Raw genomic sequence first — 525,712 nt, 5'->3', positions numbered from 1 at the left:
TGTGACCTCAGGCAAGTCACTTGCCCTCTCTGAGCCTCGGTATTTGAAGCTGAAGTGTGTGTGTGGTAATTATGTAACTTGCAAGGTGCATGTCAGGATCCAGAGAATGTGGGCGCCTCCCTGCTCTTTGAAGGCTCTCTTCTCCTGCTCCTCCCCGCCCCAGGAAATTCTTGCAAATGAAGCCGCCTGAACGCTGTCTCCGCGTCTCTGTCCCTCGCAGCACCACCCCCTTCTGTGTGTCTGACACCGGGTCTCTCCGTCACCGTTTGTCCGTCTTCTTCTGCCTTTCTTTCATTCTGCGTGTCTCCATCACTCTGCCCATGGCTGTCTCTTACTGTCTCTGGTCCCTGTGTCTCTGGCTCCAGATCGCCCTCCCTTTCTCCCCCCATCTCTCTCCTCTCTGTCACACACACGCACACAGGCCATAAAAGGAAGCCGCAGCGTTGGGCTGGCCCTGCGCCAGCCCGGGGACCCACGGGCAGCTGGGCGCCCCGCTCCCCGCCCGGCCGGACTCCCAGGTTCCCGGCCGGTCCTCCCAGCCCGGGCGGGAGCGGCGGGCGGCGAGGGGCGCTGGGCGGGAGACAACCCAAAAAGGGCAGGCGCAGGCTCCTTCCTGCAGGAATTCCCAGCGCTGCATACCAGCTCGGGGCTGCCCGCTCCCCCTGACTAAATATGGTGCCGAGCGGCCTCCCAGCGCCCTGCGGAGGTTGGGGGGGCGGCATCTGAGGGCAGTGGGGTAGGAGGGGGACCCCTCTGCTTGCAGCTGAGCCAGAAGGAGGTGGCCCCCAAAGTCCCACGTTGGTCCCAGCTGCTTAAGTCAAGAGGGTTTGCTGAGGGGTTAAAGATGTTGGAAGACTCTTACCTGGCTCTGTGCTTGGTAGTCGCCCCCCTCTTATCCAACAAACTCTCCTCTGGCCACCAGGTCAGGTGATGGTGAGGCCTTTATTAATGCCATTTTGCAGGTGAGAAAACTGAGGCCCTGGAGGAGTGAAGAGTTTTGCCTGAACCCTCACTGTGTCTGAGGCCCACAGCTGCCCTGATTCACTTCCTGAGAGGCATTAAGTGGAAATGCCCAGAAGAATTAGCCTTGAGGCTAAAGACCCCCACTAAGGTTAGTTGGAGTCTGCCAGTGCAATTTTCTAGTTGTTTGACCTGGTGCCTCAGTTTCCCTACCTGGAAAATGGGAAGAACAGCAGTCACTTCTTCACGTCCCAGCAGTTTGTAAATGGTAAATGGTCCTTGAGAAGATCCATGTAAAATGAACATGTGTCTGTTAGTCGCTCAATTGTGTCCAACTCTTTGTAACCCTATGGACTGTAGCCGACCAGGCTCCTCTTTCCATGGAATTCTCCAGACAAGAATACCAGAACGGGTTGCCATGCCCTCCCCTAGGGGATCTTCCCGACCCGGGGACTGAACCAGGTCTCCTGAATTGCAGGCAGATTCTTTACCGTTTGAGCCACCAGGGAAGCCCCAAATGAACATATATCCATGTAAAATGCTTCATGTTAGCTGCTATTATTCAAAACAAACATAAAACCAAGCAGAGATGCACTTGGCCTTGAGGACCTTGTAATGATGAGAGCCTGTCCTGCTTGCTGTTTCCTGTGGGCTGCCAGTCCCCTCTGCAGTTCTGCATCTCAGACCCTCTCTGACCCTTCCTCATCCCTCCAACATCTTGCCTGCTTTCCACCCTGAAAACACCCAGGCCCAGCTCCCCACCCCACATAATGGGCCTAAGTCAGAGTCCGCAACAGCCAGCATTCAGCTGGCTGGGATGTCAGAGGTGAAGTTCTTCAGAAAGTGATGAATGGGCGGCTTCCCCATGTGCCTCGTAATGTCTACACTGTAAAAGGAGTGGAAACTGTCCCTGCGTTAGCACAGAGCTGATGTGGAGCAGAGAAGGGGAAGGGGGAAAAACTGAAGTTGATCATCTCCTTCCCATGCTGGAAAGATAATCCAGAGCAGGCTGTGAGAGTCCAACTCACTGACCTTAGAGTGAAAACCGGCACGTTTCCAGAGGCATTCACATTGGTATTCCAAAGCGGTGCATCTGATTGTTTAAAGGACTTGGTAACTTTTAAAAGAGAATAATTATACTAAGTTATTAATAAATGAAGGCTCTATAACAGACACCGAATTGCACTACATTACCTCATCTAGTCCTTATAATAACCCTATGAGGTATATGCTTAAACATTTTTTTCTCCTTTTGCCGTGGAGGAACCAGGTTTGGTGAGTGAAAGACCAGCCGATTTAGCACAGCTAGCTAATGATGGAGCAGGAGCTCCCACTGCTGCGTGGTGGAGTCCAGTGTAAGCAGAGAAGTCTGCTAAGCACCCACCAGGGCCCCGCATTGTCAGTGAGCCCTGAGCCTGCACTTCTCAAAGAAAAGCAGAGATGGTCGGGATCTTTGCCTCCACATGGGGAAGGTCTTATAGAAGGCGTTTCTGGTACACTCTAGAAGTCCTCAGGGACAGTGTGTGCACGTAATAGTCGTTCACTGTCTATCTAATGCAGAAGTTCAGACTCTTCAGAATCAGATGCCTTTGTTTTATTTCTCATGGCTCAAAAAGCCAGTTAAATATTGAAGGGGAAAAAATTACTTTCAAAATATATAACTGTGACTGACCAAGGGCTGTCAAGTAAGTTTCCTTGGCATCGCTCCTGTGAAGTGCCGTGTCCTGGGAGTTTCCATGAACTCATGGAACAAGATGGCAGAGGGGAAATTCCTCTCTTTTAAAGTCTTTCTTTTTTTTTTTTTTAAATCAAATAGCTTTCACTTTACTACTAGATTCAAAAAGTTTGAAAGTGTGAGTGTGAGTCTCTCCAATTTTCTATAACCTCAAAGACTGGGTTGATACGTGGCTCCTGCATGTGGTTCACAATGATTGACAAGTGCATCAGCAGTCAGGTTATCCAGCTCAAGATCTGCACAGGACTCTGCCTTCTTGTGACTAAAGGGTCATCTCCCCTGACCACAAGCACTTCATGCATTGCGGCCCCCACACTTCTCCAGGTTCAAGACTATATTGCACACTTTAGTCTTGCAGTGCTCCTCTCCTTTATCGTTGGTTTCCAGCTCTAGTGTCTTGGTAACTTTGGATTCTCTACCTCTCTCAGGAAAGGTCCTAAAATTCTCAATAAAAATCGTTTTATGGTTTCTTACAAAAGTAAACATGTTCTTACCATATGACCTAGCAGATCACAGTCCTTGGGCTTTACTCAAATGAGTTGAAAACCTGTGTCTGTACTAAAGTCTGCACACTTGTTTAGTTAGACCAGCTTTCTTCATTAATAGCCAAGTCTTGGAAGCAACTGAGACATCCTTCTAAGTAAGTGAATGGATAAACTGTGGTGCATTTAGATGTCAGAGTATTGCTCAGCATTAAACAGAAATGGGCTTTCAAGTCATGAACAGAATGGATGAAATAAAAAAAGAGTATTACTAAGTGAAAGAAAACCGTGTAAAAAAGCAACATACAGTATGAGTCCAACTATATAACATTCTGGAAAGGTAAAACTATGGAGACCATAAACTGATCACTGGTGGCCAGGAGTTAGAGGAGAAAAAGGAAGGAAAAATAGACAGCACAGAAGATTTTTACTGCAGTGAAATTACTGATACCGTAGTATCAGTAATGGGTGGATGCATGTAATGACATGTATGAAGTGAAGTGAAAGTCACTCAGTCGTGTCCAACTCTTTGTGACCCCATGGACTATATAATCCATGGAATTCTCCAGGCCAGAATACTGGAGTGGGTAGCCTTTCCCTTCTCCAGAGGATCTTCCCAACCCAGGGATCGAACCCAGGTCTCCTGCATTGCAGGAAGATTCTTTATCAGCTGAGTCACAAGGGAAGCCCAGTGACGTGTATACCCATAGGCTATACCACACCAAGAGTGAACCCTGACACCAGCTATGGACTTCGAGTAATAATGACATGTCAGTGTCGGTTCACTGAATGTGCAGATGTGCCACTTTCAGGGGACGTGTTGATAACAGGGAGCCTGTGAGTTTGTGCCACTTTTGGGGGTATGTAAGAACTCTGTACTTCACATGCAATTCTGCTGTGAAGCTAAAACTGTTTTTAAAAATTGTCTACTTTGTAAAAGGTAGTTTTACCTCATTTTCATTTTTTAAAAATGAATGAAGACCACACAATCCTTGCAGAATGGCTGTTACAAAAATGAAATGCCCAGTGGCTGGGAACCACTGTCCCAAATGCCTTTAAAGGAATCTTCTCACAAGGGTTAGTCCCTCATGTATACTTGGCTTTAGGTTAAAAGAACACATTGTATTTTACATAATCATACAGGCATGTGGGACATATACAAATATGTTCTTGCACCTAATTATAAAGCTGTTAGTTGATACTAAGCAAACATATATGCTAAGCTTAAATTTATCATCTTCAAAAGCCACCTCTGGTCCTGCTATGAGTTTTTTTACTGCCAAAGTTTTAAATGTCTGCTATTCCTAAATCCCTCAAGTCCAATTCCCATCCTATTTTTGTATAAGTTTTCTGCTAAAACTTCTCCTGCATGTCTAGAGGATAACTTCTTCTAACAACCCCATGAAAATTACTGCAATGATGTACTAATTTAGTTTATGAGTTCATGAGAAGAGTTTGATAGGTCTTCTATGTTTATGTTTATCTTTCCCTTCCTTGAGTTTAAGTGTCTCAGCTCAAGAACCTATTTAAACTGCTAGAATATATGGGAATTCCCCGGTGGTCCAGTGGTTAGGACTTGGCGCTGTCACTGCCACAGCCCAGGTTCAGTCCCTGGTCGGGGAACTGAAATCCTGCAAGTCACAAGGCACAACCAAAAACAAAACAAAACATAACACTAACTGTGTTTTTTCAAACCATATGTGGCCCCACAGATTATGACATTGTCCCCTCAGAGAATAACATCCCCAGCCCCTACCACTGCCACCCAGTGAAGAATAACTAACCCAGGGTGACATGGCTGATGCCAATGATCCTCAACCCTCCAACAACTAGGTTGCTGGAGATCCCCAAAGAAAGCCTAAGGAGCCATCACCAAGTCTTCCTCTGGTTCCGGTGGACATCTCTTGATGACAGAAGAGTCACAGGAACACCTTTTGCATGCTGCTTTTTTTTTTTTTAATTAAATGGTACACTGAAAGTATAAAAGTTGCCTAGGTACAAACAAGTTACAGAATAATGCATACAGACACAATATGGACTACATGTGACAATTCTGTTTGGCTTCTATTTTGATGATTTTATATCATATCCAAAATGACAAGCTCCAGCACTTTTTCTTAATCTAGTCCTGCATGATTGCAATTCCTGAGGTAAACAGTGTCCACTGCCAGCATTCCTGGGTATAAACCAAATCCTCTGAGAAGAATTCAGATAGTTATATCCCCCTATACAATACAGTGGAATTCATCATTATAATCAGGTACTATAGATTTCATTTTAAAAATGGAAATGAGCCCTCTGTAATACTTCTACATTGGTAAATGTAATTTTAGCCCACCAACAGGGCCTCTCAAAAATCTTCTGACTTGTAAAGTATGATTTAAGGGGATTTAATAGTTTTCAGCATTCAGATAAAAATTCTTGGTTAATCTGTAAGGATTGAACTCCTTACACCGAAAACTTGACTAGCACCAGAAATAAAGGTTCAGACATGAAGGTTCCAAAAGCAGCACAGAATCAACACCCCAAAAAGAATGCCAATTTTGCCAGCTACAGTCCTTCCTTATCACCTTCACTATGGAAAATGTTTAAGCTAAATGTTGTCAGTGTGTAGGTGCCCATGAAGTTTAGTTCTGAACATGCCTTGTATCTTGTGCCAATCAGGTGCAGTCTACTATACTCAGTTGTTGCTTCAGTGAAGCCAGCCTAAAGACTCCACATTATAAAAATGTCAATAAATATCAAAGTGTTTTAGAGATGGCACTGTAAGAAATCGTACTACTTTTCTATCCCAGGAATAAAACATGACACTTAAGAAGGCTTTCAGAGCCCATACGAGTAAGGGTTGGCCCTTTCGTAGCTCATCTGGTAACCGCACAACTGAGGGCCACCAGGAAGTTAAACAATGCCATCTTTTAAAAGGTACTTTCTGGTATTTCTCCTAAAGCCTGTCTCTTCATGCTTATTCCACATTCTTCAAGTAATAAACTCTTTGTTTTACTTACAGCAAAATTAAAAGAATTATCCCCCACCCCCACCTTTTAATTAAATCTTCGAGGAGAAGCCAAAATTGTTTAAGAAAATAAAAAGTACATTGTTACCAAGTTTTAAAGTTCAAATTTAGATAGCAATTCAGACATTTAAACATAATTATAAATGGTTATCTGAAAAATAGCTACTTTCACACCCGCCCCCAATCAAACTTTATAGGAATTAGTTTTTCCTGGCTTCACTGTTCTTTTAAATGCGTGGTTTTTTTTAAAAAATGAATGAATTTTCCTGTAAATCCACATTATTCCAGCCTGAAAGAAATTTAATTAATGTGCTATGGTAAAGAACAGAGCAGGGAATTCCCTGGAGGTACAGTGGTTAGGACTCAGCACTTTCAGTGCCAGGGCCCAGGTTCAGTCCCCGGTCAGGGAACTAAGATTCCACAAGGCGCAAAGCACAGCCAAAAACAGAACAGAGCATATGGCTAGAAATGCTTGATTTTTTTCTTTAGAATTTATAGGGTATCAGAAAAAAAAAAAAACCCTTTCGTTTCTCACAGATTTAGGGACCTTTAAAATCATCCTAAAAACCACACATTTTCTTTCAAGTCAAATCGGGTAAACTAGATGACAGAGTTAGCTTTTATTCACAAACGCAGTAAAACATGGTTTTCCAGAATCTTCACATTTTTACAAAGTACAATAGTAGTGATGAATTCTGATAACACTGGGAGAATAAATAAGTTATTTAATACATACAAGTTTCAGATAAAAAACGCCCCAGCCGGAAGTGTCATCTCTTTACCGTGGCTGCAGTGTGCAGGCTTTCGGTATTAGCACCCCTCCCCTGCTCCTTCCGCAGGTGGTCTTCTGCAAGAGTACAAGCGAAGGTCAGTGCTCATCCCAAGTCAAAATGGGCAGTAGGCAGACTTTATACATATTTTAGGATATTACATATTTATATCATACAAGGTCTTTAGATGGCTTAGGACAATGAACAAAAATGTTGGATTTTTTTTCAACACTATTGAAGAAATCGGAAATGTTTAGTACTAGGGACTTACTATTCAAATTTTTTTTTTAAGTGCAAAGAGTACACCCTGAAGTAAATTCACAGGTAAGTGCTTACAAACTTACACTGTAGGTAAGGACTGGAATTCACAATAAAGGAATGCATTTTCAATCAGTATTTTGAGGGATGCCAAAGTTCAACTAAAAAGAAAAAAACCCACTCTTCTTCAAACAGAAATCCTCCTAGCAGCACCCTCTTGTGGCAAGAAGAAAACTTCCTACCAAACTCAGAAAACGATCCACGAAATTGTAGGAAACAGTCTTCAGCCAAAAACAAGAGGGCAAATTTTGTTTATATGTGGGGAAACTAAGCCCATGTGCCGTAACTACTGACCCGGCACACCTAGAACCTGTGCTCCACAACAAGAAGCCACCGCAATGAGAAGCCTGCGCAGCCACGAAGAGCAGCCCACACCTGCTGCAACCAGAGAGCGCCCGGAAGCAGCAGCGAGGACCCAGCACAGCCGGAAACACACAAAGAAATCTTAAAAAAAAATTGCTTTCATGATGGCATGCTTTGGACTCATTTTCAAATAAAAGTTTAATTTTAGTGTTTTATGTTTCACCTGGATTGAGTTTATGTCAATAGAGGGTATATAATCTGAAGAATAATTTTAATATCTTTGTAACTTTCTCAATGTTATCAAATAAAACATATCCTTCACACAGTAAGTTTGAGCTGAGAAAGTAAACAGGATGTTTAAATGTGTTACAGAAACCTTACACAGTCTGGGGTTAACAATTCTGCATGGTCCCTGTTGTGCCAGGAACACTTTTGACAATCAAGAAAAATAATCTGCAATATCGCTGTTCTCGCACTAGTGCATCCATCCTCCTTTCTGAGCCTCCACAGAACAGGGATCCCAGGCTTTGTTGACCTCGACTCTAATTCTCTGATGTCTCTGGCACTTGCCACAGAGAGGAGCCAAGGTAACCCAAAGACTCTTGCAACCTCTCTAGCACTCTGCCGTTCCTGCTCCCCTCCCACCACAACTAAAAATACCAGTGTTACAGGTCTGCTGTGCTAACAAGTGTTAATGCATACGCTACCCACTGGTGACAAATAGAGGAACTAGTATTATCATATATTCATGGTAAACACGTAAAATGGTAAAGCCTTTTTGGAGGGGAAATAGTATCCACTACATTTTTTAATATGCAAAATTTTGAACCAATTCTACTTCAAAGTATGCTTATAAGAGAAATATTAATGCTACCCTGCAATACTGTAAAACCAAAAAATTTAAAACATACAAAAGTACATTAGCAAAGAGTGATTAGTAGGAGTACCACAGAATACTAGGCTATACAGAAAATTAAGAATGAGGTAGAAGCAGATTTACATAAATTGATAACACATGTGAAAAAACAAAGTGCAGGACAATATGTACAGAAACAGTGCCTATAAATTTAAACAGAAATGGCTCCTGAAGGACACCCACCAAGCTGCTAACAGCGCTACCTTCTCTGAAGGTGAGGGAAATTGAGGTGTTAGGGAGAGGCAAGGAGATGAGGTTAGAGGGAATTCTACACTATATCATTGATGTTTAGAGATTTACTCTTCTTGTACTGGGTGTTTGGTTTTAAGTTCTTGCCAAATAGTAGGCAATAATGGCAGTTCCTTACCAATACTTGAAAAAGTAACTAGGAAAGCTTCTCATATTCTCTAAGTGGAAAAGTGCACAGGACGGCAATCAAGGGTGCTGACTCTGCTAAACATGACCAGCTACAGGCAGTGGGCCCCTTAGTCTTGGTTTTCTCAACTGAAAAATAAGTGATGGGAATGATTTCTTTTCCAACATCCCATCAACTCAGAATTCTAAGATATACAGAAGGATAACTCCTAGTAAAGGCAGAACTAACCTCTAAGAGATCACTTTGCCTTCAATCTTAAGAGACATAGCAAACATTTAACATGATCAATATTGCTCATGGCAATTTAGGAAAACGACAAAAGACAATTTGCACTTGCTGCTGCTGCTGCTAAGTCACTTCAGTCGTGTCCGACTCTGTGTGACCCCATAGACGGAAGGCCACCAGGCTCCTCCGTCCCTGGGATTCTCCAGGCAAGAACACTGGAGTGGGTTGCCATTTCCTTCTCCAATGTGTGAAAGTGAAAAGTGAAAGTGAAGTCACTCAGTTGTGTCCGACCCTTAGTGACCCCACGGACTGCAGCCTACCAGGCTCCTCCATCCATGGGATTTTCCAGGCAAGAGTACTGGAGTGGCTTGCCATTGCCTTCTCCGCAATTTGCACTTAGATGTTTCTTAAAAGTTTATTTCAACGGTCAAGATTTATATTTGTTCTGATAATCAGCTGCCCCACTGATGACTGTCCTTAAAAAGAGAAACCAGCTGTACCACAGCTGGAAATACTGAGCTATAAACTATTCAATTTATAGATTACTAAATTGAAGTCTTAGTGTTTTGATAAAATCAAAACAACTGAAAGTTCATTGGAAGAGTGAGTATTCTTGAAAGAAATAGGAGCCGTTCCCCTAAGAATTTATTTATGAGTAATTACAACGTTACCACAAAGAATATTTACCCCACTTCCCGCTAAAAAAGAATCCTGAAAATGCAAAGGACAACACATAAACCTGTGACTGCTCTATTTTCAGCAATCTTGACTTTTCTCAGTCTGAGAGGGAAAAAAATAGGTAACTTGATAAAAAGCTTTTTTTTCAGTATGCTCAGGATCTAAGCCGCTCCAAAGAGTACAAATCTATGGGAAAATCAAGTTTTTTAATACCTCTTTATAGAAATTATATCTAAGAATTTTGTCTAGTCTTCTCTCTGCTCCTCACAAGATTGTCTTTCCAAAAACCATTTTGTTTTTTTGATGATAAATAACATAGGCTAACTATATTAGATATAAATGGAATTAAACCATGACTCAAAATCTTAGGAAAAACTACCTCAAAGATAAAAATAGATAGGAAGAAAATACACTTGCTGAGAGCTGAGTGGTAAGTCTCAGACAATTCATACCCATCTGCTGTATTCCACTAGGTTGTCTGCCAAGATCTGGGTTTGCAGGCTGGAGTGAAGACCCCTTCAGAAATGTATTTTGGTTGTCATCCTTAGTTCCATGCAAGAAATGAGCTAAAATCCCATATAAAAGAGGTCTATAGCAGAAAGAAAATAAAAATCAATTAAATGTGCATAAACAGGAAAAACTTTAAAATATCTATTCTGTAAAAAGTAGTCTCTGACACCAAAATAGCCAAATAATTCACTAGGCTTAAAAGAGTTGCATGGTTATTACCCAAATTGCAAACTATTCATGCTTTTTGAAATTTAAGTGTACAATTATGACTCTACAATTTTAAAATCCATAGGAAACATGTTAACAAGTTAAACCTCATCTAAACTGAAATACAAATTCAATCAATGCACAGGAATCAGCTTTTTTTTTTCTTTTTTAACTCCAAGTCCAGTATAAGATTTCCCAGGACCTAACACTGCCTGATACAATACACACTTATTGGATTCATAAATTCTTGTTTGGGTTCAAATCCTGGCCCTGCCACTTCACAAGATTCAAGATTCAGCAAGATTTTTAATATCCCCAGCCTCATAAATGTTTCTTCCTCTATAAATGAGGATAAGTATAGTCTCTACCTCATAGGGCAGTCATGGACCAAATGCGTCAAAAAATGTCGTGTTTAGAACTGTGCCTGGCATGTATTAAATGGTATATAAATGTAAGCCATATAGGTGCAAGATAAGAACTAAAATTTTAAAAACTACAGTTTACAAAACATTCTTTCCTCTCTTTATTTTATCTTCATCTTGTGATGTCATAATCATCATCTCCAATTTATAAATGAGAAAATCACAGCTCATAGAGGATTTGCGAAAGGGCTGCTTGGATAGTAAGCAAACTTGACACTTGAACCCCAAGTCCCATATTTTTTCCCTTAGCATATGCTGCCTGATGCCCCTGCACCAATGGAAGCTGCTCTGATGACAATAAAGGGAGGTTTTCTCTTGTTTCCAATCTCACAGCTAGAAAACATCAATTTAATGGATTGTCTTTTTGAGATTTTTATCTACTTACTAGCAGGTGTGATCGGAGAAGGCAATGGCAGCCCACTCCAGTACTCTTGCCTGGAAAATCCCATGGGCAGAGGAACCTGGTAGGCTGCAGTCCATGGGGTTGCTAAGAGTCGGACACGACCCAGCGACTTGACTTTCACTTTTCACTTCCATGCATTGGAGAAGGAAATGGCAACCCACTCCAGTGTCGTTGCCTGGAGAATCCCAGGGACGGGGGAGCCTGGTGGGCTGCCGTCTACGGGGTCACAAAGAGTCGGACGCGACTGAAGCAACTTAGCAGCAGCAGCAGCAGGTGTGATAGTTTAAAGTATGATATCCTTTCCATTCAAAAGGTGGAGTCTTATTGTCCTGAGTGTGAGCTGAACTCACTTTTTCAAGAACTAAGTAAGGCACTGAGTGACAGCACTTGCAGCTTCAGAGACTAGGTCATCAACAGCATTGTGGCATCCTCCCTGCCTTCTCTCTTGGTCACTCTGAGGAAGTCAGCTGCCACTCAAGCTGTCCTATGGAAAGGTATATGCTGTGAAGAACTGAGGCCTCCAACAAACAGCCATGTGAGTGAGCCACATGGAAATGGATCCTCCAGTCCCAGCCAGGACTTGAGATGGCTGGCCCCCCACCCCATCACCAGCCAATATCTTAACTGCAACCTCACAACTGAGGCTGAGCCAGGCCATAGAAATCACTCTCAGATTCCTCACCACAGATAATAAATGTCTGCTATTTTAAACAACCAAATTCTGGGGTAATCCATTATATAGCCACAAATAACTAATTGCACACAAAAGCAATGTTTCCATTCCACAAGGAAACCAAGAGAATGGGTTTCTCTGTTTAATAAGATGCCTCAGCTCTTATAAAAGCCGTATCCAGGAATATAAAATAGGTTTCATGGTCAACTTTAAACCATTGTTACCCCAAATGTTAACTGATCAAAGGAGATTTTTAAATTAAAAAAAAAAAAATTCTATTTGCCAAATTTACAATAAAATCTATTTAAGATTTAAAATTTTTAAGATTTAGATATTTTTAAATGTTATGAGAAAACACGTAACCAGCTCATTTAACCTGCAACTTCATCAATATCAGGTTTCTTTTTTAAAAATCCTGAGTTAAAAACAGTGATAATTGTTTTCAAAGTACAGCTTCACAATGCCTTATTTGCAATTTTGAAAAACAGAAACTCTAAAAACTAATTTTCTTCATAAATTTGGCACAAACTCACTTAGTGTTAGGGCTTGACCTAATATAAGGTTATTAAATACCTTACCCTACATATTGTGAAATTTTTTTAACTTTCACTGAAAAATATTAATGTGAACATTGAGTGCTACTTCAGAGTTCCACTGGCACCCACACCTAATGCCTGGTATATGGACTTTATTACTTTTTAAAATCTAAAATCTTTTCAGTGGAAATGCTTAAAGCAGTAAGTGTCCTTCAGAAAGCAAACTGTTGGCAGCATGACACGAGTCAGAAAAGAACATGACGGGAGAGAAATGGGAAAGAGGCCTCCTGAACTGCACAGTGCAGGGCATAAGGACAGACAGACACAACTGCACAGGCAGAATTGATGAAACTCGCAAAGTGACTGGTGAAGAAATGAGAACGAGCCAGAAGTACAGGTGAGCTCTGGGATGAGGACCTGAATGGCTCTATGAGGAAGCTACTGGGGGGTGAGGGGCGTTGAAGAGATGAAAATAATGGACTTGATTTTTTGACACACCAAGTTTGAAATACCAGCAGAAATGTGTGCCCGCAATTCATGAGATCTGTCAGATTTAAGGCACAGAGTCACCAGTGTGGAGGGATCACTAAGGACTCAAGAATACTTAGAAAGAAAAGTGGGCAGAGGGGCAAGAAGAAAAGAAAGTTAAGGACAAATCTTGGGGGAGAGTGCCCACAATTTAAAGGAACCTTTCTAAAGGAGTCAGTGAAGAAACTGAGATGACCATGAGGGAGATAGAAAACCCAAGACAGTAAAGGGTCATAATAGACAAGTGACAAGAAGTGTTTTAAGGAAGAGCTGTTAATATTACAAAACACTGCAGAAATTCAAGTAAAACTGAGCTTCTCAAATTGGAAATAGGTATATTCCAACTCTCAGTGCTGGGGGCTTGATACAAAGTAGAGGTTAAAGGTAGCCTATGATCCCAGAACATTCATTTTACACAAAGACTGGAGGGAGAGTTCAACTTAATTGGCTTGTCATTTTAAACCTTTTTATGGTAAAACAATTACATCATGAAGTAGAATGAAAACATTCAATAAACTTTTAGAATGAGAAACATAAGATTTCAAAGAAATTTCTTGCTAGGGAAAGGCTACTTTGAGTTATGCTACAGTTTTCCTAGGTATAATTTTTTCTGCCAGAAAAAGTTTATGAAACATTAAAGTAGAAAAAGAACTAAGAAACTATTAGACAGTGGTCACTCTTTTTCAAGAGCACAGTTTCAGTATAAATGATGAGGAGAGAACTTCAAATGTAGAGAAGGCAAAACATTTCAGTATAAATGATGAGGAGAAAATTTTAAATGTAGAGAAGGCAGAAAAATGTAGATAAGAAAATGAAAATGGAGGGTTGATTTTCACTAACTTCAGTGGTAAAAATAGGTTTTTGGGGGAATGGGGAGAATTGAGTACACTCCTAAGCTGAAGTAAAGGAAGCAGAGGAGGAAGATTAAATGAGGCAGAAAACAATTGACAGAGCAAAGCCTCAGATGAAAAACAAAAGGATGGATCAAGAAGCCGAGACATGACCCTTAGAATGAAGCAGGGGTACTTCATCCTCTGAAACCACAGGCATCTTAGCACTTACTGCTGTAACCTTGGATGTGGTACAGTGCCAGACACACACTGGACCCAAATAAATAGCTGATGAATTAAAATGAAACAAAACTACCACTATACAATTATGACCCCAATACAATAGTATCTGAAAACTTATTTTTTTAAAAAAACTTCTTACATTGTATTATCCTTTGATCCTTCAAATGCATTTAGTTCATGGATGAGAAACTGTCTGTCCAGTGGAACTACAGGTTGACCAGATTCTGGGTGGAAAATCACAAAACACTGAGGCTTTATTAATCTAAAAAAGTAAATAGGATTTTGATAAAAACCACACTTATGAGGTATAGACATTTTTCAGATTTTAGAAGAATGATGATGGCACATACCAAGACAGATGCAACTTTGATTTTATGACTTTCAAAATACCTACTTGATTAAATGGCTATCTTTAATATAAATTCAGTTTTAAAATCCCCCAATTTTGAGTTGGGAAATTATTGTCTCTATATACTAGGCTTGAGAAGTCCTATTTTCTAAGAAGCCTACAAATTAAATACATGATAGCACTGATATCCATTTGTTGGCAATAAATCTAAAAGTAAAATGAACACTAAATATGAAGTGCTGGCAAGGATTCAGGGCAACTGGGAGAACTTTGCTGGCAGGAGAACAACATGGTGCATTCACTTACAAAGGTAAGCAGATACTTACCATATACAACCCAGCAATGACACTCTTAGCTCATTACCCAAGAAAAGTGAAAACAATGTTCAGACAATCCTCGTAAGTGAATGTTTATGGCAGCTGCATTCATAATTGCCAAAAGCTAGAAACAACCCGAATGTCCATCAACTGGTAACAGATAAATCAACACAGCCATACAATGGAATGCTATTAAGGGGGGAAATAACAGCATAGTCTCAAATGCGTTATGCTGAGTGAAAGGAAGCAGACTCAAAATGCTATATCCTGTACGGTTTCACTCATATGACATTCTGGAAAAGGCGAATGACCAGGTACAGAAAATAACAGATCAGAGGTTGACAGGAGTTGAGAGCAGGCAAAGAAGTTATCTACAAAAGGGCACAAGGAATTTCTTTGAGGTGATAGAAATGTTCTATATTGTGATTGTGGCGGTAGCCACACAACTGAATGAATTTGGCAAAATCCACATAACCACATACTAAAAATGGTAAAGTATCTTCATGCTAAGTACATCTCAGTTTTTTAAAAGTCAAGACTCTGTAGAAACTTGACTACTGTCTCTGTATTTCATTCTAGGTAAGCACAAGTCCAATACATCTAATTGATGATATTTTCCCATTCTTCTTTTCTGCGTGACATATTATACAGCCACCTATAAGAAACTGAGGAAAGTGAAGATACTGACACTGATGATCCTTAATCCAATAAAAATTATCAGTCTTTATTCAGTTAAGGTATATGCGTAACATTAAGTAAAAGACCTAGAATATTAACAAAACATCTATCCAATGGAAAGTTCCAGCATCACAATAAGGAATTCATTCTCTCTTTCAATATCTACTTCATGATCTCTGTTCTTTAATGAGGCATATCTCCAAGGTACCAAATAGTCTTAAAGCATATGTTAAATGTTGGACAAGGAAATCAAGTAATGTACATGCAGGGTGCTTTGATCGTCCTCCCAACCTCATTTCCCCCAGCCTAGGGGCAATACCAGTCCTGACTATTGTCCCTATTCTTCTAGTTCTTTTGCTTTCTTAAGAAATAAAATTTAACAGATAAATTTTGCTTTAATTGTTGACCCCCTTCCCCCAATACCATTTCTTTCCCTCTCATCACTAGAATGAGCTTGCAGTTTATCTTCCTAATCGTTGTCTTTCATTTTTAAATTTTAGTTGATTCACAATATTATTTTAGTGTGAGGTGTACAACTTAGTGATTTGAAATTTCTATAGATTATCTAGTCCTTTTTAAATATAACGCCTTTACATACATCTGAATACATGCCTAATCAATACATGGGAGCAATATTTTGAGGCTTTATCTTCAATGTTTTATATTTTTTAACAAATAATATATATTAAGTCTCTGTGTATTTTTAAACCATATACATAGGAAAAAGACTGACAGCACATAGAGCAAAATGCAAATAACTGTTTATTCTCAGAATCAGAAATTATGATTTTCAAAGTATGCACCTAGGTTAAGTGTTTAGTCATTTTCTCCTGCAGTCCAATAAACATCATGAGAACCTGTTCAAGCTGTGATATGAAAAAAGCCCATGGGATTTTTATGTCCCAGTCATGTCCCAGATGACACTGTTTGGTGATGGAATTAGATTTCTAGGCTAAACACTTTCTGAGAAATGGGGGAAGGGAAAAGGCAGATTTCACCTCAGGTGATTAACAATAAATAACCTCTTACCTGCTATGAGGACCGACGCTGTATACTTGTATTTGTTGAATTCCAAATACTCCCGAATTAGCTCATTAATTAGAAAGTTTTCATGAGACAATGATGGCCGAGGTTCACTTTCATCATCAAGGGCATTGAAAACTTCTGCACGAATCCTTGCTTTTAAATGCCCTAATACTCCTCTTTTTTCCAAGGTGTCCTTTAAAACTGTTTAATATAAAGTATTAATGTTTCAGTTATAGAATAAGTTTTTGTCATTCTTAGGCAAACTTTATTTATTAATATAAATTTATTTATTATAATTGGTGGCTAATTACTTTACAATATTGTATTGGTTTTGCCATACATTGACATGAATCCGCCACAGGTGTACATGTGTTCCCCATCCTGAACCCCCCTCCCACCACCCTCCCCATACCATCCCTCTGGGTCATCCCAGTGCAACAGCCCCAAGCATCCTGTATCATACATCAAACCTGGACTGGCTATTCGTTTTAGGCAAACTTTAAAACAAAATGTTTAAAATATTACATCCTTTCAATCTATACGACAAACTGAACAATCATCACATTGGCTACCACAAACCATATCTGCAATAAAAAAGTTTCCAAATTGCAATGATTTACTACTTTAATTTAGTTAACCAAATGTAAGTTTATCCTTCCAACAGTGTCACTGTAAGAGGCTACAGACTGATACACAAGCTTTCAGTTCAGTTCAGTCGCTCAGTCGTGTCCGACTCTTTGCGACCCCATGAATCACAGCACGCCAGGCCTCCCTGTCCAACACCAACTCCCGGAGTTCACTCAAACTCATGTCCATCGAGTCGGTGATGCCATCCAGCCATCTCATTCTCTGTCATCTCCTTCTCCTCCTGCCCCCAATCCCTCCCAGCATCAGTCTTTTCCAGTGAGTCAACTCTTCGCATGAGGTGGCCAAAAAGAGAAAAAGTGGGAAAGAATTATACTCAGCTTACTAGGACCTGAACTTGTCTCCCAGTGTCTCATATCTTTTCAAGAGTAGTTGTCACTGCAGACAGGTTCTTTTGTTGTTTATTTGCTAAGTTGTGTCCGACTCTTTTGCGACCCCACGGACTATAGCCTGCCAGGCTCCTCTGTCCATGGAAATTCCCTGGCAAGGATACTGGAGTGGGTTGCCAGTTCCTTCTCCAGAAGATCTTCCCAAGCCAGGGATGGAACCCACCTCTCCTGCATTGCAGGGGAATTCTCTACCCTTGAGCCACCTGGAAAGCCCAAGAGACAGGTTCAATCTGTCACTAAAAACCTCTGGTCTAGAAAGTATATGATTGAAAATAACAAGTACACTCCAAAAAGGAAGGATTATGTTGTGTCTTTTGTACAAAAAACTGATACCTGGAACCCTTGGGAAATGGCGCATTCTGAACAAAAGAGTTGGGCTTTTGTCCTGGGGTTTTGTTTGTTTTTTAAAGATAACTAAGAGTTAACTCCTTAAAACTGTAAGATTTGGGGCTTCCTTGTGGCTCAGTGGTGAAGAATTTGTCTGCCAATGCAGAAGACATGGGTTCCATCCCTGATCTAGGAAGATCCCATAAGCCGCAGAGCAACTAAACCTGTGTGCCACAGCTACTGAGCCTGTAAGCCCAGCAGCCACAACTAGTGTGCCCACATGCCAAAACTACTGAAGCCTGCAAGCCCTAGAGCCTGTGCTTCCACAAGAGAAGCCACCGCAGTGAGAAGCCTGTGCACCACATCTAGAGAGCAGCCCTCCTCTCACCACAACTAGAGAAAAGCCCCTGCGGCAACAGACTCAGCACAGCCAAAAATGAATAATAAATCTTAAAAAAAAGTAACATTTTAAAATTGAAGCCTAGTTAGAAATCTAACATGTAGCCTTATCAATGACATCTTAAGGAATCTGGGATATATATGCTGAATGTAACCTAACATCTTGATGAGCAAGGGTCACTATGACAAATATCCACAGTTATGATAATGAGATTTTAGCTATAAATAATAACATGGATAGGGCTGAATTGGCATCATCCCTTACAGTTGTCTAGAGACTTTTTTCCCCTATGTGGTCCCAAACAGCTAAATCACAACTCCAGAGAAGCAACACATTTCACCCACAGTGCCTAGAACAGAGCACAATAAATGCTGCCTAAAGGCTTTGTAATATTGTGATGTATACCTGCGCTCAGTCGCTCAACCGTGTCCGACTCTCTGCAACTCTCCAGACTGAGAGGCTCCTCTATGCATGGGATTTCCCAGGCAAGAATACTACAGTGGTTTGCCATTTCCTTCTCCAGGGGATCTTCCTCACCCAGGGACTGAACCAGAATCTCCTGCATTGGCAGGTAGGCTCTTTACCACTGAGTCACCAGGGAAACCACGTGCTGTATACTACTGGTGTAATAAATGTAGTTTAATACTGAATTGTGCTATAAATAAGTACACAACAATGACAATTTGTAAAGGGAGCCCAGGGACTGTATTCATGTAGGCACCAACATGAAACTTTTTTTAAGCTTTGATAAACAACAAAACTCTGGGTCATACAATTAAAAGGATAAATCTAGACTAGACTTTAACCTTCCTTGCTCTTTACATTTTGGAGAAGGCAATAGCAAGCCATTCCAGTACTCTTGCCTAGAAAATCGCATGGACGGAGGAGCCTGGTGGGCTGCAGTCCATGGGGTCGCTACTAGTCAGACACGACTGAGCGACTTCACTTTCACACATTGGAGAAGGAAATGACAACCCACTCCAGTGTTCTTGCCTGGAGAATCCCAGGGACAGCGGAGCCTGGTCGGCTGTCGTCTATGGGGTCGCACAGAGTCAGACACGACTGAAGCGACTTAGCAGCAGCAGCAGCAGCTCTTTACATTTAGATCATCTCGTCAACCTTTTTTGCAGGTAGGTTACAAGTAGTTATCACCCAATCAGACTGTGAAACAGGCCCATGAAGGGAAGGGGAGGTACAGCTTTATTATGTTGGAATCATTACTAAACCCCCATTCTCTAATTCCATCTTTGGAAATTAAATAGAGATTCCCCGCTATACACATCCAATTACTCTGTATATGCATACAGTGTAGCCTCAAATTCAGCAGAGAAATGAGAATTAAGAAGCTGGACTTCCCTGGTGGTCCAGTGGTTAAGAGTCTGCCTGCCAACACAGAAAACACAGGTTTGATCCCTGGTCCAGGAATATTCCACATGCCACGTGGCAACTAAGCCCATGTGCCACAACTACTGAGTCTGTTCTAGAGTCCATGCTCTGCAACGAGAAGCCTCCGAAAGGAGAAGCCAGCACACCACAACTAGACAGTAGCCCACACACGCTCACTGCAACTTGAGAAAGCTCGCACACAGCAGTGAAGACCCAGAGCAGCCCTAAACAAAAATAACCAGAAAAAGAATTTGGAGTTAGGAACCTTGCATGTCATCACTACCTCAGGGCTATATCACTCACTCTTGCCTCACTTGCCCTCTCCGACATGAGCTCTGTGTCTCTGAGGCAGAACCAAGTAAGGCAGGAAAATGTGAAGTGAAAGTGCTTTAAAAAGGTGAAAGCCAAACTAATATAAATGATTGGCAAACATTTTCATTGGATTTCTCTTGAACACTAGGCACATTCAGAGCTGAGGAATGCAGAAAACACCTAAAGGGCTCCCGATATCTGATATCTGTGGAATACGTCCCTAATCTCCATGTCATTCTGACTTTCACTCTATTATCATGTTTATTAAAACACTGCACCATGACAATTTCTTCAGATAGAGCTTCTTAACCTGGTTTATATCCTCAGAGTGAAAGTGGTGAAAGTCACTCAGTCATGTAGAACTCTTTGCTACCCCATGGACTAAACGATCTTTTACCAAAATTGTAAAATATTAAACAATAGGAAACACGGTGTGCTGTGTGCCAAGTCACTTCAGTCATATTGGACTCTCTGCAACCCTATGAACCGTTGCCTGCCAAGCTCCTTTCTCCATGGCATTTTCCAGGCAAGAACACTGGAGTGGATTGCCATGCCCTCCTCCAGGGGATCTTCCTGACCCAGGGATTAAACCTGAGTCTTTTTCCTTAATTGGCAGCAGGTTCTTTACTAGTTGTAAATCCTCGGAAGCAGCATGCAACATTACAGGTGATGTGTGCTTCCTGGGGAGAGGGTACACCAACTCACGTTGAGTCTGTCCTTGTGGATAGAGGTACGCCATTTTTTTTTTTTTTTTGGCCCCACTGTGTGATCTTAGTTTCCTGACCAGGAATGGAAACTGTGCCGGCTGCACTGTGTGTGGGGCGGGGGAGCGGGTGTGTCTTAACCACTGCACCAGGAAAGTCCTAAAGGTATGCCTTTTTAATGACTGTTCACCAGCCCGAAGCCACAAATATACATGTATATCAATAGTTATACATATTGAATCATATTCTCAGATCATTTTCTCCAACAAATCTCTAGGAATCTCTGATTTAGAGCCTAAATTTCCCGAAAACTGGAACTGGTCTTATTGCATATGCAGACCTGGTGCAGCATCTCCCAAGTTCTCACTCTGCCTTTTTCTAGCTCAATTACTTCGGGTGAGTTGTTTCACCTCTCAGCGCCTCAATTTCCTAATCTCTGAAATGGGCATAAAAGATTGATATACGGAATCAATTAGACAACACAGGAGCTGGGTAGTGCCTGACAGAAGGCTCGATCACTAATAACCATAATTACTATTACTTGTCTGGACATTTCCGTCAAAACTAACGGTATACAAATGTTCTCGGCTTCAAAGACTCGACTCTGTGGAAGTTTTCTTAAAAACACAGGAGAGTATGGTCAGGCCAGACACCTTTCTACCTTTTTCCCCATGGAAAATGGTGACCCACCTCGCGGGTGGTTGTACGGATTCAGGGAGATAGCCAAGAAAATGGTTTGTGTTTGGGCCAAACACTAACAGGCGTTGTTTCGGTATTGCCGTCATCAGTCCGGAGGGAAAGGCCAGGTCCAAGGCCTCGCCCCAGGCAGGGTCCAGAAAGATTAGCCTGAGCCCCAAGGTGCAGGACTTCAGACCTCTCAGGTACCCGCGGATCCCCGGGCTCCTCCTCCAGTTCAAAGCCGGTTTAAAAACAGCCCCCATGCAACCACATCCCTACCCCCAGGGCCCCGAGATGCAGCCGCCACACCCGCCGGACGCTCCGCAGGCCCTGACGCCGCAGAACGACCCTGGGACAGGTTGACTTTAGTGTTCCGCGGGCCCTCCTTTCGTCCCATCCTTTTCACAGACTGAAGGCCGACGCATTTCACCAGATAGATCTCCCGGTCGCACTCACCGGCCTTCAGCTCGGCGACAGTCGCCATTTTTCAACGGCCGCCAGGGGAGCGCCTCGGCTGTGCGCACGCGCAGTTCCTTCCCGCTGCGCGCCGTGGTCTGTAGCCAATAGAGGCGCCGCTCTAGCCGTGCCTAGTCCCGCCTCTCTCCACTTACGATCTCCGTGGTTGGATGGGTGGTGAGGAAGGTCCAGAGAGACACCACCAATCAGCGAGGCGGGAGCTCTAGGCGGGTGCTGAGGGAGTAGGAAGGGGAAGTTGGAGTTGAGGCAGGTAGAAACCGGTACTACGAACACTGCTGCACCCTATGGTAAAATAGGCTACATTACCGACTCGACATCTGCCCTCTGCTCATCTCTGCAGCCGCAAGCACTAGTTGTTAATAGTTCAGTTCAGTCGCTCAGGCGTGTCTGACTCTTTGCGACCCCATGAATGCCAGGCCTCCCTGTCCATCGCCAAATCCCGGAGTTTACCCGAACTCATGTCCATCGAGTCGGTGATGCCCTCCAACCAACCATCTCATCCTCTGTCGTCCCCTTCTCCTCCTGCCCCCAATCCCTCCCAGCATCAGGGTCTTTTCCAATGAGTCAACTCTTTGCATGAAGTGGCCAAAGAATTGGAGTTTCAGCTTCAGCATCAGTCCTTCCAATGAACACCCAGGACTGATCTCCTTTAGATGGGACTGGTTGGATCTCCTTGCAGTCCAAGGGACTCTCAAGAGTCTTCTCCAGCACCACAGTTCAAAAGCATCAATTCTTCGGCGATCAGCTTTCTTCAGAGTCCAACTCTCACATCCATACATGACCACGGAAAAAACCATAGCCTTGGTTAGATGGACCTTTGTTGGCAAAGTAATGTCTCTGGTTTTTAATATGCTATCTAGGCTGGTCATAACTTTCCTTCCAAGGAGTAAGCGTCTTTTAATTTCCTGGCTGCAATCACCATCTGCAGTGATTTTTTTGGAGCCCCCAAAAATAAAGTCTGACACTGTTTCCACTGTTTCCTCATCTATTTGCCATGAAGTGATGGGACCAGATGCCATGATCTCAGTTTTCTGAATGTTGAGCTTTAAGCCAACTTTTTTCACTCTCCTCTTTCACTTTCATCAAGAGGCTTTTTAGTTCCTCTTCACTTTCTGCCATAAGGATGGTGTCATCTGCATACCTGAGGTTATTGATATTTCTCCCAGCAATCTTGATTCCAGCTTGTGCTTCTTCCAGCCCAGCGTTTCTCATGATGTACTCTGCATATAAGTTAAATAAGTAGGGTGACAATATACAGCCTTGACGTACTCCTTTTCCTATTTGGAACCAGTCTGTTGTTCCATGTCCAGTTCTAACTGTTGCTTCCTGACCTGCATATAGGTTTCTTAAGAGGCAGGTCAGGTGGTCTGGTATTCGTGTATTAAACTTTAGCATATGTGGGAATCACTGGGAAATTTTCTTAAAACAGATTGCTGGACCCCATCCCTGGAGTTTCTGATTGGATAAATCTGGAGAGAGATCCAAGAACTGCATTTCTGACAGGCTTCTCGATGCTGTTGTTGCTGCTCGTCTTGGGGATCATACGTTGAGAACCACTGTATTAAGGACTTACAATGCTCCTGACATTCTTCTAAGCTTTTTACATGCATTGACATTGATTTCTCTTATGAGTACTCCACAAAAGAGTGAAGTGAAGGTCGGTCAGTCGTGTCAGACCCTTTGTGACCCCATTGACTATACAGTCTATGGAATTCTCCAGGCCAGAATACTGGAGTGGGTAGCCTTTCCCTTCTCCAGGGAATCTTCCCAACCCAGGGATGGAACCTAGCTCTCCTGCATTGCAGGTAGATTCTTTACCATCTGAGCCACCAGGGAAGCCCAAGAATACTGGAGTTGGTAGCCTATCCCTTCTTCAGCAGATCTTCCCAACCCAGGAATCAAACCGGGGTCTCCTGCATTGCAGGCAGATTCTTTACCTACTGAGCTGTCAGGAAACTGTTTAAAGACTGAAGAGGCATAACCAAGATCACCAGCAAATGGTGGAGAGGCCTCTTGCTCTTTAATACCTGTTCTCCCCACTGGCGCTTAATACTGGACAGTGCACATAAGGATTCCAAGAACTAGTTGTGAAGATGATTGATGATAAATAAGCTCCAGCATTCCAAGGAAACGAAAAAAAAAAGAAAAAAGAAAGAAAGAAACATGGACATAATGTACCCAAAACTGAGTGTGAGGTTCTATGATTCCAGTTATATAGCCAGGAAGATCAACATTTATGACCTAGAAGAGTGCCCCTTAATCACTAGTCTTAACCCAGCAATAGATTTTGAAATCTATTAGTATAATCTAATGAACATATTTTCAATGAAATGGAATTGGGATGACTAGAAGGCATAGACATATTGTTTTTGAAACTTTTGTTTCGGGTCTATTTTGTGTTCTGGTTCCTGCTGTTATTTCTTGAAGTGGGTGGCAGGCAGAAAAAGCTTGACACTTATTGCAACCTAGAGGAATCCTGTTCCATACTCGATTCATTTTGACATCATGGGACATAGATATGTTCTGTAACCTTAGAAAGGTCCTATTGGGTCACACTTTCCTATTCTCTAATACCCACAGTGCCTGAAATCCTAGCAAGCACCTGAAGAGATTTATAAAGATTAACTAACTCCAAAGGTAGAATGTTTGAGCTCTTCAGAGAAACATATTTGTGACTATACTAATGAGAACTCAGAGAGAGAGGCAAATGATAGTGATTAATAGTAGTAATCTTTAATAACTATTAACATGCATTGCCACTCTGTGGCAGGCACTTCTCGAAGAGCTTTAAGTTCTCACCAACAGCCCTATGAGAGAGATACTCATGGAGCAATTATCTAAAGTAAAATTTCATTTAAAAATGTAAGGATATTGGGTAATACGCTGTGTTGATAAGGATGTGGGGAAACAAGTATTGCCATACCTAGCTTGCAGGCAAGTAAACTGGCCCCACCTTCTCGGAAGTCTTTTGGGCAATACATAATCAAACTTTCACATTCTTTGACCCTTCAATTCTAGTTCTAAGAGTATATCTTACAGTTATACCTGATTACAAAGGATATTTGTATAAGAATATTCATTGTCACACTGTTTGCAGTAGATAAACATCTCTATACACCTATGGAAATGGCTGAAATAAAAACAACTAACAATGATAATACCAAATGCTGATGAGTTTGCATATACTGCTGGTAGAAGAACAAAGTGGTATAGTGACTTTGGAAATCAGTTTGGCAACTACTTATTAGGCCAAACATCACTTTGCTCTTACCATACAGCCCAGTAGTCCCAATCCTAGATGCTTACTCAAAAGATTAAAATTTCGTAAGCTGGAATCAAGATTGCTGGAAGAAATATCAGTCACCTCAGATGTGCAAATGATACCGACCAAATGGCAGAAAGCAAAAAGAAATTAAAGAGCCTCTTGATGAAGATGAAAGAGGAGAGTGAAAAAGCTGGCTTAAAGCTCAACATTCAGAAAACTAAATTCATGGCATCCAGTCCCATCATTTCATGGCAAATATGGGGAAAAAACAGAAACAGTGTTGGGCTCCTAAATCACTGCAGTTGGGGACTGTAACCATGAAATTAAAAGACACTTGATTCTTGGGAGAAAAGCTATAACAAACCTAGCCAGAGTTTTAAAAAGCAGAGACATTACTTTGCTGACAAAGGTCTGTATAGTCAAAACTATGGTTTTTCCAGTAATCATGTATGGATGTGAGAGTTGGACCACCAAGAAGGCTGAGCACCAAAAATTGAGCCTTTTGAACTGTAGTGTTGGAAAAGACTCTTGAGAGTCTCTTGGACAACAGGGAGATCCAACCAGTCAGTCCGAAAGGAAATCAACCCTGAATATTCATTGGAAGGACTGATGCTGAAGCTGAAGCTCCAGTACTTTAACCACCAGATGTGAAGAGCCAACTCATTGAAAATCACCCTGAAGTTGGGAAAAATTGAGGGCAGGAGGAGAAGGGGGCATCAGAGGATGATATGGTTGGATGACATCCCTGACTCAATGGACATGAGTTTGAGCAAACTCCAGGAGATAGTGAACGACAGGGAAGCTTAGTGTGCTGCAGTCCATGGAGCAGCAAAAAGTCAGACACGATTTATTGACTGAACAACAACAATGGTTGTTTACTCAAGAGAAATAAAAACTGATGTCCACACAAAACCCAGTACGCAATAATAGCAGATTTATTCACAAGTGCCCCAACTACAAATGACTCAATGTCTTCCAACTGGTGATGGATATTAACTAACTGTGGTATATCTGTATCATGGAATATAACTCAGAAATAAAAACAAACCAAACACTGATATACATAACAATATGGATGAATCTAAAATGCATTGTGCCTAGTGAGAGCAACAGGCTCAAAGGCTGCATCCTGTAAGATTTCATTTGGACGACATTTTGGAAAAGCAACAGAAAGCAAATCAGTGGTTGCCAGGATCTGGGGATGATTGAAGGAGATGATTATGTACAAAAATGCACTAGGGAGACTTTTGGAGTAATGGAACTGTTCTACATCTCGATTGTGACTACAAGATTGTATATAGTTTGGTGCAAACCAACACAGTATTGTAAAGCAATTATCCTTCAATTAAAAATAAATAAAATTTAAAAGATTGTATATGTTTATCAAAATAGAGTTGTACACTGCTGCCTTGGAGGTACACTAGACTTCCAATCAAATTGACTTTTAAAAAATCACTAGAAATAACAATATCATCAGAAAGGGGAATCAGTTCAGTTCAGTCACTCAGTCGTGTCCGACTCTTTGCGACCCCATAGACTGCAGCACTCCAGGCCTCCTTGGCCATCACCAACTCCTGGAGTTTACCCAGACTCACGTCCATTGAGTTGGTGATGCCATCCAACCATCTCATCCTCTATTGTCCCCTTCTCTTTCCACCTTCAGTCGTTCCCAAAACCAGGGTTTTTTTCCAGTGAGTCGGTTCTTCTCATCAGGTGGCCAAAGTATTGGAGTTTCAGCTTCAGCATCAGTCCTTCCAATGAATATTCGGGACTTATTTCCTTTAGGATTGACTGCTTGTATCTCCTTGCAGTCCAAAGGACTCTCAAGGGTCTTCTCCAAGACCACAGTTCAAAAGCATCAATTTTTCAGCGCTCAACTTTCTTTATAGTCCAACTCTAGCCTAGAAAATCCCTTGGATGGAGGAGCCTGGTAGGCTGCAGTCCATGGGGTCTCTAAGGGTCGGACATGACTGAGCGACTTCACTTTCACTTTTGACTTTCACACATTGGAGAAGGAAATGGCAACCCACTCTAGTGTTCTTGCCTGGAGAATCCCAGGGATGGGGGAGCCTGGTGGGCTTTCATCTATGGGGTCACACAGAGTCGGACATGACTGAAGTGACTTAGCAGCAGCAGCAGCATCCATACATGACAACTGGAAAAACCATAGCTTTGACTAGATGGATCTTTGTTGGCAAAGTAATGTCTCTGCTTTTTAGTATGCTGTCTAGGCTGGTCATAGCTTTTCTTCCAAGGAGTAAGCATCTTTTAATTTCATGTCTGCAGTCACCATCTGCAGTGATTTTGGAGCCCCCCAAAATAAAGTCTGACACTGTTTCCACTGTTTCCCCATCTATTTGCCATGAGGTAATGGGAGCAGATGCCATGATCTTAGTTTTCTGAATGTTGAGTTTTAAGTCAACTTTTTCACTCACCTCTTTCAATTTCATCAAGATTCTTTTAAAATCTTTGCTTTCTGCCATAAGGGTGGTGTCATCTGCATATCAAGGTTATTGATATTTCTCCCAGCAATCTTGATTCCAGCTTGTGCTTCTTCCAGCCCAGTGTTTCTCATGATGTACTCTGCATATAAGTTAAATAAGCAGGGTGACAATATACAGCCTTGACATACTCCTTTCCCTAATTGGAACCAGACTTTTGTTCTATGTCCGGTTCTAACTGTTGCTTCCTGACCTGCATACAGATTTTTCAAGAGACAGATCAGGTGGTCTGCTATTTTCCACAGTTTATTGTGATCCACATAGTCAAAGGCTTTGGCATAGTCAATAAAGCAGAAATAGATGCTTTTCTGGAACTCTCTTGCTTTTTTGATGATCCAGTGGACGTTGGCGACTTGATCTCTGGTTCCTCTGCCTTTTCTAAATACTGCTTGAACATCTGGAAGTTCACGGTTCACATACTGTTGAAGCCTGGCTTGGAGAATTTTGAGCATTACTTTACTAGCATGTGAGATGAATGCAATTGTGTGGTAGTTTGAGTATCCTTTGGCATTGCCTTTCTTTGGGATTGGAATGAAGACTGAATTTTCCAGTCCTGTGGCCACTGCTGTGTTTTCCAAATTTGGGCTTGGAGTACAGAAAGAAGCAGGGCAAAGGCTAATAGAGTTTTGCCAAGAGAACCCTCTGGTCATAGCAAACACACTCTTCCAACAGCACAAAAGAAGACTCTACACGTGGACATCACCAGATGGTCAACACCGAAATCAGATTGATTATATTCTTTGCAGCCAAAGATGGAGAAGCTCTATACAGTCAGCAAAAACAAGACCAGGAGCTGACTGTGGCCCAAATCATGAACTCCTTATTGCCAAATTCAGACTTATATTGAAGAAAGTAGGGAAAACCACTAAACCATTCAGGTATGACTTAAATCAAATCCCTTATCATTATATAGTGGAAGTGAGAAATAGATTCAAAGGATTAGATCTGATAGACAGAGTGCCTGATGAACTATGAACTTCAAGTTCATGACATTGTACAGGAGACAGGGATCAAGGCCATCCCCAAGAAAAAGAAATACAAAAAAGCAAAATGGCTGTCTGAGGCGGCCTTACCAATAGCTGTGAAAAGAAGAGAAGCGAAAAGCAAAGGAGAAAAGGAAAGATATACCCATTTGAATGTAGAGTTCCAAAGAATAGCAAGGAGAGATATGAAAGCCTTCCTCAGCGATCAATGCAAAGAAATAGAGGAAATCAATAGAATGGGAAAGACTAGAGATTTCTTCAAGAAAATTCGAGATACCAAGAGAGCATTTCATGCAAAGATGGGCACAATAAAGGACAGAAATGGTATGGACCTAACAGAAGCAGAAGATATTAAGAAGAGGTGGCAAGAATACACAGAAGAACTGTACAAAAAAGATCTTCACGACCAAGATAATCACGATGGTGTGATCACTCACCTAAAGCCAGACATCCTGGAGTGCGAAGTCAAGTGGGCCTTAGGAAGCATCACTATGAACAAAACTAGAGGAGGTGATGGAATTCCAGTTGAGCTATTTCAAATCCTGAAAGATGATGCTGTGAAGGTGCTGCACTCAATATGCCAGCAAATTTGGAAAACTCATCAGTGTCCACAGGACTGGGAAAGGTCAGTTTTCATTCCAGTCCCAAAGAAAGTAAGGGGAATGGTTAAGTAAATTAAGGTAAATGGAATACCAAGCAGTCATTCCAAAGAGGGAGCTCTAAGCATATGTATTTAATTATCAGTAAGATGCAGAGATAGAAATTTTTAAGAGCATGATCCAGGAGATAGTATGTAGTAAATCACCAGTGATTTAAAGAAAGGTATCCTGTGTCATCCTATTCACATAGAAACTGAGGTTTAGATGGTTTACTTAACTTTCAGGTAGATGGCAGAATCAGAACGACCTCCAGTCCACCAACCCCTGCTCAATTATTTTCAGTTATCCTGAATAGGAGGCACTCCCTCCCTGCCACCCCCTTGCCCCTCTCCCCTTACCACTGGACCTTTGCTTATGCCCTTCCCTTGGCTCAAAAAGTTCCTCCTTCCCTCTCTCCTCTCTCTCTAGTTGATTTCTACTCATTCTCCAGATCTCAGTTTAAATCTCTTTCCTTCCTAAACGTTCAGTAGGCTAGGTTTCTCTTCTCAAATCTATTTTTTTGGGGTGGGAGGGGACGAGAAAAGGGAAGGATGTAGAGAGAAGGCTTTCAAGTAGAGACAGAGGCTTAAGGTCATGCCACTTTTATTTTTTAATTTTTGTATATTTATTTACTTATTTTTTATTTTTGGTTGCTCTGGGTCCTCATTGCTGTGCATGAGCTTTCTCTAGTTGCGGCGAGCGAGAGTTACTCTCTAGTTGCAGGGCACGAGCTTCTCACTGCAGTGGCTTTTCTTGTGGAGCCCAGGCTCAATCATAGTTGCTCCAGGGCATGTGGGCTCTTCCCAGACCAGGGATTGAACTGGTGTCCCCTGCATTGGCAGGCGGATTCTTAACCACTGGATCACCAGGGAAGTCCATGTCCCCTTCTTGAGGCCAGACCACTTCTAGTGCCTGGTTCATGCTGGAGTATCAAGCTCCAACCTCTGCAACCCAACTTGGGACAATTCTGCGGAATCCTGTCAACTTCACAGCTTGCTGAGTGGTAGGCTGAGGACTTTCAGGAACCCAACTTCCCCCTCCCTCTCCCCATCTTCCTCCCTAGGTGTTGATCCCAAGTGCCCTTCCTAATCAACTTCCTAGTAAACTGGCTCTCAGAGAAACTGCCACTAAACCCCAGAGAACAGTGATAGATCTGAGTGCCCTTGGTCTCCTGCTGCTGCTGATGCTAAGTCGCTTCATTTGTGTCTGACTCTGTGCAACCCCCATAGACGGCAGCCCACCAGGCTCCGCTGCCCCTGGGATTCTCCAGGCATAAACACTGGAGTGGGTTGCCATTTCATTCTCCTATGCATGAAAGTGAAAAATGAAAGTGAAGTTGCTCAGTCGTGTCCGACTCCTAGCGGCCCCATGGACTGTAGCCCACCAGGCTCCTCTGCCCATGGGATTTTCCAGACAAGAGTACTGGAGTGGGGTGCCATTGCCTTCTCCTTTGGTCCCCTACCTTCCCACATTCTCTGATGACTCCTCACTCAGCAATTCCGGAGTTTAGGGCGTTCCCTGCATTGCACCTGGAGAGCAGTAGGTGACACTCATCCTCAGAACTCCCCAGAATTCCCCCACCCACACCATCACTGTGGCAGTTCCACCTACACAGCCTGGACTGAGACTCTTTGTTCCATATCTGGTGCCCTAGCTGGACTGCTTTGCAGGACAGAAACCTTGCCTATGTTTCTCCTTTCTGGTAGAATAATGTTTGTAGAATGGTTGAATGAATGAAGTCCTGCAAGACTGCTCATTTTACAAATGAAACAGTTTCAGAGAAGTAACTGATCCAGAGAAACTGACTCTGAGTGGTGGAACCTGAATGCAGCCCAGCCCACCTCTTCCAGAGGGACTGAAGTGAAGTGAAATTGCTGTTGTGTCCAACTCTTTGCGATCCCATGGACGGTTGCCTACCAGGCTCCTCTGTCCATGGGATTTTCCAGGCAAGAGTGCTGGAGTGAGTTGCCATTTCCTTCTCCAGGGGATCTTCCCAGGGATCGAACCTGGGTCTCCTGCATTGCAGACAGACGCTTTACCCTCTGAGCCACCAGGGAAGCCACCAGAGGGACTAAGAACATGGAAACTATGGAGATCAGAGGTCCTGTTTCTCACTGTGGCGTATACATAGTTCTCACATTGGAACGTTGCCATGTATGAGATTTTAAAATGGAATTTGGTGAGTGTGAGATGAGGCAGTGGCAAGTAACATCAGTCCTTTAGAGGAAGTAAAAGAGACCTGTTAGGTAAAATGACATTCCCATGCCACTGTCAACAGGACATTTTTGGAGGAATGAGTGATAAATTACCCAATGCTTTGTTTACCAAAAGGATTTAGGATTAAGGAATTCTTGAAGTAATTCTTGCTGTCATGCTCTATCAGAGGATCTCAACTGGATCAAAGTTGCAGGTTGAGTTCCAAAGATTAAGTGTCAGGACTTCCTTGGTGGTCCAGTGGCTAAGATGCCAAGCTCCCAAAACAAGAGGCCTAGGTTCAATCCCTGATCAGGGAGCTAAATCCCACACACCACAACTAAGAGTTCACATGCCACAACAAAGATCAAAGATACCGCATGCTGCAACTAAGACCCGGCACAGTCTAATAGATACAAATAAATATTTAAAAAGAAGAGTTTAGTGCCCCGAAACAAGGTTTAGTTACCTACTCCCTGGTAGGGTGCCTTTTCTTAGGAAATGCAGGAAAGGCTGTCTAGAGAACGGGACTGAGGTGGGAAGCACAGATGGAATTTTACAAATTGGAGGCAGCTACTTTATAGAAACACAGACAAGTCAAGGCAACTTTTGAAAATAGGACTTGCCTGCACATAAGCCATTCACAGCCCCAAAGACTATGGCATCTGAACCTAAGCTGCTGAGTCAAAGGGATGGGTCTGAATTCTGGGGGCATTAAAATTCTTTTCTGACTTATAAAGGAGTAAAACAGCTACTGTCTTTATCTGCAATATTTTTGCACCAGGCACAGTGCTAAAAATAGAAGTGGCTGTTATTTTTCAAATACTAAACTCTTCTGGACCGTTGAGACATTTTCTGTGTATCATATAATTGAATCCTCACATTATCCCAGGAGGTAAGTACTGTTGTTATCGTGATTGAAAGAGATGAGGAAACCAAGGCTTTAGGAGGCCAAGTGACTTGCCTGGGTCAGACAGCTGGACCAAGACTTGACTGTTCAGTCTGATGCAAAGTCCAAGTGTTGCCAAACAATGTTTGTGTGCTTGAAGCACAGTAGGGCCAATAAACCAAAACACTGGAGTTCAGTGAGCCAAATGAGGCTCGTGCTCAAAAACCTTGAATTCCCCAATGGTTTGGGGGAGAAGTTTTATTGGGGAAATTTGGGGTGAGGGCTGCAGGATGTATGACTTTCTTCTGATTGGTTGCTGGTGAGGTAACAGGGCAGTGCTCCAGGAATCTTGTGTCTGTCCTTGAATTACTATCCTCCACCTGTGTGGGGGCCATAGTTCTGCAGAACTCATAGATATTGTTGCATATATTTCTTGAGGAGGAACCAGAACCCTGCCCCAAGGCTTCACTAATATTTCTTGGCGGTTCCTCCTGTGTTTCTGTATTCCCTCCTTTCCCAGATTAGCAACTGTTTGAAAAGATCTAAGAAATGACCAAAGCAGGCTGTTTATAGACCCTTTAAAACAAAGAAACAAGTTAAGGTTACACACTTTCAAGCTTTTTGTTAATATTTGTGGAGAAGATTTTTAAGATTCGTATTTGTTCTTGACAGATACAGGCTTCCCTAGTGACACACTTGGTAAAGAATCTGCCTGGGATGCAGGAGACCCAGGTTCAGTCCCTGAGGGTGGTGGGGATGGGCAAGATTTCCTGGAGAAGAGAATGGCAACCCACTCCAGTATTCTTGCCTGGAGAATCTTGGAGAGGAGCCTGGCGGGCTACTACTGTCCATGGAGTTGCAAAGAATTGGCACAGGAGATGACTTTGACAAGTACTGCTGCTGCTGCTAAGTTGCTTCAGTCGTGTCCGACTCTGTGCGACCCCATAGACGGCAGCCCACCAGGCTCTGACGTCCCTGGGATTCTCCAGGCAAGAATACTGGAGTGGGCCACCATTTCCTTCTCCAACTGACCCTCAAACAACACAGGTTTGAAATGCACAGGTCCGTGTCCTGGATGGGACCACACGATCTGTGGTTGGCTGAATCCGTGGATGGGAAACTGCAGGTGCTGAGGGATGAGTGTAAAGTTATACATGGATTTTCGGTTTCATGGAGGGTTGGTGCTCCAAATCCCCACATTGTTCAAGGGTCAACTGTAATCTTAAGGAGGCTGTGATCTAGAATTTGGGCAAGAGAGCCCTTTCAGCAGTTTGTATTTTTAAAAGACCTCAAAAATAAAGTAGGGAATTCCCTGGCAATTCAGTGGTTAGGTCTTGGCACTTTCACTACCATGGACCTGGATTCAGTGCCTGGTTGAGGAACTAAGATCCAGCAGGCTGGGCAGCACACCATAAATAAACGAAATAGACGCACTCTTCAGTTGGCTTCCCTCATAGCTCAGTTGGTAAAGAGTCCACCTGCAATGCAGGAGACCCCGGTTCGATTCCTGGGTAGGGAAGATCCACTGGAGAAGCGATAGGCTACCCACTCCAGTATTCTTGGGCTTCCCTGGTGGCTCAGATGGTAAAGAATCCGCCTGCAATGCAGGAGACCTGGGTTCGATCCCTGGGTTGGGAAGTTCCCCTGGAGAAGGGAAAGGCTACCTACTCCAGTATTCTGACCTGGAGAATTCCATAGACTACAGTCCATGGGGTTGCAAAGAGTCAGACACAACTGAGCGACTTTCACTCACTCAGTCTCAAGCAAGTGTGGGCATGGTTTTAGATACCACCTGGGTATTTATATTTCGAAGACATGGTTTGGCTTACATCTTCAAGGGATATAGAGACAATGCAAGTATCCTCCTAGGCATTTTGGAGTGTAATTGTCTATAATCAGAAGTCTAGAGTAATTATTATTAATGTTTTTCCTTGTTTCTGAGTGTACAATCAACCTCAGGCCAATTCACTTTACAGGAGACAGCCTCTAATATCATATCTATCTAATCTCGACTGTCAGCCTTCAGGTGAGCTATTTCCTGGTCATTTGCAGGAAGGCCTAGGAAAAGTTCTGGTGATCTGTTTCCTTTGTGAAGGGGAAGTGGGTTTCAACCAGGGGTCCATAGATCCAAAAGATCTTCTAAAGGATCAGGGACAGGCTGTGAGGACAAGAAGTGTGTAAGAGGAGGGGATAGGGGATTTAGGTCAGGTTTGGTTTTTAATTTGTCCTAAAGACTCTTGAGAGTCCCTTGTACCGCAAGGAGATCCAATCGATCCTGGGTGTTCATTGGAAGGACTGATGCTAAAGCTGAAACTGCAATACTTTGGCCACCTCATGCGACGAGTTGACTCACTGGATAAGACTCTGATGCTGGGAAAGGTTGGGGGCGGGAGGAGAAGGGGATGACAGAGAATGAGATGGCTGGATGGCATCACCGACTCTGTGGACATGAGTTTGAGTGAACTCCGGGAGTTGGTGATGGACAGGGAGGCCTGGCGTGCTGTGATTCATGGGGTCACGGAGAGTCGGACACGACTGAGCGACTGAACTGAACTGAAATTTAATTTCTGTTCTTTCACCTTATGAAGAGAGTCCCAAAGGCTGGCCATTATATTTCTTTGTATCCAATTTTTAGTGTGTTTTTTTTTCCCCCATGGGTACCAATGAGAATATTGTTTTAAGAGGAAAAAAATTTCAATTTAGAAGTTTTTGCTATTCAAAAGATTCATTGTCTGGTGAGCAAGGTTTTCTTAATAGCAACTCAACCCAATAAGCCTTTTATGGCTTCATGATGGATGCAAGAAGAGCGCAAAAGATAGAGGTTTCACAAGACCCAGGAAGTTCATTCCCTCAAGGAGAGTGCAGAAGATAGAGGTGTCACAAGATGCAGGAAGTTCATTCCCAAAGAGACTCTGAGAAAGCAAAGCAAAATCTCAGCCAGGCAAGGTGACATCTCTCGCCATCACCCTGTTGTATTGGCTCTTGACAACACTCTTACAAATGCATCCCTGGTACCCTTGCAACTCTGATTTTCCACCTAGGACAGCACTGCAGAGTTCTAGTTATCTACACAGTCTCTGTTAAAATGCAGACCTGGGTGTAAATGCATGATAGTCACATGGCCTTGGGCAAATTGCTCTACTTCTCTGAACCTTAATTTTCTCATCCCTAGAAAGGAAACGAATAATATACCCCCTTCCTGGAATGTTGGCTACAAATTAGCTAATGCATGATAAGCACTCAGCACAGATTTTTAGAAAACTGTCTTAATTCTTTAGTAATTGGAAAAAAATCAACTAATACAGAAAAAATGTTTAATCAGCTGGAGAGGTGAGAGACACTGGGTGACCCCCAAGAGAACTGGAGGCTCCTCTGGGAGAAAACCTGGGAAGGGTGAGAAGGAGCATTGTGGACCAGAACAAGCCCCCTCCACCCACGTGAGACAGGTTATGCCACCTTCTGAGATGCTCAAGTGCCTCAGGTATGAAACCAAATTCCAGTTCTCTTAGCCTAGCTCTGGGGAGGAGATACTGGGATGTGCAGGGAGGAATGTGGGTGATATGGCCATCTTTTACTAGAGGAACTGACTTTATTTTCAAATACACTTTCTCACAAACAAACACAAACAAACCAAGACACTTTCAACAGGGATGACAAATATCAGTACCTATTATACCAGAAAAAAAAAAACCTACATCTAGTCTCGGGTAGATTTATTTATTTGGAGTAACCTACATTCCGTGGCAGTAATTACACAGTAATTATAACTAACATGAAACCATAGAGTTGTAACTTTCCACAACTGCATGGACTTGGGCCTTTCTGGCTGAGTACATCTTCAAAAAACAGGATGCCCACCACAGAGCTAGGCCAATGAAATCTGTAAAGGAGTAAACCTCTGAAATAGTGACTCAGAATACCTTACAGCTGACAGATGACAAGCAGGACATGTTAGTTATAAAGCAGTTGTAACTATTTCATAGTTCTATACACTTATATTTATTATATATATAATAGTTATATATATGTTATATATATTTTTCCAGTAGTTGTGTATGGATGTGAGAGTTGGACTATAAAGAAAGCTGAGTACCGAAGAATTGATGCTTTTAAACTGTGGTATTGGAGAAGACTCTTGAGAGTCTCTTGGACTGCAAGGAAATCAAACCAGTCCATCCTAAAGGAAGTCAGTCCTGAATATTCACTGGAAGGACTGATGTTGAAGCTGAAGCTTCAATCCTTTGGCCACCTGATGCGAAGAACTGACTCATTGGAAAAGACCCTGATGCTGGGAAAGATTGAAGGCAGGAGGAGAAGGGGACGACAGAGGATGAGATGGTTGGATGACATCCCTGACTCGATGGACATGAGTTTGAGCAAGCTTCAGGAGTTGGCGATGGACAGGGAAGCCTGGTGTGCTGCAGTTCATGGGGTTGCAAAAGGTTGGACATGACTGAGCAACAGAACTGAACTGAACTGAACTGATAGTTATAACTTGAACCAGTGCCTGGTGTGTCAGATGGGTAGAGGAGGAAATGGCAACCCACTCCAGTATTCTTGCCTGGAGAATCCCATGGACAGAGGAGCCTGGTGGGCTACACTCTATGGGGTCAGTGTCATATGGGAAAGTAGAGGGGCCCTGGCAGGTCAGGTGGTTTGGATAAGCATGGTTGAGTTCTAAACACTGATAGCAAGATGACTTCTGATGTGTAATCTTAGATAAATGTTACAGGTAAATGAAAAAGGCCAGTAATCATTAACTAAGATTAATAAACAGCACTAAAATCTTTACTGCATGAGGACTGTGCTCTGCAGCACAGTTTCCCAAGACAAAGCACCCAGATGTTTTCTTTCTTTTTTGTTTCTGAAAATACCCACGGCACGTGGAATCCAGTTCCCCTACCAGAAATTGAACTGGTGGTGCCCCTTGCATTGGAAGCACGGATTGTCAACCACTGGACCGCCAGGGAAGGCCCAGATTTTTTCTTCTTTTCTCTGGCTTGCAGAGCTGCTCTCACACCCATTTCAGAAATCTTCCTCCCTCCATCTTTGCTCTTCGCTGCACACCCCATGTATCTCAAGGCACCAATCCTGTTTGCCATGCTTTTGTCTTGCTCTCGTTTTCCCGACTCCTGCTGTATCTTGGTTGGCTCCCAGTTACTGCACTCATCTTTCCAGAGATCCTTCTTCCCTCAAGCAGGATAATGGGTCCATCGGAACAGAAATGCTTGGCTTCTGGAGTGCATTTTTCTGAGATGTTTTTCTGATGAATATCTGATGTTTCCTGATAAATGTCTTTTTATCAGGGCTGCCAACAGAGAGATATATCAGTACAACATCAGCATCCAGGTGGGAGAGGGGCCTCAGGTGGTCAGTCTCTTCCTGCCCACCTGGGTCCCATAAAGCCACGTCTACCTGCTTTCTACCCAGCTTGATATCTGCCACATGGTTCTCAAATACCATGAGTGCACATGCTTCTGGGAACCGGTCCTTGCTAAACACAGCGCCAGGGCACACTGGCCAATGGGGAAGACAGCAATTAATCAAATATTTAATTACAAGCTGAATAGGTACTATAACAACAGCAGCAAAAACAGAATGTAACAGAGACAACAGGGGCCACGCCCTGGACTGGGGAGGTGGTTAGGGAATGCTTCTGTCTCAGACATTCTGGAACACTCTATCCTAAAACCTAGCAACTTAAAACAACTGCAGTCATTTATTTTGCCCACAAAGCTGCAATTTGGGTGGAATTCAACGTGGCCACCAAGTCTGGGCTCCACATGGCATCATCTGGGGCAGCTTGACTGGGATGGGATAGTACAGGTTTTTTCCTAAGGATATAAATTACATACTAAACAATCCACCATTTCAAACTAAACAGCTGAGAGGTTTTTGGTATATTCATAAGGTTGTACAGCCATCATCACTACCTAATTCCGGGACATTCTCATTTCCCTAAAAAGAAATCCTGTACTCATTGGCAGTCACTTCCCAATGCTTCCCTCTCCCCAGCCCCAGGCAATCACTACTCTACTTTGTGTAGTCAATGAAAATAATCAATGAATAATCTATAATAATAACAGACATGAACTGGGACAAACTTCAGGAGATGGTGAGGGTCAGGGAGGTGTGGAGTGCTGCAGGTCATGGTGTTGCAAAGAGTTGGACACAGCTGGGTGACTCAACAACAACAATAAGAAAAGAGTTTTATTTGAGCCAAACTGAGCACCAGTCTGGAAGCCTGATTCCCAGATGACTCTGAGAAACTGCTCCAGAGAAGCGTGGCTTCCAGGACAGTTTTGTATTGTGTCAGAACAAAGAACATTAAACAAGTCAGGGATGCATCTCAAGGAAAAAAGAAACACATAAATCTGCACTATACAGTGAGTCAGCATGACCTTGGCATCTGGGAAGGCAGTCTTATCATCAAAGGAGGACAAGCATTGGCATCCCAAGAAGAGAGGAATTTAATCTTTATTTTTAAAATAGACATTCTTTTTTTTTAATCACAAATAATGCTTTAATTATTTAGCTTCTTACAGTACTCATATAACAGAAACTGACAAATCCATGTTGTTGTTGTTTAGTTGCTAAGTCACGTCTGACTCTTTCGCGACCCCATGGACTGTAGCCTGCCAGGCTCCTCTGTCCATGAGATTTCCCAGGTAAGAATACTGGAGTGGGTTGCTATTTCCTTCTCCATACCATGAACATTCTTTAGTTTTGGTCAACATGTCCTTTTCTCTAGTAATTAAAGCAGATGTACAATGTATGTTTGATAGGCCACAAGCAGACTAAAATGTTAACATGAAATTCAGGTTAACTCATAAACTGGGGGATTGGGAATGACATATACACACTACTGTATTTAAAATAGATAACAGGTAAGGATCTACTGTATAACACAGAGAACTCTACTCAATATTCTGCAATGACCTATATGGGAAAAGAATCTCAAAAATAGGGGATATATGTATAACCGAGTCTTTGCTGTACACCCGAAATGAACACAACATTGTAAATCAACTATACTGCAATAAAAATAAAAAAAAAGAAACTTCAAGTTAACATGTATAAACCAGAATGACCTCTGTATATCTCAGTATATGACAATTTCTCATCGCTGATTCTGTAGATACTCATAATTGGACATTTCATATAAATGGAAGAATCCAAAACGTGGCCTTCGGTGTCTGGATTTTGTCCCTTGATGCTGTCAAGGTTCTGGAGGATTCCCTTGAAGATGGCTGATTCACCTGGCCTGCTCGTTGGTGCTAGCTGACAGCTGGGAGTTAAGTGAGGGATTTGGGCCGGGGATCCTAGCTCCTCTCTGTCAGAGCCCTTTTGCTTCCTTATGGCATGACAACTGGGTTCTAAGAGTGAATGTCCCAAGAGAATCAGGAAGACTTTTCATGTTTTGTGACTAAATTTGAAAGTCATGTAGTGTCACTTTGATACTTGTCTTGTTACCATCAAAATCTTGGCTTTCTCTCCTCACCAAAGCCAAATAAAAACATTCGGAGACAGAGTTTGGAGGAAATAGAAAGATGGCTTTGATCCTCATCTGGCCAAGGGGAGAACACTGCAGGCTAGTGCCTCGAGAACTGTGCCCCGCTCCATGGGGAATCTGAGGGGATCATATAAATGGGACTCAGAGTCTGGGGTAAGTGATAAGGAGCAAAGTAAGAAAGATGTCGCATTCTTCTTTTTGAATTGTTTCCAAACAGTCATAGCTGATGTCAGGAAACACGGTAATTGGGTCTGGCAGTCCCATAGCCTGGTTATTATTTACATTTGTCTCTGGTTTATTGTACTCCAGCATTTGTGTCTGAAATCCAAAAAGCTACAAGGAGTGGTGTGCAAAGGGAGCTCAGAGAAGGTAAGCACCAGGTCCAGGATGTAATTCAGTTCAGTTCAGTTCAGTCGCTCAGTCGTGTCCAACTCTTTGCAACCCCATGAACTGCAGCACTCCAGACCTCCCTGTCCATCACCAACTCCCAGAGTTCACTCAAGCCCATGTCCACAGAGTCGGTGATGGCATCCAACCATCTCATCCTCTGTTGTCCCCTTCTCCTGCCTTCAATCTTTCCCAGCATCAGGGTCTTTTCCAATGAGTCAGTTCTTTGCATCAGGTGGCCAAAGTATTAGAGTAAAACTAGGGAGGCTTCCCTGGTGGATCAGTGGTAATGAATCTGCCTGCCAATGCAGAGACACGGGTTCAATCCCTGGTCCAGTAAGCTCCCACATGCCATGGAGCAACTAAGCCTATGTACTACAACTATTGAGTCCATGTGCCTGGAGCCTGTGCTCTGCAACAAGAGAAATTATCACAATGAGAAGCCTACACACCGCAACAGAGAATAGCCCCAGCACACTGCAAATGAGAGAGAGGCCCATGCAGCAACGAAGACCCAGCATAGCCAAACATAAGTGAATAAAAAGTATTTTAAAGTAAAACTAAGGGTGATTTGCTCTTTCAGGCACGTCAGTGCTTGTTCTCTGGCCTGGTCACTGCTCCCTTTTTGTTGCTGGACTTGAGTCTCATTGACCCTGCCTGGGTCACATGTCCATTCCTGAGCCATTCACTGAGGCAGGTGGGGGTGTGTGGAATGTCCTCAGTGGCCAGAACTGGGTCTTGAGTCCACCCCTGTGGCCCCACTAAAAGGGGCAGGTGGGGGAGTACACTGTCCCCCAGTGGTCCTAATTGGATGTTGTTGTTCTCAGGACATGGGAAAAAGAAAAAAACCTCTCATTCCTCTTTTGTCCTTTTCACTGCGACAGTCTCAAGCTCACCTGGATTCAAGGGAAAGGGTTACAGACCAGATTTTTCAATGACCGGGTTGTCAGAGGCCCCTTGCAAGAAGAGTGTGTGCCATGGAAGACGTTAACGGTGGCCATATATGGATAATAACTGCCACAGCTTCCCTGAGGAAGTGTGATGTTTGAACTGAGAGCTGAAAGGTAGGTAGGTGTTAGCCAGGCACAGCGGTGGAAGAACATTCCAGGAACGTGGAATGACATTTAGAAAGGCAGAGGTGCAGCACCGAGCGCATTTGAGGAAGAGAAAGCAGATCCAAGTAACAGAGGCAGAGAGAAGAGAGACACAAAATGAATCTGAAGGGGCTGTTCATACAGGACTTCGTTTGTCCTCTGCTTTAAGTGATGCTGTTTCTGCTCAGCTTCCCTTGTCTGTTCTTCCAGAAGAGACAGCATCCTAAAGTACCAACAGGGTACAGTTTACTCCCCCACCCGACCCTTTCAGTAGGGCTGGAAGGGTGGACTCAAGACCCAGTTCTGGCCAATGGGGACATGCCACACACCCCCACCTGCCTCAGTGATTGGCTCAGGAATGGACATGTGACTCAGGCAGGGCCAATGAGACTCAAGTCCAAAGCATTCCTGGGGTGACTGACAAGGGATGCACTCTGTTTCTGGGGTTGCTGGGTAGGATATAGCTGGAAGTGCCCGTGTCATCTTCGACTCTGAGTAAGAAGAAACTGATTGAGAATGACATTGATAACCTAAAATCAGCCAGTTTTATCAGCAAAACAGGTTTATCTGGGAAAAGCAAAAAACTGAACTTGAACCGTGAACTTCCAGATGTTCAAGATGGTTTTAGAAAAGGCAGAGGAATCAGAGATCAAATTGCCAACATCCACTGGACCATCGAAAAAGCAAGAGAGTTCCAGAAAACCATCTATTTATGCTTCATTGACTATGCCAAAGCCTTTGACTGTGTGGATCACAATAAACTGTGGAAAATTCTTCAAAAGATGGGCATACCAGACCACCTGACCTGCCTCTTGAGAAATCTGTATGCAGGTCAGGAAGCAACAGTTAGAACTGGACATGGAACAACAGACTGTTTCCAAATAGGAAAAGGAGTACGTCAAGGCTGTATATTGTCACCCTGCTTATTTAACTTACATGCAGAGTACATCATGAGAAACACTGGGCTGGAAGAAGCACAAGCTGGAATCAAGATTGCTGGGAGAAATATCAATAACCTCAGATATGCAGATGACACCACCCTTATGGCAGAAAGTGAAGAACTAAAGAGCCTCTTGATGAAAGTGAAAGAGGAAAGTGAAAAAGCTGGCTTGAAGCTCAACATTCAGAAAACTAAGATCATGGCATCTAGTCCCATCACTTTGTTGCAAATAGATGGGGAAACAATGACAGAGTTTATTTTCTTGGACTCCAAAATCACTGTAAATGGTGACTGCAGCCATGAAATTAAAAGACGCTTACTCCTTGGAAGGAAAGTTATGACTAACCTAGATAGCATATTAAAAAGCAAAGACATTACTTTGCCAACCAAGGTCCGTCTAGTCAAGGCTATGGTTTTTCCAGTTGTCATGTATGGATGTGAAAGTTTGACTATAAAGAAAGCTGAGTGCCAAAGAACTGATACTTTTGAACTGTGGTGTTGGAGAAGACTCTGGAGAGTCCCTTGGCCTGCAAGGAGATCCAACCAGTCCCATCTAAAGGAGATCAGTCCTGGGTGTTCATTGGAAGGACTGATGTTGAAGCTGAAACACCAATACTTTGGCCACCTGATGCAAAGAGCTGACTCATTTGAAAAGACCCTGATGCTGGGAAAGATTGAGGGTGGGAGGAGAAAGGGGACAACAGAGGATGAGATGGTTGGCTGGCATCACCGACTCAATGGACAGGGTTTGGGTAGACTCCGGGAGTTGGTGATTTGACAGGGAGGCCTGGCATGCTGCGGTTCATGCAGTCGCAAAGAGTCGGACACAACTGAGTGACTGAACTGAACTGAACTGAACTTCAAGACTTGGAATCTATGGCAAACCACAGGCATGTCCGGAGAACAAAGGAAGCAAGCCTGCTTTTATAGGGGAAAGGTGGGGGCGGGGGGCGGGGTGGTTGGGAGGTGCTGTTCTAAATGAAATTCATTGGAGGGAAGTAGGTGGCAATGACCCCTCATTGGCTGAACTGTGATGTTTCCCATTGGCTGGACTTTCACTGAGCAAGGGGATATGCTTCCCTTGGGCTAGTAAAGTACTTGCTTTTCCTATCTGGGAGTGCAAGGATGTACCCTTTTCCTATGGGGCAGGGAAATGAAGGTCAGTGCATGTAGAAAATGGCAGCCTACTTCAGTATTCTTGCCTGGAGAATCCCGTGGACGGGGAGACTTGTGGGCTGCTGTCCATGCGGTCGCACAGAGTCAGACATGATTGAAGCAACTTAGCATGCATGCAAGCATTGGAGAAGGAAATGGCAACCCACTCCAGTGTTCTTGCCTGGAGAATACCAGGGATGGAGGAGCCTGATGGGCTGCCATCTATGGGGTCGCACAGAGTTGGACATGACTGAAGCGACTTAGCAGCAGCAGCAGTGTGTAAATGAAGGTCAGTGTATGCAAATAATGGTGAGTGGTAATATGTGAGAATTTCCTTTGCAGGTCATTACCACCTCTAATTTTAGTTGAGGTTTCCTTTATTAGTTTTCAACATGAACAAACAGAAAAGCAGTACCTAATGATGTGTGCCTGTTAAGTCGCTTAGTCCTGTCGAAATTTTTGCGACTCCATAGACTGTAGCCCACCAGGTTCCTCTGTCTGTGGAATTCTCCAGACAAGAATACTGGAGGGGGTTTCCATTTCCTTCTCCAGGGGATCTTCCCAACCCAGGGATTGAACTTGCATCTCTTATGTCCCCTGAATTGCAGATGGGTTCTTTACTGCTAGCACCACCTGGGAAGCCCATGAGCTTCTGGACCACGATTAAAGCCAGATCTTCCACTGGGCATTTTTTCTTTTCTTTCTTTTCTTTTTTTTTTCCTGGCGTGCCATGCAGCATGCAGGATCTTAGTTCCTGACCAAGGATGGAACCTGTGCTTCCTGCAATGGAAGCTGGAAGTCTTAACCACTGGACCTCCAGGGAACTCCCACCATTGGACATTTTCTATACAAGTCAATACTTTTTGGTTTAAGGCGATTTTAACTTTAATCACTTGCAACCAAAAGTCCTGTTTACATTCAGTTAGGATTTTGGTTGTCCTGCTGCTTGCCCTTCCTGGAGTGCGCCAGTACTTCATTTGGCCTCTTCCTGAACCTTGTGTTTGTGATCAATAATTTTTTTTTATTGCTTCTCCGTCTGAATGAGAAATTAAATTTGTTTGAGATTCAGAGAAGTTCTTCAGAATATTTATAAGAAGAGTCGTACACAACATGTATACATTTTCCTTCTTGAGTAAAAATAATATGTATTAAAGCCAATTGTCTTGTTGTCTGTGGTCAATCAAATAGGAAATACATGACAGTTTATGGGGCTGTTTAAAATGTCCAAATATTATGTCCCTGAAGGTTTTGTCTAGATTAAAGATCTCCCTCAGTCCTTTTCAGAGGACAGATGTATCTTGAGCATATTTGGGCAGATTTTTGCAGAGTAAATTGGAGAATATGTCAAATCAGCAGCTATCTGTCTGATTTATTTTGAACCCACTTCTTACTCCCTCCACTAAAATCAAAGAAAAAAATCCTCCTGGTTGATGAGACTTTAAAAATCGGAGTGAAGTTGATTTAAAGTACTGTGCTAATTTCAAGTTACAGCAGTGACTCTGTTTTGTATGTATATAATTTTTCCAATTCTTTTCCCTTATATGTGCAGATGTGCTAAATCACTTCAGTCGTGTCCGACTCTTTGTGACCCCATGGACTGTAACCTGCCAGGCTCCTCTGTCCATGAGATTTTCCAGGCAAGAACACTAGAGAGGGTTGCCATTTCCTTCTCCAAGGGATCCTCTCAAACCAGGGATTGAACCTGGGTCTTCTGTATTGTGGGCAGATTCTTTACTGGCTGAGCCACAAAGGAAGTATTTTGAATAATGGTATTGTAAACATTTGTGTACATGTTAGTGTTTTGAATACCTGTTTTCAATTCTCAGGCACACATGGAGGCATTCTCTGTTTACCTTTTTGAAGAACTGTCAAATTTTTTCTTATTTAAAAAAATATTTTTTGTGACATGCCTCATGGGATTCTAGTTCCACAACCAGGGATTGAACCCAGGCTCTTGGCAGTGAGAGTGTAGAGTCTTAATCACTGGACTGCAAGGGAATTCCCTGTTTTCCATAGAGGCTACACTATTTTACATTCCATCAGCAAGATGTGTTTGTGCTCCGATTTCACAGCCTGGTCAAAGAGAATGTTGTTATTTTCCATTCATTTATATTATAGTTGTCCTAGTGAGTTCAGTTCAGTTTAGTCACTCAGTCATGTCTGACTGTTTGTTTTTGCATGGACTGCAGCACGACAGGCTTCCCTGCACATCACCAACTCCCGGAGCTTGCTCAAACCCATGTCCATCGAGTCGGTGATGCCATCCAACCATCTCATCCTCTGTCGTCCCCTTCCCCTCCTGCCCCCAATCCCTCCCAGAATCAGGGTCTTTTCAAATGAGTCAGCTTTTCGCATCAGGTGGCCAAAGTATTGGAGTTTCAGCTTCAACATCAGTCCTTCCAATGAAGACTCTTCTCCAACACCACAGTTCAAAAGCATCAATTCTTGGGTGCTCAGCTTTCTTTATAGTCCAACTCTCACATCCATACATGACCACTGGAAAAACTATAGCCTTTACTTTTGTTGAAAACACCCTTCCAGAGCCCACCATTCCAGATCAGCTGACTCAGACTGTCCAAGAATCTCTAATATACTTCTCACAATGATTTTGTTGGGCAGACAGATTACCTTCTGTCACTGGTAGTAAACTTCTTGTCTCCTTCCCCTTCAAATTCCAGGTGCCAGATGAATACGCACAAGATACATCTTCATCTGTTGCTTGTGAGTTATGGAAATAGTCATTCAACAGCGTGATTAAGAAGTAGGACTTAGAAGTTGGTTCTGGGTTTCCATCTTGGCTCTGCCCTTAACCAGCTCCATGGTTTGGAGCATCAGTTTCCTCACCTGGGCAGTGAGAGTTGGATCAGAAGAGAAGGTATGGCCAACTCTCAGGAAGGGACCTGTGGCAGTCGATAATTGAAGTTATTATTATTGGTGGTGGTGGTATGTTTGAAACCTCTCAGCCACAAATGGGCAAATCATCAACCTATCTTTGTCTGTGTTTCCTCCCCTATAGAGCTGGGCTATTGATATACTGTCTTCTAGGATAGTGGTGGGCAATTCGATGGAGGATTAAATGTTCAGAATGCTGCCAGGCACATAGTGAGTATGCAGTGAATGTTAGTACTATTATTTATTCTTTTCTTTATCACTGTGCTCTGGACAAAAAGAACTACTTAGAACAACTTGAATATGCTCCACTGTAGGCTGCTTCCCTGTGTTCTTCTTTGCTGTGCCCTCTGCTTGGTACACCATCCCCCTTTCTTCTGTGTCAAAACCCTAACTGTGTCTCCTCCTGTCCCATCTGCAGTGTCTTTGGTGCCAAGGAAGCCTTTTCTTATCCCCTCAGGGCCTTTATTAATCTCAGAGGGGTACTTATAGAAATCTATTTGTCTCTTCTCCCCTTGAAGGAGCTGCTTTCTCTATTTCAGGTAACCCCTAAACCAGAGCATATCCCATTATCTGTTACCCTAAAAAGGCCAGAGCCATTTTTAGAAGGCTCTAGAGGGATTTCCCTGATGGTCCAGTGGCTTAGACTCTGCACTCTCAATGCAAGGGGCCCAGGGCTTGATCCCTGGTCAGAGAGCTAGATCCCACAGGCTGCAACTAAAGATCCTGTGCGCCACAATTAAGACCCACTGCAATCAAATAAATCCCATGGATGGAGGAGCCTGGTTGGCTGCAGTCCATGGGGTCACTAAGGGTCAGACACGACTGAGCGACTTCACTTTCACTTTTCACTTTCACACATTGGAGAAGGAAATGGCAACCCACTCCAGTGTTCTTGCCTGGAGAATCCCAGGGACGGGGGAGCCTGGTGGGCTGCCGTCTATGGGGTCACACAGAGTCGGACACGACTGAAGTGACTTAGCAGCAGCAGCAGCAGCAATCAAATAAATAAAATAAAAAAAAAATAGAAGACACTAGATAAGGTCTGCTCGGAATCAGGGAGAGCAAGCCACAGATCACTTTGGTACCTCCCATCTGCCTGTTGCTGAAACTCAGAAGAAATGAGCTGGTATGCACCAACTCCTGTGGTTTAAGGAGTTTCTTCTGAGTCACCCCCAGTCTAGGGAGAGATCTTACCACACCAATGGCTTCATCATTGCCTAATGGGGGCCCTTTGGGGCTTTATCATGGACAAGGGAGCTGGGAAGCCTCCTCCGCACAGTGAAACTGATGGAAAGAAACACAATGGGCGGATGGATTGCTACAAAGGCAGGCAGGCAAACAAGACACACAGGCAGGAACCTTCCCTTGGATGAGATGTTTCAGCTTCTTTCTGGGGAGGCAGATAAAACAGTCAGCAGAGCCCAAGCCCTCCCACTCTTCATTTGCAAACTTTTAGGCATCTTCCTTAGATAAGCTTTTTGTGAGCTCTTGTTAAATTTGTGGACTGAAATAAACAATAGCTACTGTCCCTCAGGTCCTACTGGATGCCAGACCCTTCAAAGGTGTTCTCCCACTGAATCTGCCAAGTGACAGGTGTCCCACCCAGCTTCCAGCATTACTCTAATGTCATCTTCTCAGTGAAGCCTACCTGGAACACCCTATCAAGTTACAACCCTCCTCACCTCTATCCCGCACGCCTACGTTCTCAATGTAACCCTCACCACCTTCTAACATGCAGTGTGACTTACTTATTAAATAGGTCCGATTATTGTCTGGTGTTCCTCTCACACTCCACAAGGGGGACCACCATAGGGTGGGTAGGGGGTCTGTCACACAGGCTCATTTGGGGATCCCTAGATGCTGGGCTGGAAGAAGCACAAGCTGGAATCAAGATTGCCGGGAGAAATATCAATAACCTCAGATATACAGATGACACTACCCTTATGGCAGAAAGTGAAGAGGAACTCAAAGGCCTCTTGATGAAAGTGAAAGAGGAGAGTGAAAAGGTTGGCTTGAAGCTCAACATTCAGAAAACGAAGACCATGGCATCTGGTCCCATCACTTCATGGGAAATAGATGGGGAAACAGTGGAAACCATGTCAGACTTTATTTTTTGGGTTCCAAAATCACTGCGGATGCTGATTGCAGCCATGAAATTAAAAGACGCTTACTCCTTGGAAGGAAAGTTATGACCAGCCTAGATAGCATATTAAAAAGCAGAGACATTACTTTGCCAACCAAGGTCCATCTAGTCAAGGCTATGGTTTTTCCCGTGGTCATGTATGGATGTGAGAGTTGGACTGTGAAGAAAGCTGATCACCAAAGAATTGATGCTTTTGAATGTGGTGCTGGAGAAGACTCTTGAGAGTCCCTTGGACTGCAAGGAGATCCAACCAGTCCATTCTAGAGGAGATCAATCCTGGGTATTCATTGGAAGGATTTATGCTAAAGCTGAAACTCCAATACTTTGGCCACCTCATGCGACGAGTTAACTCACTGGAAAAGACTCTGATGCTGGGAGTGATTGGGGGTAGGAGGAGACGGGGACGACAGAGAATGAGGTGGCTGGATGGCATCACCGACTTGATGGACATGAGTTTGAGTGAACTCCGGGAGTTGGTGATGGACAGGGAGGCCTGGCGTGCTGTGGTTCATGGGGTCGCTAAGAGTCGGACATGACTGAGCGACTGAACTGAACTGAAGGGCTTACAACTGGGCTTCCCTGGTAGCTCAGCTGGTAAAGAATCCTCCTGCAATCCGGGAGACTGGGTTTGATCCCTGAGTTAGGAAGATCCCCTGGAGGAGGGCATGGCAACCCACTCCAGTATTCTTGCCTGGAGAATCCCATGGACAGAGGAGCCTGGAGGGCTACAGTCCATGGTGTTGCAAAGAGTTGGACATGACTGAGCGACTAAGCACAGCGTAGCACAGGGCTTACAACAGAGACTGAATCATTAATGCAATGTATGATCCATGAATCATTTATAATCATTCATTTTTTTAAACTTAAAAAAAATTGTGTAGCTTTTTTAAATTGAAGTATAGTTGATTTACTATCCTTACTATAGTTGTGTTTGTTTCAGGTGTACAGCATTAAATGCAATTGGGTGATCCATGAATCATTTATCGTCATTCGTTTATTTTTTTTAATTTAAAAAATTTGTGTATTTCTCCCATCCACGTACTAACCAGGCCCGACCCTGCTTTGCTTCCGAGATCAGACGAGATCGGGCGCGTGCAGGGTGGTATGGCCATAGACTAAAAATTTGTGTATTTCTTATTGAAGTATAGTTGGTTTACAATGTTGTTAGTTTCAAGTGTATAGCACACACACACACACACACATAATCATTTATTTAACCAGTCTATTTCCCTTTTGTTATAATATTATTTCTTTTTAAAATTTTAGTTACTTATTGTGGCTGTGTTGGGTCTTTGTTACTTCCAGCAGGCTTTCTCTAGTTGCAGCAGGTGAGTGCTACTCTTCATTGCGGTGCACAGGCTTCGTATTGTGGTGGCTTCTCTTGTTGCAGAGCATGGACTGTAGGCACTCAGGCTCAGTAGTTGTGGCACACAGGCTTAGTTTTTCCGAGGCATGTGGAATCTTCCTGGACCAGGGATAGAACCTGTATGTCCCCTACATTGACAGGCAGATTCTTCTCCACTGTGCCACCAGGGAAGTCCCAACCAGTCTTCTTCAGGTAGACATTTAGGCTGTTGTCAACCTTGTGCTATTATGAACACACTGTGGTGAACACCCTTGAGCAAATATCTTTGTGTGTTTGTGCATTTATGTCATAGCATAGATTCTTCCGTGTAGTATTGCTGCATGAAAGGTCTGAACAGTCTCAGTGTTGACAGAGGTTGTCAATACCACTTCTGAAAAGACTGTTTCCTTTTATACTCCCTCCATTAGTTCATGAGAGGCCTCAGTAAGGATTGGCCAAACTGGGGTAGGAGTGGGGAAGATGCCAACCCACTTACACTTGCCGAAGCTCTAATATCTGCAAATGTAGAATAGAAAAGTTCATCTTGTTCTCCTCCAGCTCCCTTCCCAAGGCAGTAATCCTCTCCAACGCAGCCTTGTTTTGAATTCTTTCCTTGTCAGGAACAGGGATCAAACGTCCTTTCTGTGGTTTTCAGGATAAATCGCTACTGACAGATGACTGGATGGAAATCTGCTTTCCTGCAACCATACCCCACCGATCCCGGCTCCATTATCAGGAGCCACAAAAACAGGGCTAATCCTTTTCCCACGTGACAGCCTTTCAAATATCTGAAGACTGTATCAAATCTCCTCTAAGTGTTCTCCTCCCTGGGTAAACCACCCCAGCTCCAGCCAGGCACACCCCTGGATGTCACAATGTTGACCTGGGGACCCTTTAGGTAGTGGCCAATTGTGAAAGCTTTTGGGTTCCCCGAGCTTGAGTTCAAGTCCCTGTTCCCACATTTTCCAGCTGTCTGACCTTGGCCAAGTCACTTCTCAGACTTCAGTTTCCTCCCTTGAATAAATTGCATAACAATAATGACCCCCTTGTAAGGTTGCTGTCTGGGCCACATTCCTCCATTTTTTTTTAAAAAAAAAGGAAAAAAAAAAACTAAAACTATATTGTATGATGGAATTGGTATAAAGACAAATATAATAAATGTGGGGTTATATTTATTTTTCTTCTGATTTTAAAACAATGAAAACATTTTCCCGAGGCCATCAATGTAGCCTGGCCTTTGGCCCTGTGCCTTCTTTGGATGGGTACATAGGCTCTGGTCACTGGAGGCAGTGAACAAGAGAAAGCAAGCCAAGTATATAAAGTTCTTAGCACAGGGCTTGGATCTTTGCAACTTAATAAATGGTGAGGGACAGAGAGGCCTGGAGTACTGCAAGCCATGGGGATGCAAAAGAGTCAGACACAACTGAGTGACTCAACAGCAGCAACAAATGATGGCCACAAATTTAAAAAAAGAAACGGACTCTGCCGAGAACAGTGTGGCACTGGAGAAGGCTTTCCCTACAGACCTCTTCATCAGTGCCAGTGGGTGTGCAGACTCAGCTTCTTCTGAACACGAGTAACACAGCCACTGGTGTTCAAAAGTGGCCCAGTGCTTTCTCACCTTGCCTGCTAGAGTCTCAGGAGAGAGTTTGTCAAAAAAGATGCAGAGTCTGTGGCATTTGTCTTAAGAAAAGAGGTGTCTTGGTCTGCAGATACTGCTCTAACAAAATATCACAGACTGGGTGGCTTACAAACAGCAGAAATTGACTTCTCACAGTGTGGGAGGCTGGGGAGTTCAAGATCAAGGTGCCGGCATGGTCATGCTCTGGTAGGGGTCCTCTTCCTCATTCATAGGTAATACAGTCTCACTGAGCCCTCACCTGGGGGAAGGGGCAAGGGAGCTCTCTGGGGCCTCGTTTAACCTTTTTTGTTTTGCCCAAGCTGTGTGGAATGTGGGATCTTAGTTCCCCAACCAGGAATCAAACCGATGTCCTCTGCAGTGGAAGCTCAGAGCCTTAACCACTTAACTGCCAGGGAAATTCCAAAGCTAAGTTTTTTGTGTGTTTGGGGGGGGTCTCTTTTACAAAGGCATTAACTTCGTTCATGAGGGCTCCATCCTCATGACTTACTCATTTCCCAAAGGCCCCACCTCCTAATACTACCACATTGCGGATTCAAGTTTCAACACATGAATTTAGGGAGGGGGTCTCTAGCAAGAGGAAATACACATTCTTCAAAAAAGGGTCAAAAAAAAAAAATCCATGTACTAGTAGAAGATATTGGAAATATATGTAAATAGCAACACATTTGTGCATAGACTGAATAGAGCTCCTTCAAATCATTAAGAAATGTACAGTCGGTAGAAAATAGCAAGAGGTTTTAAGATGATCTTGCAAAAAGGAGGAAATCAATATGGGTAATAAATCGTGGGGGGCTGGGGGAGTGCTCAGCCTCATTTGTAATCAAGGAAATGGAAATTGAAACCACAATAAGATACCACCATAAATTCTACATGCAGCACTTTTTCTGGATGCATGTCATGTTTTACCATTAGCATGTTTTTGAAAATGTGTACATTACAAGGTAAAAAATAATGCAAACTGATAGGTAAAAAGTCTCTCTACCACTGGACCTCCAAACCCCATCCTCCAAATACTTCCTATTACTAGTGGCTGGTAAGGCCTGTCAGAGAGTCTGCTTGCAGTAACATCTATGCATAAACAGCCACCTTTCATTGGATAGTTCAGTTCAGTTCAGTTCAGTCACTCAATCGTGTCCGACTCTCCGCGACCCCATGAATCACAGCATGCCAGGCCTCCCTGTCCATCACCAACTCCCGGAGTTCACTCAAACTCATGTCCACAGAGTTGGTGATGCCATCCAGCCATCTCATTCTCGGTCGTCCCCTTCTCCTCCTGCCCCCAACCTTTCCCAGCATCAGAGTCTTTTCCAGTGAGTTAACACGTCGCATGAGGTGGCCAAAGTATTGGAGTTTCAGCTTTAGCATCAGTCCTTCCAATGAACTCCCAGGATCGATCTCCCTTAGAATGGACTGGTTGGCTCTCCTTGCGGTACAAGGGACTCTCAAGAGTCTTCTCCAACACCACAGTTCAAAAGCACCAATTCTTCGGCGATCAGCTTTCTTCACAGTCCAACTCTCACACCCATACATGACCACGGGAAAAACCATAGCCTTGACTAGACGGACCTTTGTTGGCAAAGTAATGTCTCTGCTTTTTAACATATTATCAAGGTTGGTCATAACTTTCCTTCCAAGGAGTAAGCGTCTTTTAATTTCATGGCTGCAATCAGCATCTGCAGTGATTTTGGAGCCCAAAAAATAAACTCTGACACTGTTTCCACTGTTTCCCCATCTATTTCCCATGAAGTGATTGGACCAGATGCCATGATCTTTGTTTCTGAATGTTGAGCTTCAAGCCAACCGTTTCACTCTCCTCTTTCACTTTCATCAAGAGGCTTTTGAGTTCCTCTTCACTTTCTGCCATAAGGGTAGTGTCATCTGCGTATCTGAGATTATTGATATTTCTCCCAGCAATCTTGATTCCAGCTTGTGCTTCTTCCAGCCCAGCGTTCCTCATGATGTACTCTGCATATAAGTTAAATAAGCAAGGTGACAATATACAGCCTTGACGCACTCCTTTTCCTATTTGGAACCAGTCTGTTGTTCCATGTACAGTTCTGACTGTTGCTTCCTGACCTGCATACAGGTTTCTCAAGAGGCAGGTCAGGTGGTCTGGTATTCCCATCTCTTGCAGAATGTTCCACAGTTTATTGTGATCCACACAGTCAAAGGCTTTGGCATAGTCGATGAAGCAGAAATAGATGGTTTTCTGGAACTCTCTTGCTTTCTCCACGATCCAGCGGATGTTGGCAATTTGATCTCTGGTTCCTCTGCCTTTTCTAAAACCTGCTTGAACATCTGGGAGTTCACAGTTCACATATTGCTGAAGCCTGGCTTGGAGAATTTTGAGCATGACTTTACTAGCGTGTGAGATGAGTGCAAACGTGCGGTAGTTGGAGCATTCTTTGGCATTGCCTTTCTTTGGGGTTGGAATGAAGACTGACCTTTTCCAGTCCTGTGGACACTGCTGAGTTTTCCAAATTTGCTGGCATATTGAGTGCGGCACTTTCACGGCATCATCTTTCAAGATTTGAAATAGCTCAACTGGAATTCCATCACCTCCACTAGCTTTGTTCGTAGTGATGCTCTCTAAGGCCCACTTGACTTCACATTCCAAGATGTCTGGCTCTAGGTCAGTGATCACGTTATCGTGACTATCTTGGTCGTGAAGATCTTTTTTGTACAGTTCTTCTGTGTATTCTTGCCACCTCTTCTTAATATCTTCTGCTTCTGTTAGGTCCATACCATTTCTGTCCTTTATCGAGCCCATCTTTGCATGAAATGTTCCCTTGGAATCTCTAATTTTCTTGAAAAGATCTCTTGTTTTTCCTATTCTGTTGTTTTCCTCTATTTCTTTGCATTGATCACTGAGGAAGGCTTTCTTATCTCTCCTTGCTATTCTTTGGAACTCTGCATTCAGATGCTTATATCTTTCCTTTTCTCCTTTGCTTTTCGCTTCTCTTCTTTTCACATTGGATAGTTTTCACATTGGATAGTTAGTGCCATAAATTTGTTTTGTTTTGGCCACGCCATGCAGCATGTGAAATCTTAGTACCTCGACCAAGGACTGAACTCATGCCCCTGCGGTGGAAGCTCCGAGTCTGAACCATTGGGCTGCCATGATAAAACCCTCAGAAGCAGAACCAGTGAGTCCTTACCATTCATAACAAGGGATTTATTATTGGGATTAAATCTTATAAACTGTGGAAGCTGGTGGAGAATTCAATGGGCCTAGAATTTTTGGAGATCAGCAAGGCCAGCAGTCAGGGGAGCGGGGGTGAAGTTAGACATGAATTGGAAAGAACAAAGACAAACCCCAAGCCATATCTGTTTCTGACATTGTCTTTTTATTACAGCCATTCTGATGTGTATAATGTGGTAGCTTCCCTGGTAGCTCAGCTGGTAGAGAATCCACCTGCAATGCAGGAGACATGGGTTTGATTCCTGGGTTGGGAAGATCCCCTGGAGAAGGGAAAGGCTACCCACTCTAGTATTCTGGCCTGGAGAATTCCATGGACTGTATCGTCCACGGGGTTGCAAAGAGTCAGACATGACTTTCACTTTTACTCCTCACATTATGATTTGCTGAACTATTTTAAAGTAAGTTACAGAGATCATGACATTTCACCTTAAACTTTCCAGTATACCACTCTGAAAAATGGTTACTAGTCAGTTCTGAGAAGTTTTTTGGGGGGAGCTGCTTTGGGTCTTAGTTGCGGCATGTGGGATCTAGTCCCTGACTAAGGATTGAACCTGGGCCACCAGCATTGGGAGCTCAGAGTCTTAATCCCTGGACCACTAGGGAAGTCCCAAAGTTTTTTTTTAAATTCTTATTTTCTTGATAATTTCCTCCCCTTTGTTTTCACAATTTTATTTTTCTCAAATTCTTATTATTTGGATATGGCACCTTCTGCTGTGGTTGTCTAATATTCTTTATTTCCTTTTCTCTCTGGAAGACGTCCTCAATTTTTTTCTTCCTCTTGTTTCATTGACTATTTTTTACTTCTTAGGTTCTTGATTTTCCAAGAGCTTCCTGTTGCTGTTGTTCCTTGACTATTAAAAGATATCTTGTTCTTTACAACTTAAATTTATACAGTGCTATATATCAATTATATTACAGTAATGCCAGAAATAATAATAAATAAATTTTAATCCCCCCCCCCCAAAAAAAAGATAGCACTGTTCTGGGAATGCTATACCATCTATCATCTCTCTAAGATGTTTATGGCAACTTTTTAGAAGTTTACTTTATTCTTTCCATTGTCACTGTTTCTCCAAATCTGCTTTTCCTGATTGTTTGGGAGTTGTCTTTTATAATCAAAGCTTTTTTCAGGTGGTTGGAGTCTTTGGCTGTCCATATTTCAGTGAGGCACTGAGAGCTTCTGCAAAGCTCTGCTGTAAAGAGAAGTTTGTAGATTGATAAGCTCTATTGTAGGGGCTTCCCTGGTGGCTGAGATGGTAAAGAATCTGCCTGCTGTGCGGGAGACTGAATTTGATCCCTGGGTCAGGAAGATCCCCTGGAGAAGGGAGTGGCTACTCACTCCAGTATTCTTGCCTGGAAAATCCGATGGATAGAGCAGCCTGGTAGGCTACAATGTATGGGGTTGCAAAAAGTCAGACACAACTGAGCAACACACACACACACACACCCCAACACACACACAAGTTCTGTTGTAGGTAGATGAGAGAGATCCAGCCACATCATTGGAAAGCTCCAAATATCAGTGTCTGTAGGTCTTTCTCTTTGGCTACTCAGCTTCCTAGAGAGGAATTTGGCCATCTCCTCCTTGAAGGCTTGGTAGCCATTGGTGTTGCTCAGTAAATATTGACATGTATACACTACCATGTGTTATTAAAATAGATAGCTAGTGGGAACCTGTGTTATAGCTAAGGGAACTCAGTTTGGTGCTCTGTGATGACCTCTAGGTGGGATGAGGTGGGGGGTAGGAGGGAGGTCCAAGTGGGAGGGGATATATGTATCCATATAGCTGATTCACTTCATTGTACAGCAGAAACTAATACAACATTGTAAAGCAATTTAAAAAATACAACAAAATATTTCTGTCTCTCTCCTTCCAACTACACCAGTATGTGAGGCTGGATTGTACCATGTCAGTAGCTATAACCAATGCGCTATGAGTGAAAATAATATATGTCCCAGCAGTGAACAATCTGAGAAAAGAATTAAGACAACAATTTCATTTGCAAGAGCATAAAAAAATACTTAGGAATAATTTAACTAAGCAGGTTTAAGAATTGTACAAGGGAAACTATGAAACATTGCTAAAAATGTAAAGAAGACCTAAATAAACTGAAAGATCTCTCATGTCCATAGATTGGAAGACTTAATATTGATAAGATGGCCATGCTACCCAACAGAATCCACAGATTCAATGTGACTGCTATGGTCAACCCAATGAACATTTTTTTTTTTTTTTTGCATAAATGAAAAAGCCAATCCTCAAATTCACAGGGAATTGCAAAGGACACTGAATAGCAACACACAAGCAAAACTTGTAACAGAAGAACAAAGATGAGGGACTCTTCTTGATTTTTAAAACACCACAAACCTTCAGTAATTAAAACCATGTGGTCCTGACACAACGATAGACATATACACCAATTGAATAGAACTGAATTGAATAGAACTGGATATAAACCCATATATATATGGCCAATGGATTTTTGGCAAGGATTCTAAGACCATTCGTTGAGGGAAAGAACAGACTTTACAACAAGTAGTCCTGGGACAAATGGATATGTATGTGAAAAGATTGGAGTTGGATGCTTATCTCACACCATATACAAACATTAACTCAAAACTGATCAATGACCTAAAGATAAGAGCTGCAACTATAAAACTCTTAGAAGAAAACATAGGGGTGAATCCTTATGATTTTGGATTTGCTAATGGATTCTTAGACATGACACCAAAAACATAAGCAGCAAGATAAAAACAGACAAATTGGACATCATCAAATTAAAAACTTTTGTGCGTCAAGAGACATTGTCAAGAAAGTGAAAAGACAACCTACAAAATGGGAGAAAATATTTGCAAATCCTTTATCTGATAAAAGTCTAGTATCCAGACCATATAAAGAACACTGAAAACTCAGCAACAAAAATGCAAACAACCCAACTAAAACATAGACAAAGAATTTGATTAGACATTCCTCCAAAACATAGCTATAAATGGCCAACAAGCACATAACAAAATGCTCAACATCATTAGTCACTGAGGAAAATACAAACATACCCACTAGGATAGCTACAATTAAAAAAAAAATCCAGAAACAAAGAGGCTATGGGATTTCCCTGGTGGCTCAGATGCCAAAGAATCTGCCGGCGATGCAGGAGACCTGGGTTGGATTTGTGGATCGGGAAGATCCAGGAGATGGGAATGACTACCCACTCCAGTATTCTTGCCTAGAGAATTCCATGGACCAAGGAGACTGGGGGACTGCAGTCCATGGGGTTGCATAGAGTTGGACACGTTAGAGTTGCATAGAGTTGGACACATAGAGTTAACACACACACACACAATGAAGCTATGGAGAAATTAGAACCGTCACACATTGCTGGTGGGAATGTAAAGTGTTTTAGCTGTTATGGAAAACAGTGGTTCCCTAGAAAGTTAAACATAGAGTTACCATGTTCATGGTTCACGTATTGCTGAAGCCTGACTTGGAGAATTTTGAGCATGACTTTACTAGCGTGTGAGATGAGTGCAATTGTGTGGTAGTTTGAGCATTCTTTGGCATTGCCTTTCTTTGGGATTGGAATGAAAACTGACCTTTTCCAGTCCTGTGGACACTGCTGAGTTTTCCAAATTTGCTGGCATATTGAGTGCAGCACTTTCACAGTATCATCTTTCAGGATTTGAAATAGCTCAACTAGAATTTCATCACCACCACTAGCTTTGTTCGTAGTGATGCTTTCTAAGGCCCACTTGACTTCACATTCCAGGATGTCTGGCTCTAGGTGAGTGATCAGACCATCATGATTATCTGGGTCATGAATATCTTTTTTGTACAGATCTTCTGTGTATTCTTGCCACTTCTTCTTAATATCTTCTGCTTCTGTTAGGTCCGTACCATTTCTGTCCTTTATCAAGCCCATCTTTGCATGAAATGTTCCCTTGGTATCTCTAATTTTCTTGAGGAGATCTCTAGTCTTTCCCATTCTGTTGTTTTCCTTTATTTCTTTGCATTGATAGCTGAGGAAAGCTTTCTTATCTCTCCTATTTTTTTGGGCTCCAAAATCACTGCAGATGGTGATTTCAGTCATGAAATTAAAAGATGCTTACTCCTTGGAAGGAAAGTTATGAGCAATCTAGATAGCATATTAAAAAGCAGAGATATTACTTTGCCAACAAAGATCTGTCTAGTCAAGGCTATGGTTTTTCCAGTGGTCATGTATGGAGGTGAGAGTTGGACTGTGAAGAAAGCTGATCGCCGAAGAATTGATGCTTTTGAACTGTGGTGCTGGAGAAGACTCTTGCGAGTCCCTTGGACTGCAAGGAGATCCACCCAGTCCATCTTAAAGGAGATCAGTCCTGGGTGTTCATTGGAAGGACTGATGCTGAGGTTGAAGCTCCAATCCTTTGGCCACCTCATGTGAAAAGTTGACTCATTGGAAAAGACCCTGATGCTGGGAGGGATTGGGGGCAGGAGGAGAAGGGGATGACAGAGGATGAGATGGCTGGATGGCGTCACTGACTCCATGCACATGAGTTTGAGTGAACTCCAGGAGTTGGTGATAGGGAGGCCTGGCGTGATGCGATTCATGGGGTCGCAAAGAGTCGGACACGACTGAGCGACTGAACTGAACTGCACTGAACTGAACTGAACCATGTTGTTCAGTCGCTAAGTTGTATATGACTCTGTGACCCCACAGACTACAGCACAACAGGCTTCCTTGTCCTCCACTGTCTCCCAGAGTTTGCTCAGGTTCATGTCCATGTAACCATGCTGCTGCTGCTAAGTCACTTCAGTCGTGTCCGACTCTGTGTGACCCCATAGACGGCAGCCCATTAGGCTCCCCCGTCCCTGGGATTCTCCAGGCAAGAACACTGGAGTGGGTTGCCATTTCCTTCTCCAATGTGTGAAAGTGAAAAGGGAAAGTGAAGTCACTCAGTCATGTCTGACTCGTAGCGACCGCATGGACTGCAGCCTACCAGGCTCCTCCATCCATGGGATTTTCTAGGCAAGAGTACTGGAGTGGCTTGCCGTTGCCTTCTCCGAAGTATATGTTACTTAATGTAATATATTACATATTATATATTTATATAAACATAATATTCACATACATTGTATAATATATATTAAATTATTATATCACATATACTTTATATATGGACGTGTAGCTAAATAGACATATTTCTAAGGAAATCAGTTTCTTATATTTGTTTTATTTTTGCTTTTTACTTAAAATTTCATAAATATTAGTTTAGTTATTATATTACATTGTAACAGCTTCTGAGTTTGCTGCTATCTGATGACATGGTGCTATAATGTATTTAACTAAGTATTAGTGTAGGACAGTTCTCCTAATGTTGGACATTTGAATTGCATCCATTTTTTCCTCTCATAATTCCTGTTGGGGACATACCGTTAGTTGAAGAAGGATTATTTCCTGATGATAACCTCCCAGGTGCAGCCTCCTGGGTTAAGCCTTCTCGAACAGATGTCATCGTCACTTCTGAAGTCACTTGGTGATGTCCTAAGGTGGACCCGTGTGAACTCAGTAGGCAGAGGCAGAAATGGCTTTACATTTTCTATCACTGTCGGATTCATCTGGCTTCCTCTCAGGCAGGGTATTTCTTTAACACAGCATCACTTTTGGGAAGTCGGTGGCAGCCTCTCCTCTCGCTGTTCTGTTTTAGCAACACCTGGCACAGGGAGGTGCTCGGTAAATGTGTGTTAAACAACTGAAAAAATTGAACAAATATTTTCAAAGCACCTACTATGTGTTTGGTGCGGTTCCAGGCACTAGTGATAGAGCAGCAACCTAAAATAAAAAGCCCACTCCAGCGGGGAGAGACAGGTATTAACAAGAGCATCAATAACATCTGAGGAAGTGACTCGCCCGGCGGAGGATGACCCAGCAATTCCATTCCTGGATATATACCAAAAATATTTGAAAATAGGTATTCAAACTAAGGACTTCCCAGATGGCACTAGTGATAAAGAACCCACCTGCTAATGCAGGAGACACAAAACAAGGGTTCGATCCCTGGGTCAGGAAGATTCCCTGGAGGAGGCATGGCAACCCACTCCAGTATTCTTTTTGTTGTTATTGTTTTGTTTTCCTTTTTTTCTTATTTATTATTTATTTTTAAAATTTATTTTAATTGGAGGTTAATTACTTCACAGTATTGTGGTGGTCACTCAAGTATTCTTGCCTGGAGAACCCCCACGGACAAAGGAGCCTGGCAGGCAGTCCATAGGTTCACACAGACCTGGACACGACTGAAGCAACTTAGCAGGCACTCATTCAAACTAACATGTGTATACATATATTGACAGCAGCACTATTCACAAGAGCCAAAAGATGGAAACAGTCCAAATGTTCAACTGATGAATGATAAACATTGTGCAGCATCTCTGTGCTATGAAATATTATTCAGATGCCGAAAGGAATGAAGTACAGATGCTTGCTACAATGTGGATGAACCTCCAAAACATTATGCTAAGGGAAAGAAGCCAGACAAAAGGTCACATATTATATAATTCCATTTATAAATTCCATCTGATGGTTTTCATTGTTCATGGCAAACACGTTTTACAATGTCTCTGGGAGCCTAGGGAAACAGTTCCCGTGAACCTATGGTCACAACGTTTTCATGAACCAATCAACACATAATCTTGATTTATATGTGTTCCTCTTTAAAGAAATCTTATTTAGGGAATTCCCTGGCCGTCCTGTAGTTAGGACTCCACGCTTTCACTGCTGAGGGCTCAGGTTCTATCCTTGGTCAGGGAAATAAAGTCCTGCAAGCTGCACGGAGTAGCCAAAATTAAAAACAAAAAAAAATTTTTTTAAAGAAACCTTATTTAATGCACTTTTTTGGTTCATTAGCATTGAACTCATGGCCAGCAGCACTCACGCCTGGACAAAGCTTACCTAATGCATCTACTTTTTTGGAAAACGAGGCAGTACTTCAGTACTATACTTGGGGCCACTTTAAACAGCAAGTTCAGTTCAGTCGCTCAGTGTGTCCAACTCTTTGCAACCCCATGGCCTGCAGAACGCCAGGCCTCCCTGTCCATTGCCAACTCCCAGAGTTTACTCAAACTCATGTCCATTGAGTCGGTGATGCCATCCAACCATCTCATCCTCTGTCATCCCCTTCTCCTCCCACCTTCAATCTTTCCTAGCATCAGGGTCTTTTCAAGTGAGTCAGTTCTTCACATCAGGTAGCCAAATTATTGGAATTTCAGCTTCAGCATCAGTCCTTCCAATGAACACCCAGGACTGATCTCCTTTAGGATGGACTGGTTGGATCTCCTTGCAGTCCAAGGGACTCTCAAGAGTCTTTAAAGAGAGGAATCGCAAACGATACAGCATGAAAATGCAAAATGTGGCACCAAATATACCATGGACACTTGTTTACAGTATGAGAGCTGAAATGCCTTCTTCCTCTTCAGCTGGGAACACCCATGCAGAGCAACTCAAACTTGTTGCCACTCTATTCGTCTCCACCAATGACCATGAAAGTCCTATCAACTTTGAAATTACAAATAAGTTAATTTAGAAGACAAGTTCAGAAATATGGAATCTACATATAAGGAGTATTCACTGTATATAGGGCTTCCCAGGTAGTGCTAGTGGTAAAGAATTTGCCTGCCAATGCAGGAGACGTAAAAGACACAGGTTCGATCCCTGGGTCAGGAAGATCCTTCAAGAAGGAAATGTCAACCCACTCCAGTACTTTTGCCTGGAAAATTCCATGGACAGCAGATCCTGGTGGGCTATAGACCACGGGATTGCAAAGAGTCGGACACAACTGAGCAACTGAGCATGAGCACGAGCACTGTACATAGAATAATCCAGAACAGGTCAATCCAGAGACACAGAATTCAGACAGATGGTTGCAGAGACGGGGGGAGGGGCCTGGGTGGGTTTCCTTTTGGGCAATGACTTGAAGCTAAATAGAACTGATGGCTACACAACACCGTGAATATCCTTTTTTTTTTTTTCAGCCGCTCAGTCGTGTCCTACTCTTTGCGACCCCATGAATCACAGCACGCCAAGCCTCCCTGTCCATCACCAACTCCCGGAGTTCACTCACACTCATGTCCATCGAGTCGGTGATGCCATCCAGCCATCTCATTCTCTGTCGTCCCCGTCTCCTCCCACCCCCAATCCCTCCCAGCATCAGAGTCTTTTCCAGTGAGTCAACTCGTCACATGAGGTGGCCAAAGTATTAGAGTTTCAGCTTTAGCATCCTAAATACAAGTAAATTGTTCATTCTGATGTGGTGAATTTTATATCATATAAATTTCATCTTCCTCCCTCAAAAAAAAAAAAATGTATGACTCTAAGTGGGACCCTGAACCTCTCTTTTCCCTTTGGCATGGTGATCATCCACCTACAGATCATGGCTGCTCCAAGAAACAGAGTGAAGATAACCCACATGGAGATGTAACTTAAGCAAACAGTACACTAATACTGTTTTAAACTATAGAGACTGAGGGATTTTTGTTACTGCAGCATAGCTGAGCCTATGTTGACTGTTTCAGAGATCTAAGCCTGTCATCATTGTGGGAGCAAGGAGGGATGGGAACTTGGGAATCTCACCATTCCTAGGTATTCTCTTTCTTTATCTCTCTGCTTTCAGTTTCATGATTCACTTCATCCGCTACTGTGTCCCTTCCCAAATCTAGACTCTCTAAAACTTCCTGTTTTATGCTGTGGCTGGGAAAGATAAAGTCAACTGATGCAGAAGTGGTAAGAATCCACCCTCTCCTCACGACAACTTCCACACAATTCTTCAGCTTCTGGTCCCAACTCAATCTAACTTTCATAGGTGATGGGCATTTTAGTTTCTCAGACTTCTCTGTTCTGTGATGGAAATTAGCTTGGCCTTCATCTCTGTGTTCAGCTAATTCACTTACCGCCTGTTTTCTATCTTCTGAAATTTTGCTGGTACTTTTCATCTAATGTTGTTTCCTCTCTTATTTTCCTTCTCCTCATTAGTTTAAGGCTTCCTTGGTGGCTCAGACAGTAAAGTGTCTGCCTGCAATGTGGGAGACCCGGGTTTAATCCCTGGGTTGGGAAGATCCTCTGGAGAAGGAAATGGCAACCCACTCTAGTACCCTTGCCTGGAAAATCCCATGGACAGAGGAGCCTGGTATGCTACAGTTCAAGGGGGTCGCAAAGAGTCAGACACAACTGAGTGACTTCATTCACTCACCAATTTAAACCTTTCTTATTCCTTGGTGGTCATTTTAGGGAGGTTATGGGAAGCATCCGGACTCATTACTTCATGGCAAATAAAGGGGAAGAGGTGGAAATAGTGACAGATTTCCTCTTCTTGGGCTCTAAAATCACTGCAGATGGTGACTGTAGTCTTGAAATCAGAAGACAATTGCTTCTTGGCAGGAAAGCTATGACAAACCCAGAGAGTGTGTTGAAAAGTAGAGACATTCCTCTGCTGACAAAGGTCTGTATAGTCAAGGCTATGGTCTTCCCAGGGGTCACGTGTGGTTGTGAGAGCTGGACTATAAAGAAGGCAGAGCACCAAAGAATTGATGCCTTTGAACGGTGGTGCTGGAGAAGACTCCTGAAAGTCCCTTGGACAGCAAGGAGATCGAACCAGTCAATCTTAAGGGAAATCAACCCTGAATACTCATTGGAAGGACTGATGCTGAAGCTGAAGCTCCAGTATTTTGGTCACCTGATGCGAACAGTCGACTCTTAGAAAAGTCCCTGATGCTGGGAAAGAGTGAGGGCAGAAGGATCGAGAAGAGGGCATCAGAGGATGAGATGGTTCAGTGGCGTCTTCGATGCAATGAACATGAACTTGGGCAAACTCTGGGAGATGGTGAGGCACAGGGAGGCCTGGCGTGCTGCAGACCATGGGGTCACAAAACGTCAGACACAGCTGGGCAACTGAACAGCAACAACAATGGGAGGCAGCAGACATAAAATGTATTCAGTTGGCATGACTTGCTGGGGTCATGAATGTTTTTCTGTTCATCAGCTCTAGACCAGCACAACCATTTCTGGTGACTGGATAGCACCCTGTTATAGGGCTGTATCCCACCCCACCCTCACTGCCACAGAGGTTGTTTGGCAATGTCTGGAGACATTTTTGATTGTCACAATGGGTTGTGAGATGAGGGGGCTACTCACATCCAGGGTTTAGTAGACAGGGATGTTGTCAAACATCCTGCGATGCTCAGGACAACCCCTATAACGAAGAATTATCTGGACCAAATGTCGATAGAGCAGAAATCGAGAAACTCTGTTCTAAAGGATTCCTATTGTCTTCAGAATAAACTTCAAACGCCTCAGCACAGCTTACAACACTCCAGCCTACGTTTCCCACACTCTCCCTGGCTCACCACGCTTCAGCCACAAGCATCTTCTCTATTACTGGAACACGCCAAGCTTGTTTCTGCCACAGGGCCTCTGCGCTTGCTGTTTCCTCAGCCTGAATCTCTCTTACCCAGATTTTCTGGTTGTTGACATCCTCCCTGCTCTGGTCTTAGCTCAAGTGTCACTTCCTTTGTGAGATCTTCACCAACCCATCTTTCCCTCTCCACCCACCCTGGCCCTCACCTTTATCCAAGGAACAGTCTGTTATACTTATTGCACACTTCAAAGTATCAATCCTGAAACTGGGTGCTTTTCTGCCTTTGTTTATGTTTATTACTTGATGCTATCTCTGTGAGAGCAGGAACCTGTCAGTCTTGATCTCAAGCATTTTGCCTGCCAATGGTTTCTGCTCAGTAAATGGACAGAAGATCTTGTTTAGAGATCCTCAAGTATTTTACATGTGTTTCTTCTTAAAGAATTTCTATACCCCTTGCATATTTTTACTTAAGGTCTGAAATCTGTTTCTTGTAAGTTTAAATAGTTGCAGTTTTAATTTCCCAGTTATTATAAATATTGATATTTTAGAACATAATTTTACTTCATACTTTTAAATATACCTATCATTGTTTATTTTTAAAAATCCTTGAACATAATCTCACAGCATTATGGAAATAAATGGAGAATTTTGTAGGGAAAAAAATATAAGAACAGGCTCTTAGTTGGAAATCTCATTTTATTTGTTTTTTTCTCCTTGAACTTGTATTTCCATTCTATCTCTCTCACAGACTTCTATCCTAATATATATACTTGAAAAGTTTTAAAATTAGTCACCAGATCATACGTGTCTGCAAAATGCTTATGTTAATATATGTGTGTATATATATATATATATATATACGTTAATGTATATATTAAAATCCTGTTTCCCCAAGACTCAAATCTTGAAGATTATCCAGTGTTTATAAGGCTCCAAGTTTTAAAAATTTTCTCTAAATTATCATTACAACTATTATGGGAATATAACTGATCAAAATAACATAAATATACCACATTATGATCAGTTATGTTATACACTGAAAAGTATGTTTTGTCATCAATGAGTTTTTAAATGAGAGAGATGGGCTAGTTATTTTTTGGTGAATAATTTTAGGTTCATCTGTCCATGGAAAAGGGACTTCTCTGGTGATTCAGTGGTAAAGAATCCGCTTGCAATGCAGGAGACCTGGGTTTGCTCCCTGGGTCAGGAAGATCCCGTGGAGAAGGGAATGGCAACCCACTCCAATATTCTTGCCTGGAGAATCCCAAGGACAGAGGAACCTGGTGGGCTACAGTCCATGGGGTTGCAAAGAGTAGGACATGACTAAGCGACTAAGCATGCACACATGTCTGGATTAATATTATTTATTGCTGAAATGCGACAGAAAAAGTGTTATTGCCTCCCCCTTTTTGCTTTTATAAAGTAAATTCTGAGAAATGTTTTTCACATAAACAGGAGACCTGAATGGAAATTTTGTAACAGCTAAGTAATCCAAGGTCAGCCATTTTTGAAAGCCTGCGTAATTTGCCACATATCTCATTATGATAAGTTATCACAAATTACTTGTAATAATTCATTATCCAACAAGTTGTGCAGTGCCTCCTTCATGTTGGTTGGAAGCAAATAACAAATCATCTAAATTGCAGGATTTGTTATCCTGTCCTCGGGGTTGTTGTCCTTTCTAACTGCACACTATTATCTTTTATCTTTATGCCTTTGTTTGGCATCCAGGATTTTACACCACAGCACAACACACCTCAGTAAGTTTCAAGATGAGTGAGAAGCACTGCCTTGCTTTTGCGCGGTGGAGGAAAGAGAATTGTGAAGGCGGGAACACGTTGGAGGCAGGCACTTTCTCAGGTATCTTAGTTTTAGGAGACAGAACACGCAGAAGCCGAGTTTTAAGCAGATTCTCTTTCTCCTCTATTGAGATCTAACTTCAGAAAGGTATTGTATAAATAGTTTAATATGAGTGTATCCATATGAAGTGTCCACTTTGATGGGTTCTGACAAGTATGCTGCTGCTAAGTTGCTTCAGTTGTGTCCAACTCTGTGCGACCCCATAGACAGCAGCCCACCAGGCTCCCCTGTCCCTGGGATTGTCCAGGCAAGAACACTGGAGTGGGTTGCCATTTCCTTTTCCAATGCATGAAAGTGAAAAGTGAAAGTGAAGTTGCTCAGTCATGTCCGATTTTTAGCGACCCCATGGACTGCAGCCTACCAGGCTCCTCCACCCAGGGGATTTTCCAGGCAAGAGTACTGGAGTTGGTTGCCATTGCCTTCTGCTCTGACAAGTATACACCTGTGTAATTTCCATTGCATTCAAGGCACAGGAAATTTCCATTATTTCATAAAGTTCCCTCGTGCTTCTTTACGTCAATAGTCCCTCACCCAGGAGCTCCTATTCCAGGAAGAATGTATACTAACCTGATTCCAATCAAGCCTTTAGATCGTTAAGTTTAGAGAAAATACGAAGGACAGAGGAACACATTAAACCATGCCAATGAAGAAATGAAAACAGAGAAATCCAAGACTGTGGCATATTCTACAGTATAATTGTCTTGATCTTTTTAACAAGACAATCTTTTATACACACACACACACACATATGTATGTATATAAATATATAAGAGTGAAAGTGTTAGTCACTCAGTAATGCCTGACTTTTTGCGACCTCATGGACTGTAGCCCACCAGGCTCCTCTATCCACGGGATTTCCCAAGCAAGAATATTGGAGTGGGTTGCCATTTCCTTCTCCAGGGGACCTTCCCAACCCAGGGATTGAACCCTAGGTCTCCTGCATTATAGGCAGGTTCTTTACTGTTTGAACCAACAGCGAAGCCCTCATTAATATAAAAAAGAAGGGACTCTTCTAGATTAAGGGACACATAAGAGCCAGAAATATTAAACGTAGTACATGATCTTTCATTGTGAGAAAGTAAAAATTGGATCAGACTGCGAGAAGAAAACTCAGCCAGGCCATTCTTTAGGCTCGGCTAACAGACAGGATAAAGCTGGCTGCCGAGGTAACAGGAAATAATTTTTCTTCCAAGGACACTTGCAGCTGTGGAGTGACATAGTGACCTCCTGCTCTGAGTGACTGCTACTTTCTCACTAGCTGAGAAACTCTGTTTTCTAAAATTATGGAAAATTTGCAGTTTGAAATTCTGTGAATACCAATGTCCAGCCTTTCTCTCTCCGGGAACTCAGACAGTGAGCTGCCTTGAGTTCCAAGCCAGGTACAGAGCTTCAGGTAAAAATGTTCTGAATACAATGGTCCACAATTATTCAACTCTGTGCCTTCAGAAAAACAGGACCACGGGTCCACTTGGCTGTCCAGGCTGATATTAACCCCTTTATTCCTTGATCTCTTTGAGCTGTTGACTGGAAAAAATACATGCAGTCTCAACTTTGAGTGTTATGCTTTATTCGGCAGAAATTTTTCAGATTTAAGCCTAGGAGGAAGGATCTCAAGTAACCCTAGGAGAACTGCTCCTGGGAGGCAGGGGAGGAGCCAGGTTATATAGAAGTTTTGCTACAAAGGACAGGTAGTCTGAACATCAGAAGATTATTGTAAATTAAAGAAAACTAGATATTCCAAATTAAGGGATTTAGTGCTTCTCTATGTATGAGAAGATGCAAGAATCTGGGCTCCTTGAAATAATTCCTTTGATAGGCACCTTAACTAACAGGACACTGATAGGGTCAGTATTCAGCTTTTTGCCACCCTGAGCCCCCCCTCCCCCAGGTACACAGCTGGAGGTGGCTGCAGTAGCTGATGGCTTGATGACCACCCATTCTTTATTTAGTAATAGGACAGTTGACATTCTTTATCACGGTCTATTTTCCACCCAGCAGCCTGAGTGATGCTGATAAAAATCAAGTCACTCCAGCTCCTCCACTCAATTCCTTCTCGTGACCTTCTGCTTCACTCCAAGGATAACCCAAGTCCTTGCTACGAGGCCCTTTGTGAACAGGCCTCATCTCCACTCCAACCCAACTGGTTCTCTGCTGTTCTTTGGCTGTCATGCTTCAGTCCAGACCATTGATTCACTGCTCCCGCTTCGTACATTTATTTAAATACCACTTCCTTGGCCCGTCTTCCCACATCATGTCCCTCAGTCATGTCCAACTCTTTGTGACCCAGTGGACTGTAACCTGCCTGGCTCCTCTGTCCATGGAATTTTCCAGGCAAGAATACTGGAGTGGGTTGCCATTCCCTTCTCCAGGGAATCTTCCAGATGCAGGGATTGAACCCACGTCTCCTGTGTTGTGGATCCTTTACCACTGCACCACCTGGGAAGCCCCTTCCTGCATCACCCCATCTAAATACTCACTCTCTAGACCCATACTTTGTATTTTTCTTCTTAGTATTTAACTATCCTAAGTCATCTATATTATATTGTCCCATTTGCCTTGTAAATAGGAGGCAAATCTCTCTCCCACTAAGATTTCAGCTCCATGGTATGGGTGGGGGAGTTTGTACATTTTGCTCTCCGATGTAGCCCAAACTCCTGGACCAGAGGTTGGTAAAATTTTTCAGGTGAAGAGCCAGGCAGTAAACATTTCAGGCTTTATGACCATGCGAGCTCTGTTACAACTACCCAGCTCCAAGGTTGTAACAGCTATAAGAAAACATGCGGGGCTGTATTCCAATAAAACTTTATTTGCACAAACAGGTGGCTCGTGGTAGTTTGTTATCTCCTGTCCAGAACACAGCCTGGCAATAAATATTTGCTGATTGAAATGAGAAGGAAGACGAAGTCATGCTTTTATTGTAGGAGGTGGAAGAGCCAATGACAAATCTCAGATTGCGTCAGAGCAGGGGTGAGATGACGGGACGGTGGCTAAGCCTGTCTAAGGGGAGCCCGGGCTACATGATGCTCCAGAGGCTGGGGGTTCCAGGCAGAGGGATCCCCCAGGGGAAAGATTTGGAGGTGGGATGAGCTTGGTGGGGTTGGGGGGAGGTTCAAGAAACAGAAAGCTCTCAGTGTGGCTGCAGCAGCATAGCGACTGAGGACAAAGTGGTTCAGGATGACATCGGGGGTCTTCCCAGGTGGCTGAGTGGTAAAGAGTCCACCTGCCAATGCAAAAGACACAGGTTCGATCCCTGATCCACTAAGCCCATGCGCCACAACTATTGAGCCTGTGCTCTGGAGCCTGGAGCCATAAGTACTGAGCCCACACGCCACAACTCCTGAAGCCTGTGCACCCTAGATCGAGTGCGCTCCGCAACAAGAGAAACCTGTGCAGTGCAACTAGAGAAAATCCTGAGCAGCCACAGGGAGCACAGCCAAAAATAAAACAAATTCAAGTTTAAAAAGAAAAAGGATGACAAAGATGGGTAAGGACCAGGTCACAGAGGCCTCGTAGGTTTGTTTTTAAATAAATTTTATTATTTTATTTTTGGCTGCGCTGGGTCTTCACTGCTGCTCATGGGCTTTTCTGTCGTTCTGGTGAGCAGGAGCTATTGTCTAGTTGAGGTGAACGGCTTCTCATTGTGGAGGCTTCTCTTATTGCGAAGCACAGACTCTAGAGCCTGCACTCAGGAGGGATGGCACACAGGCTTGGTTGCCTTATGGCATGTGGAATCTTTCTGAACCAGGGATTGAACCAAGTCCCCTGTGCTGGCAAGCAGATTTTCAACTACTGGAAGAGATTGAGATTCTCAACCACCAGGGAATTTCAGGATTTTTTTTTTTTTTTGTCTTTTGCTCCTTTTTCTCACACTTTTTTTTTAATCGTAGTAAAATGTACACAACATAAAATGATAACTTTTATGACCATTTAAAGTGTACAGTTAGTTCTGCAGCATTAATTATACTCATATTGTTGTCCAACTGTCAAATAGAAACTCAGTGCCCATTAAGCATCAAGTCCCCATCACATCTCTCACCCCTGGAAACCTCCATTTCATTTTCTCTCTCCGTGAGATTGACTACTCGGGGAGCTTCATGTAAGTGGACTCATTCAGTATTTTTCCTCTTCTGACTGTCCTATTTCACTTAACATAATGTCTTCAGCTAAAGCTGAAGCTCTAATACTTTGATCACCTGATGCGAAAAACTGACTCATTGGAAAAGACTCTGATGCTAGGAAAGGTTGAAGGCAGGAGGAGAGGGGGAGGACAGAGGATGAGATGGTTGGATGGTATCACTGACTCGATGGATGTGAGTTGAGCAAGCTTTGGGAGTTGGTGATGGACAGGGAAGCCTGGCGTGCTGCAGTCCATAGGGTTGCAAAGTGTCGGACACAGCTGAGCTACTGAACTGAACTGAAGTCTTCAAAGTTCATGACTATAGCATGTGTCAAAATTTCTTTCCTTTTTAAGGCTGAATAATATTCCATTGCCTGTAGATGATGTTTTCTTTATTCATCTGTTGATGGGCACTTCGGGTACTTCTACCTCTTGGCTATTGTGAACAAAGCTGCTATGAACATGGGTGTGCGAATATCAAGTTCCTGCTTTCACTTCTTTTGGGTGTCTACCCAGAAATGGAATTGCTCAATCACATCCCATAGACTTTTGTACTAAGCATAATAGGAGGCCAGGAGGACTTTACGCAAGGGTGTTGCTTTCTTGCTTTAATAGGACCCCCCCCCCATCCCTGGTTGGTGTGTTGAGCTCTGATCACAGCAGGGAGGGACAGGGATGGGAGACCAGGGAGAAGGCTGGTACAGCAGTCCAGGTGAGAGATAGCAGGAGCTGGAAGCTTCAGTATGGCTAGGGAGGCCTCTATGGCGCAAATAATTAGATGATTTACAAATAATGAAAAATCCTGTGAAATAAATGAACAGGAAGAGGAGGTTCTGATTCCAGAGAAAAATAAAAAAGGATCTCTCTGGCCTTCTTCATACATGATTCACTGAACTCATGGTCTACCAGGGAAGCTGATACTTGAAATTCAGATCCTGCATTTTCACCATCAATTTATTTTGTTTGCTTTCATTGGGTGGGTTTGGCCCAGGGCCCAGAGCCTCTGGGTCTGAGGGTGTTCATTACTGTTCCAGGGCTGCAGAGAGGAAGGAAGGGGCTTGGAAAGAAGGGGAGGGGAAGACTTTTGAGTTTGTGGCTGAAAAAGAAGTGCGGGGAGGGCTTGGCAGTTAAGAGCAGGGTTGGGTCTCCTGTCTGCCACATCCCAGCTATGGGATCGTGGGCAAGTTACCTCATCCCTCTAACCCCCAGTTTCTGTTCCTGGAAAACGGAAAACTCATTTGTTTGGTCTGTCTTCTGCTTGCTTCTCACGAAGGCAGAGATCCTTGTTCTGTTCACTGATGTGTCTACACCACCTACATGGTAGGCCCCAATAAATATTTTTAATTTGCCTGGCGTGCTGTGATTCATGGGGTCGCAAAGATTCGGACATGACTGAGTGACTGAACTGAACTGAACACTTATTTTCTATATTAAATTTTCAAATAAGATATAACTTTTTTATTTGTTTGTTTTGGCCACACTGTGTACCACGCAGGATCTTAGTTCCCTGACCAGGTGTTGAAACCATGCCTCCTGCAGTGGAAGCACGGAGTCCTAACCATTGAAACACCAAGGAGTTTCCTAAGCTATAACTTATAGAGCAAAGCATAGCTTCCTTAAGTGGCCAGCTCAATGAATTTTAAAATGTGTCTTGTGTGTATATGTGTGTGTGTGCATGCTAGGTCCCTTCAGTCGTGTCTGACTCTTTTGTGACCTTATGGACCATAGCCCGCCAGGCTCCTCTGTCCATTGGATTCTCCATGCAAGCATACTGAAGTGGGTCACCATGCCCCTCTCCAGGGGATCTTCCTGATGCAGCGACTGAATCCATGTCTCTGCATTGGCAGGCAGGTTCTTTACCACTAGCGGCACCTGTGAAGCCTCATTAAATTTTCACCTAAGGTCTAACATTTTCTTTTTTTTTTTTTTGGCTGCAGTGTGTGACATGTGGGAATCTTAGTTCCCCGTCCAGGGATTGAAACTGTGCCCTGCAGTGGAAGCATGGAGTCTTAACCTGTCAGGGAGTTCCCTAAGGTATAAGTTTTATAGAGCAAAGTATAGCAAACTTAAGAGTCCATCTCAATGAATTTTAAAATGTGACCACCTAGTGACCACCAGATCAAGTTAAGGACATTTTCAGCTCTCCAGCAGGCTCTCTTGTACCCCTTCTTAATCATCCAGTACTCTTGCCTAGAAAATCCCATGGACGGAGGAGCCTGGTAGGCTGCAGTCCATGGGGTCGCTACTAGTCAGACATGACTGAGCGACTTCACTTTCACTTTCACACATTGGAGAAGGAAATGGCAACCCACTCCAGCGTTCTTGCCTGGAGAATCCCACGGACGGGGGAGCCTGGTGGGCTGCCGTCTATGGGGTCACACAGAGTTGGATACGACTGAAGTGACTTAGCAGCAGCAGCAGCACAGTTAACCATTATTCTGACGTCAATCAGCATCTATTAGTTTTTGCCTGTGCTTGACCTTTATCTATATGTGATCATGAGAAATACACTCTTTTGTGCTTGTCTTTTTCTGTTCCTTATTACATGTTGTGAGATTTGTCCATATTGCTACATGCATTAGTAGTTTGATGCTTTTTTATTTTTTTGCTGTCTCATACTCTATTGTGTGAATATGCCACAATTCATTCATCCTTTTGACTACTGATGGACAGTCAAGTTGTTTCTAGTTTGGGGTATCTGAATAAAGCTGTTTTGAACATTTTTGGTAGATGTCTTTTGGTGGACGGAAGCACTCCTTTGAGAAATGGAATTGCTGTGTCACTGTGTACTTGCATGCTTAGCTTTAGGAAAAACTGCCAAATGGTTTTCCAAAGTGGTTGAACCAATTTACACTTCCACTATAGTTTCAGTCGTGCTGTAACAGCTGTGACAAGATTTGGCAATTTCCTTTTAGTCATTCTGGTGGGTGTGTAATGGTATCTCACTGGGGTTTTACTTGCAACTCCCTGATGACTAATGATGGGGAGTACCTTTTCAATAAATACTCGTTGGAAGAATGGATAAATAAAGAATTTGAGTAAAAATGGAAATAAACCTGGCCATCTTGGGCCCTGCTTAAAATCCATCAGTGGCTCCCCATCACTCATGGGAACAGGCTGAAATCTCTCCCCTGGCCAACATGGCCCTGCACACTCTGGGCCCTCCTGATCCCTCCTGCCAAAGATGAGCCCTTTCTGCTTCTCTCTTCGGATTCCTGTCTTCAGTTGCCTCCGGGGACTTACTCTGTCCTGCTACATGGTTTTCCATAAGCTATTTTCTTATCCCAGAACAAGCTCAGACCCCATGAAACCAGACTCATCACTTGTTTCTCAGCTCAAAAGATTCTTCCTCCAGGCAGCCTTCCCTGACTTCCACTGCCAGTAGGCCAGGATCCTTTAAAACCCTCTTCTACTTTCTTCTTAGCTTTTATCACAGCTGTAAATATCCTTTATGTGATCATTTGATTAACCTGTTCCTTCCATCAAAAAAAAAAAAAGAAAAACAAAAAACCACACACTTAAACCCTCACAAGAAACCTCACAAAGAAAACGCCCACAAGAAACCCCAATGCTTGGTAAAAGCATTATAAGAGCAGAAACTTTGTCTTGTTTCTAGCAAGACCCAGCATATAGTAAATGCTCAGTAAGTATTTGTTCACTATAAATGTCAAAGCAACAGCCCAAAGAGCATTATTACCTGAAAGTAATTATCCCATAAAAATCCACTCACCCTGAGAGGGACCTAGGCCACTTACTGTCTACACCATCCCTGACAAAGTACTCTTGCCTCACTGGGCCTCAGTCTCCTCAACTGCAAGATGGGGATAATAACAGTACTTACCTCTTGGGGTTCTAGTGAGCATTTCACAAGTTAGTTCAAGTTCATTGCTAACTCAGCCTTCGGAAGCCCCATGACTGTGAATGCTTATTAATTTTTACTGTATCTCTAGGCCTCCCTTTCTTGACTTCAAAGGTGAGGATCAATAGCCTGGTTATTTCCTGAGTGCTACAGATAGAGTGGAGAAAATGCCAAGCTTCTCTGCACAGAGCTGTTCGGGATCGAGTTTGGAGTCTTCAGGCCTTGAGTGCTACAGAGTCAGGATGGTCATGGCTTCCACTCCCACTCCTGCTATTGGCCAGCTGTGTGACCTTGGGTCAGTCGCTTCACCTCTCTGAACCTAAGTTTCTCCATCTGTACAGGGCAGATTAGATTGAGTATCCACCTCCTGCAGTTTCCCAGTCAGCTCTTGAGTCAGCAGGCTGGGTCAGCCCGGAGGACCCTGGAGAAGTCACTCAACCTCTCTGCCTTCAGTTTTCTTCCTTCATGAAAAGAGAGTCACGACAGAGTCCAATAAGGACGCAGCTACGGTGTCTGGCACTCTGCGCTCATAGAGGCATCAGTGCATATTATTGGCCCTGGTGGTTTCTATTACTGTTGCTGTCGTCTCGACGTTGTTGTTACAACAGGATTTGAAAACTGGTCTGCGGTCTGGACACCAGGGTCGCGCTCGGGCTTTCCCGAGCCTCTGATGGGGGGCTGGTGGGGGTGGGATCGGGCGCCCTCCGGTCCCGGCGGCCGCGAGGTCTAGCGGGCAGCCTCCCCGCGTGGCCCACGCGGGCCGGGCGAGGTGAGCGGGGCGGGGCCGGGCGGGGCGGGGCCGCCGCATCCCCGTGACGCGCCGGCCAACCAGGCGGCGTTGCGGCCCCGGCTCCCTCCGGCGCTGCCTCCCGCCCTCGCCGCCGCCGCCGCCGCCAGCAGCCGGGCCCGTCCGCCCGCCGCTGCCCGCCGTGCCCGAGCCGGCCGCATGGCGCTCCGGGACTTCTGCAGCGTCGATGGCTCCGACCCTTTCTGGGTACGTGCTCGGTGGCCGCCCGGGTCGCGTGGGGCCGGCGGGCGCGAGCGGGAGCGGCGGGGAGGCCGGCCGGCGGGCGGGGAGGCCGGCCGGCGCGGGGAAGCGCCGAGCTCGGGCGGGTTGGGCCCGCGGTCCCGGGGTCCCCTGCCGCCCCGAGCGCCGCGCTCCCCTCCCCGCAGCCGGCCTGGCGGGGCCCGCTCCCCACCCTGCCCGCAGCCGGCCCTCTTCGGGAGCGCAGCTGATGGGGGCGGAAAACTTGGGTGACCGGGTTCCAGGGAAGCAGGGCGTTGGGGAGGGGTTGCAAATGCCCGGCTCCGGGGCTTTTTGGGAAAGGTGAGGGGCCAGAGCCTGGGAGAGGGGGCCGAAAAGAGGGGCCCTTTCTTCTCTGGGGTTCCCCCTCCACTTGAAAATAACCTTCACGGACGGAGACGCCAGAGATGGGGGGTGTCTCCCTGCTTCAGTTCCCCCATCTCCTTTGTGGCTTGGAACCCCGCTTTCACAAACACCCGGTTGCCAAAGGGCTGGGTTGGGCAGGGGCTCAGACTGTGGAAAGGGGCTTCCAGTGGCTGACTTGAGGTTCGCCCCCCCACCCAGTTGTTGTCCATGCACATTAATTTCCTGTGGTTACATATTTTTGACATCTTTTACTTTCCTTCTGTTTAATTACTGCGGGTGCGGGTGTGTGTGTGGTGGGGGGGCGAGTTTGAGGGGACAGGGGAAGAATTAGGGAAGTTTCAGGAAAGAAGGTGGGGCTGCTCACCCCTGCCCTGACTTGCTTGACCCTGGGGCCAGATTTGGGGGTTAGCTGAGGATACCCGAGGATCCTGGTACCAGTGGATTTTGTGCTGTGCCACACCTGAGACCCGAGGCTCCTCTGTGTGGGGACCAACCTCAGGTTCCTTCTGAATCTTTGCTGTTGAGCCTGGCCGGGTCTCCCGAGGCCACTCTGGCTTAATCCCCAGTGTCTTGGGCTTTAGTTTCTCTCTAATGCGATTTGCCTCTTTGTTACAGGAAGCACTTCTGTGTCCTACTCTCTTGATTATTACAGTAGGCAAACCTGGGCAGGATAGTTTTCCCGCTTTGTCTGGGAATCGGGAAACATCCCTGGTTCTTTGGAGCCAGTGTTTAGCATCTCCAAATACCTTCTTGTTGTTTTGTGGTCCTCCCCTTGATGGCTGCATTTGGAGTGTTGATAAGTCATCTTCGAGGGCCCCATGGGAAGGGTTTATTTGGGGGATGGGGGCGGTATGTATCACTTGTTGGAACAACCACACACATCTGGCTGTGTCTCACATTTTCAGGCCAACTCGGGGGCTGGAAATAGTACAGACGCTTTGCACTCAAGGTCCAGGATTGATTGGGGAGCAGACTTATTTGCAAAGTAGTATTGTACTTAGCAGAGACAGGAAAATCTGAGGAGTCCTTGCTCCCAGTACCCAGTGTGACAACAACAAGATTATTTCTGCAAGAATCTGATGGGGATCTGGTCTAGTGTTGCTGTGATACTGGAGAATTTCCTTGTTTATTTTGTTCTGAATTACAGAGGGGATAAAATAGGTGACCGTGAATACTGCACCAGGATGTATTTTATTGATGGCAACTGGCGGTTGATGGATGGCATCAGGTTTTCCAACGTCGAGTGGGTTTGGGGGTGTCCTCTATTTAGTTGAAGAAGCTCATCTGAGGAAATCAGTTGTGTGTGTGTGTTTTTCTTTCTCCTGCAGGGACTTTTGCTACAGGAATTGCCAGGTGGTTGGCTTTCCCTTCTGCCAGGCCCTCCGTCTCCCCGCCAGTCTCTGGCCTTGCAGACTTTCCTCTGCCCTTCCTCCCTCTGGATTTCTGGACTCACTGGTTGTCCCAGTTTCTCAAGGTGCCCTGGAACCAGGGTTTGAGAGCAGGCGGCGGGGGCATGAGCACTTCCAGGTAGCCTGAGAAACTGAATGTAATCAAAAGGAGGTGACTTCTGTGTTTCCCAGGGCACCCACTCAAAGCCAGGCGAGGCTGACCTGCCAGCCACTAGGTAACTGTGTGATCTTGGGCAAGCCACTGTGTCTGTCTGTGCTTCAGCTTCCTCATCTGTAAAATAGGGGTGTGGGCCCCCACAGTCTCAACCTCCTTCAGTTGTTGTGAAGAGTAAAATGAGTTCATCTGTGCAAGCCACTCAGCCCATGCCCTGCACAGAGGTCAACAATGGTTATTGCTTTCTTTCCAGAGATGAAGTTGTGTGTTTTGAGTTGCTGGTCCTTCCTTTGGACCCACTTTTTCTTAAGCTGGGGCATAGGATTGGGTCGTCCCCAAGGTCATGTGTTTAGAAATCAATACAACTAGCCCACCTGAGACTCTAATCAGAGTTTTGTTCCTGAGTCTGCCTGCCTCTGAGCCCCAGGAAAGGGCCAGGAAAACCACACGATGTGGAAATAACCCTTGGTGAGGGTTCGGCTGACTTACCACCTTCACCCAGGCAAATGCTCTGGGATAAAAAAAGAGGAACTTGGTTATCTAAATGGAAAATAGGGGCCAAGTTCACCAGCCCTGGGTTTGCTTTCTTTTTTTTTGAGGGTGCTTGGTGTGGGGCAGGTGGGAAGGGCTGTTTTGTGGCTGATGTTTGAATGATGGTTGGGCAAATGGGCCTGGGCCTCCCCTTGCAAGCTAACTTTTTAAGAAAAAAATTGTGTATTAATTTATTGCACGACCAGTGTAGAAAAATCAGAAAATGTCGAAAAGTAAGTGACAAGTCAGTAAGCAGTGGAGTATGGTGGCTCTGAGCAGTGCATGAGTCCGTAGAGTTCAAATCCTGGCTCTACTCCCTGGGCAAATCACTACCCCCAACTCCATGCCTCAGTTTCCACACATGAATAATGGGGATGTTAACACAGTACCAAGCGAATCCTTGGCAGATACTTAGGGTGTTATTGCTTGGTATACAGTTGGTATGGTGGTTGGTGGTTTAATCTCTTTAAGTCGTGTCCAACTCTTGCCACCCCATGGACTATAGCCCTCCAGGCTCCCCTTTCCATGGGATTCTCCAGGGAAGAATACTGGAGTGGGTTGCCATTTCCTTCTCCCGAGGATCTTCCGAACCCAGAGATTGAACCTGTGTCTCCTGCATTGTGGTCGTGTTATTTACCACTGGGCCACCAGGGAAGCCCTGGTATACACGTGGTCCTCGGTAAAATTAAGCGATGCACTAGCTGGAATTCTTTAGTTAATTTTTGCTGCTGTACTTGCTGCTGCAGGGAGTGAATGGATCGGTGGCTCGTGGAGTCCTGCTAATCATTTGGTCCTGGTGTTGATATTTGCCTCGGAGATGCCCTGAGCCTTCTTCCACCTCAGTAACCCCCTGAATATTCAGTTTGACTGCCAAAAGGTGGGAGAAAAGGAGTGTTTTATTTTTTCAATTTTTTGGCCGCACTGCACAATATGTAGGATCTTCGTTCCCCTGACCAGGGATCGAACCCACACCCCTGGCATTGGAAGCTTGGAGTCTCAACCACTGGATCACCAAGGAAGTCCCAGAAAGAAGTATTTTAGAAGCCATTTGAAATTCTCTTTAGGGTAAGGTCTGACCTTGTCATCAGTCTAATTTCTGGCGTAATTAACTCTCTGTGGCTTCACTATAATGTAGAAAGAGCCAATTTTTTTCTCCATCCTTTAAGCTTCCTGTGGGTTTTTAGACGCATCACTGTGCTTTCCTCTACCTTTCTCTCCTCCTTTACGTCCACCCCTCCTCTGGTCTCCTCTTCCCATGCGGACTAGAGCCACGGGCCCCTGGAACTGGTGGGGTCGTCCCCTCTGTCCACCCCATCTGAGGCCCAGACGGCAGCATGACAAGGTAAATGGCTTTGGAGGGAGAAAAGGGGACTCTCTAGATGACAGGGCAGGGCGAAGCTAGTCTCCTTCTCCCAGCTGGACAGGCTCTGCCTGGGGTAGCCTTACCTTCGGAACGTGATGGTGGATGAAAACTCTCTCTTCCATTCACATTCTCAGCTTTTTGGAACCGACATCTCCACCTGGGTGTCACTAGTTTACCATGTCCCACGTGGAACTTGGGCTACCCTGGAGGCTCACAGTAAAGAATCTGCCTGCAATGTAGGAGACCTGTGTTCAATCCCTGGGTCAGGACGATCCCCTGGAGAAAGGCTTGGCTACCCATTCCAGTGTCCTTGCCTGGGAAATCTCAGGGACAGAGGAGCCTGGCGGGCTACAGTCGATGGGATCATGAAGAAGCAGACATGACTTAGCAACTAAGCCACTGCCACCGTGATGAACTTAGAGGTCTCCCACCCGTACCCCCTGTGCCCGCACCCCCCCCACCCCAACCTCCCCGGCCCTCCTCGTCTCAGTTGACCAGGGCAGCTCTGCCCCAGAAGTTCAGGACCAAACCCTGCCTCAGCCGTGACTCCCCCTCCTTGCCTTCCATCCCACATCTGATCAGCAAATCCTGTTGCATGTTCCTTCAGAATGTTTCCAAATCTGCCTGCTTCTCACTGCCTCCTTGCCTTCCTCTCTGGCCAGAGCCATCACAGCCTCAATCCTGCAGCTGGCTGTTCCCACCTCACTGCCTTCCTTGACCCCGCAGTCTGGTCTCAGCCCTGTAGCTAGAGGGATCCTGTTAAAGACACAGCTCAGACCCTCTCCCCTTTCTGCCCTATACCCTGCAGCGACTCCTTTCATCCCTCAGGGAAAAAGCCAGAGGCCTCAGAGAAACTTACAAGGCCTAAGAGCATCTGATCCCTCACCTCTCTGACCACACTTCCTGCTACCTTCTGTCTCCCTTTGCTCCAGACCAGGCTGCCTTGGGGCCTTTGCACTTGCTGTTTCCTGTGCCCAGAATGCTCGTAAACTTGCAGATCCTTGTTCCAGCGTCACCCCAAGCAGCCTTTCCTGGACTCCCTGCTGCTTCGTTGTGGCTCCCTTCAACCGCACAACCCAGCACTTACTGCCAAAATAAGTCTTACTTAGTTTGTTTGCTGTCTGTAAACTCCCACCAAAAGGTCAGCTTTGCAGGGGGAGGGGTTTTTGCCTGTGCTTGTTCTTATGGCTGTAATCCCAGCCTCAGTGCCTGGAACATAGTAGATTCTCAGTAAATAAGGAATGAATGACAAGAGGCTTTGGAGTGACTTTTGAACTGGATTGAAGCCTCTTCCCAGAGTCTTCTAAGGATGAAATAAACCCTCACCTGTGTGGAATGGATAGCCAGGTGGACTGAGCCTTCCAGTTTCCACATCTGACTGCTTATATTTTGTCTTGCAAAGTTGAGAACTGAGTCTGGCCTCTCTTTTTCCGGGACTCAGTACGTTGCACATAGAGTAGTTACAATTAACTGAGTGTCTTGAGGTATAGGTTCCATTGTGGGATTAGATCTAGCTTGCTAGTGTTCTCTGGCTTTATTTTAATGTGGAATTACTGTGATTGCTAATATTTACTGATGGGAAGAATTCATGGAACGATTTGCATTTCTGACTTGCGGAAAATCAGGAGATCTGATTGCATGAGGGCCCTCGCTCATACGTCGTGGTTTGTCGGCTGGGGCTGCCCCCTCTGACAGAGCAGCCTGCCAGAACAGGCTGGCCCCAGGTTGGCGAAATTCCTTCCCCTCCTTATTGCTGCTGCTGTTAAGTTGCTTCAGTTGTGTCCGACTCTGTGCGACCCCATAGACGGCAGCCCACCAGGCTCCCCCATCCCTGGGATTCTCCAGGCAAGAACACTGGAGTGGGTTGCCATTTCCTTCTCCAATGCATGAAAGTGAAAAGTGAAAGTGAAGTCGCTCAGTCGTGTCCGACTCTTAGTGACCCCATGGACTGCAGCCCACCAGACTCCTCCGCCCATGGGATTTTCCAGGCAAGAGTACTGGAGTGGGTTGCCCTTGCCTTCTCCCTCCTTATTGCTACTTTACTTCTAAGGTCCGGCATCTGTTGCCTTTTTCCCTTTGTGCCTTCTCCCTTGGTCTGTTTCCTTCATCGATGGAGCCTACCTGGACGTGTAGGTGTTTGAGTCAATGTCTCCTGCTTTGAAGCCCATTGGTGAGATGACTGGGGCCGATCTGGCTCACCAGTTTGGTGTTGCTCTGTCTGGCTTGGGTGGGTTGGCAGGAGGGGGCTGGATAAACGAATTATCAATGCCCAGGGAATTTGAAGCAAGCGTTGGTTTTGTATGTGGCTCCAGATTTTCATGGTGGATAAGGCCTAGATTTCATCAGATCTTAATTGTCAGTAACACTCTAGCCCATAAAAACTTGCCTGGACCTTTTGCAGAAAGAAAGAAACGGCTAGTAAAATGCTTTTGAACTGTGATGCTGGAGAAGACTCTTGAGAGTCCCTTGGACTGCAAGGAGATCCAACCAGTCAATCCTAAAGGAAATCAACCCTGAATATTCACTGACAGGACTGATGCTGAAGCTGAAGCTCCAATTCTTTGGCCACCTGATGTGAAGAGCCGACTCATTGGAAAAGACCCTGATGCTGGGAAAGATTGAAGGCAGGAGGAGAAGGGGACGACAGAGGATGAGATGGTTGGATGGCATCACCGACTCAATGGACATGAGTTAGGGCAAACTCCCGGAGATAGTGAAGGACAGGGAAGTCTGGTGTGGTCCATACGGTCACAAAGAGTCGAACACGACTGAGCGACTGAACAACAACAAATGTTTTGGGCTAATGACAAGGACTTGAAGATCCTGAGGCCAGTGCTTCCCCGAGCCTTGCCTGGTAGTGGGACAGACAGGTCTTTTGTTGTGAAGGCGTGGGACTCGACTTATCTCGACAAGGCTGGGCCATGAGGAAGCCCCCGTACCGGAGGGCTGGTAGGTGTGGATCAGTTTCTCAGCCTGGACACGCTGGACCTTTTGGGCCAGGTAATTCCCTGTTGTGGGGCTGCCCTGGGCCTTGTAGGCTGTTCAGCAGCAGCCCTGGTCTCTCCCCACGAGATGCCGGTAACACCTTCTCCCTGTTGTGACAACAAGAATGTCTCCAACTGTTGTCACGTGTCCGCTGGGTGGGGAAGCCCCACAGCCATTGATGTGGAGGAATCTGGGGCAAGACTTTTGCCTCCACCAGCAGCCCCCTGAGTTTTTGGGCTGTTGAACACCTCATGTAATTGGCTTATTGGGGTTGCCGTGGAGAAGCTTAATGAGATGCAAAGAGGGTTAAACTCCAATTAGCCAGAGAAGGAGATTGCAGCTGTTTCCATGCTGTTTGCCTGCCTCTTTCCATCCGGGGCTGCTCTTCCCTAATCCATTCTGGCTGGGGAGGGGGGTGGGAAAGGGTGGGGTGGTGTGAAGGTTTGGCCCAGGGTGAAGTGCTTGTCTAGAGAGATCAGCTGCTCCTGCATCTTAAACTGCCCCAGGAGAGGTGGACAATTACAAAGTGGAGATTCTACTTAAGTGTCCCCTTGGTTTAATTGCAGGATTGCATCTCCGGGGTGAGGTTGCCAGGTCCTGGAAAATAGGTCTAGATGTCCAGGGAGGGTGGCGTCCGGCCCTCAGGCAGTAATTGAGGTTTTACGAGGTTTCCCGCTTCCCTCTCAGTGAATTGTCTCCATGAAAACCTTCCTTCATGTTTTACTGGCTACCTGCTTGGAGTGCCTTCCTCCCTGGAGAGTGGTTATTCAGAGCCTGTGTTTCCCTGGTGCAGAGTACTTGAGTGTGATCTTTACAACTGGATTCGTCCTCCTGTTCTTCCCACAACCATTTCTCACTCATTCATGTATTCAGTCTTTTATTATTAGTTGAGCATCTGCTGTGCGCTGCCACTGTTCTAGGCACTGGGGATATAGCCATAAACAAGGCGGACGAGACCCATGTTCTCATGGAGCTGATGCTGGGCATGACCGAAGTGATTTTGGATAGTGGTGAGTGCCACAAAGACATGAACTGGGACGAACTGGGGTGTGAGCTGCGATTGGGGTAGGCCTTTCAAAGGAGATGACTCTTGATCTTTGATGCCAGTGGCAAAGCTGGCCGTGCGAGGGCTGGGGGAAGGGTGTCTCAGATAGAGGGGACAGCACGTGCAAAGGCCCTGAGGTGCATGGAGTGATCAAAGGAACTGTGGAGCCCATCTAAGGAAAATCTGGCCTAGAGTCTGCTACCAAATTGCCTACAGCACTAATGACTTGTACTAAGAAGGGCCTGGAAATTCCAAGGAGGAGGCTTGCTGCAGCTTGGTGGGGAGATGGAACATTATTACTTGCTCCCCGATATCATGGTCTTCTGATTTATTTAGGTTTGAATGGGTCTCAGGTTTTAAAAATTAAGTTTATATGTTTTTATCTGTTTGAGAACCTTGGCCACACTGTTCAGGGTCAGATCAGGTTGGAAATCCCCACTGTCCTTGATTCCCCTCCAAAGGCTTTTTAGGACCCATTAACATGATTCATGGGGTCGCAAAGAGTTGGACACGACAGAGCGACTGAACTGAACTGAACATGATGAGGTGCTTTTCTTAATGCGATTAAGATGACTTTCTAAAGGGTTGCTAAAAAAGTCTTCTTTTTTAAAATTGATGTTGAATTGACCTGGAAGGTCTTGCACAGTAACTCTTGATTATGCTATTGCTTTCAAAAAATTATCTTTTAGAAGTTACAACTTTAGGGACTTCCCTCTTGGTCCTGTGGCTAAGATTCTGTGCTCCCAATGCAGGGGGCCCAGGTTTGATCCCTGGTCAGGAAACTAGATCCCGGATTCCACAACTAAAAGATGCTGCATGCTTCCATGCAGACCCACTGCAGCCAAATAAATAAAATGTTAAATAAATAAATAAAAAATTGCAACTTTAAAAAAAGTTTATGGTATAGCCACTATGGAGAACAGTGTGGAGATTCCTTAAAAAACTGGAAATAGAACTGCCATATGACTCAGTAATCCCACTGCTGGGCATACACACCAAGGAAACCAGAATTGAAAGAGACACGTGTACCCCAATGTTGATGACAGCACTGTTTACAATAGCCAGGACATGGAAGCAACCTAGATGTCCATCAGCAGATGAATGGATAAGGAAGTTGTGGTACATATACACAATGGAGTATTCAGTTCAGTTCAGTTCAGTCACTCAGTTGTGTCTGACTCTCCGCGACCCCATGAATCACAGCACGCCAGGCCTCCCTGTCCATCACCAACTCCTGGAGTTCACTCAAACTCATGTCCACAGAGTCAGTGATGCCATCCAGCCATCTCATTCTCTGTCGTCCCCTTCTCCTCCCGCCCCCAACCTTTCCTAGCATCAGAGTCTTTTCCAGTGAGTCAACTCTTCTCATGAGGTATTGGAGTTTCAGCTTTAGCATCAGTCCTTCCAATGAACACCCAGGATCGATCTCCCTTAGAATGGACTGGTTGGATCTCCTTGCGGTACAAGGGACTCTCAAGAGTCTTCTCCAACACCACAGTTCAAAAGCATCGATTCTTCGGCGATCAGCTTTCTTCACAGTCCAACTCTCACATCCATACATGACCATTGGAAAAACCATAGCCTTGACTAGACGGACCTTTGTTGGCAAAGTAATGTCTCTGCTTTTTAATATATTATCAAGGTTGGTCATAACTTTCCTTCCAAGGAGTAAGCGTCTTTTAATTTCCTGGCTGCAATCAGCATCTGCAGTGATTTTGGAGCCCAGAAAAATAAAGTCTGACACTGTTTCCCCATCTGTTTCCCATGAAGTGATGGGACCAGATGCCATGATCTTTGTTTTCTGAATGTTGAGCTTCAAGCCAACCTTTTCACTCTCCTCTTTCACTTTCATCAAGAGGCTTTTGAGTTCCTCTTCACTTTCTGCCATAAGGGTGGTGTCATCTGCATATCTGAGGTTATTGATATTTCTCCCAGCAATGGAGTATTACTCAACTATAAAAAAGAGCACATTTGAGTCAGTTCTAGTGAGGTGAATGAAACTGGAACCTATTATACAGAGTGAAGTAAGTCAGAAAGAGAAACACCAATACAGTATATTAACTCATATATGTGGAATTTAGAAAGATGGTAACGACGACCGTGTATGCAAGGCAGCAAAAGAGACACAGATATGAAGAACAGGCTTTTGGACTCTGGGAGAGGGCGAGGGTGGGGTGATATGAGAGAATAACATTGAAATACGTATATCACCATATGTAAAACAGGTGACTAGTGCAAGTTTGATGCATGAAGCAGGGCACTCAAAGCCAGTGCTCTGGGACAACCCATGGGGTGGGCAGGGAGGTGGGAGGGGAGTTCAGGATGGGGGGACACGTGCACCTGTTGATATATAGCAAAACCCACCACAGCACTGTAAAGTAATTATCCTCCGATTAAAATAAATAACATTTTAAAAAACGTTTAAAGATACTAGAATAAAACTGTATTCTGGAAGACTATGAAGGGAAAGTAAAAGTTTCAGTACTTCCCCTCCGTGAGCTCTGTTCCCAGGTGTCACCATTGATGGTAGTTTCTTGGGTGTCCTTCTAGAAAATTTCAAGCATATGCAAATATGTATGAAGTGTGAGTGGGCGGGGAGAGATTGAATGTCTTTCTTCCCTCCCCAAATAGTTTCATATTCGAAACAACATTCTATGCCTTCTCCTTTCCCTTAGAAACCAGTGTTGATTTTTCTGTCCGTGCTAAGTCCAGGGAAATTGAAAGAAAAGGAAATAATACTTTACCAGCCACACTCTCTTCTGTTACACGACTGTGCCGTGTATTCACCCAGTCCTCCCCGGGCTGCTTTCAGGGTCTTGGTTCCAGTCTTCTGCACAGAGAACAGTGCTGCCTCAAACACGCTGGGTGCTCATCTCAGTACTCTCTGCGGAGAGATGTAAATGACTCAGCAGAGTCAGTTTCCCCTAAGAAATTGCTCGGTGGGGGATCTGTGCAGTTTGAAATGTGACAGTTCTTTTTTTTTTTTTTTCTCTTTGCTTTTCTCGGAGTCTCCTTTATTTATTTATTTTTTAAAATTTATTTATTTTAATTGGAGGCTAATTACTTTACAATATTGCAGTGGTTTTGCCATACATTGACATGAATCTGCCACGGGTGTACATGTGTCCCCCATCCTGAACCCCTCTCTCACCTCCCTGCCCATCCCATCCCTCTGGGTCATCCCAGTGCACCAGCCCTGAGCTCCCTGTCTCATGCATCGAACCTGGACTGGCGATCTGTTTCACATATGATAATATACATGTGCTTCCCCGGTGGCTCAGAGGGTTTCTGCCTGCAATGTGGGAGACCGAGGTTCGATCCCGAGGTTGGGAAGATCCCCTGGAGGAGGGCATGGCAACCCACTCCAGTATTCTTGCCTGGAGAATCCCATGGACAGAGGAGCCTGGTGGGCTACAGTCCACGAGGTCACAAAGAGTCGGAAATGTGATAGTTCTGATTCTCAAGTGACAGCTATGGTTTAAACTCCCACTAATGGATTTACTGGGTTTCCCAGGTGGCGCAGTGGTAAAGAATCTGGCTGCCAACTCAGGAGGTGCAAGAGACGTGGGTTTGATCCCTGGGTCATGAAGATCCCTTGGAGGAGGAAATTGCAGCCCCCTCCGGTATTCTTTCCTGGAAAATTCCATGGACAGAGGAGCCTGGCAAGCCCCAGTCCATGGGGTCCCAGAGAGTCAGACACAGCTGAGTGCACGCACACAAGGGACTCACCAGCATTTATTAAGTACCTGTTGTGTTCGTGGCATTTGAGAACATTGATCAGGCTGGGAGTTGACCAGACTCATGTTGCTTTCTTGTGTATGAGAGGATTTTGCCCAGCAGTTAAACCATCCTTCCAGTGGATTTGGTCCAGAGAGTGATTGGTTTATGTTCTAATTTTAAAAAGATATGTTTAAATTTTAAACAACTTTTGACTTCTTTGTTTAAAAAGTGCTTTTACATTAGCAATTCAACAACATGTAAAAGTTTTACTCATAATTTTATCGTGCTAAAATGATTTATTTTTTACGTGTAAACTTTCTAGTTTAATTGTAGAGTTTTCTGGTTCACAGAGTGATACTCCTTGTGAGAAAACAGCATAGAGGTATTTAAATAAAGCGTTAACTCTCTCTAACCAATAACGAAACTATTCTTCCTGTCCTTTCTCTGTAATCATGGAAATGTTTATAAACATAAATAATATGCTTAAAAATAAAGTGGGTTATATTATCATCATCACTGTACTTTTTACTTTTGCTTAACATAATACATGGCAGTACACATAATCTCACTAGTAATTCTTAAACTATTGTATAATATTCCAAGTTATAGATTTGTTATGATTGATTCAGGCATTGCCCAGTTAATAACATCACTTGCACTGTTTCCCATTTTTTGGTTTCTGTAAACAATGCGGCAGTTAAACATCCTTGTCCGTGGGTTAAAATTCTGTAAATTTTAGTTTTGAATGAGTACTGGGGTTTCCCAGGTGGCGCAGTGGTAAAGAATCCGCCTGCCAATGCAGGAGACACAAGAGATGCAGATTCAGTCCACGGGTTGGAAGATCCCGCTAATGGCAACTCACTCCAGTATTCTGGCCTGGGAATTTGCATGGACAGAGGAGCCTGGTGGGCTCCAGTCCACGGGGTCGCAGAGAGTTGGACACGACCGAGCACATGCGTATACAGTGGGCGTTGGCTGGTTATTTTCCAGAAAGGTTGTAGCGAGTCCATTCCTAGCGACAGGGACTGGGGATTCCCATTTCTCGGCATCCTTCCCAGCCCTGTACATGGCTGACTTCTGTTCATTTGATGGACAAAAACGATGCCTTATTTTCACCGGCATTTCCCTTAGAAGTTGAGCGTCCTGCGACATACTCCTCGGTGAGTCACGTGTTCTGTCGTGTGTGTGCAGTTGTCCTTTTTGTGCGTTTTTACTCCGGTTTGCTCTTTCCTGCTGATTTGTGGGCACACTCGGTGTACTGGGACTCTTGCTTCTTTTGTCCATATTTTTCCATCTGCCGTTGTGTGTTGGTGCGTTAACATCCGAATCTTGTCCAGATTGTTGTGTGGTCTTTTCTCTCCTGCGTTTTTCATTTATTCTTGTGAGAATTTTCCCGTGTTCCCGCACAGCTTTTGTAATTATACCTTTGAATGTCCAAGCAGTAGTTTCTGGTATTGGTGGACTGTAATTTACATAATTATTGCCTGTGGTTTGACATTTAGGTTGCTGTTTCCCCCTTTTTCTTTTTTCTTTTCTTTCAAAGAGAACATTGTAATGAGTATCATATGGTAGCGCCTGTTGACTTATTTCTTTAGAACGTATTCTTCGGAGTGGAGAGAATATTTAAAATCAATGAAAATGTTTTATTTCCTGTCTGCAACAAGCCCAGATTGTTTTAAAGAAAGTGGTAGCTCGGTTCTAGCAGGGTCTCTCTGAGGGTGCCCAATCATTATGGTGGTTGTTTTTATGATTATTTAGAGCAGATGATATGTGTTCATTAGTAGCAGTGCCTTCTCCAGTCTCTTCTAATCAGCCTTGTCAGGCTGGAGACCGGAAGCCCAAGGGAAAGCTGAAACTCCAGGGTGCTGGGGAAGGTGACCCGGTAGTTATAATTTAGATTATCCAGGAGCTCTTTGATAAGTCTTCTTCCTCAGAAGCAGTTTCATTCACACAGGGTAGAGGAGAAACGGCACGTGGTAGATTAGACTCTGAGGATGATAGTGCAATGGGGCTCTCCCTTTTTTTTTTTAAAAGTAATTTATCTATTTATTTATTTTATAGTAGGTCCTTGTTGGTTGTCTGTTTTAATTATTTATTTTTGGCTATGCTGGGTCTTCGCTGCTGCCTGGGCTTTGCTCCAGTTGCAGAGAGCAAGGTTCTTATTGCGGTGGCTTCTCTTGTTTTGGCTCCCGGACTCCAAAGCACAAGTTCAGTAGCTGTGGCATGGAGGCTTAGTTGCTCTGAGGCATGTGAACTCTTCCTGGATCAGGGATCGAACCTGTGTCTCTGGCATTGGCAGGCGGATTCTTTACCACTGAGCCACCGGGGAAGCCCTGGTTATCTATCTGTTTTAAATATAGCAGTGTGGACGTATCAGTCCCAAACTCTCAACCTATCCTTCCCCCCGTAACCATAAATTCATTCTCTAAGACTACGAGTCTGTTTCTGTTCTGTAAGTTCATTTATCCCATTTAATTTTTTTTTAGATTCTGCTCGTAAGTGATATCACGATATTTGTCTTTTCTTTCTGACTTACTTCACTTAGTATAATAATCTCCAGGTCTATCCATGTTGCTGCAGATGGCATTATTTCATTCTTTTTAATGGCTGAGTAATAGTCCATTGTATATATGTATATCCATTCATCTGTCAGGGGACATTTAGGTTGCTTCCATGTCTTGGCTATTGTAAACAGTGATGCACTGATCCTGGGCTGCATGTATCCTTTCGAGCCATGTTTTTCTCTACATACATGCCCAGGAGTGGGATTGCTGGGTCATATGGTAGCTCTGTTTTTAGGTTTTTGAAAGGATCTCTATACTGTTCTCCAGAGTGGGTGTACCAATTTACATTCCCACCAGCAGTGTGCTTTTGTCTGCTGAGATCCCTGGGGGATCTAGGGGGACCATTTCACACTTGATGCTGGAGTCAGAGCTGGCCCACTTCCAGTTCTCTTGCATATTTGGTTGGGAGGGGGGAGGCTGGAGAGAGGGCTCATCCCTGGGTCAGACCCTCGTATTCCCAAAGAGGAAATTAGTTGGGGCAGGTGGTGGGGGTCAGAGAATTGGTAGCTGAAGGCACCAGTTGGGTGAGGGGAAGGTGGAGCACTGGAGAAAGCCAGGGATGTATATGGCTGGGGTCTCAAGGCCAGGTTCAGGAGCCCAGGCTGGAAAATTGGTCCTGCCAGTTCCCAGGCTGGTGCAGCCTTGGGCCAGTTGCTTAACTTCTGGGAACCTCAGTGTCCTCATCTGTAAAGTGGGGATCACGATCTTGCTGTGAATCTCTCAGATTTGGAAAGGAAAGAGGCAGGATGTAGAGGAAGCTCAGAAAAGCTCAGCAGGCACATGCCGTGTTTCTGCAGGAGGCTGGACCAGAGGGGCCGTGACGGACAGTCACGGACAGTAGCGTGGGGATTTCTGGTGTGGCGATTCTTTTCTGGTGTATCACTTCCCTGCAACCTCTGGGCTCACGCAGGCCCTGGCAGAATGAGGATGGAGCCCAGCCTGACCTCAGGGATTCAGACATCGGTCCCCAGCATCTGAGGATTCAGGCTAATTCGCCCAGCTGTTACAGGGTGTCTGTAGGGTGTCAGGGTCTGGGTGAGGCATGCTGGGGTGTTGGGTGTCAGCTCTGAAACTGGGCTGATGGGTGGGCAGGTTCGTTCTGGAGATTTTCTTTGTCGTCTGGCATTCAGAAGACGTGTTTAAGTGCCTGAGTGCACAGGGATGCAGGTGGGCTCTGACAGCTGAGAGCTGCTGACGGATGCATACTTGGGAAGTTCCAGGTTTTCGGTTACTGTAAACATGGTCGTGATTGAATTACTTAAAGGGACTTTTCTCGTATTCTCTTCTTTGACGTTATAAGAGGTCCAGTATAAAATGAAATAAGACAGGAACTAGTACAGTAAAATGTGACAGTCCTCCAAAATTACGCTCTCCTAGAGATTATCTGTTATGGGCATTTTAATTTTCACTTCCTTTTCTCCGCATATATATCCCGTATGTTACGATGTTTTTTAAAAACAAGAATGAGGTTTTGTGAAAACGTTCTCTGTGTTTCATTTACTGTTCATCTTGGATTCCGCCCATTTTTAATGAACATATTTACTTGAAGATAAAATGTCAACATGAGCCTAATTATATAATTTGCTAATAATTGTTTCCAGGCGGTTGGATAGCCTTGTTTTTTAACTTCTGTGTAAGGGAGATCTGGGGAAGATGTGAAGCAAGGTTGGGTGGGTGTCAGAGGGGCACTTGTTCCACCCTCTCGGATGCCCCTGGCAGAAGACAGTGCCTCTGGGAGTCAGTGCCCCAGGGCTGTGAGTTGTGCTCAGAGGACAGAGCTCTCGTCCATTGGTCCCGTGGCCTGGCCCCATTCAGTCTGCAGTCTCTGAAGGGCTCGTGATTATCCTTGCACTGAACTTGGTGCTGAGAATCCAAAGATGTGCAGAGCAGGGCTCCCCACCATCCTTGAGTTCCAGTCTTGTGGGAGATTGAACAAGTGAGTGGGAAATCATAGCCATGAAAGGCTGTGAAGGGGGGCTCAGTGGTGCTCAGTGAGTGCAGTAGGGGTTTTATTTGATCCATGGACAGAAACAAGAGTGGGGAGATTGTGTGAAAATATAAATGTAGCTCTGTGTGACAAGAACCCAAACACAGTGGCTTAAGATAGAAGCTAATTTCTCTCTGGGCTTCCCTGGTGGTAAATAATCCACCTGCCAGTGCAAGAGACATAAGAGATGTGGGTTGGATCCCAGGGTCAGGAAGGAAATGGATCCCTGGAGAAGGAAATGGCAACCCACTCCAGTATTCTTGCCTGGAGAATCCCATGGACAGAGGAGCCTGGTGGGCTACAGTCCATGGGGTCGCAAAGACTTGGACACGACTTAGTGACTGAACAACGGCCATTTCTCTGTGGTGTAAAAATCCCAGCTTGGCATGGCATTTCTGTCCCTGAGGATGCTGGGGCCCCAGGCTCCTCCTGTGTTGTTGCTGTGCAATCCCAAGTGCTGCCCTCATAGCGAATCAAGAATGTGCACCCCCATGTCAACATTCCAGCCAGAGCGAAGGAAGCAGAAGGGTGCAACCCAGAAGTCACCCACATCACTTCTGTTCACATCCCACTTCTGTTCACATGGCCAGTAGGCTAGTCATATGACCACATTGCTACAAGGGAGTCTGGGAAATGTAGTTTCCTTTCTTAATAAACATGTGCTCAGCTGAAGAGTAAGTACTAGGGGTTCAGAAAGAGTGGATATTGGGGTAAAACAGTTTGCCATATAGGCAAAAGCAGAAAGTTAGAATGTTCTAGGCAGTGGAATGGAGCATGTGCAGAAGCTTCAGCTTAATAAGGAAGGCCATTGTGGCTGGAACTTGGAAAGAAGGGGGGGTGTTGTGAGGAGACAGACCTGGACTCTAGACTTGGATCCTCCAGAAAGCCTTGGATGCTTGCTTTTCCCTCCCCTCGCTTCACCTTTAGCACCAACACGGGGTATTACAGGGGTATTACACAGAATCCTTAAACCAGTGACTAAATCAGTTCTAGTCTGTAGTACTATTTTTCTGGGTGACTTTGGTAAGAATTCACTTTTAGAAATAAATAACATACATTGAGGATTATTCTGTCAAGTAGTAAATCCTTCTCTGTGAGTGGTTTGTTTTCAGCTTATGGTGATGCTGAGTATGTGCCCTTATGATCCCTTTTTTAGATGTGGAAACAGAGGCATAGTTAAATTTGCCCGCATTCACACAGCTGGCAGAGGACGTGAACAGACAGTGTTCAAACCCTCCAGTTAGACCTCAATGCCTGCTCTCTTCTCCGCTGTCTCACCCCCAGTTGTTTACGTGCGTTCTTCATGGTCTTGACATTTATATCTCAGTGCATCACCATTAGGATTGCATTTGGTTGCAAGAAACAAAGTGTAACTCCAGTGGCCTAAACATTAAGGTATCTATTTTTCTACGTATCACAAGGTCCACTACCTCCAACAAGTTGCTAGCATTGGATTAGCAACCCAGTGGACCGACATCATTTTCTTTGTCTTTCCCTCAAGGCTCCAGAATGGCTGCTGTAGCTCTAACCATCACATCTAGGTTCAAGGTAGGAGGAAAGAAGGAACACACCAGCTTCATTTACCTCTTTTTTATTCGGGAAAGTAAATCTCATGGCCACCTCTATCTATAAAGGAGGTAGGAAAAGAGCATTTGGTTTTATGCTTCTTTAGTGGGAGGCAGAAAAACAGAAGGTAGTTGGGAAAGACTGTTGAGTAAGCTAGCCAGTAGTGTCTGCCACATACTTATTTAGTAATTTAAAGAAGTCCACTTTTTTGTAACCTAAATAAACTTATCCCCCCTGCAAAGAAGTTTCATATCACTTTAGAATGTCTGTGAAGTTGCAGGTTGGTCATATTCTTGTATTTACCTAATAGCTATTAAATATGTCACCACTAAAGGAAAACAGGATATTTATTCTGCAAACTGACTAGATCACTGCTTCTCTCCTCCAGGGAGTTTTGCTCCCAGGGGACTTTTGCCAACAGTGGAAACATTTTTGGTGGTCGCACCTGGCATCCAGTGGGTAGAGGCCGGGGAACCCTTTACATCTGAAGCCTGCTTGTAGTTTTCAGGCCTGTTCCCACAGCCAAGGAGTCCAATCTCCAGTAAACCCAAGAAGTAGTTTACATGTGGATGTGAATTCAGCAGATTGCTCCTCCCCAAGTACCTTACAGAAACTGGGGAGAAGAGCGCTTGTGGACCTAAAGTGGTTGAAATGATATCCCCTTTCCCAGGCAAGTCCTATCTGAGTACGTGTTTCAGAAAGAACACTGTGCTGGCAGACAGGGTTTCTCTTGTGGAGCTAGGCAGAAACCATGGCCTTTTGGAAAGGGCTGTACATACTCAGTTGAGTAGGAGATTTTATTGCCTCCTCTCTGCCTGGGTTTGGCAAAAACAACCTGGCCTGGGCAAGGACCTGTGGAAGGAGCTGTGGAGACAAGAAGGCAGCTGGCAGGTGGAGATGATCAGATCAAGCTGCTGGTAGTTTTGCCCGGGGTGGCCTGGTCAGGTATCTTGACAATTACATGCATCCTCCCCCACTGCCATTAAAGTTAATCGAGTTATTATGGAGCCACAGTGAGGGAGTGGGAGTGGTGTCTGCCTCTTGGGAGTTAGCTTTGCTAAGACGTAAACTGAACTGAACTGAAGGGTTATATTTATTTCTCCTTCTTGATTCTGGAAATTTAGAAAAAAGTCTCTTGCCACCCTTAATGTGCTGTAGGGTTAGAGAAGAGCCTGGGGTGTTGAGAGAGGCACGCCACGTCTCATCAGGTCCACAAGGCCGGCAGTGGTGACTTGCATCCCAGTTTCAGAGATGCTGGGCTAGGAAAGCATGGCCGGCAGAGACTGTAGGATGCATTGATTGCGAGACGCTGATACCGCTTGAAGAAACACGGGTCTTCGAATCGATGCAGTAAGATAATAGTTTCTGGTCCCTCCCTCTTCTGTGTGTGGATCCTTTGATTGCTGTTGGTCCAATGCTAAGTGTAAGTGAGACCGCAGCCTCCCTGCCTCATGGAGGCCAGTTGGGAAGATTGTTTAGAGTGGAATAGCTGCCCGGGGAGCTGGTGTAGCCTCTCTTCAGATGCCTGCTTCTGCTGCTTGGCTGCTGTGTGACCTTGGGAAAGTGACTTTGCCTCTCTCTGCCTCCGATTTCTCACGTGTGCAGAACGGGGGGTGGTGGTAGAGCCTGCCTCATAGAGTGGTAAAATTACATGAGTTAATATACAGCTAAGGTGCTGCTCCTATGATTGTGAAGTGATGTTATCCTTACCGTTGCTCGCCATTGCTGGTATTGACGTCTTCATCATCAGTCATTGTCACACAGCAGTCCCCGCTCTGGTCCAAAGTGACATCTGAGGATTCAGGAGGACGTGGAAATGGAAAAAGTACTGGACAGCAACGCAGACCCCTTGATTGGCCCCTGAATCAGCCACAGATCACTTCTGGTCTTCTAAGTAACACCAGCTCCTTGGCCCAGGTCGGGAAGCCCTTTATTCCGTGCCTCAGTTTAGGCATCTGTAAAGTGGAGACTAGTGATGGGACCCGTGTCCTCAGAGGTTTGTTTCAGGGACTGGACAGGTTGAGACCACAACTGGGGCTATTTAAGGACTTGCTGCGAGGGTCTCCAAACCACTCTGGAAAAAGACACACCTCCCTTTTCACCTTCAGCCCCAAGTGTTTCCTTGACGTGGGATCTTTCCCTGACCCTTAACCACAGCTCTTTGGTGGTTATAGATGGTGTCTTTGCTCTTCTTCTTGGTCTGCTTTCACGTGCAGGTTAAAAACCCCGGTCAGAAGGAATTCCCTGGCAGTTCAGTAGTTAAGACTCCGAGCTTCCACTGCAGGGGGGCATGGGTTCAATCCCTTTTGGGGGAACTGAGATCCCTCATGCTGCACAGCATGGCCAGAAACAAACAAAAAACCCCACAAACAACCCTCATCAGAGGGCACGAGGCCAGGTGGTCAGTGCCTGCACCCCTCTACAGGCGGCTTCTCCAGGGCTGGAGGTGGCCCCGGGTCTGGTTCGTGACAGCTGGGTCATTTTCAGCAGGATCCCCTGCCACTGTTTGCTCAGCTCTTGCGTGCCTGGGAGCTTCCTGGTTGTCACTGAGAGCAGCCCAGCACATGAAAATTGTTCCTTTTCTTGCCGTTTGGGTTATTTCCTTTGGACTTGTGCCCATAGCTGGGATTGTTGGGTCACAGGCAGGGACAGAGGTTCCGGCTTTTCTTTGTGCGTTTCTAGATTGCTAGGCAGGTAGTTATTCATCCCCTCCTTTCGTTGGTTGAACAAGTCCTCAGTGAACGCCTCCTGTACACAGGTGAATTTGGTCATACTGTGGGGAGGTTACAGGTTGTCTCTAAGAGGGACACTTAAAACTCGGCTGGGAGCTAATGAGAGTGCTGACTCATGGGGCATTTCCAAAGCTCCGAGGACTGTGCTAAGCTCTTTGTAAGTCCTAATGATTCCATCCCGATGGTAGTGGAGTCGTGGCTGATGGGGAAAACAGAGACAGAGAGAGGGGAAGTCACCCAGCTGGTAGATGGCAGAGCTGGATCCAAACCCAGGCTGTCTGGCTCGAGTCTGGATGCTAACCCGTGTCCTGTGCTGCCCTGTAAACATGGAAAGGAAGGAAATACACAGGGTTAGGTTCTAGTGAAGAACCAGGAAGGGGGCACTTGAGATGGGTAGCCTCTGTCCTCCAGCATTGCTGGAAGGAGGAGGAGGAGGAGCTGGCCAGGCCACAGGCATTCCAGGCTGAACAGTGGGTGGGAGGCCCTAAGGTGGGGAAAAGCTGGGTGCAGATTGAAGAACAACTGGGAGGCCATTTAGGCTGGAGCATCAGAGGTCAGGGGCCAAAGAGTATCATGGGCCACAGTGGGGGCACAGCTGTGCCTTCCAGGATCCAGTGAAACGGTGCTCGTTAGCCCTCAGCTGTGTGTGAAGCAATTTCCATTTAATCCTCACAACAGCCCTATGAGGTTAATAGACTGTTATCATCCCCATTTTGCAGATGGGAAACTGAGGCCTGGGCCTGGTATGTGACTTTCGCGAGATCTTATAGCTCATACATAGTAGAGCTGGGATGGGATTCCAGATGTTTGGCCCAGGGTCTAGGCTCTCACGGGTGGCACCATCTCCACTGTGATGGGAGTGTCCCTGGTTGTTGCCACAGTGGTCTGATTGACAGTGGCCCTTGTAGATTCTCCCCTGGTGGCTCAGATGCTTGTGATGCAGGAAACCCGGGTTTGATCCCTGGCTCTGGATCCCCTGGAGAAGGTAACGGCTACCCACTCCAGTATCCTTGCCTGGAGAACACCATTGACAGAGGAGCCTGGTGGGTTACAGTCCATGGGGTTGCCAAAAGTCAGACACAGAGTGACTGACTTATTGTAGGTGCTTGCAGGTCAGTGGCTGTGGTAGGAGGACTCGGGTGGGACAGAGTGGAGTCTTTTCCAATAGACTATGTCAGATGACTAAGCCTGGAGCCGGAGAGATGAAAGAAAGCCTCCTGGGGGAGGCTTCAGCATTCTGGCACGTGGCTTTTATGAGCAGCTGTCCTCACTGAAATGATGATGACGACAACAGTGACGATAACAGTGGCAGTAATAATAACATGGAAAGAGCCGACTCACTGGAAAAAACCCTGATGGGAGAGATTGAGGGCAGGAGGAGAAGGGGGACGGCAGAGGATGAGATGGTTGAATGGCATCACCGACTCGACGGACAGGAGTTTGCGCAAGCTCAGGGAGATAGTGAAGGACAGGAAAGCCTGGCGCGCTGCAGGCCACAGGGTCACCAAGAGTCGGGCATGACTGATGGACTGAACAGCAACCACAGTAATATGGGAGAAGCAGCAGCAGCATGCTTAACCCCCCGTGGCCACCCCCTCCCCCAGCTCCGGGTGCTTTTGGTTTCTGTCGCTGTTGGCACGTGGGGTCTTAGTTCCCTGACCAGGGCCGGAACCTGTGCCCCCTGCAGTGGAAGCTCGGAGTCTTAGCCACTGGACCATCAGGGAAGTCCCATGACATTGACTGCCGATAGTCCAATGAGACTAAGTTTCAGGCTAGAAACTTATTCTATATCTGAAAATTCACGCGGGAGAGTGAGCCAATCTTTATTGTGCACTCAGCAAAGCCTTCACGCACATCTTCATCCTCAGTTTACACTGCAAAATTATCTCAGGGATATTTAAACAAAAGAGGAAGAGACATGGAAGAGAAGAAGAAATGCAAACACAGCTTTCAGATTTCCATGACGAACCTGTGGCAGTTTGTCATCCCTTAGTTTATCTGAGGTGAGAGGAGTGTTGTTGCAGAGATCAGAGGACCTTGTTACTTTTGTTTATTTTGTATACACATGCCCTGCTGTCCACTGTCAGAGGAGAGTTAAACAGTTGAGGGTGCATCTGAAAAGATTTACTGAAAGCCACCTTTGCTTCCCTAGTAGCTTAGACAGTAAAGCATCCGCCTGCAATGCAGGAGACCTGGGTTTGATCCCTGGTCGGGAAGATCCTCTGGAGCAGGAATTGGCAACCCACTCTAGTATTCTTGCCTGGAGAATTTCATGGACAGAGGAGCTTGGCAGGCTATAGTCCATGGGGTTGCAAAGAGTCGGACACGACTGAGCAGCTAACACACAACACAGTCCAATGAGAGATTAGTGGCTTAAAGTCAGAGAGGTGGAGTGACTCGCCCAAGGCCATACAGCCAAGAAGCCATGGGGATAGGATTCAAGGCCTTCTGCTCCAAAGCTTGTGCTTTTGGCCACTGAGTTTTGGTCGTCCCTTCAACAGGGCCTGCTCTGGGCTGTCTCCACTGTGATAGCTCCTGGCACAGGTGTGGAGCCCAGAATTCAGGTATCAGTTGGGTGTAGGGACCCTGGATGGGGAAGTGAGGGAGCTGGAACTCCTTGGGTTGGAAGTCTCTGGGGCAGGGATTGCGACAGAGTGTCTCCAGGGGATTTTTTTTTTCTTTTTTTTTAATGGATGAGGTGGCTTTCCCAGTTTCCTGTTCTTGGCCCGATTCAAGAGAAGGGAATGAGAAGAGTAAGCCAGGAATTTTTCTCTCTGGGTTTCACAACTCCCTGGAGCTTTTGCAGCATGTCGGTGATGCAGCACTTTGCTGGTGGAATCCTCAGTGAATCTCCGCTCTGCTTTGCTTAACTCGTTCAGACCCTGGCCTGCCCTCCCAGCCCTGTTTGTCACCCAGTCCCCTCCTGGCACTTTGTTCCACTTCTTTGTTCCATTCACGCCCCAAGTTTGTCTAGCAACTACCTTCCATCCTGCCCAGGGCTCCTCTTAGAGTGCCGTTCTCTCCTGTCTGCACATGAGCAAACCTGGGGCCCCTGCCTTTAAACTTTTGCCTACAGGCAGTAGCCTGCTGAGTTCTCAAGTGGAAAGTACAGTGACAGTAACTTTCATTAAGGGAGTGGTGGCTGGGTACCCGTCTGTTGTCGTATGTGTATCTTCTCAGGGAGGTAGGACCTGCAGTCGTGAGCCAGCCTGCCCACTGGCTAAAGTCTGTTTTGGCCCCAAGGCTGTGCCACCCAGGCAAGTTCCTTTACCTCTCTGTGCCTTGGTCGCTTCCTCTGCAAAGTGGGAACAATAGTACCCACTCCCGAGGGTTGGGGATGAAGACGAAATGATGTGCTGTGTGGATTCAGTCTTCCTGGTGACTCTGAGAAGTAGGTATTATTATCCTTGCCATGTGGAAGAGGAAGCTGAGTTTTCTTTCTGTTCGCTTTGGAATTAACCCTTCTCCCTTTTCTGAAAATACCTTGCCGTTTATGGGTATGTCTTCGATGGCACTTAGGGCTTTTAAAATCCTTTAGCCACTTATGTATCTACCCGCCCTCCTGCTGCACAAAGTTCTAAACTTCTTTAGTGCAGGGTACAAATGTGGACCTTTCTGGTTCACTCCTGTTACACAGTGGGGTTTAGTAAATGTGTTGCCTGGAGAATCCCATGGGCAGAGGAGCCAGGCGGGCTACCGTCCATAGGGCCGTAAAGAATTGGATGTGACTGAAGCGACACACACATGAATGGATGGGCAGGTGGGCAGGTCTTCAGTGTCGCTAGGTATTGGTGCAGGAGTGGGGCCAGATGGAAAAGCTGCTACGACAGTGGATCAAAACTGGGACAGTTAAGCTCCTCGGGGACATTGATGAGCTCTGCTGTCGTGACTGGGGGTGAGCAGAGGATGCTGCTGGCTTCTGGTGGGAAGAGGCCAGGGATGCTGCCAGACATCCCACAATGCACAGGGCAGCCCCACAATAGGGAATTAAAATGGTCCCAAATGTCACTAGGGTAAAGGTGAGGAACCTTGGGTTAAGGGAGCAGATAATCTAATTGTAAGCAAGACAGCAACAGGAAAAGACATTGCATTAATTTTTTTCTTTCTTTTTTTTTTTTAATGCAAACAAATGCAAACAAATTCCTTCTAGATGTGTCCTCTTACTGAGGTGATGAAGTGAGGAAGGAAGGGTCTATGTATGTTTATTAATTTGTTTTGAAGATTGTTAGGTTTAAGGACAGCATATGTAAGGAGAGAAGAAGGCTGAGAACTGAAGAGTTCATACTTTTGAGCTGTGGTGCTGGAGAAGGCTCTTGAGAGTCCCTTGGACTGCAAGGAGATCAAACCAGTCAATCCTAAAGGGAATCAGTCCTGAATATTCATTGGAAGGACTAATGCTGAAGCTCCGATACTCTGGCCACCTGGTGCGAAGAGCTGACTCATTGGAAAAGAACTTGATGTTGGGAAAGATTGAAGGCGTGAGGAATAGGGGACGACAGAGAATGAGATGGTTGGATGGCATCACCAACTCCATGTACATGAATTTGAGCAAGTTCCGGGAGATAGTGAAGGACAGGGACACCTAGTATACTTCAGTCCATGGGGTCGCAAAGAGTCGGAGGTGACTTAGCGACTGAACAATAACAACAATGCAAGGTGAAAATTTAACAGAGTTAAAATGGTCCTGGATCTTAGTCATCTTTTTTTTTTTTTTAAAAAGCCAGCTTCACTGAGATATAATAGCAGTTCACATGTCATGTAATTTGCCCACTTAAAATGTATAATTTGGCAGCTTTTAGTGTAGTCACGGAGCTGTCAGTCCATCACCACTATCGAGTTGGAACATCCCATCACTCCATTTGCCTATCTTTGTGTCCTTAAGAGCTGGTGGAGCCTGTGCCCGGCCAGATCACACATGGTGGCTGCATCCAGTTTGCAGTTTGCTGAGACTCATTCTGGTGCCTGTTCATGGCTTCCACAGGTGCTTACGAGTGCCCGCCACATGCCAGGACCTGCAGGGAAGAAACAGGGAGTGGTTCATCCAGGAACCAGACCTGGGACTGACAGTCTGGTAGGAGAGCGGGATGCAGAAAAAGTAACACATAAAATTAGTAGCATCAGGGACTTCCCTGGTGGTCCAGTGGTTAAGAATCCGTTTTCCATTGCAGGGGATGTGAGTTCGATCCCTGGTTGGGGAACTAAGATCCTACACGCCAAGGGGCAACTCCGCCTGTGCACCACAATGAAGATCCCTCATGTTGCAACTAAGACCTAATCCTGTAAAAAATAAGTCAAAAAAATAAATATTTAAAAAAATTAGTAGCATTCGATGGAGCCATGTGAAATGCATTCAGTGTTTCTTGGCTTGTATCCAGGGTTGGCAGACTTTTTCTGTGGACGGCCAGGTTGTAAATATTTTAGGCTTTGCAGGACAAGAGGCAACATCAAGCCACACCCTTGGCAAAAAGCAAATTGTCTCTTTTTTTTTTTTTAACATTTAAAAATTGTAAATTGTGGAGTCTATTCCTAGGTTGGGGACTGTACAGAAGCAGAAATCTGGGCGAATCTGGCACATGCATTGTAATTTGCCAGCCTGTGACCTACCTGGTAATTCATATGGTTTATCTCAGTCATATGTTATATATTATTGTTGTTTAGTCGCCAAGTCATGTCCGACTCTTTTGCGACCCCACTCATTGTAGTCGGTCAGGCTCCTCTGTCCATGGGATTTCCCAGGACAGAATACTGGAGCAGGTTGCTATTTCCTTCTCCAGGGGATCTTTCTGACCCAGGGATCAAACCCATGTCTCCTGCTTGGCAGGCGGATTATTTACCACTGAACCACGTGGGAAGCCCACACTATACATAATATATACTATATTTTTGCATGTTCCATAACAAATATAAAATGTTGAATAATATATGATGTCAACAAATAAATCTATCTAATAGAAATGTAAGGACAGAGTGTGGTGAGTGCCCAAAGGAAACAAGAGTTCAGTGAGGGGTTTGTTTGAACAGGGTTTGGGGGTTGGGCAGGCCTCCCAAGGAAGGGATGTTTCGGCGCAGAATCAAAGGATGCCTCTGAGAGGAATTCAGGGCAGAGGGAACTGGCCGTGCAGAGGCCCGGAGGCATCGGGTGGTCCAGGAACAGCAGGCAAGGGCGAGAGCCAGAGGCTGCCGTGAGGAGTTGTAGGCAGGGTGGGACGGGATGGGGTTGTCGGTTGAAGCTGTCCCCTTGACTATTGTGTGGCGGGTGGACTGGAGGAGAATCGGGCTGCCTATCAGGAGGCTGGGGCAACATAAACATTTGTCAGGTTTGGTTTACGTTGAAGCAGTCACATACCTTCTAATGGTGTGTCACTCTTTTCTTTTATTATTTTATTATTTCAGGTTAGCTTTCAAAAGGATTTTGTATTTATCAAAAGGTGGGGGAGCCTGGTGGGCTGCCGTCTATGGGGTCGCACAGAGTCGGTCACCACTGAAGCGACTTAGCAGCAGCAGCAGCATGGCTAGGGAATTCCCTGGCAGTCCAGTGGTTAGGACTCCATGCTCTCACAGTTGGGGCCTGAGTTTGATCCTGGTTTGGAAACTATCATCCCGCAAGCCATGTGGCACAGTGAGGAAAAAAAAAAAAGTTTGTGGCTGTGTCTTATTCCAGCGAATCCATATCCAATCATTTCACCTGCTTTTGTGTTTTTCTTTTAATGTGACTGAAAATTGAAATTCCGTATGTGGCGTGTGTCATATTTCTATTGGGCAGTGCTCAGTTAGCTTCACTGAGGCTTCAGTGATGTATTGCATCTGTGCTTAGTCACTCAGTCGTGTCTGACTCTGCCACCCCATGGACTGTAGCCTGCCAGGCTCCTCTGTCCATGGGATGCTCCAGGCAAGAATGCGGGAGTGGGTAGCCTATTCCTTCTCCAGGGGAACTTCCCAACCTGGGAATTGAACCGGGGTCTACTGCATTGCAGGCAGATTCTTTACCAGCTGAGCTTCCCAGTAAGTCCTTCACTGAGGTATTAGTGACATACAGCATGTGTAATTTGAAGCTGCACAGCATGACGATTTGACACACGTGTATGTCATGAAATGATTACTACAGTGAGGCTAGTTACCACCTCTGTCCCTCATAGTAATTACCTTTTTTGTCTTCATTTCGTGGTGATAATTGTTAAGACCTACTCTCTTAACCATCTTGAAGTATACAGTAGCGTATTACTAATTGTAGTCAGTATCCTGGACATTAGATCCCCAGAACTTAATCATCTTACAACTGGAAGCATAACCTTTGACCAGTATCTTCCCATTTCAGCCCCTGGCAACCATCGTTTTCCCTATTTGAGTTCCATTTTTCTGGATTCCACGTATAAATGAACACAGAGCACTGTCTTTGTCTGACATTTCACTCAGCATGATGCCCTCCGGGCTCACCTGTGTTGTCACCAATGGGAGGATTTCCTTTATTTATGGTTGAGTGATACTTTACTGTGTGTGTGCATCACATTGTCTTCACCCGTTCATCCATCGATGGGCACTCGGCTCGCGTCCACATCTTGGCTGTTCTGAGTAACACTGCGGTCGGTGAACGTGGGGCAGAGCGATTGCATTTTCTCCGAGTGTATTTCGTGATGCTTTCAGGACTCGATTCCCACAGGAGTCCCTGGGTCAGTGTTTATCTTCAGTGTCGTGATTCTCAGTGTGTGTCTCTAGGTTATCACGGGTAACCTGGGCCACCTTGTTTTCTGCCTGTGGAGCTTTCGAGCGATCAAGGGAAGCCGTGTTGGTCTTTGGGTCAGGCTATCCATGTTTTCTTTAGCTTACGGAGTGATTTCTAAGGGAATTCATTGTGTCATTGTTTGGAATAGCAAAAGGTTGGCAGTCACCCAAGTGGAGGGCAGTTGGGACCGTGCAGAGCGGACGACTTATGGGGAAGAGGAAGGAAGAGTAACTTTTGACTATTTACCTTTATATATATATTTTGGGGCTTCCCTGGTGGCTCAGACAGTGAAGAATCTGCCTGCAATTCGGGAGACCTGTGTTTGATCCCTGGGTCGGAAAGATCCCCTGGAGAAGGGAATGGCTACCCACTCCAGTATTCTTGCCTGGAGAATTCTATGGACAGAGGAGCCGGGTGAACTACAGTCCATGGTACATGTATGAATTTGAGTCATGCATGACCTTTTAAAGTGAACTTAAAAATGAGTCGGTATTTTCCATCATTCCCAGCTCCCCTTAGGGGGAGGCAAGGACAAGCCCATCCTTCAGGAAACTGTCGGAAGTGCCCTGGGCCAGCAGAAGCCAGGGCATCAGGGAGCAGGTACCATGAGGCTGACCTTGATTCAGAGCAGGGCACGGGCGGAGGGCCAGGGCCTGCAGGAGGGCGTGGAGGCGGGCAGATGTGTGTCTTGCTGGGGGCACTGCTGTGCAGCCCTTGTCCCCTGCTGGCTCTACTGTGTGAGTGTCCTGTGGCCGCTGTAACAAATCACTGCAAACTTTGGGCTTAAAGCAGCACAGATTTATTCTCTTAGAGTTTGGAGGTCAGAGGCCAGAAAGCATTGTGTGGCTCTTGGAGAGAGCCCATTTCCTTGTGTTTTCTAGTGTCTTGAGGCCACTCACCTGTGTTCATTGACTCCTGGTCATGCATCACTTTGACTTTGGCTTTGGTCAACACATCTCCTTCTCTGACTCCAGCCCCACTGCCTCTCTCTTTACTCCTGTGATTCCCTTGGGAGTCCATGGGGCCCACCTGGATCATCTTGCATCTCAAGATCCTCAACTTAATCACATATGCAAGGTCCCTTTTGTCAAGTATGGTAATACCCTCACTCATTCTGGGATTGGGAGGTGGGCATTTTGGTGGACTCTGGCCATCACAGTTCTTGGCACATTGTGGGGCACAGAACATCTTTGTTGGGTGAGAGAATCGTTTGGTGAGGTTGAAAGTGTGGAAGGGACAGAGCACGAGGTGGACCCCTGGCAGTCAGACAGGGATAGCAGGGATATTTGTTGCCCCCCTGCCGTATGTTCTGGTTCATGTGCAACTGAGTGTGTGTTTGCATCATCTGATTTGTGTTCCCAGTTTACAGATGTGGAAACTGAGGCTTGGTTGCTTGCCCAGTGATGCATGGTGAGGAGCTGAAACTCTGTCTGCCTGATAAAGGGGTTGGGGAATATGGCCTCTAACCTTGGTAAGGGGCCAGGATTCTATTAAAATGGGATTTCTCAGCCTCAGCTCTACTGACGTTTGAGGCCGAGTGATCCTCTGCTGGAAGGCTGTCCTGGGATTGTGGACTTTAGCAGAAGCCTTGACTTCCACCTGCAAAATGCCCAGCCCCATTTCAGGAATGACTCTGAAAATGCCTCCACACATTGTCAGATGTCTCCTGGGGGATAAGTTGCCTCTGGTTCAGAACCACTATCTGAAAACATAAAGCGGATGATGACCCATCAGATCCACAGTATCCATGTCACTCAGTGAAAGTCAGAATCCCTCCGATGGCCTGTGAGTCCTGCGTGGCCTGTCCTTCCCTGTCTCCCACCTTCCTCCTTGACCTCATCGATCATTACCCTTGGATCATTTTGGCCTCTCTCTTACTGCTCCCGAATGCCTGATGTGTTCCTATCTCAGGGCCTTTGCACTCGCTATTTTTCTACTTGGAGTGCTCTTCTCTCAGATTCTTTCCCCAAATGGCTTACTTTCTTGTTTGCTTCAAGCCCTTACTCACCTGTACCTTGCCTGAGTCCTTTTGATCATCATCACCAAACACAGACATTATATATGTATTTTATATAATCTATAGTGTGTGTGTATGTATCCCCTCTAAAGCTGATGCTCTGTCTCCTGTTATCACTCTAGACTGTCAGTCCCAGGAGGGTGGGCCCTTTGTCCCTGCCATTCCCTGCAGGGCCCTCAGCACCTGGAGTGGTGCTTGGTGGATGGAGAGATGCTCTCTGTCCTGTGTGTCCCCAGACATGTTCCTGTGCCTGGCACACGCATGACCCCTTACTGGTCCTTGGAACCTGACTAGATGGAGGCCTCAGTGAAGCCCCAGTGTCTGATCTGAGGAGTCTCGGCAAAGGGGTCAGGGCTGGATGAAGAGTGCAGGGACAAGTGTGTGCTTTGCGGGGAAGGGCCCTAGAGAGGCCCTGAGGTGCTCACTGGGCGGGCTGGGGTCAAGGCAGGTCGGAGCAGGCCACCCGAGGCTGACACTCAGACACCCGTGATGGGCAGGCATGTCTGTTTTCTTCTTGGCGCTGGAAGTGCTGTTTAGCCTGGAGTCTTAGTTTGGCACGTCTCTCCTGTCCCTTTCTCACCAAAGTGTCCAAATCTGCAACCTGGGCGTGAGGATTCGGCAAGGATTTGGGGCTCTTCGCTGGGTAGGGCCAGGGCCTTCCCGGGCGCTGGGGGTGAGGGCTGGCTGGCGCCCTGCCCTTCCCCCCAGGTCCCTGGACTTTATTCTTAGCTCTGGTGAGTCAGAGCTGGGGGAGGACTTCGGCTCTGCCCACAGCGTGATGCTGGCACGGCCGCCTTCTCCACCGCTGTGTCGGGCGGCGGCCTCAGACCTTGCCTGGCTGTCTTCCAGGACCGTGTGGGGCGCTGGAGGCCCCCTGCCGTCCCTGTAAATAGGATTAATGTCCCGAAGCCCAGCAGGTCCCCTGACCTAACTTGGACCTCCCAGCTTTCTTCCTCTCAAGCTTCCCTTTTTGCTCCAGAGCTGCTCCTTTGCCGGGGATCTTGCACCCAGGACGGTTCTGCACATGGGCTTTATCCACGGCCTGCCACCTCTCTCTCCACCCCCGCCCATCCATGGTGGGCCCCGGTCCTTGGCTCAGGTCTCCCAATCTCCTTCCTCCCTTTGCTGGGGAGTTGGCCCAGGTGCTGCCCAGGTCCCTTACAGCAACTCTCCTCACCTCCGTTTGCCTCTGTGTCTCTTCCTGTAAAATGGGAATAATCAGAGCCTTCCTCACAGGGCGGTGATGGTGAAACGGACCTATGCACGTTAAGCCCAGAGCATGGTACTTGGTATCTCAGTCAGGCTGCCATTTTATTACTGCCATTACTGCTATTTTGGGGCTGAGTGTCAGCCCCCTGGATTTGCACCCTGTATCGTGGCTGGTGGCACTGAGCCTCGAGCCTGTTCTGTAATCTCTCCATCCCAGCATCCCAGCCCCTGCTGCTGATGGAGCCCCTCCAGCAAGCCAAGTTCTCCTCCCCTGCCCCCTGCCCACAGGGGATCTGAGTATTGATGCCATTATTAGTTCTGTTTGGCAGATGAGGGGCCAGGGCAGGAGAGATGAGCTAATTTTCTGAAGGTTGAGAGCCAAGTGGCAACTGGATTTAAACCCAGGCTCACCGGTTCCAGGGTCCCCACGCTTTGTAGCCGGTGCTGCTGTTCGTGTTCCATTTGTTTCCTTTCTCCTTTCTCCCCTCCCTCTCTTACTTCTCCATTTCTGAAAGGGTGGACAGGCCCCAGGGTCTCTTCCCCGTCCTTGTACGTGTTTCCTCCATCTCTGAGCGGCTGGCTGCTCCTGACCCTTCCCAGACCCTCACCCTGTTATTTTCTGTCCCGTTGCTTTCCCCCCTTCACAAGAAGCGTTGTCCTTTGTAATTATGTTTTGATTCGTGACCTTATATCTTCCATGGACTGTGAGTCTTAAGAGGGCAGGGTTTGTGCCTGATTTATTCCTGTGTCCCCGCGCTGAGCCCAGAGCTTGGCACAGAGTAGGTAGTCAATACATATTCTTATATGATGGAGTAATTGAACAAATGAATGAATGCACTTGTGTTTGTTGATTAGCCTCTTGGCCAAGAACTGAAACTGGAGCCTTTTGGACCATCTTACCCTTTTGATCATTCTACAATAGGAAAGTCCTGGAATTAAGTCTCATTTCACAGATAAAGAAACCCAGGCCTGGCAAGGCCACTGCATTAGTGTAGTGGAGGCACTTTGCCGCCCCCCCCCCCCGCCAGGGGGACGTTTGGCAATCTCTGAGACATTGTAATTGTCACAGCTGGCTGTATATGCCACTCGCAGGTTACGTGACCTTAGTTTCTTGCTCTGTAAAATGGGTTTGATTATAATGCCTGCCTCCTAGGGTGGTTTGTGGGGATTCAGTCTGCTGTGTTCTATTGGCCTCTACTGGGCTGAGGCCAGAGATGCTGCTCAATGCCCTACAGTGCACGGGCCAGCGCCTTGAAACTAAGAATGTTCCAGCCCCAACTGTTAGTAGCGCTGAGCTTGAGAAGCCTTGTTTTGGGGCAGTAATCAGTGACCTGAAGGAGACTAGAACCCAGACCTTGAACCACGGTTCTCAACCATTACCCTGCATGGCTCACGTTAAGGGGACGAGTTGTAGATTTGTGTGTCTGAGTCAGCACGTTGCTTCTCCGTTTCTGTACAGATGACCTTGGAATCCCCAAGGCCTGAGGACAGCATGGCCTTCCAGGCTGCCTCTGGGGTGGGGCCACTGACCTTGCAAAGCGCTTAGCATTCTGAGAACGTGGCTGAGAGATGGTGGAGCCCAGCAGCTAAGATCTCAGGGTCAGACTCTGTGCGGCTCGAATCCCCATGCTGCTCAGGGTCAGACTCTGTGCGGCTCGAATCCCCTTGCTGCTCAGGGTCAGACTCCGTGTAGGCTCAAATCCCCATGCTGCTCAGGGTCAGACTCTGTGCGGGCTCAAATCCCCATGCCGCCTGCATCTTCCTGGCTGTGTGACCCTGAGCCAGTTCTTTAAACTCTGTGAGCCTCCCAGTTCTTCCCTGGAAAGGTGGCGTTTTCACAGCCCCGACTTTGCAGGGCTGTTGTGAGGTTTAAAGGGACTCACCCTTAGAAAGCATTGTGTGGTCTACGGCCATACCACCCTGAATGCGCCCAATCTCGTCTGATCTCGGAAGCTAAGCAGGGTTGGGCCTGGTTAGTACTTGGATGGGAGAAAGCATTGTGTGCCCAGTCGTGTCCGAATCTTTGTGACCCTGTGGACTGTAGACCACCAGGCTCCTCTGCCAATGGCATTTTTCAGGCAGGAATACTGGAGTGGGGTGCCGTTTCCTCCTCCAGGGGATCTTTCCTATCCGGGGATCGAACCTGCATCTCCTGCATTGGCAGACAGATTCTTTACCACTAGTGCCACCTGGAAAGTCCATGTGCAGGGTCTGGTGTGGCAACTGTGTCCTGACAGAATAGGCAGCCCCACAATATGTGTTTTTTCTTTATTCCCAGCTCAGCATTTGGAAATTTCTACATTTAATAAACTCCTGCTGCTGCTGTTTATTTAAAGTGTGAACTAGTTTTGTTTTTGTTATTTTTTAGAAGTAATACATGCAGAGTAAAAAAATTCAGACAGTACAAAGGAAATAAAACAAAAACTAGTAGTCACCTTCCTCTCACTAGCTTCAGCCCTGCCCCCTGGAGATATTCACTCTCCATGTTAACAAAATGTTAGCGTTTGTTGTTCTTGTCTCCTGCTAAGAACATTTCCCTGCCTGGACAAGCATCTATATCCTCTTCGATATTGATTTTAAACGGCAATAGGGGTACATGCGCATGACAAAAACTGCAAACAATACATTTTCTATGTACATAGAAGCGTCTGCACTGAAATTCAAATTCTTGGCTATTCATGTCGCCTACAGGCTACAGGACTCAGCCTCAGTTTCTGTGTCTGTAAGATGGGTTTAACTGTTCTCTGGGCCGTGTCTCCTACAATTGTTTGTGATGTAAAGCACTTAGATCAGTCCCGGCACATGCTGCTAAGAACCTTAACCAGCCCTCAGTCTTTCTGTTTCCATGGAAAGTAGAAGGCAGCACACGTCTCTTCATTGGCTTCACGTCTTCACTCGGAGGTCATCTTGGCCCAGAGCCCTTTCCTGTCCACCTGATGTAAAAGCAGCATCCAGCACCCACCGTGATCCTCTGTTTCCCTGACTCTTCATCAGGGCGTTTGTTGTCTAGGCGTACGTAGAGTTGTTTGTTTAGTAGCTACCTCTTGTAATAGAACAAAACTGAGAATGGAAACCTTATTTACCTCTGAATAATTCCTATGGCACATAGGAATCTCATGATTAAGAATTGTCCATCGAGCCGTAGAAACCTGATGGTTGTAAGTTACTGAGCCAGTTGAATGGGAAAACGGATGTTCAGGCCCCGGGTAACAGCGTGGTCCTGGTAGGTCCTCGTTACTGGACAGCATCAGAGCGACTCCGCTCCCCGATGTTGGTGATACTGAGCAGCAGTTCAAGTTTACAGTCATACCCCCCACCTGTTGTCTGCCCATCCTCCTCTCGGCAGCTCCCGTCCTGTCCTGAGGTCGGCAAGCTGGGTCCTAGGCAGGACTGTTTCTGTTGTCTCCTCAGACCCAAACAACAACAACAATAACTCAGGCCCAGCCGAGTGTCTGTGAAGCTGTGTCGGCCAGGCCGGGGCTGTAGGGGTAGCACCGCAGAGACCCTGGACTCTAGCAGCGGGGACAGCTGGTACCCAGGCACGCCTGGGACAAGCACAGCTTGAGCTGAGAGGGCCAGTCAGCATCCCAGCAGATGGTGTGAGGTCTTGCCTGAAGCTGTCAGGACTGTGATGGCTTCTGCATCTGACCCAGCTAAGGGGAGCGATGGTGTCCCTGGACATCCGTAGAATGTTTGGGATTGACCAGAATAAACCCAAGGGCGTGGTAGGCAGAATGGTGGCTTCCCCACAGATGGCTGTAACAAATCCCCTGAACCTGTGAATGTGTTCTGGTTACATGGCCAAAGGAATGAAGATGGAACTAGGGTTGCTCCTCAGCTAACCTTGAAAACGTGCCATCGTCTTGGGTTATCTGGGTGGGCCCAAGGTGATCACCAGGGTCCTTATAAAGTGGAAGAGGGAGACAGAAGAGAGAACCAGAGGGATGGCAGCCTGAGGAGGACGTGACCTGATGCTGCTGGCTTTGAAGAAGGAAGAATGGGCCGTCAGCAAGGAATGTGAGCGGCTTCTAGGAGCTGGGAAAGGTGAGGGAATGGATCCTCCCTGAGAGTCTGCAGAGGGAATTCAGGTCTGAGAGCACCTTGACTTTAGCCTGGTCAGACCCATTTCAGATTTCTGACTTCTAGAACTATGGGATGAAAAAAAAAAATCAGTGTTGTTTTAAACCATGATGTTTATGGTATAAATAATTTGCATCAGCAGTTGTAGGAAGCAGTTAACAGGTAATTGGTTCTGAACTTGGTGGTGTTTGGGTACGTTCACATCTTCTTCTTGGCCCAGATACCCTGCGGGTAAAGGCACGTGCTCCAGAAAGTCCTGTTACAATTCTTACATTGTCCTTCACTAGGAGTCGTCGTCAGGGATGGGGCGACTCAGTAGTCAAGCTTTCTAGGTTTGAGCCCCAGCCTCATCCCTTACAAACCGTGTGATCTTAGGCGAATTGTTTAACTTCTCTGTGTCACAGTTTCCTCTTTTACCAAATGGGGGTCAAAACAGAACCTGCCTTCTGTGTGATCATTAAGAATAAATGAGTTTATTCACAGGAAGTGCGTGGAAGCCTGGCATATAGTTAGTGCTCAGTTAAAGCTAGGTGGTATTATTATCAATACATTGGCATATTGAGTATAATGCTATAAACTTCATTTATTTTTATTACTGATGTAAGAATTAAGGTTAATGACAGTAGCTCTTCATCAAGTGTTAATATATGACACTGAGCCCTGGACCCATAGCTATAGGAGATAAGTATTCTTAGCCATCCTGTCTTTTTGCCTTTTCATACTGTTCATGGGGTTCTCAAGGCAAGAATACTGAGCTGGTTTGCAGTTCCCTTCTCCAGTGGACCACGTTTTGTCAGAACTCTCCACCATGACCCGTCTGTTTTAGGTGGCCCTGCTGGCTCGTGGTTTCATTGAATTAGACAAGGCTGTGGTCCATGTTATCAGTTTGATTAGTTTTCTGTGATTGTGGTTTTTATTCTGTCTGCCCTCTGATGGATAAGGATAAGAGGCTTATGGAAGCTTCCAGATGGGAGAGACTCACTGAGGGGGAAACTCAGTTCCAAATTGGGAAAGGAGTGCGTCAAGGCTGTATATTGCCACCGTGCTTATGTAACTTACATGCAGAGTACATCATGAGAAACGCTGAGTTGGATGAAGCACAAGCTGGAGTAAAGATTGCTGAGAGAAATATCAGTAACCTCAGATATGCAGATGACACCACCCTTATGGCAGAAAGCGAAAAAGAACTAAAGAACCTTTTGATGAAAGTGAAAGAAGAGAGTGAAAAAGCTGGCTTAAAACTCAACATTCAGAAAACTAAGATCATGGCATCCAGTCCCATCACTTCATGGCAAATAGATGGGGAAGCAATGAAAACAGTGACAGATTTTATGTTTTTGGGTTCCAAAATCACTGCAGATGGTGACTGCAGCCATGAAATTAAAAGATGCTTGCTCCTTTGAAGAAAAGCTATGACCAACCTAGATAGCATATTAAAAAGCAGAGACATTACTTTGCCAACAAAGGTCCATCTAGTCAAAGATACGGTTTTTCCAGTGGTCATATATGGATGTGAGAATTGGACTATAAAGAAAGCTGAGCACTGAAGAACTGATGCTTTTGAACTGGGGTGTTGGAGAAGACTCTTGAGAGTCCCTTGGATTGCAAGGAGATCCAAGCAGTCAATCCTAAAGGAAATCAGTCCTGAATATTCTTTGGAAGGACTGATGCTGAAGCTCCAATCCTTTGGCCACCTGATGCAAAGATCTGCCTCACTGGAAAAGACTCTGATGCTGGGAAAGATTGAAGGTAGGAGAAGGGGACGACAGAGCATGAGATTGTTGGATGGCATCACTGACTCGATGGATATGAGTTTGAGTAAACTCCAGGAGTTGGTGATGGACAGGGAGGCCTGGCGTGCTGCGGTCCACGGGGTCACAAAGAGTCGGACATGACTGAGTGACTGAACTGAACTGATTCTTAGCCGTAGTCATAAATGAGGCTTAGAGAGATTAAATAACTTGTCTAAGGTCACCCAGCAAAGAGAGAAGAAAATTGGACCTGTAAGAAAAGGGACAAGGGGACAGATAGTTTTGAGGGGAAGGGAGGAGGGGTGATGAGAAAAGAGAATAGGAAGAAAAGTGAATTCCAAAATTTCAGCTGAAGGGCTTATAAATAATAGTGATAATCAATATTTATTAGGGCTTTTAATGATTCCCTGTGAAGGAGATGACAGTCCCTCCATTTTGCTGGTGGGCTTTTTGAGCCTGAGAGAAGGACAGCAACCTGCCCAGCAGTATACTACTAGTAATGGTGTATCTGCGGCCTAAATGCACTTGTGTCAGATTCTGAATTGTATTGTTGAATAAAAGTTGATGCAATGGATCAAAACTTGTATTACTAGGATGATGTGTGTTGTAGGTGAGAGTAGATTTATTTCAGATTTGTGTAAATGTTGAATTGATTGGAGAGATTCACTGGGAGGGTGTGCTACAGGTGATGCTTGATCCAGCAGCCTACAAAACACCAAGCTCCAGTTTCTTTCATCTCTGCCTTTCATGACATCAGCTTTGTTTTCACACATGCCTAGTGGTGCCACCCCTTCCCTCCACTCCCGACTCTTGGTGCTTTCCTTGTAAATGGCTGTTGTTCAGTTGCTCAGTCTTGTCCGACTCTTTGTGACCCCATGGACTGCAGCACGCTAGGCTTCCCTGTCCTTCCCCATCTCCCGGAGCTTGCTCAAACTCATGTCCATTGAGTCAGTGATGGCTCAATGTAAAATGGCTAAGACACCTGTAAACCCCGTATCCTCATTCTGTATCACTGGGGACAAGCTAGCATGTGTGCTTGCAGTGATTGGATTGATTTGGACCACATTCTGGAGCTGCTGATTAGCAGACTCATTCCCTGGAGCTTTGCCCTAAGCATGTGGCTGACCAAAGGATTTGTGTAAGAACAAGAGCTCTCGCTGATATCAAAGAAGGGAAAATATGTGTGGGCCTTGGACAACTCCTATCCACTGCAGCATTACCTTTGGGAAAATGTCTTATCTTGTCTCGGTTTTCTTATCTGTGCAATGGGGATAACAGCAGTGCTACTTCTCCTGAGGGCTGAGTGACGAGCATGGCCCATCAGCGAGGTAAGAGTACCACGTGACACCATTCAGTAGAAGTTTTATGAACTCCCAGAGTTTGTGGGCTAAGCAGGCTTGGACCGTGTTCCACAGATCCTTGAATTTCAACGCTGGGGAGAGAGGGACATAAAAGGGTGATGAACATGTCTTGTGAAGAAATGCCTCAGTTGCGGGGATCGGGAGTGCCTTTCTTTCTCTAAGATTTTCTTGGACCAGAGCCCTGGAAATGCAGAGCCTGGGCCAGTGCTGATGTTCATGTTCTAGACTGCGTCTCCTGTCACTGAACTTTGTTTCCCAGCAGTGGAGCTGACTGTGGCTCCGATCATGACCTCCTTATTGCCAAATTCAGATTTAAATTGAAGAAAGTGGGGGAAACCACTAGACCATTCAGGTATGAGCTAAATCAGATCTCTTACGAATATACAGTGGAAGTGACAATAGATTCAAGGGATTAGGTCTGATAACAGTGCCTGAAGAACTAGGGACAGATGTTCCTGACATCGTACAGGAGGCAGAGATCAAGACCATCCCCAAGAGAAGGAAATGCAAAGAGGTGAAATGGTTGAGGAGGTCTTGCAAATAGCTGAGAAAGCAAGAGAAGTTAAAGGCAAAGGAGAAAAGGAAAGGTACACCCATTTGAACGCAGAGTTCCAAAGAATAGCAAGGAGAGATAAGAAAGCCTTCCTCAGTGATCAAATGCAAAGAAATAGAGGAAAACAATAGAATGGGAAAGACTAGAGATCTCTTCAAGAAAATTAAGTTACCAAGGGAACATTTTATGCAAAGATGAGCTCAATAAAGGACAGAAATGGTATGGACCCAACAGAAGCAGAAGGTATTAAGAAGAGGTGGGAAGAATACAGAGAAGAATTGTACAAAAAAGATCTTAATGACCCAGATAACCACAGTGGTGGGATCACTCACCTAGAGCCAGACATCCTGGATTTCAAAGTTAAGTGGACCTTAGGAAGCATCACTATGAACAAAGCTAGTGGAGGTGATGGAATTACAGTTGAACTATTTCAAGTCCTAAAAGATGATGCTGTGAAAGTGCTGCACTCAATATGCCAGCAAATTTGGAAAACTCAGCAGTGACCCCAGGCCTGGAAAAGGTCAGTTTTCATTCCAGTCCCCAAAAAAGGCAATGCCAAAGAATGCTCAAACTACCGCACAATTGCACTCATCTCACACGCTAGCAAAATAATGCTCAAAATTCTCCAAGCTAGACTTCAACAGTACCTGAACCGTGAGCCTCCAGATGTTCAAGCTGGATTTAAAAAAGGCAGAGGAACCAGAGATCAAATTGCCAACATCATTGGATCATCAGAAAAGCATGAGAGTTCCAGAAAAGCATCTACTTTTGCTTTATTGATTACACCAAAGCCTTTGATTATGTGGATCACAACAAACTGTGGAAAATTCTTCAAGAGATGGGAATACCAGACCACCTTACCTGCCTCCTGAGAAATCTGTATGCAGGTCAAGAAGCAACAGTTAGAACAGGACACAGAACAACAGACTGGTTCCAAGTTGGGGAAGGAGTACGTCAAGGCTGTATTTTGTCACCCTGCTTATTTAACTTATATGCAGAGTATATTATCTGCATGAGAAATGCCCGGCTGGATGAAGCACAAGCTGGAATCAAAATTGCCAGGAGAAATACCAATAACCTCAGATACACAGACACCACCTTTATGGCAGAAAGTGAAGAACTAAAGAGCCTCTTGTTGAAAGTCAAAGAGGAGAGTGAAAAAGCTGTCTTAAAACTCAACATTCAGAAAACTAAGATCATGGCATCCAGTCCCATCACTTCATAGCCAATAGATGGAGAAACCATGGAAACAGTGACAGACTTTATGTTTTTGGGCTCCAAAATCACTGCAGATAGTGACTGCAGCCGTGAAGTTAAAAGATGCTTGCTCCTTGGAAGAAAAGCTATGACCAACTTAGACAGCATATTAAAAAGCAGAGACATTACTTTGCCAACAAAGGTCCGTCTAGTCAAAGCTATGGCTTTTCCAGTAGTCATATATGAATGTGAGAGTTGGACTGTAAAGAAAACTGAGTGCTGAAGAATTGATGCTTTTGAACTGTGGTGTTGGAGAAGACTCTTGAGAGTCCCTTGGACTGCAAGGAGATCCAGGCAGTCAATCCTAAAGGAAATCAGTCCTGAATATTCATTGGAAGGACTGATGCTAAAGCTGAAACTCCAATACTTTGGCCACCTGACTCATTGGAAAAGACCCTGATGCTGGGAAAGATTGAAGGCGGGAGGAGAAGGGGACGACAGAGGAAGAGATGGTTGGATGGCATGACCGACTCTATGGCCGTGAGTTTGAGCAAGCTTTGGCAATCGGTGATGGACAGGGAGGCCTGGCGTGCTGCAGTCCATGGGGTCACAAATAGTCGGACCCAACTGAGCAACTGAACTGAACTGATGGAAGCTCAGCAGAATCGGGGCAGTGTTCCAACTAGCTTGATTTCTGGAACTCCCTGTGTGAGGAAGCAGAGACCCTGGGGAGGAAGACTAGGGTTAGCTGTCATTTCTGGGATTGGGGGCAGCAAGTAGCTGGTAGTCTCCATGAATTCTCCTTCCTTAAGCTTTTAATGGTCCTCAGCATTCCCTGTTTCCCCCGGAAACCCTCACTAGAGGGGACCCCACTGCCTGTCTCCAGGAGTTATCAAGGGCATAGGCCATAGTTCCCTTGGACAGTTGTTGTTTAGTCACTGAGTCTTGTCTGACTCTTTCTTGACCCCATGGGCTGTAACCCTCTAGGCACCTCAGTCCATGGGATTTCCCAGGCAGGAATGCTGGAGTGGGTTGCCATTTCCTTATCCAGGGGATCTTCCCCACCCAGGGATTGAACCCTGGACTCCTGCATTGGGAGGCGGATTCTTTACCACGGAGCCACCAGGGAAGCCCGCTTTGGACAAAGGATTTATCAGAGACCTGGCCAGTGAGGAACACACCAGAGGCCCCTGACCTCGTTACATCACTGCTCTGACAGTTGAGGTCAGGGCCACTATTGGTGGGTGGTCGTGGCCATGGGGGTGGTACAAGTTCAAGGTCACGGTCAGATTTCCTCTTCTCAAGCCCTGCCCTCTCAGTCAGGGCTGGCCATCTGGCTCTGAGGAGGAAGCTGCCTTCTGAAGAATAAACCCCTTCCTTTGCTAAGCGTTTCTCCGACCTCTCCTTTCCCGGAGTTCTGTGTCCTCAGGTGCTCCTGAGTTTCCGCTTGCTCACTTCCGAACTGGAACTTTTCTTTGTCCTTGAAGCTTCCTATTGCTAGGCAGCTCTGAGGGTAGCGGTGGTGATTATTATTAATTATTGGTCTTCAGCTAATAGCCACCACTTACTACCTCTAGACCATGCCAGCTGGTGCAAAGCACAGTCCCATTGGATAGTTCTTCCAGGCCTGCGTGTTTCCCTGGCCACACTGGTAAGGAGATGGCGGCTTGGAGACATTAAGTGACCCGCCCAGGTGCAAGTGCGGTCAGTGCCTGACTTTTAATCCACATCCATCCAACCAGAAAGCCAGGGTCATAGTCAAGTTCTACCTGGATGGATTGTTTCCTGAAAAACAAAGTAGGAAATAATGCTGGGGATGGGAGGCATGGTTTGCATCATTTGTTTACTCAGTAACCTCTCGGTCCCTGCTGGGTAAGGAGGAGAAGAGTCAGAATCCTGGCAGGACAGAGGTACTGATGGACAAGTAAGTCATCATTGCAGTTTTTGGGGGGGTGCTCTTCTCATAGTTTGGGGAGTGAGGCTGCTTTTTTTTAAAAAAAATTATTTATTTATTTTGGCTGTGCTGGGTCTTTTTTGCTGCTTTTCTGCAGTTGCTGTGAGCGGGGGCTACTCTCTGGTTGCGGTACATGGATTTCTCTCTGTGGTGGCTTCTCTTGTTGCAGAGCCACGGGCTCTAGGCATGCGGGCTTCAGGAGCTGTGGCTCCCAGGCTCTAGAGCACAGGCTCAGTAGTGGCACACAGGCATTAATTGCATCACAGTCTGTGCAGTGTTCCTGGATCAGGGATCAATCAGTGTCTCCTGTATTTCAGGTGGATTCTTTACCACTGAGCCACCAGGAAAGCCCCGGAGAAAGGCTTCTTAAAGAATGTGTCTCTGAGTTGGATTTTGAAGGATGAATAGGAGTGTGTTACTATGGAAAGACAGGAAGAGCATTTAGCAAGACATATCCCAAAGCACCAATCATTGGATCAGCAGTTGGGGAATGCATTAAAGGCAGGGACCGCAGGCCTTCCTAAATCTCTAGTTCCTTGAGCAGTGCCTGACACAGGCTTGATAAATGCTCCTTTGAATGAATAGCCAAGTTAACACATTGGGAAATGGGGCGGGAGAAATCGTAGAAGAAACCGATGGAGCTTGAATGTGGATGTGGAAGGCCTCATGAAGCAAGCAAGGATTGGCTCTGAAAGGTGACTGGAAGCTATTGGAGGTTGTTACCCAGGGGAGAGGGGTGTTCAGATATGTCCCATTTAATAATGCATAGGTGTTTAAGCCTATGGTTTTTCCTCTAAGGAGAAGAAACTGCTTTTAAACACACAAAGTGGCAAAGTCTTCAGTTTCATTCATCATTTAGAAGAAGGGAAGTTAAGCTACAGGGAGATATTTTCCACTATCAGATTGGCAGAGATCAAAAGCTTATAATGTAGTTTGGGAAGCAATTACCCTGGTACCTTGTGTGGTGCAGAATAAACTGATGGTACCCATTGGTTTCCGCGACCGTTTAAATTTTAAATGCATACACCCTTTAATCCAGCAGGTCCACGTCTAGAAAGTTATCTTACGAATATGCTTGCTTTGTGTGAAATGAGGCACTTCCTAGGTTTATTCACTGCTGCCCAGTGCCTCGTTAGCTGATTATATAGGGTCAAGTCCATCCATACGATGAAAGACGAAACGGCTGGAGCAAAGGATGAGGAAGTGTGCAGAGTAGAATAATCTCTCAGATCTGTTATTAAGAGATGAAAGGAAGGTACAGAACAGGGTGTGGAGTGTTTCTCTCCATTTGATTATAGAAGATACTTATTTATTTTTGTTATAGATGCATACAATGTTTCCTGGAAGGATACACAAGAAACGGATGGTGTCACCTCTAGAGAGAGGGACCAGTTTGGGACCAGGAGCGGGAGGTGGCTTGTCATTTCTACCTTTTGTTCAAAAGAAATGAAGTTAAACTAGCAAGAATAAAGCAGATCTCTGGCGCTGACGGAGATCAGTTTCTAATATTAAGGGGAAAATAGTGAGGTGCCAAACAGGTATGTATGATGGCACCTTCGGGGGAAACAAAGTAGATAAACTATATTTGGAAGAATAACAATATATTGTTAGCAATATAGTAGTTTTGCCCCTGGGGTAGGAGGGGAGAGCTTTGAGTTCAGGGAGCAAGACTTATTTTTCACAGTGTACCATTTTTGGGTAGTTGGGGAAAGTTTAGCACAGAAATGTGTTACCTTTTAAAAGTCAGTTAATACGAAGAGAGGCCAAGTGGACATATTGGGAAATGGGGAGGGAGAAATTGTAGAAGAAACAGATGGATGAATGCCTGGGTGGACAGGTGGGTGGATGGATGCATGAATCGGTGGGTGGGTGGGTAGCTCATTGGATGGGTGCCTGGGTGGAGGTGGTGGGTGGATGGATAGACAGGTAGGTGGATGGATGACTTGGTGCCTGGATGGGTGGGTGGGTGGGTGGAAGGGTTCACAGATGAGTGGATTATTATATCTGTGGATGCATGTATAGATGTATAAGACAGAAAATTTATTTGACTGTGGTGGGGAGGATTAGGTGAGGCCCAGAGGGTCTGGAAGCAGGGTGTGGCTAGCAAGCTACTGCAGAAGTCCAGTCAAGGAATAATCAGGGCAAGGATCAGATGATTGAAATGTCTCACATACGAACCAAGCTTCTTATATACATAGAGAAGTGAAGTGAAAGTCGCTCAGTTGTATCCAACTCTTTGTGACCCCATGGACTTAGTCCATGGAATTCTCCAGGCCAGAATACTGGAGTGGGTAGCCTTTCCCTTCTCCAGGGGATCTTCCCAACCCAGGAATCGAACTCAGGTCTTGCACATTGCAGGTGGATTCTTTACCAGCTGAGCCACAAGGGAAGCCCTTCCCGCAAGGGAAATTATGTACATAACTCTATATTAAGTCTCGGTATTGTTTTCTTAGTACAAAGGCAAATTCTTTTGGAATGAGTTTTTTTCTGCCCAGAATCTGCTTGGTATATCATAACCACCAAAAATTAAATCCCCCTTTTCACCATCATCTTAAGAATTCTAGGTGTGAAATCAGTTAAAATGATTAGTCTTTGATATAAACTACTCCTCTCCATGATCAGATAAATTATTTCCAAGGCTGTCTTCCAAGTGCCCAAGTCTACAGAGGCATGAACTTTGTCCTTTTTAGGGTTTCTTTGTATCTGGAAGTTTCCTAGCTAAATTCCTTTGTCTGTGTTGACCTTTTAAAGTTTATTTTTCAGTAATTCCTTGTTCTTGGTTCTGGAAAAATAACCATTTATATCACAGAATAATTATACTTCTGAAGAACCAGTTTGGGTACTTACTTAATACTAGATCTTTCTCTCTCTGTTTTTAAAGTCAAATCTTTTCTTTTTCTGCTTCCTTTTTTTTTTCTTTAACCATCTTAACCATTTTTAAACCTAGATAGTGTATTAAAAAAGGAGAGACATCACTTTTCTGACAAAGATCTGTATAGTCAGAGCTGTGGTTTTTCCAGTTGTCATGTATGGATGTGAGAGTTGGACCATCAAGAAGGCTGAGTGCTGAAGAATTGATGCTTTTGAATTGTGGTACTGAGAAGACGCTTGAGAGTCCCTCGGATAGCAGGGAGATCAAACCAATCAATCCCAAAGGAAATCAACCCTGAATATTCATTGGAAGGACTGATGCTAAAGCTGAATCTCCAATATTTTGACTTCCTGATGGGAAGAGCCCACTCAGTGGAAAAGACCCTGATGCTGGGAGAGATTGAGCGCAGGAAGAGAAGGGAGCAGCAGAGGATGAGATGGTTGGATGGCATCATTGACTATGAGTTTGAGCAAACTCTGGGAGATAATGAAGGATAGGGAAGCCTGGCATGCTGCAGTCCATGGGGTTGCAAAGAGTTGGACATGACTGAGCGACTGAACAGCAGCAGCCAGTTTTAAGTGTACGTCTCCGTAGCATTAAGTATGCTTGCACTGGTACACATCTAGGTCTCTTTTATAAAGCTCAGAACATAGATTTTGATTGATCATCAAATGTAAAATGGTCTGCTTGTTCTCATTAGTTTCTATTCTGTAATGTTCTTTGATGTGGCTTCAAAGCTTGCACGGAGTTTTAAGAATCCAGGTTCCTTGGAGTTCCTTGGTGCTGTCTCTTAATCTGATTCCGGGAAGGCTGTTGGAATCAGAGGTGTCTGGAGAGCACACAGCCAGCTATGGGGAGGGGGCTGCATAGGAACTGGCCGGCTGGACTGCGTGAACCTTACCCAAAGATTGGCTCCTCCCTAGTTCCTCCCAATGGTTGTGAAGCAGGAATCTGGGCCCAGTGCTGCTAGAATTTCTGGTTTTTTATTTTTTAAAGAGACACTGGAAATCCAATTTTTATGTGAAATTTCCTCATTTTTAAGTGTTAGCAGCTAAACAGATTTTTTTTTTTTTAAAGGCATGTTTAAAGTGCCAACAATAACTGCAGATCATCTCTGTGGGCCTAATCAGCCTGGGAGTCACCTGTTTCAGACCTCTAATTTTATCCCGCCTAATTATGGTAGAGATAGGAAATTGAAACTCCTGGACAGGGTAATACCTTTCCCCAAAGTCATATAACAGTTCAGTGGTCAGATCAGGGCTTGAATTAAAATTTCCATTGCAGAAGTCTGAAGGCTGGTTGAAGTTTTTCTCTTGGGCAGATATACCTGCCCTATTTATGTATGTATTTATCTTTTTACCTATTTGGTGTTGTCTCTTATGAAATACAGGTGGCTTCTTAAAAAGATAAAAGTAAAACAGATTTGTTTCTCAGCCTGAATATCTTTGTGGTTAAATGCAGGAACTCCAGAATTGAATTGCCTGAGTCTGAGTCAGGCTCCAGGTCTTACCAAATAATGGGGTAGGTACTGTGATACTGGGCGAATCACTGAACCTCCCTATGCTGGAGTTTTCCCTTCTAAGAAAGAAGTGATAAAGTCATTATAGAATTAAAGGAGATAATACATACAAAGAACTCAGAATAGGGCCTAGAACACAGCACTGCGATTTGCAGATTATCTATGGTGGTGGTGCTGTTGGTCATACTGCTGATGCCAGTGACAAAGATGGTGGTGCTGATGATGGTGGATGATGGCGATGCTGATGCCAGTCACAAAGATGGTGGTGATGCTGATGCCAGTGACAAAGATGGTGGTGCTGATGATGGTGGATGATAGCAATGCTGATGCCAGTGACAAAGATGGTGGTGATGCTGATGCCAGTGATAAAGATGATGGTGATGCTGGTGCTGATGGTGGTGCTGATGATGACCGCTATAGTGATGCTGATGGTGCTGATGAAAGTGATCATGATGTGATCACTGTCACGCGATCACTGATGCATTGATATAGTGATATGGGGATCATAGGGATGATAAGAACGTTGGAAAGCTCTTAATTCACAGGATTGTAAAATAAGCGTGATTTATGTGATTAAAGGATAAGTCGATTTACAGGAGAATACCCTTTAGGATTCCTTTAAGTGGCGGTCTCCATCTTTTGTACAGTAATGGAACCTGCTCATTGCTGTCTCAGGAACTTATCTGTGAGGTAAGGTGAGGCACAGCCTTCATTTGTCATTCTTTGTTTGAAGTCTTTCTGGCTACTGATCTCTCCAGTTTGCCTCTTCTGCCTGGGAGGGCATCATAGTTCTTAAACCGCACAGCGGGTAGCTTTGAACTCTGCGCCGGCCCCTGGTCCACACTCTTGGGGGCGGCCTGTTTACCTGCGCCTGTGTTTGTGTCTGCAGGACTGGAATGTCACGTGGAACACCAGCAACCCCGACTTCACCAAGTGCTTTCAGAACACCGTCCTCGTGTGGGTGCCTTGCTCTTACCTCTGGGTCTGCTTCCCCTTCTACTTCCTCTATCTCTCCCACCATGACCGGGGCTACATTCAGATGACACATCTCAACAAGGCCAAGACTGTAAGTCTCGTGGGGTTTTATCATGATGTGCATATTGGGGGGTGGGGTGTGTGCTGGGCGGGGAAGACCGCTTGTGAAAACTGACATGTTCCTTCTGCTTAACTGACCCTGGGCTGCCTTTTACTAGGATCCAGAATAATAATGTGGTGAATAAAGCCTGCAGGTCTGAATTCAGACGTAGGTTCACATGTCAGCATTGCTGCTTATTAGCTATATGACCTTGAGCAAATTTCTTTCTTCCTTCCAGTTTTATCGAGATAGAATTGACAAACAGCACTGTGTTAAGTGTACAGCAGAATGATTTGACTTACATAGGTCCTGAAATGATTATCGCAGTAAATTTCATGGACATGCACCATCTCATATAGATACAAAATTAAAGAAATGGGAAGAAATTTTTTTAAGAATTTTTTTTTCTTGAGCAAATTTCTTAACCTCCCTGAGCCTGTTTCCCCATGATTACAGTGGGGGTGATAGAGTCTGTCTCACAAGATTATATGGAGGTCTTTCTCCTTGACCAAGGATGTCTTTTTAATTAAAAAAAAGTTTGTTTTTTTTTTATGTTGAAATAGTTTCAAACTGCAGAAAAGTTGCAGGGATGATATTAAGTACTCTCTCAGCCCTGAATGCCCATTATTTATAGTCAGCGATTTTTAACATTCTGCCACATTTGACGTTTTAACATCTTCTTACTCTCTCTTGCTCTCCCCATATACACACAGTATTTTTTTCTGAATTATTTGAGAAAAGCTAGCAGCCACCATCAGAGAAGGCAATGGCACCCCATTCCAGTACTCTTGCCTGGAAAATCCCATGGATGGAGGAGCCTGGTGGGCTATAGTCCATGGGGTCGCTAAGAGTCGGACACGACTGAGCGACTTCACTTTCACTTTTCACTTTCACACATTGGAGAAGGAAATGGCAACCCACTCCAGTGTTCTTGCCTGGAGAATCCCAGGGATGGGGCAGCCTGGTGGGCTGCCGTCTATGGGGTCACACAGAGTCGGACACGACTGAAGAGTGACTTAGCAGCAGCAGCATCCACCATGCCTCTTTGCCCCTTCTTCAGTGTATCTTTTCTCAAAACAAGGATATTCTGTTATGTCACAACAGCACAATTAAATGTAGGAAATTTCACATGGACATAATACTTTAAAAGAAAAAATAAAAGCTGCTATGTATGTCCCACTTTTGTCACTTGTCCCAGCACTGGCCTTTCTGGCGTCCCCTCCTCCTTTCCCTCCAGTTCAGGCTCATGCATTGCACTTAGTCACACCGTTCTTCATTTTTCTGTTGTTTTGGAAGAACTTTTCACCGTCTTCTGTTTCTTTATGATGCTGGCATGTTTGGAGAACAAGGCCCAGTTAGTTTAGAGTCAGTTCCTCAACTTGGGCTCTTGGGATCGTGTTTTCTCACGGTTTGGTTCAGTAATGCCTCTCTGGCTGGAGAACTACAAAAGGGCCAAAGGGTCCTTCTCTGGCTTACATCTAAGGCCACATGGTATCCATCTGCCCCTCACTGATGGGCTTAATCTGGGTCATATGGTTAGCGAGTCTGTTTCTCCACTATACAGGTGCTGGTGTGCCCCTTATAAGAATGAGCTTTCTGGGGGAGACACATGAAGGGCATGTATATATCCTGTGTATGTGTGTGTGTGTGTGTGTGTGCGTGTGCGCATTCTGCTTTCTCCTCTTAGCACGTGTCTCGGTCCTTTATTAAAGCCCCATTTCCCGAGATTGAGTTCCATAAGCCCTTGGCAAACAGGTAAACTTGAATGATTTTACTGAAGCTGTCCCCTTGCCTGTGATACCATTGCTCAGACCACATTCCAAGCCCATCTCATCATGCCGTCTCCTCCCCTGTCTTCTGCTGGATCTGGTGTCTTCCGCTTAGACCTCTGGCAGCGCTTTGTGCTTTTCATGGAGAACAACATCTCCCTTTAACATGTAAACCAGAGGACTTCCCTGGTGGTCCAGTGGCTAAGCCTCCACGATCCCAGGGCAGGGGGCCCTGAGCTCAGTCCCTTGGGGGAACTAGATCCCACATGCCACAGCTAAGACCAGGCACAGCCACAGAAATAAAAATATTTTTTAAAAAACTGTAAGATTTTGTCTGTGCCTTGCTGAAAAACACTCTAGTAGCTTCTCATCATAGGAAGTAAAACTTGGACATCCTCTCAGTGACCCAGCTTGATACGGCTCCAGGCTCCTCTTAAGCTCCCTCCTGTCACACCCACGGCTCATGCCACAGCAGGCATGAACCTGCTGAACACATTTCTGCCTCAGGACCTTTGCACTTGCTGTGCCCTCTGCCCGAATTGTTCTCTCCCTCAAGAAGTCACTGTTGGCTCTTCATCAGATGTCACCTGATGGGAGAGGCCTTCTTTGACCACCCTATCTTATTTGTTTTATTTCTTCTCCCTGATGGCTCAGATGGTAAAGAATCTGCCTGCAAGGCAGGAGAGCCAGGTTCAATCCCTGGGTTGGGAAGATCCCCTGGAGAAAGGCATGGCTACCCACTCCAGTATTCTTGTCTGGAGAATTCCATAGACAGAGGAACCTGGGGGTGGGCGGTTACAGTCCATGGTTTTATAAAGAGTCAGGTACCACTGAGCGACTAACACTTTCACTTTTCATGCCACTCATTCCTTTCTAGCGTTATACTGTGTATTTTTCGGTTTGTTTCTTGCCTGTTCATCCACTGGAATCACAGCTCCGTGAAAGCAGTGACTTCTGTCTGTTTTATTCATCGTTCTATCCTTCACATCTGTGGCCCATAGTAGGCCCCCAGCAAATTTTGGTTGGCTTAATATTGTTGGATGAACGGCCATCGTGTGAGGGCCCCCATGTAGGCCATGGATGTCGATAAGTCAGAGACTCGAGTCTTCAGGTGCTGGGGAGAATAGCGACAGACAGAGTCATGGCTGGGGTGCGGAGGAGACACAGACCAGCATGGGATGGCACGGATACTGGCTCACCCTGCCTAGGACTTGACTGGATCCCAGAGGATGTATACTGTGTCTGAAGACCACAGGCGATGGTTTAGGGGGTAGCCGGTTCCTCCAAGGCTGAGCTTTTTGCAGGGGTGCTGGGGGAAGTTCCAGGGCTGTCCGTTGTAAGATGGGCATGTACTTCTCTTCCAGGCCTTGGGATTTTTGCTATGGATTGTCTGCTGGGCAGACCTCTTCTACTCTTTCTGGGAAAGAAGTATGGGCAAGCTCCTGGCCCCAGTGTTCCTGGTTAGCCCAACCCTCTTGGGCATCACCATGGTAAGTAGTGGCTGCCATTTGGCAATGAGAAGATCTTATAGTAGAAATACGGCTGTCTTGGGTGAATTTGGTTTGGTCTTGTTGGGAGGAGGGAGGAAAGGATGCTGAAACTAAGGCGTAAAGAATGAGCGGGATGTTACAGTTGAAGGGGCTGGGGATAGGGAGGATCCAGTGGAGAGACCAGCACGTGCAAATGTCCTGGGGTCAGAGCGGGGGGCAGATTGAGAGTTGGCCTGCGTGGCTGGAGCAGAGGCAGTGAGGAGGGGCGCAGGGGAGCTGGAAAGGGCAGGGGCCTGACTCTGAAGGACCTTGAGCTTCAGGGTGAGCGGGTTTTGTCTTGTTTTTCAGTCCTAGAGTTGGGTTCCAGACCTTTTCTGTGCCACACACCCCTTTCTTCTTTGCCAGTTTGATCTCAGAATAATGTTCTTAAAATCATAAAACACATAGGCTTGTGGAGGAAACCAGTCATACACACATATATATATGTATGAAGATCTTAATGAGGTCCGTTTATGTTTTTACTTGAGGTTTATTTTACACATCGGGTAAAATTCACTCTTTTCCTTGAACAGTTGATGAGTTTTGATAAACCAATACTGTCAGGTGAGCACTATGTCAACAATGGAGATACACAACAGTTCATAACCCCCCAAAAGCTCCCTCATGCTGCCCCCGTGACTTTGCCTTTTCCAGAAAATCATGTGAATGGAACCATGCAGGCTGGAGCAGTTGGAGTCTGACTTCCCAGCCCCTGCTGTTCCAAAGACCTTTATTTTATTTTTTCCTACAGTTGCTCAGTGTGTTTGATTGTATGGACTGTATGGATTCTTCAGTTGCAGGACATTTGGGCTGGGAAACCAGCTATCTTTAATGACAGTTTGCAAAAGAGTAAACAGCAAAAACATATGTGCTTCTTTGTTAGCGCATCTCAAATCAGGGTCCACCAGCAGGTGTGATACCTCCTTAATTTCCAAACAGCAACCCAGCGTACATGATAGTTGGAGGAGATGCATTTCGCTTTTTGTTTCCGGGTATGACTTCTAGTGGTGACAGAGCCCTGGGCACTGCTGATGCCATTGTGCTTTGTTGCTTTCACTTGTCATTGGTGGTGCTGATGAGGGAAAGTGAAGCTATGATTGTTTCCCTTCCGAGTTCATGGACCCCTGAGTTCTATCCAGAGCCTCATGGACCCTGGGTTAAAACCCCTCACCCGAAAGGGAAAGGTGTCGCATGGCAGGCTGTGCTTATTTAAGAGCTGAGCATGGTGAGAATGGGCTGTGAGCAGGAGTGGAAGCTGGGAGGCCAGTAGGGGCCCAGGGGCATGGAGGCTGCGACCAGAGTGAGCGCTGAGTGAACTGAGGGTGGCCTTGGTGGCAGAGCCAGGTGCGTTGCTGATGGAGAGATGCAGGGAGGGAGGGAGACCAGAGGACCGGGGAGGACAGATGAAGACAGACATCCAGGTTTCTGGCAGCTGGGGGCTGAGGGGCAGTGCCCTGGGTGCCCATAGCTCCTTGGGAATTGGGTTCATGACTGTGACCAGCATAGGGGTCTGCCTTCAGAGGGCTGTCTGCGGAAAGGCGGGGGCATCTCCTTCTTTCAAGGAAGAGTGGTTTCATTGTTCTTTCTCCTCTATCACTGAGTCACGTGTGAAACAGAAGTCATAGTTCAGGGGACCAGGAAATGAATCCCCCCCTCCACCACCGTCATTCTAATGAAGTTCCCTGAAGACAATTATATATCTGTCTGTAGCAGGTTAAGTAAGTTTCCCGATCTGCAAACTGGGGCTGAAAACAGGCTGCACTGAGTCAGTGCAGGTGAGTGCGTCCTAGGAGGCGGAGGAAAGAGAGGCTCAGTAAAGGGGAGCGGTTACCACTGCTGCCCGAGGCAGACGAGCTCACTGCGTCAGGCTAGACTTCCTTCTCTAAATCAGGGGTTGGCCCGCAGCCTGTTTTTGTGAATAAAGTTTTATTGGCAGGTGACCACATCCACTCTTCCCTGTCTCATATGAGGCTGCTTTCATGCTGCAGTACAGATTGGAGTGGTTGTGAAAGAAACTCCATGGCCCATAAATCCTAAAATATTTACTCTCTGGTCCTTTAAGAAAAAGTGTGGCGATTTCTGTGATAAACTGAGCCCCCCACCCACGCCAACCCCCACCCCCCGCCGTAAGTTTTCCATCCCATCCTGGATCTTGTTAAATTCTCATGGCTTTCGAGATGAATACTGTTGTCACTTCCATTTTGCAGATGAGGCAGCAGAGGCTCAGAGAGGTTTGGTGCCTAAGGTCACCCGGCAAGGCGAGAGCAGAGCTGGGACTGGAGCCAGGTCCTCCCCAGGCCATTCTGCTACCACTGTCCTGGGGGCAGCCCTCCTCCGGGCCCTGTATCTGCCAGGTCCCAGACTGGGGAGGCCATGGGGACCCAACCTTCTCCTGACAACTTCTTGTTGCATGCTTCTCTCTTCCAGCTGCTTGCTACCTTTTTAATTCAGATCGAGAGAAGGAGGGGAGTCCAGTCCTCAGGGATCATGCTCACTTTCTGGCTTATAGCCCTACTGTGTGCCCTTGCCATCCTGAGATCCAAAATCATGACTGCCTTAAAAGAGGTAAGTGTGACCTTGTTAGTGTCTTCCTTTAGCAGCACCCGGGAGATGCCTATTCCTTCTGATTCGTGTGGAAACCATGCATTTCCTTGGGAACCAGAGAATGGCTACCACGTGGGTCCGGCTTCTTCCCTGGGGATTTCCCTCCCCCCCATGCAACCTTTGTTCTAGAAGCTTCTTTCCTCCAAGCCCCATTTGTCTGTGTCTCTGTCAGGGGCAGGAGCAGCAGGCAGATGCACACCATGCTTTGAGCCCCTGTCGGTGGTGACAGTCGAGCAGGTCGGCTCTCCGTGTGTTTCGTCTAGAATGCAGCTGTGTGGGGAGTGGTGTTTGCAGGGCAGCTGCCCGCGGGGAGCCCTGGACTGGTTCCCATGTTGCGTTGGTGCCACTCTGGCTGGGAAGTGGCCCTTGTTGCTGCTCCTAGGAGTTGTGAAGAGCGGGTCCTTTCAGACTGTCCCACTGTTCCCTGCCACCTTCAGGCTAATCGGAAGCTGGCATCAGGCAAAGCAAGGAGGAGTGACCAAACGTTTATTGAGCACGTGCAGTGTACATTTCAGGTGGTCTTTAATAGTGATGGCAGCTGCCATTTGTTGAGTTCGTGTTTTCAGAGTGCTAGGCCAGGGACTGAGTCTTTTTCATGAATAATCTTACTACCATGTCACAGTCACCCTGGCAGGGTGTCTCAGCCTCTGCAGGGATGGCGTTTGGGGCCCGAGTTTTCCTTTTGTTTTTGGGGGAGGGCTGTCTTGTGCTTTGCAGGATGTTTAGGGGCTGTGCCAGTAGCCCTCCCACCCCTGAGCAGAAATGTCTCTAGAAACTGCCAGATGTTCACTGGGAGGCAAAGTCGCCCCTTCTCAAGTCGCCCCTTGAGAACCACTGGTCTGTTTGTAGGTGGGGAAACTGAGGCACAGAGGTTAAGTAAGCTGATCAAGTCCCATGGCCATGGCCAGCCAGTGTGAGCTGAGCTAGGCCTTGAAGGTAGGTCTGATCCACTCCCAAGCCTGGGTCTCCTCCCCATGTCAGCTGCCCTGAACAGGCAGGGTGGACCACACCATGATGTAAACATCTGTCTTCTGTCATCTCGCAGGGGAGATAACCCGGGAGATAATCTGGCCCCTGCCGCTGCTTCTAGAAAGTGATCTTTTCTCCTTCTCCTCCTTCCCCTCCTGTGCAGGATGCCCAAGTTGATGTCTTTCGCGACGTCACCTTCTACATTTACTTTAGCCTTGTGCTGATACAGCTCGTGTTGTCCTGCTTCTCCGATCGCTCGCCCCTGTTCTCTGAAACCATCAACGACCCCGTAAGTGTGATCACAGATGAGCACAGAGACACGCATATGTGGGTGTGTGCAGAAGACACAGTATAGCTCACATTGATATGAGCCAGTACCGTCCATCTGGGAGCTCATTCTGTCTTCCCCAAACACTTGGCCGTAGGTAACGTCTTCCTCCCCACTTTACCGATGGGAAAACCAAGCCGCAGATGTGGCTGGAGGGTACTTAAGGAGGGTGTCCCATTCATAGTTGTAAACAGCTGTGTCTTCCAGCCCATCTGGTGGGCGTAGTGGTTTTAGACAGTACGAATGAACATTTGAATGTCAGGAAATCCCACAGGCGTTAAGTGTCCAGGTTTTCTAGAAGCGTTCTGGTAACATCGGTGCCGTTATTCCACAGGCGCACGGTCGGCCAGCGCTGAGGCATGTGGCCCTGGTTCCCTGCCGCAGTCCTCACTGCTCCCTGGTGTGTGAGACAGTCTTGCTCCTCTCACCTGGCCCCTGGAGGATTTGAGTTTGAGACCCTTGGTCTCCTCCATCAGTTTGAGGAAAATCTTGCTTGTGCGAAAGGGTGTCAGTGGGCAGGGTGGGGGTGGCCGCTCTTCTGCTGGTAGGAGGGGAGGGAACGTGGCTGTTTATCACCCTGATCCTTCTCCTTTCTTCCTCCCCGCTTCCCTCCATCCTGTTTTCCCTCCTCCTCCCCCGCGCTCCCTGCTTCCATCCAGTGCTGAGTGCCAGGCTCTGATCTGGGCACAGGGCTGTAGCAGTGAATAAAGCAGAATTCTTGCCACTTGGAGCTCATGTTTTCATGGGCAGGGGCACAAACAGTAACCCAGGACCCAAGTATATACATCCTGCCAGTCAGGTGGTAGTTAAAGCTGTGAAGAAAAACTCAAAGAAAGGAGGGGGAGATGATGGTTGGGGGTTGTGTGTGGTTTTGATAAAAGCAGTCAGGGAAGCCTCCCTCACCCCATCCCACCAGGAACCCTCACTGGAGCAGAGACCTGAAGGAGCAAGGGAGCCAGGCAGGCAGGTACCCAAGGGGAGAGGTTTCAGGCAGAAGGGTGGCAAGCGCAAAGGCCCTGGGGCAGGGCTGCCGTGAACATCGCCATCACAGCAGGAAAGGCCAGAGCAGCTGGAGCTGCAAGAGGCAGGAGGAGGCTGGGGGTGGCCTCCGAGATGTGGAACAGTCACTTCTGGGCCTGGTAAACTGTTTGGATTTTGTTCCAAGAGGAATGGGGAACCTTTGGAGCAATCATCTGATGCTTTGTTCATGGTTAGTCAGCTGCTAATGGGTGAAATTGCAGTAGGAGCAGTTTTTGGCTGTGGTTCTGTGGGGTTTGGCCTGGACCTCAGCAAAAGGCTGTGGCTGCTTTTGTGGGTGATGAAAGGACCTGGGGAGGGCATCAGCTCAGAGGAGGTGGTGATGCTCCAGCGTGAGCTTTAGAAACCGGGGAGCATGTCCCATCCTAGGAGAGGCCCTGTTCTGCCATCTTCCTGCTCTAGGAGGAGCTGGGTTGGAAAAATTAGCAAAGTGTGTGTATGTGTGTGTTTATGCACATAGGTTTGTATGCATGAGGTGTGTACATGTACATGTATGCATGTGGCTGTGTGAATATGTGCATTTGTGTGTTTTTGTGGGTTTATGTGTGTGTGTTGTGTACGTATGAAGTTCACAAGGTCAGCAGCCATGTGTGGGCACCAGGGGATCCAGCCCGTCCCTGGCACAGAGGAGGGGCTCAGATGTCTCTGGCTCTCATGTCTGCTGTTGATCAGTGTTGGTGTGCATGGGTGTGGGGAGATACAGATCAGGCTCTTCTGTGGAGCTGGGCATCACAAGGAACAAGTCACAGCGCCCTGAGGGGCTGCAGATCCTGGGGTGCTCAGGGGGTAAACCGAGCCCGTGGGAGGCAGACAGGCCCACGTGGGGATCTTCCAATTCTTCAGGCTCGCTGTGCACTGCGGCTGATGCTTTATGGGGAATTACTGATTTCTGGTCCCCTCTGGGATCCGGATAAAATTCCTTTCCCTTCTCTCCTGGGTGTGCGCACTCTGGGGTGACTCACAGCGCTGACTTCCTCCTTCCATTGTACTCCCTGTAGTTCCGGGGCGTGGGGCCTGCCCTGCCACGCTGGGGAGTGAGAGCCTCAGTCTGACGGTGGAGGCAGCGTGGTACCAGGAGGAGAGGCTCGTTTTGGAGGCAGGCAGACCCTGGGCTTTAATTTCACCTGCGTCCCTTTAGCCCTGCAGTAGATATTTCTTAGGCACCGGTTGTATATGGTGCTTGGTTCTGGGGACACAGCAGTGTGTGAAAACATGTGGTCAGTAACCTGCTGGGCTCATTTGTTACTGCCTGACACACCCACCCTGAATTTAGTGGCGTAGGACAGCAACAGTCCTTCGTTAGGATGTTTCACAGGCCTGGGCATTGGCTGGGCTCAGCCGTGTGGGTCTCACTCAGGGTCTCTCCTGCAGTTGCAGTTGGATAGCGTCTGGAAGGCTTCCAGGCTCACAGGTCGTGTGGTTAGTGCTGGCCCCTGGCTGAAGGCCCCAGGTGGTCTCCTCCCAGCTGCCTGGGCTTCCTTGCAGCCTGGCAACTGGTCGGTAAGAGTGTGTATTCTGAGAGAGAGTGAACTCTAGACCTGGGAGTGGCCAGGTCTCATTGTAGGACCAGCATGTGAGATGGCAGGTTGATGCCTGGCTGTCTTTGAAAAATGCTGTCCACCTCTCTCCCCCAAGGAAGCTTACCATCCTGTTAGGCAGATCAGCCGACCACAATTGAGATGAAGACTGGGGATCAAGTTACGTGACTTTTGGATTTGACTTTGAGCAAGTCATTCTTCCTTTCAGGACCTTAGTGACCCGTCCTTGAAATCGGGTTGAGACTCAGTTTGATGCCAGCTGCCCCCCACCACCCCCCACCCCGACCCACTCCCACCCCAGAGCTGAGACCTGTGACCTGGGAGGAGGACATGTCAGGTGTCACCTCTGCTGCCTCTCGTCACTCTCCGGGCTGCATCACCATGGAGCCGGGAAGACGGGGCCGGCCCAGCCCCGGCCCCCGTCCCGTTCTCCGAGCAGCCGTCACACGTCGCCTGTCCTCAGCAAGAGTGGTCAGCCAAGCCCAGGGTCAGGTGGGGCTGGCGGTGCTGGCCTGGTCCCCCTGCTGAGTCACCGAGCGCTGTCCTCCCCAGCTGGCCCTGTGCCCATTGCGTGACTCAGAGCTGTGTCCTGCTCCTCTCCGCGTGCAGGCCCAGGGCCCAGGCCGCGGGGGCTTTCTGGGGCTCCTGCCTGTCCCCAGCCTCAGATCCTTTGATCTTCTGGCCCTGAGGCTCCCGCTTAGGGGGTGGGGTCAGGTTTGCCGTTGGCAGTTGGGGGCATCAGGAGCAAATGTGGCTGGTAGTGGACCGTCTCCACCCCACCCCGAAACTTCTTGCAGTGGGGGTCCGCGGACCGGCAGCATCAGCAGCCCCCCGATGCACATTTGAAATGCAGAGTCTCAGGCCTACCGAGTTCCGCTGAGTCAGGGTCTCATTTTCACAAGATCCCCGGCTGGTTCATGGTGGAAAAGCACCAGGTTAGCACATTCTTAAAAATTACTCAGCTCATTTGATGGAAGAGGTATTTTTAGTCCTGTTTCATAAATATGGAATATTTTACACGGAGCGTTTCAAACCTGCAGAAAAGTTGAAAGACACAGTGAATACTTGCCATCTACCTGCCAGCTAGATTGCCTACAAGTTAACATTTTGCTAAACTTGTTTTTATCACGTGTCTGTCCAGCCAGCCAGCCGACTAAGATTTTTGGTATTTAAAACTCACCTTGAAATAACATCAGTATCCTTCATCCACACACTTAACCATGCAAATCATTAGCCAGAACTCAGTATCTTTTTATGGTTCTATTTTGGGTTTTTTTTTTCTTCCTTCAAGTAAATTTACATAGTGACATTCCTGAATCTTAAGTTACCCATTTGATGAGTTCTGACAAATGATAACTCAAACTCCTGTCGAGACAGAACATCCCTGGAACCCCAGGGAACTGTTCCTTCGTGCCAGTCCTGCCCATTGCAGCCCAGAGGCAACTGCTGGGTTTAGACTGTTAATGAGAGCATGGAAAACTCCATTTTTAATTCCTTTCTCCACCATTTAGTAATTCATTGTGCCAGGGGCTCTGCTGGGCTCTGAGTACCTAGAAATGAACAGACCTTGACCACCCCAAAGGAGAGATGGAGGAGGAGGCAGAGGGCCAATAAGCCAACGCTGTGGGATGGACAGAGGGTTCCCAGGCAGGGAAGTGCCGGGGGCTGTGGAGGAGCAAGGAGCCAGTGGCCCTGAAGTCAGCCTAGGGCTCCAGAGCCTGCATCCAGACGAGGGGATGCCTCGGGCCAGTAGGGTTGAAGGCTGGAGGAGGGATGGGAAGGTTCTCCTGCTGGTGGAAGCAGCATGTCCACAGGCCCAGCGGTGTGATGGAATCTGTGGGTGTTTGGGAACTGCATGGCCTTCTGCTTGGCTAAGTTAGGGGCGCCAGGGAGCTGAGCGTGAAAGATCAAGGGTAGAATTGAGTGTCACCATATGGACTTGGAATTATAATCTGAGGGAAAGTTTCTCAGCTGGAGGTGGGTAACACACTCAGGCTGGAGGATCCCTCTTCTTTTGGATGATCCCTCTGGCTGAAAGGAGGGTGCAGGAGGCTGGTGGCACCTCGGAAACCATTACCGGAGCCCAGGCAGGTTGAGAGGAACGCTGTCCCGAAGAGTGAAAGAAAACGGACAAGTTCATGGGAAAAGTACACATGGTGTGTGTGTGCTACAGTAGAAGAAATTGTGGTCCTGAGCCTGGAGGAGATTTGCAAAGCTGAGAAGCAGCAGAGTGAACAAAGAACACCAGTGTTACACACCGTATCCGGATTTCTTACTGTCAGACATTTGGGTGGTTCTGAGAGTCCCTTGGACTGCAAGGAGATCCAACCAGTCCATTCTAAAGGAGATCAGTCCTGGGTGTTCATTGGAAGGACTGATGCTAAAGCTGAGGCTCCAATACTTTGGTCACCTCATGAGAAGAGTTGACTCACTGGAAGAGACTCTGATGATGGGAGAGATTGGGGGCAGGAGGAGAGGGGGACGACAGAGAATGAGATGGCTGGATGGCATCACCGACTCGATGAACATGAGTTTGAGTGAACTCCGGGAGTTGGTGATGGACAGGGAGGCCTGGCGTGCTGTGATTCATGGGGTCGCAAAGAGTTGGACACAACTGAGCGACTGAACTGAACTAAACCAATAATAATAATAGCAGCCTTGTGTTAATAAAATTAACTTATTTAATCCTCACAGCAACCCAGCGTTGAGGTGGAACTGTGAGTCTCCCCCCATTTTACAGATGGCAATGCTGAGGTTCAGGGTGGTGTAGTGTCACCTAAGTTCATAGAGCTGGATCGGGGGGTGAGCCCTTCACATCTGAGCAGACATCAGCATCACCTGGAGGGCTTGTTACAACTCAGATCATTTCTGGGTCCCACCCTCCCAGAACTTCTGAGTCAGTCGGTCTGGGTGGAGCCCAAGCCTTTCTGTTCTAACAAACCCCCAGGTCCCGCAGATGCTGGTGATGAGGCGGGGTTTGAGAACCTCTGGTCTGAGCCACACTGCTGCCCACGCATCTCTTACTGCTGGGCTTTTAGGCATGCCGAATTGGAGTCCGTGGCAGAAAACTGAACTAAAAAGCAGAATCAAAACCAGAAAAGGTGGCAGCGGGGGTGGGGTGGGGTGCGAACCCAGTTTCTGATGGAAAAAGCTGAGGGCCCCAGACAGGGTCCTCTGAGCGGTCCTTGCGAGGTCATGGGGGAACAGTTCCCAGAGTCAGCGCCTGGGGCTGTTGTGCCAAATTAGTTTAAACCTCCCATGCCAGGTAAAGATGCCAAAGAACAGCTTCCTCTGTATGAACAGCTTGTTCTTCTTCATCCCCCTTCACCTGGGGCCTGAGTTAATCTCGTTTTCACTGAACAGGGGATCAGTCATTAATAAGCCTCCTTCCTCCTGGGACAGGAGTTCCTCCGTTTCACTCTCAGAGGCCCAGAAGCCCCGAGCCAGCATCCTTGCCTTCTCCACTCTGTGGATTAGATCAGAAAGCTCTGCTTGGTTTCAGCTGAATGAAGTGCTGCTTGGATCCTTGGCTAGCCGCCCTCTTTTTTTTTTTTTTCCTTCTTTAACAATCAGTTCTTGATTACTTCAGACCTCTGATTATCTGTTATCACATAAGGCCTCTCACTTGTGTCAGATAGGGACTTCTAGAAACTGGCTCCCAAATTACATAATTTCTTGTCTGGTGATGGGACCCAGTGTCTGCCCGGTGTGATCTGAAAGTCTGTGTCTGGAGACTCCTTTATGGTGCAGCTTAGAAACTGAAATGTCCATGTTGCTGACCCAGCCTCAACTGCATCTGGGCTGAGGGGGAAGGTGGGGTTGGCTCTCCCAGGGCAGGATTTATACTAGCCAGAGTGAGCAGTAATCTCTGCCCCTGGTCTGTCACTTCTGGTGGTCTTAGATAGGACTCCCATCGGGCACAGTTGGGTATAAAGGGGTTGAATTCATCTGCACTTATGCAGCCACCAGGTAGCTTCCTTCTCCCCTCCCCCACCCCCAGGTTTATTGAGGAATATTGGACATACATCCCTGATTTAGCTTAAGGTGTGCAGTATTGATGGTTTCATATACGTATGTTGTGAAATGATTACTATAGTAGGTTTAGTTGCCATCTGTTGTCTAATACAGGTAGAATAAAAGGAAAAGAAAAAAGCAGGTTTTTGGGGGCTGATCTACACCAACCAGGATCCTCGCGTGACTTACAGGATCTTAGTTCCCCAACCAGAGATTGCACCCAGGCCCTCAGTGAAATTACAGAGTCCTAACCATTGGACCTCCAGGGGATTCCCCCCAAAAGCAGCTTTCCTGGTGGCTCAGACTGTAAAGAATCTGCTTGCATTGCAGGAGACCCAGGTTCAATCCCTGGGTTGGGAAGATCCCCTGGAGGAGGAAATGGCAACCCACTCCAGTATTCTTGCCTGGAGAATCCCCATGGACAGAGGAGCCTGGCTGGCTACAGTCTGTGGGGTTGCCTCATCCTCTCCTCCCAATTTTATCATACATTAAATTATATCAGTAACTTGTGTTTCCAGCATTACAGCAATTGTAAATATTTTTCACTTGCAGAACCAACTGGAGTCCTCTGTCTACGTGTCCTTTTTTAAACCGGAAGTATAATTGACCCACAGCGCTGTCAGTTCTAGATACAGATCATAGTGGTTCACTATTACTGTACGTTTACAAAACTATCGTTGTAAGTCTGGGTTGCTTCCTTCTTTTTTTTTTCTTAAACCTTATTTTAATACCCTCCTCACCCCCCAGATTGGGACAGACCAGAACAGTCTGGGCTGGGTTTAATTTTAAATTAATACACATTTTTTTGTCATTGTTTAAATCAACATTGTGGCAATAAGGGATTATCCTTGGAAAAAGTGAAACCCGTGTTAACAAAAGACAGCATGGAAGAATTCCACTTAGTGATTCACTGGCTACTTACAAGACTCCTTGCTGTTTTCTGAAACTCTGCATTCAGTTGGGTATATCCTCCCCTTTCTCTTTTGCCTTTCACTTCTCTTCTTTTCTTGGCTATTTGTAAGGGCTCCTCAGACAACCACTTTGCCTGCTTGTGTTTCTTTTTCTTGGGGATGGTTTTGGTCACTACCTCCTGTACAGTATTACCAACCTCCGTTCATAGTTCTTCATGCACTCTGCCTACCAGATCTAGTCCCTTGAATCTATTCATCAGCTCCACTGTATAATCATAAGGAATTTGATTTAGTTGATATCTGAATGGCCTGGTGGATTTCTGTACTTTCTTCAATTTGAGCCTGAATTTTGCAATAAGATCTGTATAGGCAAAGCTGTGGTTTTTCCAGTAGTCACGTATGGATCTGATAGTCGGACCATAAAGAAGGCTGAGCGCTGAAGAATTGATGCCTTTTAAATGTGCTGGAGAAGACTCTTGAGAGTCCCTTGGACAGCAAGGATATCAAACCAGTCAATCCTAAAGGAAATCAGTCCTGAATATTCAGGGGAAGGACTGATGCTGAAGCTGAAGCTCCAGTACTTTGGCCACCTGATGTGAAGAACCAACTCATTGGAAAAGACCCTGATGCTGGGAAAGATTGAGGGCAAGAGGAGAAGGGGGTGAAGGAGGATGAGATGGTTGGATGGCATCATCAATTCAATAAGCATGAATCTGAGCAAACTCTGAGAGATAGTGAAGGACCGGGAAACCTGGCGTGCTGCAGTTCATGGGGATGCAGAGAGTCGGACTCGACTTAGCGACTGAATGGTAACAACAGCTTACAAGTCGGGCTTATCCATGCAGTGGAAAGAGGCTTTGCCCAGACTCACTCAAGGCCAGTTAGTTCCAACCAGGCCCCAGAACTAAAAAGAGCAAGAGAAGGCATCGCTTCTTTAGGATGAGGGCAGAAAAAGTAGCTTGCCAAATAAGATCCTATAGCTTGCCTCCTAAGGACTTTGGGGAAAGGAGGCAGGAACTTAGAGGGAAGGCTTCGAGATGCAACATTCCATCCTACCTAGGTTGTTTCAGTCCTGATCCACATCCAGGCTTGCCTGATTTCAAAGGAATGGCAGGATTTGTGAGGCCCCTGGGTATATAAGTCTGACACCCTGACAGTTAGCATTGGGTCTCTGTGCAGGTTAGAGAAAGGCACCTGGGGACCTCCCTGGCAGTTCAATACTTAAGACTTTGTGCTCCCACTGCAGAGAGCATGGGTTCCATCCCTGGTTGAGAAACTAAGATCCTACATGCCGTGTGGTACAGCCAAAAAGAAAAAAAAAATTTTTTTTTTTTTAATTAGAAAAAGGTGTCTGGCCCCCCTGGGTGGGTGAATTTGAGAAAGGCCTTGCGTCCTTCCCACTAATGCAGTCCTTGCTCCCTCAGCCCCCCTGCCCGCCAGGTTCAGGCACCGGCTGAACTTCAGCCCTCACTTGCCCCCTTGGCTGGGCATCTTTGTGCAGGGCTGACCCTGTGTTGATGCCAAGACTGAAAGAAGCCGCATTTGCACTTCAGATCCTCTCCTTAAGAATCACCATCTTTAATGTCATGAGGTCTGATGTAAGCAGGAGTCAGCCAACTTTTTCTGTAAAGAGGTAGATGGTAGATAGTTGTGGGCTCCACAGTCTCTGTTGCAAGTGCCCAGTTCAGCTGTAGCTCAGAAGCAGACATGAACAATACGGAAATGAATGGGCATCACCATGTCCAAAACTGTTTTGTAAGCGGCCAGACTGTGGGCCTGAGTTTGCCACTCTTGACACGAAACATCTGCTTGGTATGGCAGGGTCTACAGGAAACGGTGGACTTGTTACTGGGGTTACCATTAGTATTAATGTTAATACTGCTAATGTCATCACTTGAGCTTTTACTCTGCGCCAGGAACTGTCCTGAGGACGTCACAGGCTTCATCTCGTTTAATCTCACCATCACCACGTAACATGGCCCAGGCCCCTCAGCCAGTAAGTGGCAGGGCTGGGATTCAAACCTCCTTCCAGTCACCTTGCTACATGTTGCTTCACCTCTGGGTGCCTCCCCCCCCTCCCCAGGCCCCTTGTTTTGTTGTTGTTCTCATAGCTCTGACCATTTATCTTTATATATTTATTTGCCTCTTGGTTTGCTTACTGTCCTGGAGGCGGTCCAGGGCGAGGACCTCACTGTCTGATCTTGGATATAATGATATTTAGCCATCTCCTGGCATATCAGCAGCCTTCCCTGATGGCTGAGTTGGTAAAGAATCTGCCTGCAGTGTAGGAGACCCAGGTTTAATCCCCAGGTCGGAAAGATCCCCTGGAGAAGGAAATGGCAACCCACTCCAGTATTCTTGCCTGGAGAATCTCATGGACAGAGGAACAGAGCAGGTTGCAGTCCATGGGATTGCAGAGAGTCAGACACGACTATGCAACTTTCACTTCACTTCACTGGCATATAAGCAGGTCCGCCCTCAGTATTTGCCTAAGAAATAAATGAGTCATTGTCCCAAGAATCTCCTTCTCTCTCTGCCAGCTTTTTACAGGGGCAGGAACTAGATGATAGTTGAAGTGCAATTGTGACTCTTTGATAACCCGCCCACTTCCGGGGGAAAAAAAAAAAGCCGGCAAAGCAAATACCACCACCTCCTCCTGGAATAATGCTGCGGCCTCAGGTTGGAAAAATTGAAGCTTCCACGCTGTCCCCAAAGGACCTCATTCCTCCTGGGAGTCTCCTGGAGGAGGCTGAGCAGTGTGACTCACCTGTCTCCCATTTCCCAGGTGGGAAAACTGAGACTAGGGTGAAAGGACTTGCCCAGGGCCATGCAGGTAGAAAGCAGGGCTGGGGGGTTCAAACTCAGGGCCATCTGGCTTTTGTTTGGTTTGAAATGTAGGTCTGTGGGCCAGCTGCATTTGATGAAAGGTACCCTGATGCCAGGGGCCCACCTCCAGAAAGGGTGATCTAGTGGGTCAGGGCACCTGTGTTTATGAAGCTCCCCAGGTGATTCTGGGACAGATGGTACTAGTGAAGCCCGGTGGTTCTCAGCTTAGGCTTCATATTTGACTCATTGGGGAAGATTTTCATGGTAGAAACTTTCAGCTGTGGACAGCATGGTATAATGAGTGCCATGGACTACTTTATTTATTTATTTTAAATTTTTACCTGCCACGGACTATTTACCCTGCATCACATGTAAGCATTCCATTAGGTTTCTGCAGCAGATAAGGAATTTAAAATTTTTTAAACATTTTGTTTTGAAATAATCTGACCCACAAAAAGTTACAAAAATGGTGTTGTTCTTGTATACCCTTCTCCAGCTTTCCACAATAATATCTGAGAGATAAAGAATTTAAGTAATACAACAATGGTACCATTATAAGGCCTAACAACTTACTAATTCCTTAATATCACCAAGTATTCCAGAAATGCACTGTGGTTGCAGAGTGGTGCAGCCACTTACGTGGTATTGTTCCCTCTCCACCTGATAGCGGAACCATTTTACTCACAGTCATGTCCCCTCATCTCTTTGGTCACCCCGTGTTGTCATAGACAAATGCTTGTTTCTTTCCTTCGGTTTTCAAAACAGTACTTGGTTCTTTAGTACGTTTTCATCACCAAGAGGTTTTCCTTCTCTTCCAGTATCGAGGTGAACTTGTGTATTGAAAATGTGATGTGTCTCAGCCCTTTTGCCTTGCTGTCTGTATTGCAGCTCAAACTGTCCCTTTCTGGGCTCGTGAGAGCCACTTCTGGTTGCATCTGAGGTCTTTTCCCTACCCCTGTCTTGTTGGGTGTGACAAGATATTCTGGGCTTATCTTGTACATTTCCTGCCCAGCCGCTTGGCTAAGGAGACTGGGAGCTGAAAACAAAAACAAGAATTCGAGTACCCGGACCCACCCCAAACCAGCTAAACAGGAGTCTCTGGGAGTGGGGCAGATACAGTGTTTTTTCTGAGTGCCCCCAGCTGGGGTGGACAACCACTTGGGTAGAATGTGTTTCCTCATCAATCTCTCTAGTTTCTTTCTTTCTTTTTTTTTTTTTTAGGATTTTTAAAATATCTTTATTGAATTTGTTACAATATCATTTCTGTTTTATGTTTTGATATTTTGGGCCACTAAGTATGTGGCATCTTTGCTTCCCGAGAGGGATAGAACCCACACCCCTACATTGAAAGGCAAAGTTTTAACCACTGGACCTCCAGGGACATCCCTCCCCAGCATCTTATCTCTGCAAAATTCTGGGACGGAGAGCGACATCTTCGGCTAGTGAGCTTGTCGTTAGTCTGGTGACCCCACCTTCGCCAGTGCTCGTGTCCCCAGATTTAGACTTGAATGTATCAGCCCTCATGTGCAATCCCAAAGGCTCTGTCTGATGGCCTTGCCTGTGTGGCCCTGAACTGAAGCTCATCTTTGTGGCTCTGGAAAAGAGGTTCTTTGAAAGCTTGCTTAGAATCTCTTGATGACTTCCTGTTGCCCTTGGGATGGAGACCAAAATCCCCTACGTGGCCTCCAGTGTAGACTGAGCACAGCTTCCAGTGTAGACTGCTCAGGCCCCCTCTTGTTTCCTGGAGCCCAGTATGCTCCCCTCTACCTCGGGGCCTCTGCACACATCAGTCGCTCTGCTGGGACCACCTTGCGTCTCCCCCTTCACTTAGTTGTCCTCTCCTCACTTTTCAGACCCCAGCTTGAATGCCTTCCCTGAGCTCAATCAACTGGATCAGCCCAATGAGGTCCAGTGATCTCACTGATCATACCGGCCTGCCTCCGGGATGTGATCCTCGTCTCAGTTGTGGTTTTGAATTCGTTCACGTGATTGATTAATGTTTCTCTCTCCAGACCCTGACTGTTTGGGGCTCCCGTTCTGTCTCCACTGCTTCCAGCTCTGGCACCCTGGCCAAAGCTTTTCATCTCTCTGCCCCTCAGTGTCCTTAACTCCAGAATGGAAACGATGCCTTTATCTAGTTCCTATGATTATGAAGATTAAAGGAGATAATTTTCATAAAACATTTAGAACAGAGCTGTTAATAGCTAGCAGAGAGTGTTAGCAGCTGATTTGGGTTAGGCTTGTGTCTGCTGGTTCAGATTTGTGTATATTAGGTGCTCAGAAGATACTTGTAGGATGAGTGAGTGGATGAAGGAAAGAGGAAGAGAGGTCATGCCAGGTTCTGTGAAGCTCCGAGGTAATGCTAGTGCTTTGTCTGTGCCTCCTGCTTTGTAGATGCTCAATAAATATTTGTGGAATAAAGGAATGAACCACTGGCCCGCTGGGAGGACCGGGAAGCAGGCTGCTCCCTGCCTGTAGCTGGCATAGACGAGAAGGTTAACCTCTCATTTCCCCTGGGGTCCCCACCCTGTGCTCTCTCTCCATAGAATCCTTGCCCGGAATCCAGTGCCTCCTTCCTGTCCAGGATCACCTTCTGGTGGATCACAGGGTAAGTCCCGGCCCCCAAACCTCGGGCGGGTGCTGGGCCACCTACGTGCGGCTCTCCGTCCCTCGCCCTTTCCGGCAGGGTTGTGTCCTGAGTGTGTGTGCCCTGGGCATGGGTCTCGGAGACACCGACCCTGAGCCCACAGTCATGTGATAAATGCATAAGTAGCTCGGCCTGGGCAAGAAGCTGCACACTCCTGGCTCGGCTTCAGATTTGGTTATTTTTGTTTTGCATTGGGTATAATTATTATCATTGGCATTATTCCCCTCCCCCCCCAAGATAAATAACGTTCGTGCCCCCCACCCCCGAAATAAATAACGTAGGGAAAGGGGGTGAGAGAAGTGTGTGTGGACCAGTAGCAGCAGGGGCAGCCACCATCCGCGGCTCAGCACACTGCCTGCTCACCCTCCTTTTGTTTACACATTTTTCTGCACATTGTCAGCATCTTACTGGGAATTATTTAGATCCCTCCTCCTCCCCTGAGCATTTTTTCCTTGTCTTTATGAGCTTTCTACACTTTTTAGTATTTTTCTTAACTGTTTTTCAATTGCTGTTAAAGAAGAGCTCTGGGACAGTTGATGGCATTTGAACATGGGCCTGCAGGTCACACCAGCCAAGCTCATGTTTCTGATTTTGGTCATCATCTTCTGGTGATATCAGGGCATGTCCTTTCTCTTAGGAGGATACACACTGATGTTTAGGGGTGAAAGTGTATAGGGTATGCAGCCTCCTCTGAAATGGTTCAGAAGAAAGATAGAGGCATACTTCATGACGCTTCCCAGCTACCGTGTTTTTTCCAAATTGGAGGTTGGTGGCCACCCTGTGCCAAACGCGTCTGTTGGTGCCCTTTTTCCATCAGCATTCACTCACTTTGGGTCTCTGTGTCACAGTTTGGTAATTCTCTCACTCTTTCAAATATTTTCATTATTATTTATTATGGTCATCTGTGATCCTTGCTATTATTACTAGGATTTGCTGAAGGCTCAGATGATGCTTAACTTGGCATTTTTTAGCAATACAGAATTTTTAAGTTAAGCTCTGTATGTTACTTTTTAGACATAATGCTGTTGCACATTTAATAGATTATAGGATAGCGTAAACTTAACTGTAGTATGGGAAACCAAAAAAATTCTTGTGACTCGATTTATTGCGATATTCACTCTGTTGCGGTGGTCTGAAACCACACCTATAGTGTCTCCGAGGTCTGCCTTGTACGTGTTTGCACACATGTGTATCTAGAGACAGAGACAGATAGAGCACACGTGAAATGTTAGCAGTCGTGAGCGTGAAGGGTCGACAGGAATTCTTTGTACAATTCCTGTGGTTTTCCTCTGAATTTGAAATCTTTCAAAATAAGTTAAAATACTAAGTTTCCCTTTTATAATGAAACTGTTCAAAGCAGAAAGGCTAGGCTAATAAACCTTAAACTCATCACCAAATATAATGATGGTTAATGCTCTGCGATATTAGCCTTAAAAATTTTTTTGAAGGTAAATTCAAAACATCCTCCTAAATACTCTGTATGTTTGTCTAAAAATGAGGCTGTTTTTCCCGGGGGATCTAACGGAATTAGCAGTGATGATGCCATGTGCCCACATGTCCATTCATACTGAGCTTTCCCTGATCACGGCTGCCTGCGGTCATGTGGGCCACGGTAGTGGGGAGGGCTGACTCTCATCGCCTCCCCTCTTGTGTTTCGGCCACAGGATGATGGTCCAGGGCTACCGCCAGCCACTGGAAAGCACCGACCTCTGGTCCCTGAATAAGGAGGACATGTCAGAACAAGTCGTGCCGGTCTTGGTAAAGAACTGGAAGAAGGAATGTGCCAAGTCCAGAAAGTAAGTGCCAGGCATCTGGCCGCGAGCAAGCCAGACGCTCACTAGATTGACCCGGTAGCCCTGTCCCTCCACCGTGGCCCAGGATGATCTCAGTACCACCCCTTAAGCGTCATAGCCCTAGGCGGGCTGCTTCCCTTCTCATAACTACGGTTTGCTCATCTGCGAATGGAGTGGAGTCCGACATGTAGCTCAGGCAATTTGGATAGAAAAGAAAAGAGAAAGATGTCAAGTGAGCAGATTCTGTTTGCCGCAACCCTCAGCGACCCCGTCCTCCCAGAGTTGTTTCGTTTCCCCCCCTTCTCTCTGAGCAGCTGGCATCCTGAGCGTTCTTACTGTTTGTTCGGTTTAACATGCCAAATCAACTGCTTCTTGAGGTGTTCAGCCTAAGAAGCCCCAATTGAGGGTGATTTGGGCTTTACTGGATTTTTTTTTTTTTCAGCAGACTTTTAATTTTTGGAGCACTTTTAGGTTTGTGGCAGGTCTGAGCAGAAGCTGCAGAGTTGCACACACTCCTCCCCCACCTGCTGTCAGGGTACCCCCATCAGAGGGACACGTCGGTGACAGCCTAACGAGACCACACTGAATCCGTGGTTTGCATCACTGTTCACTCTCTGTCTGGGATTTCACACCCTCCCCCCATGCGAGCTGCATGCCAACCCCAAGCTCTGTCATCGGGTTATTTTGGGAGTCAGGCGAGGGCCTCCCCAGCACATATTGTGTCTTATTTCTTCAAATATAAGACGTCATCACCTGTGTGATGCACCAATGAAAAAGGAAAACAGCTGCCAGTTAAACCAGGATATGACATTGACTTAAGACGCATCCCACGTCCAGAGAAGCCAGACGAGAACTCGCGAGGGACTCTGATGGCAGGGGATGGTGTCAGCCCTCCTGTAGTCTTTATGGGATGGTGCCCACCTTGGAGGGCTGACGAGGGCCCAGCCTGACATGCGTGCATGTGTGCTCAGTCGCTTCATTTGTGTCCGATTCTTTGCAGCCCTATGGATTGTAGCCTGCCCGGCTCTTTTGTCCATAAGATTCTCTAGGCAAGAATACTGGGGTGGGTTGCTGTGCCCTCCTCCAAGGGATCTTCCCTACCCATGGATCAAACCCACGTCTCTGGCGTCTCCTGCGTTGTTTACCACTTGTGCCCCTTGGGAATCCCCAAGCCTGGTGCACAGCCCCACAGAGCAGCTGGCCTCCCAGGAGAGGAACCCCGGCTCTCCAGTTCCTCACCCTTTGCAGAAACGCCCAAGCTCCAGGTCTTCAATCTGGTTTCAGGCTGTGGGTGGGGAACGTGGGACATTGATGCTGCTGGCCACCAGGATGTCAGGAGAGGACCTTGTGACTATCTGCAGTGGCCATGGACAGAGGAGACGTTGTCTCCTGGGAGGTGGGTTGAGCTGAGCCTCTGTGGCCTTCGTGGTGAGGAGGTGCTCTGTGCACATGTGACTCTGGCCGGGTGCCGTGTCTGTGACCCAGTTGGAGGTTGTCAGGCATAGTTGGGGTTTCCGGTTCCCTTTGGCCTGGCCTGCAGCCTCCTTCCTGATGAGGTGTGTCCTCAGGCTTTTTCCCTCGCCGGGTGGCAGGGGGTGCCCACCCGGCTGTCCTCTGGGGCTCCGCCCATGAGCTGGTTGCTGCAGCTGTGGGAGAGGTCAGCAAGGAGACTTCCTAGGAGGACCACTGGCCTTGCAACGTGGCGCTCCATCACCGGCCTGGCCCTTGGTTGTTTCGTTCAGCAAGTGGAGTTGTTGACTGCTGATGTGCTGGGCGTGGTTTAGGCCCTGGAGGTTCAGCGAGTGGAACGGGAGAGACAGGCTCCTTGTCTGGTGCTACTTAGATTCCACGTGGGATCCAGGGCTTAAGGAGTCAAACACACCCTGTGAGAAGCTGGAGAGAGAGGATGAGATTAACAAGGAGCCGCCGTGAGGGCCAGAGTGATCGGGAGCCGGTATGGGGTGGGTGGTCCTGGGTGGCCCCTCTGAGTGTCGAAAGAGGGAGGGAGCTGAGTGCAAACGTGGGAAAGGGCCTTCTGTTCGCAGGAACGGCTTGTGCAGAGGTCCTGAGGTAGAGGCATGGGGGCGTGCTGACGGAGCAGCACAGGGCCTATGTGGCTGAAGTGCGGTGAGAGGTGGGCAGAACGGGAGGAGAAAAAGCAAGAGAAGTCTTTGCAGGGGTTCACAGGCTGTGACTGGGCTAGGGTTTGGTCCCAGATGTGAGAAGACAGGCAGGCTTTTTGCAGGGCAGTGGCGCGCCCCCCCGGGCCTTCCTTGTGGCATGTGAGATCTTTAATTATTGCATGCAAATTCCTAGTTGTGGGACCTTGTGGGATCTGGCTGACTGACCAGGGATCGATTGAACCTGGGGCCCTTGCATGGGAAGTGTGGAGTCTTAGCCACTGGACCACCAGGGAAGCCCCTGGGAGTTCCGTTTTGTAACAACCAGCTGAGGTGCTCTGGGGACGGTCGCTCGTGGGGTGAGAATCGAGGGAGATGGCCCCCTGACTCTACTCCTGGAGGTGTGAGCCATAGCCGGCACCCGTGACCCCCGCAGGTGTGGGTGTAGGTGGGGAGGATCTGCTGGGCGCCCCGGGGCTCCTGGGGAGCAGGAGACCAAGGCCTGGGCAGGAGGGCCGCCTTGGCTTCTTGGGCTCAGGCCTCTGCCTCCTCTTACCCCTGAATGCGTCCTCTCAGGGCCAGGTCCGAGCTGCTTCCCCCACTCCCCTGACCTTTGGGTTTTAAAATCCAGTGATTCATTGGTTTTCATCAAATAATTTTGAGTGTAACAAAAAAAGAATGGAAATTTCTCAACGGCCTCCCATAGATTAAGGCCACTCTAGACTGTGGTTCCTGTTGGAACGACTATAAAATGATTTGGCAGCTCTGAGAAAGACTTGGGCAGTTTAAAAAAAAAAAAAAAGTTAGGGACTTCCCTGGTGGTCCAGTGGTTAAGACTTCACCTTCCAATGCAGGGGTGGGGTCCGGGTTTGGTCCCTGGTTCAGGAGCTGGGATCCCACATGCTTCGTGGCCAAAATACCAAAACATGAAACAGAGGCAATATTGTAACAAATTCAATAAAGAGTTTAGAAATGGTCCCACATCAAAAAACATTTTTTTTAATTTATTAATTTATTTTAATTGGAAGCTAATTACTTTACAGTATTGTGGTTTCTGCCTTACATCAGCATGTATCAGCCACGGGAGAAACAGTTACGATACCACCCAGCCATTCTGCTCCTGGGTGTATACTTAGAGAACCAAAGATGTTTGTTCATGAACTCGTGCAGAGATGTTCATAGAGCTTTGTGTGTGATGGTCAAGGCTGGGAGGAGCCCAGACAGCTGTTGACAAGGGAGTAAGTGTCGCTCAGTGGTGTCCGACTCTTTGCGACCTCATGGACTGCACCCCGCCAGGTTCCTCTGTCCATGGAATTCTCTAGGCAAGAATATTGGAACGGGTTGCCATTTTCTTCTCCAGTTAACAAGTGAATAGGTGTGCAAATCTTGGTGTAGTCATGCAAGGGAGCACTTCTGAGCAATACAGCAGAATGAACTATTGATACACGCAGCAACGTGAAGATCTCTAAATAATTAAGCTGAGCGAACAAAGCCAGGCAGCGGTACCTACTAGGTGATTGCTTTTATGTACAAGTAACGAAATATGAAAGCAAGTCAGTAGTGACAGAAATCAGATCAGTGGTGGCCTGAAGTAGGAGGAGGTGGTCAGATGGGAGGGAGAAATTCCAGAGAGAGGAGAGCCCTGTGGGGGTGATGGGCGTGTTCACTGTCTTGATTTCCCTGATGGTCTGACAGGTGTATAAATATGTCCATCAGGTTGTGCACTTGAAATGTCTGCACTTGCTTTGCAGGCAGATTTTTTACCATCTGAACCACCGGGGAAGCCCTGATCTTATATCAGTTATACTCATAAAAAAGCAGTAGTGTTTAAACAAGGAGTGAGTGACCATTTTAACTTAATTGTCTCTATTTTATAAAGGAGTGCAAACAGCAAATAACAAACGACAAAGAAAAGGCTCCAAAATACAGGTGTTAAGCTGTGGTTCCCAACCTTTCAGATCCATTGCCCCCTTTAATAAGAAAGACATTATTATTAAAGATGTTAAATATAGATATAACACCTCCTTAAATGTAAGGAAATCCGTAAAAATAACCCAACCATGTGTCTTAGTTTAAAAATCAACAAGATGTTCTTGCTTAAGCTTTAAAGCTAAAAGGTGAGCGATTTGTAATGAATCACCATGTGTGTCTGTGTAAATGCTCAGGCACGGGCTAGAGCAGAGAGCGAGGAATTGCTGTGTGCTCATAAGCGGAACCTTTTCTGCAGCAGCCGCAAGTCCTGACCAACTGGGTCTGGTGGTTCTGGACTCCAGAACCATTGTCAACCCTCATGGACAGGGTTTTGCGAGGTGGCAATCCTTACTTGGCAAAGTTCTGAACAAAACTTAATTTGCACACTGACTGCATTTCTAAAAAAATCGTGGTATATTTCATCTTGCAAAAAAAATACATGCTGTGTATGGATTTATCTCAGTCTTTCCCAGCATCAGGATCTTTTCCAGTGAGTCGACTCTTTGCATCAGGTAGCCAAATTGGAGCTTCAGCTTCAGCATCAGTCCTTCCAATGAATATTCAAAGTTCATTTTCTTTAGGACTGACTGACATGCTCATGTTCATGAGGAACGCTGGGCTGGAAGAAGCACAAGCTGGAATCAAGATTGCTGGGAGAAATATCAATAACCTCAGATATGCAGATGACACCACCCTTATGGCAGAAAGTGAAGAGGAACTCAAAGGCCTCTTGATGAAAGTGAAAGAGGAGAGTGAAAAGGTCGGCTTGAAGCTCAACATTCAGAAAACGAAGATCATGGCATCTGGTCCCATCACTTCATGGGAAATAGATGGGGAAACAGTGGAAACAGTGTCAGACTTTATTTTTTTGGGCTCCAAAATCACTGCAGATGCTGATTACAGCCAGGAAATTAAAAGACGCTTACTCTTGGAAGGAAAGTTATGACCAACCTAGATAGTGTATTAAAAACCAGAGACATTACTTTGCCAACCAAGGTCCATCTAGTCAAGGCTATGGTTTTTCCCGTGGTCATGTATGGATGTGAGAGTTGGACTGTGAAGAAAGCTGATCGCCAAAGAATTGATGCTTTTGAACTGTGGTGTTGGAGAAAACTCTTGAGAGTCCCTTGGACTGCAAGGAGATCCAACCAGTCCATTCTAAAGGAGATCAATCCTGTGTGTTCATTGGAAGGACTGATGCTAAAGCTGAAACTCCAACACTTTGGCCACCTCATGTGACGAGTTGACTCACTGGAAAAGACTCTGATGCTGGGAGGGATTGGGGGTGGGAGGAGAAGGGGACAACAGAGAATGAGATGGCTGGATGGCATCACCGACTCAATGGACATGAGTTTGAGTGAACTCCGGGAGCTGGTGGTGGACAGGGAGGCCTGGCGTGCTCTGATTCATGGGGTCACAAAGAGTCAGTCACGACTGAGCGACTGAACTGAACTGAACTGAACTGACATGCTGCAGTCCTTGGGGTCACAAAGTGTCAGACACAACTTAACGACTGAACAACAATAACAGCAATGAATTTATGCTAACGATGGAGTTAGAGTCGAGATTTGGGTGATTAGGGGTACTTCCCTGATGATCCAATAGTCAAGACTCTGTGCTGCCTCTGCAGGGTACTTGAGTTTGATCCCTGGTCAGGGAACTAAGATCCCACAAACTGCACAGCATGGCGAAAACAAACAAATCCATAGATTTGGGTAATTTTAGACAGACTCTGCAATGAACATGAACTTGGGCAAACTTCAGAAGATGGTGAGGGACAGAGAGGCCTGGCCTGCTGCTGTCCATGAGGTTGCAAAGCGTCAGATACGACTGGGCAACTGAACAACAACAGGGCAGGCTCTTCACCTTCATGGGTGCCTGGTGGGATTGTCTTCCTTTGGTATGGTCCAATACGTCAGTGGAACCCAGCTTTTTGGCACTAGGGACCAGTTTCACGGAAGACAGTTTTTCCATGAAGCAGGAGGTAGGGGATGGTTTCATGATGATTCAGGAACATTGCATTTTTTGGGTGCATGCTCAGTTGATAAGTCATGTTTGACTCTTTGTGACCGCACAGACTGTAGTTCGCCAGGCTCCTCTGTCCATGGGATTTTCCAGGCAAGAATACTGGAGTGGGTAGCCATTTCCTTCTCCAAGGGATCTTCCTGACCCAAGGATCAAACCTGCCTCTCCTGTGTCTCTTGCATTGGCAGGTGGATTCTTTACCACTGAGCCATCTGGGAAGCCCTAACTTTATTTCTGTGATTGTTACATAGGGACAAGCCGGGGAGAGCAACTGTAAATAGGGATGAAACTTCCCTTGCTCATCTGCCCCTCTCCTCCTGCTGTGTGGCCCAGTTCCTAAGAGGCCACCGGCCAGTACCAGGGCTGGGGACTCCTGCTGGATGTCAGAGAGAGCCTGGTCTCTGGTCTGGTCATTGTCACATCAGAGGCTGAGAACCCCCCTCGACAGCCTGTTTTTGAGAAATAAAAAGCACTCTCCAACAACAGCAGAAAGGGGAGAATGATCTTGAGTCGTTTGTATTTGTGTGGGACACAGTTAAAATCCTGCCGGGGCCTACTTCAGTGGGGATGGGGAGGCGGTTGCCACGCCCATCTGTGGTTTCCAAAACCGTCATCCCTACAGCTCTGAGGAGGATGAAAATGTGCGTTAAGGGTGTTCAGTTCATTCCCTGCCCTTCTCTGTTACACTGGATATTACGGATCAAAGACCATGCTCAGAGTACATCCATAAAATTGATTGAGCTATGGCCGTTTTCAGTTTGAGATTTTTGCCTTTGGCCACAACGTTGGAGATCTTATTATTATTATTTAACAAATGACAAGCACAGCCCTGTGGGAGCTCCTCGTGGGCCTCTGGTTGGTCTACTCCCTGCCCAGTCTGCTCTGGTTCCTTGAGGTTGTTGGAATGGCTGCCTCAACTCTTTTCACAATCCTTCAGTCCCAGGCCATGCTGATCCGGCTCCCCCTGCCTAGAGTGCCCTTTCTCTCCCCGAGTGGACTCGCTCCCTCATCCTGCAGGTCTCAGCTTTGATGTCACCTCCTCCAGGAAGCCTCCATGATATACGCCCCTCACACAGCCTGATCAGTTTCTCTCACAGGGTTGCTTGATGGCAGGACTCTCCCCATGGCTGAGCCCCAAGCAGGGAGAGATCGATGGGCGAGTTCCTTTTTCTTCCCAGCTTCCAGCTTCCCCACCCTTCCTGTTCCCCTGTCCTGGGCAGTTTTCTCCTGACTCAGACCTTCCCTCTCCAACTTTCCTTCCATTCCCAGCCAGACCATCCAGATGCCCAGCTTTCTTCCTCCCTCCAAGAGCGCCTGCTTCCCTTGGAAGCCTCTTGTTCACTGGATGTGTTTTTCTCTCCTGACTCGCCGTAGCTGGTCCCTCCCACTGCTCTGTTCCTTCCACCCAGGCCTGAGCCTTCCTCCTCTCTGCCCATCCGAGACCTTCTCCCAGGCCCTTTGGCCACCCGTCTCCTGGCCCACCAAAAGCGATCCTGTGTCAGTGCCAGGGCCCAGCTTAGGACGTGGTGCCGAGAATGAATGGGGGGTGTAGGGGAACCGAGCCACTTCCTGTCCCCCTGCCCTGCCTTGTTGTCCCCTTTCCAAGAGGGCATGTGCATGCAGAATGAAATCATACTAAAAATCCCCGCCAGGATCCCAGCTTCAGGGCAAGTCAGTGAAGTGAGCAGGGAAAGAGCTTTCACTGACAACACAAGAAGTAACAATAATCCTCTGTGGTTGGTAGAATGTCCTCCCCCACCAAAAAAAAAAAAAATCCACATCCTGATCTCCAGAACCTGTGTATATGTTACATGGCAAAGCTCAGCTCAGGGCGTATTCAGTCATGTCCAACTCTTTGTGACCCCATGGACTGTAGCTCGCAGGACTCCTCTGTCCATGGGATTTCTCAGGCAAGAATACTGGAGCAGGTTGTCATTCCCTTCTCCAGGGGATCTTCCCGAGCCAGGAATCAAACCTGCGTCTCTGGTGTCTCCTGCGTTGGCAGGCAGGTTCCTTACCACTGTGCCACCTGGGGGAACTGGCAGAGTTGCTTTGCAAATGTGATTAAGTTCAGGATTCTGAGAAAGGCGACTATGCTGGGTTTTTGGGGTGGGCCTGATGTAATCATCATGAAGGTCCTTATAAGGAGGAGACAGGAAGTCAGAGAGGGAAAGTGCTGAGCTGCTGGCTGGGATGAGGAGGCAGGCACTCCATGCCCACGTGTGTAGGCATCTTCCAGATGCTGGGAAAGGTGAGAACAAATTCTCTCCTGGAGCCTGCGGGCCAGCTTAGACTTCTGACCTCTACAGCTATGAGATGTGAGTTTCGTGTTGTTTCAAGCCACTCGTTAGTATTCACCGATCACAGCAGCCACAGGCAATCCTACAACTTCACCCAGAGTTTACGTTTGAGTCTGGACCCATTGGGAGGCCAGCAGTGGAGCCGAGGTTGGGGAATGAAGCGCTTTAGGAGGGTCCCATTGGCTGCCATGCAGGGGCTTGGTTGTCAAGGAACAAGAGTGGAAGGAAATGGGGGAGCGGGGAGGGGGCTCTGGTGATGGTCACTTGTGTGGGTCAGAGGCCGTGGTGATGGATAGTGTGGATGGATGACTGCAAACACATCCCAGGAGTGGGACATACACGACACACATATGATTGGACCTGGGAACGTGGAGGAAAAGGGATCAGGGAGGATTCCCATGTTTCTGGTCCTTTCCTGGGGTGGGAGCATTGAAGGGAAGGATCTGGATTTAACAGAGCTCAGACCAGTGCCTGGGTCTCTTACCACTTCCCAGCTGGCGCCAGTGGTAAAGAACTTGCCTTCCAGTGCAGGAGATGTAAGAGACGCCGATTCAATCCCTGGGTCAGGAAGATCCATTGGAGGAGGGGTTGGCAACTCACTCCAGTGTTCTTGCCTGGAGTATCCCCATGGACAGTGGATCCTGGCAGGCTGTGGTCCACAGGGTCACAAAGAGTCAGACACGACTGAAGTTTCTTAGCATGCATGCACGTGCGGACCAGTGCCCATGGTTTGGAGTAGGGATGGGGGAGGGAACCAAGGCAAACTGTGAGGCTGTGGTCTCCAGGAGGGCGTTTCAGCTGGTCCAGATTGTTAGAAGGCGCTTGGATGGAAGAGGCAACAGTCCCCTGTGATTAAGAGCTGTTCAGTGAGCTCCTGCTGTGGACAAATTCTGTAAATTGTGAATCTTATGGTTGTGTGCGGAGGAAGCTTATGTACATATTTCAAAGCTGGAGCTCATGTTTGGCCATTTGAGGGTGTTGCTTTGACTACATTTTGTGGGAGAGGGAAACTGAACCTATTGCTACATAACAGGTCACCCCAAAACGTAGCAGACTTAAGGAAGAATGAACATTTACTGTCTCACACCATGTCTCTGGGTCAGGGATCCGGGATGGGTCTGGCTCGGTGGTTCTGGCTCAGGGTCTGTCATGGCTGCAGTCATCTGAAGGCTTGGGGGGGGGCACAGATCTTCTTCCACGTTGCACATGGTGGGCGTGACTTTGCTGGCTGTTGGCAGAGTCTCACCATGGGGTCTTCTCCAGAAGGCTGGTTGTGTGTCCTCATGACCTTGCGGTTGGCTTTGCCCAGAGTGAGTGATTCGCGAGAGGGCAGGACAGAAGCCATAATGTTTTCTGCAACCTAAACGTGCCGGTGACAGCCCTCTCTCCATTTTTTGACAAAGTTGTGAAGTCATTTCTCCAGTATCCTATTCCGAGCAGGAGGGGACGTCACAGGGGCATGTATGAGAGTTCCGATTTCTCAATGTCCCTGAAACCTTGCTCTCTGACCTTCTGATGGTGGAATCCTGGTGGGTGTGCAGGAGTGTTCCACCCTGGTGGTGGTTTGCGTTTCCTGGTGACGCGAGAAGTTAAGCAACATTTCATGTGCTTATGCCATTCGCATGTCTTCTTTGCACCTTTTAAAATCGGGTTGTCTTTTTTCTTACTGGCTTGTGAGAGTTCTTTATTTGCTCTATGTATCAATACAAGTCCTTTGTCAGATTTTTTGATTGGCGAATATTTCCTCCCATTCCTTGGGCTGTCTTTTCACTTTCTTGGTAGTGTCTTTTGAAGCACAGAAGTGTTTGGTTTTGATGAAGTTCAGTTTGTGTTTTCTCTTGTTACTTGTCCTTTTGGCGTCATGTTTAAGTGTCCATTGCTAAGTCCAAGGTCATAAAGATTTTGCCGCCTTGTTGCCCCCCCTCTAAGAATTTTACAGTTTTAGTTCTATGTTAAGTCTTTCATCCATTTTGAATTAATTTTTGTTTACGGTATGAAGTAAGGGTCCAACTTCATTCTTTTGCCTGTAGCTATCTAGTTTTTCAACACCACTTGTTGAAGAAACTATTCCTTTCCCATTGAATGGTCTTCACAACTTTATCAAAAATCAATCGGGTTTATTTCTGGATTTTGAATTGGGTTGCATTGATCTCTGTATATGCCCATCCTCATGTCTGTCTCTGGGGTTTCCCTGGAGGCTCAGACGGTAAAGAATCCACTTGCAATGCAGGAGATGTGGGTTCAATTCCTGGGTTGGGAAGATCCCCTGAGAAGGAAATGGCAACCCACTCCAGTATTCTTGCCTGGGAAATCTCATGGATAGAGGAGCCTGGTGGGCTATGGTCCTTGGGGTCACAAAAGAGTCAGATATAACTTAAGGACTAAACAACAGCAACATGCCTGTCTTGATTATGGTTGTCCCATAGTAAGTTTTTACCAGAGTTTAAACTCTGGGAGTTGGTGATGGACAGGGAGGCCTGGCGTGCTGTAGTCCATGGGGTTGCAAAGAGTCGGACACAACTGAGCGACTGAACTGAACTGATAGTAAGTTTTGAAATTGGAAAATGTAAATCCTCTAACTCTGCTTTTCTTGTTTAAGTTTGGTTTGACTCTTTTCGATCCCTGGAGTCTCCATATGAATTTTAGGATTAGCTTGTCCATTTGTACAAAGCGTGCAGATTCTGATAGAGATTGCGTTGACTCTGTCAGTCACTTTGAGACTGGCACTTTTCTGTCCCCTTCACCTACAGTAATTCATTTAATTTTCACAAAAGCTCCGGGAGGCAAGTCCTACTTTTCCCACGTTGTACAAATGAGGAAACTAAGAGCTAGAAAGGTTAAGACAGTTGCCTAAAGTCACCCAGCTGGCCAGGGTCCTGAATCTGTGGTTGTCACCGCCATGCTCAGCTGCTTCTCTGCAGTGACTGGTTTTCTGGGGCCAGGCCTCCCCGGGGTGGGTTTCTCCGGCCCTCTCCCGGCTGGTGGGCTGAGGGCCTGGCAGACCCCACAGCCGCTCCTCACTCTTTGTGTTCCAGGCAGCCGGTGAGGATCGTGTACTCCTCCAAGGATCCTGCCAAGCCCAAAGGGAGCTCCAAGGTGGATGTGAACGAGGAGGCCGAGGCTCTGATTGTCAAGTCCCCCCAGAAGGAGCGGGACCCATCCCTATTCAAGGTGTTATACAAGACCTTCGGGCCCTACTTCCTCATGAGCTTCCTGTTCAAGGCTGTGCACGACCTGATGATGTTTGCCGGCCCAGAGATCTTAAAGTAAGCCCCCACCCCACCCCAGCTGGGCAGTCCTTTGTGTCCTTGACCTTCCACTTGCGACACCCCTCACCCTCCCTTGGGGTCACACGCTCAGGGTTCCCTGGGCTCAGAGCCGAGTCTCCCCATCCTCACACGCTTTGCCTGATGCTTTGCTTTAATAAGCCATCTTAAAGGCTTGGGGGTTTTCCTTGTGGCTCAGCTGGTAAAGAATCTGCCTGCAATGCGGAAGACCTGGGTTTGATCCCTGGGTTGGGAGGATCCCCTGGAGAAGGGAAAGGCTACCCACTCCAGTATTCTGGCCTGGAGAATTCCATGGACTGTATAGTCTACGGGGTCGCAAAGAGTCGGACATGACTGAGCGACTTTCACAAAGGCTTGTTAAACCATGATGGTTGTAAGAAACAGAAACCTACTAGGCTCCCCTGAAGGCAGAAGGGAGAAGACTGGAGGCTTATCTTGGGAAGTCAACAGCAGGGATGTAGGGTAAGGGAGTTAGAGAAAGCGAGGTTTGGGAAAAGAACGAGACTGGCACTTTGCAAGAACAGATCACCTTTAATGAGGCAAGAAGGGGCAGCAGTCAGATTAGTGAGCTGCTGCACTAACCCAGGGAAAAAGTATATATAGGTATATATGTGGAAATCTACTGTCTTAAGGGGCCTGTTCTTCTCCAAGGTTGTTCGAATTAGTTATCTCTTAAACGGCTGGGGCAAAGAATTCAGGAGATCAGCCAGAGGGTGGGACCGGCTGGGAGCTGGTCAGCCTTAGTTCTTTGTTTTGCATAGAATGGTGGGGAGGACCCACAGGAGAGTTTTAACTCCAGTCTATTTTGAGCCGTGTTAACTTTCCTTCAAGGGAAGCGTCAGATTGTATGTCGGAGAAGGCAGTGGCACCCTACTCCAGTACTCTTGCCTGGAAAATCCCATGGATGGAGGAGCCTGGTGGGCCGCAGTCCATGGGGTCGCACAGAGTCGGACACGACTGAAGCGACTTAGCAGCAGCAGCAGCAGTTTGTATGAAAGCTGTGAGCTGAAACCGGAAAGGAGGTTTAGCTCTGTTTCCCTCCCTCCCTCCATCTCTGCTGCTCTGTGTCTCTTTAGGGCCACGTGTTTGTTCTCGTTCCCTCCTTCCCTCCGCCCTGTGCTCCCTGCTGGGTCACTTGTGGGCGATGAGGTGGAGCGGTCCGTCTGAGGAGCCCGGGGCTTCACCCCTGCACGGGCAGCCCCGTATGGGTTGGGCTTCCCATCCGTGAAAGCGAAGCGCGAGTGCCTGACTCACCTGGCTGGCTCGGGAGAGCGTCACCTGCCGACACCAGAGGGCTCGCCCCCCGCGTGGGCACATGCTGTCACGGTCTCTCACGCCGGGTTCTGCCCTCGCTGCCCCGCAGGTTGCTCATCAACTTCGTGAATGACAAGAAGGCCCCGGACTGGCAGGGTTACTTCTACACGGCACTGCTCTTCCTCAGCGCCTGCCTGCAGACCCTGGTGCTGCACCAGTACTTCCACATCTGCTTCGTCAGCGGCATGCGCATCAAGACGGCCGTCATCGGGGCCGTGTATCGGAAGGTGGGGCCCCGCCCCCCGCGGAACCCTCGGGGGGCTTGCCCGGGTCCCCTCTCAGGCCCAGCTTGCAGAGCAGTGGCATGAAGGTGGCCTGAATGGCTGTGGGTTGGAGGGGGGTGACCATCAGGCTTGACAACTTAGCAGAGCTACTTCCATAGGCTTGTCTCAGAGTGGGGCAACCAGGAGCCCCCCTGCCCGGGTCCACTGCGGGTAATTGCGTTTCTTGATTTGGGACGATCCAGAGCCTCACCCTACTGTTAATGTTCTGTGTGTGAGCGTGTTCTGACTCTCCATTTGAACTGAGAAGATGGTACCTTCCCTGGATAAGAGACCCTCAGCACGGACAGCCTTAAGGGAACTGAATTACCTCCTTGATCCCTTCATTTCTTAGCCTCTGGGCCCCACAGGTTAGGAAGAGACTCCGGCAGCTGGTAGGGAAAGATAGATTTGATCATTGGCTCTTAGCCATGTCTGCATGTTAGACTCATCCAGAGAGCTTCAGAGACTTCCAAGGACCAGGCTGCACCCAAATCAAGTCAGAATCTCTGTTGGGAGGTGGGGGGGGTAGGCATCAGTATTTCTAAAACTCCCCAGGTGACAGCATGAAACTATAGAGAGCCAGGGCGAGTTTATCCCTCCAGGAGATGTTGGCAGTGTCTGGATGTCATAACTGGGGGTGGGGGGGCCATGTATCTAGTGGGTGGAGGCCGGGGGTGTTGCTGAGCGTCCCACAGTGCACAGGACAGCCCCCCAGAGAATCGTCTGACCTCAGGTGTCAGTAGTATCACAAAGGAGAAACCTTGGCTGAGACCTTGGTCCTTCAGGATGAAGTGGGGACCAGCAGTGTCAGCATCTCCTGGGGGCTTGTTAGCAATGGATAGTCCCCCTCCAGTCTTACGGAGTCAGAAATTGCATCATAACAGACTCCCTGGGGTGTGTGTGTGTACACGTATGCACTCAAGTGCATGAAGCCCAGGTTTAGGCAACCTCGGAGGTCCCTTCTGTATTGAAGAACTCAGGATGGGGGAGGCAGTGGGTGCTGTCGATAAGAGAGGAGGCTTTGTGATGAAACACATGGGCTGGGAAGGCAGATAAGCCACCAGGGGAGGAAAAAGCTGCGACCTCTCCACTGGTACGCTGTCTCCTTCCTCCATGGGGGCCCTGGCTGTCCCCCGCCACACCGACCCTCTTTCCCTCTCCTTTGTCCCGTAGGCCCTGGTGATCACCAATGCGGCCAGAAAGTCCTCCACAGTCGGGGAGATCGTCAACCTTATGTCCGTGGACGCCCAGAGGTTCATGGACCTGGCCACCTACATTAACATGATCTGGTCAGCCCCTCTGCAAGTCATCCTTGCCCTCTACCTCCTGTGGCTGGTGTGTGTTTGACATCATTCCTGTGGCGCGTGGGGAGGGACCTCCATGTGTGGGCAGCAGGGGGCGAGGGAGTGGGTGCCAGGGATAAGAACCTCTGTAGCTCACTGGCATTTCTTTAAAAGAAAAGCACAAGCTTTTATTTTGTATTGGGGTATAGCTGGTGAGCAATGTTGTGATAGTTTCAGGTGAATAGCGAAGGGAGTCAGCCGTACATATACATGTCATCCATTCTCCCCCCAAACCCCCTCCCATCCAGGCTGCCACGTAACATGCTTGCTGGCATTTCTTGCCATCATTCACATTTTAGTTTCTGGCCCGTGAGCCAGCTCCTGGGTATTTTGTTCCCTTCTTCAGTTGTTGGGTTATGTTCTCTTAGGTGGCATGGTATTTATTTGCACGCGTCTCTTCTTGACAGTGTATGTAGTTAACCATCCTGTAACATATCCATTGTATTTCTCCCTCTGTGTCTTCCCAAACACTCAGCAAACTCATTTATTCATGAGTCCTAAATTATGTTGGTCTTTCAGTTGCAGGGGGTAGAAGTGCATTTTAGAGCAACATAAGCAAATAAAGGGAATTTTATGGGTGGGGGTAACTGAAGAGTGTAGGGGACTGGCTTCAGGTGTGGATGGATCTGGGAGTTCAAGCAGTGCTGAAGGACACAATCTCATGCCCTCATCATTTCTTAGCTTGGTGTTTCTCTGAGCTGACTTCATTCTCAGTGGGATTTCTTCACAGGGCTTCCATAGCTTTGGGTTTATACCGTCTTCACAGGTGTTGGTGCCAGACAAAAGAGAAGATACTCCTTTCCTCTTTGTCTCAGTCAGACTCCCAGGGAGCACTGTGGCCCAGCATAGTCCTAGTACATTCTTGAAAAAACATCAGGGTGAAATAGGCAGCGTTCTTTGATTAGCCAGCCTGGGTCACATGTTCTCTCTCATTGTGAAAGGGTTGTGATTGACAGCCCTTCCACATGGGGAAGGCACTTCCCAAAATATGAAGATGATGAGCAAAGATGCTCATAGCCTAATCCATGCCTTACTCTTTCTACCTCTGGGCCTTTACACATGCCTTTCCTTCCACCAGGAATTCCCTTTCCTCCCTACTGATGAAAAGGACTTCCAGACTATCCCAGACTTTAAAGCTGTGATAAATACCACTTCCACTGATTTTTGCCCCCTTTCAATTAGGTGGACTTCTTCTGGCAGGTGTCTTAGGGCATCTACTTCCCCAGAAAGTGCTGTTGTGGAACAGTCCTTTTAGAATTGCCTTCAGGGTTGATTTGTGAACCACTGAGAAAGTGGCTTTATTTTAAATGAGAGTTGCTGAGAGTGTTATTGATACGTGGGGCAGGATAATTCTTCATTGCTGGGGGCTGATCTGCGTGTCGTAGTATAGTATATTTAGCTGCCTCCCTAGCCTCTCCCCAGGAGATAGCATTCACATACCACCTCTTCACCCCCACACTCCCACCACCACTTGTGAAAAGGTCTCCAGACGTTTTCAGATGTCCTGTGGGGGAATATACCTTGCTGGTTGGGAACTGCTGCTTTAGACCAAAACCAGGCTTTCTCTGACAGTTAAGAACATAGGATAACAGGCAATAAGATGGCTCTGAAATCAGGCTGCCCCGGTTCAGATCCTGCCTCTTGCAGCTCTTATGGCTTAATGTCACTACGTCTTGATGTCCTCATCTGTAAACTGTTGACAGTCAGGAAACATCACTGCAGTGATTGATGTCAGGACAATTGAATGAATTGCTGCAGGTAGTGTTCCCTGAGCAGTACATGGTACAGAGGTGTGCCCGCTATCTTTTAGTTACTATGATTTGCTTTCAGAGTTGATTCTGAATGCTTCAGTTTGTTGGTAGAAATCACCTTCATCCTTAGAGGTGGATTAATTTCACTGAGCAGAGCTCCATCACAGAAAACATTTGGAGCAATTGTCGCTCAGTCGTATCCAACTCTGTGACTCCATGGACGGCAGCACACCAAGCTTCCCTGTCCTTCACCATCTCCTGGAGCTTGCTCAAACTCATGTCCATTGAGTCAGTGATGCCATCCAACCATCTCGTCCTCTGTCCCCTTCTCCTCCTGCCTTCAGTCTTTCCAGTGCATTGCCTCTCTGCATCAGGTGAACAAAGTATTGGAACTTAAGCTTCAGCATCAGTCTTCCAATGAATATTCAGGGTTGATTTCCTTTAGAATTGTCTGGTTTAATATCCTTGCTGTCCAGGTGACTCTGAAGAGTCTTCTCCAGCAACATAGTTTGAAATCATCAATTCTTTGGCACTCAGCCTTCTTTATGGTCCTACTCTCACATCCATACATGACTGCTAGAAAAACCATAGCTTTAACTAGACAGATTTTTGTTAGCAAAGTGACAGTAGAGCAGTAGTTTGGAGCAGTAGAGCAATTTTTTGGTAACTGGGACTGGAGTACCCAAGGATGGCTCCTTGGAAGGGACTAACATGCTCACACTGTAGTTCGGACCATCCGTCTCAGCTCAGTGCGTATACACTGGGCAGACTCCTCAGGCTGTCTCTTCTGATGTGTGTAACTTGCAAGTTGAAAAATGTCAATCAGTATCTTGCCTCAGTCATGATCTCTTAACCTTTCTGAGGTGCAGTTTCCTTAATCTGCAAGTGGGACCGTAGAACAGTCTATAGCTTCTTGTCTACAAGTCCTCGTATCGAAAAACTCTAAAAACCGAAAGTTTTTCTTAACTCATTTGGTGGCAAGACCTGACCTGAGCAGATGTGTAATTTATCTTCTTGATTATCCCTCTCAGTGGGAATTTTCCCATTTGCTACTGAAAAAAAAGCATTGCATTTGCTTATGGAATGCTGCGCCAGGGCCTGGTGGGGTGTGATACACAGGCATATCCACCCATGTCAGAGGGTCCCAGGACTCCAGCAGGTTCATGATTTGCTAGGGTTACAGCAAGATTAACAAAGCTTGAAGGAGAATCAGGAACAAGCTTCCAGGCGTCCTCTCACCCTGGAGTCACACAGTTCAGTTCAGTTCAGTTGCTCAGTCGTGTCCGACTCTTTGCGACCCCATGAATCACAGCACTCCAGGCCTCCCTGTCCATCACCAACTCCCGGAGTTCACTCAAACTCATGTCCATCGAGTTGGTAATGTGGTACTTAATTCCCCGGTTTGGATGATTGTGACAACATGCGTGAAACGTTACCAGCCAGGGAAGCTCATGAGAGACCCCCGAGTTCAGGGTTTTTATTGGGGGCTGATCACACCAGCAGCCTCTACCTGGCACAGACCAAACTTCCGGACTCCCAAGGGGAAAAAGGCTTAATCACCAGAAGCCATATTGTTTGGACAGTTTAGGCACAGTGAGTCAGTCTTAAATCAGTTCTGACAATTTGGGGAGCCCTCCCCAAACCCAAGCACCCAGACCCCAGCCAGGGGCCTTTGAGTGAGCGAGACTGTCAGGTGGGCGTATTCACTGTCTTCTGTTTCACATCTCATTGCCTTTCTGAAATCCAGTTCTCATTTGTAAAACCCACCCTGTTGGTGGAAACCAGTACAATACTGTAAAGCAGTTTTCCTTTAATGAAAAGTAAATAACCGCAACTACAACAAAAACCCCAACCTGGTCTCAAGGGTTTCAGATGAAGGATCGTGGCCTTAATCTTCTTCCAGGGTTTGTGGGGCCCCAAGGGATGCTCTGGGATAAACCTGAGAAGTGAAACAACGGCCTGGGGTGGCTCGGCCCGTGGAGGCCCTGTGCTGAGGCTTTGTTCTTGTTCCTCCCGTAGAACCTGGGCCCCTCCGTTCTGGCGGGGGTGGCCGTGATGATCCTCATGGTTCCCCTCAACGCGGTGATGGCCGTGAAGACCAAGACCTACCAGGTAGGCGGTGTCTCCGTGGGCGCCGGGCCGGGCCCCTGCCGGAGGCCTTTCCACTGAAGCGTTGGCTGCCTGCCTTCTGCGCAGGCCGTGGGGGCCTCAGCCTTGCCTGCTGCGGAAATCCGCTGGGGCGCTTTCATAAATGCTGGCCCCTACGCCCCATTCCGGGAATTCTGAGTCACCTGATATGGGTGGGGCCTGGGCATCAGGGGTTTTTAAAGCTTCCCATTGGGCCGCCACGGTTGAGAGCTCCTGAAATAGTTAGACCTCGTGGGCCAGTGTCTGAAGCCACATCTGTGGACCTCTGGGAGATTCCTCATTTCCCATGGGTTCTGTTCCTTTATGTGGGTGTGCATTGTCCAGGGCTGAGCAAAAACCACCCCTTGCTTTTTTCCCCCATCACCTTACGTTGGTCACAGTGTTAAACTTCTTACTTTCAGAGCTACTTAGTATTTTTTAAGTTTTTAAATAGTCAAGTAACAGAGTGAATGTCTTCTCATTATATTTAAAAAGTTCAAATACTACAAAAGTGTAGGGCCTGTCCCCTTCCCTGTCCTCTTAACCACAGTAAACACACCAAAGCAAATCCTTCTAGAACTTTCTGTGTGGTTATGTAGAGGTCAGAGTCACTGTATAGTTAGACTTGGCATGTATAAGTATGTGCATTGTGGTGCTGTCACCATAGATATTTTAACACACACAGGCCCTTTTGGCAGCATGATTTTGTTGTCTGATGCCTTGCCTGGGGGGTCTTTCTGTGGCATGCCATGTGGTCTGACTTCATTCTCTTGAGCTCATGTCTAATGGTCCATAATAGAGATGGGCCAAAGTTCATTGTTTTTTGCTCGCCCATTGATGGCTGTTTATGATGTGCCTGTGGAATTTCAAATGAGAGAGCTTGGCTGCGCTGATGATGCCATAGGAGAGGCAGATTCCAGAACGTGGGCCTGGTGGGATGAGGTCTGGGGGGGTAGGGGAATGATTATGGCCTCTCATCTTCTTCCCTTGAATGGTCCACCTCCGAAGGTGTGCAAGGTCACTGACCTTGACCTCGTGTTGCTTAAACTGTCCTGTTTTGTGACCCAGGAGTCACATAGCCCTTCATGATAGGGTTCTTGTGAGCAGGACTAAATGCCCGTGAAAAGCTTAGGAAAGTGTCTGGCTTAAGGAAAAGGCTGCTGCTGCTGCTGCTGCTAAGTCACTTCAGTCGTGTCCGACTCTGTGCGACCCCATAGACGGCAGCCCACCAGGCCCCCCCATCCCTGGGATTCTCCAGGCAAGAACACTGGAGTGGGTTGCCATTTCCTTCTCCAGGTGATACCAAAAATATTTAACGACTCTATAGCACGGGTACCCAATGGTCAGAACCTGTGCTGGCTGGTACAGAAACACTTCGGTATTGTAACAACCATGTACTGGCTGATAAGCCGTGAAGACAATAAGAAAATGGAGGGGGAAAAAAAATCATCTCTCATATTTGGATCGGCACAGTAAGGCATGTGCCCCTTCCTCCCTGGATGGCTGTAAAGTTTTTCTTGCCTCTCTTCTAATTTTAAGAGCTTTTTGCTAATAATGTCAAATCTAACGTGATTCAAAGCAGTTTTTTGTCTTGAAAAAATGAATCCTTTGGAGGGCTTTCAGGTTCCAGAGTCAGGGTTCCCAGGGATTGCAGGCCTGCTTTCCCACCCTCAGGAAGGTCCATTCTTAACAGATGGGGTTGTTGGTCTGGTGCCAGGGCCAGCAGTGAGCAGCCAGCCCCCCTCAGTGAGGTATTGACCGCTTCTCTCTTCCAAGGTGGCCCACATGAAGAGCAAGGACAATCGGATTAAGCTGATGAATGAAATTCTCAACGGGATCAAAGTGCTGAAGCTTTATGCCTGGGAGCTGGCATTCAAAGACAAGGTGCTGGCCATCCGGCAGGAAGAGCTGAAGGTGCTGAAGAAATCTGCCTACCTGGCCGCTATGGGGACCTTCACCTGGGTCTGCACCCCTTTCCTGGTGAGTGAAGCCAGATTTCTCCTGGCCCACACGGTCAGATGTTTTATCGTATTGTTGTTGCCTAAATGTTTTTCAGAAGTCACTATTTCAGCACAGTCTTCTCTGACCACTCTTTTTTAAAAAGTACCACCCCTGCCCTTTGTTTTATTCACAGCACTTAATAGCTTCCAGCCCAGGGCTATCTGGAGTAGCCAGTTCAGGAACTGTTACAGGTTCACCATGAGCGGAGGAGCTTGTGCTGGAATGTAAACCTCTGTTCTCTGCGTCCTTCATCGAGAAAGTCTGGCTAAGAAACAAAAAAAGTCAGCAGAACTAAACTGCGTGCTTGGTGCCTTAGTTGAGCCACTTGATGGTGTCAGCTCCTTATCTGTGGGCATCTGGTCACACCCGGAGGGTTGGCAGTGACTTGTGGACCACACTCTAAGTGGCCGTGCCAAACACACTCTAAAAGTCGCTAACTATTTCATGAATTGTCTTTCTCCACTAAAATGTCAGCTCCAGGAGGGCAAAGATTTTTTTCTGTTCACTTCTGTATCCTAGTGCCAGAACCAGTGCATAATAGGTGGTCAACAAATACTCCTCATTCATTGAAAAATATAATCCAAATCATATGAAAAGTTATGAAATAAAAAGTAATAAAGGTATATTATCCTTCCATCTATCCCTTTCCTCCAAAATGACAGTTTTGTAAATCTTTTTAGGAAAAAAATGTTGATGTGTGTAGATATTTTTAAAATATTTATTATATATTCAAAGGGAGTCATACTTACACGGAATTCTGAACCTTTGGATTTAGTATATAACCGCTCAGTTCATGCATTCAGATCTGCTTCATCTGTTTGAATGATGTATACTTGTCCGGAGCATGGGTGTGCCGTTGTGAACTTAACCCATCTCCCATGGCTGGCCTTTTAGGCTGCTCCTTGTTCTTTGCTTTTCTGATACACTTGCTGCACTGAATGTTCTGATACACACATCTGGGGTTACTGTAATGGGTCTATTCCTAGCTGGTCATCCTTGAAAAGTTTAAAGGCAAGAGTGTAAGTTACTGTTTTCGCAATCTGGCCGCAAACCCAGGAACCATATAAAGAGGGACTGTGGAAGCCCTTTAAGCACAGTGGACAGTTAAACTTGGTTAAGGATGACTTCAGATCATGCGCCCCCTCCCTTGCTTCTTTTTTCTTTCTGTCTTTGTATTATTAACTATGTCATTCTTTTTTAAAAATGTTGTGCTAGTAGTGAGTGTTACTTACGTTGGCAAATATATATTCTTATGGGAAGTTCCTATGTCCACAACCACAATTTTCATAAACAAGAAACAGAATTTTCTAATTTTTGAGTTTTCTGCTTCATCACAGTAGAGTTGCAGGTGAAATGTTTAAGGAAGCTCCTGCTTTTTTCGATGTTTGTCCAAGTACATTCATTTGCATACTGGATTTTGTTGGGCTCAGCTTGGTGTCTCCTGGATTCTTAACACAAACACAAGGCAATGTGGTGGAAATCAGTGATGCTGCAGCTCGTGCAGGCCTCATACTCACCTGCTGCTGCTGCTGCTGCTGCTGCTAAGTCACTTCAGTCGTGTCCGACTCTGTGTGACCCCATAGACGAGAGCCCACCAGGCTCCCCTGTCCCTGGGATTCTCCAGGCAAGAACACTGGAGTGGGTTGCCATTAACCTGCAGGCCTTGTTAAAGCCATGCTCGCCGGGCCCCACTCAGTTTCAGATCCAGTCTGTCTAGGAAGGCCCTGAGTATTCTCCTTTCGAACATGTTCCCGGGGGCTGCTGCTGCTGTGGGCCTGGGGTCCACACTTTGTCCTCAGCGGTGGGGCCCATAGACCAGTAGCATCCGCATCACCAGGTTGCTTATTAGAAACACAGACTCTCAGGCCTCACCCCAGGCCAAGCTAAGACAGATCTAAATTTTAGCAATCGCCCTGCCAGGGGATTTGTATGCACATTAAAGTTTGAAAAACAGGGCAAAAAGGCGGAGTTAAGCACAGTGACGGGGGAGCCTGGTGGGCTTCTGTCTATGGGGTCACACAGAGTCGGACACGACTGAAGTGACTTAGCAGCAGCAGCAGTGAATAATTTAGGCGTCCTTGGCCGTGTGATCTCTGTGGCAGCTGCTCATCTCTGCTGGTGTAGTGCAAGAGTGGCTATGGGTGGGACCTGACTGAGGGTCCAGAGGTGAAGACGTCTCCTTCCAAAGGGGGGCACAGGTTCAAACCCTGGTCAGAGAGCCAAGATCCCACATGCTGGGGGGTGTGGCCAAAAATTAAAAAAAAAAAAAGTAGGTATGGATAAGACAGAATGAATGGGTATGGCTGTGATCCTATAAAAATTACTGTATAGACACAAATTTGAATTTTATATACCCTTCTACATGTCATGAAATGTTTTTTTGGATCATTTAAAAATTGGGGGGTTTTTAGATCATTTAAAAATGTAAAATCCATCCTAAGTTCATGGGCCGAGACATAGCCGGCTGAGTCCTGGCTTAGAGGAGTGGAATGTTTCTCTGAGAGTCAGGACCCCTTCTGAATTCTCCTGCCAGCTCACGGAGTGACCAGCAGCCGGTCATTTTACCTCCCTGCCTCTGGATCTTTGAGCAGGAGAGATGAAGGGGTTGGAGCTTTCCTGGTGGCTCAGTGGTAAAGAATCTGCCAGAGATGCAGGAGACACATGTTGGATCTCTAGGCTGGGAAGATCTCTTGGAGGAGGAAATGGCAACCCACTCCAGTGTTCTTGCCTAGGAATCCCCATGGACAGAGAAACCTGGCAGGCTACAGTCCATGGGGTCGCAAAGAGTGGGACACGACTGACCATGAGCATTTGGCTTGACATGAAGGGGTTAGGCCCCAGGGATGTGCGTGCGGCCCTGCCCTCTGCAGGCCCCTTGCCTCACCCGACACCCCTGGACAGTCGTGGTGCTCCCTCCCACTGAATTATGTTCAGACAGTCCTCCAGATGGATGAACACTGCCAGTGGACTGGAGTTGGCCGAAGCGGCAAGGTCGCTTAGCTGTTCTGGGACTCTGTGTTCCCTAAGATCCCCTCCCCGACACTGCAGGCTGGAAGGGTCTGCTATCTCTTTCTTTTCACACTTCAGTCTCCCCCACCTTCCCCAGGTCCTTAGTGACTCTCTTTGTTTTGTTAAAAGTGAAAAATACAGTACTGCATGATAGTTAACAGGGGTTGTTCTTATTTTCTTCCAACTGTTCAATTCTGCCAGGATCTTCTGTCCATGGGATTCTGCAGGCATGAATGCTAGAGTGGGTTGCCATTTCCTTCTTCAGGGGATCTTCCCGACCTAGGGATCGAACCTGCATCTCCTGCATCAAAGGCAGATTCTTTACTGTCTGAGCCACCTTCTGGAGGCTCAACTGTTCAATAGTCTCTATGCGTTAAATACGACTATTAAATAGTCCTTACTGTATATATATGATGCATTTTATTTTAAAAACAGAAAGTAATGCATTCGTGTGGTGAAGATAATTAAAGCTGTTCCAAAGAGTCTGCAGCTGAGCTTCTCAGCTCCAGCACTGCTGACATTTGGGGCCAGATAATTCGTCGTTTCTTTGTGGGGAGCTGTCCTGTGCACTGCAGGATGTTGAGCGGCATCCCTGGCCTTTCCCCACTAGATGCCAAGCGGTACCTCTCCCCCCATCTCCCCAGTTATGATGATCAGAATATCCCCAGGTGAGAAGCACCTGTCTGCAGTGAAAGGCACTGCTCTTGCCTCCACAGGCCCCCATCACCCAGCTTCCTTGTCCATACCAGTTTCTTCTGTGCGTTTACGGAAAGAGCTTGCGTGTATACCAGCATAACATTGACTGTATACAATAAATGTACTTAAACTGCTACATCTATTTTATCTACTTTCATACTAGTGATAGCAAATCACACAGAAATCCAAGATGTTTGGATTCCCTTTTTTTTTTTTTTCTTTTTTATAAATAGGCAAAGATCTGAAGCCAGAGGGGTCAGTCAGCAAGCTTTCATCTGAGTTGTGTTATACTTAGCACGAAGGGAGCTTTCCCCATAACCCTTTGCTCTGCACATCGGATCCTCTGACAAAACCTGGCCATTTCTAACTAGTCACCCGAACTGCCAACCCTTTAAATAATCATTTCCTGCCCTGGTCTCCCTTAGGAAAGCACAGCAAGAGATGCTTAAAGAGTATGACTGGCTTTTCTTGACCTTGAATTTGCCATTCAGCTTTGGGGTGATGGTGGACTTCCAGAGACAGAGTTGGTTGAGCTGTTTGTCATGAAACAGATGAGCCTGGGAGTCAGTCGGGGACCTTGACCCTGGCCAAGACATCGCAGCCTCTGCCTACATTAGGATAAAATATGTGGCCTCTGGTTCCCTTGGAAGGTGTTTGCATGTTCTTTCCACTGGTGGATTCCTGCACTTCAAGATGATGGTGTGTTTACCCACCGGTAGGTATGATGGAAGACAGAGTTCTGAGGAGGTCAGGCAGGAATGGGGATGCCATGTGGCAGGATTGATGGGATTGTTTTTCTGGAATACAGAGCCTGGCATTTATCATGTCCTCATGTCCACCTAATGCACTTTCCTAAAATAGCATCCTCAGGCAGCCATCAGTATTTGGCATTTGCTATCTTAGAAGATTTGTGAGCTTCTTGTCATCTCTGTGCCTTGTATGTCCCTGCTTTAGAATAATTGTCCTTCTGTATGCTAATTGCCCATTGTGTGGATCTCCATTGACCAGAACATACATGGCTCTTCTCTTCTATTGCTTGTATCCCTGAAACATAGTGCGTGCTAAGTTGCTTTAGTCGTGTCTGACTCTTTGCAGGTAGCCCACCAGGCCCCACTGTCCATGGGATTTTCCAGGCAAGAATACTGGAGTGGGTTGCCATTTCCTTCTCCAGAGGATCTTCCTGACCCAGGGATCAAACCTGCATCTCTTAAGTCTCCTGCATTGCCAGGCGGATTCTTTACCGCTAGCACAACCTGGGAAGCCACTGAAACGTAGTGGACTCGGCAGATAGTACCCACTCATTAGGTGTATGTAGAATGACTGATTGAATGAATAGACTGAAGATTTGGATAAACTGTATTAGTTAGGAACCATCTTGCAAGTGGCAGGAACCTAACTTAGATCCACTCGAGTAAAGTAAAAGAAGGGAGGTTTTTGAGTCACAAAACTGAACAGTCTAGGAAGGTGCTGGTTTAAGCATGACTGGGGTTTCAGGCCTGGCTGGATCCAGGTGCTCCAGAGATAATGTTGGGTATTATTCCTTCCCTGTCTCCTGCCTCTGCTTTCTCCACGGTGGTTTCTTTGTCAGATGCAAAGTCAACATGCAGTTACAATTGATCCTGCCATCTCAGTAACCACAAGGAGGAGAGAGCTCCCCTTTTCCCATTCGTTCCCGCAGCAAAGTTGTGGGATTGAGTCTCATTGGTTACGCTTGATTGCGTGCTTGTCCCTGAATCACTGGAGTCAGGGAATATGGGTGCTTGGATTGGCCAGGCCTAGGCTGTAATGTGGACCCTTGATCTGTGGCTGAACCTCATGGACTGAAGTTGGGGGAGGTTCAGCTCCCCAAAGGAAAACTGACGTGTTGTTAATGACCAACAAGAGTGGATGCCAACCAGGCAGAAGGAACAGATGTTCTCATGAAGAGACAGCGGGGTTTTAGGGGTTCGGCTGGGGAAGTTAGTTCGATCATTTGCCCCATTTCTCAGTGTGGAGGGAGGCTCTGTTTTCACCCAGAGAGGTCAGTAGTTCTTGCTTGTTTGTGAAGGATTTTCCAAATCCTTGACCCTCACTGTTTTTAAGGCTGTAGCAAACCCCAGCTCCCGAGCCACCTCCCCACACTGGCAGACGCCCCTGCTCGAGAGACCCTGGTTTAGTACCTATTTCCCACTCGACTGTGGGTCTCAGGAGCTCCAAGCCCGCCTTACACAGTGCCTGGCTCACAGAGGCTGCCCAGTTAGTAATTGTGGGATGAATAAATGCCCTCCACTTCCTGGAGAAGTGGACACTGCGGATCTGACAGGGGCCACTCGATGCGCTTCCTGTGCTGCCAGCAGTCACCCCATCAGTTGGGCCAGTAGAGCTGGGATATAATGGTGGTGAGATGCCTGGTTTCTGTGTTGTTGAAGAGACACCCCTGGGTGTGTGCTTTCCTGCAAATCCATCCACCCACTCACCCATCCGTCTGCTTACCTATTCCACCCATTCATTCACCCACCCACATTTACTGGGTATCTGTCACGATCCAGGTGCTGTCCCAGGCACTGATGATAGAGCAGTGAATACTGCAGACAAAAACCCTCACCCTTGTGGGGTGTCTGTGCATTCATTCATTCTAACTGGGAGAGATAGACAATGCACACAATGAGTGCATAAAGAATATAGTATGCTAAACTGTCATAAGTGCAATGGGGAAAAAAAAAAAGATTGTGGTTAGAGCAACGGGGAGGGCTTGCAGTTTTTAATTTGGATGATCAAGGGACTTCCCTGGGGGTTCAGTGATTAAGACTCCATGCTTCCACTGCATGGGCCATGGGTTCGATCCCTTGTTGGGGAACTAGGATCCTGCACCCTGAGGCCAAAAAAAAAAGGATGATCCGAGACTTCACTGAAAAGGCGATACCCGAGTGTTAACCTGGTGGCAGTCAGGGGCCCGACATTGAGAAGGAAGAGTGAGTGCAGAGGCCCTGTGGCAGGACTGTGTCTGCCTCACAGAAGATGTAACCACAGAGGCCACAGGGCTGGAACAGAGGGAAGGAGCGGGGAGAGTGGTGGGAGAGGAGGGCAGACAAGTTCAGAGCAGGGCCATTTACCAATCAGTCGGATCCTGGGGCCTGAGTCAAGACTGTGGCTTCTATACTGAGTAAAATAGACTGATATTGGAGAGGTGATTTAAGAATAAAATTATTGATATATAAGTCACGACATTTATGTGTGCAGTTCAGTGGTGTTTATTGTATTCACAGGGTTGGGCAGCCATCCCCACTGCCTAATTGCAGAGCACTTCCATCACCCCAGAAGGAATCCCTGTACTTACTGGAGTCACTCCCCATCCTCCGGCCCAGGGCATCCTCTCATCTACCTGCTGTCTCTGTTGTTGTTCAGTGGCTCAGTCGTGTCCGACTCTTTGCGATCCCATGGACTGTAGCAGACCAGGCTTCCCTGTCCTTCACCATCTCCCAGAGTTTCCTCAAACTCTGTCCATTGAGTCAGTGATGCCATCCAACCATCTCGTCCTCTGTCGTCCCCTTCTCCTCCTGCCTTCAATCTTTCCCAGCATCAGGGTCTTTTCCAATGAGTTGGCCCTTCACATCAGATGACCAAAGTACTGGATCTTTAGCATCAGCATCAGATATTCAGGGTTGATTTTGATTTGCCTATTCCGGATATTTCGTTTAAATGGAATCATCTATAATGTGTGTGGCCTTCATGTCTGTCTCCTTTCATTTAGGATCATGTTTTCAGGGTTCATCCATGGCGCAGTGGGCGTCAGCACTTCAGTCCCTTTTATGGTTGAATACTGCTCCTCTGTGTGGGTATGGTGGGGGGAGCTTTGAGCGAGGAGACCCTCCAGGAGGGAGGCGAGTGTGGCATCAGAACCTGGGGGAGGAGAGCCAGCATGTGCAGTCATAGCAGGGATCGGGTGTTGGTGGCTTTTTGAGCACCTAACCTCCCTCTTGGCCACGGATCCTGGAAAATTTCTGTGCCTTCCCTCAGGGTCACCGCCCTTGTTAATGTCAGAACCTGCTCTGCTTTCCAGTGCCCTGTTCTTAGTGGTTTGGTTGCTAAGTTGGGTCCGATTCTTGTGAGTCCATGGACGATAGCCCGCCAGGCTCCTCTGACCATGGAATTCTCCAGGCAAGAAGACTGGAGTATGTTGCCATTTCCTTCTCCGGGGGATCTTCCTGACCTAGGAATCGAACCTAGGTCTCCTGCATTGCAGGCAGATTCTTTACCGACTGGGACCCGGTTAATAGATTCTTTGGAAAAATAGTCCAAGGACTTTGAACTGAGTCCTAAAACGAGAAATAAAACAGCCGCCATCTACTGCATTTTACTGTTCCCCTGGCAAAGGGATAGGCACGCTTCACTAGTGCCTGGTTCCTTGCTGCCAAAAGCCCTGTGCGTGCTTATCCTGATTTCCCATTTCATAGATGGAAAAAGAGAGGCTCCCTTGGAGAGGTGAGGTGACCTTACTGCCCAGGGTCACACAGCTGATAAACAGGCAGAGCTTATGGGTTTAATGTTTAAGATGTCCGACTTTCTAATAGGTAGCAAAGAAATGAGGCAGCTGAGACCCTGAAAATACCCTGGACCTCAGCTGCACCAGAATCTTGGCCACACTGGGATCTCCTGATTGCTGGCCATCTGTCCCAAGCTCAAGAATGAGGTCCCGGGCAGTTTATTTTCCCCCAGGGAAAGCCTTTAATGGCTCTTGGAGCCTGGGCTAATGTAGGGGTGGAGACTTGTGCCCATCTGCTGCGTCCAAGGTTTTCCAGATTGCCTTGGTAATGTGTGCCGGTGACCTCCGGGGGATGTTGTTAGCCTCGCCAGCAGCACCTGGTACTGTGCTGGCCCCAGCAGGGGGGCGGGGCCGGGAGAGACACCTGTTGATCTTTTCCCACCTAAAGGGTGCAGCCAAGCCCTGGATTATTCGGGGTCTTTCCTTTTTCCTGGTGAGGGAGGGCCTACTGTCTCAGACAGCTGAACCCAAATTCCCATTACCTCCCCACAGGACTTAAGGCAAGCCTGATTTTGTGAGGAAGGGTGCAGGCTTCAGAGGACTGTTGGCTGTTTGTTTTTTCTTTTTTTAAAAAAACCTATGTTCCTTTCCTGGGGGTACTCTGAGCTGGAAGGAGCTTTCAGCAGTGGCATGAATCCTCCACGTCCACCCCCATTTCACAGATGAGATAGTGGAGGCTGGTGAGAGGAGTGACTTGCCTGAGGTCTCGGGGCTCCTGTGTGCCCGGGGTCATTCTAGGCACTGAGGATGCAGCCACATACCCAAGTCCCTACCTTTGTGGAGTTTGCATTTCAGTGCAGAAGACAGACACTCAATATCTGTAATCTTAGAATGTAAGCTAGTGATAGGTGTTATGAAGAAAAATAAATCAGGATGTAAGGATGGAGCTGGAGGAGACTCTTGAGCGTCCCGTGGACAGCAACCCTGAATCCTCATTAGAAGGACTGATGCTGAAGCTTCAGTACTTTGGCCACCTGATGTCAAGAGCCGACTCACTGGAAAAGACCCTGATGCTGGGAAGGATTGAAGGCAGGAGGAGAAGGGGACGACAGAGGATGCGATCCTTAGGTAGCGTCACGACTCGATGACCGTGAATTTGAGGGAACTCTGGAAGATAGTGAAGGACAGAGGAGCCTAGCGCGCTGCAGTCCACGGGGCCACAAAGTCAGCCACGGCCTGGCGACTAAACAGAACAAGAAGGACGGAGAGCGGTCGCAGGGCTCTTGTGGGTCGGGCATCCTCTCAGAACAGGGGGAGACTGGATGGGAAAGTCATTCTGGGCAGAGGGCACTGCACTGACATCGGCTCAGAGGTTTGATCTCGCTTGGTGATGTTGAGGGACCCCCTGAATGCCCGTTCAGTGTCCTGTGGGAATGGCGGGGACTTTTGGCTCCTAGCCATGGGTTTCTCAAGTTCATCCTCTGGGTGTTTCGTGAGTGCCTGCCGTATGCTGGACGTGGTCTGGGCATGTGTCACCCGCTGCTCCTGTGACTGAGATGCTGACCTCTTCTGCTCGCAGGTGGCCCTGTCAACGTTTGCCGTCTACGTGACCGTCGACGAGACCAACATCCTGGACGCCCAGAAGGCCTTCGTGTCCTTGGCCTTGTTCAACATTCTCCGCTTCCCCCTGAATATCCTCCCCATGGTCATCAGCAGCATTGTGCAGGTACCGGCGAGACCAGGGGGCTTCGGGGAGGGGGCTCTGGGGAAACAAGGCCAGAGGGCCCGAAAGTCCCCTGGACACAGCTGCCTCTGTGTGACTCGTCCCACTGTGCTCAGGGTGGGGGGGGCGGGGAAGGTGATCGAGGCCCAGACCCTTGTGCTTTTTTTGGTCCTGCCCTAAAGAGAGACGTTTTTATTTATTGACACGCACACTCAAGTGTCTGTGTGTGTGCGCGCGCGTGCGCTCAGTTCAGTCGCGTCTGACTCTGTGACTCCATGGACTGTAGCCCGCCAGGCTCCTCTGTCCCTGGGATTCTCCAGGCAAGAGTACTGGAGTGGGTTGCCGTTTCCTTCTCCAGGGGATCTTCCTGACCCGGGGACCGAGCCCGCATCTCTCGTGTCTCCTGCATTAGCAGGCGGGTTCTTTACCCCTGCGCCTCCTGGGGTGTCCCAGGTGTATGAAACAAAAGTTATTGCGGCTAGGCTTTCCTGAGCTCTGCAAGATTCTTTCTGAAACACTTGATCCTCTTCTATTCTAATTGAGTCTGTTCCACCCTGCCCTGTCCTATTTCTTACACCTCCAGCTACTTCATGTTGAGGTATTACAGAAATCAAACCAATATTGTAATTGAAGCAATTATCTTTCAATTAAAAATAAAAAAAAATGCAACCACTAAATTGGTTTTGCAGCCCACTCATGGGCTTGGCTCACCATTTGAGAAACTCCAGCTGGTCGCGTTTGAAGCCCCCAGCCCGGGCGGTGATTCTAAAGGAGAGGAAGCCACTGTCACACTTACACCCTCTGAAGCTCCTGCACTTTCCTGCCCATGGCGTTTGTCACACTCTTCTCCCTACTTATGCACACGTTTCCATGAAAACCGTATCATTAGCCACATTGACAAATAAGCCTTAAGGTTTCATTGTCCAAGCCCTGGTCAAGCCTTTTAAAAAATAAGCCAGTAAAACCCCTCTACAATGTGGGAGACCTGGGTTCGATCCCTGGGTCGGGGAGATTCCCTGGAGAAGGAAATGGCAACCCACTCCAGTACTCCTGCCTAGAAAATCCCATGGATGGAGGAGCCTGGTGTCCATGGGGTTGCAAAGAGTCAGACACGACTGAGCGACATCACTTCACTTCACTTCACTTCATGTGTATGCAGAAGTGGCGAGAACAGTGTAAGAATGCCGCATGCCCATCACCCAGATCCAGCATTTTGCCACGATTACTTCATCCGATCCTGTGTCTTCCTCCCTCCCTTCATTCCTTTCTCTCTCTCTTCGCCGAAGAATTTTAAAGCAAATCCCAGATCTCTTGGCATTTCACCCATAAGTATTTCAGCATGCATTTCTTCTTACATAACACCATTATCATACCTAACAAAAGTAACGGTAATCTCTTAAAATAATACTTGTTCCTTATTCAGATTTTCTGGATTATCTCTCAGTAATGTCCTTGCAATTGGGCTGTTTAAATCAGGACCTTTGCTTTTTTTTTAATTTGTTTTTGTTGAACGTATGTTCAGTACACGCAGCATGGTGACGTGACACATGGACTTGTGGCACTGCTGTTAGAGGACCATAGCGTCAGCTATACCTTGGTCACTTGTCATGGTTATCATTTGTGTTTTGTGGTGGGAGCCATTCAGTTCTCGTCTCTTAGCAGCTGTGAAGTTTATCATACAGTATCCTTGGCCACAGCCACTGTGCAGTGCATTCAGCCTCCAGGACACCTTTATCTCCGAGTTTCAAGTTTGTCTTAAGCAAGACCATTGCCTTTGGTTGTTTCTTGAGTCTCTTGTCAGCCAGGACGGTCCCCCACCCTCCTCAGTAATGCTGGCTGTGGGCTTTTTAAAGGAAGACAAACAAGAACCCAGACCCATTTTATTTTTTTCTTCTGAGGTATCTGCTCGGGGTAGGAAATGCAGAAACTTCAGAAATAAGGGAGGATGTGGGCCCCTCTGCACCCAGGGGAAACCACTGTGAGTTAGCCTCGGTCTGTTTTTGCAAAAACGTGTTTAAAAATAACTGCAGCCTGTTGTTGCTCTCCGTGCAGGCAAGCGTCTCCCTGAAGCGCCTGAGGGTCTTCCTGTCCCACGAGGAGCTGGACCCTGACAGTATCCAGCGCAGGCCCATCAAAGACGGTGCGTCCCGGGAGCATGGACAACCTACAGGCCTTCCCAGGAGGGTGAATGTGCACCTCTCTTATTTTGCCTTCTTGCGAGAGGCAACCTGGCGAGGCCCACCCCTCCCCGAGGGCCAGGTTCCAGGGCCGCAGCTTCCATTCCATTCTGGGCAAATGAGCAAACTAAGGAAGTTGGAGACTCACCAAACCCCACCCCTGTAGCTGTGTGCCTCAGGCGGGTCACTTCACTGCTCTGAACCTCACTTTCCCCATCTGGGCAATGGAAAGGACGGTGCCTTTCTTTTGTTTTTTTTTTTTTTTTTTTTTGGTAGATTTGTTATTCTGTAGCTTATTTATCCTTTCCCAGTGGACCCCTGAGTAGGGATCTCCAGGCACTCAATAAGAAATATTCATAGCACTAGTGGTAGTGACTGCTTTCGTTGTAATGACACACCCTCCTGTCCTAAGGACATCACCATATTCATCCGTACATTGCTCACCACAGCTCATGGAGGGGGCTGTGGAAACCCCCCATCAGCAGATGAGGACGCTTGCCTGGGTAACTCACACACCAGTAAGAAGTCAGGATTCACATCCGCAGCCCGTCAGCAGAATCTGTGTTCTCACCCACAGATCCGCGTCTCCGCACTGAGGTTTACTGAGCACCCGCTATGTGTCCGTCGTTGTTCTAAGGACTGTCTGTGTTGCCTCATTTTTCTCCTCATGACGGCCCTGTGAGGTCGATCCCATTAACAGTCCAGTTTACAGATGAGGAAAGTGCGGCGCAGAGACGTTAAGTAACTTGCCTGTGCTTCTCCAACTAGGAAGTGGCCCCACGGGATTTGAACCCACAGAGTCTGGCTGCCAAGCCCAGTAGACGTGGTCAGAGGAATGAATGTGTGTATGCCTGTGAGCGGTACGTTGTGCGTACGCACGTGAGCAGTGTAACGTGCGTAAATGTGAGCCGTGCAGCAGGCACTCAGACGTCCTCAGTGGTGTGTGGAACGCCCAGCACAGCGCTTGCCAAACAAAGATCATGGTAGTCAATCCCCCCCAGCGTATGTGAGAGGCGGTCGGTGTGGGCGGCCGTGTTCCTCAGCCTCAGAACCACCAACGTTGGGGTCAGGGTCACTTTGCTGTGTGGATGTCCCGTGCATTGTATTGAGTTGGCCAGAAAGCTCATTTGAGTTTTTCTGTATAACGTTATGAAAAACCCAAACAGACTTTTGGATCAGTGCTATAGGCTGCTTGAGCAGCACTCCTAGGTGCCAGTAACACCCATCCCAGGTTCGACAACTGAAAATGTCTCCAGACATTGTGTCCCTGGGGGATCAAAATCACCCCTAGTTGAGAACCACCACTTCCTGGAACCTCCCTCCTGATTTCCCTGGCCTGTGGTTGTCCAGTTTCTGTTGTGTCTCCCGCCCCCAACACGCACACATGTGTACACAGACATGTACACACACACATGTTGCAGAATGATGCCGTTTACTCCAGGGTTTGGGGTCAACCAAGGAGATTTCAAGCTCCCAAAATCAGCTCACAGCAAGAGTCACGTTGAAAAACCCCTGGGCCTGGGTCCAGGCCTCAGTTGAGGCCTCAGCCCCGATTCCCTGCCCTGAAGGCAGCCCCTCTTAGGCGCTCAGCCTTTGAGATGTTTATCCACACTCTCCGGGTGCCAGATAGGGGCCCCTAGGCAGCTCCCGGCCAAGTCTTGTAGCCTCTAGCTTGACCGACTCTAGTGGCTTTTCTTAAATTCCTTAAATAGCACCTTCCATCTTCCTCCTTGTTCGCTGTTTCAGGGGACAGATGGGGGCCAGGCAGGTTAAGTTTGGTTAACCAGTAACTTCCTCTCCTCACAGATTTTGTTGCTTTGGTGGGTGGGGCAATTTATTTCTGCCTTTGACAACTTAGAAGCAACCCCCATCTTCTCTTTAGATGGTTTCAAGTTGGCTCATCATTTAAGTCAGAAGTTGTTTGTGTAAGTGAGGGGCATGGGGTAAAAGGACAATAAAAGGAGGGAATGTTGATGAAGGCAGAGGGGCTAGAAACACGTGGGTAGGCCTTAGGCAGACTTTGGTGTGCCTTCCCCTCCGCCGCCACAATTCCCCATTTCCTGTTCCATCCCTGAGTTTGCAGAGATTGGTGTTGAGGGGAAGACTGACCTGCCCTGACTTAAGCAGGGTGGCTGGAGGAAGGGAGAGAGGGGATGCAGGCAGGTTGAGTTCGGAGGCTGCCCAGGAATCCGGGAGTTTCAGGGAGAAGGACCCCACTTTGAACATTAGAGGGCCCCTGGAGGTGGGCCAGCCTGAGCTGATGACAGGTGACTGCATGAGGGCGCTGCTGGCGCCCTGTGACCTTAGCTTCTGCTCAACCCGCCCCCGCCCCTCCCCCAGAGCTGCCGGAAGCTCCCAGGAATGAGTGCGGGAGGCCCCGGGGGTCCCTGGCCCTCCCGGATGGTGCGGCTTCCTATCTTTCAAAGGCAGAGCGCTCTCGTGGTTTCTTTCTGCTCTCTGGGTGGAGGCCGCCTCCAGAGCTGGTGGTTGAAGTTCTTCAGAAACAGTGACTGATGTGACCAGATAATGCCTAGCATGGTGTCCAGCCTCTGGAGTTGAACTACCTGATAAGGAAAAACAAAAAGTAGGAGCCTGCTGCTCCAGCGCAGGCCGTGGCTGCACCTGCGCCTGACGTGTTATCTCTGGTGCCTTCCAGCTGGAGCCACGAACAGCATCACCGTGAAGAACGCCACGTTCACGTGGGCCAGGAATGACCCCCCCACGCTGCACGGGTAAGTGGGCTGTGGAGAGAAGCACGGGGCTCTGGGCAGACACAGGTCCGAATTCCAGCCGTGCTCCAGCTCTGTGACCGTGAATGGGTCACTGCCTTTCTGAGCCATCAGTTCGGCTCCTCCGGCAGGTCCCGTCGCACCTGCTAGGGCTTCGGGGAGGAGCAGATGACCGTGGGCCTGGCTCAGGGGGTTCCGTCAGACTGAGTGACTCGAACCTTGCCCAGATGGGCTTAGGCAACAGAGGGAAACTTGTGGTTCACATAACTGCCGAGGTTCACTTTCAGGTTCGGTGTGATCCAGGGGCCCAGACAGTGCCTCTCCTTCGTGTCCTTGTTCCCCAGCCATCTGTGCTGCTGCCTTCTCAGACGCCCTCTTCCCTCCTGGTGTCCCTCCTATGGCAACAGGAGACCCTCTTGCCTCTTATTGGCCCAGGTGGGTCACGTGCTTCTCCCTGAGCCAATCGCTGTGCCAGAAGAGACGGAGCACACTGATTGGCTGGGTGGGTCGGAAGCTGTGATGGGGGCCGGAAGGCTTGGGTCTGCTGGAAACTTGTCCGCTCACATGTGATATCAGGCTGGGTTGTTCTCCATCCTCTCCCCCAGCTGCCTGGTTCACCCTTTCCCACCATTTCCATGTCTGGGACACTGCCCACCCCAGTCCTTGTTTTTCTAAGTCACAGCATCCTGGGAATTGACCTGCTTCCTTGGCTCCTTGTCAAATGCCTTTTGAGTTCTTTCCAACTGCAGGCCTTGCTCCAGGGCTCTCAGACTTCCTTAAGGAGTCCCCCATCACAGGGCCAGACGGGACATTTTTAGGGGCCAGATTTATACCCCCCATGCCCCTAAATAATTGCCCCCTTACTGAGGAGCCAAATTACTGCTATATTTTATTTGAGGGTGTGGGGAAGGACAGATTAAACTTTCTGGAGAAACGAGTCTGTGTGACACTACCCTTGATGGGACTGCATGTTTAGGAAGTTCTTCCTTATGTCTAACTTACCTCATGTCAGCTTCAACTTTAGCTTTTCTCTTGTCCTGCTTCATAAGTGAGTAGTGTGTGTCTATGCCTCTGTTCCTCTGTCCTTCCAGCCTCAAAGATCTTCTTGTTCCCATCACCCTCCCTTGACCGATCCATTGAATCTACCCCTCAACCCCCACCGACCGCAGATTTATCCATCCAAACCTATAAAATGTTCCCGTCTTGCCTGGATGATCACAGGAGCTGCTTCACTGGGCTGACTGTTCTGTCCTGGCCCCTTCGTCCATTCCTCTCCCAGCGTAGAACAAAAGAACAATCAGTGTGACCATGTAGCAGGTACCGAAGAATTGAACAATGGGAGCAAAAGCCATCAGTCTTTCCACCAATATGTTGAAATCATGATAGCAGCTTTTGGAAAGTGCAGCCGATATAGCTGAACCCAGGGAGACCCTGGACATGCCCACCCTCCCCCAGTGGGTGGGATCCGCCATCTCCACTTTGCTGTCTGCTGTGGGAGGGCCAGGCGTGGTCCTATGTCGTGTGACAGCCCATCTTGTCCGCAGAGTGTTGAGCCTTTTGTGTTGGGTTGGCCAAAATGTGTATTCGGAGTTTTTCGTAGCAGTTTATGGAAAACCCCAAGCAAACATTTTAGCCAGCCCAATACTTTGATTACTGTTATATCTACCAAAGGGCCATGTCAGTAGAGACATGTTTCTGAAACTCTGATTCGTATGTGTTAGGCCCTCCTGTCTGGCTTCCAGCTGGGAAGTGTGTCCTCTGGGGCCCTCTTTCGGGTCTGGACGCCACCCACCCACCTCTTCAGGACTGACCTCCCACTCCCTGCCTCATCTTATGTCATTGACGTGTCTACCTGTGGTCAAACCTGTGATTTCACTCCAGTGGGCCTTTCCTCAGGCTGTCCCCAGGTGTCTGGTTCATGCTCACCTTCCTCTAGCCCTGGTTTTGGGGTGGCCTCTTTGTTGAGCTTCCCCATTGGTTCAGTAGTAAAGAATCCACCTGCAATGCAGGAGGTGCAGGAGATGTGTGTTCGATCCCTGGGTCGGGAAGATCCCCTGGAGGTGAGCATGGCAGCTCACTCCAGTATTCTTACCTGGAGAATCCTGGTGGGCTACAGTCTGGGGTTGCAAAGGGTTGGATGCGACTGAGCACACATGCCTGCTTCCTTGAGCACTTGCATCACGCCCCCAGGTGAAGTGATCCCCCTCCACTCAAGCCCCCTTTTTCTGTCTTGGGGTCGTTCAGGTTGCTCCTGCAGTGTCTTTCCTAAGATGCAGCCGTGTCAGGCCTGTCACAGAAGCCTCTGAGGCAACTCCCTGAACTAATAAGCTCGCTGTAGAAACAGCGGGAGTGATGTCCAGACCTCAAAGACTCAGGACAACCCTGCCTTCCCTCTCTCCCCACTCGGGGCCCGTCCAGCGTCGGGAAGCTGGGCTCCCCCATCTGAGCCAGGGTGTGTCATGTCGTTTCAGCATCACCTTCTCTGTTCCGGAAGGTTCCCTGGTGGCCGTGGTGGGCCAAGTGGGCTGTGGGAAATCCTCTCTACTCTCAGCACTCTTGGCCGAGATGGACAAAGTGGAGGGACACGTGACTGTCAAGGTAGGAGGCTTGGGTGGGGGCCAGGTAACTCAAGGCCAAGGGGAAGGCCAAAGGGCAATGCGGTGTTTTCTTTTTTGACCTTGTCAAGCAAGTGGGAACTACTTTCGTTCTCCTTTTCTTCTGTGCCCTCCTAGAAGGCAAGATGGCGGTGTCATTTAGTTCCTGCTGCGTCTCAGCACCTAGAATAGTGCCCGGGATGTAATGGGCACTGGATAAGTATTTAGTAAACTCACGAATGCCCCCGGTCCACCCTCTGCCCTCAGTTCCCTCGCTGTTGCCGCCCTGCAGCGTGCATCCCGGGGCCTCCTTAACTTGGCTCTCCCAGGCTTGCTCTCTTTGTGATTCTCCTTGTATCTCTTTTTGGCAGATTTAACAACACTTAAAATTTATTGATGTCATTGGAATATTTCCTGGGGGAATTCTTTTTAAGGGACTTATTTAAATTCTCAGTGTTTGTTGGATTCTTAATATGGGGCTAAAGGGAGACTGTGTTTTTACTGCTTTTAAATGCACAGTGTTTTGAACTAAGTTGCAGTATGTCTTGGGAGGGAGTTTAAGAGGCTGCCTTAGTGAACAGATGTGTCGCATTAGAATCAGGAACCTTGTTTGGCATTTAGTTCTGTCCCCTGCCCCCAAGACCCTTCCCTGGGGTTGGGGATATTTTCTTCCAGAGTTTTGTTGACATCAGCGTTTCCTGGAGCATGGTCTGCAGCAAATTCGTCTTACTGTTGAGGGAATAAAAAGTCCTGGGCTCAAACAAGCTTGGGAAATAGTACAGATTCTGATTCCTTCCCTGTTGGACACTTAAAGGCTCTGATAAGTCCCTTTTTTCTGCAGGAAGGGAAAAAAAAACCTATTTAACTTTGGTTAATCTTGCTTGTCCCAGACACATTTGCCTGCACCTCTTTGTTGTCTGGACAGCAACTCGTTGGGTCTTACGATTACTGTCTCCTGGAGTCTGCTTTTGGGGGATGCTGGTTTGTGCCATAATTTTCATGTCAGAGCAAAATCCTTTCTTTGCTGATGATCATATGCCCTTGAGCCTAGTGTGCCTTAGAGAAAGTGTGTGATAGTTGGGTCCAGACTAATGAGGGTTTCCCAGGTGGCGCTAGTGGTAAAGAACCTGTCAGCCAGTGTAGGAGACACAGGAGACAAAGGTTCAGTCCCTGGGTCAGGAATATCCCTTGGACCTATTGTTTTAAGAAATGATCTGTCATTACTTTCAAATACATGTTATAAAGTAAGGTTCATAGGCAGTATAAGCTAGGTTAATTGGAAGACGACTCGGGATCATGGTGGGATCCACATTGCCTTCTGTTTGATTAACACCACAATCGCAGCCCTATTTCGGGCCAGATAATTCTCTACAGTGTCCTGTTCACTGTAGGGTGTTTAGCAGCATCCCTGACCTCTGCCCACAAGATGCCAGAAGCAGCCACAAGTCGTAACAACCAAAAGTGTCTCTCGACATTGTCACGTGTATCCCCTGGGGGGCAAAATTACCCCCAGTTGAGAAGCACTGAATACAGAGATGGAGGACCAAAAAGTGAGGGTGTTTGAATATGTGGTTTGATGAGGTTGTAGATTTATTCGTGACTGGTTATTTTGCCTTGGTAAGGGAAGCCTTCCCTCATGGCTCAGATGGTAAATGTGGGTAGACCCCAGGTTCGATCCCTGGGTCAGGAAGATCCCCCGGAGAAAGGAATGGCAACCCTCTCCAATATTCTTGCCTGGAGAATTCCATGGGCAGAGGAGCCTGGTGGGCTACAGTCCATGAGGTCACAAAGAGTCGAACATGACTGAGCAACTAACTACAGCAACAAGGAAAGTGCGGGAAATGTGTTTAAAATGTTTATTTTGTCTCAGTAGTTTAGTTGGTAGGGCTCACGCATACTGTGGGAATTACCTGTGGGTTCTGCAGTGAGGCTTTGTGACAGTCTGGCTACTTTAAGTTAGGATATTGGAGTCAGCAGTTTGGTTATTTATCTGAGAATGAAGATGAAGAGCTGGGCTCCCTGGGTTTCATTTCCAACCTCATCCTCCTAGCATCCCTTTATTTAACAGTCTTTGAGGGCTCCCCTTTGCCCTTTTAGTGAAGCTCGTACTCCTCACCCCGGAGAAGGGAATGGCGACTCACTCCAGTATTCTTGCCTGAAGAATTCCATGGGCAGAGGAGCCTTGTGGGCTTCAGTCCATGGGGTCACAAAGAGTCAGACACGACTGAGCTACTGAACTGATCTGAACTGAACCGAGCAACTAACACACACACACACACTTGTCACTGGGACCACCAGCCTCGTGTGAGTCCCCTCCCACCCCCCAGCCCCTTCCTGCCTGTCTTCCTCTCACATCATGGTCCCATCACACTGGCCTTCCTGTTGCTCAGACTTGCCAAGTTCCTTTTGATTTTGGACACACACAGCAGTCATCAGCAGCTTGCAGCAAGTAGCAGTGAGCAGTAGCTGGCAGCCAGGTCTCAGTTTCCTGAACTGGCAGTCCTCACCCCTGGACCTCAGGAGCCAGCAGTTAGGGCCTGAGTCCCTAGCCCTTGCCCAGTTGGTCAAGAGCAAATTCAGGAGAGGAGGCAGAAGGTACAAGTAAAGTAAAAAGTTCATTGAAAAGAAAAGTGCCTGCACAAAGTTGCGTGGGTGAACTCAGAGAGTCCTGCTTTTCGGAAGTTTATATCCTTTATAAGGGGGCAGTTTTCCAGGCCTTTGTCTTCCCCTGAGGTGTGCACGCCTTAGCCAAGATGGATCTCACAGTGAAGGCTTCTGGGAGGAGTAAGACTCATTATGGTCTGTCTTTATCCTCTGACTTTTGACCCTAAGGAGCCTTCCCAAGCATGTGTAGTGTCTCCTTTGTTCCAGAAAAAGGAGGGGAGTGGAGATCCCTTAATCCTTTACCCAAACAGGATTTTGCCCTTCTTTGTCCTGGCCATGACTATTGTCTTAAGGATATTTACAAGACAATTTCCCGTTTCTGTTGTTCCATTTTGGAGGGCAAATAGCAGTCTGACAGTGAATGCCTTCACTGGAGCCCACCTCTCTCTTGTCTCGGGAAATGCGAAGAGGAGACTAGTTCTAGAACAAGTATCCAGCCTGAAGCCCACTTCTTAGTCCCCCGTGAAATGCAGGCAGAGGCCACGTGTAAACGTCTAACCTGGAGCCTGTCTGTCCCCGGCCTCCCTCCCGTGCAGTTGGTTCCTCAGACTGAAATGCTCTTTCCTCTTCTCTTTATCAGACCAACTCATTTTCACCTATCAGTCCTTGTGTAAAATTTTTTTTTTCAGTTACTAAAATACACGACGGAGAAGGCGATGGCACCCCACTCCAGTACTCTCGCCTGGAAAATCCCATGGACGGAGGAGCCTGGTGGGCTGAAACAAATGCTCTCCTCATAATCTTTGTTCTGATGCCATTCTGACACCTTCTTGCATTATGTCTTCTTGCATTATGTGGAAATACACAGCAGCTTTAGAAATGGACAGTTTTTATACAGATGTCTTTGCTTAAATTTCATCAAGGAAATCTCAAGGGTTTTTTTAATGTTGTCCCAAACTAAGTCTCCCTTTAAAAAAAACTTCTTTTTTAGTCGAACTGTAGTTGATTTACTGGTGTACAGTGAGGTCATTCAGGTCAATGTGTGTATATATTCTTTTTCAGATTCTTTTCCGGTATAGGTTAAGTCTTCCTTTTAAAGGACTTTTTTGAAAGTCTCGTATTTTTCTCTCTTAGCCTATGCCACAACAATAATCAAATAATTTATTATTATTATTCAGGTACTTCCCATTCTTGGGAACCAGGAGGTTTTTGTTGTTTGTTTTAAAATTTATTTTAAGTATTTTTAAAAATATCTTAAGTTGAAATACAGATGATGTGGGTTTCCCAGGTGGCGCTAGTGATAAAGAACCCGCCTGCCAGTGCAGGAGACGTAAGAGACAAGGGTTCAATCCCTGGGTTGGGAAGGTCCCCTGGAGGGGGCCACAGAGGAGCCTGGTAGGCTGCAGTCCATATGGTTGCAGAGTGTCAGACATGCCTGAGGTGACTTAGCACGTAGACGATGTACAGTATTTTATAAGATACAGGTTGTGCAGTATAGGGGAGCTCGGTGTTTTGTTTGCTGCTATTTAGTGAATAGTTACTAAATATATAACTATAATCTCATTAACAAGGATTTCAACTCTCAAACTCTCAATATTGGAGCCAGAGACGGACCTAGAATGTACTCTGATCCCAGCCCTGGTGTCTGTAGTCCTTTGGGACTTGATTTCCCTCTTGTTTAAACCATAGATGTGATGAAGGTATCTTGTGAAGTAAGGTCTTCCTGGACAGCGGGTAGGCCAGCTGCTATCTTGTTAACCAAGTCTGTCTGTCCTGCCACCTTCATTGTTTGCCACCTAGGGCTCAGTGGCCTACGTCCCACAGCAGGCCTGGATTCAGAACGTTTCTCTCCGAGAAAACATCCTTTTTGGACGCCAGCTACAGGAACGGTATTATAAGGCTGTGATAGAAGCCTGTGCCCTCCTCCCAGACCTGGAAATCCTGCCCAGTGGGGACCGGACAGAGATTGGTGAGAAGGTCAGTAGACTTCAGCATGGCCCCTGTATCAGTCGGCTATTGCTGTGTAACAAACAAGCACAAAAATCTCAGTGGCTTATAATGTTAAATACTTTGCTACTTATGGGTAGGTCAGCTGTGACTGGCTGACCCAGGTTGGGCTCAGCTGGGTGGCTCAGCTCCACATTGCAGGCCAGCTAAGCCCAGTTCCAGGCTGTGGGTTGGCTCAGGTCTCCCCAGTGGCTTTTTACTAGGGCCTGGGTGAGGGGACTGCAGCTCCCCAGGGGGAAGCTTTTTCAGTGGCCACAGCAGAAGCCCAGGAGAACAACAACAGCAAGAACAAAATGTGATGTCTTTGAAAGCACACCATCCTTTCCACCCATAAAGCAAATCACTTGGTTGAACGCAAAGAACCAGAGTGCATGTTACTTTTGCGGTCATGTGACTGAAAAGTCCCAAGACCATTGGCACTAAACAGGGAATAGTGGTGTCAATGATTCAAATGTCCACAGCCCTTTTCAAAACATTATCATTATCATTGTGATAATGATAAACATAATAATGCAATAGCTAACACTTACGGAGTAATTGCTACGTGCCAGGCACAGTGCTAAACACTTTATGCATATCTTGTCCTTAAAGCAAGCCCAGGAGATGGGATTTACTGTTAACCCTGTGTAATGGTAGAGGAAAGGCCAAATGACTTACGGAGCCCCTTCCCATCTCAGGGCCTTTGCACATGCTTTCCCCTCTGCCTGGTTGGCTTGCTCAGTTACCCCCTTGTGGTTAAGTGGTGTGCACACGGGGAGTGCGAATGGTCTGGAGCTGACTAAAGAGCTTTCTTGTCCTTGTTTTTAATTATTAATACAAGCCAGTGGCTCCACCAACTTTTCCTACTTCGTGAGCCATTTTTTTGAGTGAAATCTGCAGTTCCTTGGAAAGAAAAAAACAAAATTATTAGAGCTTTTGGGGTTTTCAAGTGGCAAAGAATCCGAGTGAGAACTGAATTTACAGGCCTTGTGTGGAGTCCAAGGGCTGGAATGTGGTGGGGCTCAGGAAGGGACTGGTTCCTCCTCTGAATTTTCGTCTCTGCTTTTCTGCGGAGCTTTGTTGTTTTTTCCAAAAATATATGTATCTGCCACTTGGAGATTCCTCACTCTCCCTGTTTAGGTCCTAGTAACCAACATGGGGGCTTCCCAGGTGGCACTGGCAGAGATGTAAGAGACGCTGGCTCCATCCCTGGGTTGAGAAGACCCCCTAGAGGCGGGCACGGCAGCCCACTCCAGTATTCTTGCCTGGAGAATCCCATGGACAGAGGAGCCTGGAGGGCTACCGTCCATAGGGCCGCCCAGAGTTGGACATGACGGAAGTGACTTATCAGGCACACATGCACCCAGTTTTGGAGGGAGGGATGTGCTTGGCTTAGTTTCGGTCTGCTGTCTGCCTGGGGCCAAAAAGCTGTGAACTAGAGGAACTCTCAAAATGAACCTGGCTGCCAGGACCCTGTCTCAGAGCAGGGGGAGGGTGGGCATCTCTTGGGAGAGGGGCCGGGCAGTTAGCCTAGCAGGTGTCCACTCTGACTCCAGCCAGATATGCAAGTGATGCTGGCTCATCTGCTGCAGGATGGCCCTGTGGTCCTTGTGCCCTGGTTCAGATTAGGAAACAGTGCCCTTCCTGCTGGCCAGCGGGGTGCAGGCTGGATTGCAGCACCCTTGGGGCACAGCCCGCCTTGACCGCTTGGCTTCACCAGTGAGCGAAGCCCCAAGACCACGAGCCTTCCTGTAGCCAGCACTGTGTGGTGACACCAGCCTCGCCTGCCTGACCGTGCCCTGCTCAGCAGCACCCGGCGGCTCCGGTTTTCTCTTTGCTGGTTTCACAGTTGAGGCTGACCCCGGAGCCGGGACTTGAACCCACGTTGACGCGGGCGTGGGCGCGGGCGCGGGCGCGGTCTCGCTTCCTTACCACTGCTCCTTCCGCGGGAGGCGGGCGCAGCCCTGTGGGCCTTCCGGCGAGGGGCGATGCGTGGCGAGCCAGTGCGTCCCTCTGCCTGTCTCAGCCGCCCAGGAGGCCCACCCTTCTGCCGTGTTTCTCCACAGGGTGTGAACCTGTCCGGGGGCCAGAAGCAGCGCGTGAGCCTGGCCCGGGCCGTGTACTGCGACTCCGACGTCTACCTCCTCGACGATCCCCTCTCGGCCGTGGACGCCCACGTGGGCAAGCACATCTTTGAAAACGTGGTTGGCCCCAAGGGGCTTCTAAAGAACAAGGTACTGCTGCGGGGGCGGCTTGGGGGCTGGTCCCCGCTCTTTGGTCAGGTCGCGGTATGTCCCCTCTGGGACCCCTTCGCTTGACTGGACTGGAGATCATATTTTCGAATCCATCCCTTGGCCGCCTTCCAGGGACAGCTTTCTTGTTCTCATTGCCTCTGCTTGGCAGAAAGAAGCCTTTCTTTCTGCTTAAACAATAGGGGTGGTGTCGCCGAGGGAAGTACCCTCCCCATCCCCTGTCCCCAAGGAACCGTCTCTCCTTTCCCTGCTGAAGTGGCCGTGGGCTGAGGGACAGAGGTTTGATCAGGAAAACGGCCACCACACCTTAATATGACAGGAAATGGTTTCTTTCCTCTTTTATTCTTTTTGAAATTTGTTTGTTTAGGGGAGTTACAGAGGCTCTTCTTCTGCCTCTCCCATTGAAAAGTAAGACCATGCCCATGGGAAAAAAATGTAGCAAATTTGGAAAACCATGAAAGAGAAAACAATTATGCATCGTCCCACTGCTTAGAGATTTTTGTATTTCAAGTCTTTTTGCTGTGCGTATAAGCTTTTTTTGTTTGTTATTTTTGACTGTGCTGGGTCTTCCTTGTTGCCCACAGACTTTCTTTAGCTGTTGGGGAGGGCATGGAGCTGGCTGGCTACTGTCTGGTTTCCATGTGCATGCTTATTGTGGTGGCTGCTCTTGCTGTGGAACAGACTCTAGGGCACAAAGGCTTAGTTGCTCCTCACATGTGGAAACTTCGCAGACTGGGAATCAAACCCGTGTCCCCTGCACTGGCAGGTGGATTCTTAACCACTGGGCCACCAGGGAAGTTCTGTATAAGCTTTTTAGTAGGATTATCACATCATGCATATATATATTTATATATATATAAAATAAACATGCCACTTAATCTGTTGTAAGCATTCCCCTGAACCCCATAGGAATTGTTTAATTTTTAAATATTAAAAACCTGTTTTGATTGTGAAAGAAATACATGCCCATATGTAACCACATGCCCATGGTAACAAAACCAGAGAGTATATGTCAAGTTGAAAACACAATTCTCCCTCATCCTGCAGCCCTAGCTGCTCTCGAAAGCAGGGGCCAGCGAATCCAGCCCGCTGCCTGTTTTGTAGGCAGCCCACCAGCCAAGAGTGGTCTTTACATTTTTAAGTGGTTGGAAAAAAAATTCTGAAGACAAATATTTTGTGACATAGGAAAATTGTATTAAAGTTACATATCCGCTTCCATAAATAAAGCTTTATTGGATCATGGCCAGGCCATCTGTTTATGTCTTGTGTATGACCAGAGGACCCATAAAGCTGAAAATGTTTATCATTAGGCTGTTTAAGAAAAAGTTTGCCAAGTTGTGTAAATGGTTTGATACACATCCTCCCAGACTTTCACTTGGATAAAATAGATACCCATGTCCAAACGCTGTAGTCTTTTGGGGGTGGGGAGACTTGAAAAACTTAAGTCACAGCAGGCACATTTTTTTGCAGGAGTGTCATTCTTTTAATCATCTACACATGGATGGTTCCTTCCCTGCGTCTCTTCCAGATTTTTGTTCAAAACCAACTTCCCCCATCACCCGTATTAAAATCGCAGCCCCCCCACCCCCACCCCATCTCAGTGTCCTTTCCCCTTTGCTTCCACGTGCTCACAATACAGCACAGCATTTTACTTATATCTCTCCGGACCCTAGAATCTGGAGCAAGGATCGTTGTTTCCGTCACCCCTGCCCGCCCCCCGCACCCCAGCTCCCGGCCTGCAGATTGCAGTGCTTCTGTGTGCCCGCATCCCAGGCGCATGTACAGGTGGGGGCGGGTGTGTGTGTGGATTCCCTCTTGCGCGCATGCGCTAATGTGGCCGTGTCTCCGCTCTTCCTGCAGACGAGGCTCCTGGTCACGCACGGCATCAGCTACCTGCCCCAGATGGATGTCATCATAGTCATGAGTGGCGGCAAGATCTCTGAGATGGGCTCCTACCAGGAGCTACTGGCTCGGGACGGCGCCTTCGCCGAGTTCCTGCGTACCTACGCTAGCGCCGAGCAGGAGCAGGGGCAGCCAGAGGACGGTAGGGTTGTGTGGGCCTTTGGCGTGGGTGGTGCCCGCTCGGCCGCAGGTCTCCCCTGAAAGTTCCCAACAGCTCCCCTGGAAGCTCAGGAGGGCATCAGGTGGGGGGCTGGGCCAGGCCCTTTCAGGAACCATCTGGAAGGACTTTCAGGACTGAATTGAGAGGGAGTCCCAGTACTTTAGAGAGCTGGGTCAGCTGAACTGGACACAAGTCCTGGTACTTTAATGCAATATATCTCCGGGCCTGTGGAGTTTCAGGGGTTTCATGACAAAAATGGAGGTAGTGATAATTACAGTCCTCCTGGCTCCCAGGAGACTGTGAGAAGCCAGTGGCACATTCTCCATGTTGTCATTCAGGTGCTTAGTGGTAGCTGACTCCTTGCAAGCCCATGGACTGCAGCATGCCAGGCTTCCCTGTCCCTTGCTGTCTCCCGGAGTTTACTCACATTCATGCCCATTGAGGCAGTGACACGGGTCATGAGGCCAAACCTGGTGGCTGAGCCTGCAGGTTGGAGGTTGGCAGGACCTGAGTTCCAGTCTCAGCTGCTGCTCTTTCCAGCTGTGTGACGTCTGGCCATTCCTGATGAAGCAGTGAAACAACAGACCCGGCCTTCTGGCGCCTGAATGTGCTAGATTACTGGAGCCTTTGGCGCAGTGCCAGTGACAGCTGCTGCTATTACTTTTCTTGGGAAGAGTGCCTCCTGATACCATGCATGTGGCATCTGCCAGGGTCAGGTAGACCTGCCCGCTTCTCAGCCACCACACCTGCTCTGTCCTCACAAGAGCATGCTTTGAATTCTGGGCTGGGGCTTTACCCTGTCTTTATTTGAAACAAACAGGCTGAGGCGTCTAAGAATCCTGTTCTCTCTCATTATGTGTACGCGTGTTAGTCGCTGGGTTGTGCCTGACTTTGCAATCTCATGGACTGTAGCCCACCAGGCTCCTCTATCCATGGGATTCTCCAGGCAAAAAATACTGGACTGGGTTGCCATTTCCTACTCTAGGGGATCTTCCCTACCCAGGGATTGAACCCGGGTCTCCTGCATTGCAGGCAGTTTCTTTACTGATTGAGCCACCAGGGAAGCCCTGTTCTCTCCTTTAGTTGATTTGAAATTCAGGGAATCGGTCAGCAGCCTCTGTGGGCTGCCCTGTGTTTTATGTCAGATGGTCATCTGGAACGGATCCTCTGCTGATGCTCCCCCCGCCTCCAGGAGCCTTGACCTGCCTTACCACAGAGAGGAAAGAAGTCATCTGATGCCTTTTCTGCTTTGGTTTCAGCTGTTGCTAAAAAGAGTGGAACTAAAGCGAGATCGCCTGTCCTGCTGTGATCTCCCTCTTCCAGGAACTAATTACAGACTCCCTGGGCCCCTGGGGCGTGTTTGTTACATGCTCAGTTCCCAGGCAGGTCTCAGATAGGCTGTCTCCCACACCCCCACCCCCCAGTTGGGGCTGCTGGACTGTCCCATTGCACCACTGCCATGGGCTTAGTTGTCATCGGGGTGTCTGTGATGTGAGGACACACACATCAGTGAGTGTTGACTGCTTACCAGGGCTTCTGTCCCCGACAGGGGTCATCACGTTGGCTCACTCACTCCTCCTCACAGCTTCTCATGAAGGAGGGAAGATGGTGGTGCCCAGTCTGCTGGTGAGGAAACTGAGGCTTAAAAGAAGCTCATCCGGGGATTTCCCTGGCGCTCCAGTGGTTAGTACTCTGTGCTTCCACTCTAAGGGCTCAGGTTCAGTCCCTGATCGGGAAACTAAGATCCCACTTGCCAAGTGGTGTGGCTAAGAGACTAAAAACAAAAACGGGTCTTGTCCCTCATGTGCCAACGGCGGGTGGGTCCCTGTCTCCCTGAACGTGGCTGAGCACTAAGAAAGCTATTTACCATTCACTGATTTATTCATTCAGTTGGTGTTCACTGAGCACTCAGCCATGTGTTAAGCACTTGCGTTGTTCTCCTAGGGCTACTGTAACGAGAGTCCCACTAGCTTAAACAATGGGAGTGTGTTGTCTCACAGTTCTGGAGGCTGGACGTCTGAGATCAAGGTGACAGCCTTCTTCTGAGGGCCGTGAGTCCGTGCCTATACCCCAGCATCTCGTGGTTTGCTGGCACTCTGGCATTCCTTGGCTTGCAGGAGCATCAGCCAGTTCTGCCTTTATCTTCACGTGGTGTTCTTTTTGTGTGCGTCTATTTCCAGATCTCCTCTTCTTATGAGGCACCAATTATATAGGATTAGGGTCCATCCTCAGGAGCTCACGTGAGCAGTTACATCCAGAGACCATGGCTCCACATGCAGTTACGTTCCTAGGTACTGGAGGTCAGAACTTCAACGTATGAATTTAGTTGGTGGGGGATGTAGTTTAGCCCTTAAACTAGTAGCATTCTAGATTTGGGGGGAGACAGAAGTGAGCAAGATCCAGTCAAATCCTGCCCTCACGGAGCTCAGAGTCCAGTGGGAGAGAAAGGCAGCCAGCAGTCAGCCAATGGAAATGGTTCTGTGCATCATTAAGTGCTGTGAAGGAGAACGTGTCAGGCAATGGGCTGGAGAGTTTGGGGGTCCAGGCACCTCAGGCAGCGTGGTCAGGGTTCCCTCTGTGGGGAGCAGTGTTCTGACGCAGGTAACAGCACAGGCCTCAGCCCGGCATGAGCTCAGTCTGTTCAAGGAACAGGGAAGAGGCCAGTGTGGCCACACCGTGCTGGGCAAGGGTTGAGGGTGGGAGATGAGGCTGGCGAGGGGGTTACGCATCCAGGTCTTTCAGCGTGAAGAGTTTGGGGTTTGTTCTCATTGCATCTGGGAAGTCGATGAATGTCAGAGAGGGGAGGGCCCACAGCACACAGCTTCATTCCTCTTCGTGAGAGTTTGCTGGAGTCCTCGTGGTTTGGGGTTTTTCTTTTTTTTTTTTTTAATGTGAGCCATATTTTTAAAGTCTTTATTGAATTTGTTACACTGTTGCTTCTGTTTCCTGTTTTGGTTTTTTGGCTCTAAGGCATGTAGGTTCTTAGCTCCCAAGCAGGGCTCAAACCTGTACCCTTAGCATTAGAAGGCAAAGTATTAACCACTGGACTACCAGGGAAGTCCCCCTAGTGGTTTTTAATAAGTCCTTTATTGAGATATAATTCACACATCATATGATTCAGTGAGTTTTAGAAATACTCCAAAATTTTACTTGTGTAGCCATCACCAAGATGAATTTCAGAACAGTTTCACCCCCTCGAGGAAACCTCACCTCCATTGGCAGTCACTCTCCATTTCCTCCCCGCCCTCTAAGTCCTGCTGCTGCTGCTGCTGAGTCACTTCGGTCATGTGCGACTCTGTGCGACCCCATAGACGACAGCCCACCAGGCCCCCCCATCCCTGGGATTCTCCAGGCAAGAACACTGGAGTGGGTTGCCATTTCCTTCTCCAATGTGTGAAAGTGAAAAGTGAAAGTGAAGTCGCTCAGTCATGTCTGACTGGTAGTGACCCCATGGACTGCAGCCCACCAGGCTCCTCCGTCCATGGGATTTTCTAGGCAAGAGTACGGGAGTGGCCTCTAAGTCCTAGGCAGCCATTTAATCTGCTTTTTTTTCTTCTGATTTTTGAGTTGTAACTTCTTCTGATTTGTAACTTACAAAGAGCACTGTGTAAATGAGGCATGTGGTTTGACTTAGTACATCCTGAAATGTGACCACAATAAGTTTAGTGTACATCCATCACTTCATATAGATGCAAAAGTAAAGAGAAAAAAATTTTTTTTTCCTGTGATGAGAACTCTTAGTAATTACTAAGCAGTTTTAATTATATTAATCGTGTACATTATATTTCTAGCACTTACTTATTTTATGACTGGCAGTTAGTGCCTCTTGACTACCTTCATCCAATTCTTCCTTCGCACACCATCTCTGGTGACTGCAAATCTGATCTTCGTTTCTATTTTGTTTTTAAAGCATGATTTACCTACAACACTGTGTTAGTTCCTGGTACACAATACAGTGATTTGGTACTTCTATATGTCACCCTGGTCACCACACAGATCTGCTTTCTGTACAGATTTGTCTTACTCTGAACGTTCCTATATGAACAGAATTCTTTTGTGACTTGGTTCTCTCACTTAGCATGACGTTTCCGAGGTCTGTCTGTGGAAACTTGCATAAGCACTTCATTTCTTCTGATTGTTGAATCATGTTCATTGTGTAGACACACCACATTTTTTTTTTTTAATCTATTCAACAGCTCATGAGCATTTGAGCTGTTTCCAGTTTTGGACTATTACGAGTAGTGCTGCTGCGAACCCTAGAGGTTTTAAAAGTATTTTCTTTTGCCAGCATCAGATAGCCAACTCTCCCTCTTAGCATTTAAATGCCCGATTGAATGAGTTTCTACGTGTCTGTGCTCCTGTGGTCGGAAAGTGCTGCTGTAAGTCTAACCAGCTCTCCTCTTGCTACAGAATCTCCTTTCTTGGATTGTCTCTTAGCCCAAGTCAAGCCAAGGTCACATAAAGTGTGGTAGCAATTTTGAAACAACATATTTCCCGCATCTGCTTGGTGGGCTGCATTTAGGCAAAAATAACCCTCTGTGGATTTATCTCAGTTTTTTTCCCCAGAATGAATTCTCTCTCTTCTCCCCGTTCTATCCAGGTGAGCAAGGACAGTCCTTCCACCCCTGCTGGCCACAGAAGGAATTTTTTTTTCCCCGCTTCTCTTCGTCCACAGCCATATGCATATCCAAAGCAGATGATGCAGAACATGGAATGCTGCCAATTAAAAAATTTTTTGTGTGTGCACGTCAGCACTTAATTTTGGTGGTAAAAATACCATCTGGCGCCCTTGCACCGCTGTGGGGTCATTTCCCCAGTTTAGCCACTCAGGCCCCTGCTGGGCAGGTCACAAACGTCCTCTGACTGTGGGTCTAAAATCAAATTTGCTCTCTCCCCCGACCCGCCGGTCTTTTCGCCTCTCTGGAGGGACCCGGCTTGGCGTCAGGGTCCAATCTTGCTCAGCTGTGGCCAGTGCCAGTGACCTTGGATTTGTCTGAAACACATTTTTGGCTCCTTCCAAAGGGAAACTTTTGTTTCCGTGTTGATTAATCATGTCTTTTGCAGAACAGCCAGGCTGGAGGGCGGGTGTTTGGTTTGGGGGAATTCTGTCTCCCTCAGATGGAGAACGGGAGCTAGGCTTGGGGTGGGGTTGGTTGGGGGGCGTTGGGGGCAACTGGCTTCCTCCCTGGGAATATGCCTTATCCTGTTTCTAGGAGACTTTTTATTTGTTGGCAAAGAGATTGACAAAGTGGTTCATTAACCTTTGTACCTGGAAGGTATAGAATAATTTTATTTACTCTGGTGACTTTATTAGGAACCTAAAAGCTAGATTGGCAGTTTTCAAACAACATTTGTGTCTCTCGGGGACACATGACAATGTCTGCAGATGTGTTTGGTTGTCATAACGAGGGAGGGGGGCACCCCTGGCATCTTATCAGGAGAGCCCAAGGATGCTGCTAAACACTCTGCCATACACGGGGCAGCCCCCTCCGCCCTGCCCCCTGCCACCCCCCAGGAGCAGAGAATCACCCCCGACGATGTCAGTGGTGCCAAGGGTGTGGAAGCCACTCTGCTTTGACTTCTCTCTGCCCAGGCTCTTCCCTTGTTATCTTGGGAGAAAGGCCTTGACTCCAGTGACGTGACCGCTTTTCGAAACCTTATTCCAGTCTTATTCTCTCAACCTTGTCGCTCAGTGTTTTTCCCCCCTTTTCCAGATTTTGGCTGAACTTTTTTTAACCTGATTATAAAATCAATATGTGTTACCTGTAGACCATGGCAAATGGTAGAAAAGCTCCAGGAACCAGCAAAAAGAACATCCTTCAGCTCTCCCACTGCCACGAGGGGAGCTGCCCTGGCATTTGGCCTGTTTCCCACCTGTCTTCCTCATTTAGGACCTTTTTCCTAGGGTGCGTTTTTGTCGCCAGTTTTCCTGTCCCTCTTTTTTGTTTCTTTTCTTAACACTAGGTCCCAGGTGCCTCCCCTTGCTGCAGAAGTCCGTCGTACTCACTGAACAGCAGCTGGAGAGCCTGACAGACAGACAGCACATTCCTCCCCTCTGTCCTTGGTGTCCGTGTTTCTTCCCCTTTTGAGTCTGAAGAACTTGCAGGGCTGATGTGGGAGGCTCGGGCTGGGTGATGTAGCCGGTCGATTCCGTTTTTGGTCAAAAACCAGGCATTGACTGTAAAGCAGTGACTTGAATTCTTCCCTCAAGGGGGAAGCTTGCCTGCTGGCTCTTGCCCCGGCAGAGTTCCAGAACCTTCTTGAGAATAAACAGTTAGCCTGCAAGGTGCCAGCCTTGAGGATGAGCGGCGGGCTGAACACACGGCCCAGGCAGCGCTTGTGTGGTTCAAAGGCCGGGAGGTGCCTGGTTACCAGCATCACAGCCCCGTCCCTGGCGCTCGGAAGCCCTCAAGGGAGAGCCATTGGGTTATAAATCTTATGTCTTTGCTTCTGAATTATTTTACATGATCCTCCCTCTCCCTACTCCCCCACCCCCGCATCATTCATATTTTCTCCTTACCTGGCTTTTTGTTTCTCTGTAGCAGAAAGTGTTTCTGTTTCTCTGTAGCAGAAAGTGTTTCTCTGTAACACTGCCTCACGGTAAATTCTGGATCTACTACTTTATTATCTCTTTCTCTCCCTTGGAATCCAAGCTCTGTGAGGGCTTTTGGTCACCTCTGTGTCCCCAAGCCTGAGAACAGTGCCTGGCACATCATAGATACTGAGGAAATGTGTTAAATTAAGTGAATGAATGAGTTACATCTTTATTATTTAAAGCATGTCCTGTGTAATGGTTGGACAGTAACACAGCTGTGTATGTACCCCAGATTGGGAACAACTGTGAGCTGATTTTATACATTTCTCTCAGGCTGGTTTTGAAACCAGCTTTGTGGGTTTGGGCTACGACATGGCATCACTGTGTCTGATGCGGTGCCTCTTCCGGCGCTGGAAGGTCATCTCTGCTTGTTCATGTGGCCATTCATTTGTTAATCTGTCCATCTGCTTCTCTGCTGTGTGCCACGGGGACATCTGGTCCTTGAGCTACCACATGGAATGGTGCCCCATGGATTGTGCAGTTCACATCCTGTGCAACCCCACATGGCCATCAGATGCACAAAGTGCTGGGAACAGAGTGGTAGACAAGACCTCGGAGTGCTCTCTCAAGAGCTCACCATCTGATGGGGGAGACAAAGGCTAAATAATCAAGGGCATCATGGTGGTAAATGTGTGAGGGAGGCGAGCCTGGGGAGTTGGAAGGACCCTGAGATGGGTCCCTGACCTAGCCTGGGAAGGTTGATAGTATCTGAGCCGAGTCACTTCCCCTTCCCCCTTCTTTGCACGTGGAACTGGCTCAGAGCAAGGTGCTCGTGCCCTTGAAGAAGCAAAGACTGTGGACTGTCGAGGGGCCTATGCCACCTCCTGGCTGGCACGCCTGCCCTTCACACTGTAATACTTTCTCTCTCTCTCTCCCTCTGCTGCCCGGAAAACAGGTGTGAAGACAGAAGGTCAGTCTGCATTTTTCTAGCTTTCCTTATGTTTGAACACTTACAGCTTTTGGAGAAGGGAGCTGGCCCCAGGCAGTAGTGTGCTTGTCAGGGATACACCCAGATCGTGTGGGACGGGGAAACCGAGGCACAAATGCAACAGGTCCCTTAGCTGTCCTTGCCCCTCACCTTTAAGGAAAAACATTCATCCACCCTCTCTGGACATTTAAACGGGGGTCTCACGGGGAGGGTTCTTTTGCCTTGGTTCTTAACACTTTCTTGGGTCTTGTGAATTCCTAGGCACCAACGTGGTGGATGAGGAGGAAGGTCAGTGGCAGCGGGTTGGAGTTGGCTGTGCCTGCAGCATGAGGCTGCACATGACTTGTCCTGCTGCTGCATGCCTGGGGAGGGGCCCTTGAACGTCCGCATTTCCATCCCTTTCCATCATTCACCCTGTATTTATTGGGCACCTACTATGTACTAGCTTTGTGGTTGTCGCTTGGGGATACAGATCGAATCTCCCCATCTCTTAACTGGTCAACTGAGTGACCTTGGCTAAGCTGTACTGTGTCGCAGGTCAGATGACCACAGCCAGCGAGCCTTGAAAGAGATCCTGGTTGTGAAATGCCCAGCATCCAGTAGGTGGAAGATGCATGGTAACAGTTTGGTTATTAAGATCCTACCCACACCTCCTGGGCATGATTAAGACCGAAGCAGAGGGTGATGAGCCCCTCATGGAGTAGCTGCAGGTGCCAGGGGTGCCCAGAGGTGGCATGTCTTCTAGAAGAACTTGAGCAGGAAAGGCTGCCCAGTCTTCCTCTAGTGACAGAAAGGCGTGAACTGGCCCCAGAGCAGACCCATGCCTCCTGCCTTCCAGAGCCAACAGTGTGTGGCTGGGGGTTCACACCAAGGCCAGTTTTGACAGCGATTGAAGCTGATTTTGGCCACTTAAGGGTGTTTACCAGAAAGGTTCCAAGTAGCAAAAGGAAATCAAAGGCAGATAGAAATCACAGGCAAAAGTGGACGATCGAGACTCGGGCATTGGGAGCTCTGGACGGGAGACTCCTTTGGGGCAGAGCAGTTGTACAGATCTTTGGTCCTTGTGGGGCCACCACTCAAAGTCCTCTGGGGGAGGGGGTCCTGATGGGCCAACCTTGGGCAGGTTCCCCCTTGGCTGGGAAGCCTGGGCATCCTGGGAGACAGGTCTGGGAGACTGGGGAAGGGGGCAAATCCCCTGCAAAGAACAGGACGATGTAGCGCACAGAGTCCCATTCTCCTCCTGGGACTCACGGTCCCTCCCTTGCAGACCAGGGTTTTCTAGCTGTTTCAGTTGGTGTATCGCCAGTGGGCTAATAGGGTTTTGATGAAGAGGCCACCATGGAGGCCACTGTGGGGACCTCCACTGCATGTGAAGCTGGAGGGGGAGGGAAGGCTGAGGTTTCCAGAGGGCGCCTGGACAGCCGGGCAGGACAGGGGGCTCTGAAGTACCTGCTGCAAGATGGGGGTCTCTGGGAGTGTTGTAAAGCACCCCTGCCCTGCACAGCGGGAGACAGGCAAGGTCAGGCTTGGGCCCCGGTGCTGTGCATGTGTGTGTTTGTGCTGTCTGCAGGCCGCTGCATGGGAAGTCCTGCCTGTTATCACTCTGCTTTTTCATTTGTTTGAGTTTTTATTTTTTCCCAACTTAAAAAAAAATGCTGATTTTAGAGGAAACGTTTAAAGCGGTGATTCTCAGTCGTGGATGTGCCCCAGAATTATCTGTGGGACAGGTTTAAAAACGCAGATAATGGCAAGCACCACAGCCTCGTCTTCCATTCCCCGAGCGCCGCGTCAGCTCTTCCTCCCACTCATGGGGGCTGGTGCTGCTGTTCCTCCCATTCTGCAGATGTGGAAAGTGAGGCTCAGAGAGGTTCATTGCTTCCCCAGTTCACACAGCTAGGAGGTGAGCGAGCACTTCCCACGCGTCCCAGCCCCCTGACTGCTCGCAGCGTGGGGTCGGCCTCCCTGGCAGAGTCAGTGCGGGGACCAGGGCCGGCCCCAGGGCATCCCCAGATGATTCACGCATGGCCAAGATTGAGAATCACCGGCTCAGGGCTCCCCCATCAGCCCTGTTTCCTTGCCATCCTCTGTCGCTTCCCGTGGCTGTTGCCTGAGAGAGTCAGTCTTTCTGGATTCTGCGGTAATTCACGTCACATCAGCGTGTTCGCAGGTTCACTGCCGGCTGTGTATCCATACCCTTTCGTGACTTCTCTCCTGCATCCTCTTCCGGGGTCGGCCCTTCGGAGTCCCACGCTACGTTCTCTCTCCTGCTCTCTGTCTCCCGGCACCAAAGAGTGAGGGTGTCAGTGCAGAGTGAGGGCGTCAGTGCAGAGTGGGCGGTAATACACACATCCCCGACTTGCCGCAAGATTAAAGGAGATGATGTATTTCAGCAGAGCACAGCGGCTGACACTGAATACCTGTCAGCCCCTGTCGCTGAGGTGACAGGGATCAGTGTTAATGCTGGGCGGGTACTTCCTGGGATTGGAGCAGATATCCGGCTGGTGTGCCCATGGTGCCTGTATCAGTTGTTGAAGTAGCTCCGTATTACTGCGAGAACAGCCACTGCCCCAGCAGTCCCAGGTAACGCCTCACCCCGGTCTTCAGGACCTCCTCTTGATCCTGCAACCAATGGGTTAGCCTCTTGGCTGGGGGCGCCTGGGACTCCAGTGTCTGATGCCCTTGTCCACAGAGGTGGTTATTTATTTGGGGTTTCACCCCTGCCTGGGATGCTTGGGGATCAGAAGAGTGTGTCCTTTCCCCTGTGTGATTCATTTGTGTCCTGACCCCATGAGCCAGGCTGCACACAGCCAAGAGATCATCAGCAGAATTGGATTTTACTGGTCACTGCTGGCACAGGGCACTTGCTCAGGGCTCTTGAGATGTTTGCAAAACACCATCCCTGTCCCCGAGAGAGCTGGCCAGCCGGAAAGCCTGTCTATGGCCGCTGCAAAGCAGGTCTTGCTTCCTGAGCTTCCTGGCAGCCAGGTTGTCTGCCATCTCGCCACACGGTGACAGGTGTTGGTATCCAGCCCTTGAAATCACCATCTGCCCCCTCCTTTCTGCCAGGCGTGGCAGGTGTCGGCGGTCCAGGGAAGGAGGTGAAACAGATGGAGAACGGCATGCTGGTGACGGACACTGCAGGGAAGCAAATGCAGAGGTGAGGCGGAGCAGGCCGGGGGACCCTGTGGATTCTCCCGGCACCACGTGTCTCCCGCTGCCAGCGGGGAGGGAGGAGGAATGGGGTGTCCGCAGCAAGGCTCACTGCCAAAAAAAGGCCTTTAGCTTCTGCTTCCCACCGCCCCCCCGGCCCCGAATCCTGGCGGAACCTCACTTCTCAGAGAGCAGAGGCCCAAAGGGGAAGCCTCGTTGTGCTCCTGCCAGGGGGCATGGCTCACACAGGCCTCATGGTTGGATTTAACCATCCATCTGCACTTCTGACACTCAAGCTCCCTACATGGCGTGGCTCTTTGCTCAAGTCACTCTTGGGACCTGGAATGTTGAGGCTATAAGAATGTTGAGGCTATAAGGCAGCCAATTCAAAATAGTCACAGTAAAATAGCAGCTGCGTTTTATGTGCCATTAGGAGCCAGGCGCAGTGCGAAGTCCTGTATAGTCCATAAACCTGGAGGTAGTTTCTCTCATCTTCCCATTTTACAGGTGGGCAGACTGAGAGCTGTCCACAGGTCATACAGCCAGAGAGAAGCCAAGCTTGAGTATTTGAACCCGAGTTCAGCCTCTGAGCCAGTGCGCCTGCGCCTAAGTTTTATGCTTTGGTGCTTTAAAGAAGGTTGCTTTTGGTCAGATCATGAGGTATTTGGAGGAGTGGCATTGACATGTCTGTGCCTTGGTTTCCTCCATTGTTGAACAGGGTCTTTGGTGCCCCTGCCGTGTAGGGTTGTAGGAAGGCCTCTGTGATATGGCATGTGAGCACTTACAACGGTGCCTCCTGCCTTCGGTGCTAAGTAAATGCTGCTTAGTTATTATTTGGGTGAGCTGGAGCTGCCTGGGGTTGCTTCTTTTGTGGTGGGGGGATTTCACAGACATGGGCTGAGAAGAAAATTAGCATGAGCATCTGTGCCCCTCAGAACCCTGCCCGCAGTCCCCTCCTGGGCCCAGCTGTGTGTCATACACGGCACACTTCCTTCTCTGCTGGGGCAACAGTAAGGGTGTGAGCTCGGCACGTGCGTGTGTGTGAACCACTCGTAACAGTGCCTTGCCTGGAGCATGCGGGGGCTGAGGGGGCTCTGCTCTGGTCTGTGCAGGCGGCCAGCATAAGGTAAGAAGTAGCCGAGATAGGGCAGGCGCCTGCAGGCAGTCCTGGGAGGTCGGAGCAGGTGACCACGGGACGCTCGCAGTAGCACACCATGGGTGGACCGAGCAGAAACGGCACACTGGGTATTCATTTTTCTATTGCTGCGTAACAAGTGATCACAAGCCTTGTGGTTTATCATCTCAGTTCCTATGGGCCGGGGTGTCTGGGCACAGCTTAGCTGGCTCCTCTGCTCAGGGTCTCTCAAAAGCTGTAACCAAGGCATCATCCGGGCTGGGGTCTCAGCTGAAGGCTCGTCTGGGGAAGGATCTGCTTCCAAATGCATGAGGCTGCTGGCAGGACACAGTTCCTCAGTCCCTAACTGGCCGCATCCTGGAGGACCCCTCCATCCCCAGCCCCCTGGGCCTCTCCCACCTCCATGCTCACTGCATTGGGGCAGACAAACCAAGAAGGCAGTAGAGCTGACCACAAGGTGGAAGTCGTGCCCCATCCCTTTGCTCATGTGGATCTGAGCCGTGAGCACACGCAGGCACATATGAACACGCACACCTCACGTCATCCCGCAAGCACACACCTCCCCAGGGAGGAAAGCTGTCTGGGTGATGATCTGTCATGGTCTGCATAAAGCTGATGAGCACGGGGTCAGGGTGGAGGGGAGATGCTTTTTGGATAAAATCTGCCTAAAGGAATAGTTCTCCCATGGGACCCTGGGGCCAGACCCCTCCCCTCCCTGGGTCTCCTCTACATAATCAGGAGTGTGAACGATGCCTGGTGCTTAGGGCGTGGGGGCACCAATCCTGCCCAGGGCCTTCATCTGGGGGACACTCGTGTGCCTTGCTTCCCCAGGCAGCTCAGCAGCTCCTCCTCCTACAGCGGGGATGTGAGCCGGCATCACAGCAGCACCGCTGAGCCTCAGAAGCCCGGGCCCACGGAGGAGACCTGGAAGCTCGTGGAGGCGGACAAGGCTCAGACGGGGCAGGTGAGGACGGCGGTCAGGTCGCTGTGCGTCTTCGGGGGCTGGGCCCTGGGTTGGGTGCTCTGGTCATCGTGGCTTACGTCTTCCTTCCCAGGAGGCTTGAAAGGTACTCTTTTAAGCGCTGGAAACCAGGGTGGAGGGCCACGGTGACTTGCCACATGTCACGGCTGGTGAGAAACAGAGCTGGGATGTGAACCCAACACTCAGACTCCAGGGTTGGCATCTGTAGTCTCTGCCTTCCTGACCGCTGTCTCCTTTGAGCAGCTGGGGCCTTGGTAGCCGCAGATGACATGAAACCTTGAATCCAGGCTCCAGCCTCACAGGGGTCAGCTCTGTGTGGTTGGTATCGAGTCATCACAGACGCAGCCCTGAAGAACATTAATTGTGTCATTGGAAAAGATCGTTTTTCACTTCTTTTCATTTTCTGTTTTTGCCCTGATTACGGGCAGATCTTGTTTTATGGCACTTGGCTTTGTTGCACTTCACAAATGCTGTGTTTTTCGCAAATTGAAGGTGTATGGCAATCTTGTGTTGGACATCAGTGCCATCTTTGCAGCAGCATTTGCTCATGTTGGGTCTCTGGGCCACATTTTGGTAGTTCTTGGAATATTTCAAACTTTATCATTATTATAGTTTGTTATTATATAAAATGTTACATTTGTTATTGTTATACTGTTAACATTATAATACTTGTGATCTTTGATGTTACTACTACAACTCACTGAAGGCCCAAATTATGATTAGCACTTTTTAGCAACCAAGTATTTTTTAACTAAGGTGTATGCATTGGGTTTCTAGTCATAGGGCTACTGCACACTTAGTAGACTTCAGTATAGCATAAATATAGCTTTTATATGCACTAGGAAACCAGAAAATTCACGTGACTCACTTTATCAGGATACTCGATTTATCGCAGTAGTCTGGAACCAAGCCTCCAGGTGTCTGAGGTGTGCCTGTTCATCAGTGAGAAGGTCTCAGCTGGGGCTTTGTTTTTAATACCTGTCTTAGTTCCTTTGGGCTGCTGTAACAGAAGACCATGGTACAGGTGGCTCAGAAACAGCATACATTTATTGCTCATAATTCTGGATGTTGGCAAGTCCAGGAGCATGGCGGCAGCAGATTCAGTGTCTGGTGAGAGAGCTCCCTGGTTCATAAATGGCCATCCTCTCGCAGTGTCCTCATATGGCAGAAGGGTGAGGGATCCCTTTTATCAGGGCACTGATCCCATTTATGAGGAGTCCACCGTCATGAAAAGCCTGATGTGACAGGGATCTCACACACAGGGAAAGACACATGGAATTTGCTGAATCCACGCCAAGCAGGTTGGGTGTCAGGCTGGCCCAGAGCGCCCTGCACCCATCCGTGGTGTGCAGCTGCGCTTCGAGTGACCACATGTAATCACACGGGCCCCATGCGGGGCTCTGCAGGAGACACTGGAGGAAAGAGGCCCCCGGCTGTCACTCCGTGGAGCTGGGAAACAGGCTGAGCAATCACCAAGCGATTGGAGGCCGGTTACAATGGGCAGGAATTGGTGTTGAGTGTTCAGAGGACTGAGGTTGTGGGGAGTGGATGTGACACTTGGTCACGGTTGCTAGGCAACATGTCCCGTCTTCCCATTTTCTTCAGACTCTTCAATGCCTTCCTGATAGTCCTGGAGTAAAACTTAATCCTGAACAGCCACTCCCTGTTCTCCAGCCTTACCGTGCTCCAGCTATGCTTGCCTCCTGCTTCCCTCCTACCTCAGGGCCTTTGCACATGTTGGTCCCTGTGCCTGGAATGCCTTTTTTTTTTTTTTCATTTTCATCTGGTTAATTCTTTGATGTCCCTTCCTTACAGAAAACCTCCTCTGATTCCTCTCCACCCTGGGTTAAGTCAGAATATCCAGTTTTATATTCCCGTGGACTCATGTACCACTTCCAGCCCTTCTCTGGGATTATACATTTGTCTGGGCAGTTATTTGATGAAAGCCTGTCTCACTACTCAACTGGAAGTTCCATGAAGGCTTTGAAACATTGGCTTTGCTTCTGCTGATTTCTTTGCCAAGTAACTAAGGGGAAAGGGATTGTAGGCTTGAGCATAGCTGGGGGCAATGGACTGCACAGGGTCTGTGGAGGCTCCTGACCTTGGATAGGCATGGCTGGTGGGTGTGTTGTGTAAGTTGCCTTCTCTCCGGGTCTCAGGTCAAGCTCTCCGTGTACTGGGACTACATGAAGGCGATTGGACTTTTCATCTCCTTTCTGAGCATCTTCCTTTTCCTGTGTAACCACATGACATCCCTGGCCTCTAACTATTGGCTCAGTCTCTGGACGGATGATCCCATCGTCAATGGGACCCAGGAGCACACGCAAGTTCGGCTGAGTGTTTATGGAGCCCTGGGCATTTCACAAGGTGAGCCTCCCCAGGCCCCCACTTGCTCTTGGCCACTTCCATTTCTTGTTATAGAATCAGGTCCCCCAACTTGTCAGGGTTTTGTTAGACCCACAAACCAAGCCAAACACACGTGAACACTAACTATCACATAATAGACACTCAGATATTTGTAGAATGAATGTTTCTCGAATGCTCTGTTTTGTGTGGCTCTAGGAGACAGAGGGGAAGGGAGCTCCAACGTGCCTATTTTATAGATGAGTTAAGTTGAGAAATAGAAGGTGACCAAGGACCCCTGCCCCTCGTTCTGGCAGGGTGATGGAGTTTCTGTGAAGTCCTATTTGTGGACTTTTGCCTTCTGCCCAAAGGTGGGAATTAGTTTCTACTTGTGGTTCGTAACACAGGCAGTGCTACCCTCATGTCTAGAGATACTTAGAGTTTAGTCATATCTAGAGATACTTGGAGTTGTCACAACTTCCCCATGGGGGCAGGTGCTGCTGGGATCTAGAGGCCAGATGCTGCTAAACGTCCTGCAATGCCCAGCGTGGCCTCCACAATGGAGGATGATCCGGACTCAGAGGTTAATAGGGAGGATGCTGAGAAATCCTGTGTATACCTTTCCTGTGTTCCCGCGAAGATCCCCAGACACAGCAGCATTACCAGTAATAGCTAACGTTTAGTCAGCATTTACTTGGTGTCTGGTTCTGTTGTAAACACTTTAAGGTGTTTTATTTTACTTTTGCAGCAGTCACATGAGGTAGGAGCTCATTTTTCTTTGTTTTAGAGATGCAGAAACTGAGGCCCAGAAGGGTTCAGTAAGTTGCCCAAAGTCACACAGCTTATTCATGGCAGAGCTGGCGTTGAGCAGGGTCGTGTGGGTCAGAGCCCACCCTCTTCTTCCTGAGGGCAAAGGAGTCAGTTGGGCTTCTCTGGTGGCTCAGCTGGTAAAGAATCTGCCTGCAGTGCAGAAGACCTGGGTTCGATCTCTGGGTTGGGAAGATTCCCCTGGAGAAGGGGCTACCCACTCTAGTATTCTTCCATGTCTGTAACACGGGTACTAATAGAACATGTACAGGGTCCTCAAAAGGATTAGATGCACAGAAAAGCCATGGTGAGTTTTGCACATAGTATGTGCTGGGTTAATAATAGCCACCATTATGGTTGTTATTAGAAGCTGGGAGTCCAGGCTGCTTTGTCCACATGGTCACATGGGTCCTTGCCCCTGCCCCCGCTCGGTCCCTCTTCCGCCGTGGAGTTTGACGCCAGAGTGTTTGTAGGTATCACAGTGTTCGGCTACTCCATGGTGGTGTCCATCGGGGGCATCTTTGCCTCCCGCCGCCTGCACCTGGACCTGCTGCATAACGTCCTCCGGTCGCCCATAAGCTTCTTCGAGCGGACACCCAGCGGGAACCTGGTGAACCGCTTCTCCAAGGAGCTGGACACAGTGGACTCGATGATCCCGCAGGTCATCAAGATGTTCATGGGCTCGCTGTTCAACGTCATCGGCGCCTGCATCATCATCCTGCTGGCCACGCCCATGGCTGCCGTCATCATCCCGCCCCTGGGCCTCATCTACTTCTTCGTGCAGGTGAGAGCTGGGTCATGGGATCCAGGGCGAGCCCTGCTCCGCGTCGCTGTCCCGCGAGGACCATTTAAGTTTAAATGGTTTAAACTTTTTACTTTACTTTTAACTTAAATGGGGACCATTTAAGTTTCCCCAGCGTGAGGCTGTGGAGGATGTCTCAGAGGAGGGTTACAGTTTGTTTTTGTCAGTTTTGAATACTTAAGTTGATGGTTTTCAGCTTGCAATAACCAGACATCCTTTTTTCCTAATAATAAGGGTTTTTTTAAACTGAAAGTTTTAAAAGGAAATAAGCTATAGCCATGAAGTCATCTTTATTATTAAACTTTCTCTAAGTATGAAATTCTTTAGGTCATAGTGGAGACATGAATAATAACAGCTTTGATATTTTTTCCCCTGTAAAAGAGATCTGAAAGTGAATGTGGAAGTGTGAATTGCTCAGTCATGTCTGACTCTTTGCGACCCCATGGACTGTAGCCCACCAGGCTCCTCTCTGTCCATGGGATTCTCCAGGCAAGAACACTGGAATGGGTTGCCATTCCTTTCTCCAGGGGATTTTCCCAACCCAGGGATTGAACCTGGGTCTCCTGCATAGCAGGCAGATTCTTTACCATCTGCACCACCAAGGAAGCCATAATAGAAATTTACAGGTATGCCGTTCAGGGCTGATATGACAGCTTCTGTCTTCCCAGGTGGCTCTAGTGGTAAAGAACCCGCCTACCAATGCAGGAGACATATGGATGCAGGTTCAGTCCCTGGGTTGGGAAGATCCCCTGGAGGAGGGCATGGCAACTCACTCCAGTATTCTTGCCTAGAGAATCCCATGGACAGAGGAAACTGGTGGGCTACAGTCCATAGGGTAGCACAGAGTTGGACACGACTGAGTTGACTTACCATGGACACACACATCTGACAGCTTCATGAGTTTGGTAGCTTCAGACTCCTTCACTGTTTTGTTTTGGGGTTTTTGTGTGTGTGTGTTTCTGTCATCTTTGCCTTCCATTCTTAAGTTGGTCTCGTGGTCCAAGATGGCTCCTGGAGCTCCAGCCATCACAACTAAGCTCAACGGAGGTGAACAGAGTGAGGGAGCATTTGTTGGCTGTGCCAGCTTCACTGTGGTGCTTCCAGTTAGCAGGTCCGCATGTTGAGGTCCAGGGGGCAGAACTGGGAATGTGGACTCATATCTTATGTCACTGTTACTGTGCTTTCCTGCTCCTGAAAAGGACACCTTTTTACCTGGCTCACGCTGATTCTAAGTGTTCTAAATTCAGAGTCATCAAATTCATGCACACTAGTAAAAATATTTTTTTAATTAAAAAAAGCAGCTGCAGCATGCACGCTAACGGGATACTGCTGTTTAGATGGGAGCCTAACAACTGTTGCACAAAATAAGACTAAGAAGCCACCGGGCACTCTCTCCCTCACACTGCACTGTGTGTGGCCTGTTGGTGTGGGTTCCTGGAGGCCTTGGCCGGATCAGCCAGGCCCCATACCCTCCCACACCGTGGCTTGGCATGCACGCTGTGGCCCGGCATTGGTGAGTACAAACAAAGATGGAATCAGACAGAGCACGTCCAGTTCCCAGACCCTTTCTGTGTTCTCTTTAAAATCGATGCCAGCTTTTGTGGAAAGTCCTCCAGCTGCATTTATCAAAAATGTTACCCATATTCTTACCCTGGCTGGACCTTTTCCTGGAGGACCCAATTCAAAAGAACAAAAGAGGCGGCCGAGGGTGACGTTTGAGGGAGCGCAGATACCTGCCGGTAGCAGGGCCTTGAACACACCATGGGTGATGTGGCAATGGACTGTTAACATCCCTTTGACAGGAGAACTGGGAACACACTGTTGAGGCACCGACAATGTTATTTTTAAACAACAAAGGGAAAGAAGTTGCCCAGAGCCCGTGTTGTCGGCACACTGTCATTATAACCAAGACCAAATGCGTGATGTGCGTGGGCAGGACTGGAAATGGAGGTGGAAAAACGAAAACACGGCCTTACTAATCCTTAGAGATTATGGGAGAATTGTGTTCATAGCTTTTAACTATATATTGTTGTTGTTCAGTGGCTAAGTCACGTTCAACTCTTTGTGACCCCTTGGACTGCAGCACGCCAGGCTTCCTTGCCCTTCACCCTCTCCCGGAGTTCACCCAAACTCATGTCCATCGAGTCGGTGATGCCATCCAACCATCTCGTCCTCTGTCGCCCCTTTCTCCTCCTGCCCTCAGTCTTTCCTGGCATCAGGGCCTTTTCCAGTGAGTTGATTCTCCGCATCAGGTGGCCAGAGTATTGGAGCTTCAGCTTCAGTCCTTCCGGTGAATCTTCAGGGCTGATCTCCTTTAACCCGGCAGTCTCACTCAACTCAGTGTGTAGGCTAGGAGAGGGGCTTCCTTGGGGGCCCAGCAGCCAAGATTCTGAGCTCCCAATACAGGGCGCCTGGGAACTAGATCCCACTTAACTAACAGTTTGAATGGTGCAACCGAAGATCTACATGCCACAGCAAAGATCGAAGAGCCCTCGTGCTTCAACTAGGACTTGGCACAGCCAAATAAACAAACTTAAAAAAAAAAAAAAGAATCAAGAGACTGTATCAGACAAACAAATTGGCTAGAATGTGCTTAGCGTTTTGATTCATGATTACCCCACATGTCCATCACAGGAGGATGGATGCATACATTGTGGTATATTTATACAAAAGACGTGACCTAGCAGAAGAGCGGAATGAGCCGCTAATATACACAAGGAGGATGAGTGGCAGAGATACTACGTTGATCAGAGTAAGCCAGACACAAAAGAGTACCCTTGTGTGATTCTGTTTTTAAGAAGTTGAAGAACAGGCAAGAGCAATGAAATAGAAGTCAGAAGAGTGGCTCTACGGGGAATTGACTGTGAGAGAACACGAGGCAATTTCCTAGATTCTCATCCGGAGGTGCATATACAGGTGTACATAAACATTAAATTCACCAAGCTGTAAAGATTTAGTACACTTTCCAGTGGAAGTAAGCTGCATCTCAAAAAGTGGCTTTTAAGGATGTATGTGTGTAAGGGTAGCTGTTCTTTCTCTCTGGAAAAGAATTAAAACATTATACACTGAAATCAGAGTAGTGCATATCTCAGGATCATGGACTTAATGTAATGTTTTTCTAATCATCCTATCTATATCACTTGAAAAAAATTTTAAATGGATATACATTAGTGTATATCTAATATACATGAATTGTATATTATATACATTATAATTGTAATTTTACTATATTAATAATTAATATACACTAATATAGAAGAGGGCTTCTTTCATAGCTCAGTTGGTAAAGAATCTGCCTGCAATGCAGGAGACCTGGGTTCGATCCCTGGGTTGGGAAGATCCCCTGGAGAAGGGAAAGGCTACCCACTCCAGTATTCTAGCCTGGAGAATTCCAAGGACTGTACAGTCCATGGGGTTGCAAAGAGTCAGACATGACTGAGCGACTTTCACTTTCAAATACAGAAGAAAAGCTATGCTCAACCTAAACAGCATATTAAAAAGCAGAGACATTACTTTGCTGACAAAGGTCCGTCCAGTTAAAGCTATGGTTTTTCCAGTAGTCATATATGGATGTGAGAGTTGGACTATAAAGAAAGCTGAGCACCGAAGAATTGATGCTTTTGAACTGTGGTGTTGAAAATCCCTTGGACTGCAAGGGGATCCAGCCAGTCCATCCTAAAGGAAATTAGTCCTGAATATTCATTGGAAGGTCTGACGCTGAAGCTGAAACTCCAATACTTTGGCCACCTGGTGCAAAGAACTGACTCATTGGAAAAGACCCTGATGCTGGGATAGATTGAAGGCAGGAGGAGGAAGGGACAACAGAGGATGAGATGGTTGGATGGCATCAGTGACTCGACGGACATGAGTTTGAGCAAGCTTCGGGAGTTGGTGATGGACAGAGAAGCCTGGTGTGCTGCAGTCCATGGGGTCGCAAAGAGCAACAAAACTGAACTGACTGAGCAACTAAACTGAACTGATAGGTTAGTGTTTGCAAGTCATTTTAAGGAAAAGGAATGTAAGAGGTAAGGTGATGTGGAATTCTGTGGGGCTTTCAGGTTGTTGGAATAAGTCATTTCTACCCCCAGAACTGCATCTGTGAAAATTCCCTGGCACTTGCCTTAGTGTCTTAGCTCTCAGCCCAAGCCCAGCACAAGACAGGCGTAGGTTGAACATTCATTTTCACTCGTGAGCACCAGGCACTCCTTGGTGTCTGGAAGAATCAGGTGAATCCATGGGGTGGATTCTCTCCAGGAATAGAGCTTAAAAGGAAAGCTAATAATTGTTTTTTAAAAAATCAGACTATTCCATAACAAAAATAAGTCTCGGGTTCACTTTTTAGAGGAAATAAAATTCAGAGGCCATGACAAGTGGAATAAGTTGAGCAGGTCAAATGTTTTAGAACAGTTTCCACCCAGGAGGAAAGAAAGCCGAGAGAGGAGGTAATCCCAGGAGAGAGTAATGGGGGTGGATGCTGGGGTCCTTTAGCCAGACCACGGGGTCTGGACTGTGTCCCAAGGCAGGGGGAGCCACCGGAGTACAGGTGGCATCTGACCATGTGCAGGGATTGGGAGAACCCCCAATGTGAGGCGGCCCGGGTTGGTGTGACCCTTGGGTTAGTTCTCAGAGTTTCTGGGGCCCCCAGAGGGCTCCCCAACATGTGGTTCAAATTCCCATGTGAGCTGGCATCCAGAAAAAAGTTTGGAGGCCTCGTAAGAGCCACCCACTCTGTTCAGTGTTCTCCATGGAAGGTCAGCACAGCCCAGGAGGCAGGAGACATGTCCCTCAGCGCCTGTGTTCACTTGCCCGGCTCTGCTATTGATGAAGCCGGTGCAGACACGTTACATCTTCAGCACGTCCGGGAGAGGGCACTTCGGTCTCAGTGGGTCCTTTTGTACAGATGAGAAACTGAAGCCAGGAGAACAAAGGTGTCTTCAGATGACCAGTCCAGCCTCTGTCACAGCTCCTCAATGCTCCCAGTGGGCTCTTGTTCTGTCTCTCAATGAGCTGAACACCCGGGTTCAGGCAGGAGTAGCGTGGATGTGGTCTCTGCCCATGGGGACAGGCAGAGGCAGGGTTTACTCTGAGGTCTGCTTGTCCTAAAGCAACGCTGTGGGGTCCATAAACCCTCAAGGTCAGTGGCATCAAAGAGGCCATGCCGTGTTGAGGTCAACACTTTTGAGGCCGGACTGTTGGTGTTCGAATCCCAGCTCTGCCACTTCCTAGCCACATGGCCTTAGGGAAGAGGTTGACCTCAGTTTACTCACTGTAAAACAGGAATGAGCACTTCATAGATTTTTGATGAAGATTAAAGAGCTGATGGTTGTAAAGGTGCTTAAAGCAGTGCTTGGATGCTGGGCTCCACATGTAGTGTAGTGAAAGTCACTCAGTCGTGTCCAACTCTCTGCGAGCCCATGGACTATACAGTGCATGATATTCTCCAGGCCAGAATACTGGAGTGGGTAGCCTTTCCCTTCTCCAGGGGATCTTCCCAACCCAGGGATCAAACCCAGGTCTCCCGCATTGCAGGCGGATTCTTTACCAGCTGAGCTACCAGAGATCCGGGCTGCACCGGAGCGTGATCTATTATTATCACCACTGCTGCTGCCCTGGTTATTGTAGTCAGTGCGCCTGCGATAAAGCATCCCCGGTCCAGCATTCCGCCCCCCGAGGGTCACTTACCTGGTCTTTCTCCAGCACGGCCCTGGAGGGATGCGGTGAGGGGCCCTCGCCCACCCCCGGTCCATTCTCTCCCCCAGAGGTTCTACGTGGCCTCCTCCCGGCAGCTGAAGCGCCTCGAGTCGGTCAGCCGCTCCCCGGTTTATTCCCACTTCAACGAGACCTTGCTGGGCGTCAGCGTCATCCGCGCCTTCGCGGAGCAGGAGCGCTTCATCCACCAGAGCGACCTGAAGGTGGACGAGAACCAGAAGGCCTACTACCCCAGCATCGTGGCCAACAGGTGGGCGCGGGGCCCAGCGCCGGCCTCGGGGGACGGAGGCTTGGACTCGGCGGGGGGAGAGGACGGAAGGACCATTAGAAACAGAAAGGAGCGCGGTCAGCCGGCCTGTGGCTGCAGCGGCCACTGCAGCGCAGGCGCAGAGAGTTCTGAGTCAGGAGATGCCGCAGGGCCATCCTTCAGCCGTGGTCCTGGTGACACCGGACCATCGGTGACGGCGGCCTCGGCTCCTGAGTGTTCTTCTCACATGCTTCTCTTCACCCCCGCCCCCGGGTGATGAGTGTGCAGTTGCCCTTGGGTTATGGGGTCGCACAGAGTCCGACATGGCTGAAGCGACTTAGCAGCAGCATGGTTGAATAGCATTGGGCTTAAAAGAAAAAGGAGTAGAAGTTGGCTAATTATTGTTTGAATCTAGAACATCCTGTCTTCACTTGCATATATCCTGAGATACTTTTTGAGATGTGAAGAGAGAGAAGACTCCGGGGAGGGGTCAGAGCACCCTGACATTACACCGTGTAATCCCTTAGTGTGAGTCGGGCGGGGAGATGGGGCATTGCTGCAAAGACCTTGCAGTTCCCTTGCAGAGTTTGTTTAGGGAGTTTGTTGAAATCTGGGTTTCTGTGGGAATAACTCATATCCCGAGGATCCGTCACATGGATCTTTAAGAATGTGGTGAGATTAAAAACAGATTGATAATACTGCCTCTCTAGAATGCTTTACATTTTCAAACATAAAAACAGTGTTCCTATGTGATAGCATACAAAAGTTATTTTTAAACGTGTAGATCTGTCTATATTTTAAAGGAAAGATAATACATTTTAATGTTTCTAAAATAGCAGTGACCTCGGTCTGGGGACCCTTTGGCTGTGTTGGGAAGGGCCGTTTATTTCTCACTGTCCCCTCCCGCCCTCCTGCCAAGAGACGCTTGTTTTAAATCAGGGGTGCTTCTCAGAGTTGATGATTTTTCTTAGCATTTGGAAAGTTTCTGAGACATCTTTTTTAAAAAACGCACAAATAGGTGTAATTTTAAGGTTTCAGTGAGAAAAGATTGGCTCTTAAGACAGCAAGTTTCAGTTTCCTGGGAAGGTCACTTCTGGAGAACTCTACCCTGGGGTTGCCAGACCAACAAGGAATTCCTGAAATTGTGTCCCTTCGGCCCTTCTCCATTTCCCAACTGGGCAAACAAGGCCTCTCTCAGGATCTATCGGCAAATTGTTTCAGGAAGCAGAGTGGCCACCCAGCTCTCCCACCCCCACCCTCAACCAGAAACCAAGTTTCTGAGAAGCTGACTTGGGTGTGTGTGTGTGTGTGTCCCTCTGCCTGTGTCTCCATGCAGGTGGCTGGCCGTGCGGCTGGAGTATGTAGGCAACTGCATCGTCCTGTTTGCCTCCCTGTTTGCCGTGATTTCCCGGCACAGCCTCAGTGCAGGCTTGGTGGGCCTCTCGGTGTCTTACTCCCTGCAGGTAAGACGGGGGCACTCACAGGTGGGCTTTTCTAACTCTCTTACTGGAGAACCGGTTGTCAGGCGCTTGGGCCTGACAGGGAGGGAAAGGGAGGAAGGGCCAAGTGGAGTTTGAGGTGCAGGTCTAGAGCCCAGTGACTGACAGAAGCAGGGGAGAAATTAGACGTGCAGCCAGGACTCCCCCATCAGCCAAGGAGTGTCCCTGACAGCCTGGGAGGATGCCTCCAGCTACCAGAAGAATGCACTCAATACTATAAATTTCCCTCGAGGCACTGCTTTAGTTGCATCTCCCAAATTTCAATGCAGTGTGTTTTCTTAACTATCATCTAGTAGGGAATACCTTCTCACTTCCTTTCTGATTGCTTGTGTGGCCCCGCGGGTTATTTTGAAATGTACACAGAGTTGGACACGACTGAAGTGACTTAGCAGCAGCAGCAGCGGCTGGGATAAGAGACGCAGAGTAGCAGGTCTGACCGAGGTGTCTGAGGTAGCTGTCTCCTGGGCCTTCATTATCTGAAACATTTCATAATTCACGCTGTCCTCATGAGAAGAAAACAACTCACGCTCACCCTAGAAGCTCCGTCGGATGACTCTTCCCCTCACAGGTCACCACGTACTTGAACTGGCTCGTTCGGATGTCGTCCGAGTTGGAGACCAACATCGTGGCCGTGGAGAGACTCAAGGAATATTCGGAAACTGAGAAGGAGGTAAGGCAAGCCCCTGGCCTGACCTCTTGACCGTGATGTTCGGTGTACCTTGACTCAGAAGAATGTGCCTTCTGCAGGCAGCCTCCACCTGACCAAAAAAAAAATACCCTCTGCTATTTGTTATGTGTTTTGAATGGGGACTTACATTACACAAAATGAATCATACTAATTTTCTCTTTAGATTGAAAAGTTAAGTACAAGTGAGTCGTTTGAAAATATGAGATATCAGTAACAAGAGAATCAGTATATGGATATTGCAAAAATTATGCTGTTATTGGTAAGGAGTTTACCGAAGTTTAGGTAAGCCTACAGTTATTTAACCCAAGTCCTCATTTTATGGATGGAGGAAAAGGGCATGTAATGAGGAGTGATGGCTGGTCTGAAGTCACATTCATGGTCAGCAGGACAGCTGGGAGTAGGACCCAAGGCTTTGGTGTCACATGGCCCCTAACAGCTGCTTTATTCTGTCTGCACACCGTCTCTGAATAGCAGGAGCAGTGTTAATGCCAGTAGCAGTGATGCCTGGTGATAACTCCATCCCACCACCACCAGTAATAATAGGGACACGCACTGTGCAGCGTCAGGCCCTGCACTCTCGACACTCTGCGCAGAATAATCTGTTTCTCCTTTCACAGCCTTGTAACTTACCACCTGCTGTCACCCCCACTTTGCAGGTGAGGAGGCACACAGAGAGGATTAGTTACTTGCCTAAGATCACATGAGCTTCCCTGATCTCAGACGGTAAAGAATCCGCCTGCAGTGTAGAAGACCGGGGTTTGATCCCCGGTTGGGAAGATCCCTTGGATAAGGGGATGCAACCCACTCCAGTGTTCTTGCCTGGAGAATCCCGTGGACAGAGGAGGAAGGAGCCTGGTGGGCTACAGTCCACAGAGTCACAAAGAGTCGGACACGACTGAGTGACTGTCACTGCATTCCAAGAAAATGCCCCCCTGGAATGAGACTAAAGGGATCCTGGTTAGACTCTGACTTAGGGATTTACCGAAGTGACCTGTGCCAAGTCCTTGAATTCGGTGAACCAGGGCCCACCTCATCAGAGAGCATTCTTCAGAACGGTGTGAGTGCCCCCTGTGGAAATAAGAGCATGTGACACTAACAGGTTCCCACCCTACCTTGATTCACCCATTTATTTATATAAGCTTTTGAGGTATGATTCATATGCCATGCAGTTCACTCATTTAAAGTGTGAAATTCCGTTTTTTACTTTTAAAAATACTGTACTTATTTTCACTACTTCAATGGCAAGCCACTCCAGTACTCTTGCCTAGAAAATCCCATGGAAGGAGGAGCCTGGTAGGCTGCAGTCCGTGGGGTCTCTAAGGGTCGGACACGACTGAGCGACTTCACTTTCACTTTTCGCTTTCACACATTGGAGAAGGAAATGGCAACCCACTCCAGTGTTCTTGCCTGGAGAATCCCAGGGACGGGGGAGCCTGGTGGGCTTCCGTCTATGGGGTCACACAGTCGGACACGACTGAAGTGACTTAGCAGCAGCAGTTATTTATTTTTATAGTTTTAGAATAAGAGCAAATTTGAAAAATACAAGAGAAAGATCACTCAGAGTCTTACCACTATTAAAATATATCTGTTTACTTATATGTTTGTATATATTACATATGCTATATATTTACAGGTAGAAAGTTTCACTGATTTCTCTCCAGTCCCTTCCATGTTCTTATAGCAGTGTCTCCTTATTTACATGAGGGGTGTAAAAAAATTAACCTAAGAAGTTTATGGGGGAGAAAGGATGGAATTTCTCTTTCATTGTCCTCTCCATTCCTCGCCTTCCCTGAGAAGAGTCCTGAGACTAGCTCAGAGCATACCCAGGTGGAGACCTCAGGAAATGTGAACTGAACGAAGTAGCTTTTCAGAAATAGGGGCTGTGTGACTGCAGGCAAGTGTTTCAGTTTCCTCGTGTGTAAACTGGGGATGGGAAAGGACTCCGCTTGGGATTGTAGTGAGGATTAAAGGAGGTTGTGTGATAGAGTGACCGTCAAGTGTGTTGGCTGCCGTTTTACTGTCGCCCTCCCGGCCTTCGAAGCCATCAGAGGATCTCACCTTTTAGCGCTGTGTCTGTCTAGAGGAGACCGCTCATTCATTGATTCAGCCCACAGATGTTTATTGAGCACCTCCTACGTGCTCTGGGGTGTAGCAGTGAACAAGTAAAAGAGCCTGTTCTCGTAGAGGGGCTGTTCCAGTGGGGTGTGGGTGACAGAATAAACAAATGCTTGCTTAAAATGCCAGGATGTGGTAAGTGCGCTCAAAGAGAATGGACGCAGAGAATGTGGGAGAACAGGGGCCCAGGGCTCGGAGGGTGGTTGCATTTACTGGGATCCACAGCAGTCAAGCCGGCCCAGGGGGTAGTTTGGCAGAAAATGTCCCAGGCAGAAGCCACAAGCGCAAAGGCCCAGAAGCAGTACACGTGGGTGTGTTCGGGGAACAGTCCAGAAGTCGGTGCAGGAGCAGTGAGGCTGTGAGTGGGAAGGAGGGGGCCGTGAGGTCAGAGGGGTCATGGAAGCTGCTCACGTGGAGCCCTGGGGCACGAGAGGCGGACTTCAGACCCCTCACACCCACCCACTGCCCACTGTCGTCGCAGGCTCCCTGGCAAATCCAGGATAAGGCACCGCCCAGCGACTGGCCCCAGGTGGGCCGAGTGGAGTTCCGGGACTACGGCCTGCGGTACCGAGAGGACCTGGACTTGGTTCTGAAGCACATCAACGTCACCATTGATGGCGGGGAGAAGGTGGGTGCCCCTTGACCCCCGCCCATCCGCGGCCGGGCACAGGTTGCCACCAGGCTGTCCCTGCCCCCAAACCACAGGGTGGAGGGGGAGAAACTTTGGCAGTAAAATCTGCTCCGAATGTCCCAACAGGGCTGCAGACGGGTAGCCCAGGCGCCAGAGGAGCTATGTTTTGGAAAAAATTTTAATTGCCAATGCTGAAAAATCTGGAATGTTTTATGTTTTAAAAAAAAAAATACATTTCCTGCTTTTCTTCAAAGATCAGAACTCCTGGCAGCACTGGGCCCATCCTCCCCACCTGGCTCTTTCTAGATAAGACGTGAGCCTCCCAGTTCACTAACCAATCCCTTCCTCCCCTTTTCATGCGCCCACTTGGCCCCTAGGCCTCTGGAATAGAAAGACACCCCCCTCACTACTAGGGATGGCTCAAGGGTATCGCTGCTTCTAGAAGACGTCCTTGCCCTGAGACCCTCCGACCCTCCTGAGGAATCAGACCAAGGGTCTTTCTGGCCGTTTGCCAGAGGCCAATGTTTCTTTGTTCTCTGAATATGCAGGAGTTGTTAAATGCCCTACGCCCTACCGGGAGGCCCAGAATGTTGTGTTCCCATGAGAGAGTTTCTCCAGCTTGTAACAAGAGGAGGAACAGAGTGGGCGGTGTTCTCATGGAGGCTTTCTGGCTTTCATTGCATAATTAGGCTGCCCTGTGAGTTGCTGTCCCAGGGCGGAGGAGCCTGCCTCTCTGGAGCCCAGATGAGAAGGGGAGCGTTCTGCCTGGAATGTCAGTCATTAGCCATTAAGTGGGGAGCCCAGTTCCCTCAAGAGGATAAGTGGAGGCCAGGTCATATCCGTGACCTCTCTTTGCTCACTCAGCTGGGATACAGGGGCATCTTCATAAACCTTTGAGATATTCCAGCACCTCAGGATGAGGGGGTCTCACCATCATAGAACTGAAAAACCATTTGATTGTTACTTAATACTATCTTGAGTTGCAAATAACTAACTAATTAAAGGAGCTGATTATAATTTTAATTTCTAAAAAGAGCTGGCAGAGAGAAGGAAGTCCTCCTTGACCTTTGCCCAAAACAGCCCCTAAAAGAACGTCTCTGAAAGCTGTTGAGGGGAGTAGATAATAGTGAGAGGAGGGCGGGTTGACCAGATGACTGAACTGCTCTGTGGCTGGTATTCAAGGATGCTGAGGGGCAAGAGGTCAGCCTAGATATCAGCGTTCCCACTTCACCTGGGCCCTTCCTGCCCCACAGGTTGGCATCGTGGGGCGGACAGGAGCTGGGAAGTCGTCCCTGACCCTGGGCTTGTTTCGGATCAACGAGTCAGCCCAGGGAGAGATCATCATTGACGACATCAACATTGCCGAGATCGGCCTGCACGACCTCCGCTTCAAGATCACCATCATCCCCCAGGTGGGCAGGGTCACACTGAAAGTGACCTGTGTGTGTTTTCAGAACAGATGGACATTTGTTCCTACTTTGTGGGTTTTGTGACATTTTACTGAAATTATGCTCTGTTTCTTCATGGAATCTCCCCTTCGCACATAAATAACAGGGAGAATTAAGTAGGTTTCATTCATTCCTTCACTCCTACCACCTAGTAGGCAGTGTCCTTAGCATCTCACAGCATCCAGTTAAGACACTGGCTTCTCTGCTGGACAGGAATCTCTCACCTTCCCAAGAGCTAGGCGAGAATGATGAATTTTCTAGACTGATTCCTGTAGGTGGCAATTGCATAATACGTTGCCTTTTAGTGTTGTGTTGCCTTAAATTTCTTCTCAGGTTCTAATTTGGAGGCAGGAGATGGAGAGGAATCCATGTACCTTGCAATTAAGAGTTGCCCTAATGTGCATGCTGGTTCTTGCTTCCAGAAAGTTCCCAACACATTTGTGTACTGAATGCTCTGGGAAATCTGACAAGAAAGAAATCTGTTTTATTTCCCTTAACTCTAGAGTTTTCCAGATTCCCCCCCCCCCTTCTTTGACATCTTCAGAAGTGGTGATTTGGAGGAACTCCAAAACCCCATTTTGAACAATTCTGGCAAGAACTTTCTACATCCCACCTATTTGCCCCATCCATGTCCAGCCGTGCCTCGAGCCTCACACGCCTTCTGCCGTCTTCCCTCCAAACAGGACCCCGTTTTGTTTTCGGGTTCCCTCCGCATGAACCTGGACCCATTCAGCCAGTACTCGGATGAAGAGGTCTGGACGTCCTTGGAGCTGGCCCACCTGAAGGGCTTCGTGTCAGCCCTTCCCGACAAACTGAACCATGAGTGCGCAGAAGGCGGGGAAAACCTGAGGTAGGCGGAGTTGACGCCCAGCCGGGCCTCCACATCACCTCTGTCGGGCTGTTGTCTGTTTGCATCAGGTTCAGAGCTGGGCTTGATTTCCAACTCTGGCACAGGAGCTGTTTGTCTCCTAATCTCTTGGGCCTCAAGTTTCAGTATCTAAAACGGGTTTCATGCTGGGCTCATTTTTACCGTGGGGTTTAACCAGGATGATCCCAACAGCTCCTTTCTCACACCAGGTCTGTTCAGTGGAGAGTGAAGTTGTTACATTTCGGAAAGGCTTCTCTCCCAGTCAGTAAATAGCATTGCTCTGAGTCCTCCCTTCCCCCACCCACGGCCCCAGCTGCCTGGCCCTTCTCCCAGGCTCCACCCAGGATCCAACAACTAAAGTGGTAATACCTGGCACAGCAGGGATCCTGTGCCTCTCTGATGCATCCATCACCATGATGACCAAGCACCAACCCTCAGGTGTGCTCAGCAAGAGCCGTGGCCACTCACACACGGGGGCGGCCAGCCAGGCGTCTCTGCTAGTCTTGGCTCACCCACGTGGGTGGGGGCCACTGGCTGCAGGCGGATATTCTAGCTGGCCTCCACTGGGGCAGTTAGGCTCTGCCCATGAGTCCCTCCTTCCCCGGCAGACTAGCCCAGGCATGTTGTCACGGTGATGGCAGAGGTGCAGGCGTGAGCACACCGTGGTGTGCATCCCCGTTCCAAGCCTCTAGGTTTGCCAGAGTCCAGAGTCCACTGAGAGAGGCCCTGCAGAAGGCACGGATATGGGGCCAGTTGCTAACAGTTCTGCTCTCTATACTGAACTGAACCGATGTCCTGACTGTCACCTCCGAGCTCTGTGTTGAGGATGAATCTGAGGCTGCTTCTATCTCAATAGGAGGCCGTGCTGATGGCTTAGTGCTGGCCGATGGGGCGTGGATGTCGGGGTGGAGTGCCCTCCTGGTCTGAGCAGCAGACAGTGTCTTCTCTCCCACTTCTCAGCTCGGGCCTGGGCTCAGCCTCAGGGGTGGTTTTGACACTCGTATTCTGGTCTTTCTCTCCCGGTCAAGCGTCGGGCAGCGCCAGCTTGTGTGCCTGGCCCGGGCCCTGCTGAGGAAGACGAAGATCCTTGTATTGGACGAGGCCACGGCGGCCGTGGACCTGGAAACAGACGACCTCATTCAGTCCACCATCCGGACGCAATTCGATGACTGTACCGTCCTCACCATCGCTCACCGGCTCAACACCATCATGGACTACATGAGGTGACGCCCTTGGCCCAGAAGGCCCCAGGGCCTCACGGTCCACCCCACCCACCCCATTCACCCACTCATTCATTCATGCAACGCTGACCTTATGCCTAGTGACAGCCCCGGTGTCTCTCTGTCCTGGTTAGTACCAGGCATTTTTGCCATCACTCAATCAAAAGTTAACACGTGTGTGGATTGTCTGCCACATTCCTGGCCCCATTCCAGACACTGGGGACCGAGCCGGGAGCTGTCACACAAGAAGCTTGCCTAAGGGACCTTATGGATTAGTCAGGGACTGGCTGCAGAGATAGACAATAAACACAGCGAATTGTGCTGGGAGGGAAATACACAAGGTGATAAGAGAGTACTGAAGGTTACCTCACAGGACATTGACTAGAACTGGGGTTGAGGACAGGCAGCCAGGTGGACGGCTGCTGCAACAGGCCTGGTAGAGGGTGTTAGGGGTCTGACCCAAAGCAGGGACTCCTGGGGCACGAGGTGCCAACCCGTCTCCCACACCTCACATCTGTGTCCCTCCCTTGCAGGGTGATCGTCCTGGACAAAGGGGAGATCCGGGAGTGGGGCTCCCCCTCCGACCTCCTACAGCGGAGAGGTCTCTTCTACAGCATGGCCAAAGATGCTGGCTTGGTGTGAACCCGGAGCGGGTGCAGCTGGTCAGAACTGCAGGGCCGACCTGCCAGCAGTCAGGGACGAGTCAGCATCCTTGGGAACCCAAGCCTCTCATAGACTGAAACCAAAAAAGAAATGAAAATCCCCAAAACCAAAACACACACAGAGCAGCCGCCCTCTGGCCCCTTGCCTGGAACCGGCCATGAAGAAACGGGAGATGCTGGGATGCAGCCCCCACAACAACGCACATGCCCTTGGCTCTGTAACCCCCACGGGTGCACGCGTGTTCTCATGCCCCTGGGAGGCCACGCGTGTTCTCCCTGCTCTGTGGGGACGTTTGGGCCACCAGACTTCCAGAGAAATCGGTTGCGTAAAATCTGCTAGTGACCAAATCCAGCCAACTGCCTCAGGTCTCTCCAGCCGAAGTCTGTGGATTCCGCGCCTTGGAGAAGCTCGCTGGTCCCTGGCACCTCTCCGTCCTTGCCTGGCTCTCCCCAGATGCTTGTCTCCCCAGGGCTGCAGTTGGAGGTGAGGGGCCTGGTGAAGCTCATGCCCACCCTCAGGCAGTGTCCCAAGAACCACCAACAGCCCTCTCACCAGCCATCTGGTCTACCAGGTGCTCAGCTGCTGGGAACCAGCCTCCCAGCCCTGCCTCCAACGGGACTTGCTGGCTGGACTCCGGGTGCCCAGGCCTGGAGGTCCAGGCTGGGAGAGCCCTCTCAGTGCCAGCTTCCCCACTTGGCTGCTCACCTCCTTACCCAGCCCACCTCAGTCTTTACCTTCCTCCCTCCGTCTTTTTACCCACGGCTAGAATGAGTTTACGCCTCCAGGTGCCCGAGAATGAAAACTTGCTCATAGTTATGAAGCATTCTAAGCCAAGAGTGCTGGTCCCTCCAGGTGGGAGCAGCTGGTACTGAAAAGAGCCCCACGTGAGTCCCCTCCTTGTTCTTAGATTTCAGTTTCTCACCGGGGGGCCACTGGTTCACTGTCAAGGCCGGCACGGTGGATAACTTGACTTACGGTTACTGAGTCTCTTCTGAGACAAGAAAAGGACCTTTTCACAAGTGTTAGTGATTTTTCTTTTTCTTTTTTTAAAAGTACTGCTCCAGGGAGATGAACAGTCTCAAGACTTTAATTTCTTGGGAGGAAGCGTTAGGCCGAGGAGTGGCACCCCAGGGAATGGCCAGGTTGGTCCAGCATCTGGAGGTTAGGGGCTGTCTTCTCAGCCCTGTAGGTCTCTTGATTGGAGACCAAAGTGAGACCCAAAAAACAGAGAGAGGTTGCTATTCATGCTCGCTAAGTGAATTACATTGCTGACTTCAAACCAGAGAAGCATCTTTCTCCTTTTAGGTGAAAATATATATTTATTTTTTGTAAGTTAAACCATTCTTTCACATTAGATAAACCAAGTGTTTCTTGGGGATCTTTTTGTAATGACTTAACACTGGAAACGTGAACATTTGCAAATAATTTGCAGTAAAAAAAAAAATATTTCTTTCTAAACGACTATTCCATTTTCTTTCTAGCGAGGATTCCCGCTCTCTCTCCAAGAGTCAGGATGGGGCACCTTCTTGTCTGCTGCTGTCCTTTCTTCTTGGCAAGCGTGTTGTGTCTAGCGGGAGCTCTTAGAATTTGGAACCTAGAGGTTAAGAATCAGGTGGGGTCTGGTGGGGACTCAGTGTGGCATGGTGGACGGACTTGAGTCCTGCCCTCATCCTCTGCAGGCTGTGTGGCCCTGGGCTAGTCACTTAGTCTTCAAGCCTCAGTTGCTTCATCTGTAAAATGGGGCTGATCATACCTGCCTCCTGGGCTGGCTATGAAGATAAGCACTGATGTGGGTGTTACGTGCATGGCCCAGGTCGGGTTCTAAGACACAGGCAAGGCAAGCATCACGTGTGGCAAGAATTTCCCTTGGGAGCTTCCCTGGTAGTCCTGTGGTTAAGAATCTGCCTTCCAGTGGAACGCATTCCCCCCACCCCCACACGACCATGTCCCACTCCCTCCAGGCTGCCTTGCGGGAGGGGCTGGGGGGCAGGGAGTAAAGATGTTCAAGGAAAAGCAGCTGCGAGGTTGTCACCCTTAGAATGAGAGGCGTGTTGGGAGGGCCTGGTCAGGGATTGGTTTTAGATGTGCGTGTGTTTGTCTCAGGGCCTGATGCTGAGTGTTAAGATCCCAGGTCAGATCCCACATGGCCATGGGACCCGCGTGTGCCTGTGGGTATGTTGTGGTTGAAGTTCACCCGCTTCCTGAAGAGGGGCAGGTGCAGCATTAACCCTGAAGAAGGGGAGGAGGGGGCCCTGCACACCTGCCCTTCCAGGTGAGCGCCCCAGTGCCGTGGAAGGCGAAGGGGGACCAGGCTTGGTTGTGCACCTGCTGCGTGTCGGGTCTGGACTCAGCGCTTTGCACAGCTCTCCCCTGGGAGGGGAGCCTGGGCCAGAGAGGAGCCCCAGGCTCACCCGCCTGCTCACCTTGCTGCTGTTCCTCCAGCCTCAGGGTCCTCCGTCTTCCCCCAGCTGTTGGCATCCCCTGCCCTCTTCCCTGTTTGACAGTGGCAGCTCCGTGGAGCAGGGCTGTAATCTGTCTGTTCCTTGCCGAACGCCCACTTCTAGAGCAGGGCACAGGGTATGTGCTCAGTGACCACATTCTCTGAACCGGGCCTGAGCCCAGAGTGGAGTCACTGGGGCCCTAGAACTTGCCCTTCCAGAGTCACGGCCTCCTCACTGGTAGATCTGGAATCCTCATATCCACCTGACCAAGTGGCTGTGAGGATGAAAACAGACTGGGGTAAAGCACCCAGCATACGCCTAGCTCTTAGGATGCCTTAATACGTGGTGATGCCGTTCGTGCATTCATGCGTCTGTCTGTCCATCCGTCCACCTATTCATCTCTCCCTCAATCCATCCAGTCATACAGTCGGTAAATGTTGACCCCTCCTATATGCTGTGTACTGTGCTGGGGCCAGGGAGAGCACAGCCAACACAAATGCACCAATCTCCCATCTCTGCCCAAGAAGAAAAAGATCCCTTTCCCTCGGGGGGGTATTCTGGAGTGGAACTTAGCTCTTATCTGTGAGCTGATGTTAGAGAAAGGTGCCAGGAGTGGTGTGGCACAGTGCTCCGGTCATGGGCTCTGGAGCCAGCCTGCCTGGATTCAAATCTCAACTTATGCTGTGTTTTGCTCACCTGTAAACGGGGCCTTATGAGCAGCAAAGCATCCTAGAAAGGCGCAGGGCGACATGACTTCCCTTTCCAGTTGTGAGGATTAACTGGGCAACAGGCATGTAGAGCCTGGCTCTGTGTTGGCGGTGAACAGTGGGACTCCGGTGAGATTGAAGGACCTACTCAGAGAGGCACTGACCAAGGAAGGTCTGTATGTGGCTTTCCTGCCTCTTCACTGTCTCTGCCTGCCAGCCAGGCGCTGCTGGCAGGACCCACGGCAGGGGGATTAATGGCCCGGGTGGCCGGTGGGCTGGTGTCCAAGGAGCCATGGGGTGCGCCCGACAACAGCCTTGTTAGCAGGCTTTCGAGGGTGCTGGCTCCATGGCCCACACTCTGCTTCCTGGCAAAACACTTTCCTCCATGAAGGAGGCTCTTGTGGCCCTGGAACGACCCCAAGGGAGGGTGCAAAGCACACAGCTGCTGTCCATGGGGGCTCTCCCGGGGTGGCAGGTGGCTCAGCTCCAGGCAGAGACACAAGCAACGCTGTGTCTGGTCCTTTCCCGCATGTCGCCGCATCTTGCAGTTGGATGGACACCCGCCTGAGATGACGTGGACTTTGGCGTTAGGCCCAGGGTAGATGCCCGCTCTGCCACTTCCCAGCTGGGTTGGCCTTGCCAGATCATGTCCACCCCCCGAGCCTCAGTTTCTTCATCTGCAGAATGGGGCAAAATCACTAGTAATGACGACATTTGGCTGGCATGAAGGGCAGGCAAGAGATGCCAACGCCCACCCCATTTTGAAGTTGTCAAAATGAACTTCTGGTCACATCCTGAAAAATGGGAGGTAGCAGCTGGGTTTAGATTACTCTGGACTGAAAATCCCAGGTCAGGATGGACCCCCTGAGCTGGGTGGGACAGGGCAGGCTGTGTCCTGACAAGTAGGTGGGTGTCGACAGGCTCCTCTGACACACTAACACAGTGCCCAAGTATCGGTGCATTGTTGATGGCGGGGATCAGTGACTCAGTGGGCAGTCACTGTTTCATCACAACTAGAGGAGAGGGTGCTAGTAGCTTCGAGTGGGTAGAGGCCAGGGACATCGCTGACCATCCTGCACAGGGGACACAGGACATCCCTGACCTTGGCCTTCTAACAGCATCTCCCCCTGGCACCTGGTAGGCAGAAGTGTGACCAGAAATGCCCTGGGTGTTCCAACTGCTGCTGGGGCAGAACTTTGTCTTTGATAAACAAATGGATAAAACACCCCATATCCTGAGCAAATTCTCCTAGTGAGGCCCAGGGGACCTGGCTCCTCACATGTCGGTTTTGGAACTGAACTGCGTGCTGGGTTTGTGCCTGGAGAGGGCCATCCCTTGTGTGGGTTGTGGTTTGTGCATCTGTTCAGACAAGATGCTCCTCAAGGATGAGGATGGAGCAGTGGTTCTCAGTCCTGGCTACACATTGGAATCACATGGGCTGGATACCACATCAGTGATTATGGGGGCGGGAGGGAGGTGGGCGTGGTTGAGTGGTCCATGTGGAGATGGAAGCGGGCAGCATCCCAACTGTGGCAGATGCAGGAAGTTGTAATGGATGATGCAATTGCATGGAAAGGAAACACATACGCAGTGAGTACAAGTAAAACTGGGAATCTGAACAGGATCTGTGGGTTGCACCAGTGTCAATTTCCTGGTTGTGATAGTGACCTATTGTCTTTTAAGACGTTACTGTTGGCTTCATTGGTGAATTCTATCAAACATACCATACCTATCCTTCTCAAGCTCTTCCAAAGAACCGAAGAGGAGGGAACACTCTCAAAGACATTCTATGAAGCCACCATCAATCACCCTGATACCAAAACCAAAGACACCACCAGAAAAGAAAATTATGGGCCAACATCTTTGATGAATATAGATGCAAAAATTCTCAACAAAATATAAACAAACAATCCAACAACACATAAAAAGATCATTCACCACAACCAAGTGGGATTTATCCTAAATTCACAAGGATGGTTCAACATACATAACCAATGTGATACACCACGTGAGCAAAAGCTAAAAACCACACAGTCACCTCAATAGAAAGAGCATCTGACAAAACACCATTCATGAGAAAAACTCAGCAAAGTGCATACTGAGGGAACGTATCTCAAGATAATAAAAATCATTTATGACAGACCCACAGCTCAGAATACTCTGAAAGCCTTTCTGCTGAAGTCCAGAATAAGACAAGGATGCCCACTCTTACTTCTTCTGTTCAAGATAGTACTGGGAGTCCTATTCACAGCAATCAGACAAGAAAAAATGAATCCAAACTGGAAGGGAAGAGATAAAATTGTCATTTTATGCAGATAATATGCTACTGTATATAGAAAACCCTAAAGGCTCCACACAAAACCTACTAGAACTGATAAATTCAGCAAGATAGCAGGATACAAGCTTAACATATAGAAATCTGTTGCATTTCTTTACACCAACAATGAAATGTCAGAAAGGGAAAGTTAAAAAAAAAAAAAACTTTCAAAATTGCAACCCCCCAAATAAAATACTTAGGAATAAACCTCACCAAGGAGGTAAAAGACATATTGCTGATAACTCTAAGATATTAATAAAGGGAATTTGTGGTGCTGGAGAAAACTTGAGAGTCCCTTGGACTGCAAGGAGATCAAACCAGTCCATCCTAATTGAAAATCAATTCTGAATATTCATTGGAAGGACTGATGGTGAAGCTCCAATATGTTGGCCACCTGATTCTAACAGCCAACTCTTAAGAAAAGACCCTGATGTTGGGAAAGATTGAAGGTGAAAGGAGAAGGGAGCAGCAGAGGATGAGATGGTTAGAAAGCATTATTGACTCAGTGGACATGAATTTGAGCAAACTCTGGGATGGGACATAATGAAGGACAGAGAAGCCTGGCTTGCCGCCTGGGGTTGCAGAGTCTGACACGACTGAGTGACTGAATAACAATGGCAAAGACGGTTCAAAGAAATAGATACTCCGTGCTCTTGAACTGGAAGAATTAATATTGTTAAAATAGTCATATTTTATGACTATGTTATGATGTATATATAGCACAGGGAAACTATACTTATATCCTACAATCATAATGGAAAAGAATATTAAAAATAATGTATATGTTAATCACTTTGCTATACAGTAGTAATTATCACAACATTGTCAGTCAGCTATACTTAAGAAAGAAAGATGTTACTATTAGTGGGGAAGGGGTATAGAGGAGCTCTCTCTAGACTTTTTTATTTTTTTTTACTGCTTGTCAATCTGCAATCATCTCAGAATAGAAGGAGTACTCTGTGAAAGGTACGCACACCATTGCTCCAGTCCCAGGGATTCTGATTTCATTGGTCTGTGGTGGAGCCTGGGCACAGACAGGTTTGGGAGTCCCTGGTTGAGTCCATGGGGCAGCCAGGGCAGAGAGCTGCTGTTGACTGGTTCTGGGATAGAAAGGGTTGGATGGGCCCTGATCAGGCCGACTTTGGGGTGGCTGCGTCCTCCTGGCTCTGGGATGATATGGCACTTTCTCCTCCCAGAGAGTAGAAAGAAGTCTAGACTCAATTCCACGGGGCCACTGATGACCCCAGGTCAGCACGTCTCCAGGGCTTGGCAGAATCTCCGGGTTGGTGGGGCCAGAGGAGGGTGGAGGGGCCACGCTCAGACCAGGCCTGACTCCTGTGCCAGCCTGTAAAACAGGCCCTTCTGGGCCAGTAGCTGGGCTGGGCTGCCACTTTCTGCCACCTGCCCCTCGTCCATGACCAGAACCCTGCAGGGGATAGAGAGACAGGCAGCTCCTTAGACTCCAGCCCACGGACTCAGTTGCTTTGAAGGCCCAGCATGTCTGCTCTGAGAGTCTGGCCTTCCATGCAGCTTCTTGACCCTGATGACCCAGTTGGAAGCATCTGCTGGACATGTGTCCTCAGGCTCATCCTTCCCTTGTAGGCATCAGTCTTGCCATCTGTACAATGGGCACTTGATAATGTCTTCCAGAGCCATTCCGGCTCTAAACCCTGATGCCTTCTTCTGCTTGCAGGAGTGCCAGCTACATGGAGTGGGATGTGGGCAGGGGGAGAGTCTTACCTGGCACAGTCCAGCACGGAGCGCAGGCGGTGGGCAATGAGCAGTACTGTGCACTGCGCAAACCAGCTCCCCAGGGCGGCCTGCATTTGGCGCTCTGTCCCTGGGTCCACAGCAGCCGTGGCCTCATCCAGAATGAGGATCTGGGTTTTCCGGAGAAGGGCACGTGCCAGACACAGGAGCTGCTTCTGGCCCACGCTGGGAAGGAGTGGGACAGTCAGGCCAGATGTCTGCACATTGGGACTGACCCGCAGGGAGTGCCCACAAATGTGTCCCCACTCCCATGGCAGCCACAGGAACGAGTGATGCATGTCCCTACTTGTGGGTCCCCTGTCTACAGAGCTGATCGGGATCCTCATCCTGCCATTTTTGAGCAGAGTGACATTAGGCAAGTCATACAAAGCCTCTGCCTCAGTCTCCCCATCTGTGGAATGGCTATTTCTATCTCTATTCTGTGGTCTTCACCGTGTGCCAGACACAGCCGGTGTACTGGTGGATACTGACCACAAAGGTGGGGGTTATGTTACAGAATCCTTCCTTGCTAGGTTCTAAGAACAAGCTAAGTCATGTAAAAGCCGTGATCATCACAGAGTAAGTCCTTCTTTTACCCCAATTACAGATGAGGAATTTGAGGGTCAAGGACACAGTCACTGAGCACCCAGAGCCTGGAGGCTCAAGGGTGTTTGAGGGGCTATTTCCTGCCAAGTTCAGCTTCTGCTCTGAGTAAACCCTTTAAGGAACCTGGACTGACCGTGGCCTGGTGGGTGTCAGGTGCCTGGACCTCGCTCCAGATTCACCACTTATGAGCCAGGCAAGTTGGTAAGTCCGAAGCCCCAGATTCCAACTCTGTGAAATGGGATTAGCGAGACTGCAGCTTTGAGGATTAAAATGAATAGTGAAATGAATATTTCTTATACACCAGGCACTGTGTCAGCAACTTTATAAGTATCGTTCAATCCTTGCAGGGGTAGGCAGGTTCTAATGATTATTCCCATTTTGCATATGGGAAAACTGAAACACAGGGGATTACATAACTTGCCCAAGGTCCTCCACTTATGTCTATGCTCTTGACCACCAAGCTCTGCTGCCCCTCTACTGCCATTACCACCCATGGGGCCTTACCACCCATGGGCCCTTACCCTAACACCTTCTGGGTCAGGTGGGTTGAATAATCCAGAATGTCTTTATTTTTAAAGGCACACACCTGTACATCTATGTTCACAGCAGCACTATTGACAGTAGCCAAAATGTTGAAACAACCCAAGCATCCATCAATGGATAAATGGATAAGAAAAATGTGATCTATCCATACAACAGAATATTACTCAGCCTTAAAAAAGGAGGAAACCTGGCACTTGTTACATCATGGATGAACCTGGAGGACATTATGCTATGTGTGATAAGCTTGTCACAGGAAGACAAGTTCTATAATATTCTACTTGCTAGGTACTTAGAATAGGGAAACAGGGCCCCAAATGGTGGTCTAAAACGACAATGGGAGAACATACTCACATTTCTTTCCCTGATGGGACCTGCCAAATTCATGCTTCATTTACATCTGCACAAAGTCCTCCTCTCAACCCCTGCCTTGATTGGTCTCAGCTTATGCTTCATTTGCATAAGAAATTGGAGCCCAGAGGGAAGACACAGCCCCTTCCCTGATTGGTTTTGGGCTCATGACTTATTTGCATGGGGCACAACCAATCAAGCCCCAGGAACCACCAAAGAGGAAGTAAGGAGATATAAAAAGGCAAACTGAGGCAAGACCATTCCTACGGGGGTGGGGCTGCTCTTACATTTGGAGAGAGTACAGCTTGCTTAATAAATCCTGCCTGCTTGAGCTGTCCTGGTCTGTCATTTCAATCCTTTGCTATGACAAGACAAGAACCGATGGAGAAGAACTGACCCAATATACTTAAATGAAGTACCAAGAATTGTCAAACCCAGTGAAACAAAGTTAAAGGGGGCTGGAGGGAGGGGAAGAATAGAGAATTGCCGTTTAACAGCTACAGAGTTTCCATTTCACAAAATAAAAAAGTTCTGGAGGCACAATGATGTAAATGTACTTTACAGAACTGAACACTGAAACATGGTTAAGATGGTAAATTTTATGTTATATGTATTTTGCTACAACTTCTCAAAGCTTTTAAAGGTATACTTTACCTTGTTGTTACTTAACAACCCCAGTGAGAATGGGGTTAGCGTCCAATATCAAACACAGTATTTTTGTAACAAAATAAATGCTGAGTGAGAAAAATAAAGACATAAATTGCCTTGTGTCAGCAGAGGTTGGCTTTTGCCACCAAATAAATTTAGGAAAAAGAAACTTGATACTCGGAGATTGTGTTGGAGTTGGAATTGCTTAGGAGGGGTGGGATTTGCACTGAGGTTGAAATGGCAAACCACTCCAGTACTCTTGCCTGGAGAATCCCATGGACAGAGGAGCCTGGCGGGCTACAGTCCATAGCGGGTGGCAAAGAGTCGGACACAACTGAGCGACTTCACTTCCACTTCACTGTCTACAAACAGAACAGGGTTGATAATACTATATGATAATCCTATGGAGGTGACTTCCAGGGCATAGTACCCTGGTGGTACATTGGCCACACTTGCCTCTCCCCCAGCACCTCACAAAGCTTTTGGCTGGCTGGGGCGACCCTACCTCAGGTTGTCGCCTTGGTCGGTACACTCGTAGTGCAGCTGGCCAGGCAGGCTGGCCACCGTGGCTCTGAGCTGCACCATCTCCAAGACCTCCCATAAGGCTTCATCCGTGTGCTCCTGTAGCATGTCGAGGTTCATTCGCAGAGAGCCAGGGAACAAGATGGGGTCCTGGCCAGGAGGGACAGTGAGTCAGAGCTTGGCCCAGTCACCCCTCCCACCACCGCCCGCCCCGCCCACCCCGCCCACCTCGCCCACCTCGCCCACCTCTGCCCACACTTCCCATCTCTGCCAGCCCCGCCCACCGCTGCCCGCCCCTCCCACCAATGCCCGCCCCGCCCACCTCTGCCCACACTTCCCACCTCTGCCCGCCACTCCCACTGCTGCCCGCCCCGCCCACCTCTGCCCGCCCCTCCCCAGGCCTCACCTGGGGGATAATGGTGACCCTGGACCGCAACGTGTGCAGCCCCACTTGGGCGATGGGGACCCCATCGATCCAGATCCCGCCCTCAGCCGCCTCCATGAGCCGCAGCAGGCCCCCGGCCAGGGAGGACTTTCCGGCCCCTGTCCTGCCAACGATGCCCACCTGCCAGGGGATGGGATGGCATGGCCTGTTCCAACCAGGCCTGGCCAGAAGGCAGGCCACAGAGAGTTCCTGGACATGTCTTTCCTAGATGTTTGCCCTGCACCCAAGATCCACCCATCTATCCGTCATGCTTTGTGCATCCATCCTTCCATCTGCCCACCTGTCCATATATCCATTCATCAATCCGTCCAACCGTCTGTCTGTGTGTTCTTCTCTATCTTTCTCTCATCCTGATATCTCTCTCCCATCTTTTCATTCATTTCCCCACCCTTCCTTCTGCTCCTTCATCCTCCCATCCTTTCATCCACACCACTCCATCATTCTCATCTTCCCTTCCATCCCATGTCATCTGTTTATGTCCCATCCTTCTATCGGCCCCCCTTCCCCCATCCCTCCCTCCCTCCCCCTTCCTTCCAGCTACACTCTGATCCTTTCATCTGTCCATCCTTCCTTCCACACACCATCCTTCAATGCATACTCCTTCCTCCTGTCTCACTCCACCCTATCCATCCATCCTTCCATCCATGCCTCTTCCTTCCTTCCACCCACCCCCAACCCCAGCCATCCATCCTTCATCCTTCCATCTACCTGCCCATCTTTTAATCCATCCCCCATCCTTCCTTGACATTTTGTGTGGGATCAGCACAGTTTAATAAATGAATGAAGCTTCTGTGTCACCCACTGTATGACAGGCACTCTTTAAGGCACCAGGAATACAGAAATTAAGGAGTCCCTGCTCCAAAGGGCTCGGCTCTGGTCTTGGAAATAGCGCCCTTGAGTAAACTTAATTTTAACACAGTGTGATGAACAAGCCCTCTCTATAGTCAAGCTCTGGCCCTGCAGCAGTGGAGGTAAGCACAGAGCTGCTGTTCATGTTGCCTGGGATGGAGGTTGATCAGAGAAGGCTTCATGGAGGAGGGGATACTTGAGTGGAATCTTGAAGGATAAGCAGGAGTTCAGGGAGGGCGAAGATTCCAGCTGAATGATGCCAAGTACTAGGCTGTAACCTCTCCGAGGGCACCACATAAATGCATCTGGCCTAGAGGCCACTTCTCCACAAATGCTGCCCAATCCCCTGGAGGACAATGAGTGAAGTGGGTAGCTGGGTAGGGCCTTGAATGCCAAGTTCAGGAGTTTGGGTTTTACCAGAAGGACACGAGGAGGGAGGAAGGTGTGGAGCAGGGAAATGACATGCTCAAATTAAGATCACAGGAAAACAGGTTGGAGGCTGTGAAACAGGAGGTTGGGGGGCCTGGAGCAGTTGAGGGGAGGGCAGAGAGGAAGTATCGCTGTGTGGGGAAGGTAGAGAAGAATTCAGGAATTCAGTGAAGAAGCCTGACTAGGCATCTATAAATGGAATGATGCTAGGCTTGATGTTGGAGTAAAAATGCAAATAATCATGAATAAAAAAGAACTGGTGAACACTTTTATAGCACTTGCTATGTGCCAGGTAGGCACTGCTCCATTCAGTTTCTATGTATTAACCCAGTTAAATTTCTCAACAGCTCTAGGAGGCTGACATTATTATTCCCATTATCACAGATGAGAAAACTGAGACCAAAGCATGCAGTGACTTGCCCAAGGTCAGCCATAGCAAAGCCAGAAACTGAACCCAGGTGAACTGGATAATAGGTGGAACATTCAACACAGCACCCAGCACATAGTAGGTGTTCAACTAATGACAGAGGAAAAAGAAAGAAGTTGGGGAGATGCTTCCTTATCTGAGACATCAAGAAGGTGAGTGGTTTCACCGAGAAGGAAGCTGGACTGGGAAAGATGGTAAGTTCCATTGAGGGAGTCGGGGATCTGGAGACTGGGGACCTGAGGTGGGGAGGAAAGGAGGGAGCTGGTGCTAAGGACCAGGACCCTGGGGTGATGCCCAGCCTGGCCACCACGAGGAGGAAGTTGTAGGGGAGCCGCTCACCTTCTCTCCTGCGTGGATCTTGAAGGACACGCCCCGCACAGCCAGTGGGAGCTCGGGTCGGTATCTCAGCCCAAAATCCCGGAACTCAATCTGCCCCCTAGGAGGCCAGGGAGGGTGGGCTGCACAGGTAAGTGGCTTCCAGGGAGCCTGAGGCAGGAGGGGACACTGGGTCAGGGGAGCCTTTCTCCAGGTTTCTCATGAAATGGCCTACCTCTCTGATCCTCAGTTTCCTCTTCTGTAAAATGGGCACATGTGTGAAGTCAATTTAGTCACATCTGACTCTTTGCAACCCCATAGACTATAGCCCTCCAGGCTCCTGTGTCCATGGGATTCTCCAGGCAAGAATACTAGAGTGGGCTGCCATGCCCTCCTTCAGGGGAGCTTCCCAACCCAGGGATCGAACCCATGTTGATTGTGTCTCCTGCACTGAAGCCCCATAAAATGGGCATATTTATTGCTACTCTATAGGGTTCTTACAGGGCATGGAATATAGCAAGGCTAAAAACAATATTGAGTATTGTGAAAATTATAATGGTGTTGGCTACTCTTTAAATTATTATTATTAGCCAGTATTAACTGTCAAATAATATTCTTTCACTAATAGAGGTAGATACTCTCCTTTGTTCTTAATGAAAAGGGCAACTCTGTGCAGTGTGGAGACTGGTGCTGCCATACACTATTCCTGTGACCTTGAACAGGTCACTCCACTCTCTTGAACCTTGACTTTCCCATCCATGAAATGGGGCTAATTAGAGCGGTGGACATGTGTTGAGCATTTAGGGTGTGTTGGACCTGGTATGAAGTCCTTTATTGTGGGATGACCTCCTAGTACACCCAGAACTGTGAGACCGCTGCTATGTTCCTCTTCTCTTCCTACAATGCTGCCATTATGTTTCAGTAAAACCAGCCCCGTGGACTGTAGCCCGCCATGCTCCTCTGTCCATGGAATTCTCCAGGCAAGAGTACTAGAGTGGGCTGCCATTTCCTTCTCCAGGGGATCTCCCCAATCCAGGGATTGAACCCAGGTCTCCTGCACACTGCAGGCAGATTCTTTACCATCTGAAGCACCAGGGAAGCCTCCGACTATCGTGTTACTATCATCATTACTCACGGTCCCCTGTCATTCAGCGTGCCAGGCTGTGCCTAAGCTAGGAAGCAGAAGAACCAGGATATGACCTCGTTCCAGACCCTGCCCTCTTAACTATGACTGCCACCTTGGCTGTGACTCCGGTCTACAGCGGTGAAGCCAGCGGCAGATGTCAACCTGGGTCCGCCGTCCTCTGCTGTGAAGCCCGGATGGGACTTGCTCCCCCCGCCCCACCTCCTGCCCGTCACCTCCTTGGGTGTCTGGGCGTAGTCCTTCAATCGTTCCACTGACACAATGCTGCTCTCTAGGTCTGTCCAGCTTCGAACGGCCCACTGCAGCGTCTGGGTCACCTGGTGCGAGAAGACCCCTCAGGACAGCTTCAGCAAGACCACCCAGTAGGTGAGGCAGGGGCTGGGAGGTGGGATCCGGGGCAGACAACGGGCAGAGTTTAACTGTGGCCACAGGGACCCCTCTTTCCCTTTAGTCAAACTGGAGCATGTGGACTAGAAACGAGCCCTCAGACATCAGCTTGTCCAATCCTTCTTGAAGCAGGTAGGGAGACAGGACCAGAGAGGGTGCATAGCCCTCCCAAGGACACCCAGCAGGACCCAGGCCCACTGACTTCCATTCAAAGAGGGCTCCCTCCACTGATTTCCCGTCACACTGGGAACCACGAGCTCCTTACCAGGGCCCACTCGCCCTATCTGAGCCAGCCCTGCCCCCAGCCCTCCCCAACCTCATTTCCCTCTAATCTTGCCCTCAAACACTCTCTCTGGCCACACCACCTTTTGTGCTGTTCCTCTAACACCAGTTGCACCTCTCCCCCCATGCCAGGGCCTTTCCTCCTGCTGATTCCACACCAGGACCACTCTCCACTCTCCTTCCCCATCATCCCATTCGAGAGTCGCAGATCTCAAGCCCCCTCCTCAGAGACGCTTCTGGACCATGCGATAGAAAAGCACCCTCCCGTCAGTCAGGCTCCTCTTACTTGCTGCATCCTTAAGCTTAGTTGCCTCAACTATAAAATGAGGACAGTAACAGTACCCCTGATGGGGCCGTGGGCAGGACTGAATGAGCTAGTGTTTATAAAGATCTTAGGACAATGTCTCATTCACAGTGAATGCTACTTGCGTATGCAAGTGTGTGTGTGTATTTTTTTTTTCTCACCTTAGAAGTGAAAAAAGTGAAAGTGTTAGTTGCTCAGTTGTGTCTGACTCTTTGTGACTCACGGACTAGAGCCTTCCAGGCTTCTCTGTCCATTCAATTCTCCAGACAAGAATACTAGACTGGGTAGCCATTCCCTTCTCCAGGAATCTTCCTGCATTGCAGGCGGATTCTTTACTGTCTGAGCCACCAGGGAAGCCATCCTTTACAGACATCATAACCTGACACTAGATATTGTTATTAAGAGTTAACATAATGTTAACAACATGCTGGAAATGGGCTCTATATACGTTATCTCAGTGAATCTTTACAACGTCTGGAAGGAAGGGGTTACTGCCCATTTCTTGGAGGAGCACATTGAGGCTCCGAGAGGGAAGAAGAGTCTTGCCCGAGGTCCAGCCTAGGCTCTTGCAGAGCCGTGTTTTCCTCACTGGCTGATAGGCTCGACTCGGGTCCTTGAAGGTCCCCCTGGCAGGGGTCTGCATCCATTCTGCCCACAGCCCGAAGCCCAGGTTAGGGGTTGTCTGGAGTACCTGGAGGGCGGCTGAGACAGAGAAGCCCACGAGACCGGGGCTGAGGTGGGCCTTGCTCAGCACTGCGCACAGGGCGGCCACGAACACCAGCCCGTTCCCCACCAGCTCCAGGTTGGCAGCGAGCCACCTGCGAAGGGACAGGTAAGAGTGGGGTCAGTGGGGGCCTCTTGAGGGACACCTGCTTCCCTGGGCACAAGGGCTGTGCCAGCTCAAGTGCCCACAGGGTCCTGGCTACAGTCTCCTCCACACCCAGGCCCTGCCCGAGCTCGAAGGGTGGGGGAGGCCCAGGCTGCCCCGTCTTGCCTGTGCCCAGCTCAGGACCCGGCACACAGTAGGTGCTCAAGTAAGCTCTGCTTTCTGTCCCTGGGCTGTGGCGAGCCACATCCCCGGTGTTCCCCTTGCCTGAACCCCACCTCCATCTTCACCTGACCAACATCCTACCCTCACACAAGTCAGCTCAGATATCACCTCCTCGGAGAGCCCCTCGGACCATGCCTTCCTTCTATCACTCCTGAAAACTAAACTAATCTGTCCTTGAGTGTTGGCCTTCATCAGCAGATCGTGAGTTCCATGAGGGCAGCAACTTTATCTCGTTCACGGCTCTGTCCCCACCGAGAACCCAGCACAGGTTCCGGCACACAGTAGGTGCTCAACAAATATATATCGAGTGGCTGAAGAAATCCGCGCCCCTTTGTTGCATTCCTGCTCCACCATTCATTCAGCAGATGTGTATTAGGCACCTACTGTGTGCCGCACATACAGGGGATGCTGGGGACGAGATAAAAAACCCTGCCTTCAGGGAGCTCTGGGTTTCACTGCACATAACACCTAGTCCTCCTAACAACACCACGGTGGGGAGACTCTTGTCCCCAGTGGACAGTTGAGGACATGGGGGCTCAGAGGGTCCAAGTCCGCACACATAATAAACCCAGAGATTTGAAGCCACATCTGCCTGATTGAGGGTCTGCCACTTCCTAGATGGCTGACCTTGGGGGAGTCCCTTTACTTCTTTCCTCCCTGGCTTATACATCTGTGGGATGAAATAATATCTGGCTTATTACAGTTGAGAGGGTTAAATGAGATACACCCGCCGTATATGGTGCAGAAGTCATTGACCTCTGGACAAAGTAAGTGAAAATGAAGTTGCTCAGTCGTGTCCGACTCTTTGCGACCCCATGGACTGTAGCCTACCAGGCTTCTCAGTCCATGGGATTTTCCAGGCAAGAGTACTGGAGTGGGGTGCCATTTCCTTCGCTAGGGGATCTTCCCCACCCAGGGATCGAACCCAGGTCTCCTGCATTGTAGGCAGACGCTTTTACCTTCTGAACCACCAGGGAAGCCCCTGGACAAAGGAGGTGCTTCCTAAATGTTTGTAAGGTTCCTCTTCCCTAGGCTAGGAGCCCAGGAAGGGGTCAGGGCAGGTCCCCCAGAAGGCAGATGGAGTTCAGACACTACCCACAGCTACAGAGCTTCCCAGCCAGTGCCAGGAGACTGGGGAGAAAAGAGAGGAACTGACGTTTACTGAATTCACATCTGCTATGTGCTTGCCCTTCTCCACACTCTGGCATCACACTGCCTGGATTCAAATCCTGATTCCACCATATATTTGCTGTGTGGCCCTGGGAAAGTTCCTAAATCTCTCTGTGCCTAAGAGTCATCCTCTGTAAAAGAGTCTCTGCCTGGTGGCGTTGCTAAAAGGATTAAATCAATTAACCCACAGAAGATGCTCAGGACTGTGCTGGGTATGTGGTGAGCATGTTACAAGTACTAGCTATGAGTATATTTATTTAGTCTCAATAGCCACTCCATGAGTGCAAGCCCACTTTAATGAATGAGGCTCAGAGAGGTTATGTGACTTGCCCAAGATCACCCAGCTAGCAAGTTGGAGAGCTGGGATTTGCACACTTGTCTGTCTGTGCTCAAAGCTGGTATTCTTATTCTTGCTTTGTACTGAAAGGAGGCTGAGGATGTTTATGTAGCTCCTTTGTCATCAAGGCAACAGAGGGTTCTTCCCTTTTTCTGTCATCCGTACCTCCTGCCCACCTGCTGTTGGGGAACCCCCAGGCCAATCTGCATCTGCTCATAGTGTGAGCCATGTGCGCCCCTGGGATCTAGGCGCTGTTTACCCTCAACTCGCTGTGGGACCCTGGGCAGGCCACTTGACCTCTCTGGTCACACAGTATGACATTCTCTCATTCTCAGAGGACACAGATGGATTACAGGGTCTTCTCTGACCCCTTCCTACCTGTCAGCCACCAGCCGCGGGAAACTGACTGTCTGGCTTTCATCCACGTGGGCGTCATTCTGAGCCGCAAAGGGGCCCTGGACCCGGAAGGCCCTGACCACTGGCCCGCCCTGGAATGTCTCGGCCACGTGAGAACACACATACGAGTATCTGGCTGACTCCAGGCGTCTGAGCTGGCACGAGCTGGCCACGTATAGGCTCTGAAGTGGGACAGCAGAGAAGTCACAAATACAGAGAGAGTCTGAGAAGCCGAGGGAGTTGTTACCAGCTTGCTGTGTGACCTTGGGTCAGTTGCCTCTCCTCTCTGGGCTCCAGTGTCCTTGCAGAATCAGAGTTCCATGGGTCGTTTTAAAAATCACCTGGGAAGCTTCAAAAACTCCCAGTGCCTCACCCCAGAACTATTAAGTCAGAATTTCTGGCATCATTGCCATGGCTTTGGAATTTTTCAAAAGCCTACAAGTGAGTCTCAAGCACAGCCAGGGTGGAGAAACCACTAATCTGTTGTACATGTCTTATTCTCAGCTCCAAGGCCAACTGCTTCACTTAGGGCCAGTCACTGTGGGAATAAAGCCACAACAGACAAGGAAGGCAGCTGGTCAAGTCGAATGCATTCATTTAACTCGAGGATTACATGTCGGATTACAGTGATGCACAGTGTATGCTGTTTTCCGCCTTGACATTGGAAGTGTTGTATAGCTGGTAGGTGGGGAGGAATCTGCCTTTGTTGATCACCAGGCTGCATGCCAGGTTCTTTCCAAATACAGCTGACCTTTGAACAACATGGGTTTGGACTGCATGAGTTCACTTATTTGTGGATTTTTAATAAATCTCAATAGTAAATACTATAGTATGACATGATCCATGGTTGGCTGAATCTGTGGATATGAAGGAACTGTGTATACAGAGGACTGATTGTAACTTAGAAGCACATTTTCAATAGCAAGGAGGGTTGGTGCCTCTAATCTCCATGTTGCTCAAGGGTGAGCTGCAGTATTTGGTCATGGTGAGGTGGGCATTTGGAGGTGGGCATTGATGTGAATATAGAAGCAGTAAGCATCATTCACAGTATATACGCAAGAACACCAGGGACTCAGAGGGATTAAGAAGCTGGTCCAAGCCTCTATGGCACGCAAGTGCCAGGACCTGGATTCAAATCCATCTCTAGCCAACTCCAAAGTTTCAGACAGAGAAAGCAGTTCCTCCCCCAGCTCAAGAGGGTGTAGAAGAGACTTGGGATAGTTGTGAAGGGATGTGATAGCCATGGATATTGTCTGGCTACCATGTTGGTTTTTTCTACTTCTGATTTTTGTCTGGCTACCAAGGATTTTTCTACTTCTGATTTTCTTGAGGGGGTTGGGGGGTTAGCTGTCAATAATGAGATCTGATCAAGGAGGTAGTCATATGACACAGCCCTGCCGGGCAGAGTAAACTATTCCTTTGGTCATGATGAGTTCAGGATGAACATATACCCCATGAAGGGCCAATCTGAATCTTCCCTGGAACTGATGTATGATTGCCGAGCTGGAGAAAGGTTGCTTTGTGCTGGGGTTGCTGAGGTGGGAGGCTGTAAGTAGAGGGTTGCCACTGGGCCATCAGACCTGCCCTCTGGAGAAGGCGTGTGTGCAAAATTAGGTCAAGCAGAGCTGAATAAGTGATTCTTAAATATTAGCATGGATTGGAATTATCTGGAAGGTTCTTTAAAATCCAGATTTCTGGGTCCCACTTCCATAGTATCTGAATCAGGTGGTCTTGGATGGGGCCTGAGAAGGTGCATTTCTAACTAGTTCCCAGGTGAAACTGATGCTGCTGTTCTGATAACACACTTTGAGATCCACTAAGGGCTGATATGGAGTGACAGCACCCTGATAAAAGCTGATCCCCTACACCCTGGGAGCATAAGTCATTGAATTTGTTTCTTGTGTTGAAGCTAATTTCAGTTGGTCTCTGGTTTTAGCCACAGAAAGAGTCTAGCCTAATACAACGGTCTTCAAGAGCTTGCAATGCCTTCTTGGTTTCCAGATCACTGGAGAACAGGAAGCTGATTTCAGCAGCAGCCTGATAGACTGTTAGACATTAAGAACTTTGATGTGAACATTTGGGACAAAGAGTTGAGAATAAGTGTTAGATTGCGGTGTCTCTGTCTCTGAGAATTCTTCTAGGGGTGGCCCCTAGATGTCTAGCTGTGTGGAACCTCTTACACTGAGTCCTGTCCAGAGACAGGGGACTGGTGGAGGTGACCTTGGATGACCCCAGGAGCCTCCTTGAGCTCTCCTTACCTGAAACCCAGCATAGAGGAGGAGCAGTGGCAGAATGGCCACGACAGCCAATGGGGTGGTCACCGTCACCACCAGCCCAACTTCCAGGAGTCCGAAGGCATACATCAGTAGAGACCGGAGTTTGTCTGGGATGTCCACATCTACTATGTCTGTCTCCTTGGAGAAGCGGTTCAGCAGGTTCCCAATGGGCGTCCGCTCAAAGAAGCCAATAGGAGACCGGGCCACATCCCACAGCAGCCCCCGGAAGAGCAGGCTTGATGCCCGTATCCCACCAAGGAGCACTGTGGCCATGGAGGCAAACAGCCCGATTGCTGGGGACAGAGACATCAGGGCATCAGGGCTGGAGACCCCCATCACCCCATGGTAGCTATCCTATGATCTGACCACCCTGATTATCCCCTGATGGAACCACCACGCAGACGGTTGAATAGTGTCCCCCTCCAAATTCACATCTACCAGGAATCTCAGAAAGTGACCTTATTTGAAAATAGAGTCTTTGAAGATATTATTAGTGAATGAGCTTGAGATGAAATCTTCCTGGATTTAGGGCAGGGTCTAAATCCAATGACTGGTGCCATTGGATAAGAAGAGAAGATGCTGTGAACGTGGAGGCAGTGATGCTCCACAAGCCCAGGTATGCCAAGGATGGCCGGTGACCAGCAGAAGCGAGGAGAAGGGCATGGGGCAGTTTCTCCTTCAGAGCCTCCAAGAGGGACCAATTTTTGCTGACACCTGACTTTGGACTTCTGGCTTCAGAATTGTGAGAGAATAAAATTTCTGTTTGCTAAGCTGCTGGGAAAGGTTGTGGGCGGGAGGAGAACGGGATGACCGAGAATGAGATGGCTGGATGGCATCACCGACTCTGTGGACATGAGTTTGAGTGAACTCCAGGAGTTGGTGATGGACAGGGAGACCTGGCGTGCTGTGATTCATGGGGTCGCGGAGAGTCGGACACGACTGAGCGACTGAACTGAACTGAAGCTACCAAGCTTGTGGTAATCAGTTTTATGGCATCCCTGTTGTTCTTGTTTAGTCGCTTAGTAGTGTTTGACTCTTTTGCAACTTCATGGACTATAGGCTGCCAGGCTTCTCTGTCCGTGGGATTATCCAGGCAAGAATACTGGAGTGGGTTGCCCTTTCCTCCTCCAGGGGATCTTCCTGATCCAGGGATCGAGCCTGCGTCTCTTGCATTGGCAGATAGATTCTTTACCACTGAGCCACCTGGGAAGCCCATGACAGCCTTAGGAAACCAATGTACCCGCTTCCTCCCAGAGCCCATCTGTGTGCTTGGGATGGAGCTGACTTCACTCTCTGTTTCTAGAGTGGGGAGAATTTCATCCCTGGGCAATCCAAACCTCTGCAGTTAGGGCAGGGGTGAACACACAACCCAAGTCAGGCCAGTGAGGGTGAGACCTGGGACTTTGCTAGGGCCTTTGGGAAGAGGTGCTCACTTTTTTGAGGTGGCCAGACTGGAGCTGTGAGATACCATCTTTCCACCAAGGCAGGTTGCCTGCCTGCACAGGAAGCTATCACAGAGGAAGAAAATGAAGCTAATCTTCCAGCATTTGTTGGACCCCTGGATCCAGCCACACCTGAAGCTAGTTACTTATGGATTCCAGTCGCATAAGCCAATACGTTCTCTTGCTGCTTAAACTAGGTTGAGACATATAGTTTTATATAGATAGAACATTATACCTATATAGTTTATAGCTATATTAATTTCAAATAGAGCAGACTTTAGAGTAAGGAAAGTTATCAGGGATAAAGAGGGCATTATATAATGATAAACCTGTCCGTTCTCAAGAAAACAGAACAATCCTTAATGTGTACTGCCTAACAACAGGGCATCAAAATATGTGAGACAAAAACTGGTAGAACTGCAAGGAGAAATGGATGCATCCATTATCATAGTTGGAGACCTCAACTCCTCTCTATAAGAAAAGGACAGACGCAGTGGGCAGAAAATCAGTAAGGACAGAGATGAACTCGACAACACCATCAGTCAACTGGATACAATGAACATCAACAGATCACTTCATCCAACAGCAGCAGAACACAAATCCCCAAGTTCATATGAAACATTCACTAAGACAGACCACATTCTGGGCTATAGAACACACCTTAACAAATTTAAAAGAGGAGAGACTTTACAATGTCTGTTCTCAGACCGCGGTGGAATAACACAGAAACAACAAATACTTGGAAAATCCCCAAATGCTTGAAGATTAAACAACACATTTCTAAGTAACACATGGGTCAAAGAAGAAACCTCATGAGACTTTTAAAAATATTTTAAACTAAATGAAAATAAAAACACGACTTATCAAATTTGGAGGATGGAGTGAAAACAGTACTTAAAATAAATGTCGGTGTAGAAGACATAAGGTGCAGGTTTGATCCTGGATGAGAAGATCCCTTGGAGGAGGGCATGGCGACCACTCCAGTATTCTGGCCTGGAGAATCCCATGGACAGAGGAACCCGGTGGGCTACAGCCCATAGGGTGGCAAAGAGTCAGACTGAAGTGACTTAGTGACAGACTGATAGTACTGAATAAGAATATATTAGAAAAAAGGGAAGATCTAAAATTCATCATCTGAGCTTTCACCTTAGGAAACTAGAAAAAGAAGAGAAAACTGAATCCAAAGTGAGCAGAAGAAAGTAAACAATAAAAAGCATAGTAGAAATCAATGAAATGGAAAACAGGAAATCATAAAGAAAATCGATGAAAACAAAGCCAAGTTCTTTGAAAAGATAAAAAAAAATTTAAACAAAGGTAAGCTTATAGCCAGACTAAGAAAAAAGAGACAAGAGACAAATTACTAATATCTGAACTTTTAAATAAAAGGACATCATTACAGATCCCATGGATATTAAAAGTATAATAAATGAATACTATGAATAACTCTATGCCTATAAATTTGACAATGTAGGAGAAATGGACCAATTCCTTGATAGAAACAATCTACCTAGACTTATGCAAGAAGAAATAATCCAAGTAGGCCTATTCAGAAACTATTAGAGAAACTGAATTGATAATTAATAGCTTTCCTAAACAGAAAGTGCCAGGCTCAGGTGAGCTCCTCGTTGAGGTCTAACAAATATTTAAGGAGAAATTATATTAATCTCTACAATCTTTTTCAGATCCTCTATAATTTCTTTCAGAGGACTGAAGCAGTGGGAATATTTCCTAACTTATTCTATGAGGTCAGAATTCCCTAAAGCCAAAATCAGACAAACATTACAAGAAAACTGCACAGACCAATGTCTCTAGAGAACGGACATTTAAAAATCCTCAACAAAATAACAAATGAAATCCGACAATGTATGAAATGAATTATACATCATGACCAACTGGAATTTATCCCAGATGTGCAGAGCTGCTTCAACATTTGAAAAATCAATTAATGTAATCTACTACAGAACAGACTAAAGAAGAAAAATCACATGATATCAATAGATGCAGAAACAGATTACAAAATCCAGCACTTGTTCATGACAAAACAAACAAAAACAACCCCCCCAAACAACAAAAACCTCTCTCAGTAACATATAACTACATTAAACTAAAAAGCTTTTGCACAGTGAAGTAAATTATCAACAAAATGAAAAATCAACCTACTGAATGGGAGAAGTTACTTGCAAATGATGTTTCTGATAAGGAGTTCATAACTGAAATAGTCTAAGAACTCATACAACTCAGTGTCAAAAAACCAAACAACCCAATTAAAAAATGCACAGAGAATCTGAATGGACATTTTTTCAAATACTACATACAGATGGTCATCGGGTGCTTGAAAAGATGCTCACCATCACTAGTCATCAGGGAAACGTAAATCAAACCACAGTGAGATATCATCTCACACCTGTCAGAATGGCTATTCTCAAAAAGACAACAAAACAAGTGTTGGTGAGGATGTGGAGAAAAGAGAACCCTTGTCCGCCGTAGAGGGGAATGTAAACTGGTGTGGCCACTATGGAAAACTGTATGGGGACTCCTCAGAAAATTAGAAGTAGAACTTCCCTACAATCCAGCAAGTCCACTTCTAGATATTTATTCCCCCAAAATGAAAACCCTAATTTGAAAAGATAAAGGCACCGCTATGCTCACTGCAGTATTATTTACAATAGCCAAGATATGGAAGAAACATAAGTGCCCAATGATAGATGAATGGATACACAAGATGTAGTATATATACAGTAGAATATGACTCAGCCAGAAAGAAAACTCTTGCCATTTGGGACAACATGGATGGACCTAGAAGGTATTATCCTAAATGAAATGACAGAGAAAGACTGTGTAATTTGACTTACATGTGGAATCTAAAGAACAAAACAAATAAACAAACCTAACTAAACAGAAACAGAGTCACATATACAGAGAGAAAAATAGGAGCTTGCTATAGGGGAGGGGAGGCGAGGGGAGGGAGGAGAGAAATAGGTCAGAGAGGTTAAAAGGGACAAATTTCCATTTACAATATAAATGGGTCAAGAGGTATGAAATATATAGTGTGAGGTAATATTGTCAATAATTATATAACATCTTTTTATGGTGACGGATCATAACTAAGACTTCTCATGGTCATCATTTTGAAATGCAGACAAACATCAAATTACTATGTTATGTAACAGGAAAGTGGCATGAGACCAATAGTCAACAAGTACCGTAAGGGAAAGTTGAAAACTCTGAAGAGGAACTAAAACAGCGTTATATGTATTATACTTCAAAAACAAGCAAATTCATATCAGATTTCTGGTCACCAGAGGTGAGGTATGGGGGGAGGGAGAACGGGATAAACGTGATCAAAAGGTACAAACTTCTAGCTATTAGGTAGTAAATACCAGGGAAGTAAAGTACAACATGATAAATATAATTAACACTGTAAGTGAAAGTGTTAGTCAGTCGTGCCTGACTCTTGGCGACCCCATGGACCGCAGCCTGCCAGGCTCCTCTGTCCATGGAATTCTCCAGGCAAGCATACTGGAGTACGTTGCCATTCCCTTCTCCAGGGGATCTTCCCGACCCAGGGATCTAACCTCAGTCTCTTGCTTTTCAGGCATATTCTTTACCGTCTGAGCCACCTGGAAGCCCTAATTAACCCTGATGTATGTTATATATGAAAGCTAAGGGAGTAACTCCTAAGAGTTCTCATCACAAGGAAAAATTTTTTAATATTCAACATTTTGTGTCTTATATAGAGATGACAGATGTTCACTAAACTTATTGTGGTAATCAGTTCATGATGTAAGTCCAATCACAGTGCTGAGTGTCAACTACATCAATAAATGTGGAAGAAAAACACAGTATAGAACTCAGAAGAAAAAAAAAAAAGACTGCGTGGTATTGGTGAAAGCAGAGACAATCAGATCAATGAAACAGAGGTGAACATGTAGAACACAGATACTTTTAGGGCAGTTGAAACCATTCTGTATGACACTCTAATGGTGAATATATGTTATTATACATTTGACCAAGCCTCCTGGGTGTTCATTGGAAGGACTGATGCTAAAGCTGAAACTCCAATACTTTGGCCACCTCATGCAACGAGTTGACTCACTGGAAAAGACTCTGATGCTGGGAAGGATTGGGGGCTGGAGGAGAAGGGGACGACAGAGAATGAGATGGCTGGATGGCATCACCGACTCGATGGACATGAGTTTGAGTGAACTCCGGGAGTTGGTGATGGACAGGGAGGCCTGGCGTGCTGTGATTCATGGGGTTGCAAAGAGTGGGACACGACTGAGCGACTGAACTGAACTGAACTGATGGAACGTACAACTCTCAGAGTGAACCCTGATGAAAACTGTGGACTCCGGGGGACTTCCCTCCTGGTCCAATGGCTAAGACTCTGCACTCCCAATGCAGGTGGCCCAGGATGGATCCCTGGTCTGGGAACTAGATCCCACATGCCTCAACTAAAGATCCTGCATGCTGAAACAAAGATCAAAGATCCCACGTGCCTCGACTGAGGCAAAGCACAGCCGCCCCCACCCCACCCACCTAAAAAAAGAAAAAGAAGACTGTTTTAAAAAAATAACTGTGGACTTTGGATAACTAGGATACAGGTTCATTATTGGTGACAAACGTCCCACTGAGGGGTATGTTGATAATGACCTAGGCTATATACATTTGGAGGTGGGGGGTATATTTCTATACCTTCTGCTCAATTTTGCTGTGAACCCAAAAAATAAAGCTTTTTTTTTTAAATGATGATGGTGGGGAAGTGGTCCAGGACCTGCCTCCTCTGAGGGTTGGGAGGGGGCCAGCAGCAGCCACGTGGGGTTGCTGGAAGCCACCAGCAGCCAGACTTTCGAGGGGTCCTCTGCTTGGGGGAGGGAGAGTCCAGTTGACCTGCTGCTCCACCTAAGTGCTCAGCTGCCCCCAAACCTGGGGGCCAACATTCTGCCTTTGCTGATGAGGCTGCAGAGACTCTGAGGGTTCTGTAAAAGTAGGGACTTCCCCAGCCCCAGCTTAAGGACGCAGGTCTGTGTTTGCACCCAGGATGGGTTGCCCAGATGTTCAGGAAAGAGAGGGTGAGCCCGTGTGTAGGTGAGGCAGCCCTGGGAAACTCTTGGGTGCAGCTGGAGGTTGGAGAGCGGTACCTTGGAGACAGCCCAGGAGCCCGAAGACCCAGCCCCGCAGGGCCGCGTGAGTCTGCCGCCCGTTCACGGTGGGGTCATCTGCCCACAGGCTCAGCCAGTAGCCACGGCAGAAGGAGGCCACTTGCTGGCAGAGGAAGAGGAAGAGTGCGTAGAGGCAGAGCGGGGTGCCCACCGCCCGCAGGTAGGTCAAGTACATGGTAGCCTTCACCTGCAGCACACAGGAGAGACGAGGGCAGAGCGATGCTCCAGGGGGAGACAGGAAAGGCCAGGCGGGGCTCCCAGAACACGCCAACAGGCAGACGGAACCACCATGCAGTCCACCTGGAGCATCACCTCCCCCAGGCCCGCCCGGCCTCAGGAGCCCCTTCCTCCATGGCTCCCAGATGACCAGCGGGAGCCTTAACGGGGACAGGTGGTGGCACTTTTTGGGTTGGGAGTGGTGATTTGTCCACCTACTGTGGACAGGCCTGTGTCTCCAGCCTCACCATATTTCCCACCTGACTGAGACAGAGTGGTTAAGTCACTTATTTAAGGTTGAGTTCCCACAAATATGAAATTCTGCCTGCAGCTGCACCCAGAATGAACTTGTTCAAGCATCCACCTGACCCCGCATTGCTGTTGCTGACCTGCCCTTGACTTTCTCTTGCTCTTAGAAGAAATTCTGAACCTCGGTACACCCTCTGACCTTACCCGCCCACTATGCACTATCAGCCAGTCTCATGGGATCCTTCTCTCTGGCTTCTTCTCACTTTAAGGCTTCGACCTCTGATGTTCCCTCTGCCTGCAACGCTCTTCCCTGCTCTTTCCATGGCTGGTTCCTTCACCTCCTTCAGGGAGGTCAAATGTCAGTCCTCAGATCATCCTATCCAAGCAGGCCCCCGACTCTTGGTTGGTTCCTATCTCATCACTTTCTTTATTATCTTTACAGCATCTATCCTTACCTGATATCACCTTTCTTATTAGCCTGTTTCCTAACCCCACCACCACTGGCCTGCAATCTCCACCAAGGCAGCAACATCGTCTGGCACACAGTGGGGGTTCTGAAAATATTTGCTGGGTGGGTGAGTAGGTGGATGGGTGAGTGGAAGAATGGGTGGGTGAACAGGTAGCTGGGTGGGCGGGAGAGTGAAAGAGCGGGTCTGTAAGAGGCTGGGTGGGTGGACGGATGGCAGGAGGGATGCATGGGTGGATGACTGGGTAAGTGAAGAGTTGGCTGGCTGGGTGAGATGGACAGGAGCCTGGTAGGTGGGTGGGTGAGTGGGTGGAAAGGAAAACGGATGGATGAATGAACGAATAGGTAGGGAGTGGATGGGTGGACAAAGCAGCATAGGAAAGAAGAAATACTGTAGGCTTCAGGTTCGGACTGCCCTAAGTCTGAGTCCCTAGCGGTCGCTTGCTAGCTGTGAGAACACAGACAGATCTCTAAACTCCATAAGGACTCAGTTTCTTCATCCCTAAGACGGAGCCATCAGCATCTGAATTTATGGAGGTTGTGAGCATTAGGAAGTATGAAGTGTCTGAAATCTTACTTGGCACATAGTAGGTGTTCGATAAAGGTGAGTCGTCCCCCGCAACCTCTTCCCACACCCAGTGCTGTGTATGCTGGGAGGTCCCGAGCCCCGGGGGGCAGCAGTGGCAGGGGACGTGGGGTGAGGGGAGCAGCAGGTGGTTACCCGGCCATGTTGCGTGCTGTCCTCTCCTTTGGGCCATCGTGGCCCCTCAGGATCATCCAGGGGAAGCCCTGTCTGGGCCTCTGAGGCGGCGCTGTCCTTCTCAGGGACTGACTTCACGAACCTGTCATTTAGAGCAAATGAGGAGAAACCAGTGTCTCTCCTCGTGGTGTGGATGGCAGCCAGTGAGCCATCATCCCTCATTGACTCATTCAGCTTACACTGTGAGCACCAATCAGGTGCCACGCTCCCGTTCTCCCCCTGCAGTGCCAGCTAGACGCCGCCTATTACCCAGAGTCGAGCAAGCCTGTGCTTCTGATGCCATCTCACTGAGGGAGCTTCCTGCCTGGCTCTTCAGCAGGTGTTCAATCCAAAATGGTTGGGGCCACCCACCCTCCTGAAATGCGGGCGGTAAACACAGCGCCTCTGCTCCAGCTTTCGGGCCCTCCCTGTGCTCAGCACCACAGAGAACTCACCTCTCTGATCCGCCCTCAGGCCTCCCACCTGCAGCAGAGCCTCTGGGGTCCTTGGCACCGGTCGGGGGTTCTGTTTCTGCAAGGTCAAGGGGGCCGCGTCACTTGATGGAGGTCGGTGCCGCGGGGTCCGGGTGCTGGCTCTGACACCCACCGGCTGTGCTCCCTTCCCTTGCTGAGCATCGCGTCCTCTCACATGGCTCCTTCTCTCTCACTCCGTCCTCCCTGGGTTCTTCCCAGAACCTTATTCATTCACTCACTTACTTGGCAAAAATAACCAAGCATCTGCTATGAACTTGAGGTTGGGAAACAGCAATAATCACTGCCCCAAGTTCAACCGCTTGAGTCCCCCCAGTGCCCTTGCACAAGCAGTTCACTGTTTCTGGAATGTTCTTTTCCAGGTAGCTCTCACCCAAACTCAGATGTCCTCTCCCCAAGGAAGGACTCTCCTGCCCACCATCCCCCAGGGTGGGAGGGTCCTATCTTCAAGCCCCAGGCGGGTGACACAGTGAATCAATGTTTAGGGACTTTACCAGGGTGACCCACTGCTTAGCAGAGGAGGCAGAGCCTGGGATGGGGGAAAACTGGCTGTAAGCCCCAACTCTGTCTTGCAGGGGCAGCAAACAGCATACAGATGGAGGTTCGAACCCTGGCACTGCCACTTATGAATCAGGTCAGCTGGGACCAGTTCTTGAACTTCTGGGCTTCAGTTCTCATCTAAAAATTGGAGGTTCCCCATGTCACACATCAAACTCCCACTGGCTATCTATTTTACATATGGTAATGTATGTGTTTCAAGCTGATGCTCTCTGACATCCTGGAGGGATAGACTGGGAGGGAGGTGGGAGGGGGGTTCAGGAGGGAGGGAGGGGGCACAAGTATGCCGGTGGCCAATTCATGTGGCTGTGCGGCCAAGGCCATCAAAATACTGTAATTATCCTCCAGTTAAAATAAATCTTTTTTTAATGAAGGTAAGTACAGTACTGAGCTCAGAGGTGCTAAGTGGTGATTAAATGAGTTAATGGAGGTGACCCTGGCAGTTCTTTATCATCACTGTGGCTGAACCTGGATTGCTGACTTTCCTACCAGAACACTGTCAATTTTTCCAGTAAGGACTGTGTTCTCTGGGTAGGTAGACCCTCTAGCTGGCACGCCCGGGGCCCCTGGCCTCAAGGTGCCAAGTGACCTCCTTGCTCGGTCCCTGTAGCAGTTACAAGCACAGACTCGGGAGCCGAACGTACCCAAGTTCTAATCTTGAGGCCTCGGGCAAATTATTTAACTCTCTTTTGGCTGAATTGCTCCTCTGAAAAGTGGCTGCGATAATTGCACAATGGGATGGACTCACAGAGCACTCTTGTGAGCATGTTGTGGTCCCCTTCCTGCTCCGACCTGGACCCTGCTGCCAAGCCCTGGCGGCCATGTCCCCTTCCTCCTTGGCCACCACGAGGCCGTGGGGGCACTGGATGCGCTTGGGGTCTGGGGTGGTGGGTCCTGTCTGAGGGCTGGCGGCAGTGGGCGTCCAGAGTCCACAGTTGTGCCCTGAATCTGCTGCCCCAGCACCCGGTCCTGAGGAAGCTCTAGGCCAGGCCACACCATGCAGCATGGGGGATTGAACGCATGGCCCTGGCACCGGGAACCCAGAGTCTTAACCACTGGACTTCCGGGTAAGTCCCATCCAACAATACTTCTGATAATGCTACATAACTCAGTAGGTTTAATCATGGCATAAATAATAAACTCAGGATGAATCTCCTGCCCCAACACAAACGTCAAACTTTCAAGCTGCTGGCAATTCAATGAGCAAGTGCACACCCTCCATCTAATAACAAAATCAAATGATACCTCTGTGGTACCACATAGCACCCACAAAAAACACAAAACTTTCTTGCATGGCTGTCTTGAAGATTTGTATGAATACCTACTTATCTATACCTACTTGTTTTGATATAAAATGCAATAATTTACTTACCACTAAGTTACATTTGCCAATCAAGAGCTACATTCTTATTGCCTATGGTCTAACAGTACATCTAGGTATACTAGTCTGTTTTCAGTCACTAAGTCCAACTCTTTGTGATCCCGTGGACTGCAGCCCACCAGGCTCTTCTGTCCATGGAATTTTCCAGGCAAGACAACTGGAGCGGGTTGACATTTCCTACTCTAGGTTATCTTCCTGATTCAGGGATCCAACCTGCATCTCCTGTGTCGGTAAGCAGATTCTTCACCACTGAGTCACCGGGGAAGACCTCGTACTATATTTGACCTTCCCTGAGAGCTCAGCAGGTAAAGGATCTGCCTTCAATTCCAGAGACACAGAGGACGTGGGTTGGATCCCTGGGTCAGGAAGATCCCCTGGAGAAGGAAATGGCAACCCACTCCAGTTGTCTTGCCTGGAAAATCCCATGGACTGAGGAGCCTGGTGGGCTTGTCCAAAGGGTCACAAAGAGTCGGATATAACTGAACAACTGTGCACACATGCACCTGACCTCAGCCAAAAGGCTGAGAAGCTAGTCTAGGTATATCATATTTGGGCCTTGTTACTCAAAATGTGGTATATTGACCGCAACCATCAAAAGCCTTTGAATCCCAAAATCTTCATGGGGAAAGCTTGAAATGGCATTTTAAATGAGTGTTTCAAGTAAAAATTTGCATCCAAAAGTCTGTGAACCACCACTGTGATGAAGAAATGTGAGCCTGGCTTATGTGAAGACATATACACATGAAAGTTGGACTCGTATACTGCATTTGCATGAAAAAAAATGAAAAATAGGGTGAAAAAAATAACTGCACTGTGCCTCATAGCAGGGTTGTGAAGACCCAATAAGACAATTCATGTTTATAGAAACACTTAGCACAGTCCCTGGCTCATAGAAAGTTCCACTGGCACTAATTGGCGGATGGGTGGCCTCATGGGAGAGCTGTCTGCCTCTGGCCTGGGCCTGTAGAGAGGGTGCGGTCTGAAGGCTCCACTCTGGCCAGTAGGAGCTGTGTAGCCTCCTCTCTTAGAGTGGCAGAAGCCAGGCACAGAGAACCAGCAAAGCCCAGCCGGTACCTCCTTCTCCTCCATCTCCTGACTGTCTGGCTCCATCCAGAAGGTCCACCAGGGCCCCCTTCCTGTGCAGCAGCTCCTGGAAGGAACCCATCTCTGCAATGGCCCCATCTTCTAGCACCACGATCCAATCAGCCTGGGGCAGGACGTGGAGTGCGTGGGTGACGAGAATCCGAGTCTGGCAAGAAGGGATGGAAGTTACACTCATGCACTTGACCACTGTTCCAGACCTGGGGGAGGGGGCTGACACTGTCCTGGGGCTCAGAGTGGGGAGACCTCCCCTTTTTGTGCTCCTGCCCTGTTTCTTGAAAATGGCATGTCCCAACAGAGAAGAAAAGGAGCTCCTTCAACCTGTCTTGAAACCAGAAGACACAGTTCACCTGAACCTGGCCAGTGACCTGACGCAGAGCTGTGGTAGTTTAACCACAGACACGTAGGCAAGAAATGACTGAAGATGTGAGCCACTGAGATTTGGGGGCTGTTTGTTATGCAGCGTGCTCACAGCAAAAGCTGACCATTACAAAAAGGAAAACCGAATTCCAGGAGGGTGGTGGTGAGAAGATGTAGGTTAGAACTTTCTCTACATTTGCACTATGGCCTCTGAGACATTTTCCCAAACTTACCGTCCCCTGGAGCAGCCCATCGGGCCCAATGACCTGGTTGAAAACGTGCTGGCCAACATGGGCATCCAGAGCTGCCAAGGGGTCATCGAGCAGGTACACAGCAGCCTTCCTGTAGACGGCCCGGGCCAGGCTCAGCCGCTGCTTCTGGCCCCCAGAGAGCTTCATGCCCTGTGGTGACGAGGGAGGGACAGGAAGCTGGGTCTACACTTGCAGTGCCAGTGTGATGGGGGCACGTCTGCTCACCAGAGTGAGCTCCGGCTCACAGTGCCTCTCCTCCACGGCCACCTCCAGCCTGAAACACCGGCTCTCAAGACAACATCCGCCCAGCCTCCTCCCTGCCTGGCGTCCCCCATTACCAGCCACAATTCCTGCATCTGCCTCTCCCTCCCCTTGAGTCCTGCTTCTGTTCCCACTTCTCCATTGCTACAGCCTTCCTCATGGACACCGGTCACTCCGCTGCTGCCTAATCCAGTGGGGACTTTTCAGTCCTTATTTTCATTCATTCATCATTCCACTCATATTTACTACATGGCTATTATGTGGGGAGAGCTGATGTTGGTGTGGGGCGCGGAACATTCCAGGTCTACCTCAAAGGGGGATCCAGCAGGATTTGCTGATGGATTAGACATGGGTGTAAGAAAAAGAGAGAATCAAGGAGGACACCAAGGTTTGCGCTCTGAGCTCTCAAGGACGGAGCTTCCATTACCCAGGATGGGGTGGGTTTCAGGGGAGCAGGGAACAGGAAATCATGTTTGGCTTAGTATGTGACATAGCTGGACAGAGATGGAGGGCAGCAGGCACCCCACTCCCTCCGCTTGGCTGTAGGACGCCTTGTCTTTCTCCCCAGATTTCCCCAGATGGAAACTCTCCTCTTCCTTCCAGGAAACTTTACCCATTTACTTAACTTTATCTCCATTTTTCCACTCTCAATTCCTTAATCCAAGGGTCAGCAAATGTGTTCTGTAAAGGGCCGGACAGTAACTATTTAAAGGTTTGCAGAGGCTTCCTTGGTGGTCCAGTGGTTAAGAAGCCATCTTGCAATGCAGGGGGATACTGGTTTGATCCCTGGTCTGGGAAGATCCCATATGCTGTGGAGCAACTAAGCCCATGTCCCGCAACTACTGAACCCACAGGCTGCAGCTACTGAAGCCCTGTGTACCACAGAGCTCATGCTCTGCAACAAAGAGACGCCACTGCAGTGAGAAGCCTGTGCACCGCCACGAGAGTAGGCCCCGCTCTCCGCAACTAGAGAAAGCCCACATGCAGCAACACAGATCCAGTGCAGCCAAAAATAAATAAATAAAGCTTTGCTGCCCCACCCCAACCCTAGTCTCTGTTACAGCTGCTCATCTCTGCCCGGATCGTGCAAATGCAGCCATGGATCACAGGTAAATGAATGTGCGTGGCTGGGTTCCAATAAAACTTCATTTACAAACCCAGCTGGTGGGCTGGATTTGGTAATAGTTTGTCAATCCCGGCCTAACCGATAGCTCTGGATGCACATATTCTGTTTATCAGACATCTCAACCCAGATCTTTTGGTGAGGTCCTGAGAGAGGAAGCAATCTGACCACTGTCACACGGAGAGGCAGGGCAGGAGCCTGGGTCACCTCATTCCCAGTTGTTAGAGAGCCCCCACACCCCACCCCACCAACCCCTGCCATGTCTCCCGGCCTCTCTTCAGTCTCCATTTCAACCATTCTCATTAAAGACTATTTATTGATCACTTGGTATGTGCCTGGCCCTGAGCTGGGCCCCTTTCCTCCCCTACTTTCTTGCCCACTCTGTCTCCCCTGTATCCTTCCCTCACAGGTCAGGGCAACCAACGGCCCCAGTCGCCCCGCCTCCCTGGCCCGTGAAGGCCCCCCAGGACCCTCACCTGCTCCCCGGTTCGGGTGTGGACCCCCGCAGGGAAGCCATCCACATCTGGCCACAGGGCACAGGCCTCCAGGACCGTCTCCAGCCACAGTGCATCCAGCTCCTGCCCGAAGCACACATTGTCCACCACAGACTTGTTCTGGACCCAGGCCTCCTGGGGCACATAAGCCACTGGACCCTAAAAGACAAACAGGCTGATGGGGACGGGGTTGGGAGCAGTTTTGGAGGAGCGGCAGGAACCAGGTTCTTGGCAGTGGTGAAAGGCAGAGAGGAGCTGAGCTCTGAGACGGTGAATCGGGAGGAGCAGAGACGGGGGACAGTCCAGTGAACGGCAGGGGCCCGGCCTCACCTTGATGCTCACGGACCCCTCCACCTTGGACAGCTCCCCGAGGAGGGCAGACAGCAGGGAGGACTTTCCTGCCCCCACGGGACCGACGACGGCGAGCAGGCAGCCCTGGGGCACTGTGAGGTTGATCCTGGCAATGCAGAAGGGGCGACGTGTCCCTGAGTAGGACTCAGCCTGAATCTGGGCAGAGTTGGTGAACCCCAGACACCTGGCCTTGGCTCCTGGTGACTCAACCAGGATGGGGGGCCACTAAGAGGATGTCTGGGGCCCCCCTTCCTCTTCCAACCCCTGAATGGCTATGTGAGCTGCCATCCTGCATGCAACTGTACACGTGTCCACACACGCATGCACATGTGTACACAGATGCACACATGCACGCACACGGGTCTGTGCACACTCCCTATACCACACACGCATGCACTTGTGTACACAGATGCACACACACACACAGGTCTGTGCACACACACGCATGCACATGTATACACAAATGCACACACACACATGGGTCTGTGCACACTCTACACCACGCATGCATGCACAGGTGTACACACATGGGTCTGGGCACACTACACCACACACACATGCACACGTGTATACAGATATACACACGTACACATGGGTCTGTGCACACTCACATCACACACGCATGCACATGTGTACACAGATGCACACAAGCATGCACACAGGTCTGTGCACACTCTCTATACCACATCCACATGCACATGTGTATGCACACAGGTCTGGGCACACTACACCACACACACACGCACACGTGTACACAGATATACACATGTACATATGGGTCTGTGCACACTCACATCACACATGCATGCACACGTGTACACAGATGCACACACACACACAGGTCTGTGCACACTCCCTATACCACATCCACATGCGTGTGTGTACACACATGGGTCTGTGCGCATGCACATCACACATGCATGCACACGTGTACACAGATGCACACATGCACACATGGGTCTGTGCACACTCACCACACCATACCTCATGCACACCTGTACATAGATGCACACGTGTCAGCATACACAAGGGCGCATGTAACTGTGCCCACATGCACTGTACACACAGACTGCACACAGATGCACACCCTCACACAAGTACACATGCACGCCACACATGTGTACAGACATGCACATGACATAGGCACAGTCTATGTACACACAAGTGTGTACACAAATGCTCTCTCACACACGTACACCCATATGTACACATGTACTCACGCACACAGAGTTTACTGGTTGGGAGGATTTAACTAGCATCTCCTGTTTCCCAGGTCACAGCCACAGGCTCCTCATTGCTCTCCCTACTGAAGCCCTTGCCCCCCACCCTGTCCATGCCCTGCAGTCCATCCCCCGCACATGGGCCAGAGGGACCTGTTCAAACCCAACTCCCCAGTGGGAGCCCCAGCAGTTCCCACTTCACTTGGGGTAAAAGGTGAGGTTCTGATAATCATGAAGGACGCCCAGCATCCCGTTACTGCAGCCATGCTGATGTTCCATTTCTCAAACACATCTGGGGGATCGTGGCCCACAAGTGTCAAGTGGCAAAGTCTAGAGATACTTTCAGTTGTCACACCTGGTGGGGCTGCTCTCGAATCTAGTGGGTGGATACTGGGAGTTCTGCTAATCCTGTGACAGGGCACAGGACAGCCCCCACCACACAGAACTCTCAGCCCAAATGTCAGTGGTGCAGAGGTGGAGAGTCCTGGGTCCAGGCACACACCTGCCTCAGGACCTTGGCACTTGCTCTTCCCACTGCCTAGAAAGCTCCTCTCCCAAACATGTGCAAGGCTCGTTCCTTCCTGTTATCTGACCTCTGTTTAAACGCCAGGCATTCCCTCACTACACATACTCCTCCCTTGACATCACTCTTCCCCCTCACCCTGATTTCTCATTCGTGCCCCCTGCCCCACCCCACCCCACCCCACCCCCTGCCATCAGAATGTCAGCCCCAAGAGCACCGGGCCTTTGTCTGTCTTCTTCACTCTATTCCCAGTTCCTAGAACAGGGCCTGGCACACGGCAAGTGCTCAATAAACACTATGAAATGAGTGGACGACAAGCAACACAGATACAGTCCAGGGTGTTTCCTCCCCCTTCACAGGGAGCTTAGGGGTTGGCTGGGATTTTCTGCCACAGAGACCCAGCCAAACAGCTGGGGGCTGGAGGTGACAACGGCCAGTCTGACACAGCAGGGACAGAAGTGGCCAAGGCTGACCGGACCCTGGGGCTCCTCTTGGCCAGGCCTCCGTCAACATCAGCATGACCAGCCTGGGGACCAGAGGGGCATCTCCTTCCTGACGGGCAAAGCTCAGAAACCCTGTTCCCCGCCCGTCTATGGGAATTCTCGTTTTCCCGTCCTCCCCCACCTCGCCAACATCCAAGGGAAGGTTGTTACCAGGGAAACCACCTGTACCTGTGCAGGCAGGGAGCGCTTTCCTGGGACCAGGTGAAGGTGCCGTCCTGTATTCTGATGCAGTCCTCCCCAGCAGCTACAAGGCATACAAGGCCAGTTACACAAGATGCTCCCAGCTCGCCCGTCCTCCAGGACACCCACGGGCAGCAGGAAATCTCCCCCACTAAACAAACTGTTCCTCCACTCACTGGCTCGTGTGACCCTGCTGTGGTCACATTCTCTCCCTGTTGGATGGTTACATAGATCAGTGGTTGGCAAACCACAGCCTAGGGGCCAGACCCTGTCTGCTGCCTATTTTCATAAAGTTTTATTGGAACACAGCCACGCCCGTTCATTTATGTATTCCTGGGGTTGCTTTCACACTAGAAAGGCAGAGGTGAGCAGTTACAACAGAAAAAAGGACTTGGAAAGCTTAAAACAAGTATAATTGTCCTTCACAGAAAAGGTTAGAGGGCAGCTGATACAATTTATCACCTGACCCAGAACCCTGGAGATGGAGTGTTATTAATTTCACTGGGACCATTGATGTAACCAGGGACATATAGTCTCCCCATATCTCTGGGTCTCAGATATTTTATCTATGTAACAAGGGAGGCACCAGATTAGTGGTTTCAGACTCTGAATACACATTTAGAATCACCTGGAAAGATTTTTTTTAAAATACACAAAGCTCTCCATGGTTCAGCTCAAACCAATAAAGGAGACTCTTCTTGAGGGTGAGGCCTGAGAATCCTACATTTAATAAGCAGTCAACACCCACTGACATCCACTGGACTGGATGGTCTCAAGGGGAGGGTTTCAGACACACTGCAGGATGTCCAGTTACATCTGAATTTCAGATAAACCATGAGCACTTTTTCAGGATAATTTTGCCCCACACTTTGCATGGGAGATACTTATACTAAAAAAATCCGAATTTCGTAATACATGAAATTCAGATTTAACTGGGAGTCCTGTGTTTTCCTTTGTGAATTTGGCTACCCTGCTCCGGGGGGTTGTCCTTTCTTAACAGTCTGGGGTGTGGGGGTATGTCTTCATTTCTGTCTGTAAAGTGGGTGGGTCACAGGAGCACCTACCCCATGGTGCCGTGGTGAGGTTCAAGGGGGTCATCACTAAGTAAAGCACTTCCAAAGTGCTGGCTCATGGTACATGCTCGGTCACTGTCAGCTGTTGGCGTTTGTGTTAGCCTCACTGTCACACACCTTCACGGGAAGAGCAAGGACTGGGATGGGGGAAGGGGGGTGTGGTGAGGCTCCGGTCACAGGCAGGTGACCAAGGGTGTCAGAGTCAGGACTTCAATCACACTCAGGGGTTTCTGGTCCAGGGTCCACGGGGCCTCCTGCTGGGATTCAAGCATGGCATCTCGGACCCCAAGCTAGTTACCAGGCAGCTCCTGGGAGTCGGGAGCCTGCTCTCTCTTGGTGGCCCTCAGGACGGTCCTGGTGGAGGGGGGATGCCACAGTGGGGAGCAGAGGCCAGGAGTGGGGCTGTTACTGCCTGGGCCACACAGCTGGCAAGGCAATCCTGGGATTCCAAGCCAGCGTCCACCTCCAAACACCCGAATCACACCAATTCAGCTAAACATGGCTGTGCCCAGCTGAAAACATGCCAGAGCCATGAGGAGCCTCAGAAACACCAATTTGGGGTTATTTAGAGGTCTCTTTGCTGACGTAAGTTTTATTGGATTATTGGATTTTTACCAATAATAATTCTAATAATAACTAACATGCATTGGATGATGACTTGCTGCAGGGCCCTAATCTAACTGCAAGGCTTCAGAGGACCCATTCAACCCTCACAACAATCCTGTGCAGAGGTGCTGTGATGATCACCATGTCCATTTTGCAGAGGGGAACACTGAGGCTCAGGCGGATTAATAACTGGTCAAGGTCACCCATCCTGGGGTCCGTGCTGGAGCCAGAATTTGGATTCGGATGATTTCTAGGTAGGCAGCTTGATGCTTCCTTAGTCACAAGGGGAGGATTCATACACAGTGCCTGTCTCAAGTAACACAGCCTAAAGCATGGTCTGCACATGCAGTCCCATCGCTGGCAGCCCCCAGCTGGGGTCCTGGCATTCCACCAGTGGGAAGGGGGCCCTGCTGGTTCTCTTGTCTCTCCCACCTGCTCCTGCTGAACTCAGCTCTCACCGCATCTGGAGGGACTCGAGTCCACAGCCCCAGGGTCAATTTCTTCCAGGGAGAGGAAGGCAGCCAGGCGGTCAAAGGACACCCGGGCCTGGAGAAACCAAAGCCTTAGGTCAGCTGTACCGCAAGGGCCACAAAGGAACTCAGACTTCAGGTGTCGGGTACCTCAGGATAATGGGAAAGCTTCCTGCCTACCAAGCCCTATGCATTTTCAAGGCAACAGCACAAAGCTTTCCAGGTCATGGACAATGAAGTGCATGAGGCTGGCGCAAAGCTGGTGGTGACCTCCCACTTCCTTGCTTTCATTCTGCAGACCAGACCAGGGAGGAGGACGGTGGCCTTTTTGATTGCCTGTCATCAGGAACGATTACAAACTCTAGCCACCTGGGGGTGTCTCCACTCCCGGCCCCAAGCCCATCTTCCGGGATGAAAGGATAAATAGGAATGTCTCAGCTGGAGCAGTTTTCTCATTTTCATCACGCCCAAGGAGGCACAGTAGAGACAGTAAAAGAAGAGAAATGAAATGAAATCCCTTTGTATTAATGTAAAAAAGGGACCAGAGTAAATCCTCGCAGATGGATTTGCTAGAAAGGTGACACTGCCTATTTTGAGGATGTTTGCTGGCTTCTTCCCACTGTTCCCTGTGACCTCCTGTCTCTTTCCCTGATTTGTTTCCTTGTTTCAGCCCAGCCTGCAAGGATCCTCCTGGACAGCCTCCCCTCCCCGCGGCCTCACCTGGACGACGGAGTGAATGGAGAAGGGCAGGAAAGCCTGGGCCTTGTTGAGGATGTTGAGAACCGTGAGGGTCACGAAGGCCTTCTCGGCATCCATGGCGTTCTCCTCGGCCACCAGAGTATGCACAGCGAACACAACCAGTGCCACCTGGGTGAGACACGGTGGTGACAATCAGCTGCCGGATGTGGCCAGGGAGGGCAGGCTAGCGGCAGGGCTCCAGAGGCCATGTGGCCACACCTGCCATGTTGGAATGGCTTCTCTTCCACCCAGAGGGTCCCCCAAATTCTGCTATTGATGGAGGGAGTTGTGTGTATGTGGCCCCCACTCTTAGTATCAGAAACTCTTCGTTCCAGGCATTGGATGATGATGCACTTTTCCATCTTGTTAGCATTTTCATGGTTCTAGACATGGTGGGATTTACGACTCTAGACTCTGGGAAGATGACTCAAGTTGCAGGTATCAGCCACCACGGAGCCCTCTGGGTCCTGTGGCACTTGTGGTTCTAAATGTCACTGGGTGGGGGGTTCATTTCCAGGGGTTGGTGGTGTTATGTGTCCGGGTGTGGTTGATACGATGGGCATGCTAGGTGATGGTCAGTCTGTGATGGTCACTTGGTGTGGCGGTGACCCTATGATCCTATATGGGGAGCCCTCATCCCGCACCCCCAGCACTCCCTCCCCAGTCCTTGCTCTGCCAGGGGGCCAGAGTGACATCACCAGAAACGTGGACACTTGGAAGGACACCAGAGACACAGAAAAGAGGAGGCTGGAGGTCTTCAAGGCGCCCAGCTCCTGGGCCCGGATGCGCAGGACTCTGTCCAGAAAGGCTCCCTCCCAGCCATGGCACTTGACCGTCCTCACGTTCCTGAGGATGCAGCTGGTGAGCCGCGCCCGACAGTCCTTCTGCCTCATTTGCTCTTCCTGGGACCAGAGGGAAGAAGAGAGGAGAGGATAGGAAGTCTGGAATGTTCCTTCTCTGCAACCGCCACAGGCCCCCACCCCTACCCTGCACCTCCCTCCTCCCCCCTGCCCTGCACCTCCCTCCTCCCCCCTGCCCTGCACCAGCGTGGGTCCTGAGACCTGCAGGCTTGCCACCCGCTTCTGGCCTGGAGTGTCCCTTCTTCCAAATGCCAAACCTGATGGTGGTTCCTCCTCTTGGTGATGAAGAAATTCAGAGGGAGGAGGCTCATGAAGACAGCGATGGCGGTGAGGGCAGACGGTCCTAGAAGCTGGATAAAGAGGGGGCCGGATGTCATGAGATGCCTCCAGGAGCCCAGCTGTCAATACAGGGCTGGTTGGGAGGGTAGTGGTTGTGATGCTCAGACTTGGGTCCTAAGGCAGTGAGGTGTCCTAAGGCAGAGAGTCCAATGAGAGCAACCACCAGGTCATAGAAACCGGGACTCCTGGGCTCCTTAGAAGGGAACACATGTGGAAGATGGAGTCCACCTGTGTTTGGTGGGGGAGGGAAAAATTATGAATGTCACATGATGGAGGGGTTGGTCATGACAGGACATGCATCCAGATGGGCAGGACAGGGTTGTGCCTGGCTACAGTGGTGAAAACAGACTCTGGATGGGGATCTGGGTTCCAATCCTGAATTTATGCCACACTTTGGTGTGGCCCTGGACAAGTGAGAGTTGGACCCATAAAGAAGGCTGAGCACCAAAGAATTGATGCTTTTGAACTGTGGTGTTGGAAAAGACTCTTGAGAGTCCCTTGGACTGCAAAGAGATCAAACCAGGCAATCCTAGAGGAAATCAGTCCTGAATATTCATTGGAAGGACTGTTGCTGAAGCTCCAATACCTTGGCCACCTGATGCAAAGAGTCGACCCATTAGAAAAGGCCCCGATGCTGGGAAAGATTGAAGGCAGAAGGAGAAGGGGATGACAGAGGATGAGATGGTTGGATGGCATCACCGACTCGATGGATATAGTTTGAGCAAGCTTCGGGAGTTGGTGATGGACAGGGAAGCCTGGCGTGCAGCAGTCCATGGGGTCACAAAGAGTCAGATGCGACTGAGCGACTGAACAGCAACACCTGGGCAGGATACTCGCCCTCCCTAAGCTGCAGTCTCCTCATATTAGAGGGGCGTGGAGCCGTTTCCACCACCTGTAGCAAGTGTGCTGTTGTACAATCATTAGCTGAATCTTCAATCCACCCCCACAAGGGTTGCCAGACTTAGCAAATAAATATATTTAACTGCAAGCCCAGTTAAATCTGAATTTCAGATAAACAGCAAATAAGTTTTTAGTGTAAATATATCCCATGTCATGTTTGGGATAGACTTATAATAAGAAATACTTCTGTTGATCTGAAATTCACCTTTAGTTGGACGTCCTGTATTTTCTCTGGCAGCCCTGCCCCCACCAGCTTTGTGACTGGGGACAGGTCTCTTCCCTCACTCTTTGGTTTCTCTCTCTGGAAAATGTGAAAGTGGTCAAGAGGATAAACGATTTTTATGTGGCTGAAACAGTAAAATGAAACAGCTAGCCCGTCTGTTTCATTTATGCAGCAATATCGCCACCCAGGGGTCACATGGAGAGGCTCCCAGAAGACAAACACCTGCCAGAGCTGGGAGAATACTCAAAGGACTGTGAACAGAAGTTTAAATAAGCTCTCTTTGGCAAAAATGCTAACCCCGATGCCCACCCCTCCTCCTTTACCAGGGCCTCCTGGTGACTTTCTGAAGTTAGGGATCGTCTGCCAAGAGGCAGACAAAAGGGATGGGTGGCATCATCTGCAGATTCACTGGGGTCATTGGTCAGCCTGCTTCACTGCCCTGTATTTTCCCCTATATCCTTCCACCCTTTCTCTCCAATAATAACAGCTAACATCTATGGCACCCTACTCCAGTACTCTTGCCTGGAAAATCCCATGGATCGAGGAGCCTGGTAGGCTGCAATCCATGGGGTCGCTAGGAGTTGAACACAACTGAGCGACTTCACTTTCACTTTTCCCTTTCACGCATTGGAGAAGGAAATGGCAACCCACTCCAGTGTTCTTGACTAGAGAATCCCAGGGACGGGGGAGCCTGGTGGGCTTCCGTCTGTGGGGTCGCACAGAGTCGGACACGACTGAAGTGACTTAGCAGCAGCAGCAGCAGCAACATCTATTTACTTGCTGAGGACCCGCTGTGTGTGCTAGGTCAAGGTGTGCTTGCAAGGTGGCAAGTCAAAAAGCATCCAGGCTCCAAAGTGGGGGTGGAAGCAGCAGCAGAGGTACAATAATGATGATAACACACAACTGGTATTCTGGGACATTCCACACTCACTCACAGTCAATAAGCCGTTGATACACCCACCTGGGGGCCGGTGAAACCCGGCATGCAGGGCAGATTCCTCCACCTGTTTATGTGCAGACCTCAGGCTGTACAAAATGATCCATAGCTTTTCCACTACTCAATGATTGATAATGAAAATCAAATGAAGATTCTACAACATGTGGAAATTATGTGAAATTCAAACTTCAGTGTCCATAAGGGATTTTATTGGAACCCCACCAGGCCTGTTTGATTAGTATGGTTAGCTGCTTGTGCACTAGAAGGGCAGAGTTGAATAGTTTTAAGAGAGACCCTACTGCTCCCACAATGTCATACCCTAAGAAAACCACAATTCAAAAGACACATGCACCCCCATAGTCACTGCAGCATTGTTTACAATGGCCAGAGCATGGAAGCAACCTAGACGCCCATTGACAGATGAATGGATAAAGAAGATGCGCAACCTGTATACAATGGAATATTACTCAGCCATGAAAAGGAACACATTTGAGTCAGTTCTGGTTAGGTGACCTCACCAGAGCCTGTTATACAGAGTGAAGTAAAGTCAGAAAGAGAAAAAACAAATATTGCACATTAATGCACATATATGGAGTCTAGGAAAATGGTACTAAGAAATCTATCTGCTTGGAAGGAATGGGGGATGCAGGTGTAGAGAACAGACTTGTCGACACAGTGGGGAAAGGAGAAGGTGGCACGAATTGAGAGAGAAGCATTGACATATATACACTACCATGTGTAAAATGGACAGCTAGTGGGAAGCTGCTGCACAGCACAGGGAGCCCAGCCTGGCGCTCTGACGGCCTAGAGGGATGGGAAGCAGGCAGGAGGGAGGCTCCAGAGGGAGGGGATATAAATAGATAGATAGCATTAATCATGACTGATTTAACTTGTACAGCAGAAACCAACACAACACTGTACAGCAATTATCCTCCAAATAAAAAAGTTAAAAAAAAAATCTGACCTGGTCCTCTACAGAAAAGTCTGTGAGCCTGACACCCACACCTGGAGCAGAGCTGAAGCTCTTTAAAGTGCTCCTCCCCCATGTGTAATCAACAAGGCAAACACTTACAGGGTACAGCTCGGTCTCGCTGTCCAAGTGCTCACTGAATTCCTCAACTCAAGGGCAAAGGCACTTTCTTTAATTCCATATGCAGGGTATGATGTTGGAGGCAGTAGGGTCTCTCTTGGAAAAGTTACTGATTATTTTGTAGAGCTTGAGGTCCGCACGTAAGCAGGTGGAGGAATCTGGCCGGCATGCCGGGTTTCATGGACCCCTGGGTGGGCGTATCAGTGGCTAAATAACTGTGAGTGAGTGTGTGGAATGTTCCAGAATACCAGTTATGTGTTATTATCATTATTGTACTTCTGCTGATGCTTCCATCCCCACCCCCACCCCCCATAAAAGCTTGCAGCCTGGATGCTTTTTGACTTGCCACCCTGCAGTTCAGGACCCTACTGCTCAGCAAGTACACAGATGTTAATTATTATTATTGGAGAGAAAGGGAGGAAGGACACGGGGGAAAATGCAGGGCAGTGAAGCAGGCTGACCAATGACACTGGTGAATCTGCAGATGACACCGCCCATCACTTAGCCTCTTGGCAGATGGTCCCTAACATCAGAAAGTCACCAGGAAACCCTGGTAAAAGGGGAAGGGTGGGCACTGGGGTCAGCGTTTGTAGCATTATTTTGCCAGAGAGAGTTTATATGTCGTTATTATTTTGCAGATGAGGAAATTAGGCACAGAGGGGCTAGTTATGGGAAAGTTTCACAACTAGCAAGCAGGGTATGAGCTCACTGCAAGGTCTGTGATTTTAATTAAACATTTTAAAAGAAGGAAATTCCCTGGTGGTCCAGTGGCTGGGACTTCAAGCTTTCGCTGCCAAGGGTGCAGGTACAAGCCCTGGTTAGGGAAAAACGATCTCACAAGCTGCATGGGCAACCAAAAAAAAAAGTCTTACATCACAAAACAGATGTAAGGGAGTCAGAACTAAGTTCTGATTCTGCACCCCACCCCCTGCCCCCAGTGGCTACTTTATGTGTTTTGAAAACTAAGTAGTAAATTTCTGCCCCTAAATTTTCTTTCTGTTTCATTTTTGTTCATGATAGTGGTGGTGGTGCTGCTGCCCCAGCGTTACTGATAACTTCAAAACGTGCCTAACCTGCCTGCTTGGCATCCTGATGCATGCGCGCCTGTCTGATTCTTTGTGACCCTATGGACCGTAACCCACCAGGATCCTCTGTCCATGGGATTCTCCAGGCAAGAATACTGAAGTGGGTTGCCATTTCCTTCTCGAGGGGACTTTTCTGACACAGGGAGCAAACCCATGTTTCTTCTGTCTCCTGCATTGGCAGGCAGGTTCTTTACCACTGGCACCACCTGGGAAGCCCCGATATCACACCCCCAAAGTGCCCATGTCATCACCATCATCATCATTATTTGATAGACGAGGAAACTGAGGCCCAGACAGGTGAGCATCCTGCCCAGGGTAAAGTAAAGTCCGCCCTGGCCTGAGACTTTGGCCACAAGAGCAGCCCCCAGGGTGCGGACAAAGACAGGATTAAAGGGGACGAGGAGGAGGAGGGTTCCGCTCAAATCCCGGTCCCTCTGCCCCAGCACACCTGCCAGAGGTAGACAAAGCACACGACAATCCAGATGAGCGGCAGCCACAGCCCATTGAGGTAGGTGATGCTCTCAGTCAGCCGCTGCACGTCCACAGATACCAGGTTGACCACGTCCCCCACTGCACTGGACTTTCTGGAGCTGCTGGACAGAGTCAGGACCTGGGCGGGGTGGACAGATGGAGACCTGAGTCGGAGGGAAGCAGGGGAGGCCGACGGCTTGGACTGAGCAAGAGCCCAGCCACCTGGTAGGCTGGGCTCTGAGTTATGCTGTCCCTGCTGGCTGAGGCAGTTTTCTTTACCATCTGAGCCTCAGTTTACTCATCTGTAAAGTGGGCTGATAAAATCTCCTAAGCCCAACTCCCAGGACCACTGTAAGAATCCAGGGAGATGACAAAAACAAAAATACTGTGCTAGCCCTAAAGTACTGGAAACAATAACAGTATGTCAGAACCTCAGATTTATGATGATGATGGTAGCCATCTGCTGGGCGCAATGGCCTAGCTGTGCTGTTCTGTGCCCAGTTGCTCAGGCGCAGTCGTGTCTGACTCTTTTGTGACCCTAGGGAATGCAGCCCTATGTAGCCCTATGGAATGGAGTCCACCATGCTCCTCTGTCCATGGGATTTTTCAGGCAAGGATATTCAAGTGGGTTGTCTTTTCCTTCTTTTCCAGGGGATCTTCCTGACCCATGGCTTGAACTCACACCTCCTGCACTGACAGATGGATTCTTTACCACTGAGCCACCAGGGAAACCTGATACAAAAATATAGAGTGTTTTATCCACAGTGTTTTAAATTAAATGACACATACTGTTTAAATTAAGTGTTTTAAATTAAATGACAAAGCTGTCTGTTGTGTCCCATCATGGAAAAAATGATGAAAATGTTCATTTATTTAACACAGTGCCTAGGACATAGGGTTTCCCAGGTGGTCGGGGGAAAGAATCCACCTGCCACTGGAGGAGACCCAAGAGACGCAGGTTCAATCCCTGGGTCAGGAAGATCCCCTGGAGGAGGAAATGGCAACCTACTCCAGTATTCTTGCCTGGAGAATCCCATGGACCCAGGAACCAGGCGGGTTACAGTCCATGCGGTCACAAAAGAGTTGGACATGACTTAACAAGTAAACAACAATTTTTGTATCACTTTGGGGGGAATAAAATCAATGCCAACTATTCAATAAATTAAAACATCTTGATTAAAAGGAAAGAAAAAGTGAAACTAGAATCAATGAGATGAATAATTATTTATCTCATTTCACAGACAAGGAAACTGAGGCACAGAGAAATTGACCAACTTGCCCAAAACCAGGGGGTTTGGATTGGAATCCAGGATAACAGAGGCTAGACAGAGTGTTGACTGATCCCCCCAGGCATTCAACATGCCTTGTGGATACTAACCTGATTTTCTAACAGCCACAAATTTGCCCTGATTCTGGGGTCACAATGGACCCCTTCCAGCCTGTTGATTACTACATTCTACTTGCAATCCTCTCTGCTGGGTGTGTCAGGGAAGAAGTGAGGGGGTGAAATGTTGAGCTAGAAACAACCAAGTACAGAAATTCTCCAAAAAATCTTCAAATCTTTACTGAGCACCTGCTCTGGGCCTCACTCTGAGTTCTATGGTCAACAGAGGTGAGGTGCTTGATCTCTTGGGAGTGGAGTTTGAGCTGGGGAACAAAATTAAAGATGTACATAGTTCACTGTTTAATAGTAATTATGATGAGTGTCATGAAGTGTTTTAAAATATAGGTTTTATTATTATTCAAGTATGGCAAGCCCACAGGCCAGAGAAGACTGATACTGACAAGAGGGTTTATTGCACTCAACAATCTCAATAGAAAGGGGTATTCCACGCTGTGGGGGGCACTTGGGGAAGCACTGGGGTAGGGTAGGGTGGGATGAACCACAGGCAAGAGCTTGCTGTGGTTTTCATGAGAAAATCAAACAGAGTTGGCAGGCTTAGGACTGCCTGCTGCTGCTGCTAAGTCGCTTCAGTCATGTCCGACTCCGTGCGACTCCATAGACGGCAGCCCACCAGGCTCCCCCGTCCCTGGGATTCTCCAGGCAAGAACACTGGAGTGGGTTGCCATTTCCTTCTCCAATGCATGAAAGTGAAAAGTGAAAGTGAGGTCACTCAGTCGTGTCTGACTCTTCGCGACCCCAGGGACTGCAGCCTACCAGGCTCCTCTGCCCATGGGATTTTCCAGGCAAGAGTACTGGAGTGGGGTGCCATCGCCTTCTCCGTAGGATTGGCTAGTTTGAGTAATTTCAGCTGCTCTGGGCATAGGAACTGGGCCTCATTGTCTGATTCCTGGCCCTGGGGTGATTATGGCAAGGACAATGGCCAGAGGCTGAGGGCCTCAAAAGGAGGCAGCTGGAGTGTGAATCAGGGTTGGTTGGTTTGCATATGAAAGGCATGCTTTCTGATGAGTCACTTACCATCTGGAGAAACTGGCTGACCTCGGAAGGGACAGAGGGACAGTCCCTCCAGGGTCAGCAAGGCCCCAGATGTCGAAACACCAGACACAGAAAATAAGGAAGTACGGCTGGACTTACCTGGCGGTCCGGTGGTTAAAAACCCGCCTGCCAATGTAGGGGATATAGGTTCGATCCCTGGTCGGGGAGAATCCACATGCCTCGGGCAACTAAGCCCGTGAAACACAACTACGGAGCCTGCACAGTAAAGCCCGTGCTCCACGGCAAGATAAACCACAGTGAGGAGCACATACCCCGCAACTCGAGAGTGGCCCCTGCTCGCTGCAGCTGGACAAAGCCCGAGCACAGCCACAAAGACCCCGTGCAGCCAAAAGTAAATAAATTAATTTTAAACCTGGTTAATACAGAAGCAGCCTAGAGGGCAGACTGGGGGGTCTGACCCATCAGGAGATGAAAAGGCTGACCCTGAAGTTCTCCATAAAATGGGAAGAGCAAAGCCCTTAGGCTGCCTTCCCGCAGCCTCAGCTCCACGTGTGGACTCAAAGGACGGAACAGGCCACACCCGTCCCCAGCGAGCCACTCACACAGCCACCCTGGAGCTGTTCCCGTTGCTTCCCTCCTCTCCCGGGCGACAGCTCAGGGGTGAGAAAGGGACTCAGCGGGGACTGGGTTGCCCTGGCTCAGAGGCTGCAGACCCAGAGGGGCCAACGTGTCTTAGAGCAGCAGCCTCACGGGCTTCGTTTCCAAGAACGACCGCACAGAGAGAAGCCCAAGGTGCTGGCTTCCCTCCAGGTGCCACAGTTCACTGACAGAACTTCCAGCCCGGATTCCATTTACAAGTGGCTCAGGGGTCATTCCAACTGTAAGCAGTGCTACCTGGCAAAATAGGTGACAGTCTACCTTTATCTTTTTTCCACACATCCCAAAGGTTAGTCCTTTATCCACAGAGAGAGGGCGGAAGTTCACTACATGAAGAATTGGGGAAAGGGTGCCCAGGCAGTGGGAACCACATGTGCAAAGGCCCTGAGGCAGGAGGACGCTTGGGAACTGAAAGGAGACTGGTGTGGCTGGAGGAAAGGGAAGGAGGTGTGAAGGAAGCATGTGATGTAATCAGACAGAAGAGGTCTCAGGGTCAGATCATGCAAGGTCTTACAGAAATAACCAAGAAGGTGAGAGTGCAGTACGAGCAACTATGAGAAAAGTGATGAATGAGTGTGCTTGGGGGCGCAGATGAGGGTAAGGGCTCAGTGACATGGCTCTCCTTGGCTGGCACGTCTGTGTGTAAACTGGGACAGGCTGGAAAGAGCGGAAAGGTCCCACCCCTGCCCCGGGGCTCACCTTTCTGTACACCAGGCCAGTGATGGCCGTTCGCAGCCTCATCTGTAGCACTTTGAGTCTGTACATGTGCTGCTGCTCGAATAGCGTTTGCAGGCAGGCGGAGAGGAACATCAGCACGGCAAGGAGATAGCCCTTCCAGGCCGGGCTGTTGGGGTCCCCGATAAACTCCAGGAAGAGGCTTGCAGGAGGAGAGGGAGGGAGAAGTTGGTGAGAGAGGGTGCCCATGGCTACTGCTTCCGCCTAAGCCTGGCCGGGTCTGGAGGACCAGACAGTACGGGAGGGTCTTTTGTTTTTGCAAAAACAGTTGCAACTATTTCTCCCACTGTCCACGCTCATTTCCAGCATGACTTACATCTCCAATCAACAGGCGGATTCTTATCCTCACCTGTTATGGCTGAGTTGTGTCCCCCCCAAACGTGTATGTTAAGGTCCTAACCCCCAGCGCCTCGGAATATGACTGTGCATTTGACGACAGGGCCCTTAAAGAGGTGATCCAGTTCAAATGAGGCCGTTAGGAGGGGCCTGAATCCAGGACAACTGATGTCCTTAGAAGAAGAGGAAATCTGAACACACAAGGAGACACCGGGGGTGCGTGTGTTCCGAGGAAAGACTGTGAGGACGCAGAGAGAAGGCAGCTGTGTACAAGGCAAGGGGAGAGGCCTCAGGGGAAACAACCTTGATCTTGAACTTCTAGCTTTTGGTGATGTGAAGACAAAAATGTCTGTTGTTTAAATAGGACCTGATTGAATTTAGAAGCTTTTGTACAGCAGAGGAAACCAGAAACAAAAATGAAGAGACTACCTCCAGACTGGGAGAAAATATCTGCAAACGATGTGACCAACAAGGGATTCATCTCCAGAATACACAAACTTCCTCAGTTCAATATCAAAAAAACAAATAACCCAAATAAAAAATGAACAGAAGATCTAAATAGACATTTCTCCAAAGAGGACACACGGATGGTCAAAATGCACATGAAAAGATGTTCAGTGTTGCTAATAGTTGGAGAAATGCAAATCAAAACTACAATGAAGGATCACTTCACACTGGTTAGATTTTGTTGTTCAGTTGCTAAGTCACGTCCAATTCTGTGCGATCCCATGGACTGCAGAACACCAGGCTTCCCCGTCCATCACCATCTCCCGGAGCTTGCTCAAACTTATGTCCATTGACTTGGTGATGCCATTCAACCATCTCATCCTCTGGTCAGAATGGCCATCACCAAAATGTCTACAAACAATAAATGCTGGAGAGGGTGTGAAGAGAAAGCGATCCCTCCTACACTGTTTTTGGGGTTGTACATTGCTGTGGCCACTATAGAGAACAGTATGTGAGTCGTGTCTGACTATTTGTGACTCCATGGATTATAGAGTCCATGGAATTCTCCTGCAGAATACTGGAGTGGGTAGCCCTTCTCTTCTCCAGGGCATCTTCCCAACCCAGGGATCGAACCTAGGTCTCCCACATTGCAGGTGGATTCTTTACCAGCTGAGCCACAAGGGAAGCCCAAGAATACTGGAGTGGGTAGCCTATCCCTTCTCCTGGGGAAGAGAACAGTATGGAAGTTCCTTAAAACACTAAAAATAGAACTACCATATGATCCTACAATCCCACTCCTGGGTATATCCAGAGAAAATTATAATTCAAAGAGATGTGTATAGTCTTTCGGACTCTGTGGGAGAGGGCGAGGGTGGGAGAATTTGGGAAAATGGATTGAAACATGTATATTATCATATGTGAAATGAATCTGATGTGGTTGGGGGCTCCCCACCTTAACACTCTGTGGATTTAAGAGGCCGTTCCTTCTGGAAGTGTATAAATTAGCCTGGGATAGAAACTGCATGCTGAATTTACTTATTAAGAAATGAGAAACCAGAACTATAAAGGTGGCATAGAAATACAAGAAACCATTCTTAAGTAATCCTTTAAAACTTTGAACAGAGTTACAGATTTTACCATTTGTGATAAACTGGTATATATAATTTAACCAGAACCAAAAGAAAATTAGTATTGTGTGAATTCTGAAGCACTTTCAACATGTTGTAGGAATAATGTGGACTTTCTTGAGTTTTACACATTCATAAGTGAATGGTCTGTGTCTCGTGCCTTTGTTGGTTTCCTGTGAGCTGTGGTTTCTGGGAAGTGAGCAGCTCTCATTCCCGTAACTCTTGTAACCCAGTCATTTGTGTGCCTCCTTCACGAGGATTCAGTGCGGCTGTGGTGCTGTTATCCCTCTGATAGGAACTCTAACTAGGTGTAAAGCCCCAAAGGTCTGTTACTTATTTTTATTTTATATTGTGCTATATTTCATTCACAGTGTTGTGTTTGTTTCAGGTATATAGCAAAGTGATACAGTCATATATATATATATGAATTAACAAAAGCAGTTCCCGTCTTTTGATGGGGTGCTCATGGTTTATAACATAAATGGCATTATTTTGAGAGAGGGATGACTTAGGTATGGCATTGGGTTTTTTTTCTTTTTGCAGCCTGAGGCAGTTGTAAAATAACTTAATGTAGCTTTTTACAACTGTGTATTCTACAGTAATTTTTCATTTGGTGAAATTTTAACTGTTAATGTTTTTGGCATTGTGCTTTGTACCATTTATTAAATAAAAATTAAAATAACAAACAAAGAGATGTGTGTGTGTGCTCAGTCGTGTCCGACTCTTTGAGGGGACTGTAGCCTGCCAGCCTCTTCTCTACATGGAATTTTCCAGACAAGAATATGGGAGTTGGGTACCATTTCCTACTCCAGGGGATCCTCCCAACCCAGGGATTGAACCCTCATCTCTTGCATCTCCTGCCTTGGCAGGATGATTCTTAACCACGCAGTTCAGTTCAGTTCAGTTCAGTCGCTCAGTCGTGTCCGACTCTCTGCGACCCCATGAATCACAGCACGCCAGGCCTCCCTGTCCATCACCAACTCCCGGAGTTCACTCAAACTCATGTCCATTGAGTCAGTGATGCCATCCAGCCATCTCATTCTCTGTCGTCCCCTTCTCCTCCCACCCCCAATTCTTCCTAGCATCAGAGTCTTTTCCAGTGAGTCAACTCGTCGCATGAGGTGGCCAAAGTATTGGAGTTTCAGCTTTAGCATCAGTCCTTCCAATGAACACCCAGGATTGATCTCCTCTAGAATGGACTGGTTGGATCTCCTTGCAGTCCAAGGGACTCTCAAGAGTCTTCTCTTTACCACTAACACCATCCAAAAATATACATGCACCTTAATGTTAATTGCACTATTCACAATAGTTAACATGTGGAAGCAACCTAGGGTCCATCAACAGATGAACAGATTAAAAAGATGGATACTACTCAGCCATAAAAAAGAATGAAATAATGCTATACGCAGCAACATGGATGGACCTAGAGATTATCACACAGTGAAGTAAGCCAAAGACAAATATATGATATTACTTATATGTGGAATCTAAAAAAAAATCATACAAATGAACTTACAAAACAGTAACAGACTCACGGAAACAGAAAACAAGCTCAAAGTTACCAAAGGGGAGGGGGAGGGATAAATCACGAGTTCGGGATTAACAGCTCACACTAACTATTGTAAAATAATGATAACCAACAAGGATCCACTGTACAGAACAGGAAACTATACTCAATAGTTTATAATAACCTATAAGGGAAAAGAATCTGATGAAACTGAATCACTTAGCTGTACATCTGAAACACAGCATTATAAATCAACGAAATTTCAATCTTACAAAAAGGAAAAGAAAGAAATGACAGTAGAAAAGATAAGCACCGGAAAAAGGATTTCTGTTCAAGGCACCCAGTCTGTAGTTCTTTGCTACGGCAGCTTGAGCAAAGTAACAGGCCACCCCTTGAATCTGGGCTGGCTGTACAACCAGCTTCAGCTTCAAGAGAAAAGGCAGCTCTTGCTTTGTCTTGAGACCCTGCCAAGCAGCCCTGTGAACAAGCAGGAAAGCAGCCTTTTGAGGGTGACAGGCCATCAGGGGAGAGACGAGCTGTCCCAGCTGAGACCACCTCAGTGACTGCAGACACATGACTGAACCCGCCCAGGAAAGAACCACCCAGCTGACCCCAGCATGAACTGATGCCCCACACCATCACAGCTAAGGAAGTGGTTTGAAGCCCCTCACTTTGGGGGACTTTTGTGGTACAGTGAAAGCAAAGTGATGCAGTCAGGCCAAAGTCATTCATTTTCCCTCCCCGAGGGAAAGGGGAGTCACTTTTTCATTTATTTCTGTTCTTCCTCAGCACCCTTTTCATCCACCCTCAGTGCCTTGAGCGCCAGAAGGCTAGGCAAGGGTGGAAGGAGGGCTAAAGGCCCTCTAGGCCCTGGAAGGACACCGTTCAGGGACCACCAGCCTCAACAGGGCACCCAAGGCCTGGACTCACCTGAGGAGCTTGGGCACCGTGAACCTGAAGACATCACTCACGATGAGGCTGAGGGTCCCCAGGAGGAAGGTGGAGCGGCCCACCTGCCAGATGGCCCTCAGCAGCGGGCCCCTCTCCCCCCGCTGCTGCGGCAAGAGGGTCTCCATCTCTGGGGCCTCCTTGTCACGGCTTCCTTTCCTTTTAAATGCTGTCGCCTTGGTGTGCCTTAGGGGAGAGAAGACATCAGCTCTTGGCCCTTTTAATAGACTGAAGGTTTATGTCCCCACCCCTGTCCTGCCCACCACCCAAATTCATGTTGAATCGAATTCCCAGTGTGATAGTATTAGGAGGTGAGACCTCCAGGAGGTGATTAGGTTATGTGGATGTAGCCCTCATGAATGGGAGTAGTGACCTTAAGAAAAAGACCCCAGAGAGCTCCCTCAGGTGTTACCCCATTTCACAGATGAGGAAACTGAGGCTCAGAAGGTAAAGCTGGGGAAGGATGTACGGTTGAGAAATGAAAGGGCTGGGATTCAATCCCAACCTTCAGAACACGCTGATCCCTTAGGCAGTCCACCCCAGTCAGCCCTGAGGTGGTTCAGAACTGCCTGAGGACCAGTTTAGAATCACTGCTGAGGTCTGAGCCTGGCACTCCTGGTCTGAATGAAACCACAGATGGGAGCTCTGGCAGCTGTGACATCTAAGATCCCAGGCCCTGGGTTATCAGAGAAAGGTTCGGGGGAAGAAGCAACAGGAGGAGCAGGGAGGCCCGAGGGCCCTTCCAGAGGCAGGCTTTGGCCAGAGGGATAGCCTGGCAGCCATGCGGTTGCTGTGTGGCCTTGGGCAGGCTGCTCCCCTCTCTGTGCCTCTGTATCCTCATGCAAAGATGGAGCTGGCCCCACTCTGGGTCCCTTCCAGCTCTGACAGCCTATGAGGTTCAGAACTTCAGTGGTGCTGAGAGCTGGGACCCCGGGCCAGGCACCGGGGTCAGTCCTTCACGTACATAAGCTCATCAGCTCCTCTCGACCTCCCCGCCCCCTGGGTGTCACAGGGTCCCCATTTGACCTCAGAGGAGACTGAGGCTCTGAGAGGTGGTGACAGGTGCCTGAGGTCACACATGGAGGACAGAGCAGGGATTTGAGCCTAGAATTTTTTTCGAAGATTTTTTTTTTTAATGTAGATAATTTTTAAAGGCTTTATTGAATTTGTTACAACATTGCTTCTGTTTCATGTTTTGTGTTTTTTCGCTGTGAGGCATCTGGGATGTTAGCTCCCTGGGCAGGGATTGAACCTGCATCCTCTACATTGGAAGGTGGAAGTCTTAACCACTGGACCACCAGGGAAGTCCTGAACCCAGACCTTGACTCACAATTCACACTGAGTCCCCTCTCTCACTCAAAAATTAAAAAGAAAAAACCCCTTGATAAGTGTAGGTACCCAAGCCCTCACGAACGAAGTCAAGGTCTTGCCCTTCCCCGCTTGGCCTGGCTTGTGGTTTAGCTTGGCATCTCTGGTGAGCTGTGGCTTGGCCTCCATCATGAGCTGGGCATGGCCTGCCACTCGCATTTGGGTATTTGGGTCTTGAATGCCAAAAGGATATTATCTTCTTATAAAGGCCATCCCTGCCCTCTCTGCCCACTGGATGGAATCATTTCACTCATCACCCTGAGAGCCATGCCGTCTCCAGCTCCATTTCTCATCTGTCTTGTTAGGACTCCAACTGGGTAGACTATTTTTTTTTTCCTGCATAAAATCCTTCAATGGTTTAATAAAAAGTCTCCATTTCTAGACACAGTCTTGCGTGGCCTGGCCCCCACCCATGCCCCCACTTCATTCTGGTCCTCTTTCCTGGGCTGGTTTTCTTTCTGCTCCTTGACACATCCACAGCTCACCTTTCTCAGGCCTTGGCACAAACTGCCCTTGATCTGGAATGTCTCTACCCAGTTCTTCCCAAGGCTTGACTTCCATTTCAGCATCACCTCCTCAAAGACACTTTCCCTGCTGGCTCCAACTGCAATAGCTCTGTTTCCCCATCCCAGGCCCTTATTTTTGTCCCAGCATTGACTTCAACTTGCACGTATCTGTCTTCTCCACCAAAAAATCAGCTTTCTGGAACGAGAGGCCTCAGCTCTCTTGTGTACGGCTGTATCCCCATCATTCAAACAGGCTCTGGATGCCAGGCCCTCAGTCAAGCACCCACGGCCTGGGAATGGACTGACTTCTCCAGATTTCCTCCTGACACTCGATTTAACCCACTGGTTGCTTTTACTAGAATGCTGTGCAACTAGTCTTCTGGCCCGGTTTTAACAGAGCCGAGTTTCCAGTTGTCCTGCAGAGAAAACGTGGGTGAGTTTAAGGATCAGCGGCTTGCCTGGGCCTCATTCTTCAGAGAGACGACTTGAGACATCTCCGTTCTCTGCCCCCTCAACGTCAGCCTTCATACTCCCAGCTAACGGGGTGAATAGCCTCCACCACAAGCTGGGCCTCCAGTCCCCCCTCCCCGTCTCAAGAATCTTCTGAGCATCTCCTCAGGATAAAAGTGTGAAAGTGTTAGTCGCTCAGTCGTGTGCAACTCCATGGACTGTGGCTCGCCAGGCTCCTCTGTCCATGGAATTCTCCAGGCAAGAATACTGGGGTGGGTAGCCATTCCCTTCTCCAGGGGATCTTTCCGATCTGGGGATCGAACCCAGGTCTCCTGCATAGCAGGCAGATTCTTTACTCTCTCAGCCACCAGGGAAGCCCCACTCAGGATGAAGGGGAAGGACAAATCTCAACTAGCAGTCCTAGGACAACTTGGTATTTTTAGCACAAAAGGCTACAAGGAGCCAGTCATTACCACCCTGCTTGCAAAGAAATAAACAAATTTTAGTTTACTACCTGTCTTGAAGCCTACCCCTATCCCCAGCCTCTGAGGCCAGCAGTATTTCTAATTCAGCCATTTTTCTCACCCTGCACTCACATCTCTGCCCTGGTCATACCTGTAGCCTCAAGATGTCGCCTCTCCTTGGCCCCGGCACCCAGGGATCAAACCCAGGTCTCCTGCATTGCGGGCAGATTCTTTACTGTCTGAGCCACCAGGGAAACCACTAGACTTGTTGGCTGGTCTTTGGTGTCTGGTCCCAACGCAATTTAGTGCCAGATCCCAAAATGACCACAGAGCAAGGAAGGGGGTGTGAGGGCCGGGTGTAGCTGGGATGTCAAAGGGAGTGGTAGAGACTGGCAAACTGAAGCGCACATGCCCTGTTCCACAGGGCAGCCACTTCCCAGATCCACCCTCCCGTTGTCACGAGGGACGCGACCTAACACTGCCATTCTGCTTTAAGAGACACCCAAATTCCATATTTTTGTGACATCTCCCACAGCTTAAATGTTGGCGACTTACCAAAAACAACAACAACAACAACAACAACAAACAACAAAACAAAGCACAAATCTCAAACAACAGCAAGACACATGCTGGCCAAACACACCTGTGACCCTGACTTGGCCAGCAGACCAATCGGTCTGTGACCTCTTAAGATGACGTCCTCACCCTTCCCACAAAGGTTGCAACATAGTTTAGAAACAAAACCAAAGCTCTCTCCTGTGTATAAGCAGTGAGTTCAGAAAATGCCTGAGCCAGATCTCTGTATAACCCTGCCACCCTGCTTTCTTACTGTCAGCTGTTCACAGATTCTCAAACCATTCTAGAGAACGCTTCTACTGCAGCTCTAATACTGGGTGACTGTCACCCTTATGCTAGCAGGGGAGAGCAGAGCTGGAAGAGGGTGGACAAGACCTCCAGGGCCCTTTGGGATGAACTCAAAACTCATTTAAGAGTGGAGGGGTAGTACAGCCAAATATGCCTGAGGTGAGAGAAAGCTGCTGTTTTGATTGATCATATTATTTATCCCCTTTGGAAAACATACACCCTTCCTTCTGGGAGCAGCCCCTCCCCTCCCTGTGTGGCTCTGACAGGACTGCCAATCATGTGGCCTGTCCTCCAGCCATGGAATTGGCCCCTGAGAGGCACGTGACTCAGCCAGCCAATCAGAGTCCTTCCTTGAGATTTTTCTAGGTGGATGGTGGGGACCGGGGTGTTGAGTTGGTGTTGTATGGGACGGGCCTTATGGAGAGACCAGTGTCGGGAAAACAGCTGAGCTTGGAGATTAAGGGAAGAAATTGAACATCACGCAAGTTCTGAATCCAGCTACACCTGAGGCCAGACCCATCTTCTCAGCTATATGAGCCAGTAGACGCTGTCTCTCTCTGGCTCCTTCTAATGTGTGGGATTTAGCCATCGATAACAATTGCCAGGAAGTCCTAGAATATGCAAGGGAACCTTGTCAGTCCTGCCACAGAGCTACTTTTGTCTGTGCCCTGAAACATCAAGCTCCAGTGAGGTCAAGCAACTTGTCCAAGGTCATCAATCACTCGACGGCAGGGCTACATTTAACCCAGGCTGAAATGGCAACCCACTCCAGTGTTCTTGCCTGGAGAATCCCAGGGACGGGGGAGCCTGGTGGGCTTCTGTCTATGGGGTCACACAGAGTCGGACACGACTGAAGTGACTTAGCAGCAGCAGCAGCAATTATATTTCTCAGGGACTCAGCCCAGAGTAGGGGCGGGGTTGTTTGTGGGACCAAGGGCTTTGCTGACCAGCTTCTGGCTAAGCTCCCCCCTTCCACACACTCACCGCTGGGTGGCGCTGCGGTTCCTTGTCCATTCCTTTTCAAGCTGGGAAACCAGTTCTTCTGAGGAGTTTTCGCTCCCAAGTGACCAGAGGTCTTTTGGCCCCAGTGGCCTCCGGTAGCCCTTCCAGACCAACCTATAAAAGAGGGTCACCACAGCCAGCCCTTCCCGCATCCACCTCTGCAGTGTCCTGATTTGGTAGCTGTGTGATCCCAGGTACGTTGTTCACCTCTCTGCACCTCCGCTGGCCCCTCAGTACAATTTATCTAACTGCACTAACAGTGGCAGGCGCTTCCCAGTCTACAAAGATTATCTCATTTAATTCTCACATGAGCCTATATGATAGATTACTATTGACCCATTTTACAGATGAGGAAGAAAACAGAGGCTCAGAGAGATTAGGTGACTTAACCAAGGAGTAACCTGTAACAGGGGAAATAAGCCTCCCTAGGAGTCAGGGTAAGGTACAGCGGCTGCACTTTGCTGGAGCAGCTGTGAAGAGATAGTCCACTACCAAGGTAACAGAAACCCAAATAAGACGGTAGGTATTGCGAGGGGGCATTTGAGGGCAGACACACTGAAATCATAATCCCATAAAACTAGTTGATCTGATCATATGGACCACAGCCCTGTCTAACTCAATGAAACTAAGCCATGCCGTGTGGGGCCACCCAAGATGGATGGGTCATGGTGGAGAGGTCTGACAGAATGTGGCCCACTGGAGAAGGGAATGGCAAACCACTTCAGTATACTTGCCTTGAGAACCCCAGGAACAGTATCAAAAGGCAAAATGATAGGATACAGAATGAGGAATTCCCCAGGTCTGTAGGTGCCCAGTATGCTACTGGAGATCAGTGGAGAAATAACTCCAGAAAGAATGAAGGGATGGAGCCAAAGCAAAACAAATACCCAGTTGTGGATGTGACTGGTGATAGAAGCAAGGTCCGATGCTGTAAAGAGCAATATTGCATAGGATTGGAATGTTAGGTCCATGAATCAAGGCAAATTGGAAGTGGTTAAACAGGAGATGACAAGAGTGAACGTCGACATTCTAGGAATCAGTGAACTAAAATGGACTGGAATGGGTGAATTTAACTCAGATGACCATTATATCTACTACTGTGGGCAGGAATCCCTTAGAAGAAATGGAGTAGCCATCATGGTCAACAAAAGAGTCTGAAATGCAGTACTTGGATGCAATCTTAAAAACGACAGAATGATTTCTGTTCGTTTCCAAGGCAAACCATTCAATATTACAGTAATCCAAGTCTATGCCCCAACCAGTAATGCTGAAGAAGCCGAAGTTGAATGGTTCTATGAAGACCTACAAGACCTTTTAGAACTAACACCCAAAAAAGATGTCCTTTTCATTATAGGGGACTGGAATGCAAAAGTAGGAAGTCAAGAAACACCTGGAGTACCAGGCAAATTTGGCCTTGGAGCACGAAATGAAGCAGGGCAAAGGCTAATAGAGTTTTGCCAAGAGAACGCACTGGTCATAGCAAACACCCTCTTCCAACAACACAAGAGAAGACTCTACACATGGACATCACCAGATGGTCAACACTGAAATCAGATTGATTATATTCTTTGCAGCCAAAGATGGAGAAGCTCTATACAGTTAGCAAAAACAAGACCAGGAGCTGACTGTGGCTCAGATCATGAACTCCTTATTGCCAAATTCAGACTTAAGTTGAAGAAAGTAGGGAAAACCACTAGACCATTCAGATATGACCTAAATCAAATCCCTTACAGTGAAAGTAAGAAATAGATTTAAGGGTCTAGATCTGATAGATAGAGTGCCTGATGAACTCTGGACGGAGGTTCGTGACATTGTACAGGAGACAGGGACCAAGATCATCCCCATGGAAAAGAAATGCAAAAAAGCAAAATGACTGTCTGAGGAGCCTTACAAATAGCTGTGAAAAGAAGAGAAGTGAAAAGCAAAGGAGAAAAGGAAAGATATAAGCATCTGAATGCAGAGTTCCAAAGAATAGCAAGGAGAGATAAGAAAGCCTTCCTCAGCGATCAATGCAAAGAAATAGAGGAAAACAACAGAATAGGAAAAACAAGAGATCTTTTCAAGAAAATTAGAGATATCAAGGGAACATTTCATGCAAAGATGGGCTCGATAAAGGACAGAAATGGTATGGACCTAACAGAAGCAGAAGATATTAAGAAGTGGTGGCAAGAATACACAGAACTGTACAAAAAAGATCTTCACTACGAAGATAATCACAATGGTGTGATCACTCACCTGGAGCAAGACATCTTGGAATGTGAAGTCAAGTGGGCCTTAGAGAGCATCACTACGAACAAAGCTAGTGGAGGTGATGGACTTCCAATTGAGCTATTTCAAATCCTGAAAGATGATGCTGTGAAAGTGCTGCACTCAATATGCCAGCAAATTTGGAAAACTCAGCAGTGGCCACAGGACTGGAAAGGGTCAGTCTTCATTCCAATCCCAAAGAAAGGGAATGCCAAAGAATGCTCAGACTACCTCACAATTGCACTCATCTCCCACGCTAGTATAGTCATGCTCAAAATTCTCCAAGCCAGGCTTCAGCAATATGTGAACTGTGAAATTCCAGAAGTTCAAGCAGGTTTTAGAAAAGGCAGAGACACCAGAGATCAAATTGCCAACATCCGCTGGATCATGGAGAAAGCAAGAGAGTTCCAGAAAAACATCTATTTCTGCTTCATTGACTATGCCAAAGCCTTTGACTGTGTGGATCACAATCAACTGTGGAACATTCGGAAAGAGATGGGAATACCAGACCACCTGACCTGCTTCTTGAGAAACCTGTATGCAGGTCAGGAAGCAACAGTTAGAACTGGACATGGAGCAACAGACTGGTTCCAAATAGGAAAAGGAGTGCATCAAGGTTGTATATTGTCACCTTGCTTATTTAACTTATATGCAGAGTACATCATGAGGAACGCTGGGCTGGAAGAAGCACAAGCTGGAATCAAGATTGCCTGGAGAAATATCAATAACCTCAGATATGCAGATGACACTACTCTTATGGCAGAAAGTGAAGAGGAACTCAAAAGCCTCTTGATGAAAATGAAAGAGGAGAGTGAAAAGTTTGGCTTGAAGCTCAACATTCAGAAAATGGAGATCATGGCATCTGGTTCCATCACTTCATGGGAAATAGATGGAACAACAGTGGAAACAGTGTCAGACTTTATTTTTTGGGGCTCCAAAATCACTGCAGATGCTGATTGCAGCCAGGAAATTAAAAGACACTTACTCCTTGGAAGGAAAGTTATGACCAACCTAGATAGCATATTAAAAAGCAGAGACATTACTTTGCCAACAAAGGTCCATCTAGTCAAGGCTATGGTTTTTCCTGTGGTCATGTATGGATGTGAGAGTTGGACTGAAGAAAGCTGATTGCTGAAGAATTGATGTTTTTGAACTGTGGTGCTGGAGAAGACTCTTGAGAGTCCCTTGGACTGCAAGGAGATCCTACTAGTCCATTCTAAAGGAGATCAATCCTGGGTGTTCATTGGAAGGACTGATGCTAAAGCTGAAACTCCAATACTTTGGCCACCTCATGCGACTAGTTGACTCACTGGAAAAGAGTCTGATGCTGGGAGGGATTGGGGGCGGGAGGAGACAGGGACGACAGAGAATGAGATGGCTGGATGGCATCACCAACTCGACGGACATGAGTTTGAGTGAACTCCGGGAGTTGGTGATGGACAGGGAGGCCTGGCTTGCTGTGATTCATGGAGTCCCTAAGAGTCAGACACGACTGAGCGACTGAACTGAACTGAACTGAGGAGTCAGAAGTCCTGAGTTGAAAACTATTACAGTGGAGGAAACTTGAACTTCTCCCCATTCTCCTCCTGGTTCACTGCTTCAGCCACCTGGCCTCAGGACCTTTGCACAATCACGTCCCTCTGTTTAAAACTCTTTCCCTGCCACTTCTCACTTGTCCTTCATCTCTGGCTTGGACATGATTTCCTTAAAAGCCCACTGACCCCCACTTGAGTCCAGGTAGATTCCCCCATTGCAAGATCCCTTAGTTTCCTGAGCTGTTTCTTTCTAATGCTTGCTGCAATTATCATTGTTTACTTTTTTTTGGTCTGACTATTTATTAGTCTTTCTCCTCCATTAGTGATAAGTTTCATGGAGACAAAAATTCTCCCTCTTCTATCATCACCTCCTAGCTCAGGGCATGTGTGTGCATGGATGCTAAGTCGCTTCAGTTGTGTTTGACTCTTTTGCGACCCCTGGACTGTAGCCTGCCAGGCTCCCCTGTCCATGGGATTTTCCAGGCAAGAATGCTGGATTGGGTTGCCATGCCCTTCTTCAGGGAATCTTCTTGACCCAGGGATCAAACCTGCGTCTCTTATGTCCCTGCATTGGCAGGTGGGTTCTTTACAACTAGCGGGCTCCGGGCACAAGATCTGTCAAATAAAATCACCGCTTCTCAGTGCTGTGACCTTGGGCAAGTCACTTCCCAGCAATGGGCCTCAGTTTTCTCACCTTAAAATGAGAATGTTTTCTTGCGCTTGGGGCTGGTGTATGAGATGACCGCAGTTGGTGCACTGTTGAGAGAGGTCATTGAGAGGGTGTGGCCACTGGTGGACCTATGACCTGGACCCGGCCAGTCTGAGCTCCTCCCTCCCCTGTCCTTGGAACATACGTTCTGGCCACTGTTCCCACATTAGGTGCTGTTAGACTATCTGGATGGTGTACGTGTCTGAACTCCGTTAAGGCTGCTCTGTAAACTATAGGGAGTCCAGTGAGGTGTACTCAGCTTGCAGGGCCCAAGACAAGCCTCGTATGTAAGATCCCTGGCTTGTTGTTAACCCTGCCTCCTCCTAGCCTGGAGTGGCTGCCTCTTTCTTCTGTCTCTCCTTGCCCTTGGTTAACTGAGGCCAGTTTTCAAACCAACATGCGTACACAAGACACTAACTTCCCTGGTGGTTAGGAATTTAGGAATCCACCTTCCAATGCAGAAAATATGAGTTCGATCCCTGGTCAGGGGACTAAGATCCCATATACCTTGGGACAAATAAGCCCACAGGCCATAAAGAAAAGAAATTAACTACTGCAAACTTCCACAGCAGGAATGTTTTTTGTTCCTTTTTAGGTCTCTCATCTTTCTTGTGACACCAAGGAGGCCTTGTTTGGAGCTGGTCTTGAGCTCCTTTTTGAGACTTTTCAAGTTCCCTTTTCTAAAACAGAGTAAACTCAGGCAAGCAACAGTTTGAATCCAGAAAGTATTCATAATATTTGTTTTTCACTGAAACTACTTTTAGCATTCTACATGGCAAGGGAGTCTATCTAGATTTTTGTGATCTTGGTAGCGATAGAAAGGTTACTAAAGTAGAGAAAGGAGACAGAAGTAGCAACCCACTCCAGTATTCTTGCCTGGAGACTCCCATGGACAGAGGAGCCTGGCAGGCTACAGTCCATGGGGTCACAAAGAGTCAGACATGACTGAGTGACTAAGCACACACACACAAAATAGAGAAAGCAAATTAATCTAAAGAAAAAACATTAAGTAAATTGAGTATAAGTGATACCCAAATAAGGCAAAAAGCTTGAGGAATGGCCCATAAATGCCTGATTTGGGAAACAGAGGGCTAGATTCTCTTCCGAGATGTTTAGCAAACTTCCAGGCTCTTTTCACCAGTTCCATACCCTCCACCAATTCCATACCCTCGGAGTAATCTTCGTTGTTGTTGTTTAGTCGCTTAGTCATGTCCGACTTTTTGTGACCCCATGGACTGTAGCCCTCTAGGCTCCTCTTGTCCATGGGATTCTCCAAGCAAGAATATTAGGGTGGGTTGCCATTCCCTTTTCCAGGGGATCCTCCCAACTGAGGGATCGAACCTGTCTCCTGCACTGCAGATTCTTTACCATCTGAGCCACCTGGGAAGCCCTCAGGGTAGTCTATCCTTCATTTATTTAACAAGCACTTTATATAAAACTTGTTATGGGCCAGATTCTGTTCTAAGTGCTTCAGAAACCTCATTTCATTTAATCTTCAAAACCCTGTGAGATAGATGCTATTATGATCCTCATTTGACAAGTGCAGAGATTGAAGCACAGAGAGGTTAAGTAGCTGGCCCAAGGTCACACAGCAGGAAGTGGTGGAGACGGAATTCAAGTATGATCTGATGGCAGTGCGGTCAAGAGAGGGTCCAGGAGGTAGGTACGACCTCCATGCCTGGTGTGCTGACCCTGGAGAAACATCTTCTCCACCAGCCTGGGAGCCCCTAGTGAGTAAAGATTTGGTTTTATGCCTCCTCACCCTTGGTACGTAGCAGATAGTAGGTGCTTATTAAACATGTACTATATTGGTGGAAGGACTGGATAGATATATGATTCTATTGAGTGCAGCACTAAGCACTTTACATTTAATGAAGGTAGAGTTGTTCCCATTTTACAAAGGGGAAAACTGAGACTCAATGCTTGTGATGTGGCCAGCTAAGAGACAGAGCCAGGACTCCAATCTCATTCAAGTGAGTGAGTGGCAATGGGATATGGATGGTGGACACACTAAAATCCCAGCGCCCAGGCTTGGATGGAGAAAGCCTGGCTGATTTTGGTAGGCTTGGGGAAATCTCCTTGAGAAAGAGCTGTGGCAACAAATAAGAGTGGCACATGTAGGTGGGTGGGGGCACCCCGCCCCCCGGCCCCTTCCCTGCTACTTTACTTACCCAGAAACCCACCAGAACATGGCCTTGGAGGGGAAGGAGGCCCCAGCCTTAGGACATGGGTTCTGCAAAGACAAAAGATTTAGAAGTGGGAGGACTTGGTCTCATAATCCATGGCCAGTATGAGGCAAGCAGAACTAAGGGCAGGAAGACAGAATGAACTGACAACAAGCTTAATACTGAAAACCAGACTGAGATGTCCTGTATACGTAACCACCGTGGCTGCAGCTGCTGAGTCACTTCAGTTGTGTCCGGCTCTGTGCGACCCCACAGGTGGCAGCCCACCAGGCTCCCCCATCCCTGGGATTCTCCAGACAAGAACACTGGAGTGGGCTGCCATTTCCTTCTCCAATGCATGCATGCTAAGTCGCTTCAGTTGTGTCTGACTGTGCGACCTCATGGACAGCAGCCCACCAGGCTCCTCGTTCCATGGGATTCTCTAGGCAAGAATACTGGAGTGGGTTGCCATGTCCTTCTCCGATACTTAACCACGGTAGATACCAAAGGGCTTGGTGCTTCCTAGCAGGTAAGGCAAAAAAGGATTTGGTCACAGGACTGAAAGTTCCTCAGTTCAGTTTAGTAGCTCAGTTGTATCCGACTCTTTGCGACCCCATGAACTACAGCACACCAGGCCTCCCTGCTGCTGCTAAGTCACTTCAGTCGTGTCGACTCTTCGCGACCCCATGAACTACAGCACACCAGGCCTCCCTAACCATCACCAACTCCCGGAGTCCACCCAAACCCATGTCCATTGAATTGGTGATGCCATCTCATCTTCTGTTGTCCCCTTCTCCTCCTGCCCTCAATCTTTCCCAGCATCAGGGTCTTTTCAAATAAGCCAGCTCTTCTAATCAGGTGGCCAAAGTATTGGGGTTTCAGCTTCAACATCAGTCCCTCCAATAAACACCTAGGACTGATCTCCTTTAGGATGGACTGGTTGGCTCTCCTTGCAGTCCAAGGAACTCTCAAGAGTCTTTTCCAGCACCACAGTTCAAAAGCATCAATTCTTCGGCGCTCAGTTTTCTTTATAGTACAACTCTCACATCCATACATGACCACTGGAAAAACCATAGCCTTGACTAGATGGACCTTTGTTGACAAACTGATGTCTCTGCTTTTTAATATGCTATCTAGGTTGGTCATAACTTTCCTTCCAAGGAGTAAGCGTCCTTTAATTTCATGGCTGCAATCACCATCTGCAGTGATTTTGGAGCCCAGAAAAACAAAGTTAGCCACTTTTTCCACTGTTTCTCCATCTATGTGCCATGAAGTGAGGGGACCGGATGCCATGATCTTAGTTTTCTGAATGTTGAGCCTTAAGCCAACTTTTTCATTCTCTTCTTTCACTTTCATCAAGAGGCCCTTTAGTTCTTCACTTTCTGCCATAAGGGTGGTGTCATCTGCATATCTGAGGTTATTGATATTTCTCCCGGCAATCTTGATTCCAGCTTGTGCTTCCTCCAGCCCAGCGTTTCTCATGATGTACCCTGCATAGAAGTTAAATAAGCAGGGTGACAATATACAGCCTTGATGCACTCCTTTTCCTATTTGGAACCAGTCTGTTGTTCCATGTCTGGTTCTAACTGTTGCTTCCTGATCTGCATATAGGTTTCTCAAGAGGCAGGTCAGGTGGTCTGGTATTCCCATCTCTTTCAGAATGTTGCACAGTTTATTGTGATCCACACAGTCAAAGGCTATGGCATAGTCAATAAAGCAGAAATAGATGTTTTTCTGGAACTCTCTTGCTTTTTTGGTGAAAGTGCCTAGGTAAGAACTAACAGTTGCTCAGCACAACTTTATTAATACTGAGACCAAGAAATTCTCAAAGCAAGGACCATGCATGACACAAACAGTGTTTTCAACAGTATCCTTCAGTGAATGTGACAAGGAGGTGAAGAAGAGGTGAGATTTCACCAGTGGCTCCAGGAAGACTGCACAGATTTACACTCTTCACCAATAGGGCACAAGAATGCTCATTGCACCACATCTTTGCCATCAGCATGTGTTATCAGTTTTAATTTTTTTTCTGCTCCTCATTGGACAAAGTCCTATTACGGTTTTAACTTAATTATTCAAACTGTTGAGCATCTTTTTAGATGATCTCCACTCAACTGTCCTTTTCTCAGAGAATTCTTTCCAGATTTCACAATGTTATCTGCTGTAAACTCTTATGGACCATGAACTTCTCCTATGGAGCACTTGTGTTGAGCAAGTCACTTTAATCCTGACTTTTTATGATGCTGAGTTGTAATTGTCCACACATTTGTATGATTGTGTGATTAATGGTTCCCCTATTGGGTGTTAGTCACATGAGGACAGAGACATCACTTTTCACCATAGATCCTCAGTACTGAGCTGGCGCACAGAGTAGGTTGGCAAACTACAGCCCCCAAGCCAAATCAGGCCCACTGTTTTTCTCTGCAAATAAAGTTTTATTGGAACACAGCCATGTTCCTTTTTTGACATATAGTCTGTCTGCTTTTTGCAAAACCTGACCTCCGTAGCTGCCATACAGAGACCATATGGCCCACAAAGCCCAGAATATTTTCTGTCTTGGACAGAAAGAGTTGGTCAACCCGTGGCATAGAGTTGATATGTAATACGCTTTTGGCTGAATGAATAAAAAAAAAAATGGCCTGTGCTTTACTTTAACTTCCTTCCATCACTTGGGGGAGCACTGAGGACCAGAAGAGGAACAGGGACAAGCCAGGCATTGGTTGGAGACGTGGTGACTTACAGCCTGCGGGGGCCTTTTCGGGAAAAGCGGGGGTTGATCAGCGAGGCAAGACAGTGCGAACTGTGCCATCACCAGAGACAAGTACAGGTAGGGTGACAGGTGGTGGAAAAGGTCGCTCTGGAAATCCTGCGGGAGAGAAAGCAGAAGTCTCATTGAGTCGGGGTTTAGGAGGAGCAGAGACTGGGGAGGGTGTCGGGAAGGGGAGAAGGGGTGGAGGCAGAACGGGGTTTCTGATGCTGGGAGCAGTGCCCAGGCCGGCGGCTGGAGCCACCAGGTTTGAGAGTCAGAGCCTCCAGCCTTCCTGGCCTTGAAAACACCTGGCTTACACAGATTCTGTCTAGACAAATGGCAGGCCGGGTGTGTGCCCCTAGTTAGGTGACCACTGGCCTTAGCCACCAGAACGCAAATTGAAGGACACTTTGTCTTTCTCCCTGGGCAACAAAGGAACCCCACCCCCATTCTCCCATCCCACTCCCTGTGGCCAGTGTTCTCTGGTTTAAGAAGGGAGCTGGTTTCAGAGAGCATTCTCTATGCCTTGGGCACATGCTGGAGTCTTTACATACACTGTCTCATCAAGTCCCTCCCCACCCAGCCCCAGGTGGGGTTTGCTTGCTCTGGGTTCTTCATTGGGAAACCGAGGCTCAGAGAAGTGACAGTACCTTGCTCAAGGCCACACAAATGATCTGCTCCAGATCACGAGCTCTTCCTGCCCTGCCATGATTGCTTTTGCACCCCCTGCCCTATCTGGCCAGAGCACCCTAACTTTCCCTCCATGCTCAGGTATGAGGTTTATGTAGAGCTGATTCCATCCCGGGGGGCAGGCAGATGATGGAGGCCTGACCAATGAGCATGTTCTAGTCCCTGGCTACCGTGCTTGGGCTAGGAATGGACGCAGGACCTATGCTGGACCAGCGAGAGCTGGAACCATCGGGAGATCTTCCAGGTTTGCTATATTTGTGAAACGAAAGCCTGGAATAATTTGGGCTCTCCTTGCCATCCCATTGGAGAATGAAGCCAAGAGGTGAGAGCCAAGGGACAGGCAGAAATGGAGCTCTAGCTGTGTTCTCTGAATGTCTGGGCCAGCTACGCCTACTAGCAGGTCCCAGGTATGTGAGCTAATAGATACCCTTGGACTTTCCCCCCTTGAGTCAGTGTGAACTGAGTTTTTATGTTTTTAAACAAGAGCCCAAGTTTCAGATCACAATTTCTCTATTGGATTTTTTACTGCTCTGTTTTTGGCTTCGTTTTGGGGGACACACAGTAGACAATTTGATAGCGCAGCTACATTACTCCCCATTCTGTCATTTTTACTATTGTTTCTGTTGGAAAGTTTGTCCTGAATTTGGGTGAGATGGACTTTGGCTCTGCAGTCCCGAGCTGTGTGACCTAGAGGAAGTTGTTCACTTCTCTAAGGCTTAGGTTTCCTCATCTTTAAAATGGGATCATTCAGATCTTCACTGAATTCATGACATCAAGGGCTTGCCACAGGGCCTCAGACATGGAGCTCCAGAACATATATGGTCCCAATATTATTCTTTCTGTGCTGTGTTCCAAACAGCTAGCTGGTAAGTCAACTGTACAAAGTTACCCTCTCATAGATCAGTGGATGGCCTGGGGGCTATTCCCATTAGTTTCAAAATTTGCTTTTTGTTAAAAATCTGTCCTTTAGGACAGAAAGTGTTTCTCTGCCTTCTCTCAGGAGCTGGAGGGAGTAACCATATGAAATGATGACCAGCAGACTGATCAGTTTCCTGATCAGACGTCTTGGGTGAGCATGCCAGCCATGCAAGTGGTTTTCAACTGGGGGTGACTTTGCTCCCAGGGGACATTTACCATTGTCAGGAGACGTGTCAGGTTCCCGTAATGGGATGGTACCACTGGCATCCAGTGGGTGGAGACCAGGGATGCTATTCAACATCCCACAACGCATGGGACAGCTCCTCTCCGCCCCCACCCAAAAGAGAAGTAGGTAAAGGGGGCTGAGGTTGAAAAACCCTGGTCGAGGTTATAGATTTTTCTCTTTGCAGATCATGCCCCTGTGTGTATGAGTGTGGGACATTTGTGCACAAGTCCTGTAGGAGCTTGAAAGCATAGACACAACTGGATGGCAGCAAGTGTGAGTGCAGGCGAGTGTGTGTGTGTGTGTATGTGTGTGTATGTGATGTTTGGAGTCTGTGGTTGTGTGATATATGAATGAAAAAAAGTGAAGTGAAAAGTGTTAGTTGCTCACTGGTGTCCAGCTCTTTGCAACTCCATAGACTCTAGCCCGCCAGGTTCCTCTGTCCATGGAATTCTCCAGACAAGAATACTAGAGTGGGTTGCCACTTCCTTCTCCAAGGGACCTTCCCAACCCAGGGACTGAACCTAGATCTCCTGCATTGCAGGCAGATTCTTGACCGTCTGAGTCACAAGGGAAGCCCAATGTGTGAATGGGGGCATACAAGTGTGTGCAAGTGAAGTGTGTGACTTGAGTGTGTAAGACAATAAGAATTTCTGTTGATAGAAAGGTAGGGGGTGATAAGAACGTCTATGTGAAATGCCTGTGTGTGTTGCTTGAGTTTTAGTGCTTGCGGAGTATGTGTCTCTGCAGAGAGAATAAGCCGTGGTGGAAGTGGGAGGAGGACGGATGGGACCCAAGGCCTGAAACCACCATACTGGTTCCCGGGTGACCCAGGTCCCCACTTACCCCTTGTGAGGCCTGCTGGGTGGCGCTGGTGGCTGGGAAGAGAAAGCAGAGTAGCCAGTACCCAAAAAGCAGCCCAGACGCCTGGACGCCCTTCTTCCTCTCGGCATGGATCAGGAACACGGCGAAGCTCTGGACAAGAGGGTCAGGTGGGAGGTGGGCCAGGGGTGGGGGAGGAGAGGGTCGGGAGGGAGCCCCCTCTGCCCCACCCCTCCACCGGGGCAGGAAGAGCAGCACCCAGGAGCAAGCCAGCAGGTCTGGGCCGCTACTCACCATTGTGGCGAGCCACACAGTGGGGTGTATGAGGAACTCGAGGGCCTGGGGCGTTCCCTGCTGGATTCTCCAAAGAGTCACAGACACGCTGGAGGTGCACAGGATTACGAGGGCAAACCCAAGCACCTGGGGAAATGGGCTGGGATAAGGCTGGTGGGGGAAAGAAAGATGGCAGCCTTTCCGCCAGTCCCTGCCAACTGGACAGGGACTCTACGTCCAGCTGGACAGTGGCCCCGGGTGGGGCAGTGTAATGTACCAGCGTGACTATTGAACAGGGCCGACATGTAAGAAAAAAGCTGTAAGGGGTGATGCAGCTGAAGCTTGCCCTGTAACTGCCATATAAAGAATGCACCATACAAATAACATCAGTGGTTTCCAAAATGCCAGTGGTGCTCCCACAATGCACAGGAGGATGCTTCGGGGATGAAGGAACAGCATGAAAAGCTATTTACTCTCCAGGTGAAAAAGTTATATCCTCTTTAAGTCTCTTTCCATCCCTACTGTTAAATCAAGGAGGAACTCTCTGTTGGGACTGATACGTTTCCAGGCCTTCTTTGACCGAGCTGCCATCGGTCAAATTGGTCTCTCTTTTGGACAAGAGAAATCAAGAAGGGGAGAGGGCACGCAGACCTGGGAGCCTCAGAGAAACCACCGAACATGTCAGTTAGTCTCAAGCAGGGGTCAAGACTACCATCTGCGGTCTGAGTTTGGCCTCTTGTCTGTTGTATCACCTCGGAACTAAGAGTGGGTTTCCCATTGTTCACTCATTGAACAAAACTTTAAAAAGCCTAATATGCCACGGCATGAAATTGATATGAAATGCAAATTTTCTGTAACTATAAATAAAGTTTTACTGAAACACAGCGATGTCTACTTGTTCACTGTTTGCTGTCTGTGGCTGCTTTACAGCTGCAAGAGCAGAACTGAGTAGTTGAGACACGTGATCCTTGGAATCTCAGACAAGTACTGATACTCTCTGGCCCTTTAAGGAAGAGTGTGCTGACCCTGCAGAGGTGCTTGGCAAGAGGTCAAACATTTACAAGGTGGTGTGGGAATAAATGAACCATGGGGGGCATGCTTCTAGAGGATTGGAGAACAGCAGAATGAGCAGAGACGCCCACATTTGGAATGCCAGTGTTTTTCTAACACTGGACAACAACTATACACCAATTTTAAGGAGTGTTCTTTAGTACCGCCGGGGGGCCAGGGGGAACACAGAAATCAATGCCTAAGTGTTAACATTTAAAAGGTGCATCCTGGTGTGGCTCTAAAGTCACCGTGTGTATCTCAGGAGTGTACACCGCATACTTTGGGGAATGCCAGGCTGTGGTGGCCATAAACTTGTCTGGGTGTGTGTGGGTATCTGTGGGTGTGTTTGGGATGTACGGTTTTTATTATCTGTGATGATCGGTTTGAGAGTGTTTCTGCCACTGAGTTTCCCTCTGCAGCCTCTGGGGGTATTGCTCTATTTGATTAACAGGGTCCCACGTGTCCACTTTGGGGTCTCTGCCTGATTCCAGCCTGCTCCCCCACCCCCTGACCATTGTCTGATTATAGGCTCCCAGAGGAAGGGGCTACCATCTTGGCCTTGAAGAGGCGGGACATTTGGATGTAGCCCTTGTCATGGCGATGGATGTAGAGGAGGTGGATGGGGCCAAGGACCCAGAGGTACATAGGGGGCACCCAGACCCCTGCTGTTTTCAGGAAGCACAGGCTCAGCAAGCGGGCAGTGGCAGGCTCGGGCTCCGTCTGGTTCCAGACCTGAGGGAACACCAGGGTGACCCTTATGATGGTACAATGCAGGGGTCCTAAACTCACCACTTGGGGGGCCAGACAACTCTTTGGACCCCCAATATTTACACAAAAAATGTGCTAAGCACTTTTTATGGTTGTTCAGTCACTGAATCACGTCCAACTCTTTGCAACCCCATGGACTGCAGCATGCCAAACTTCCCTGTCCTTCACTGTCTCCCAGACTTTGCTCAAACTCATGTCCATTGAGTCGGTGATGCCATCCAACCATCTCATCCTCTGTCATCCCTAGAGTACTTCATGACTGAGTAACTCCACTGACCTCAACCAACTGGACAGGGGTGGTGCTGGGATCTGAACCAAGGCAGTTGGGTCCTAGAATCCAGGAGACCTGGGATCCATGATGGGTGCTGGGCACAGACTTAAAACCACTCTTTTGTTGTTTGGTCGCTAAGTCATGTCTGACACTTTGCAACCCCGTGACTGTAGCCCGCCAGGCTCCTCTGTCCATGGGATTCTCCAGGCAAGAATTCTGGAGTGATAGCCATTCCCTTCTCCAGGGGATCTTCCCAAGCCAGGGATCGAACTCATGTCTCCTGCATTGGCAGGTGGATTCTTTACCACTGAGCCACCAGGCAAGCCCTATAACCACTCTAGGAGGCAGGTGTTACTGTTCCCATTTCATAGACCAGGAAACTCAGAAGCCGAAAAGGTAACTGCCTCTTTCAGGCCCACACAAATAGGAAGGGACAGAGCTGACTCCACGCTGGCCTGGCTAACCCCGAAGCTTGTTCTACCAGAGGTCTCCATCTGTACTTCTTTAGTCAGATCTTCTGCTGGCCTTTCCTAACTGGAGAAGTGTGAATATGAATTTCAGAAAACACAGCTGCTTTGATTCTCTCTCTCCTACACCACTGCCACCCTCCCACTAGAGTCTTTTGTTGAGGCAGGAACCAGAGACGTGGGGAGTCCTGTAGCTGGGGCGTCTAGAGGCCCCTTTAACAGGGTTGGTATGTTCGGGGAACAGCTTGGTTAAGGAGATCGCCCGGCCCTGCTGTTAGTCTGGCAGGTCTGTTACCCTCCCCGGGTCCGCCCCTCCCCTGTATCGCAGCCCGAGAGAGATCTGTCCAAGAGATCTCTCGAGCCAGCCAGAGAAGGAGAGTGCAGCGGGGTGGGAACACTCACCCCCGGGCCCGCGCAGGGCTCGCCGTGCCCGGCCATCGGGCGTCGTCCGTCTGTTCGTCTGTCTGTCGGACTGTCAGGGGTCCCTGGACGGCTTCCTCGGCCGCGGTCCGGCCGGGGGAAGGGGCGGGGATTCGAGCTCTGGATTGCGAGGCCGGGGGCAAGGTCCGGCCGGGCGGCGGGGGTGGGGCGCGGAGGGGTGAAGGGTGGCGAGGTGGCGGGGCTCAGGGCGGCCACCCAGGGCAGCGAGGGTGGGGGTCCCGGAGCCCCAGAAAGTGCGGTGATGTCTGCATATAATCCCCTTTCCCCCTGGCACAAGTGTCATCCCGAACTTCCCGAATACTGAGGATCAGCAATTCCAGGAATTTATCTAGATAAACGAACCCAACAGGTGTGCACGAGTCCAGCGACCGACGGAATGTGGGATGGGAGGACCCCGGGTTAAGGTTGGAGCCGCAGCCCCCTCACCTGTGGGACCGACCCTGTCTGCCTCTAGGATGGTGGGAACATATTAAGATTACTAATAAAACGTCTAGCAGAGTGTTCCGCACACTGTAAATGTTCAATCAGAGTTAACTTTTATTAGCATTCGTCATCCCTAGGTTACTGAGCAGTGGTTCAAAGTGCCATTGAAGAAATAGGTTTAATACGGAAAAATGGTTACTGAACGCTACGCGAGAAAAAACAAAGATTATAATACAAAATAGTTTACGATATGTGTGCAAAGAAAAAAAATAGTATATGCTTAAATTAGGGAAAGTGGGGAATGAAGTCATTTACCTTTTTCTTCTGGGTCTTAAAGTAATGTGTGTCCCAAGCCAAGCGTTCTTTTGGAAATGACTTTATGTAACATACATGCATAGACAAAGCGATGGAAATACACTAAAGTAGTGGTCATGGAACTCCTAATTTTCTTTTCTTTTTCCTTTTTCTATTATCTTTCCTTCTGCAATGACCATGTATTCCCTTTCAAGACAGGAATAAAAGACTGAGCTTTTTCAGACAGACAAGAACAGGTGCTCAGTTTGAGTGAAGAATTCAAATCCTTTGCCCTCCCTAGGCTGCGCTGTTACTTCGGCGTCTTCTTTTTCTATTGTCTTTTTCAGGGCCTCTACAGCAGGGGCTCCCTGGTCTTTTCTCCCCTTTCTTTCCTGAGATTCCCCAACCCTCTTCTGGGGCCCAGGCAGTATGCTTTCAGCTGTCTTCCTGCTTGGGTTTTCTGGAAGAGCAGGGACGCAACAACTCAAGGATTTTTCTTGAAGCTGAGTATGGCAGGTCTGCTGTTTCCGTTCTGATCAGCTCTGTCTGTTTGAGGTGGTTTTGGTGAAGGCTGATGGAAATTATCAGGAGGCTTGAGGACACCCCCCTCCCCCGAATCCCCATTGCAACTGGACATGGCCCTAGTGCTTTCCTTCTGTGTATATATGAAGATGAATTGGAGGGAGATGATGAAGGTTTGGGGGGACTGGTCAGATAGGCAGGAAGCACACAGAGGAAATCAGCCAGGTAAGCCAAGAACAGAACTCAAATATCCCAGAGCCTACTTTCCAGCTCTCTTAACAGCGCATGGCAGAGTGCCGAGCTCTGGTGGTGGTGGCTTAGTTAAGTCATGTCTGACTATTGCAATCCCATGGATTGTAGCCCATCAGGCTCCTCTGTCCATGGGATTTCCCTGGCAAGAATACTGCAGTGAGTTGCCATTTCCTTCTCCAGGGGATCTTTCTGACCCAAGGATAGAACTCAGGTCTCCTGTATTGCTGGCAGATACTTTACTGACTGAACCACCAAGGAAGCCCCCAACCCTAGATCCCCTTACCTCTCTGGGCCTCGGTTTCCTGTCTGTAAAATAACATGCTTCCATAGGCCTGCTGCTAAGTCACTTCAGTCGTGTCCAACTCTGTGTGACCCCATAGACGGAAGCCCACCAGGCTCCCCCTTCCCTGGGATTCTCCAGGCAAGAACACTGGAGTGGGTTGCCATTTCCTTCTCCAATGTGTGAAAGTGGAAAGTGAAAAGTGAAAGTGAAGTCGCTCAGTCATGTCCCCGACCCTTAGCGACCCCACGGACTGCAGCCTACCAGGCTCCTCCATCCATGGGATTTTCTAGGCAAGAGTACTGGAGTGGCTTGCCATTGCCTTCTCCGTCCATAGGCCTAGCCCTTCCTAATTGATGACTTTCAATCCCCTGGTATTTGCTAAGATAAACCAGGGATTTATGTTAGGAAACATAAATGGAAACATCTGTTTTAATTGTAATGATAAATAATGAACCTCTAAAAAATAAAACAATTACTTAAATGGTTTCTCTTTATAATCAAACAGTTGAGAGTCTCACTGTATTTGGAATGAGAGCGAAGAGTGAGAGAAATCAGATGTGCTCATGGCTGAGATCCTCTAGTGGATGTATCCTTCCATTGTCGCCTCTGTGTAGTTTAGTGGTTCATAGTTGCCTAGTGCTTGAGTCTTAACCACAGTGGCAAATTTCAGTGGGAAATCTCTTTACTTCATCATTTAGGAACAAGGTATAAAAACTATCAAAATAAAAGCACTTGATTTTCTTGAGCGAAATGGAAGAATTTCAAACATCTGGTCAGAAGGGCAGTTTTTGTCTATTTTGATATGGTGACTTGTATGTAGTTCATCTGCATTATGGTATACATTCAGTCTTGAGACAAAATATAACATGCTGATTTTTGAACTGATTTTCAGACAGATGCTTTCAGATGATTTTCATGCATCGCCTCACAGAGCGAGTTCAAAGTAAGTCAAGCTGCATGCATCTCTTGCTTCCTGGGGGGAAACCCTCAAAGTTTGTTTCTTTAAAAAGGTTACTAGAGGTGGGATTAAATGCAATTTAAATACTTTTTTAAATATTATGCTGAACTTAAACGACATGTTTTGCTTTAAAGAAAGCTAATTGAGCATTTATCATGGAAAGTTACACCAATCGACGCAAATCCCTAAAAGGGGTTTGAGATTATTCATCACTTGTGAAACTTACAGGTCAAATAGATTCGGGAAATTTGTTGGATACTTCGATCAATAGTCTCTCGTCATTTCCAGTTCCAGGGCTATTGAATTCCAAAGTAGGGGATTTGGAATTCCACATTCCTAATTCCAAACTAGGAAACTACGAAGTTCAACTTTGCATTTTATCCCTGTACACCCGCACCTTGCCACTGCACCTGCCAGACGGTGCGCGGAGTCCTCCAGGCCTCCAGAGGGCACCGATGGTCTCCTTTCATTGCTGAGCTCGCACCGTAGTTATTTGGTCTGGGGGCAGGGCCTTGGGGGCGGGACGCGCATGCGCGGTCGCGGCGGGGGCGGGGACAGGGCTGTCAGTTGCCGGCGGAGGAGGAAGCCGCCGGCAGCGTGCGGAGTGAGGGGCGGGACCCGGAGGCCTGCGGAGGTTCGGGCTGCAGAGGCCCGGCCATGCGGGGGCGCCGGGCTATGGGGCCACCGGAGCCGGCGGTGGTGGCCGTCACCGTTCTGCTGCTGCTGAGCGGGGTGGAGCCGGCGGGCGGCTCCGAGGACATCGTGGTGGGTTGCGGGGGCTTCGTCAAGTCGGACGTGGAGATCAACTACTCGCTCATTGAGGTGAGTGCCCGCCCCGCGGCCCGGAGCTCGGTGTGGGACCCGGGGCCAGGCGCACAGCCTTGCTGAGCCGCGGTGGCCTCGCCTCCCAGGCGGTTGCCACCAGCCCTCCCCACAACTCCCCGCATTCTGGGAGCCCTCTCCTCTTCAGGGGCGCTGCTTTCCTCCCCAGTAGCGCAGGGGTGGGGGTTCTTCTTATCTTGGGGTCAGCTACGGGGTGGCGTGGGGGGGGGGCGGAGCTCTGAAGGTGTGTGCTTATGGGTGTGAAGGACATTTTTGGTGACGATGATAATGGTTTATAACTTTTGTTAGGTCACACAAAACTAAGGATCCTCCAGATCGAGACCCAGATACTTAAGAAGGCAAACTCCAGATCCCCACAATGCAGGCCCGAGATCTCTTAAAACCCAGTTTCAGCAGAACGCAGACCCCAGATCCTCAAACCCCCAGGAACCCAGACCTTCTGAAACTCAGATTTCCTGAAACCTATATTCCAGAACCTAGAGACCGCAAGTCTTAACCCCCACAACACTGTGTTCCCCCAGAATTCTCATCTACTATTCCTTCTATTCTCTGGGAAGCTTTAAAAGAGCGTGAATTCTCATCCCAGAGATTATGACCCAGTTACTGTCTATTGGCATCTCTGGGGCTGGGAAACTATTTTTAATCTCCCTGGTTCCCCCATTGGGACCCCTTTCCTCCGATAATGAAGAGTTGTCAGCGCCCTGATTGCTGCGTAGTTATTGGAGTTACACAAGAGATTTCTGCAGAAGTCTTTTTATTAAGTTGCAAAGCTCTCTTCAGTTAGATGGTTATTAGCCCAATGGAATTATGACCTAGAAAGCTTTTGTGAAGAGGAAGGGAGATAGATGGAGGTGGGCATAGAAAATCACTCGCAGGATAGATAGGAAGGGACCCCAGGGAGGGCTGGCCTCTATTTTAGGAGGGCAGTTACTGATGATGAGTCAAAAGAAGGGAATTAGAAAAGAAAGACTCTGGGAGATGCCAAAGAGAGGGGAGTGGGGATCAAGACTCCAAAGGCATTCTGCCTGAGTAGCTGAGGGTTGTGGTGAAGAGTTGAACCGGCATGTTCCTACAAAGCAGGTTCCTGAGAATTGGGGGAGGGATCGGAAGTAGATTCTACAGCTGTTTGACTTAGCCTTGCTCCAAGTCCCAATTTTTGTTCCTGTAGCGTGGTGTTGGGAGAGAGGCTGCAGAGCTCAGCCTCGTGTATTTCCTAAAGAAGTTACTCATCACCTTCAAGACCCCTATATCTGTGGCTTCTCCATCATTTTTGGTCTTAAGAAGTCAGGCGTGGGACTTCCTTGGATGTCCAGTGGTTAAGAGTTCACTTTTCAATGCAGGGGGGTGTGGGTTCAATTCCTGGTCAGGGAACTAAGATCCCACAAACCCAGTGGGACATAAATAACCTGAACTTAAATAACAGAAGCAATATTGTAACAAATTCAATAACGACTTTAAAAATAGTCCACATTAAAAAAAAATCTAAAAAGAAGTCAGGTGTTTAATGAATCTACCCACTGGCAGTGGCAAGGCTTCTAGGATCTCTGGGTGCCCATGCCACCTTCTGGGCTGTGGGCACAGGGCATTTGAGAAGCTGTCTTGAAAGGTTTTGCAACTTGTAGCTTCCTGGGGCTTCAGGAGAAAAGTGTAGAGCGCTAGGGACACTCCCACCCTGAACACTTAATAGTGACTGTGAGACCACGTGGAGGGCAGGTTTTGTGACCTAAAGTATGTTCCCTGAGCCCTAGGGCTGCCTGTCCAGATGGCCTGAGAAATTCATTCTTTCTTCATTTCTGATTATGAAATCTAGTGTTTCATACACATAATGTATCTTGTCATTCTGTGTCCTAACCTGTGATTTACAGAGTAAATGTAAATAAGATATTTTACAGTCATTTCTGGGTTGTATTTTCTGTGTCCTAGTAAAACTACCTTCAGTCCTCTCCATCCTTCTTCCCTTCTGGGTATTTTTCCATCATATTCATTCAGTTAGTAACTGTTGAGTGAGCCCCAGTGTGTTCTGAAGCCTTGTCCCTGGTGGGTACAACAGTTCAGTGAACAGAGCAGACAAAGGACCTAAAAAACAAAAACTATATTGGTTGCTAATTCTTTAACAGTTAGGAGGTTTCACATTAAAAACTGCATTCCTGATTTCTCTGGAAAGTCAACTGATCTTTGGGCTGCAAAACTTGGCTTGGGTTAAGAAGCAGTCCTGTCCCCTTTTAGATGAATGCCCATTGATGGGGCTTCCCTGGCCCCTCTGGACAGGTGGATCTTCAGTCCCTGCTTTAAGTGCATGCATCTGAATTTCTTTTTGGCCTGTGAATAAGGTTGGGTATTTGTGGAGTATTTACACTACATAAGACACTGGCCCAGGCACTGTGAAGTGTCAGCCGTGGTCACTGCCCGTGGGAGCCTGCGGTCTATGCGTCATTTCACAGTGTTCCTTTCCTAAGCACACACATTGGGGATTTGCTGCTTTCTGCATTGTCTTAGCTGGTATGACTGGGTTCTGTCATTTTAGTGTTACAGTCACAGATTATTAACATGGAAAGTTTTTAGATGGATGTTACTCCAAGTATTAATATTTTGGGGTTCATTATACAGATCTCTGGCCCTCACCTTAGACCGTATGTTTTAGAAACAGAAGTGGAGTTCAGGAATTGCATTTTTTTAAGGTACTTAAAAAAAAAGAAGTATAGTTGATTTACAGTGTTGTGTTTAGTCCCCGGTGTACAGCAGAGTGATTCAGTTACACGTGTATATACATTCTTTTTCATATTCTTTTTCATTGAGGTTTATTGTAGGATATTGAATATGGTTCCTTGGGCTATTCAACGGTACCTTGTTGTTTATCCATCCTATATATACAATAGCTTGCTTCTGGTAGTCCCAAATTTACAATCCAACCCTCCCCAGGAATTGCATTTTAACAAGCCCCTTGCTAACAGCAAAATTGGTTTTAGACCCCAAAACAACATAGAGAGAGACACTAAAATAAAGTGAAAGGCATTGAAAAGCACAACTTTTTAGGCTTGTTTCTGATCTGAAAAGTAGTGAACCCCATTATCTGGGGCGCTTCGTCTTGTTTCCCTCTGTCCGTGACGCCCATTGTTAGCCGCTTCCTACGGTATGTCCTCAGCACGTGCATTTGACTGAGTGCATCAGGTTCACTGTCTACAGCTAATTCTCAACGGTGACATCATGACTTCTCTTTCCCTTCTAGATAAAGCTGTACACCAAACATGGGACTTTGAAATACCAGACAGACTGTGCCCCGAACAATGGTTACTTTATGATCCCCTTGTATGATAAGGTAAGAGGAGAGAGCGCTTTAGTGGTTTATGGTGGGAGGTTGTCAGTGTGGCCCACAGGGCTGCGCTAACTGGGGGAGTGGCTTTCCCGAGTGAGCAAGTACACCTCTGTTCTGTAATTTATAAGTGGAATATGGCAATTCTGGCCAGACTATGAGGGTGATGGCTTATGTACTGGCTTGATTGAATAGCAGTGATTCTCAATGTCTCCAGGGATCCTTGACAATGTCTAGAGACATTTTGACTGTTACAACCGTGAGGGAGGGAGAGTGGTCCATTATCTCCTGCTTGGAGGCCAAGAATGGAGCTAAGCAGGCTGCCATGCTGTGCAGGTCAGGGAAAACGTCAGTGGTTCCAAGTCTGAGAAACCCTGACTTAATAGAACTTCCTATTAATACTTGCAAGCAGGTTAAAACATTGTTAAACAGTATTACACAGGGCTTCCCTGCCAATGGAGGGGATACAGGTTTGATCCCTCTTCACGAAAGATCCCACGTGCTGCGGGGCAGCGAAACTCGTGCGCCACGACTACTGAGCCAACGCTCCACAATGGGAGAGGTCGCCAGAGCGAAAACACTGGGCACCTTGGAGAGCAGCCCTTACTTGCTGAAGCTAGAGAAAGCCCAGGCACAGCAGTGAAGACCCAGCACAGCCAGTAAACAGACAAACAAATAATTTTAAAAAAGTATTATACAAGTAGTGTGTGAATTCATGAGTATTGTGGGGGAAAAAAATCAAAGTTTTTAGAAGTATATGAAGTAAATTTTATATTTTATCCCCCAAGACCCCCTCCCTCTGTAGTGATGACTTCTGATCAAAGTTCTGGTGTGTATTCTAGCAGATGGCTTTCTCAGTATTTAGAGTTGTACGGATATCCAAGAATATACATGCATGTACACATACGCAGACAGGCAAACGCTTGTGCTCAGAGATGGGTATCCATACATGCCTGTATTCCTACCCCCATCCTCCCCACATTTCAGCTTTTTATGTGGAAATGTAGATAAGCACACGAAGTTACAAAAGTTACTACCAACAGCACAGAGATCAATATTCTTGAACTTATATCTATACATAATACATAAGATTGTTTTCTAGAGGTGGACTAGTTGATACTGAAATTTTTTTTTTTTTAAAGCATTCTCAAGGAACCCTTTACTCAAGGGTGTATGAATAAAGTCTCGCTTTTTGGCTTTAGTTTCTAAAGATCTGGTTGACCCTGGCAGACTTAAGGTTAAGGGTTAACATATGAAGGGTTAACATTAGACAGTAGAATATTTGGCATTGAAAGACCATGAGTGGCTGAATACAGTGTCTCCAACTCTTTGCTAGATTAAGGAGGCGTTTCTGGGGTTGAACTTGCCACACTGGTAGGGAGTCAAAAGCCCATTCCCATTTATGAGCGCAAAGTTTACTCTTGGAATTCCATTCCAGGTGTGAAAATTCTACATTACATGATTGTACTAAACTAAGTTAAAAGTTGAAGGGTCGTCAGTTCTTATTCTGCACTGATTTTTTTTTTTTCCCTCATAGGGAGATTTCATTCTGAAGATTGAGCCTCCTCTAGGGTGGAGTTTTGGTAAGTTAACAAATAACCAGGTATACTTTGTAAAGGATTAGGCTGTATGCTGAATATTAAATTGATGGAGTGCAGAGATTGTTAAAATATGAAGGATTCATTTCTAGTGTGCAAGAGCGTTGTTTTTTTAAACTCCTCCATTCCTGTTACTTTAGAGTAGATTGTGATTTACTTTAGACCTATCCTAAGGTTTTCTGTCTTGTTTCTTGAAATAGGCATCTTTTCTTGTACATTACAGGAAACTCCATTTTTGCAACTTCATTCATTAAGTGCCAGAAGAACTTGTTGACTATAGGAGTCAGGAGTGGGGACTTGATTTCTGGCCCAGGATGGCTTCTTTCTTAGCCCCCTCAGTGTTTTTTTAATAAACTTTTTTTAGTGAATTAATGGTAATACTAAACATTGTGAAATTTGACACAAAAATTCAGATCTACTTAAGAAATCAGAAGCTCTAGCAACTTTGAGGCCTTACCAGCTCTGTGACAACTTTGGACGAGTTATTTCCACTGGGTCAGCATCCATCAGGCTCCCAGATGGCTCATTGGTAAAGACTCCACCTGCCAGTGCAGGAGACAAGAGACACAGGTTTGATCCCTGGGTCAGGAAGATCCTTTGGAGGAGGAAATGGCAATCTGCTCTGGTATTCTTGCCTGGGGAATCCCATGGATTGAGGAGCCTGGTGGGCTGCAGTCCATGGGGTCGCAAAGAGTTGGACACAACTCTTAAAATGTGTGCATACATGGTCAGTTGTGTCCGACTCTTAAAAGCAGTCTTTCTGCACACAGAAAAGCTGCAAACTTCCCTGAGGTGAGTGTCTTTTAGCATGGTTGGAGGAGCGAAAGTGGGGTTGATCAGAAGAAAGGGTTCTGCTGTGGTGTAGCTCAAACTTTTGGAGAGCAGAGCCTGGATATTTCGGTAGAGGTGGGTGTGTGATCCCAGTTCTGTAGCTTGAGGGGAGAAAGGGCCCAGTTGTTCCTACCAGGCCTGCCTGTGAGTTAGGGGAGGAGGAATTGAGTCCCTGTGGTCACAGAGGCAGCGACACACATCTGGGTGACAAAGTTCTTTCTCAGGTCACAGCCGGGGCTGCCTGACTGCTGGGGTCCAGAAACTGGAGGGGAGTCAGAGCCAAGCCCTGGCCAGAGAGGTCGCAGGTTGGAGGCCTGTGGGAGGGTTTTGTTTGAATCCTCTCCCTTCTTGTCAGTTCTTTTTCTTTTGATAAGCTTGTTAATTGAACCACAGCATGCGTGTGTGTATGCGTGCTAAGTCGCTTCAGTCATGTCTGACTCTGTGCGACCCTGTGGGCTGTAGCCTACCAGGTTCCTCTGTCCATGGGATTCTGCACCCAAGAATACTGGAGTGGGCTGCCATGCTCTCCTCCAGGGGATCTTTGCAACCCAGGGATAGAAGCCGATTCTCTTGGTTTCAGAAATTCTCATCACAGCGGTATCAGGCGATGAAGTTCAACAAAATGAACACACATAACCACCACCTAGGTGAGGAGACAGAACCTGACCAGCTCCCAGAAGTGCTTCACCCCAGGCGCTACGAGCCGCCCTGCCTGACCTAAAATGATAGATTATTGTACCTGTGTTGAACTCCATGTAAATGGAATCATCCCAGGTAGTTTTGTGCCTGGTTTCCTTCTCGATGTTCACAGGATTCAGCCTTACTGGTGTTACTATATTAGTTCTTTCGATTGCTATGACAGAAAGTGATTTACCCCTTCTGCTGTTGGTGGGCAGTTGGGTCGTGTCTCGATTTTGGCCACTGAGAACAGTGTTCCTGTGAACGTCCTTGTTACTCCTGTGAATCTTGTGGTGCACATGTGTTTGTGTTCCTGTTGAGTATTAATATACACCAGGGGTGGAATTGCTGGGCAATAGACTTTTTACATGTAATCCAGCCCTAGTAGAGATTTCTGGACCGCCAGAGTAGATGTTGCAGAGCTTTGCTCTAGCAGCGTGTGTAAGAGTTCAGTCCTCCACATCCTCACCAACATTGGCTGTCTGTCTCTTTTATCTTAGCCGTCCTGATGGTGGAGCGGTTTCAGCCACTTATTGTGGTCTCAATTTGCATTTCCTGATGGTCCATGAGATTGAACACTTTTTCACGTGTGTACTGGCCATTTGGATATTCTCTTTTGTGAGGTGCCTGATAAAGATTTTATCCATGTTTCACTGGCATCTTCCCCTGTGTGTGTGTAATTCTTTATTTTACCTGAAGTTCTCTTTAAAAAAAATTATCTCTTTTTTTTTTTTGGCCACACCGCACAACGTGTGGAATCTTCCTTCCCTGACTAGGGATTGAACCTGGGACCTTGGCAGTGGGAGCGCAGAGTCCTAGCCACTGGACCGCCAGGGAATTCCCCTGAAATTCTCTCGATTTGTCCATTTTTTTCTCTATCACTTCACATTCTTCCGAACTTTTTAAAAACTCAACTTTAACCCATATTATGATGAACTCTTCAGTTATTTTTAATCTCCTTGAATTGGTTGCTGATACTGAGAAATCAGGACACAGCAGATAAGACCCAGATTTTCAGTTTTTCATGAGAACTTGGGAGCTCGGGCAGCAGCCGGTCATGCGGCAGTGGTGGGTGGAAGCTGTCCCCTTTTCTCCGTTTGCCTCAGTCCGCACTTGGCCTCTGCTGACTTCCAGTCCACCTGTTTACTACGGATACTGGAGTTTATGGTCTTGGTCTAATGTGGCTGAACTCATGTCCTCGATCAGGAGACAGATCTGGAGCCAGACTTTCGGGGTTGAGAGTGGGCGCTGTCCCTCAGGAGCTCTGTGATCTTAGGAGAATCCTTAACCTTTCTGTGCCTCAGTTTACCGCCCAGTCAGCTGCAGTGTTCCTGCCTGCCTCTGAGACAGTTGTCAGGGTTGAGTGCACCTAGCTCAGTGCCTGGTCTCTGGTGGGCGTTCAGTACATAAAAGTTTCTGGCATTCACTAGATTTTCCATGGGACTCTGAGATACAAGTCAGCCGCGAGACTGTTACAAACGTGTCTTATACTCTTAACCCTGGTTCCCTCTGGGGTGGAGGAGGGAGACTTCTCCCTCCTCCTCCCTTTGGATTTCCAGCCACGTGAGTGGCTCAGAAATGAGTACAGTGAAAGTTAAGCAGTGCAGTATGTTTTACGTGACAGTTTATCCTGTCCCAGAACTCAGCTTGCTCTCGTATCCTGTCCCCTGTCCCCTACCTCCCACCCCCCTGTCATTGTGCAGAGCCGACCACCGTGGAGCTGTACGTGGATGGTGTCAGCGACATCTGCACGAAGGGCGGGGACATCAACTTCGTGTTCACAGGCTTCTCCGTGAATGGAAAGGTCTGGCGTTTGTCACGTTTGCTCTGTGATATAGACTCAGTCTCCTTGTACCTTTAAAAAAAGCGAGAATTTTGAAACTGGGGGCTTTGAGGCTATGAGGGATGAACAGATAAGCTTCAGGAGGGCCTGGGAGCTTGATGAAACTGTATGTAAAATGTGGCGGGTGTTCTTAGGGGCTGGGTCTAGGTTGCTGGTCACTGCTTTGTCCAAGTACAGACAGCAGGATGGCCTTTTAGAGAGATAGGGTCTCAGGGGCCAGTCTCCCCATCCCGGCCTGCAGCGCCACGGCTGAGATGCACCTGTTTATTGCCTACCTTACCTTCATGGTGGGTTTATTCTCCTTTTCCTTTACCCTGAGAGGGAGGACCTTTGGTCCTGGCTTTATCTGTGGGTTTCTTGTTGGAGATGGCGACCCTGGGTATTTATTATTTCTCTGTGGTTCAGCCGTGCATCTTTAATTGATGATGCTTTAGAGTCATTCTCAGGTGGTAAAAGTCCTTCTCAGAGGTAAAAGAATCCACCTGCTAACGCAGGAGACATGGGTTCAATCCCTGGATCAGGAGGATCCCCTGGAGAGAAAAATGGCAACCCAGTCCAATATTCTTGCCTGGAAAATTATATGGACAGAGGAGCCTGGCATTCTCTGTCCAGGGGATCACAAAGAATTGGACATGACGGAGCAGCCAAGCACGCAATAGAGTCAATGAAATGGAGTGACATTTTACTGTTGCTGTTCCTTCTCCGTGTGCCGCTGCTTCTCCAGGAAGGGCAGCCACGATCTCTACCATCTTTTCCAAGGAATCCTGACCCAGAGAAGGTCGTGGGCAGCAGGCGCAGGCTGGACAGTGCTGCTGAGGGGGGGACATGGCCGCTGGGCGGCTCCTAACCTCCTCCTTGTTCTCCACGGCAGGTTCTCAGCAAAGGGCAGCCCCTGGGTCCCGCGGGAGTTCAGGTGTCGTTGCGAAACACGGGCACCGAAGCGAGGATCCAGTCCACGGTCACACAGCCCGGCGGAAAGTGAGTTAACGCTTGTGCTGCCCTGCCCTGCCCTGCAGCTCGAGCTGGACCCTGATGCTGAGGGTGGAGCTCTGGACTGAGGGAGACCTGGGTTCAGACCCTGATTCAGCCTCTTACCTTCAGACAGGTTCATATACCATCGGGCCTCAAGTTCCTTACCTGTAAAGTGGAAGTCTTTTGACCCATATCTAGCGGTGATGAGATGATTAAAAGTGAGATAAATAAAGCACCCTCTGCAGGACTAGGGCTTCATTTATTGGCTGGGACTGGCTCTGGTTCCCAGGTGGCTCAGTGGTAAAGAACCTACCTGCTAATGCAGGAGATGTGGATTTGATCCCTGGTTCCGGAAGATCCCCTGGAATAGGAAATGGCAGCCCACTTCAGTATTTTTGCCTGGAAAATTCCATGGGCAGAGGAGCCTGGTGGGCTCTAGTCCATGAGGTGACAAAAGATTTGAACACGACTGAACATGGCGTGGCGTGGCGTGGCACTGGCTCTGGAGTCCATCGGCCTGGGTTTGAATCCTGTTTCTCCCATTTGCTAGCTGTCTGCCCCAGGACAAGTTACTTAAGACCTCTATGCTTTGGTTTCTTCATTTATGAATGAAGATAATCATGGAACCTAAAACCTAAGGTTATTGAGAAGATTAAATTATGATATTATTGTTTCAAACTGTCTGGCATAGAATATGCACTTAATAACTTTTAGCTCAATACAGATTAGCTCAATTACAATTTTTAAAAATCATTTTATCACTATTACATTGCAATCATTTTGTAGTTGGAACTGATGACTATTTAATTAACCTTGTTGAGTCAAATTTAAAGATTTATGTAATGGATTTATATTGTTGCATTGTAAATGTTAATAGATGTGCCAAGATTAATTCTGAATAGTTCTAGCTGATCATTTTGAAAGCATACAAATCACCATTGACTGCTTCAGTACACAAATCTGACTACAATGCAAAATAGAAATTTATAATGAGCCTGTCAGTATATCATCCAATTTTTAACTGATAATTGTTAGAATTATATTTCAGTTTTGCAAAATACCTTGTTGCCTTTCCAGCCCCCTCCCCTGATCTGTAGAAGGGAGCGTAGGACTTTGATTTTCTCTGGTCTCAGTGATTTGCTGCTGGCCTTGCTGGGGAAAGGGCCTTGAGCTTTCTGAACCCCTTTGCTGTGCGCCTGCTACACAGAGAGTCACATGCAGACCTGGGGTGCTGTGAGCACGAGCTCGAGGCAGAATCTTGCCCGGACCGAAATCCAGTGGCAGTGTCAACGCCGCTGTAGCCGGCGGTTTCCTGGCCCTGCGCGGTTATTACAGGCGACATCTGATGTGATAAAATACCACCGCAGAAGAAGGAACTGAATTGAAATTTTGGCATTCCTGTCCCTGGAATCAGCCCGCTTGTGGTCTGGTGCTTTTGCACATCTGAAGGGCTAAATGTGTCAGAATCCTGGAGGCAGCGTTTCCAGCCTCAACTCATCTCACTCTGGTCTTAGTTTGTTCACAGCTGCGAGAGCAGTCTTTGTCGGCTTCTGGTTTCATCACAGTTGCTTTGCTCAAGAGCCCAGAGTGGCTTCTGTTTGTTGCTGATAACAGATCTTAAACTCTCTGGGGTTGGAGTCAAGTTCATTATCACCTGTGCCGTGACGCTTAGTATCATCTTGTGTCAGTGTCTGTCGCAGCTCAGCGGGCCTGTCCGCCAATTGTGTTTTTTCAATTTTCTCCTTTAATTTGTTAATGAGTTCCATTAGTTATTTGGTTGTGGCTTTTTTTTTTTTAAATATTATTTTCTTGTTCTCACCATGTGGCGTGTGGGATCTTCCTTCCCTAACCAGGGGTTGAACCCATGCCACCTGCAGTGGAAGTGTGGTGTCTTAACCTCTGGACTGCCAGAAAAGTCCCTGTACCCCATTCTTCACACAACTTTCCTCCCTTCCCACTTCTGTTCATTTAGACACTTCCCCCCTCCTCACCTCTTCATGCCTGTCTGTCGGCACACACTTGAATGATCTGTGTCTGACCGGTGCTGAACCATAGGGGCTGGTATTTAGACTAGACATCCCTGGGGGTTAAAGAAAACATCAGCCTTCCTTCTCTTCAGCACACGAGCTGCTCTCCTTGCACACAGCCAGTGCCCAGTAAGTGCTATGTGATGAGGATTTGAACAGCAAAGGATTGAATTTCATTTCTGCTCCTTTAACTGGCTCAGGGCAAGTTTGTGGTAACTCATGCATCATTTTCTTGTGCTTGGAAGAGGAGTCCTAAATTAGAAATATTCAGGTTGCTGGAAGAAAGTGAAGTGGTATTTTTTATTTCTTAGGTTTGCATTTTTTAAAGTTCTTCCTGGAGATTATGAAATCCTTGCAACTCATCCAACCTGGCCATTGAAAGAGGTGAGCATTTATTTCCGTCTTGTCGATGGCCATGCCAACAGTGTGCTGGTTTGGGGACAAATGGAGTGGTTTTCAATTCCAGATATGAAATTATTTTTGTTTTTTCTAGAAGTTCATGGAAAAAACAATGATGCTGCTGATTAGTTTGGAGGTGTTTATACAGGAAAACTCCTGCACTGTAGCAGATGTTGCTTATGTTGGCTTCTGTTTTAGGTAACGACATTGTCTTCCTGCTGTGAAGTTGGTTTGTTATTAACTTATACGTATTTTAAGCTAAATCAACACCAGAGGGACCTGATGAGATTATTTTATTGTTCTTTTTTCTGTCTGTAACAGCAGTACTTATTCTGAATTCTTGTTCTTGTGCCCAAGGAGAATATGTAAGAATGTTTATTGCAGCTTTGTTTGTAATAGCAGAATATTGTGAACAGCCTATATGTGCATGCAGAGGAGAGTGGATTGTGGTTTCACCACACAATAGAATTCTGTGTATAAGCAATAATGAATGAACCAGAGCCACGCGTATCAATTTGACTGTACTTGAAAGCATAATATTGAAGGGAAAAGGCAAGTTACTGAAGGACGAGGAAATATGATACCATTTATATAGTGGTTAGAAACACTTGTGATCATAACCACTTCTGGATACATTCATATGTGGAAAAACTATAGAGATGCTGCAAATGGGAATGGCAAACAGTGTTTTCATTATGGTACTGATGTCTGGAGAGGGAGGGAGGAAGGGGTGTGCAGGTCTGCAGGGTCTAGAATTGTATTTCTTCTCTTTTATTCTTTAGCTGGTTGGAGCTTATATAGGTCTTCTTTGGTATAGATCCCTGTATCTTTTTGTTTGACTGAAATAGTTTATGGTAAAAGATTGAAAAAAAGAAGACACCCACTAAATGTGGTTCTGTAAATAACTGAAAAAACAGTTTGAAATAAGACCTAAAGGACATTTCAAAAGGTTAGTTTTTATATTGGTTTTGAGGCTGTGTTTCATTCTTGCTAAAGAAGCATCAGTATTTCAGTTTTTACTCTGAGTTTTATGCATTTATAAGTGATGATATAATTTCACACCTCGATGTGTCTGTATCCTGTTTATGGTCTGGTTCTTAGGATTTTTCTCTTCTGGTCAACATTTAAAAATGTTTCACTTAAAACTCAGTAGCTTACACATTATAAATAGAATACGTTTTAAGATTGGCGGTGTTCGTTAGTTGTATGCATAAGGAATTTGAGTTTTTTCATGTAAAGTTGTGTTTTAAAGTAAAGCAGGCTATTAAAAGTCAGGAAAATGGTTGCCCTTTGGGGGAGCAGTATCAGGAAGGGAGCAGGAGGGGGCTTGTGAGGACCCAGTGTCTGTTCTGTGTCTGAGTGCTGGTTCTGTTCCGTGTCTGGGTGCTGGATGCATGGTGTGTTTGGGAAAACAACTGTTCCTGTGTGAATTGCACTGTAACGAAGAGATTAAAAATACATGGATGGATACCATTCAACATAGAAAAAAATGTTCATTAAAAAAATTGGAACATACAGAAGAACATAAAGGAGTGGAAGTGGAAAAATTGGAAGGTGGAAAAGTATAAAAGAAATAGAATGCCACCATCATCGTTTCCATTTTGCCGCCTTTCCCTGCACTTCATCTTGCCCATTAAAAATAGTTGTGATCATGCCACACATTCATATGCAATTTTATACCATTTCATTTGTTGCTTTTCTCCGACTTAACATTTTAGCAGAAGCATGTCCTCCTGTTGTTAACGCTTTGTGACCATCTGTTCTTTTGGAAGTTAAAATCTTCTTTTGTAGGCGAGCACCACTGTGCGAGTGACCAACTCCAACGCCAACGCCGCGGGTCCCCTCATAGTGGCTGGCTACAACGTGTCTGGCTCTGTCCGCAGCGATGGGGAACCCATGAAAGGGGTGAAGTTTCTTCTCTTTTCTTCTTCAGTGACTAAAGAGGTAAGCAAAGAGGAGTGAAGAGCAAGAGAGATTGTGGGCAAGGATTGGTGGGGATGGGAGATCAGAGACTAAGAAATTCAGGTCAGTCACAGACATGGAAAGCAAACTTAGGGTTACCCAAGGGGAAAGCTGGGTGGGGGAGGGATAAATTAGGAGCTTGACATTAACATATACACACTACTGAATATAAAATAAACAAGATCCTACTGTATAGCACAAAGGTGCATATGTAACGTCTGACTCTGTGAGTCCATGGACTGAAGCCCACCAGGCTCCCCTGTCTGTGGGGTTTTTCAGGCAAGACTACTGGAGTGGGTTGCCATTTCCTCCTCCAGGGGATAGCATGGGGAACTATATTCAGTATCTTGTAATAAACTGTTTTAATTGTGGTGCTGGAAAAGACTTGAAAGTCCTATGGACTGCAAGGAGATCAAACCAGTCAGTCCTAAAGGAAATAAACCTTGAATATTCACTGGAAGGACTGATGCTGAAGTTGAAGCTCCAGTACTTTGGCCCCCTGATGCGAAGAGCCAATTTACTGGAAAAGACCCTGATGCTGGGAAAGGTTGAAAGCAGGAGAAGCGGGGATCATAGAGGATGAGATGGTTGGATGGCATCACTGACTCAATGGACATGAGTTTGCACAAACTCCGGGAGATAGTGAAGGATAGAGAAGCCTGGCGTGCTGCAGTCTGTGGGGTCACAAAAAGTCAGACATGTCATAGTGACTGAACGACAGTAAGCTGTAATGGAGAAGAATCTGAAAAAGAATGTATATATGTATATCTGAATCACTTTGCTATATAGCAGGACATAATTCAACATTGTAAACCAACTGTACTTCAATTAAATAAAAAAATGCAGGTCAAAGTTGATGGATCGTCTCACCACCTAAGAACCTTGTGTTTCTCTTTTGACTCACAATAAATTGAATGTCTGCTCTGGGAGGCAGTGTAATTCAGTGGAAAGTGCCCAGGCTTTGAAATCAAACAGACCCAGCTTCAGACAGATCCCAGCTCTGCCTCTGAGCAGCTGTGTGAACTTGGGCCAGTATGGTTTCTCACCTGGACTATGGTGATCCATGGTAGGGGAGGACAGTCAGGTGATTTTTTTTCTAAGAAGGCTGTACCATTTTAACTTTGCAAGTGAAAATTGAAGTGTTAGTCACTCAGTCATGTCCAAGTCTTTACAACTGCGTGGACTGCAGCCCACTAGGCTTCTCTTTCCATGGGATTCTCCAGGTAAGAATACTGGAGTGGATTGCCACTTCCCCAGGGGATCTTCCCGACCCAGGGATCGAACCTGGATCTCCTGCCTTACACTCAGATTCTTTACCATCTGAGCCCCCTGGGAAACCCTTAACTTTGCAAACTTGTACGTAAAGATTTCTACATTGTGCTCTGTTCTCTACTGCATCGTAGTTTTCAGAAACATTTTGTGAAATAAAACTTATGCAAGTTTTTTGAAAGGTGGCTATTTGATAATAATCAGAATGTGGAAATGGAAAAGGAAGTCATTTTGGCCTTTTTCTGCTGACATAGGATGTCCTGGGCTGCAACCTCTCCCCGGTGCCCGGGTTCCAGCCCCAGGACGAGAGTCTGGAGTACCTGTGCCACGCGGTCTCCAAAGAAGATGGCTCCTTCTCCTTCTATTCCCTGCCGAGCGGGGGCTATACTGTGGTGAGCAAAGCTGCCTTCCGTTCTGTTTATGTTTGGGAGTCTTCCGACAGGAGGTATCCATGCCCTTGGGATAGCAAAGGACCGAATGGTTGGCCTGCAGTTCCACAAGCCTTTTATTTAGCAGTAACTTAAGGTGAGACTCTGTCTCCTCAGTAACAGCTGCAGAAAGCGTAAGTCTTTCCTCTTTTAGATGTGAAACCGTTATGATTAATAGTGTCTGTTTGCCCACTTTGAACCCCTGGTTATTTGTGGGCTGCTGGCTTTGAGTGTTAGTATTGATGGTTGAATCATGGTCCTGGCTCTTAGTAATTAACAGACTCTTCCTTCCAGATTCCGTTCTATAGAGGAGAGAGGATTACCTTTGATGTTGCTCCTTCCAGACTTGATTTTACTGTGGAACACGACAGCCTGAAAATTGAGGTAAGACCTCCCTGCCTTCTGGAGGGACAGGTATTGGAGTGCCCATTCCTGGGCACAGGTGTTGCAAACGTGTTGAAAAACAATTAATATTTATCTAAAAGTGATGTTGGAAAAAACAGAATCTTACACTTTCTTCCACTTTATTCTGGGATCCACGGAATCCCTCACATCGCTCACATATTATCTGTATCTTAGTGAATTGGAGCCCTAGTTTTATCTACTTCATTCAATGAGATATGTTCACTGAGTGTCAGTGACATGTATTTCAGGTACTATTCTAGTGATGGGCTTATTGGAGTAATTGAAAGGCAGAAATTCCTATTCTTGTGTAATTCATGTTCTGATGGCAGAAAGAGACAATACATTTATAAATAAGTAAATCAGAAAGTATATGAGAAGGTCATGTGTTCTTTAGAAACAAAGAAGAAAGGAAATTATACAGTTTCAAGGTCAAGTGGGGGTTGAGGTCTCCAAGGTTATGGGGAGGTGACTTTTGAGTAACAGCCTGAAGGGGAAGAGGCAGTGAAGTGTACTTAGATCTGTGGGAAGAGTGTGTAAGACAGGGGCATGGCAGTGCAAGAGTCCTGAAGCGTGAGTGTGGCTAGGAGGTGTGGGGAACCCCCAGAGGCCAGGGTGGCTGGAATGGAGGGAGGGAGGAAGGGGGCGGGGGGTCAGAGCGGTGATGGGGCAGGTCGTGCAGGCCCTGCCGGGCTTTCTGGGTGACAGTTGGCACCACTGAAAGGTTCTGAGCAGCAGCAGGTGTGCCCCCCTGCCTGCCATGTTGAGCAGAGTCTGCAGGGGGCAAGGTGGAAGCGAGGGGCCAGCCTGGAGGCTGTGGCAGGAGACCAGGTGAACTGACAGAGCCTGGCCATATGGGGTGACAGGTGAGGTGATGGGTAGGGTGAGAGGTGGCCTGACTCCGTAGACCTGAAACAGATGGTGAGCGTGTTTGTCGTCACATTCCTCTCTTTAATTACAGAGGTAGAAAACGGTTACTGTAGAAAATGTGCTCGGTCAAATCCCCGAAGAAAGCAGCAGCCTTTTATAAGTGGACCGCCTAGTGTTAGTTATTGAAAAAATTAGATTTTAATCATTTTCTTTTATATTAGAAAGGACTACATTGAAGTAGCTTAACCGGGTGAAAGCTAGCTTTTAGGTCACATGCTCAGCGGGATTCTGATCTGCCTTTTAAGATCCACTAAAGCATTTGACTGTTCTGCTGTGCCCTGGAGGGGGGATGGGAGGGTAAAGGTCAAGCCCTTGGTGCTTCAAGGGACTTGCCAAGAAGGACGGGGGCAGGTGAGTGGGGAAACACATTTTCCGATTGCAAACCAAAGTTTTAAACAGACATGAGTGGAATTTCAGGAAGCAATCTATAAGCTAAATAATGTAGGACCGTTGAGTCTTGTTCTTTTACTGTATTTCTAACACGTGGTTTAGTGCCAGGTACATGGCAGGTGCCTAATAAAGATGATTGTTGAGTGAATAGATGATTTAATAAGTGGGTTAAGCACGTCTTTTTAGACAAAGAGCTATCTGTGACTAAAGAGGAAGCCATTTTCTTAAAGCTCTCAAATACCATCACATGCATGCATTCCATCCATTCATTCAGGAGTCATTTGTTGAGTACCTACTGTGTACCAGGTGACTTAGACAGAAGAGGTCCCTGTTTTCATGGAGCTCACGTTCTAGTGGGAGGTAGACAAACTAGGAAGAAATCAAACAAGGACATTGGAAAGTTACTGACTATTGGGAAGGTTTTTGCTGAAGCCTCTAAAGTAGATTAGTGTGATTGTCAGTGCGTGGCTGGGGCAAGAGGCACGGGCTCCCGAGGGAGAGTAGTCAGGGAGGGGTCTTGGAGGTGGTGACGGTTTGAGCAGAATCTGAAGGATGAGATGGGGTGGCCTGTCTCCCATCTTCTCCAGGTGTGGGAGGAGATCCAGGCTGAGGGAGCAGCTGGTATGAAAGCCCCACATGGTGAAGGCCCATGGGAACCCCAGATCAGGGTGGCTGGAGCGCAGCAACTGCAGAGGGCCGGGTGCTGGCCCTCACAGGCAGGGAGGGTGCAGACACATAAACCGAACTGAGAACGTGGGGTGAGGGGATGCGCAGCAGTAGGGGCTGAGTGAGGGGGTGTAGGCGGACCTAGGACTTGAATTCCAGTGTGGGGAAACCAGAAGGGCCTGAGAGACCTTGCAGAGGTGGAATCCACAGGACTGTGATGCTGCCGGGTGGGCAGCGGGGTGCACGGTGATCCTGGGTCTAGGCTGGGAGACTGCGGGGTGGCCTGGCCCCCTGGAAATAGCGTCTGGAGGGGAGACGGCACAGAGGGGTGCTCGCACAGGTCTGCCTCAGTGGTCTCTGGGGAATCCCGTCTCTCGACCTTTTTCATTCAGTTATTTGACAAATAGCTGTATTTGGGAATCTAAGGAGGGAGACAGATGTGGGAAGGGGTTGCTGGTGGGTGAGTCGGGAGGGAGCCGGGCTGTCACGGGGGACCAGGAGGAGCCAGCGTGAGGCAGCGTGCTGAGCGGTGGCCTGAGGGGCCTGAGGGGGGCTTCCTCAGCTCAGGTACACGACAGCTTCTCCCTGTTCCTCATCTTCAGCCGCTGTTCCACGTCATGGGATTCTCTGTCACCGGGAGGGTCTTGAATGGACCGGAAGGCGAAGGTGTCCCGGATGCGGTGGTCACCCTGAACAGCCAGATCAAAGGTGGGCAGACACGCTGGGTTTTGCTACAGAGGGAAATGGAAAGGAAACAAAATCTTAACGACTCTGTGAAAACAAGCCAGCTTTCGGTATCCCCGTGTAGATGGGGGACATGCAGCTGTTTTCGGTTCATCCTTTGTCAGCATGTTTTTGTTCCACAGTCAGAACAAAAGCTGATGGCTCGTTCCGCCTGGAGAACATAACCACCGGGACGTACACCATCCACGCCCAGAAGGAGCACCTGTACTTTGAAACCGTCACGATCAAAATCGCACCCAACACACCTCAGCTGGCTGACATCATCGCCACGGGGTAAGGGGATCGTGGAGGGCCCCAGGGCTTACTTTGGCAGTCAGCAGAGAACAGAACACCTTCGATCTGACCGTGTGTTTCTGCCACGGAGTTTCATCCAGTCTCCGACACCTGTGGAGACTCAGCTGGCTTCTTTAGAAAGATCAGAGCTAAATGTTATAAACTGAAGGTACTTAGCGTTGGCCGCTTCCCGAAAATCATCTTGCTTCAAAATTAAAGTGGGTTTACGATAGAAGAGGATCTGTTGTGCCTGACTTCACATCTGTGGGGCCTTCCTTGTCTTAATTGGAAGGTAGTGTAGTTGGTTGAGAATGTTGGTTGTAAGATGCTTCAGGTCATGGTCACAATTCTTCCTGTTTTGTTGTGCTTAGCGTGAGTTGTGAGGGGACATGGCACGGTTGAATTCCTGTAGTTTCATTACACAGTGACAATGTTTAGTGCAGAGAACCCCGGCCTTGGAGTAGAGTCTGGGTCTTTCTTATCTGCATGTTCCCTAGAGAGCGGAGGTCGGGGGAGGCTGCCATCTTTTCCTTGGCAATAGGCGCTCACTTAAAATTTACTTGGTGGCTCAGTTGGTAAAGAATCTGCCTGCATTGCAGGAGAGACCCAGGTTCGATCCCCGGGTCAGGAAGATCCCCTGGAGAAGGGAATGACCACCCACTCCGGTATTCTTGCCTGGAAAATGCCATGAACAGAGGAGCCTGGCGGGCTCTGGGGTGGGGCAGGGTCTGCGTGGTGTGGCTGAGGGATGGGGCACAGTGCCTGGCGTTGCTGGGGTGGAAAGTGCTGAGCAGACGGAGGGAGCCGGTGTCACAGGGCCTCTTTGTGCCCCACTGGAGGCGGGGCCTTTCCGTCAGGGAGAAAAGTCACAGGCCAGTGAACAGCTGTAAGCACGGAGGGAACGTGGTTAGATTTTTGTCTTTAGTGAGACACGTTGGTGCCATGGTGGGGAAGGCCTCGAAGGGTCGAGATGAGGGTGCGGGAGGCCTGAAAATGGAGTTGACGAGGGCCTGTCTGATGGAGAAATGTCTTGGGGTTCCCAGCACGAGGAGCCTGGTGGGGCTGAGGCATCAGTTGTGGCCACGGGGTCCGAAGGCCCACTAGGGGGCGTTCTTCACTAGCTGCTCAGCTGGATTGTGAATCTGGAAGACTTGGTGGCAGAACCTTGGCAAGTGTAGGAGCGGGTAGAAGTGGATCTGTGGATCAGAAATAGAATGTCAGCCCTCGAGGGACAGCCTCAGGAGAGCCTGGAGCGGGGGCTTTTGATGTGACCTCCTGGGGTCCGGGAGCTGAGCCCTGAAGACGTGCTTTACTGGCCTGGTCACTGAGGAGGTTTTCTCTAGGCAGGTGGGGGCTCTGGGTCAGGGCTTCAGCGAGGAAGCAGACCCCCGAGGAGCCTCAGGAAGTGATCCTGGGCTTCACGAGCAGTTCTGAGCGGCGCCTCGGTGAGGCACCAAGGTGAATGCTGGGTGTGTACAGTGAGCCAGACTATCGTTGCAAAGGCAGGGCTGTGGTCTTCCTGGGCTTAAGGTGAGGAGTCAGTGACTGTAAGTTACGGGGCGGGGGGGGGGGGGCGTGTGCCGGAAGCGCTTGGGGACCCCCAGGGGCCTTCCTTCAGGTTGGGGGCTGTGGAAGCCGAGACCTTCAGGAGGATTGAAAGGTAGCCGAGTGGACGGCTTGGCAGGTGGAGGGGTCAGTGTGTTGCAGGAGGGCTTCCCTCCTGGAAGGGAGCTCTGGGTGGAGGGGTGTGGGTGACGGTGAGGCCTTGTGGCCCTCTTGTGTGGGTGAGCTTTTCCCCGGGTGAGTGGAGACCCTGGATGGGTTTTTAGCAAGGGACCTGTGAATCAGGGTGCTTTGAAAAGATTTTCTTTTCTTCTGCCTGCTCTGTGGGGAATAAATGGGGCTGGAGTTGGGGGAGCCAGAGTAAACCGGAAGGAGTAAATAGGAGGTGCTGGAGGGGTTTTCTGGGGGAGATGGGGACCAGTGGGACCTGAGGCCGGGCTCTGGGGGGAGGGAAGGAGTGGGTACGTTTGATGGGTGAAAGGCCTGTCTGTGCCTCAGAGCCCAGGTTTCCTGTTTCAGCCATTTGGGTAGATGGAGGAGGTACCATTCCCCATTCATGGAGGTAGGGAAACATAGTTTAATTTTACATTTATTCTTTGAAATGGAATTTTGAATCAAAGAGAAACAGTATTCTTTGAATATCTTTGGAAAAGCTGATCATTTTTCGTTTGGTCCATATAGCATGTTTGTCTTTTAATTCATTGATGTTTCTCACTTTTTCTTTTATTCTCTTTTAAAACATAATTTATTTGAAAAAGAGAAAAACTGAGTTAAATGACAGAATGTAGCTGTCTCACTAGGCACCAGAATTACTAATTTCTCTCCATAAATGTATTAAATTCTGGTGAAATAATTTTTTTTCTTCAGAGTTTAAACTTTTTATTTTGTATTGGGGTGTAGCCCATTACCAGCGTTATCTGATGAAATAATTTATTGACACAAATTGATTTTTAAGGGCTTCGATATAACAAGCACTCTCCTACCAACTTTTTAGTTCTTTTTCTAAACTAATGTGTATTTGAGGTTTAGTGTAATTGGTCATTTCTCTTTAATGGAGAATATGAGCTAAAACACATCATATGGCTAAAGTATTAAAACTTAGGCAAGGGGCTTCAACTTGTAATGAATAAGGGGACTCCCCCCCCTCCCCCGCTCGATAAAGACACAGATGAAGAGAGTGTGGAAGGACCTGGAGTACGACTCTTTCAGTATGCCCTTCCTGTCGGTTTTCTCTGGAAGCACACAATAGGGAACCGAAGAAAAGGCAAACCTTTGCATCCAGATCAGGGGTTGGCACACTCTTTCCATCAAGGACCAGAGAATAAATATTTTAGACTTAATGGGCCCACACAGTCTTTGTGATGAAGCCCACCATAGACAACTCATAAATGAATGGGCGTGGCCATGCTTCAGGAAAGCTTTATGTGCACACGCTATACTGATATACTTTCTGTATGTCATGAGGTAGTCTTTTGATTTTTTTTTCCTTTTCAACCCTTTAAAAGTGTGAAAACCATTCTTCGCTCACGGTCCCAACCAAAACAGGTGGCTGGTGTGACTTGACCTGTGGGCTGTGGTGTCTTACCCCCTGCTGTCCGGCCTGAACCCTGGTGGCCAGCCTGGTCACGTCCGTCTAGAGCAGTGGTCCGCCACCTTTTTGGCACCAGGGACCTGTTTGTTTTTTTTTTTTTCTTTTTTGAAAAACAGTTTTCCCATGGTCTAGGGGAAGGAGGGGGATTCTGTGGTGATTCAGGTGTACTTTATTTATTGGGCACTTTATTTCTTTATGACATCAGCTCTACCTCAGGTCATCAGGCACTAATTAGATCCAGGAGGCTGGGGACCTCTGCTCTAGAGAGACGACTGTGCCCCGTACCGCTTCGTGGTTCCTTCTGCTGTTTTTTCTTTGCAGCCGAGTGGGCATGCCAGCATCTAGTGCACCCCATTATTGTCCAGCACTGAATCCAGCATTTTTTATTCTCTTCCTGTCAAAAGTACCAACTGATTTTTATCTAAAGCGATTCTCTTTAAGATTACAAAATGTAAATTTTAGGCAGTTGAAGAATTGCTTGTGACCTCCAGCTGTGGGACATGATTACAACTGACTAAACGTGAAGACGGCCACTCAGTGGACACTGGGCTTTGCTGGTTTTCATTAGTGGGTGGATGTGCCTTTCACCTGCTTCTGGAAACGTGCCATGTAGTACTTTACACTCTGCTCATTTGCAGTCTCCAGTCTGAGTCATTACCTTAATAGGGCTTTTCAATTATAAGTTGCTTCTGTAGCTCCTAGCTCCTAAGGAGTTCAATTTTAGCTCTGCATTTCTTTAAACTTAATTACCTTTCCTATTCAGATCTCTCAGATTGCTTTTCTCTGTGCATTATATATAATCACAGACGAGGAAGCCGTCTTTGATAACCCTGCCTTGTTTTATCGCCTGGGTAATACCACACTTCCTTAGGCAGCTTACAGCTCTTGCTTTTAAGGACTCGTCTGCATTCTTGGTTGTGACTGCTCCACCGTCAACGACCCAATTACCTGAAACATTTTTATCATCCACAAATTGTCTGAAAACTGCTTCTGCAGTGGGGAATGGCCAGCTGTCACCCAGAACACACAAACAGCCCTCCCTCTGCCTTTCCATGTGCAGAAAGAGGTCCAGTCTTCCTTCTAATGATTGCTTATAAAACTAGAGTCGTTTGGTCTGTATTCCTGTCTCTTCATTAAGATCACACTGGTCTCAGGGATGAGGGCTGGAAGCGGGATGCAGAGTCTGGGTTGCCAAGCACCTTTCCTGTGATAATTGAGTTCTCCTGCTGGGCTGAATGGTCCTCTTGTTGCAGGTTCAGTGTCTGTGGCCAGATATCAATCATTCGCTTCCCTGACGCTGTCAAGCAGATGAGTAAATACAAAGTTGTACTGGCCTCTCAAGACAAGGACAAGTCTTTGGTCACTGTGGAGACGGACGCTCAGGGATCATTCTGTTTTAAAGCGAAACCAGGGACCTACAAAGTTCAGGTTTGACGAGTTTTGTTCCATTTAAGATATTTGAAAAACAAATAACAGCAACAATGATTTGAAAGGTTATTTTAAGATAGGATCAGAGAAGGAGCATTTTCATTCCCAGCTTCTTATTTTGATAACTTTACATTCCTGCGTGTCACAGTCAGTAGAGCAGATAGGCAGCCAGCGGAAAGGATTCAACAGGTGTTTCTCTTTTCCCGTCCTGATGTTTGTTAGGGGTTCCTATCAGGCTGCCAGTCACATGTCTACCTCCTCAGGCTTCTGGCTGCTGTAGAATATCCATGGGTCCCCAGAAGAGATCAGAGTGAACTCTCTATTAGTGGCAGCTCAGTTACAACCACAGAGCATGGCTTCTGGACCCTGAGGCCAAAATGGAGCTTCCCATTTCCTGCCCTGCTGTAAATTGAAGATGCTGAGCAGGCACTACCTGATTCCTCTATCCATCTCCCTGGAGAAGAAGCCAGGGAGACCCTGGCCTGTGGTCTCACCACCGGGGTGAAGGCCTGAGCACAGGTGGGGGCAGGAGGCCAGAGGTGAGACAGAAGCAGAGGTTCAGCCCACCAGCCCTGCACTGAGACCATGTCTTAATGGGTCTCAGGCTCTCACCCATCAAGTCAGCTGCTGCTCCTCCTCCTCCCTGGGGAGGAGCAGGGCATGGGCGGGGAGAGGGAGTCAGGGAGGGTCCTTCTAAGACTTTGCCGTCCTCCAGGCCAGTGGCATCTCCCCACTCTGAGGAGGTGGGGTAGGGGCACAGCCTTCCCCCTGCATCCACAAACAGCATGCTGTGTGGGTGGTCAGCGCCTTTACCAGCCAGCCAGCTTCTTGTGGTATTGGCCACATAGACAAGCCTTTGGAGACTCCTTCAGAGGAACAGTCCGGGACTTTTCCAAGGAAGGGCAGCTCTGGAATGCGATCTCTCTAGGAATGAAGAAGGCCAGCACCGCCTCCTCTCCCAGCCCCTCTTGTGAGCCTGAGAAAGGCACGCAGAAATGAGGGAAGAAGAAATGGCTCAGGTCCAGTATTGGTAATCCTCTTGGGTCCACAAGCTCACAGTTCATGTCACGAGTGACCTCATGCTGGAATCCGGTTCCAGGATGTAGTGTGGTCTCCACCCAGGACACACGTGGTCGATAACAGCTTTGCGCGCCCCGATGCGCTTTTGCGTGCACCCTGACACCACGGAAGGCTGGCGTGCTGTGTCTGAGTAGAAACATTTTCTTCACACCAGCAATATGCAGATTTGTTGTGATAATAAAACTATGCCTAGGAGTGAACCTTCTCCTTCAGCATCTGTCTAGCCTCAGGCCCAGAAGGGTGATCTGGTGTCCTGTTGGCCAGGGAGCAGCGACCCTGATGTAGCCGCTGAGCTTGTCCTGTGTGTCCCGCAGGTGATGGTTCCTGAGGCAGAGACCAGGGCGGGGCTGACACTGAAACCCCAGACGCTGCTGCTGGCTGTGACCGACAGGCCTGTGATGGACGTGGCCTTCGTGCAGTTTTTGGCATCAGTTTCTGGGAAAGTCTCTTGTCTGGGTAAGATGTCAGTTGAAAGCAAGAAGGTATGAGTTCGAAGAAGCAGGCTGAGAGAGGTGGGATTTGGGTGGGCTCTTCCTCACTGGGTGGCGGCGAAGGTGACAGCAGAAGCTGATCAGGGGAGTGGTGTGTGTGAGGCCGCTTGTGTGTAGTTCTTTCTGAATAATCGCTGCAATCACCAGGAACATTTCTCTTGGAATACTCTTGCTTTGGCTCACAAAAGAACGTGTGGGATTCTTTTTCTGAAAGGAGTTGGGCCCAGGTTTCAGTCCCAGCGCTGTCATTTACCAGTATGAGACTGTAAGCATTTACTTGCCCAGCCTCAGTTTTCCTTCAATAAAATGGGAATCCTGCTGCTCTCAGAGGGTTTTAATGAGGCTTCAGTGTGGTCACATCAAGAGGCCGAATAGCATAGTGGTTAAGATCATAGACTCCAGAGCTGGACCACATGGGTTTGAACCATCGCTGTGTGACGTAGGGTAAGTTACTTAACTTGTCTGTGCTTTGAGTCCCTCACCTGTAACGTGGAGATGTTAGTAGTACCTGCCTCACAAGGTTCTTGTGACGATCAAAGGAGTTAATGTGTGTATGGTAAAGAATCTGCTTGCAATGCGGGAGACCCAGGATTGATCCCTGGGTCAGGAAGATCCCCTGGAGAAGGGCATGGCAACCCACTCTGGTATTCTTGCCTGGAGAATCCCATGAACAGAGGAGCCTGGCGGGCTACAGTCCCTGGGTTCTCAAAGAGTCAGACATGACTGAGCAGCTAACACTTTTTCATAGCCGTTAGAAGTACCTGGAACACAGCAAGAACCATATGTATCTTTGCCATTATTAGTAATATGATGATGATGATGATAAAGGGCCCAGTTCTGTGCCTGGTATGAAGTGGGCATTCAAGAAAGTCTCTTTGCCTTTCTTTTTCTCTGGCTCCCTTTGGCGCTCCATAGATATTGTTTCTGCCAGTGCAGTAAACGCTGGGCACCCTCACTGCTTGGTGCCAGTGCCTTACATGGTGGGGGGAGGTGTGGGGAAACTTCTTAGAATCAAATAGATGCCTGTTAGCTTTGAAGGACCCCTCCTCATGCTTCAGGAGCTAAGCAGTAACAAGCAATACACAGAGGTTGAGGGTTCGGACAGGTGCTATGGTTCCCAAAGCTGTCAGGTGAGGCCCCCTGCATCTTTTCTCTACAGACACTTGCGGTGACCTGCTGGTGACCCTGCAGTCCCTGAGCCGCCAGGGCGAGAAGCGGAGCCTCCAGCTCTCCGGCACGGTCAACTCGATGACTTTCATGTTTGACAATGTGCTGCCGGGAAAATACAAGAGTAAGAATTGAAGGCAGCGCTTCCTGTCTTTGTAAACTTTCTGAAAACCCGCTCTCTGGTTGCATCCCAGCTCTACTTGTTTAACTCTTGTTTGTCTTTGTCCTTTGACCTTGGATTTGCATAATTTAGCTTGGGCAGTAATGCAGGAATTGAGGCTTTCTGAACCAACTGCCACCTCATCAGGATGATCTGCACACTTCTCATGCCATTTTATTTGTAAATTCCTGAAAACAGTGTCACATGATTACACTGACGTGTTCTACCATTTAGTAGCTGTGTGAGCCTGGCTGCGTACTTGATCTCCCCGGGACTCGGTTTCCCCTTCTGAAGTAGGAGTCACAGAACCTCTCTGCAGAGTGGTGGAGTCCGGTTTGTAGAGCCCCGGCACAGTGCCTGGGCCGGAGAAGGCACTTGTCCTTGTCTTCCTCAAGAAGCTGCCCGTTGCCTTTATTTTTGCTCTGTCAGAATTCACCTTGAAGCTGCTGGCTGTAAATAGCTTAGAAAGTAGTCAGCTGATTTTTCAGGCAGATTATGTTTTCTGTTAATGTCAGGTGTTGGCAAACTATGATCTGAGGGCAGCTGCCTATTTTTATGAATAAAGTTTTATTGGATCACAGCCACGCCCATTTGTTTGTGTGTCTTCTGTGGCTGCTTGTGTGCTGCAGAGGTGAAAATATTTACTCTCTGGCCCCTTACAGAGCAAGTTTGCCAGTGTCTAAATGTCTTACCTATAGCCTGGTCTTGGGCTCAGTTGGATTTCTTTGTTAGTGATTTTAATGGCCATTGGTTTCAGTTGTTGTTTTTTTCTTTTTTTCTTTTAGCGGTTACTTATTCCCAGCATGGCCAGCTCCATATATATACCTACACACACATACATACACATATTTGTTTGTATGTATGTGCATTTATTGGCTTCCAAGGTGGTTCAGTGGTAAAGAATTTGCCTGCCAAAGCAGGAGACAGAGATTTGATCTCTGGTTTGGGAACATCCCCTGGAGAGGAGCATGGGAACCCACTCCAGTATTCTTGCCTGGAGAATTCGATAGAGGAGCCTGGTGGGCTACTCTCCATGGAGTCTCAAAAGAGTTGGACATGACTGAGTGACTAAACAATAAGGCCAGCGTGTGTATAAACTCACTCACGCACTTCATTAGCACTGTTTTTCTGGGGGTATTCAGGGAGGTGGTGCGCTCTGCCCACATGGGTGTCCGTGTCGTGTCCTTTGCAGTCAGCATCCTGCATGAAGACTGGTGCTGGAAGAACAAGAATCTGGAGGTGGAGGTTTTGGAGGACGATGTGGCCGCCATTGAGTTCAGGCAGACGGGCTACATGCTCCGGTGCTCCCTTTCCCACGCCATCACTCTGGTAAGCAGGCTGCTGAGGATGCTCTTATTTGGAAGGACACTCGCCTTTTGGAGAGCGAGAAGGACTAGTGTGCCAAGAGGATCATGAGCATAGTCAAGCCAAATGTCCTTTTCTGCCCCTCAGCTCACCCACCTATTATGGGAACACTGTCAGGAAGCATTTTAAGTCCCTTAGTTGAGAGATGCCTTTGTTGGGGAGAGTTCCTTGTCCTGGCTCCACATTAAACTCTAACTTTGACTAGTGATTTTGGAAAGCCGTTGATGTAGTGCAGAGCATGTGGGCTTTGTAGGCCCTGCCAAGTTCAAGTAATGTTTGTGAGCCTCCATTTTTTCTTCTGAACTTGAGATCGTAATACTCACTCCCCCGGGTTGTAGTGAGGTATGAATAAATCTCTCACGTATTTGAAATTTTCCTGTGTACCCTGCTCTTTCTTATGAACAGGTGCGGCTGAGCAGAGCTGGTTGTCCTCTTGCAGTCTCTGTGGCTGGGTTGGCAGTTACCCAGTGGGTTTTTGGAAAGGGAGCATCTGTGTAGCCCTGCGTAGGTCTGTTCCTGAACTTCGTATAATCTTCTGACTTCTAGCAATGGCAGGTGTCATCGTCAGGTCTCAGTGGCAAAACGGGAGCAAATGACAATTAAGTGGTTGCTCATGTTAGACAGCAAAGCAGTGAGCCTGGTCTCTCTAACGCCCGTTGAACGCTGAACCACTTAACTGCAAGTGGTCCACAGACAGCTTTGTTACAGGAAACGTGTTGATTAATATCCAGTTGAGAACAAGCGAGAGACATCGGAAAACCATCCCTTGATCTCCATTTCTCTTAGACTGAGAACGTACTCCTAATGATGGCCAGCCCTTCGCTGACTCCCGTCTCATCCCCTGCCCCTCTCCCCCTCGTTCACTGGGCCCCCGTTCACTAGCTGCCTCCACACCAAACTCGGTCCCTCCTCTGGGCCTTTGCACATATTCTTCTCTGCCTGAAAGGCCGCGTCTTCTCCACAGCTGAGTGTAGTTGCTTTTTCTCATCATTCAGGCTGAAGCCACAGTGTTGCCTGCTCAGGGGTGTGGGGTGGGGGAGGGGGCCTGTCTTGAGGCCAAGCTGAACAAGCCTCTGCGGTGGGCACTCCGTCCTGCTCCCTGTTTATTTCCCACTAAACTCTGTGACTTCTTAGCTGACATCTACCGGCTTCTCTGTTGACTGCATGGATTTTCTGTCTTCCCATATCAGAATGTAATCCACGCTGAAAACAAGAGCCGTGGCAGCAACCAGGGCCCAGCCTTGGGTCGGCTGCATAGCAGGCGCTCAGTAAATGTTAGTTGATTGAATGAAAAAGATCACGTTTCTGTTGGAAGTTTTGGAAGGCTTTTAATTTTCCCCTGGCATCCAGCTGTTCAAATGATTAATGTGCAAAACAGGTGACTGGTTCAGAAGCAGAACTCTTATTTATTGTCTGGTGTCTCTCGTCTTCCCTGATAAGGCATTGTATTGCCTTTTTTCCCTTAGGAATTTTACCAGGACGGGAATGGGCCTGAGAACGTGGGGATTTATAACCTCTCCAAAGGAGTCAACCGATTCTGCCTGTCCAAGCCTGGTGAGTCTGAAAGGATTGATGTCCTCTGAGTGAGGGAAATGGAGAGGCTCTCAAGAGTGTTTTCAGAGGTGTTTTTCCCCATCTTGGTTCAGTTTGCATCAAGCTGTCAATTTTGGTTGTGGGTAACGCCTCGGGAGGGAGCAACGTTTTTACCCAGAGAATTAGAGCTGGGGGTTGGCACATGTTCCCAGGCTCTTGAGTTTGCGTTGGGTCCAGACCACGGGGCCCTTTCACTTCGAAAAGTCAAACACCATCAGCCCATGATCTCTCCTGCTGAGTGATCACTCCCGCCTTGCTTAAAATCCTTCAGTGGCTTCCTTCTCTCTTTGTTAATCACTTCATTGAGATGCAATTTGCAGACCATAAAATTCACCCACTTAACATGTACAGTACAGTGATTTTTAGTAAATATACCTAGCCATGAAACCATGTAATCCAGTTCAGAACACTTTCATTGTTCCAGTGATTCCTTCCTACATGTTTACAGTTCATCTCTGTTCCCAGCTTTTGGCAGCCACTAATCTATTTTCTGTCTCTATGAATTTGCCTTGTTTTGGACACTTCATATAGTGAAATCACACAATACTGTTGTTTTTTGGGCTCCTTTCACTTAGCATAATGTTTTTGAAATTCATGCAGGTCATAGCAGATATTAATAATTTGTTCCTTTTTATTGGTGAGCAGTGTTCCGTAGCATGGATATGTCACAGTTTGTGTGTCCATTCACCAGTTGGTGGGTATTTGAATTGTTTCCAGTTTGGGGCTATTATGAATAATGTTGCTGTGAACATTTGTGGACAGGTTTTGTATGGATATCTGTTGGGGAGATATCTAGCAATAGAATCAAATGATAAATTTATGTTTAATTTTTTAAGAAACTGCCAAAATATTTTCTGAGAAAGCTGTATTTGCCGTTCGATATTCCCACCGGCTGTGTCTGAAGGTTTCAGTTTTTCTCTTTACCATATTTGTTACTGTCTTTTTGATTTGTAGCGTCCTGGTGGTTCCAAAGTAGTATCTCATTGTGGTTTTCTTTTGTGTTTTTCTAAGGAATAATTTAGGGACTCCCTTTGGTTCTCAAGATAAAGTACAGTAACCTCCATTTACCCGCGGTTTCACTTCCCCCAGTTTTGGTTACCTCTGGTCCAAAAATATTAAATGGGAAATTCCAGAAATAGTTTACACCTTTTAAATTGCATGCCTTCTGAGCAGCATGGTGAAGTCTCTGACTGTCTTGCTCCTGTCCAGCCCTTTGGCACATCTACATATATGTTACCCCCACTTGTTAGTGTAGGTAAAAACAGTACGTAGAGGGTTTGGTTCTGTCTGCGATTTCAGGCATCCCCTGGGGTCTTACAGCATGTATACCACGGATAGGGCACAGTCATGTAGAAACCCTTAATTGGACCTTGAACTCCTGTGTAATGTAGCTCTACCTGTCACCCTCTGTTCCAGCCACTGTGTTCTGTGTTTTAATTAGGATGCCTTTGGCTGCAGGTAGCAGAATCTGTATGACAACCCCTGACAAGTGGGGTTAATTTGGTTCATTAACAAAGACTAGCAGCGGGACTTCTCTGGTGGGGCAGTGGTTAAGATTCTGCCCTTCCAATGCAGGGGACACAGGTTTGATCCCTGTTTGGGGAACTAAGATCCCGCATGCCATGCAGTATGGCCAAAAAAATAAAAAAAAAACAAAATAAAGACTAACAACTCAGGCGTGGGTTCAGATGGTAGGTGTTAGGGTTGGTGTCTTTGTGATTCTTTTAGCCCTTTCCTTTTTGTTTTTAATGAACTGTGCGCTTTTTTTAATTTTTTAAGGTGTATTTTGTGCTTGGTCTTTGTTGGTTTGTGGGCTTTTCTTTAGTTGCAGTGAGCGGGGGCTACTCTTTAGTTGCACTGTGCAGGCTTCTCATTGTGGTGGTTTTTCTTGTTGCTGAGGGTGGGCTCTCGGGCACGTGGGCTTCAGTAATTGCAGCTCCTGGGCCCTAAAGCGCTGGCTCAATAGTTGAGGTGCAGTGACTCAACATCAGCAGAATGGGCTTAGTTGCTCCGTGGCATGTGGAATCTTCCTGGACCAGAGTTCAAACCCTTGTCTCCTGCATTGGCAGCTGAGCCACTATGGAAACCCCCACTTGGTTTTTTTCTTTTACCTTGTGTTTTCAAGGTGCCTGCTGTTGCTCCAGAAAACTTACATTTAGGGCAACAAGATGAGAGGAGGGATGGGCAAACATTTTCCATGCCACATCCTCCAGGAAGCTTCCTGTATGTCTTAGCGTCCAGAACCGTGTCTCGTGGCCACTGCTAGTTTGCAAGGGAGCCTGGGGCAGCTGGAGGCTGGCGTGCCTTCACCCTGAACGTAAGCGGGAGCTGGTTTGAAGGCAGGAAGGCCGCTCTTAGGGAGGCAGCCAGCAAGCCCGTGGTTCAGATGCTGCGCTCTGCCTCAGTGCCCTCCACCGCCACCCCCTTCACCTAGCCCTGCCTGCCCGCCTGTCGCTTCTTGGTTCTGACGTTCCTCCCCAGGGCGGCTAGTGCCGCAGGGTCGCTGGGAGCTCTGCTGTGGTCGTGCCCACGAGGCCCAGATCCTCCCCGGACGGCACCCGTCACGCCTGGTGGCTGTGGAACTCCTGTCTCTCTGTGGATGGCAGGCCCCGTGAAGTCAGGGGCTCTGAGTGTTCCCCACTCTGTGTCAGCACTAACATAGTACCTGGCCCGAGTGTTGCCCTGTCAACATTTGTCAAATCAAAGAACCAAGAAAATGAATGAAGAAACCTAACAATTTTTTTCTTAGGTAACTGCACTGAGGCTTGATCAGGGCGATGAGAACCGCAGAGGTGATTTGAACGAATTTCATGTTTGGGTTAGGCGGATGGCCATTATGCTGGTGAAAGATCATTTGGGAGAATCCACTATTACGCTCGGCTCCTTCCTGAAACTGTATTCTTCTGGCAAACGACATCATATGCCCTTAATCTGAGTGTTAGCCTGATGAGCTCATGGCGTGGAAGTGTTTTCTGTAGTTATTTCTTGGTTTTCTGGGACTTCCCTGCCCCATACACCTTTTAGGAATATTTATAGGACGGAGTCCAGACTGTGGCTGTCTTTTGGATCTTTAATAGAATCTGTTAAGTAGGAAATTCTCAGTCTGAGTCACAGTAGAAATGTACGTCCTGTTCCTCCTCGTGCATGTGTGTGAGCTTGATCTGCGCAGGCTAGACTACGTGAGCTGTTAAATGCTGGAAAATGACAATTCTGACCTAGTGAGCAGACCTTTGAGTGGATGGGGTCATTGGTAAGAAGCTGTCCGTAGGCAGTGGAAAAGGTATTTCTGATCCCGTATGTGATATGTTAGGAAGGAGAGGCACCGCCTTGGGATTCCAGGTGTTGGGATTGCTCAGTGGAATAGATGCTCTTCTCTGAAAATGACTTTTGATTTCTTGGCTGCAGGCGTGTACAAGGTGACCCCTCGCTCTTGCCACCGGTTCGAGCAGGCATTCTACACCTATGACACGTAAGCTGGGTGCTGACCGCTCTGTGGTGTCTGTGGAGGGGAGTGAGTGTGGATCTCTTCTACAGTTATTTCTGAGAACAAGGGGATTTTTTGCATGTTTTCTGGAAGCAGTAAGGTTAGGCAGTGAAAAGAATTTGTAGATAAGGATTTTAAGACACTTGGGTAAATTACCGAGGAAGCGAAGATAGCATTCTTCCCCAAGAACTCTGTAAACCCAGACTGAAGGCTGTGGTTTTGAACTGGCTTGAATGTAATGTCTGTTGAATCTTCCAGCCTCACTGATAGGACTTTCTCAAGCTCAAGTCTGCCATTTTCCTGGTTTTACAAATGCTTGTGAGTTTCACTGGAAATTAGAGACATAAAATTTGGGAGTGGAGAATCAGTTTACACTTAAAGACACTTGTATGTATTTCAGAAGTTTTTTCATGCCAAGCTAAGAGCAGTTTCACGTAGTAGATTTCAGGGTCAGGAGGGTTGCCCATAAAGGTTGTTGTTTGTGATCCTTTGAGGACGTCAGGGCGATGTTATGGTGTTTTCTTTCCACCTCTCTGATTTACAGGTCTTCACCCAGTATCTTGACATTGACAGCCATTCGCCACCACGTCCTTGGAACGATCACCACTGACAAAATGATGGATGTGACTGTGACAATCAAGTAAGGCTGGTGTTCCATGGTGGGCCGAACGTGGGAGGCTGGGGGCCAGGCCATCTTCTCTCAGGGCTGCTCTGAAAATTATTTTTGATTTGTTATCTCTAGGTGTACATACAAATGGCCTTCCCTCTTATATGACATGGCCGTAAATTCACAACGGCCCTCCTTTCCTTTTGTGATTCAGGAATTAACCATGGATGAGGAAGAGCCTCCTGACAGCTCGTTTCAGTGCCTTAAATTTCTGCCTGAACTCTTTATACTTCCTGTCTCTGTTAAGGGGAAAAAAAAAAATCTCTGGTTTATTCACTGTATTTCAAGTGTTTTAGCAAATTCAAAAAAATTTGCCCACTTTTCTTTAGACCCTTTGTCGAAGGCTTGGGAAATAGAGATGACACCTTATGTGAAAAGGGTCATGAGAGAAAGTGGATGGAAGGCACTCTCTCGCTGAGGGTCAGCTTTGCTTGCATGTCACCTTTGAGAGGAGTTTTTGTCCTGGAGTGGCTGCATCTGACACCCTAATTTTCTCAAGAAATGAAAGAGTTTTAACAGTATGACTGCCTTTGTCAAAGAGAATGGATATCTGAGTAACTTTCTTCCAACTCACCTTATTTGAAGTTGCCTTTCCAGACACGTCTCCCTTTTTCTGTACACCTCCTGTTTACCCATCCATCTGTGAAGGAAATACTTATGGAGCATCCTCAGTGTTGTGTTAAGGCACTGGGCATAGGCAACAGCCCCTGCCCTCATGGAACTTACAGTCTCACGAGGGAGGCAGATAGTAGTCCAGAGCTATAAAGTTGCAGCTGCGTTAAGTGCTTTGCACAGAAGAGGCTTCCCTGATAGCTCACTTGGTGAAGAATCTGCCTGCGGTGCAGGAGACCCTGGTATGATTCCTGGGTTGGGAAGATCTGCTGGAGAAAGGATAGGCTACCCACTCCAGTATTCTTGGGCTTCCCTTGTGGCTTAGTTGGTAAGGAATCCGCCTGCAATACGGGAGACCTGGGTTTGATTCCTGGGTTGGGAAGATGCCCTGGCGAAGGGAACGGCTACCCACTCCAGTATTCTGGCCCAGAGAATTCCATAGACTGTGAAGTCCATGGGATTGCAAAGAGTTGGACACGACTGGGTGACTTTCACTTTTGGGCTTCCCAACCAGTCCATTCTAAAGGAGATCAATCCTGGATGTTCATTGGAGGGACTGATGCTAAAGCTGAAACTCCAATACTTTGGCCACCTCATGAGACGAGTTGACTCACTGGAAAAGACTCTGATGCTGGGAAAGGTTGGGGGCGGGAGGAGAAGGGGACGACGGAGAATGAGATGGCTGGATGGCATCACCGATTCTGTGGACATGAGTTTGAGTGTACTCCGGGAGTTGGTGATGGACAGGGAGGCCTGGCGTGCTGTGATTCATGGGGTCGCGGAGAGTCGGACACGACTGAGCGACTGAACTGAACTGAACTGAACTGAATAGCTTAGTTGGTAAAGAATCCACCTGCAGTGCAGGAGACCCTGTTTTGATTCTTGGGTTGGGAAGATGCACTGGAGGAGGGATGGGCTACCCACTCCAGGATTCTTGGGCTTCCTTCGTGGCTCCGCTGGTAAAGAATCCGCCTGCAATGCGGGAGACCTGGGTTTAATTCCTGGGTTGGGAAGATGCCCTGAAAAAGGGAAAGGCCACCCACTCCAGTACTCTATCTAGCCTGGAGAGTCCCATGGACTATACACTCCATGGGGGTCGCAAATAGTCGGAGACTACTGAGCAACTTTCACTTAAGTGCTTTGAATTTGACCTTGTTGGGGGGTTGGGGTCCATGCAGAAAAGGTAGGCTGCTGGGGCCGGCCCACGTTTAAGGTTTTAGCTTTGTCCCCGGATACTCTGACATATTTCAAGTAGATGGATCATGCTTTTTGTTTCAAGAAAGTCCCCTGGGTGCTGAGTAGAGAACAGGTACAAGAGGCCCAGGAGTGGAAGTTGACTGAGGCAGAGGGCAGAGAGTCCTGAGGAGACGGGGCGAGAGAGGATGGGGCTTCATCCAGACGGCGGCTGTGGGTGGAGGGCAGTGGACAGTTGGAGAATCATCGCGCAGACTGGTGAGACACAGCAGCAGGCTGACCACGCGGGCTCAGGGAGGGAAGAGTACTGGGGGCAGCTGTTGGTCTCCTGACTTAATTATTGGGGTTCATATGCATCAGGGTGACCAGGTGGTGCCGGAGCAACATCTTTTAGTATATTCTCGCTTGGAAAGTATGAATTACTGGTATGACTAGGAATTCACATTTTTACCAGTAGTTAGTCCATGTTATATTGTTTCTGGTCTTCATTAAGTTTAGTTTTATAATCTCAGAAGAGTTTTCGTTTTCTTGGCTTGTGCTGAGAGTTACATGAAACGCAGCTGGACATGGCCAGGGGTGGGGTCCTTTATGGGGATCTTGTACTTCCTGGATCCAACACCGGGCTCCTGGTGGTCGCCCTCCGCAGACCTCCTCTGTAGCCTTCCCTGTTGGCAGGTCCAACTTTCTCGTTGGTCCTTGACAAAATCTTTTTTTCTCTTGCATCGCATACCTAGCTGATCCACCTGCAAATCTTGGGCTCTACAATCCATGGGAGTTGGTTCCAGGACCCCCCATGGTTACAAGAATCTGCAGATGATCAAGTCCCTTATAAAGCAGAGTCCCTTTGCATATAACCTACTGCACATCTTCCCCTATGCTTTAAATATATTTTAAATCATCTCTGGGTTACTTACAATATCCAATGCAATGTAAATGCTATGTAAATAGTTAACAGCATGTGGCAAATTCAAGTTCTGGTTTTTGGAACTTTCTGGAATTCTTTTCCCCCCAAACTTTTTCCGTCTGTGATTGGTTGAATCCTCAGATGTGGAACCTGTGGAAATGGAGGACTGACTGTACATCCGCCATCCGTTTCTTTCTTAGCACTTGGCCTCTATGCTTTGGTTTGACCCTCTGTTGGCTCTTGCCAGTTTTGTTGCTGCAACTTCCTGTCTGACCTCTGTGTTTTGGCTGTTGCTTCATAACAGTGTTGTTCATGTGGAATCAGAGTGATCTCAGTAGAGACCCTGTCATCTCTTTAAAACTCCATCCAGCCGGGGTCCACACCAAGGTTTGCAAAGCCCTAGTCTGACCCCTGATCTGACTCTACCTGGGTCCCTCTGTCCTGCTTCCTGGTTTCCTTGCTGTCCCTGGAGCGTGGCCAGGGAGTTGCCTCTTGGGCTCTGAGACTTTGCATTTGTCACTTCTTGCCTGGGGCCTCCTCACCCAGAGCGTGTGGCTTGCTCTCTCCCTTCCTTCAAGTTGGCTTGGTGTTACCTTATCAGAAAGGCCTGTGCTTGGTCGTATCTGACTCTTTGTGAACCCATGGAATGTAGCCCGCCAGGCTCCTCTGTCCTTGGGATTTCCAGGCAAGAATAATGGAGTCGGTGCCATTCCTTCTCTGAGAAAGGCTGAGTCCCTCATAGAATATAGTCTCCCTCCTCTGTGCCTGCCCGCCCAGCTCTCTCCTCTTTCCATGCTGCTTTATTTTTCTTTACTGTACTTATCATCTGATCATTTTTCTGTTGGTCATCTGCCTCTTCTCACTAGAATGTGGATTCCACAGGTTAGGGGATGTTGTCTCTCCTGTTACAGTCTCCCTAGCCCCTGATTCTCTTGCAGAGCACATTCTCAATAAAGGTTGAAAGAAAGATGGAAGATGGTAGTGTGGAAGGGACTCCACATCCATCGGGAAGTTGACGGTTTCCTTCAGATCATAAAGTCAGTGATACTTTATCCCAGCCCAGATCTCCCAGATACTTCCACATGGCAAAGAAGTTCAGTTTCCTGGTTTTTTTTTTTTTTTTAACTGTTTATCCCAAACAGAAGAAGACTGCCACAGTTGGTAGCCTTGTGAGGTGCTTGTTTTTTTTTTTTTTTCTTTTAAGGTGATGGATCTCTGCTTGCAGAAGGGACTGATTTCCACCGGGGTCCCTGACTCCGTGTTCTGGGCTGCTCCTTTCTTCCAGGTCTTCCATTGACAGCGAGCCTGCCCTGGTCCTCGGCCCCCTGAAGTCTGTGCAGGAGCTGCGGAGGGAGCAGCAGCTGGCCGAGATCGAGAGCCGCAGGCAAGAGAGGGAGAAGAGTGGCGGAGAGGCCGGCAGTGAGGGGAGGACCAAGCCCCCTGTGCAGGAGATGGTGGACGAGTTGCAGGGCCCCTTCTCCTACGACTTTTCCTACTGGGCACGGTAAGCACCCATGGTGGGCTTTCCCTGCACGGTACCCCTGTTCGGATGTCCTTCCTTCTGGGGGGACAGGCCAGCCACATTGAAGTGTCTTAATTATTTTAGGTCCGGAGAGAAAATCACTGTCACACCTTCATCTAAAGAGCTGCTCTTTTATCCTCCTTCCATGGAAGCCACCGTCAGTGGAGGTAAATGTCAGCTCAGCTAACCAAAGACACAGCTTCACAACTGTTCTTTTCCCTGCCTTTAGGATTCTGTTCTGTGCTGTTTTATAGTGAAGTCATCTTCGTAAGGCATCTTCAGTCCCCGTTGGTGCATAGATGTTACTATTTGATGAGTGAGTGAGTGAGAGGTCTAAATCAGTAAACGTAACTCTCACTGTGCGAATTGGGGATCTTTTTGAAAAAGTACGCGCTTTTCCTTGATGTTATCAGGTTGACACCAGAAGGCAGATGAAAAGCAACAACATCCGTTGTTGAAACGTCTGACATATCTTCATGTATCTGAACTGTTCGTGATGTTTGTTTTGGGTTAGGGTGATGAAAGGGTCTTTTGGGGATGAGATAACCAGGAGCAGGTGGAATGTTTAGGCAACTTTTGCCAGCATCGCAGGTTCAGTAAACCCTGAGCATTTGTGTGTTTGGAAGGAGAGTGTTGAAGGGCGTGGCTGTCCAGCGGGCAGCCCGTCTGGGGCCGCCTTCCATGCTGGGTCCTCTGAGGTCTGGCTGCACAGGCTTTGACCTGTGCTACTGGCTTCTCTCCTCACCTGTGGTCAGTGAGGGCTGAGGATGAAGAGCCAGGGAAAGCCACCTTTGTTAGCTATTCCTGCTAACATTCCTGACAGGGCCGTTCATAAATGTTGAGAGGCTTGGGCCACTTGTAGTTACTGAGGATTCTGAGATAGTCAAAAGCCTCACTGGCGTTAGCTTCGAATATCTCAGTTTTAGGCCCTTCTTTAATGGGAAGCCCCAGTCTCTTCCTGTTTGTCTCTTTCCTGTGTAGAAAGCTGCCCAGGGAAGCTGATCGAGATCCAAGGGAAGGCAGGCTTGTTTCTTGAAGGCCAGATCCACCCAGAGTTGGAAGGAGTCGAGATCGTCATCAGTGAAAAGGGGGCGAGTTCACCCCTGATCACCGTCTTTACCGACGACAAAGGTGCCTATAGGTAAGCCCGTGACTAAGAACCAGTTGGTGGGACCAGTCGGGGAGCCCATGCTGAGTCAGACGGTAAAGAATCCACCAACAATACAGGAAACCTGGGTTCGATCCCTGGGTTGGGAAGATCCCCTGGAGGAGGGCACGGCAACCCACTCTTGCCTGGAGTGTTCTTGCCTGGAGAATCCCATGAACAAAGGAGCCTGGCGGGCTACAGCTGATGGGGTCGCAGAGAGTCGGAACACGACTGAGCAACGAACACTCCACGTTTTCAGTTGGGAAGCCCAGGGAAGAAGCTGGGGAGCCAGGTTTCCTGGGGGCAGGTGATGCTTCCTCTAGGATTTGAAGCAAGACATCACCAGCGTTTCTTTCTTTTATTCAGTGTTGGGCCCTTGCACAGTGACCTGGAGTATACCGTGTCCTCGCAGAAGGAGGGCTATGTTTTGACTGCAGTGGAAGGAACCATAGGCGACTTTAAGGCTTATGCCTTGGCAGGCGTGAGCTTTGAGGTAACACCGTGTGCTTTTAAAAAGGAGTTTTATGGAGTATAACAATCATACAATAAACTGCACGTAAAGTGTGTTATCTGACAGTTTCGACCCATGACAACACCCATGAACATACCACCACAGTCAAAATATGGACACATCTGTCACCCCTCGGAATTTCCTCAGACCCTTGGTAACCCCTTTCTCCTGGCCCTCCCCACCCCTCTGATCTGCCTTCTGTCACTGTGGATCAGTTTGCTTTTCTTAGAATTTTATATAATGGAATTATTCAGGCTGTACTCTTTTTACTCTGCCTTCTTTCACTTGTAATTTTGGAGATCTGTTGACTTCAGCTTGTGTGCATACCTTCTGGGAAGCATTTTAAGCTTTCATCCTTGCCTCTGTTCTCTGTCAAAGGACACAGACTGTTCTTAGAGTGGAGTGGATGTCTTTCTCTCTTCCCTCCCTCCTTCTTGGGAAGAAGCATGCTGTGTGATGGCCAGAGTGAGTCTGGAGACCCTTGAGGGCGAATGTTGTTGACATCGAGGCCAAAAGAGGAGAAACATCCCATCACATAATAAATTAAAATTCTGCATTGCAGAATGCCTTTTAAAACGAATGGGAAGATAGTCCAACTGGAGAGAAATATCTGTTCCATAAATAACACCCCCAGTTTACAAGGGTCTCTTAAAACCAATGAGAAAAAGACAAGCCAACAGAGAAAAGGCGAATCAAGGACATGAAAGGCCATTCACAGAGGCCATCCAGGTCACTCACAGTCACACGGAAACACTTGACTTCAATAGTGACTGGGCAAACGCAAAGGAAGTTACCATCGAAACGCTGGGTTTGGGGTTGTAGTTGTAATGATGAAGACAACATCCATTTTTTGGGCAGGCGTTTGTTTCCCACGCATAGGTAATTTAGGAGCTGGAGATGGTTACAGTCACCCTGGAGTTCAGCTCGGGGGTTTCTTTCTGAATTTCAAGTGCACACATCCACGAAGTCATTTCTACTCCTAGGAATTGACTGTTTGGAAAAAGAAAAAATTGTGCAGAGATACACATGCTTGGGGACTTTCACTTCATCCCTTCTTTTCCATCACAAAACTCAGAGACTGGCCCATGTGTCATGGTTTGCCAGCCTCTGCTTTAGAATGAGATGCAGCTCTTCTGAAACAGTGAGGCCGATTGGTGGGGACTGGTGGATGAAGGCAGTGGGGAAAACAGCTGAGGCCAGAGAAAGCGACTTGGCCAGAGGGTTCGGTGGCCCTTCTCCACCCCATTCCCACCCAGTCACTTATGAAATCCATCAACAGTAGCCATAGTGTTGATAAGATTTGTGTGGGCACAGAGAGTTCTGGAAGGCTGTAAAGCAAATTGTTTATACTGGTTACCCTGGGGGAGGAGAGGAGACCTTCTGACCTCTCCCGTAGGCCCCAGTGAATGACAATAAAAGAAAAACTAGCTGCTGAGAATTAACCTCTTGACACCTTCGGGGTTTGTATGAGTTAACCTTGCCCTGGGGTTCCTTTCTCACCCCCAGATAAAAGCCGAAGATGACCAGCCCCTCCCTGGGGTCCTCTTATCCCTCAGTGGTGGTGTGTTCCGTTCCAACCTCCTGACTCAGGACAACGGTATCCTGACCTTCTCAAACCTGGTAAGGTGCCCACTACTGCATCGCCTGCCCGGCTCCCCCACGAGTGCGCAAGGACACGGCGGCCGTGACTTGTGTATTGCTTGACAGCGTGAGAGCAGAAAACCGTTGTGGGGTGCCTCACATTTCCTTGGGGACCAGGCGTAATTAAGGATGGCTGTCACTAGAACTTACTGCTGCTGCTGCATGTTCCCTTCCGCACAGACGTCTTGTTTTCTGGTCACCCACTTGTCACTGAGACAGTGTCATTAATTGCCCTGGCCCCGCGGCTCCTGTCTTAAGTGTCCCTTTGTTTTACCACAGGATCTCATTGTTTATAATGCCAAGTCTTGTTCAGGGGCTGAGCTTGTGTTTCTTCTGCAAAGCACGCTCCCTGTGGGGTGGACAGCACCCGTTTTCCACAGAAGATGTAGTCTGAAGCCCTGAATGGTGGACACGTCAGTTGGCCATCTTGTCAACCCTGGGAATAGAGTCACCATTCCAGGGATGTCACAAACAGGCACAGAGGTGTAGCCGAAAGATCCCAGACTGGGACACGAAGTACGCGCACCTTCGAATCTTCCCTCTGCTACTTACTTGCCGTGTTGTCTCAGGCTAGTTACTTGACCTCTCTGAGCTTCAGTTGCTTCATTCATAAAGTTCAAATGTGATTTCTACCCTGCAGAGGTACTATAGGTGTGCAGTAATGACAGCTGGTGTTAGAATGGTAATTGCTGTCACTGTAATGATTTACTGTAGAGTTAGTTACCATCTCTGTGTGTCTGGGAAGCCTTGGGGCTCTTGGGGCCTCATTCTGTCCTCACTCCTTCATGACTTGAGCTGCTCCCTCTAATGCCACCCCTCGACTTGCAGCAGAGGCTCAGCTCGCGTTTGTGTCTTGGCAGAGCCCTGGCCAGTACTACTTCAAGCCCATGATGAAGGAATTCCGGTTTGAGCCGTCCTCGCAGATGATCGAGGTGCAGGAGGGGCAGAACCTGAAGATCACCATCACGGGCTACCGCACGGCCTACAGGTGGGCTGCCCCCTCTCCCGTCTCCCCCAGGCTGGGCCATGGGATCACTCACTTACTCTTTTCTCTTGGAACCCATCCCAGTCTTCAGGTTGGTTCTGTTTGGAAGACATGAGCCACGAGACACGAGTCCACAGGTTCCTGACTGCCACCCTTTTCTCCTAATATCTCCCATGAATGATTTAATCACAAAGCTCCTCTTTTGAAATTGGCCCGTGAAAACCTACTGAGTTCCTAAAAATTTTTATTTTTTTAAAACATTTGAAACATGAGTTAGATTTTGGAAAGGAGGAAATGATTTCACTTAAGGAAAACTTGGAAGTGTTGAAAAGAAGATATTCAGTGTGGTGTTTCCGTTCTGTCCTGGCCTCCCAGCCACCTAGGTGTTCCAGCATTTCTGAGTGTATTCAGAGATGGTTTATTCACATAAGTATTTATAATTATAGGCACACACATATGTATTTATATACATTTATAGAAGCACTTCAAGGTTGATTAATCAGAAGGAAGAGGTTTAGAAAAACGGACCATTTTCAATTGAATATAAAAATAGAATGAAAGGGGAGGTGATTTATTTTCATTTTATTGGATGCTTCATTATTTAAAATAAAGTTTAACAAAAAATACAATAAAGTATAGTGAAAGAAAGTTTAGCCTTTTTAAATTACGATTTTCTGGAACATCCCTTAAAATGTATGAGAAGAGAAATTGATGATAGGAATGGCCTGAGCCCTCTGGCAGGAAGGCTCAACTTGCAGTGATACAGCCAGAAGTGAGTTGTCTGGGTCATTTGGGGTACAGTCCTCCACTGAGCTATTTTGCACCGTGACTTTTTGGTAAATGCCGGACACTGTCCCTGGAATCTTTTGTGTGCATCAGAAAGCCCCGAGAACGTCGTGTTCCATTTCTTCTCTTGTCTCTCTAGTTGCTATGGTACAGTTTCTTCCTTAAATGGAGAGCCGGAACAGGGTGTTGCTGTGGAAGCAGTGGGCCAGAACGACTGCAGTATTTATGGAGAAGACACCGTGACGGACGAGGAAGGGAAGTTCAGGTTACGTGGATTGCTGGTGAGCCTTTGGATGTGTTTTGTTAGTGGATTTTTTTCATACTGGATTCAGCGGTGCCTGGGTTCAGTGGTGCCCCCAAGATGCTGGGCAAGAGGGTTGAGAAGGGGGCATAGGGCTCTGAAACTTCCCAATCCCTATCTTAACTGACATACTCAACGCTTATGTAGCTGACATACTGGGTTGCGGTTTTATGGCAAAGTACAGGTAGAAAACCATGGGTTTGGTGCATCTTTTGCCTAGAACAGGTGATCTAGCTTAGGCCAGCCTCTCAAATCAGATACCTGTGGGGCTCGAAGACAAGTGTGAAAGGTTGGAGTGGACTGGGTGCCCGTCGGGAGCAGTGTGGACTGTGGACAGGTCCTGGCCCACGAGAAGGGGCAGCTTCCACGCAGCTCCAGCTCTTCGTAGCCATGTGGGATGATAACTCAGCGTTGCCAGGTGATTAGAGTTTGTAAAAGAGGAGTCAGAAATTCACATTTCCACGTGACAACTCCTGATTTTTACACATTAACCACTAATTTTAAAAAAATAGGAGCTTCCCTGGTAGCTCAGATAGTAAAGAATCTGTCCATAATGCTGGAGACTGGGGTTCAATCCCTGGGTCAGGGAGATCCCCTGGAGAAGGAAATGGCTACCCACTCCAGTATTTGTGCCTGGAAAAGTCCATGGACAGACAGGAGTCATGCAACCATGGCGTCACAAAGAGTTGGACACAGCTGATCAACTAACACTTTACTGGGGCCATGCTGTCCTTTTCCAGAGTTAAGAAGACCATGTCCTGTGTCTAGGCATTTCCACTCACCGATGTTGGAAAGTCAGGGCAGGAGGTTGCTTGGTGAGCGAGGAGCAGTCAAGCCAAAGGAGGAAGGCAGGCTTGGGGGTGTCTCCTGGGGCCGTGCTGAGAATGTCTGACCTCATGGGCCAGCTGGGTGGGCTGTCTCTGGGGTCTGGCCAGCCTTACTGCGATGCTCCCTTCTCCACCTCCTCTGTCCTCGGGGAGGTCCTGCTCGCTCCAGGGAGCCCTACTGTTAACTCATCAGCACTTTCAGTGTGTGGAGTTGCCCCCTTGTGGCCGCCGACCCCTTCCATGGAAAAGGCCTCGGATGCTGGAGGAATAGCCTTGGACGCGGAGCGTGCTGTCACGCTGCCATCGCGCTCCCTGCTGTCCCCCAGGCCTGCTTCCCTTCCTCGTGGCAGTGGTTCCAGAGAGAACAGGTGGGCCGCGTGGAGGTCCCCCGCCCACAGGCCGGCTGCAGCCAGGACCCCGGGAGAGGCGACGGGTCCTTAGATCTGGACCATGTGTCCTCTGTCTCATGTGTTCGTGCAGATGCAGACTGTGACACCGCATCCTTAGTTGCCTTTCTGCCTGGGTTTGAACCCTGCCTCTGTCATTTCTTAGCTGTGTGAGTTCAGGGAGGTGTCCCATGCCTTCTGTGTCCATTTCATCATCTGTCAAGTGAGGATGAGGATCACGGCTGCCTTACAGGTTGGCTGTCTTATGAGTGGCTCCATACACACGGAGTGGTGCGTGGCGCACCGACTCCGCAAGTGGTTAAAAGCCAGGTCAGACCGCTCCTTTCCCAAGGTGGTCCGCACCAGAACTGCCAGCTTGGGTGAGTGTGCACAGCTTTCCTCGGTCCAAGTCACAGCAGAAGGTAGGCCTGGGGCAGCGTCTGTGCCTTTCAGTCTGCTTCTTCTCAGGTGGGCCCAGGGTTCCTGGCTCATCTCCCTCTCACGGTTGCAACAATTCAGATTCTGCATCACCCTGTTGATTCCCCCCAGAGTCTTAGTGGCCCATATATATTTTTCTGTTTTAAAAATTGGAGTATAGGTGCATTACAATGTTGTGTTAGTTTCTGCAGTACGACAGCATGAATCAGCTCTATGTATACATGTATCCCCTCCTCCCTCTTGAGCCTCCCTCCCACCCCTGTAGGTCATCTCAGAGCCCTGAACTGAGGTCCCTGTGCTATACAGCAGCTTCCCATTAGGGATCCATCTTACACATGGTAGTGTATGTATGCCAGACATGTGTTTCTAAACTCACCAACTTAACACATTTTATTTAACTAAACCAAATATAGTTTCCTTCTCCACCTTGATAGATTCACGTTTCAATTAATGCTCCCTCACACCCTCCTTGTAATAGGTGTTAATTCATTAGCACTTTCAATGCTGTGTGGAGTCGCCCCCTTGTGGCAGCCAGCACCTTCCACGTGCCAGGCCTCAGGTGCTGGAGGAATGAAGAGCCTTAGACGGTTCTCGTCAAAGGTTTGGACTTGCATTTGCCAGGCTCCTAGGAGACACCAGGCTAGAGAGCCCTGGTTGAAGATTTCCTCAGGATTTTGACCCCTGGGAGACTGCATTTCTGCAGCTGATCTTTCCGGGCAGTGTGTTTGGTGAGGCATTTTGGGTGAGAAGCTGCCTGAATCTTGCTGCCAGAGGCTGAAGGTGAACCGCTGAGTCAGCGGCCAGGAGCGAGGACCCGGGTGGTTGGGATGGGTCCCTGCCCTGCTGGGCGTGGGAGCGAGGGGGCAGTGCCCGCGGTCCCCATCTCCAGCAGTGCCACCTCCTTTTCTTCACACCTTGCTGCCGTTTTCTGAGGTGCAAATAGCTGTTGCTAATAGCTGTTTTGAACAAACCCAGTGCTGCCAGTCCTCACTGAGCTATAAAGTGAATTAATTCGTCTATTCAGTTCAGTTCAGTCGCTCAGTCGTGTCTGACTCTTTGCGACCCCATGAATCACAGCACGCCAGGCCTCCCTGTCCATCACCAACTCCTGGAGTTCACTCAAACTCATGTCCATCGAGTCGGTGATGCCTTCCAGCCATCTCATTCTCTGTCGTCCCCTTCTCCTCCCGCCCCCAATCCCTCTCAGCATCAGAGTCTTTTCCAGTGAGTCAACTCATCGCATGAGGTGGCCAAAGTATTGGAGTTTCAGCTTTAGCATCAGTCCTTCCAATTGGTGATCATAAATTTGACTTTTCTCAGCTTTAAAAAAAATAATAGTTTTACTGTCTTTGTAAAGGTTCCATGTGCTTATTATAAGATAGTTCAAAGCAGCATACTGAAAAGGACAGAATTTTGAAAGGAGAAGTAGATCACCCTTACACTCCCCTCCAGGACTCATGGTTAATGCAGAGGGAATGTTGTTTAAGATGCTGCTCTGCTCACACACAGAGAAGGTCACGGTGCACGTGAGTTTAGGAAACCGCGCCGTGTTATCCTCGCTGTTGTACAGATCAGCAGTTGCAGTCTCAGGGTTGTCCCCTCTTGGATACACACGGTCACCTTTGAACTCGGCCCTCGGCTCGACATGCTCACGTGTCATCAGGTTTGGTGTGCAGTTGGTGGTCAGAAGTTGGTTATTTTAGACATTCTCTAAACCCTGCTAGTATAAGTGATCTGTCACCCTTTGGGGAAAGATGCAGATCTTTTAACAAATGTGTAAGAAAAAGAAAAGTTCAGAAGTTGACAAATGGTGGGTTCATTTAGACTATTAAAGCCTTTCATAAAGCTGAATTTTATCTGATATGCAGCCTTCTGAGAAGTTTTCCTTTGAACTCGTATGTCTTTCTCTATCAGAATTGCCACCAGCCCACGTAGCAATGTATAAAACAAACAACTTTATTTCCTCAAGGCAGTTTGTTGTTGTTGCTTGTTGTTTAGTCGTTGAATTATGTCCGACTCTTTTGTGACCCCATGGACTGTAGCCGGCCAGGCTCCTTTGTCCATGGGATTATCCAGGTAAGAATACTGGAGTGGGTTGCCATTTCCTTTTCCGGGGGATCTTCCTGACCCAGGGATCGAACCCATGTCTTCTGGATTGGCATGTGGATTTTTTACCTCTGAGCCACCAGGGAAGCTCTTCGAGGCAGTTAACTTCCCTCTGTTGGAAAGTGTCTTAATGTGCTGGCTTAGAACAAAGTGCTTTACTGTGGTCTGCTAAAAATGATCTGAGTAGATAATGTGCATCCTTCATGTGTGCAATGTCAACAAAAAAAGTTTTTTAGAATAGTGAGTTTTATTTGGGTAAACATCATATGTCCCTATACATTTGAGGAATAGAATAAAATGTATAAAGAAGAAATCTGTTGTAAAAAAGGAAAAATTTCAGATCCCACTTCCCAGAAATAATACCCCTTTGGGAGTGCCATTCCAGACACCACTCAGTACATACATACAGGTGGAGGGGAGGGATGGACAGCAAAAAAGAATGATTTTATCTTATTTATTAAACAAGAATAAGCTTATCTTGTTTGGAATTTTGAAATCAGAAACCACATTTAATTTTCCTTGGGTAGAAGAAGCTGAATACGGTTTGAGGGAATTGGAAAACTTCAGAAGAAGGTTTCTACACCAGGGTGCTTTTTCGAGGAACTCTGAAGAAGGGTGATAGGCCTGCGTCCAAGGTGGGACAGAAACTTGTCCACCAGATGGGGGCCTGCAGGCAGAGCAGGCTCCAGCCAGGTCTCAGGTGACAAGCCCTTTTCCAGATAAGTGACTCCCGCATTTGTTTGCAGCCAGGCTGTGTGTACCACGTTCAGCTCAAGGCAGAAGGCAATGACCACATCGAACGAGCCCTCCCCCACCACCGGGTCATCATGGTAAGACGTGGAATTCTTCAGCAGAATCACTGCATGATTGCATCTCTGATCAAAAATCCTGGAGTGTTCCTCTGGCTGGCTGCCTTTCATCTGTTTTGGGGGGAACTTTACATCCTAATTAAGGGTCCTCTCAGAGTAGTGTCATCTTTACAAGCAGCGTCTTCTGTGGGCTTTTAATGAACAGCAGTGCTGTCTTGCATCCAGAGCAGAAATTTGAGCTGTTGTTTCCCCACTTCCCCTGCTAGCTCTGATCATTATTCTACAAGTTGAGGATCTTAAGGTCTAAGTAGCATTTTAGATCAAGGGAGGGTAATAAAGGGAACATGTGCTTCATCAGTGACAGGGCCACTGATGTTTCTTATCTTCAGGTGCCCTTGTTCTTCCCACCAAAGAGAGTCTCTTAATCTTTAAGATCATGACTCAGCTAACTGATCCCTAAATAGGCAGCCCTCCAGTTCACAGGAGGTGTCACTGGCATCATTTGCAGTGAAGTTTTTTCCCATGGAATACGTCTCATTTGCTAGACCAGAGGATTTGGGACCGGACAAGAAGCCAATGGTGGCTTTATTAGGTGGCATGAGGGATAAAGATTTGCTCTTGAACTGTGGTGTTGGAGAAGACTCTTGAGAGTCCCTTGGACTGCATAGAGATCCAACCAGTCCATCCTAAAGGAGATCAGCCCTGGGTGTTCTTTGGAAGGACTGATGCTGAAGCTGAAACTCCAATACTTTGGCCACCTCATGTGAAGAGTTGACTCATTGGAAAAGACCCTGATGCAGGGAGGGATTGGGGGCAGGAGGAGAAGGGGACGACAGAGGATGAGATGGCTGGATGGCATCACCGACTTAATGGACATGAATTTGGGTAAATTCTGGGAGTTGGTGATGGACAGGGAGGCCTGGTATGTTGCGATTCATGGGGTCACAAAGAGTAGGACATGACTGAGTGACTGAACTGAACTGAGGGATGAAGATTACGATGGGTACAGAGGCTGGTGGGCCATTCAGGACTTTTGGCCTAGACAGTGAGTTTTCTTGATGTCTTTATGGCATTTAGCATTTTAAGTGGTTGTGATGGCTACATGTTATTTTATATTTTCCTGCCATGGGGATTCAGATCAGCGTCCCAGGCAGTCATGTGAACTATAGCCCCACAGATGAAAAGGTGACTAATGGGGGCACATGCCCACCCCAGGGAGTGTGGGGGAGCTGGGGCTTGACTCCTGCCAATTCCTGCTAGGCAAGAACATCCTTCTCTTTTTCAAGAGGCGCTAGGAAATCTGGCTCTTTTAGTATGAAATATCTTTTTTAAAATGTTGATAAGTCATTACAACTTAAGGAAAAAAGTACTGTCTTTGTCAGACAGCATGTCCATGGCCAGATGTCACCCGTCTCCTCTCAATTTGGGACCTTAGACTCAGGCTGCTCGAACAGCAAGCTTTGCTCCCTGAATGCGAAGGGAAGTTGCTAGGAAATAGAGCTCTGGGGATGTTACCTGCTGGAGCAGAGGCCCTCCTATTCCAGCTTCCTTGGCTCCAGCTTGCTTTCTCTCTTCCCAGGTCGGGAATAATGACATCGATGATGTGAACATCATAGTTTTCCGGCAGATAAATCAGTTCGACTTAAGTGGAAATGTGATCACTTCCTCTGAGTATCTTCCTACATTATGGGTAAGGCCAGCTGTTGATGGTTAACGGGCTCTGTTCTTTCTGGCTTTGAGACAAGAGGGAGCAGGATATCCAGGCCTGTCTAGCGCTTGCTTTAGCTGAGGGTTGAGGCTGAGATTAAGAATCTTCAGTCCCAGCATGTATCTGGTGGAATGATTGCCGATTGCTGGAGAAAAAACACGGTCTGGTTTCAGATGAGTTTTGCCAGCCTTGTGTGTCTTTAGAAGCATCACAGTAGAACCCTCATAAACGAGCAGTGTGATCTGGGGTCTAAAGCAGAGAGATGGTTTTAGGGCAAAGCACCTGGTCACTTTCTAAATTCTATGCTAGGTGCGTGTGGCAGGCAGTGGACTCAGAGTCAGATGGTGGTGGAAACAGCCAACCTGGGCTGGAGAGAGAGAAAGGCCGCCAACAGAGCACTAAACTGCTTCTGGAAGCAGCCAGGAACCCAGCGCAAAATGGGAATGTGTTTGGAGTTTAAGGCACAGCTGTGGGGTTGAGGTGACAGTACATGGTGGGGGCATGCCAAGTGAACAAGGCTGGCGGTGATGACATTAGGTGACCAGGCTCTCTGGGTCTCCATGGGGACAGCAGCGATGCCCGCTTGGGAGTCAGGGTTGGTGACGATGTACGTGAAGTGCCTGCCCCACGCCTGGCATGTTACAGATATGTTAGAAGCTGTTCTCTTTAATGTTACCACTACACTAACAGGTTTTTACTATTTTGAGCATTAACGTAAGTTGTCAGAATCTTAAATTTTGAAATTTTAACATTTTGAAAACTGTCATATCACTGGTGTCTCAGATGCCTTAGGAACAACCCGTCGGGGGAAGACGGTTGCCCTTTCAAAGATCCGAGTTTCCAGAGTTCCTCTCCCCTAAGAGATAAGCCATCCCAAGGTGTCGAAAATGCGGTGTTTATTGCGTTGGAGTTTTAAAAGCACGCCCTGCTTTGTCTCTGCTCTCCAGGTGAAGCTTTACAAAAGCGACAACCTCGACAACCCGATCCAGACGGTGTCCCTGGGCCAGTCCCTCTTCTTCCACTTCCCACCCCTGCTCAGGGACGGCCAGGTGAGCCCGCTCCCCTCGCGCTGTCTTTGCTGGAATGACTCCCCTTTTCTGCTGCAGAAACTTAGTTTTCCCGTTTTTCCCCTCATGCCACCTTGCTGACACGGTTGAATCAGAGGAGGTGGAGCTCTCTAGGGATTTTTTTCCCCAGAATTAGCTCTTTTTCTGTTAAAAATAATATGCATTCATCATGCCAGGAGATTGGGGAAGGAGACGGAAATCCGACATAACCTGTCATCCAGAAGCAACTGCTGTTAACATGTCAATAGGTTTCCCTTTGACCTTTTTTGACGCGTGTGCATGTATGTATAAATATAAAAACACATATGTGTTTGTTTTAGTAATACAAAGCTGGGACTGTTTTCTACATTTTCTTGTAATCTGTGCTTTTCAGTGAAGACTTTATCACCCATGCTTTCTCACGCATGATATTTGATGACTGCACAGGAGGTCATGATAGAGAAAATACCATAATCTATTTAACCAAGGCCTTAACATTCATCACTTACTGATGACGGGATGTTTGCCATCAGCTCTAATTGCACAGACCCAGCTATTGTGGCTGCCCCGGTGGCAGCAAACTTTGTAGAAAACTTGGTTCCTTTTGGGGACTTAGCCTGAGAGCGTGAGTGGTGAGCCTGTGTGGTTCCTCCCCTGGTTTCCTGCCACCTGCCACAGGGATGATCCTCTGGCCCTTCCGCGTGTGAAGTGGCCGTGAAATAACAAAGCAGGTTGTGACAGTCTGGGGCCTCCTCCCCACTGCTCCAGGCACCCTTAGTAATTGAGCCACTTGCGGCAGCACAGCAGTGTGGACCCAGGCTCCCTGGGGCTCGCAGCCTGCTCGGTACCTTACCAGCTGAGTGACCCTGGGCATGTCACGCTTCCCTTCTTCGGGCCTCTCTCCCCCATCTGTGAAATGGGGCAATAGTCCCATCTTGTCAGTGGTTGAGAGCATACGCCTAATGTGCTCACAGCTCTGGGCCCCTGGCTGGGACTCAGCACGCAGGCCCGTGACGGTGACCAGGACCTCTGCAGAGGACACTGCATTCCTAGAACTCACCAGCTAATGAGCCAAGAATCGTCCCTTGGAAGTCAACCTTGCTTTGGATGAAAAACAGTCTTCCTCAGTTTGACCGTGTGTCTCCCTCATCAGAATTGAGTCATCAGAACTGTGTGTGTTTCGTGAAGTCATGTTCTCTAAGGACCATGTAGCCGCCATGGTTGGATACACTTATAAAGACGAGCCGCGGGCTCCAAGCGCCTGTTCGGAGATGGCAGGGTTGTGCGGCTGATGCTGCTGGACTGGCCCGCTGAGGCTGCCACGTGCAAGTTAGTGACCTAGGCGTGGAGGTGTAAACTTGGGGGTTTCTAAAGGAAGCACGGAGTCCTTTACGTCACAGTCATGCATTAGGAGTTAGTTTGCCCCAACTGCTCTTTGTGAAAACCGTTCCCCCCTCCTTGTGCACAGAATTACGTGGTTCTTCTGGACTCCACGCTGCCCAGGTCCCAGTACGACTTCGTGCTGCCGCAGGTGTCCTTCACGGCTGTGGGCTACCACAAACACATCACCTTGGTCTTCAATCCCACGGTGAGGAGAAGGGGGCTTCTGGGCGTGGAGTGTGAAGGGGTTCCAAGGTGTCACTGAGTGCTTTTCAGACCTCCATCCGTGTGGGGATTTGGTGGGAGTCCTTGTCCCTGGGGTAGAGAGAGGCGGGAGGCTCGTGTGTAGGGAGCCTGGACTTGGATGTGGCCCTTCTGCTGGTTTCCGGCTTGTGCCTGGTGACTTGGCCTCCACGATCTTACGCTGAGTAGAGGGCTCCTCCTCTGACCCCAGGAGGGAGCACTTGTCTCGTTCACCTCAGCAGAGACTGAGGAGGTGACAGACGAGCACGTCGGGAACTGTTTGTCTCCGTGTGGAGGCGCACGCAACCCCAGGAAGGAGCAGTACCTCCGGGGAGGACGCCAGGGCTGCAGCCTGGACATTCGGCAGGACGCCTCCCGGCTCCGGGGAGCGTGTGGGCAGCCCAGGCGGCATGGAAGTGCCACCAGTTGGGGCCCAAGCGAGCAGGCCTCGTCCCTGCTGCCAGGAGTGTGGTCCCACTTCTGAGACTGTGGGAGCAGAGCCCCGTGCCAGGGGAGGGAAGGCCTGGGGGTCCTCATCCCAGTCCTTCACGGGGAGGTGGCTCGCTTCCATTCTTCTGGTGGCTCAGAAAGACTGAGCAGCTTACCGGGGGGTGCTCCGCAGAGCCAGGTTTGTCACGTCCCAGCCGCCGGCGGGGTGGCTCAGCACCGTACGCTTATGAGGGTCGTCAGGGCGCTTCACTGCACCTCGTGCTGAACGTCAGTACTGACAACCGCATTCCTCATGTGTCACCCAGTATTTCACACACCTCGTCATTCCCCACAGTAGGTGCTGTTTTTATTATCGCCATTTTATAGTTGAGTCAACCAAGTCTTAACGTGAATGCCTATGGTCACACGGGAAGACCCAGCCTGGAGCCTGGACTGCGGTCCTCAAAGCTTCACCTCACAGTTGCTCTGCCTCTCCCCACTGACTCCAACTTGCTCTCAAGGATTTACTTTGATGGAAACTGGTTTGGGATCTAAGACAAGTCAAAAAATGTGGGGGCAGACAGTTAGGGATCCTGCTGCTATTCTTCTGTTTATTAAGGGAGCGTCTCGCTCGGGCTGTTGTCTTGGGTCAGAGGCCCTTATGGTCCTCCTCCTTCCTGCGTGTCCGCAGATGCTTTGCTCTTGGGACCTCTTTACACTGTTAAAATTAGTTGCGAATCTCAAAGACCTTTGGTTTGTGTGGGTTATATGTATATCTATCATATTAGAAATGAAAACTGAGCCATGCTGAAAACACAAGCATCTGCAGGCCACACGTCCTGTTACCTGTCAGAGTGAGGACATCCCAGGTGCGGCCTCTGGGAACGTCCCCGGTCCCGTTGTAGGAACATGAGAGAAAGTGACACACGGTATCTTCACAGTGTAATGCGAACAGTGTGGGCTGTGCAGATCTCCTGACAGAAGCTCCCGGGCTGCACCTTGAGAACAGCTCTATGGCTTGTTAACCTGTTTTATCATCATCCGAAAGTTCTTTAATTTGTTTCCATTGTCGAGGTGGAGTGAGCTAGTTGGGATATAGGTTTATTTGCCATTACAGAAACCCAGCACTTCAGGGCTTTAGCAGGAGGGAAGGTTCTGTCTTAGGTTGACCTTCTGGGAGTTGTGCGGAAGCTCCTAGGTGTCGTGCTCCTCCTCTCCGTGGCTCTGCCGTCCTCCAGCAGAGGAGGATGCCCTTCCTGGAATGGCACCGTTGGCTAGAGGCTGTCCAGTCAGCAAGGAGGAAAGGCACACGCAGGGTACTGCCTGGGTGTGGCACTCGTCACTCCTCTTCCTGTTCTGTGCCCAGAGTTGGTCCCGGGGCCCCACCTGGCTGCGAGGGAGGCTGGGAACTGTGTTCTGTTCTCACTGGCCCAGCTGACAGCCTGGCCTCCCCTGGAAGGAAGGGTGAGCGGCCCCAGGTCTCCAGCACTGCTTCGGGTCTCCAGCACTGCTTCACCGCCTCACTGGGTGTGACCTCTGGCACTTGCTTGGTGCTCACTGTGTCCCCGAGTCTGGAACAGCGGGTTCTCGATGCCTCCTTAGAGGAAGGAGTCCCTGGGTGTGGCCGGGGCTCAGCAAAATGAGACCCTTGTGCTTTTCAGCCACAGGGGTCCCCTGCCGCCCGCGGCTCTTTGTCTCCTCAGTGTAGATGGTGGAGGATCCGGGGTGAGGAGCACCTCGTTCTTAGAATGTGGTCATTCCTGAGCTTTGGAGAGCAAGCGAGGGCAGTTTGTGTGGCAGAGGATTCACTTGAGATTTAGTTGTGTCACTTCAGTTACTTCTTTTGGGTACTGAGTGTCTGGGTCACGTGGGTGCTAGGGGTCTTGAGGAGGCCGGGCAGGTCTGGGCTGTGGATGGGGTGCTGGCAGAGAGCTGGTCTGGGGTGACGGTGCTCCGGGTGTTTGCAGAGGAAGCTGCCCGAGCAGGACATCGCCCAGGGATCCTACATCGCCCTGCCCCTGACACTGCTTGTTCTGCTGGCCGGCTACAACCACGACAAGGTAGGGGTCCCGAGCCCTCAGGGCAGCAGGTGTGTGTGTGGGGTAGGATCCCTCACAGCTGGGATGTGGCCGGGGAGGAATGTCCATTGTTACAGAGGTGACCGCACTTCATGATAATGGTTTTTTAGCTGGGTCCAGTCCGACTCTTGCAACCCTATGGACTGTAGCCCAGCAGGCTCCTCTGTCCATGGGGTTTCCCAGGCAAGAATACTGGAGTGGGTTGCTATGTCCTTCTCCAGGGGTTCTTCCCAACCCAGGGATAAAACTCAGGTCTCTTTAGGTCAACACCAATGCCAAGGCCTCCTTTCAAGGCTAGAAGCCTCTTGTATCCCTCCTACCCCTTAACCCTGAAGTACTTCTGGGTCTCTGGTGACCCTCTCTAGTACAAAGACCTGTGCTCGACTGGCCTGAGAGCACAGAACGGGTGGTGATGGGCCTGGGCGAGGGGTGCTGGGGCAGGTCGGGGGCAGGGATTTTGAGGTCCTGCTGGACAGAAGTCTTCTCCTGGAGCCCTTCTCTCTCATACCCTCTTTCTTCCCAGCTCATCCCCTTGCTGCTACAGCTGACAAGCCGCCTGCAGGGAGTCCGAGCCCTTGGCCAGACGGCCTCTGACAACAGCGGCCTGGAAGATGCAAAGAGACAAGCCAAGAAACAGAAGACAAGGCGGACATGAGGGTTCTCCCTCGGGACAGGCCCCTGGCGTGGAGGACGCATGTGACTCTTGTCATCAGCTCCGTGGGCACAGCCACCCGTCAGCCTCCCCTCCCCGGCCCCGATGTGACACCGTGAAGGGACCCTCCTGTCACTCTGCAGAGCACAATTGATTTTCTGAGTCGAAGATAATTTATTGTTTTTATTTTTGTTAAAGAAATGTTTAAGCTGTGCTGGTGGTGTGTGAATGTTATCCGGAGTCTTCCAGCTTCATGTGCAAAAAGAATTCCAGTAAATGGGTGTCTAGACTCCCAAATCAAGCTCCTGTTGGACTGACCCTCCCCTAACGTCCCTGTGCATCTGAGGTCCCTGCTGGAAACCGCACAGCCTGTGTGTACTCCTAAGAGGGTGTGTTATGCGGTCAAAAGTCAATAAAGTGGCCCACTTGTTTGTGTTGTAGCTCATCTCGGGTGCAGTCCTTGAAGGACCCTGGCCTAATGCTGGGGTCACGATCGAGCCACCTGGAGGGACGCGTGCGTCCCAAGGTGACACGTGGCAGCTGGCTTTCAGCCTCAGTGACAGGAAAACGGGAGAGGTGGTGGGGGTGACGGCCTGAAAGGCCCCGCCTTGGTTGGGGCAGGGGTGATGGTGTGAAGAGCCCCGCCTTGGCTGAAGGAGTCCGAGAGGCACCCCCTCTGTGCTGTGGGGTCACGCGTTCACGTCTCTAGAGAAGCCGGAAAAACTGAGTTTTCTGTGAACTCTTCCAAGTTTTAAATGTTAACGACAAATTCAGTTTGTAACTTCTGGCCAAACAAAATGCATACGTAGGCTGTGTGAAGCTTGAAGGCTGCCAGTTTGCATAAGGGATCCACAGGAATTCTCAGCATTTGAGCAGCATTAATTTCATTCTTATGGGAAGTAATTAAATTACATTGGAAGCAGGGACATCCAGCCATCCAACACTTACTGAGCTCCACGTGTGACAGGCACCGGGGCTATGAGACGAGCAGAGCAGACAACAGTATAAACTTCAGAAGCTGGATGAGGACGAGCCCCCCTCCCCCCACCCCCCGTGTTGTTCCTTGTGTCCCTAGCGCTCCGTGTGGAGCGGGCACTTTAGAAGGAACGAATGAACGAATGCGTGGATAGGCGAGGACGTGGACACGTGGCACCTGCTCTCAGAGCGCACAACCCATCCATCACTGGGTGGAAGACAAGCCGGTCAGTGGACAGGGCAGGGCGGAGAGCCGAAGGCTTCCTCGTGGAGGAGGCTCAAGTGGCCACAGGGGCACAGAGCAGAGGTCAGGTCCCACTTGAGAGCTTAGGGAAGCTTCCCCGGCACGATGTTTAGGCTGAGTCTGGAAGGACCTGGAATGGAAAGAGGAGTAAGGCAGGAGGTCTTGTTGGGTGCCATGACCAGTGAGGACAGTCAGCTTGAGGATTTCTGGGCTCCAGGGGGCCTCCCCAAGAGCTGCTGCATTTCCATTCCAGCGGCTATTGGGCTCTTGGCCATTTCACAGGTATTACTTTTTCACTGTGGAAGGAAGTACACTCTTGGAGATCTGGGAGAGACGAGATGCATAATCCATTTCTTGGAGTGTTTTCTAACTCTTCTTCCAAGTGGACACCCAGAAACATGCCTTTTAAATGTTAATGGGGCTTTTTATTGATGCAGTGTAAAGGTTAAGAGCTCGTGGAAGATACAACTAAATGTCAATATGTTCCATTCAGTTCCAGACGCTGCCATGAAGGGGCAGTCTTCCCCTGTCGCTGCTGCAGGTCACCTTTCTTGCCGGTGGATCTTCTGAAAGGGCTCTGTTCCTGGAAGAAGGCTGCTGCCTTTCTCAGCCCCTATGGAAGTTTGGCCTGTTCCCTGTGATTGTTTTCATTATCTGGCAATCTCAGGACAACTCCCCTGTCCCCTCTTTGAGGTGTGAGGATGAATGGATAGAGGAGTTTAAATGCAGCAAAAGTTAGACAGATTTTTTTTTCCCCTGAGAAATTAAAGATGTCTTAAATGACGGGTCCCTGAAGAACTCCCTTGCTTGCACCTTTTTGCTTATTAAAGTAGCCCAGCCTCAGTGAGGATGCCCCCAAAGACTGACAGACAGGGAAGTGCCATTCTAAGGGTCCGGCTTCACCTTAGTCTTCCCTGGGCTTCCTTTGTTTGGAATGTTATCATCCAACCAGCAAGGATGGTTGGACGTGGGTGGGGGGTGCTGGAGGTGGGCATGGGGAGTGTGTAGTGGGCAGGGGCTACCAGAGAGAGGTAGGGGGAGGAGGTGGTCCTCGTGCTCAACTCTCAAGGGTCTGTGTTCAACTCTTCGAGAGACAATTCATGAGATTAGGGAAAAGCGAATGATTACCTCCGTGAATGACGAGCAGTGGTGGAAAGGAGTGGTGACCATGTGCCGGGCACCACACTGAGTCCTTTCATGCGTGACATGCTGGGTCTTCAGGACCTTATGACATGAGCATGTTTTTAACTCTGCCTTACAGGAGGAGACTGAGACTTAGAAATGTCACAGCCACTAAGTAGCGGAGCTGGGGTTTGAACCCGGGTGCAGGAGGTCTTACCCGCTGTGCTCAGCTGTCTCCTGCCATGCAAAATGAGATGGGGCATTTTTGTGCCAGCTTGGGGATAATTCAGGTGTTGAGAAAGAGAATGTCATATGCCAGAGATGTGGGCATGAGCTCTGATAAATTTAGTCAAAGCACAGTGACATGTAGCCATGTGTGCAACGGAGAGTCAGGCCTTTAACTTTTCCTTCAGCATTGTTTCTAGAACCAGAGTTACACGGCTAAATGCTTAAACCCAATTCCCCAGCACAAATCCAAATCCAATGGGCAGCGTTCTCCCTTTCTTCAAAAGCTGGAGCAAGCTGATGAGGAGCGTTGGGAAGGATTCTGGGAACAAAGTTTGTGTGGTTCCATTCCATTCTGTCTAGGCTGAGTGCTCACTGCGAGTGAGGACTGTGTCTCAGCCATCCGCAGTTCCAGGCCCTGCACACAGTGGGGCCCTGAGGAAGGGAATCTGCCTCAGATTGACTCCCCCCAACAATCCCCCAGTCTTTTCATATGGGGTCCCCTCGCACACTGAGTCAGGGCTGGACTCAGACGTGAGTGGTGATGTGTGCCTTCTCAGATGGGGTTATAAAGGGCATTGCACAAACAGATGAATGGATAAAGAAGATGTGGTGCGTATGTATACAACTCAGCCATAAAGGAGACCGAAATAAGGCCATTTGCAGCAACATGGATGCAGCTAGAGATTATCATGCTAAGTGAAGTAAGTCAGACAGAGACACAAATACTGTATGATGTCACTTACATGTGGAGTCTAAAATATGACACAGATTATAAGACAGAGACGGAATCACAGACAAAATAGACAGATGGTTGCCAAGGGGAAGAGTGGGAGGGAGAGGGATGGACTGGGAGCTGGGTTGGCGGATGCAGACTATTACATTTAGAATGGATAAACAACGAGGTCCTAATATATCGCACAGGGAACTAAACTGAATATCCTGTGATAAGCCATAGTGAAAGAATGTGTGTAACTGAGCTACTTTACAGCAGAGATTGCACAGCATTGTAAATCAACTATACTTCAGTAAGGGCTTCCCAGGTGGCTCAGAGGTAAAGAATCTACCAAAGCAGGAGATGCAAGAGACTCAGGTTCAATCACTGGGTTGGGAAGATACCCTGGAGCAGGAGATGGCAACCCACTCTTGCCTGGAGAATTCCATGGACAGAGGAGCCTGGTGGCCTCAGTCCACGAGGCCACAGTCAGGCAGGACTGAGCAACTGAGCACACAGCATACTTTAATAAAAAAATAAATAATAAAGGGCTTTGCACTCGCCATTTTGTTCCTGGGGGAAACCAGCGGCCTTGTATGAAGATACATAGGCAGCCCCCTGGAGAGCTGAGGTCCCTGGACAGCAGCCAATCCTATTTGTCAGCCAGGCACTTCAGGGGCCTTGGACTTGGATCCTTTAGCCCTGGTCAAGCCTTTGTATGACTGCAGCCCCAGCCAACATCGGACTGCTGCTGCTTCAGAGACCCTTTCAGAAACCTGCCCAGCTGAACTCTTCTCAAATTCCTGACTCAGAATCTTTGAACGTGATGTATGATTGTATTAGGCCTCTAAGTTATGGGGTAATTTGTTATGCAACACTAGGTAGCTGGAACAGTACTCAATAAAGGTCTATCATCAATGGACAGTGACTGAGAGACCTCCAGTAAATCAATGTATTTCTACCTGTATTAGTCAAGGCTATTTTCATTTCAAGTAACAGGAGTCCAACTCCAACTAGCTTAAGCAAAATGGGGCATTTCACTGCCAGTGTAGTGGAGAAACCCAGGAATGTCTGGCTCCATTTGTGGCTGCATCCAGGGTCTGTCTTAGCCTCCCAGTTCTGTTTCCCTTTGTGAGTTGACCGTGCTCTTCCCTCCATCAAGGCTCTATGCCAGCTCTCAGTGCTTAGCTCTGAAAGAGCCCTTTGCTGGAAACCGACCGACATTGAAACCAGGTCCACGGCTTCTTGCTCAGGCGTGCTCTGCCTGAGGCAGGGCAGCTGTGGGGAGACTTCCACTGTGAGTGAAGTTTGGGAAAACTGGCTTTTGACTTCTGCCTGTCCTGCTTCTATAGAAGGTGGTCACCCTGCAGCTTTGGGCCTAAATCATCCCAATCTGCAGGCCCAACAGAAGGAGAATTCCCAACCCACAGACCCTGTGTCCATCTAGGGAAGGTGAAGGACTGATGGGCAAACTGCAGGACCGCAGGGGCCTGGCCAGGCCCCAAGCCACAGCTCCATCCACGCCATGCGAGGCTCCCGCAGAGGGGATGTGCATTTCCCAGAGAAACAAGGGATCCCGGGTGGGCAAAACCAATAGAAGTCAGCTCTGCTCCCTTCGCAACAAAATGATAAGGTCACAGTCACTTATCATTTCTGGCTTTATCTTTTCATTAGCAAATAACCATGGCTTTGTTACAACATGCCCAGGGGAGGGAAGAAGCTCATCTTCCTGTGGGCCTACTGTGTGCCAGGTCCCAGGTGGGAAGGTGTGCAGAGACCCCCACCCTCCCCATTCTCGGGGGGAGCATTCACGCTTCATGATTCAGTGGTGGGATTGCAGGGGGATCTTGACCACGGTCACTAAGTCCTTCTGCTGTCCCCCCACACCTGGGCTCGTCTACGATGCGCGCACTTCCATGCCCTTTCGGATGAGTGACTGTTTCACTGTTCCACCGTGGGGATTAAACAGCAGCCCATCTTGCATTTGCTTTTTGGAATTTGAAGAGTCTGTAAAATAGATGAATGCATCGGAACAAGTGGTCCCCACGTCTGTGCAGAATCTGTGCCTCCGGGGACTGATGGCTGCCCCTCCCTGTCTAGTCTGCAGGGGAGACGGCTGGCTAGAGGAGGGAAGCTGACAGCTGCTGCATTTTTATCTTGTTTCTGCTCTTGGAGCTGAGAGGAAGAGGTGGCTGACCGCTGCTGAGTGCTCAAACTCCAGATGGGCCTCTCTCGCTTCCTCTTCAGGGCTGGGGTGGATGGGTACACGGAGGAAGAACATTTTGCTGCCTACCCAAAATGCTTCTTCCCTTGCCAGTTTCAGGAACACTTCACCGAAGTGATGACTGATTCTTAGTTAACAGTGGCAAAGAACTGATCCTGTGTGAAGACAAGGTCTCAGAGTGACAGTGCTTGAGGGTGGGGGTCAGCAAACCCTGCCCCCCAGAGCCTACTTCTGTTCTGCAAATAAGTTTACCTGTATAACTTTTTAGAATTCCATATATAAGTGATACCATATGATATTTATCTTTGTCCAATTTCACTTAGTATGATATTCTCTGGGTCCATCCATGTTGCTGCAAATGGCATCATTTCATTCTTTTCTTCAAAAAAAAACTTTTAATTTTGTATTGGAGTATAGCAGATTAACAATGCTGTGACGGTTTCAGGTGGACAGCGAAAGGATTCTGCCACACATGTGTATTTCATTCTTTTTATGGCTGAATAGTATTCCATTGTATTTATGTAGCACATCTTTTTGATCTATTCATTTGTTGAAGGACGTTTAGTTTGTTTCCATTTCTTGGCTATTATCAATAGTGCTTCTATGAACATAGGGCTACATGTATTTTTTTGAATTACAGTTTTCATCTTTTCCAGATATTTGCCCATGAGTGGGATTGCTGGATCTTATGGTAGCTCTATTTTTATTTTTTTTAAGGAACCTCCATAATGTTCTCTATAGTAATTGTCTGCAGACAGAGAAAACAGACTTATAGTTACTAAAGTAGGGGAGGATAAATTAGGAGTTTGGGATTAATACACTCTTTAAGACCTATTGTATAGCACAAGGAACTATGTTCCATATCTTGTAATAACCTAAATGGAAAAGAACCTGAAACTTAAATACACACACACACACACACATATACATCTGAATCACACACACACATATATATATCTGAATCACTTTGTTAACATAACAGGGTAAATCAATTATACTTCAATTTAAAAAAAGTTTCAAGTTGCTAAAAAACCAAACAATCCCCTCCCCAAAACTACAACCCCACCAGGCCAACTAGTTAGCTACTGTGTTTGTAAATAAAGTGTTATGGGAACACAGCTATGCCCTTTCATGTGCAGGTTTTCTGTGGCTATTTTAATCCGACAACAGTGGAGGTAAGTAGTTGTAGCAAAGACTGTATGACCCACAAACCCTGAAATATTTGCTATCTGCCCCTTTGTGGACAAGGCCTGCTGACCTCTGGTCTAGTGGGCACTTTGTAAAGTTTGATTTGGGTGGGGAGACATTGGTTCATTAGACAAGCATAATCTGAGCATCTAGTCTATGCCAGATCCTGCTCCGTGACTGGGGTTTAGTGGTGAGAACATGCAGCCAGGCTTAAACGCCAGGGTCCTCCATCCATGGGATTCTCCAGGCAAGAATACTGGAGTGTGTTGCCATTTCCTTCTCCAGGAGATCTTCCCAACCCAGGGATCGATCCCAGGTCTCGTGCATTGCAGGCAAACTCTTTCCCGGATATCTGAGCCACCAGGGAATCCCAAATGAATGAATGGTCATTAGTAATAATGTTGGTCACGATCCATCCACATGACTCGAGACCATGTCACCAATTCAGACTTGTCTTCTGTTTAGGATGAACCGATGAAACTGCCACTTTTATAGGTCAAAATGGTTGACTAATCCACACCATGCCCCTCCTCCAGGGGATCTTCCCAACCCAGGGATCAAACCTAAGTCTTTTACATCTCCTGCATTGGCAGGCAGGTTCTTTACCGCTAGCGCCACCTGGGAAGCCCAAGCATTATCTGTGCATACTGAAATTAAACAGGTAAATGGATGGTGAATGTGGGAGCCAGTTTCTCATGGTGGGAGTGGAACGGGACAAGTAAGCAAAGACTAGAACGATCTGTGTGGTGATGGATGAGAGTTGGAGACGTCAGTATGAACTCAAGTTTCATACAGACACAGATGGTTGCATTTGGAAATGTTTATACATATGTGAACACACACAGCCTTGTGACATACGTATGCTTCTTTGCTCTGCCAGCTGAGTGGGGCTAGAAGGAATGACAGCATAGCGTCAACAAACCCCCAGGGCCTAGATCCCCATTCTCTAACAACACCCCTCTTCAATAAAAAGCACCAGGGCTCTGTGGAGAAGTGCCTGATTCTAGGACTGGGGTGGGATATGTAAGATGAGCTGGGAGCATCCTATAGTGTCGGAAAGTGAGGAAGTGATCCTGACCAGGGTTCTTTTCCTCCTTGATCAACAGAAATTGATAAGAGGCCAGACAAGACATGCAGGCAAGGCTTTATTGGGGTACCTGCTACAGCAGCAGGGAGCAAATACAAGTAACAGGGTCCCTTGCCTGCTCTGCAAGGTGGGACAAGCTGGTTCCTTATGTGGCTTGAGGGTAGAGGTGTGTCCAGGGATTGGGCAGGAGGGTGGCTTAGGCGGTTTGCCCATCTCTTTGGTGTTGGTCTGACTTCCCTGGTGGCTCAGATGGTAAAGAATTTGCCTGAAAAGCAGGAGACCTGGGTTCAAACCCTGGGTTGGGAAGATCCCCTGGGAAGGGAAGGGCTACCCACTCCAGTATTCTGGCCTGGAGAAGTCCATAGACAGAGAAGCCTGGCAGGCTATATATATATATATATATATATTGTCCATGGGGTTGCAAAGAGTCAGACACGACTGAGCGACTTTCAATTTCACTTTGGTGTTGAGTGCAGGGGTCATGTACAGGACCCTGTTTTTGCTCCCCATCCCCTGTTTTTTCTCCTGGCTCTTCAAAAGTGGCAGTTGGGTTTTTGGTCGCTTGGTATCTTGTCAGCCATAATTTGCTCCAACCGTGCGTGCACACATTTTTAATCCGTCATCGTTCCTCTGTATTTTGTTGCTAGAGAGGGTTGTCCAGATACGAACAGGGCAGCAAAGGGTCCCAGGTCCCAGCCTGTTTCAGGGGCACTAAACAAATCAAGACAAATCAGCACATTGATGATGGGGAGGGAGGGGAGCATCTCAAATGGACACAGGAGCAGCTGAAAGAGCTCTCACAGTCAAAGCTGGCACAACTTTGACCAACAAAATGAATAAAGTAGTACTGGATTTGGAGAAGGTAATGGCAAGCCACTCCAGTACTCTTGCCTAGAAAATCCTATGGATTGAGGAGCCTGGTAGGCTGCAGTCCGTGGGGTCGCTAAGGGTCGGACACGACTGAGCGACTTCACTTTCACTTTTCACTTTCACACATTGGAGAAGGAAATGGCAACCCACTCCAGTGTTCTTGCCTGGAGAATCCCAGGGAAGGGGGAGCCTGGTGGGCTTCCGTTTATGGGGTCACACAGAGTCGGACACGACTGAGGTGACTTAGCAGCAGCAGCAGCAGCAACAGTACTGGATTATAACTCAAAGTACAGAATAAATACCCATGGTACCATACTGACATAGATTAATGACTGAAGAAATAAAGGGCCCAGAAAAAGGATACGAATAAAAATGAGGCAATCTGAATAAATTTGAACTTTAATTAATAATAATGCATCAATATGTGGGCATACAGAAACTGTACTATCTTTTCCCAGAACTGTTCTAAAATAAAAAGTTTAAACATTTGTTTGAAAAAGATTGAATGTGGCAATGTCACATGCTCAGCCTCGTAGTATTTTTCCTGGTTTAGTTTGTGGGCATGAATTCATATTATGCCATCTAACCTCTGTTGTCTGACCTTCAATGTAGCCAGTGACCCCAAGGAACAAAAAGCCCAAGTTAGGGATATGTCCTGAGGCCAGGAAATGGCCTGGCATCCAGACTGCACACATTGGTTACCTGGAAAAGCCAAGGAATAGGATAGACAGGGGGTGGCCCATGGGTCAGATCGGGGGGGGGGGGCATTTTTGTCAATAAAGGTTTATTGGAACATAGCCAGCCTGTTTATTTACATGTCATCTATGACTGCTTTTGCGGGGCAATGGCAGAGTGGATTGTTGCACCGGAAATCCACATGGCCCACAAAATATTTATAATCTATTTGTTCCTTTAAGGAAAACATTTGCTGACCCCAGGATAGGGGACACAGTTCTGTCACCATCCTTTAGCAGGAAGGGCAAGGAATCCCCATCTCAGGACAGGTCAGTCTTTTTAACAGTGGAACACACAGCCGGGCAAAGCCCACGGCTCACTTCCTTGGGGCTGAAATGGATCATTAATATTGAATGTTAACAACTTACTTGCTCCAGATGATTCCATTTGATTCCACTGTCTCTTGCAACAGGGCTCTCATATGCAGGGGTTGGGGCTGTGTGTCTTCCTCGACTTTCTGAGGCTTCAGAGCATATTGATTCTGTGAAATGTACATTTCTCGGGAAAGAGCGTCTCCCAACATGACAGGAGATCACACATCACTTGTTTCCTGTGCCTTTCATTCACCTCTGAACATGATAAAATCATGATCCCAGCATCACCGAGGGACCCTCGTGTCTCTTGGAAGCAGGGCTTCTTTTGTTTGCCTTCTTTTTTAATATCTTTCAATCAGTGAGGCAGAGTGGAAAACCATTCACTGGCTTGGAGGCAGGCGGGTCTGAGTGTGAGTCTTTTCCCGGTTGCTTACTGGGCTGCGTGACTTTGGACAAGCTGCCTAACTCCCTGGAGCCTGTGGCTGTTCCATAGTAAAATGGGGAGCAGGGGGGCATTCCTGGGGACCCTGTGAGGATCAGGAGAGTGATGCTCGGAGAGCACGCGCTGCAGGGCTTGCCTCATGGCGTAATCCCTTCTCAGAGGCGGGGCTGACGTTAGGTGATACCCACTGGTGAGGCTGTGACAGTGGAGTTGGTCACAGTGTTCTGGTTGGTCACTACCCACACAACAGATGCTCAGTATTCTGAGAGGCTTCGATGAGTAGAGGCGAATTCTCTCCTTCCTTTCAGAGCTTCAGACAGTTCTATCAGCCTACACTGTGCAGAGGCCGAGTCTGACCCAGACCCCGCTGGCCTGGCCAGGGCACCTTTCCCCAGCCGCCATGAGTGCGTCACAGCCGTGCCTTCTCTGGAGAAGCGCCCTCTCCAGATGGGAGGGGCGCCCTTGCCCCAGGGAGTAGACACAGCTGCCTGGACGGCCGGCCCAGCCTCTGGGTGGGGCAGTCTGTGCTCTGGAGCACAGGTCGAGGGAAGACATCGTCTTCTTGCTCAGCTCTTCCCCCTTAGCTTCCTCAGGCCCCCACCTCCCTTCTCCTGAAAGACCCCCACCCCTTTAAAACTCCTGCCCACCCAAGTCCCTGTCTTTGGCTCTGCTTCTAGGAAACCTGGCCCAAGGCCACCAGTGTCCTGCTGTTACATATTTTTGTGCAACTCCTGGAATAGTGATCAATCTTGGGGACCCAGTGAGCAAGGGTCTGAGTGGCCATGTGCATGGAGCTGGTTGGGTGGGGTCTGCAGGGGACCCCATGGGGAACATGATGCAAGGGTTTTGTCAAATATTGCTATCCCCTTGACACACGTCAAAAAATGTGAGGTCACACTCCAGGCTTTCCCCTAAACGCACTGGCCCCTGTTGTCTGCTGTGCTATCAACAGGTGTTGAGTTTGGGAAGAGAGTGTGTGTGATGTGTGTGTAGTGTGGGTGTGATGTGTGTGTGTAGTGTGTGTGTGTGATAGGTGTGTGCTGTGTGTGATGGGTGTGTATGCTGTGATGTGTGTGTACTGTGTGTGTGCTGTGTGTGTGCTGTATGTGCACTGTGTGTGCTGTGTGTGTGGTGTGTGCTGTGTGTCCTATGTGTGCTGTGTGTGCTGAATGTGCTGTGTGTGTGCTGTGATATGTGTGTGCTGTGTGCTGTGTGTGTGCTATGTGCTGTGTGTGTGCTGTGTGCTGTGTTGTGCTATGTGATGTGTGTGTGCTGTGTGTGTGCTGTGTGTCCTATGTGTGCCTTGTGTGCTGAATGTGCTGTGTGAGTGCTGTGATATGTGTGTGCTGTGATATGTGTGTGTGATGTGTGTGTGCTGTGTGCTGTGTGTGTGGTGTGTGTGCTGTGTGTGTGGTGTGTGCTGTGTGATGTGTGTGTGCTGTGTGTTGTGTGATGTGTGTGTGACGTGTATGTGTGCTGTGTGTGCTGTGTGTGTGATGTGTATGATGTGTGTGTGATGTGTGTGCTGTATGATATGTGTGTGCTGTATGTGTGCTGTGTGTGTGCTATGTGTGTGATGTGTGCTATGTGTGTGATGTGTGCTATGTGTGTGATGTGTGTGTGCTGTGTGATGTGTGTGTGCTGTGTGTGTGATGTGTATGTGTTCTGTGTGTGTGATGTGTGCTATGTGTGTGATATGTGCTGTGTGATGTGTGTGTGTTGTGTTGTGTGTGTGTTATATGTGTGTGCTGTGTGTGTGCTGTGTGTGTTTTGTGTGCTGTGTGTGTGTTGTGTGCTGTGTGTGTGTTGTGTGTGTGTTGTGTGATATGTGTGTGTTGTGTGATATGTGTGTGATGTGTATGTGTGCTGTGTGTGTGATGTGTGCATGTGTGATGTGTGAGTATGATGTGTGTGATGTGTGTGTCATGTGTAATGTATGTGATGTCTGTGTGTGATGTGTGTGTGTCGTGTGTAATGTGTGTGATGTCTGTGTGATGTGTGTGTGGTGTGTGTGTGATGTGTGTGTGATGTGTGAGTATGATGTGTGTGTGATGTGTGTATGTTGTGTGTGATATGTGTGTGTGATGTGTGTGTGCATGCATTTATATAGGGGTTTCTGTGTGTGTGTGTGAACTGAGGTTTGAACCCCGCTTTTGGCTTGCCTCTGCCTGGGCCTGCCTCATCCACCTGTTGCTCTGGGTCCCTCGGGAGTGACTGGCTGGCAAAGAAGGAGGGTACTGGGACGCCTTGTTCATGGGGACTTTGGACCATCCCCACCATATTGGGCCTGTTGGCCTCTGGGGCATAACTTGCCCTCTTCTGGCTTTGAGGGCCTGCCAGAGATGCCATCTGGTCTGGGAGGTGTTCTCAGACTGGGCATAGCCTGCTGGTCTGTGATGTCTTGAAAAGAGCCCAGCCTGACCTGAGTGGGCCCCAGAGGTGGGGCTGCATCTTGGGAAAGGCTGCTTTGGGTGAACCTGGTTTCTGGACTTGGTTCTGCCACTAAGGTGCAGAGGACATTGGGCCAGTCACTGCCCACTGGCTCCATCCTAAGCCTGCCTCGGGGAGAGCTCGTCTCTCCCCAGGTGTGCCCAGGCTGAACCAGCTCTGCCTGGGTGACGAGCTGGGAGACAGACATGACCTCCGGAACAGCATTGTACTAGTCAGCACTCTTGTTGCAAGGGCTGGAGACCAGCTTGCGTTAGCTTAGACAAATGTCTCCAGAATCCAAGGAAGAGGATGCGCTGGGCTTCCAGAACACTCGGAACCACCGGCCAAGCTCCTTCTTCACCTTTGGCACAGAAGTAAGGGACTTTATAGTACTTTTCTCATTTGATTCTCAAAACAGCCTGATGGAGGAAACGGAGACTCAGAGCAAGTAACCTCCCAAAGTCACACAGATTGTAAACGTGTCACTGACTTCAAAGCCTGAGTTCTCAGCCACCAGGCATTGTATCAGTGTATTCATGAGAGGTGGCTAGACTGTTGTAACAAATAGACCCAAACCCAGTGGCATATACACAATGGAAGTTTATTTCTGACTCATGCTAACTGTGATGGGGGGGTCCCAGGTAAATGGGGGAAGGGGTGGTTTATGGTATGCACAACTGTTTGGGGCACAAGCTCACAGTCTCTGACATCTCCAACTTGTGTCTTCTAAGGAACTCTTGGAGACACAGCATGGGGGAGCATTCATGGTAGGAGTTTATGGGCCAGAAGAGGAAGTGGCATATCACTTCTGTTCTCATTCCATTGACTTGAACTCAGCCATGTGGCCCCACCTAGGTGCAAGGGCTGCTGGGAAATCTGGTTATCTGGGTGTGTCCCTGAGGAAGGGAGGGACCAAATCTGGTGGGCAGCTTGCACAAGTGTTTCCATTACTTCTTGCTTTCTTCTAGTCCTTGCTCATAAATAGTTTTCCTACTTAAGCCAGAATATATATATATTCTAGTTTTTAATCTGCTTTCTTTCACTTAACATAATCCTTTTCCTATGTGGCTCCACTGAGTTTTCATAACAATCACGATTACAGGCTGTGTAGTCCAACTGTTGGACAGTTAAGCCACTCCAGGTCTTTTCAGATAATAAAAACAGTAAACACTTTTATGCAAAAAAACTTTGCTACTGTTGAATTATTTCCTTAAAGTTTTAGGAGTGTGAATACCAAGTATAATGAGGGAGCAGTTTTATGGCTCTTGACACTTATCATTTCATTGCTTTTCAAAGGGTTTGTCATCATCCACAGTGATACTCATTGTCTTACCAATGAGTAAGCACTGGGTGCTATAATTTTTTTCTAATTTAGTTGTTGGAAACTGGTTTATTATGATGGCCTTTTTCGGGTCTCACTATTTAAGGGGAGTTATGTGTGTGTATGTGGGGTGTGTGTATCTGGCCTAATTCATCCTTTCTGTAATTTTAGCCTCTTCTTTTGTCTTTGGAAGTGATAAAATCATTTATACACTCAACAAAAATTTAAGGAGTGCCTGCTATATGCCCAGCACTGGTCTAAGCCCTAAAGCATTTAGGGGAATAAAAAAAGACAGTCTTATAATGGGACCTAATAAAACTTAAAAGCTTTTGCATAGCAAAGAAAATCATCAACAAAATGAAAAAAAAAACCTATGGAATGAGAGAAGATATTTACAATGATGCGACTGACAAGGGGTTAATGTCTAAAATATACAACCAGCTAATAAAACTCAATACCAAAAAAAAAAAAAAATGGACAGAAGCCCTAAATAGACATTTCTCTGAAGAAGACATACAGATGGCCAATAGGCACATGAGAAGATGCTCCACATCGCTAATTATTAGAGAAATGTAAATCAAACCACAATGAAATAACATCTCACACCAGTCAGCAGGACTATCATCAAAAAGTTTATAATAAATGCTGAAGAGGATTAAGAGCCCAGACAGGAAGGCCAGCTGGGAGGTCACTGGATTAATCCAGTGGAGACACGGTGGAGGCTTGGACCAGGGCAGCAGTGGTGGATGTGAAGAGAAGCCGATGGGTATGGGGTGTGCTCTGAAGGTTGCATTGACATGAACTGCTCCGCCCAGGGAACCCTCTACCTTTCAAAGATGTCTCTTGCAGAGGTATTGAATATCTTAACATCATAGTCTTTGGGTTTAGATCTGAGTGCAGTCTGCTATCAGATGATTGCAATGTAGTCACTCTTGCCTTTGGATACCAAATAACTTGTTCAAGTTGTGTGGCTAGGGGGTGACAAGACCAGCTTTGACCTTAGTCAGTCTGGTCCTGGGGCTCCAGTTACAGTCATCACACTACACTATCTCTCAGCTCTGGCAAAGACTCTCATCACCCTATCCAGCTAGTATCTGATGCTCAGAGTTCTCCAGGACACCTGCCAGGGGGTCTGGAGGCTTTGTAGGAATGCTCCCAGGAGCAGGAGCTCACCACCTCTCCAAGTCTCTCTTTCTTGAGACAGCTCTGGGTATTAAAATACATAGATTAATAGTCACGAGTGTGGATGTGGGGCTTGGGCAGCCCTGAGCCCCACCACTTACTGGCTGTGTAACTTGGGATGTCACTTTTTTCTCAGAGCCTTGGTTCCCTCAACTGAAAACCAGGGTTGGCAGAGAGTCCCACTGGGGTTACCAGGAGGACTGGGTGAGATCCAGCCCCGAGACTGGCTCACACATGCCAGGTGGCTCGTGATGCTGAAAATGTCATTCCTTCTTCACTTACTGCTCTGCTTGCCATCTTAGTTTTTAAAGGAGATTTCTGTGACTTCTGAATATCTCTGTTTAGATCCACTAGATGTTGGTGTTTATTAACTTGGTTTTCCGTGAGGGCGGAGGTGTCTCTCTCCTTCATGAAGGTTTGAACTCCCCTAGAGCAGAGCCTGGACTTGTGGTCAGTGAACCCTGCATGCTTGGCCCCTACACACTGCTGAGCACAGGGGGCAAATGAATAAAATGCAGGGTTCTCCATTTGCTGCGAACTCCCTGGAGCAGCTCCTGTGAACCCAGTGATCCCATATCCTCACTCACCCCAGTAGCTCGTTCAGTGAGCTAAATAAACATTAGGTGCTAAATAAATGTAAATGTGAACACTTTGAACAACATATTTACACTTAGAAGAGGTTTTTTGGGGTCCTTATTTTTTAAAGATTTATTTATTTATTTTTGGTTGTGCTGGGTTCTCATTTCAGTGCATGGGCTTTCTTTAATTTGCAGTGAGCTGGGGCTACTCTGTGTGGCGACATGTGGGCTTCTCACTGCATGACTTCTATTGTTGTAGAGCACAGGTTCTAGGTGTGCAGGCTTCAGTAATTGCAGCTCATGGGCTCTAGATTGTGGGCTCAGTCCTTTTGGCTCACAGGCCTAATTGCTCCGTGGGCTGTGGAATTTCCCCGGGCCAGGGATCAAACCCATGTCCCCTGTACTGGCAAGCAGACTCTTAACTACTGGACCACCAGGGAAGCCCTGGGATCTGTTTTTTTAAAAAAATTCAGTGGTGCTTAAATATGGTTTGGGGACTAGCAGCCAGGACTGGCTATACAATCTGTGAGGCACGATATAAAATAAAAATGAGGGATTCCGTGCTAAAAAATCAAGAACCTAAAGGTGATGACAGTGAAAGTCACTTAGTCATGTCTGACTCTTTGCAACCCCATGGACTATACAGTCCACGGAATTGTCTAGGCCAGAATACTGGAGTGGGTAGCCTTTCCCTTCTCCAGGGGATTTTCCCAGTCCAGGGATTGAAGCCAGGTCTCCCATATTGCAGGCAGATTCTTTACCAGTTGAGCTATCAGGGAAGCCCGATGACAGCAGGGCATTAAACCAAGCCCAGGGCCTTCCTGAGCCCGGGGTCCTGTGGGGCTGCGTGGCCTCTGCCCCCATGAAGCTGGCCCTGCCAGCTGCATAGCGCTGCCTGGGAGCTGGACAGCCATGCAGACTCCCAGACATACTGAGTGGGAGTTTCCGGAGGTGGGGTTTGGGAAGCTTCCTGGTGATTCTCACGCACAGGAAAGTTGGAGTTCTGCCTTAATCTCTGGAGGAAGTCACAGCGCCCTATTAGAGGCAGAAGCCTGCATGAGCTGCTTCACTGGCCTGATCCAGGCCAGCATTTATCATGGGCTAGTCTTCCTTTGGGTGAGTGGCTTTGACAAAAGAAGCCATTGCTTAAGTTGGTCAGGAACCAGGCACTTTATCTGCTCCACCTGTCCGATCTAGTGGCTTGCTCATTCTTCAAGTGCCTTCCTCTGGTGCCTAGTCCATCCATTGCCTTGGACGCAGTGAAATGACTTTTCCTGAACAGACCGTTTGAATCTCATCTGGGTCTGGCAAGGTGAGACTCTTCAGATGCTGATTCTCTGCTAGAGGGGTGGTGAGCTCCCCGCCACGGGGACTGTGCAAGGGGAGGTCGGATGGTCACCAGGCAGGGATGCTATCAGAAAGAGCCCAGAATTCAGTGTGGCATCAGACTGGATGGTTCTGAAGGTCCCTCTCATTAATGAATAACACTGCCCCTCTCTTTTTAGCATCTGCCTCTCTTTTCTTTTCCCGGAAGCTTGCTCCTCACCACAATCTGTGCACGGTCCCAAGCTGTGTGAGAAGGAATAAGGGTGAATAATACCAAGTACGGTAGAATGTAGCAGCTATGGATTTTAGAGTCAGACGCTACTGTGCTGAACTATCCCAGCTGTGCTCTAAATAACCGAGTGACTTGGGCACGTGCAGCAGACAGCCTTGTTGCCCTGCCCCCAACCCCAGCTTAGTGATATGCGAATACCAGAGCCCAAGAGCCAGCTGCTAAATCTTGGGGAATTTTGCAAGCCAATTGATATCACATGGGTAGACTGAAATCGACCATATTTACACCACAGGAATCAACAAATATTACAAATTAGGGCTTTTTTTTTTTTTTCTTTTTCATCTCAAGAACCAGTCATTAAATATAGGGCTGGCCAAAAAGTTCATCCGGGTTTTCCTATAAGATCTTATGGAAAAACCCAAATGAACTCTTTGGCCAACTCACTATTTACCACCACACCATGGCTCTGGTCTTCCTATATCAATAGGTATTGGCTAACTTCCCTCTGCCTCTCCTTGCCTGTGGACTTTCTCCAAAGCTGTGGAATGTCACCCTGTCCTTGCAGAGGGCAGGCTGGGAATCAGTGCTCCTGGGAGCAGCTCTCGGGTGTGTAAATACCCCAGTTCCCTACCCCTTGGCTGGGATGGACTCATGGCCCTTCTCCATTGGATTATGCTCTAGTGGTGACAGCTGGAGCTGTCTTGAGACCAGTCTTTATCAGTTGCCTTCCCTTCCTTATCTCACGTCCCCACTTGTAGACAGGTATTTTCTGCACTTCCTAAACCCTTCTGTTGAATCCCTGCCTCATGTTTGCTTCTGGGGGAGCCCAAACTAAGACTGTCTGTGATGTCACCCCTCCAGGCTTCAGTCTCCCAACTAGAAATGGGGTGTTAACTACTGACTCCCAGGCAGGTGTGAAGGTTGACTAAGCAGAAATTGGTCTACTTTGAAGTGCATGGATGTGCTCAGAAAACATGACTGATAGAACATAGTACGTAGTAAGCACTTAGCAAGTGACCCAGCAGCATCCACTATGGCTAATCCTACTGATCCCATCTCCTTCAGTTTCAAGTGACCAATGCCACCTCGAGCATACTTAAGCAATATGCCTGGATATTATAGGCATATGGAGTGAAAGGGGTTGCTTCATGGACCAAGGGCTAGGGACTTAGTGACACCAAGATGCTGTCCATCTGTCCTCTCTGTTGGTGTTAACATCTCTTGGTAACTTGGCCTTATTTTGTCCTAGGGCAGAAAAGCTCCTTCCTTGTAGCAAGGAACTTGGAGGGAGTGAGGAAGAACTTTTGCAGCACTAAGTTACTGACATTTGGGGATTTATTCACCACTGCAGCAAACTCACAGACTTTCCCCACATTGTTTATAATTTTCTTACCTGCCTTACAAAGTAGGTATTCGTATTTCCACTTATCAGGTGGGAAAAACTGATGTTCAGAGAGGTCGAAAAGCTTTCTCCCAAGATCACCCATCTAGTACGTGGTAAATCCAAGAATCAAAGTGAGCTCTGATTGGTTGTAGGGCCTGATTTCTTGCCTCACCAAGCCAGGGGTCTTAAAGGTGTAAATCAGTATTGAGGAAGTAGGGGAGGAGGAGGGTAGTAGAACTGACAAATTGGATGACATGGAAATGAATGTCAGTACAGCCCACCTCCTGCCAAAACCCCAGCTGTGGAACGTAACAGATTACACAATGAGTCTGGCGCTTGGGATATTTTCAGATGAGCTGCTCTGGAGCATTTGCTAACACTCTGGATGAGTCTTCAAAAACCCCCTTCATATTTCATGCAGGCAGGCAGAGCAGGATGATAATGCATGCTAATGCCCCTTCAAGGGAGTCCAGGAGGACTGTTCTCTTTAGTCCCTCATTAAAGTTGCGTGTGCACTTCTAGGGAATGATGGCCAGCATCTGGACCAGATGTCAGAAGGGCCACAGCTGGGAGGGCCCTCAATCCTTGGCCAACTGGCTTCTTCCCAGTGAGGCTTCTGGGCAAACTTCACTTGCTCTCAGGATGAAATAAATGCTAATGTCCCCAGCATGCTGCCTCCCTTCTCCTGAGAATGACTTTTCCCTGCATTCCCATCCCTCCCATTCTGACCCCCTAGTGGGGTCCCGCCTCCACCTCCCATTTTTTGATTTGGCCACAAGTGATTGGCCCAGAGGTTGGTTTGTGACCCAAGCTGGGCCAATTGGGGCCCTTCTCTGGGATTTTGAACTTGGAAAGGGAGAGAGTGTCAGTCTGTCCTGTCTGGTGGAGGCTATGAGACATGAGGCCCGGGGCTCATCTCCTGCCAGCAGAGGGAAGCTCACCTGCTGGAAGAAGGAACAAATTGACAGAGGCAGAGATGAAGAGCATGCACTGTCGCAATTCAAGTGCTTGTTTTCAGTTACACTTGTACACTCTGCTCTTCTGGTTCAGTTCAGTCGCTTAGTCGTGTCCGACTCTTTGCGACCCCATGAATCACAGTACGCCAGGCCTCCCTGTCCATCACCAACTCCCGGAGTTCACTCAAACTCATGTCCATAGAGTCAGTGATGCCAACCAGCCATCTCATCCTCTGTCATCCCCTTCTCCTCCTGCCCCCAATCCATCCCAGCATCAGAGTCTTTTCCAGTGAGTCAACTCTTCGCATGAGGTGGCCAAAGAATTGGAGTTTCAGCTGGCTCTTCTGGTTACTCCTCCATTGACTGTAGTCTAATGGTGGTGGGTACAGTCTCTGGAGCCAGACCACCCAAGTTCAAGTCCTAGCTCATGCCCTAGGTACATGACAGCAGTTTTTACCTTCTGTAAAAAAATGAGATAAATGAGCATACCTGCCTCACAGCGTGGTTGTAAGGAATAAGAGATACATGTAAAGTGCTTGGAATAGCATCTGGGAGGTATTAAATGCTGCGTTAATGTCCCTTCTCCTTTCTTTCCTCTTCCCTCTTCCTCCTCCTAATAGTAATAATAATAGCAACAACCAAAATCTTATATCTACTACTAATATAATATTTTCCCCAGATTGATTGAGATATAATTGACATATAGCATTGTGTAAGTTTAAGTATGCAACAAGCTAGTTTAATATTCTCATATATTACAAAATGATTACCACCATATAGTTAGCTAACACCTCTAGCACATCATATGATTTCTTTTTTGTGGTGAGAATATTTAAGATCTGCTCTCTTAGCAACTTTCCAGTATATAATACAGTATTATTAACTCTAATCACCATGCTGTGCATTAAATCCCCAGAACATATTCATCTTTTAAGTTTGTACTCGTTGGGCTTCCCTGATATCTCAGTTGGTAAAGAATCTGCCTGCAATGCAAGAGACCTTGGTTCGATTCCTGGGTGGGGAAGATCTGGTGGAGAAGGGATAGGCTACATACTCCAGAATTCTTGGGTTTCCCTTGTGGCTCAGCTGGTAAAGAATACACCTGCAATGCGGAAGACATGGGTTCAATCCCTGGGTTGGGAAGATCCCCTGGAGAAGGGAAAGGCTACCTTCTCTATTATTCTGGCCTAGAGAATTCCATGGACTGTGGGTCACAAAGAGTCAGACATGACTGAGCAAATTTCACTTTTGTATTCCTTGACCAACATCTCCCCATTTCCATAACCTCCCAGCCCTGGTAACTACAATATTATTATATCTAATAATAGGAATCTCAGTAATATGCCACTATATCTGATATACGACTACTATTACATCTAGTATCTAATAATAATAATATTATTTTTCACTCCAATCCCAAAGAAAGGCAATGCCAAAGCATGTTCAAACTGCTGCACAATTGCACTCATCTCACATGTTAGCAAAGTAATGCTCAAAATTCTCCAAACCAGGCTTCAACATTACGTGAACCGAGAACTTCCAGATGTTCAAACTGGATTTAGAAAAGGCAGAGGAACCAGAGATCAAATTGCCACCATCTGCTGGATCGTTGAAAAAACAAGAGAATTCTAGAAAAACGTATACTTCTGCTTTAACGATTACGCCAAAGCCTTTGACTGTGTGGATCACAACAAACTGTGGAAAATTCTTAGAGATGGGAATAGCAGACCACTTTACCTGCCTCCTGAGGAAACCTGTATGCAGGTCAGGAAGCAACAGTTAGAACTGGACATGGAACAACAGACTGGTTCCAAATAGGAAATGAGTACGTCAAGGTTGTATATTGTCAACCTGCTTATTTAAATTATATGCAGAGTACATCATGCGAAATGCTAGGTTGGATGAAGCACACACTGGAATCAAGATTGCCTGAAGAAATATCAATAACCTCAGATATGCAGATGACATCACACTTATGGCAGAAAGTGAAGAAGAACTAAACAGCCTCTTGATGAAAGTAAAAGAGGAGAGTGAAAAAGTTGGCTTAAAACTCAACATTCAGAAAACTAAGATCATGGCATCTGGTCTCATCACTTCATGGCAAATAGATGGGGAAACAATGGAAACAGTGACAGACTTCATATTTTTGGGCTCCAAAATCACTGCAGAGGGTGACTGCAGCCATGAGATTAAAAGACGCTTGCTTCTTGGAAGAAAAACTATGACCACCTAGATAGCATATTAAAAAGCAGAAACATTTCTTGGCCGACAAAGGTCCATCTAGTTGAAGTTATGGTTTTTCAAGTAGTCTTGTATGGATGTGAGAGTTGGACCGTAAAGAAAGCTGAGTGACAGAGAATTGATGCTTTTGACCTGTGGTGTTGGAGAAGACTCTTGAGAGTCCCTTCGACTGCATGGAGATCAAACCTATCAATCCTAAAGGAGATCAGTCCTGAATATCCATTGGAAGGACTGATGCTGAAGGTGAAGCTCCAATACTTTGGCCACTTGGTGTGAAGAACTGACTCATTGGAAAAGACCCTGATGCTGGGAAAGATCGAAGGCAGGAGGAGAAGGGGATGACAGAGGATGAGATGGTTGGATGGCATCACCAACTCGATGGACATGAGTTTGAGCAAGCTCCGGGAGTTGGTGATGGACAGGGAGGCCTGGCGTGCTGCAGTCATGGGGTTGCAGAACTGGACACAACTGAGCAACTGAATTGAACTGAATTGATACCTAAAAATAATAGTAATAAAGACTCTTCAGTGTCTTACCAGTAAGTTGGGCTTCTTCAACTTGCAACGAGAATCATTGACTCTTGAGAGATGAAATAATCCTTCAGAAATTTGTGGGATCCTTCAGAAATTGATCCTGGAACCAACTTGATCATTTACTGGGTACAGGATCTGACAGTCAAATATGCTCTACCAATGATCGCAGGGCTGACTGCTTCCCTCTGGATAGGATGGGAGGATTGGCTGGACGGGCCTTGGAAACAGGAAGAGGCGGGGCTTCTGCCTCAGCTGTGGAAGGGAGGTGAAGGCGGCTGAGGGGTGGGCGAGAGGCATTAGACCTGGGTGTTCAGGCTTCGGATGTGTAAGGTCCAAGCCTTGGGGCTTCCTGGGTGAAATTCGGAACTGTCCCTGCGCACGGAGGGCCAGAAGAGACCAAGGCAAGCAGCAGTCACTCCCAATTGGTCGGTGGTGTTTTTCACAAGCAAGAGAACTCACCAAGGAGGCTTGTCTTGGTGGCCACCCAATGAGGAGATCTCTGCGCCCGCCCGCCACATTTTTCGAAGTTCACGTTTCCCCGCCAGAGGGTCTTTACAACACTGTTCTCAAGGCTGCGTCCTTGAAATGGCTCCTAGTGAAGGAGCAGTGCGTCCCAAGGACAGGAGAGGGTGAGGAGACCCCATTTCCCGGGGCCAGCTCTCGGGTCACCCAGCGGTCACGTCTTCTCCATGATCTGGATGCTGAGCCTAAGAAACAGCCTCCCTGCAGGGCGGAGCTGGCCACATGAAGCGAAAAGCGGGCAGGAATTGAAGACTGCACTCCTTTCCTCAGCCTGCCTCACTTCATTGTACTCCCTTTTGTTTCTTTTTATGAGGTTTCTCTTCAGCCTTTAACACCCAGCATCAGCAGAAGCCACCACGTGGCTCCACCAGGGAGCAGAGCAGAATTAAGATGGAGAGGTTGACCCCATAGAATCTTTTGGGCTCCTGAGTCCTACTATACCTGAACCCAGATCTACCCCAGGACTCTTCAGACATAAGAAACAGTGAATTCACTCTTTGCTGAATTGATTCCAGCTGCCTTTTTGTTGCTTTGCAATGGAAAGAGACCTGGCCAATATCACCTCCAAAATCAGCAGGTAAGAGCCAGATGCCAGCTATATGTAAACACTGGAGAAAATCAATTCAAAGTTGGAAAGGAAAAGGAAATCCCAGGGCTGAGAACTCTGAGCACATGTCTTGGGAATCACTCTGAACCAAGCAAGAGTGTGGACTGCTGGACTGTAGTTGGCAGCCTGGATCCAGGCAAGGCTGGGCCAGGAGGGGAAGGCGGGACCGCGGACTGACAGGAATGGCAGCGATATAAATCAAGCCTCCAGGACTGTTATGTGTGTTTCCTTGGAGGAGGATGGAGGTCTCATCAGTGCCTGATGGACGAGAAGGACTCAGCCTGAGTCTGAGGGACCCTGATTATTCAGGAGTGCTTCATTTTGTGGGGTGAGGTTCTTGTTGAAAAGATGATGGAAAAGAGAAATTAAGAAAACTAGGGTCTATATTCCAGTTGGTTTTTGTACTAGCCACGGTTTCATTTGTTGAGCCCTGCAATGTACTGGTCACTTACTCCTTCCAACCATGCCTGCCATATACAGCTGTTCATATCCAGCCCTGAACAACTCCTGGGTGAATACCATGCTTTGGAATTGTGCAGTGCACAACCTTTGCAGCTTGTGGGCCAGTCATGTTTCTAATAAACTGTAAGCTAGGTGGTGTTTTATCTTCATTTTATTCTTTTTTAATAGGTGAAGTGTAAGACGCAGAAGGGTTAGGTGAGTTGTCCAGGATAGCATAGGTTGTGTGTATGTGTGTTAGTTGCTCAGTCATGTCTGACTTTTTGCAACCCCATGGACTGTAGCCCATTAGGCTCCTCTGTCCATGGAATTCTCCAGGCAAGAATACTGGAGTGGGTAGCCATTTCCTTCTCCAGGGGATCTTCTGGACCCAGGGACTGAACCCACATCTCCTAGGTCTCCTGCTAGGAGAAACATTGCAGGCAGATTCTCTATCATCTGAGCTACCAGGGAAGCCCAACTTAGCTTGTGGGTGGGACCAAACCCAGGTCAAGTTAACTTGCCTTCCATTATTATCACTTAGCTCTCTGTGAGATAAAATACTCTTTAGGATAAATGTCATTGCTTCTCATGTCTCAGACTTCCTTGAAGCATAGACCAGTGGAGTCATATTATTCATCTTGATTCCCCCAGTTCTTAGCATGGTACCTGTATCCAGTGGGTGTTTGCCAAGTGCTTGTTGAACTGAACTGGCACGGAATGGAGTACCAGGGCTCCATGAGGAAAACCTCATCCAGGGGGCTGGACAGAGGAAAGTACACTTAAGGGAATGGGTTTTTTTCTGGCTCCTTATAGAAGTAAATCCAGCAATATATTTTTAAAAAATAATTTTATTTGTTTATTTGTTTTTGGCTGTGCTGGGTCTTCAGTGCTTCACATGGCCTTTTCTCTAGTTGCAGCATGGGCTTCTCATTGCAGTGGCTTCTCTTGCTGCGGGGCACAGGCTCCGGAGCTTGTGAACTTCAGCAGTTGCGTCTCCTGGGCTCTGCAGTACAAGTTCGGTAGTTGTGGGGCATGAGCTTAGTTGCTCTGAGGCATGTGGAATCTTCCCGGCTCAGGGATCGAACCTGTGTTTTCTGCACTGGCAGGTGGATTCTTTACCACTGAACCCCCAGGGAAACCCCAACAATGTGTTTTGAATTGATGGTGAAAGGGTTGATTTCTGTAGACAACTCCACACCCTGAGAATTTTCTTGGAGCTGTCTGGTGTCTTGATGGAGTAGATAGCCAGGCCCACCTGACTGCATAGTGGAGACCTGTTGATCACTGGTATATCTTTCCCTGTACCTAAAATACAGGAGGGACTTAACAGTGTGTATAGGACCGGATTCAAAAAGGATCATACGTGTGTTGGGAAACGTTTCTTTGAGATGCTCAGCTCGGGGGAGATAGGGGCCCGAAATTGCAACTTAACCTGGAGATAGAAAAATCCATTTGTAAGACACTAAAGGAGTTTGCCGTTTCTTATTGGAATTGGCCTTGAGGTGGGGCCATGTTTGACCTGTACATTGTTTTAAATAAAGTTTAATTAAAAGCAAACATTTAAAAGTTAGAGGAGTTTACATTAAAAGTCCTGATTTTTGTTGTTGTTGTTGTTCTTAAAAATCAGAGTGTGATTGCTGGAGGTGAGAAGCGGCTGGAGGTGAGAAGCAGCTGGAGGTGAGAAGCAGCTGGAGGTGAGAAGCTTCTGCTCCCTTTGGAAGATCATGAGCTGCCCAGTTCACCACAGTTCCACCCAGTTCGTGTTGTGTTATGCCCAGACTGCCTCCCTCATTTCTGCTACTAATTGCTCCTTATAGAGCTTTGAGTTTGTGATTCTTATATTGGACTCCAAGCAGGAAGATTTACCATTTTCGGTTGTTATTACAGCTTTTTTTTTTTTTATTTTTTATTACCAAGCAAGGAACCACAGAGATGCAGTAGTTTCTCATCTGTTTTTGGAAACAAGGAAACTGAGTCCAAGCAGAAGTTAAATCACTTATCTGGGGTCACATGGCAGGGCAGTGCTGGTCCTGGAGAGTCTAGTGTCTTTGTCCTTGTGGACCTTGAGGACAGCTTCTACTGCCCTTTTTGATGTGGCCACCAGGAAACTCAGAGCCACATTATCAGACCCAGTTTAGGAATTGAACTTTTGGCCTGTGTATCTTTACCTGTTTTTCTCTTTTATTCTAAACAATTTTTCTATGGTCCCAAGTCTAAATTTGTATTCTATAACTTTGTCATACCTATTTCTTGGAGTCTACTGTAAGTTCTATGTGGGTGGTGAGTGAATAAATAAAATGTAATGAATTTTAAAAGTCCAAGAAGGGCCTGTGTCCCACCAAGCTTCATGCTGGATGATTTGTCATTGACTCGGACTGTGGCTCTGTTACAACCATTGACAGTTTTTGTGTGTTTGTTTTTAGCTTTTTGCAAACAATACGTTTTGCTTTCCTAGCACCAAAATGGTCCAGGCTGATGGCTTCAGCCTAGAGTGGCTCGGAGGAGTCAGTCTGGTGTCAGAAGGGGATTGGCAGATTCTGTCCTCAGACAGGCCGTGGGGGTGGAGGTGGGGTTGGGGACATCTTCCCTACCTTCCTAGCATCTGGGGAGATGAAAGAATTCAAAGAGTTCCAGGCTCTTCTGACTTCTGTTCTGTCTCCCATGGTTCCACCAGTGTGGCCTTCCCTGCAGAGATCCAGAGAGAAAACTTCCAGCTAAGGGTTTCTGGTCTGTTTGATTTTGAATTTGTTCCCTCACATCCCTTTCCCCTTCACCCTGTTGGTTCATGGATAATTTTTTAAGAAACATTGGTAAGGCAAAGTCAAGTCCAAAAATTCAAAACAGAGGAGGCATTTTTATTTATCTTGACTGTTTCTGGGTACAGAAGGGAACTCATATTTTTGGAGCTTATTCTGGGCTTCCCTTGTTGCTCAGTAGGTAAGAGTCTGACTGTAATGCAGGAGACCTGGGTTTGATCCCTGGGTTCGATCCCTTGGTCAGGAAGATCCCCTGGAGAAGGAAATGGCAATCCACTCCAGTATTCTTGCCTGGACAGTCCCATGGACAGAAGAACCTGGCAGACTATAGTCTATGAGGTCGTAAGAGTCGGACACGACTGAGCGACTTAGCATAGCACTGGGCCAGCCGGTGTGCTATGCTCTTAGCTTGAGTGCCTGCTTCTCTTTGATTTCAGAATAACTTAGAAATGAGTGATGCTCAGCCTGATCCTGGTTGACTTCTGTAACTGCTTCTCCCTTCCTTGCCTCCTCCAGCCAAACTGGCTTTCTCTCACCACCTGTCCCCCCATCCTCCCTGTAGACCAGTTCTCCCAGACTGTCTGACTTCACATGTACTGCTCTCTGTACTGGGAAAATTGTCCCTCTTGGCCTTTGCTTGGCTGACTCCTTTATGCCCCCAGGTCTCAGCTGATACATCCTTTGAAGCTACTTCTGATACTGAAGTAGATGATTATCTCACTGAAACCTCTTTTTTTACTGCACTCTTCAACTCTTTTAATATAGTTTTTATTCTTGATTTTTTTAGCGAACGTACTTATTTCAGTACGCTGTGTGTTTCTTCCATTGTAAGTTTCACGAAGATGGAGTCATGTGTATCTTGTGTTGTGTTGTATCCCCAGGTGCCTAGCACATAGTAGGTACTCAATACAAATTTGTTGACTGAGCACTGAATCCCACAGTTTGAGTGTTATCATTATTGTAATTATTATTAGTAACGAGGCACTGACTCTGTGCCAGGCACTGTGTTGATTTTTCTAGATCTAGTATATATTTAATTCCACAGTGATCCCAGTGGGGAAGGATTGTATTATTCCCATACAGGAAGAGGAAACCGAGGTTCAGGTTCATGCTCAGAGACGCCCTATTAGTAATAGAGCTGGGATTCAAACTCAGTGTTTCTAAGGCCAAAGTGATGCTCTCCCTGTCTCCCTCCCTCCAACTCAGTGTTTCTAATGCCAAAGTGATGCTCTCCCCGTCTCCCTCCCTCCTGCCCTGTTCCTTTCCAGAGGAGGCGTCCTTGCACTGCCTGGCTTACTGTTTGACATTCACAGAGGCATGTGAGTCCCAGGCAAGAAGGGCAGAAGGCACAGGCTCGTCAGGTGGAAAGCTGCTTTGGATGTCAGCTGGGAAAGCTGATGGGGAAGTAGGGGCAGGCATCTTGCTCACATAGAAGGGCTGGTAGAGTGTGTGTGTGTGTGTGTGTGTAAGACAGAGAGGGAGAAAAAGGGAGATCTCTTCTTTTTATAACGACACAGTCCCTTCCGGGCCCCACGTTTATGACCTTATTTACACTTAATTAGGGCTTCCCAGGTGGCTCAACAGGTAAATAATCTGCCTGCAATGCAGGAGACACAGGTTCAGTCCCTGGGTGGGGAAGATTCCCTGGAGGAGGGCGTGGCAACCCACTTCAGTATTCTTGCCTGGAGAATCCCCATGGATAGAGGAGCCGGGCAGGCTACAGTCCATGGGGTTGCAAAGAGTTGGACATGACTGAAGCAACTGAACACAAGCACAACATTTAATTACCTCCTAAAGACCTTTTTTTCCAGAAACAGTTGCACTGAGATCAGAACTTTGTATAATTTTTTTTTGAAGGGGCAGGGGATGTAATCTAGCCCATAGTAAGACCCCAGAGGGCTTTGGGGCCAGACAAATGTAGCTCCAAACCCTGCCAGTACCTTTCCCAACTATTCGATCCTAATTTTCTGGGTCTCAGTTTCCTTCTCTGTGAAATGGGGACAACATGACCTGCGCTGATTGCTTTGCAGGGCAGTAAGGAACAGAGCCTCTTGATCAAAGTGAAAGAGGAGAGTGAAAAAATTGGTTTAAAACTCAACATTCAAAAAACCAAGATCATGGCATCCAGTCCCATCACTTCATGGCAAATAGATGGGGAAACAATGGAAACAGTAACAGACTTTACTTTTCTGGGCTCCAAAATCACTGTAGATGGTGACTGCAGCCATGAAATTAAAAGACACTTGCTTCTTGGAAGAAAAGCTATGATCAACCTAGACGGTATGTTAAAAAGAAGAGACATTACTTTGCTGACAAGTGTTCATCTAGTCAAAGCTATGGTTTTTCCAGTAGTCATATATGGATGTGAGAGTTGGAATATAAAGAAAGCTAAGCACCGAAGAATTGATGCGTTTGAACTGTGATGTTGGAAAAAACTCTTGAAAATCCCTTGGACTGCACGGGGATCCAAACAGTCAATCCTAAAGGCAATCAGCCCTGAATATTCATTGGAAGGACTGATGCTGAAGCTGAAACTCCAATACTTTGGCCACCTGATGCGAAGAACCAACTCATTGGAAAAGACCTTGATGCTGGGAAAGATCGAAGGCGGGAGGAGAAGGGGATGACAGAGGATGATGGTAGCTGGCATCACCGACTCGATGGACATGAGTGTGAGCAAGCTCCGGGAGTTGGTGATGGACAGGGAGGCCTGGCGTGCTGCAGTCCAAAGCATGGGGTCGCAAAGAGTTGGCCACCACTGAGCGACTGAACTGAAGGATCAGATAATGTGGTGTGTGTAAATGCAGTTGCTTTTATTTGTACTACGTATTTTGATTATTCTTGTGCGGGCCAACTATATTTTTTCCTTCCTTTTTTCTTCCCATCCTTGAGTTGTTTGGAAGTTATGTTTGAAAGTCTTTGAAATGTCCTTTTCTGTACTTGGCAAGAGCAAAATGGAAATTGATAGTGTTGTCACCAGCAGCGCCCCCCTCCCTCAGGCTGCCTGTCTGGGAGAACAACTCTGGCAAGACATTGGGGGGTTTCTGTTGAAGCTGCTAGTTTGTTACTGTGTGAACATTTCCTGCAAGACCTGACCCGCTGTCCTTTAAAGCAGTTTCTCCTTTTCTTGTTCTTTCTCCTTCTGGCCAATGTCAGGTCCTCTGTGTCACTGCTGGATTCAGAAATCCAGGCAGCTGGAGTCAGACCCCAATCTGGCCACTTCCAGCTGCAAAACCCTTCAGTGGCTTCTCTTTGCCTTAGAATAGCATCCAAATTCTTTATTGTCACCACAGGCCCCGTATGGTCTGCCTGGCACTCCCCCTCCTCACTTAGCCCCAACATGTGGCCTCCCTCTGTTCCTCAAATGCTCACATTCTTTCCATGATTTCTGTGTTATCTTTATTGTAATTATGGGCTCTTTTCTCTGCTTGGAACCCTGGTCCCTCCTTGTCATGGATGTCTCCTTCGTTGCCATCTCTGCTCAAGTGTCACCTTCTTAGAGGGCCCTTCCCTGACCACCCCCTGCTTCCAGTTGAAAATAAATCCCCTTTGCTATTCGGTCACAGTCGGACATAACCTCAGTTAAGGTTTCCAGAGAAAAGCAGGGTCTCCAGTTAAGTTTGAATTTTAAATCAACATCGAATAACTTTCTAGTATTGCAGGAGACATACAGTACTAAAACGTATTTATTATTATCTGAATTTTGGTTTTAACTGAGTTTTACTTGCTTAGTCTGGCAATTCTGCCCTCAAGATCCATGTTGAACAAGTGAATGAAGTTCTGAGCACAGAGCCTGGTGTACGGCAGTCGCCGAGAGCATGTGAACCGCCATCTTCATCCTCCTCCTCCTCTAGTTGCTTCTTGGAATGAGGTCTCCCTGCTCCCTCTTCCCTCTTTGGAGATGGACGTGAGAATGTTTTCTACCAGAGGGCCATCACCCAGCTCTTTAGAATAGCATGAAATATTCTCTGCTGCAGCTTTGGAATCCGATTGTGGTGGTGTTTGGCAGGCAAACACAGTGAGTTATCACAGAGCGTTCCCTCCAGCGCTGGGTCATGCAAATATTTATTGCAAGCGTTAAATAATAAATGGAACAGCCTGCCCAATGGTAAATCTGTCATGTTTGGTTTCAGCCAGGAGTTGTGACGGCTCCGGAATTGCTGCCCGTTCTGCTGCCTCTGCCTGCCCTCCAGAGGGGCAAGGCAAACAGCCGGCTCTCCAGGGCAGACTCGCTGGGGCTGATTAGACACCTGGACACCAGAGGGGGCGGTGGGGGATGCTCAGCCAGGCATGGAAAACCGGCAGGTAAGGGCAGCCTGTGGCATGAACCCCAGCCTGTGAATGAGATGCTGGGCTGGCCTGCACCAGGCTGTCACGCCTCCGCCGTGGTCCTCAGGGAGGTAGGGCTCCTCGGGGCCACATCTCGAGTCATCCCTGATATTTACCCTGATGCTCCTGTCAGCTTCACTCAGGCAGACTGGGCAGAGCTGGGCAGCTTCTGAAAGTGGCGTCAACATGCTGCCCCCTTCTTTTCAGTGAGTGGTGAGGGATGAGAGAGGAAGGAGCCTATTAGACACTCGGATGCAGTGATGTTCCTAAACTTCTGACATGTGCTCAGGTTCCCTGTGGACGTTCTGCTGCTTAATCTAACCTAACAGCGTGGAACTCGAACTTGTGGGTGCATGAGCCAGACAGACCTGAGTTGGCATCCTGACTGCACTTACAAGTCGTGCGACCTTGGGCTCAGCCACTTAACCTCCCAGAGCCATAGTTTCTTGAGCTGTAAGGTCAGGGGAACGATGGTCCCACCTCCTAGGGATGTGTGAGTATGAAATGGGCTCATGGAGGTGAAGGACTTCCACAGTGCCCGGGACCTGGTGAGTGGTCACCAGATGCCAGCTCTAATGCTTACTCTTGGTTCAGAGAGGAAAGTAACCTGCCGAGATCCCCAGACAGAGCTGCCGCATTAAACCACACTGATGGACAGGCCGCATCCTGGAACGTGGGGTCAGCAGTGTTCGGGTCACACAGCCAGAGTGGTGAAAATAAAGCTCCAACCTGGGGTTTTGTGGCCTCCAGATAATGCTCTTTCTTCTACCCCAGGTCTGCCGTGGCCCTTGTAGGATGGTGGGGAGTGCAGCCCGTGTGCATGACCCCGACCTTCATAGCTCAGGGTTGGCGCTGTCTCCCAGTGTGAGGGGTGGAGTTGGAAACTGCCACGGGGCTGCACAGAGTGGGACCACGTAGGATGTGTGAATCATTAAGAACCCGACTGGAAAGGGGCTTGGACAACAGTGGTGGTTACTGCTTCACAGAAGGCGACCCTGTGATTGGTTCATAAGGGCCTCGCTGTGTAATGGCCGATCCAGGCTGTCTTCACCTATCTGCCCTTTTGCCCTACACAGTACCTTTTGTCCTCAAGGCGCCCTTCTTGGTCTCGAGATGGTACAGAAAGGGGAGGACAGAACCCAGTTTTTTATTTGTGCCTTTTTGGATCACTTTCCCAGAAGCACCCCGCATTGGTTTCATTGGTCAGAGCTGTATCACATGCCCTTTTCTAAGCCAGTCACTGGCAAGGGAAGTGGAATTACCGTGATCAGCACGGACCAGTGGTTCTCAAAGTGTGAGTCTCAGACCTACCTCATTAGCATCACCTGGAACCTTGTTAGAAATACAGATTCTTGCCACACAGCTCCCTCTTCCACCTTCCAACCTGCTGAATGAGAAACCCTGGGGTGAGGCCTACAATCTGTATTTGAATAAGCCTTCCAGGTGACTCTGATGGACACTAAGTTTGAGAACTTCTGGCTTAGACGAGGGATCTTTTCCTTTGAAGAACCAGATAGTAAATATTTTAACTTTGCAGGCTTACAGTCTCTGTAGCAGCTACTCAGTTCTGCTGTCATAGTATGCAAGTAGCCACAGATAAAAAGTAAATGAATGAGCCTACTTATGGACACTGAAATTTGAATTTCATACAATTTTTGTGTTACGAATGTTTTTTAGGCAGATTTTTCATTTTACCACTGAAGACAGTCTTCATTGTTCTCAGAAACCTGGACGTACTGTCTCATACCTGAAACTCCAGCTCATAATCCTGGTGGTGTCAGAGCCTGGGGAGCTTACAGTATATGTGTCCAGTACACTGTTTCAAGCTTCCTGCGCCTTCTTTGTGATCCGCTAGGATGGAAATCCCTACTCACATTTTGTAGATGAGGCAGCTGACAACTGAGCGAAAGTGTTATTGCTCAGTCGTGTCTGACTCTTTGCAACTCCACGCGCTATAGCCCACCAGGCTCCTCTGTCCATGAAAGTCTCCAGACAAGATTACTGGAGTGGGTAGCCATTCCCTTTTCCAGGGGATCTTCCCGACCCATCGAACCTGGGTTTCCTGCGTTGTAGTCAGATTCTTTTCCTTCTGAGCACTGAAGGGTTACAGGCCCAGCGTCGGGAGCTACCTACAGCTTCCCCGTCCTGCGATCTTCTGCTAGTCCTCTGGGCTCCTCCTTGTGGGGGTCAGCAATCCATGGTCTTGCTGCTGGCCTCCCTCTTTCCTTAGGAATAATAAAAGTGCTGACAGTAACAACAATGGTAATAAATAGCCACCACGAGATTAAATGTTTACTGTCTTCCAGACACCATCCTAAGCACCTCCTTGAACTTACATCCATAATGGAGGTGTGGAAACTGAGGCCCTGAGAGGTGACATAACTCAAGGTCACCGCCAGTGAATGGGGGGCTGGCCCAGTTTTGGACCCAGGCTGTTGGCCCCAGACCCCGAGTTGATCAATTACTAGAAGGAGGCTCAACATCAAAATAGAATCAGAATAAACAAACTCTGCCGTTCTTCTCCCATCCCTTACTTGACGTCTTTTGATCATGAACACAGTGGTTTTGTTTTGCTTTTGTTGCCTTTTTTCGGGCCAGTTGAGGTCCAGTTCACCTGTCAAGCAAGGTGGTGCTGGTGGTGAAGAACACTGCTGCTGGTGCAGGAGACTAAAGAGATGGAGATTCGATCCCTGGGTTGGGAAGATCCCCTGGAGGGGCACATGGCAACCCACTCCAGTATTTTTGCCTGGAGAATCCATGGACAGAGGAGCCTGAAGGGCTACAGTCCACAGGCTTGCAAAGAGTCAGACACAACTGAAGCGACTTAGCATGCACACCTCTTTAAAGAGACATGCCTCTCAATTTTAGAATTGCTATAGCCCTTCATAAATAAGATAATGGCTAGGAAAGGGGATTGCACTGTTGTTTTCTAGTCTAGAGAAGAGAAAATTGAGGTTTCTGTGATCTGTCGTGAGCCGTAGATTGCATTGTGTCCCTCACAAAGACCTCATTCCTTGTGTGAAGGTATTTGGAGCTGGGGCTGTGGGGAGGTGATTAGATTTAGATGAGGTCATGAGGATAGCATCCTCATAATGGAGTTAGTGCCCTTATAAGACGAGGAAGGGGCTGCTCAGGTGGCGCTAGTGGTAAAGAATCTGCCTGCCAAAGCGGGAGATGCAAGACACTTGGGTTCGATCCCTGGGTGGGGAAGATCCTCTGAAGTAGGAAACGGGTACCATCTCCAGTATTCTTGCCTGGAGAATCCCATGGACAGAGGAACCTGGCGGGCTACAGTCCATGGGGTCACAAAGAGTCAGACACAACTGAGCGTGCGCACACACACACACACACACACACACACACGTGAAGAGGAAGAGACCCCAGAGCCCTCTTTCTCTCTTCCATGTGAGGACACAGCAAGAAGGCAGCTGTCTTCTGGCCAGGAGTAGTGCCCTTACCAGAACCCGACCATGCCGACACCCTGACCTCCAGAACTTTGAGAAAATAAATTTCGGTTGGTTAGGCTACCCAGTCTGTGATTATTTTGTTATGGCAGCCCAGGATGACTCAGAGCATGGGAGTCTGTCCTGACCTGTCAGGAGTATCAGGGCTCTCAGAATAAAGGGTGAAAGGTGATAGCTTCAAAGTCATTCAGTTTGCTTCCCTCCACCCCTTATCAACATGGGTCCCTCCAGTTCAAGATGTGAATGCACCTGGTGAGGAGTTGAGAGGGGCTGGAATTCATGGAGACTTGAGAAATTGTCTTTGGCTCTGGTTAGCATCACGGGGACCCTCTTGGCCTCCTGCTCTTGGCTTCAAGACGGCTGCCACGGCTCTATGCTCATGTCCTCATCTGTCTAGGTTCAAAGGCACAGTAGATCCTGTGAAGGTTCACATTATTCCTTCTTGTGTTAGTTATCCATTGCTGTGTAACAAATTACTCCAAAAATCTGAAGCTTGAAACGATAAGCATTTATTGTCTGTGGCCAGGAATTCAGTACTTTACCCGGGTGGTTCTACTTTGGGGTGTCTGGTGAGGTTTCAGTCAAGATGTAGGCTGGGTCTGCAGTGTTCTGAAGGCTTGATCAGGGCTGGAGGATCTGTTCCAGTGTGACTTTCACACATGGCTGGCAAGTTGGTTTGGCCGTCATCTAGAAGGCTTCATTCCTCTTCTCGTTGGATTCTCCACAGGGTTGCTTGGGTGTCCTCACATGACGGCCATGTCCTCCGGAGCCATCTGAGACTGAGCCCACGGAGGAAGCAGAAATACCTTTCACTTTCTAGTCTTGGAAGTCACACATTGTCACTTCTGTTATATTCTGTTCAGTAGAAGCGAGTCACTAAATTTTGGGGCTTGCCAGGTGGTGCTAGTGGTAAAGAACCCACCTGCCAATGCAAGAGACAGAGACACAGATTCAGTTTCTGGGACTGGAAAGTATCCTGGAGAAGGACATGGCAGCCCACTCCAGTGTTCTTGCCTGGAGAATCTTATTAGACAGAGGAGCCTGGTGGGCTGCAGTCCATAGGGTCACATAGAGTCAGACACGACTGAAGAGACCTAGCATGCATGCTCGCACTAGGTATAGCCCACACACAAGAGGAAGGGAAGTAGTTTCCGCCTTTCGAAGGGAGGAGCATGAAAGAATTTATGCACGTGTTTTAAATTCACCACACTTTATCGACATGTTTGATTTTTCAGTTTGTTTTTAATTGGATAATTGCTTTACAGTATGGTGTTGGTTTCTGCCGTCCATCAATATGAATCAGCCATAGGCATACATATGTTCTCTTCCTCTTGAACCTACCTCCCACCCCGTTCCACCCCTCTAGGTCATCACAGAGCACCAGTTTTGAGCTCCCTGCATCATATCGCATATTTCTAATATCAACCTGTTTCTTATCAGAGAGAGAGATCTACCCCAGAGGGTCCCCACCTTCAGATGCCCCTTATATGTATTTCATTGGTCCTGGGTCACATGACCACTTCCCACAAGTCACTCAGCCAATTTTCCTGAGATAAGAATCCCTCAATAGAACTGGGGTTCTGTTAGCAAGACGAGCTATGGTGGGGAGAATGGCTTTTGGGTGACTGTCGGCAGAGTCCACCATAGTACTTTGTACGTTTGATCTTCAGTTCTCCTAATAACCTGGCGAAAGTATGACTACTGCCCATACTTTGCTGGTAAGGAAGCTGTGTTTCAGAGAAGTAAGTAATTCCTCTAAGGTCACACAGCAAATTAGTGGGGAGAGCGCAGGCCCATCTAGTTTCAAAGCTTGTGCTCTTTTCACTGTGCTGCCTCTCTCATCACAACCGTGGTTCTCAGCAGAGTGCATTTTGACCCCCAGGGGACATTTGGTAATTTTTGAGGCATTTTCAGTTGTCATAACTGGGGGTGTTACTGTCATTCAGTAGGTAGAGACCAGGGATGCTTCAGTGCACAGGAAGCCCCCACAACAAAGAGTGATCTGAGCCAACATGTCCAGAGTGCTGAGGCTGAGAACCCTGGTAGTAGGACGAGCTCTGGGAGGGCAAGGATCGTCTGTCTCTGTCACTTCTGAATCCTCTTTACTCAGCTTGGTCTTGGGATACTGTGAGTGCTCAATAAACACTGAGCAAACGAACAAGTGAGCTTCGCTGACTTCCAGAGTCAAAGCCACGGACTTGGGGAGCTGCAGGGGTACAGGGGGTGGAGAGTGACAGTCCCCCACAGTGGACTCACCCAAGCCTCCAGCTTCTCCCGACAGCAGGAGGCCTAGCAGAGACGTGGTCCTACATCTGAACTTGGTCCAGTACAGCCTCTGCCCCCAACCAATGGATGGTCAAGCTTGGTCACTAGTTCATCTCTGATATCACAGAATTGGAGGGGCTGAACAAAGAAACACTTCTCTGAATCTACCCATTTGTAAATGGGCTAACCACCGAGGAGGAAACACAATGATTCATTTCTCACTACCCATCGTTCCACACTCTGCTGTTTGTGGGAAGTTGCTGGGGCTTCAGGGCAAAGATAATGAAAGTTTTTTCTTGTATCAAGCGCCTTTCCCTGGAGACAGAGCCCTGGCCATGGCCGAAGCAGAAGGCCTGGGCACTGGGAGCCTGGCTTGGAGGCTCAGGATGTCCATGCCCGTGCCTCCCCGGGCACCGGCTGGACTTGGAGTGATTAACAATTATCTTGTAATTGACTTTTGAATACCTGCTGGCTTCCTCACTGGATGTTTCTGTAGCACATCAGGTTATAAGAGAAAGCAATATTCTGTAATGGCTAGACAATGGCTAAAAATTCTGTAATGAATTTTTTTTCCCTAGAGGTCAGTTTCTGCAGCAAGAAAAGAGCTTTGAGTTTACTTACAACATGTCCCTGGCTTGGTAGCGGAAGCAGAATGTTCATCTTATCCTCACAAACACTCATCAGCTGTTATCGCCATTCTGCAGTTGAAACCGAGGCTCAGAGAGGTTACATGGTTTGTCCAGATCCTGGGGGCAATAGGCGTAGAGCAGGAGTTTGAACACAAACTGACCACCTTCCATGTAGTCTCCAAGTCTCGGGACTGTTTGACTCTAAAGGCCTCACTGCACTCCCTCAGCCTTGCTTTTGTGGTGACCTTCATTTCCTCTTCAGTCTTGCCTACTACCAGAGGCTGAATATTTGAGTTCCCCTGAAATTCATATGTTGAAACCCTAACCCCCAATATAATGATGTTTGGCGGGTGCAGCCTTTGGAAGGTGATTAGGTCATGAGGGTGGAATTGGTTTAAACACTCATGTCAAAGCAAAGAATTGTGGAAGAATGCGTCTCAGTTTAGGATTTAGAATGAATCCTGTTCAGGAGAAGATTGGACTCGCCCACCTCCTGAGGTATCTTAGTCTGTCAGCCACTGAGCCTCCCGTCTTCATGTGAACTTTTTCTTGACAGAAGTATTGGTGTGATATTTGCTAAAAGAAAGGAGATTTAACAAGGCTAGTCTGGAAGCCAGTATCCTGAGAAAGGCTAGGCAAATTCAAGTTAAGTCGCGTGTGGAGGTGTTTGCAACCCTGGTGGTGATTGCATTATTGTACAGAGGCACATCGAGCCATCTGGTTGTATGCCCTAAACTTACACAATGTTGCTTATCGATTATATCTCAATAAAACTACATTTGACTGGAAAAAAGGTTAGATAAGATTACATTTGTGAAGCCAAATTTGGGCTTCCACTAGGAAACTTCCCTGTCTTCCAGAAACATGAACTCCCTCATCATGTAAATCTCCATCAGCCCAATAAAAGTGGCCATAGCTCTGTGGCAGCAAGGCTGGTTTTTCTTTGCATGTGAACTACTGCATAAAAGACCCCATGAAAATCTCAAAAAGATTGGGGGCAGGTCGAAGGTTAATTTTTCTTGAAACAAGGCTACCAAAGCATACGGCATATGAGTGACCCTGAAGGTATTTTTCACATGGTCTCCTCACTCTTCCCATTCATGTCTTTCTTCAGCCTCTTCCCATGGACCTGCACAGTGCAGACCCTTCTGCAGACGTTAATGGGAGAGAGAGAGCTGGTCTGAGGTTCCTCACGGCCCAGTCACACCCCTTTCCTGAGTTCTAGGTCATCTGCTTCACAGGACCGGCTGGCAGGGAGGCTCAGTTTTCCTCTGACTTTGCTGAGGGTCTGATTTTGAAACAGGCTGAGATCAGACCGAGCCTGGGGTCCAGGCAGGCGGGGTTCTGGCTCTGCGTGTGCTGGCAGGTGCCATCTGACTGTGCTGGGGGGTGGCGAGGGAAGAGGTTCGCACCTGTCAGTATCTGAGGGAAGAGCTGGTGGAGGGTTGGGCGGCTGTCCGGCTGGGAGGTGTGGGGACGGGCGGGTGCAGGGTGTGCCGGGGAGGCACGGCCAGCTGCTGCCAGGGCTCTTGGGGACTCTGCCAGGAGGCTGTGTCTAGACAGCCTCTGTCTGACCACACCTCCTCCTCCCACCTCCCCCTCACTGCAACTCCCTGTCCTGAGGCTTCCCACCAGACTGATCCAGGGAAGTGGTTTTGAACAAAGTCGAAATTGGCCGTGTGCGCAGTACTGGGCTAGACCTCACTGCAGAATGAAAGCCAGACTGTCCTAGTCTGCAGGGGCTGCCATGACAAAGTACCGTAGACTGGGCAGCTTAAACAACGGACGTTTATTTCTCACAGTTCTGAAGGCTAGAAATCCACGATCAAGGCACTGGCCTGTTTGGTTCCTGGTGAGAGCTTTCTTCCTGGCTTGCAGACGGCCACCTTCTCTCTGTGTCCTTACACGGCACAGAGAGCGCGCGCATGCTCCATAAACCCCACTGTGAGGCCCCACCCTCATGACCTCATCTAACCCTAGTCTACAACAGCCTCATCTCTGAATATCATCATTTTGGGGGTTAGGGTTTAACATTCCTATTTTGAGGAGGGGGCCACATTCAGTCCTTATAGCATACCTCCTTGGACTCAACGCAGCTCTGTGGGCAGGAAGCTACCAGTCTCTCCTGGAGGTCTAATGCCTTGATGAAATATGAAGAGAGTTCCCCAAAATTTTCACCCAGGGAGTATGGGCCCTACAAAGGTCATTTCATCCAGGCCTGAGACCCCAGCCTGTCAGAAGCAAGAGGCCAAAGTTAGGAAGGAGGCTGGAATCCAGGAAGCAGTCAGGGGGGAGTCCAGAATCCAGTGGAACCTTGAGGGATGGGAGAGTTGGATGTATGAGGAGGGGCATGGTGGGCAGGAAGGGCCTGGGAAAGGCCCGGATGGTGGTGGGGTGGGGGTGTAGAAGCTGGTTTGGGTGAGAACCCAGTGAGTTGAGTGGATTCACTGGGCAGGGACAGATACACAAATGCGTCCCTGGCTTGTCTCCCTGGAGAGTGCAGCAAAGTTCCACATGCCCATTCTCCATCCAGATGAGCCTTGAATGTGGTCAGCGGATGAAAGCCAGGGGCCAGGGTGTAAATCCTGGCTCTGTGTCTTTTTCAGCCATAAGACCTGGGACAAGCCTCTGAGCTGCCAGAACCTCAGGTTTCTCATTTGTAAAATGGGGGGAATAAAGCTCAGTAGTTGTGGCATCCAGATGTAGTTGCCCTGTGACATGTGGGATCTTAGTTTCCTGACCAGGGATCAAACCCACATCCCCTGCATTGGAAGGCAGACCAACAGGCAAGTCCAGAAGGCCTTCATCCCTTGCATGGTGCTCATGAGAGTCTTGGGTGATGACAGATGAGAACGTGTCTTGTAATCAGTAAAGACCTTCAACCACATCCTCCGAGCATCTCTAATGTGCTGGTCCCAGGACCAATTGCTGGAGGTCTGCAGTGGAAGAGTTTTGGGTGGTTGGTGGACAGAATGGGCTGGTGTGCTCACGGCAGGAGCCCAGGCCTCCTCTGCCCTTTGCCTGCCCTGGGCAAGAGAGAGCAATGCCCACCTCACCTCAGGCTTGTGACTCTCAGTCCATTAAATTCACCTGTCTCCATCCTTAGACTTAGGAAGTTTCTGGCTTGGAAGGAACTCCATTTTTGCACACAAGGAAACTGAGCCTGGAAAGCGAGATGCTTCTCAGCATAAACGGCTGAGCTATATTCCCTGGTTGGGTCCTGTGCTGGGGATTAAGTTGAATCAGATTTGTCTCTGTCTCCATGTATATCAAGCCTGGACCTGATACAGTTTCTCCTGAACCTGTCAAACTCCCAAGCTATCACACACACCCCTCCACCAGTACCTACTCCAGGTCACCTTTAGTGGGAAGGTTAACAATTGCACTGCCGCAGTCTTCCAAGATAAATTACTTTTTGATTTTCCTCCAGCCATGGAACCCTGACTGCCAGCCAGACAGCCAGTGGGCGAGCTGCCCCAGAGCACACTGTGGAGCCTGATTCCCGGGTCGCCTCTGGGTATCCAGTCTCCTAGGTTGTATTTCTTGGAAACCGAGTCTGGGATGGGGACTTGCCTGGAGAAGGTGGCCAGGGGTTCACACCTATGAAGAAGGGAAGCAGAACTAGGTGAAGGGAGCAGCTGACTGTGAGGAGGTAGCAGTGGAGGCCTCAGCTAATCCCCTCAGAGCTCTGAAGCTGGGAAAGACTGCTGCCTGGTGCCTGACACTGACCGACTGTGAGCTAAGGACTGCTCGCTGTGGGTGTGACCTTGGGCAAGGTAACTCTTTTTGGCAAGGGAGACTTGGGAAGGCTTAGTGGTGTACCATCAAGAGCCAAGAGCCCGGCCGCTGGGAGTGGTCTGTGCAACCTGACGGGGTGGCCACTACAGCTCCTGCCCTTCAGTCACTGTCTGTAATGGAGACTGAACCCAATTGTATCCTGGATCCCTCCCCTCTCCTATAACAGCCATGCTCTCCACATGGCTGTGGTGGCGGCTGCTATGTGTATCCATGTTGATCCTCTGGCCAAAATGAACTGACTCAGAGGAGGGAACCTTACTGAGGCTGGCCAATTAAGATACCTGTCTTTATCGCCCCTGGTGTTTGGTCCAGATACAGGCACCAGCACTAGCCTGACACAGTTGTAATTCTTCCCTAGGAATGGGGTAGGGAGAGTTTTCTGTTGTTGATCAGCACTTCCCTGAGGATGGAAGGCCCACAGGGTGAAACTTGGAAACTTTGGTGGTTGGAGGGGAGGCCAGTCTTCAGTGGGAGAGATGACTCTGGTGTGCAGGGGGAAACAGAGACAGAAGACAGGGATGAGTGAGCTCTGATGAATTGCAGCCTCCTGGTTCCAGCTGTTCCTGAAGCCTACCTCTGCCTTGGACCACAAGGAGATCAAACCAGTCCATCCTAAAGGAAATCAACCCTGAATAGTCATTGGAAGGACTGATGCTGAAGTTGAAGCTCCAGTACTTTGGTCACCTGATGCGAAGAGCTCACTCATTGGAGAAGACCCTGATGCTGGGAAAGATTGAAGGCAGGAGGAGAAGGGGGTGACAGAGAATGAGATGGTTGGATGGCATCACCGACTCAATGGACATAAATTTGAATAAACTCTGAGAGACAGTGAAGGACAAGGAAGCCCAATGTGCTGCAGTCCACGGGGTTGCAAAGAGTCAGTCACAACTGAGTGACTGAACAACAGCAAATGGTTTGGTTGTTTAGCCTTTTTAAAACGCTATCGTTTGTCCTTTTGTTTAAGTCAGTTTGAATCATTGAAAACCAAGTGACTCCCAGTACATGTAAAACTATAGAGTTGTTCTTTTGAATGTGGCTTGGTTGATCATTATTAACCCTTTTGTCAACTCCATAAAGTTTCGACTTAACAAATCCATCTAGATGTGGCTCTAGAGATCACAGGCCGGGGGGATGCAAGGACTACTTCCAGTCCTCAGATGTATTTTGTTTGGTTGGTATGGTATTTAAAAAATCCAGTTTCTATCATCTAATAATTGGAAGATTTAAATAGCACCTGGCCTTTTAGCTTCTCTTAGTGTATTCGATGGCAACCTACTCCAGTACTCTTGCCTAGAAAATCCCATGGTTGGAGGAGCCTGATAGGCTGCAGTCCATGGGGTTGCAAAGAGTCGGACACAGCTGAGCAACTTCACTTTCATGCATTGAAGAAGGAAATGGCAGCCCACTCCAGTGTTCTTGCCTGGAGAATCCCAGGGACAGCGGCGCCTGGTAGGCTGCCGTCTATGGGGTCGCACAGAGTCGGACATGACTGAAACGACTTAGCAGCAGCAGCAGCGGTGTATTAAGAGGTCTGGTAGCCCTGGGCCCATGTTTCCACATGAAAACAGTTGGTGGACACAAAATAAGCAGCAGCTGCCCCACCTTTCTTCATGGGCATGTGCTCCAGTTTGTCACAGACCCCACCATTCTCTATTGCTTTCCATCCCTGCCTCTTTCTTTGTTTTTGTGACCTGCCTGCATTTTGCAGGCATGAGGCTCCTGTTGGTATATGTGTGCTGTGCTTAGTCACCCAGTCATGTCCGACTCTCTGCGACCCCATGGACTGCAGCTCATCAGGCTCCTCTGTCCATGGGGATTCTCCAGGCAGGAAAACTGGAGTGGGTTGCCATGCCCTTCTCTAGGGGATCTTCCCAGCCCAGGAATCGAAGCAAGTTCTCCCACATTGCAGGTGGATTTTTACCATCTGAATCACCTGCAGCAAAGGTCTTGTTTGTATATAGACTTGTGAACTGTATGGCCTTCTCTGACCCAATCAAGCTTCAGGTTTCCAGAAGGAGACAAAAAAGATATTGTGGTGGGAACAAATGAAGTAACGTGGCTGAACACTCGCAGAAAGCCTAAAGCTCTCTGAAATCACAAAGCTATACCAGTGAGAATCATCATCATCATTATTAATAACAACTGAAAGGACAGAAGACAGGGAAGTCGGCCCCCACTCCACCGCCACCCCTCAAGCCCAGAAGGGTATTTGTGCCATCATGATGGCGTTCATCATCAACATTGACAGTTATTATTAAACCACGTCAACTTGCAAATGCAAAATGTTAACCAAATGAACTAAAATGAGCTGGCAGAAATAATATCTCAGCGCTGTCTACCTTAAACTGTTCTTTCTGTAAACTGTTGTGGCATTTCTCCAGGGCTCAGATCAACAAGGAAGAAAAGAAAGAACCCCTGTGGCTTGTTGAAGGTGTGACTTGTTATTCTAGCCGATGTCTTGTATGTCTCACTGTCCACTCCCCCTGCTCCCTGCCACTGCTGATGTTGTGTCTTAGACTCTGGAGGCCATCCATCGCTGGCCAACTTCATCCCCCGGACACATTTATTATAAAGAGGGTGGAGTGTCTCTCACTTTGAGCCTGTCTCTTCCCCACATTGACGCTGATTGATGACAATGTACCATTTTTAAGCTCAAAGTGCAGGCAGAGGTTTGATGAAGTATCTTGCTGCGATCCGCAGTGGGCTGTACTTAGAAAACATGAAGGTTTTATATAACCCTGCGTGTCTGTGGCCGCCTCATGGCTAGTGACACCAGAGTCTCTGTGGCGTTACTTCATGCACACCCAGGAGTGCTGTAATCTGATCTGTCTCCCCAGTTCCTTTCTCCTCGTAGCCCCCTCCCTGCCATATTCACGAGTGTGCCCTGTGAGCTCATGCCTCCATGCTGTTCTTTTGTCTAAAACATCCTTCCGTCAAGCACCTCATCTTTCCAGACTTTCTTTGATGATTAAGAAACTTTAGCACATACATCTTGTGATTCTGAAAATCATCTCCTTGTTCCCAGGACCCCAGAAGCAGCGGCATGGATGCTTTGGAGAGTGAATCCTGTGGGCTTGAGAATCCCCTGGCTCTGCCATTTATTGTGCCGTTTGGGGCAAGTTACTGACTTCTCTGAACCTCAGTTTCCTGAGCTGTAAAATGGGGATAGTGATAGGACCTAAATCTTGTTTCAAGGATTAAATGTGATACTGTTTATGGATTGTACATCATCACAATGCCTGGCACATGATGAATGGTTAACAGGAGCAATTAATCTAGCTTTTGAAATGGATGCAGGTGCTGGAAACATTTTAAACTGAAATCTCATCTTTTGACTTCTTGACTCCCTTTCCCTAAAAGGCAAGTGCAGAGAAGGATCTAGCTGATTGAAGTTTTTGGTTAATCAAGGGCTTGTTACCTTCCGATGACTAGGTGTTAAAATAAAGGTCAAAATCCTCAACATAGTTCACAGTGTCTCACATGGCTAGGGCCCTGATCATCTCTTTAGCCTCATATTTCACTTCTTACTCTCTGGGAGGGGCACACTAACAAAGGGCCCTTTGGACAGGCTGTGTTTTGTTCTGAACCACTTTAATCCATATTACCTATGCATCAACTCCTATTCACTCCTTGGAGCCCAGGCACTTCCCCTGGAAGCCACCTGCAACTCCCTGTGTATCAAACTATATCTCTTCCCTACAGAGCACTTCCTCTAGTTTCTGATCCATTTCATACCCATTTCTGTGTTTATTTGATTGGCATCTGATTTTTCCACTGGATTGTGAGCTCCACGAGGGCAGGGACCAAGGCTGTGTTTTTCTTACAGTGGCATCCCCAGCACTTAACACAGCCACAGGCATTCCCTGAATAGTTTGTTGAAGGCACGGGGGAATAGATAACTGGTGTCTTAAGAGCATGTGCAACCAGGATGTTTGCTGGGAACTACAAAGCCCTCATCTTGAAAAAGGAAGGACCAAGAGGTAACCCATTGGAAGACGGGAAATAGCCTGATGGAACTGGGTTGCTTTTGACATCTGGGAAATGAACCATTACAGAGGATTTGAGAAGGAAATGAGCTTGTCTAGTGCTCATGGTTGGAGAAGGCAATGGCAACCCACTCCAGTAGTCTTGCCTGGAAAGTCCCATGGGTGGAGGAGCCTGGTGGGCTGTAGTCCTTGGGGTCGCGAAGAGTCGGACACGACTGAGCAACTTCACTTTCACTTTTCGCTTTCATGCATTGGAGGAGATGGCAGCCCACTCCAGTGTTCTTGCCTGGAGAATCCCAGAGACGGTGGAGCCTGGTGGGCTGCCATCTATGGGGTCGCACAAAGTCGGACACGACTGAAGTGACTTAGCAGCAGCAGCAGTGCTCATGGTTAAATTGACTTCTAACTCGGGAACTAAGTTTTATTTGAGAGTAGGGCTGTTGCTGGTGATGAGGTGTCCATCCCTTGTAAACAGGGTTTGGCAGATGGGTGGCCTGACCCACCTTAGTGTTTTACAGGGTTTAAGAAGAATAGCCCTCACCTCTTAAGTTCCTGACTTGCTACCGAAAACACTCTTGATATAAGCCAAACATTTATTATCCCTGCCTACCAATGCAGGAGGTTTAAGAGACATGGGTTCCATCCCTGGGTCAGGAAGATCCCCTGAAAGAGGGCATGGCAACCCACTCCAGTGGTCCTGCCTGGAAAATCTGGTATACAGGGGAGCCTGGAGTGCTACAGTCGCAAAGAGTCAATGCAACTGAAGCGACTTAGCACGCATGCACATCGTGAACAGAAGATGCTCAGGAAAGCAAGCGTCTTCTTCCTCCCGCGAGGCTTGATGTGACAGTGTTAGCCTTGTTCCAGGAGGTTGGGAGTCCCAGAACTGCAGAGTGTCTGCTTTAAGTTGCGAACAAGGGCTTTGGAAAGGATGGTGAGGCCAAGAGACAGACAATGGTGCAAACAGAGGCATGGACTCGTGGAGTCCTTGATGTGACCCAGACGCTCATCAGGAGATTTTGGGTGGGGAGTACATATAAGGACCTCAAAGGTAGGATTGTCCTGATGAGAATCTGGAAGGTATGGTCTTAGAACCACTGAAATTTTTGTTTATTTACTCAGCAAGTATTTCTCGAGTGGCTAACGTGTGTCAGGAGCTGGACTAGGTGTTGGGAATTCAAAGGAACATAAACACGGCATTCCCACACACATGTGTAAAGTATACAGAGAAGGAGCCCGACACGGTGCAGCCAGAGAGATTAGTATTCATCCCTTTTCCAGGATCTGTGGTTGGTAGTTATTCCCATGTTGCCAAATCTCTGGAAGCGGGTAGAGAGCTAAATTTTTTGTGAAACCTTTTGTTCATACAGATGATTGTTGCAAACTAATGTATGTAACTAATTGAAAGTCAGATGATTGTTGCAAACTAATGTATGTAACTAATTGAAAGTCAGCAGTTTGTGCTGCAGTTTCAATAAAACTAGCTCTGCCACCGTTGACTCTTAACTTTGTTATATTATCAAGAAAACTTTCCTCAGGGCTTTGGGGTACGTTTAATGCTCCTTCAATCACATCGTGGTCCTCGGAGGACCAACAGGTAGGCTAACGTTTATTACTTTTTTATTACCTCAGGAAAATGATAGCAAAGCGTTGGGAAGGGAGACTTTTCATATAAGTTGAAACGAGTCACGCTTGGAAGATGGCACTTTTATTTACCTTACAAATGAAGTGGATACAGTGTGAATGGGATGAAGGGCTTTGCAGATCAGCAAACTCAAACCAGACAGAGAGCCTTCTGAATGGGTGGGGTTCTGGTACACTTAGCATCTTTCATTTTTCTGTGTCAGGGAGTCTGGAGTTGGAAAGTACACATGGCCAATTCCAATTAGATTTCATTGCAAGAAAAATGGGTTTTTTATCCATTAGGCCCAAAGTCATTCTAGGATCTTCAAATTTTTAAAGGGTCTACAAAAATGTCTGAGACTTGGAAAAAAGTTACTGTCTCCAAAATGCAAAGAGAAAGCAGCGAAGCTGAAATTAATGAATATTTAAAAAACTTCCCCCAAAGTGTGCTACTTTGTCAATATTGCTAATTGTTAAATTTCGTGTTCATAGAGATTTCATTACATCTGAAAACGCTGGTAGATTAAAATTTCCCACTTTCAAAAGCCTCTGAGTATGTAAATTGCCAAGAAATCACATCCAATCAGAAATTAAATAAGTCACTTATTGCCAAATAATTTCAGAAGCAAAATTTAGAAATTTTCTCAAAAATGTTTATAGCAAAAGAGCCATTTAATGTAAGATGTAGGCAAATTTGTAATATGACTGAAATGCTGTCTCGTGAGGCCTCGCAAAGTAGGTGTGTTTCAGGTCTATGAAGTTCTTTGGAAGGCCTTGGCATTCATCCTCCCTCCTTACCCACCTATAAAATAGGTTAGAGAGAAGGTAGTTTTAGTTTTTATTTTTATTGGCATATAGCTGCTTTATAGTGTTGTGTTAGCCTCTGCTGTACAGCAGAGTGAATCAGCCCTGCGTATACATTTACCCACCGTTCCTTGAGTTTCTTTCCCATTTAGGTCATCACAGAGCGTTGAGTCGAGTTCCTGTGCTTTACCACATTAGTATCTGTTTCATCCAGAGTATAAATCTCCTGACCCACCCCACCCATCTTCCCCTTTTGTGTCCGTACGTTTGTTCTCTATGTCTGTGTTTCTATGTTTGCAAATAAGTTCATCTGTACCATTTTCCAGATTCCACATATGTGTGTTAATGCATTTATTTTTCTCTTTCTGACTTGCTTCACTCTGAATGATAGTCTCTTGGTCCATCCACATCTCTGCAGATGGCGTGGTTTCGTTCTTTTTTATGGCTGAGTAATATTCCACTGTATATATATTACCACATTGACTGAAGACATTTCCAATGGTGGCTTTTTTGTGAAGTGTTTGAGCTTTATGGTGGATTAGGTTACTGTTCAGAAAATATTCATTCTCGCCCTCTTTACGGCACTGATGCTCAGTGAGGTCATGTGACTTTGCCCTGATGAGGGCTGTAGGGTGCTTCCCCACCTTTTGACTGTTGAATTGGCCATGTGATATTTTTTGGCCAATAATGTGTGAAGGGAACTAGCTCTAGTAGATGCTTGAAATGTGCTTCTGTGGTCAGGCTTGCCCTCTGCGCTCCTGCCTTCTCCTCAAGAACAACATGCCTTAGTCACTGGCCCAAGAAAAATGAGAGACACATTGAGCAGAGTTACCCAGCATAACTTCAGACCTACAGTCTCAAGCAGAGATGCCCCATCTAACCCACAAAATAATGGATGAGAAGGAAACGCTTGCCCAGAGCTTACAGTTATTTGTTTCACAGCATAATTGTGGCCATAGCTGACTGATACAAGCTCCTACACACAGTGGCACTGAGTCATGTTTCTGATGCAATAATCAGTTGTTATTTTCAACCACATTGCTAAGAGCTGGGTGTCTCCAACCGTACTGCAACGCTCATAACTCTAAAAATTTGAAGTTCATATATACACTACTATGTGTGAAATAGATAGCTAGTGGAAAGCTGCTGTATAGCATGGGGAGCTCAGCTCAGTGCTCTGTGCTGGCCTAGATGAATAGGATGTGGGTGGGTGGGAAGAAGGCTCAAGAAGAAGGGGATGTATGTATACATAGAGCTGACTCATGTTGTTGTATGGAAGAAACTAACACAACATTGTAAAGCAATTATAATCCAATTAAAAATAAATTTAAAAACCTTCAGCTACTTTTCCCATGCTGTTCCTTCTGCCTGAAAAGTTTGCCTCCCTGCACTTCATGCGGATGGCTCTTTTTCATCTTTGTCTCTGGCTTTAAATATTATTTCCTTGGAATGACCTCCTCTGATAAATTATTTAAATGCCATCTGTGGTGGAGCCTGCAATTTGCATATTCAAACATTCACATTCCCTTTTCTTCTCTGAAATAAAACTGAATTTTTTTTCTTGTTTGGGAAAAAATCTTAAGAGAAAAGTCTCAACAACAGTACAGTAGCCTCCTTCCTACCCCTCAAAACATTTGTGAATAAATTTCTGCCATGATGCATCTTCATCTTAGAGAGTCAAGTTGGCTGGGGTCATGTCGGAACTCAAGTAGTCTGACTTAAAGAACTTCAGCTCTTAACCTCCATGCTAAACTGCCTCCGAGCAGCTCAGGCCTAATGAATTTTCATGTCTGGTGGTGTTTCATAGTTTACGGAGAGCTTTCACATCTTGATATTATTTGGTTCCACAACAGCTCTGTGGATCAGGTAAGACACATATTGTTAACCCCCAAATGGAGATGAAAGTACTAAGGACTAGAAAGATTAAGGAACATGCCCAAGGGGACCCGCCCAATGGCAGGTTTGCATGAGAATTGTGATCTTCTCTTCATTAGTACCTTTGGAAAAGGTTTGCCCTGTATTTAGGCACTCGTAGCATCAACCATCTCCAGTGTTCTTGCCTGGAGAATCCCAGGGATGGGGGAGCCTGGTGGACATCCGTCTATGGGGTCACACAGAGTCGGACACGACTGAAGTGACTTAGCAGCAACATCTCAGATGGAGAAGGCAATGGCAAGCCACTCCATTACTCTTGCCTAGAAAATCCCATGTATGGAGGAGCCTGGTAGGTTGCAGTCCGTGGGGTCGCTAAGGGTCAGACACGACTGAGCGACTTCACTTTCACTTTTCACTTTCACACATTGGAGAAGGAAATGGCAACCCACTCCAGTGTTCTTGCCTGGAGAATCCCAGGGACAGGGGAGCCTGGTGGGCTGCCGTCTATGGGGTCGCACAGAGTCGGACACGACTGAAGTGACTTAGCAGCAGCAGCAGCAGCAGCATCTCAGAGGAGAAGGCAGTGGCAACCCACTCCAGTACTCTTGCCTGGAAAATCCCATGGACAGAGGAGCCTGGTGGGCTGCAGTCCCTGGGGTCGCTAAGAGTCAGACGTGACTGAGCGACTTCACTTTCACTTTTCACTTTCATGCATTGGAGAAGGCAATGGCAACCCACTCCAGTGTCCTTGCCTGGAGAATCCCAGGGACTGGGGAGCCTGGTGGGCTGCCATCTCTGGGGTCGCACAGAGTCGGACACGACTGAAGTGACTTAGCAGCAGCAGCACCAGCATCTCAGAAGCACGTAATACCACAAGCTGATGTTATGATACTCATTACTTTGTTAGAATGTACTCAGCCAGGATTTTGGTTTTATTCCAGTTCGACGAGGCCAGCAGATCAGAGGTGACTGCCATTGAAAAGGCATCTTGTTACTTCAGCTTCCGAGAGAGATATGCTTTGCCATGCACGGCCACAAGTGGCAGTACCAGGGTCCGTCGGGAGCTAGGAGTAGCAAGGGGAAAGTGTGGACCTGACCATGTAGTGTGGTTTCCGTGGGCCAGGTAGGGTAGGTGTCCCGAGAAAGTTTAGGACTGGATAATTTGCATAATTTTGGCAGTCTTTGGGCTATAGGCATGGTTGCTGGTTGTCTGATACCTGACCCTGGTGTGATTTAGGTCGGAGGATAGAGTCCCAGACAGCAGGAGTCTGAGGAGAGGAGGGGGATGGGGATGCAGATTGGGGATGGGCTGGTTTGCATTCAAAGGCATATTCAAAGTCAAGTTATTCTCCTTTCTAGGAATTAGCTGGTCCTGGGAGGGACAGGCAGTTGGTCGCTGGGTCCAAAAGGCCTCAAGATGTCAAAGCATCATAAAATATAAAAGGAAAAAAAACAAAAAACAGCCCATGATGAGTAGAGTTTCCAGATAGGAAGTGGAGGCTCAGCAGATAGGGGAGTTGGCCGTGGTCGTCTGGCGTCTGCCTTCCTGGCGGGCGAGGTGTTGCTGAACCACAACTCAGATGTGGCAGAGGTTCTGTGTGCACTGGACCACTTCGCAGCTGCCTGGTTGTGGGAGAGGAAGGTTCAATCGTTGAATTTCCCCAAGCGGAGAACAATGCAAATCAAGACAATCTCCTAAACTGGGAGTTACCGTGAAGAAAGTGTAAAGTGGCAGGAATCACAAAGGCGTTCCACCATGGTTCTTGCAAGAGATTGAGCCAGTCTTTGTAATTGTGAATTCACAAGGATATTGCAAAGAGTTCCAGTTGTATTAATTAAAACTGGCTAATCCTTTGTGACGGCGTCCTACTGACACCAAGAAAACTGACTGTTACCTGTCTTCCCTGGATTGTGGAAGGATTCAGTGTCACCACAGACAATCGCAGTCACGACTTCAAGAAACAGAAAATCTGCAGATAACTGATTTTCATTCATTGGAGTTGCACGTTCAGTGAAAACATGCTGGAAATTGTCTTTGCTTCCTGGTCAGTCCTTTGTGTGGGCTGTCTTTGCTCTGCCAGTTGTTCTGGGAATAGGATGCAACAAAAGCTTTTCTGACACAAGCAAGCCTGCCATCCCAAGATCCCTGGTGCCACAAGGGATTTCTGGGGAGAAGGTGTAACAATTTGCAAAAAGAACTGAGATAATTTTCTAGTAGGAAGCGGGTCAGAGAGGCCACATAGCATAGTCCTTAAAAGCTTGGGCTCTCTTATCAGACTGCCGAGTTTCAGATCCTGCTTCTGCCACTTATTTGCATGTAATCTTGTGAGATGTGCTCATTTGTCAAGAGCTGGCTGTGTGCATATCCCCAACTCCTTGTTCAGTGACGTCATGTGGGTGGTTTGAAATCAGCCTCGGCGGGAGGATTCACACCATGGTGATGGGCAAACACTGCACATCAGAGTTTTTAGTCTTTTTCCAGAGAGTCCATCATTAAAATGCTCACCAGCATATGACTGGATGTGTTCCACACTCTTTCCCACACTTTCCCTTCAGGATTAAATGCCAGTTGTCCAGAGTGGTCACTTGCTTGATAATTCACCCTCTCTTGGCTGCCTTCTCTCCCCTGTCTCCCTTCCTCTTGACTGTTTTACCTCCCAAATAGAGTACTTGAGCAGGGACCTCAGGGTCTGTTTCTGGGGAAAACCAAACTAAGGCTGGATTTAAAACCAGGCCTGTCAGACCCTGAACCCCATGTGTTTCACCAATACCCACCACCTCCCGTGTCTTCCTCGTTTCCTCAGGGCGATGAATGTCCTCTGGGTGTGGAGGGGCCTCTGAGGAGTGAGACAGATGAATTATGTTGATGCAATTAGCTGGCAGTTAGGAAGTTATCCTTCTCACATTAAAGGTTGGATTAATTAGAACATGAGGAAATCTAATTTACTTAGTAAATTATTCTTTATATAAAAAAATGATTTTAAAGCATAGTCATGGTTTCCATAAAACTTGTAGGCACCAAGATGGATTTTATTGCTCTCCTGTGTGCTGATCCACCTTGTGCTTCCGTTTCCTGCTTGTTATAATTTAGTGTTTATAGTTTCTAACTCTGTTGAAAGACCAGTCTGAATATTCAAGGGCCTCACCAGGTGGTTTAACAGATTTGACACACTGACAATGTTGTTTGCAAACTAAAGAGGCCCTCAGAGAGATGTTCAGTTCAGTTCAGTTCAGTCACTCAGTCGTGTCCGACTCTCCGCGACCCCATGAATCACAGCACGCCAGGCCTCCCTGTTCATCACCAACTCCCGGAGTTCACTCAAACTCATGTCCACAGAGTCGGTGATGCCTGCACCCTAATAGACCCTCAGCTGAAAAGAGGCTGAAGTGAGAAGAGCTTCCTTATAGTCCTTACCTGAAAAACCTTTGGGACCTTACCTGATAGACTTTTGGGACTTTTGTTCACAAGTGAAATTCAGCTCAAATGGGCCCTAATGTGTTAGGAAATTGGAAAAGAAAAAGAACTTTGTGGGACTTCCCGGGTGATCCAGTGCTTAAGAATCAGCCTTCCAACGCAGGGGACTTGGATTCGATCCCTGGTCAGGGGACTAAAATCCCTCATACTGCAGAGCAACTAAGCCCGCATGCCATAATTTAGACTCAGCATATCCAAAATTGAAAAAAAAAAAAGAATTGAGGAAAGAATCTCATGCTTCAGGAAATTGGAAAGTTCAAGGATGTAGATTTGGCTTCAGGCATGACTGAATCAGGGCTTTCCTGCTAAAGAAGTCTCTTTCTTTCTGTAGATGATAAGCTTCATAAGAACAGGCACTTTCTCTATTCCATTCACTGCAGTATTCTCCATCATCTAGGACAGAGCCTGGGATGGGGTAATCATAACGACAAACATTGACATAGCACTTGGTAAGGAGATAGCAATGTTGTAAGTGATCTGCACATATCAACTCATTTAATCCTCTTGACCCAATAAAGTAGGTAATTATTAACCATGCTCCCCACTTTTCTTCATGGGGAAACTGAGGACAACCCTCAGAGTCCACTAACGTACTCTCTCAAATCCATCTAGCCTGGAGATTTTATGGCCCTGATCAAAACATAGCTTCTCCTGGAGTCTTTAAAGTTAGACAAAAGGATATTCAAAATTGAGCCTGTCTTGGTACCAGAAAATATGAGATGCTCAGGAATAACTAGTATTTCTCTGTGCGTGCTAAGTCACTTCAGTCACATCTGACTCTGTAGCCTGCCAGGCTCCTCTGTCCATGGGATTCTTCAGGCGAGAATACTAGAGTGGGTTGCTATTTCCTTCTCCAGGAAATGCAGATCTTCCTGACCCAGAGATTGAACCCTCATCTCTTACATCTCCTGCATTGGCAGGTGAGTTCTTTACCACTAGTGCCGCTTGGAAGTCCAGTATTTCTCTGTAGATGTCATAAAGAATTTATCGCTTTGGCAGAACTAGATGCAGGTTTTGTGGGAAATGAAGCTTACACAATTTGGGGATCTCTCTGTGAGAAAAAGAATACAGAATTATGAATATAAAATTAAATACAAATGGGAATGTTTGTTTGGAATGAGAAAAGTAGTTAAGACACAGATTTGGAGCCTTTGGTTATTTAAATTCCATTCTTCTGAGTTCTCTTTAGGTGATGAATCAGAAGTGTGGACCTGGAAGGGTTTTATTCTCGCAGCCCAACTTGAGTGTATGAGTTCGGAAAGACATAGTTCAGTCCACGACACCATGGACGGCTGAAGAGGACACCATGCTGCCCCTGACCGTACTGAAAACTGGCTGGTCTTGGACAGGGCTCCTGCTCCCCACGCCTTTCACCTTGCGATGGCAACTGGATGGTGCCCACCTGAACTCTTCATCCTCCAGTCTCCAATTCTCCAACTTCCCCAGCACCCTGAAAGAGATCATATATCTGTGTTATAAGGCAGTGGTGAAGAATGTGGGCTCTGGGCTTACATTTAGACTCTGCCCCTTATTAGCTGAGTGACCCTGGGCAAGTCATTTCACTTCCTCTAACCCTGTCTTCCCTTTGTGTCAATTAGGGATTAATGTAAGTACCTGCTACCCACATTGTAGAAGGACTTAGGTGGATTAATGAGCATTAATTAATGCTCATTGATTGCTAGCTACTGTTAGTAGAATTATTTTGGTTGCGAGGGACAGAAACTCATTAGCAGTAATTCAGGCAATAAAAGGGGCAATTTGTTGACTCCAGTAGCCAAAACTGGGAAGGGTAGGGGTGTAGTTAAGCAGGAGGAGGATTGGAGCCATGCAGTAAACTGTCCCCACGCCTCAAATACCTGTTTTCACCGTGGCAGTTTTGTTTGCTCAGAGTGCCTTTCCATACTTGGCTAGAACTGAAACTCTGACAACCTTTCCTATTTCAGGATGAAAGAGATGCTCTCATGAGGTTACTGTGTGAAAAATCTAAGGGAAGGACTCAACTCTGATTGGCTCAGTTTAGGTCACATGGTCACTCACATGGCCAGGTCAGAGGCCAACGTGCAGGTTCTATTAAAGCTTCTTAGAGCTGGGTAAATAAAAATGATGAGTGTCTCCCGTGTCATCTGAACGCTGTCTGTACTGAGCCTGGCACTTAGTAGAAATTAAATTTCTGCTTTTCCTCTTTCATCCTGATCCTCATGCCCACCGTCTATTATACAAAAGAGTAATCCAAAAGGAAGTCATCCTGCCTGAGGGAGCTGAGTAGTGATGAAAACAACCTCTTCTGTGACCTGAGATAGGAATGATGGCTTAGGCTGGTGTGGGCTCCTTATGAAATCTACCCGAGACTCTAGTCAGACAGATTATATTTCTTCCTGAAGACAAGACAGATCCCAGGCAGTGATTCACGTTTATGTTTGGAGAGCTAATTGGAAAGAGGTATGAATAGTCTTGGCAATTGTTAATGCCCTCTGACCCATCAAATTTCTAGTGTGGCCAGAGCTGTGTATGTGGTTAGTCGCTCAGTTGTGTCTGATTCTTTGCAACCGTTTGGACTGTAGCCCGCCAGGCTCCTCTGTCCTTGGGATTTCCCAGGCAAGAATACTGGGGTGGGTTGCCTTTTCCTGACCCAGGGATCAAACCCATATCTCCTGAGTTTCCTGCATTGCAGATGGTCTGCTGAGCCATTGGGAAAGTCCTCAGGAACAACAAAGGGACTGAACTGTTGCTCTCCATGCAAGCTAACAAGTTACCCTGTTAGCTTGTTTCATGGATGTGGGCAGAAGGCATGAAATTCCTGGGTCAGAGACAAAAGACTTCATTATTCATAGCACAGCAGGAAGCTTGTGCTTCATGTTTGTGCCTATTACCCTGGACCCGAAAGCTCAAGGATGACCTGGAAGTGAACCCAGGTGGCTGCCTTGCATGTAGAGGATTTGCATCACAGCTGAGGAATCCCAATCACTTCGTACAGGGGCTGTCCAACCTTTGCTGTTTACAGTCCTGGTCAGCCAGCAAAGCTGCTTTCTGCCCTGTTATCTCTCTCTTCCAGTGCTGTTGACTATACAGACATCCTTATAAAGATAGACGGGAGCAGAAGCTGGTAAAGGTGTGCAGTAATGTGAGAGAGGCAAGGAGGACTGTCTCCCAATAAAGAGAACATTTCCCAAGGAAAAGATACCTGGATGTAACATAAAATTTATTTATAAACAACTTGAAGATCCAGTGTTAGGTGGGAGGTTAAGCATACTGTTGTTGGAAAGAGTCTTCTGTTTCTAAAAACGTTCCAAAGCTCTTGGAATGGCAAGTGAAAATGTTCAACTTAAAGTATAAGGTGAAAAGTTCAGGCTGCAAAGTTGAATATGTATTTTTGTTGGCTATGTAGAACCATCTATTATAGAAAACAATTGGGAAGGGGATTTGCTAAAGTCTTGGTATTCTTTCTCTGGGCAGTGAGTCTAGGGGTAATTGTTTTTTTTTTTTTTTCATTTTTAATTAAACTTTTTTTTTCAATTTTCTATAGTGAACATATATTATTATTTTTTATAATAGGGGGAAAAAAAACCAAGATAAACTATTTTTGAAAGTAGTGCCCAGCATCCATAATTTGGCAAAAACAAGAGTAGAAAGCATGAAATAAGCAGGGAAAAAAAGGTTTCAGTTAAATTAGATGTCCAATTAAGCGATTTGCTTGGCTGCAAAATATCTTTTTGACAGACAATTAGTTCTGGGCAAGTCAAATGTTTCAGCAGTATGTTCTTATGGGACAATTAAAGTAATTCATATTTGATGTGCAGAAGTGCTGTGGTAATTGGGAAACTTTCTAGAGTGGCAGTTGAAGCTGGGCTCGTTGTATTTTATTTTCCTTCCTGGATGTTGTCTTGACTGGAGAAGAAGTTAAGTCACTTCCTTGACCAGTCAGTCATCTAGCTAGATCTGCTAAGGGGGCTGGTGGATTGAGTGTGGAGTTTTCCATTGGTTAAAGGAAGTTGTATTCAGATCAGACTCCCAGGATCAACTGAGGGCCAGAGAGGTTAGGGGACTTGTCCAAGGTCCTACAACCATCAAGTGATATTGCTGGAATCTGAGTCCAGTCAACCTGATCCTTGAGCTCTTGTTCATATGCTCCCAGATTTAGGTGCTGGAACTTACTGGAAAATAATAACATTGTATACTTTTCTCTCTACTTTCCTGGATGAGACAATCTGACTTTCTTCCTAAAGCAAGTAGGGTGTATTGTATTTGCTCCATTTGGAAGACGCTGAATGAATAGGAATGCCCTAGGCACATAGGGAAAGAACAGGAAAATTCCATTTTTAAGATAGCAGGAATTTTATTTCTATACTCTCTGTAAATTTAAATTGATAATGTCTTTTATATTCCCTGAAATTGGGTGAGAGGTAAGGTGGTATGTGAGCAAAACTCTTTCAGTTACATGTTATTGTTCCTTGCAACTTCAAAACCCACAAATAGGCTTGAGTTTCAGGTATGGCTGGATCCAGGTGCTTAAATGATGTATTTTGGAATCTCTCTGATCTCTAGCTCTCAGTTCACTTTTTGTCCATGTTGGCTTCATTCTCAGATAGGCTCTTTTCTGTGTCCTCAAACAGCTCTTGACTTACCCCTTACCAGCGTAGTAATCCCAGGTGGAGGGGAACTTATCATTGCTAAGAGACTTGACAGAATCCCTGGGGCTGATTCTCATCAGGCCATAAGGGTCATGTGCCTATCTCTGAACCAGTGATTCTGACTATGGAGTTGAAGATGGTTCTTGGTCAGTCCAGGTCATGTGCTCACCTTGAGTCCCAGGGGATGGTGTCAATCCTACCTAAACTATATGCATGAACAGTGAAAGAAGGATTGTTCCCCAAAAGAAAACACAAATGTTGTGACCAGCAAAGGAGGATGAATGCTGACTGGCAGAAATAATGGTTTATGTCTGCAGCCAGCCAAAAATATCAGAAAGGAATGTATAGGAATAACAAGAGTTTGTGTCTATTCCTGGCTCTGCCGCTAACTGGCTGAAAGACTGTCATTAGTTAGCGTCTCTGGGTCTCAAGTCCCCTGTCGATAAAAGGGGCTGGGCCAGGGGTCCGATGTTAATTTGATTTGCAGGTAGCAGGCATTCAACAAACAAAATGTTCTCCTTGTTGCCTTACAGCTCTCCTTTAGAATTTCAGCTTCCATTGCTTGTCAAAGATGTTCTCAATATTAGAAAAAGTCATTTTAGTAAACCAGGTGTGTGCATGGGTAGTTGAAATCAGCACTTGCAAGGTTTTTCATCAGCTTCATTTCTTGAGGTTTGAGATTAGCGCGAGCCTGGTTGGATTGTTATTTTCAATCATGATGCCTCCTCTGCTCCTGGGGAGAAGACATAACATCTACAATAGCAAATCTGATCCGCAGATGTTAAGTGGCAACTGGCCAGTTATGTTGGAGTTTTTGCTGCTGGTCTTCATCTAAAGGATAATTTGTTTAGTTTTGGTTGTTTTAGTCATAGGGAGAAAGGAAAGGAGGGAAAAGTTTTCAGAGGAAGGATAGCTAACCTTTATGGGGTTCCTTAATAGCTGATTTCATTTTTACTATCACCCCAGGTAATAGTATCTTCATGTTACAGGTGAAGAAACTGACCTTAAGAGATGCTGGATTGTTATCACATCAAATTCATGTCCTTTCTTGACAGACATTCAGCAAATGTCTACTAAGCTCTCGTTATGATCCAGGTGCTATTCTAAGTACTGGCTGCACAGCAGTGTCAAGAAAGACATGTTCCCTGCATGTAGAGAGCTCACAGAACAGTTGGGGAGACAAACAATAAATAGGTCAGTATATAAAAATTTCCAAGAGTAAGAAGTATTCTGAATAAATGAACACTGGAAACACGTGACAGAGAATGTCTAAAGTGGGAAGTGCCATTGGATTTGGTGACTGGGGAGGGCAGCAGGGAGAATTTGAGCTGAGACTTAAATTAGGGGAAGGAAACAGAAAGCAACAATTCAAGAAGCAACAGTTAGAACTGGTCATGGAACAACGGACTGCTTCCAAATGGGGAAAGGAGTATGTCAAGGCCTATATATTGTCACCCTGCTTGTTTAACTTATATGCAGAGTATATCATATGAAGTGCTGGACTGGATGAATCACAAGCTGGAATCAGGATTACCAGGAGAAATAGCAACAACCTCAGGTATGCAGATGATACCAACTAATGGCAGAAAGTGAAGAGGAACTAAAGAAACTCTTGATGAAGGTGAAAGAGGAGAGTGAAAAGCTGGCTTAAAACTCAAATTCAAAAAATAGAGATCATGGCATCTGGTTCCATCACTTCATGACAAATAGATAGGGAGAAAGTAGAAACAGTGATAGACGTAATTTTCTTGGGCTCCAAAATCAGTGCAGGTGGTGATTGCAGCCTTGAAGTTAGAAGACCCTTGCTCCTTGGAAGGAATGCTATGACAAACATAGAAAGTATATTAAAAAGCAGAGACATCACTTTGCCAAAGATCTGTACAGACATCACTTTGCCAAAGATCTGTACAGTCAAGTTATGGTTTTTCCAGTAGTCATGTGTGGATATTAGAGTTGGACCATAAAGAAAGCTGAGCACCAGAGAATTGATGCTTTTAGACTGTGGTGCTAGAGAAGACTCTTGAGAGTCCTTTGGACAGCAAAGAGATCAAACCAGTCAATCCCAAAGGAAATCAACTCTGAAAATTCATTGAAAGGACTGATGCTGAAGCTGAAGCTCTAATACTTTGGCCACCTGATGTGAAGAGCCAGCTCATTGGAAAAAACCTGATGCTGGGAAAGATTAAAGGTAGGAGGAAAATGGGATGACAGAGGATGAGATGGTTGGATGGCATCACCAACTCAATGGACGTGAGTTTGAGAAAACTCTGGGAGATAGTGAAAGAAAGGGAAACCTGGCATGTTGCAGTCCATGGGGTTGCAAAAAGGTGGTCACAACTGATCAACTGAACAACAACAAAATCAGCAGAGTGATGGCCTGGAGAAAGATGTCCCAGCAGCGAGCAGAGCAAATGCAAATGCTCTGAGACAGAAATAAGCTTGCAACAGGAAGAAGGGCACCATGGCTGGAGGAGATCTAATGACAAAGGGTGGTGAGCAGTGATGTTAAGAGACTCAGGTAGGGTCCAAATCACACAGCTCTGGGAGGTCAGGGGAAGGGAGGGTTAAGAGAAGGTCATTATTATTCTTTTCAATTTTTTTTAAACATGGATTTTTGAGGTTCAATGTGGCAGCATATTAAAAAGCAGAGACATTACTTTACTGACAAAGATCCATATAGTCAAAGCTATGGTTTCTCCAGTAGTCATGTATAGATATGAGAGTTGGACCATAAAGAAAGCTGAGTGCCAAAGAATTCATGTTTTTGAACTGTGGTGTTTGAGAAGACTCTTGAGAGTCCCTTGGACTGCAAGGCGATCAAACCAGTCAATCCTAAAGGAAATCAATCCTGAATATTCATTAGAAGGACTGATGCTGAAACTGAAGTTCCAGTACTTGGGCCACCTGGTGTGAAGAACTGGCTCTTTGGAAAAGAACCTGGTGCTGGGGAAGATTAACAGCAGGAGGAGAAGGGGGTGACAGAGGACGAGATGGTTAGAAGGCATCACTGACTTGATGGACATGAGTTTGAGCAAGCTCTGGGAGTTGGTGATGGATAGGGAAGCCTGGAGTGCTGCAGTCCATGGGGTTGCAAAGAGTTGGACACTACTAAGTGACTGAACTGAACGTTACACATTGTAACTTTCATCCACTCTAAGTATACAATTCAGTGATTTTTAGTTGTTGATATCTAGAATTTTCAACTGTTACCAATGTCAAGTTTTAGAACATTTCCACAGTTCAGTTCAGTTCAGTTCAGTTGCTCAGTCGTGTCCGACTCTCTGCGACCCCATGAATCACAGCATGCCAGGCCTCCCTGTCCATCACCAACTCCCCAGAGTACACTCAAACTCATGTCCACAGAGTCGGTGATGCCATCCAGCCATCTCATTCTCTGTCGTCCCCTTCTCCTCCCGCCCCCAACCTTTCTCAGCATCAGAGTCTTTTCCAGTGAGTCAACTCGTCGCATGAGGTGGCCAAAGTATTGTAGTTTCAGCTTTAGCATTAGTCCTTCCAATGAACACCCAGGATTGATCTCCTTTAGAATGGACTGGTTGGATCTCCTTGCAGTATAAGGGACTCTCAAGAGTCTTCTCCAACACCACAGTTCAAAAGCATCAATTCTTCAGCAATCAGCTTTCTTCACAGTCCAACTCTCACATCCATACATGACCACGGGAAAAACCATTGCCTTGACTAGACGGACCTTGGTTGGCAAAGTAATGTCTCTGCTTTTTAATATACTATCAAGATTGGTTATAACTTTCCTTACAAGGAGCAAGCGTCTTTTAATTTCATGGCTGCAATCAGCATCTGCAGTGATTTTGGAGCCCAAAAAAATAAAGTCTGACACTGTTTCCACTATTTTTCCATCTATTTTCCATGACGTGATGGGACCAGATACCATGATCTTTGTTTTCTGAATGTTGAATTTCAAGCCAACCACAGTCATTGCCAATCCTTCAGTTTTGCTTATGTTTAGACTTTACATCCCAAATCTGATTATCAGAATAAAAAAATATTTTTTTCAGGTTTTATTGGGATGTAGCGATATACAACATTGCTTAAGTTTAAGGTGTACAACAAACTCCAGGAGACAGTGAAGGACAGGGAAGCCTGGTGTGGTGCAGTCCATTGGGTTGTAAAGAGTTGGACACAACTGAGCAAAAACGACAGCAAAGAATACATTGAATAATGATTTTATTGACTTATGTATTCAGCCTGAATTCACAAGTCCAGGACATATGTAATCAGCCCTGAATACTCATTGAAAGGACTGATGTTGAAGCTGAAACACCAATACTTTGGCCACCTGATGTGATGAACTGACTCATTGGAGAAGACCCTGATGCTGGGAAAGATTAAAGGCAGGAGGAGAAGGGGATGACAGAAGATCAGGTGGTTGGATGGCATCACTGACTCAATGGACATGAGTTTGAGCAAGCTTTGGAAGTTGGTGATAGGGAAGCCTGGCGGGCTGCAGTCCATGGGGTCGCAAAGAGTCAGACATGACCAAGCGACTGAATTGATGTGTTCAGCCATGTTGCTTACATATTCTTTCATTCCAGGAATGAATTCTTTTGATGTGCTGAAAACAATTAGTTGTTTGAAAATGGAAGGGTCAGTCCAAGCACTTCAGTTGCAAGGTATTTTCACTCCACTCAATTTGGATCTTACAACCACTCTAAGAGGTGAATATCACTAGCTCCAGCATGGTTGTACAGAGGGGTTAATTAACCTGTCTGAGATCACACAGCAAGTGGCTGAGAAACCAGGATGTAAATGTAGTTTAGGGCTCCTGACTTCAAGTTCAGTGCTTTCTTCTCCATGACTAACTACTGTGTTGCTGATTTCTGATCATTGTAAATTAACCAGTTGCTTTCTGACAAAACGGCGTCCTGTGACCTTTCTCTGCCTTACGGGGCCCAACCAGACACCATCAAGGCTGTCAATGAAAGGCTTGGCTGCCGAGTTTGTATGAGTTCCTCTAAAAATAGATCCTCCACTGTGTCTGCACAGGAGATAGGATGCTGGGAAGATGGGATTCGGAAAATAAACAGAAGAAGGCCATCACTGAGGCTCTCTTGTACTGAAGGAGTGCTGGTGGGAAAGTTCAGATCATCTTTTTTGCGAAAAAGTTCTTTTCTGTAGGCACTGAAGTTATTCCAGGGCCATGTGCATGGCCCTTGTTGAATCGGCAAAGGAGCAAAGTTCATCTTGCTGTGTGGAGCCCTGTGAGGTTCGAGTTCTTTGGGTTGACATATCCCCCAGGTGGGCAATCAGTGTGGGAATCTCTGCAGCGGGGAGGACCCAGGGCTGGGATCTGGGTTAGAGTCAGACCTGAAGAGCCAGAGTTTGGAGACTGTCAGTGACTGGGGACTGAGTATTGAAAGCTGAATTCACAACATGCTGTGTTAGTGAGTTCCTCTGAGCAACAAGCTCTAGTATGCGATCAGCCACATATGATTTTTTATTAGGAGAAACACCTGTGACAGGAAACGGGGAGGGAGCCTGGAGAGGTGGGGAGAGCACCAGATGGCACAGCAAGTCCAACCTCCAGGGAAGGATGGAGGGAGGGAAGTCGGGTGGCATCCCCACAGGGGAGACCTCAAGCCATCTTTGGGGACAGGACTCTTGTCTCTCAGGAAGGAGTGTCCCTGCCCTGCTCAGTCACCCCAGGGAGAGGCCTGTGGAAGCAAACAGATTTCAGAGCACAGTAGCCCCTGGTCAGTTTCATCCCCTGTAGTGGAGGTCTGCGAGACTCATCCTCAGGGCCACCGTGTGATGGCCTGTGCAGCACAGGGCTGGTGGGAACATTGGTTGACTCACCATTTACATTAAAAAAGTGAGTTGCCAGCGTGCAGTAATCTGTATATTTTACATTAAAAAAACCTGGACCTTTTGCTTCTCTTGAAAAACTAGTGGCAGCCTGGCAACACTCAGCGTCCATTTCCACAAGTCACTCAGAATGGAGTCCTTGCTTCGATGAGGCCTGTGTTCTCCAGGTCGCCTCAGACCCCACCCAGCCCTGTCGTCCTGTCTCCAGCCTTCTCCATTCATTTGTGCTACATATCTCCCCCCCCGAATGTGGGCATGTAATTTTGCAACGCTTGCCTTAAAGATACCTGGAAGGACTTCACTAGTGATACAGTGGACAAGAATCCACCTGCCAATGCAGGGGAGGGACATGGGTTCGACCCCTGGTCTGTGAATATCCCACATGCCATGGGAAAACTAAGCCCACGCACCGCAACTACTGGGCCTGTGCTCCAGAGCCTGTACGCCACAACCACTGAAGCCAGTGATCGCCTAAAGCCTGTGCTCCACAACAGGAGAAGCTGCTTCAGTGAGAAGCCTGGGCACTGCAACAAACAGTAGCCCCTGCTCTCTGCAACTAGAGGAAACCCGCCCGTAGCAGTGAAGACCCAGCACAGCCCCACATTAATTAATTACGCTTTAATAAGACACTTGAGAAGCTGAAACTCTGAAAGTCAAGTTCAGACATGGAGTCAAATGGGTCAGAGCAAATCTGGAGGTTGGGAGACAAGGCTTGAGGTGGACCAAACAGCAAAAGAGCCGTGAGTCAGCGCCACGGAGCCAGTGTACCTGCTGGAGAAGCCATGGGGCTTAGGCCAAGAATGGCAGACCCGATCCACACGCAGAAACCTTGGTTAAGGTGGATGTTTGAGCAGGTAGGCAGCCTGCCTTTGTGTCAGGTTGGTCCAGGAACCATCCTCCACATGCTTGCCCTAGGTGGGAGTTACCCCATCCTATCTGCTCAGCATCTCAGACCATGATGGGTTTGGGTGGGTTTTTTTTTTTGGCCCAGCATCATCTCATTTAGGAAGCTCTCCTTTCTCCTGTGTGGTTCAGCTGGGCTGCCAGTTCCCAGGCATCTTTCCTCTCCTAAAATAGCCAGGGATCTCTTTGGCTGAGTTCCCCCATGAGAAGGCCCTGAGATAAGGATCTACATGTTAGTGGTTATTTGTAGGATAACTCCAGGAAGCACCAGTATGAATATGGGTGCATGTTAGGGTACTCCAGAGCAACAGGACCAATAGGAGATTAATTAATTAATAGGCTCACACAATTATGAAGGCTGACCAATCCCAAGGTATGTAGGATGAGACAGCCCACTGGAGACCCAAGAGAGCTGATGTCTCAGTTTGAGTCTGAAGGCAGGAAAATCCTGATGTCCCAGCTCAGAGGCAGTCAGGCAGGAGAAATTCTCTCTTTCTAGGGGGCATGTATGTGTGCTAAGTCATTTCAGTTGCATCCAACTCTCTGTGACTCTATGGACTATAGCCAACTAGGCTCCTCTCTACATGAGGATTGTCCAGGCAAGACTACTAGAGTGGGTTGCCATGCGCTCCTCTAGGGGAGCTTCCTACTCAGGGATTGAATGTACGTCTCTTAGGTCTCTTTTATTGGCAGGCAGGTTTTTTTTTTACCACTAGCACCACCTGTGACCCCATTCAGTTCTTTTCAGGCCTTCACCTGATTGGTCGAGGCCCACCAAATTAGGGAGGGTAGTCTGCTTTACTAAGCACTGATTTAAATGTTAATCTCACCCCTGAACATCTTCACAGACACACCCCAGAATAGTTTCTTACCAGCTATCTGGGTACCCCATGGCCCAATCAAGCTGACACATAAAGTTGACCTTCACAGGGAGAGATGAGACAATGGAGTTTAAGTCAATACAGAATACAGTAAGGCTTCTCTTTTGCTCAGCTGGTAAAGAATCTGCCCACAATGAAGGAGACCTCTGTTCAATTCCTAGGTTGAGAAGTTCCCCTGGAGAAGGGATAGGCTACACACTCCAGTATTCTTGGGCTTCCCTGGTGGCTCAGATGGTAAAGAATCCACCTGCAATGGCCAGAGACCTTGGTTCGATCCCTGGATTAGGAAGATCCCCAGGAGGCGGGCATGACAACCCACTCCAGTATTCTTGCCTAGGAGAATCCCCATGGACAGAGGAGCCCAGCGGGCTACAGTCCATGGGGTCACAAAGAGTCAGACACAACTGAGCGACTAAGCGTGGAGTGCAGTGATGAGAAAGCTACTTCTACAGAAACTTGGGCTCAGTCCTTTTGGTGAGCTTTAGCTGATGGTGCAGAACACACTTCAGAGGGTCCCACCTGACTGGTGAGAAAACAGATATTCATCTTCCATCTCCCATCGGACACTTCTGAGGGATGCTGTCAGAGGGGCTGACTTCCTGGAACTTCTGGCTCATTTTGTCTCATTCAAGAATAAGCCTTCAGGTGGTGAGTCTCAGGGATGCCTTTGGCTTGTATGGGCTACAGAAGTTCAAGGGACATGGGTGGGGCATTGCCAGTGTCTGCTGTGATGGGCAAATGGCACATGCCTAGTCAATCACAGTGCCCCCTCTGTCTGGCAGTGTTGACCATGGGGAAGCACTGTGGCCTGAGCAGGGTCCATCGGAATCTCCCCTGGGGTTAGTGTATCGTGGCTCCTAAAGAGGTAGGATGTGAATGTGGAGCTGTCAAGATGTGCTTTTCCTCATCCAAGGGGAGGGATAGAGAATAAAGGATAGAAATAAAGACAGAGGAGCGAAATGGGGGTGGGGAGGGTGTGTGCCTTGGTGGCAGTGAGTCCTTTCTCTAGTCTCTGGGGCTCTGGTTCTTTCCATACATCACACCAGCTGGATAAACCAGTGTATTCCTTTCACGATGATCTGAGTTAGAGTTGGGTTTCTGGGCATGAAGTCAGGAGCCCTTACAGACAGTTATGGCAGGGTAGGGGGGCAGAGTGAGAGGGAGATTGGATTGAGAGAGAGATTGCCCTGGGCTTCAGAGCTTTCTCTACTTATTAGCTGCCAGTGCCTGAGATTTAAGATGTGGGAAGGAAGATGAGTTTATGGTGGAAATTTGTAACCGACCATTAACTAGAATGGCACATCTAAGCCCCTGTGCCTGACCAATTGTTAGGTCTTAACGAAACAGTAATAAAGAAGGAATTTTTACTTTCAGCACCTAATTAGCCATTTTTTTCCTTCCCGACTTTTAGTTTTATGACTCTAGCTTCTAGGATAAAATTTTATTGTACTCAAGTACAAATTAAACTGAAAAAAAGAACTCTCCCATGTTTCTGTGTCTTCAATTTAAATTTATATTTTGTAGAGTGACACAAAATACTCCATTAAATGTCACGTGTAAGAACTGTAAATTTTTTGAAGAGGGAAAGAAGCAAGCATTTATCACTGTGATCTGTGTTCTGAACACTATGAGAACTCATATTAATTAAAAAAAATTTAATGCTGTTGTTTGTTGCCTAAAAGAAAAGAAAGAATTTGTTTGACGTACTCTAAGCATAGGCACTCCAAAATGTGCAGTGATGGAAAATTATAGTAGCTGCCATCGTTAAAAATCTATTAATACTCTGCTAGGTCCTTAACATTTAATATTTCCAGTTATCCCATGAGGATGTGAGGGTGGTTGATCTCCAGTTTCCATGTGAAAACATGGTGGCTCAGAGAAGACTTGAGTAGTTCTCCAAGAGAGAAAAGATGACGCTGGGAGCCGGTTTGCATGAAGATCCTTTGAACTCCAGAATCCTGTGTTCTTCCCATTTGTAAAGGGTATGTGCTGTGTTTGGGGCAGGGTGGTGTATATGATGTGTGCCTCAGTGCTAGACATTGTGTTGGGTGCTACATATGGTAGGCTCTCAACAGCACTTGATAGATTTAGAATATGTAGGCAACTGAAACCTTGAGACTGAGGGAGAATTTATCTTTCCACTGTGTCTGAGCAGTGAATTTATTAGGTAAACTCATTATGCTTGTGTCATCATGGGAGTTGTATTTGTGTCCCTGTATTTGAATCAAATTTGTATCAAATTCAGATTTGTATTTGAATCCCTGGATTCTTACTTATTTCTTTCTTGAACTTCAAAATTAAACAAAGAACCTTGCTGACATCTGCCTTAAGTCTTCTTTTGTAACATAGCAGCATATAGATAAGTCTATGAGAGGAGATGAACATAATCTTGTATTTGTACAGCTATTTACAGTTTAGAGGGCTTCCCTGGTGGCTCGGATGGTAAAGAATTTGCCTGCAATGCAGGAGACCTGGGTTCCATGCCTGGGTTGGGAAGATCCCCTGGAGAAGGGAATGGCTGCCCACTCTAGTATTCTTGTCTGGAGAATTCCATGGACAGAGAAGCCTGGTGGGCTACAATCCATGTGGTCGTGAGTCCACCATAACTGAGCAGCCATCATAGTTTAGAAAGTGTTTGCTTACCATGTCCCTTTAGATCCTCCCATGAGGTGATGAGAGGGACTAGAATACTCATTTTACTGGTAGGGAAACGAAGGTTTGGAAAGAGTGGGTGGTTTGCTGCGAGGAGATACAAGAGTTAGGTGTGAAAACCAGAAAGTGAGTGGAGTTCATTTGACTTACGGTTCACATTTCCTGAGCAAAATTTTGGAATGGTGTAAAGCTCTCTTCAGAGAAACAACTGCTTTTCAGGCATTTATAGCCTACTTTAGTAGCACTCAAGTGCATGCCTGTGATCTATATGCTAATTTTGGATACGCCTTATCTCTTAAATAATCCAAGAGTATGTGTGTGGATGGTGTTTGATTTGAAATCTTGTGTGCTTAGAACTAATGGGGCTGTAAAACATGCTCCAGAATTTACCCTTCCCTAATTTGCCTTGATTTCATCCACATTAGCCACCACCCTTCCCCCCACCTTCTGCTCTTGATTGTCCAGAGTAAAAGCACAAAGTTAGCTGCCCTCAGTTTTTCTCCAGGGTGTTGGAGCCCAGGTTGGGTGAAGGGAGAGAATGGGGGTGGGAGGAAGGAGGAGAAATTTGAGACCTTTTTAATTTCCTCCATTTTCTCTAGCTTGGAAAGTTCCATGCTGCCTGGAGGGTAAATATCCTTTATATTTTTATTTTTTTATTTTGGTTGTGCCATGTGGCATGTGGGATCTAAGTTCCCCGACTAGGGAAATGCAGAGTCTTAACTGTTGGACTACCAGGGAAGCCCCTTAATTTATTTTTAACAAAAACCAAGTTGAGACTCCATCTTTAATTGGAGTAATTATTCATGCTAGAATCCCAGGGACGGGGGAGCCTGGTGGGCTGCCGTCTATGGGGTCGCACAGAGTTGGACACGACTGAAGCGACTTAGCAGCAGCAGCAGCAAAGATGGAGAAGCTCTATACAGTTAGCAAAAACAAGACCAGGAGCTGACTGTGGCTCAGATCATGAACTCCTTATTGCCAAATTCAGACTGAAATTGAAGAAAGTAGGGAAAACCACTAGACCATTCAGGTATGACCTAAATCAAATCCCTTATGATTATACAGTGGAAGTGAGAAATAGATTTAAGGGTCTAGATCTGATAGATAAGAGTGCCTGATGAACTCTGGACGGAGGTTCGTGACGTTGTACAGGAGACAGGGATCAAGACCATCCCATGGAAAAGAAATGCAAAAAAGCAAAATGGCTGTCTGAGGAGGCCTTACAAATAGCTGTGAAAAGAAGAGAGGCGAAAAGCAAAGGAGAAAAGGAAAGATATAAGCATCTGAATGCAGAGTTTCTAAGAATAGCAAGAAAAATAAGAAAGCCTTCCTCAGCAATCATGCAAAGAAATAGAGGAAAACAACAAAATAGGAAAGACTAGAGATCTCTTCAAGAAAATTAGAGATACCAAGGGAATCTCTAATTTCATGCAAAGATGGGCTCGATAAAGGACAGAAATGGTATGGACCTAACAGAAGCAGAAGATATTAAGAAGAGGTGGCAAGAATACACAGAAGAACCGTACAAAAATGATCTTCACGACCAAGATAATCACGATGGTGTGATCACTCATCCAGAGCCAGACAGCTTGGAATGTGAAGTCAAGTGGGCCTTAGAAACCATCACTACGAACAAAGCTAGTGGAGGTGATGGAATTCCAGTTGAGCTGTTTCAAATCCTGAAAGATGATGCTGTGAAAGTGTTGCACTCAATATGCCGGCAAATTTGGAAAACTCAACAGTGGCCACAGGACTGGAAAAGGTCAGTTTTTATTCCAATCCCAAAGAAAGGGAATGCCAAAGAATGCTCAAACTATCACACAGTTGCACTCATCTCACATGCTAGTAAAGTCATGCTCAAAATTCTCCAAGCCAGGCTTCAGCAATAAGTGGACCGTGAACTCCCAGATGTTCAAGCTGGTTTTAGAAAAGGCAGAGGTGCGGGGAGCGGCCCTGAATAAGGGAAACATAGCTCTGGGAGCTGCCTTGTGAATTCAAGGGTCTGTGCACAGACATAGCTCTCTGTCCCGCCACCCCTTGGAATTTAGGTAGTTAAGATAGTTAATCTTTAAGAAGCACCCTTTTGCCTTGAATGCACAAATGACACATATGGGATTTATTATGACTGCCCAGAGGAAAAACAGACCATCTTGGTATGACTCAAGATAACATGTGAAGCCTTGGGATTGATGTACTCTAGACATTATCTCTTATGAGAAAACACCTGTGGCAGTAGAAAGTTTCTTGTAGCATAAGTATAAATATGCCTGTGAGAAACAAAGTGGTATCGCTTGCTTGCTTGTCTCATAGCAGCAGCGATCCTCTCAACCCCATCTTTTGTCTGTCTTTTTTTTCTTAGCCGTCGTAGCCGCGCTCCGTGCCCAGTTAGCTGTTGCCGGCGGGCCCGGCACAGAGACACCAGAGATCAAATTGCCAACATCCGCTGGATCGTGGAAAAAGCAAGAGAGTTCCAGAAAAACATCTCTTTCTGCTTTATTGACTATGCCAAAGCCTTTGACTGTGTGGATCACAATAAACTGTGGAACATTCTGAAAGAGGTGGGAATATCAGACCACCTGACCTGCCTCTTGAGAAACCTGTATGCAGGTCAGGAAGCAACAGTCAGAACTGGACATGGAACAACAGACTGGTTCCAAATAGGAAAAGGAGTACGTCAAGGTTGTATATTGTCACCCTGCTTATTTAACTTATATGCAGAGTACATCATGAGGAACACTGGGCTGGAAGAAGCATAAACTGGAATCAAGATTGCTGGGAGAAAAATCAATAATCTCAGATATGCAGATGACACCACCCTTATGGCAGAAAGTGAAGAGGAACTAAAAACCCTCTTGATGAAAGTGAAAGAGGAGAGTGAAAAAGTTGGCTTGAAGCTCAACATTCAGAAAACGAAGATCATGGTATCTGGTCCCATCACTTCATGGGAAATAGATGGGGAAACAGTGGAAACAGTGTCAGACTTTATTTTTTCGGGCTCCAAAATCACTGCAGATGCTGATTGCAGCCATGAAATTAAAAGACGCTTACTCCTTGGAAGGAAAGTTATGACCAGCCTAGATAGCATATTAAAAAGCAGAGACATTACTTTGCCAACAAAAGTCCGTCTAGTCAAGGCTATGGTTTTTCCCTTGGTCATGTAGGGATGTGAGAGTTGGACTGTGAAGAAAGCTGATCGCTGAAGAATCGATGCTTTTGAACTGTGGTGTTGGAGAAGACTCTTGAGAGTCCCTTGGACTTCAAGGAGATCCAATCAGTCCATCCTAAAGGAGATCAGTCCTGGGTGTTCATTGGAAGGACTGATGCTGAAGTTGAAACTCCAATACTTTGGCCACCTCATGCGAAGAGTTGATTCACTGGAAAAGAGTCTGATGCTGGGAGGGATTGGGGGCAGGAGGAGAAGGGGATGACGGAGAATGAGATGGCTGGATGGCATCACCGACTTGATGGACATGAGTTTGAGTGAACTCCGGGAGTTGGTAATGGACAGGGAGACCTGGCGTGCTGTGATTCATAGGGTCACAAAGAGCTAGACATGACTGAGCGACTGAACTGAACTGAAAGATGAATCAGCCAAAGTAGAAATTGGTGTCCAGTGGCTGGGTTCAGGATGAGCTGGCACAAAGATAATGCCAGCTTTGTGTCTGATTACAAAGGTCATATTTGTTGATGATAGAGCATTTGGAATCTAGGGAAATTATAAACAAGAAAATGCTGGGCTTCCCTTGTGGCTCAGCTGGTAAAGAATCTGCTCGTAATGAGGGAGACCTGGGTTTGATCCCTGGGTTGGGAAGATCCCCTGGAGAAGGGAAAGGCTACCCACTCCAGTATTCTGGCCTGAAGAATTTCATTGACAGTGTAGTCCATACCATGGGGTCGCAAAGAGTCAGACATGAGTGAGTGACTTAAAAAAAAAAAAAAGAAGATGCAGAAAATTCCCCTGGAAGTCCAGTGGTTAGGACTTCGTGCTCTCAGTGCTGAGGGTCTGGGCTTGATCTCTGATTTGGGAACTAAGATCCTGCAAGCCTAGCGATGTAACCAAAAAAAAGAAAAAGAAGAGAATTTTATCTATCTTGTGTTAGTCCTTGGCCTGGTTGGTGAACCAAGAATTCGTTACTGTTAAAGACATTCATTGCTCAATAGAATTATTTTATCAGAAGCCTTTTTCTTGATGATGATAATGCTAATACTTATTGAATGGTGACTTGTGTGACGTCTGGGCTAAGAGCTTTACTTAATATGATCTCAGTAAACTTATTTCCACTGTTTTCTGGGTGAAGAAGCAAGTTCGGAGAGTTTAAGAACTTGCCTAAGGTCACACAGCAACTGCATAGAGGGGGCTAGAGTTTGGGTTCAGAGTCAGACTTTAGAGTCCAGGGTCTTCATCATTCCTTCATCCATGTATCGTTCGAGAGACAACGTGAACCACTTTTGGTTTCCAGGAGAGTACGTGGGAGGGAAGGGAAGGTACCAAATGGAAAAACAGAGAGCAGGGAAATCAAACTCCATTTGCTGGTCATGGGCGACATTAAAAGAACAGAGCAAAGCTGATGGCTTCACTTGTGTGTTGCCCCCTTCCAAACAGCCACTATGTACCTTCCGATGCTGCCCCTGGGGTGAACGCTGCCCCCAAAGGTGAACATACCTCATTTGCCTGTAATCTTCAGAATGAATAGCATATTGGTCCTCTGAGGGTGGGTTGGATTTTTCAGAAATGCATGGAAGTCATTTGTGGCCAAGTTGGGTGACAATAGTAGGGGATCAACTTGTTACTCATTTCATTTTTATGGAAATAAAATTTATATTACAGCAATGAGATTGATTTTCTGTGCTATTTTGGAGGTGAATTTGCCCAGAGCAGTGGTTTTCAAACTTTTAACAAACTACCCCTAGGAGGAAAGGAGAAAGAATCCAAATTCTGCAAGTGTAGCCCAAAACAGTCTCTCTGAGGGTGAACATTTCTTTGAAGTTTCAGGTTTTATCTTAGATATTTGTGAATTCTGCATTCTACTTCATGCTACGTCTATTTTAAGTTTCTTACTAAGTCAAGTCTACTGATTCTCCAAGGAAGGTGGTCATGTTTGTAGCTGTGAATTTTTCAGGGATCCAGTAGGGTTCCCCTGGGGTACCTGTGCCCCAGTTTGAGAACCATGGCTGTATCAGAAGACATCTCAAATTCTGATCCTGGCTGCTGGTTGTCCCTGAGGGCATTCCCTTTTTCTCTCATGCTTTTAAATCCCAATGTTTTGAATAGAAAGTATAGTATAAAGTTCAAAAGAAAAATAATACAAAAAATATGGTAAATTGTCTCTCCCCTGTCCCCGTCTCCAGCACCTCGGTTCTCCCCAGAGGTAACCAGCTTCCAAGAGGGTCCCCCATGATTCCTGCCTCGTGGCATTCACACCCTGGAGTGGTCCCCTCCTGTATTGTAATAGGGTTGGTCTTTTTAAAAATTTTATTTTATTTACTTATTTATTTGTTGTTGGCTACACTGGGTCTCCGTTGCTGCGTGTGGGCTTTCTCTAGTTGCAGTGCGTGGGCTTCTCGTGGAGGTGGCTCCTCTTGTTGCAGAGCATGGGCTCTAGAGAAGCCAGGCTTCAGCAGTTGTGGTGCACAGACTCAGTGGCTCCGGCAGCATGTGCAATCTTAGTTCCTGGACCAGGGATTGAACCCCGTCCCGTGTCCCCTGCACTGGTGGGTGGGTTCTTAAACACTTTACCACCAGGGAAGTCTGCGCGTCGATCTTTGTGACATACAGAATGCTGCAGAAGTGATGGTATAGGTTATAAAAGACTGAAGCTTTGGTCTTGGCTCTTTCTGCCTGTCCTCTCTGTCTCTCATCAGTGGCTTTGGAGGAAGCCAGCCACCATGATGTGAGGTCACTCAGACACCCTAGGGAGAGGTCCCTGTGGTGAGGAATTGAGGTCTCCAGCTAACAGCCAGTGAGGACCCGCGGCCTGCCAGCAACTGCAGAAGTGAGGCTGGAAGCTTATCGTTCAGCCCCAGACAGCCCTCTGATGACTGCAGTTGTGGCTGATTTCTCGCTTGTAGCCTTGAGAGACCCTGAGCCAGACCCACCCAACTAGCTGCTTATGGATCCCAGGTCACAGACACGGGGAGATAATAAATTTTTGTTTTAAGCTGTGCTGTTTGGGGTAATTTATTATACGGCAGAGGAGACCTAATATATCCCACCTTCAAGGATATCTTACATTCTTTCTAGAATTTATATATGTGAATAATACAAATATAAATACAAACTCTCCTTTCCCCCTTTTCTCAAAATATAATCTGCTACACATACTGTTCCATACCTTACTTTTCTTAATATGATATTTTGGGGAGATATCAATACATAGAAATAGTATGAAGAAACCTCTTTTTTTCCCCTAGCAGCTGAATGTGTGTGTGTGTGCTAGAGACTCAGTCATGTCTGACTCTTTACGACCCCACGCACTGCAGCACTTCCCTGTCCATCATCAACTCCCAGAGTTTGCTCAAATTCATGTCTATCAAGTTGGTTATGCCATCCAACCATCTCATCCTCTATCATCCCCTTCTCCTGTTGCCTTCAGTCTTGCCCAGCATCAGGGTCTTGTCCAATGAGTCCATTCTTCCCATCAGTTGGCCAAAGTATTGGGGTTTCAACTTCAGCATCAGTCCTTCCAATGAATGTTAAAGGTTGATTTCCTTTAGGATGGACTAGTTTGATCTCCTTCAAGTCCAAGGGACTCTCAAGAATCTTCTTCAACACCGGAGTTCAAAAGCATCAATTCTTTGGCACTCAGCTTTCTTTACAGTCCAACTATCACATCTATACATGACGACTGGAAAAACTATAGCTTTGACTAGACGGACCTTTGTCAGCAAAGTAATGTCTGTGCTTTTTAACATGCTGTCTAGGTTGGTCATAGCTTTTCTTCCAAGGAGCAAACATCTTTTAATTTCATGGCTGCAGTCATCATCTGCAGTGATTTTGGGGCCCCCAAAATAAAGTTTTCCATTGTTTTCCCATCTATTTGCCATGGAGTAATGGGATTGGATGCCATGATCTTAGTTTTCTGAATGCTGAGTTTTAAGCCAGCTTTTTCACTCTCCTTTTTCACTTTCATCAAGAGGCTCTTTAGTTCTTTGCTTTCTGCCATATGGGTGGTGTCATCTGCATATCTGAGGTTATTGATAGTTATCCCAGCAATCTTGATTCCAGCTTGTGCTTCAACCAGCCTGGCATTTAGCATGATGTACTCTGCATATAAATTAAATAAGCAGGGTGACAATATACAGCCTTAACATACTCCTTTTCTGCTTTGGAACCAGTCTGTTGTTCCATGTGCAGTTTTAACTGTTGCTTCTTGACCTACACACAGATTTCTCAGGAGGCAGGTCAAATGGTCTGGTATTCCCATCTCTAAGAATTTTCCACAGTTTCTTGTGATCCACACAGTCAAAGGCTTTGGCGTAGTCAGTAAAGCAGAAATAGATGTTTTTCTGGGACTTTCTTGCTTTTTTGATGATCTAGTAGATGTTGGCAATTTGATCTCTGGTTCCTCTGCTTTTTCTAAGTCCAGTTTGAATATCTGGAAGTTCATGGTTCACGTATTGCTGAAGCCTGGCTTGGACAATTTTGATCATTACTTTGCTAGTGTGTGAGATGAGTGCAGTTGTGCAGTAGTTTGAGCATTCTTTGACATTGCCTTTCTTTGGGATTGAAATGGAAACTGACCTTTTCCAGTCCTTTGGCCACTGCTGAGTTTTCCAAATTTGCTGGCATATTGAGTGCAGCACTTTAACAGCATCATCTTTTGGGATTGAAATAGTTCAACTGGAATTCTACCACCTCCTCTAGCTTTGTTCATGGTGATGCTTCCTAAGGCCCACTTGACTTCATATTTCAGGATGTCTGGCTCTAGGTGAGTGATCACACCATCATGGTTATCTGGGTCATGAAGATCTTTTTTGTATAATTCTTCTGTGAATTCTTACTACCTCTTCTTAAGATCTTCTGCTTCTGTTAGGTCCATACCGTTTCTGTCCTTTATTGTGCCCATCTTTGCATGAAATGTTCCCATGGTATCTCTAGTTTTCTTGAAGAGATCTCTAGTTTTTCCCATTTTATTGTTTTCCTCTACTTCTTTGCACTGATCACTGAGGAAGGCTTTCTTATCTCTCTTTGCTATTCTTTGGAACTCTGCCTTCAGATGGGTATATCTTTCCTTTTCTCCTTTGCCTTTAGTGTCTCTTCTTTTCTCAGCGATTTGTAAGGCCTCCTCAGACAACCATTTTGCCTTTTTGCATTTCTTTTTCTTGGGAATGTTCTTGATCCCTGCCTCCTGTACAGTGTCATGAACCTCCATCCATTGTTCTTCAGGCACTCTGTCTATCAGATCTAATCCCTTGAATCTATTTGTTACTTCCACTGTATAATCATAAGGGATTTGATTTAGGTCATACCTGAATGGTCTAGTGGTTTTCCCTTAGTACCAGGGATATCTCAGGTAGATTACTTATTTCACTGTTTTTTTCAGTTTTGATGCTCTCATCCAGGTAAAGTAGGGATGTTAATACCTGTCTCAAGGAATGCTTGTGGTTGCAAATGCCAGAAGCCCAACTCGAGGTATCTTAACTGCAAAGGAGGGTTTTATTGTTGCTGAACAAGAGGTCCCCAAAAAGGCAGGATGGCCACTGGGGTTTGGAAAACTGACTCCAGGAGTGATGCATATACAGAATCGTTTTTGCATGCCTTTATGTAGACAGGAAATAAATGTGAAGGTTTACATCTTAACAGTTCAATGACCAGAAATGAGAGTGATTCAGTTCTGTTGGTCTCAATATCCAGATTTCCAAGGAAAGAACCTTTTGACTCAGCTTGGGCGATGTGTCTTTCTCTGAGTCAGCTCTGATCACAGGGGTTGGAGGTGGGTTAGGGCTGTTCTTAGAAAAAGGATACTGGGGCAGAGTACCACAGCTATTCAACCAGAGTTGATGTGAGGGTCAAGTGTCCATAATATACCTAGTCCATAGTAACTGCTCAACAAAATGGCTGGTATTACTAAGAATGAAGACAACAGACACTGGATGGCAAACATTTATTGAGTGTTTTTCCATGTCAGGCACTATATCAAGCCCTTTACATGCATATCTTTTCAATAAAACTTTTGCATTTTTACTCCTTATTACTAGTAAATTCTTCACCCCCATCTACTTCCAGCACCAGTTAAAAATGCACAGGTCATGGGAGGGGACCCATGTACACCTCTGGCTAATTCATGTTGATGTAAGGCAGAAATCAAACCAGTGTTGTAAGCAATTATCCTTCAATTAAAATGAATAGAAAATAGCTTTAAAAAATTGCATAAATCATAACTGACACTCTGAGGTTAGTGGACATAAAATGAGAAGGCGCTTGAGTCTGTGTTTCATGCCCAGAGATGAATGAGTTTCTGTTTTCTGTGCATGAAGGAGAGATTGCTGATGTTGGATGACACTAAACTTTTAGAAGTTATTGCACCTCCAGTTGGAAGTGAAGGGGCCACAGTGAATGAGAGATGTGTTTGCTGCTTTTGGGGTGAAGGGATGGGAACCTGCTCATCTGCTGGGGTGGCTCACTGACACTGCCTTCCTGGGGTCCAGATTTCTGGCATCAATTTTATTTCTTGGCTCTCTTGAGCCCTGGAGCTGATTCCAAGTTGGCAAGCTCCAGACTTCTGGGCTCTGTAGTTACTCTACAGGGTTTGGAGGATAAGTTTCTCTTATGGACAACATTATGGTGGAAATGTGTACAGATGCAGGCGATACTGCAGAGTTTGGGGTAAGCGTACAGCTGGTGGGTGATGCTGGTGGCAGTGGGGTGGGACTGACTCATCAAAGTGCTTTAGCCCCTCTGGGACTGGAAGTGCCAGGTGAAGGAGATTTTCTGAGTGTGTCCTCTCTCTGCACTGGATATTTAGCACGCGCCTCTCCAGTCCTCCTGTCCACCCTTCCTTCTCCTGCTCTGTACCCCAGGATGTTGACCTTTGGGGACTGTGTCACCTGAGTTCCCTTACCCTCTTGTGGCTGGTTGGGTTTGATCAGTGGAGGATCCTCATAGGATTGTAGAGGATGGGAGGAGAGAGAGGGTGGGGGATTTGTTCCTCTGGCTCTTCCCAATTGACCTCCCTTGGGTAGGCTGCCTTTCTTTTCTGCAGGTTGCAGCTCCTGCCAGGCAGCTCTCTCCAGCAGCTCTAGCTGCCCTCCTTGGCTTCCAAAGCTGTTTCACCTTTCTCTTCAGGGCTGGTAATGGCTCCTCACTCCTGCTAGTTCTGGGGGTAATGCAACAACTCTTTTTGGTTTTTCTAAATCCTGCTCATACTTCTGTACATAGCTCTTTATTAAACGCATCTATTTTTAAGGTTAAAAACATTTTTTTTTGGCCTTGCCACATGGAATGGCAGCATGTAGAATCTTAGTTCCCTGACCAAGGATTGAACTCATGCCCCTCTGCAGTGGAAGCGCAGAGTCTTAACTACTGGACTGTGAGGGAAATCCCTATTAAGCCCTTCTTGATTACCCCACTTGAGTGTGCCATCTGTTTCTTGCACTGACACCATATTGCAGAGAGGGGAGTCAGGCCGTTCAATTTTCTCACTCACTCATTCACTCATCAAACCTCCCGTGAACCCATACTCTGTGCCAGGACTCATGCTGGGGATTTAAAGGATAAGATGTGACTTCTTGTTTCTGTCTCTAAATTCTCAGTTGTTCATCCCAGAAGATGACTTTAACAAAGAAGAATATTTTGAAGGGAGTCCTGAAGGACCAGCTAGGAAAAGGGAGGTTGCTGTAGAGATCTGTAGAGCGGCAACTCCACCCAGGGCGTGTGCTGGGGATAGACTAAGTCTGCAGACACCTCAGCTGTCCCAGCAGAGACTCCACAGAAACCCAATAGGCCCCGTGTTCTTGCATCAGAGGCAAGTTGCAGGAGAAAGCATCTGACTGGCTGTGTCCAGTCCCATGCTCAGTTACAAGCAGGGTGACCAACTGTCCTGACTTTCCTGGGACAGGAAATTTCCTGGGACAGTGATAATTTTAGCACTGAAAATTCTGCATACCACAAAACCTCCCAATCCCCTGGTTATGGGAAGGAGACTCTGTCCCCTCTGGCTTCTGTTTCTCAAGACTGCACACAGTGGGAGGTGGGAAGGACATTTCAGGGCAGAATCTGGATATTTTCAGAAACTAAGTATGATTGAAATGTAAGAGGCATTAATTAACCAATTAATTAATTCATGAATTCAATAAATATTTACTGAGGCAACTATTATGTGCCTGTCTCTATTGTAGGGGGTGAATGTATAGTGGTAAACACAGTGTGGGCCCTGACCTTATGGAGCTTACAGAGTTGGACATTAATCATAGGCAAACAAATTATAATTACAATTTATGATAAATGCTATGAAGAACATATTGGAGCTATGAGAATGTATATATCATAGAGTATCTTGACCTCTGGTGGGTGTTGGTCAGAGATGGCCTGGCTGAGGAAGTGACTGTTAAGTTGAAACCTGAATTATGAAGAGGAGTTATCCAGATAAGGGTGGAGGGCAGGCGGTGAGTGGTTAGAGGAGGGATACAGAAAGCCTGAGACTTAGTAGCAGGGATCAAAGATAAGACAGTTCCTTGTAACCCTGTTCCTAAAGAGTACTCCAGGGCCCTCCCCAGTCCATCCTCCACCTGCCACTGATGCCAGTGTGGGTGAATTGTGTCAGGAGTGAATTCCATACATGGAAATGACAATTTGGAATCCACATGTATTTGCTAGCAAGTAGGAGAGATGGACAGGGAGGCCTGGCGTGCTGTGATTCATGGGGTCACAGAGCTGGAAATGACTGAGCGACTGAACTGAACTGAACTGAACTGAAGAGAAAGCTCAGATCGCTTAAAGAACACTTTGGGGGAATTATTATCTTGCATGAAAAGGAGTCTGAAGGTAGGATGACTCCAGAGTTGGCTTATTCAGTAGTTCAGTCATATCATCAAAGACCTGGGCTCCTGCCATATTTCTGCTCTGACTTATAAACTGTGGCCTTTGTCCCAGTCTTTTCCTCTATTGGTCACAAGATGGCTGCCATAGCTCCAAACATCACACCCACATACAACAATGCCCATAGACCAGAAAAGAAAATTTTCCTTCCTTGCATCTCTTTTTAATAATAAGGATGAACTTCCTATTAATAAAAGTTCCCAATACACTTCCCAACAACTCACTTTGGTCAGAATCAGTCATGTGCCTGTTCCTAAAGTAATTAATAGAAGATGGTCTGTATTACTATGATTGGTTTAGATCAATCAAGATTTATTCTTCAAGGCCCAGGAGGGGGAAAGCTTCTCCTGAATCATGTGACTATTCAATATCTAAAGATTGGGGTTCCCTTAGCAAAGAAGAAGGGGCTCTTTCTTAGCTAAGTCACAGTGACATCTACCAAAGTGTAGGAAAAGCCGGTGGGGGGTAATGAGTGATGAGGCAGGAGAGTGGGTAGGTTCAGAATATGGCATCCTCTAGGAATCTCAAGGGGATGACAGAGAATGAGATGGCTGGATGGCATCACCGACTTGATGGACATGAGTTCGAGTGAACTCCGGGAGTTGGTGATGGACAGGGAGGCCTGGCGTGCTGTGATTCATGGGGTCACAAAGAGTCGGACACGACTGAGCGACTGAACTGAACTGAACTGAACTGAGGAATCTCAGAAATGAGATTGGTGGCAGAGAGATTGAGGTGCCTCAGCGAAGTCATTTTCTCCACAAAACCTTTCTGCTAAGACTGGTGACCCTTAGCTGTAGAGACACCTTTGTGAAATCAGTGACAACCGAGGCCTCCTGGACCCGCGACCATGTCTAGAATGGCACTGTCCTTGGGCTTTGCATCTGTGAAGCACACAACAGTGTATGAAGCATTTCCAAGTCTGGACTCATTTGCCCTTCACTTGGTAGTGGGGAAAACTGAAGTTCAGAGGGGTGCAGGGGCTTGTCCAAGGTCCCAGAGCTGGAAAGGGGAGCATCTGGACTCAAGCCTAGGTCTTTTAACTGCAAGTTCTCGTATTCTGCCTTCCTACCTTCCGGATAACTCCGATGGTTTTTGGTAGATCCTTAATCATGATATGTTGACGATGTGAATGAATTGCAAAAGCAAATGTTTAGAAAAGTTGTGCAAAGATAAAAACCCAGTGTGCCTCTCCTTGTGGACCCATGAATAAAGCAGAGTTATGAAGTAGAGACCTAGAAGCTGCCAAGCAGGATTCCCTGGGTTTGTAGGGCTGTGTCAGGCCCCTCTGACAGAGCTGAGTATTTACCTTGCAGATGAATGACTTCATTTCTTGTCCCAGATGCATCACCGGTGGATAATATTTATGCAGATCAGAAGCCATTCCCCTTACTTAATTTTGTCCTGGGATATTTGTACCCATTTGATTTTCTACCTTTCAACTTGACACTGTTCTTTGGGGGACTGCGGTGTAGGATGTGTTCCGATAAACAATGCTGAAGTGACAGATTTTGGCTTTAAATGAAATTGTGTTCCATAAAGTGGGAGACAAAGGCTTATAACTCACCGTCGGCTGCAGACATTTCAGCAAAAATTATCTTTCATGCTTTGATCTCCACTGTATCATTTTCCTGAGTGGCCTCGTGTGCTCTATCAATCAAACCCACTGACGATGCAGGAGAATCACATTTAAAATCAAATGCAAGTCATAGATTCATCTGCCCAGGAGCAAGAGATATGTGTCATGAATCCTCGTTTCAATCTTCCATGATTACAACTGAATTAGTTTTTGAAAACTCCAGAGGATGAAGTTTTCCACTTCCCAACTTTCATATTATTATTATTTTTTTTAAAGGGGGCAGTATCAGATCAGTGTAGAGGAAGACAAAAATGATTTAGCTGTGAGATCACAAGCTTGCCTTCCATCTCACTCTAGGTTAGGGCCTTTTAATATTCCTCTGACAGGGATTTTTCATGTAGGGAAGGATGTAAAGAAGAAAGATGTTTTCTAAGAAGAAAACATTTAGACAAGGAGGCTGTGACCTCACTCGTTCATTCTTGCCTGCTCTCCTGGCACACGTGGGAACGAAGGGAGATCCAGGAAGGAGCTATTAGCTGCTGGTCTCTTCTCTCTGTTTGAGGAGCTTCGCACAGATCATGCTATTTTATTTTGTTTTTTAAGGCTTTTTTGACGTAGACCATTTTTTAAAGTCTTTATTGAATATTTTATAATATTGCTTATTTTTTATGCTTTTTTTTTTGGCCTCAAGGCATATGAGATCTTAGCTTCCTGACCAGAGACTGAACCTACACCTCCTGCATCAGAAGGAAAAGTCCCAGCTTCTAGACAGCCAGGGAAGTCCCCAGATTGTATCATTTTATATCCACATATTCATGGGAGTAGGTCATTCACAACCCTGCTTTATAGATGAGGAAACGGAGGTCAAGAAACGTGTTCAAAGTCAGTAGAGCTGAGTTGGGATCCTAAGTCTACCCGATTCGGAATAATATGCTTTTAGAATGTTTAAGAAGGAATATCCTTAATTAGGGGCTTCCCTTGTGGCTTAGCTGGTAAAGAATCCACCTGCAATGTGGGAGACCTGGGTTCGATCCCTGGGTCAGGAAGATCCCCTGGAGAAGGGAAAGGCTACCCACTCCAGTATTCTGGCCTGGAGAATTCCATGGACTGTATAGTCCATGGGGTCGCAAAGAGTCGGACACAACTGAATGACTTTCACTCTCATCCTTAATTAGGTGTTCCAGGTGACACTAGTGGTAAAAATCCGCTTGCCAGTGCAGAAGACAGAAGAAGTGCGGGTTTGATCCCTGGGTGGGAAAGATCCCCTGGAGGAGGAAATGGCAGCCCACTCCAGTATGCTTGCCTGGATAATTACATGAACAGAGGTGCCTGAGGGGCCACAGTCCATAGGGTCGCAAAGAGCTGGACGCGACTGAAACAGTTTAATACATACACAAACACTCTTGTTGATTGCCCTCTCTCTCTATAACTTTAGCGCCTGGCATTTGTAGGTGCTCAAGGGCACTTGTTCAGTGTCTAAACCAGGAGTTAGCAAACTTTCACCGAAAAGACCCAGATGGTAAATATTTTCAGCTTTTCAGGCCATAAAGTCTTTGCAGCAACTACTCAATTCTTCCATGTAGCTTGAGAGCTGGCATAAACAATACATAAGCAAATGCGTGTGGCTGTATTCCAGTAAAACTTTATTTATGAACTCTGAAATTTGAATTTCATGTAATCTTCGCATCGTGAAATATTATTCCTCTTTTGATTTTTTCCCCGATCATTTAAAGTGTAAAAACTATTCCTAGTTTGCAGGCCACAGGATAACAGATGGAAGGCATTTGACCTACAGACCATATAGTTTGCTGACCCCTGGTTTGCACAATAATTACTTTAATCATCTCCTATCTAGTAGGTACCAAGAAATATTGTATCTCAGAGGTCTAGTTTGGTGCCTGGCACAAACATTCGTTATCTCTGGGGGAAAGATCTATTTTGAGGGAGTTCATAGTCTTCCCTGCATTTTAGGGAGAGCCCAATCCTTGTCCTGGCTGGTTCCTGGGACTTTTCTGATATAAAATCTGGGAAGGAAGAGAGTACAGATGGCTGAAAAGTGGAGACAAAACAGTTAAATTAGTCTAATTGATAAGGATTGAGAGGCATGGTGTTGGGGGAGGAACAGGAAACTATCAGGCGTCTTTTGGGTCAAAAAGGTGCGCTTTAGGGGTTTGTTATGTGGGAACTGAGAAATGCATGGGAACTGAGAAGGCAGGGAGGGGTCTCTAGGAGCATCACTGAGGTTTAGGGATTGGATCTCCCGTTAGAGATGTTCACTGGGGACTGATTTGCTCCTCCCCTCTGCTTTTTCTATTTTTTAAAAAATCTATGATTTTGGTTGTCTTAACAATGGGAGGTGGTGGAGTTACTCAAAATGAGAGATGGTTTTATTAGAAGCAAAGAAAAAAAAAAACACCTTCATTCTGCTTGATTTTTTAGTAGTCTACCAGGCATTCATATGGTTTGTATGTGTTTTATGTCTCTTCAGTTCAGTTCAGTTCAGTCGCTCAGCCGTGTCCGACTCTTTGCGACCCCATGAATCACAGCACGCCAGGCCTCCCTGTCCATCACCAACTCCTGGAGTTCACTCAAACTCATGTCCATCGAGTCGGTGATGCCATCCAGCCATCTCATTCTCTGTCGTCCCCATCTCCTCTCACCCCCAATCCCTTCCAGCATCAGAGTCTTTTCCAGTGAGTCAACTCGTCGCATGAGGTGGCCAAAGTATTGGAGTTTCAGCTTCAGCATCAGTCCTTCCAATGATGTCCAAATCTTTGCAACCCCATGGACTGAAGCCCGCCAGGCTCCTCTCTCTATGGGATTCTCCAGGCAAGAATACTGGAGTGGGTTGCCATGCCTTTCTCCAGGACTCATGTAGGTTAGAAACCTTTTTATGATTGTCTGATCTGGAACCTTCTGTTGCACATACAAACACGGAATGAACGTCGAAGTGTCCAGGGATGTAGCTACAGGGTAAGTCAAAAGAAGATCACACTTTGTTTTGTATAAAGTATGGTCAAGTAGGAGTAGCCGTTTTGGAAAACTCTTTGACACTCGCTGTTACTCCACTGTGACACACACCTGCTCTTTCCATATTTGTGACTGTCACATTCAGTTATTCTGCATGTAGGTGTGAGCATCTGACTACTTCATTTAGTCTCTCCATTTCAAAATATTATCAGAAACATGGGGACATTGGACCTGATGGAGCTGAAAACCCCTGCCCTGTGATATTTTTCAGGCTGGGCATGGGAACTTGCTGCTAAATTACTTTCAAGTGACTGCCCTCATAGCTCAGTTGATAAAGAACCCACCTGCTGTGCAGATGTCTGCCTGCAAGGCAGGATACCTGTGTTCGATTCCTAAGTCGGGAGGATCCCCTGGAGAAGGAAATGGCAACCCACTCCAGTATTCTTGCCTGAGAAATCCCATGGACAGAGGAGCCTGGCAGGCTATAGTCCATGGGGTTGCAAGAGTTGGATGTAACTTAGCAACCAAACCACCACACTTTCAAGCTGCCAAAGTACATTCTTTTGACTTTTGAGACTGGGTCCCTGATTATATTAGGGTCACAAAAGCTTCAACTGTAGGCACCTGGCAGATTGAAATACATGGATGCTTCCTTCAGGAGCAATTGCTGTTTTACCTTCGTTTTCCTTTGGTTTGCAGGGTGAAGCCAGACTCCTTCACCTCCTGCATCAGTGCTGCCTGCTCTGGCCAGAACTTTTAAAGTGTTCTAATTTCCTTTAGCCCAATTTGAAGGGAGCTTCCCCCCGCCATCTAATTACAATTGAGGGTGACCATCAGCTCAGCTGTGCCCAGCCCACCCGCTCTTGGCACTAAGATGCTTTCTCCCTCCCTGGAGAGTGACTGTTGTCAGTTTTACCCTTTAAGCAGCTTGATCCATCCTTCCCCTTTCTCTGTAGGACATTGATAGGACTGGCATCTCTAGCCCTTCCTTTTATGGTTGATTTTTCTTTTCCACCTGCCTAGAGATATAGTATATGAAAAGGTTGGCTACAGTGGGACAGACATTTTATTCTGATGGAAATTTTCACAAGGATTTTCTGTTATCACGGTAGAGCGTGGTGGGTGACTCTTTAAATCAGACTACTGGGGAGCAAACTCTGCTTTCACCATATACTGGAAGCTGTGTGACTTTGGGGATGTGACTTAACCTCTCTGAGTGTCACTTCCCTTACCTGAAAAGGGTGTAACTGAGTAGAACTCTATGAAGCCTTCCTGGGACAGACCCCTTTCCCCTCCAGTGTTTCTCCCACCATGGCCTCTGCCTGCCTCTTCTTTTCTTTGCCACAAAAATCAAAAGCACCTTGGGATAATGATGCCTGGTTGTTGTTAAGCACTGTCTCTGAGACAGAGGTGCTCAGGCAGCTGCTGGACAGGATCTGGGAGCTGCCACTGGCCAGAGGAAGATGGGTGGATGAGCCACAGGTGAGATACCCCCTGGGGACTGCCACCCCATCTGGGGTGCCACAGTTGTTACTGAACAAAACTTGGGTCCATTTGCCCAAGCACAGTAAAGCCATCTGCTGACACCGGGTTGTGCTGAAGGAGAACACAGGTTATTGCAGGCACCAAACAAAGAGTTTAGGTCTTTTGAGCATTAGCTATCTGTACTCCTTGTTTGGTGCCTGCAATGAATGCTGTGCTTTCATTACAGCCCAGTGTCAGCAGCTTCACTTTACTGTGCTTGGGTGAATGTACCCACATTTGGTTCAGTAATAAGGGTAGTGATAGCACTACAGGGATTAAATGTTACGATGCATAGAATATGCTCAGCAATTAGTACCTGGCATAAATTATCCACTCAGTAAACATTAGCTTTATAATGTCAATTATTATTTATTGGTATACAAAAAACAAACTATAAGATTTCAAACTCATGTTCTCTTAAATGTTTTCTAAATTATTCAGGCAAAGAAAGAACTCATCTCATTCATGTGTGTGTGCAAACCTAATATCCCTTAGCAAATTTTCCCACGTTTTGTATGGTCTCAGGCTTATAATTCTGTTTGATATTTCCAGTACCAGTAGCACAAGAGCACCCATGTCTGTGATGCCTGCTTTCTCTCACTGCCTTGCCTTTCCCTTGGTGGGCATAGACCAGCCATCCTTTACTGTCTTAGTTTGAGCTGCTATAGCGAAATACCATACACTGGGCAGCTTAAACAATAGACATGTATTTCTCAGAGTTCTAAAGTCTGGGAAATGTGAGATCAAAGTGCTGGGAGATTTGGTGTCTGATGGATTTTTCCTGGTCTGCACATGGGCACCTTCTCATTATATTCTTACATGGCAGAGAAGGAGAGAGTTCTGCACTGAGTATTCTGGAGTTCTGCACGCCAGTATTCTTGCCTGGAGAATCCCATGGACAGAGGAGCCTGGTGAGCTACACAGTCCATGGGGTCGCAGAGTCAGACATGGCTGAGCAACTTCACTTTCGCTTTCATTGTTGAGAGGATTTTGGGGCATAATGCAGGTGAAATGCCTATCAAGACCCCAATAGAGTCAGTGTTTGATGCATGTTGGCCATTAGTAGGTAAGATGCAAAATCAGCAGTTGTTTGATTTTATTAGTGGATGACATTCCTGTCTGTTGTCATTTAGGGAGTGCAGCATCCTAAGGGGAGAAGACACAAGTCAGGAGAGTCCTGGGGGTCGGGGACATTTCCATCTAATCTTTCAACAATGGGAAAAGCTGGGGACCCTAACATCTGAAAGCAAAACACGAACTTGATAAAGCAGGGAAAATTTCAGGGAAGTAATCAAGTACGGGATGGGAAAAAGCATTCACTGAGTGCTCAGACGGTGCCAAGGGTCTTCCGTTTGTTATATCACCTAATTGAAAAACTACACTGCAAGGTGGGCTATACTAGCCCTGTTTAACAGATGAGACTGATGCTAAAGCTGAAACTCCAATACTTTGGCCACCTCATGCGAAGACCTGACTCAATGGAAAAGACTCTGATACTGGGAGGGATTGGGGGCAGGAGGAGAAGGGGACGACAGAGAATGAGATGGCTGGATGGCATCTCTGACTCGATGGACATGAGGTTGGCCTTTGACTGTGTGGATCACAATAAACTGTGGAAAAGTATGAAAGAGATGGGAATACCAGACCACCTGACCTGCCTCTTGAGAAACCTGTATGCAGGTCAGGAAGCAACAGTCAGAACTGGACATGGAACAACAGCCTGGTTTGAAATAGGAAAAGGAGTACGTCAAGGTTGTATATTGTCACCCTGCTTATTTAACTTATATGCAGAGTACATCATGAGGAATGCTGGGCTGGAAGAAGCACAAGATGGAATCAAGATTGCTGGGAGAAATAGCAATAACCTCAGATATGCAGATGACACCACCCTTATGGCAGAAAGTGAAGAGGAAGTAAAAGCCTCTTGATGAAAGTGAAAGAGGAGAGTGAAAAGGTTGGCTTGAAGCTCAACATTCAGAAAACAAAGACCATGGCATCTCGTCCCATCACTTCATGGGAAATAGATGGGGAAACAGTGGAAACAGTGTCAGACTTTATTTTTGGGGGCTCCAAAATCACTGTGGATGCTGATTGCAGCCATGAAATTAAAAGATGCTTACTCCTTGGAAGGAAAGTTATGACCAACCTAGAGAGTATATTAAAAGGCAGAGACATTACTTTGCCAACCAAGGTCCGTCTAGTCAAGGCTATGGTTTTTCCAGTGGTCATGTATGGATGTGAGAGTTGGACTATGAAGAAAGCTGATTGCTGAAGAATTGATGCTTTTGAACTGTGGTGCTGGAGAAGACTTTTGAGAGTCCCTTGGACTGCAAGGAGATCCAACCAGTCCATTCTAAAGGAGATCGATCGTGGGTGTTCATTGGAAGGACTGATGCTAAAGCTGAAACTCCAATACTTTGGCCACCTCATGCGATGAGTTGACTCACTGGAAAAGACTCTGATGCTGGGAAGGATTGGGGGTGGGAGGAGATGGGGACGACAGAGAATGAGATGGCTGGATGGCATCACCGACTCGGTGGACATGAGTTTGAGTGAACTCCGGGAGTTGGTGATGGACAGGGAGGCCTGGTGTGCTGTGATTCATGGGGTCGCAGAGAGTCGGACACGACTGAGCGACTGAACTTAACTGAACTGACTGAACGGATGAGAGGAGAGAGACCAGCCGAGTTAAAGAACAGGTTCAAAGTGGCACAGCTCAAGAGGGGTGGAGCCAGAATTAGAACCCATGGCTGTGAAGACTCCAAAGCCCACATCTACATACTGATGCAGACTTTCCATTCAGCTATTTCAGTTAGGTAAACTGATGCACATGGTGACAAATGGGCTGAAGGAAGAGGTGTCGTACTCCTCAAACATCTCTCCCTTCCCATCACCAGTTGCCACATATAAACTCTTTCACACTGTGGTAATGGTTTTGAATTTTCCTGTCATCTTGATTTGGTATGAGAAATTTGGGATTTCCAAATTGACAGAGAAACCCAATTTTAAAGATGCTGGAAGGCAAACATCTGTGAAAAATCACAGGAACAATGTCAACATCTGTCCCTGTGAAAGGAAATTGCTGAGGTTCTCAATTTACAGCCCATCAATCTTGGAGGCCAGGATGCTTGCAAATTTAAATGCATGTTGCAACTATAGGAATGGCTAATTAATTTATAATAGTTTGCATGCCTATAGGATTGTGCATTGTTTCTAGTTAAAAAAAATTCTTTTCTGAATAGCGAATGTGTGCATATGGCAAAAAAATTGAAATAGTATAAACAAAGTACAGTGAAAAAGGAAGTCTCCTTCTCATCCCAACCGCCAGATCCCCCTCCTCAAAGGTAACAAATGTTGCTGGCTTCTTTTGAAACCTTCCAGAAGATACACTCTTTATACAGAAGAATGTATGGTTATAGGGTCCTCTTCCAATTAAAAACTATAAATGATAGCATAATGTACACAGTATTCTGTGTCTTGAATTTTTCCACTTCATAAGGTATATTTGTTGAGTTTCAGTGCATACAGAGGTGCCTTCATCTTTCTAATGGCTGTAAGGTATTCCAGTGTATCAGTTCAGTTCAATCGCTCAGTCGTGTCCAACTCTCCGCGACCCCATGAATCACAGCACGCCAGGCCTCCCTGTCCATCACCAACTCCCGGAGTATAGAGATGTATTAATTAGTTAGCCAGTTCCCTCAGGGTAAACCTTCAGGATGTTTTCTGTCGTTTTCCACTACACTTTGTGCTTGTATATACATCTTGGTGTACATGTGTACGTTCATCTGTAGGATAAGTGTTTAGAAGTGGAATTGCTGGACAAAGAGGAGATGCATTTAAAATATTATGTCCTCTAGGGACTTGCCTGGTGGTCCAGTGGCTAAGACTCCACGCTTCCAATGCAGGGGCCCGGGTTCGATCCCTGGTCAGGGAACTAGACCCCACATGCCACAACTAAGATCTAGTGCAGTCAAATAAATAATAAAATAAATAAAAAATTTTAAATTACTATGTCTTCTCATTTAAAAGGAAAGTTTTATCCTTTATCTCAGAGGGAGCATCACCTTCCTCAGGGAGATCATATTGGTAGAGCTCAGTGAGCACTCACAGATGCTGTGGCTGCCTTGCCCACAGAGATGGAATGATGTCTGTCTGTTGCATCTTTGTGGCATTTGACTGTGTTGCTGAGATGCTGTCCTCAGAGATAAAGAAGCTACCACATTTTTGCAGTTACCCCAGTCTGTGGGGTCTGCTGTGTTTCTTGATCCTACAGTTTCCTTCTCTTTCCTATATCCACACCAACCCCCTTTGACTGCAGTGCTCAAACAGTCTTGTCAAGTCAGGGTTCACTCAGACTATTCTAGTTGAAAACCTAGTCCCTTAGCTAAATAGTCAATTCAGGATTCCTGAGTCATCCTGGATTTTAAGTCTGAATCAGTTCAAAGTTTCCCCGAACTTTCTCTTCCTTCTTTGGTGGCGGGCTTCAGTATTCTGGCCTGGAGAATTCCATGGACTGTATAGTCCATGGGGTTGCAGAGAGTCGGACACGACTGAGCGACTTTCACTTTGTTCTGGCCCTCCATGTAGGACTGTGGAGGTGCCTCTGCCCAGTGCTCAGGTGATGTGGCTGCTGACAGCTCTCAGCTGAGCTGTGCCTCTGGCTGAAGGAAGCTACCTGGTTCCAGGAAGTCCACCTTCTTCCCGATGGCATCCATACCCAATGATTGATTCCTAAGGGCTCCAAAGGCCATGTTCCTTGCCTTGATTTGGGACATCTCTGAAAGGCTGTCCAGGGTTCCTGGTGGGATTGCCTCTGGTGTCCATAGTAACTGCTTCCTGTCCCACTCCTCCCCCTGCCTGCTGCGCTTTCCTTCCTGACGGCTGATGCTCCTAGCAAAGCTCCTGCACACAGATCTCCATCTTTGCCTTTGTATTCTGGAGGGCCACCCTTCTGGCTCACTGAGGAACACTTGAGTCCAGGTGCCCTCAGAAGGGGTGATGTTCCTGTTGTCCACAGGGTAGGTCCTATGTAGGGTGGAGGTGGCCCTGGTTCTAGCTGAATGCATCTCCTTTCAACCTGGTCCCACTTGTTTACTTTGCTGCCCAGAAGTTTGGCATTTTTCTCACCTGCATACTGTCTTTATGCTGTGAAGGGTTGACTCAGCAGGTCTGAGGTGTTTGAACCCTGTGTACATCTTCCAGAGGAAGAGCTGGCCCCTGACTGACTGGTGGGAGATAAACTCTGAGTCCTTGGAATATTCTGCCTGGTAAGAATGCCTTAGTTTACTGGGGCCTTGGGACTGCCAGATAATCTATGCCAACAATGTGATTTATGGGGAATACCTATTTTGTATATTTCAGGCTTTGCCCTCTGTGTGTGTTGGGGGGTGGGCTAGAAACTGAGTAATAGCTAAGATCAGCTGTGAGGGTGCTCCAAGCTTATGTGACTCACCCTCAATAAAAACCCTGGACAACAGGGCTTGGATGAACTTCTTTGGTTGGTAATGCTTCGTACGTGTTGTGACACATTCTTTCGTGAAGAATTAGGTGCTTGTCTATACAGTGCCCATGGGAGAAGACAACTGCGAGCCTGTGCCTGGACTTGACCCTCTGCTGGACTTGACCCTCTGCACTTAGACACAGTTTTCCCCCAGATTCACAAATGACATATATCATTGTGTAAGTTTAAGATGTACAGCTGTGCCAATTTGTTACACAATTACGAGATAACTACAAAATAAGGTTAGTAAACACCTCAATCACTTCACATAATTACTTTTTTTATGGCTGGAGCACTTAAGATCTATTGTGGAAGCAACTTTACGGAATACAATTAATACTGTTAACTATAGTCACTGTGCCCTGCATTAGACCCCAAGAACTTACTCATGACAACCAGAAGCGTAACCTTTGAGCAGCCTTTGCCCCACATTTGCCCACTGCCCAGCCCTTGGCCACCCCCATCGTGCCCTCCGTTTCAGTGAGTCTGGCTTTTTTAGGTTCCACACACAAGTGATGTTATGGAGTATCTGTCTTTCTCTGTCCACTTATTTCTCTTAGCATAACACCCTCGGGATCCATCCATGCTGTTGCCAATGACAGGTTTCCTTCCTTTTCTATAACTGAAAAAATATCTGTCTCTGTCTGTCTCCATCTCTCAATCTCACATTTTCTTCCATGGACATTTAGGCTATTCCTGTGCCTTGATTATTGTCAGTTTTGTTGCAGTGAACATGAGGGTATAGAGGTCTCTTTGAGCTTCTGACTTCATTTCCCTTAGATATATACCCAGATGCTCAGAAGTGGTTTTTCTGGATCATGAAGTCATTCCATTTGTAATGTCCTTGAGGAACTCCCATACTGTTTTCCACAGTGGCTGCAGCAATTTATATTCTCACCAACAGTGCGCAAGGGCTCTCTTTTCTCTCCACATCCTCACCAACACTTATTATTCATTGTCTTCTTGATGATAGCCGTTGGGACAGGTGTACGGTGATAGCTCAGTGTGGTTTTGATTTGCGTTTGCCTGATGATTAGTGATGGCGAACATCTTTTCACGTACCTGTTGCCCATTTATGTGTCTTTGGAAAAATGTGTATTCAGGTCCTCTGCCCATTTTTAATTCAGATTTCTTTTCTATTGAGTTTATTAGTTCCTTGTGTATTTTAGATTTTAATTATATGTATAATTGTATATGTTAGATATTTGGATGAAAGTGTCAGTCGCTCAGTCATGTCTGGCTCTTTGTGAACTCATGGACTGTGTGCTACCAGTCTCCTCTGTCCTTGGAATTCTCCAGGCAAGAAAACTGCAGTGGGTAGGCATTCCCTTCTCCAGGGGAATCTTCCCAACCTAGGGATTGAACCCGGGTCTCCTGAATTGCAGGCAGATTCTTTACTGCCTGAGTCACTGGGGATGCCCAATATATATAATTGTATATTTTAGATATTTGGATATTAACCCCTTATTAGCTACATGGTTTGCAAATATTTTTTTCCCATTTCATGTTGTCTTTTCATTAAAAGAATTTTTTAATTTTTATTGATGTATAGTTGATTTATAATATTGTGTTAGTTTTGGGTGTACAGCTCAGTGATCAGTTTTACATACACATATATATATATACACACACTATATATATGTATATATGTACATGAATATATACATACCATATACATATATTATCCTGTGTGCTCAGTTGCTCAGTGCTCAGCTTTGGGACCCTAGCACTATAGCCCGCCAAGCTTCTCTGTCCATGGGATTATCCTGGCAGGAATACTGGAGTGGGTTGCCATTTCCTCCTCCAGGGGATCTTCCTGACCTAGGGATTGAACCTGTGTCTCCTGAGGCTCCTGCATTGTCAAGTGAATCCTTTACCATTGAGTCACCTGGGAAACCCAATATATATATATATATATATATATATATATATCAGTTCATTTCAGTTCAGTCACTCAGTCATGTCCAACTCTTTGCGACCCCATGAATTGCAGCACGCCAGGCCTCCCTGTCCATCACCAACTCCCGAGTTCACTCAAACTCATGTCCGTCGAGTCGGTGATGCCATCCAGCCATCTCATTCTCTGTCGTCCCCTTCTCCTCCTGCCCCCAATCCCTCCCAGCATCAAAGTCTTTTCCAATGAGTCAACTCTTCTCATGAGATGGCCAAAGTATTCGAGTTTCAGCTTTAGCATCAGTCCTTCCAATGAACACCCAGGACTGATCTCCTTTAGAATGGACTGGTTGGATCTCCTTGAAGTCCAAGGGACTCTCAAGAGTCTTCTCCAACACCACAGTTCAAAAGCATCAATTCTTCAGCGATCAGCTTTCTTCACAGTCCAACTCTCACATCCATACACGACCACTAGAAAAACCATAGCCTTGACTAGATGGACCTTTGTTGGCAAATTAATGTCTCTGCTTTTTAATATGATATCTAGGTTGGTCATAACTTTACTTCCAAGAAGTAAGCGTCTTTTAATTTCATGGCTGCAATCAGCATCTGCAGTGATTTTGGAGCCCCCGAAAATAAAGTCTGACATTGTTTCCACTGTTTCCCCATCTATTTCCCATAAAGCAATGAGACCGGATGCCATGATCTTAGTTTTCTGAATGTGAGCTTTAAGCCAACTTTTTCACTCTCCTCTTTCACTTTCATCAAGAGGCTTTTTAGCTCTTCTTCACTTTCTGCCATAATTACTTATAGCAAGTATGCATTCTGACAAGTGAGTTTCTGTGCCATACTAGATGTTAACTCTTTTGCATACCACCCCATTCTCTCCTATATTTCAAAGCTATGTGGTTTGTTAGGGACTGTTCCTCACCCACTCTTTAGAGGTGAGTGTGTGATTCAGTTCGTACCAGCATCCTAACCATAGTGATTGATTCAGTTATGAACCCATTGTTGGGACCCAAACCAAGTCAATGAGCACTGTCCCTGAGATTTTTGTTGGGACTCTGTCTACTGGAGTTGCTAAGTTGGCAGAATATAAGCTGAATTGTTAGGAAGAGCTAGGGTATGGAACAAACTGTCTGGGAATGAAGCCAACACAAAGGAAATAAATAGCTCGGAGATGAAGTACGGATTCCTGTTTGTATCATCAGAACTCCTGGATCTAGCTATGCCTGAATGTACCCCTGGGTGTAAGTTAATAAGCCATTTGCTTAGACAAGTTTGGTTTGTGTTTCATTTGCAGCAGAAAAAATCCTGACTGTTGCAAATCATTATGCAGTCAACTGCATTTATTCTTACGGCTGAGATGCTCACAGTGAAAATTACACCAAACTCTTTCTGAGACATCTGCTGGAAGCATCTGCCATTTTCTTCTGTTCTCCTTCAGATCTATTCAGGAGACAGTTGGGCTCAATGTGGGACTTAGAGGCAAATAGATATTTCATTTACCAGTTGAGTGGTCTTCTGTAGTCTATTTTCTCATCTTTAAAATGGGAAGGACATACAAGTGTGTGTGGTGGTAAATAAGTTAATGTCATCATGGTAATATACCAGCACATGGTTAAATATCTGTCATATGTGAAGAGGGCTGGAGAATGCCTTGGCAGTTACTTCTTCCTGGTGCAACTTGCAGGCTTGACAAAGGAAAGTAGCAGTCCAGCTCTGTCCCTCTCAGGCTTGACACAGGAAACGGTGGACCAGCTCTGTGTCTTGGATGACTCATCCTGCCAGCTGGGGAGATAATGGAATGAATTCAGGGGAAACTGAGGAGAATTGCTTATTGAGATGCTTGGCACTTCCATCATTATCTAAGCCTTCATCCCAACTCTTCCTCTGTTTTTTGGCTCCTGGTGACAGTTATTTATGAAATGTGGGGCTGGGCTCACTGCTGCAGGGAGGAAATGGATGCAGAAATCTTTGTAAGGAGTTATCAGGGTGCAGAGGAGTGTTGCAGCCTCATCCATACCAGCCCTTCCCAGATGCATCTAACTATGCCTCCTTCTCCCTCATTGCTATGGGCTGAGTGTTTGTGCCCTCCCTGCCCCCATTCGTATGTTGAAGCTTAAACCCCAGTATGATAGTATTATGAGGTGATTAGGTCGTGAGGGTGGAGCCCTTGTGAAAAGGGTTAGTGCCCTAATAAGAAGAGTCATGAGAGATATGATCTCTCTGTTCTCTAGGGCATAGCTAGAAGGCAGCTTTTGGTAGGCAGGAGGAGAGTTCTCAGTAGAACATAACCATGCTGGCACCTGTACCTTGGACTTCCCAACCTCTGGAACCTTGAGAAATGACTGCTCTGGAACCTTGAGAAATGACTGTCTGTTGTTTAAGCCGCCGAGTCTGTGTTCTGTTATGGCAGCCCCAGCTGGGAGAGTATTCTTGACTCTGCATTTCAGACATGGTGAGGTTGGACTTCACGTAGTAGAACTTTTGTTCAGGGAGATGAGGAAAATGGAAGGGGAGAGTATACAAGGGGATGTAAACTGTGTTCCCCCCAGTAGGGGATATAGACTTGAACCAAGTGTCACAGTTTTTATGAGTCTACTTTGCCTTTTCTGTGAGTGTTCAGCTGCTTTCAAATTCCTTTCAGACGGTCCTGAGAATCCAGGGGGAGTTTTCTTTGTGTTCTCAAACACAGCAGCCTCTTGCATTTTCTACTAGAAATCCCATTTCATCCACTGGCTATTTTCTCAGCCTATTGTTTATTCTTCACGTCCTTTCCTTTTCTTCAGAAACTTGTCCTTCCCAGAGCCCCAGACGATTCAGAACTCTGCATAGGATATGATTCTTTTGGCTCTGGCCATGGCCAGTTGTATCTACCAAAGGGCAAATATGGGATCAAAGCAAAGTCCTGTGGACTCTCTCCCAGGAATTTGGAATTTAGAATCTCTGAGCTCATCACTGGTGGGTGCTTGAACCTAGAGGGAATGGAAAATGGATGACAGCACAGGCCTGTCTGGCCACTGGGCACCCATAGCAGAGAAAATAAGACAATATGGAGAGAGATAGAGAGGGAGGGAGAAGGGGAGAGAGAGGCGGGGGCGGGGGGAGACCCCCCCCACAGAATAAAACATGTAAACAGAGACACAGGAAGAATAGGGCAGGCAAGCTTAAAAAGGCGTGGACATGCTGTTTTGGCTCCTGCTGGCTTTCTACCACGAAGCCTAGTTATATTTCTTTGGGTTTTGTGGAGTACCCTTTGTCATGGGTTAAACTGTGTCCCCTCAGGGACTTTCCTGGTGGTCCAGTGACTAAGACTTTCCATTCCCAGTGTAGCGGACCCAGGTTCAATCCCTGGTAAGGGATATAGATCCCACATGGTGCAACTAAAAGATCCTGCCTGCCGCAACTAGCTAAATAAATAAATTTAATTTGTGCAGTCAAATAAATGAATAGAAATAAATATTTTTTTAAAAAGTTAAAAAAAATTGTATTCCATCCAAAGATACATTGAGACCCTATGCCCCCCCAGTACTCAGAACGTGACCTTATTTGGGAAAAAGTTTGTTGCAGATGTAAGTTAGTTAAGACGAGGCCATACTGGAGTAGGTGGACCTTTAATCCAATGTGACTCATGTCCTTATAAGAAAAGGGTGATTTGGACGCAGAGGGAAGACGGGCATGTGAGGATGAGGCAGAGATTGGAGTGGTGCTACCACAAGCCAGGGAACATCTGAGGCTGCCAGGAGCTGGAGGAGGTGAGGCAGGCTTCTCCCCTAGAGGCTTCTGAGGGTGCATGGCCTTGCAAACACCTTGATTTCATACCTCTGCCCTCAAAAACTGGGAGAGAATAAATTTCTATTGTTTTAAGCCACTCAGTTTGTGATACTTTGTTGTGTTAGCCCTAGGAAATGAATGCACAGTGATTCTCTTCTTGAAGTGAGTTCTGTGCTTTATAAGGAGATTTTCCTCAACCTAAGAGTCTAGATCCAGCTGCCAGCTTGCAGTAACATCACAGGACAGAGGAATACATTGAACCCATCCCGTGAGTAAGCAGTCAGCAAAATCCAGACTGGATAACTACAAGCCAGATGCCCTGGACCCTTCCACAGAGCAATTGTAATGTAAAGAAAAGGATGAAAGGGAAACCTGTAGGTTAAAAGAAACTTCAAAAGATGCATCATGAGGAGAAGAGCCCTTCACCCTGGTAATACTCTTTCTATAAATCCACAGTGCCAGTCTAATCATGAGAAAAACACCAAACTCAAATTTAGGGACATTCTACAAAATCCAAGACCAATACTTCCCCAGCTGCCAAAGTCGCAGAAAACAAGGAAAGACCGAGAAATTGTCATGGTCTCTGAGGAGCCTAAAGAGACACGATGAATAAATGGTACAAGGTTTTCTTTTTTTGCCTGTGGGTTCTGTGTCTCATCCAAAGTATCATCGCCAAGACCAATATCAATTCACAGGAGCCAAGATATGGAAATAACCTAACTGTCTGTTGATGGATGAATGGATAAGAAAATGTGATATACACACACAGTGTATGATTGATTCAGTCATAAAAAGAAGGAAATCTTGCCTGCTGCGACAACATGGGTGAACTTGGAGGACATTGCTGCTGCTGCTGCTAAGTCACTTCAGTCGTGTCCGACTCTGTGCGACCCCATAGACAGAAGCCCACCAGGCTCCCCCGTCCCTGGGATTCTCCAGGCAAGAACACTGGAGTGGGTTGCCATTTCCTTCTCCAATGTGTGAAAGTGAAAAGTGAAAGTGAAGTCGCTCAGTCGTGTCCGACCCTTAGCGATCCCACGGACTGCAGCCTACCAGGCTCCTCCATCCATGGGATTTTCTAGGCAAGAGTACTGGAGTGGCGTGCCATTGCCTTCTCCGTGGAGGACATTACGCTCAGTGAAATAAGCCAGACAAAGACAGATCTACCTGGAGAGGGTGAACGATGCCTAAGCCTTGGCCTTTCTGTGTTTGGTGAATTGCCTTCTTCAGAGAGAAGGAAGTCAGGGGGTTTCTGGGAGATGTGAACTGGTTGTTTTTCAGAGTTTTACCAAATGAAGTAGACTCTAGAAGGGAAAAAACCCTTACTTACATGCTTCACTTATATGTGGAATCTGAAAAAGTTGAACTCATAGAGTAAAACAGAGGCTGAGGGAGGGGGAGAAATGGGGCATTGCTGATCAAAGGGTACAAACTTCTAGTTATGAGTAAGTTCTGGGGGATGAATAACTTCTGGGAAATCCAAAGTGCATTATGGTGCTGTAATTAATAATAATACTGTACTTTATAGTTGAAATTTGCTGGAAGAGTAGATACTACCTGTTCTTATTACACACACAGATGGTAACTTTATGAGGTGATGGATGACTTAATTAACTCAATTGTGATAATCATTTCACAATGTATGTGTATATTAAATTATCATGTTGTACACCCTAAATAGATACAAATTGTTAATTATACCTCAATAAAGTTGGAAAAATAAAAAAGTGATGTGGCATTCTGAATGGAATCCTGGAACAGAAAAACAATAATAACAACCGTTAATGAAAAACCAATGAGATTTAAATACAGTCTGCTGCTGCTGCTGAGTTGCTTCAGTCGTGTCTGACTCTGTGCGACCCCTAAACGGCAGCCCACCAGGCTCCCCCGTTCCTGGGATTCTCCAGGCAAGAACCCTGGAGTGGGTTGCCATTTTCTTCTCCAATGTGTGAAAGTGAAAAGTGAAAGTGAAGTCACTCAGTCGTGTCCGACTAGTAGCGACCCCGTGGACTGTAGCCCACCAGGCTACTCAGTACATGGGATTTTCCAGGCAAGAGTACTGGAGTGGCTTGCCATTGCCTTCTCTGAAATACAGTCTAGGCTTTAGTTACTAGTAATGTTGGTACCTTGGTGTGACAGTAATGCAAGATGGTAACATTAAGGGAAACTGACAGTAGTTGAGAGAATAAATGGGAGGTCTCCACAGTATCTTTGCAGATCCGTAAATATAAAATTACTATAAAATAAAGTTTATCTAAAAAGGAGAGAAGACACATCAGGTTAAAAACTGGGTCATCCTAAGCTATGATATCCAAGGGTGCTTGTGTAGGTGATGAAACTATGAAGAACCATGAGGAAGGGATGGCTGTAAGCTGCGACAGTGTGAGGTGGAAAAGGGCTGTGATCGGGATGAAGGGTGTGGTGGGACTTCTGGTGGGGGTGGACTGCCAGACTTCTCATTCTCTGCTGATGAGAGGTAGTTGCAAAGATTTTGCCTTATAATAATTCGATAAGCCACAGATTTGTTTTGCACAGTTTCCAGTGTTTTATTTCCCATTGAACAGTTTTAGACAGTGGACCTCCCCTGTCACCTGCTGGGTTGCCTACTGTTCTATCCCTGTTTACCTCTGGCTAAACTAACAGGATAGTATCCCAGCTGGTCTGGGCTCATTCTGGTTTCATCCACCCCAGGACTCTGGTCCCTGGAGCGAGAGAAATGTTTTCAAACTGAGAAGCTGGTCATGTGTTGGATGTCAAGTTGAACCATTAAGGGAAGCCATCAAACCTTGGTCCTTGTTGACAAGATGCTGTTTTTGAAGGTTAGCTTGTGGTCAGCCCTAGGGGTGACTCGTGGAGGCTGTTCCCCTGTGCCAGGGGTTGGTCTAGGAATGGGCACGTGATCTGCTTCTGGCTGATGAATGAGAAGGGTAACTGTCTGATGGCTTTAAAGGTTCCCTAATAGAAAGAGAGGTACACAAGGAGCAAGTTGTTTAGTTGCTTAGTCATGTCCAAGTCTTTGTGATGTTATGAATTGAAGCCTGCCAGCCTCCTCTGTCTATGGGGATTTTCAGGCAAGAATACTGGGGTGGGTTGCTAGTTCCTCCTCCAGGGGATCTTCCCAGCTCAGGGATCGAACCCACGTCTTCTGCAAATCTCCTGCATTGCAGGCGTCTTCTTTACTGCTGAGCAACCAGGGAAGCCCTGTAAGGAGAAAGCGTCCCACCCTTTCTGAGGTGTGTGATGTCTCAGGGAGGGAGAGTCCATTCCTGCCTGGCATATGCAGTGGGTGAGAACCCCACTGCCCTCTGTGACAGTGAGCGGAGACCTCACCACACAAGGAGGACGGCAGAGCAGGGCAGGAACCTTAGGATCTTGCTGACACTGTAGAGCAGCTAAGCCCATCTAGAAATAAATACATGTCAGTTTCAAGCAATTCACACAAATATTCAGGTGGGCTTTGAATCTACCAGGATGCCCAGTGGTCTTTGACCATTTCTGGTTTAGACCAAAGGGGAGACTTCAACTGACATCCAAGTGGAGCTTTTTTACATACTTGTTTTTCCTTCTGCCACCCTTGATTATGAGGCTTTGAGCCTGGGGAGACTGTCTGCTTATTCTGAATTTCCTTAGCCTCTGCACTGTACCAAGTATGAACTTAAGTGTTAGTGTGTTAGCTGCTCACTCTTTGCGACCCCATGGACTGTAGCCCACCAGGCTCCTCTGTCCATGAAATTTTCCAAGCAAGGATACTGGAGTGGGTTGCCATTTCCTTTACCAGGGGATCTTCCCAACCCAGGGATTGAACCTGGGTCTCCTGCACTGCAGGGAGATTCTTTACCAACTGAGCTACAAGGGAAGCCCAAGTATGAACTTGGTTCTCAATAAATCTTGGTCACATGGATTATACCATTCACTCTGAGTAGGGTTTAAGTGAGGAGAGAGATTCAGTCTGAAGTCCAAATAGAAAGGCTGGTCTGGAGAAATGGAGAATAGGTTTTATATAGTGCAACGTACCATCATTACCGTCATCGTCACCATCACCATCATCAGCATCAGCATTATCACTGGTTCCTGGATTTGGTGCCCTGTACCCTTTTCACTCAACGTGTCAGCAGATTTGGAAAACGCAGCAGTGGCCACGGGACTGGAAAAGGTCAGTTTTCATTCCAATCCCAAAGAAAGGAAATGCCAAAGAATGCTCAAACTACTGCACAATTACACTCATCTCACAGGCTAGTAAAGTAATGTTCAAAATTCTCCAAGCCAGGTTTCAGCAATACGTGAACCGTGAACTTCCAGATGTTCAAGCTGGTTTCAGAAAAGGCAGAGGCACCAGAGATCAAATTGCCAACATCCGCTGGATCATGGAGAAAGCAAGAGAGTTTCAGAAAAACATCTATTTCTGCTTCATTGACTATGCCAAAGCCTTTGACTGTGTGGATCACGAGAAACTGTGGAACATTCTGAAAGAGATGGGAATCCCAGACCACCTGACCTGCCTCTTGAGAAACCTGTATGCAGGTCAGGAAGCAACAGTTAGAACTGGACATGGAACAACAGACTGGTTCCAAATAGGAAAAGGAGTACGTCAAGACTGTATATTGTCACCCTGCTTATTTAACTTACATGCAGAGTACATCATGAGGAATGCTGGGCTGGAAGAAGCACAAGCTGGACTCAAGATTGCCGGGAGAAATATCAATAACCTCAGATATGCACATGACACCACCCTTATGGCAGAAAGTGAAGAACTAAAGAGCTTCTTGATGAAAGTGAAAGAGGAGAATGAAAAAGTTGGCTTAAAGCTCAACATTCAGAAAACTAAGATCATGGCATCTGGTCCCATCACTTCATGGCAAATAGATAGGGAAACAGTGAAAACAGTGGCTGACTTTATTTTGGGGGCTCCAAAATCACTGCAGATGCTGATTGCAGCCATGAAATTAAAAGATGCTTGCTCCTTGGAAGGAAAGTTATGACCAACCTAGACAGCATATTAAAAAGCAGAGACATTACTTTGCCAACAAAGGTCCATCTAGTCAAGGCTATGGTTTTTCCAGTAGTCATGTATGGATGTGAGAATTGGACTATAAAGAAAGCTGAGTGCCGAAGTGTTGATGCTTTTGAACTGTGGTGTTGGAGAAGACTCTTGAGAGTCCCTTGGACTTCAAGGAGATCCAACCAGTCCACGCTAAAGGAGATCAGTCCTGGGTGTTCATTGGAAGGACTGATGTTGAAGCTGAAACTCCAATACTTTGGCCACCTGATGTGAAGAGCTGACTCATCTGACAAGACCCTGATGCTGGGAAAGATTGAGGGCAGGAGGAGAAGGAGACAACAGAGGATGAGATGGTTGGATGGCATCACTGACTCAATGGACATGAGTTTGGGTAAGCTCCGGGAGTTGGTGATGGACAGGGAGGCCTGGCGTGCTGCGGTTCATGGGATTACAAAGAGTCGGACATGACTGACTGACTGAACTGAACTGAACCCATTTCACAGATGAGGAAACCGAATCTGAAAGCAGTGCAGCGATTTGTGTGTGAACATTGGGCAGGGCTTTTGGGTTCACAAGCTGGATTGATCTTTCACTAACCTACGTAAATGGCTTTTTCTACTTTTCTGTGTTAAAACTGCATGGTGGTAGTTGAAGCTAGGTGACCTCAAACTCAAACACTGCAGCTTAGTGTTGTCCCTGAGTCACATTTTCCTCATTTGAAATACTGTGTGTTACTTTTCTACTGCTGTGTAAAAATTACCACAAACATAGCAGCTTAAAGTAATAGGCCCCCTCCTCCTGTGTGTTATCTCAGTTTCTGCGGATCAGGAGTCTGGGCACAGATTAGCTGGATCCTCTGCTCAAGGTCTCCCTAGGCTGCAAGCCATGTGTCAGCTGGGGCTGCAGTCTCATCAGTGGCTAGACTGGAGAGAGATCTGATTTCAAGGTCACTCAGGCTATTGGCAGAAATCATTTTCTTGTGGTTGCAGGACTGAGGCCTTGTTTTCTTGCTGAGGAAACATCAGTTCCTAGAGGCTGCCTGTGCTTCTTGCCCTGTGGTCCTCTTAGAACGTGGTGTTTACTTCCGCATAGCTAGCAAGGGACTCTCTTTCTAGTCTGCTAAGATGGCATCTTATGTAATAGAGAGTGACACCCAGCACCTTTGCCATATTCTCTTGGTTAGAAGCAAGTCACAGTTTCCACCCATACTCAGAGGGAGACTGTACAAGCAGATCCCTTAGGTGTGTCTGTCACCAGTGGTTGTGGCAATCAGGAAATGAGGTCAAGGGACCATGCCTGGCATATGCAGGGACTCAATGTGATCATGCTTTTTAATTGGTAGAGGTGGGTGGAACAGATGCCAAAGCTGAATTCTATTCAGATATTTGTCAAGGACCAGTCCTGCCCACGCACAACCCTCTGGGTAAACCTGCTTTGACTTGGAACTTGCCTTAGCTAGGAGAATCATTTTTGGAACTTGCTAGCAAAAATTACAGCCCAGAGAAATCTGAGGCAGCTGCTTCTCCAGGCTTCAGGCAAATGATTTTGGCCCGTGCTGTAACCAGAGTCGCTTCCAGGGGATGATTCCCTCGCTCTGGATCTACCAGCAGCAGATGCTCCAGTGGGGGACATGTGTCCACTCCGGGCAAGGTGGAGAGAATCAAATTAATTTCTTCTATGACCCAAGGCAAGTTTGAAATTGGCTCTTCTGAGATGAAAAGGGAAAGTCAGGAGCAGCTTGCCAGGCTTCCAACTCCCCTGCCCACCCCCTCCTTTCCACCAGGCCTCCTGCAGTTTAATTGGAGTGGGATTCCTTCTACATGAAAGGCAGTAGGCCTCTCTCACCACAGCACAGACCAGGCCAGAGACAATTTCTCGAAGCAGCAATTGTGGCTAGCCCTTTGGGCAACTCCCCAGAGTTGGTGCTTGCAATCCGGTCGATTCTGTGACCTCGTGGAAGGAGATGTCAGGGGTTGTCAGCAGCACCAGGAGTGGGAGCGGGCAGACATAAGCCTTGCTCGGGAGGTGAGCCTCTGTGTTCCTATGACTGCTGAACCTGCGCCTGAGTCTCAGCCTCAGTGATGATGGTCTCACCTCTCATTTGTGCAGTGTGTTGGGGGCAGGGTGACCGTATGTCCTGGTTTGTTGGGAGGGTCCCTGGTAAGCATGCTTTCCTGGTTTTGCTTGTCTTAAAAGAGCTTTGGTTAGGATGATAAACTGGATGATGCCCCTGTGTTAGTCTCTCAGTCGTGTCCAACTCTTTGAGACCCCGTGGACTGTAGCCCGCCAGGCTCCTCTGTCCATGGAATTCTCCAGGCCAGAATACTGGAGTGGGTAGCCGTTTCCTTCTCCAGGGAATCTTCTCGACCCAGGGATTGAACCTGGGTCTCCCACATCACAGGCAGATTCTTGACCGTCTGAGACACCAGGGAAGCCCATGATGCCCTCAGTTCAGTTCAGTTCAGTCGCTCAGTCGTGTCCGACTCTCCGCGACCCCATGAATCACAGCATGCCAGGCCTCCCTGTCCATCACCAACTCCCGGAGCTCACTCAAACTCATGTCCATCAAGTCGGTGATGCCATCCAGCCATCTCATTCTCTGTCGTCCCCATCTCCTCCCACCCCCAGTCCCTCCCAGCATCAGACTCTTCCAGTGAGTCAACTCGTCGCATGAGGTGGCCAAAGTATTGGAGTTTCAGCTTTAGCATCAGTCCTTCCAATGAACACGCAGGGTTGATCTCCTTTAGAATGGACTGGTTGGATCTCCTTAGTTCAGGGTTTTTCTTCCCTAGGACTGTAGGCATTTGGGGTTAGATGATTTGCTGTAAGGGGGCTGTCCTGTGCATTGTATGATGTTTAGCAGCATCCTTGGCCTCTACCCTCCAGATCCAGGAGTACCTTTCCCCAGTGTTGCCAAATGTCCCCTGGATGCAGGGAGGAGTCCCCCTGGTTGAGAGCCTTGGCCCTGGCTGGAGGGCACTGTTGGATCCTTCTGATATCTGAGAGTAAGTTGAGTCTTTGGTTCATATTCTGGGGGGAAAATCTCTACAACGTGATTCTCTGTTGATTTTGCCTGCTCAGTCTCTGTGTCTCTTTTTCTTAGATCAGCATCCCATGTATCTTTCGGGGAACCTCCCCGTCTTTATTCTCAGCCTCTGTGAGTGACTCAAGGAAAAGGGGCCTCACCTACCCAGGTTGGGCCCATCAGAGAATGCCATTCCCCCAGTTGCAGTGACCGGCTCAGGAACAGGCTGGGCCAGGGAGTCCGTTGTAGGACGTTTGTTAGATCCATAGAGAAAGAGGTATTCTCTTTTTGCTGGGGTTGTGCGGCTAGTAGGTTGGAAACCTGGAGCTTCTGGCCATCATCTTCATGCCCTTGAGGGCAGAGCCTGCTAAGGATGAAGCCACAGAGCTGGAAGAAGAGGAAGCAGGCTGATCACACTGTTCAAGAGCAGATGCTCTGTTGAACCTGAAGACAGATCTCACCTAGAGTTAATCTCTTTGTTAAGTCAGTGTGAGTTGAGTTTTTGTCAATTTGCAACTCAAAAAGGCCTCATGTTTCCATGGGATATCTCTCCATTCCCTTTCCCAACCTGGGGATTATGCAATGGTCAGTTTTGTGACCCCAGATGGGAATGTCCCAGATCCCTCTAATTTTGCTCCCTCATCCTTCTCCTGCTCTTTTGCCTCGAGTTCCTTACTCCATCCTCTCTCAAGAGAGTTCCCTACTTTCTCAAATGGCATGGAAATGCTGTCTGCTCCTGATCCCCATTCCTCTTTACCTCCCGTCTCTCTTTCCGACATTGTTCCAACACTGAGAGAAATAATCTCACTCAGCGAATTATCTAGTCTGCTGAAATCTTGTGTATCAGATTTTATCTAACCTCTCTGATTATAGGGATGACTACTGAGAAAAATCTATAGAAAAAAAGAATTATAAGAATCACCATTTCAAGAGCCAGAGTATAATTATTGGATTGTTCCCTTCCTTTTGATTTTCATATATTTACGTAATTGAGTTCAGAGTATGTATGAAATTTTACATGTGAATTTTCAAAATATAACATAACAACTTAGATAATCCCCAATTAAAAGTTGTGGACATTACTTTTAATAATTATTGAGGATTCCATTTTATGAACAGAGCACAGTTTTAAAAGTGTTTTCCAGTTGGTGGACACTTTATATTTTACTATTGACAATAATGTGATAGCATCCTTGGGCATGCTCTTTATCCCCTTACTGGACCACTTTCCTAGAATAAATTCCTAGTAGCAGACTTTCTCAATAAATCAAAATACCCCAGTATTTTTGTGAGACTCTTGAGTTAAATATATATATCCAAATGGTTTTTTAAAAAAATTGCATGTGTTTACATTCCCACTAGCAGCATGGGAGGGTCTGATGTCAGAACCACGATTGCAGTTGTTGGTAGTGATCCTGATCTAGGCATTGCCAACAATATTTTAGCACCACCAGCACTCCCACCAACAATGATAATTAAATAAGCTTATAGGGAGCTCGTAATATTGTATGTGTCTGTTAGTCAGTCGTGTCCGACGCTTTGTGACCCCACAGACTGTAGCCCTTCAGGCTCTTTCGTTCATGGGATTCTCCAGGCAAGAATACTGGAGTGGGTTGCCATTTCCTTCTCTAGGAGATCTTCCCAACCCAGGGACCGAACTTGGGTCTCCCAACATTGCAGGCCAACTCTTTACAGTCTGAGCCACCAGGGCCCCTCATAATATTACAGTTACTTTACTAGGAATTTTCCATGTGTAACCTTCAGGTTAGGTATCATAAAAATTCCCTCATTTACAGATGAGGATAGAATATTCAGTGAGGTTAGGCATACTGAATAAGGTTACACAGCTAATACATGGCGAGTTCCAGGTCTGAACCTGGGCAGTCTAACTTCTATGAGTGTTATTCGCTTTCTTTGCAAGATAGAGACAACCAGTTGAAGGTTAGTCTACCTGATGGTTAGCTGCACTGGGCAAGGCTTGCTAAACATCTGACTTGAGCAAAAGCACTGGTTGCAAATAAAAGCCAGGGCTCTGGTAATAACATTTTCCCTGTATTCTCCTCTTAAGGAAATTGTTACCCTCCCAATCAGGTGTGTGGCTGAAGGGAATGACTCTCATGATCCTGTGAATTCCAAAGAATTCCCAGTAACTATTGTTCTAAGCAGGTCTGCTTCCTTTCACTGTGCTCTCTCTGCAAAATGCCAGCTGTGCTTGTCTCCTGGGAAAATTGTCTCTCTAAACTGAGGTGGTTGGTTTCTCATTGTGAAGATGGAAACTTGCCTAATATTTGTTGCTGTTGCTGTTGTTGTTGTTGAGTCGTTAAGTTGTTTATCTGACTCTTTTACAACCCCATGGACTGTAGCCCACCAGCCTTCTCTGTCCATGGGATTTCCCAGGCAAGAATACTGGAGTGGGTTTGGCATTACCTTTTTTGGGGGGCATCAGTGCTTTTTGAAGAGTCTCTAGCTTGGTTTTTCCTGCCTTTTCCTCTTGAAGGGCTAATGCCTCCCCCAAATTGTGTGCTTAGCCTAGCAGCATCAATGTAATCTGGGAGCTTGTTAGAAATGCAAGTCCTTGGGGTTGATCCTAGATTCATCGAGTCAGAAATCTGTGATCTAAGAAACCTGCTGGGTGATTCTGATGCACATTGCAGTTTGAAATCTACTGCTCTAAACATACTTTCCTCCTTTATGCAATAGTAGTAATGACAGTAATTAATACCTGCCTTGTGATTATGGCAGCAGGAGGAGGGGTTACATGAGCTAGTTTGAGTCTTTGGCACAGTGAATGGTATACAATGAACATTTAGGAAGTGGTCATCAGGTCACCTCTGAACTTGCCCAAGGTCGCTGTGTGGGACCTGTGTTGTCTTTACCTGCCCTGTAACCTCACTCCTTTCTGGGCAGCCCTTCTCCTGCCTGTGAGTTTTGTGGGGCTCCGGGCATCCTTACTTACTATTTACCCACCCTCTGTCATGGCATGACCATGACCAAGTCCAGTGCTTGCTGTCTGAGGATATTTTTATCTGTGTTGTGTCTTAACTGTGGCTCTTGGGATCTTTGTTGAGTCATGCAGGATCTCTTTTTTCATGCTGCATCTTTCATTGAGTTGCACAGACACTCTAGTTGCAGCAAGTGGGCTCAGGGGTCATGGTACGTGGACTTAGCTCCTCCCTGGAAGGTAGGATCTTAGTTCCCTAAGGGGTCAAACCTGTGTTAAACATTGGACCACCAGGGACGTCCCTCATCTGGGGATTTTGCTCTTAAGCAGAACCTCTCAGGGGGTGGCTAGATCAGGGGTTAGATCCTATCCATCCCATGACACTCCAGCCCAGTGCTTCTCAAACTTAAATCTGTTTGAGAACTTTTCCAAAGATCCTATTAAAATGCAAATTCTGATTTGAGAAAGTCAGGAGGTTCTCAGAGTCTGCACTTCCAACAAGCTTCCTGGTGACGGGGATGCGAGTATTGCTGGTTTGGGGACCACACTTGGAACAGCATCCCTAGAACAGTGGTTCTCACTTACAGTCTCACAGTAGAATCACTGGGATATCTCTGAAGTGAGTCAGGTCGCCCCACCCACACGAGTTAAATCCCGGTTTCTGAGGGTGAGGTCTCTGCATCAGCAGTTTTTAGAAGTCTCTCTAGTTGATTCCTACCTGCAGCGAGGGTTGAGAATTGCCACTGTGGAGATATGGTCCTGGTGTTCCTGGCAGGGAGAGCCCCGGGGCCTCCTTAGGTCTGTTCTTTCTTTGATGCTATGAGTTCTCCCCTTTCAGTTTTTGTTTGATTTTGCTTCTGTTCCTTGCAACCGAAAGAACCTTAACTGAGAGAGCCTCAGAAATAAGAGGCAGAATCAAGGCTAGGATTCATTTTCTCTGGCCTTTCAATTTGCAGGTCTTTCTGCTATACCACTAGCTTCTCTGGAGTGGGGTGTTGGTATGGTTGGGATAGCAACATAGGGATATAAAATCTCCCCTCTTCTCTTTGGGCTTCCCTAATGGCTCAATTGGTTAAGAATCTGCCTTCAATGCAGGAGATTGTGGGTTCAGTCCCTGGGTTGGGAAGATCCCCTGGAGGAGGGCATGGCAACACACTCCAGTATTCTTTCCAGGAAAATCCCATGGACAGAGGAGCCTGGAAGGTTACATACAGTCCATGGGGTCACGGAAGAGTTGGACACGACTGCAGTGACTGAGCACACACGCCTCTTCTCTTTGTCCCCTAAAAGACCCAGCTGGCAGGGGTGGGGGGAGACGGCTTCTCTCTAGGACTGCTTTGCTCTGCTCTTAGTGTCAGGTCTGGATTCTGTGGGTGACAGCTCCCCCAGTGTTGACAGGCACGCCAGCCGACAGGAGTATGAACCAGTCTGCTCAGCTGTCAGGTGGCGATATGAAAGCCGACGGTCTTTCCCAGGCAGAGCAGTCAGCAGCTGGTATAGGGCCTCTTTCCTGTCCATGGCATGACACCCAGCCACGTGGGCTTCTCCAGGAGATGATGGTTCCCTGAGCTGATTACATCTACCTCATGGAGCTAATATTTTCCCACTCCAAATGGACCAGCTTTGACCCAGACCAGCTGACCATGATCTCCTGGAGACAGCGTTGCCAGGGAGACACAGATGCAAAACAGGTGTCCAGGAGGCCTTGGCTGTAGCTCTGCCTGGAGGTTCAGATGTCCGACTCGTATCCCAGTCTCTTTGCCTGGGAGGTGCCCTCCCCTCTGAAGGCAGTGGGGCCCTCGCACGTAGAGCTGAGGCTTGCGGACCTTCTCCAGGGTCAAAACACTTCCCCACCACAGTAAACAGCTGCTTCTCTTTCTGCCACCTATGCCTCCCACTTCCTTGTGGTCCAGCATCTAAAGGATTAATGCCTGGTCCAGCAGATGGGCCTCCAGGGCTTGCTCCCTCTCCTTATTCTGATCCTCAGCGCCCCTGCCATAGAACTGTTATATAAGGAATACTGCCTTGCACCAGGAAGCTAATCCTTAAGGCCAGAAATGCCAGGGGCAGAGGAGCAGACGGAGGGTGAGTGTAGCAAGTTCAGCCCTTAGCCCTTATCCGAGGCTAAGGAGGGCTTCATGTGCCTACCTTTTGGGGTGGCGGCTGGATCGGGAGGAGAGCTGGGGCAAGAGAGCTTTGTTTCTTATTTCAGATCTATTTTTTAATCACATGCTTGTATGCTTTCAATTTTTTTTTTTTTATTCTTGAAAAACACGGAAGTGAAAATAATTCCTCTGCAGCTTTGGACATAAAAATGAAAAATAATTAATGCTATAGACTGATTTCTATCAATCTACGAGATTCTTTACACATCACCTAATTCACTTCTAAATCTCACAGCAACCTAGGGTGACCGAGCCTTGGCTTGCTCAGGACTTTCCTGTTTTAGCACTGAGAGTACTATGCCCCTGGAACCTCCCCAGGTCCAGGCAAGCCCGATGGGATTTCCGGTCACCTCTCTTCAACCCCCAGAGCCAAATGTGTTTTACTTGGGGAGAAAACTGATGCCCCAAGAGCTTCTGTAACTTGCACAGTGATCACACAGCTAATTGGTAGTAGGCAGGGTTAGTTAATGGTCACACAACAGTAAGTGGTAAATGAGGTTAAGAGTCATACTACTAGTTAGTGGTGGACACAATTAAGGGTTATACTGCTAGTCAATGGTAGACACAGTTAAAGGGCATAATATTCATTCAGTGGCAGAGCTTGGGTCTGAACCAGGCACTTCCCGATTCTGAATCTTGTGCTCTGTCTGTTACACTATGTCACATGGAACCTTAGAGCTGAAAAGACTTTAGGGTCACATGTCCAATCCCCTTGTTTGCAGACAGACAACCTTGGTCCCAGACTGGTAAAATGACCTACCCGAGGTCACGCCATGAGTTAAATTTGTGCTTTGAAGGGATGGGTGGGCTGGAAGTTAGGGGAGATTTATGCCACAACAGGGACGGTTAGGAGGCCTGCCAGTTGGTTTGTCTTGCATGTGACACCTCCCTGGAGCAGGATTGACACCAGCAAGGCTGGTATCTGGGGCCAGGGACCTGCGGCCAGGGCTGGGGCTGGGGTGGAGTGGTGTGGGGGGAGGGGGAGGCTGCTTCTGTTTGTAATTTACATACACGACAGCAACAGCCTCGGGAAAAATAACCCAAACAAACTCTCAGAGGCTGTTTTGGACTTAATCCCAGGATCGGAAGCAGCTCAGTAAGATAAATAAGATAAAGTTGGTGTGCCTCTAAGGTTGAGCGATCATATCACTATTGCATTTGAAATATTCATGAGGAGAAGGGAGGTATGAGAAACCGCTACAGAAACATATTCTGCTTTGAAAAGGCAGAATTCAAAGGCATGAAAAATGAATCAGGGGAAATTAATGTTGGGGAAATTAATGTTGGGGCGAAGGGGAAGGAGGTGGGCTGCAGGGGCAATTATTGCCCAGAAGGAGTAAGGAAGGAGACGCGGAGGAGACGTTTCAGACTGGGCTGTGATCAGAATTCTCTCCCCTGCCTGGGATATTTGAAATGTCAATCGCATCTCATATATCATTCGAAGTCAACACTTGGTTGCAAAATGGATGGTTCTGGCAAGAATTAAAAAGCAGGGTGGGGTGAGGGGATTGAGATGGGGCGGGAGTTGCTGGGCGGGAGAATTGGAGAAAAGTCAGCAAAGTGAACTAACTCCTGTAAATCATGGACGAGTTTCTGATCTCTGCAGCAGGGCTCTGTAGAGAAATGAGATGACAGGAGGCAGGAACGTCTCACCCTGGCTCTGCCGAAATCGCCTGTGGTTGGTTGCACAGCTCTGAGCCTCAGCCTTTCCCTTTGAAAGGCAAGGGTTGGGCTGGATGCCCTCCTAGGTCACTTTACTCCAGAATTTAGGGGCCCTGATTTTGTGATGTACTTAGAATCAAAGATGTTGTTGTTGTTGAGTCACTCAATTGTGTCTGACTTTTGCAACCCCATGGGCTATAGCCCACCAGGCCCCTCTGTCTGTGGGATTTTCCAGGCAAGAATACTGGAGTGGGTTTCCATTTCCTTTTCCAGGGGATCTTCCCGACTCAGGGATTGAATCCCTATCTCCTGCATTGGCATGTGGGTCCTTCACCATCTGAGCCACCAGGGAAGCCCTCAGCAAGACGGTCACGTGCACATCAGCAGGTGGTGGGACACCATGCTTTTGGGTGGTGGCTGTTGGCATAGCCCCTTGACTACACCACGTCAGTGAGTCCAGGGAGGGGTTGGCCTCTTTTAAAGGCAAATCCTTGGTGTGTTGCCTGGTTCAGTGGTTCTGCAGAGAGAGATCTGGCACGAAAACAAACGATGTCTGCACATCCTCTGTGGTCCCGGACCAGCAGCATCAGCATCATTTAGAAGCTTGTTAGAAATCTAAGTTCCCTTGTCTCATTCCGCGCCCCCTGGGTCAGAATCTGCCTTTTAACAAGCTCCCTGGGTGATCATGTGAGTAAAGTCTGAGTGGCACTGACCCAAGACAGAGCAATTCTGCTTCTGGGTTTATACCCCAAAGTTTCACCCCTGGATGTTCACGGAGGTGGGCGTGTGGTAGTGGGGGATTGGAAGCAGTCGAGGTACCCACCAGAGGGGGCATACGTAAGTAAAATATGGTGGGTGTGTCTGTGGAATACCACCAGGTGGCAGTTGGAAGAATAGATCTGATATGTGCCCAGCAATGTGGATAGATTATAAAAAGACAGTGCTGCGGGAAAGACATAAGGAACAGAATCGGTTCTATAGCATGACACATTTTTACTGGTTAAACATGCATTACACACAAATTAAATGTTAAGCACATTGTGTTTAAAGCTCCATGCGGGCAGAGACTTTTCTATTTTGTCACCACTGTATACTTGGCATACAGTCAGCACTCAAGAGTTGACAGACAGGTGCACTTTACAAGTAGATGAACACGTTCAAGAGAAAAGGAATGTATGCAATAAGAGAGATTTTGTTCACTATGATGATGCTTTGCCAGAAACTAGGGAGTAATCCCCTCAACCTTTTGCCTCTGGGGTAGAGTAGAAGCCCAGGCTCATGGAGGAGAGGAGCCGACCAGGCTGGGCTCCATTTGTGGGGTTTGTGCCACCCAGTAGTTGCTCGACTGCCCGCCCCTCACCCGTCCCAGTTGCTGTTTGCTCATCTCTTGACTTGCCACCTTCCTCCTACTTTATCACTAAGGTTTCAGTCTGTTTGTTCTTGTAGAAACAGACCCTCCAGAGCATCTGATGTGTGCATCACCTCACTTATCCTCATAGCACTGCCTGGACCAGTGGTTCTCAAGTGGGGACAATTTTGCCCCCTAGGAGACCCCTGGCAACACCTGGAGACACTTCTGATTGCCATGATTGGTGGGGTGGTGCTCCTGGCACCTGGTGTGTAGAGGTCAAGGATGCTTCTAAACATCTTGCAGTGCACAGGATGCCCCCACAGCAAAGAATGGTTGGGTCCAAAATACCAATAGTGTTGAGGAGCACTGCTCTATAAGCCCAGAGAAGGCAATGGCATCCCACTCCAGCACTCTTGCCTGGAAAATCCCATGGAAAGAGGAGCCTGGTAGGCTGCAGTCCGTGGGGTCGCTAAGAGTCGGACACGACTGAGCGACTTCACTTTCACTTTCATGGATCGGAGAAGGAAATGGCAGCCCACTCCAGTGTTCTTGCCTGGAGAATCCCAGGGACGGGGGAGCCTGGTGGGCTGCCATCTATGGGGTCGCACAGAGTCGGACACGACTGAAGCGAATTAGCAACAGCAGCAGCAGCAGCAGCAGCAGCTCTATAGGCCAGGGGCTCTGCTAGCTCCATTTTTATAGGAGAGGAAACAGGTATGGAAAAGTTGGGTAAGTCCTCCCAAGGTCCCATAGCTGTTGAGCAATGGAGATAGGAGGTAAACCAAGTGAGGCTGGCCCCAGAGCCTTGGCTCCTACCCCACTCTACATGGTTGCTTCTGAGAAATGGAAAATTCAGACAGAGATGGAGCAGCTTTTTACCACTTCACTCTGTTATGCTACAACCAAGGGTGACCAGCTGTCCCAGTGTGCCTAGTGCTGAGTGGTTCCCATGATGTGAGACCTGGTGTTCAAGCCACAGTGGATGGCCACCCTAGTACAACCCAGAGGCTGTAAGCATCTGAGCTTAAGACCTGGTCCTTATAGTCAATTTGTTGGGCACATGCCCTGTGGTAATCACTGTTCATACAGGGACCCAACCCCAGTCCCAAGTTCCCATAGTGCTCAAGGTCAACTTGTCTCCTGTTCTGAAAATATCGATCTGTTAGGTCTTGAGTTAAGTCAGTATGTCTCTAGGCAGATCAGAATTCATCCTTGGAGGATCTTTAAGGTTTTCTGGAGAAATAGATCAGTTGGGGATAGGGTGGGAGAGAAACAGATACCATGCTTTGATGCCAAAGTCAGAATTCCTGTCGCTTAAACTGTCTGGACCTCAGTGTTCTCGTTTGCAAAATGAGTTGGTAATAGGAGCCATGGTTATGAGTGTTATCGTGTACCAGGTACTGTGCTTGGAAGGTGCTTGCATATAAGGTTATCCCATGTAATCTTCATGGAAACCCAGATTGTCTTACTCCAAAGAACCACACTTTTACAGCTATGTAACATCTCCTGGAGCTGTTTATGCGGAGATGGGAAAATATGCCAATTAGGGTGAAAAACGGAGGATGAGATGGTTGGGTGGCATCATCGACTTGATGGACATGAGTTTGAGCAAGCTGCAGAAGTTGGTGATGGACAGGGAGGCCTGGCGTGCTGCGGTCCATGGGGTCGCAAAGAGTCAGACACGACTGTCTGAACTGAACTGAACTGAACTGAGGGTGAAAACAGGAGGTGGCCTCGAGGGCAGCGCATTAAGTGTGTTTGCAAAGGCATGTGTGTTTCTCCACCGCCTAAGATCCCTGAAGCATTCCTGGCGCCGCAACACCCACGCGAAGTGTCCCCGTCAACTGACCTCTCCCTCCAGCATCCGAACACCTCTCTCGCTCGCTGCCCCCAACCGTGTGTGTTTGATGTGATTTGTGGATGTGAAGTATGGCTCAGGCCTCAGGAACCTTCTTGTTTCATGGGGAAGCAGAGCTCCAACCTCCCAGCAGCAGCTGGCCTGTCCTCGGCCCTGCTATATGAATCTGGCTCGAGCTGCAGGATTTATGTGTCAGCTTCAACAGTGCCTGAGGCTGTGTCTAGCCAGTGAAGGTCCTTGATATGTTGCTGTGGTTTGCTGAGGCTTCCAAGGACAGGGGTTTGCTGGGGGGGTCGACAGGCTGATTTCCTTCTTGTCCCCAGCTGAGTTCCACATTCTTACACGCTATTCGTTTGGAGAATAGAAGTGGCTGCTGTTTTTCAAGTACTTATTCTGTGCCAGGGGTCATGCAGATCATTTCCTACAAACTACTTCCCTCCTCTTCCCGGGCTGCTGGTTCTCCTTAAGTTGCTTTACTTTTTCTTCTTTCTGTAGCTCGGAAAACTGTTAGTTGCTCAGTTGTATCCCACTCTTTGCAACCCCATGGTCTGTAGCTTACCAAGCTCCTCTGTCTATGGAATTCTCCAGGCAAGAATACTGGAGTGGGTTGCCATTCCCTTCTCCAGGGGCTCTTCGCAACCCAGAGATCGAACCCGGGTCTCCTGCATTGCATGCGGATTATTTACCATCTAAGCCTAGGAAATCCCTCTACAGCTAGGAACTGTATTCCAGAAACCTTGAAAAGGGTCTGACAGACATGATTGCTGTCTGTTGAATGAATAAATAAGTATGTGTTAGGCTCTATACTAAGCCCATTGTGCACATTATTTCACTTAAATCTCACAATAATTCTATGAGATAGTAATGGTTTTTATCCCCAGGTTGCAAAAAAGAAATTGTATTCAGAGAGGTCAAGCAATTTGCCCCCAAACACACAGCCAATAAATGTCAGAGCAAGAATGCAAACTTAATTCTCCAGATCGTATGTGATTTTCCAATACTAGTGCCCATATGTGGAGGCATATTTTCAGAATTTACATACTTATGTCTCCATACCACACATCCACAGACATGTGTCCTATATAATATGTACGTGTGTAATATATACAGAAACATGTAAATGCATCAGTCACCTATAGCTGTGAAACAAGCACTACAAAAACTCAATGGGTAATTTTAAAAAAGCATTTATTTCTTGGGCATGGGTCTGTGGTTTGGCTGGGGAGACTCTGCTGTAGGTTGCATTCAGGTCTGATCCCGACATTTTCTTCTGAGGCCCAAGCTGGAGAGGCAGTGATTTACCGGTGAAAGTTGGTGGCTTCCAAGGGGTGAGCAGAAATAATTGATGCTTTTTAAGGCCTAAGCTGAAAACTGGTCCTTTGTCACTTCTGTCCGCGTTCCAGTGGCCAAAGCAAGCCCAATATTAATGGAGCAGGAAATTATATTCTTCTCATGGCAGAGGGGATGGGGAGGATAAATATTTGCTGAACAATAACACACACCAACACATCGTATTTCCATTGTATATGGATATGTCTGGATTTTCTTGCTCCCATGAATGCAATGCTCCCATGAATGCAATGCTCTGTAATGCTCTTCGTTTTTACTGGGCATTAATTTCCTTGTTTGAAAAATGACCAGCTTCTGTTCAGAATTAACTTTTGCTATTAATCTGAGTTAAGCTAACATATACTCCCATGTGTAATAAAGCAAGGTGGGCAGGACCTTGAGCTCGCGGCCAGATTTCCTGGCTTTTCATGATGATCTGGGTGACCTTGAAGAAGCCTTTCTGAGCCTCGGTTGTCTCTTCTGTGAAATGGTGTTGGAAGAATCACCTGCTACCCAGAGCACTGAGGGATTAAGTAAGAGAATGCACATAAAAGCTTAGCACAGTTCCTGGTTCTGGAAGGCACCCGATACATATTAGCTATTGTTATTAATATTAATACTCTTCTTGCAACAAAAACAGTGCAGTATTCTAATGCTGCTCAAAGCCATTATCTCAGCCTGTCCCATGCTGGTTCCCAGACCTAATGTTCCTCTAACCCAGTGTCTTTTCCAATTATGAGTTCATTCTTCCTTCTAGACTTGGCTTTGGAGTTTGGACTTCCTGATGAGCTCAAGACTCCCTCCCTACAGAAATGTTCAGACTTATCTTACTGACTGGGCTTCCCAGGGGCCCCAGGGGTAAAGAACCCACCTGCCAATGCAGGTGATATAAGAGACAGGGATTCAATCCCTGGGTCGGGAAGATCCCCTGGAGGAGGGCATGGCACACACTCCAGTATTCTTGCCTGGAGAATCCCAAGGACAGAAGAGCCTGGTGGGCTACAGTTCATAAGATCGCAGAGAGTTAGATAAGACTGAAGCGACTTAACACGCATGCATGCATCGTAACTGATTTGTAACTCTTAGGTTTCTAGCCTGGTCAGACTGGGAGCACAGGACTGGCCCCCACCCGATACTGCTAGTTCATCGGTGCAATTCAGTCTGAGCAGGAAATTTCCATGAAAGCACAGGTTATGGGGGAGCCTTCTGCCCACAGACAGCAGCTCGGATGTTTGTGAGCTGGGGGGTGGGATTCCTTTCACCTGAAGTCCCTCAGGAGCTGTCAAGCTTCGAATCCTTGCAGTTTAGGCAGTCTGTTTGTAATGGTCTCAAGAAAATCCATTCTGCCTACAAATGTAGTGACCTTTAATTTTTTTTTCAGAATTTTCCAAGACGCACATTGACTCTTCCTGTCAGCGTGGAAGGCTCTAATGCCGCCTGGGGCATTTAGATTGCATTTGCCAATTGCTGACTGCTGTAGCCAATTTGTTCCTGATCTCAAGGTCGATTGTGAATAATTTTAGCTGGGCTAAATCTCTTGCATTGAATAACTTGGAGAGAAACTATTAAGGCAGAGGCAGGAGGGGGTACGGGGCTGTTTCTTTTTTGTAGACGTTCTTTGATTTCTGGTAAAAGAGGAGGGTTCTGGCTCTGCCATTCATGGACGAGGTGACCCCAAAGCAGAGAGGAGTGGACACGTACCGGGTCCCTCATGTGCCAGATATCGTGCTGGGCATTTTACGCACACGAGTTGTTTAATCTACCTTGTGAGGTGAACCTGATGATGGTCAGAATACACTGAGGCTGCAGACCTGTTGGGCTGGGACTGGTCTGATTCCCAAGGTCAAGTTCTGCCCCTAGCAGCATACAGCACCATCAGAACACAGCAGGTACACTGGGATCTGCTGCCTTTCTTTCTGTTGCCCTCTCCTTTGGATTGCCCCTCGAGGTCTGCAGTGGGTCTGGCTCCTCCATGTCTGCTTGGCGTGGAGCTGGCATCACAGCTGTTCCTTGATCCCCCATTGCATCCTATAGAAGTGACCCGGGGCAGCCTGGTGGCTTCACACGTGGTCTTTGGAGTGGGGACACCCCCCGGGTTGCGTCTGAATCCCTGAGAGCTGTGTGACCGGTCCAGCTCTTCTGAAGCCTGAAACTGGGATTGGGGTGGGTGTGATTTATGGTGGGGGCGGGGGCTCTTGGGGTGGTAGGAAGGGAGGGGAGAGAAGGGGAGCAGGGAAGGAGAAAGAGCCTGGGACTATGGCATTATGGCCTGAATGTTTGTGTACCTGAATGTTTATGTATGCCTTCCCCTCCCTCCCCAGCCTCCGCACAAATTCATATGTGGAATTCTACCCTCAGGGTGGTTACTAGAAGGTGTGGGGCCTTTGGGTGGTGATTTGGTTATGAGGGTGGAGCCTTCATATAAAAGGGACCCTAGAGAGCTCCTTCTGCACCTGCTCTCAGCAGACACCGAATCTGCCGGTTCTTGGATCTTGGACTTCCCAGCCTCCAGACCTGCAAGAAAGTTCTGTCATTTCTGTGGCTATTATAGCAGCGCGAGATACCTGAGACACCCAGCAAGGATGGGGTCTTAGGTCAAGACCCATGAGGGAGCTCTGGCCTGTCCACTGTACCGTGACACTGTCTCTGCCTTGAGGCAGGGGGACGAGACTTACGTACCCCCGCCCCACGAAAGTGTCAGTTAGTCACCGGTGGTCCCAGTGGTACAGGGCCGACTAGGGGTGGGTGACGGTGTAACTCCCCTGGGTGAGATGGCCTCTCTCTGCCAAAGGCGATTCCCTGCGGGAAGTGCTGGCATGAGCCATTAGGGACAGACTGTCAAAGGCTGAGGGATGGGTGGGTTGACTGGTAAAGGGAATCTGGGTGAGGCTTCAGGAGTAGCTACAAAACTGTAACCTCTCTGTGCCCCCGTTCTTCTCATTTGTAAAATGGAGATACTGATAACCCATATCTGAACACTGGGGTGAAGATTTAAAAACCTCACTGCATTTATATTACTGGCATAATGTGCCTAATACTGGCCTTGAGGACTCAGCAAGCATAAGCTATTATTATTACTGGCATTTGTGGAACAACCACAAACAATTAATGATCACTCACTTAATATCTCATTTAATCTTTACAACTCTTCAGAGTTTCTTCTTTTAACTTGTGTTTAGTTTTTATTGCTGTATAACTGACACATAGCCTTGTGTTAGCTTCGCAACGATTTGAGATTTTCATACACTGTGGAGTGATCACCACACAGTTAAGTCCAGTTAACATCTGTCACTATACGTAGATTGGAAGCATTCCCCCCCCCCTTGTGATGAGGACTTTTAAAATTTACTCGCAGCAACTGTCAAATATGCCGTGTAGTATTAGTCACTCTAGGCACCATGCTGTACACTGCATCCTCATGACATTTATCTTATAACTGGAAGCAGGAGGAGACGGGGACGACAGAGAATGAGATGGCTGGATGGCATCACTGACTCGATGGACATGGGTTTGGGTGGACTCCGGGAGTTGGTGATGGACAGGGAGGCCTGGCGTGCTGCGATTCATGGGGTCGCAGAGTTGGACACGACTGAGCGCCTGAACTGAACTGAACTGAACTGATGCACCTTTTGACCGTCTTCACCCATTTTGTCCTTCTCCTCTGGCAGTCTGTATCTATGAGCTTTGTTTGTTTTTGGTTTGGGGTTGTTAAATTCCACATGTGAGATTACACAGTATTTGTCTTTCTTTGTCTGGCTTATTTCACTTAGTTTGATACCCTCAGGGCCTGACCTAATCCTTAATGAACTCTTAGGAGGTAAATTTTATTTCTACCCCAGTTTATAGATTCTGTGGGCCACATGTTATGTCCGCAGACCCACCAGGGCTTCCCTGGTGGTACAGACAGTAAAAATCCGTATGTAACATGGGAAACCTTGGTTTGATCCCTGGCTTGGGAAGATCCCCTGGAGGAGGGCATGGAAACCCACTCCAGTATTCTTGCCTGGAGAATCCCCATGGACAGGGCAGCCTGGCAGGCTTCAGTCCATGGGGTCGCAAAGAGTCGGACGTGACTGAGCGACTCAGCACATGGCCCGCACCCCCAAATTTATAGATCGAAATCCTAACCTGAAACGTGATGGTATTAGGAGGTGTGGCCTTTGGGAGGTGATTAGGTCACCTAATGAGGGTGACGGTGTAGCCCTCTTACTGGGATCAGCATCCTTTTTAAAGGGTTCCCAGAAAACTACTTTGTCCCTTCTTCCATGTGAGGACAGAGTTAGGATGTGCTGTCTATGAACCAGGGAGAGGGCTCGCACTAGATACTGAATCTGCCAGCACCTTAATCTTGGACTTCCCAGCCTCCAGAACCATGAAAAGTAAATTTCTGTTGTTTATAAGCCACCCGTCTATGTCACTCTGTTACAGCAGCCCAAACAGACTAAGACACTAAGTATGGAGACTGAGAGGCAGTGAAATGGCTTATCTTGACCAAGGTCACAGAGCTGACATTGCACAGGAGCAGGGCTGAGATTCCAATTCAGGCTGCCAAGCCCTGAGGCCCCCACCCCAAGCAAGTCATCCTTGCAGACTCACTCTTAATCGTGGGATTGTTTTTGTCATTCCCGATTCTTTGAATTCGCCATCATCTATCTTGTCTCTGAGCTTTTGCATATTATATTTTATGTGCTGGAAATATTCTCCCCCTTTTGCCTGATCTCCTCAGGTTTATCCTTTGAGTCTGAGCTTAGATTTGGCCTCTTCCAGAAAGTCCTCCAGGTGATCTCCTCCCACTTGTATTTTCCTCCATCAGAGCATCTGTTAGGATGTATTGCAATAGCCTGGTCACTTATCTGTCTCCTTTACTAGACTGTGGGCCCAAAGGGGTAGTGATTTCACCTGTCTCATTTATTATTGTAACTCCAGACCCTTGCATTTGTTTGACATATAGGGGTACTTGATAAATATTTAATAATTGAAGGAGCGTTCCAGAATCAGAGTGGAATACACTGGAGTCTTACCAAAGTTACTGTTCTGTTGAATTAAAGCCGCTGCTGCTAAGTCGCTTCAGTCATGTCCGACTCTGTGCGATCCCATAGACGGCAGCCCACCAGGCTTCCCAATCCATGGGGTTCTAAAGACAAGAACACTGGAGTGGGTTGCCATTTCCTTCTCCAGAATTAAAGCTACATGGACTAAATTCTTTTGGGAAGATTTTATAACTGAGTCTACAGGTCTGCCGGACTAGAGTCTGTCAGCGTCTATGAACAGAGCTCCCCGGTCCCCCCTAAAAGAACCATCCCCCTTACCCGGGAGGCTCCAGGAATTTAAATGAGGTTCTAGTGTAGTAAACAAGGGTTCTTCAGAGACTCTTCTGACATTTCTATTTAATCACCGCTCAGTTCATTTATTTAAAGTAATGAATTTTTTTCTTTCTATTATGACTGTAAGAGAATCACATTGTTGCAAATTTGGAAAACATTGAAAAGCAACGCACCCATTATCATTTGATATGTACATTTTTGGGGGAGTCTTCCTTTTCCCCAAATATATGTTTTCTTTATATCTTTTTAAATTAATAGTAAACCTACTTACAACCATGCTAGGAATATAGCTTTGTATTCTGCTACTTTTTTCACTTAGCAAAATGAGATTTTTCCAAGTTTAATTACATAGCTTTAAAAATAACCATCACCATTTTTTTCTTTTTTTTTTTTCCGCCTTTTAAATTTTTTATCAAAGTAATATGTGCACACAGTAAAAAGTGAAAGAACAGAAGGGCCTCTAATGGAAGCAGCAGTCCTGGTTCCTTCCCTCCTCTCTTCCCTCCCCAAGTCCTATTTCCCAGAGGCAACTGCTTGAAATGTTGTTTCCATTTTTAGGTCTTCTGCTGTTTATCTCTGTAACTCCAAATAAGATGCTTATGCAGCTGTTTCTCGATTTATCAGTTTAAGACATTTGCTATTGACTGTCTGCCATAGAAGATGAGGATTCAGCTTACTGACACTGGGCCCTCCTCTCCTCCTCCTCACCCTTCACATTTTTTTACATGAAAAAGTAATACAATGCACATGGAAAATCATGCCAACGGGGTGGAAGAAATCCTCTTACGCCAGCGCTTTAGTCTTCACCTGCCCCTATTCCCAGTTTCTCGTGTGTCCACATCTGGAGATTATGTAAGATGACGGCAAACTTTCTGAGGTTCCACCATTGAGAAGTGGGCTCTTTCTGCCTTGCTTGTAAACCTGGGATGACCTGTGACCACTTTCACCAACAGAGCGCCATGGAAGTGGTGCCATGTTGGTTCTGGTCCTAGCCTGTAAGTGGTTGGGCAGTTTCTGCTTCCATCCTTTTGGAACTCTTGGTCTTAAAACTCTGAGCCGTGGTGTAAGCAGCCTGATGACCCTGCTGGAGAGACAGGTGGGGAGACTCTGAGAAGACATGGAGAGGAGGAGGGGTCCTGTTGTGACCAGTCTCCACTTGACCCACCAAGGCACCCGGCACGTCACTGCTTGGAGCCTTCCGAGCAGCCTAGAAGTCAGCTGAATACCACTGAGGGACCCCAGGGGATACCACGTGGAGCATAATCGCTAAGCTGCCTGAACTCCTGACTCTCAAAATTGTGAGTTGTAATAACCATGGTGGTTGTTTCAAGCCAGTAAGTTTTGGAACTGAGCAGAGTAGTCTCCTTCCAGAGAGACTCCGTGAGTCAGAGATTTTGGGAGGGGGTTCTCTCCAACCTAGCAACGGAGCCCAGTAGGAAGTGTATGCACTAATGCTTTATTGGGCTGAATAATCGCAAGGAAGGAGGAACGAGGGAAAATGGAAGTGAGGCAGGAAAGGACAGGAAGAGAATGCCGGGTGGTGCCTACTACAGAGTGATGCAGCTTCGCAGAAACACTGCTTATCCCGCGGGCCACCTTTGGGGAGGCTCCGTAGAACCGCTGCATCTCAGAACTGTCTGTAGTGAAGTGGGGAGGGTGAGCCATTTACTGCCAACTCCCTCCTGCGTCTTGTTACCTCTTTCTGGTGGAAGTTTGCACCATCCTGTTTTATCCCCACCTCTGGGAATTGGTGGGTGTAACGGAGGCCAGCTCTGGCCCCCACTCAGGGTAGACTGAGTAATTTTTGATTGGATGCCAGATGGTGTGAATTTCACCCTACTGGCTGCTGGAGAACGTAGTTCCTGGAACCGGCCTAGATGCTGAGGGTCCAGCATTGAACCAAACAAAGGTCCCTGCCTTTGTTGAACTTTCATAATAGTGTGGGAAGACAATCAGGAAACAATAAGCATAATTCATGTTTACTGTTATTATTGTGTTACATTTGTATCCTTATGAATACTTACCCTAAACAGCCATCACTTTTAGTGACTGCATAATATTTGACTGAATGGTTTTATCACTATTTAATGATGCATTTCTCTGTTGATGGTTAATCAGATTACTTTCTCCAGTTGGACACATCTAGAAGCTTAGAGGCTTAGGCTTCCAAGTCCAGCAAATAGAAGTTGAGAGTTCATTCTGAAGTCCAATGGGGAGCAGCCACTCGTATACTTGGGATCAAAGATTGATCTCCCTTGTTCTGTGAACTGCAGTTGCTATGGATTGGACCATCCAACCTGGTGTGCCCATGGCCAGCAAAAGAGCTGCTGGGGGATTTTAGGATGGCAGGAAGGGCCTTACACACCCCTCTTCCTTTGTCTCCAGCTCTCTGACTACATCTGTATTCCAATATCCAGTCAGCCCACCCAGACCTAGAGTCCAGGTCTTCAGTATCTCTTGAGCCTATATTTTCCTCTTTATTCCCATGCCTTGGTCTTCATTTGGGCTTCCACTACTTTTTGCCTGTCGGTTTTGCATTCTTGTCTTCTATTCCATTGATCTCCAGTCTCCAGTAACAATTATGTGATTTGCATTGGAGGATGTGGTAGATGCTGTTGGTACCTTGTCCACATCCACTGGTACTTACTATTTCTACCTCGGGTACCTGTGACAATGCCTGGGGCTTTCCTGGTTGAGGAAATGCAGAGAAATGCACACTCAGGAGAGGATGCCCCAACTACTGAGGGTGGTTGTCCCACCTTCCTCACCTGTTTGATGAGGGTGCCTCTGTAAAGAATGCCCGCAGCCATGAGGACATACATATGTCTCTCTGTGTGCATGTTAGTCATTCAGTCGTGTCCAACTCTTTGCGACCCCATGGACTGTAGCCCCACCAGGCTCCTCTGTCCATGGGATTTCCCAGGTAAGATGGAGTGGATTGCCATTCCCTTCTCTAAGAGATCTTCCCAACCCAGGGATTGAACCATGGTCTCCTGCATTGAAGGCTGATTCTTCACTGTCTGAGACACCAGGGAAGCCCATATATATATAAAGAAAGGATTCCCAGGTAGCGCTAGTGGCAAAGAACCTGCCTGCCAATGCAAGAGACATAAAGGATGTGGTTTTGATCTCTGGGTTGAGAAGATCCCTTGGAGAAGGGCATGGCAACCCATTCCAGTATTCTTGCCTGGAGAACACCATGGACAGAGGAACCTGGCAGGCTACAGTCCATGGGGTCACAAAGAGTCGGACACGACTGAAGCGACTTAGTATGCATGCATGTATATAAAATATATATATATATATAATATAAATATAAAACACCAGAGAATCCTACCTACTGTTGATGAGTGGTAAAGTGAGACTTCCCTGAGCAATGTCTTTTCTAAGCTGAGACCTGAAGGATGAGCAGAAATTAACTAAGCAAACTAGTTTAGTAAACAATGGGGAGAATAGCAGAAAAATGTTCCAGTTGTAGGCAACAAGCATGTGTGAGGGTACTGGGGCAGGAACAATAGCATGGCCACAGTGCAGAAAGGGAGGCACAGTATGGCAGCCACGTTGGGATGGTCTGTGTCCAAAAGATGAATTTCTCTTTCCCTTTCATTTTGATTCTCTGTCTGTATACTGTTTTGAAACCCACTATGGTCTAGCTTCATTTAAATGCATCTGAAATGAAATCTCTAATGTTAACAGTGTTGTCAGATGTGAAGGCCTCATTTCTCTTTGGTTCTTTTTCACAGAACACTGTCTATGAATTTCAGGGGAGGATATGAGGATTTTGATTGTTTTGATTGGTTTTTTTTTTCCCTGTATGACCACATTATGTTAATTTCCCCATTGTCTTAGGGTATGAGAACAGGAAAGCAATAACTCATTTTTGTGAAGACTGAATGTACTGCAAGGTTGTCATGGAAACCAGGGGAAATATTCACATCAACTTGAGTAAATTGAATAACCCCCGTTAAAAGATTGAACACAGAACTTATTTACCCAATTGTGTAGTGTGCGGAAGAGATGAGAAAATCAACATGATAAATGAGATTTCGGGGGGTTGGAAAGGGGTTGAGGATGAAGAGGGTGAGTGAATGCTTGAGGTGTGTTATTTTTATCTAAATAGTTAACTATCTAAATATTTATTCTCCTCCTTTTCCAAAGGCTGAATGTGAGTGGGGCTCCAGGGTGGTAGGGAAAATGTCCAGGGAAAATGGAAAGATAAGCTTAGGCTGTTCCATGACTCCAGATGTCAGACCCCTAACCATATTTCCCTTCAGAGTCTCCTCTGAAGTCTTGGTCAGAGCAGTTGAAAGGGCTTGAGAGTTTTCAGCATTTCCGTCTTTGCCTTTGGAAGTGTTGTTCCTTATGTTTCAAGCTGATTTAAAAAAATGCTGGTTCTGTTGCTTTTTATTTTTTAAAGCAAATGCTTTATCTCTTCCGAAATAACTCCTTTAAAAAAGGTCGTGGAAGAGAGGTGAGGAAGTCAAGCTGGGAACACACTCCCTCCTGCTTATTGTGGCAGGAAGTGCTCCGAGCCCAGGGTGCAGTCCCCTGAATGTGGTTATAGACCTAGAGGGGTTCAGTACCAGCCCCTCTAAGTGTTGTACCAGGTGAGTGTGGAGAGCGGGTCCTGGGCTCCGGAATGCACTGCAGCTGGCTCTTCAGGGCCACCTTGATGTTGCACCTGAAGTCTCACTCTGAGAGATGCTTTTCAGAGGTATTTTCTCATCAGCAGCTTCCATCCCAAGCTCCACAGCCCTGCCTCCTCATGATGTCTCCTCCTTCTCCACCGTCTGCTCTGTCCTCCGCCATCTCCAGGAATAGGGGATGCAGAGCCTATTGTGGAGGTATAAACTACCAAGACCATGGTAATCGTTATAGCAGCCTAAACTAGGACAGTGTAGAGGCAGGCAGGAAAATGTGTGGGGTGTATTTTGGCTTCCCTGGGGTCTCATATGGTAAAGAATCCGCCTGCAACGCAGGAGACCTGGGTTCAGTCCCTGGGTTGGGAAGATCCTCTGGAGGAGAGCATGGCAACCCACTCCAGTAATCTTTCCTGGAGAATCCCCATGGGCAGAGGATACTGGTGGGCTGCTGTCCATGGAGTCGCAAAGAGTCAGATACAACTGACCGACTAAACACAGCACAGCACAGGTAGCTCATAAGCTACAGAAATGTATTTCTTAGCTGTTCTAGAGGCTGGAAGTCCCAGACCAGGGTGCCAGCACAGCTGAGTTCTTGTGAGGGCCCTCTTCTGGATTCTAGACTGCTGATTTCTTGCTGTGTCCCCACCTGGTGGAAAGAGGGTGAGAGAGTTCTCTGGGGTCTCTTTTTTCATTTATTCCTACATTTTAAAATAAAATTTAAAATATTCCTATATTTTAAAATAAAATTATATATATTTAAGGTGTGCAGGCTGATTTGATATACATAATACATAGTGAAATAATTATTATATTAACCATCTCCTAACAATGACTACAGTTTTTTATTTTTGGTGTGCGTGTGTGTATAGCAGTAGCACAGGAAACTTGGTCTCTTAGCAGATTTCCAGCATTCCATAATAGTATTATTAACAGTAGTCATCGTGCCTGTGCCTTAGAGGTCTCTAGATTTGTTCCTCCTACACAACCACAGCTTTGTATCCCTTGACCAACATCTTCCCATTTCTCTCACTCTCCAGCTTCTGGTAACCAAAATCTTTTGCAAAGGATGACATAAATTGATGTTCACAAAACATTCCCCTCTGACATTAGCCCCAATTGATGGGTGGGGAAACAGAAGCCCAGAGAAGCCAAGTTACTTGCTCAGAATTGTGCAGCTAGGATGTGGCAGACTCAGAACCAGAACTCAGATCTCCTGGCTCTTCATGAAGTACTTTTTCTTCTGTCTCAGGCAGCCCTGGGACTCTACCTCCCCTGGTAGAGGTCCTCCATATACTGATCTATTCTGATAACCCTTACCAAAGTCCAGGAAAAAGTTGGAAAAAAACCCTAAATGTCCAACCTAAGAGAGACAGATGACACTCCTTTCATATAGTGGAGTATTATGGATTATATTAATGAATGACATGCAAAAAGCATAGTAACATGACACATATATCATAGTATAAAGTGAGGAAAGAAAGCAAAATGAGAAGTGTGTAAATTAAATGCACTAAACAACAGCAACAAAAGAAAACATGCATGAAACAATGGTTGTCTTGAAATAGTTTCTTGGTTTAGGTCCTCTGAGAAGCAGAAGGCAAAAACAGGGATTAATCGTGCAAGAAATTCATTGGAGAGATGCCTGGGGAGGAAAACTGGGAGGGTGCAAAGGTATGCAGGGAGTGCCTTGAGGATGTGATGCAGGTCTGACACCTACAAAAGGAGAGGGAGAAGGAAGGGGAGTTCAGTGCCTTCTGAGGAAGTTTCAGCCAGGCCAGTCCCAGGGAATGCTTGTGACAAAGTTGCCTGTTGGTCACATCTTGCACTGGAATAAAATAACCTGATTCTAGTACTGCTGCCCTGCTCAGCTGCTGGCTGGGAAGCCCTGGGAAGAGTGGCTTGGCATGAACACCCTGGTAGGTCCAGAGGTGCAGTGGCTAGAGATTGTTGTCAGCCGAGAGTCGGTTCCTGTGAGGGAAGATCTGAGCAGGGAACCTCCATGACTGCAGCTGCTGGGCTGTTATTATAGTGAAGCATATGGTGAAAGCCCTTCATGGTGGTCTTGAGAAGATGAAGGCTTTTGGCTGAATCCTGCCCTCCAAATACTGGCTTGTCTCATTAACAGCTGACTTTCCTGTTCGCGTCCCAGCAAAGGTGTGCTGAGCCACTAGAACAGACGAGAGCTATCCCTCCGTCTTTCATAACAGGAAATTGTAACAGCTGCCCCAGAATGAATGGAAGGACTTTGCCAAGTTAATCTTCTCTGACTTACTACTTGCACCATATCCTTTGGGGAAGAGATACTTAGCAATATTAATGGTCTAATGTTTTTAGAAAATGATTTTTGGTGAGCCTGGCTGCAGAGGAAGGTAATTAGGTCAGGAAGGGGGCTTGAACTGCCTATGTGTGGTTTTAAAGTGAAAGTGAAAGTCACTCTGTTTTATTCCACCCTTTGTGACCCCATGGACTACACAGTCCATGGAATTCTCCAGGCCAGAATACTGGAGTGGGTAGCCTTTCCCTTCTCCAGGGGATCTCTGCAACCCAGGGATGGAACCCAGGTCTCCCGCATTGCAGGTGGATTCTTTACCAGTTGAACCACAAGGGAATCCCTGAGTGGTTTTAAGGGTTCGCTGTGATTCATGGGGTCGCAGAGAGTCGGACACGACTGATCAACTGAACTGAACTGAACTGAAATATGGTTCAGAGCTCCACGAAGGACCACTGAATATCCTTCACTAAACTAATGCCTGGCTCTCAGTAAGTACTCAAAACATTGGTTATTAAATTAGAATAATGATTAGAAGGAAAGCAAACGATAAATAGAACCTGTGTATCTCTAAGTCAGCAAACGTTGAATGAAGATTTGTTGAACTTGGTCCTGCTCAACAGTGCACCTGCCCACCCGTTACCCCTCAAAAGACCTGTGATGGTTAATTTTATGTGTCGATTTTATTGGGTCCTGGGGTACCCAGATTAAACATTATTCAGGTGCATCTGTGAGGATGTTTCTGATGAGATTAGATTTGAATCAGTGAACTCAAGTGAAGTAAATCATCTTCCTGATGTGAGTGGGCAGCATCCAGTCCACTGGGAGCCTGAATAGGACAAAAGGCAGAGGAAGAAGGGATTCACCTCTTCCTGCCTCACTGCTTGAGCTGGGACAGCTCATTTCCTGTCCTTGGCTAGGATCTACACTATCAGCTCCCCTGGAACTCAGACCTTTGAACTTGGGCTGAATTACACGTCCAGCTTTTCTGGGTGTCCGGTTCACAGACAGCAGATGGTGGGACTTCTTAGCCTCCATAATCATGTGAGCCAGTTCTTCATAATAAATCTCAATCTGTCTTTCTCAGATTTATTATGAGGGATTTTATAATTACATAATATTGGTTCTAGTTCTCTGGAGAACCTGGAGTAATAATTGGCTATAGAAAATTTGTTTCTTGTAACCTATCACCTTGTCATTTTTTTGGAGGTCTAATATCAATCATTCTTGGTCTCCAGCCCAATTTTTTGGTCATAACTTCTACAGTTTGGTAGTTTTCCATTTATTCCCACTTTACTGCACATCAAGGTCTCCAAGCATAGTTTCAGGCATTTGGTGTGTGACTCTGAATAAGTTATGTTCAGATCATCTACTGCTGCATGAAAAATGACCTACTCACAAAAAGGCTGGAAAAAATATTTGATATTATTGGTTACGAGTCTGTATTGACTGAGAAGTAGGATTCTTATCTCCCTGCTCTCATGTAGCTGTGTCAGAGAGTTGCTGGGTTTGGAGTCATCTAAGTCTTGACTGGGTTACCCATACAAAATGGTTCAAACATCTGAAAGCTGATGTTGGCTGTTGGCTAGGAGCTCTCAGTTGACATTGTTGCCCAGGGCACCTTCATGTGGCCTCTCCATGCAATTTGGATTTCCTGTAGCCTAGTAGCTGGGTTCTAAGAGTGGGTGTTCCAAGAGATTAGAAGTACCGACTAACCATCTCTTAAAACTTGGATCAGAAACTGAAACAGGGTGATTTCCACCATATTTGATAGATCAAAGCAATCACAGAATTCCATCTGTTAGTAGGAGGAGTGTTAAAATATGTGGCCACTTGAAAATAACCACAGATGGTTTCTACTGTTAAGGAATGTGGAGTTAATACAGAGATAATAATGATAGTGATAAAGTTAACCTGGAGACAGTAGGCTGAACAATGCCACCCAATTATATATCGGATTGTAATCCCTGGAACTGGTAAATACTATCTTATGAGAACAAAGAGTCTTTGCAGATGTGATTAAGTTAGTAATGGGGGAGATTACTTCAGATTGTCCAAGTGGACACTAAATCCGATCACAAGTGTCCTTATAAGAGGAAGACAGAGAGAGATGGCACACAGAGAAGAGGAGAAGGCAACATGAAGACGGAGGCAGAGATTGGAGTGATGCAACCACAAGCCAAGGAATGCTCGCAGCTACCAGAGGGTGGAAGAGGCAAGAAGCAGGTTCTCCCCTAGGGTTTCTGGTGGGAGCAAAGTCCTACTGACATCTCAGTTTCAGCTCAGTAAAACCAAATTCCACATTATGGCCTCCAGAATTGGCAGAGAATGAATTTCTACTTGAGATCATTTGTTACACCAGTCTCAGAAAACTAATGCAAAACTTGATAATGACAAGAGTGTGAACAGGGTTATAAGAATAACACGTGGGAGAGACCTGAGACCCAGCCCAGTGGAGAGAGAGAGTTGGGCAGGAAATGTTTTTTTAAAACCTGACTCTGAATCCCCAGGAAGTGTGTGTGGCACAGGATGGAGCAGCTGAGGGCTGGAGCCATACTTTTCTGTTGACAACTCAAGTTTGCCACACACTTGGTGTGTTTTTAGGTTGTGGTGAGGTTTCAATGAGTAAAGGGAAACTTGTAAATGCTTGGCACATAGTGAGCACTTTAAAAAAGTTAGTTGCTAGTATTGTCATTATTTCCTTTGGAATTTGGTGAAGGATATCTATTGTTTTTCTGTAGAACTTGACTCCTGTTTTCGCCATGATTCATGTCTGCTTTTGACTACATTTTCAGGTTATTTCCATTTCCGGGTATTACACTGCCCAATTCATTGCCAAAGTGCTCTGCCATTGTCAAGGAGAACCAAACAGTTGCTACACAAGGGACCAAGACTTAGGACATGTTCCTCATCTATTTCCCTAGTTCAGTTCAGTTCAGTTCAGTTGTTTAGTCGTGTCCAACTCTTTGTGACCTCATGGACTGCAGCATGCCAGGCCTCCCTGTCCATTACCAACTCCCAGAGCTTACTCAAATTTGTGTCCATTGAGTCGGTGATGTCATCCAACCATCTCATCCTCTGTCATCCCCTTCTCCTCCGTCCTTCAATCTTCCCTAGCATCAAGGTCTTTTCAAATGAGTCAGTTCTTCACATCAGGTGGCCAAAGTATTGGGGTTTCAGCTTCAGCATCAGTCCTTCCAATGAATATTCAGGACTGAATTCCTTAAAGGTTGACTGGTTGGATCTCCTTGCAGTCCAAGGGACTCTCAAGAGTCTTCTCCAGCACTGAAGTTCAAAGGCATCAATTCTTCAGCACTCAGCTTATTTATAGTCCAACTCTTTCATCCATACATGACTATCGGAAAAACCATAGCTTTGACTAGACGGACCTTTGTTGGCAAAGTAATGTCTCTGCTTTTTAATATGCTGTCTATATTGGTCATAGCTTTTCTTCCAAGGAGCAAGAGTCTTTTAATTTCATGGCTGCAATAAGCATCCACAGTGATTTTGGAGCTTCCCAAAATAAAGTCTGTCACTGTTTCCATTGTTTCCCCATCTATTTGCCATGAAGTGATGGGACCAGATGCCGTGATCTTTGTTTTCTGAATGTTGAGTTTTAAACCAACTTTTTCGCTCTCCTCTTTCACTTTCATCAAGAGGCTCTTTAGTTCGTCTTTGCTTTCTGCCGTAAGGGTGGTGTCATCTGCATATCTGAGGTTACTGATATTTCTCCTGGCAGTCTTGATTCCAGCTTGTGCTTCATCCAGCCCAGCATTTCACATGATGTACTTTGCATATAAATTAAATAAGCAGGGTGACAATCTACAGCCTTGACATACTCCGCTCCCAATTTGGAATGAGTCTGTTGTTCCATGTCCAGTTTTACCTGTTGCTTCTTGACCTTCATACAGCTTTCTCAGGAGGCAGGTAAGGTGGTCTGGTATTTCCATTTCTTTAAGAATTTTCCAGTTTGTGATCTGCAAAGGCTTTGATGTAGTCAATGAAGCAGAAGTAGATGTCTTTCTGGAATTCTCTTGCTTTTTCAATGATCCAGTGGATGTTGACAATTTGATCTCTGGTTCCTCTGCCTTTTCTAAATCCATCTTGAACATCTGGAACTTCATGGTTCACGTATTGTTGAAGCCTGGCATGGAGAATTTTGAGCATTACTTGGCTAGAATGTGAGATGAGTGCAATTGTGCAGTAGTTTGAACATTCTTTGGCATTGCCTTTCTTTGGGATTGAAATGAAAACTGACCTTTTCCAGTCCTGTGGCCACTGCCGAGTTTTCCATATTTGCTGGCATATTGAGTGCAGCACTTTAAAAATCATCATCTTTTAGGATTTGAAATAGCTCAACTGGAATTCTATCACCGCCACTAGCTTTGTTCATAGTGATGCTTCCTAAGGTCCACTTGACTTCACATTCTAGGATGTCTGGCTCTAGGTGAGTGATCACACTGTCATAGTTATCTGGATCATGATGATCTCTTTTGTGTAGTTCTTCTGTGTATTCTTGCCACCTCTTCTTAATATCTTCTGCTTCTTTTAGGTCCATACCATTTCTGTCCTTTATTGTGGCCATCTTTGCATGAAATGTTCCCTTGGTATCTCTAATTTCCTTGAAGAGATCTCTAGTCTTTCCCATTCTATTGTTTTCCTCTATTTCTTTGCATTGATGATCACTTATCTCTCCTTGATATTCTTTGGAACTCTGCATTCAGATGGGTGTATCTTTCCTTTTCTCCTTTGTCTTTAGCTTCTCTTGTTTTCTCAGCCTTTTGTAAGGTCTCCTCAGACAATCATTTTGCCTTTTTTGCATTTCTTTTTCTTGGGATGGTCTTGATCACTTCCTCCTATTCAATATCACGAACCTCCATCTGTGGTTCTTCGAGCACTCTATCAGATCTAATCCCTTGAATCTATTTGTCACTTCCACTGTATAATTGTAAGGAGTTTGATTAGGTCATACCTAAATGGTCTAGTGGTTTTTCCCTTATTTCTTCAATATAAGTCTGAATTTTGCAGTAAGGAGTTCATGATCTGGGTCACAGTCAGCTCCCGGTCTTGTTTTTGCTGACTATATAGAGCTTCTCCATCTTTGGCCACAAAGAATGTAATCAGTCTGATTTTAGTATTGACCATCTGGTGGTGTCCATGTGTAGAGTCATCTCTTGTGTTGTTGGAAGAGGGTGCTTGCTATGACCAGTGTGTTCTTTTGGCAAAACTCTATTAGCCTTTAGCCTGCTTCATTTTGTACTCCAAGGCCAAATTTGCCTGTTACTCCGGGTATCTCTTGACTTCCTACTTCTGCCTTCTAGTCCCCTATAATGAAAAGGACATCTTTTTTGGGTGTTAGTTCTAGAAGGTCTTGTATGTCTTCATAGAACTGTTGAACTTCAGCTTCTTCAGCATTACTGGTTCTTTAGCATTACTGATTCAACTTCAGTATTACCTTGTCTAACTCAATGAAAGTATGAGCCATACCATGTAGGGTCACCCAAGATGGATGGGCCATGGTGGAGAGTTCTGACAAAACATGGTCCACTGGACAAGGGAATGGCAAACCACTTCAGTATTCTTGCCTTGAGAACCCATGAACAGTATGAAAAGGCAAAAAGATAGGACACTGAAAGATTAACTCCCTGGGTCAGTAGGTGCCCAGTATGCTACTTGAGATCAGTGGAGAAATAACTCCAGAAAGAATGAAGAGATGGAACCAAAGCAAAAACAGCACCCAGCTGTGGATGTGACTGGTGATGGAAGTAAAGTCTAATGCTGTAAATTGCAATATTGCATAGGAACCTGGAATGTTACATCCACGAATCAAGGCAAATTGGAAGTGGTCAAACAGGAGATGGTAAGAGTGAACATTGACATTTTAGGAATCAGTGAACTAAAATGGACTGGAATGGGTGAATTTAACTCAGATGACCAGTATATATGTATCTACTACTCTGGGCAAGAATTCCCTTAGAAGAAATGGAGTAGCCATCATAGTCAACAAAAGAGTACAAAATACAGTACTTAGATGCAATCTCAAAAAATCCAGAATGATCTCTCGTCTTTTCCAAGGCAAACTGCTCAATGTTATAGTATCACATTAATTTCCCTAGCAGCCCAGACTTTATCTCTGGAGTGAGTCAAGTCCTCAGGAATCTAGGCTCCATATCTTTAGGAAATCCTCCATTTAACAATATTCCCTTGATATTGTATCACTTGTAATGACATGTGACATATGTACAGTAGTCATAAGTGTACAGAGCATAAGTAGATAGCTTGATAAATTTTTCATGTGTATAAAACTGTGTAACCACCATCCTGTTAAGAACATATTGAGCACCCCAGCACGCTCAGCTGAGCTTCTTTCTAGTCAGTATCTCTCAAACAGAAATGCTGTTTTAGCTTCTTTCACTTAATGAATTTGTCTGTTTTTGAGCTACATGTAGATAGGACCATACTGTATGTACTTTTTTGAATATGTGCTTGGCTTCCTTTTTTGCAACATATTTTTGAGACTCATGTTGCTTCACGTGGCTATACTTCATTTTTAGCTGTGCTTCATTCCACTGTACAAACAAGCCACAGTTGACGGACATTTGGACTGTTTTCACTTTATGGTAATTACAAGTAAAGCTGCTACAAACATTCTTACGTTAGTTAAACTTTTTGGTGCATGTATATACTAGTTTTGTTATGTATATACCCAGGAATGAAATTGTTGACTTATAGGGAATATATTCAGCTTTTGTAGAGGTAGCCAGTTTTCCAAGGTCCAGTTTTTACCAATCTACACCCTCCGCAACCATGGTTCCCTACATCAGTGTTGACACTTGATATTGATATTCAACTGACCCAGCACCACTAATTGAAAGGACTGTCTTTTCTCTCTGAATCAGTGGTATTTTCGTCACACATTTTCTGGACCTCATCTTCTGTTCTGGACGTTATCTACTCTCGGGCCAATTTACCATCTTAATTATTTTAATTTTGTAGTAAATATTGATATTTGGTGGTATAAATCTGTAGCTTTGTTTTTCGTCACGATGGCCTTGATTATTTTTGGCTGTGAGCATCTTCATATAAATTTAATGGTCATTTTATTAATTTCTCAGAAAGAACCCTCCTGGAATATTGAGTGGGATGGCATTGATTATATAGATAACTGGGAAGAATTTCTGTCTAAACAATGTTGAGTTTTCCAGTTTATGAACTATCTCTTACTTGCTGCCATTAATTTCAGTATTCTTTAATTTCTCTCAACAGTATTTTGAACTTTACAGTACCTGACCTGGCTATTGTGTGTGTTCATTTTTTGGATTAAATCGTAAGATTAATGGATGGAAATGAGCTTTATGAACTGTGAAATGTTATGCTCATTATTAACCAGGGAAAAACACATTTGTGTTTGACTTTTATAAGAGCCTTCACATCCCCCTTCATTTTTTTCTCATGGCTCTGAATTTTGTTGTCAAGCTATCAAGCTTTCTAGAGGCTCTAAGATCTCTCCTGAATATCCAAGTCACTCCAGGCCTATTCTGCATGATTTTGTGCATCCATAGAAAAGGATGACCTTTTCTACTTTATCTTCCTTTTACAAAGTTGCCATCCATTATCTAAATCCAGGGACCCATGAATTCATCTATTGAAACAGCATTTCTTGAGCACATACTATTGGGTATAAGTTGGTTGTCTACCCAGCAACCATCCCCCGTTCTGCATTGCGGAGAGTACTCTCATTTTGTTCATTCATCAGTTGACTATACACCCAGAGAAGATGGGCTTCTCCCTTCCCCTGGCCTCGGGGCATGGACCTCAACTGGCCTAAGCCAGGCATATTCATCTCTTTCTTTTTAGCAGTGATTGGCTTAGCACTGTCATGTCCTCTGTTCTTGGCAGTGAACTGTAAGGATCAGAAAGCCCCTGATGCTCCGATATCATTGAATTAACCTGTCTGGACCACCTATGCCTGGGCTTTTAGTAGAATAAATAACAAACCTGTGTCAGTGTCATTTAAACCACTTTTAGTTCATTTCTCTCTTACATGCAGCCCAAAGCACCTTCAGTTCAGTTCAGTTTAGTCGCTCAGTTGTGTCCAACTCTTTGTGACCCCATGAATCACAGCACGCCAGGCTTCCCTGTCCATCACCAACTCCCGGAGTTCACTCAGACTCATGTCCTTCGAGTTGGTGATGCCATCCAGCCATCTCATTCCCTGTCGTCCCCTTCTCCTCCTGCCCTCAATCCCTCCCAGCATCAAAGTCTTTTCCAATGAGTCAACTCTTTGCATGAGGTGGCAAAGTAATGGAGTTTCAGCTTTAGCATCAGTCCTTCCAATGAACACCCAGGATTGATCTCCTTTAGAATGGACTGGTTGGATCTCCTTGCAGTCCAAGGGACTCTCAAGAATATTCTCCAACACTACAGTTCAAAAGCATCAATTCTTTGGCAATCAGCTTTCTCCATAGTCCAACTCTCACATCCATACATGACCACTGGAAAAACCATAGTCTTGACTAGATGGACTTTTGTTGGCAAAGTAATGTCTCTGCTTTTTAATATGGTATCTAGGTTGGTCATAACTTTCTTTCCAAGGAGTAAGTGTCTTTTAATTTCATGGCTGCAATCAGCATCTGCAGTGATTTTGAAGCCCGAAAAAATAAAATCTGACACTGTTTCCATTGTTTCCCCATCTATTTGCCATGAAGTGATGGGACCAGATGCCATGATCTTAGTTTTCTGAATGTTGAGCTTTAAGCCAACTTTTTCACTCTCCTCTTTCACTTTCATCAAGAGGCTTTTTAGTTCTTCTTCACTTTCTGCCATAAGGGTGGTGTCATCTGCGTATCTGAGGTTATTGATATTTCTCCTGGCAATCTTGATTCTAGGTTGTGCTTCTTCCAGCCCAGCGTTTCTCATGATGTACTCTGCATATAGGTTAAATAAACAGGGTGACAATATACAGCCTTGACATACTCCTTTTCCTATTTGTAACCAGTCTGCTGTTCCATGTCCAGTTCTAACTGTTGCTTCCTGACCTGCATATAGGTTTCTCAAGAGGCAGTTCAGGTGTTCTGATAGTCCCATCTCTTTTAGAATTTTCCACAGTTTATTGTGATCCACACAGTCAAAGGCTTTGGCATAGTCAATAAAGCAGAAATAGATGTTTTTCTGGAACTCTCTTGCTTTTTCGATGATGCAGGGGATGTTGGCAATTTGATCTCTGGTTCCTCTGCCTTTTCTGAAACCTGCTTGAACATCTGGAAGTTCACGGTTCACGTATTGCTGAAGCCTGGCTTGGAGAATTTTGAGCATGACTTTCAGTTCAGTTGCTCAAAGCACCTTAGTCAATTAATTGTCTTAGTTTGAGTTCTTGCTGAAGCAGCCTCTGAGGCAAGGATTTGGGTGGAAATAGTCTATTAGGCTAGGCAAGATAAGGGAAAGGGGAGAGGCCAAGAAGGGAAGGAAGCTGATAAAGTGTTCATTATCAGGCTAGTTACCACTGTGGGGGTCACAGAGTTTAATCTTTCTCTACTTTACTCTGGAAAATGGCAAACAACAGGGTGTTTGTAGGCTATAGTCCACAGCCAATCTGGCTTATCACCTGCTTTGTAAAATTTTGTTGGAATACATTCACTGCAATTAGCTTATATACCGTCCATGGCTCTTGTGTACTATGGCGGCAGAGTGGAGTAGCTGTGAGAGACTGTATGATCCACGAAGCCTAAAATATTTATTACCGTCTGGCCTCTGAATAAGTTGCTTTCCCGGTGGCTCAGATGGTAAAGAATCTGCCTGCAGTACAGGAGACTGGGTTTGATCCCTGCATCGGGAGGATCCCCTGGAGAAGGGATTGGCTACCCACTCCAGTATTCTTGCCTGGAGAATTCCATGGACAGAGGATCCTTTGGGGCTATAGTCTATGAGGTTGCAAAGAGTTGGACACGACTGAGCAACTAACACTCATTCACTCATTCCTCTGAGTAAGAAGTGTGTTGACCCTAGTTTATGAGAACATGCATGCTTAAATTATCTCCCCTGAGGGAGTGGAGGAACTGGAGTATTTATACATCCCTCAAGTCAAGGCAATGACAACCCACGCCAGTACTCTTGCCTGGAAAATCCCATGGATGGAGGAGACTGGTGGGCTGCAGTCCATGGGGTCGTGAAGAGCCAGACACGGCTGAGCGACTTCACTTTCACTTTCATGAACTGGAGAAGGAAATGGCAACCCACTCCAGTGTTCTTGCCTGGAGAATCCCAGGGACAGCGGAGCCTGGTGGGCTTCTGTCTATGGGGTCGCACAGAGTCAGACACGACTTAAGCGACTTAGCAGCAACTTAGTAGCAGCAAGTCAGCCCTACCCCCAGAGGTGTATTAATTCCCCAGTACTTCTGACTTGCCACGTGCAGAGACAGAGTGGGCCCTGGCCAGCATCAGTGGGTTCTGCTCTAAGCAAAGATATGTAGAGATTGGCCATTGGCAGTTGGACAGGTGTGAACCCTAATGGTAAGATCCAAATGGACTGTGCACCCACAAGGACTGCACCATCCAGCGCCTCTTGGTCCCGAGGCGAGGTTGGAAACTCCCGAACATTTAAAACTTTAAAAAAAATTTTTATTTTTAGCTGTGCTGGATCTTCACTGCTGTGGGCTTTTGTCTAATTGTGGCGCAGGGGCTTCTCATTTTGGTGGCTTCTCTTGCTGTGGAGCACAGGCTCTGGAGTACACAGATTTTAGTAGCTATGGCACCTGTCTCAGTAATTGCAGTTCCCAGGCTCTTGGACCACAGGCTCAATAGTTGTAGTACATGGGCTTTGTTGCTCCATGGCTTGTGGGGTCTTCCCAGATCAGGGATCAAAGCCATGTCTCCTGCACTGACAGGTGGATTCTTTAAAGATCTAGGTAAAATTAACCCTAACCAGTTCCTGCTCACTCAGGGATGGGGGTCTTCTCAGGTCCCAGTCACCTCTGTAACTCCCCTGTACTCTCTCTGTTCTCTTCCCTCCCACCATGAGCCCAAACACAGAACTTGGCCTCTTCTGCAATGCCTACTGGAAGCCTACTTACACTGGGAATTCATGGCACTCTACTGAAGCTGGGGCCTCAGGTCTGGATGATTTTCTGGCACACCCAGCTTCTAGATCCTTCTCTTCTCTCTCTAACTCTATCCCTCCCCTTTCCCATAGGGCTTCAAAACGTTTTATCTCTTTATTGTACACCTCCAAATTTCCTTTCCTAAATGCTTTTAGGGCCTCAGCAAAACAAGGGGTGTATTAATTCTCCAGTACTTTTGACTTAAAAAAGTACTGTCTGACTCTTTGTGACACCATAGACTGCAGCATGCCAGGCTTCCCTGTCCTTCACTATCTCCTGGAATTTGCTCAGTCTCATGTGCATTGAGTCAGTGATGCCATCCAACCATCTCATCCTCTGTTGCCCCCTTCTCCTCTTGCCCTCCATCTTTCTCGGCATCGGGGTCTTTTCTAATGAGTCAGATCTGCACATCAAGTGGCCAAAGTATTGGAGCTTCAGCTTCAGCATCAGTGCTTCTAACAAATATTCAGGATTGATTTCCTTTAGGATTGACTGGTTTGATCTTCTTGCTGTCCAAGGGACTCTCAAGAGTCTTCTCCAGCACTCAATTCTTCAGTGCTCAGCCTTCTTGGTGGTCCAACTCTCACATCCATACGATTACTGGAAAAACCATAGCTTTGACGATACAGATCTTTGTTGGCAAAGGGATGTCTCTGTTTATTAATATGCTGTCTAAGTTTGTCATAGCTTTTCTTCCAAGGAGCAAATGTCTTTTCTTTCATGGCTGCAGTCAGCCCAATAAGATAAAATTTGTCATTGTTTTTACTTTTATTTCTAATCTAGTGCCACAGCTGATCTGACAGCAGGTATCAGTCTGAGGCTTGAAGTTTGGGGACCCTTGCTATAGTGCATCATGTCATTACACTGCGTCAACTCCTTGGAAGAACTTTCTGTCTTGATTTCATGATAGCTGTTTAAGTAGGGCATCTAAAGGCAGTCTAGAAAGTTCCTTTCATATAAAAGTTCCCAAGAGCTTAGATCTCCGCTTTAATTATTTTGGGGGAGGATAGTAGTTGCTATGTAAGTGAAAAGTGATTAATACTAAGAAAACAGAATCAGGTTCAGCAAATTCTGCAATGTGAATTGTGCTCGGAAAAGTCCCACCAGCAATGCATTTACAAGGGGTCCTGGGTTCTTCTGCTCCCAAAAGGAAAATTCCAGGTCAGTTTCTATATATGCAAGTAGAAAGTTCAGGAATGTGATTTTGATTTTGTAAAATTTGTTCTTTTTCATTCCTCTTAAATGATCTGATTGTTTTCTTAGCTCATTTAGAAATAAAAATGGAAAGATTAGACAATTTAAATATTTTAAACATATTTGTATTCATTTCCAGAAAGTCACTTAACCCTCCCAGACTTGTGTCAGTTCAGTTCAGTTCAGTTCAGTCACTCAGTCGTGTCTGACTCTTTGTGATCCCATGGACTACAGCACACCAGGCCTCCCTGTGCTTGTGTTAGAGTTTTGTTTTCCAACCCAGCATGTGTCTCTGCTGTACATTTTCAGCATTTAAAGTGAAAGATTACTTTTCATTGGAATTTTCTAGGTTTTAGAGAGAAATCCCTTTTTTATTTTTTAAGTCAGAGAATCAAACAACATCTCTTGCAGGCTTTAACATCAAGCTGAATTACTGAAAAACAGTGGGGTTCAAGAACCCGAGTTTATTTTATTTGTTATTTTTCCAGCTTTATTGAGATATCATTGACAAATAACATTGTGTCAGTTTAAGGTATACAGCGTCATGGCTTGATATATTGATACCCTGTGAAATGATTATCACAATAAGGTCAGTTAACGCATCTATCACTTCACATAGTTACCATTTGTGTGTGTGTATGAACATTTATGATCTATTCTCTTAACAGCTTTCAGCTATATAGTTCAGTACTGTTAACTGTAATCACCATGCTGTACATTAGATTCCCAGGAGTTATTTATCTCATAACTGGAAATTTGCAATCTTTGACCGGTATCTCCCCGTTCTCCCCACCCTCAGTCCCTGGTAAGCACCAGTCTACTCTGTGAGTTTCTATGAGTTTGAATTTTTTAGATTCCACGTATAAATGACATCATATAGTGTTTGTCCTTCTCTGACTTATTTCATTTTGCATAATGTCTTCAAGTTCCATCCATCTTGTTGCAATGGCAGGATTTCTTTTTTTATTTTTAATGGCTGAATAAATTCCATTATATGAAATATATACATGTGTGTGAGTGAAAGTTGCTCAGCCATGTCTGACTGTTTGCAACCCCACGAACTGGGTTCTCTGTCCATGGAATTCTCCAGGGAGGAATACTGGAGTGGGTAACCATTTCCTTCTTCTGGGGATCTTCCCAACCCAGGGATCAAACCCAGATCTCCTGCATTGCAGGCAGATTCTTTATTGACTGAGCCACCAGGGAAGGCACATCTTCTTTATGGCTGAATAATATTCCATTGTATATAAACCTATTCTTTATTCATTCATCCCTAGATGGACATGTAGGCTGTTTCCATATCTTGGCTTTGTGAATGACACTGCAGAAAACATGCAGGTGCAGCCATCTCTTCAAGATCCTGTTTTCATTCCATTCAGGAGATTGCTTTTAAAATAAGCACCTCAGACAGGCTACATAATTTGCAGGGCCTGGAGCAAAATGAAAACATGGGGGTTCCTTGTTAAAAATTATTAGAAATTTCCAGACACCAGCAGCGGCATGAGGCCCTCTGAGCAGCGGGCTGTGTGTAATTGCTGGCCCTGCAAACGAGCTGGTCCTGACCTCAGGAAATTGCTTTGTGATCCATGTTTTGAAAAACTCTGCCTTAAGTTCTCTGACTGTGACATGGATGTGAATGAAACATTTATAACTGGCATTAAGTGTTGAATTTGGTTTTGTTGCTTTGTGTGAACACAACATGGAAGATCCTTTGAATGGCATTTCCCCAATTCTCATTTATGTTCTGTTTTTGCACATTACTGTACACAAGTAGTTTTGCCCCATGGGGGACATTTGGCAATATCTGGAGACGTTTTTGGTTGTCAGAACTGGGAGTGGTACTACTGGCATCTATTGGGTAGGTACTTGGAACAGCGCTAAACACCCTGCCATCCACTGGACAGCCCCTAATCAAGAATCATCTGGCGCCAACTGCCAGTAGCGCCAAGGTTGAGAAACTGCTATATGTTACATACTGGGCCCCTACCCACTCTCAGGATGTGAAATCAGAGTCCTAAGGAGGCTAAGCACTTTTATTTATGATTTCTTTGTAGTAAAAAATAAATTCATCTTGTTTCAGGAAGCAACTGTCAGTGTAGTTTCTAAAGATACACGCAGTCTAACATAAAAATAACTAGGAAATCAGTGGAAATGTGTTTTCAAGGACACTCTGCAGACTGAGGACAAATGCTCAGGCTTCAGTTTGTCCGGTGAGGCCAGCACTTGTGCCCTGCGCCCAGCCACCCTCCCGTCAAGTGGTGTCTTGTCTCCTTCCTGATTTAGAAAAGTCAAACCCACCTGCTGTCATGAAAAATACCTTCTAGAAGCTGCCAGGTAATTGGGTGATATTTCTGGATTTGTCTCCCTGTCTAATGTACATCAGTTAAACTTTTGACTCTTCTGTGCTTTCTGGAGAAAGTAATAATCGGAAACTAAATCGACTTGGTTCTTCTCTCCCCCTTTGCCCCGTATTTGTAAAGATTAATCTTCAGTATCTATGAGTGCAGGGTGATTTGTGCAAACTGCAGTCGCTTTATCAATATCAACCTGGCCTGCATTGATCAAATGCTCATTTAGGCGCTGGCTGCGTGTGCTGGAAACAGCTCAGGGACCAGGAGGGAAAGGAAAGGGCCCCTTTAGGCGGCCCTTTTGCCTTGGAGTTTCTGCTGTTTTCTGAGATGATCTCCCACATCACTGTCAGCACGGTCACTTGGGGAGGGGGGTGTTTGGAGATGGTGCTGCGGGTGAGACACTGTGGAATAAACCTGTCAGCGGCCAAGACGAATAAAGCAGGGGCTGAACAGTCCCAACTGAGTTGCTTTTCTTCTCTGTCTCCCACACTGGATTCCACTGACTTGTGTCTGTGATCTCTCATGGGCCTGCGAATACAAGTGATGCGTCTCCATTTGATGAGAGGAGTTTGTGTGTAAACCGAGACACAGGTGTTAAGTGAGGTCATAGTGTTCTTGTCTTTCTGTGTCTGGCTTATTTATATATGCATGTATGTGTGTAAGTGTACGTAGATATCACATTTTCTTTATCCATCATCCACTGATGGACTTTATGTTGCTCCCATGTCTTGACTATGATGAATAATGCAGTTATCACTTTGAAATCCTGGTTTCAGTTCCTTCGGACAAATGAAAGTGAAACTCACTCAGTCGTGTTTGACTCTTTGTGACCCCATGGACTATACGGTCCATGGAATTCTCCAGGCCAGAATACTGGAGTGGGTAGCCGTTCCCTTCTCCAGGGGATCTTCCCAACCCAGGGACTGAACCCAGGTCTCCCACATTGCAGGTGGATTCTTTACCAGATGAGCCACAGGGAAAGCCCAGAAATAGATCATATGGCAGTACTATTTTTAGCTTTTTGAGAAACCTCCATGCTGTTTCCCATACTGGCTGTACCAGTTTTCAATCCCACTAAAAGTACATTAAGGGTTCCCTTTTCTCACCATTCTCACCAACACATCTCTTTAAAAATCTTCAATTTTAAAATAATAGCCATTCTAACATAAATGCAAGGTGATAATCTCATTTTGGTTTTGATTTCAAGGGGGCCTTAGAAAGCATCATTATGAACAACACTAGTGGAGGTGATGGAATTCCAGCTGAGCTATTTCAAATCCCGAAAGATGACGCTGTGAAAGTGCTGCTCTCAGTATGCTAGCAAATTTGGAAAATTCAGCAGTGGCCACAGGACTGGAAAAGGTCAATTTTCTTTCCAGTCCCAAAGAAAGGAAATGCCAAAGAATGCTCAAACTATCTCACAATTGCACTCATCTCACATGCTAGTAAAGTAATGCTCAAAATTCTCCAAGCCAGGCTTCAGCAATAAGGAAACTGTGAACTTCCAGATGTTCAAGCAGGTTTTAGAAAAGGCAGAGGAACCAGAGATCAAATTGCCAACATCTGCTGGATCATGGAGAAAACAAGAGAGTTCCAGAAAAACATCTATTTCTGCTTTATTGACTATGCCAAAGCCTTTGACTGTGTGGATCACGAGAAACTGTGGAAAATTCTGAAAGAGATGGGAATATCAGAACACCTGACCTGCCTCTTGAGAAACCTATATGCAGGTCAGGAAGCAACAGTTAGAACTGGACATGGAACAACAGACTGGTTCCAAATAGGAAAAGGAGTATGTCAAGGCTGTATATTGTCACCCTGCATATTTAACTTATATGCAGAGTACATCATGAGGAACGCTGGGCTGGAAGAAGCACAAGCTAGAATCAAGATTGCCAGGAAAAATATCAATAACCTCAGATATGCAGATGACACCACCCTTATGGCAGAAAGTGAAGAGGAACTAAAAAGCCTCTTGATGAAAGTGAAAGAGGAGAGTGAAAAAGTTGGCTTAAAGCTCAACATCCAGAAAACGAAGATCATAGCATCTGGTCCCATCACTTCATGGGAAATAGATGGGGAAACAGTGGAACAGTGTCAGATTTTTTGGGGGGCTCCAAAAACCACTGTAGACAGTGACTGCAGCCATGAAATTAAAAGACCCTTACTCCTTGGAAGGAAAGTTATGACCAACCTAGACAGCATATTAAAAAGCAGAGACATTACTTTGCCAACAAAGGTCCATCTAGTCAAGGCTATGTGGTTATGTATAGATGTGAGAGTTGGACTGTGAAGAAAGCTGAGCGCCAAAGAATTGAAGCTTTTGAACTGTGGTGTTGGAGAAGACTCTTGAGAGTCGCTTGGACTGCAAGGAGATCCAACCAGTCCATTCTAAAGGAGATCAGTCCTGGGTATTCATTGGAAGGACGGATGCTAAAGCTGAAAGAAACTGCAATACTTTGGCCACCTCATGCGAAGAGTTGACTCACTGGAAAAGACTCTGATGCTGGGAGGGATTGGGGGCGGGAGGAGAAGGGGACGACAGAGGATGAGATGGCTGGATGGCATCACCGACTCGATGGACATGAGTTTGAGTGAACTCCGGGAGTTGGTGATGGACAGGGAGCCCTGGCGTGCTGTGATTCATGGGGTCGCAAAGAGTCGGATGCGACTGAGCGACTGAACTGAACTGATGGTTAAGGATGTTGAGTACCTTTTCACATGCTTGTTGGCCATTTGTACAGCTTCCTTGGAGAAAGGTTTGCTCAGATCCTTTGCCCATTTTAAAATCAGGTTATTTGCATTTTTGTTCCTAAGCTGTATGGGTTCCTTATATATTTTGGATATTAACCCCTTATCAGAGAGATGGCTTGCAAATATTTTCTCCCTTTCTCCAGGCTGTCTTGTCATATTGTTGATAGTTCTCTTTGTTGTGAAGAAGTGGAAGTGTTGAAAGGGTACTGAGTTTCAGTTATGCAAGATGAGTAAGTTGAAGGTCTACTGCAGTGTGTATAGCTAACAACTCTATATTTAAAATTTGCTAAAAGGATAGATCTTATCTTCACTGTTCTTATTATGCAAAATAATAGCAATGATTATAATGAAGGGGGTGGGGGAAATTTTGGGGGGAGATGGATATGCTTTTGGCTTTGATGGTGGCGATGTTCTCATAAGTATTTACTTATCCTTAAAGAAACTTCAGTTTTATGTGAAGGCTGTTCGGAAACCACTTATGTTGAAAGCAGAAGTGCTTTGGATTGAGCAGTTTCACAAGTGACAGTTGTCACAAGCACGCACTCCAGAATTTGGCAGAGAAGTTGATTCAGGTCCTCGCGCTGCCATTTTATTAGCAGAGTCACTCTGGGTGAGTGACTTAATGTCCTTGAGCTTCTGTTTCTTGATCTGTAAAGTGGATGCAGTAGATCCTCCTCAAGCGTGGTGAAGGGTTAAAGGAGCTGTCACATGTATGTGGCTTAGCCAGGTGCCATCCCTGTGGACAGTGACAGAAGTGGAATGGGAGACCCCAAAGGAAACCGCAGGGAGGGCAGAGCTGCTACAGGGAAACAGGTCTCCTCCCCGTCCTCATAATGTGTCCTCCCCATCCTCATATACACAGTGATGTCTGGAGAAGCAGCACATATCTTGTTAATATTATCCCAGGAAATCCTAGGAGGCCTCCTACCCACAGCGACTGAAGAGTGAGTCCTCAGCAGCCTACGCTCACTGCCTTTCCAGCGGCGTGTATGTGTGTGTATATATGTGTGTGTATGTGTGTGTGTTCAGTCGTGTCCCACTCTTTGCGACCCCATGGACTGTATCGCACTGGGCTCCTCTGTCCATGGGACTTCCCAGGAAAGAGTACCGGTGTGGGTTGCCATGCCCTCCTCCAGGGGATCTTCCCAACTCAGGGAGCAAACCCACATTTCTTGGGCCTTTTGCATTGGCAGGTGCATGCTTTACCATTGTGCCATAGGATCTGGCATTTTCTAGCCACCTATCTGTGCAGGCCATGTCCCTCATCAGAAGTTGTCTTTCCCACTTTTACCCCAGTGTTCATTGCAGCACTCTTTACAATAGCTAGGACATGGAAGCAACCTAGATGCCCATCAACAGATGAGTGGGTAAGGAAGTTGTGATCCATATACACAATGGAATATTACTCAGCTATCAAAAGGAACACATTTGTGTCAGTCCTAATGAGGCGGATGAACCTAGAACCTATTATACAGAGTGAAGAAAGTCAGAAAGAGAAAGACAAATATTGTATATATATGCCATCTAGAAAGATAGTACTGATGATCCAACTTGCAGAGCAGAAAAGGAGACACGGACATATAGAACAGACTCATGGACACAGTGGAGGAAGGAGAGGGTGGGGTGATTTGAGAGAATAGCATTGAAACATATACATATGTAACATAGATAACCATTTGCATGGCTATCAGTGTACATGTGTTCCTATCATATTTACATATCGTAAAATAGCCAGCGGGAGTTTGATGTATGACACAGGGAACCCAAAGCCTGGGAGATGGGAGGAGGGGTTCAAGAAGGATATGTATACCTATGGCCAATTCATGTTGATATGTGGTAAAAACCATCACAATATTATAAAGTAAGTATTCTCTAATTTAAAAAAAAGTATATAAAGTTGTCTTTCCTATTCCTTAATGCCCGGATGTCCCTTTAAGACCCAACTCAAGTTTTTTCTCCTTAAGTTGCCTTTTGTTACTGTCCCATTCTATAGGATGCTCTGTCTTGTCCAGCTCCCAGATGACCACTTGCTGGGGCTCACAGACACAGGGGGAGGAAAACATTTGGGCAAGGGCGGGGAAGGGGAGGTAGCCCACTTTTGAACTGGCAGCAGGGACCAACACTAGATGGCGCTATTAAGCCATCTCTGTCAACTGGGGCACCCTAATGCCAAGGTGATTTTTCTTTGTTTCCATTTTTCTTTCTGGCAGAGAAGTTTATGACTTCTTAGCTGTCCCAGGTGGCATGGATCTATGACTGGTGTTCCATCCTCCATACATCAAATAACTTGGCACTTGCTATGGGCATTTGATATCCAAATAATGCCTCCCCCCTTCTTTGGAATATATTATATACCTTGGATTAGAGTGTAAATCCCTTGAGGGCAGAACGTGGGGTCCATGCTAACCCAATGAAAGTTCCATAAAGTCTTGTTGAATGTTGTCAAGCTCCCTAGTGTATGGAATCCAAACAGCTGCCTTGAAAGCCTAAAAAACCCAGCTTTGAGGCAACCCTGCTCCACTTCCATACTGATGGAGAGGAAAGCAGTAAATCCTTTATGGCTGGGAGTCAGTTCTCTTCATTTCTTCCTGGAAATGCTATTGATGGTAGCTGGGGAAGTCATTTTTCTTCTTATCTTTAGCTTGGCGGGGTCAGATTACTCAGAGCCCCCAGCAATTCAGGGAGCAATATTCAGAGGCCCAGCATGCAGGTGAGGTTTGATATGTGAGAGGAGAATAGAGCTTAAATAAAGAAAATTGGGTGGGATCGCACATCTAAGCCTCAGACCTATTGTCCCTCATGGTAACTGCAGAGTAGTCCTTGAGCAGATTTGTGTGGGCAAACCTTAAAGTCAAGATGCTCTGTGAAAAATACCATGCAGTTATTGACCTGTTTGACTTAAAATAACCAAATTTTGTAATCGATTATGTGCCAAGTTGGAAACCACATTTCATTAGATTCTAATACAGACAAGTAGAAGTTGGTGCCAAGACTTTAAAGAAAAATCAATGGAGGGAAACATAAATTTTTAAAAAAGTGTTAACATTTATTCATCTATTTAAAACATTTTTATTTTAGGATTATTCATTCTTCCAGCTACACATCCATGCTTATATCTCTTTAACAAGGTGTTTTAAAATTATTTTGATATTGCCGTTTATTTTAACACAAGTGATACATGCAGCTCAAAATTTTAAAAATGTAAGAAATTGTAGAGTAAAAAGTAGTTTTCACTTCCACTCTTGTCTTAGACACTGTTCCCTCCCAGGAGTGACAACTGTTGCTGATGGTTTCCATATGACCTTTTAGAAAGAGTCTACATTTGAAAATGCGTATCCATGCATCTGTTTGGCCTTTATCTGTCAGTCTATCTGCCCATCAAACCACCCATTTATCTATCCATCAATCTATCCATGTGTCCGTTGATTCATCTATGTACTTTTTAAATTCAGGAATGAGGGAAAGGCAGCCATCATTTCCTTTTAGATAGCAGACTACTTTGTTCCACTGCTCTGGTGGGAAAGAGACTTGGGGTCACCGTTCTTGCCGTTTAACTTGCCACACCACAGTCGTAGTGTTGGGCTGTGAGAGATCTACCAAGGAACACTGGGCAGTTTAGGAAACAGCCGCATGCAATTATTCAGATTTTATTCTGGTCGGGCCACACGGTTTTGGGTTTGATTCTGAGGGAGAGGGAAGCTGCAATAAGTGAGAGAAGAGAAGTGAAACGTGAGCGTGTAAGGTGCTGTGGAAAGGGTGATTGGAAGCAGGCATTCTTGGATCCAGCCCTCGTCAAGAGCTGTATGACGAGGTTACTCAACTTCCTGGAGTCCCAGTTTTCCTCTCTGTGAAATGAGGATTACTGTATCCTCCTTTGCAGATTACAGGCAGCCTGATTCCAAGATACAGTCAGTGCTTATATCATGATTCTGCCGCCAACAGTATTAAGTACCTGTGAGTCCCTTGTTCGTTTGTTTTATACAAGAAACTGGAAATCTAACCCAAGTTGACGATTTAAGATACAATGTAATGTGGAGACAGAGGGTTGGCTGCAAAAGGTGCGTAATGCAGGGCAGAGACTTGGAGTGTGGAATTTAGGGATGGCAGAGGATATCTTCCAGTTTGAGTGGGGATGGGGGCTGAGCTACCAAACTGCTGGAGAGACAGTAACCTCAGTGGTCTTCACGGCAACGGCCCTCATTCCTTTCAGCATTCCTGTGCCAGCCTGGGAGAAATCTACACCACTGCTTCTGGGCAGGGTGTTCACACTTCTGGCCTGGATCACGGCCTTACTGCTGGCAACCTCACCTTCCACCCACCTTCCCAGCTGCATCTGTTGAGTGTTTCTAAAATGCTGAGGTTGCCATTTCACTCCTGTGCTTGAAAGTCCTCATCACCAGCGCTTCACTGGTGGTGCAGTGGTTAAGGCTTCACTTTCCAATGCAGAGGGTGAGGAGGGTTCAATCCCTGGTCTGAGAGCAAAGATCTCATATACCTCGTGGCCAAAAATCCAGAACATAAACGACAGAAGCAATATTGTAACAAATTAAATAAAGACTAAAGAAATATTCCCATCACCTTCAGGACAAAGTTAAATTCTTTAGCACACAAAATCTATGCTATGGAATGAATGTTTGTGTCCCCCTAAAATTCATATATTGAAGCCTAATCCCCTGTGTGATGTATTAGGAAGTGGGGACTTTGGGAGGTGATTAGGTCATGAGGGTGGAGCCCCCATGAATGGGATTAGTACCCTGGTGTTGGAGAAGACTCTTGAGAGTACCTTGGAATGCAAGGAGATCCAACCAGTCCATCCTAAAGGACTGGGTTTTCATTGGAAGGACTGATGTTGAAGCTGAAACTCCAATACTTTGGCCGCCTGATGCGAAGAGCTGATTCATTGGAAAAGACCCTGATGCTGGGGAAAATCAAAGGCAGGAGAAGGGGATGACAGAGGATGAGATGGTTGGATGGCATCACTGACTTGATGGACATGAGTTTGAATAAGCTCCGGGAGTTGGTGATGGACAGGGAGGCCTGGTGTGCTGCAGTCCATGGGATCGCAAAGAGTCAGAATGGCTGAGCGACTGAACTGAACTGAAAAGAGGGCTCAGAGAGCCCTCTCGCCCCTTCCTCCATGTGGGGACCCAATGAAAAGAAGGCTGTCTGTGAATCAGGAAGTGGATCCCCATCAGACACCACATGTGCTGGACCCGGATCTTGGACTTCCCAGTCTCCAGAAGTGTAAGCGATCAATGTTTGCAGCGTCAGTCACCCAGCCTACGGTACATTTGTTATACACCTTGAAGTGACTGAGACACCTTTGACGGGGGACCCTTTCTAACTCTTCCCGCCTCAGTTCGGTTCACTTCCTTGTGTTCATGGCGTTCTACGATTTGATACCTTGGCATGCACCGGAATCCTCTACTCTTTTCATCTGGCACTCCGCCGTTCTTCCTTCAAGACTCAGCTCAGATACCCTTCCTACAAGTTCTCCATGACTCCTTAAGGCCAGTACCCAGCCTCAGCTGACTTGATGGAGCACACGTTGGCTCTCTCGCTACATCTCTTTCCATGAAGTAGCTCACAGGGGAGGGCAGGGGTCAGAGGGTGAGAGCTGGGGCGGGGGTCTTTCAAATCTGTGCGGGTGGGCCCTGACTCAGCAGTCGTCACTCTTGTGGCTTTTCTTGTCACATAGGACTCCCTCAGGGTCGGGAGACTTGGTGGGAGTCATAAGCAGACACTGAGGAAGCCAGCTTCCTTGGCAAGGGTGTTCCTGTCCCAGTTGGTAGAGGGAGAACATCCACTGCATTTTAATTTAATTTTAGTTTACTTGTATTGTTTCTTTATATCTTTGTTGGGATTTAATTTTATATTTTAAAATAATTCAGTTTAATGCCTTTATTGTATTTTCAATCTGTAACCTATAGCATCTTGCTCGCTCACTCAGTCGTGTCCAACTCTTTGCGACCTCACGGACTGTTGCCCAGCAGGTCCCTCTGTCCTTGGGATTTCCCAGGTAAGAATACTGGAGTGGGTTGCCATTTCCTCCTCTAGGAAATCTTCCCAACCCAGAGAACCTGCGTTTCCTGCATTGCAGATGGTTTCTTTACCACGGAGCCATCGAGGAAGCCCCCTTTGTTGGGACTTTAAATGAGCTTTTTAAAATAAGTAATCATAAGCCTGCCTCTGACCTCCTCTCTGGACTTGGAGTTTTATTTTATTTTTAGTTCACTGTGTCAAGTTTATTACAGAATAAACTTAAACAATTATTTTCATTAAGCTATACATAAAACACAAGGGACTTTAAAATTACTTTCAGTTCAGTTCAGTCGCTCAGTTGTGTCCAACTCTTTGCGACCCCATGGACTGCAGCATGCCAGGCCTCCCTGTCCATTACCAACTCCTGGAGTTTACTCAGACTCATGTCCATTGAGTCGGTGATGCCATCCAACCATCTCATCCTCTGCCTTTTTTCTAACATTTTATAATATTCAAATTTTTATTAAAGTGTATTTGCTATACAGTATTACAGAAGTTATAGATATATAATACAGTGAGTCACAATTTGTAAAGGCCACACTCCATTTATAGTTAATATAAAACATTAACTATATTTCCTATGTTGTATAATATATCCTTGTGACTTATTTTATATCTAATAATAGTTTGTACCTCTTAATCCTAATGTTGTCGTTCCCTCTTCCCCTCTGCCCACTGCTAAGTATTAGTTTGTTCTCATAGTGGAATTTTTATGGCATAGAAAGTTTAAAAAGTATTTTTCTAATTTTGAAATAATTTTAGATTTATAGAGAAGTTGCCGTGATAGTAGAGTTCCCCTAATGTTATCATCTTATGTTACTGTGGTCCATTTGTCCCAACAAAGAGAGCAATGTAGAAATTTAACTATTACCTAAATTCCAGATTGCATTTGGATTTCACCTGTTCTTCAACTGATGTCCTTCTTCTGTCCAGAGTTCGGTCCAGAGCCCCACGTTGCATTTAATCTCACGTCTTCTTAATTTCCTCTGGTCTTTGACGCTTCTTAGTCTTTCCTTGTTTTTCAAGATCTCATTCGTTTTGAGGAGTGCTAGACAGGTGTTTTGTAGATTTGGACCTGGTGATTTTAACCAAAGTTTGGCCCCCTTCACTCATCACATCAATAAAAACCTGTCCTGAAATTTACCAGCAGTGTGGACATTTCAGATTAGCCCGCCATCCGTGCTGCCCTGGAACACAGGAGAGATGCATCTTGGAGACGGAAATCTGGCAAACCCAGGTGCTCGTTCTGTAGGTGATTCTGTCTGTAGTCGCATCACAGAGTTTGATGAGACTTTGGCCAAGGCCAAGGCAGCAGGATCTGTGCTAACATCTCTCAGATTTCCTTCCTTGCCATGGGAGGCTGAGTGCCAGATCCCAGCCTGTGTGCAGCCTGTTCCACCAAATAATGAGGCACTGGGTGCTTTTTAAGGCGGCTGACCTTTGGAGCAAATTATCCAAGGAAATCTGATTAGCTAGTTCACTGAGTTCCTGCAAAATGGATCTTGGTGTATTTCTGCTGCAGAAATGTCAGCGTAATTGGAGTTCCTGGAGCTCAAAGACCTTCTTTCTCATTGTTTCCATCCTTTGGAGGAAAAAAAAAAAAAACCCAAACAAACAAAACCCAAGTCCCTCAAGAATTATTCTTTGACTTAACGTTCCTTGCTTTCGCACATGGTTTGGAAGCTGCTGCTGGCTGTATTTACAACTTTATTAATCATGGGAACAGCCTGAACATCATTTAAACAAACAAGCCAAAAAAAAAAAAATCTATCCCCAAATAGATGATGTGAGCTTAATAGAGATGGCCCAGCCAAAGACCTTAAATAAATAAACTGACTTTAATTCAAGGGAAAGAGCATGGGGTGGTAATTACTTGAGGCTGTGTGCCTAGCGATGTAACCAAATTCGAAACTCACTAATTTCATTATTTTAATGGAAGTCTGCATCCCATTCATTAGGCTGACATATGACTAGCCATTAGTAACAGTTCATTTCTAAAGCTATGGTAGAGAAAGGGTGATTGGAAATGAGTGAGGGCTAGGCCTGGTGGAAGTTGACAGTGCTTAGAGGGGAACTTCTGGATGGGATTTGTGGAAGGGGCAGGGATCACAGGAGAAAAACTGTTAAATTGGATGGAGGCAAGAAGCCACAGAGTCAAAATACAGGCCTTGGATCCAAAGAGACCCAGGTTCAAATTCTGGGTTCGCCACATACGAGCTACGTGACCTTGGGCATATTACATCCTTTCTCCAAACTTCATTTTCTTCATCCATGAAAGGGGGTAATGGTAGTCTGTATCTCATATAGTTGCTTGAGATGATTCAATGAGGTAGTTGTTTACAGGGTTGAGTTTAGGTCCTGGCACATAGTAAGAGTTTTTTTTTTTTTTAATTGAAGTATAATTGATTTTGTTTCTGGTGTACAGCAAAGTGAATCAGTTGTGTGTATATATATATATATATACACACACCTGTATATACATATATACATTCTTTTTCGTGTTCTTTTCCCTTATAATTTATTACAAGATATTAAATATAATTCCCTATGCTGTACACAAGGTCCTTGTTCTTTATCTATATTATATATAGTAGTGCTGTGATTCATGGGGTCGCAAAGAGTCGGACACGACTGAGCGACTGAACCGAACTGAACTGAACTGAGTGCGTATCTGCTAATTCCAAATTCCTGATTTTTCCCCTCTTTCCCCTTTCGTAACCATAAATTTGTCTTCTGTCTGATTCTATTTTGTAAATAAACCCACTTGTATCATATTTTAGATTTCACATAGAAGTGGTATTATATGGTATTTGCCTTTGTCTGACTTACTTCGCTTGGTATAAAAATCTCTACATCTATCAATGTTGCTGCAAATGGCATTATTTCATTCTTTTTTATGGCTAATATCCCATGGTGTCTTCTTTATCTGTTTCTCTGTTAATGGACATTTAGGTTGCTTCCATGACATGGCTATTGTAAACAGTGCTTCTGTGGCATATATGTATCTTTTTCATTAGAGTTTTTATCTTTTACAAATATATGTCCAGGAGCGGGACTGTAGGATCATATGGTAGCTCTACTTTTAGTTTTTAAAGGAACCTTCATACTGGTTTCCATAGTGGCTGCACCAATTTACCTTCCCACTAACAGGGTAGGAAGGTTCCCTTTTCTCCATACCCTCTCCAGCTCTTATTATTTGTAGACTTTTCAATGATGGCCATACTGACTGGTGTGAAGTATTACCTCACTGTAGTTTCGATTTGCATTTCTCTAATAATTAGTTATGTTGAGCATCTTTGTATGGGGCACATTGGTACTTTTAATAAGTGGTAACAATGGAGATGATGATGCTATTATTCAGTCAGTTCAGTTCAGTCGCTCAGTTGTGTCCGACTCTCCGCGACCCCATGAATCACAGCACGCCAGGCCTCCCTGTCCATCACCAACTCCCGGAGTACACTCAAACTCATGTCCACAGAGTCGGTGATGCCATCCAGCCATCTCATTCTCCGTCGTCCCCTTCTCCTCCCGCCCCCAACCTTTCCCAGCATCAGAGTCTTTTCCAGTGAGTCAACTCGTCGCATGAGGTGGCCAAAGTATTGCAGTTTCAGCTTTAGCATCAGTTCTTCCAATGAACTTCAGTTCAGTTCAGTCGCTCAGTCGTGTCCGACTCTCCGCGACCCCATGAATCACAGCACGCCAGGCCTCCCTGTCCATCACCAATGAACTTCAGTTCAGTTCAGTTCAGTCGCTCAGTCGTGTCCAATGAACTTAGACAACAGTATATTAGGATACTTTGAAGGTGGGGCCTTTGGGAGGTGATTAAGTCATGGAAGTGGAGTCTTCATGAATAGGATTGGTGTTCTTGTGAGATGAGGGCCTCAAAGAACTCTCCTCTGCCTTCCACCTTGTGAGGACACGTAGAGAAGATGGCCATCATGAGCCAGGAAGCAGGCTTTCACCAGACACCAAATCTGCCAGCGCCTTGATCTTGTACTTTCCAGCCTCTGGAACTGTGAGCAATAAACTTCTGTTGCTTATAAGCCACCCAGTCTAGGATAATTTTGTTTTTAGCAGCTTGCTGGTTGCCAGTTATTATATATATTAACATTATATTTTTGTATCTGAATGACACGTTTAAAGAACATGGCAAGACAAAGGCTTGGAGGTAACAATGTCGCTGGAAAGACAGAAGCTGGGAAGCTGGATTATGTTGCAAAGAGAGCAAGGAATCTCAAGTAAGATGGGTCCAGGCTTGAATCTTGACTCTGCTACTCACGGCTTTGTGGCCTTAGGCAGGATGCTTCACCTCTCTGAGACCAGTATCCTCACCTGTAAAATAGAGATGATAATAATTCCATCATAGGCCGCTGGAAGGATGAAAGGAGAGCACATAGAAAGCAGTTAGCCTGGTGCCTGACACACAGTGGGTGCTCAGTATGTAACTGGGCTTAAGATCATAAAGACTCTTGACTAGCCAGCATTGTGTTGTATATTATATAAACTATACTATATTAGCGGGGAATAGCTAACATTTACTTAGTGTTTACTCTGTGACAGGCACTGTGCTTACTACTGCTTCCCATGAAACATTCCACTTACACCTCAGGACAGTTTTGTGAAGCACTCTTGCTATCCTCATTTTATGGATGAGGAGATGGAGATGAGAAAGTTGAGTACCTTGTTCAGTGAAACACAGCTAGTAAGTGGCAGAGCTTTTATATGAACTGAGGCAGCCTGTCTGGAAGGCTCCTCTGATTCCATTTCCTGTTTTCTTGACCTTGCTTTTTGGGGATGGATGCGGCTGACCAGAGAGAAGATATCACAGGGGGAACATTTGTCCCTCAGAGCAGTCATCCCCTTTCCCATCTCAACCTGACTATGTTCAGCCTCCTCATCTCATCGGCAGACAGCATTCTGATCTGAAAGATTCAAGGACATTTCTCAGCCAGCTTCTAAAATGGTCCAAGACTTTCACTGTGTGATGAGTACCAGATCAGATGAAAATTTTTACCCTTATGGGAGGAATGAATACATGTCCAAACAACTTCACTCTTTATTCTTGATATAGAAGATTCATCCACTGAAAGTTGTGCGTTTTTCTAGGATCTTGGGAAAATTAAAATAAGAATACACTAAAAAGGAAGCTCTGTGAAGACAAAGATTTTTGTTCTGTTCTCTTGTAATGCCAGTGATTATAAAAGGCCTGGCACCCTAGGAGGCACTCATGCTTAATGGAGACTTGTATAAATGCATGAACTCAAGAGAAAAAGACTCTTTGCCACAGAATCCTGAGATTTTATTGTCCTTGTTGTCGTAGAAACCACACAATGTCCCACCAAGCGTGACATCAGTGACCACTCAATTTATACGTAATGTGGTAGGAGGGAAGGGAACTGCTCTGTAGGTGGAGCATTTTCATTGGAGGGATCTCAAACATGTACATTACCATATGTAAAATAGAAGGGAATTCCAATGGGAATTTGCTGTATGACTCAGGGAACTCAAACCGGCCTCAGTAACAACTTAGAGCTGTAGGAAGGAGTTGGAAGTGGGAGGGAGGTTCAAGAGGGAGAGGACATATGTATACCTTTTGCTGATTCATGTTGATGTATCGCAGAAGCCAACACAATATTGTAAAGCAATTACCTTTCAATTAAAAATAAATAAATTAAAAAAAGAGAGAGTGAGGTGGACTCTCTTTGCCTCAGGGACTCTTGGTATTTGATGATCCTTGGCATTTATTCATAAGCATGGAAGAATTTGAGATTGACTTAGACATCTTGGCATGCATTGCCAAGTCTCTAAATTCCTAAATTTATTTACCAGTTGCTGCTAAGTCACTTCAGTCGTGTCCAACTCTGTGTGACCCCATAGACGGAAGCCCACCAGGCTCCCCCGTCCCTGGGATTCTCCAGGCAAGAACACTGAAGTGGGTTGCCATTTCCTTCTCCAATGTGTGAAAGTAAAAAGTGAAAGTGAAGTCGCTCAGTCGTGTCCGACCCTTAGCGACCCCATGGACTATAGCCTACCAGGCTCCTCCATCCATGGGATTTTCTAGGCAATAGAATATTCCCAGCTATAATTTTATTTACAAAGGGCTCTAATCTGGTGTGAAGTCTGAAGGCATGTTTGTTTAACAAGTTACTCAATTAGCCGGCAAAGAAAGAACAAAGGAAAGTCATTATGCAGATGTATGCCCATTCAAAGCCGTTCTGCCTTTAAGATGCTTTCTCTGCAGTGAGGAAGGAGAGATTCCAAGTCTGAAAGTTTTCTGTCCCTGCTGTGTTTACTGCTAATTCTCTAATATTAGATTGTGAATGATTAATAATATTACATTTCAGCGCTCATAGATCTGTCCATTTTTCAATCTAAAAGCATATAATTATAGATTATTTTAAAATCCGGGAAAGGAAATCAGCCATGAACCACACTCTAGCGCATCCACAAACTCTTTGATACATTTCTTTGAGTATTCTGCTGTACATTGTTTTACATATTTGTAATCCTAGTGCATATACAATTGTGAGTACTGCATTTTTCACCTCTGGAATAAAACTATTATTTTGACTTTATTATGAAACTTTCAAACACACAAAGAAGATAAACCAGTATAATAAACCCCCACATATTCATTATTTAGAGTTAGCACTTAATGATTGCCATATTTCTTTTGTTTGTGTGTGTTTTTTCTAAGATGTTTTAAATTAAATAAAATAACACACTTCATGGTATTTAACCTTAAATTAGTGGTTCTCAACTGAGAGTGATTGACCCCCTCAGGGAATATTTGGCAATGTCTGGAGACTCTTTAGGTTGTCACAAAAGGAATGCTTATGTAGTGGGTGGAGCAGGGTTACCACTCAACATCCTTCAATGCACAGGAGAGTCTCCACCCCACCCCCACCCCAATAGAGAATCATCTTTTCCTCAGTTAGTGCTGAGGCTGAAGAACTTTGCCCCAGATCATTGAGAATGCATTTTCTAAAATGAAAATTTCTGTATAACCACATATCACATCACTTCTAACAAAGTTAAACATAATTCCTTAAGAGCATCTAATTACACATCCATATTTCCCCAGAATTCTGCTAGAATGTCTTTCACAGCTGGTGTAGCAAACATTTTTTCATTTTATTAGCACTCTTTATAGAATATCATTCCAAATGACTATAAAATAGTCTATTGAATGGGTTCACCAAAATTTATTCAAAGGATCCACTATTTTGGGTCATTAGTTTTGTTTCCAGGTTTTAAGGAACTATTTATGTAAATAACAACAGTTTACTTCTTTTCTTGGAAGGACTGATGCTAAAGCTGAAACTCCAACACTTTGGCCACCTCATGCGACGAGTTGACTCACTGGAAAAGACTCTGATGCTGGGGGGGATTGGGGGCGGGAGGAGACGGGGACGACAGAGAATGAGATGGCTGGATGGCATCACCGACTCGATGGACATGAGTTTGAGTGAACTCCGGGAGTTAGTGATGGACAGGGAGGCCTGGCGTGCTGTGATTCATGGGGTCGCAAAGAGTCGGACACGACTGAGCGACTGAACTGAACTGAACTTACTTCTTTTCAAACTTCTTCCCTTTTATTATTTTTTTCCTTGCCTTATGTCCTGGCTAGGGACTTTAGTAAATACTGAACATATATAGGAAAATATTTTGTGAATATAAAACAATGTTAAGAGTGGTCATCCTTGCCTTGTTTCTGATATTAGGAGAAAGAGGTTTAATGTTTTCCGTTAATTATTATGTTAACTACATTTTTCAGTTACACTGATCGGCATACTTTATCACACTGAAGACATTGGTGTCTATTCCTAGTTATTAAGTGTCTTTGTCATAAAAGATTTGTGATTTCTGGACTTCCCTGGTGGTGCATTGGATAGGAGTCTGCCTGCCAAAGCAGGGAACATGGGTTTGATCCCTGGTCTGGGAGGACTGCACATGCCGCTGAGCAAGCAAGTCCATGAGCCACAGCTACTGAACCTGCATGCCACCTGAAGCCCACATCCGCTAGGGCCCACAGGCCAGAGCTACTGAACCTGCATGCCACCTGAAGCCCACATCCGCTAGGGCCCACAGGCCACAGCTACTGAACCTGTGTGCCACAACTGCTGAAGCCTGCACACCCTGGAGCTCATGCACAGAAGAAGCCACTGCAATGAGAATCCCATGCACTGCAAGGGCAAGTGCGCTCCACTCACTGCAGCTAGAGAAAGCCCACACAAAGGCAGCGAAGACCCAGCGCAGCCAAAAACAAACTTAAAATAAAGAAAAGCAGTATTAAAAAATTAGTGATTTTCATTAAATGCTTTTTCTGCCTGTTTTGAGATAATCTCTTTTATTCTGTTAGTGTGAAGAATTACATTGACTGATTTTCATGTTAAACTAACCTTGTTTTCTTGGAATACAATTTGCTTGTTCATGATGTATTATCCTTTCTGTATACTGCTGGATTCCAGTTGCTAACATTTTGCTTAAATTTTTTTCGTCTATGTCTATTTCCATGAGAGATATTGACCTGTTATTTTTTCCCCCTGTAATACCTTTGTCAGACTTTGGTATCATGGTTATGCTGGCCTTGTAGATTAAGTACCTCTTCCTCCATTTTCTGAGTTTTTGCAGAATTGATATTGTTTATCTCTTAAATCTTTGTAGATTTCACTAGTGAATCACATGTACTTGAAAGTTTGTGTGTGTGTGTGTGTAAAGGTTTTATTTTTTTATAAATTTGGTTTCTTTAATAGGTAGTTATTTCCTTTGTTTTCAGGATTGGTAATTTGTAGTTTCATTTAATTCATATTAGTTGTTGAAATATTGTCATAATGTAGTTTTAAGATTTATCTTTTTAAATATCTCTGGGATCTGTAGTGATGTTCTGTTTTCATTCTTGATGTTGATACTTTGTGTTTTCTCTCTTCTTCCCTTGATTATTGTCAAGACTTTTTGTTTATACTTTAGCATTTTCTTTCTTTTATTTACTTTAGGTTCTTTCACTTACTTAGGATTGAAGCATAGATAATCTCATATCTTTCTTTCATACTTCTTTATTTATTTATTTTAACTTAAAAATGGAAGAATAGTGTTAATTACTGCTGTACAGCAAAGTGATTCAGTTATATATATATATACACACATACACACACATATATATGTATGTATGTACACATTCTTTTTAAAATATTCTTTTCCATTATAGTTTATCATAAGATATTGAATATAGTTCCCTGTGCTATACAGTAGGACCTTGTTGTTTATCTATTATAGATAAAAAAGCTTACCTCTGCTAACCCCAACCTCCCACTCCATCCCTCCCCCAATGCCTTTCCCCTTGGAAACTACTAGTCTATACATCTTTAGATAAGTATTTAAAGTCATAAGTTTCCATTTAAGCATTGATTTAGCTTTACCTCACACATTTTGATATATTATATCTTCATTAGTATTCAGTTCAAAATATTTTTTAATTTTTTATGTGATTTCTTTTTTAATTTGTGGGTTATTTAGGAAAGTGTTGTTTTATTTCCCAATACTTTGGGGCTTTCTATACAGCTCACTGTTAATGATTTCTACTTTCATTCTACCATATTCTTCTGTATGATTTCATTCTTTGATATTAATTAAAATTTTATATGACTCAGAATATGGTCATTCCATGTGCACCTGAGAAACATGTGTTTTCTGTAGTATCCTATAATGCTATGTTAATTTGGTTGATAGAGTTGTTCAAATTTTCTTTACTGAGTATTTTGTCTGCTCTTCTATCAATTACTGAGAGAAGGTGTACATTCTCCAACTATGATTATGAATTTGCTTATTTCTCTTTTCAATTCTGTCATTTTTTTCCTTCATGAGTCTTAGAACACTATTGTTAGGTGAGTATGTGTATTTTTCATTGTTTTGTCTCGATGAATTGATCCTTTCATCCTTTTGAGATATCCTTCTGAATGTCGAGTAATAGTCTTTGTCTTAAAGGCTCCTTTGTTTGATAGTAACATAGGTAATGATATTATAATATGTTCATAACGATATTAACATATTAGCATAACTAGCCATATTTCTTAATTTTAGTGTTTTTCATGGTATTTTTCATCCTTTTCTCCTTTTACGCTCTACCTGTCTGCATCTCTGTAAGTGTTTCTTGGAAACAGTATATTTTATCTTGCTTTTTATATCTCATTTGGCGATCTCTGCCTTTGATTACAGTGTTTAGTCCATGTCCACTGTGTATTTAGTGCAATTAGTGAAATGGTTAGTTTATGTCTCCCATCCTGGTATTTGGTTTATGTATATTTTTGTTGTTCTTGACTTCTTTGTTCATGCTTATCTTCTTTTGGGAAAATTGTATATTTTTAATATTACATTTTTATTGTTGTTGTTGTTCAGTTGCCCAGTCTTGTCCGACTCTTTCCAACCCCATGGACTGTAGCGCGCCAGGCTTCCCTGTCCTTCACTGTCTCCTCGAGTTTGCTCAAATTCATATCAATGATGAGCTTGCTCAAACTCAAACTCAATGATACCATCCAACCATCTCATCATCTGTCATCCTCTTCTCCTCCTGCCTTCAAGCTTTCCCAGGGTCTTTTCTAATGAGTTGGCTCTTCACATCTGGTGGCCAAAGTATTGGAACTTCAGCTTCAGCATGAGTCCTTCCAGTGAATGTGCAGGATTGATTTCCTTTAGGACTGACTGGTTGGATCTCCTTGCAGTCCAAGGGGACTCTCAAGAGTCTTCTCTAACCCCACAGTTCAAAAGCATCAACTCTTTGGTGCTCAGCCTTCTTCATGGTCCAGTTCTCACATCCTGACTCACTTTCATGACTCCTGGAAAACCATAGCTTTGACTATACAGACCTTTGTTGGCAAAGTAATGTCTCTGCTTTTTCATATGCTGTCTAGGGTTTCATGGCTTTTCTTCCAAGGAGTAAAGGTCTTTTAATTACATGGCTGTAGTCACTGTCCGCAGTGATTTTGGAGCCCAAGAAAATAAATTCTGTCACTGTTTCCATTGTTTCCCCATCTATTTGCCATGAAGTGATAGGACCAGATGCCATGATTTTAGTTTTTTGAATGCTGAGTTTTAAATCAGCTTTTTCACTCTCCTCTTTCACCTTCATCAAGAGGTTCTTTAGTTCCTTTTCAGTTTCTGCCATAAAGGTGGTATTATCTGCATATCTGAGGTTATTGATATTTCTCCCGCCAGTCTTGATTGCCGCTTGTACTTCATCCAGCCTGGCATTTCGCGTGATGTACTCTGCATATAAGTTAAATAAGCAGGGTGGCAATATATAGCCTTGACATACTCCTTTCCCAATTTTGAACTAGTGTTGTTCCATTATATTTTTAGGGATCTTTAAAAAGTTTTAGTATTACATTTTATCTTCTGTTAAAAGAATTCTTTGATGCTAAGCCTTCTTTATGGTCCAGCTCTCATATCTGTACATGTCTACTGGGAAAACCATAACTGACTACACAGAGCTTTGTCAGCAAAGTGATTTTGCCCTAGAGGTTACAATGTACATCTTCACAGTACACTGTCAAATAATATTTAACTACTTCACAAACAGTGAAACCATACTAAAACCATACTACTGTATAATTACACTATGTCCAGTTCTGGTCTTTGGGCTCTTGTTAGCTCTTATTTTATAGCTATAAATCACTCTAAATGTGATAATACATCTTAATTGTTTTTGATCTATATAGTCAATGCTGCTGCTGCTGCTAAGTCGCTTCAGTCGTGTCCGACTCTGTGCGACCCCATGGACAGCAGCCCACTAGGCCCCTCTGTCCACAGGATTCTCCAGGCAAGAATACTGGAGTGGGTTGCCATGTCCTTCTCCATATGGTCATTTAAAAAATTTGAGAAAATATGGATATAGAAATAAAGGTCTGAAAAAGGCCTTTCCCATTTATACAAATATTTACTTTGTGATGCTCTTTATTCTTTGTTGAAATCGGGGATTCCATTTGGTATAATTTCCCTTCAGCCTGAATAACATCTTTCATCAAATCTCTCAGGTTTTGGGTCTCTGAGTGTGTCTTTATTTCATCTGTTTTGAAGGATATTTTTGCTAGATATAAAATTCTCTGCTTCCATTTTTTTTCTAGTACTTTAAAATATATTTATTTATTTATTTTTGGCTGCATTGAGTCTTAGTTGCAGCTTGTGGGATATTGGTTGTGGCATGTGGGATCTTGTTGTGATATGCAGGCTCTTCATTGTGGCACACAGGTTTCTCTAGCTGTGCTGTACAGGCTCCAGAGAGGACAGACTCAGTAACTGCAGCTGGCTGGCTCAGTAGTTGCAACGTGTGGGCTCAGTAGTTGCCAGGCTTGGGCTGAGTTGTCCCACAGCATGTGGGGTCTTAGTTACCTGACCAGGGTCTGAACTCACGTCCCCTGCATTGGAAGACAGATTCTTAACCACTGGACCACCAGGGAAGTCCCTCTTTTAGTACTTTAAAGACATCATTTAGTTGTTCTCTGGCTTCTGTATTATAGCTTTAGATAAGAAGTCAGTCATCATTTACTTTCCCTTCCTTTATATAACGTGCCATTTTGCTCTTTTGCTTTTTTTAGGTTTATTCTCTATCTGAGGTTTTCATAATTTTGACTATAATGTATTTGGTGTGACTTTCTTTATATATATATCTTGCTTGGGATTTGCTGACTTGTTAGATCTATGGATTTATGTATTTCATCTATTTTGAAATGATTCAGCTATTTGTTATACTTCAGATATATAACTTGTTCCAGTTTTTCTCTTCTCTAGCTGAGACTTCTTCACTTCACTTAATACCAAGTTAGACTCATGGATGTTTTCCCTTAGATGTTAAGTATTCTGATTTTTTCATTATTTTTTTGTGATTAAATTTGATTAATCTATTGATCTGTTCTTTAATTCACTGATACTTTTCCTGTTTATTTCTAGTTTGATAGAAAAAATAATTTAACAAATGAATAACATTTAGCAAATTATTCATTTCTAGTGCTGTTTTTTTTTTGTTTGTTTCTAATTATTCCATCTGCTTTCCATGTATCATTTCTAACATTTTCTGAGGGACATATCTTTGTTGGAATTTACTATCCAACAAATTTACTCCTTCTGCATATTGTCTAACTTTTCAATTAACTTTAAAAAATCATTTTATGACTTTTTTAAAAAAAAAGTCCCTATGTAATAATTTCAACATCTGGATCACTTCTGGTTCTATTTCTATTGATTATTTCACATGTTTTTTCAATTATGAACGCATCTTTTAATGTTTGATTGCATGCTGGGCATTTTGTTTGAAAAAGCAATACAAACTCCAGTTAAAAAAAGCTCACTTCTAGAAAAGAGGCTGCTTTTTCTTATGTCAGGCCATTAGGGTGGGAGTTGAATCCTTCTGGTCTGTAGTTGAGCTCATCTCAAAGTTGAGTGCAGCTTTAGTTTTATTCAGCTTACCACTGGTTGCAAATATTTTGCTGGTGGAATCGGAACTTTCTCTCTAGTAGGTCCTGAGATCTGGGCACTGATGAGATTCCAAGAAATTGCCTGTGACTTAAGGCTGAACCACCAGTTTTGGGGACTAGAGAAACTTCTTATGCTGTAAAGCTTGGATACCTGCCCTTTGGGCCGTTGGAGAACTCTCTTTGATCTTTGATCTCACTGTCCTCACTTTCTGAACTTTATAAAATCTGCTTTAGCCTTGATGCTCTGCCCATGGGTATTTTGAAGGGGACATTTCTACCCTCTTTAAAGTACAGAACGCTTTGAAGGGAGCTTGTCTTAATTCTCCTGCCCTTCTCCAGGCCTTGCTGGAGCATCTTTGCTACCCTGCCTGTCCAGAATTCTTCTGGGGGATTTATCTCAGCTCTCCTGCCCTACCTAACTCTTGCCTCATTTCAGGGAACAGCTGCCTTTCACTTAAAGTGGAGGTTCCACATGTTTCAGGGGAAACTCTCTTACTTCTTTTCTCACCCATAGTTTTGGTCTACTATCCTTGAGTACAGCTGTGAAAGTTTGACCATAAAGTTGGCTGAGCGCTGAAGAACTGATGCTTTCAAACTGTGGTGCTAGAGAAGACTCTTGAGAGTCCCTTGGGCTGCAAGGAGATCAAACCAACCAATCCTAAAGGAAATCAACCTTGAATAGTCTTTGGAAGAACTGATGCTGAAGCTCTAATACTTTGGCTACCTGATGAGAAGAACCAACTCATTGGAAAAGACCCTGATGCTGGGAAGGATTGAGGGCAAAGGGAAAAATGGGCAATGGTTAGGTAGTATCAATGACTCAATGAACATGAATTTGAGCAAACTTTGGGAGCTAGTGAAGGACAGGGGAGCCTGGCGTGCTGCAGTTCATGGGGTCACAAAGAGACAAAACTTAGTGACTAAGCAACGAGAGCAAATCCCTGAGTAGTGGTGAAGACCTGTGAGAAAGAGTTCAAAGATGGATTTTGCTTTGTGACTGGGACTCTTTGGGATTCTAATGTCATGCCAGCCTATAAATGGCCATTCCCAGTTTTGTAGGAATTTGGCTGTTTTTTCCTTACCTTTTCTATTGCCGTTCTTCTTCCTGTACTTCTACCAGGGATAAAATCAGTGGTAAATCTCTTCTCTAAAGTAATACTCTCTGGAATGTATTTCATTCAGGTTTATCTGTGTGCTTAACTCACTGAAGAGGTTTTAAAAACTGATTTTACTGCTTATCTGACTTTTTGTTATTTAGGTGAGACTGGCATTCTGCAATGACTTTCTGTTTCTGATTTGGAAATAAAATTCCATCCAATTATGCTTCATTAATGATATGTGTTCCTATCTTGTTTAAAATATTTATGATAATTTTCTTAGCATAGATTCTAGAAGATAGATACAAGGTTAAAATACATGTTTTCATGGTTCTTAATGCAATGTGGTCCTATTATTAATACTTAATAAAAAGGGAAGTCATACCAATTTTCAGTGAATGAGAATAAACATTTGACTTCATTAGCTTTGAGCATTATAATTAGTTTTATTTTGTTAACTTATTGGGCAAAATATTACCATGGATTCCACATCTTTAATTTCAAATACTGTACAGGATCAAAATCTTATGTTCACTTTTTAGTGGGACTTACCTTACATGGAGACTAAATGAATCCATCAAGCATCAGAATTGTTTGAACAGATATTAATAATGGCTATAAGTTATTGAATACTTATGAGAAAAAGTGATAATTTGATCCTCAGAGTTACCTGTGAGGAAGATACCACTTGATTACTCCTTGTAGAGGGTCAACCCTGTACAGAGGAGGAAATGAAGGCTCTGAGATGCTGAGACAGGATTAAACCCAGGTTGGTTTGAGTCCAAATTCTCAACCAACCACACAACTTTGATATGACTTTTTAAATCATATTTGAACTCAGCTGGTATTGTTATTTGTATTAGTCAGCGGTTGCTGCTATAATGCTGCACAAGAAACAATCCCTAAACTCAGACATAAAACAATAGCATTTATTTCCATCAATTTGCAGATCATCTCTGGCTGTTCTGCTTAAAAATTCCTCGAAAGTCCCCTCTTAATCATTTATTGAAGAAAAATGTGTTGAACACTTCTTATTTCCCAGACTCTCTTTTGGGCTCGAAACAGCAATGAATAAAAAGGACAAAAATTCTACCCTCCTGGAGATTATATTCTAGTGGGGGAAGACAGATAATAAAGACACAAAAAGTAGAATAGAATACACAGTATGGAAGACGCTGAATTTCTAATGAAAGAAACAAAGCAGGGGAAGAGGATGGGGTGGACTCTCAGGTAGGGATGGGGGTTGCTGCTGCAATATGTTTTCTCCTGTTACCCCACTTCTCAGCAGGCTGCTCAGCCCAGCTTTTCTGTCCATTTTTGTGATGCTGTTTAGTTACTGCCTTGTTTCCCTGTCTTCTTCTAACTGTGCCCTGGGGGGTCCTCACATTTCATAACCAAAGCTGCCTATCAAAGTACTTTGCTAAAGAAAATATATTTTTTTCTGGAGAGAAATAGTGTCTTTCCCTTAGGGGCAGAAGCAATGCAGTCAGTAGTAGTTTTAAATGACATTTTTTCTCTGTCACTGGTGATTGAGTGCTCTTTATTTGAAGTTCGGGTCAGAGATGAAGATATGTAGGGAACCTACTAAGGAAAGGAAACTGGTGTTTTGGGAGCGCCTATTGGGTGTTAGCAAAGATCCCCTGGAGAAGGGAATGACTACTCACTCCGGTATTCTTGCCTGGAGAATTCCATGGACAAAGGAGTCTAGCAGGCTACAGTCCATTGGGTCGCAAAGAACTAACATATATAAATTAGGTGTTAGACATAGTACAAGCAGATGTTTTTCCAGTAATCCTTGAACTATGCTTTATCATTCCCATTTTCCTAATGAAATGCACAGGGAAATTAACCTGTCCCCAAACACTTGCTGCTGCAGATGCAGGATTCATCCTTAAGTGTGCCCCCCCACCCCCAGGCCCTGCGGGCACCCTGTGACAGATGCTTATTTTCTAACTATTGTGTCTAGACCCGGGATGCTAGCTTTGTGGTCCTGGGTCTGTCTCCCACTTCGTTGTTAGTGTGTGTAGTATGGACCCACTGCTCCCTCCAGTAATGGGAGGAGGCAGTCAGGGCTGGGGGAAATGAGAGAGTTCCCAGGGCGCCAGAAGAATGAATGAATTCCACTGATCTTGTTTAGTTCCTTATGGGATCATCCATCATGATTTAACAACCTGAAGCCCAGAGTGGCTGCAGGCATGTTTCCTGCCCAAAGCCACAGACAATGGGTAATTTAGGGCTGAAAAACTGATGTATTTTTCTGTTAATATTACCTGTATCGTGCCCATTGTATGATATTGTTATACTGTATCATCACACAGTTTAGACTCTCTTCTTCTCCACTACTCTTTTTGCTAGTAAGAAGTCTTGCGTTTCCTCATTCTTTTGCGATTCATTAAGGAGAACGTTTTCTCTGAATGTAACGACAGCAGACATTTGTTGAGGGCCACGGTGTGCACGACAGACAGGGGGTACAGAGACGGTCTGGTTTTGCTCTTGTCCTCAGGGAACTTATTCTCCTATTGTTTTACTCATTTTATTTTTAGATTTTTTAATGCAGTATTTGAAGCAAATGAATATATAAGATATGTAAGCTATAAAGCATATTAATAAAATGATGTGCTT

The 525,712-nt window shown here is 46.9% G+C and overlaps 4 protein-coding genes, 1 non-coding gene and 1 pseudogene across 13 annotated transcripts; 3 read left to right on the top strand and 3 right to left on the bottom strand.

The window, feature by feature from the left end:
• Positions 1 to 4,728: 4,728 nt before the first annotated feature.
• TRNAD-GUC (transfer RNA aspartic acid (anticodon GUC)) lies at positions 4,729 to 4,800 on the top strand. Its single transcript has one exon. It is a non-coding gene; the product is annotated as a tRNA-Asp (tRNA).
• A 1,990-nt stretch (positions 4,801 to 6,790) lies between these two features.
• Positions 6,791 to 21,881, bottom strand: CEP20 (centrosomal protein 20). 2 transcript variants are annotated; one of them, XM_055409553.2, is made up of 5 exons: positions 21,796 to 21,881; positions 16,502 to 16,699; positions 14,268 to 14,352; positions 10,229 to 10,365; positions 6,791 to 7,037 (listed from the first exon to the last, which is right to left on the bottom strand). In XM_055409553.2, exons 1-5 carry the CDS (start codon positions 21,821 to 21,823, stop codon positions 6,961 to 6,963), a joined length of 525 nt encoding a protein of 174 aa, XP_055265528.1. In that variant the 5' UTR covers positions 21,824 to 21,881; the 3' UTR covers positions 6,791 to 6,960. The 2 variants fall into 2 exon arrangements, with proteins under 2 accessions (XP_055265528.1, XP_088689030.1); XM_088832904.1 differs by lacking the exons at positions 10,229 to 10,365; positions 14,268 to 14,352.
• Positions 21,882 to 34,432: 12,551 nt separating this feature from the next.
• Positions 34,433 to 48,000, bottom strand: LOC148773681 (transforming protein RhoA-like; annotated as a pseudogene).
• A 27,652-nt stretch (positions 48,001 to 75,652) lies between these two features.
• Positions 75,653 to 225,618, top strand: ABCC1 (ATP binding cassette subfamily C member 1 (ABCC1 blood group)). 6 transcript variants are annotated; one of them, XM_055409558.2, is made up of 33 exons: positions 75,653 to 75,808; positions 123,383 to 123,559; positions 126,702 to 126,827; positions 129,294 to 129,431; positions 130,603 to 130,728; positions 143,641 to 143,702; positions 145,406 to 145,537; positions 156,986 to 157,216; positions 158,601 to 158,778; positions 159,988 to 160,149; positions 163,928 to 164,020; positions 165,812 to 166,015; positions 175,783 to 175,929; positions 177,979 to 178,066; positions 180,760 to 180,835; positions 183,304 to 183,430; positions 187,831 to 188,007; positions 190,083 to 190,250; positions 192,129 to 192,312; positions 199,821 to 199,835; positions 200,115 to 200,141; positions 202,920 to 203,010; positions 204,970 to 205,102; positions 207,280 to 207,487; positions 208,744 to 209,054; positions 214,832 to 215,031; positions 216,365 to 216,491; positions 217,096 to 217,197; positions 219,812 to 219,958; positions 221,215 to 221,373; positions 222,093 to 222,259; positions 223,306 to 223,500; positions 224,031 to 225,618. In XM_055409558.2, exons 1-33 carry the CDS (start codon positions 75,761 to 75,763, stop codon positions 224,137 to 224,139), a joined length of 4,635 nt encoding a protein of 1,544 aa, XP_055265533.2. In that variant the 5' UTR covers positions 75,653 to 75,760; the 3' UTR covers positions 224,140 to 225,618. The 6 variants fall into 6 exon arrangements, with proteins under 6 accessions (XP_055265533.2, XP_088689025.1, XP_088689027.1 ...); XM_088832899.1 differs by lacking the exon at positions 130,603 to 130,728; XM_088832901.1 differs by lacking the exon at positions 156,986 to 157,216.
• Positions 225,619 to 230,942: 5,324 nt separating this feature from the next.
• Positions 230,943 to 297,850, bottom strand: ABCC6 (ATP binding cassette subfamily C member 6). 3 transcript variants are annotated; one of them, XM_055409559.2, is made up of 31 exons: positions 297,815 to 297,850; positions 296,456 to 296,638; positions 294,878 to 295,003; positions 294,608 to 294,736; positions 291,922 to 292,047; positions 289,188 to 289,249; positions 282,508 to 282,639; positions 277,854 to 278,057; positions 273,471 to 273,648; positions 269,694 to 269,855; positions 264,929 to 265,021; positions 264,510 to 264,713; positions 263,794 to 263,940; positions 263,062 to 263,149; positions 260,913 to 260,988; positions 258,478 to 258,604; positions 258,130 to 258,306; positions 256,252 to 256,419; positions 255,632 to 255,806; positions 252,583 to 252,658; positions 252,110 to 252,230; positions 250,437 to 250,644; positions 243,836 to 244,146; positions 241,560 to 241,759; positions 239,315 to 239,441; positions 237,866 to 237,967; positions 236,531 to 236,677; positions 234,448 to 234,606; positions 234,025 to 234,191; positions 231,366 to 231,560; positions 230,943 to 231,051 (listed from the first exon to the last, which is right to left on the bottom strand). In XM_055409559.2, the coding sequence occupies exons 1-31, from the start codon at positions 297,848 to 297,850 to the stop codon at positions 230,943 to 230,945; spliced, it is 4,515 nt and encodes a 1,504-aa protein (XP_055265534.2). The 3 variants fall into 3 exon arrangements, with proteins under 3 accessions (XP_055265534.2, XP_088689028.1, XP_088689029.1); XM_088832902.1 differs by having other exon boundaries at positions 256,285 to 256,419; XM_088832903.1 differs by lacking the exon at positions 256,252 to 256,419.
• A 3,306-nt stretch (positions 297,851 to 301,156) lies between these two features.
• On the top strand, positions 301,157 to 356,889 carry LOC129545406 (BOS complex subunit NOMO1). The gene is made up of 31 exons (XM_055409560.2): positions 301,157 to 301,407; positions 304,655 to 304,744; positions 306,276 to 306,321; positions 309,549 to 309,649; positions 310,560 to 310,666; positions 312,999 to 313,071; positions 314,878 to 315,030; positions 316,572 to 316,709; positions 317,040 to 317,129; positions 319,736 to 319,841; positions 320,000 to 320,150; positions 324,558 to 324,732; positions 326,127 to 326,268; positions 327,463 to 327,594; positions 328,823 to 328,959; positions 330,462 to 330,549; positions 333,994 to 334,057; positions 334,617 to 334,712; positions 338,735 to 338,953; positions 339,056 to 339,138; positions 339,953 to 340,112; positions 340,485 to 340,611; positions 342,136 to 342,249; positions 343,131 to 343,258; positions 344,181 to 344,322; positions 348,846 to 348,929; positions 350,488 to 350,598; positions 351,564 to 351,665; positions 353,131 to 353,250; positions 355,682 to 355,774; positions 356,316 to 356,889. The coding sequence occupies exons 1-31, from the start codon at positions 301,243 to 301,245 to the stop codon at positions 356,445 to 356,447; spliced, it is 3,669 nt and encodes a 1,222-aa protein (XP_055265535.2). The 5' UTR covers positions 301,157 to 301,242; the 3' UTR covers positions 356,448 to 356,889.
• The last annotated feature ends 168,823 nt before the right edge of the window (positions 356,890 to 525,712 follow it).

The sequence above is a fragment of the Moschus berezovskii genome, chromosome 27 (genome assembly GCF_049115385.1).
Source record: "Moschus berezovskii isolate FMDL1 chromosome 27, NW_MosBer_1.0, whole genome shotgun sequence".
NCBI lineage: Eukaryota > Metazoa > Chordata > Mammalia > Artiodactyla > Moschidae > Moschus > Moschus berezovskii.
This window is presented reverse-complemented; position numbering and strand designations above follow the sequence as displayed.

Coding starts and splice junctions, on each gene's coding strand:
- CEP20 (XM_055409553.2), bottom strand. CDS start 21,823: ATGGCGACTGTCGCCGAGCTGAAGGCCG. Junction 16,700..21,795: donor TGTCGCCGAGCTGAAGGCCG/GTGAGTGCGACC, acceptor TATATTAAACAG/TTTTAAAGGACACCTTGGAA. Junction 7,038..10,228: donor TAGTGGAATACAGCAGATGG/GTATGAATTGTC, acceptor GTACTCTTGCAG/AAGACCACCTGCGGAAGGAG.
- ABCC6 (XM_055409559.2), bottom strand. CDS start 297,850: ATGGCCGGGCACGGCGAGCCCTGCGCGGGCCCGGGG. Junction 295,004..296,455: donor GCCTCTTCAAGGCCAAGATG/GTAGCCCCTTCC, acceptor CCATTTCCCCAG/GTGCTTGGGTTTGCCCTCGT. Junction 292,048..294,607: donor CCCAGCAGGCCTCACAAGGG/GTAAGTGGGGAC, acceptor TCTCTCCCGCAG/GATTTCCAGAGCGACCTTTT.
- ABCC1 (XM_055409558.2), top strand. CDS start 75,761: ATGGCGCTCCGGGACTTCTGCAGCGTCGATGGCTCCGACCCTTTCTGG. Junction 188,008..190,082: donor GGACAGAGATTGGTGAGAAG/GTCAGTAGACTT, acceptor GTTTCTCCACAG/GGTGTGAACCTGTCCGGGGG. Junction 205,103..207,279: donor ACAAGGCTCAGACGGGGCAG/GTGAGGACGGCG, acceptor TCCGGGTCTCAG/GTCAAGCTCTCCGTGTACTG.
- LOC129545406 (XM_055409560.2), top strand. CDS start 301,243: ATGCGGGGGCGCCGGGCTATGGGGCCACCGGAGCCGGCGGTGGTGGCC. Junction 334,713..338,734: donor GATGTGACTGTGACAATCAA/GTAAGGCTGGTG, acceptor CCTTTCTTCCAG/GTCTTCCATTGACAGCGAGC. Junction 339,139..339,952: donor GGAAGCCACCGTCAGTGGAG/GTAAATGTCAGC, acceptor TTTCCTGTGTAG/AAAGCTGCCCAGGGAAGCTG.